The following is a 563,488-nucleotide window of genomic DNA, read 5'->3' as shown; positions in this document are numbered from 1 at the left end:
GCCCACTGCTCCACGGAGCCCATTGGCAGAGTCAGCACCAGGCGCCCCGTCGAGGGTAGCAAAGCCTCCTGTTACTGCGCATGATCAAGAAGGGGGGTTAACAATTAATAAATCCAAAATGCTTCTCAGGGAGTGAGTGAGTGTCATGCCTGGGGTGGCCAATATTGGTTGGACATATTCCTGGAGGTTTCATCACATGACAATCTTTAATTAAAGATTAGTCTTCAATTCCTGGAGAATCCAGGACAATCCTGGAGGGCTGGCAACCCTAGCCATGCCCTCCAAAGAGAGTGAGCCGTAGCACTGGAGTCAGGCAAGGAGGGGGGCAGGCACTGTGCAGTCCTCACCTGGCCTCAGGCACTATTCTTCTCATAGCGCCCACCCCTCGGCTCTGCTGCTGCCCCTCACTCCCGACCCGCAGCCCCCTGGTCTCCCAGCCCTCGGCTCCCCACACCCAGAGCTCTGCCAATGCCCCAGTCCCAACCCTCAGCCCCCTGCTAGCCCAGCCCTGGGCTCCCCACACCCAGAGCTCTGCCAATGCCCCTCACTCCCAACCCGCAGCCCCTGCTCTCCCAGCCCTGGGCTCCCCACACCCAGAGCTCTGCCAATGCCCCTCACTCCCGACTCACAGCCCCTGCTCTCCCAGCCCTGGGCTCCCCACACCCAGAGCTCTGCCAATGCCCCTCACTCCCAATCCGCAGCCCCTGCTAGCCCAGCCCTGGGCTCCCCACACCCAGAGCTCTGCCAATGCCCCTCACTCCCGACTCACAGCCCCTGCTCTCCCAGCCCTGGGCTCCCCACACCCAGAGCTCTGCCAATGCCCCTCACTCCCAATCCGCAGCCCCTGCTAGCCCAGCCCTGGGCTCCCCACACCCAGAGCTCTGCCAATGCCCCTCACTCCCGACTCACAGCCCCTGCTATACCAACCCTGAGCTCCCCACACCCAGAGCTCTGCCAATGCCCCTCACTCCCGACTCACAGCCCCTGCTCTCCCAGCCCTGGGCTCCCCACACCCAGAGCTCTGCCAATGCCCCTCACTCCCGACTCACAGCCCCTGCTATACCAACCCTGAGCTCCCCACACCCAGAGCTCTGCCAATGCCCCTCACTCCCGACTCACAGCCCCTGCTCTCCCAGCCCTGGGCTCCCCACACCCAGAGCTCTGCCAATGCCCCTCACTCCCAATCCGCAGCCCCTGCTATTCCAGCCCTGGGCTCCCCACACCCAGAGCTCTGCCAAAGTCCCAGTCCCAACTTGCAGACCCTGCTATTCCAGCCCTGGGCTCCCAACTCCTAACAGCTCTGCCAGCGCCCTCCAGATTTGACCTGCATTCCCCATCCCACTATTCTAAGCCTCCCCCAGCTCTGCCAATGCCCCTCAATCCCATCCCTGAGCCTCCTCCTGTTATGCTTGTCCTGAGCATTCCCCCTGCCCCACACTGTCAGCTCTGCCGATGCCCCTCAGTCCTGGCCCCAGCCCCCTGCTATCCCAGCCCTGGGACATTATACAGCCTATCGGACTAAAACGGGAAGACAACAAGGGTTACCTCAGCAGTTAGAACCTCTCTGCCCAAGCTCACAGCCTGCCCCACAAACAAAGCATGTTTAACCCCATCTATGCCATGGTAGCTCCATGAATGGAGCTCTCTCCTGCAGACACTCACTGGGAAAGTGCCACACCCCCATGGCCCTAGATAAAAACAAAATAGTCACACTGCATTGTGGTGATTATTTACTACAGGGCTCACAGCATGCTAGGCACTATACAAACACTAAACAAAGCACGGGCGCTGCTCCACCGAGCTGTAAAATATCCTTGAATTAATGCTTGATCCTGCCAGTTATGGACCCAAAACACAGGAGACACATTTACAGATGCCCCACAACCCTGAATATCCAACCCCATATTCAGATTCACATCAGATAACCTTTGCACTCATGTGGATCCTACTGCAAGACCAGGGTCTTAGTGCTTCCATGTGTGACGGTGCTGCCCGTGGGAGCCAGCTGAGGTCACTCAATCAGGGTGAACTGCAAACAGAACAGGGCAGACAAACCCCAAATGCTGGTGGTTATTCCAATACTTAGATTTACCAACCAGCACAAAACAGCTTCTACAGCACCTCACTGGTCACTTAGAAGTCCAAACCACGCAGTTCCCTTAAAGTGCCCAGCCTCAGGCCTCCGTCCAGACACACCTGTCAGATATGATGATGATTCCTAAGAATCTTACTTCATCATATAAAAGAAAAGGTTCTTCCAATCCCAAAGGATCAGCCACATACCCAGGTCCAATTATAACTTAGATCTTACCCAAAATACACGCTATAGCCAATTCTTATTAACTAAGCTAAAATTTATTAAAAAAGAAAAGATAGAGAGTGTTGGTTAAAAGATTAATCTACAGACAGTCTTGAATTCAATTCTTGAGGTTCAGATACACAGTAGAGATGAGCTTGTAGTTGCCAAAAGTCCTTTTAGAAATAGTCCAGAGGTTATAGTCCAAGTTCCATATTCAGGGTGGCTCCAGTCAATGACTGGTGATCTCAATCCTTATGGCTTAAGGTTTCCCCCTCTTGAAACCCAAAGCAGATCTGAGATGAAGAAGGATCATGTCCCAGGCTTCTTATACATTTTCAGCAGCCTTTTGGCCTGAGAAAACAATAGGCTCAACTCCTTCTCCCAAACATCCTGGCAATTAGCACAGAGTAATTTACCCATTAAACAGTTCAGATACAGGTTAGCACAACCTTCAAAGAGACACAGAGACAATAATACTATTTTACTCAAGTATTATTATAAATGTTAATATTCCTTTTTTTTTGATCTTTGAATTAAAACTATAGCAATAGACAAGACTTGTTTGCTGTCATTACAAGACCTGAGCAAACATCTCCCCTACTACCTCTAACAATGCAGACTTGCATTTCAAAGCTCTAGTTATTTACATATCTTCCTAACCAGTCCTTAAGGTTCACCCATGGGTCAGGTCAGTCTGTGAGTTAATTAACTCTTTCTGTTTCTGTCATCTTTCAATGAGATATTATATCACAGTCATAACGTCACACCCCCAACGCAAAATTGATGCAGGAAGGGATGACACAAACATCACTGACTGCATCCCAAAAGCTCCCCATCCTGGGTTTTGTTTTATTACAGCTTGTATTGGGTTAGAAGCCATGTTACTGTATAACAGAAATGGTTTACCCAACTCATGTTTAATAACATGATTGAATCTTTTTATGAACTTAAGGTAAAACTTGGTTAGAACAATAGTGGATTGGATCTGCTCTTGCAGCAGGGTTCCTGTATGTTTCATGTGATCTTGCCAAGAGCTAAAGAAACTAGCTATTTTATTTATACAAGCTTTGGCAAATGCCTGGAACCCAATTAACATTAAACCAATGTAGATATTAATGTTGTTCATTGTACAGGAATCTTTGCATTTAGCCATGAAAGCAATATGGTAGTGTGCCTCAGTTTCCCCTTTCATACAGCACATCAGGTCTGGAATGTATTTTTCCCTGTGAAAAGTTCCAACACTGTTTACATGCATTAACTGTGAAACATCAGTATAGCAAGGCCCTTTAACATAAAGTGTGTTTTCATGTATTTCTTTCAACATGTTTAAGGGATTTTCCAAAAGATTAGGCACATTGTACATTGTTACAGTTCTTGGCCATAGCAACACATTAGTTACAAAAATTAGCATTAGCAATAACAACAAATTTATTGCAAGTGTCCATTTACAATCATGTTTGTCATGCCACACCCTTGGCTCAATACCATTGGAGTTTGGGCATTTTAGGGTTAACCTGTGGCTTCCCTTTGCAAAATTCAGTCTTCTCTTTTCTTCTGGATTAAACCCTGATTTCTTTTGCTTAACAGAATTTACTGGCTGATGGGGCGGGCCCTCTGTGCTAACAGCTATTAGCAATTCTGTCTTCTCCCTGCCAGCCAAGTAATTCGCATCAACACAGACACTAGCTTTTAACTTTTCAGCTGCTATGGATTCCAAGGCTGGACTTTGTCTCACAGAGGTACCACACAAATCCAAAGAGTCTGAGGGTGAGAGCTGGCTTGCTCTCCCCTGCCTTCTCAAGCATTTAGCCATACAACTGTTCTGCTCTGAAACACCAGTAACTGAATCTGTTCTCAGATCCTGAAGCACAGACTGCTTACTTACAGATTCAGCATGGAGACATTCCTGTCCCAACAGCATTGTCTTTCCAACAGGCTGGCCACACACAACCACCTGGTTATATGGCTGCTTAACTTTCTTAACAGCTTCTACTCCATCTGAGACCTTCTCTAAGCTACCCACACTGGATCTCTCAAAAGGAAAGTCAGTGGATCCATTCACAACAGAAAATTTCTGGCTGTTAGGAAATGAAACTTTTTTGATTAAATTACTTTCACACCCTTCAGTCGCAGTAAACTGCTTGCACAGATTACCAGGAGGATTTCTCTCCTTAGCAGCCTCTCTAAGCAACAATTTACCTTTCACAGAAATTCTGCTCTTACCCTCTTCACCCAGGGCTTGCTCTAAAGGAACACTTTCCTGAGCCACAACAGACTCTTTCTGGGTTTTACTTACATCCATGATCACCTTTGGCCCTTCAGGCAGATTTCTAGACAATTCCCTTTTAGGCAAACCTACAGACTTTTTAGATAACAGGTTAGAAGCAATCTCCTTCCCTTGGCCATGAACTAGTTCAGGAATCTTTTCCTTCTTGCTACAAGTTGTTAAACTGTCAGTAGGTAACACACTTAAATCACCTTCATGCTCTCCTTGTGCCCTGGCTAGGGTATCACCCTGATTAGACAGCGTTGCTGCACCCTTTTCCAACCACACATTAGCAACTGGCAAACTATAAGCACCAGAATTGTCTGGTCTCTGGGATTTTGCTAAGACACTAACTGGATGCAACCTAGTTACAGTGCCATTCTCCCCAGCAGACACAAACTTAGGACCGTTCCCTTCCTGGGCTTTAGCTGTATCCACAACCAACTCTGAGACAACTGCACTATTCTCAACCATCACAGGCTGACAGGCACCTTCTGTCTGCTCCACAGACAAAGAAAAGCTGGAGACACATTCTCCTCCACTAGACACACAGCTTGGAATGTTACTTCCCTGGTCCCAGCACACAGGGCTGTTCACAGACAACTGCTTGGAGACCGAGGTAGCTCCCTCCATAGGCAAGTCAATACCCCTGACAGACACAGGCACATTCCCTTCACTGTCACATTTCTCCACACAGGACACAGGTAAGGGACAGGGACACTCATCTTCCACTATCCCTCCCTTCCCAAACTGCTGACTAGACAAAGCCATCAGCTCACAAGGCTGCCTAGGCTTATCCAGACTTTCCCTGCCAGGCACATTGCCACTCCCAACAGATAAGCTGCTGCTCTTTTCACTACACTGAGCTACTTCCAGCAAATCACAGTTACCCATTTTAGGTTTACTTCTACAAGCTGTACTAGCCACCAATCCATCACCCATCACAGATCTACCCTTTCCTTCCTCAGTTAGGGCTTTCACCTGACCATCTACTTTAATCTGCTTCTGAGAAATATTCTCCTCACCAATGAGATTTTTTTGCTCCTGATCTAATTCCAGATTTACTTCTGAGACATTAGACAGACATTCAGAAACTTCATTCACAGACAAACAGCTATTTCCCACCAGGTTAGAATCCCCCTCTGCATAGCCATAGCAAAACTGGTTAAACACAGAAAACTGCCCAGAGTAATACCACATATTAACACAGTTATAAACTGGATTTTCAAGAGGATACAGTTTCTGCTGTTCTTCCCTTGCTTTTTTGACTTGGAGCTGAAGTTTGGCAGTTTCTTGTTGCATCTTCTGGGTCTCCTGTTTCAGCTCCTGTTGCCTCTGTCGAGCTTTTTCCTCAGCAGCCAGCAGCTCCAGACGCCCCTTACGAGCTTTTTCTTCTATTTCAGCAGCCTCTTTCTTTCTCTTAGCAGCTTCTTTCTTTCTTTCAGCAGCCTCTTCCTCCAGCTGGGCCAAGGCTTGCTTCTCTTTCATTCGAATTTCTGCCAGTTTTTGCTCATATTTAAATTGCAGGCTGTCCATCAGGGCTTGCAGATTCATTGCTTCTGCTGTTGCTCTCTGGCTCATGGTCTTTAACCAACCAAACTCTCAATACCAAAATTCCAATTTGGATAGCGCGGGGTTCTGACCCAAAGTTTAATTGACCTGGTTCTGTGGATCCTGCCGACTACGCCACTGTGACGGTGCTGCCCGTGGGAGCCAGCTGAGGTCACTCAATCAGGGTGAACTGCAAACAGAACAGGGCAGACAAACCCCAAATGCTGGTGGTTATTCCAATACTTAGATTTACCAACCAGCACAAAACAGCTTCTACAGCACCTCACTGGTCACTTAGAAGTCCAAACCACGCAGTTCCCTTAAAGTGCCCAGCCTCAGGCCTCCGTCCAGACACACCTGTCAGATATGATGATGATTCCTAAGAATCTTACTTCATCATATAAAAGAAAAGGTTCTTCCAATCCCAAAGGATCAGCCACATACCCAGGTCCAATTATAACTTAGATCTTACCCAAAATACACGCTATAGCCAATTCTTATTAACTAAGCTAAAATTTATTAAAAAAGAAAAGATAGAGAGTGTTGGTTAAAAGATTAATCTACAGACAGTCTTGAATTCAATTCTTGAGGTTCAGATACACAGTAGAGATGAGCTTGTAGTTGCCAAAAGTCCTTTTAGAAATAGTCCAGAGGTTATAGTCCAAGTTCCATATTCAGGGTGGCTCCAGTCAATGACTGGTGATCTCAATCCTTATGGCTTAAGGTTTCCCCCTCTTGAAACCCAAAGCAGATCTGAGATGAAGAAGGATCATGTCCCAGGCTTCTTATACATTTTCAGCAGCCTTTTGGCCTGAGAAAACAATAGGCTCAACTCCTTCTCCCAAACATCCTGGCAATTAGCACAGAGTAATTTACCCATTAAACAGTTCAGATACAGGTTAGCACAACCTTCAAAGAGACACAGAGACAATAATACTATTTTACTCAAGTATTATTATAAATGTTAATATTCCTTTTTTTTTGATCTTTGAATTAAAACTATAGCAATAGACAAGACTTGTTTGCTGTCATTACAAGACCTGAGCAAACATCTCCCCTACTACCTCTAACAATGCAGACTTGCATTTCAAAGCTCTAGTTATTTACATATCTTCCTAACCAGTCCTTAAGGTTCACCCATGGGTCAGGTCAGTCTGTGAGTTAATTAACTCTTTCTGTTTCTGTCATCTTTCAATGAGATATTATATCACAGTCATAACGTCACACCATGCAATATACAATTCCTATGGTTATTAGTGAGATAGATATGGCCACCTCTGGGGTGGAACACAGCAGCTGCTTAAGCAGTGAACAGCAACACCATATAACAGTCTGGAACAGCAGATGGAGAAGAATGTGTCAGTTAATTGTAACTGCAGGCAGGGGCGGCTCTAGGTATTTTGCCGCCTCAAGCACAGCAGGCAGGCTGCCTTCGGCAGCTTGCCTGTGGAGGGTCCACTGGTCCCGCTGAAGCTGCGGGACCAGCGGACCCTCCGCAGGCAAGCTGCCGAAGGCAGCCTGCCTGCCGCCCTCGCAGCAACCGGCAGAGCGCCCCCCGTGGCTTGCCGCCCCAAGCACGTGCTTGGCGTGCTGATGCCTGGAGCCGCCCCTGACTGCAGGGAGAGTGTAGCTAGGCTGAATACAATCCACCAGATTAGAATCTGACCAGGACTCCAGTTTAACAACTCATCTGCTACTGGTATTAAATACACTACAGAATGCCCCGATCAGAACCAGCGTTTCATTCTCTGTTACACCAAAGTCCACACCCTCAGCGAGCGCCACATTCTCTGTTACCCTGCCCAGAATCAGTGCTGCATTTGCCATCACACCAACGTCTCCACTGTAGCTCTCCAGTCCAGGGATGCATTCTCTGTGGACCAGCTCCAAAGCCAATGACTCCCCCTGGTTCCCCGAGCTTTGGATCAGGGCCTGTTTCTCTCCCTGCGTTCCAGCAGAGTGTGTAGTGATTCCTGTCTTTTGCGTTGGGCTCCTTTGGCGTGACAATGTAACCCAGTATTATTGTATTGGTTGAAAATCCCTTCCCACTGAGCCCTCGAAACATGAACATGGCGTTTACTTTTATGTTTCCAGCCCGCAATGGGATAAATAATTGTTATTCCTGGTGGCGTCGGCTGTCTCAGAGGCTCGGCTGTTTATTCTCACCGCATCATTATTGTTTCTCCAAGTGGGAACTTTATATTTGAGCAAACTACAGTTCACTTCAGCCTGACCAGGTTCGGGACTTTTATCACAGGATGACAGTTCCAGGATGTTCTGCCTGGAACATACTTAGTTGAACTCTCCTTATTTCCCAGGCGGATGGATTGGAGAGGGTGAAGAGAGTAGCAGTTGAGAGAGATGTGAAGGCACACACTCAGATCTCCCCCCAGACCCCCACCCGAAATGCTTGCTATTCTCAGACAGCACTGACCCATCAGCTTGGAGTTCAAAAGGCCTCCAACTCCAAAGCAGTCCAGCTAGACGCCTGATTGTCACCCCTTCTCATCAGCACAGAGATCCATCAAGGAGAGAACAAGTTTCCTTGGACTCCAGTATCAATAGCATGACAATGGCAACTCTATGGACCACATTCTCTGCAGGTGTAGACCCGTGCTCGTCTGCCAGTGTATCCCAGCAGAGAGTCTGCTCAGTGTCTGCTCCACCTCTGCAGCCTCCCCTGTCCAAGGTGGCCCAGTGCCCAGAAGAAGCAGGCAAGACAGAACTGATGCTGCTAGGAATAGAAGGGAAAAATGGAGATGCCTGTGGAAACATGGTGCCTCCCTCAGTTCCTGCGGATTGTCAGGGGCAGGGACTTGCTGGACTCCTTGCTGCTCCAGGACTCACAGGCTTTATGCTGTGGTCATCTCTCTGGGAAGTTATTGGCCTCTCCGAGGATCCTGCCATTGCAATCCATGGATCTGAGTCCCCTCTCCGGATATCAGGATAAACCAGGAGCTCCTCCATTGAAGTCTATGGAGTGAAAGTGGTGTAAACGAGAACAGAATTAGGTCCTGGTGGCGGGGGGGGGTTCTCCTCCCACTACAACTTCTTCTGTCTCGAGGTGACTGTGACCACTGGCCTGAGTGACATCTGTTGTAGCACGACGCAGACGGCTGGCTGAGCCCGGCACGGTTCCCGGTGCCCTGATGACCTCTCTGGCTGTCTCTCCATTCCCAGAGCAAATACAAAGCCCTGGTTCCAATGGCACATGGCCAATGATGGGTGCCAACCAGGTTAGCTCATATGCTGCCAGCCTGGCCATGAACCACTGAGACCGCCATGCTGCATGGGGAGACCACAGCCCCAGGACAGCCTCCCGAGGGTTAGAGCATTCCTGGAGGCAGAACCCTGGCTGCAGACCACCTTCCTCCAGAGCAGTGGTTCCCAAACTGGGGTTCGTGAAATGTTACAGGGGGTTCTCGGAGAAAAATTCCCTAATGGTGGACAAAGCTGTCCATAGGGAGCACGGGGCCAGCAGCCCGGAGCCCCTGAACTTCCAAGAGCTAAGCAGATGAAAGCAAGCATATCTGTCACACTGAGGAGATTTAAACTTCAAGATTCATAAGAAATGGAAAGGGAGGTGGATATTTTTTGCTGTTTTAAAAATTAAATAGGAAAGTGTCGTTTTAAAAATTATTATGAAGAACAAATTGAGCTTTGTTGTAACGTGCGCTGTTTGCCTGGACTGCTCAAGACCTGAATACTCGTGTAGGAGGAACTCTGTGAGCTGGCTTCTTAAACCCCTTCCTGCTGTTTCACATCTGATCCTTCTTGATGAAACACAGGAGCCTGGTCTTATAACAGGCTTATTCAAAGTGATACAAGCTGCGAAAGTGAGATCTTGGAAGAGTGTTGCCGTTTTCCTAATGCAATACAAGTACTGTAATGAGAAATAATAATTAACAATACATAGTGTGTAATAAGCATGTCACAAAAACAACTTTTATATTTCCAAGTCACTGCTTTTATAATTTGTACTTAGGTAAAGGAGAAAATCCCTGGAAATAGTCATTTTTAGGAGGGGGTTCGCGAGACTTGACATTTTAGAGAAAGGGGTTCACAGCTTGTTAAAGTTTGGGAACCGCTGCTCCAGAGGGAAGGAAATGGAGGCCAAGCCTAGCCGTGCTGAGATGCACTCGCAGCCTCTCCTTTCCCTAAGCCCACCCCAGGCCAAGCCACAGGGAGGAGGTTGGGGAGAGAAGGCCCAGGAGGAAAGGGAGAGGAGAAGGCAGAGAAGGCAGAGTGCCTGGGAATACAGCCTGTTCTTGGGCACGCCCAGAGCTGCCTCTGAGACTGCGCTGTGCTGTGATGCAGAAGCACATCCCAGATCGCTAGCAAGCCTGGACCCCAGGGTTTGCAACCAGAGCCTGCAATGGGCACTGTGAGGGGGTGTACAAACCCCACACTAGCCAACAAGGGGTTAAAGGATCATTTTGGGCTCAGCCAGCCCCTCCCCGCCACACCTGCAGCAAAGGCGCCATCTGCTGGAGGAACTAAAAAGCAGGGAATTAGCTCATTTGGGTGGCAGAGCGGGAGGTGAGCAGATCTGCACCCACAGCTCCAGCAGAGCAGAGGGGAACCTTGAGGGGAGGGGGGACCCGTCACAGAGCGGGAAGTATCCTGTGACCTTGGACATAGAAAACTTCCCCTTATTTCTTTTGGTTTTGGATTTCCCCACCAGGCAAAGGCCTTGGACTGAGCTGACCCTGGGGAACGAGAGGTAGAGGCCCAGGGAGGACAGCCTCGGTTGCCAGGTTACTGGCAGCCTGAAGGGCCCTGGGTTGGAGCCCGGTGGAGTGGGAGGGCCCGGGCTCCCTGCCCCACAACCCCCTTGGCAGTCCGGGGTTGTGGCTGTGACCACTAGGCCGTGCTTCCCAGACCCCGAGTGAGGACCATTACAGGCGCACATGGCCAGAACCTCGGTTTTACATCTCCTCTAGGAATGAGTTGCTCCCGCAGTACAGCACCCTCTGATGCCAGGCTGCATGCGGCCATGCTGCTGCCTTCAGCGCAGCGTCCCCAGCCCTGCTCGGGGGCACTGGCGTTGGAATGGACTCAGGCGGCACAACGCCTCCTACCGAGTCACCCACCCCATCTCTGCCGGAGCTGGGTTCTTGCCTGGCCGCAGACTCTCCAAGGCCGCCTCCCCGGTCCAACTTGTCCATTGTCATGGCACATGCAGGCAGTCGAGGGGACCCAGAAGAGCTTGGAGGGAAATAATTAGTTCCTCTGGCCAAACATTAACTAAATCTCAAATCACGTGTTCTTCAGTCAGGCCCCGTTTTTATTTTCATTACCCAGCGCCACATGATTAACGTCATTTTGATAGATTTTTTTCCCCCATCCAGCAAAAACGGACACAATTTCTGCTTTGGGCTATTGCCCAGAGTTCAGCTGAGAGCCATGTGCCAGCAGAGGATTCGGAGGGTGCCCTGGGTGATGTCCCTGAGCCCTGGGTGACACGTCTGGGTCCATGACCATTAGAGCCCTTCTGTGGTGCTCTGGGTGACACTCTGGTATCTGCTCAGTAAGACTCAGGAAAACCTCTGTGGAGCTCATTCCTGCTGCACAACGGACTCCTTTAGCGGCTCATGGAGCCCCAGGGCTGAGCGTTGGGGCTTCTTTCCTCTCTGCAAGCTGCCCCCCACCCCTGTGTCTTTTCACCTGCAAGCTGCCACCAATCCCCTGCCCTCCTCCGCTGTGACGGGTGACTTCACGGGGGGAACTCAGCCTGGCAACAGCAGCTCCCGTTTGCAGGCTCTGGGAAACGTGGCCAAGAGAAAAGAGCCCCACCCCACTCCGCCCTGAGGCCGGATCGGAACAGAAAGGAAAAAGCATCCCCAGCCAGGGGAGATGGTGTAGACTGGTGGTGAGTTCAGGGCACTTTGTGTCAGGAGGCAGGAGCTCCATTGGCATGGGAGGGGGTGAGTCTAGTACTTAGCCTAAGGCGCTGGCAGCCAGGACTCCTGGGTTCTGTGTCTGGGAGGGAAGTGTTTTCTAGTGGTCAGAGCATGGGTCCCTTCTGGAGGGAGGGAGGTCTGGTGGTTAGAACAGGAGGACCTGGGAATCAGTGAACATAAATTTCATTCTCATCTCTGGGAGTAGGTGTCTAGGGGAGAGGATGCAGGATCAGGATGCCGGGGTCCTTATCTGACTCTGCCACTGACTCACTCTGTGATTCTAGGTAAGTACTTTTCCCTCCCCGTGCCTCAGTTTCCTACTGTAACCCATGGATGTTCCTTCACCCACTTCTGTAAAACCGCTTGAGATCCTGGGCTGGAAGGTGTAATGTAAGTGTAAAGCATTATTTTATTGTGAGTTACTATATGGACCAGTGGTCTGATCTGATACAGCATGAGGCAGGGATAGTCTAGTCCAGTGGTTCCCAAACTTGTTCTGCCGCTTGTGCAGGGAAAGCCCCTGGCAGGCCAGGCCGGTTTGTTTACCTGCTGCACCCGCAGGTTCAGCCGATTGCAGCTGCCAGTGGCTCCAGGCCAGTGGGAGCTGCTCGAAGTGGCGCGGGCTGAGGGACATACTGGCCGCCGCTTCCAGCAGCTCCCATTGGCCTGGAGCAGCGAACCGCGGCCACTGGGAGCTGCGATGAGCCGGAACCTGCGGATGCAGCAGGTAAACAAACCGGCCCAGCCTGCCAGGGGCTTCCCCGCACAAGCAGCGGAACAAGTTTGGGAACCACTGATCTAGTCTATATCGGTTTTCATACTGTGCCCAGCACCTGAGTGCTAAATGCACCGCGGGAAGGTAATGTGACCACTCATCTGCCGCATGGCGTTTGTTCGCCCATCCTCTCCCCAGAGGGAGAAGCGTGTGCAGGAGAGTGTCTTGTTTTGGTAGTGTGTGTGTGTGTGTGATTTCATATACATGTACCTGTTGCTCTGTGTTTGTGTTAGAGAAGTCAGGGCTGTGGAGGCCAAGAATTAATTAATAAAGGTTTGAAGGGATCTTAATGTATGTTAGCTAATTAGCAGAGGTTAAGCTGTTACCCTGTATCTGGTGCAGAGTGAATTGTGTGAAAAGTCGTTACGACCTTGTGAATTGCAGTCTTGTTTTCTGTTCTGGTATTGCAGACAAATAAGATAATGAATAGGCTTATGTATAAACAAATGCAAATGTTTACTTTTACTGTCTGCAAGTTTGCTAGCCACTGTCTGTTAAGAAGGTATAAAGATTGTTATGATTGTTTTACTAATTGAGAGAGATCTGTTCAGGACAAGGGGCAACCCAGTTCCTGACACTCTCTCCCTCTTGTGTTCACTAGAGTATTATAATAAAGTATTTGTTTTTGCTGCACCTAAACATAAGCGAGAACTGAGTTTTCTTCGACAATTTGGGGGCTCGTCCGGGATGGCAACGCCCACGGACACACAGACGGCTGCTACGGATCGTTCCCCTTCGAACCCCATGGCGCCACAATAGAGGTAAGAGACCTTTTGAAATCTCTATTGGGGTATCGGAGGAGGACTGTCTGTGGGGGACGTCTGTTTCTGTTGGGCTCACGCCATCTGAACTTTTGACTGTGCAGCAGGATCAAATGCAGAGTGGTATTGGGGAGAGGCCCCAATAAGGTTAGTTTATAGCAGTACTGGGAACTGCTGAGTTGGCCAACAGGTAATGCATAAGGTAATGCATTAGAATGCACCGGTGCTGAGGGGTTTTTACCGCCTCAAGAGGGGTTGTCATACCGCCTCATGGTATTGGTCCGGACCAGGTAATGATGCATCTTGGTTAAAAAAATAAAAAATAAAATAAAAAAGAAAAAAAATTTTAAAAAAGGTTAAAAAAGGGTTAAATAGAGGAAAAGAGGCCTTGGTGTGTGTGTGTGTGTGTATACCTGTGTGAGTGTTCGTTGCTGGAAGACGCCCAGATTGCCCTGTGAAGCGATTGCTAATGATCAGGAGTAGTCTAACGCAAGCCCAGTAACTAGTGGATCTTTAGGAGATCCGACCCACGGTGGGCTGACTCAGCTTGGCATAGTCCGGCGAGGAAGCTGCCTGGGTCTAGGAGTGTGTGAACCCATCTTCCCTCCTTTTCCCTTCTGTGTGGGCTACTGACAATCTGATCGTCTCCCTGGAAGCAATTAGAGTATGCGGGTTTATCTCCCGGAAATGGAGTCTTTAGCCGACGCTCTTTGCTGAAAGGAGGTGTACGAGGGTCGTAGTCTTTCTTGTGAGTCTCTCCTGTACGTGAGTGCCCTGTAGGGAGGGATTCTTAGATTCTGGTCCGCTAGCGCGGACAGGGACCCCTTCAGTTGGTGTGACTGGAACATGGGGGGGGAACAGTCTAAACTTTCCACTTTACCCCCTAAGGGTACCCCAGCATATTACATGTACGTACATTATGGTCCTAAAACCTGCAGGTATTTAAATGATTGGAATCTGTACACGCGTGAAAATTCATTTAAACAATGCCCATTAGAAGGTACCTTTGAGTTAGATAAACTTACATACCTCAAAGAATCCCTTAAATCACACACCTCTGCTGCGCAGTGCGAGCAGTTTCTGTCTTGGTGGGAGGAAGCAACAAAGAGACTCCATGAGTCTCGGGTGCGGAGTCTGAAGGACTCCCAGGAGAAATTAAAAACTGAAGTACAAGATTTAAAACTTAAATGTCAGACATCCAAATGTCTTCCTGCTTCAGTGCAGCCCTCTGCTTCTCTTTATCCTCAATTAGTTAAACCTGAAAGTGAGGAGGAGACTACAGAAGATATAGTGGATTTTTTTAGCAGCATTCCACAGCTGCAGCAGGTTTCCCCCTCGGCCCCCCCTTCTCGGGCTGTGCAGGCAGTAATTGTTTCGTCGCCGCAATTATCAACTGCACAAGTTGTTCATTCTCCTTCTTCGGAAGAATTATCTTCTTCCCTACTGACTGACACCAGTAGTCCGGTTAACCCTGCTTCTGCTGATAACCATGCCGGCTACTTTCTTAGAAGCACGACACAGGCACTCCAGGCTCCTTTAAGGGACTTGCCTGGAGCTGGAGCGATAGGGGGGTTAATTAAGGTACATGCCCCGTGGACACCTGGAGATCTTAGAAACTTGGTGAAAGAATTTCCTAAAATCAGGGAGGAGCCAGTAAAGTTTAGAGAAGAGCTCCAGACAGTGATTCAGTGCTATAATCCATCTTGGGCAGATATTAATCAACTTTTACGAGCTGTACTGCCCGCCGAAGTACAGCAACGCCTTAACAGACAGGCGGCTTGGCCTGATGCCGACCCTGGTATTGGGGATGCTTTGACAGAGGCTAGGAATCGTCTCTTGACCTCTATTTCAGAAGTTTGTCCTAAGAAAACAGATTGGACCAAGATTGCAAATTGTAAACAAAATAAGGGAGAATCCCCTGCTGATTATCTTGATAGACTGACTAAGGTCTTTGAACAGCATTCGGGAATTACTGATCCAGCTGATAATGCCAGGGAAGCGGTGGGAGCTGCTTTTGTTCAGGGACTCTTGCCAAAAGTTCAGCAACCATTGAGAACTATTTGTATTGGCTGGCAAACTAAACCCCTTTCAGAATTGGTGACAGTTGCAAATCATTGTACGGCTTGCATAGACCAGAAGAAAGAAACCAGTGAAACAAAACTTATGGCTTTACAGTTGCAAACTTATCAGAACAGGGGTCGTGGGGGAATGAGAAGAGGACGGGGACGAGGTCGTGGGAGAGGTATGGGACGGGGTTCCTCATATCCTGCCCAGAATCCTGCCCCGACTGGGAGCACTGCATGCCACTTGTGTGGTCAGGAGGGACACTGGAGAAATGAGTGTCCAAATCGATTTGCTCAAAATCCTACTCAGTTCCCCAATCCTGAAGCACCTGTATTCTCCCCACAAGGAACCCCTTACTAGGACAGCCTGAGGGAACGTAACTGCATCATGAATCCTTTAATTTCTATTAATCAAGAAGGCCCGTTTGTTGATTGTAATATTGCTGGTAAATCTGTTACTTGTCTTGTAGACACTGGGGCTAGTAGGTCTGCTCTGAGATCCTCGGAGTTTCCCTCTGTTCCTTTGTCCGCTTTGTCTGTTAATGCTGTGGGCATTTCAAACTGTCCTGTTTCGCATCCTGTCTCAGTACCCCTCGAAATTTGTCTTGGCCCTCTAGAAGATAAACATTCCTTTCTACTCAGTTCTACTTCTCCTGTGAATTTGCTGGGAAGAGATCTGTTGTGTAAATTAGGTTGTACCATCTACTGTACACCAGATGGCGTATTCTTACAGGTTCCTGATGAGAATACTAACCTGGTGTTGGCTACACTCCATATATCCGAGCCAGCTGCGTCGAAGTCTCCACTCAGCCCTGACCTTGTGCATTTGTTGTCACAAGTGCCCCCCCATCTCTGGTCTCGTCATGCAAATGAAGTGGGACGGATTAGAACAGCCGAGCTGGTTAAGATTTTTGTGGACCCTGCTAAGCTTTTGCCAAGGATTCCACAGTACCCACTGCGTCCTGAAGCAGTGGCAGGCATAGCTCCGGTTATAGAATCTTTATTGCAACAGGGTATTATTTTTCCCACTATTAGTTCTTGTAATACTCCTATCTTTCCTGTAAAGAAGCCAGGAAGGAATACCTATCGTTTTGTTCAAGACCTTCGCGCTATTAATGCTGTGGTTTTGCCTTCTTTTCCAGTGGTTCCAAATCCAGCTACAATTCTTTCTTGTATTCCACCGTCAGCCACTTATTTCTCTGTTGTAGATTTGTGTTCAGCATTTTTTTCCATTCCAATTCACCCAGATAGTCAGTATTTGTTTGCCTTTACTTATAAAGGATGTCAGTATACCTGGACCAGGTTACCCCAAGGGTATACTGAATCTCCCTCCCTGTTTTCTCAGATCCTGAAGAAGGATCTGGATGATGTGGTTTTCCCTGGAAAATCAGTACTTATACAATATGTGGATGACCTTTTACTGGCGTCTTTCTCTTTTGACTCTTCTAAAACTGATACTCTGACTCTTTTAACTGCTTTAGCTGCCAAAGGTCACAAAGCATCCCGAGAGAAACTCCAACTGTGTCAACCCAAGGTTCATTATCTTGGTCATGATATTTCTCATGGCAAGCGTCATTTATCAGACTCTCGTATTTCAGCTATTTTAAATATGCCTAGGCCTAGTACTGTTTCTCAAATGCGTACTTTTCTGGGCATGACTGGATATTGCAGGCAGTGGATTTTAGGTTATGCAACAGTGATTAAACCCTTACAGGATCTGACTAAGTCTGGTACCCCTGAACCTCTTCCTTGGCCCCCAGAGGCTGAGAGTGCTTTTGTTGCTATTAAACAGAGACTATCTACTGCTCCGGCCCTGGGACTTCCTGATTATACTAAACCGTTTACTCTTTTCTGTCATGAGCGTAATGGGTTTGCTTTGGCTGTACTAACGCAAAAGCACGGGGACAAACACCGTCCAATTGCCTACTACAGTACTGCCCTAGACGCTGTGGCTGTAGGATTTTCCCCTTGTTTACGGGCTGTAGCGGCAACGGCCCTTTCTGTTCAGTTATCTGAATCTATTGTATTGGGTTCTCCTTTGAGTGTGTGTGTTCCGCATGCTGTGGCTGCACTCTTGTTGAAATCTAGGACGCAGCATTTATCCGCTTCTCGTCTTATCAAATATGAACTGGTTTTGCTTTCTTCCTCTCATATTACTTTGGCTCGTTGCCCTGTTCTTAATCCAGCCTCTTTGTTGCCTGGGCCTGAAGATGGAACCCCACATGATTGTGTGTTTGTAACGTCTGTTCTTACTCGTCCTAGAGATGATTTACTGGATGTGCCTTTGCAGAATCCTGATCTCCTTTATTTTGTGGATGGCTCGTGCTTGCGAGATTCTAAGGGTACATTAGTTGCTGGTTATGCTGTCTGCACTACCTGTGCTGTTGTTGAGAGTGCTTTCCTTTCTTCAGTGTTTTCCTCTCAAGTAGCTGAACTTGTGGCTTTGACTCGAGCTTGTGTTCTGGCTAGAGATCAAACGGTCACTATCTATACAGATTCTCGTTATGCTTTTGGAGTGGTTCATGATTTTGGATTGCTTTGGAAATATAGAGGCTTCCTTACATCCACTGGTTCTCCTATTAAGAATGGTTTTTATGTTTCTGCTCTTTTGGATGCTCTTTTGTTGCCTAAAGCTATAGCTGTTGTTAAATGTACTGCTCACAAGACCCCTCATGATGAAGTTACCCGTGGGAATGCTCTAGCTGACTCTGCAGCTAGGACAGCGGCTCTTTCTGCACCTCAGGCTGTACATTCCTGTGTACTGATAGAGCAGCCTTCACTGGCCTCCCTTGACGATCTGGCTAAGATCCAGGAGGCAGCATCAAGAACTGAGAAGCACTCTTGGAGTGCTGCTGGCTGCATTTTACATTCTGATAATCTTTGGCGTGCCCCGGATGGTCGCCTGGTGGCACCAAAGATGTTATTGCCCTATCTTGCTCGCATATACCATGGGATGGCACACGTGAGCAAAGGGGGGATGGTTGCTGCAGTTGCCCGAGATTGGTTTGCACCCATTTTCCCTTCTGTTGCCCATTCCTACTGTCAACACTGTGTGATTTGTCAACAACACAACATTGGTAAAGCTGTTAAAGCTATGCGAGCAGCCCACCCTCCTCCTTGGGGACCTTTTGTAAATATTCAGATTGATTTTATTCAAATGTCTAAATGTTGTGGTTATGAATATGTATTGGTTTTAGTTGATGTATTTACCAGTTGGGTTGAAGCTTTTCCCTGCAGGAAGGCAGATGCCAGGACTGTTGTGAAACTTCTGCTTAAGGATTTTGTCCCTCGTTTTGGCATTCCTGTGAGTATCAACAGTGATCGTGGAACTCACTTTACTGGACAGATTGTAAAGGAGTTATGTACAACTTTGCAGATCCAACACAACCTTCACTGCCCTCATCACCCACAATCTGCTGGGACAGTGGAACGCCAGAACGGGATTTTAAAAAATAAACTGGCCAAGATTTGTGCTGAAACGAACTTAAAGTGGCCAGATGCCCTTCCATTGGCACTGATGAGTATGAGAGCCATTCCCAATCGAAAGACTGGACTCAGCCCTCATGAGATTTTGACGGGGCGCCCAATGCGACTACCAACTGCACCCCCACTGACCTTAGCTCAGATGGACATTCATTTGATGGATGATATAATGCTTAAGTATTGTCAGGCACTAATGAAATGTGTTAAGTCTTTTTATACACAGGTGAAGGAAGCCTTACCGAAGGATCCTGTGCAACCTTGCCACTCATTGGAACCGGGAGACTGGGTCTACATAAAGGTCCATCAACGAAAGACTGCCCTGGCTCCACGCTGGAAAGGCCCTTTCCAAGTCCTGTTGACTACCAACACTGCTGTGAAGTGTCAAGGACTACCTGCCTGGACCCATGCATCGCACTGCAAAAAGACCCCTCCACCTCGGGAGGCCACACCTACTGATGATCAACGTGCTCCTTCTTCTAGCCCTGCTGCACCTGCTGGACAGCGGAAGAAGAGGACAAGGTGACGTGCTAGAAACCTCTCCCTTGTCCTCTGACGGACCTACTGTGCCTTTGGATTTTTCTAAAGGTATTCCCACGTTGCAACCCTCTTCCCTTTATCATGCTAGACCACGATTGTTTTTGGGGAAGAGGAGAAGATACATTCGTTCTGCAAACTCCTCCAGAGTTCAGGGATTCCTGACTAAAAGAGACATTATGAACTGGCCCTGGTGGAAGAAACGAAGCATCGTTTATTGGCAAGGAGGGAACTGTGGGGAGCGTGCTTGGGCGTGTGGGGTTCAATGGTGGCTTGGATTTCTTCCAGGGGCAGGGCTCTGTGCTTATGGACAAGTACCCTGGGGATGTACTGCCCTCCCTAATTGGCTTTCAGATAATGACTACCAAAAGCACCTTGCTACCACAAAGGTTACCCCCACTAGCCCCTCAACCCTGGCCGTCCCTTCTGTAATTTATCCAGATGTAAACGAAATTGTATATTCTAATGAGATTCGTTGGCCCAGACCTTCCCATCTTAGTGATTTATTAGGATATTGCTCAGAAAGCCTATTTTTTAAAGTTCAACAGACTTCATATGAGAGAACCATTGAGTGGAAAACAAATGGATCAGTGGCAATAGAGATCCATAATATTACTGCAGATCAGCCCCTAGACTTTAGATATGAAATTGATGGATTCCATAGTGAAGTAGATATGATGGTTATTCCTGGAATTTGTGCTATGTTATCTGAAAGAGGCCCTTATTGTTATTTGGTTACCCAATTAGTGAATAATCAAACGACTACCCAAAGAGTTTGTTCTACTACTGGAAATTTTACCTGTCTTGAGACCATTCCAGTGACTGATAATGTGACTTGTACTTTATTGCAATACACTCCCTCTTATGCTATTGATATTAATGCCTCTCAGAAATATATGCAGGTCTACAACCAACAGATGTGGTATAGACCTACGCTGAGGGGAAATGTGCCAGAATATCGGTGGACTGTACTTAACACTACACTAGGGACTGTGAAGTTTACATTGCCTTTATCTAGTTTTCAGATCACCTCTACATATCCAAATTGTTCCCAAGGGGCTGCCATTAGATTAGCACAACTGAGGGCCTGGGTTATTTCCTCTAGAAAGAAGAGGGATCTAGCCGGATCCTTGTGGGATGGGGCCAATTCTGCAGCTGCTGTTTGGAATATTTTTAAGACCCAGGAGCATGATGAGAAATTGGGCCAATTAGAGAAGGCCACTGGCCTGATTTCTGGGGCACAGCTGACACAAGTGCGAACCGGAGTGGGTGAGTTACATGTCATTTCCGCCCTTAGTTCTCTGACCCAGAATTTATTGAGAGAGATGGTACTGAATATCACTGAGGCTGGGAAGGCATTGCAGTGGGATCTAGCATGTTCGGAAATTCAGGATTTCCTGAATGACCAGCTGATGGCCATTCGGAATGATCTAGTGCACCAAGCTTGGCCCACTGCCCTTACAGACACGTCAGGAGTACCATCTGATCTGTGGCCATGGAGACATACTTGGAGACTTTCTGGATGGAAATGTGGACGTTCACAGTGCTCCTTCCAAGCATATGGACCGGTTAAGGGGGTGTGGGCTCCCACATACCGAATCCTGCCGGGTCCATGGGGAGGATGCATGTGGGATTGGGTGATTCACCGAGATATCTGGGAAGTCAGGCCACCTGATTCTCCTAATCGATTTTTGGTTAGTGCTCCTGGGATTACAGCTGATATTTGGATGGGGTTAGGGAATTTATGGACATTTTGGCCGTTAGAACCACCACAGCTTCAGTGTATACGGAAACTGAAGCCAGGGGAGGTTGTCACTGTTTATGACAATATTTGCTGGGAGGGTAAAGGTCGAGGGACTACCCTTACAGGACACCCACTTTTTCAGGCTAATGATAGCTGTGTGTACGTTAATGCCACCACGTTACAAGATATACATATTAATCTTACCACTGCTGCAGGCAATCATATTATTTACTGGCCTGCAGATAGATTGTTACATGTAGCTCTTAGATTTCAGGTATATTTTAATTGGACTAGGATAGTACCTGATCGGTTTCAGAATTTGCTTTCATTGTTGCCAGAGGTTCGCAGAATCTCTGAGTTGCAAGGGCAGATTCACATGCTTCAGAATATATATCATGCTGAGCAGAATGCCTTTCATACAGCTTATAGAGTGTCTACTTTATGTACTAAGTTTGATGTATTGTGCTTTGTTACCAAAACTGTACGACAACCCCATTATTTTATTCCTATGGGGATGTTATTGTTTGTAGTGTTGTTAGTTGGTGTGGGATTATGTTATTGTTGTTGTTGTTGTAAAGGACGTAATGATAGTAATACTACTTTTCATGTTCATGCTAATCATGCATTGTCATTACATCCCATGAAAACCCCTAAGGTTGGGATGTCTCCTGTAGACTCTGAAATCCATGGTTTAATGCAAATTGAGATTTGAGGTATTTGTTGTACTAGAAGTACAAAAGGGGGGAATGTGGAGGCCAAGAATTAATTAATAAAGGTTTGAAGGGATCTTAATGTATGTTAGCTAATTAGCAGAGGTTAAGCTGTTACCCTGTATCTGGTGCAGAGTGAATTGTGTGAAAAGTCGTTACGACCTTGTGAATTGCAGTCTTGTTTTCTGTTCTGGTATTGCAGACAAATAAGATAATGAATAGGCTTATGTATAAACAAATGCAAATGTTTACTTTTACTGTCTGCAAGTTTGCTAGCCACTGTCTGTTAAGAAGGTATAAAGATTGTTATGATTGTTTTACTAATTGAGAGAGATCTGTTCAGGACAAGGGGCAACCCAGTTCCTGACACTCTCTCCCTCTTGTGTTCACTAGAGTATTATAATAAAGTATTTGTTTTTGCTGCACCTAAACATAAGCGAGAACTGAGTTTTCTTCGACAGGGCAAACAACATGTCTGGTACTTGGAGTGGCAGGGGATGAGGTTTGTGATGGCTCTTAGTTCCGGGGGGGGGGGGGTGTTTATTCCACAGTTTGTTACTGCTCCCGGGGAAGGTTGTTTCCAGCCCAGACAAGCCTCACTCTTACTGTTGAGAATTCCATGGTCCAGGGGAGTGAAGTTAACTCCTGTCTTTATCCCAGAGCTTTAGATGGTCTTTCAGATGTCCTGGGGTCAGGCCAGGGAGAGCTTTGAAGATAAGGACCAAGACCTTGGACTTACTTCAAAAATGTATTAGAAGCCAGTGTAGCGAGCAGAGAGCCGTTCAATATGTTCACGGCAGCCTGAAGAGAGGCACTGCGACATTCTGACCACGTAAGTGTGGACGTTCTCATGCCCGGGTATATTGCGTTGCTGTCGGCCAGCTGAGAGGTGATGAAGGCATGAGGCCAGGCCTTCATTTGCCAGGATGGGATGGAGTCTCCTAGCCGACCAGAGCTGGTAGCAAGCATTACTTGCGGATGCCGTGATGTGAGAGCTCAGCATCAGCGAGGAATCCAAGTGAACTCCTAGACTATGGACTGAATTGACTGATGTGGGTGTGTATCTTCAACCAGCAGAGGCTGCACCATGGCTGGGAACTCTACAAGACACTGTCCTCTGCCCACCAGCATCACCTCTGCCTTGTTCAGGTTCAGGGCTTGTCTCCACTATCTGCCGGATCGGCGGGCAGCGATTGATCCAGCAGGGGCGGATTTATTGTGTCTATTATAGATGCGATAAATCAACCGCTGAGCGCTCTCCCCTCGACTCCGGTACTCCACCGGAATGAGGAGCGCAAGCGGAGTTGACGGGAGAGCGTCAGTGTCGACTTACTGCAGTAAGTAAATCTAAGAACATTGACTTCAGCTGTGCTATTCACGTAGCTGAAGTTGCGTATCTTAGATCAACCCTGCGCGGTAGTGTAGACAAGCCCTCAGTTTCAGCCCGCTGTTCTTCATCCCAGAGCTGCTCTCATCCAAGCCCTGGGCCATCTAGGTGGTGGTGATGTGGTCATATGTAAAGGCAGGGATACCAGACTATATGGACCAAAGGTCTGATCCGATACAGCAGGAGGTGAGGATGCTGGACTATATGGACCAGTGATCTGATCTGGTATAGCAGAAGATGAGGACACTGGACTATGTGGACCAATAGTTTGATTTGGTACAGCAGGAGGCAGAGATACTGGACTATATAGACCAATGGTCTGATGTACAGTCATTTCTGTGATGCTTTGTCTGATCCCTACCCTGGTCATAGGCTCCCGTGTCACGTAGGCGAAGGTGCTCCCTGTACGCGATGCTGATGGTATCCACAGAGGCTGCGTGGGCCCAGGAAGAACCCTGATCGCAAGACCCGGCGGTGGCAGCTCCCATAACATGATCTCTGGGCCCTACATCAGTGTCCTGTTGACTGACTGCTCTGCTAAGAGCCTCCTGCAGGGATGCACCCCTGGCATGGAGGGGCAGGGCCTCATTTCTCAGCGGCTACGAGGATCCTTCCCTTGGCCATCGCAGGCTTTGACTCTGTCCCCTCTAGAGCCTGTCAGAGCCCCAGGCCCAGGTTAATTTTCCTGGGGGCCAATATCTTGTGTTTACCTACAGACTCTTCTGAGGTTAACCTCCACCCCGTGGGCCTTCCAGTGATGAATCCTGAGGGGCTTCTTCCCAGCTCTCAGCCAGGGCAGGAGGCCTGGGGTCCTCAGGTGTCATTAGCTTCACTCTCCCCCCCGTTACAGCCTTCCCCCACCCCATCTTGCTATAGCCCCTTATCCTTCTATAGCTTCATACACCCTCTTTCACCCTCTCTGCCTCCATACAACCCCATTTCACCTCCAAATAGCCTGCGTCTCCGGTTCCCCCTCCATGTAATCTCTTCCCCCTCTCGTTGCACTCACCCCTACTCTCCTCCTGACCCCCTGCAGCAGGGCTTAAATTCTCACATAGTCTTTCCCAGAGCCCTCCATGTTCCCACCCTTTCAGGGCTTCATCTGTGGGGTGGGAGTGCGCCGGGGCTCGGGGGGATGTAGGGGTTCAGGGCTTCTGCCCCACAGGTGAGAAAATAGTTACCAGAGCTCCGCTCCAGACAGCTGTGGTTGAATTTAAGCCAAGCCCTGCAGCATTTCCCTTCCCCTCTGTATAATCCCTTTCCCCCCCTTCCCTTTAATCCACTTCTTTTCCCCCTCCCATGACCCCATTCGCTCTCCCTCTCCAGCTATGGTTCCCACATCCTTTCCTTTCCCTCCCCCCTTCTTCCATTGCTCTAAAATCAAAGGAGAGACGGGTTATCAGAGAGCTACCACCTGAGCTGTTTCCCCTGGTTCTTGTGTTCTGGGTTCCCTGCACAGGAGAGTGGGTTTGCCTTTCTGTACTTGGATAGACCCACATTGCATTAGATGCAAACTACCCCAATAGTTAAGGCTCCTGCATACTCAGGCTAGACCTAAATCCCATGGCCAAGTTACTAGAATCATAGAACTGGAAGGGACCTCGAGAGGTCATCTAGTCCCGTCCCCTGCACTCAAGGTGGGACTAAGTATTATCTAGACCATCCCTGACAGGTGTTCGTCTAATCTGCACTTAAAAAACTCTACTGATGGAGATTCCACCACCTCCCTGGGCAATTTATTCCAGTGCTTAACCACCCTGACAGGAAGTTTTTCCTAATGTCCAACCTAAACCACCCTTGCTGCAATTTAAGCCCATTGATTCTTGTCCTGTCCTCAGAGGTTAAGAAGAACAATTTTTCTCCCTCCTCCTTGTAACAACCTTTTATGTACTTGAAAACTGCTATCATGTCCTCTCTGTCTTCTCTTCTCCAGACTAAACAAACCCAATTTTTTCAATCTTCCCTCATAGGTCATGTTTTCTAGAACTTTAATTATTTTTGTTGCTCTTCTCTGGACTTTCTCCACATCTTTCCTGAAATGTGGTGCCCAGAACTGGACACAATACTCCAGCTGAGGCCTAATCAGCGCGGAGTAGAGTGGAAGAATTACTACTTGTGTCTTGCTTACAACACCCCTGCTAATACAGCCCAGAATGATGTTTGCTTTTTTGCAACAGCATCACACTGTTGACTCCTATTTAGCTTGTGATCCTCTCTGACCCCCAGATCCCTTTACGCAGTGCTCCTTCCTAGGCAGTCATTATACGTTTTGTATGTGTGCAACTGACTGTTCCTTCCTAAGGGGAGCACTTTGCATTTGTGCTTATTGAATTTCATCCTGTTTACTTCAGACCATTTCTCCAGTTTGTCCAGATCATTTTGAATTTTAATCCTATCCTCCAAAGCACTTGCGACCCCTCCCAGCTTCGTATTGACTGCAAACTTTATAAGTGTACTCTCTATGCCATTATCTAAATCATTGAACAGAACTGGACCCAGAACTGATCCCTGTGGGACCCCACTCATTATGCCCTTCCAGCCTGACTGTGAACCACTGATAACTACTCTCTGGGAATAGTTTTCCAACCAGATTTGCACCCACCTTAGAGTAGCTCCATCTAGGTTGTATTTCCCTAGTTTGTTTATGAGAAGGTCATGTGAGACAGTATCAAAAGCCTTACTAAAGTCAAGGTATACCACATCTACCATTTATTCCCTATCCACAAGGCTTATTACCCTATCAAAGGAGCTATCAGGTTGGTTTGACACAATTTGTTCTTGACAAATCCGTGCTGACTGTTATTTATCACCTTATTACCTTCTAGGTGTTTGCAAATTGATTGTTTAATTCTTTGCTCCATTATCTTTCCGGGTACAGAAGTTAAGCTGACTGGTCTGTAATTCCCCGGGTTGTCCTTATTTCCCTTTTTATAGATGGGCACTAGATCTGCCCTTTCCCAGTCTTCTGGAATGTCTCCCACCTCCCGTGACTTTTCAAAGATAATCGCTAATGGCTCAGATATCTCCTCAGTCAGCTCCTTGAGTATTCTAGGAGGCATTTCATCAGGCCCTGGTGATTTGAAGACATCTATCTTGTTCTTTCCCTATTTTAGACTCTGATTCTACCTCATTTTCACTGGTTTTCACTATGTTAGGCGTCCAATTGCCACCAACCTTCTTGGTGAAAACCGAAGCAAAGACGTCATTAAGCACCTCTGCCATTTCCACATTTTCTGTTATTGTCTCCACCCCCCCCGCCCCATCGAGTAACGGGCCTACTCTGTCCTTGGTCTGCCTCTTGCTTCTAATGTATTTGTAGAATGTTTTCTTGTTTCCTTTAATGTCCCTAGCTAGTGTGATCTCGTTTTGTGCCCTGGCTTTTCTCATTTTGTCCCTACAAACTTGTGTTGTTTGTTTCTATTCATCCTTTGTAATTTGACCAAGTTTCCACTTTTTGTTGGGCTCTTTTTTTTGAGTTTTAGATCATTGAAGATTTCCTGGTTAAGCCAGGGTGGTCTCTTGCCATACTTCCTATCGTCCTACGCAGTGGATAGTTTGCTCTTGTGTCCTTAATGATGTCTCTTTGAAAAACTGCCAATTGTCTTCAGTTGTTTTTCTCCTTAGACTTGCTCCCAAGGGATTTTACCTACCAACTCCCCGAGTTTGCTAGACTTTGACTTCTTGAAATCCATTGTCTTTAATGTGCTGTTCTCCCTCCTACCATTCCCTAGAATCCTGAACTCCACCATTTCATGATCACTTTCACCCAAGCTGCCTTCCACTTTCAAATTCTCAACCACATCCTCCCTATTTGTCAAAATCAAATCTAGAACAGCCTCTCTCCTAGTAGCTTTCTCCACCTTCTGAAATAAAAAATGGTCTCAATACATTCCAAGAACTTACTGGATAATCTGTGCCCTGCTGTGTTATTTTCCCAACAGATGTCTGGGGAGTTGAAGTCCCCCATCACCACCAAGTCCTGTGCTTTGGGTGATTTTGTTAGTTGTTTAAAAAAACCTCATCCACCTCTTCTTCCTGGTTTGGTGGTCTGGAGTAGACCGCTACCATGACATCACCCTTGTTTTTTACCTCTTTTATCCTGACCCAGAGACTTTCAACAAGTCTGACTCTTATCTCTATCTCAACCTCAGTACATGTGTATACATTTTTAACATATAAGGTAATACCTCCTCCCCCTTTTTTCCCTGCCTGTCCTTCCTGAGCAAGCTGTACCCTTCTATACCAATATTCCGGTCATCCGTATTATCCCATCAAGTCTCTGTGATGCCAATTATATCCTAGTTGTGTTTATTTACTAGCATTTCGAGTTCTTCCTGCTTATTCCCCATACTTCTCACATTAGTATACAGACATCTAAGATACTGATTTGATTTTCCCTCTCACCCAGTTCTGTCTTGTCTCTCTTTTATTCCTGCTACAACAGCCCATGCCGCGCCCTCCCCCCCACATTCTGACCCTTCTCCCAGGTCTCCATGCTTTTGACTTACCTGTGGCCTTTGGTCACCTGCCCCTGTCGAACCTAGTTTAAAGCCCTCCTCACGAGGTTAGCCAGTCTGTAGCCAAATATGCTCTTCCCCTTCCTCGATCGCTGGACCCCATCTCTGCTTAGCAGTCCTTCTTCCTGGAACAGCATCCCATGGTCAAGGAAGCCAAAGCCCTCCTGGCAACACCATCCTCGCAGCCAGGCATTCACCTCCAGGATGCATCTGTCTCTGCCGAGGCTCCTACCTGTAGCCTCCGTTGGAGGATTCTGTGGCAATACCATATAGGTGTAGAAAACCCAGGTTTTTATTGAGTGAAATGTGGCTGTCAGTGACAAACTGAGCACCACATCCCTGGCATTGCTTTTGTTGCTCTTACATCCAGCTCATTTTAGGCTGCCTGCAGTTTCAGTTTTCAATATATTCCAGCTTGTCCTCCTTAGGTTTCAGAGTCAACAATCCATTCCGATGAATGGAGCTGTTCATGCCTCACAGCAGTTTGTTTCAGGCTGTGTGCGGAGTCAGGGAGACACTGCTGCATTGGTTACACTCGGTCCGTTCTCTCTCCATACCGCAGCACCCAGGAAGGCCTGGAAATAGATATCTATGGAACGCTGAGATCCCGGAGCAGAATTCTGGGGCTTGGGGTGAATTCCATGGCAAACCTCGTGGCCGTGCCATATGCTGGGACCTTACACTAGACAAACAATAGGATTTGAGATGCCATTAAAGCATCCTTATTACTGAAAGACTGTTTCTGCATGCTGTATAAGCGATCTGGGAAATATATCTGCTTGGCTGTTTCTCCCCCCTCCCCACCTTTTAAACACATCAGCAACACTCCTGAGCGAAGAAGCAGGAGCAGATGATTTTCCTCCGGATCCGGAATATGAAGGTGCGGCTGGTAAATCCAACTTGCTATTTCCCCTTTGCCGTTCTGTACACTACGTTGCATGTGTACGGTGCTGCAGGGTACAAAGCTCTAAAATAATATGCTCTTCAGGGGCTCTCAGGAGAACTGGTCGAGCAGCCCAGCTTGGAGTAAACCTGCTTGTAAATCTGACGTCTCTCTGCCTATTCCTGTAATTTAATCTCCACCTGCCCAAGCACTTTCTGATGCTCCTCTTCTTTCTCCCAGGGGCTCTGTTCTGCCGAATCCGGTGCCATGGGGATGAACTTGGCAGAAGGTCTCCTGGGACATGTGGCCCTTGAACTAGACAGGAGAACCTCAGTGATGGCCCTGGGAAACAAAGCCCATTCCTAGCCCCATGTACAGGTGCTGCAGCAACAGGAGCTGAGACAGATTTAACACCCTTGCCAGGTGGGATCCTCGGTGGCTAAAGAACAGAGTAAGTGAATGTGGGACAAAGGAGAGCTCTGGCTGGGGAACGGAAAACTAGCAGCAGGCCCCGCAGGTGCATGGATCAGAGATGAAGTGTGTAGGGGTGGGGGTGGCGGGGATGCAAATCTCATGCTCTGTTGCTTTGCATCATTTGCAGCAGTGCAAAGTGTGTAAAATGCTACCGTTCTGATTGGATAGTTGCACACCCACTTTATACAGGTGTAAATGATGGTGCAAGGCATCTGTGAATCAGGCCTAGAGTCCTATCCCACCCATCCCCCACGACCAGTGGAGGTGTATTTACAGCACCTCCTTCCCCAGTGCACCGGAGTGACTCTAGCAGTGGGAGTCCCATCATACCCCTGGATGTGATTCCACAGCCCAGTAGGTCTCACCATTAGGAAAGGGTTCCTGTTGTCCATTGCTCAGCTCCACCCACTCATTCCTTTCCCCAGTCACCACAGGGCTCACCTCTCTTTCCACTATAAAGATCTGAAGATGCATCTTTGTTTCTGCCAGGATCCTTGGCAGGTCTCAGGAAAAGATGCCAGTTTTCTGCCCAGCAGAAATTCAGATTCTCATAAGAACGGCCACACTGGGTCAGACCAATGGGCCATCTAGCCATCACTGTTTACCCCTTTTCCCAGATCATTTATGAATATATTGAATAGGACTGGGCCCAGTACAGATCCCTGTGGGACACAACTATTTACCTCTCTCCATTCTGAAAACTGACTATTTGTTTCCTATCTTTTAACCAGTTACTGATCCATCAGAGGATCTTACCCCATGACTGTTTACTTTGCTTAAGAGCCTTTGGTGAGGGACCTTGTCAAAGGCTTTCTGAAAATCTAAATACACTGTATCCACTGGATCACCCTTGTCCACATATTTGTTGACCTCCTCAAAGAATTCTAGTAGATTGATGAGGCATGATTTCCCTTTACAAAAACCATGTTGACTCTTCCCCAACAAATCGTGTTCATCTATGTGTCTGATCATTCTGTTCTTTACTATAGTTTCAACCAATTTGCCCAATACTGAAGTCAGGCTTACTGGCCTGTATGACACTCTGTACCTCAGGGGAACACCCAGCACCCCCATGTTCATCCTTATAATATGATTGTGTGATATCTAATGCAGTTTGTCATGTTGGGTGGCTTCGGAAGGCTTATGATGTACTGAGCATTGTTATAGCGATGTTATAGTAACTGTTGTTATATTAATGTTATAGGTTATAATTTCATGTATATAGTTATGAGGCTGAAAATGTGTCTTCATGGCTTAAAATAAGCCCAGGCAAAAACTCTCCAGGAGCAGAGGGGCAGTTCACACCTCATCAGGGCATGGATGGGACAAACCCAGCCTCAGAGGAACAAAGGATGCTGGCCTAGGCAGCAACAAAAGGATCTGTTGGACTCTTGAGTGAGTCACCTCCCTTCCTTTGGTCAGTTTGGGACTGCGATGAGCAGGGCCGGTGCAACCATTTAGGCGACCTAGGCAGTTGCCTAGGGCACTGGGATTTGGGGGGCGCCATTTTCTTCAGCAGTGACCGTGGTGGCCGGATCTTTGGCCGCCCCGGTGGCCGCCGGCATTTAGGCGGAGGGAGCTGGGGCAGGGGAGCACGGGGAGAACCGCCTGCAGCAAGTGGGGGGGGGCACGCAGGGGAACTCCCCGCCCCAGCTCGCCCCTGCCCCGCCTCCTCCCTGAGCACGCCGTGGCTGCTTCACTTCTCCCGCCTCCCAGGCTTGTGGCGCCAATCAGCTTAGGCGCCGCAAGCCTGGGAGGCAGGAGAAGTGAAGCAGACACGGCGTGCTCAGGGTGCTCGTGCACAGAGCAGGGGTGAGCTGGGGCGGGGGGGGTGCCTCAGGGCGGAGGGTGGGGGGTGGGGAGCTGTCGCAAGGGGGATGCCTCAGGGTGGAGGGGGGGGAGCTGCCGCGGGGGGGAGCACCTCAGGGCAGGGGGGCGGGGGGGGGCGCAAGGTGGAAGTTTCGACTAGGGCATGAAACATCTTTGCACCGGCCCTGGTGATGAGGTGATGTTCACCTGACTCTGAAGGGGGGAGGGGGCAAAGCCAAGAGGGAAGAAAGAACATGATAAAAGGGAGAGACGCTTGCCAGGCTCTTCCTCTCTCTTCCACCTACACCTACAGACACCACCACCACCAAGCGACTGAAGCGCTGATCAAAGGGGAGAGCCTGCCCGAAGGGCAACCAGCCAGCCTGTGGTGAGAAGCATCTCAGTTTGTAAGGACATTGAAAGTGTTAAGATCAGCTTAGAATGCGTTTTGCTTTTGTTTCATTTGACCAAATCGGACTTGTTATGCTTAGATTTTAAGTGATTATAAGTCAATCTTTCATAGTTAATAAATTAGTTTGTTTGTTCTACCTGAAGCAGTGTGTTTGGTTTGAAGCGTGTCAGAGACTCCCCTTGGGATAACAAGCCTGGTACATATCAATTTCTTTGTTAAATTGATGAACTTGTGTAAGCTTGCAGCGTCCAGCGGGGATAGCAGCACACTGCAAGACGGAGGTTCCTAGGACTGAGTCTGGGACTGGAGATATTGGCTAGTGTCGTTCGGTTGCACAATCCAAGGAGCAGCTTCCATGCCAGAGGCTGTGCGTGACCAGCCCAGGAGTGGGGGTTCTCACAGCAGAGCTGGCTCCCAGAGTCAAGGATTGGAGTGACCTAGCAGATCACTGGTCCAGATAACACCAGAGGGGAACATCACAGCCTGTAATTGCCGGGATCACCTCTGGAGTCTTTTTTGAAAATTGGTGTCACAATAGCTGTCCTCCCTTCATTCGGTACAGAAGCTGATTTAAATGGTAGGTTACAGACAACAGTTAGTAGTTCTGCAGTTTCACATTTGAGTTTCTTCAGAACTCTTGGGTGAATTCCACCTGGTGCTGGTGACTTATTACTGTTTAGTTTATCAATTTGTGCCAAAAGCCCCTCTAATGACACCTCAATCTGGGACAGTTCCTCAGATTTGTCACCTAAAAAGAATGGCTCAGGTTTGGGAATCTCCCTCACATTCTCTGCAATGACGACGGATGCAAATAATCCATTTAGTTTCTCTATAATGGCCTTATCTTCCTTGAGTGCTCTTCTAGCATCTCGATCGTCCAGTGGTCCCACTGGTTGTTTAGCAGGCTCCTGAGTCTGAGATAATTAAAAAAATATTTGCTGTGACTTTTTGAGTCTTTGGCTAGCTGTTCTTCAAATTCTTTTTTGGCCTTCCTAATTATAGTTTTACACTTCATTTGCCAGAGTTTATGCTTCTTTCTATTTTCCTCAATAGGATTTAACTTCCACTTTTTAATGGAGGCCTTTTTGCCTCTCACTGCTTCTTTTACTTTGTTTTTTCAGTCACAGTGGCACATTTTTTGGTCCTCTTACTGTGTTTTTTAATTTGGGCTATACATTTAAGTTGAGCCTCTATTATGGTGTTTTTAAAAAGTTCCCATGCAGCTTGCAGGAATTTTACTTTTGATGCTGAACCCTTTAATTTCTGTTTCCCTAACTTCCTCATTTTTGTGTAGTTCTCCTTTCTGAAATTAAATGTTACCATGGTGAGCTGCTTTGGTGTTGGCCCCCCAACAGGGATGTTAAATTTAATTATATTATGGTCACTATTAGCAAGTGGTCCAGCTATATTCATCTCTTGGACCAGATCCTGTGCTCCATTTAGGATTAAATCAAGAATTGCCTCGCCTCGTGTGGGTTCCAGGACTAGCTGCTCCAAGCAGCAGTCATTTAAGGTGTCAAGAAACTTTATCTCTGCATCCCGTCCTGAGGTGACATGTTCCCAGTCAATATGGGGATAGTTGAAATCCCCCATTATTATTGAGTTCTTTATTTTAATAGCCTCTCTAATCTCCCTGAGCATTTCACAGTCACTATCACCATCCTGGTCAGGTGGTCTGTAATATAGCCCTACTGCTATATTCTTATTCTTATTCTATATTCTTATTATTCAAGCATGGAATTACTATCCATAGAGATTCTATAGTACAATTAGTTTTATTTAAGATTTTTACTTCATTTGACTCTATGCTCTCTTTCACATGTAGTGCCACTCCCCCACCGGCATGACCTGTTTTGTACCCTGGCATTACTGTGTCCCATTGATTTTCCTCAGTTCTGTGTTGCCATTTATATCAATAGTCTCATTTAATACCAAGCATTCATATTCACCTGGCTGAGTATTTAGACTTCTAGCATTTGTACATAAGCACTTCAATATTTTTTTAGCTGTCTGCCATTACGTGATGTAATTGAATTGGACTCTTTTTCATGTGACTGTTTCTCATCAGTTCCTACCTGTATTTTATCATCTTCCATCCTCTCAGCCTTACCAGATGGGCTCGCCCTGCAGCTGGGGTGGGCAAACCTCTCCCAGAGAGCATTCATGGGCAGGTGAGCTCCATGGACCATAGGAAAAACAAAGGGCTAGTGTGGGGGGGGTCCAGGGATGTGGGAGAGGATGAGGTGGGGGGTTAGTACAGGAACCTTTCTCATTTCTCTTGCCCGAGTTACCTCTCCTGCTCCCATTTACTAGGTCTGAGATTTTAAGATTTACCTTGAAACCCTAGATCAGCGATCCCCAAACATTTGAGGGTCACCCCCCCTTACGCCTGTCTACCAGGGCCGACTCCAGACCCCAGCGTGCCAAGCGCGTGCTTGGGGCGGCGTGCCTGCGGGAGGGCAGCAGGTGGCTCCGGTGGACCTCCCGCCGGCATGCCTGCGGAAGGTCCGCTGGTCCCGCGGCTCCGGTGGAGCATCCGCAGGCGTGCCTGTGGGAGGTCCACTGGAGCCGCGGGACCGGTGACCGCCAGAGCACCCCCCGCGGCGTGCTGCCCTGCTTGGGGCGGCACAATTCCTAGAGCCGCCCCTGCTGTCTACACCCCCTCCGCCCCCCCGGAGCCAGGGCTGGGAGTGGGCTCCGCATGGAGGGACGTGGACAAGGGTAAGAGGGCCCAGGCTGGGGCCACAGCTGGGGGTGGTCTGAGGCCAGGAGCAGAGCTGCAGCCAGCAGCCAAGGCTAGGGGCTGGTGCAGGGCCGGGAGCCAGGGATACGGTTGTGGGTGGGACCGGAGCAGAGCTGGGGCTGGGGAGGGGCTGGCCCTAGATCTCCTCCCTCAAACCCTTCTAGCTACTATAGAAAGGCAGTTACTGGGCCACAGACCCACCAGGAATGATGCCCACTGTAAGTGACTGGGCCAGCACCATAAGAGAGGTTGGGCTGCAGAATCTCCTCTTATTTATGGCAGTGCCTGCTACAGGCTAAAAGAACAGGAGCACTTGTGGCACCTTAGAGACTAACAAATTTATTTCAGCATGAGCTTTCGTGAGCTGCAGCTCACTTCGTCGGATGCAACACAGGCTAGGCACTTCCCAGACATTCAGGCCAGGGTGGCCCCTGGCCCGGGGAGCTCACAGATAGGGAGCATCAGGGGAAGGGGGACAGCAACAAGGCAGCTTGATGCATGAGAAACAGCGTGGGCCTTTCAGAGGAAGGGAAACGGGGCGGGAGCAGGGGCCCTGTGGGAGAAGGCATGCGGGCGTCAGTGTAGCAGGCTGACAAAGCAGGGCTCGGCGGCGGAGCAGGCGGCGGGCGGGCAGGTATGTGGCGTTTTGGCAAGACGCTCGCCATGGATGCAATGGCAGGCGGGGAAGCGAGGAAAGGGTCTGAAGAGGAGGAAGCTGGGCCACAGGCCGTCTGTGCGGTGAGGATCCCACCGCTGGGCTGAGATTGGAAGATCCTTGGGGACTGGGATGGTCAGCCGCGAAGGCATGGGGATGCTGACTGGTTTTGCTGCAGAGATTTTGATAGTGAACCCCGCGGCTACCTCTCTAGCTGTGAGACAGCATTTCCCTCACGACAGCCAACGCGGCCCATGTCAGGCACCGTCTATCGGCCGTTCAATGGCTCGCATGCGTATCTTGGGCCAGAGAAGCCTCGGAACCTTATTTCCACCGCTACAAATACCGTGGAGGCCAGTGACCGACGGGGCCATTGGGCCTGAACCTCACACTGCCCCGACTCTCTGCGAGGTTCTGCTGTTGGCCCCCATCACCGCAGCAGCTGGTAAGTCCAGTTCGGGGTTGAGATGTGGGGGCAGAGCGGGGCTTGGGAGAAGCTTGTATGGCTGTTGCCTGAGCTGTAGCAGGGTGCCCAGTCTCCGGGGCTGACAAGCCACCACCTTTCACCAGAGTTAAAGTTACTGGTCTTGTCCTCATCCCAAAAGTCATTTCTCTCCTTCCTGCCAGCCCTCTCCATTCCCTCCCCCTTTCAGAGCTCCCTTCCTCCCCTGCCCCCCCCAGGGGGGCTGTTTTGGGATTACTGGTCAAATGCATCACTCCAAGCGGTATTAAAATGTCAGCACTTGACATTAAATATTTATGCCCCCTGGTTTAGTAATGCACTGAAATGACACCTCATAAACAAGCTTCGTGTATTACTCAGAGTGTAAAGGACACTGGACGTGGCGACAGCTCACCTCCACCTCTGCCAGGTCCCACCAAGAAGAAAGTGCTTATCCACGGTGACGCCGACAGGGGCTCGACCTGCCGCTGGGGTGGGCATTCATGGGCAGGTGAGTTCCACAGGGCAAGCAAGGGGCTCGTGGGGGCTGCAGGGACATAGGGAAGAGGATGAGTGTGGGGGAGTTAGCACAGAAAGCTTTCTGTGTCTGGAGGCCTGAGTTCAAATGTAGACTGGCTCACAAGTGAGGGAGAACTTGGCTGTCCTTCAGCCAAATCCCTGGTGGACAGGGGTGCACATCACTGAAAAAACTCACCATACAATTATGTGGGAGGAGAGTGATGTCTCGTGGTCAAAGCACAGGGCTGCAAGTCAGGACTACTGCGTTCTGGACCCAGCTCTGGGAGAGAAGTGATGTTCAGAGGTCAGAGCACAGGGCTGGGGACTAAGGACTTCTGGGTTCTATCCCAGGTGGGGACAAGCTACAAATCAGGACTGCTAGCTTCCATTATTCGTTCTGCCATTACTCCATATGTGGCCTTGGGAAAGTTCCTTCCCCCTGTCTGTGCCTCAGTTTCCCTGGATGTAGTATGGAAATACTGTGACTGTTGTACCTCCTGGGGTAACAGGGAGTGATCTGAGATACTTGGATGCAAGAGGTTGCACAGATACAAAGAAAAGTGTATTAAACTACACAGGGTTGTGTGTGTGCATGCTTAGTATACAGATTCGGAAGTACCAGGCACCAGGCTGGCAAGGAGTGATCTGGGAGGACCTGATTACTTACTGCACAGGCTGGGGCAGGCAGCATTGTGTCCATGCTAATAATTACAATATTCTCTATGTATCCAGTCGGCGTTTCTATGGCCAGATCATCCAAAGAGCTCAGCCTGTTGGGGTCATGTTCACTGCTGAGCCCCTTTGCAAATCCAGGCCTTATTTAGGTGTCTAAACAGCTCCAATTGTGAGCACCGAGTGCTTGGAAATCTGGTCTTCAGCTCTTCTGAATATCTGGTCCTGCCTGTGTATTTCTAGCGCACTCCCCACCAGGCAGAAGGCGCTGGCCGTCTGGGTCCTGAATACCCATGGCTTAGAAGTCATCGGGTTTAGAGACCATGAGCCAGATTGTTGGATTTTAAGGTGAGACAGGACCATTCTGAACATTTCGTCTGACCTCCTGCATCGCACAGGCTGGAGAATTTCCCTCCGGGGTTCCGGTATCAAGCCCAGGACTTCTGGCTGAGCTAGAGCAGGTCGTGTAGAAAGAGACAGCAAGTCTTAATGTACAGGTAGCAAGTGAGAGAGAATCCACCACATCCCTAGGTTGTAAATTGTTCCAATGGTTAATCATCCTCACTGTTAAAAATCTGGGCCTTGTTCCTAGTCTAAATCTCTCTAGCTTGGGCGCCCAGCCGTTTTGCCTTTCTCAGCTAGATTGAAGAGCCTTCTGGTCTCTGAAGTCTCCTCCCCATGTAGGTACTTATAGACTGTCCAGTTAAGCACTGGCACAACCTACCTAGGGCCATGGTGGATTGCAGTCTGTAAATCCAGGCTGGATGTCCTTCTAGCTCAAACAGCAATTATGGGCTTGATGCAGCATTTCCTGGCTGAGATTCTCTGGCCTGTGTGGTGCAGGAGGTCAGATGAGGTGCTCATAATGGCCTCTTCTGGCCTTAAAAGCTATGGATCTATAGCCCTTCTTGACCGTCTCTTGGCTAAGCTAGATAGATGCAGAGGTGAATCTGTTGGTGTCTAAGGTTGGAGTGAGCTGCGGGAGACGGTATAAATCAGCACTCTCTCGTACACTCCTGTCTGAATTCGGCCCCCGTGTTTGCACAGCTGCAGGCATGCTCTTAATAATAAAGTGACGAAGCACATAATGAATCGTGGTCGCAGTATCGAGGGGACACTGACAGACGCTAGCTCTGATCACTCTTTAGGAGCTCAGATGTAAGATTTCCTCCCGGAGTAATTTTTGTCCTTTCCTCTATCTGGCAAACAGGGCTTGAATTCCAGCGGCGGTTTCCCCATGTGCCTTGGAGGGGTAACTGTCATACATGCTCGATGGCTATTCAGATGTGGGGGGAATTCATTCCTCCTCCATAGGTCTAGCATAAGGTCTATGCACCTCTAAAGTGGTGCATGGACCTTGTGAGATTATAGCAGTGTCTAGGCCCTGTATTGACTCTCTGCCAAGAGGTGATTGTCACCCAACGTGTGCTGAGCACTTTGGATGGTATCCGTTGGCTAGAAGAGGAGGTGGAGCGTCTGGGCACAGAGGAATTTGGGAACTGGGTAGGTGTGGCGAGAGAAGGAGACAGTGGCGGTCAGCATGAGCCCCTTTGGGGAGGGAACAGATCCATGGCAGCGGGGAGTTACAAGGAAGCCAGGTACTATCTGAGAAGAACAGTGTTCAGGACAGCAAAGGGAGGTGAAGAAATAAAAAGGGATGATGGAAAAGAAGAAACCAACAGAAGGACCAAGGACAACAGAGCAGAGAGAGTGAACTCCCTGGAATGACAAGGGCAGCTCCTGGCGATTCTCTAACTTAAGGTGACTGTTTTCAGAATCAAAACCCAGGGCAGCCTGGGGGCAACAAGTCAACAATGAGACTCTACTGGTTGGCACGATCGGCACTGGTCTCCCCACAGCAAGAGGTGATGGCCTGGCTCTTGAACCCAGTCCTGGGAGTCCCTAGACAGCTGCTACATCCTGGCTAGCGAAACCAGGGGACTGGGAAGCTGCCCGAGCCAAGACCCCACTCATGGGAGCTCTGATTGGAGGTTCGCCTGGCTCCACCGATTCGATTTAAGCCAGGAGGAGAATGGAACAGGAAGTTTATCTGAGCAACAAGGTGGTTTCCTGTTGTGGTGGCGCTGGACCCTGCTTGCGCCTGCCTCCTGCGCCCAGTCCTGTTCCTGCTCGGCTGCTGCCCTACTCCCGCCTTTGCTTCTGTTCTGCACTTGATCCTTACCTCTCCTCCTGCCTTTATCCTCACCTCCAATCCTGGCTCCTACGCCGGCCTCTGACCTTGACTCAGGCTTGACCCTTGGCTCCTGGTGTTTGGCATCTGGCCTCGACTTTGACCCTCAGCTGCGATGCCTGGTTCTGACTGTTGATTCTGGAGCTGACCCTTGGCTTCGTTCTCCAACCTGGATGCCTGCTCTGCCCGCTAGACCTGACCCCTGCTCTGACTAGTAGGTCAGACTGCCAACATCCCAGTTCATAACATAACAGCCCAACGGTTGACAAGTTTTTTGTAGCCGTCTCATAGTATTTAAAGGCCAGACCAGGTCCAGTCTGACCTACAGTCTATCCAGGACCCCAGCACCCGCACACTAAACTCAACAACTGAAACAGACCAAGGTATTACAGCCCTCAGGAGACTAAACTAGCATGTGCCACAGGCAGAGAAGGAGGGACCGAGGTGCACCAGTGCCTATAGCCCCTGCAATGGCAGGAAATTGATTGTGAGATATACCCAGATGATCCTGGTAAGTGCCCTGCCCCCCACATTGCAGAGGAAGGTGAAAATCCCCCAGGGGCAATCTGACCTGGGGGAAAATTCCTCCTTACCCCACATGTAACGATCCGTTAGACCTTGAGCATGTGAGCAAGAACCAGTCAGCCAAGCACCTGAGAGAGAGAATGTTGGGTGCCACCTCAGAGCCCTGCCCCACCTCGCCCATTGTCCCATCTCCAGCCATGGACATCCCTGATGCTTCAGAGGAAGGAAACAAAACAGGGGCGGCTCTAGGGATTTTGCCGCCTGAAGCACGGCAGGCAGGCTGCCTCCGGCGGTTTGCCTGCGGGAGGTCCTCCGAAGCCGCAGGACCAGCGGACCCTCCGCAGGCAAGCCGCTGGAGGCAGCCTGCCTGCCGCCCTCGCGGCGCCAGCAAAGCGCCCCCCGTGGCTTGCTGCCCCAAGCACGCGCTTGGCGTGCTGAGGCCTGGAGCTGCCCCTGGAAACAAAAAGCCCAACCCCAGAATGCACTGGGGGCCCCTTCCTAGCCCCCGCAGGTGACCAGCAGAAGCCTTGAAACATGTGATTTTTTTAAGGAACATCTGACATGAACCAGAAGGGACCCCCTGGGCAGGGCCGGCTCCAGGCACCAGCTTATCAAGCAGGCGCTTGGGGCGGCAACTCCGGAGCGGGGCGGCACTTCCAGGTATTCAGCGGAGAGCCCCTCACTCCCGCTCGGAGCGAAGGACCTCCGCTGAATCGCCGCAGATCGCGAGCGCGCCTTTTTTTTTTTTTTTTTTTGCTGCTTGGGGCGGCAAAACCCCTGGAGCCGGCCAAGCCTCTGGGCTGCCCCTGTCATGCCATGCTCTTCATAAATTGATCAAGCTCCATTTTAAATCTAGCTGGGTCATTAGCCCCTCTGATAAATGAGAGAAGGGTAGCTCCCTTTTGTGGACACCCAGTCAGCCAGTTGGCTGTGGACTCCCTCTTGGTGGTGGTTCTCTACTTGCTTTACCTGTAAAGGGTTAACAAGCCCACAGGTAAAAGGAAAGGAGTGGAATGGGCAGCTGACCAAAAGAGCCAATGGGAGGGCTAGAACTTTTTAAAATTGGGGAAAACACTTCCCTTTGTCGGTGTGTCGTGGTTCTCCGGGGAAGAGGGGAACAGGGAGCAGTTATGCTATGAGAAGCTTTAAGCCAGGTCTGATCAGAGATCATCAGATCATCCCTAGAACTACTTATCTGGAACCCCTAGATGTGTAAGTCAATCAGGAATGTTTAGAAAGATGCAATTACATTTATTTCTTATGGCTTGTGGACTCCTCTGTGCTAACCCCAGATGTTTTTGTTTGCTTGTAACCTTTAAGCTGAACCCCCAAGAAAGCTATTTTGGGTGCTTGGTTTTTGGAATTGCTCTTTTAAAATATAGCAAAAGCCTCAGTTCCAGAGTATTTTCTTTCTTTTTGTTTTTAATAAAATTTATCTTTTTTAAGAACAGGATTGGATTTTTGGTGTCCTAAGAGGTTTATGCAAATGTTGTTAAATTAGCTGGTGGCAACCGCTGATTTCCTTTGTTTTTCTTTCTCAGCTCCTCCCTGGAGGGCTTGAGGGTACCCCACAGGCAGGGCTGGCTGGCTCTACAGTTTTCGCCGCCCCAAGCAGCGCGCCGAATTGCTGCCGCGGCGGGGGCAGTCTGTGTGCCCTTAGGGCGGCAGGCGCGTTTCCGCCGCGGCGGCAGCTTCTATGTTTAGCTGAAGCTGCCCCGGACAGCTAAACATAGAAGCTGCCGCGGAATTGCTACCGCCGCGGAAACGCCCCCGCCGCCCTAACGGCACACGGACTGCCCCCGCCGCCCGAGGCAGCAATTCGGCGCGCTGCTTGGGGGCAAAACAACAGGGACTGCCGCTCCTTGCAGCATGCCGCCCCGAGCACCAGCTTGGGATGCTGGGGCCTGGAGCCGGCCCTGCCCACAGGAAGGAATTCCCAAGTGCGCCTTTCTGGCTTCAAAGGTTTTTTTGCAATTGGGTGGTGTCAGTATCTACCCATCCAAGGTCAGAGAGAAACTGTAACCTTGGGAGTTTAATAGCAGCCTGGAGTGGCCCATATTAATTTTTAGAATCCTTGTGGGCCCCACCTTCTTCACTCGAAGTGCCAGAGTGGGGAATCAGCCTGACAGCCCCACAACTCCTAGTGGAGGCTGTTCCAGAGCCTCCTTCCGCTGATGGATAGAAACCTGCTTCTCATTTCCAGCCTAAATGTGGTTATTGCCAGTTTCTCTCTGTTTGCTCTTGTGTCAACATTGTCCTTAGCTTAAGTAGCTGTTTCCCTCCCGGGGATTTCTCCTCGACTATCAGATCCCCTCCCAGCCTGCATCTTGCCAAGGTAGATGAGCCAAGCTCTGTCTCCTCTTGTAAGATCAGCTCTCCCTTCCCCTGCTCTTCTCTGCCCCGTTCCAGTTTGAACTCAGCTTGGAACACAGGTGACCAGAATTGCACCTGGCATTCCAGATGGGCTCTGACCAATGCTTTGTAACAATGGCATTAATACTGTACTGGAGAATGCCTTGCCTGATGTATCCTGGGATCGTATTTGCCTTTTTCACAGCCACATTGCACCTGTGGCACATCGTTGCCCTGTGATCAACCCACGCACCCAGGTCTCTCTCTCTCTCTCTCTCTCCTCCTTTGTCACTACTAACTGATGAGCCCCCAGCTCATAGCAGAAATTCTTCCTGTTAGCCCCTAAGTGCAGAGGTGGCGGAAGCTCGCTGTGAATGGGGAGCTGGAGATGCTCTGCATGGGCAGCAGGGGACAGTGGGGGTCAGGGACAGAAGCGGAGCAGTTCCTACGTGCACTGTGGCAGCATTTCTAGCCCTCTGGGTTCCACTCCCACCTCCACCCTGCTCCCCCAGCACTTGTGCGCAGTTTACAGGGAACAGTGGGTGGAAACACAGATCAGCTCCTGCAATATTTCCGTTGTGGGGGCGCTAGCCCCACACTGCTCCCATGTTGTTGTAGTAACCAGGCAAGGTACTAACAAACTTCAACAGGACTTTAAAAATAAAGTGGAAACCTCTTGACCAAGCTGTTGCTGCACTCTCGGTAGCTCTCACTCTGCCGCCTCAACTCCTCCCCCCTCCTTCCTGTTTCCTGTTCTTTTAGACTCCCAACAGCCAATGCTCCCAGTTCTAATAATTACAAGCAACATCTAAACATCACACATGCCCAGTGCAGGACCTTGGACTTTGTACTATACAACTTCATCCCATTTCTGAGACTCCAGTGTTCAAGGTCAGCCAGCCCTTCCTGTACAATATTCCGATCCTCCTCGACAATGTCTCCTAACATGGGGTCGGGAGCACATTTCATTAGCGCATTCCTGCTTCTACCAAGATAATTAATAAAAATGTTAAATAAGATTGGTCCCAAGACCAATCCTTGAGGAACTCTACTGGCAACCTCCCTGCAGTTCGATAGTTCCCCTTTCACCACAACCCATTGCTGTCTTCCTTTTTAAGCAGTTAGAATAATAGAATATGAAGGTTGGAAGGGACCTCAGGAGGTCATCTAGTCCAACCCCCTGCTCAAAGCAGGATCTAATCCCTAACTATATCATCCCAGCCAGGGCTTTGTCAAGACGGGCCTTAAAAACCTCTAAGGAAGGAGATTCCACCACCTCCCTAGGGAACCCATTCCAATGCTTCACCACCCTCCTAATGAAATAGTTTTTCCTAATATCCAACCTAGACCTCCCTCACTGCAACTTGAGACCATTACTCCTTGTTCTGTCATCTTCTACCACTGAGAACAGTCTAGATCCATCCTCTTTGGAACCCCCTTTCAGGTAGTTGAAAGCAGCTATCAAATCCCACTCACTCTTCTCTTCTGAAAACTAAATAATCCCAGTTCCCTCAGCCTCTCCTCATAAATCATGTGCTCCAGCCCCCTAATCGTTTTTGTTGCCCTCTCCTGGGACTCTTTCCAATTTTTCCACATCCTTCTTGTAGTGTGGGGCCCAAAACTGGACACAGTACTGCAGATGAGGTCTCACCCATGTCGAATAGAGGGGAATGATCATGTCCCTCAATCTGCTGGCAATGTTCCTACTAATGCAGCCCAATATGCCATTAGCCTTCTTGGCAACAAGAGAAGACTGCTGACTCATATCCAGCTTCTCGTCCACTGTAACCCCTAGGTCCTTTTCTGTAGAACTGCTTCCTAGCTATTCGGTCCCTAGTCTGTAGCAGTTCATGGGATTCTTCCTTCCTAAGTGCTGGACTCTGCACTTGTCCTTGTTGAATTTCATTAGATTTCTTTTGGCCCAATACTCTAATTTGTCTAGGTCCCTCTGTATCCTATTCCTAACCTCCAGCGTATCTACCACTCCTCCCAGTTTAGTGTCATCTGCAAACTTGTTGAGAGTGCAGTCCACGCCATCCTCCAGATCAGGGGTCCCCAACGCGGTGCTCGTGGGCACTGTGGTGCCCTCTGGGGTGTCTAAGTGCGCCCACTTACTGGCCAGGGGATGAGCATCCGCCGAAATGCCACTGACAAGCTGTGTCATCCAGAGACGTCGCCGCCGAAATACCACAGATTTTCAGCGGTATTTCGGCAGCGACGCCTCTCGATGACGCTGCTTTTCGGTGGCTTTTTGGTGGCATTTCGGCGGCGATGCCTATTGACGTTGTCACTTGTCAGCAGAATTTCGGTGGATGCTCGGCCGCCGCCACGGTCCTCCATGGCTCGTCGTCTGGCACCTGCCAGACAAAAAAGGTTGGGGACCACTGCTCCAGATCATTAATGAAGATATTGAACAAAACCGGCCCCAGGACCGACCCTTGGGGCACTCTGCTTGATACCAGCTGCCAACTAGACATGGAGCCATTGATCACTACCTGTTGAGCCCGACGATCTAGCCAGCTTTCTATCCACCTTATAGTCCAATCATCCAGCCCATACTTCTTTAACTTGCTGGCAAGAATACTGTGGGAGGCCGTATTAAAAGCTTTGCTAAAGTCAAGGACTAATACATCCACTGCTTTCCTCTCATCCACAGACCTAGTTATCTCTTCATAGAAGGCAATTAGGTTAGTCAGGCATGACTTGCCCTTGGTGAATCCATGCTGACTGTTCCTGATCACTTTCCTCTCCTCTAAGCGCTTCAGAATTGATTCCTTGAGGACTTGCTCCATGATTTTTCCAGGGAGTGAGGTGAGGCTGACAGGCCTGTAGTTCCCCAGATCCTCCTCCTTCCCTTTTTTAAAGATGGGCACTACATTATCCTTTTTCCAGTCATCTGGGACCTTGCCCGATCGCCATGAGTTTTCAAAGATAATGGCCAATGGCTCTGCAATCTCATCGGCCAACTCCTTTAGCACCCTCGGATGCAGCGCATCGGGACCCATGGACTTGTGCTCATCCAGCTTTTCTAAATTGTCCCGAACCACTTCTTTCTCCACAGACGGCTGTTCATCTCCTCCCCATGCTGTGCTGCCCAGTGCAGCAGTCTGGGACCTGACCTTGTTTGTGAAGACACAGGCAAAAAAAGCATTGAGTACATGTTTTTTACCCACAAAAGCTTATGCCCATATAAATCTGTTAGTCTTTAAGGTGCCACCGGACTCCTTGTTGTTTTTTTGGATACAGACTAACACGGCTGTCCCCTGATAATTAGCTTTTTCCACATCCTCTGTCACTGGTTTGCCTCCCCATTCAGGAAGGGGCCCACACTTTCCCTGACCTTGTTGCTAACACACCTGTAGAAACCCTTCTTGTTACTCTTAACATCCCTTGCTAGCTTCAACTCCAAGTGTTATTTACCCTGCCTGATTTCACTCCTGCATGCCTGAGCAATATTTTTATACTCCTCCCTGGTCATTTGTCCAGTCTTCCACTTCTTGTAAGCTTCTTTTTTGTGTTTAAGATCAGCAAGGATTTCACTGTTATGCCAAGCTGGTTGCCTGCCATATTTACTATTCTTTCTACATATCGGGATGGTTTGTTCCTGCAACCTCAGTAAGTATTCTTTAAAATACAGCATCAGAGGGGTAGCCGTATTAGTCTGGATCTGTAAAAGCAGCAAAAAGTCCTGGGGCACCTTATAGACTAACAGACTTATTGGATCATGAGCTTTCGTGGGTGAATACCCACTTCGTCGGAGCACCCATGCTACAATACATCTGTTAGTCTATAAGGTGCCACAGGACGCTTTGCTGCTTTTAAAATACAGCCAGCTCTCCTGGACTCCTTTCCCCCTCACGTTATTCTCCCAGGTGATCCTGCCCATCAGTTCCCTGAGGTAGTCCAAGTCTGCTTTTCTGAAAGCCAGGGTCCATATTCTGCTGCTCTCCTTTCTTCCTTGTGTCAGGATCTTGACCTCAACCATCTCATGGTCACTGCCTCCCAGGTTCCCATCCACTTTTGCTTCCCCTATTGATTCTTCCCTGTTTGTGAGCAGCAGGTCAAGAAGTTGTCTATCCACCTTACAATGCTAGTACTAATCCCCATCTTCTCTCATTTAACTAACAGCTTCCCATGTGGTATTATCTCAAATGCTTTACTGAAGTCCAAGTATATTAAATCTACTGCATTTCCCTTGTTTAAAGAAATCAGTTATCTGAGGGATAGCCCAGTGGTTTGCGCATTGGCCTGCTAAACCTAGGGCTATGAGTTCAATCCTTGAGGAGGCCACTTAGGGATCTGGGGCAAAAACTGGTCCTGCTAGTGAAGGCAGGGGGCTGGACTTAGGGTGACCAAATGTCCCTATTTTATAGGGACAGTCCCGATTTTTGGGTCTTTTTCTTATATAGGTTCATATTACCCCCCACCCCCTGTCCCGATTTTTCACACTTGCTGTCTGGTCACCCTAGCTGGACTCAATGACCTTTCAAGGTCCCTTCCAGTTCTAGGAGATTGGTATATCGCCAATTATTACCTTCTCAAAGAAGGATGTCAGGTTAGTCTGGCAGAATCTATCTTTGGTAAACCCAAGCTGCATTACATCCCCTTTTCTGTTTATCTCCAGGAATTTACTTCTTTCCCACAGTGTTTGTTCTAAAGCCTTTCAAATGAACAAGGTCAGATGCAATTGCCCAGAGCCCTCTTTTCCCCTTTCTTATATATAGATGCAATGTTAGCTAGTCCCCAGTCATGTGGTATCACCCTTGAATAAGTAAATGTATTAAAACTCCTTGCTCCTGGATTAGCAATCTCATGTGCCAGTTCTTTTTTATTTAGTTGGGGATTGGTCCTGCTTTGAGCAGGGGGTTGGACTAGATACCTCCTGAGGTCCCTTCCAACCCAGAGATTCTATGATTCTTTCAGTACTCTGGGCTGGAAATTATCTAGTCCCCACTATTTAATCACATTGACCTCTAAAGGCTTGTCTACACTGCGACGTTGTCAACTAAACTTTTGTCTTTCATGGGTACTTTAAAAAGCCCCCCCGCAAAAGACAAAAGTTTTGTTGATGCAAGTGGCAGTGTGAACACGACTCTGCCTGCTGACAAAGCTACTGCCACTCGTGGGGCTGGAAGTATTTTGTCTGCAAAAGTTCTCTTTCACTTCAGACGTGGTCATTTCTATTTCTCTGCACTTGCCCATGTTCTGTGTTGTCATCCTTACTGAAAACCAAGACAAAAAACTCATTTAGTTTTTGGGCCATACCTAGATTATCTTTACTCTCTTCCCTGTCCCACTGCTTGGTGGCCCAAACTCACCCTTCTGAATTCTCTCTTTATTTATATAACTAAAACTCTTATTATTTGTTTTAATTCCCTTGGCAAGAGCCAATCCAACATGACTGTTAGCAATTCTCACTTTATTCCTACATTTTCTGACCTCTATGATGTAGCTTTCTTTGCTGATCCGTCCTGTTTCTCATTCCTTATAGGCTCTCTGCTTATTCCTAATAACCCTTCTGAAGTGGTTATTCAGACATCTGGGTCGGGAGCTGTAGACAGGTAGGTTGGACTCACCCCTGCGGCGCCTCCTGCTGGTGACTCTGGGAATTAGCTCTGTTCTAGCATTGGAGCGCCCTCTGCAGGCTGGTGATCCGCCTGTCCTCTGGCCCCCATGTCCCTCCCTGGACCCGGTGCCCTTTTACATGGGGTGCTGCCCCCTGGCAGTAACCCCTTTCTCTCTGGGTCTCCCCTCCTCAGGGAACCCTCACCCTCTATCCCCACCTTGCCTCAGTATTAGCTACTGCCAGTCATTGTCTAGCCCCACACTCTGGGGCAGACTGCAGTATCAGCCTACTCATCACAGGCAAAGGGGTTTGGACCTGCTGCTTTGGCCTACCCCTGGGCTGCCCTCTGCAACCCCCAGTAACTGTTAGCCCTCGGCTAGGCTGCAGCCTGGGGCTTTCCAGGCTGGAGCTCCCCAGCCCTGCTTCACTCAGGTATCCAGTCTCAAGCCCCCTGCAGCTAGGCCCTTCTCCCTCTGAAGGTAGAGAGAGACTGTTTTTAGTTCTGGCTTTCAGCCTTTTATAGGGGCCAGCTGTGGCCTGATTGGGGTGTGGCCCAGCTGCGGCTACTTCCTCCATCAGCCCAGCCTTGAGAGCAGCCGCTCTCAAGCCCTGCCAGGCCACTTTTAAACCCCTTCCAGCAGGAGCAGGGTCCACCCTGCTACAGGGAGCGCTCTGCCTGCTTGGGCTGCCCTGCTGGCTGGAGGGCTCCCCCTTCTCTGGCTGCCTTGCTAGCTGGAGCTCCTTCTCCCTTCCTGGGCTGCTGCTGCTGGCTGGAGTGCTTCTTCCCAGGACTGCTGCTGCTGCAACTGCTGCTGAGTGGGTGAGTGAGGGGTGGGGGGGCCTTGCTGGCCAGCCCCCACTCCCCCACCTCTGGAGGGAGAAGCCAGGACCCCACCACCACCACCACCACTACAGCTGCCACCTGTGGGGGGTCCTTCCTGCCTAGCCACTGGGGCTGCTAGAGAAGGAGGAGCTGCTGCTACTGCTGCTGGAGCTGTGTTCGTCCTGGGGAGCTGCTGGAGCCTGGAGGAAGAGGACTGAGAAGACCACCGGCTGCTGGGAAGTGCACAGGAATCTGAAGACCACTGTGGAGGGGGCCTTAAAAACTGAGTAACTTTTTGACTGTGCTCTAGTGGTGGGGGTTTAGACTGTGTTTGTGGGGACACAGGGGGTGTGGTGTGGAGCCTGCCCCCTGGTCCATCTGTGTCCCCCCCAACCCCCACCACCACCGCTGCCCCCTCCACCACCCCTGCTGGCCCCTTACCATCTGCCTCAGTTCCTGCCTCTGGGACTCAGCTGCTTGCCTGGCCTGCCGCGCCCTATTGCCACCGTTTGGGCCTCCAGCAGCAGCCAGCCAGCCATTGACTTTGCACAAGCGCTTGTGGGTGCACGCACCCCCCCCTTCCCCGGACTCCCCCCTGCCCCTCTGCAACAGGCCCCCTAGCTTTGCCCCTTGTTGCCTGCCCCGTTTGCCCCTTGTGGCCCCCCCTCCCCCGCCCCGCCCAGCTTCAGTTTGTTTGCCTGCCCTGCCCGTCTCCCTTTGCAGCTTTGTTTGTCCTGCCCCAGCCCTGAAGCCAGCCCCTTAGTCCCTCTGCCCCACTCCCAGCCTGGTTGCTCCCCTCCCTCCGCGGCCCCTCGCCCTGATTAGCCCCTCCCCTCGTGCGCCCATAGCCCCATCAGTGCGCTTGTGCCTCTCCCTTGTTTAAGTTGCCCCTCTTGCACTGCACCCCCATTGCTCTTGTTTCCCCTCCCCTCCCCTAGTGCAGCTAGAGGAGCCGGTTTTCGATCTTCTGTCGGTGACTACCCCCCCCCCGAAGTCCTTGATAGTCCCCGTATCTGCCCCCCCCCTCTCTATTGTTGGCACCATCCTCCCTGCCCACAGCCTAGCAGGGAGGAGTAGGTGACCTGTCCCTTACCCCCACCCCCCCTTTCTCCTGTGTTTGCCCTCCCTCCCCGTTCAGCATGGCAGGGGGCGCGGCGGGTGGGATTCCCGGGACGACGTCTGTCCCCCCTCCCTCGCCTGCTCCCCCCAAACGCCTCCCGGTCTCGACCTCACCCGCCGCTGCCGGACCACCTGCCACCGCTCCCGCTGAGGCGCCGGCAGCGGCGACCGACGGGGTGCCCTCTGCTGCTGCCACGTCCCTCGCCCCTTCCGCCTCTGGGGGAGCCCCCCCAGCCGGCGGAAAGGGCCAGGGCAAAAAGAAGGGAAAGGGCCCCGCTAGGAAGACGAAGCCCTCCATGGCGGAGCCTGCCCCCGCTGCCGCGGCCCCGCCACCGGCCGCGGCGTCCCTCCCCGCTGTTCCCTCCACCAGCTCTGCGGGTGTCCCTTCCTCGGCCCCCAGAGCGTACGCCCAGGTGGCGGCGGCCCCCCCGCCCGCCGCTACGTCATCTCCCCCGACCGCCGCCTCCGCTACCATCTACAGCGGCCGGGGCCCCTTCCCCACCTTGACCCGGAAGCACGGCGTCCGTTGCCTCCTGGTGCCCGCCTCGCCCCACGTGGAGACCTACGTGCGGGCGTTGGCGAGGGTGGTGGGGCCCACGGCCATCGTGGCGGCCTCCAAAATGTACGGCAAGGTGGTCTTCTTCCTTGCCTCGGAGGCCGCCGCACAGGAGGCGGTGGAGAAGGGCCTGGCGGTGGGGGGCGTGTTCGTCCCCCTGGAGCCGCTGGAGGACCTGGGGGTCCGTGTCGTCCTGACCTCCGTCCCTCCCTTCCTGCCCAATGCCGCCCTGTTACCCGCCCTCTCGACCCTGGGGAAGCCCATTTCCATTGTGAGCCCTCTCCCCTTGGGCTGCAAAGACCCCGCCCTCCGTCACGTTCTCTCGTTCCGCCGGCAGGTGCAGATTCAACTGCCGCCGGCGGCGCGTGGCGGAGAGGCGCTTGAGGGGTCTTTCCTGGTCCCCTACCAGGGGGCCCATTACCGGGTGCACTATTCGACGGGGGAGGCCCGGTGCTTCCTCTGCCGGGCGACGGGGCACGTCCGGAGGGACTGCCCCTTGGCCCGGCTCGGAGGAGTTCTCGGGACCCCCGAGCCCCGGCAGGGTGCCGGCCCCGCCATCGCCGGTGCCCCTGACCGCCCGGTACCCAGAGCCGCCCCTCCTCCCCCTCGGTCCGTCACTGCTCCCGCTCGGGCCTCAGGGGTGCATTCTCCGGAGCGCCCAGATGAGCGGGAGAGCCCCGCCTCCGCTGCCTGCACTCTGGCGGGGCCTGTGGAGGAGGGTGCGGCAGGGGTACTGCCGGGCATGGGAGGGGGCTCTCCCCAGGGGGACTCCTCCCTCCCTCCTGTTGTCCCACCTGTGCCTCTCCCAGCCCCCAAACTGTCTTCCCTGCCCCCTGACCCGATCCCTGTTGACCAGCCCGCAGGCGATGCCATGGAGGGCTGGACCCGGGTGGAGGGTAAGCGGGGTAAGCGGAAGGCTCGGGCTCCGCCCGTGCCACCTGAGGCGGAAGCCCCCTGTAAGACCAGACGGGGGGCCGCAGGCACCGAGCCTTCCGCCATGCCCACGGGGACAACCCATCCGCCGATGACGGCTAGGGCAGACGTGGCAGCGCCGGAGGGTACCACCATCCCTCCTCCGCAGTCCCTTCTTGCGGAGGCCTCCGATGCAGCCCCTCCTGTCCCCTTGCCACCAGCGCCCCCCGCAATACCCGAGGCGAGCGTCGCCTCGGGTGCGTGTGGGGAGGACCCCGGGGTGGTGGGAGGTGAGCTCCCCTCCATCTTCGCGGAGATCGAGGCCCTGGGTCTGACCCCGGTCACCCCGGGGGAAGACGACCCTCTGCCAACGGGCCTCGACTTAGCCGACCTCACCCCAGCTCCCCCTTCCCCTTGCTCCACCATCCCTCCTGCTACGTCCGCTCCCGCCTCCGCGGGTCCCCTGGACTCCTTGACCTGCCCGGCTGCGGATAGCACCCCGCTGCTGGCCGCCGAGCCTGTTGAGGCGACGGCCGGTGCCTCGTGGCAGGGTGATGGGCTACCGGGGGTGTCCCTCGGTGGTGCGGAGCAATCGAGTTCCTTCCCGGGTGGGGGCCCCCCTGAGGGTTCCACATCTCCCCGTGCCGAGGCTGCTCTGCCTGCCGTTGAGCCTGAGCCCGGTGTCGTTGGGGACCCCCTCCCTTCCCCTCCAACTCCCCTACCTGGCCGCGAGGAGCCTCTTACTGATGGCTCAGCTCCTGAGGCCCAGGGTCCCGTCTCTCTCCCTCCCCCCACCCCTGCTCCTGACCCCAACCCTGCCCCCTCCACCTCCCATGATATTATTGCCGCCCCTGGGGCTGTCTCCTTCCCTTTCCCAGAGGATGACTCCCAGGGAGCGGCCTTTGAATTTCACAGTCCCGACCCACTAGGGGCTGCAATCTTCCCTCCGCCGCCCCCCACTGAGCCGGGGTCCGCCCCTTGCTTGCCCGTCCCAGTCGGCCACGGGGCTGCGCCAGAGGCCCCACCCCCCATGTGCTGAGAGAGGAGTTGCAGGAGTTCCTGGAGGACGTCCGGGGCTCCCGCAACAAGGTCGTGCTTGCTCTCCAGCGCTGGGGGGATTTCCACCAGCTCCTCCTGGCCACGCGGGCCCTCATAGGGGAGGGCAAGGGGACCGGGAAGCGGAATGTCGCGGCTTACCACACCGGGCGCGCGGCTTCCGTGACTCCCTGCTCGCCTTCGGGGTGGGCCACAGTTTGCTGCGCGGCCCAACGGGAGCCGTGAGCGCCCCTGCTGACGTAGATCCCCCCCAGCCCTCCTCATGGCAGTCATCACCTTTGCCACACTAAACACCCGGAGCTGTAGGGTGGGTTTCCGCAGGAGCCAGGTGCTCTCCTTCCTTCGGGAGGGGGGGTACTCCGTGGTTTTCCTGCAGGAGACCCACACGGATCCGGCCGCCGAAGCTAACTGGCGGCTGGAGTGGGGGGACGGGGTCTACTTCAGCCATCTCACCACCCATCAGGCTGGAGTGGCTACCCTGTTCTCCCCCGACCTACGGCCAGAGGTGCTGGGGGTCGCCGAGGCTGTGCCGGGCCGCCTGCTGCACCTCCGGGTCCGCATGGCGGGGCTTGTGGTCAACCTCATCAACATCTATGCCCCGGCATTTGCCCCGGAGCGGCTGCAGTTCTATCGGCAGGCGTCCGCCTTCCTCGGCTCCCTGGATCCTCGCGAGTGCCTGGTCCTGGGCGGGGACTTTAACACCGTCCTCGAGGAGCGGGACCGGTCGGGAACCGAGCAGAGCCCGGCCGCCGCGGACGTCCTCAGGGAGATCGTCGCCCATCACTCCCTGGTGGACGTCTGGCGCGACCACCACCCGGACGACGCCTCCACGTACACCTATGTCCGGGTGGAAGCCCATCGGTCGTGCCACTCCCGGTTGGACCGCATCTATCTGTCCCGGTTCCATCTCTCACGGGCCCAGTCCTCCAGCATCCGGCCGGCCCCTTTTTCGGACCACCACCTCGTCACTGTGACGGCCTCTCTCTGCGCGGAGAGGCCGGGGCCGGCCTATTGGCACTTCAACAACAGCTTGCTGGAGGATGGGGGCTTCGTGGCGTCCTTCCGGGAGTTCTGGCTGGCCTGGCGAGGGCAGCGGCGCGCCTTTCCCTCGGCGCGGCGGTGGTGGGACGTGGGGAAGGTGCGCGCCCGGCTCTTCTGCCGTGACTACACCCGGGGCGCCAGCCGACGGAGGGATGCGGCGATAGGGCAGTTGGAGCGGGAGGTCTTAGAGCTGGAGAGGCGTCTGGCCGCCAGCCCCGAGGATCCATCCCTTTGCGGAGCGTGCCGGGAGAAGCGGGAGGAGCTCCGGGTCCTCGAAGACCATCGGGCCCGGGGCGCCTTTGTTCGATCCCGCATCCGCCTCCTTCGGGAGATGGATCGCGGCTCCCGCTTCTTCTACGCCCTGGAGAAACGGAGGGGGGCCAAGAAGCACGTCACCTGCCTCCTGGCGGAGGACGGCTCCCCCCTCACGGATCCGGCGGAGATGTGCGAGAGGGCCCGGACCTTCTACGCGCGCCTTTTCTCCCCGGATCCGACCGATCCTGCCGCTTGCAAAGTGCTCTGGGACGGACTCCCGACGGTCAGCGCGGGCGACCGGGACCGGCTAGAGCTGCCTCTCACTCTGGCCGAGTTCTCGGAAGCCCTCCGTCGCATGCCCACCAATAAATCCCCGGGCATGGACGGGCTGACCGTGGAGTTCTACCGCGTGTTCTGGGACGTCCTCGGCCCGGACCTAGTCACCGTCTGGGCCGAGTCCTTGCGGAGCGGGGTCCTCCCTCTCTCGTGCAGGCGAGCCGTGCTCGCTTTATTGCCGAAGAGGGGGGACCTCCGCGATTTACGGAATTGGCGTCCCATCTCGCTCCTCAGTACGGACTATAAAATTGTCGCGAAGGCCATTTCGATTCGGCTAGGGTCCGTGCTGGAGGACGTGATCCACCCAGACCAGACCTACACCGTCCCGGGCCGTACCATCTTCGATAACCTGTATCTGGTCCGGGATCTCTTGGAGCTTGGGTGCAGGGATGGTCTGTCGTTCGCCCTCCTGTCCCTGGATCAGGAGAAGGCGTTCGACAGGGTGGACCACGGGTATCTCCTGGGCACTCTGCAGGCGTTAGGCTTCGGGTCCCAGTTTGTGGGTTTTCTCCAGGTGCTGTACGCCTCCGCAGAGTGTCTGGTCAGGCTCAACTGGACCCTGACCGAGCCGGTCAGCTTCGGGCGGGGAGTGCGGCAGGGGTGCCCCCTCTCGGGCCAGCTGTACGCCCTGGCGATCGAGCCCTTCCTCTGTCTCCTCCGCAGGAGGTTGACGGGGTTGGTGCTTCGGGAGCCGGAGCTGCGGCTGGTCCTGTCGGCGTACGCCGACGATGTGCTCCTCGTGGTCCAGGACCCGGGCGACTTGGCGCGGGTGGAGGCCTGCCAGGCCGTGTACTCGGCGGCCTCCTCCGCCCGGGTCAACTGGGTCAAGAGCTCTGGCTTGGTGGTAGGGGACGGGTGGCAGGCGAGCTCCCTCCCACCCGCGCTTCAGGCCATCCGGTGGAGCGCGGGTCCGCTGCTCTATCTCGGCGTTTACCTTTCTGCCACGCATCCCTCTCCGCCGGAGAACTGGCACGGTTTGCAGGGCAGGGTGGCGGAGCGGCTCCGGAAATGGACAGGACTCCTCCGGTGCCTTTCCCTCCGAGGGAGGGCACTGGTGCTCAATCAACTGGTCCTGTCCATGCTCTGGTACCGGCTCAACACCCTGGTCCCGGCCCCGGTGTTCCTGACCGACCTCCGGCGGGTGGTGCTGGAGTTCTTTTGGCCAGGACTGCACTGGGTCCCTGCAGGGGTACTCCACCTGCCCCTGGAGGAGGGAGGGCAGGGCCTGAAGTGCCTCCGCACTCAGGTCCACGTCTTCCGCCTCCAGGCACTGCAGAGGCTCCTTTATGGTGCGGGTAGTCCGGCATGGAGAGCCCTGGCGCACGCCTTCCTGCGCCGCTTCCGAGGGCTCCGATACGACCGGCAGCTCCTTTATCTCGACCCGAGGGGCCTTCCGCGAGACCTCTCCGGGCTGCCGGTCTTCTACCAGGACCTCCTCCGGACCTGGAAGCTGTTCTCTGCGACCAGGTCCGTGGCGGCCACCGAGGGGGCAGACCTCCTCGCGGAGCCCCTGCTACACAACCCTCAGCTCCGTGTGCAGGTGGCGGAGTCCCCCGCGGTGCGCCAGAGGTTGGTCCTGGCAGAAGCCACCAGGGTCGGAGACCTCCTGGACTACGACCGGGGAGACTGGCTGGATCCCCTGACGCTCGCTCGGCGGATGGGGCTCTCCAGACCTTGTACTCCCCGGCTCGTACTACAGGAGGTGAAGGCCGCTTTGCCGCCCGCTGCTCGGGCTTACCTCGACCGGGTCCTGCGCGAGGGCACGCCCCGCCCACCCTCCACCCCGAGCCCTCCGGACCTCTTCATCGGGCCCCTGCCCCGTGGACCCGACCGGCCCCCCCCGCCCCTTCTCCGCCAGCCGGCTGCACGATCTGCAGCCGGTCCATTTCCAAACCGCGCCAAGGAAACAACTCTACGCGCTCGTGCTCCATACCGTCCACTTCCTCGCCCTCGTGTCCCGCCCCGACACCAAGTGGCGGGACCTCTTGCCACCTGTGGAGGGTGAGGAGCCCCGGTGGGCCAGCCTGTACTCCACCCTGGTCCCGAGGCCCGCCGGGGATATCAGCTGGCGGCTCCTTCACGGGGCCGTGAGCACGGGCGTGTACTTGGCGCGGTTCACCCCTGTCCCGGACACCTGCCCCTTCTGCGGCGTGAGGGAGACCCTGGCGCATGCTTACCTAGAGTGCGCCAGGTTGCAGCCCCTATACCGGCTCCTCACCGACATTCTGTTACGTTTCTGGCTGCACTTTTCCCCTCACCTCCTTATCCATGCACTCCCTATCCGTGGCCCCACAAAGTCGCGGGACCTCCTGGTCAACCTCCTCCTCGCCCTGGCTAAAAAGGCCATCCACGCGACCAGGGAGAGGAGGTTGGCCGACGGAGACTCCTGCGACTGTGGGGCTTGTTTCCGGTCCCTCGTCCGCTCACGTCTCCGGGCAGAGTTCCTCTGGGCGGCGTCCGCTGGCTCCCTTGACGCCTTCGAGGAGCAGTGGGCGCTGTCCGGGGTTCTCTGCTCGGTGTCCCCATCAGGCTCCCTCCTTATGACCCTTTGACCTCACTCCTGTCCCTGTTCTTTTATTAGTTGTCCCCCGCACTTAGTGGGTTTCCGTGGCCCTGTAGATCCTCCCCTTGGGCTGGGGGGAGGATCCGTTAGCATGGGGCGGGCTTCCGCCCGCCCCCTCTCCCGGATAACCCAATAGTACAGGGAGCGCTCTGCCTGCTTGGGCTGCCCTGCTGGCTGGAGGGCTCCCCCTTCTCTGGCTGCCTTGCTGGCTGGAGCTCCTTCTCCCTTCCTGGGCTGCTGCTGCTGGCTGGAGTGCTTCTTCCCAGGACTGCTGCTGCTGCAACTGCTGCTGAGTGGGTGAGTGAGGGGTGGGGGGGCCTTGCTGGCCAGCCCCCACTCCCCCACCTCTGGAGGGAGAAGCCAGGACCCCACCACCACCACCACTACAGCTACCACCTGTGGGGGGTCCTTCCTGCCTAGCCACTGGGGCTGCTAGAGAAGGAGCTGCTGCTGCTACTGCTGCTGGAGCTGTGTTCGTCCTGGGGAGCTGCTGGAGCCTGGAGGAAGAGGACTGAAAAGACCACCGGCTGCTGGGGAGCGCACAGAACACCGAAGACCACTGTGGAGGGGGCTCCCAAAGACTGAGTAACCCTTTAACTGTGCTCTAGTGGTGGGGGTTTAGACTGTGTTTGTGGGGACACAGGGGGTGTGGTGTGGAGCCTGCCCCCTGGTCCATCTGTGTCCCCCACCCCCACCACCACCGCTGCCCCCTCCACCACCCCCGCAGGCTGCTTACCATCTGCCTCTGCTCCTGCCTCTGGGACCCAGCTGCTCGCCTGGCTTGCCACGCCCTATTGCCACCATTTGGGCTTCCAGCAGCAGCCAGCCAGCCATTGACTTTGCACAAGTGCTTGTGGGTGCACGCACCCCCCCCTTCCCCGGACTGACCCCTTCCCCTCAGCAACAGGCCCCCTAGCTTTGCCCCTTGTTGCCTGCCCCATTTGCCCCTCGTAGCCTCCCTGCCCCACCCCCCCGCTTCAGTTTGTTTGCCTGCCCCGCCCACCTCCCTTTGCAGCTTTGTTTGTCCTGCCCCAGCCCTAAAGCCAGCCCCTTGGTCCCTCTGCCCCACTCCCAGCCTGGTTGCTACCTTCCCTCCGCGGCCCCTCACCCTGATTAGCCCCTCCCCTCGTGCGCCCATAGCTCTATCAGTGCGCTTGTGCCTCTCCCCTGTTTAAGTTGCCCCTCTTGCACTGCACCCCCCCATTGCTCTTGTTTCCCCCTCCCCTCCCCTAGTGCAGCTAGAGGAGCCGGAATTCGATCCTGTGTTGGTACCTGACACCCCCCCCCCCGAGTCCTTGGTAGTCCCCCTATCTGCCCCACCCGTTTTGGCACCCTCCTCCCCTGCCCACAGCCTAGCAGGGAGGAGTGGTTGACCTGTCCTTCCCCCCCCCGCCCCTTTCTCCGGTGTTCTCCCTCCCTCCCTACTCAGCATGGCGGGAGACGCGGTGGGTGGGACCCCTGGGACAACGCCTGTCCCCCCTCCCCCGCCTGCTCCCCCCGAAAACCCCCCAGTCTCGACCTCAACCGCCGCTGCCGGACCTCCTGCCACCGCTACCGCTGAGGCGCCGGCAGCGGCGACCGATGGGGTGCCCTCTGCTGCTGCCACGTCCCTCGCCCCTTCCGCCTCTGGGGGAGCCCCCCCAGCCGGCGGAAAGGGCCAGGGCAAAAAGAAGGGAAAGGGCCCCGCTAGGAAGACAAAGCCCTCCATGGCGGAGCCTGCCACCGCCGCGGCCCTGCCACCGGCCGCGGCGTCCCTCCCCGCTGTTCCCTCCCCCAGCTCTGCGGGTGCCCCTCCCTTGGCCCCCAGAGCGTACGCCCAGGTGGCGGCGGGCCCCCCGCCTGCCGCTACGTCATCTCCCCCGACCGCCGCCTCCGGTACCATCTACAGCGGCCGGGGCCCCTTCCCCACCTTGACCCGGAAGCACGGCGTCCGTTGCCTCCTGGTGCCCGCCTCGCCCCACGTGGAGACCTACGTGCGGGCGTTGGCGAGGGTGGTGGGGCCCACGGCCATCGTGGCGGCCTCCAAAATGTACGGCAAGGCGGTCTTCTTCCTTGCCTCGGAGGCCGCCGCCCAGGAGGCGGTGGAGAAGGGCCTGGCGGTGGGGGGCGTGTTTGTCCCCCTGGAGCCGCTGGAGGACCTGGGGGTCCGTGTGGTCCTGACCTCCGTCCCTCCCTTCCTGCCTAATGTCGCCCTGTTGCCCGCCCTCTCTACTCTGGGGAAGCCCATCTCCGTGGTGAGCCCTCTCCCCTTGGGCTGCAAAGACCCCGCCCTCCGTCACGTCCTCTCGTTCCGCCGGCAGGTGCAGCTTCAACTGCCGCCGGCGGCGCGTGGCGGAGAGGCGCTCGAGGGGTCTTTCCTGGTCCCCTATCAGGGGGCCCAGTACCGGGTGCACTACTCCACGGGGGAGGCCCGGTGTTACCTCTGCCAGGCGACGGGGCACGTTCGGAGGGACTGCCCCTTGGCCCGGCACGGGGGAGCGCCCGGGACCCCCGAGCCCCGGCGGGGCGCCGGCCCCGTCATCGCCAGCGCCCCTGGCCGCCCGGTGCCCAGAGTCGCCCCTCCTCCTCCTCAGCCCATCACTGCTCCCGCTCGGGCCTCAGGGGTACGTCTTCCAGGGCGCCCAGCCGAGCGGGAGAGCCCTGCCTCTGCTGCCTGCACTCTGGCGGGGCCTGTGGAGGAGGGTGCGGCAGGGGTACTGCCGGGCGTGGGAGAGGGCTCTCCCCAGGGGGACTCTTCCCTCTCTCCTGCTGTCCCCCCAGTGCCTCTCCGAGCCCCCGAACTGGCATCCTTGCCCCCCGACCCAACCCCTGTCGACCGGCCCAACGATGATGCCATGGAGGGCTGGACCCGGGTAGAGGGTAAGCGGGGCAAGCGGAAGGCTCGAGCTCCGCCCGTGCCACCTGAGGCGGAAGCCCCCCGTAAGACCAGAAAGGGGGCCGCAGACACGGAGCCTTCCGCCGTGCCCCAGGGGTTGACCCATCTGCCGATGACGGCTAGGGCAGACGTGGCAGCACCGGAAGGTACCACCATCCCTCCTCCGCAGTCCCTTCTTGCGGAGGCCTCCGATGAAGCCCCTCCTGTTCCCTTGCCCCCCGCAATACCCGAGGTGAGCGTCGCCTCGGGTGCGAGTGGGGAGGACCCCGGGGTGGTGGGAGGTGAGCTCCCCTCCATCTTCGCGGAGATCGAGGCCCTGGGTCTGACCCCGGTCACCCCGGGGGAGGACGACCCTCTGCCCACGGGCCTCGACTTAGCCGACCTCACCCCAGCTTCTCCCTCCCCGTGCTCCACCGACCCTCCCGCTGCGTCCGCTCCCGCCTCTGAGGGTCCCCTGGACTCCTCAGCCTGCCCGGCTGCAGACGGCACCCTGCTGCTGGCTGCCGAGCCTGCTGTGGCAACGGCCGGTGCCTCGTGGCAGGGAGATGGGCTACCGGGGGTGTCCCTCGGTGGTGCGGAGCAATCGGGTTCCTTCCCGGGTGGGGGCCCCTCTGAGGGTTCCGCATCTCTCTGCGCCGAGGCTGCTCTACCTGCCATTGAGCCTGAGCCCGGTGTCACTGGGGACCCCCTCCCTACCCCTCCAACTCCCGTACCTGGCCGCGAGGAGCCACTTACTGATGGTTCAGCTCCTGCGGCCCAGGGTCCCGTCTCTCTCCCGCGCCCCCCTGCTCCTGACCCCAGCCCTGCCCCCTCCACCTCCCATGATGTTATTGCCGCCCCTGGGGCTGTCTCCTTCCCTTTCCCAGAGGATGACTCCCAGGGAGCGGCCTTTGAATTTCACAGTCCCGACCCACTCGGGGCTGTACTCTTCCCTCCGCCGCCCCCCACTGAGCCAGGGCCCGCCCCTTGCTTGCCCGTCCCGGTGGGCCACGGGGCTGCGCCAGAGGTCCCACCGGTGGACCCCCGGAGGCCAGTGACCCCGCCCCCCCATACGCTGCGGGAGGAGTTGCAGGAGTTCCTGGAGGACGTCCGGGGCTCCCGCAACAAGATCCCGCTTGCTCTCCAGCGCTGGGGGGACTTTCACAAGATCCTCCTGGCCACGAGGGCCCTCATGGGGGAGGGAAAGAGGACCGGGAAGCAGGGTGCCGCGGCTTACCATCGGGTGCGCAAATTCCGTGACTCCTTGCTCACCTTCGGGATGGGCCACGGTTTGTTGCGCGGCCCAACGGGGGCCGTGAGCGCCCCTGCCGACGAGGATCCCCCCCAGCCCTCCTCATGGCACTCGTCACCTTTGCCACACTGAACACCCGGGGCTGTAGGGTGGGCTTCCGCAGGAGCCAGGTGCTCTCCTTCCTTCGGGAGGGGGGGTACTCTGTGGTTTTCCTGCAGGAGACCCACACGGATCCGGCCGCCGAAGCTAGCTGGCGGCTGGAGTGGGGGGACGAGGTCTACTTCAGCCATCTCACAACCCGTCGGGCTGGAGTGGCTACCCTGTTCTCCCCCGACCTACGGCCTGAGGTGCTGGGGGTCGCCGAGGCTGTGCCGGGCCGCCTGCTGCACCTCCGGGTCCGCATGGAGGGGCTCGTGGTCAACCTCGTCAATGTCTATGCCCCGACATTGCCCCCGGAGCGGCTGCAGTTCTATCAGCAGGCGTCCGCCTTCCTCGGCTCCTTGGATCCTCGTGAGTGCCTGGTCCTGGGCGGGGACTTCAACACCGTCCTAGAGGAGCGGGACCGCTCGGGGACCGAGCAGAGCCCAGCCGCCGCGGACGTCCTCCGGGAGATTGTCACCCATCACTCCCTGGTGGACGTCTGGCGCGACCACCACCCGGACGATGCCTCCACGTTCACCTATGTCCGGGTGGAAGCCCATCGGTCGTGCCGCTCCCGGTTGGACCGCATCTATTTGTCACGGTTCCATCTCTCACGGGCCCAGTCCTCCAGCGTCCGGCCGGCCCCTTTTTCGGACCACCACCTCGCCACCGTGACGGCCTCTCTCTGTGCGGAGAGGCCGGGGCCGGCCTATTGGCACTTTAACAACAGCTTGCTGGAGGATGAGGGCTTCGTAGCGTCCTTCCGGGAGTTCTGGCTGGCCTGGCGAGGGCAGCGGCATGCCTTTCCCTCGGCGCGGCGGTGGTGGGATGTGGGGAAGGTGCGCGCCCGGCTCTTCTGCCGTGACTACACCCGGGGCGCCAGCCGACGGAGGGATGCGGCGATAGGGCAGTTGGAGCGGGAGGTCTTAGAGCTGGAGAGGCGTCTGGCCGCCAGCCCCGAGGATCCATCCCTTTGCGGGCGTGCCGGGAGAAGCGGGAGGAGCTCCGGGTCCTCGAAGACTATCGGGCCCGGGGCGCCTTTGTTCGATCCCGCATCCGCCTCCTTCGGGAGATGGATCGCGGCTCCCGCTTCTTCTACGCCCTGGAGAAAAGGAGGGGGGCCAAGAAGCACGTCACCTGCCTTCTGGCGGAGGACGGCTCCCCCCTCACGGATCCGGCGGAGATGTGCGAGAGGGCCCGGACCTTCTACGCGCGCCTTTTCTCCCCGGATCCGACCGATCCTGCCGCTTGCAGAGTGCTCTGGGACGGGCTCCCGACGGTCAGCGCGGGCGACCGAGACCGGCTAGAGCTGCCTCTCACTCTGGCCGAGTTCTCGGAAGCCCTCCGCCGCATGCCCACCAACAAGTCTCCGGGCATGGACGGGCTGACCGTGGAGTTCTACCGCGTGTTCTGGGACGTCCTCGGCCCGGACCTGGTCAGCGTCTGGGCCGAGTCCTTGCGGAGCGGGGTCCTCCCTCTCTCGTGCAGGCGAGCCGTGCTCGCCTTACTGCCGAAGAAGGGGGACCTCCGCGACTTACGGAATTGGCGTCCCGTCTCGCTCCTCAGCACGGACTACAAGATCGTAGCCAAGGCCATCTCGCTGCGGCTGGGGGCCGTGCTGGAGGACGTGATCCACCCAGACCAGACCTACACCGTCCCGGGCCGTAGCATCTTCGACAACCTGTATCTGGTCCGGGATCTCTTGGAGCTTGGGTGCAGGGATGGTCTGTCGTTCGCCCTCCTGTCCCTGGATCAGGAGAAGGCGTTCGACAGGGTGGACCACGGGTATCTCCTGGGCACTCTGCAGGCGTTAGGCTTCGGGTCCCAGTTTGTGGGTTTTCTCCAGGTGCTGTACGCTTCCGCAGAGTGTCTGGTCAGGCTCAACTGGACCCTGACCGAGCCGGTCAGCTTCGGGCGGGGAGTGCGGCAGGGGTGCCCCCTCTCGGGCCAGCTGTACGCCCTGGCAATCGAGCCCTTCCTCTGTCTCCTCCGCAGGAGGTTGACGGGGTTGGTGCTTCGGGAGCCGGAGCTGCGGCTGGTCCTGTCGGCGTACGCCGACGATGTGCTCCTCGTGGTCCAGGACCCGGGCGACTTGGCGCGGGTGGAGGCCTGCCAGGCTGTGTACTCGGCAGCCTCCTCCGCCCGGGTCAACTGGGTCAAGAGCTCTGGCCTGGTGGTCGGGGACGGGTGGCAGGCGAGCTCCCTCCCAACCGCGCTTCAGGCCATCCGGTGGAGCGCGGGTCCACTGCTCTATCTCGGCGTTTACCTTTCTGCCACGCATCCCTCTCCGCCGGAGAACTGGCAAGGTTTGCAGGGCAGGGTGGCGGAGCGGCTCCGGAAATGGACAGGACTCCTCCGGTGCCTTTCCCTCCGAGGGAGGGCACTGGTGCTCAATCAACTGGTCCTGTCCATGCTCTGGTACCGGCTCAACACCCTGGTCCCGGCCCCGGGGTTCCTGACCGAACTCCGGACGGTGGTTCTGGAGTTCTTTTGGCCAGGACTGCACTGGGTCCCTGCAGGGGTGCTCCACCTGCCCCTGGAGGAGGGAGGGCAGGGCCTGAAGTGCCTGCGCACTCAGGTCCACGTCTTCCGCCTCCAGGCACTGCAGAGGCTCCTTTATGGTGTGGGTAGTCCGGCATGGAGAGCTCTGGCACATGCCTTCCTACGCCGCTTCCGAGGGCTCCGATACGACCGGCAGCTCCTTTATCTCAACCCGAGGGGCCTTCCGCGAGACCTCTCCGGGCTGCCGGTCTTCTACCAGGACCTCCTCCGGACCTGGAAGCTGTTCTCTGCGACCAGGTCCGTGGCGGCCACCGAAGGGGCAGATCTCCTCGCGGAGCCCCTGCTACACAACCCCCAGCTCCGTGTGCAGGTGGCGGAGTCCCCCGCGGTGCGCCAGAGGTTGGTCCTGGCGGAAGCTACCAGGGTCGGAGACCTCCTGGACTACGACCGGGGAGACTGGCTGGATCCCCTGACGCTCGCTCGGCGTATGGGGCTCTCCAGACCTTGTACTCCCCGGCTCGTACTACAGGAGGTGAAGGCCGCTTTGCCGCCCGCTGCTCGGGCCTACCTCGACCGGGTCCTGCGTGAGGGCACGCCCCGCCCACCCCCCACCCCGAGCCCTCCAGACCTTTTCATCGGGCCCCTGCCCCGTGGACCCGACCGCCCCCCCCGCCCCTTCTCCGCCAGCCGGCTGCACGATCTGCAGCCGGTCCGTTTCCAAACCGCGCCAAGGAAGCAGCTCTACGCGCTCGTGCTCCACACCCTTCACTTCCTCACCCTCGTGTCCCGCCCCGACACCAAGTGGCGGGACCTCCTGCCACCTCTGGAGGGTGAGGAGCCCCGGTGGGCCAGCCTGTACTCCACCCTGGTCCCGAGGCCCGTCGGGGATATCAGTTGGCGGCTCCTCCACGGGGCCGTGAGTACGGGCGTGTACTTGGCGCGGTTTACCCCTGTCCCAGACACCTGCCCCTTCTGCGGCGTGAGGGAGACCCTGGCGCACATTTACATAGAGTGCGCCAGGCTGCAGCCCCTCTACCGGCTCCTCACTAATCTCCTATTGCGTTTCTGGCTGCACTTTTCCCCACACCTCCTTCTCCATGCACTCCCTATCCGTGGCCCCACGAAGTCGCGGGACCTCCTGGTCAACCTCCTCCTCGCCCTGGCAAAAATGGCCATCTACGCGACCAGGGAGAGGCGGTTGGCCAATGGAGACTCCTGCGACTGTGGGGCTTGTTTCCGATCCTTAGTCCGCTCACGTCTCCGGGCGGAGTTCCTCTGGGCGGCGTCCGCTGGCTCCCTTGACGCCTTCGAGGAGCAGTGGGCGCTGTCCGGGGTTCTCTGCTCGGTGTCACCGTCAGGCTCCCTTCTTATGACCCTTTGACCGCACTCCTGTCCCTGTTCTTTTATTAGTTGTCCCCCGCAATTAGTGGGTTTCTGAGGCTCTGTGGCACCTCCCCTTAGGCTGGGGGGGGTTCCGTTAGCATGGGGCGGGCTCGCCCGCCCCATTTCCTGGAAACCCAATAGATACAGGGAGCGCTCTGTGTCCGTGGGCTGCCCTGCTGGCTGGAGGGCTCCCCCTTCTCTGGCTGCCTTGCTGGCTGGAGCTCCTTCTCCCTTCCTGGGCTGCTGCTGCTGGCTGGAGTGCTTCTTCCCAGGACTGCTGCTGCTGCAACTGCTGCTGAGTGGGTGAGTGAGGGGTGGGGGGGGCCTTGCTGGCCAGCCCCCACTCCCCCACCTCTGGAGGGAGAAGCCAGGACCCCACCACCACCACTACAGCTGCCACCTGTGGGGGGTCCTTCCTGCCTAGCCACTGGGGCTGCTAGAGAAGGAGCTGCTGCTGCTACTGCTGCTGGAGCTGTGTTTGTCCTGGGGAGCTGCTGGAGCCTGGAGGAGGAGGGAGAAGAGGACTGAAAAGACCACCGGCTGCTGGGGAGCGCACAGAACACCGAAGACCACTGTGGAGGGGGCTCCCAAAGACTGAGTAACCCTTTAACTGTGCTCTAGTGGTGGGGGTTTAGACTGTGTTTGTGGGGACACAGGGGGTGTGGTGTGGAGCCTGCCCCCTGGTCCATCTGTGTCCCCCTCCCACCACCACCGCTGCCCCCTCCACCACCCCCGCAGGCTGCTTACCATCTGCCTCTGCTCCTGCCTCTGGGACCCAGCTGCTCGCCTGGCTTGCCACGCCCTATTGCCACCATTTGGGCTTCCAGCAGCAGCCAGCCAGCCATTGACTTTGCACAAGTGCTTGTGGGTGCACGCACCCCCCCTTCCCCGGACTGACCCCTTCCCCTCAGCAACAGGCCCCCTAGCTTTGCCCCTTGTTGCCTGCCCCATTTGCCCCTCGTAGCCTCCCTGCCCCACCCCCCCGCTTCAGTTTGTTTGCCTGCCCCGCCCACCTCCCTTTGCAGCTTTGTTTGTCCTGCCCCAGCCCTAAAGCCAGCCCCTTGGTCCCTCTGCCCCACTCCCAGCCTGGTTGCTACCTTCCCTCCGCGGCCCCTCACCCTGATTAGCCCCTCCCCTCGTGCGCCCATAGCTCTATCAGTGCGCTTGTGCCTCTCCCCTGTTTAAGTTGCCCCTCTTGCACTGCACCCCCCCATTGCTCTTGTTTCCCCCTCCCCTCCCCTAGTGCAGCTAGAGGAGCCGGAATTCGATCCTGTGTTGGTACCTGACACCCCCCCCCCCGAGTCCTTGGTAGTCCCCCTATCTGCCCCACCCGTTTTGGCACCCTCCTCCCCTGCCCACAGCCTAGCAGGGAGGAGTGGTTGACCTGTCCTTCCCCCCCCCGCCCCTTTCTCCGGTGTTCTCCCTCCCTCCCTACTCAGCATGGCGGGAGACGCGGTGGGTGGGACCCCTGGGACAACGCCTGTCCCCCCTCCCCCGCCTGCTCCCCCCGAAAACCCCCCAGTCTCGACCTCAACCGCCGCTGCCGGACCTCCTGCCACCGCTACCGCTGAGGCGCCGGCAGCGGCGACCGATGGGGTGCCCTCTGCTGCTGCCACGTCCCTCGCCCCTTCCGCCTCTGGGGGAGCCCCCCCAGCCGGCGGAAAGGGCCAGGGCAAAAAGAAGGGAAAGGGCCCCGCTAGGAAGACAAAGCCCTCCATGGCGGAGCCTGCCACCGCGGCCCTGCCACCGGCCGCGGCGTCCCTCCCCGCTGTCCCCTCCCCCAGCTCTGCGGGTGCCCCTCCCTTGGCCCCCAGAGCGTACGCCCAGGTGGCGGCGGCCCCCCGCCTGCCGCTACGTCATCTCCCCCGACCGCCGCCTCCGGTACCATCTACAGCGGCCGGGGCCCCTTCCCCACCTTGACCCGGAAGCACGGCGTCCGTTGCCTCCTGGTGCCCGCCTCGCCCCACGTGGAGACCTACGTGCGGGCGTTGGCGAGGGTGGTGGGGCCCACGGCCATCGTGGCGGCCTCCAAAATGTACGGCAAGGCGGTCTTCTTCCTTGCCTCGGAGGCCGCCGCCCAGGAGGCGGTGGAGAAGGGCCTGGCGGTGGGGGGCGTGTTTGTCCCCCTGGAGCCGCTGGAGGACCTGGGGGTCCGTGTGGTCCTGACCTCCGTCCCTCCCTTCCTGCCTAATGTCGCCCTGTTGCCCGCCCTCTCTACTCTGGGGAAGCCCATCTCCGTGGTGAGCCCTCTCCCCTTGGGCTGCAAAGACCCCGCCCTCCGTCACGTCCTCTCGTTCCGCCGGCAGGTGCAGCTTCAACTGCCGCCGGCGGCGCGTGGCGGAGAGGCGCTCGAGGGGTCTTTCCTGGTCCCCTATCAGGGGGCCCAGTACCGGGTGCACTACTCCACGGGGGAGGCCCGGTGTTACCTCTGCCAGGCGACGGGGCACGTTCGGAGGGACTGCCCCTTGGCCCGGCACGGGGGAGCGTCCGGGACCCCCGAGCCCCGGCAGAGCGCTGGCCCTGTCATCGCCGGCGCCCCCGGCCGCCCGGTGCCCAGAGCCGCCCCTCCTCCTCCTCAGCCCATCACTGCTCCCGCTCGGGCCTCAGGGGGCCGTCCTCCCGTGCGCCCAGACGAGCGGGAGTGCCCTGCCTCTGCTGCCTGCACTCTGGCGGGGCCTGTGGAGGAGGGTGCGGCAGGGGTACTGCCGGGCGTGGGAGAGGGCTCTCCCCAGGGGGACTCTTCCCTCCCTCCTGCTGTCCCACCTGTGCCTCTCCAAGCCCCAAAACTGTCTTCTCTGCCCCCTGACCCAATCCCTGTTGACCAGCCCGCAGGCGATGCCATGGAGGGCTGGACCCGGGTAGAGGGTAAGCGGGGCAAGCGGAAGGCTCGAGCTCCGCCCGTGCCAACTGAGGCGGAAGCCCCCCGTAAGACCAGAAAGGGGGCCGCAGACACGGAGCCTTCCGCCGTGCCCCAGGGGTTGACCCATCTGCCGATGACGGCTAGGGCAGACGTGGCAGCACCGGAAGGTACCACCATCCCTCCTCCGCAGTCCCTTCTTGCGGAGGCCTCCGATGAAGCCCCTCCTGTTCCCTTGCCCCCCGCAATACCCGAGGTGAGCGTCGCCTCGGGTGCGAGTGGGGAGGACCCCGGGGTGGTGGGAGGTGAGCTCCCCTCCATCTTCGCGGAGATCGAGGCCCTGGGTCTGACCCCGGTCACCCCGGGGGAGGACGACCCTCTGCCCACGGGCCTCGACTTAGCCGACCTCACCCCAGCTTCCCTCCCCGTGCTCCACCGACCCTCCCGCTGCGTCCGCTCCCGCCTCTGAGGGTCCCCTGGACTCCTCAGCCTGCCCGGCTGCAGACGGCACCCTGCTGCTGGCTGCCGAGCCTGCTGTGGCAACGGCCGGTGCCTCGTGGCAGGGAGATGGGCTACCGGGGGTGTCCCTCGGTGGTGTGGGGCAATCGAGTTCCTTCCCGGGTGGGGGCCCCTCTGAGGGTTCTGCATCTCTCTGCGCCGAGGCTGCTCTACCTGCCGTTGAGCCTGAGCCCGGTGTCACTGGGGACCCCCTCCCTACCCCTCCAACTCCCGTACCTGGCCGCGAGGAGCCACTTACTGATGGTTCAGCTCCTGCGGCCCAGGGTCCCGTCTCTCTCCCTCCCCCCGCCCCTGCTCCTGACCCCAGCCCTGCCCCCTCCACCTCCCATGATGTTATTGCCGCCCCTGGGGCTGTCTCCTTCCCTTTCCTAGAGGATGACTCCCAGGGAGCGGCCTTTGAATTTCACAGTCCCGACCCACTCGGGGCTGTACTCTTCCCTCCGCCGCCCCCCACTGAGCCAGGGCCCGCCCCTTGCTTGCCCGTCCCGGTGGGCCACGGGGCTGCGCCAGAGGTCCCACCGGTGGACCCCCGGAGGCCAGTGACCCCGCCCCCCCATACGCTGCGGGAGGAGTTGCAGGAGTTCCTGGAGGACGTCCGGGGCTCCCGCAACAAGATCCCGCTTGCTCTCCAGCGCTGGGGGGACTTTCACAAGATCCTCCTGGCCACGAGGGCCCTCATGGGGGAGGGAAAGAGGACCGGGAAGCAGGGTGCCGCGGCTTACCATCGGGTGCGCAAATTCCGTGACTCCTTGCTCACCTTCGGGATGGGCCACGGTTTGTTGCGCGGCCCAACGGGGGCCGTGAGCGCCCCTGCCGACGAGGATCCCCCCCAGCCCTCCTCATGGCACTCGTCACCTTTGCCACACTGAACACCCGGGGCTGTAGGGTGGGCTTCCGCAGGAGCCAGGTGCTCTCCTTCCTTCGGGAGGGGGGGTACTCTGTGGTTTTCCTGCAGGAGACCCACACGGATCCGGCCGCCGAAGCTAGCTGGCGGCTGGAGTGGGGGGACGAGGTCTACTTCAGCCATCTCACAACCCGTCGGGCTGGAGTGGCTACCCTGTTCTCCCCCGACCTACGGCCTGAGGTGCTGGGGGTCGCCGAGGCTGTGCCGGGCCGCCTGCTGCACCTCCGGGTCCGCATGGAGGGGCTCGTGGTCAACCTCGTCAATGTCTATGCCCCGACATTGCCCCCGGAGCGGCTGCAGTTCTATCAGCAGGCGTCCGCCTTCCTCGGCTCCTTGGATCCTCGTGAGTGCCTGGTCCTGGGCGGGGACTTCAACACCGTCCTAGAGGAGCGGGACCGCTCGGGGACCGAGCAGAGCCCAGCCGCCGCGGACGTCCTCCGGGAGATTGTCACCCATCACTCCCTGGTGGACGTCTGGCGCGACCACCACCCGGACGATGCCTCCACGTTCACCTATGTCCGGGTGGAAGCCCATCGGTCGTGCCGCTCCCGGTTGGACCGCATCTATTTGTCACGGTTCCATCTCTCACGGGCCCAGTCCTCCAGCGTCCGGCCGGCCCCTTTTTCGGACCACCACCTCGCCACCGTGACGGCCTCTCTCTGTGCGGAGAGGCCGGGGCCGGCCTATTGGCACTTTAACAACAGCTTGCTGGAGGATGAGGGCTTCGTAGCGTCCTTCCGGGAGTTCTGGCTGGCCTGGCGAGGGCAGCGGCATGCCTTTCCCTCGGCGCGGGCGGTGTGGTGGGATGTGGGGAAGGTGCGCGCCCGGCTCTTCTGCCGTGACTACACCCGGGGCGCCAGCCGACGGAGGGATGCGGCGATAGGGCAGTTGGAGCGGGAGGTCTTAGAGCTGGAGAGGCGTCTGGCCGCCAGCCCCGAGGATCCATCCCTTTGCGGGGCGTGCCGGGAGAAGCGGGAGGAGCTCCGGGTCCTCGAAGACTATCGGGCCCGGGGCGCCTTTGTTCGATCCCGCATCCGCCTCCTTCGGGAGATGGATCGCGGCTCCCGCTTCTTCTACGCCCTGGAGAAAAGGAGGGGGGCCAAGAAGCACGTCACCTGCCTTCTGGCGGAGGACGGCTCCCCCCTCACGGATCCGGCGGAGATGTGCGAGAGGGCCCGGACCTTCTACGCGCGCCTTTTCTCCCCGGATCCGACCGATCCTGCCGCTTGCAGAGTGCTCTGGGACGGGCTCCCGACGGTCAGCGCGGGCGACCGAGACCGGCTAGAGCTGCCTCTCACTCTGGCCGAGTTCTCGGAAGCCCTCCGTCGCATGCCCACCAACAAGTCTCCGGGCATGGACGGGCTGACCGTGGAGTTCTACCGCGTGTTCTGGGACGTCCTCGGCCCGGACCTGGTCAGCGTCTGGGCCGAGTCCTTGCGGAGCGGGGTCCTCCCTCTCTCGTGCAGGCGAGCCGTGCTCGCCTTACTGCCGAAGAAGGGGGACCTCCGCGACTTACGGAATTGGCGTCCCGTCTCGCTCCTCAGCACGGACTACAAGATCGTAGCCAAGGCCATCTCGCTGCGGCTGGGGGCCGTGCTGGAGGACGTGATCCACCCAGACCAGACCTACACCGTCCCGGGCCGTAGCATCTTCGACAACCTGTATCTGGTCCGGGATCTCTTGGAGCTTGGGTGCAGGGATGGTCTGTCGTTCGCCCTCCTGTCCCTGGATCAGGAGAAGGCGTTCGACAGGGTGGACCACGGGTATCTCCTGGGCACTCTGCAGGCGTTAGGCTTCGGGTCCCAGTTTGTGGGTTTTCTCCAGGTGCTGTACGCTTCCGCAGAGTGTCTGGTCAGGCTCAACTGGACCCTGACCGAGCCGGTCAGCTTCGGGCGGGGAGTGCGGCAGGGGTGCCCCCTCTCGGGCCAGCTGTACGCCCTGGCAATCGAGCCCTTCCTCTGTCTCCTCCGCAGGAGGTTGACGGGGTTGGTGCTTCGGGAGCCGGAGCTGCGGCTGGTCCTGTCGGCGTACGCCGACGATGTGCTCCTCGTGGTCCAGGACCCGGGCGACTTGGCGCGGGTGGAGGCCTGCCAGGCTGTGTACTCGGCAGCCTCCTCCGCCCGGGTCAACTGGGTCAAGAGCTCTGGCCTGGTGGTCGGGGACGGGTGGCAGGCGAGCTCCCTCCCAACCGCGCTTCAGGCCATCCGGTGGAGCGCGGGTCCACTGCTCTATCTCGGCGTTTACCTTTCTGCCACGCATCCCTCTCCGCCGGAGAACTGGCAAGGTTTGCAGGGCAGGGTGGCGGAGCGGCTCCGGAAATGGACAGGACTCCTCCGGTGCCTTTCCCTCCGAGGGAGGGCACTGGTGCTCAATCAACTGGTCCTGTCCATGCTCTGGTACCGGCTCAACACCCTGGTCCCGGCCCCGGGGTTCCTGACCGAACTCCGGACGGTGGTTCTGGAGTTCTTTTGGCCAGGACTGCACTGGGTCCCTGCAGGGGTGCTCCACCTGCCCCTGGAGGAGGGAGGGCAGGGCCTGAAGTGCCTGCGCACTCAGGTCCACGTCTTCCGCCTCCAGGCACTGCAGAGGCTCCTTTATGGTGTGGGTAGTCCGGCATGGAGAGCTCTGGCACATGCCTTCCTACGCCGCTTCCGAGGGCTCCGATACGACCGGCAGCTCCTTTATCTCAACCCGAGGGGCCTTCCGCGAGACCTCTCCGGGCTGCCGGTCTTCTACCAGGACCTCCTCCGGACCTGGAAGCTGTTCTCTGCGACCAGGTCCGTGGCGGCCACCGAAGGGGCAGATCTCCTCGCGGAGCCCCTGCTACACAACCCCCAGCTCCGTGTGCAGGTGGCGGAGTCCCCCGCGGTGCGCCAGAGGTTGGTCCTGGCGGAAGCTACCAGGGTTGGAGACCTCCTGGACTACGACCGGGGAGACTGGCTGGATCCCCCGACGCTCGCTCGGCGTATGGGGCTCTCCAGACCTTGTACTCCCCGGCTCGTACTACAGGAGGTGAAGGCCGCTTTGCCGCCCGCTGCTCGGGCCTACCTCGACCGGGTCCTGCGTGAGGGCACGCCCCGCCCACCCCCCACCCCGAGCCCTCCAGACCTTTTCATCGGGCCCCTGCCCCGTGGACCCGACCGCCCCCCCCGCCCCTTCTCCGCCAGCCGGCTGCACGATCTGCAGCCGGTCCGTTTCCAAACCGCGCCAAGGAAGCAGCTCTACGCGCTCGTGCTCCACACCCTTCACTTCCTCACCCTCGTGTCCCGCCCCGACACCAAGTGGCGGGACCTCCTGCCACCTCTGGAGGGTGAGGAGCCCCGGTGGGCCAGCCTGTACTCCACCCTGGTCCCGAGGCCCGTCGGGGATATCAGTTGGCGGCTCCTCCACGGGGCCGTGAGTACGGGCGTGTACTTGGCGCGGTTTACCCCTGTCCCAGACACCTGCCCCTTCTGCGGCGTGAGGGAGACCCTGGCGCACATTTACATAGAGTGCGCCAGGCTGCAGCCCCTCTACCGGCTCCTCACTAATCTCCTATTGCGTTTCTGGCTGCACTTTTCCCCACACCTCCTTCTCCATGCACTCCCTATCCGTGGCCCCACGAAGTCGCGGGACCTCCTGGTCAACCTCCTCCTCGCCCTGGCAAAAATGGCCATCTACGCGACCAGGGAGAGGCGGTTGGCCAATGGAGACTCCTGCGACTGTGGGGCTTGTTTCCGATCCTTAGTCCGCTCACGTCTCCGGGCGGAGTTCCTCTGGGCGGCGTCCGCTGGCTCCCTTGACGCCTTCGAGGAGCAGTGGGCGCTGTCCGGGGTTCTCTGCTCGGTGTCACCGTCAGGCTCCCTTCTTATGACCCTTTGACCGCACTCCTGTCCCTGTTCTTTTATTAGTTGTCCCCCGCAATTAGTGGGTTTCTGAGGCTCTGTGGCACCTCCCCTTAGGCTGGGGGGGGTTCCGTTAGCATGGGGCGGGCTCGCCCGCCCCATTTCCTGGAAACCCAATAGATACAGGAGCGTTTCCCTACAAGTTCTCCCTTTGCTAGGGATGCAAGTTGCAGATCAGTTTAAAGACATTCCAAGCCTCCTCCACATTCATATCCTTGAGCTCTTCAGTCCAGTTGACTTTGCTAACTAATTCCCTTCGTTTTCCTTTTGTAATAAAACCCCACAGTTGGTGACCTGGTTTTGATTATCCTTCTGTTTAATGTAAACTGAATTAACACATGATCACACAGCCAGCCAGCTCTTCTACCATGTCCTCACTCCTCACAGAACCGACTCTAAAACTGCATCACCTCTTGTTGATTCAGTGGCTGGTTGATGAAGCAAACTGCCCTCTGTCGCATCCAGGAATAACCAGGCCCTACCACTATTGTTCCTTTAGTAACCCAGTCACAGGACACCGCTGGAGTCTTCCAGGGTGTCCGGGCAGTACCCAGCAGAATGGGGTTCTGATCCCGATTGGAGACTCTGGCTGCTACTGTCATGGAAGTAATAATGGCTGCAGTAATCAGTCACTTTGACACCCCTGGTCATTAGAATAGGTGCCACTCTGTTCTAGCTACCGAAGGAAAGAACATGCCATCGGCATTACGCTCAGCTATAAAATTCCCTAGGTTTTCTGTGTGACCACTTACCAGAGAGAGGATAATAATTTTCTACCACCCACAAATGACATGATTCAATATTAGCCTGACAGCTTCCAAGACTTGATATATTTCAAAAAGAGAATGTGACTGCTGATCTGAGTCACTGATTTAACTATAGGAATGCATTTTACTCCTTCGTGGCACAGCACCCCGAGCACTGTGGCAGGGGATGTGGGACAGTTTACAAATCAAGCATTAAATGTTATTAACTGCTCTGAGGGACAGCTCTGTACTGGTCGCAGAGCCAAGCCATAGGAGTAATGCTCTCATCTCCAATGGGACAACAAGGCTTGGCATTCCTACAGCGCCCTCTGCTTTCCAGAGCACTTAACAAACGTTAGCTAAGGGCCTGTGTGCTTGTCCTTGAAGGATGGAATGGACCAGGGGTCATTTGCTGGGGGCTGGAGCTACTGAGCTCCGGTTTAAAATGCCTCTGAGCACTGTACGCTAATGAGGAGGAAGGGAGAGCTGCTTTATTATTATTGCAATAGCCCCAATGGCAGTCACAGCCTTACTGTGCAAGGGGCTGTACAGACACCATCCCTGCCCTCAAAGAGCTTACAATGTAAGTAGACAAAATAGACAGAGGGAAATCAAAACACACAGAGGTGGGGCTAGTGGCAAAACAGGGCTTAGAACCCAACTGTCCTGAATCTCATTCCTGTATCCTATCCACTGGACCACACTGCCCCGCTCTGTTCTGGAGGTTTTATAGCAACGTGAAGAAATAGGATCAAATCCAGCAATTCTTACCGATGAGACTAGTCGTATAACTCCACCTTGAGTGTGTGGAATGAGAAGGCCAAACATCTCCAGGAGCTGTGTTAGGCTGCGACCTTACTTTGACATTCCATTGCTGGTACATGATAAAGGGCAGCTTCTGATCACGAAGGCCAGCCGGGAAAAGATTGAGCTCTCGCTTTTAATGCATATGGATCTCTCTCTCGCGCGCGTCATATCTTAGATCTGAAGGGCATGTGGAAACCTTGTCCTTGAGGAGGCTGAAGCCACTCAGGTTATAAACTAACATCCCTCTGGAACTCCTTTTTCTTTATTGCTTATACTAATCCCCGAGGTATATGCTATCTCCCAGGGCAGAAACAGCCCCTGGCTTAAGGCACTTCCCATCTAGGATTTAGACATGACACAAGTGGGTGTGAGAAGAGATGGATCAGATCCTGCGTTCATGCAGTTGGTTCATGGACACTGTTTACAGAGGCGGCTCTAGACATTTCGCCGCCCCAAGCATGGCATCATGCCGCGGGGGGCGCTCTGCCACTCGCCGGTCCCGCGACTCTGGTGGACCTCCCGGAGGCGTGCCTGCAGAGGGTCCTCTGGTCCCGCGGCTCCGGTGGACCTCCCGCAGGCAACCAGCGAACCCTCCGCAGGCATGCCGCCAAAGGCACCCTGCCTGCTGACCTCCCGGTGACCTGACTGGAGCCGCCCCTGACTGTTTAATTATCTATTGTTTTAGATGCTGTTCGCTACTACTTCATTTTTGATGTTACAGGAGCACCTGGAGGCCTGAGTGAGACTGGGAATTCATTGTGCCAGGCACTGTACATACAGACAGTAAGAGACAGTCCCTGCCCCATAGAGGTTTACAATCTAAACAGACAAATCAGACAAAGGAAGAATTTCTCCTTCTCTAACAGATGGGGAATTAAGACACAAAAAAAGTATAAACAACTTGGCCAAGGTCACACAAGGAACCTGTGCCAGGGCAGCAAATGGAACCCAAAGCTCCTGAGTTCCAGTCCAGTGCCTTAACCATAAGACCATCCTTCCTCTCATAGAGTGCCTGGCAGACCATAAGAACAGCCATACTGGGTCAGACCAGTATCCTGTCTTCCAACAGTGGCCAATGCCAGGTGCCCCAGAGGGAATTAACAGAACAGGTAATTACCAGGTGATCCATCCCCTGTCGCCCATTCCCAGCTTCTGGCAAACAGAGGCTAGGGACACCATCCCTGCCCAGCCTGGCTAATAGCCATTGATGGACCTGTCCTCCATGAATTGATCTAGTTCTTTTTAGAACCTTGCTATAGTCTTGGCCTTCACAACATCCTCTGGCAGAGAGTTGCACAGGTTGAAGTGGAAGTGAAGTGAGTTTATAGGCTGGAGTGGAATGATGCCAAGGTGGTGACTGGACAAATGGGTTCTGGGGGAAAATTTCAGGCATAGGGGGCAGCATGGAAAAAGACCAGAGCCATTAGTGTGAAAATGAGGACTCCTTCTGCAGCCCTTTCTGCAAGATAAATTAAGATGAAGCAGAGGAAACAGAGGTTACCACCGCCTAACCTGAAACCAGTTTCTGAAAATAGCTGCTCTCAGATCAGTTGAGTTGTAAACTCTGTTACTCTGATTCCCTCTTGCTCCACCTTTCAGGGTTAAAACAGGCACAGGTTTCTATTTTTACATGGCAATTTGCATAGTGATCTTAACCTTCACTCTGGCAATCGAGGCTGAATGTTACAATGTTCTAAACTTTACAGCTGTCTGTGTTAGTCTCTAAGGTGATGCAGCGGCTGCCCCAGGGAATGGGGTAGACTGTAGGTCCCCTAAGGAGGAAAGCTCCTTCCCCAGATTCAACTCTTTGCATGTCAGAATATCCACCCAGAAGCTAGAAATGCAGCATCAGTAGTAGCCCCTTTGAGAAAATGTCCAGTAGTGAACATACAGCATGGAAAATGATTCTGAATTCAAAAGGAAGCTAAAACACAGATTTCCTGTATCCTGAGTGTAACTAAACCATGTGTGCCAAAAGCACACCTTGCAGCATTCAATAATTTGTCCCTAAGCATCACTTGTCTAGAATACAGAGATGTGGCTTGTGGAGACTACAAATCCCAGCATGCAAATACTCCCTCTGGAGCCTAACTGAAGCCACTTGATCCAAATGTGGCTTTAGATAGAACACAGCATGCTGGGAACTGTAGTTTCTATGGGCTGCAACTCCAATCAAGACAAGAAGGTCTCCAATTTGTTTATTTTTGTGCAAAGTGAGTGAGAGTTGCCAATGTAGGTACTGACTGGGCAAAATGGATGTCACCCATGAGAAGTCTTTAAACCATTATTTGAGGACTTCAATAGTTCAGACATAGGTTAGGGGTTGATTACAAGAGTGGGTGGGTGAGATTCTGTGGCCTGCGTTGTGCAGGAGGTCAGACTAGATGATCATAATGGTCCCTTCTGACCTTAAAGTCTATGAGGAGTGCAAGTTGCTCCCCGACGGATAGAGCGCCGGACTGGGAGTCAGGAGATCTGTCTCTGTTCACAATTCTACTGAGCAACCCTGTGCAATTCGCTTCCCATGTTTCCCCTCCCACCTTTTGTTTGTCTTGTCTATTTAAACTGTAAGCGCTTTGGGGCAGGGACTCTCTGTTCCTATGTGTTTGTACAGCACCTAGCACAGTGGGGCCCTGCTCTTAGGAGGGGCTTCTAGATGGTTTAGTTGGGGACTGGTCCTGCTTTGAGCAGGGGGTGAGACTAGATACCTCCTGAGGTCCCTTCCAACCCTGATATTCTATGATTCCATGATGCTACTCTAGTGCAAATAATAGTGTATGGATGAGAACATGTACAAACTTGACAGCGGTAAGGAAGTGCAGCTTCTTCCTGCAACAGAAGGTGCTTGAGGATAAAGACAATAGGACTGGATGGGAGCAGACAGGGTATTACTGTATTTCCCTCTGATCTCTAAAAAGTATCCTTAATACAGCAGTCTGGGCACCTGGACTAGCTCAGCAGTGTAACGCTTCTGTTTCAACAGCCAGTGGCCACAGCTTTTGATTTCACTCCAGCCTGCAGTAGAACTTGGACTACTTCAACTCTCCTGCCCGGTCTTGTGAAAAGCAAGTAGTGGATGCTCTCGGCTGGGAATGAATGGGGAGGTAGGCAAGAACTTATCACCAAGGTCTGGAAGGTACCAGCCACCTAAACCTGAATTATGTTGCCTGGGCCATGGACCAGTAGTTGGGAATATTCAAACTCTCTAACTTCCCTTCTCCTCTTCCTGAGCCTGTCTCTGAGAATTGGGAGGGTGAGCCGCACATAAGAACTTAAGAATGACCAACTGGGTCAGACCCATGGTCCATCTAGCCCAGTGTCCTGTGTTCTGACAGTGACCACTGCCAGATGCCTCAGAGGGAATGAACAGAACAGGGCAATTATCGAGTGATCCATCCTGTCACCCAGTCCCAGCTTCTGGCAGTCAGAGGCTCAGGGACGCCCAGAGCATGGGGTTGCATCCCTGACCATCTTGGCTAATAGCCATTGATGGACCTATCCTCCATGAACGTACCTAGTTCTCTTTTGAACCCAGTGTAGTTTTGGCCTCACAACATCCCCTGGTAATAAATTCCACAGGTTGACTGTGTTGTGTAAAGAAGTATTTCCTTGTGTTTGTATTAAACCTGCTGCCTGTTAATTTCATTGGGTGACCACTGGGTCACGTGTTATGTGAAGGGGTAAATAACACTTCCCTATTCACTGTCTCCACACCATTCGTGATTTTATAGACCTCTATCATACCCCCCTTAGTCATCTCTTTTCTAAGCTTAACAGTCCCACTGTTTTTAATCCCTCTGCATATGGAAGCTGTTCAATATCCCCAGTCATTACTTGGCACTTATCAACATTGAATTTCATCTGACATTTTGTTGCCTGGTCACCCAGTTTTGTGAGATCCCTTTGTTACGCTTCACAGTCTGCTTTGGACTTAACTATCTTGAGTAATTTTGTATCATCTGAAAATTTTGCCACCTCACTGTTCACTGCCTTTTCCATATGTTGAATAGCCCTGTTCAGTTCACTCCCTCAGAAAAGACTAGATGTGAACGGAATGGGAACTGAAACCGGTTAGGGGCTGGGGCATTGGGTGGGGGTTGTTGCTGTCTAAGCTCCTCTCGTTCTGCAGTCCCCATCTAAGATGAGCAGCAATGTCTCGTATGGGGCGTGTTAGATGGGGCAAGGGAGATGGATTTGGGCTGGATGAGAGACAGCTGTTCCGTTGGTGTGCGGTGTTTCTCTCATCTCCATCTCCGTTCTTACTGCTTGGCCTCAGGTAGGGTTCTTTGCCCTCCTGGCAAGGGGGATCCAGAAGGTGGGGATGGGATATTGATGTGGGATCCCTGCCTCTGCTGAGCTGTGAAGAGGGTGACCCTTTCCAGGCGCCTGGGGGCTTCCTGGGGGGAGGAGAGAAACTAGGGGTCTCACCTGGGGCAGGTTGGAGGTGGGGATTGCTAGTCCTTTTCCCCTCCTGGGGCTGTGAGGAATCCCACTTTTCCATAGGTGCTGAGTTGTGATGTAAGTGGAATGTGAGGGCAGAGGGGGCAGGTCCTTTCCCTTCTTAGGGAGTGAGTAGGGGGGGATGGGGGGTTACTCTGGGGTCCCCACTTCTCACCAGGTGCTAAGTGGGGTCAGCAGGAGATGGGAGTGCTAGATAACAAAGTGCTTTCCCTTTGTGAGGGATGGGGGCTTATTGGTGTGGGGCAGTTATGTTGGGGTCTCCCCTTGTCCCCAGGTGCTGAATGGTGGCGTGTATTGGAGGTCAGTGGATTTGGGCAGGTTCCTCCTGGGGGCTAGGAGTTGGAGGTGTTACTTTGGGGTCCCTAATTGGGGGAGATTTGGGCAGACAGGTCCTTTTCCCCTAAAGGAAGGGGATTTACGGTGGGACCTCCCTGTCCTACATGATGAACTGTGGTGGGAGAGGGGTTGGGCAGGTCCTTTCCCCTGCAAGGGGGCTAGGTGCTATGGAAGGGGGTTGCTGAGGGGGTCCCCCGTCCTGGGTGCTACGCTGTGGGGTTGGCTGAGGAGCAGGTGGTAGTGCAGTCACCCGGGGGCTGAACGATGGAGAGGGCTGGGGGCAGGTGGTGGTGGGAGGGGCTCACTCCAGGGCCCCCCATCCTGGGGGCTGTGGCATCTGGTGGGCTGAAGGGCAGGTGCTGGGGGGGGGTAATTTTGGGGGCTGGAGTTGGGCAGGTCCTTTCCCCTGCAGGGGGGCTAGGTACTGTGGAGGGGAGCCACATGGGGTGGGCTGAAGGGAAGCTTCTGGTGGGGTCACTCTGTCCTGAGGGCTACGTGGTGGGGTGGGTTGGGGGTCAGGTGGTGGTGGGGTGACATTGGGGGTTCCCCTGTCCCTGGGGCTGAGGAGTGGGATGGGCTGAGAGTCTGGTGGTCGGGGATCACTCTGGGGTTCCCCCATCCTGGGGCTGAGCTGAGGGGTGGGCTGAAGGTCAGGTGCTGGGGGAGGGGTGACACTGGGGATCCCCTCTCCTGGGGGCTGAGCTGTGGGGTGGGCTGGGGGGATGTGCTGGGGGGGCACTCCGGGATCCCCTGTCCTCGGTGGGTTGGGGGGTCACTCCAGGGTTCCCCATCCCAAGGGCTGAGCGGTGGGGGACAGGTGTAGGGGGTCACTCCAGTCCTCCCGTCCCAGGGCTGAGCGGTGGGGGACAGGTGTTGGGGGGGTCACTCCAGTCCTCCCGTCCCGGGGCTGAGCGGTGGGGGACAGGTGTTGGGGGGGTCACTCCGGTTCCCCCATCCCGGGGCTGAGCGGTGAGGTGGGGGACAGGAGTTGGGGGGTCACTCCGGTTCCCCCGTCCCGGGGCTGAGCGGTGAGGTGGGGGACAGGTGTTGGGGGGTCACTCCGGTTCCCCCGTCCCGGGGCGGAGCAGTGAGGTGGGGGACAGGTGTTGGGGGGGTCACTCCGGTTCCCCCGTCCCGGGGCTGAGCGGTGAGGTGGGGGACAGGTGTTGGGGGGGTCACTCCGGTTCCCCCGTCCTGGGGCTGAGCGGTGAGGTGGGGGACAGGTGTTGGGGGGGTCACTCCGGTTCCCCCGTCCCGGGGCTGAGCGGTGGGGGACAGGTGTTGTGGGGTCACTCCGGTTCCCCCGTCCCGGGGCGGAGCAGTGGGGGACAGGTGTTGGGGGGGTCACTCCGGTTCCCCTGTCCCAGGGCTGAGCGGTGAGGTGGGGGACAGGTGTTGGGGGGGTCACTCCGGTTCCCCCGTCCCGGGGCTGAGCGGTGGGGGACAGGTGTTGGGGGGGTCACTCCGGTTCCCCCGTCCCGGGGCTGAGCGGTGAGGTGGGGACAGGTGTTGGGGGGGTCACTCCGGTTCCCCCGTCCCGGGGCTGAGCGGTGAGGTGGGGACAGGTGTTGTGGGGTCACTCCGGTTCCCCCGTCCCGGGGCTGAGCGGTGGGCTGGGGACAGGAGTTGGGGGGTCACTCCGGTTCCCCCGTCCCGGGGCTGAGCGGTGGGGGACAGGAGTTGGGGGGGGGGTCACTCCGGTTCCCCCGTCCCGGGGCTGAGCAGTGGGGGACAGGTGTTGGGGGGGTCACTCCGGTTCCCCCGTCCTGGGGCTGAGCGGTGAGGTGGGGGACAGGTGTTGGGCGGGTCACTCCGGTTCCCCCGTCCCGGGGCTGAGCGGTGCGGTGGGGGACAGGTGTTGGGCGGGTCACTCCGGTTCCCCCGTCCCGGGGCTGAGCGGTGCGGTGGGGGACAGGAGTTGGGGGGTCACTCCGGTTCCCCCGTCCTGGGGCTGAGCGGTGAGGTGGGGGACAGGTGTTGGGCGGGTCACTCCGGTTCCCCCGTCCCGGGGCTGAGCGGTGCGGTGGGGGACAGGTGTTGGGCGGGTCACTCCGGTTCCCCCGTCCCGGGGCTGAGCGGTGCGGTGGGGGACAGGAGTTGGGGGGTCACTCCGGTTCCCCCGTCCCGGGGCTGAGCGGTGGGGGACAGGAGTTGGGGGGGGTCACTCCGGTTCCCCCGTCCCGGGGCTGAGCGGTGAGGTGGGGACAGGAGTTGGGGGGGTCACTCCGGTTCCCCCGTCCCGGGGCTGAGCGGTGGGGGACAGGAGTTGGGGGGGTCACTCCGGTTCCCCCGTCCCGGGGCTGAGCGGTGAGGTGGGGGACAGGAGTTGGGGGGGTCACTCCGGTTCCCCCGTCCCGGGGCTGAGCGGTGGGCTGGGGACAGGAGTTGGGGGGTCACTCGGGGCCAAGCCGCGGGGCGGGGAAAGCACAGGGGCCGGCGCCCCCTCCCGTCAGCGCTGCGGCCGTCACACGTGGGGCCAGCGCAGCCGAGCCTTTGCCGACGTGTCCCTGCCCCGCGTGCCCCGGAAGCCCCGCCCTCACCCCGGTGACGTCATTGTGAATACGGTCTATCGGACCCATGGTCAGGCCCCGCGCGCTGATTGGTCTGGCAGAAAGGGGCAGGGCCTGACGGACGGGTCGCGGATTGGTCGGCTGAGGGAGTCCCGGGCTCAGCGCGCCTGCGCGGGGTGGCGGGAGGGATAAATATCGGCGGCGTTGAGCGCCCCTCCCCCCCACGTTACCGCCGGCTGAGTCTGCTGCGTCCGCTCCGCGCTCCCCTCACCTCAGCGCGTCCGACCCGACCTGACCCGCCCGGCTCGGCCCGGCCCGGCTCGCCATGGCCTCCGCCGCCCCCGGCCAGAGCGGCTCCGCCGCGCCCCTCGCGCTGCAGCGCGGCATCGTCAAGATGGTGAGAGCCGGGCCCGGGCCCCCGGGACCTTCCCTCCCTCACTCCCCCTCCCCCCCGCGATTCCCGCTTCCCCCCCGGGACCTGCCCCCGGCCCCGGGACCTGCCCCTCCCCCCTGGGTCTTTGTTGTACCCACTTGTCCGCCTCTCCAGCCCCCTCAGTGCCGCCCGCCCTCGCTGCCCCCCCGCCCGCCCCCCGGGTCCCGCCCGCTGCCCCCCGCGCCCCGCACCTGCTCTGCGGGGCCGCCCTTGAGCTCTGACCCCTCCCCGCCCCTCGGATCCCCTGCGCTGCGGCTGAGCCCCCGCCGCCCCTCCCGGGCAGGGCTGGCGGCTCCGGGTCCCTGGCGCTGCGGCTGACGCGGATCCCTCCTTCCCGGGCAGGGGCCTGTCATCTCCTGGCCTCGGCTGGGCCGGGCCCCGTGTGCTCCTGGGGGCAGGGCCCCGGCCGGCTCTGGCGCGCTGGTCCCCGGCAGCTTCTGGCGCGGGGAGGTGGCAGAGGAAAGGGGCGCTCAGGAGAGGGCTGGCAACCTCCTGCCTTGCGCCTAGTGGGGCCTGAGACGTGTCCGCTGCGGTGCCTTTGCTGCAGGCCGGGAGGCCTTCCTGCGTGGGAGGGGTGGACACGTCCTTCAGGCTCGCAGGGGCTGGGGGCTGGGGCATGCTCTGCCCTCCCACAAGGGCTGGAGACCTGGAAGCTGCTCAGCGATTGCTCTTGTCCTGTGGCTGGACATGTGTTCATCCGGGGGCTGGGGAGGGCATCCCCCCTACCTGCGGGGAGGGGCCTGAGCCAGAGGATTGGTGGGTTTGCACTTTACCCTGAGGAACTGGCAGGCCTTTATGTCCAGGGCAGGCTTTCCGTTGGCTTTGCAACGTTTTCAGTAGCTGTATGAAAAACTCGCTCCTAAGTAAGTCTGGAGGGAAACTGCTGGGGGTGAGCCCTGAACAGGGTGTAGGGTGATGGGGGAGGGACATGGACACGTGCAGCTTGGTGTGGGGGTGTCTGCATTGTTTGGGGGGGCGAAGAGAGTTAGGGAGGTGGGTGTGCAGTGTGTTTTCTGTTTTGGAATTGCTCTGTGTGCTGGTGGGGGAGACCTAGCTTGGGGTTGGTGTGTTGCAACCATCTCCATCTGTATTGGCCCAGACAGTGTTGTTTGCAGCAAGCCCTGCTCTGGAAGCTGCCACAAAGTCTAATCCTTTGCCGTTGTCTGGACTGCTGGGAGCCCGTGGAGAGGCTAGGTTTTTCAGATGGGATCCTGGTCTGTGGGAGAGGAGCAGGCACAAGACCTATAGCTCAGTTATTTGGGGGGGGGGGGAATGAGGGGGTTGGTGGAAACTGAGACTTGTTTTTCTGGTTGGGCGGGGGTGTGTGTGGGGAGCTGGGGCTAGTGGGTTGTTTCCATACAGGCCCTGTTAACAGTCAAGGTGCTAGCAACTGTCCTAAAGTCACTGTTACTAGCAGGTCAGGGGTCCATGCCCAATCCTGTGGAGGCAGGGAGGTTTACAGTGGTCATGCCTCACTCTCTCCTAGTTTGTCCTTATCACAACTTTAAATGTGTTCGGAAAAAAGAAGCCTGTTCACGCTGGCCTGGGAAGCAGTGCTGGGTCTGGGCAGGTGATGCAAGGACTGCTAGTGCAATTTCAGCTATAGTGCAGAACAGAATCTCAGTGGAATCTGGCCACTGGCCCTGACCTGTGCCATGCTGTGCTCTGAAGGGAACAGTCTTCAAGCCAAGGCAGCAGTGCTGGAAGGTGGGCCGGTCACATCTCTGCTTGCGGAGTGGTTCAGAAGTTGTTTCCCCCCTCAGTCTTCCTCCAAGAAGGGACCCTCATCTTGCTCACCACAGTTCATGTGGGCTTTTTACCACCAGAGGGCTTAACCCACTGAATTGTCAGAGCTTTGAATGTACCCCGTTGGGCTGAAACGGGAAAGGCTAGCTCCTTGTTTAGCTCTTTCAGGAGATCCCCAGAGGGGCTGTACATAGTAGGTTAAAAAATGTAACTAGAGTTTTTACCAGCTTTGAGTTGCTAGGCTGCTGCTAGAGATCCCAAGGAATGTGAGCATCAGACTTCCTGGTTCCTCTGCCAGAGCGAGTGCTGTCGGATTTAGAGTTGGCCCTAGGTCTGAGGTTAGACCTTTCTGTACTCCCTTTCGAGCTGAGATTTTTCAGGCTTAGTTTCTGCCCCAAGATGGACAGCTGCATAAGTTTTCACAAAGATCAGCTAAGTAGTTTGTGGAAAACAAACACATCCCTAATTTAAAAAGGGTATATGCAGTAACCAGTGCACTGAGGCCTCTAGTCCTACTGTAATATATAGAGTATATGAAATACAGTTGGCAAACTGATAGGTGGTTGATGGTAAGAGGTCAGTGAGGGGAGGGAGTGCTGTGCAAACAGAGTAAAAGATGCATCATTCCCAAACCGATGTGGATTAGGGGCAAGTCTGTATTAAGAACAGTTCTTTAGCTATATTGAATCTCCCACAGATTAGGGATTCAGAAGTTTGAAGGCAGGGAGGGAGACTACTGATGCTGTTACTTACTATCCCTGCTAGATTAGCAGGCAGAGGAAACACTCATCTAGTCTCCACCCCAAATAGAAGCATGTGCTTTTATTTCCTTCCAGCATTTCTTCCTCTTTGGATGTTTTGTCCCTTTCCTGTTATCTTCTGTTCCCTTCCCCCAAGATAAGGGGCTTGAGCAGGCTAAAGGAGCCTCTGCAGCAGTTTCCCTCTCAAGGCACGTGAGACTAAAACTCTAAATTTCACTCTGGGGCCGGCTGCTTTGCCAGCAGCGCAGTTTGCAGGAAGTCACTTGATGATGGAAATTGAAGGGCAGTGAATTTAGACCCAATAGACATAAATGCTACTTTATGTAGCATAATCGTCCTTGTGGCATCCATGGCCTCAGGAGGTTATCGAGAGGAGCGCAGTGACTGGATAATTTTATGACCTAACAATTGTAGCTTTGCAACCTGTGATTAAAGGGGAAATCAAGCGTCCTGCTTCAGGGTACAAACTGATTGCATAGAGGAGTCAGGAAGGAATTCTACCATCTGCAGAATGGTACAGGTGGGTATACTCAGGTTTTTGTTATCGTGTAGAGTAGCAGACTTAAGTCACTGTTTGAGGTTGGTTCATGTCTAAAGTTAGGCTTGTAATCCATGGCTTGGCCTTCATTAAAAATACTTTGCTTTTTAGGAGTAGTGAACAACTATGTCTCATTGAAGTTAATGGGGGCTGTAGGTGTCCTGTGTGTTGGAAATCAGGTAATTTTTATTTAGGTCCCTTGGTGCAGGTTTAAGTTCCCTAACTTTAGGGTTCCAGGTGTGAAAACTTTGGCCTGGGCTCCTGAGCCAGTGCAGCAAATCCTATAAACAAAGTTCTTTCAACTTTCTGTTTATATCATGGCATGACTCTGATTTTGGGGATGTTAACTGGTGTGTGCTGAACACTTGTGAGAAACTCAGTGCATTATTGAACCTTAAATTTGAAATGTCTCAGCTGTGTGAACAAGTGAATGTACTTGTCAGAAGTACAAACCTTGTTTCTTCTGCTACTTCCTTTGGTGAGCAAGTGAGACTGGCATATTCTTTTTTAAAACAGACAGTGATGCAGAATAGCAGGGTGTGAGCATGAGCTACAGATGGAGTTTTATGGGAATTTGGCTTAATTTTCAGTTAGATTTAGTTTGCTAAACTGCTGTTTCTCAGCTGAATTGGAAGTTTTCTTCAAATTGCGATTATGCAAAGCATTTTCTGTAATGCTCACTAAACAGCCTTTAGGGGAGTAAAAACTCGTGTGTGTGTATATATGTGTGTGTATATATATATATGTGTGTGTATATTTAGATGGATATGGTGCAGTGGTTAGAGTGCTAGTTTGGGCTGTGGGAGACCTGGGTTTGATATCTGTTTTGCTGCAGACTTCAATCAGTTTGACCCTTACTGGCATGTAATTGCCAAGATCACCACTGGAGCCTCTTTTTCAAATTGGCTTTACATTAGCTATTGTCCAGTCATCTGGTACAGAAGCTGATTTAAGCGATAGTTTCCATACTACAGTTAGTTGTGCAATTTCACATTTGCGTTCCTTCAGAACTTGGGTGAATCCCATCTGGTCCTGGTGACTTATTGCTGTTTAATTTATCAATTTGTTCCAAAACCAGCTCTCTTGATGCCTCGGTTTGGGACAGTTCCTCAGAGTTGTCACCTCCCTCTTTGAGACTGCAAGGATGATGGTGGGATGGGAATCCCTCCTGTGGCTGTTTCTAAGCCTTTCTGCTTTATTGGAACGGTAGTCATGCTCTTCTGTCCAAGTCACCTTCCTCTGACTTGACCCCTCCCTTCCTCTTTGCAATATCTGACCCTCCTCTTCGATAACTCCCTTTCTGATGGCCCATTTGACCACCGGACTCCTCATTAGCCTTCAGTGCTGGATCAGCTCACCAGTCCCCTGCCTGGCCACAACCTCTTCAGCACCATTTCTCCTGCAGCCCTTGATCACTGCAGCCTACTCTCTGGCTGCTGTGACTCCCTTTGGTTCATACAAACTTACCTGCCTGACCATATTACCCTGTTTCCCCCCGGCAGTGAATCCCTCCACGGATCCCCTTTCCACCGCATCAAGCTTATTGTTCTTGCCTTCAAGACCCTTCATGTTTCTGACTCTCCTTAGTGGACCACGTTTATTATCCTTCTCTCTCCACTGCAGTGCTAGCCTTGTTGACTCCTCTGTCCACCTCTTCCATAGCAGTGTCTGTTTTCTGTGTCATCCACGGTGCATGGGACACCCTCTAGACCCACTATTGCTGTGAAGTTGGGAAGGGACAACAGGGGATGGATCAGTCGATAAATTGCTGTGTTCTGTTTACTCCCTCTGAAGCACCTGGCACTGGCCGCTGTCAGAAGAAAGGATACTGGGCTCAATGGACCATTGGTCGGACCCAGTGTGGCAGTTCTTAAGTTCTTATGAAGTCTGCAAGAAATTACCCAGTGAGTAATTTCTAAGTAGGAGGGCAGTGGGGGGATAGCTGACGCAGTCCCCCGAAAGCAGAGCTACCAGGCTGATGCTCTGTTTGTATGTGCTATACTCTCCCCCACCCTTCCTGTTTTTCATTTTCTCATTGTAGTGCCTTCAGGGTAGGGAGTGTGTCCTCTTTATGTTAGAAAAATTCCTAGCATGTTGTTGGCACTCCTAAAGTGTAACAGAGTCCAGGTTGGCATAGTCCTAGTGGGAACGACCCTCAGGAAGGTGACTTGGGGCATTATTTCTCCTCTAAAGGTCACACTTCCCAACTCACTGACCTGCAGTTTTCTCTTAACAGATGTTCTGGCACTCCTCTTAATTTTGTTTTTGCACCTTTTAGGTGCAAAACTGATGTGGGGAAGCCTGTGGCATTTGGGGAGCTGAGAAATGGGCCTCCGAGCCCCTGCACAAAGAGGAAGAGAAGCTTAAATGTCTCAAACAAGGACATTTTGCCCTAAGTGCACTGCAATGGCTGTTCCTTTCTGTGGCTTAGGTCCCCTGGCTCTCGCAGCTGGCTGGATAATTACGTATATGTTAAATGCAGTCCATGCTACAGTCGTAGGGCAAGTGGCAGCTCATTTTAACGTGTGGGAGATGATGGTTGATTCAAGCTCAGAGTAGCTTGTGGTTGGTCATGGGCTGCAGCTACCAGCTGCACTAAGGTTTTGAAGCCCCATTGCTGTTTTTAACCATCGGGAATCCCAAACTTCACTCGATGACAATGGAGCAAGCTTAATCGGAAGAGTTCTAGGCTGGAGATGGTTTGAGTGCTGCCCATGAGTCAGACCTGCATGGCCTGTCATCCAGTGCTCTCATTTCCATTCTGCTCAATCAAGTTGGATCATCACCTTCCCACCCCTGCAGTCTCTGTGGTCATGTCTGTGTGGTAGCAGTTTCTGTTCCATTGTAGGCACGGAGTAGAATGGACACCGGCTGTTGCTATCTCCACACTGCCAGTCTCTTGGGTCCTGTAATCAGATTTTTCACCCTGTTAGACCAGTTCTTAAGTAGTGGCTGCTTAAATTTAATTTCCTTCTGGAGAACTGTGTCCAGTTGAGACCCCAGGTGTTGTCAGGGAGGGAATTTCCCATGCTGTGCTGAAATGAGGGGAGATGGGCACAGTCCATCCTGCCATAGTTAATGGGCAGAAAGCTGGTTCTGTGGATGTTTGCTTGAAGAGGTGCAGTGGTACTGTGGTATTACCTGGGTAGGTGCAGACTCCCTTGGGGAAGGGTAAAGGAATTCCGGCTGGGGCATAGGAGGGCTGAAGTTGGCAGGGGAGGAGGGAGAAGCAGATGAAATAAGTAGATGGAAAGTGAATGAAACTGATTATATGAATCTTCCCTTGGGAGACCCCCCTCCCCCCCACCTGTATACGGAAATAGCAAGTCTGAGAGCACATGGTAGCTAGCAACCCCCTCTGCACACTGCTGGCTCGGATGTTATGGTGGTGAGGGCCATGTGAGTACCCGGCTAGAGCATATTGTATGGGTCATGCTGGTATAATTCAGCCTGCTAGCCAATTGCTGTAGGAGGAGGGAACAGGAGTCTCAGGAGAGAGACAGACCTGTGAGAAGCTGCAGATGGGGCAGAATTAGCAGCTGTAGGTATAGCACTTAGCAAGCCCCATTTTGTGCGAGGGCTTGTTCGCATCTTTGGAGCTGAACGCTACATATATTAGTGCAAGTAGAAGTAAATAGAAGTTAGCTACTGAACGGAGTTAGAGAAGGCAGCAGCACTATTGCAGTAACGAGAACCTAGAAGATCATTGGAAGGAGCAGATAGGTGAAGGGGCTCCCTCTTTTGCAGGCCTGGACTTGTGCAGACAGAGCCCGGGATGTCTCCTTCCAGCACTGGTGTCAGATCCTGAGGACGTAGTAGGTATTCCCAAGACACCTGAGGCAGTTGGGGGTCTGTTCCCCCAGTCACCTCAAGAGATTGGGGGGCTATAGGTAGGGCTGCTGTCCTACTCACTGTCTGAGTGGCACAATTCCCCTGTTTGACATGTTGGGATCATGGGCATGTAGCTTTATGCTTCCAAAGACTGATTGTACTGTAGCCTGGCTCAGAGTCCTGACTTCGCAGGGGCCTATCCTTGGGACAATCTCCTTCTTTGAGCATCCTCTGGCCTCCAAATCCCTACTTAAAGCCACTGTTTCCAGGGATGCTGCCTGGCCTACCTGTTTCGTGTCCTCCTCTACCTGAGCTGTTCTGTGGTTTGCCTGCTTTGGTCTCTCTGATCCTAGCCTTTTAATGGGGGAGAACCTGGTCTTACTCTGTGAAACACCATGGAAATCACAGCATTCGTTTTTTTTAATCGGGGCAAACTGAGAAAATGAGTTTGAGGAGATGCTTCCTGAGAACCAATTCCTGAAGGAGGAAGGTGCTTGCAGAGCAGCAGGTGGGCTAAAGCTATACAGGGGGCATGGGATACGCTCTGCCATGTATGTGGGGTGCCAAGAATGCACACGGTGCTGTGGTTGAATGAGGACTTTCAGAAGCTAATAGAGGGTGCAAAGATGTGTGTTTTAAGGGACTAAGCAAAGGTAATCTGAGAGACTGCAGGCAGGTTGATTGCAATGGCTGACTGAGAGCAGAGCATAAGGGAGCACTGCAGGGTAAGATACCCTAGGAGCCTTAGATTTTTGAAGGAGACCTCCATGAGCTGCAAGAGGTGGCATGGGGAACTGGACTGAGTTGGAAGATAAAGCAGAAGTCTTGGTCTTTGTCCCTGTACTGTGGATTTGGGGTCTGTGAATGGTACATGTCAGGAATGGGGAGGCTTGAAGGCGAATGAGGATGGCCCAGTGATCTGCCTCGCCAAGGGAGGGGTGACAGGTCAGCAATAAGGTTCCTTTGTGGGTGGAGCGCACAGGATTGAGAAGCTGGTCGCCCCTGTGTTTGGTGAAGTGGGGAGGGGAAGCTTGAAGAGCACAGATCTCTGGCTAGTCCCTGTGTGAGCATGGTGAAGGTGCAGGATTGAAACACAAGGAAAAGCTCTAACTTCACACCCCCTCCCTGGCTTCTCCTTACACTTAGGCATGGCAGGGCCAGTCTGCGCAGGTGAGCAGTAGAAATCAGTGCTCACATCTGACTCAGGTTTGCTCTCCGGAGGCCTGGGAGAGTAGTGGGGTCTCTGCCTTTTTCAGCAATGTCCTTGAGAGCATTGCACTCCTAAAAAGGCCCCAAACATGTATATCTAGCCTGTGTGGGAGCCCAGACATCACAGCCTTTGCAGAAGGGGGGAAGATGCTTCTCGAAGAGCACCCAGTCCTGTCCCTGCTTGGTGTATGGCAGATGTGCCCCCATGTGAGGAAAGCAGCAGTGCCAAGTGCCTATTAAGATACATGATGTGGAGTGGAGGCTGGGCTCTGTGAAAGACTGGCTGACCCCTGGGGCAACATGGCATATTCCTTTCTTGGAACCGCAGGTGCAGGCAGATCGTATCTTCTCGCTGCACGGGCAATGAGAGCTGGATAGTTACACACAAGGAGGCAGATGGATGGCTGCTGTGGGAATGACGACTAGGATGTCAGCTTTGTGCATTTTTTGTGATGGGAATCTCAAACCCAATAAAAATGCACAGTAATAATGCTCAGCCCGTCTCACCCAGTGATCGCAAAGCATTTTACAAAGGAGAGTCAATGTTGTCCTCTTTGCAGATGGGGAAACTGAGCCTCAGAAGTGAAGTCTTATCCCAGGTAACAGAGAGAGTGTGTCCCAGCACAGCTGGGAACAGCACTCACATCCACCTGACTGCAAGTCCACTGGACTGTGCTGTAAGGTCTGAGGCCTTTTTCTGCAGTAAAAAGCAGCCAGATGGAAAGACAGCAGCCATGAGCTAAGTATCAGAGTCACACCCTCACATTCCCTCTAAATTGTATTAAAACAAAGTACTGTCAGGCTGTTAAGGAGGTGCTCCTCTCCAAACAGCACCCACTGCCACCAGATAAAGAAACAGCTTAAGATGTTTAGAGAAAACTCTTGTTTGATGGCATTCTGTCTGGCAAGGAACCACATATCAACAGTTGTGGTTGTGAAATCCCCACTACTTTGTTGTGTCTTTATGGTCCCCACTTCTGTTGTTTATCTGTAGGGTCTCTGGTTCTATGATTGTTTCTGTTTCATAACTAATCTTGCAAGATTTAATTCAGCTAAGGTGCTGGGGTCTGATTGGTTAAAGAATTATTTCGTAATGGGCTAGGATTGGTGAAAAATACTGTAGTTTACAATGATTGGTTATGGTAAGCTAAGCAGGACTCAAGTTTCACTATATAAACTAGAGTCCAAAAGGAAGTTCTTTGGAACCAACTCGAGGGGACAGCCCTGAGATCAGAGCTGCCAGACCTCAACACCATGCCAACCACATGGTGCAGAATACTGGAGCCAAGGACAACCTAATCCTGACTGGCCACCAAGAAAAGCTTGTCTGCCTTATGGGGAGTGGTGCACATTGTATGCTTACTTAGCGTGTATATTCTGTTTTGGTAACTGTTGATAAATAGAGGTTAAGGGTATTACTGTGTATGGCTCTTTCACTGGTAAAAGGCCCCACAAACCCACAGAAGATTATGGCCTGAGTCCTAAGAACTGGGTAAGGGTGTAGATGCCTTTTGCCTAGAGCCCTAGGAACTGGGAAAGGGTTGGATAATTTAGGCACCCCTGTTCCTAGGATCTCAAGGTGTAACCTAGTTAAAGTTGGGATGCCCTAGAGTGTGCAGGTAACAATGCTTGAGAAAATGACCTGCTCTTAGAGCAACCCCAGTGCTTGTTAGAGCATCCTGCTGAGTTGGATGGAGACAGGCTGTCCTACCTTGTCTTGGAAGCTGCTTTCTTTTTGTAAAGAGTAAAACCCTAGTACTTCTGGCTGCAATGAGAACTTTATGAATGTGACTGGAGTGTAACTGATGATGCCCACAGCCTGAAACAACAGCTAGGCCTGAGCTGCCCCTTTTACCTTGATTGGTAACTCAGAAGCCTAACAATGTGAATCAAAGCATGAGGAAGGTGAGGGGTGACTAGGTTAGCTTGCTGCATTGCTGTGATCCATTGCTTTAGTGAGTTGGCATCTTATTCTGAACTGCAGGGGTATTTTCTGACCTTTCTACCTTGCTTCTCTTTTACTATATTGTCTTGCTGCCTGAAAACTCCTGTTCCCTGAACCTCTGGAAGGAACTCTATTGAATTCAGTCACATTCCATCTTAGTCTGAGCCTGCATGTCACCTTTGGGCTTTCTCCCCTCTGCCACAGCCCCTTGAGTCTTGATGGGTCGTCTCTTGCAATCATTCCCTGTGGCTTTCTCTCTAGGGAACTGCCTGGGGTGAGGAGGGCTGGTGTCCAGGGCAGGTCTTCCCCTGAGGTGAGGGACCTGGGGGCTGGGCTCACTGTGAGGGAATTGCCTTAGCTCATGTTGATGAGCTGCCATCTCTAACACTTCTCCGCATCCCAGATGAGTTCCTCAGGGGTCACCTTCCCTGTTAGTGGCTGTTGGAGGTCAGCTGTCTCAGGTCAGTACAGGTAGACACAGATTCCTGGTATGTCTGGGAGGTGGGGGATGTGGTTGGATCTTTACTGTGTGCCCAGACACTGTCTGGTATAGAGCTGGAAGGAACCTGGGTTTAGTCCAGCCCCCAGTGGTGAAGCTGTATGTAACCTGACCTGAGTAATTACCCTCATGGAGTTGCTGTCTGATACTAGTCTCCTGTGTACTCTGCATCCTGCACAGTGTTGCTTGAGGCTTGTTTTATAGCTCAAATCTAACGATTCATCGCTGATCAGATAGGATTGGTGGTTGGTTTCTTTTTCCTGTTGCCTTTTTGCATAAATGACAGGTGATACGGCTGGAAACAGCCTGCTGATTCATCCTGGGCCCTCATAAAATCTCTTGCATGTTTGCAAAGTCGAGGTGACTTGCTAAAGACAAGTCAGCTGTTCCATCTTGGAATACTTGGTTTGAACTGAGGATTCTTGGTTCCTGGCATGGATTCCACCTAGGGAAGGGCAAGCACGTCTGCTGAGTGGTCTTTTCAGGACTTTGCTCCTGTTCTGCTCAGTAATTCCAGTACTGTGTCCTGGATGTTGCAATCCACTTGAAAATGGCTGAGTTCTGGCTGCTCTTTCAATCCGGTGCTGAAAGAGAAGCCAAATGGCCAAGATGGTGTATGGCTTGCTTTCTTGCCAAAAAAAATAGTCAATTCTAACAGGTCCAAGCATGTAGTATGTGATGCGTTTCAGCAACTTCTAGCCACCTAGTCAGGTTTTGCTTTTTGCTATGTGCAGACATGAACAGTCAGGGCAAACAGACTACTAATTTCTAGCAACAGGTTTAGTGGCACTTCCCCCTGGGAGAGGCCATCTGGGACCTTGAAAACAATTAAATGCAAATTCTGGCTAGCCTTCTGGTGCTGAACTCACTAAATGTGTGAAATCAGCAACTTGGGGCAGGAACTTAATTTGTCTTTAAAGCTCTGTGCATAGGAATATATAGAAAAGCTATAGGAATGATGGTAGTTAGTTTGCACTTCAGATGGGACCCTCATTTTGAGCCAGATTGTGGGTGGCTACAGCTGCTGTGTAAACATGTTTCAGAGGGGCAGCTGTGTTCATCTGTATCAGCAAAAACAAGGAGTCCTCCTTGTGGCACCTTAGAGACTAACAAATTTATTTGAGCATAAGCTTTCATGGGCTAAAACACACTTCTTCTGATTATGCCCTGATAAATTTGTTAGTCTCTAAGGTGCACAAGGACTCCTGGTTGTTTTTGTGTAAACATGGAAAGCCTGGTGACTGGAGATACCTCTGCCTTCCCATGGTGTCAGTTTGTAAATGCACCATTTGACTTGTTTTACAATGTGGGTTTCCTCTGCCTCTTTGCTAGCTTCCCCTCCCTTCTTCATATGCCCCTTTGTGCCCATATCATGCTTTCATGGCTTTCTTTCCCATCATGCTCTTGGCGGTCTGAGCCTGATGAACGTTTTAGCTCAGGGGTGGCCAACCTGTGGCTCTGGAGCCACATGTGGCTCTTCAGAAGTTAATATGCGGCTGGAGCTACAGGTGCCAACTTTCCAATGTGCTGGGGGTGCTCACTGCTCAGCCCCTGGCTCTGCCACCGGCCCTTCCCCCACTCTATCCCTTCCCGCCCCCCACCCCAGCCTGCCATGCCCTCACTCCTCCCTCTCCCTCCAGAGCCTCCTGCATGCCATGAAACAGCTGATTGTGGGGAGGATGCTGATTGGCGGGGCTGCCGGTGGGTGGGAGGCACTGGGAGTGGGGAGCTGCTGACCTATTACTGTGGCTCTTTGGCAATGTACACTGGTAAATTCTGGCAGCTCCTCAGGCTGGCCACCCCTGTTTTAGCTCTTTGCCTGACTGATAGTTGACCTCGTGCTTGGGTTATAAAGTCAGAAGTGAGAGTGCTGAGTGTAAGGGTGACTAGCGGGTGTGGGACAGTGGTATGGATTTTATTGCACGCTGTGTGAAAAGACGAACCTTGCTGTCTCCAGTGCTGGTGAAAAGAGTTCAACTGCTGCCTTAGCAGAGACTGTGTAGTCTGAGCTGTCAGGTCCAATTTGCCCCAGGCCCATAAAATCTCTGGGTGAGGTCCCCAGCTGTAATGAAGGAATGCCCAGGGTGGGATCAAAAGCTCACTTTGTGCTGCACTGATCCTGGGCCAGTCCCTAGTGTAAGTTAGAGGAGCCTAAAAGTTGTGTTAAGTTGACAGCAGCTGCTGGCAATTCCAAGGGACCAGTATCACAGCAGGTGGAGTCTGGTGGCACCTATGCTGGCAGCTGGAGGTGCTTCTCTAGCTGCCCTTCGATTGTGCTGGAGTGACCCTCCTGTGACCAGATATGCCAGCTTTTGGGGGGCTGGGCCATCTGGACCTCTTACTGAAATCCCCCAGAACCATCAGATTCAAGGCTTCACCTGCTAACAGCAGCTGCCTCTTCCCCTCATCAGAGAACCCTAATAATTTCCAGGAACACTTAGGTGTTATTGGTAATTGGATAAAACAGTTAACAGCATCTGACTTTCCTTGTGCCCTGTAAATGAAAGATTAAAGATAATTACAACTATGAAACCTCAGAGTCCTTAATTGTTGAGCACTGAGGTCTTTGTAACAGGATTGATCTGTATGTATAATTTACTTTCAGGCTTAAAGTGAAACTCATTTTCCAGTAGTTTGTAGTGTGAATTTATTTCATTTATATGATCTACTGTATGACAAATAACAAATCGCATGTAGCGCTGCCTGGTGCCATGTGCAATACAAATGATCTCCAAGTAGGAATGTTTGGGGCCAATTATCTGGTGTGTACCATCTATCTGCTGTTCAGCTGGGCACAGTGATACGCTCCTGAACACAGGAGGCAGCATTCTCCAGTGCAGAGAAACATGCCAGTTTCCCTGGTACCTTGCATATAATGCTAAAAACTGAACCGAGCCCTCAGTCAGAGTGGAATGAGGATTCAGTTCCCAGTAAATCAGTTACATTGCATCACTTTTTCTCCTAGATCCCAAAAGCCCTTAGCAAAGGATCATTGCAACCATGTCTGGGGTGGAACACAAGAGCTGTTTAACAGAGCACAGCAACCCTTCACCTCTCTTTAGGTTAGGAAGTAAGGAATGTTGTCTCCAGTTTAAGCCACAGTGGGAATCTTATGGAAGCAGGAAGTGATTGTTCAGCTTGAAACATGACTCGGGGCATTGTGGCTTTTAATAGCATCCATCACCATGGTAGCTAGCTAATAACCTTTAGAAAATGGGAAATGTGTGACCTCCCCGGGAATCCCAGCTAATCCCTGACTGGGCTGGCAGGGGGCCAAACTTTGTTCTCCAGCTGACAAGTGGGCACTCACCCACGAAAGCTCATGCTCCAATACATTTGTTAGTCTATAAGGTGCCACAGGACTCTGTTGCTTTTTACAGATCCAGATTAACACGGCTACCCCTCTGATACTGTGGAAAGCCTTTTGTTTGCTGTCCACGCTGGTCAGATTGTTCTTGTTACTATAATTTATGGAGCTGACAACATTTTCCAACTATGTGTGTGTGAGAGAGGGTCTCTTTTCCATTGGCCTTGTGGGCCATTCTTTTTCCTCTCTCTCCCTTTCACTGGCGGATCCCCCAGCACATTCCTGTTTTGAGTGGCTTATTAATCTGAAAATGTGTAACTACTATCAGCTTCAACAGTCAGTCAATGCCAAGTGCTCAGGACCTTGGTTTTAATTCTCCCACTAGCACCACTGAGTGGAGAGTGTCCAGATTACAGCACATGGGAAGCAATTACTGTCCTAGCTCCCTTGTAGAAACTACCACTATATGGGGGGATCTGGCTGCAGCCGAGGGCTTCATCTTGCAGTGTAGATGAGATGTAATGTTCTGCCATTAGTCCTGAGCTGTTGCAGCCTTGGGCTTGAGTGAGGAACCAGCACAGTTCTGCAGCACACTTGAAACACCTCTGGCCCTGTCTGTGCTGCAGGGCAAACTCCTCCCCCGTCACCTGACAGTCAGGTCAGTGTAGCAGAGCCCTAGCCTTACTAGTGCATTGGTTTCAAATCACTGTGTAGGAGCGGGGTGGGGGCGCATGGCAAGTGTGTCTTTGGAGCTAAACACCTGTAGGCTAAGTTCCTTCTAAGCTGCGCAGCTGCCTATTAAGCCCTGTGCAGGGGCTCAGAGCTGCGGTGGGGTGAGGTGCCTCCCCCCCCCCGGCACGGACCTGCCGTGGTGGGGTGAGGTGCCTCTCCCCCCGGCACGGACCTGCCGCGGCTGGTGGAGAGTCGCCTCTCCGCAGCCCAGGTGCTGCTGTGGGGAGTCCTCTCTACCTGCCATAGCCACTGGCACCCTGCACCTCAAACCCCTCATCCCTGGCCCTACCCCAGAGCTGCACCCCCCAGCCGGAGCCCTCACCCCCTGCACCCCAACCCTCTGCCCCAGTCCTGAGCCCCCTCCCACACTCCAAACCCCTCAGCCCCACCCCCACCACATGAAGTTTGTTGTGTGACAACTCCATATTGGTGCACACAACAAAATTCATTCCGCACATGCGTGGGGGAAATTAGAGGGAACACTCCCCGTAGGAGGCTGGGTTCTTCCTTATTTATAACTGCAGTGTGGCTTACCCTCCCTTTTCCTGTGTGGGAGAGGGGGTGGTTTTTATAATCCAGGTGGAGACATGCTCTAGGTGTATTCTGGAATGAGCTCTTGAATCCCCACAGAATCTTGTAGGAGCCTTTTGGGGTGGGGTGGGGTGGACTGCATCTGCAGCTGTGTTGCTGTTACTCCAGTTCCCATCTGGAGTTAGGGGTGGGGACAGCTTTCCACCCTGCTACTAGAGAGCTGAGGCCAAATGGCTCCCCTCTCCAGCCTGGCAGTGATGGGGGGTGGGGGTGGAGTTAAGCATGCATCTGGTGTTGGGTAGTGTTTGTGTAATATGGGACCATGCATGTTGGGGACTCCAGCTGGGCGCCTCGCCTGCCAAGGCTGCACTTGCTGCAGAGATCATGTCCACTGCTGAGGGAGCAGAGAAGGGGAATCATCATTCGTGGCTAGAGGACGGCACCCATCCTCGATTGGGTCAGAACAGGGCGGTGGATGGATAAGCGCCTGGAGAACTCCAGGGAGGAGAAACTGAAGTTGCCTCTGGAAATGCCTGTTTTTGGATGGCAGCCCTTTCAGGTGATGTCCTGATGACCTTGCAGGTGACAGCAGGGTCCTGGCCAGGAGCATAACTGGAGGGGGTGTGGAGGTTGCCCACATCTGCTGCTTTAGAGGAAGGCTAATGTGTGAGGGTGGGGACACAGGACTTGATGGATGAATGCTCTGGCTGTTGGGAGTGATGCCCAGGGGGAGGGGAATATGTCCCTCTTTGAGGCAGGAGTATCCCGCCCCACCATAGCCGCCTTCTTCTTTCTGCTGGGTCTGGCGTAGCCCAGAGGAGTATGTGCTGACCGATGCAAGCAACTGCATTCTCTACACGTCTTGCACCATAGACGCACTCCTACCCCGGACCCTAACTATGCTGCCTGTCTGTGCTCCAGCATTGGAGAGCGTGCATTCTCCTTCAGAGAACGTCTCCACTCCCTGTCTGGGCTCGATCTGCTCTGCTTGCTGCCAAACAGCCCTCCTCCTTACAGACTCGGCACAATCCCATGCAAAGAAGCGTGGCTCTGTAGGCCAGTGTACATCCAGCTTGCCTGGAGGGAGGGGAGAGCTCACCTGTTAGATTAGATCTCTGCTCTCTTGGCAGCCTGCCTGGTGACTGTAGTCTCCCATTAGCCAGGAGACTGGCCTGGAGTTTGCTTTTTGCATTTGTATTCAAGGCAATTGGGGAAAGGCAAAGAGCAGTCTGAAAACAAGGTGAAAAGCATCCACTTCTTACATTGGTTCAGGGCACTGGATGTTCTGTGAATGGAATATTTGGGCTGTAATTCATTCGAACATGGCAGCTGTCCTCCTCAGTGCTGTGGCATGCTGTGAGAACAGGACCGTCTCCTGTAGAGCTCAGTAGATCTGGTTTATCGGTGCCTACATGGCAAAGAAATTTTCTCTGAACTATAGGCTTGAAAAATTCTCCATCTACTAGCCAGAGAGCTGACTTAACAGGCAAGGCTGCTCCATCACCTCACCTGGCTAGGTAGTTGTATTCCTGAACACCCTTCTTGGCCTCGTTGTCCTCTCTGGGCTCTTGGGAGGTGATGTCACTCCTCTTTCCCCCTATAGGGGTGCTGGCAGTTTTGCCTTCCTAATGTTCAGTACATCTCGTGGGCAGTTGGCTCCCAGACTGCTTGTATGTGCATCAGCAGATCAGAGTGCTCCTGAGAATCAGTGAGACCAGGCTGTTTCCTTTGATCCCTCTATTTGCCACTCATAACTGGTCCCAGTAACTGATTAGTGGTTTAAAGAACATATATGTCTTAAGAACGTATTCAGCTTGAGATTCCCATATATTTTACCCAGCACAGGACATTGTTAATGCCACATGATGGTTGAGAAATTACACCCATACCATGCAGTTCAGTCATGGAGTCTGCAGCAACTATAGCATCAACCCCTTGCCCACCTGTAAGCATTTACCAGGAGGTGACGCTCCCGATTCCTCTGCATTTAGTGCTCCCCTGATGTTGCGCTAATGTGTTGTACAGAGTTCCACAGGATTCTCGAAAGTGGCAGTGGATCTGACCAGATCCTTGGCAAAGCAGGGAGCAGTGACAGGCACTAGAGGAGCATGCAAACTAGAGAAGGCAGCATTGCATTGGGTCACAAACATGGGCTAAAATGTATCTTTTAGAATGAAATCTTAGTTCCTGCAGAAACTGATGGCTTAGGCATCCCACTTGGTAGGAGAAGGAATGAATTTTTCAAGCCAGGTTCCATGGTGTCCAAAAAGGTTCCCTGCGGCCTGATGTGCAGGTCCCCCTTCTTGGCTCTGTTGCACCCCTTGTGATTGCAGCTGGATGGGGGCTGTGCTTGTTGTGGGTATAGGAGTCAGCTGAGCAGAGAGTACAGCACAGGCAGGTGCACAGTTATTCTGAGGAGAGAGATAACTGAGGCCAGCAATCTTGGGTCTGAAGGTCAGGTTTGTTGGTGCTGGAGGATCCCACGCAGCCAAAATGATGCAAGCTGTCCCAAGTGCACAGCCAGCTGAGAAGGCACTGTCTCTGGGCAGACAAATTATAGTAACATTTCCAGCACTCTACGGTCCTGGATCCAGTTAGCAGAGGGGTACACCTGGCACCAGCAAAATGTCTTGCTGGTACTGAAGCTTTTCATGCACGGTATTTGCATCCCCCTCCTGTGCCCATTCGGTTTGCTTTGCTAGTGCTTTTCCATTGAGCTGTGGCTTGCAGAGCCACCTGTGCTGATGGGGTGCCTTTAGGAGGCTACAGGGCACTGGGCTTCTGCCATGTTCTCAGAAACCTGTCGGGTGACTGGAGGGGTATCGAGGCCACTCAGTAGCATAGGCTGTGGATGCTCTATTCCTGGGTTAGCTGCTTGGGTGAAATGATCCTTCCATACACCCCTGGCCTAGTTGGTCTGTACTCTCAGCTGTAGAAGCAAGGAGAACCCCAGTCAAAGTTAAAGGCTACATGGAGTGGCTCCTCTGGCAGTGATCTAGTCTAGATGCTGCACCAATCCTGTCCCTGCATGAGGAGCAGGATGCTAGTTAATTGCCTGGTGCTGAGCATGCTTATCTCTCAGCTCCTCCTGCTTTCTCTGTTGGCAGGTTTCCCCTGGGATTTTTTCTGTACTGAGAATTAAACTGTAGATTAAGCAGCAGATTGCATGTATCAATCAGAATTTCTGGGTTATTCCTTGGTGAGCCTTCTCCCTGGGTCCAAGCAGGACTAGATGCAGCTCCCTTTGAAGTCTGGAAATGCCTTTCCAGCCTGGCTATTGCAGTGCTACCTGGGGGACTGGATTTCCATGCATCATGGGGCAGGCAAGATGAACAAGTGGTTCTTCATACCAGATATTCAGGGACCTCTGGTATCACACAAGCTTTGCTTCTTGGTCGTCCTTCAGCCAGGGTGGCTTGACCTGGGCTTTTTGGGGTGTGCTCAGGGTTACTGCTCAGGGATGCTCCCTCCCCTTGGGGCTAATCATGCTGCCTCCCCACAAACCCAACATGTAGGGAATCCAGGCCCCAAGTCTGAGGTGGTCAGCAGTCCTTCCCAGCAGGCCCTGCTTAGTGAGCAAAACCCTCTGAAGTGCTGGGTTTGCTCTCCTCACCAGCTGTGTATATTCTTCTGAATATTCCTGGTGAAAGATTGGTGTTCAATGTCAGTGTGGCTGCCAGTGCCCTCTCCCTGCATTGCCCCTCACATCTGCTTGGGAAGCTTTGGGCTGTGATTAAGGTACCTGTTTAAATGTTTGTTTTGCTACATCTATCCTGCTTGTTGGCCCCCCACGTGGCGATGGCACTGCTCTTGCAATTGGCCTGCAGCGAAGCCTGTAGTATTTGGATTACGGCGGCACCAAGAACAAACACGTGGCAGATGTGAGTCATGTTTAATGCACGATTGGATGGTGCTCAGATACTGTGGTGATGTGTGGTAAAAGAACTGATCTAAGATAGGATAGGCCCCAGCTGAGATCGGGGCCTGTTGTGCTCAGCCCTGTGCAAATATTTAGTAACTGTACTCTTAGGAGCAGGGACTATCGCCACAAAATAACATGGGTGTGGGGAGTGAAGGCAGGGAGAGGTGAAGTAACTCACCCAGGGTCACCCAGCAGGGCAGTGGCAGAGCTGGAGACAGAGCCCAGCTTTCCTCAGCCCCACAAGGCTGCGCTGCTTCTCCTGTGTGTAACTGCCAAGGGAGACAGATGTCTCAGCCAAGCTCCAGGGGAAGAGCCTGGACATCATTCATTACAACCTCTCTTCTCTAGCTAGGAGGACTTGTCTGGCTGCAGCGAATGAGTGCTCTAGCACACGTGCTGGGCGTTGTTTCTTGAGGGTGTGGCCTTGGGGAGAACTAGCCAACTGAGACTGTTAGACCCTGCTGTGCCAAGCCCAGCATGGATTCTCTAAGTGGGATTGGCTGCAAGGGCTCAGTCCTGATGCTCCAGGGCCTTGGCTGTAAGTGGGAGGATTCTCCCATTAGCAGCGCCCCACCTTGCTAACGTGTTCAGGGGGCAGCTCCTGGTGGTGTGGACTTATTCAGTGCATTGGAATAAGCCTCTTCCCTTCCCTGGAGAGCCAACTGTTTCACATGAAATAGATGATGAACAGGAACAGATCTTGGGTAGGGTTGCCAACTTTCTACTGCTACAAAACTGAATACCCCTGTCCTGACCCACTCACTCCATCCTCTCTCTCTCTCTCCCTCCCTCCCTCCCTCCCTCTCTGTCGCTCGCTCTGCCCGCACGCACACTCTTGCCCATTTTCACAGGGCTGGCTCAGGGGGCTGGGGTGCAGGAGGGGGTGAGGGCTCCGGATGGGGGGCAAGTTCCGGGATGGGGCCAGGGATAAGGGGCTTGGAGTGCAGGAGGGGGCTCCAGGCTGGGGGTGGAGCCGAGGAGTTTGGAGTATGGGAGGGGGCTGGGGTGCAGGATGGGGTACAGGCCCTGGGCTGGGATTGTGGATTCTGGGGTGGGGCGAGAAATGAGGGCTCTGGCTGGGGAAGGGGGTTGTGGTGAGGGCTCCAGCTGGGGGTGAAGACTTTTGGGTGCGGCTGGGGATGAGGGATTTGTGGTGAAAGAGGGGGCTTTGGGTTGGGGCTGATGGGTTCGGAGTGCAGGAAGGGGATCAGGGCTGAGGCTGGGGGTTAGGGCAGAGGGGTGGGGGGGTGAGGATTCCAGCTGGGGATTCAGGCTCTGGGGTGGGGCTGGGGATGAGGAGTTTGGGGTGTAGGAGGCTGCTCATGGCTGGGGTTGAGGGATTTGGTGGATGGGAGTGGGATCAGGGCTGGGGCAGGGGGTGGGTCAGTGGTGCAGGGTCTGGGCAGCACTTACCTCAAGGAGCTCCCGGAAGCACTGCCATGTCCTTCTTCTAACTCCTACGCGGAGGCATGGCCAGGTGGCTCTGTGTGCTGCCCCATCTGCATGCGCCACCCTCACAGCTCCCATTGGCTGTGGCTCCCAGCCAATGGGAGCTTCAGAGCCGGTGCTTGCAGTGGGGGCAGCATGCAGAGCCCCCGGCTGCCACTATGCATAGGAGCTGGAGGGGAGACATGTCTCTGCTTTCAGGAGCCGCGCGGAGCCACACCAGGCAGGGAACTTGCCTTAGCCCTGTTGCGCTGCTGACCAGACTTTTAACGAAGAACCTGACAAAACCTAACCTTGAGTGAGGCATGGCGTGAGCTTACTAGTGAGAGGGTGTGAAGGGCTGCTGGAAGTGGGGTGCGAAGAAGAGGGAGCTGGGTGCATTGCTCTGGGGATTACAGGCATAAAGGGACGGCAGCGTGAAGTGCAAACCCTGCCTTGCCCTAGTTTGCACCTAGGGGTCAGCAGTGGTGCGACTGCACAGCTTGCTGGCCACCGCGCCCTGGCTGTAGGCAAGGCTTGCAGGTGCCACGTGTGAGTAACTTGATAGCTGGAGGCCCAGGGGCAGAGCTCTGCTGAACTCCACTTGAGCTCATGTCTCTGGCCTGCAGAAAGCGCCAGTTGCAAACAAACCTTTGGTGCTGGGCTGCTCACTGCTGCTGGCTGTGGTGAGAAGGTCTTACGCAGCGCCTTACTGGGGAATGGGCAGGAGGTCCTGTTACTGTCACAGCCTGGTAGTTTGAACCCACCAGCCTTGCTGCTCTGCATGTCTGCCTGCTCACTGCTGTAGGTGCTTGGAGAGCAGCTCGCTCCCTCCTTCAATCTGGCAGTCTTGCTCTTATTCCTGAATCTGATCCATCTGCAGCTGGCTGACCTGGTGGCTCCAGTGAAGCTGGTCATACAATTTCTGGCTAAACCTCACTGGCAGTGTTCTGGATCTGGCAGCTAGGCCCTGGCCCACTCCTTTCTGTCATAGCAGGACCAGCTACGTGTGGTCTAAGCTACATGCCATGCTTTACTTCCGCAGAAAAGGGCTCACTTCTCCTGCCTACTGGCATCTCTCCAGATGGGGCTGGCACCCTCTTGTGCAGCAGACACACTTCCTACTATCTGCACAGTGGCTGGAAGTGGGCTTAGCTGATTGTACTGCAGAGGCCTAGTGCTAGGATACACATGGAACCCTGTAGCCCAGGGTCCCAGGGTGCTGTTCAGCAGAGTAAAATCAAACTGCTGTCCCTTGGGGCTCAGATACATTGTCCATTTTTGTGGACTTGAAAATCCAGTGTTGCAGCAAAAGTGCGAAGTTCTATCAGAATTCCACATGTAGATGAACTCCAGTGTCTGTCTCACTCAGTGAGGGTGGGTCTGAAGAGTTTGGCGTTGACAGAACTCGATCTGCCGCAGTTGGTGAGCTTTGAGGGGGTGCAGCCAGGAAAGGGTGTGGGAGGGAATGGAAGTTGGGGCCAGCAGTGGCTGTTGTGAAAACACCCCTATGCACATGGGGAAATTTTTAAGGTGCTGTTAGGAAGCGTGGAGAGTGATGCTTGAACATAATGATGGGTGCCAGGAATACAGCCTAGATACAGGAACTGAGGGGAGTGAATTTGACAATCAAGGGCCCATTACAGCGGAAATGCAACTCCAGATCTGTAAGTGGGATCCCTTGGGCAGTCAGTGTTGGGAGCACAGGTCACTGTTAGCACAAGGCCCAAGGCGGGGAGACAGGGATGGAGTGGAACAGAGTATCACACTTGATGCTTCTCCACAGGTTTAATTTTGCTGTTGGAGTGCTAATGTTCTCCTTCTCCCTGCAGGTCCTCTCAGGTTGCGCCATCATTGTCCGAGGGCAGCCCCGTGGGGGGCCCCCTCCTGAGAGGCAGATCAACCTCAGCAATATCCGTGCTGGAAACCTCGCCCGCCGGGCTGCTGCAGGACAGCCAGATGCCAAGGATACCCCTGATGAGGTAGGTGTCTCCTTGCTGGCCAAGGGGCTGGTGCATAAGGCTGGATTGCATTTAACTTCTCATGCTCAGAACACCTCATATTGTGGCCAGGAGCTTCATTTAGAATAAATCAGGGAGATAACCTAATGTGGTTGCCACGCAAATACTGCCTCGCCCTGGCAGATCGCCCAGAAGTAAACCTCAAGCCAGCAGTGATTTTTTTGCACTGCTCAGTATAGCAAGTCCTCGGTCTTGGACCAGTGTAACTTGATCCATGAGGTGGTGCTCCTTGCTTGGGGGGGAGGGGGTGTCAGTGCAGACCCAGTGCCAAGATGTGGCACTAGGGGGTGCTGTGCTGCAGTGAGTGGGCTGGAGTCTGACCCTAAAGCCCCAGTGCTCGGGTGCTCTCCCTTATGTGCTGACCTAATGCCCCAGTATGGGGCTAGGGGGCGCTATGAATTGGGGGTCAGGCACAGAGTCCTGGACAGGTTCTTGCTTTCAGCCTTGTTTTGCCTTTACATTTCTCTAGCCGAAACAGAAGAGCATGGTTAATTGTCCTCATCTGGTGCTGTGTTGTCAGCCAGCTTGAGTGCCTGCTCAGAGGGAGCGGAAAGCGCCACCTATTGAAACCACAGCGCTTCTTCCTTCAGCCTCTGTGCTATCTATCCAAGTAGCGACCGGGCCCAGCCCTGCTTAGCTTCACAGTCAAATGGGTCACAGCTGGAGACGGGAAGGGAAATGAGAATTCTCTGAGAGGGTGTGTGAAAAGACTAATTCACAATTGCCCAGCCCAGAAGGTTTTACTCACAGCTCAGATCCCTCTTTAGCTAGGCAGGCAGGTGGTGTTCTCCATCTAAATTCACTGGTTTAAAATGAACAGATTCTGTATTTGAGTAACTGTGTAGTGTAGCAGTGAGCTTCCCCTCCACTGCTCCAGGTAAATCTTCCACGCTAAAGCACAGCCTTGGTTGGGTATGGGGAATAGGTGCTGGCTCTGCAGCGCCCCATTGGGGAATAAATAGGACTCCAGCTGCCTTCTTTTGCCCCCCAGGATCACCAGCACAAAATGTCTATAGACCGTACACAGACCTGTGCTGAGAGAAGCAAATTTCAGCTGCAAGGCTAAGACGTCTCATTACCGTAGTCCTCTGCTTCAGTCTTAAGCACGACACAAGCTGCAGGATGCTAACTCAACCCAGCAGACTCTGAGCTGCCTTTGACTCGCTGCTTTGCTCAAGGGCTAAATATAGAGGATTTAAAAGTTCCTCAAAACCAGGCTTATTGCTACCTCCTCCAAAAGGCAGGTATTAATGCAGCTCTTCCCCCCGCCCCCCTTGTTCTGACTGTAGGCACTCAGACTGGCCATGTTTGAGTGCAGGGCATTTTTTAGTGCCGAGTGAGGGAGCATAGAGACGTGGCCAGGTCATGGTTGTATTATCCAGGGCTGTATGTTGCGTTACATTCTGTCCTGAGATTGAGGGTCCTGTAACTCAAGGTTTTATGTAGCGTTCTGGATACAGTTACTCAGCTCTGGGTTCCCTCCAGTGTCTGAACTGATACTGGTAGGATATAGTAGCCTGGTGTTTTGTAAGGAGTTTAGACAATGGATATCTACTGGAGGATCTCACTGCAGATGAATTAGCAGGGTACTCTACGTGAGCCGTTTAACCACTCACTTTCAGGCCTGCATATTAATTGCAGGACATACTGGTGTCAGTGCCTGAACTTGGCACAGTTCTGATCTTCCACTGGTGGAAAGGAACTCCCCACACATCCTCCAGAACATGGTGTTCCTGTCTGAGGCTGGGTATCAGTGGCTATGTGATTGCAGATGGCACATCGATAGCGAGTGAAAGCTAGGGTGAAATTAGAACTTTTCAGTCCAGAGTGAGGTGCAGTGTTTTCAGTGTAGTTACTGGGTTCTATTCACAGTTCAGATGCTGATCAACTGTTAACCTGTGCAAGTTGCTTCACCTGTTACTGCTTGTTTGTTTGAAGAATAAATAGAACTGTTTGGGAATTTTTGAGTATCTGGATATTGTTGGAAAACCCTGATTCATTCAAACCAAAACCCTTTGCAGGAAAGGGTCAATTTCAATACATAGGAAAATTTTGAAAAACTTCAGAAGTTTCAAAATTAAGCTTTAATCAAAATGAAACATTACAGTTGACTTGATCAGAATTTCTTTTGGATGTTTGGCTTGCGAAGAGTCTAGATTTTGACATCGTGTCCTGGTTTGGGGATGGGAATTTCTTTTCAAATTCATGGGAAAGGAAAACAGTTTCCTGCCCAGCTCTAAAAATCGAGGACTTTGTTTTTCCCTGTGATAATGCACCATCTTGGGGAACAATATTTGGCAGAGTGTCCTCATGTCCCATTTCAAAGCAAATGGGGAGGTGAGGCTGGGGATAATACTGAAAAATTAGCCCAGAACATCTTAGTGGTTGACACCTTCAGGGCACCATTCACTTAAGTAGGCACTGGGAGCCAACTGCCCAAGGGATCCCACTTACAGATCTGGAGTTGCATTTCCGCTGTAATGGGCCCTTGATTGTCAAATTCACTCCCCTCAGTTCCTGTATCTAGGCTGTATTCCTGGCACCCATCATTATGTTCAAGCATCACTCTCCACGCTTCCTAACAGCACCTTAAAAATTTCCCCATGTGCATGGGGGTGTTTTCACAACAGCCACTGCTGGCCCCAACTTCCATTCCCTCCCACACCCTTTCCTGGCTGCACCCCCTCAAAGCTCGCCAACTGTGGCAGATCGAGTTCTGTCATTCATGAACGAAGGGCTGTCCTAAGCCAGTCAGAAGAGACGTCTCCCTTCTGTGACTTCTCGTCTTTCTGGTCCTGATGTGTGAGCTGTTCTTGGAAGATAGAGTTCTGGTCACATCCTGTTGAAATAACCCATCTGACCAGAAAAGGGCCCAGACTGTATTCTTCCCTGGTAGGGGAGACATTCCTTAGAGTCGAGGAATCCCTGTGTGGATTCTCTGCTCTGTGCAGGAGATCAGACTGGAGGATCATGTTTGGCTTCTGGTCTGAAATGCTGAGTATTTGCAGCAGTTGGATATCAGGATGTGTAAGGTCCGGATCTAAGCACTTTGCGTTGATTTGCAGGGAACAGAACAAAGGTTCAGGGACTTGCTTTTGGGGTCATGTGACCGATCAGAGTATCTAGGATGAGTAGCTGGTTGCTTCCATTAATGCAGGAGTTCTTGGAACAAAATGTTTTGGTGGCCTCAGTGTGGCCACCAACTCTTGCTGGTGGCCGCTCTCTCACTTTTTCCTAAAATACTTAATTAACTTTAGGAAAAACAAACAAATATGCCCATAGACACGGCTAAATCATTGTAATTTATTTGTTGCTAGCTAGTAAGTCTGTTGTGAAAAGTTATATTGATAAATATACCAGTATCATTATTCACAGCAGACTTACTCAGCCCTGTCAACAAGCCTGGGGACAAATTAAGCCCCAGATGTGGGGGACTGGAGAGGCAGTGGGGGACGGGGAGAGGCAGTGGGGGCCTGGGGCAATGGGCGTGGGTTGGGGGAGGCAGTGGAGGGCTGGAGTCCGAAGCAGTGTGGCCAGAGCCTGCTGGCCGCTGTCTCGCCACCCCAGGGCTGAAACCTAAAGCCTGAACCCCATCGCCCCTGGGAAAGTGGGAAAATCACTGGCTGCCTGGTCCTCCAGCGTTGTGCTCCAGGTGTCTCCACAGGGGAAGCAGTGCCCAGCCACTGCTGGTGGCCCCAGCAATCAACACCAAGGCAGTGTATCCAGGAGCAACTGGAAAGGGCTGCTTCTTCCCCCCCACCCCAAAAAAAAAAGGTCCAGGAGGCTGTGGCTGCATGTGAGAAATGCTGCATTAATGGCTGTGGCATGTGCTGATTGCTCACTGAGTGGTAATGAACTTGCCCCATGTCCTCTTTTGGATAGAGGTGGTGGAGTTAGAACTAAGCCAAAGCTGGGCCACCCACCCTCCCTCCCTCCCTGTGTTAGGTGCAGTATAGAGCTCCCTTAAACTGCAGGTCTCCTTGCAATGAGACTCTCCCTGGGGAGATGGTCTCCTGAACATCTTGCTTAACTGTGTAAATATCTCCTGCTTTATAAAATCACACCTGTCAGTTCAGCTAATTGTTGGTGGCTAGAACAGTGTTCTCCCCAGTCCGTTTTCTCTGCTTGCCTGACCCTGCAATCATGTTACAATGCTGAGTTTCTGCCCTTGCAGCCTTTCTGTGGCTGGAGTGTGGCTGCGGCATAGGACTGGGGCGGGGCGAGTAGAGCTGAGATCCCCTGGATGAGGTAGTGTGGGCATACAAACTACCATAGAACATTAGACAGGAAATAGCCAATAGCTCATCTAGACCCCCATCCCCAGGCCAGGGAAAGATGGCTCCTTAGTAGGTTTGGCACTGTTTGGTCCAACTTTAATTGGCTAGTGTTGGGGCTTCCACCTGTGCCTTGGGCAGGCGATTCCACAGCTGTATTCTTACTGTGAGGGTCTTCAATCCGTAGTTTCCTCTGGCTGAATTTATGCAAGTGAGAGAGTAGGGAGGCTGCTGAGACTATCTGGTCAGTATTCATTGTTGCCTGGGGAGTGGTTGTGACCCTGACTACTTTGGAGCAGATCAAGAGGACAGCAATAGTTTAAATGTTGTCTTCTAACTGGCGCTGCTCCTGGCCTGTCAGTGCTGGACAAGCCTACTTTCCAGCAGATGCCTCTTTCGCTTCCAAACCACCGAACTGCAGGTGGTCTCACTGGGGTCTCCTGCAGGAGCAGTGAAATGCTGTCTAGCCAAGAGAACACCTGGCTCCTACATAGCTCTTTTCATCAGCAGGTCCCAGTATGAAGGGGGTCAGTATCATTGACCCCATTTTACAGATGGGGAAACTGAGTAACTTGTCCAGGTTTACCCAGTAGGCCAGTGTTGAAGGTGATATTAAGACCCATATCTCCTGAGTCCCAATCCAGTGATCTGTTTACTAGGCAACCCTGCCCCACTATGAGATCTCTGTGAACTGTCCAGCAGTGGAAGGGGAACCCTTGGGGTCTGATGGTGCCCACTTTGACCTCCAGTGACTAAGTTTTCTGTTTTCCCCTCAGCCCTGGGGATTTCCGGCTCGTGAGTTCCTGCGAAAGAAGCTCATTGGGAAGGAGGTGTGCTTCACTGTGGAGTACAAGACCCCACAAGGCCGGGAGTACGGCATGGTGTACCTTGGGAAAGGTGAGTAGTGGCTAGGGAGCTGCCAGACACCCACAGGGCAAAGTGTGCCATGCAGGTAGGTGAAGTGACATGCTGCCCCTCAGTCTGGAGCTGCTGCTCAGTCTGGGAGAGCCTGACACCCAGCTGTACATTGCTGTTCTTCCTTCTGAGGTCTCTTCCATTGTGCAGGCCTCAGGCTGCCATTTATAGCATTGTCACTAATACTAGGGAAATTCAGGTGCGGGTTCTCACTGGACCTCCAGGCACCCACTGGAGTTGGGTGCTGGGTTCCTATAATGTGGTTTGCTTTGCTGGAGCCGCAGACTGTCATTGCTGAATGTCTTTGGGCTCCAGGCTGTGGCAGGTCATGGTGCTAATTGAATTCCCTCAGATTTCCTGTTGCGGCCCTTATTGCCATTATAAATCTTGTGGCTTTAGTCAACTGGAGACAGACAACAGAAAGGAGTTCTCATAGCTCCCATTTAGTTCATTAGCATCCTTGGACTGTTGTGTGTGGGTCAGTGCAGTGAGAATCGATGTTCATTGCCCATGGAGCTGCTTGAGAAGAGCGACTCGGAAGTGGGTTATCTGGCGCTTATAAAACGGGAGTAGCGCTTTGAATGCACCCATTGCCCTTTTTAGGCTATTGCTTTAGTTTAGCTTTTGAATGTTTTATAACTTATAGCAGGGGTCGGCAGCCTTTCAGAAGTGCTGTGCCGAGTCTTCATTTATTCACGCTAATTTAAGGTTTCGCGTGCCAGTAATACATTTTAACGTTTTTAGAAGGTCTTTTTATAAGTCTGTATAATATATAACTAAACTTTTGTATGTAAAGTAAACAAGGTTTTTAAAATGTTTGACACTTCATTTAAAATTAAATTTAAAATGCAGAGCCCCCAGACCAGTGGCCAGGACCCAGGCAGTGTGAGTGCCACTGAAAATCAGCTGGTGTGCCGCCTTTGGCACGCGTGCCATAGGTTGCCTACCCCTGACTTATAGCTTCCTTCATACAAAGCTTCACTGAACAGCTTTCAATGAGCTGCAATAGACAGCATGCTTAGACGGAGTCTGTTAGGGTCATTTCAGCATGCAGAAAGGGGCAGTGTGACCTATGGAGCAAGGAAAAGATCTCAGCTGTAAAAGTGGCACAGCTGCCATAAATATCCGGGGGGGCTAGTTCCAGTGAGGAGGGGGCGGGGCTCAGGGAAGAGGAAGGCAAGTTGTGTGGTCTGAAGTTGAATGCTCAGGGCATAAAATGTGCTCTAGTCAAGCTCATAAGTCCAGGCTCTTGTTTCTGTTCTGCTGATGGCTGAGAATTTAGTCTGTACGCCCTTGTCCTTTGCTATGGAATGGGTCAGAAACCCAAATCTGTGGTGTTCCCACCTCCGGGAGTTTTTGAAAGAGTGGGGGCAAAGGTGGTCATACACACACACACAGCTCCCAGCCTAATGGAGCCTTCATTCTGATGTCTAGGGGACTTTGGGTGCTTTCAAAGATTCCCAGGCCAGAAGGGACCACTCTGATCTTCTAATCTGGCCACCTATAATAACGCAAGCTGTAGCACTTCCTCACAATAATTCCTAGAGCAGAGCTTTTAGTAAAACATACAGCCTTGTTTTTAAGAATGGCTAGTGATGGCAAATCCACCACAACCTTTGGTAAATGGCTCCGGGGTGGTTTACCCTTGCTAGGACTAAGCTGGGGGGAGGAAATTTGAGCAAAGCGTGGCTAGAGAGAAGAATGTGAGGAAAGAGGCTATAAGGTGTTGGATGGAGAAGGAACAGACACAAACCAATAGAGAGACCGACCATGAAAACTATGACAAGAAATGGAGAGAAGCCAAGAATGAGTGCCCAACAAAAGTCAGCCATGCAGAGGAAGTCACCTTTTGCTTTTCATTCACACATTAGAGGGGATTGTCAGCAGGTCCCAGTTAAAAGCAGTGCAGAAGTGGGGCACAGCTGATTTATTCTTTTAAAATGATGGGGAGTCTGGGGGCATGAGTACTTCACACAATGACTCAAAGGCTTCCAATTCTTCGAGTGATGCTCAGGTGTATTCCACAGTAGGTGTGCGTGCTCGCCACATGCACCGGTGCTGGAAGTTTTTCCCTTAGCGGTACCCGTAGTGGGGGAGCACCGCTGCGACCCCTGGAGTGGCGCCTCTATCTCGTGCTATAAGGAGAGCTGCACGCTCTCCCCACCCTCAGTTCCTTCTTGCCGCCAGTGAAGGTAGTCAGAACTTCATGCTCCAGCTCTGTTGCAGCCTTTCTATTCATTAGTGGTACCGTTTGCTACAGTTGGCAGTTTTCAGTTGCTAGAGTGGGCTCAGAGCATGCCCCGTGCCCCAGATTTCAAGTTGTGCGACTCCTGTCGCTGTTCCATGCCAAGGAGTGATTCGCATGCTGAGTGTCTCCACTGCTTGGACGAAACTCACATCAGTGAACGCTTCAAGATCTGCAGGTCATTCAAACCGTGGGCCAAGGAGGAGAGGGACATCAGACTTCGAGCTCTCCTTATAGACTCGGCACTGGCCCCAGCTCCGGGGCATTGAGTGGACTCGGCGCCTGGCACTGTCATCAGTGTGCAGTGAAGCCCCCTCCACCAGCTGGCACCGCTCCCCCTCGAAGAAGCAAAGGAGGGGCTCCGCCTCGCCACGGTGCCAAGAAAAGGAAAGGGGAGAGGCTGGTCCTGCGTCGGGCAGCCCTCACTCCCCCTACCCCCGGCCCAAAACCTCCGACTCGTGCTGAGCGGAGCAGCCCAGCACCGTCCACATGCGCGTCTCCTGTGGCCAGGATGCCATCGACACCAGAGACTCTACAGGCTGCACGAGACATTCTGAGCCTACTGGTACCTGGGGTGCCGCTAGTGATGGGCCCTCGGTCCCACGGCAAGCCGCGGCTGGTGCTCACCAGACCTCTCCAACACGGCACAGCTCCCACTCCGAGGACTGCTCCCTGCTTTGTTCGATGCGCAGTGGCCGGTCAACTCGCAGCTCACGCCCACCCTCGATGCCAACCGGGCTAACCGGTTCGCTGCCCAGGCAGGAGTTTTGGGGTCCCTCCACGCTGCGTGGTAGTGGGCGCAGGCACCAAGACAGGCACTGAAAACGCTCCTCCTCGAGACTCAGTTTTACCATAGCTGGTCTTAGCACAATCGACGTTGATGCTCCCGCTCGAGTTCCTGCTTTGCCAGATGTCACACACGGGACTCTCCTTGCGATTCTCCAGCATCAGTGCTCCTGGCGCTGAGGCGAGTACTGGAGCAGTACTTCTGATGGGTACCAGTCCTTGACGTCGAGGTCCCGGTCCCGTGGAAGAGGGCGTCGCGGGCACCGTCATTCCTACCGCTCCTATGGGACCGCACGCTTGATGGTGATGTCAACCTCGGCACCCAGCCGCCTGTCTCTGGGCTGCGCGGCTCAGCCGGACCAGCTAGTGCCACCGGGCCCTCAACTTGGACAGTGGCAAGGGGCCCCATGGAAGGGACAGTGGTGCCAATGGGTACTGTGGCCACTGATGCCCGCCCAGACGGGAACCCGCTCGGAGGCTGGAGCGTCCCAGGCTCCATCGGCCTCCCCATCTTGGCTGAGGGACAAATCGGCAGGTCATGAGTCGGCTCTCTCTCCAGTCCTGAATGACACTATAACGGCACCCCCACCCTCTGTCCTGCAAGAGGATTTCAAGGCACATCAAGACCTGCTAAAGCAGGTGGCGTCCAACCTCCAACTGCAGGCCGAGGAGATGGAGTGCCTGTCCGATTCCCTTTTTAATGTACTGTCTTCCTCGGCACCGGGCCGCATGGCATTACCCCTCCACCAGGGGGTAGCCAACATCTCCAACATCTTTTGGCAAACTCCCGCCTCCTTGGTCCCGATTTCCAAGAAGGCTGAGAGGAAGTACTTCGTGCTGGCCAAGGACTACGAGTACCTCTATTCTCACCTGGCACCTAACTCGCTAGTGGTGGAATCAGTGAACCACTGAGAGCGACAGGGCCAGCCCGTGCCCACTCTCAAGGACAAAGACGCCAGAAGACTGGACTCCTTTGGTAGGAAATTTTATTCCTCTGCAAGTTTCCAGCTCAGGGTGTCCAATCATTAGGCCTTGCTGAGCTGGTATGACTTTAACCTATGGGAGTCCCTGCTAAGTTCAAACCTCTTCTCCCGGAGTGAGAGAGAAAGGACTTTAAGGCTCTGGTGGATGAGGGGGGTGACGGCGGCCAAAGTGGCCCTTCAGGCAGTGTCGGTCACGGCAGCCCATTCCATGGCGTCTGAGACACCTGTGTACAGGGTGTCGTGGCTCCTTCTGTCCAGGCTATCCCTCATGCAGGACCTGCCATTTGATGGAAAAGCTCTGTTTGCAGATCAGATGGACATCAGGCTGCACGGGATGAAAGATTCTCATGCCACTCTGCAAACCTTGGGCCTTTACATCCCTCCGGCTAAGGACAAGGCCAAACCACAACCGTTGGCTCAACCGGCTAGGAGCAGATAAGAGCCCCCATACAAGAGGCTGAGGGACCAGAAGCTCCGGTCTCAGCGACAGTCCCGCTCTGCCCCACAGCCAGGACCCTCTAAGGGAAAGAGGCAGGGAAAGAGGTGGTTTTGACTATTTGCAACCAACCCCCTCCCTGATGGGTCCCAGGGGACCCCGGAGTGCCCATCTCGTAGGGCAGGAGGTGGGGCGACTGCTGCACCTGGGGCGGTGGAGCGAGTACCAGTAGAATTCCAGGGCAAGGGTTTCTACTTCCAATATTTCCTGATCCCAAAGGCGAAAGGGGGCCACAGGCCCATCCTGGACCTGCAGGATCTCAAACGTTTTCTGGTCTGCTCCAAGTTCCACATGGTGTCCCTGGCCTCTATTATCCCTTCCCTGGACCTGGGGGATTGGTACGCGGCCCTGGACCTTCAGGACATATATTTTCACATCCATATTTTCAAGGGGCACAGGCGCTTCCTCTGCTTCCTAGTGGGGTTAGACCACTACCAGTTTGCGGTCCTCCCATTTGGCCTTTCCACAGCACCCAGGGTTTTCACAAAGCGCATGGCTGTGGTAGTGGCCTACCTCAGATGGGAGGGAGTACAGATCTTTCCATACCTGGACGATTGGCTTCTCAAGGGCAACTCTCCTAGGTAAGGGCCCATGTGGAGCTGCTCCTGTCCCCATGTGTCAATCTCGGCTTAGTGGTGAACGAGACCAAGTCAGCGCTAGTTCCAGTGCAGCGCATAGAGTTCATTGGGGCGCTGCTGGACTCCTCAAGGGCCACAGCCTCTCTAGGGCCTCAAACCTGCTCAGCGGGAAACGATCTCATCACCTCGGTCACGGCTTTCCCAGTGACAAAGGTGAGAGTGTGCCTTCGGATCCTGGGGCACATGGCGGCATGCATGTATGTGGTCTGCCACGCCAGGCTCTGGATGAGCCCCCTCCAGCTCTGGCTGGCCTCCAAGTTCTCCCAGGCCCGGGACAGGCTTAGACAAAGTTCTCACAGTACCGTCCCTGATACTTGCCTCCCTACAATGGTGGTCTTACCTGAGCTTTAACCTGGTGTCCGATGTGTCGACGTGGGCTGGGGAGCTCACACAGGGAACATGCAAACCCAGGGGATGTGGTCGACCACGGACTTGTCCCTCCACGTAAATGTCAAGGAGCTCAGGGCAATACGGTTGGCATGTGTTGCCTTCAACATGCACCTTCATGGCAAAGTGGTCAGAGTCCTGAGGGACAACACCCCTGCAACAGGCAAGACAGGACTCGTTACTTGGCCCTCTGCCGGGAAGCCTTGAACCTATGGGAGTTTTGTATAGCCCACGATATCTCCCTGAGGGCGTTCCACTTACCTGGCATCTGCAATTCGCAAGCCGATCGCCTCAGCAGGGTTTTCTCACCCCAGTATGAGTGGTCGCTCCATTCGGGGGTCACTCACTGGCTCCTCTGAGAGTGGGGAGTTCCCCAGGTCGACCTCTTCACAACCCCCAGAACCGACGTTGCCCCCGGTTCTGCTCCGGGAGGGAGTGGGGAGGGGCATGATCTCGGATGCCTTCCTCCTGCAGGGGTCGGGCCAGCTTTTCTGTGCTTTCCCACCGTTTCCCCTCATAGTCAAAGTCCTGCAAAAAGTAAAAACAAAGCGCGTGTCACCCTTATAGCCCCCGCGTGGGCCCGCCAACACTGGTACGGGACACTCCTGCACCTCTTGACAGCCCCTTCGAGGAGGCTGCTGCTTCGCCTGGACCTCCTCTCCCAGGACGGAGGCCGCCTCCTCCTCCATCCCAATCTGGCCATGCTCCACCTGACAGCGTGATTGCTCAGTGGCTAGACAAGGAGGAGGGGAGGTGTTTGGAGGAGGTCAGGCGGGTCCTCCTGGAAAGTAGGAAGCCGTCCATACGCCGGACGTACCTGGCGAAGTGGTCCAGATTCTCCAGGTGGGCGGGGGAGCGGGGAGCCTCCCCGTTGTCTGCACCACTCCAGCTTATCCTTGAGTACCTCCTGTCCCTTAGGACCCAAGGGTTGGCACCCACCCTCTGTCAGGGTACACCTGGTGGCCATATCGGCCATCCATCCGCTGGTGCAAGGGCACTCGGTCTTCTCCCATTCTATGACCTTCCGCTTCCTGAGAGGCCTTGACCATTCATTCCCATATGCTAGACCCCCTGTGCCGCAATGGGATCTAAACCTGGTGGTGTCCCACCTCACGGGGCTTCCCTTTGAGCCCTTTGGTATGTGTTCCTGGTCTCACCTCTCATGGAAGGTAGCCTTCCTTGTAGCAATCACTTCGGCCTGTCATGTCTTGGAAATCAGGGCCCTGACCTCGGAACCCCCATATACGGTCTTCCATAGGGATAAAGTCCAGCTTCGCCCTCATCCGGCATTTCTCCCGAAGGTGGTCTCCACCTTCCATATGGAACAGAACATCTTTCTTCCCGTGTTCTGTCCTAAGCCCCATTCCTCCAAGGAGGAGCGCCACCTTCACATGCTCGATGTGTGTAGGGCGCTGACCTTTTATTTGAATCGGACCAAGCCGTTCTGGAAATCCTAGCAACTTTTTGTTGCCTCGGCCGAGCGTGTGAAGGGACAACCAATCTCCACCCAGCGTCTTTCCCGCTGTATCACCTCGTGCATACACACGTGCTATGATCTGGCAGGGGTTCCCCTGCCACCGATCATCAGGGTGCACTCAATGAGGGCTCAGGCCTCATCGGCGGCGTATGTAGCTCATGTCCCTATCCAGGACATCTGTAGGGCAGCCACTTGGGCCTCAGTTCACATGTTTACTTTGCGTTATGTGATCATCTCCCAAACTAGGGATGACGCTGGGTTCGGCAGGGCGGTACTGCGTCATGGGAACTCATAACTCATACCCACCTCCATGAGGTATAGCTTGGAATCACCTACTGTGGAATACACGTGAGCAATCACTTGAAGAAAGGACAGTTACCTTAACTGGTGTTCTTCGCGATGTTGCTCATGTCTATTCCACATCCTGCCCTCCTTCCCCTCTGTCGGAGTTGTCCGGCAAGAAGGAACTGAGGGTGGGGAGAGCGTGCAGCTCCCCTTATAGTGCGATAGAGGTGCCACTCCAGGGGTCGCAGCGGTGCTCCCCCACTACGGGTACTGCTAAGGGAAAAACTTCCGGCACTGGTGCATGTGGCGAGCACGCACACCTACTGTGGAATAGGCTCATGAGCAACACATCTCGAAGAACGCCAGTTACGGAACAGGTAACTATCTTTTTTTTTCAGCCCCGTTCTTGTTTAAGCACCCCTTTGGAACACATGTATGCGCACGATGGAAATGAGGCATACATTTAACAGTGAGGGTAATTAACCACTGGAACAATTTACCGAGGTTTGTGGTGGATTTTCCATCACTGGCAATTAAATCCAGCCTGGAGGTTTTGCTGAAAGCTCTGCTCTAGGAATTTATGTAGGGGCAGGTCTCTAGCCTGTTAGAGGAGGCCAGACTAAATGATCACAATGGTCCTTTCTGGCCTTGGAATCTGAGTAAGACTTATTCCGAAATGGTGCGGTGGAGTTAAAGACCTTGCAGACGCTAAGTATCAGCCAGGTCCACATTTGAATGGGAGACCTTCAGAGAGCTCCTAGAGGATGCTCTGGAATGAAACACAAGGGTATGCCCATGGTACTATCACTTTCCTCTTCCCTGAACTCCAGGTGCACATCAATAGTAAAAATGAGGGACACTGACAAGAGGACAGCCCTGGTTGCCTTCCTCTCCATGCTACATTTTCCCCTCCTTTCTTCTGTTTTTTCTGTTCTTTGTTCACTATCGTCTGTTTTGCTAATTCCCTTTGACTTTACTGCTTGTTGGGTCTCTGCGGGCATAGGCGCTGACTTAGTTTTCCCTAGGGGTGCTCCACTCCTTCCCCCAAGGCCCCACCCTCGCTCTGCCTCTTCCCGCCCCCTATTTTGCCTGCTCCCCGAGACCCTCACCTGCTCATTACTCTCTGCCTTCCCCCAAGCCCTTCCCTGAGCCGCCAATCAGCTGTTTGGTGGTGCCCCTGATTAGCTGAGCGGGGGTGTCACCAAATTGCTGATCGGCAGTGGTGCAACTGAACAGCTGTGGCTGGTGGGTTCTGAGCACCCACTTTTTTTTTCTGCGGTTGCTCCAGCCTCAGAGCACCCATGGAGACAGTAGCTATGTCTGCATGGACAGGGGTTCTGTTTCATACAGGGAGGTGGCTGAAGAAGCTGAATAGGACTGACCTCTTGTTGCCTAAATAGATAGGGCAAATGCATTTTGCTTCCCTATCTCCCCATGCTGGGTGGGTTAGTTCCTGCGCCTCAGCTGTCAGTTCAATGCACAAGGATCGGAAGTGTCCAAGGGAGAAGGCTCAAGCCAAGCCAATGCGCTGTAAGCTGGTGGGTCACTGTCTAAAGAGGGAAAAGAGAACACCCACCAGTCATACAGTGCTGTCCTAATCTAGCAGTAAACTAACAGGAGCATAACTTTCATCAGCCTTTAGAGTGTCTGGGTCACTAGTGAGTCTTCAGTCTTGTCCATCTCCTGCATGCAAGGGATTGTTCCCTGCTAAACCTGTCTGTTTTATGCTTCAGACTCTATTGGGCACTAGCAGGATATATTCTCTGGAGACAGGTTGTCCCATCACTGCTGTTGCCCCTGCCTCTGGAATAGCTTGCAGTTGGAGACAGGACATGGAACTAGATGGACTGCTCATCCGATCCAGTCTGGCTGCTGCTGCCCTTAGGAGGGAAGGATGGGTACCAGCGTGTAGGGCACTAGCTTGGCACTTGGCAGACCTAGGCCAGTTCTGTGCTCTGGCACAGACTGCATAAGCCTTGGGTGAGTCTCTCTCTGGGCCTCGTTTCCTGTTCTACCTTACAGGGGTGTGGGAGGAAAAGTGCATTAAAGACTGAGACATGGGGGCTGGATAAGAACCTTTAGGTTCTTACACGTCCCAAGCATTGTGGCTTCTACCCCTTCCCTAAAGGTTGAGTGCACAGCCTCCTGCATCTCACAGTTGAGAGCCTTCACCGGTGCTCTGCTCAAGTAGACTTCCTTAATGTCATCCTGCTGCCCCTACTGATTCCTCTCCTTGGCTATGGTAGGCCCTCTGTATTCACCTATTTCCACTCTTTTCAGGTCTTTCCTCCGTAGTGGTGTCTCAGCTGCTCATGTCAGATCTCTACTCCCTTGCTCTTTCCTGAACTCCCATCTGTCAATCCTGTCTAACTCGCCAACACCAGTATGACCCTATTTGAGTTTCTGCTCACGAGAGGCCTGGAAACTGAGGTACAATGGCAGAAGTGTGTATAGGGAGCCTGCCTTGCCAGCATGCTCAACTCCCTCCCCCTCTTACAAACCATTCACTCTTTGGTCTCTCCCAGGTGTTCCAATAAGAGGCTGCAGCTGTGTGTAACCTGTGACCAGCCTGCCTACAGTAACTGCTATTAGTTGCTGTTGAACCATTGACAGAGATAGGAAGCTGCTGCCCTACCAGTGTCAGAGCCATTCAGCCTATCACAGGACTTGCCAGACTGGATCAGACCCAGGAGGCATCTGGCCTGGTCTCCAACAGTGGCCAGCACCAAATGCTTCAGAAGGAGGTTGAGAACCCCCTCAGTAGCCAGTTGTGGGATAATCTGCCCCCATAATCCTTTTGAAAAGCTGATGCTACGACTGTCTCCTTGGGAGAAGACTATTGTCTCTGTAACTACCTGGCTTCTGTAGCAAATCCATTCTTCTGTCAGGAATCCTGGAGCATTTGTGTACTTAGCATCAGAAGGCAGAAGTAGAGTGCGTAGTCTGCTGGAAATAAATGTTGAAAGGATTTTGTTCTGAAGTGACACTATCAGTTTAAGTGCTCTGTTTCAGTATTCTTCATCCTTGTTCTCTGCCACATAAAAGATTTTTATGCCAGGCTTCCTGTGTAGGTGTCTCCCTTATTGTTAAACTGTGTGACAGGACGGGATTTAGATGAATAGACAAAGCATAAAACATTTCCTGATGAAGTTTGTCTAGATGTCAATACAGTTAATGCCACAACAGCCTCACCAGGCAGGTGCCTTCCTCCAGCTGGATTCTAGCTCTCTATTAGTGGTCAGAAGCTTGTAACCTTTGCACCTTGTTCTTAGCTTTGGGCTGAGCAGAGTGGGAGAAGCACGCACCTTATGAATCGGAAACACATCAGCTGGGGCCTTAGAAGCAACCTGGATTTGTCCTTCACTTCTGCTTCTCTTTTTTAAGCATATAGCATCACTTATTTCTTCTTTTGGATGTCTAACAGGAGCGTCTTCCCCCACTATGAAGAGCAAAAGGATTGATATGGTTCTAGAAATGTCTGAGGAAATCTGACATGGATTCATTCCAAATGTACCTAGAGCCAGAGGCTGCTGCAGCCTCACCTGGGTAGGCCATGAACTGGGGAGAGAGCAAAGCAAAAACCTTAATTCTTCCGATCACGCAAGCTGTCAGTTCCTGACAGCTACTAATCTGTCCCCTCCCTTGCTAACAGACTGTTCCAGCCTCTCAGGCTGGAGAGAACCCCATGTCTGAGTCGGTGTCTGTTCTGTGGAGTCCAATCAGATGCACCCTCAAATGGCTGTGGTCAGGTGTGGCCCATCGCTGCCACATTAGACACAAAGTTGGCTGTTGATTCTGAACAGAAACAGGTGTTTGTGCGGTTGTGCACTATTGTAGCAGTTCATGATCTCACCCTTTCCTGGGTTTGTCCAGAATTCTGGTTCTTTCTGATGGCATTTCAAAATCCCCATTGATCCTGTTGCATATAATTACCTGCCTGTCCTATGCAGTGGCTTCTGCTGCAGATGATGGCCTGGTCATGTATAAATATTCTTTATCCCAGACTGATGTGCAGATCTTATGTCAGATTTTCTCCCTTATTTTCTTCCCCTGCCTTAATTTAGTGTCATCAGGGAGTGGCTTGCCCCATATATTCTTATCCTTGTGCTTTGACACCAAACTCCTCCTTGACAACCAGTGCCTGTTGCATCATGGTGCCACCAGACTGGCACTGCATTGATCTAGGTCAGGGGTTCTCAAACTGGGGGTCGGGACCCCTCAGGGTGTCACAAGGTTATTACATGGGGGGTCGCGAGCTGTCAGCCTCCACCCCAAACACTGCTTTGCCTCCAGCATTTATAAAAGTATTTTTAATTTATTTTGGGGGGGGGGTGTCACACTCAGAGGCTTGCTATGTGAAAGGGGTCTCCAGTACAAAAGTTTGAGAACCACTGATCTAGGTGTTCCCTGGGGCAAAGTGACACTCATTGGTATTGGTAATCTGAGACTGGTGCTCTAGAATCACTCCAGCACTTCTAGGAAATCCTGCCTGAAGTGGCCACGTGGCAGCTGCTAGAACCCTGTTTTGTGGCCAAGCCCATCCTTCATCCCTCCGAGCATGCAGAGGGATTGTCAAGGTGGTGGTTTGGAGGAGATGGGTATCAAACTCCATAATCTAAATGACTGGGTGAAAGTGGTTAGTGGGGGAGGGATAGCTCAGTGGTTTGAGCATTGGCCTGCTAAACCCAGGGTTGTGAGTTCAATCCTTGAGGAGGCCACTTAGGGATCTGGGGAAAAAATTGGTCCTGCTAGTGAAGGCAGGGGCTGGACTAGATGACCTTTCAAGGTCCCTTCCAGTTCTAGGAGATTGGTATATCTCCAATTATTACCTTTATTACCTTATTATTACCTTTTAATCCTTGAGGGGGCCATTTAGGGATCTGGGGCAAAATCAGTACTTGGTCCTGCTAGTGAAGGCAGGGGGCTGGACTCGATGACCTTTCAGGGTCCCTTCCAGTTCTGAGATAGGTATATCTCCATGTCAGCTGTGAATAGAGTTCACTTGTGCTAAAGTGCTTTTAATGCTTTTTGTGGGTGCAGTGATCCATATTTCATGTGGGGGGTGGTTTGTGATGGTGAAAGTTGTTGTTGGTAGCTGTGGGGCAGCAGCCCTTTCTCCCCTCTAAAGCAGAGATGGCACAGGGCAGAGTTCACTCTACTGCCCTTCCCCATCCCCTGACTTGCCAATATCGTTCCGTTGACTCTCCCATTCAATCCTTGGCTTCTCAGCCCAAATTGCCAGGTGCAGATGCCCATGGCTTGAATCTAAGGGGAGGCACCAAGCAGCCACCAGCTGGTAATGCCTTCTATTCTTCATGGAGCTGGGGCTGGATTTGAATAGAAAACTTATTCTAGGTTTCATGCTCGCTTAGTGGCCACCATGCCAGCAAGTTGCCTGTGAATTCCTTCTGAAATTAGTGAAGCATTGTGCCTTTTCTATTATCGTCGTGCCTTGTAAACATTTAATCCACTAACGTGTTGGCCAGTGGTTCTCAACCTATTTACCATTGTGGGCTGCATGTGCAGCTCTCTGTTCTATGTGAGCCACATCACACAATTTATATACTACCTTTATGGCCCTGAGGATGTCACATGAGACACAATTGTGTGCTGATTGGGCTGCAAGCAGCCCAGGGGCCCCGGGTTGAGAGCCACTGGCATAGATGGACAACGGAGGTGCCAAGGTGGTGCCAAGAATGGAGGTGCCAAGAACAAGCCTAACTCTCCATCAAAGTAACTGTAACCTTGCCCTCCCTTTGCCTCCTTGTTTGTTTGCTTCCAGTGGTTGTCTCAATTGATATTTCGCTCGCAAGTCTTTTGTCTATAAAGAGCCTCCTGTATAACTGTCTCTCGTCCAAACAGATGCTGTGCGGTGACAGGACTTGAACTTTGCTCTCATTGACTCTGATTTCATTTCTTTCCCTCTTACCAGACACGACTGGGGAGAACATTGCTGAGTCTCTCGTGGCAGAAGGCCTGGCCTCTCGCAGGGAAGGAATCCGAGCCAATAAGTACGTATATTTCCTGCTCTCCTCTAAACTTGTTCTGGGATTCAGATGTTCTGTGGCACTTGACTTTCCCAAACAGCCTTTGCTTTGACTTTGCTGTGGTGACAGGACAAAGCTGTTGATGAATTACTTCCTCACTCCTGTTCAGGGACCAGCTATTGGTTGAGTTCTGGGCTTTATGCAGTATGGTGTGTTGGGTGCTTTATCTCAGGCTGTGCTAGCAACTACTCAGGTGCAAGTTAGTGGGACTTGTGCTCCGAAGTCACGCCCTGGGGTGCCTAAATACAGGCTTAGGAGCCAAACTTTAGGGTATTTTTGAACATTTTAGCCTGTGAATAAAAATGTCAATAATTTAATGTATTGGAGGGCCAAACTTTTAACACTGAAGCAGTTTACTTGTAAAGTGACAGATTTTTCTACTAAATTAATTGGCTTGCTGGGAACAGGCATTCCAAAATGGCAGCTCCCCCCTCCTTTGGGGTCATGGCAGAAGGAGGGTAAACAAATAGTCTTCTCCCCCTCACCAGGCTTCTCCTATACTCAAGAACTACTGAAAATGTGAGAGACCTCTCTCTAGCTGCAAAGCAAACTCTGTGAGGCTGTCCTGGGCCTTCTCTGTCAGAGCATGCTGATGCACTGGAAGATAACACTGCAATTAATACTGATTTTCCCAACTCTGTATCCCACAGACGCAACACTCAGCCCACATGCATGCGGCCCTTACTGTTTGCCAGGATGCACAAAACTTGTGTTAGAGCCTTGGAGTTGACATGTCAGCTTTCCACTCTCTGTCCCGTGTCTGGAAGTGATATCCCCAAAGCTTTCATGAGTAGCTTTTCCCAGTGGCCAGTTCTTGGGAGACCCAGGATTTTAACTACAAGACATCCCAGGATCTCTCCAGTGCATCTCTAGGCGTGGGTTATTGTATTACACGGGGTGTGACTTGTCTATGGAGCTGTTCTATATATAGGTGTTGGATGCTATTTTATCCTTTGTTGGGTTGGAAGCATGCCTGTATCATTTCCTCAAGCCCATTACTAGCACACTTGGATGTCTTCCACTGGAGGTTTTCATAGCACAGTCTGTAAACAGGTATGCTGAGTAAACACTGCCCACATTGCCACGGGTCTGGATTTTAGCTCCAATCTTGCCAATAAAGAAAACTGTGCAGTGCCAGGCGTTTCCCAGGAGAGCTGGGGGCCCTGGATTGAGCTCCTCTTGCTCTTGGTTCCGTCTTTCAGGCAGACCTAAAGCTTTCTTCAAGTCATAATACTTAAGGGGTGTACAGTACAGTGCTTTGCAATCCCACTGTTGGGGAGGGAGGTATAATCCCCATTGTTTCCCTGTCTGCAGAAATTAGACTCCCCCCCCGTATCAGCCAGCAAGGCAGTGATGCCATGAGCACAGCACCTCTGCAATGCCTGATGCCCAGTCTCTCCTTGGTCCACTAGACTGTGCTGTCGCTCAGGAGCCATTGAGCTCAGTGGTGCAGACCTCATTGCCCGACTTGTCCAGAACTCCTGGTCAAATATAGACTTGCTTTTAGATAGTGCCTTGTTTCCTGAAAGGCTGCAAATGGCTTTCCAAACTACAGACACAAATCACATCACCCACGACTGAAATGCAGCCCCTTCTGAAGTCTTCTGTATGCTAGAACACTTGCAAAATGCCTGGAAGGCCTGAAAATGCATCAGCCCCCCACATATGTCTTCCAGTGGGGAAGAGTCACCGTTGTGATTACACTTTCACCGAGCAAGACTCTGCCCCACTGCATCCCATACTGAGTCACTGCACCAATGCAGTTCCAGCTTTGGCATGAAATTCTATTGATGCAGCTGCAGCAGCGCCCTGATTCTCTCAGTGCAATCCCACCAAGCTGCTGTGCTGCCTGTGGACATGGCATGACGTGTGCACCTTAAACAGGAGAGCTAGGCTAGACTCTTGGGGCCAACGCAAGTTGCAGCAGTGCAGTTGTCTGTTGCCAAGCTCTGGGAAGAACAAGGCAGTTATTTAACTGAACCCAGCAGCATAGCTGTTCAGAGCACAAAGTGAAATACTGTGCAGTTAAAATACAGGGGAAATGAAAGGGCAGGACACCAGAATTAATACACCTCTTGGTCATGCTATGTTATCCTTGACTGTAAGGGTCAATCCCAATGAAGAATGGTTGGTGGATACAAACCATAAGCAACTAACAAACCAACTTTTGTTTAAATCAGAATTGTTCCCAAGTTGCAGTTCTTCATTTACCATGCTATAGGCTATGTCTACACTGCAGCTGGGGGTGTGATTACCACTCATGTAGACGTACCTGCACTCCTTTAATCTAGCTAGCTTGCTAAAAATAGCAGTGAGGACAGGATGCACAGGCTTCAGCATGAGCTGCACAACCCCCTTGGGTACCTACTGGCTTTGCTAGCCTGTGCCACCATGTCCTCACCGTTGTTTTTAGCAAGCCAGTCCGTAGCGCTAGTTGGGTGTGTCTACACGAGCTGCAGTCAGTCACACAGCCCTGGTAGTGCTATAGACGTACCCAGGATTTAACATTGCTAAAGTGGATGTTGTACTTGTTTCTTTGGATTCCTAACTAAGACCTTGCATGGTGTCAAGTATCAGAGGGGTAGCTGTGTTAGTCTGGGTCTGTAGAAAGCGACAGAGTCCTGTGGCACCTTATAGACTAACAGATGTCTAACGAAGTGGGTATTCACCCACGAAAGCTTATGCTCCAATACGTCTGTTAGTCTATAAGGTGCCACAGGACTCTGTCGCTTCTAACTAAGCCCATGTCTACACTACAGGTTACTTTGGTGTAACTTTGTCGTTCTGGGGTGTGAATAATCCATCCCCTGAGATTTGTAAATTACACGGAGCTAAGCATCAGTGTAGACGACGCTATGTCGGTGGGAGAGCTACTGCCATAGCTACACCTTTCGCGGAGGCAGTAGTTAAGGTGATGGGAGAGCTCTCAATGGCTTAGTCGCCCCACCACAAGCGGTGCAGATGCAGCCTTACAATCTGATTTTATGTAGACTTATTCTGCTCGAGTGTAACACTTAAAATGCTCATCTGTGCTGAGAGACCAGTCCAGAGCCTCACTGATATCCTTGCTCAGAGAGGAATGCAAACATTGTTTGGAAATAGTGGGCAAATAGCCTGTGCTTTATCACCACACTCTGAGCCACCAATTGAGAGCTGAAATGCTTCAACCAGGCTGTACTCCTGTATTAGGAATTGCAGTTTTCAGTCAGTGGGACTTGTGCGCTTAAGTCGCACCCTTGGGTGCCTAAATATAGGCTTAGGAGCCAAACTTTAGGGTATTTTGGAACATTTTAGCCTGTGAATAAAAATGTCAATAACTCAGTGTATTGAAGGCCAAACTTTTAACACTGGAACCGTGTACTTGTGAAGTGACAGATTTTGCTACTAAACATTTTTAATAGTTTAGTCCCTGATGCTGCAAGCACTTCCCCACACGAGTACTCCTCCTGAAGGGATTGTTCATGTGAGTGAAGTGAGTTGCCTCCTTGTGTTTGCGGGATCAGGGCCTTCCCTGTCAATATGTTCTTTGCCTCCACCAGTGTTGTGTAATTCAATAAGGGACCCAGCCATAGTGGCATTTTTAAAAAACCCGCATTTAGTTCATTGTAAATGGTAGCTGGTACACAGCCTCTCTTAACCTCTGCGTCTTGGGTAACTGCTTGCAACTGACTGTGCAGAACAGTGTGCTGCTTGCCCCTTTGCTAACAGGAAGGCCGGGCGTTCAGCTCAAGCCAACACAGACATCGCATGCTGCCTTGAGTCTTCTTTCCTATTTCCTCAGGCCTTGATGAGGGGTGGGGTGGCATGTCTGAGTCAAAGGGAGAGCTTGGTAGTGGCACAAGTGCCATGAGCTCTTTCCACCTGATCCAGACATAGAATATGTCACACTCTGCATGAGAAGTTGGAACCAACAGCTCCTCCCTCACTGTGGGCTCCTGTTTAAACCCCAAGGCAGTTTCAGGGTTCGGGAAAGCCGATATGGAGCACTTTGGCCATCATCCCACCCTATCCAATGCAGGATCAGTCCTTTACCAGGATCAAGGAATTTAAATCACTCATTTTTTTGTTTGTTTTTTAATGTCGGGGGAGGGCTTGGAAAGCTATTTTGAAAGTTTGCTATTGCAACTTTAAACTTTTATTTTAAATGCCACTATGGCTGGGTTCCTTATTGAATGACACAATACTGGTGGAGACAAAGAACTTATTGACAGGGAAGGCCCTGATCCTGCAAACACAAGGAGGTAACTCACTTCACTCACATGAACAATTCCGTCAGGAGGAGTACTCGTGATGAAAGTTGTGTGTGTGGGGAAGTGCTTGCAGTGGCTCTGGGTCCTATAGCCTATTTCAGGCTATGAAATAGGATGGTCTCCTGATGCAGGGAAAGGACCCTTTGGCCCTCTTCGTGCTGGGATGCAGGACATGGCTTTACTGCCAAGCTGTGGAAAACAGGCCTCCCGCTCCTGAGGCGGGCTTTCAGCTTGCACGGTGCCAGCAGTCCAGTCCTGCTGGTGTCCCATGCCCAGGCAGAAGGAAGAGCCATGTGGTGCTGCATTGGTATATGAGTTTCTTTGAGTCTCTTGCTGGAAGTGCGTCGAGCATGTTAGTGGAGTGGCAGTGCTCTGGGCTGACAGCTGCTCTTGTTATGAGATGATTGCATTAATTATTGGCTAATGAATCCAGAACAGCTGTTGCTAACAGGCCAGATATCCCTGTACTCAAACCTGGTAAGGCTCCTTTTGCCTCCATTTGTGTTAAATAGAGCTGAAGCAGCTCATGAATTCTCTGCTGAGAGGCTTCCATGCACGTTCTGATTGTCTCTATTTTGCGAGAGAAGTGAGATGTGGAAGTACAATGTGTTGTGATTTGCAGCGCGGATATCTGTTGGCGCCTGTTAATTATGCTAACTGTTCAAGGGAGTGAGTGATCCCCTGTCACTGCTCTTCCTGGCTTGTCCCTTGTGGGAGCGCTCCAGCATACACTTCAGACGCTTGCTTCCGTTGCTGCAAGGTCTGCCTCATGCTGCATCAGCATGTACAGCAATGGCTCGATGGCTCTAGGATCCAGGCATGGAGGCTGGCTCTTCCTAGCCTAGTTGGAAATTGACTGCAGTGTTCACTTCTAAGCGTCAGAAGATAAGCCTGCAGTTCTTGGAGCCAGGCTGGTGAAACCAGCTCCCTCTGCAGACAGTGTTCCCCAGACTGTCGCAGTCCAGTCATTAATGCAGGGAGTCTGGGCCCCTGGACTGGATTACTGGCTCAGCCACTCGCTTGCTGAGACCTTGGGCCAGTCACTTAATCATTGTGGCTGTCGTCTCTCAAAGGGAGGAATTGATTTCTGACTCAGATGCTGTGCGGTGTAGGTTGTGTCTGCGCAGACAGTATGACCCCACTGTTCTTCCTGGGTGCAGCTCCACTGGGGGGAAGCTGTAACAAAGGGTTGGGTCTCTTTCCCACTGTACTGGGGAATAGATTGCACCGTGGTATGAAACCAGGGCTCCCATCTGCCTGGCCATCCTTGGGTGTTCATCCAGCTAATCCTCTTATAGGGATGGCCTCAGTGCTGTACTTGTAAAGCTCTAACTTCCTCAGCTGTGAGATGCTAGACAAGATTCCTCTAGTCTCGGGTGTGCTGTGCACACTGCGACTAGCAAGGCGAGGTCTGGCTTTCCCCTGTATCCGTTCGACCTGAGTGGTGGTTGGATTGTTAAAGTATCCAGAAGTGAAATGTCAAGTCAAATGTGTGCTCCCTGGAGCAAACCTTGGTAAAACATGCAAGATAGCAATGCCCCAGCATCCAACTGCCTCTGCTATGCATAGCCCCCACACCTCTGCGCTGGATCTTGTATGCTCTTACAATAGAGCTGTGTTTTCTCCTAGTCCTGAGCAGAACAGACTGGCTGAGCTGGAAGATCAGGCAAAGGTTGCGAAAAAAGGAATGTGGAGCGAAGGAACAGGCTCTCACACGGTCCGGGATCTCAAATACACGATTGAAAACCCGCGTCACTTTGTGGATTCCATGCACCAGAAGCCAGTCAATGGTAAGCGTGTGCTCCAGGTGAAGCAGCATGGTGGGGTACCGGCGAGCATATAGCTGTGGGATGTTCACATCCTACCACTGTTTACATATGCACTGTTCTTTGAGCTCTGACCGGCCTCAGTTTGCAGTCTGCCTCAGCAGAGGCTGCTGGGTGCATATCCCAAGTGAATTGGCCTTTTGTGTCCAGGGCAGGGGATTGCAGTGTGTGCTGCTTGGGTGTGGGTGTCTTCTCATGGCTGGATTTGGTTGAATGCTGTGGTGGGAGGAGCGTAAAGTTGGTGCTGTTCTCTTCTCCTTGAGAGTTGACCCTCACTCGTTTCTGTTCTGCAGCCATCATAGAACACGTCCGGGATGGCAGCGTGGTCAGAGCCTTGCTCCTCCCTGATTACTACCTGGTCACCGTCATGCTTTCTGGCATCAAGGTGAGTCATGGCTCTTGTTTCCTTCTTTTGGAACTGTGGCTCTAGGTTTGCAACCAGACCTGTGCTGCAGCTGGGCCTTCAGGCTTGCCGCAGGCATGCCAGTATCCTGCACTGCTCTGTGCTGAGCTGCACTGCCCGTTGGGGTGTGCCTACTCTAATGTGCATTGCTGCTTTCAGTGAGGAGAGTCTGGGCTTTCACCAGTAACCCCCATTAAACCTCCTGAACCGGAGCTTCACAGCTTTTAAGTTGTTCTTATTCCCTGGGACAGTGTCCATGAAGTTCCCTGTCTCAGGACTGCCTCTTTGGTAACTGTCAGGCACCTGTGTCCACACCCCTCCTCTAGACTTCACAAGGAGGCAGTGGCTGCTCATCTCCATGTCTCCTGCAGGAGGTGGGAGTTAAAGCAGATCTTAGCTACTTAAGAGTCGGAGACTTAATCCCTGGCTTTTAGTAGCTTAGGGGGTGACAAGTCCATGGGGAAATCTGGTTTGAAAGCATTCTGCAGCCAGTGCAGCCTTGGGGCAATGATCTTGCCTTGTCACAGGCTAAGCAGGATCTGCCTCGTCAGGGTTTTGGCTAAAACTCCCAGGGCTGTGCTAATTCAGTGGGCGAAGACGGTCCCTTCAGACCCAGCACTGAACTCCGTGTCCCAGCCTGGTGCTTAGCCATTGCTGATGGGAGGTAGCCTTTTTCAGATCACACAAATCCTAAGATCCTGACACTCATGGTCATTGGGATATGGGTGAGGCCAGTACTCCATTCAGGAACTGTCCTGTGCTTCCCAAAAGCCAGAGCCCTCCACGTCTTTCCCTCTTCTGGGACTGTCAACGGTTCCGCAAAGTCGAGGAGGTGCTAGCATATCACTTGCTGCCTGGGCCGGAATTCCCTTCCACAATGCCTGGCCATGGTTAGAACTTTGCAAATGCCTTTCCCAGAGAAACGCTCCTATTCTTACGCATTTGTGGGCGTGCTTCCAGGCAGACACTGAGAGCCCTGATTGCTGATCAAGTGTTGAAAATCTGCCTTTTTTAAGGTCTCCCATTGGGCACCCAAAATTACTAGGGTGAGCCTTGGCCTGTATCTCGGTACAGGGTCTGGGGGCTCCCAGAATACCAGGAGTAATGTAATTACACAGCTATTTCTCCAAGGGTTAACAGCACTTACTGAGAGGTGCCCAGATGTCCCAATGTTCTCAGGACTGTCCTGATATTAGGGGTTCGGTTTTCCACAGGACCTATGGTCCCCCATCTCTGTTTCACAGTGCTATATCTGGTCACCTACTTACTGCACAAATGCATGAGTCTGAGGCCGTTCCCGTGCAGTGGACTCCAGGATTCCAGCACACGGCACTAATGGTTCCAGTCTGTGGTCCAGGTGCCCTCGCTCTGCTGCTGGTGATTCTACATGCGGTGGAGGTGTGCTCTGTTCTGTACAATCCGCAGTAGGAGTTGGAGCAGGAGCGATGGTGGTCCATCTATCCCTGCTCTCGAATTACTGCTGCCGAGCAGTCTGCCCCATCCTAGAGGTCTTACCAGTGCTCCCCCTCCTAACCTGCCCTTGCCTCTGCTCTGCAGTGCCCCACGTTCAAGCGGGAGGCAGATGGCACAGAGACACCGGAGCCATTTGCAGCCGAAGCAAAGTTCTTCACTGAGTCACGGCTGCTGCAGAGAGACGTGCAGATTGTCCTGGAGAGCTGCCACAATCAGAACATCCTGGGCACCATCCTCCATCCGGCAAGTGGGGCAGGGGGTGCTGAGGGTCTCTGGGCAGATCCCAGTGCGACAGGTTACTGCCATTGGGGAGAGCAGAGATTTGGGCCTTTTGCTCATGTGCCCAAGCTGGGTGTGTCTGGCCAACGTCCTAGTGGTACCGTGGGGTTCACAGTCTTTCATCTCTGGAGCTTGGAGTTCAAAGCTGCATGGGGTGGCCACTGAAATGGAGGAGTGTTTGAATTTCAGGGGAGGTGTCCAGAGCACATTCCATATTCAGTGGGGAGTTGGCGCAGAGAACATAGCTAGCTGGGGAGGAGTGCTCATGGTGACCCGTGTTGCTTATTAAACTGCAAAGCCTGCTGCATTCTGCACCACTGGGAGCTCTACAGGGCAGGTGGCTTTATTGCTGGATAGGAGTTTCTGACTGTAGTGGGATACCATGGCCAGGGTGGTGACTTCTAGGCAGTCACTGATGGCAGTAGGGGGTGGCTGGCTGTTCGGGCATCCAGTATCCGAGGGGCCCAACAGGACTGCAGCCCAGGTGACAGTCAGAGGGCCGCTGCCTCCCCTAACATCCCCCACTGTTGAGGGCAAGTTTTAAGTGCTTTCCTGTTGGCTAGTTCCCTACTCGTGTGGGGAGGGCAGTCACCAGTGTGGCTCCTGCTAGCCTGGGGTGCAGAATGGGTCCCTGCCTTCCATGGGCTAGCTGCAGCTGTCCTGTGAGCATGGCAATGAGCTAGGGCTGTCGGCTTTCAGCCAGGGCTGGGCCTAGCACGATGCTGCTTCCTTTGGCCACGAGGGCCTCCGTGGCTTTAGACTTCTCCCACATACCAGTGGGCCAGGAGATGGGTGTCTGTCCTGGCCCTGCCACGGGAATGACGCCTGAGCCTCCAAGCTCCAGGAGTGTAGAGACTGACCCTGTCATCTCCCCTCCTGGTTCCAGAATGGCAACATCACGGAGCTGCTGCTGAAGGACGGCTTTGCACGCTGCGTGGACTGGTCCATTGCTGTGTATACCCGCGGGGCTGAGAAGCTGCGAGCGGCCGAAAGGTAACTGGTGGCTGCTGATGCTGGGTGGAGATGGTTCTGTTGCACAGGGCTCCACAAGACTCAACCAAGGTCTTACCCAGAGTGCCCTTGACCGGGAGGGCTTCATGAGCTAAAGAAAATCACATCCTTGCCTTCCATTGGCTGCCCGCAGCTGTCTGAATGGGGCAGCGTCAGGGAGTTGGGCCCAGCTGCGTGGCTGTGGGAAGGACAATTGTCTGCCTCCTGCTCTGCCCCTGGTGACAGCTGCGTGGTGTGCTCTGCTTGCAGGGGAGTGGGGTTAGCTGAGCTCCTGCGGAGGTTAGAGACTGCTGCAGCCAGCTGGGAAAGGCTCAGAGGAAGGTGATCTCCCAGCTCCCTGGCTGGCTTCTCTCCATGCCCCCTTGGTGTCTGGTGGGGAATCCCAGAGCTGCTCTTTGAAGAGGGAGGTATGGGCTGGGTGTGCGTCTCCTTCTCACAGCTAGTGTCCAAGCAGAGCAGATGGGATGCTGCCTGCTGCCTTCTGTGGGTGGCTGACAGCTGTGGTGCTCCCCTGCCACTGTCTCCTATCTTGGCTGAGATCTAGGGGCATCCTTCCCCCTCAGCCCATGGCCCTGGAGCACCCCTCACTCCTGTAGTTTGCCTCTTGCATGCAGCTTCGGAAGAAGGCGGATCTCTGCCTTGGAAGGTGGGGAAGGTGACCATGGAGAGGCAGGAGCTTGGCTGGTCCCTTGGCATATAGATTCCAGCCAGCTCAGGCCTGGTGTCACCTGCACTGCTCAGTTGGATGTTGCTGGCTAACACAGCACTTCTCTGGCTGGGCTGGGAGCTGCAGGTGGGCAGAATACACTAGTGGTTTGGGCCATGGCTTTCGCAATGGGGGCCTGATACTCAGAGGCCTCCACGTGGCTTTAGAGGCAAGTGGCCACGAGGACTCAAGAGGACTCAGCTGCTCCCTGTGTTGCCTTTAATTTTCTTGCTGTCCTGATCCACTTCCTCACTTTAGTTGGGTTACAAAGGCCCGTTCGGCTGCTGGGGTGCCCTTGTGCCAGGAATCAGGACTGACTTAGTGCTCAGAGCAGTTGCCTGTGCGTAGGGCACAGATGCCATGTCAGTGTTGGATAGATAGGGGTCACCGTCTGCAAGGGGCTTGGCCCCATCTCCCGCGATGGCAGGAAGTAGGACAGGATGCACACTCCAAACCTAGCTCTGGATGGTCAGGTGCATCTTTCTGTTGCTAGATATGCCAAGGAACGCAAGCTGAGAATCTGGAGAGACTATGTGGCTCCCACGGCTAATCTGGACCAGAAGGACAAGCAGTTCGTTGCCAAGGTGAGTGCCTTGCAGGTGAGGAGGAGATGTCCTGTCCAGGCTCTCAGGACCTGAGCGGAGCATGGAAGACAGGTAGCCACAGAGCATGTGCTGCTGCTGGTTTCAAAGTGCATAAAACTTTGGGATTTTTTCCAAAGCTACAGATGGCACATCCCCTCCCTGTTGTGTGCAGCATTGCACAACTGTCCAGGTGCATGAGGGGATTGTGATTTTCCTCTGTAGCGTGGCACACTGGTCAAGGCCAGAAGCAGGAGATGGGACTTGTTGGACTGATCTGGGGTGGCAGATGCTACCTCATTGTAACTTGCAGCCAGGGCTGCTAACACAACTGCTCAGGGTGAGAAGGTAACAGAGTTTGGCTTCCTTTCAGCCCTGCCCTGAGCCGCAGTAGTGCCACGGTGCCTGGCACAGATGTAAAGGAGCTGAATCTGCAGCCAATGAGCTGTGCTTGTTCGACCCTTTGTATGTGGGAGCACTTGTCCCATGGAGCTCCCACTTGCAGTTACCTGCCCACCATCCTGCTTCCTGCATGCACCAGACTCTGTCTTCCCCTCCCTATGTTGCTTCTCCTCTGTGCTCAAACCTCCCTTGCTGGGAAAGTCCCAGGACTGGCTGGAGCGGGGTGGTCCTGAGGAGAGAGGAAGGGGTCAAGGTGCATGAGGATTGGGTCAAGAATGGCCGGAACTGGTGTGTGCAGAAAGAGTGGGAAAGTTTAATCCTCCAAACTTGAAATAGAGGGTTTTGCTCCACCCTGTGGTCATGGTGAGTAGTGCAGGGACATTTCGGCTGCTCCTACAGTGCTGTGGCCAGCAGAGGGCTGCCTGGGCTCATGGTAATGCTTATTCTGGTAAAGTTCATATCCTTCAGTTGCGTTGTAGCGTGAACCCTTCTGCAGCCACCCCTAGCCTGCCTTTCCAGAGCTGCCTTGACACAGGGATAATGGAACTCCAGCATTACAGCAGTCTGAGATGGAGGAACCCTGGGTCTGGAAGGGAGATTGAGCCCTTCTGAATCAGGGAATAAGCCAACCACTGACTGGTCAGGCAGGAGCTTTCCCTTGGGGGCAGATTATCCCAGGACTGCCACTGCTGCAGGATTTCTTGCACCTTCCTCTGAATCAGCCTGCCCTGAGTGAGATGAGCCACAGATCTGATCTGACAGAGCCTGGCCTGTATTCCTTGTTCATCCTGCATGTATTGCAGTCACCACTAACAGCCCCAGCTGAGATCAAAGCCCCATTGTGCTAGGAGCTGTACAGACATAGTGAGCGACGGCCCCTGCCCCAGGAAGTTCATGGGCTAAATAGACAACACAAAAGGGTGGTGGGAGGGAGTGGGGAGAGGACTTGCCTAAGGTCACAGAACAGGTCAGTGTTGACTGAGGTTAAAACCAAGCCCTTTCACCCTCTTCCCTGGTGCCCTACTCTGCTGTGCCTGGGGAGTCTGTAGAGTTAGGGAAGCATTGCCTGGGCGGTGCTGTGTGTGCTGCGGGGCTGTAACCTGCTGAATGCAGTCTGTAAATATTTCATACTGTGTAACCACATCTGCTTGGAGATTCGGAAGTGGTGGGAAAGCCACTAGATGGTGCTGTTGGTGTGTAGTTAGGCTCTGGGAAAATACACTGTGTATAAATGCATGCAGCTGGGGAGGTTTAATTTGGATGGAAATGCCTGAGAAATGGGCACTTTGATTTCTTGGAAAGTAAACGTAACCCCCTGCTCTCGGTTCCTCCCCCACTCTGTGGGAAAGCTCCCAGCAGTGGGTCTCAGCCCCCTCTGGGCAGAACCTCTTTGCCTGTCCCCCTTGCAGCCTGCCTCTAGGTTTCCAGCCCCTGTAAACTGTCTTGGAAATGGAATTATAGTCTCATCAGCCTCGAATGTCAATCAGCCGCAGGATGCTCTCCTGCTTGGCATTCTCCTGTGCATCTGTAGGAGAGACGGCACTGGGCGGTGAGGAGTCTGCGGTATGCAGGAGTGGTTGGGCTGTCACCGATCAGAACACTGCTGCTCTCCAACAGCCCGCACCTGGAGGAAAGGAAACAGTGCCAGGAACAATCAGGTGGTGCCACTCACCAGCACATGCTCCGTATGTGGGCATTATACTTACCCCATGTACCTTGGGCAGATATGCGGGCAGTCTAGGGCAGCAGCTTAGCATGAAGGGCTGGAGGAGGACTCAGTGGCTCTGGGAGTTAGGCTAATGTCCGTAGTCGCTGGCTTCTTAAGACTACAAGAGGTCATCTCATATCTTGCTACCTCTAAAGCACAATGCAAGACTTGTCTGAGTGCACAGGTCTACCCTAATTAGTGCAATAGATGTTCTGGTGGCTGAGTCTCTTCTCCTATCCTGTTGGTATGTAGCCACCCCAAGACAGCAGCTCTGGAATTGTGTCCTTGCTGAAAGATGCGTAGAGCACAAAGTCCTCCCAGGATAACGTGGAGGCTTTAAATCCTTGTGTCTGGCACCTAGGCATGGCAATGAGGCACTAAAAAACATAGAAATGTAGGTCTGGAAGGGACCTTGAGCGATCCCTAGTCCAGCCCCCTGCACAAGGAAGCTTAGACCTTCCCTGACAGGTTTGTGAATCTGATCTTAAACCACCCGTGCTGGGGATTCCACAGCATCCCTTGGAAACCTGTTCCAGAGCTTAATTACCTTTAGAGTAAGAACATTTTTCCTGATGTCAAACCTAACTCTCCTTTGCTGCAGATTAAGCCCCATTACTGTTTGTCCTGCCTTCAGTGGCCATGGAGAACAGTTGATCTTGTCCTCTTTATATCAGCCCTTCACATTTGAAGACTGTTCTCAGGTCCCCACTCAGTCAACTTTTCTCAAGACTAACCATGCTCAGTTTGTTAACCTTTCCTCGTAGGTCAGATTTTCTAAACCTTTGATCACTTTTGCTGCTCTCCTGTGGACTCCCTCCAACTTGTCCACCTCTTTCCCAAAGTGTGGTGCTCAGAACTGGATACGGTACTCCAGCTGAGGCCTCGCCAGTGCTGAGCAGAGTGGGACAACTACCTCCCATATTTTATATACATTGCTCCTTTTAATACATCCCAGAATATTTCACAACTGCATGAGATTGACTCATATTCAATTTGTGATCCACTAAAACCCCCAGCTCCTTTTCAGCAGTGCTACCACCTAGGCAGTTAGTCCCCGGTTTCTTGTCATGCATTTGATTTTTCCTTCCGAAGTGTGGTACTTCGTCTTAATTTCATCTTGTTGATTTCAGACCCATTCTCTAATTGGTCAAGGACCTCGGAGAAGAGGAGTAGAATTCAAAAAGTTCTTGCAACCCCTCCCAGCTTGGTTTCATCTGCATATTTTATAATCCTATTCTCCACTCCATTATCCAAGTCATTAATGAAAATATTTAGTACCGGAGCCAGGACTGACCCCAGCAGGACCTCACTAGATATGTCTTCCCAGCTTGACAGAGACCCATTGATAACTAGACACAGCCAGCTGAGAAACTGCTGGTTGGTGTGTGCTTAGGCAGGGAGGGAAATAGATTCCAACCGCAGGGTGGGGCTACCTGACAGAGCGATGTTAGAGTGAGTTCACAGAGCTGGGTATGAGACCTTTGCCAGTAAATGTCATGCCGGATTCTCAGCCTTGGAGACTGAGGTCGTCTTATTACTGTCTAATCACAAGTCCCTTCCATGGGTCAACCTTTACCTGGTGGGGAGCAGAGAAGGTTGGTCTGAGACTTGAAGGCCAGATGGACCATTGCCTGACCCTATGTGTTGCACTGGCCAGAGACCCTTACTCAGTGATTCCTGCTCCCAGCACAGAACTTCGGATTGAGCCTGGAGCGGATCTTGAGACTGCACAGTGGTTAACAGCCCTCACTGTTACATTTCTGCACCTTCGCTTGATCCACATAGTTCTTGGTGCTCCTGCTGTAGCTGCTGACAAGCGGAGCAGTTAGCTTCTGGTGGCTCATGGGATGAGGACCACCTGTTCAGAGGGAACCAGGCCTGACCCCTTCCCCCAGCTCATTGCTTAAGCTTTTGAGGAGATACTGCTTTATTCAGGTTGAGCTGCGCTTGCCATCTGCCCCAATACAGTGCCATGTGCATGCTCCCATCCTCTTGCATTCTGGCTTTCAGCTGCCGAGGACCCCTTCCCACAAGGCTTGTGGAGTAGTCACCCCAGGTCATGGCACAGGGCAGCAGCGGTCTTGCAACAAGGGGCATTGGAATGCAGCAATGCAAATGCACCATGTTCGGCTCCTGTTCTTGGTTATACTGGCAGGAGGCTGTCGGAAGTGTGTCAATGGTATAGTCTAGTGTGGCAGTTGCCGTGCCCTCTGGGATGAGCACGGGGGTATTCCATGCATTAACTCCTGCCAGGCTGGAAAACAGGGCACTTTGCTTGTGAATTTAACCTGTCCCTTCGGCCCATGCACCACCTGATCCACTGGAGCACAGCCATAGGTCCTGGTGCCAGAACATGAGCCCCAAGAGGCAAAATTTAGCAGCAAAGGTCCCTCTCTGCCCATGGCGGGGACTGACTTTGGGAGCGATGTATGAACGTGGCTCCAATTCTTTAACTGAAGGTCTCTTGCCTGGCATGTAACTGGGCTCTTTGACCTTCTTGAGATGGTTGAAGAAATGTCCTCCTGGGGTAGGCCAGTGCCGGTGCAGGTGCCTTCCTACCAGGGGATGATGTCTGCTCCCTGCATTTGGAAGATGCCCATCACTGTCTTATCTGGGAGCCCTTTAATTGGAAATGAATGAAATGAACCAAGGCAAGTGTCTCCACCCCTGCTTTCTCAGAACCACCTCGTTGTCTGGGTCAGCTGTAGCTGGGGCTGGACTGACACCACCACTGAGTTGGGAACAGGTCTGATGTTTGGCTTGGGTTTGGTATGATCTCTGGCAGCTCTGAATGCCACCACTGAGGGCATGCCAGGAATGCCCTGCCCTGGGCAATGCCTCCTGAGTCTGCCCTAGGGATAACTGCCATCCCAAGGTCCCAGGGGAAGAAATGGCTTTGAACATCTCTGGCCCTAGCCCTATTTAGGATTTTGAAGATATAAGGGCCATGTGTTGGGCCAGGAATGGAATAGGCAACCAGCCTATGGTACAGGCCTCTCTTCTCTCACTGTCCTTCCCCCTGTAGAATATACGTTGCTTACGTGCCACTCCCAGGTAGGCTGTGGGGTCAGGGGAGTTCATCTAGCCTGTGCCTAGGTATCCACATGCAACAGCAGGACCATGCCAGTGTACAGAGACCTTGGAACAGCCATATCGTGCAGGTTCTCTGGCTACATCTACACTGTCATTAAAAAAACAAACACCCAAGGCAGAGTCTCGGAGCCCAGGACAACTGATCTAGGCTTGGGCTGTGGGTTAAAAATAGCAGCATAGATGGTGGGGCTGAGGCTGGAGCCTGGGCTCTGAGACCCTCTCCATCACGGGACCCCAGAGCCTGGGCTCCAGCCCGAGCCCAAAAGTCTACACTAATTTTACAGCCCTGCAACCTGAGCCAGTTGACCCAGGCCAGCCGTGACCATGCTGTGGGTCTTATCACAATGTAGATGTACCCTCTGGGGATAATGTGCCTTTCACGTAGTCTTCTGGCCGGCCGGCTGTCCTCTTCTCTTGCAGGGATGCCGTGGCACTTGAGTCAGAGCTCCTGGAACTGGGCACCTTTGAGGTGGGTCCCCTCCTGGATCTAGAAAGCAGCCAGTGCTGCCCTGAATCCCTGACTCTTAGTTGGAAGGCAGAGGAAAGCCCAGTTAGAACCAGCCCGTGGCCTCTGTCAGCATGTCCCCTTTAGGGTATTGTCTGGGCCGTGGCTGACTCCAGAGAGTTGACTCTAACTTTGCTGGAAGGATTGGTTGGCCCGACATGGGACTTGGGAGGGCTGGAGGTGGGGAGGGCACCGGAAATGGTCCTCTTCTCCCCCTCCCCCTCCCAATTCCGCTAAACGTTTCCTGGTGTCTGGAGGTGGAGGGAGGTGGGGGGCAGGCTGTCTGGAGTGGAGGGAGTAGAGGAGAGTGTCAGACCCATGTAATTCTACTGAGGTGCTCCCTGGTGTCATTGCTGGTGAGGCTCAGGGTGAACTGCCACAGGCCGGACTAGAGTGGGTGACCTTGGCTAGGGCCTCACCCCTGCACCCTTCAGCCTTCCAAGAGGCTCTTGGGCGCTGGCACTGGTTTGCCTAGGAGAGCGCCCCTTGGGAGGGGCTGGCCCCAGTCCTTGCTTAGCTGGCAGCCCTGGGGAGGGAGGACAAGGGAGAGCTCTCCTTGTCTCTTTGGGTTAGGGGGAAGCACGTTAACTTCACAACGGTTAGCTGAACGTTCATCTGAAACGTGGCTTCTTATAGCGGTGTGCTGGCTCTGCTGCCTTTCCCATGTCGTTTTTGCTGATCGCTGCTGTTTCCTACCATATGGTCCCCTGGGCACGTGGCTGGCTTCCCCCTCCCTCGCTGTGCCGATTCCAAGAACTCGCCTGGTGTTCTTACAGAAGGTTTAACGTGTTCAAGGCCGACAGCTGAGCTCTGATGCCGTGAGAACAATCCAGAGGGCTGGCAGGGCCCCGGGGTCTGGCCTCCTCCAAAAGAACCCCAGCTGAGGGCTGTGCTTAACTTGCATAGCCAGATGCTGGTGGCTGGTTGAGTGATGGCACCTGTAGTCAGGGCTAGGAGTGGTCTTGAGGCACTGGGCTGGAATTCAGGAGAGAGGCGTTTCCCCCAGCTCTGCTGCTGACCTACTGTGACCACAGGCAGGTAATGCTCCCTGGACCTCCGTACCTCTCTGTAACATGGGGATATTTCCTCTCCCTCCCCCCTTCTCTTGTCTGTTAGCTTGTAAACTGCTGGCTAGGGCACTGCATTCCCTGCTCTGCTGGTGACCTTGGCCAAGTCACTTCCCCTCTGCCCCCCCATCCCTTTTGTTGTCTTGATTGAGACTGAGCTGTTGGGGCAGGGCCTGTCTCGCTGTGCCTGAGTGCCCCATGTGGAGCCCTGCTCTTATCTGGGGTCTGTAGGCGTGGCTGTAACACAAATAATGGTCTCCCCAGGCCACATCTCTGTTCAAGGTGCTGCGCTAATTGTAGAAATCCACAGGCAGCATCTGGCCGGCTGCACTTCGGCTGCTCCTGGCTTAGCCTGAAGCTTGGGCCCCTAAACTCGACGGGCCCCCATTGCCTTCCCGTGTCCTTGACTGGTAACACCAGACTTCTGTCTTCTGCTAACATGCCACTTCAGCAGAAATGTGCCAGTCAGCATTTCGGAAGCAAACCCTGGGAAGCCCCTGAGCGGCACCATTTTTGCAGTGTCAATTTTTGGTCCCTCTTTCCTCACTGAGAATTGTAAGTGACAAGGAAAATCAGGACAAATGTCTGAGTGCTTTAAAGTGCAGGAGCTTAAATGGGTGTTCGTCACATGCGTCGCGTCTTGCGAGCCTCCTACGGAAGGTGCTTTATAAACACTTATCAATCCTCCCGATGCCCAGGAGAGGCAGATAAGTACTTGCTGTCTCTCAGATGGGGGAACTGAGCTGGGGACAGAACCAGGTGGCTTCCCTGGGCTATATCTGCCAGACCACACCATACACGCCTCTGCCTGGCATGGGGCTCTTTCACACTTGAATGTGTATCGCAATGTCTGCATAGCACACTAATGAAACCTGACATGACCAATGCTGCAAAAGCTGATTGCTTTATTGCTTACGCCATCTCCATGCTTGGCAGCCAGTTGAGCCACTTGTTCCACTGACAGTAATGACGTAAGGGTTTGGGGGAGGGGAGGGGAAAACCTTGCTTAGTTGACATTGTAGTATCGTGTTACAGGCAGTTCTTCAGACCATGGCAAATTGGCTTTGGATAATTTCAGATCCTGCTGCCATCGTGTTCAGATGATGGTACGAAAGTGAGAGCACTGATTATTTTTTTGGTTATTTGAAAAGCATCAGGAGTTCTGGCCCTAAATAATAGGTTTTAATTTGTCAGTTAAACAGTGGGGTGTGTGGGAAGGAAAAGTAGTGGAAATAATCTCTAAAGGATTAAAGAGGCTGTTTCTTGAGTGCCCCTGCATATACAGTCAGCTCGCAGCCTGAATGCATTGGGGGGTCTGTCCTGTACAGAGCTGACCGTTACCAGCACTTAGTTTTTGGTGTGGAATGTATTTGCTACCAAGGTTATGCACTGAAGTGCCCATGTTGGGAAATGCAAAGTTGAGGTGGTTACCTCTGCCCCCTGTGCACATGCCGTGCCATAGCTTTAATCACGTGAGCAGGCTGCTTTTCACTTCGAAGTATGAAGGTAACTTGGCTGCGCTGGGATGTTCAGGGCAGCTGCCTTTTAGTTGCCATTCAGGGGATGACAGCTAGCTTCCAGACTCGCTCATCAGCAGAGTTAGAGGGGCTAAATCTGCCAGCCCTGTCTTCTCTATTGCTGTTATACGGAACATGCAGTGCTGAGCTTTTGGGGTGCCCTGAGGATTGATCTGGATTTTTCACAAGGTGCTGAGCATCCACACAACAGGTTAGACACTCGAGTTCACTACTCACTTGAGAAAAACCATGGCCAGTACACTTACATCCCGCTTATCCTTTACGTTTCATTGTTTGTGATGGTGTATTCAGTATAGTGCACACAAGGGGCTGTTAGGGTTGTGCATGCTGCCTTTTTGCGTTTCCTGGCTTTAAGTGCTGACATGTGTAACAGCGGCCTTCTGTTAATGGAGTTTTTATGTGGAAGTTCCTGGGGTTTCAGAAGGGAAATGGTGGAAGATAATAGGCTAGAGACCAGCAGCTCACTTGAGGTGCTCAGGGCTCTGACGGAGCTCTGCCTCTTTCCTGTAGTGTTCCTATAGGTGCCCCACATCAGCTGCTTGCTCCCTGGCTATGGCAGTAGTCGTGTGCCGAGCAGCTGATGTGGAGCACCCCCAGGGACTTGCATCTCAAAGAAATCTCGCTACTGCACAAGGGATGTTACTTAGCCTTCGTTGCACATCTGTGAAAGCCAATCTTAATCTGTTCTAACATTGATCTATTGTAGATGCAAATAAACCTAATACGACCATTAATCTCCCAAAGCACATGTTCAATAGCACAGTAAATACAGGTGCATTAAGTAGCCTTGCCTCTCTCACTGAGACATCGTAGGGCATGAAAGTTACTACTTGGTAAAGGGGCAGGGCTCCCCACTGATCATGCACCCATGGAGCCCTGCTTCAGTAAGTATGCGAGTTTGCTGTAGATTTCGCTAACAGTTCATCTAGGGATGCACATGTTTCCTTTGCAGAACGAGGAGAACTGTTTTAAAAAACAACAAAACTGCCCATCTGCAAAGGGAGACGCTCCAGACCTTGGCCAAATCCGACCCAACTTTTTGTGGAACATGCCAAGTCTCTCATCCCTATGGGCTGTTTCCCTGCCACAGCTCAGCTCTGAGTTTGGTGTGTCAGCTGGTCGAAAGGGCAGCTTCTCTCTCTGTGTTCTGTTCCTGTTTGCTCTCAAAATGGCTGAACTGTCCTTATGTGCACACGCTCCCTCCCCACCCAAAATTCACTGTCAGGACTCAGGCTGGAAAATGTCAGCTTGCCAGGTGACACTTCCAGGAAGGGGTGAGCAACAGCTGCGGAGGTGTGAGCGGAACTGTGCAGGCGATGATCTTGCTCTTCAGGTCTGGGAAAGGTGTACTCAGCATCACAGCTAAATGCAAGACTGAGCACAGGGTTTAGCAAAAGTAGTTAGCACTTACTGTAAGGAACCATTCTAGGTAGAGTGGCCCGTTAACACCTCTGCAGTCATAGGACAGAGAGGGGTCCAGTGAGTTACAGATTGTTGTAATAAGTCATAAATCTAGTGTCTGTTTAGTTCTTGAACTTTAGTGTCTAACAGAGTAATGAATTCAGGTGCCCAGTCTCGTCTTTTGAATATGTTGTAGAGGTTTCCTTTGAGGATCAGGACTGAGAGGTTCAGACAGAGTGGTGGGAGTATCTTTCCCAGACCCCAGGAAGAGCTCTGTGTGGCTCGAAAGTTTCTTTCCAACAGAAGTTGGTCCAGTAAGTTACCTCACCCACCTTGTCTCTCTAATATCCTGCAACCAACACAGCTACAACGACACTCACACCTAGGCCTTGGCTACACTTGTGAGTTACAACGCAACAAAGGAGCCCCGGGCATCCTAGCTCACTCCCCATCCACACTGGCAAGGCACGTAGAGCACTCTTGGCTACAGCGCTGCTGGTACTCTACCTTGGCGAGTGGAATAACGTTTGCTGCTCCTTGGCTACAAAACCCAGATGTCAGTGTGAACGAGGTGGTGTGTTTCTGCGCTCTGATCGGCCTCCGGAAACATCCCATAATCCCCTTAAGTCAAGTGGCCACTCTTGTCATGTTTTGAACTCCTGTAGGAACGTGGAAATGCCCTTTCAAAGCTCTGGGTACGTCTACACTACGGGATTATTCCGAATTTACATAAACCGGTTTAGCAAAACAGATTGTATAAAATCGAGTGTGCGCGGCCACACTAAACACATTAAATCGGTGGTGTGCGTCCACGGTCCGAGGCTAGCGTCGATTTCTGGAGCATTGCACTGTGGGTAGCTATTCCGTAGCTATCCCATAGTTCCCGCAGCCTCCCCCGCCCCTTGGAATTTCCGGGTTGAGATCCCAGTGCCTGATGGGGCAAAAATCATTGTCGCGGGTGGTTCTGGGTAAATGTTGTCAGTCACTCCTTCCGCTGGGAAAGCAACGGCAGACAAGCATTTCGTGCCTTTTTTTCCCTGGATTGCCCTGGCAGATGCCATAGCATGGCAATCATGGAGCCTGCTTAGCCTTTTGTGACTGTCATCGTATGTGTACTAGATGCCGCTCACAGAGGCGATTCAGCAGCGCTACACAGCAGCATGCTTTTGCTTTTGCATGATAGCAGAGATGGTTACCAGCCATATTGCACCATCTACCATACCATAAATGGGTAATAAGATGATCGTGGCTACCAGTCCTTTTGCACTGCACCATTTGCTGCTGTCATAAGTGCCCCTGGCTGAGATCAGCCAAGGGCGCAAAAGCCAAAATTGGGAATGACTCCCTGAGTCAATCCCTCCTTTTTGGTATCTAAAAATAGAATCAGTCCTGCCTAGAATATGGGCAAGTGTACTAGAGAACCACTGTATCATAGAACCAGAGAGCACAGCTGCTCTGTGTCAGATCCTGCAGAAATTATGAGCTGTATGCTATTCACAGGGGGTGCTCCTGCAACAACCCCACCTGTTGATTCCGTTCTTCCCTCAGCCTTCATGGGCTATCGTAGCATTGTCCCCCCACTTGTGTGATGAAGTAATAAAGAATGCAGGAATAAGACACAGTGACTTGTTAGTGAGATATGAATGGAAGGCAGCCTCCAGCTGCTATGATAGTCCAGACAGGACAGTAAGGAGTGTGGAGGAGAGGAGCCCAGCATCCCTCTGCTAGTCCAGGGGCAATTGAAACTTTTCTTTACACATGAAGGGTGGGGGCTGATGGAGCTCAGCCCCCTGTTGCTATGATGACGATGGTTATCAGCCATACTGTACCATCTACCACGAAAAATTAGGACCAGGCGCCCTTGATTGACCTTACCGATGCTAGTCGGCGTGGTTACCAGTCCTTTTGCACTGCTCCATGTGCCAATAGGCTGATGATGAGGACGGGTACCAGTCGTATTGTACCATCAGCCACCCATGGCGTGGGGGGAGCAAGGATGTTGGTGTTGAGTGCTGCACCATCGCGTCTATCTGCAGCATTCAGTAAAGATAGGGTGACATGTAAAAGAGTCAAGAGAGGATTGTTTTCCCTTTCACTTCTGGGGGTGGGTGGGGGGTTGCGTAAATTGCCTAGCTATGCCCTGACCCACCGCGGACACTGTTTTTGACCCTAGAAGCATTTGGAGCTCAGCCAAGAATGCAAATGCTTTTCAGAGACTGCAGGAACTGTGGGATAGCTTGAGTCCTCCAGTCCATGAGCGTCCATTTGATTCTTTGGCTTTCCGTTACGCTTGTCACGCAGCAGTGCGCTGAGTCCCTGCTATGGCATCTGTCTGGAGATTTTAAAAAATGATTTTGAATTTCGTCTTCTGTAACGGAGCGCTGATAGAACAGATTTGCCTGCCCTTACAGCGATCACGTCCGCATCGTCCATGAGGGAGCTCTTTCTTTATTTTGATTTTTAACTGCATCACCACCCGTGCTGATCGGAGCTCCATGCTGGGCAAACAGGAAATATTCAAAAGTTCGCGGGGCTTTTCCTGTCTACCTGGCCACTGCATCCGAGTTCAGATTGCTGTCCAGAGCGGTCAGTGGTGCACTGTGGGATACCGCTCGGAGGCCAATACCGTCGATCTGCGGCCACACTAACCCTAATCCGATACGGTAATACTGATATTAGCGTTACTCCTCTCGTTAGGGAGGAGTACAGAAACCGGTTTAAAGTGCCCTTTATACCGATATAAAGGGCCTCTCAGTGTGAACAGGTGTGGCGTTAAATTGGTTTTACGCTCCTAAAACCGGTTTAAACGCCTAGTGTAGACCAGGCCTCTGTTTCTGACAGGCGGCATGCAAGCCCTTACTGTAGAATGCTGTGTGAGAGAGAGAGGCCGGGGGAGCGGGAGGTCCGGTGTCTGAACTTACAAAAAGACAGCATCCTGACATGCTTTCAGCTCCCCCAAAAACCCACTCTCTCCCCTCAAATACACACAACACCCTCCCTGTCACACTCCACCCCTCCCCTCCCGTTTTAAAAGCACATTGCAATCACTTGCATGCTGGGATAACTGTCCATAATGCACCACTCCCAATGCTGCTGCAAGTGCTGCAAATGTGGCCATGCCAGTGCGCTTGGAGCTGTCAGTGTGGACAGATTGCAGCGCTTTCCCTACTGCGCTCTACGAAGGCTGGTTTAACTCAAAGCGCTCTACATCTGCAAGTACAGCCATGCCCTAAGTCTTCCGGTCTTGCGATTAGTTAATTGAGAGTCCATCTGGTAATTTCAGTGTTTTCAAATCCTGTGGTGATGACATTCTTGAAAGGAGTCACTTGTCTCCACCCACCAGTTAGAGCCGATTCCTTTGTGGGCCATTAATACTGTCTTAGCAGCTCTCCTGGGGCCTCCATTTGAGCCTCTGGCAATGCTGCTGCTTTGTGTCAGAAAACTGCCTTCCCTGTGGCAATAATGTTTGCAAGGAGAGTGGCTTTGATGGCAGAGCCCCCTTACATCCAGTTTTCCAATGACAAAGTAACCCTGTGGCCACACCTTACATTTTTATCTAAAGTAGCTTCCCAATTTCACTCGAACCAAGCTATCTATTTACCCTTGTTCTTCTGTAAGTCATGTTCTACCCCAGAGGAAAAGCATCTTCACATGCTGGATGTCAGGTGAAGTTTAGCTTTTTATCTGGATAGGACCAAACATTTATTTCTCATATGCAGACCCAAGGAAGGGTCAAGCAGTCTCATCACAGCCTGTCTCCAGGTGGATAAGTTCCTGTATTGTGACAGCACACGAAGTAGCCAAAAGAATAGGAGCTCATGCCACGAGAGCCCAGGCCGTGTTAATGGCATTCCTACACTGGACATTTGGAGGGCTGCCACTTGGTCCTCTGTGCATACTTTTACAGACTGCTGTGCCAACCCTGCGGAGTCCAGAGCAGCTGCAAATGTTGGGAACGCAGTCCTTGTTTAAATAGACTCCAAGCCCCAGCTCCTGGGGGTACTGTTCGGGTAAAATACACAGCTGTATCTACTCAAAGCAAAACTTTACCTACCTGTAACTCGTGTTCTTCGGGATGGATTCCACGACCCAGCCTCCGTCCCCTCTGCATCGGAGTCTGTGCTTCTGGTGGTTGGTGCTGAGGGAACAGCGCTGCCCTTACATCACCAGGGAAGGGGCTAGGACCGTGTGGCAGGAGTTGTGCCCCTGTGGGCTGCTAGGCAGAGTTCTTTAGCTGGGTGCACACACCCAAGCAGAATACATGGCGCTCTCACATCTCGAAGAACAACACTTACAGGCCAGTAACCATTGTGCCCTACCAATCACCTTCCTGCCACCCTTTGCGAGAGAGCAGCTGGCACTCAGAATGGATGGTGTCTCCTGCAGTCCGTGATGGAGATGGAGCTTGTGCCTATGGCTGAATGGTGGACTCCCAGATTTCTTCTGCCTGCCCCATGACTCCTTCCTAGGGGACTGCTACCCATGCAGTCACCACAGCCCCGACTGGCTGTGGAGCAGGAGACCAAGCGTAGGCCTCTGACTGATTCCCCTGCCTAGCATGGCCGACCATGCTATTGCCATGGGTTCCTTCATCCAGCCTTGGGGGAGGGCACCTGCGTCAGCGCATGGCATTGTCTAGCTGTTTGCAGTGGGAGTTCCCCAGTACCCTTTATTAGCCACTGCAAGAGCCATTGACAGATTCTAGCTCAATTGCCATGGAAATCTGCCTGACACAGGGCATGCGCTGGCGTATTTTATTACAGTAGTGCCAGCTGCGCCCAGAGCCCTGCTGTGCTGTGATCAGACGAGGGGGGTGGGGGGAGTTGCGCAGAGGCACGGAGGGGATGGACTTGCCCCAAGGCATACTGCAAGTCAGTGAGAGCTGACAGTATACCCAGATCTCCCGAGTCCTAGCTGTGTTGCTGCTCTCTGAGCAGGAAGGTCCCCCAGGGAACATCTGCACTGGAATAAGACCTGCAGCATAGCCATGGCTAGCCCAGGTCAGCTGGGATTGCCATGTGAGGTAAAAATTGCTGTGTAGACGTTTAGGCTTGGACTGGAATTGGGCTCTGGGACCCTCCTTCTCATGGGATCCCAGGGCTCAGGCTCCAGACGCAGCCCAGATATCTACATGGTAATTTTACAGCTTCGAGCCTGAGCCAGCTGACCCGGGCCAGCCTCCAGGGATTAATTGCAGTGTAGAGCAGGGGTGGGCAAACTTTTTGGCCCAAGGGCCACATCTGGGTATGCAAATTGTATGGCGGGCCATGAATGCTCATGTAATTGGGGCGAGGGTGAGGGCTCTGGGGGTGGAGCCAGAAATGAGTTCAGGGTGCAGGAGGGGGCTCTGGGCTGGGGCAGGGGTTTGGGGTGGGGGATGAGGGCTCCAGCTGGGGGTGTGGGCTCTGGGGACAAGAGATTTGGGGTACAGGCGGGTGCTCCAGGCTGGGACCAAGGGGTTTGGAGTGTGGGCGGGTGCTCCATGCTGGGGCAGGGGATTGGGGCATGACAGGGTGAGGACTCTGGCTGGAGGTGTAGGCTCTGGGGTGGGGCTGGGAATGAGGGTTTGAGGTGCAGGAGAGTGCTCCGGGCTGGGACTGAGGGGTTCAGATGGCAGGAGAGGGATCAGGGCTGGGGCAGGGGATTGGGGCACGGAAGGGGCTCTGAGCAGCACTTACCTCGAGCAGCTCCTGGAAGCAGTGACATGTTCCCTCTCCGGCTCCTATGCAGAGCCGTGGCCAGGCAGTTCTGCATGAGGGGAAACATGCCGTTTCTTCTGGGAGCCACGCAAAGCTGCAGCACGCGTGCACAGAGTGGACCCCGACCCGCTGCCCGGCTGGAGTGTGGGAGCAGGGATACCCTCAGACCCTGCTCCCCAGCGGGAGCTTGAGGGTCACATTAAATCAGCTGGCGGGCTGGGCCATAGTTTGCCCACTCCTGGTGTAGAGGTACCCCAGTGGCCACGCTGCCTTGGAGTTCTTGGTCGGTTGGTTACACAGTGCACTGTGCTTTAGACTGACAGGCTCTGCTCTGAGGAGCTAACAGGCCAAGGTGGGAGGTGCTCAGGTACACTGGTGGTGATGGACATAACCAGGGTGGAGCACCTTGGGGAGGGAAGGAGGGATGGTGGGTGAGTGGGAGAAGACCTAGCTCAGTAAGGTCACAGGCTGCTCTGGTTAGCACAGTGCCTGGAGCGGGTCTGCAATAAATGGAGGGAAGGGCTGGGATCTCCTGCAGGGGGTGGAGGCCTGGCAGAGCGGGTCTAGGGGGATTCAGATATTGGGGGCAGCTCAGCTCTGCAGGCCTGGCAGATGAGGACAGTGAGTGTGTTGGCTGGAGGTGGCTATTCTGCAGTGTTGTGACCTGGTTGGGAGCTGCGGGGAGTCAGAGGAGGAGCGGGGAGCTGCCGCAGCTGAGATCTAGCAAGAGGAGTTGGTGGGGGAAAGGAGATGGGTAGGGAATAAAGCCATCAGGATGGAGCCATGGCGGGGGGGAGGCAGAGAGGCTCCTAAAGCACTGGGGGTGGGGGTGCAGGCAGTGAGCTGCTATATAATTTCTGTAGATTCAGTCCATCAGCATTTCCGCTTCTGCAATTCCCTGACAGTGTCTCTAACTGCTCCACTAAGCTTCCGTGGATTCAGAGAGCTAGCGTCAGGTTTCTCTTGCTTCAGGAAGCTGGAGTGTGTCGTCCACCCCTTCCTAGCCCTCTGCTTCCCACCCTCCGTCACCTTGCCAGGCTCGCAGAACTCTCCATGGATTCATTCCACTCCGCTGCTCTGCATTTACATCCCCCTTGCTCGGCTCCTCCCATCCTGGCCTCTGTGCCCCATCTCCTGCAGCTCTGCACACTTGGGGAATCGTCCCTTGTTTGTGCTGCCCTGCGTAGCTGGTGCTTTCCTCCCTCTACTCCTCCAGTCCTCTGAGCCACCAAATAGTTTCCGCTCCATGTTCTGCTTCTAAACACTCCTTTGTTCTCTAGTTTGTTGCTCCCTGCAAAGGCCTTCATGCTGCCGTGTGAAAGCTGCACGTTGTACACCTCTACCCCGATATAACGTGACCCGATATAACACGGTAAAGCAGCGCTCCGGGGGGGGCGGAGCTGCGCCCTCTGGCGGATCAAAGCAAGTTTGATATAACGCGGTTTCACCTATAACGTGGTAAGATTTTTTTTTGGCTCCCGAGGACAGCGTTATATTGGGGTAGAGGTGTATATTGGAGAATACTCGTTCCCTGCAGTTGTCCTGAGAAGCTCCTGCATGTCCCTCCTTGCTGGACGATTTAAAAGCTGACGTTTGTTCTCCTGTATAGTAACTTATGGCAAAACCTGAATGCCAAGGCTGGAGGAGTTGGGTCTGACTGCTCCAACCTGCCGGTAGTGCAAGAGTTGGTCAGCATGCATATTAAATGATACATACTTCTAATGATCAAGGGCTGCATATACCTAAGCAACTGCATGATCATATTGCCGTAACCTCATCACGTCCCTTCCTTACTGTGTCTGCTCCAGCCAGCATGTCCGATGTCAGTTCAGGTCAAGTACAGCTCATCTGGCTGTTCTCAAAGCCTCCTCGCATATTTTTGGGCTCTGTAGAAATAAATAATGCGTGTGGCAATGATGTCATGCAGCGCAGGATTTTCCCTGCTGGATCAGATCCATAACCCACTCAGCTTGGGGTGCTGCCTCCAGTGCTGGCCTCTCCTGATGCTTCAGAGGAAGGGGAAAACACATGTATGTGCCTGGTCTGTTGTGCAATGTTGTACAGAGAGGGTGGGAACCCTTCCTGACCCCTACAGCAACGTTTATGCCCAGAAGCATGAGACTTGATTTACTCTCCTCTTAGCATGCGGCCTGCTTCGGGGAGGGTTCTGTCAGCAAAACCAAAAAGCCAGGTCCCAGAAGGGGTTGAGGCCATTGGTAATAAAGCTCCCTAGAGGGCTGTTATCTCGGCTGAAGGAAGCCCAGACAATCCTTAGTGTCTGTTTTAATTTTGATTCATATAATCCTGTTATCCCTTTGACTAAGCACGTTTTGAGAGATTGATGTGCTTGCTGGGGCAAAAGGGCTGCGAGTTACAAAAGTCTGTTCCTTTTTATTTATCTCCCGTTCCCCACGTGTATGTGGTGGAAATGGCCAGGCTTTGGAGAGCTCCAGATTCTGGGTGAGAAGGGTCTGTCAGGCTTGCAAATGTCTGCTCTCACACTTGCTCAAGGCACCTGGATTTCTTTAATTGGTAAATAAAATGTTGGTTTTTATCAAGATGTGAGCGTGGATGGGTAGACTTTTTTTATTTAATGCTGGAACTTGGTAAATATTTGTGCCAGTTCTGCAGATCCCATCTAGACATGCCTTAGCCTTGGTGAAAATCACCTGAATTTTGCTACAGTTCAGATCAGGTCAGAACTGTAATGTTGCATATGATAAAAATAGCGTAAAATATTAAGAAGCCCTGCAGAATGAGCGTCCCACTCTGGGCTGCTAGAATCCTGCCCCGCTTCGCCACCAGTCTTCCTAGTGTTCAGTTTGTTTGCTTTGGTCATCCCTGGAAGCCCCAGCCCAGAAGAGAGCCCCAATGTGTTACCACTGTACAGACATGTAAGAGACAGTCCTGCCTCACTCTGGCTGGTTCCATGCCCCCACCTCCCCACAAGTAAGCTCATCTCAATTACTGATATCTTCATATGAGTGCTCTGCCTGTATTGATACCCTGGTACCTAAGGGCTTCATTCCAGACGCCAGACCCCATGTGCTAGGCACTGTACGTGCAGAGAGAGGAATGGCACAGGGGCCTGTAGAATCTTGGCTGCTGGCTTGAATTTGCTCTGTCTTGCCTGCTGAGAGACTCGAATGTTGCCAGAGCCTGATGCTCTTCCAGGAGATTGGAGCAAAGCGTTCTTCCCCACGCTTGCCTTGCTGTGGGTGAGAAGTCTGGTGTCCGGCATTAATAGGAGAAGGGGCCAGTCCCCAAGGGGGCAGCATTTATGCAGGGTCATGGCTGACCCTGGCATTGTCATGCTTTTAAAGTGCCAGGGCTCTCTGTGTATGCTGACACACGGGCTGGCTGAGTTCCAGTCCTGGAGAACCAATAGCGCAGCCAAATCCTCAGGGCTCTCAGGTAGGAACATTCAACAGCAGGGCCACCTACTACCTCCTCTTTAACTCAGCATCATGTTCCCTATGGCAGCCAGAGTTTACTGGGGCTTCTCAAAGCCTTTGGGGGATTGTATTCTGCTTAGTGGCTGGACTGTGCTGCTGAGCACCTACAGGCTGAAGTGCCTGGGCTGAGGAAGGCCAACACTGGTTTTGGCAATGCTGGTGAGGTGGGTGCCTGGTGGGTTCACATGCGTGCTGGGACCTGCAGGCTGCTGGCCTTGCACCTGGGGGTTGGATGCACCTGAGATGGATCTTGGACTCTGCTTGTGCACAACCAATATTCTTCTCTGTATCTTCCTTCTCATCTCTAGGTGATGCAAGTGCTAAACGCAGATGCCATTGTGGTTAAGCTGAACTCTGGAGACTACAAAACCATTCATCTGTCCAGCATCCGACCACCTAGACTGGAAGGAGAAGGCACCCAGGTAAGGTTCCTTTGGTCCTGTGCCCTGTTTGCAGGTGAGGTGACTTAGTTCAAGTTTAAAATAGGACTGAGGCTTGGGGAGGGGATGAATCCCTGAACAGCAGGATGGCTTCTGAGTTCCTCCTGGCACAGTGCAAAGCCTCTGGCAGCTCCTGGCACCTCCATTCTGAGAGGGTGTTGCCGTTCTGACTGCTAGTGTGTGTGTGTGTGTGTGTGTGTGGATGCTGTACAGAAGACATGACTCTTATCTAAAGCAGGTAGTCTCCTGAGCTCCTGATGCAGAACCCACACAGGAAGGGGTTCCAGCATGCCATACTCACTTGCTCTGGGGTAAGGTTTTCCATCACATTCAGCGTAAGGCTCAGCTCAGCTTCGTCCTCTTTCTCATGGAGAAGGATCTCTGCCTAGAGGGTAAAGCGAGGGGGCTTTCTGCATGACGGTGGGTGAGTCAATTGCCCCTTGCTGCCTGTGTCTGTCGACCCTGCGCCCATACAGGGGATCTGTCTACCTCACAGGGAGTCAGTGTGGTTTGTGAAGTGCTTTGAGACTCTGGGATGGTAGGTGCTACAGAATTGCCAAGTGTTACTTGAATGGTGTTAAAGGATTAGCCCAGGGTATGGTCACTGTTAACAGGAAGCAGCCTGGAGCTCTCCTCGTGTTGAGAGAAACATACTCCTGGTGTTGATATAAGCAGATGTGTGCACAGTTCCAATGGACCCTGCTGTTCCAAAGTTCCTAGCTCCTTGTATGGCTTGTCTATAGGGGTTCTATGCAAGTGATGGGTGCACCCAGAGAATCCTAATCAGTTCAGCGACCAGTCTTTATTCCACTGCTGTTTCTAATATTTCTTAATTAAAAGATGAGAAATCCAAGAAACATTACAGAGGGAATGAGTGAGAACATGTTAAATCCTCCTGGTTTTTCCTCCTTCCTTCCTCTTGCTCAGCAGGGCTATGGCAACAGAGTTCCTTCAACTGGGAGGGAGGCGGGGATGGGATTATTGCTTAACTGGGGGGAAATGATCATGTCTGAAGAACAGCTGGTTGAAGCTGAACCCGAGCAAAACAGAGGTGATGCTGGGGGGTAGAGGAAAGTATTTGGAAGAGTTGGTGGCCATGGTGCAGTCTCCTTTGATTGAAGGGTCACACCCCCACTTGGTCAATTCAGTCTGTAGTCTAGGAGTTCTTTTGGACTCCTTGCTGATGCTGAGCTCTCACATCGCAGCAGCTGCAAGTGATACTTGCTACCCTCTCTGGTTGGCTGGGAGTCCCCATGCCATCCTTGTGGACGAAGACCTGGCTCAGTTGTTCGTGCCTGTCACCTCTCAGTTGGACTACAGCAAGGCATGAAACCTTCCACACGTAGGAAACTCCAACTAGTAGTGACTCAGCAACATATGCTACCACAAATGTACCACACCTGTCCTATGCTCGCTATGCTGGCTTGCCACTGAACTTCAAATCAAGTGCAAGGTCTTGGTCGTTACCTTCCAAATGCTCCATGGTCTGAGCCCAGGATACCGAAAAAGAGGTTGACCTGTGGTTCTCTAGCCCAGTGGAATGCTCTGTAATACGAGTAAAGCTCGTCTGTGTGGGAGACAGAACCTTCCATGGGGTGGTCTGAGACTGAGGGGAAATTCCCCAGGAGCTAAAGACCATCACAAACTTCACTACCTTCCAATGCAAGGGCAAAGCCCATTTCTTAGAGAAACAGCAACAGGTGCGCTTGTTTCAAAAACCAAAACAAACTACCAAAGCAGACACTCCACTGCACATGGTTCTGCCCTTGGGGAGAGGATTAGAGAACAAACCCTGCGTGACAGATGTGTAGCGGTGTGGCTTAATGCACCACTGAAAGGAGCTCAGATACTAGTGATGAGAGCAGTCTAAAACAGATATCAACGAGAATAGGACAAGTGTCCCCACTGAGACAATCCCATTTCAGTGCAATTCCTGTGCAGCCTCTTCTCTGCTTTAGTATGTTCTTTGTGATCGTCTCTCCAGTAAAAGGGTTACAGCACCCACAGCCATACTTAAATTTGATTTTAGCACTGCAGAAGGCAGCATGTGAAGTGCCGCAGAGATGGAGCTCTGTGTAAGCATTACGCTTAAGAGCAGTGCTGTAGCTAGGGCTGGCAAAGTGCTCAGTGCCTGAAAGCAAGGTCTTGGAGTGCCCCATAATACCCCTTGGGCTGGAGTGTCTTATTGTTCCCAGCCCAATGGTTTTGAGAATTCCACGAGGGCCCCAGGTTAGTGACAGGCTTTTTGAGACCTCGGGCGGATTTCAGACTCTCTTGTTCTCTGGCTCGTTTGACTTAAAACATCAGACTCATGTGGACTGGTTAATTAGAGCATGGTGTCGACCTCTGATTTAAAAATCCTGATGCTAAGGTCTTTGGAAGATATTACTGTGCACGCCCAGTCCAGTTCCACTCATTTGAACCGATCTCCATTTGAAGCCTCTTGTAAGTAAGCATGAACTGTATCTAGAACACTGTGCACTGAACCGTAGCACTTAATATTAATGTGAAGGCATTGAAATTCACACAAACAGCTGTGCGCTCCTCAGAGCTTGCTGCTTAACCCATGCTGTTTCAAGGCACTGGAGTAGGTTCTGATCCTCTCTGGTGCAGACTCTATCTGACTGTTCCCCGTCTGTAAAATGTAAGGGCTGTGGTGATGAGGGCCTTAGATTCTGCCCTGTTTCCCCCTTGTTGCATCTTGTCTGTACGTTCCTGGGAGCAGGGATCATGTCTTTTATATTCTAGTAGCTCCCAAGGGCCTCACAGTAAACTCTAAATGCCAAATGCATTTAGTGCTTGTAGCTGAATATGGTCACCTGTTCACATGGCTGTTGTGATTCTCTAGCGACGAGCCCACATAGTAGGAGTTTATTCCCTAGTATAATGCTGCATTAAGGTTAAGACTTCACATGCTTGAAAGTTAAGAAATTGTTTTCCTGTAGCAGCCTCTGCTCTGCATACAGTCCCTGATCAGTGTGATGAACAGTCACTGTGTTGTGAGGTGCAATTAGGGGAGTCATACCTGACCTCGTCTTTTATATTTTTATTCATATATATATATATATAATATGAATAAAAAAAGGCAATAACATCCAAAATCCTACGTGTGTTTAGCGGGTGGAGTCGGGGTTGCTGTGGGAACCAGCACTTGGAAATTCCTGACTTCTGCAATGTTGCATTAATTTGTATGCATGGAATCGTGAATAACTTCCAAGATTAGATGGTCCCTCCTGCTGTTTCCTTTGCGCCCTGGTGAATTGAGCACCCCATCCACATTGCAGGAGGGAAATGTGGCCAGGTTAGAGGGCATGGAGTGCCAGGAGCTGACTGGTAGGGGGAGCTCACTTTTCATAGATCACACAGCCAGTGTGTCTGACCTGCTGTGTAACACGGGCCATAGAACTTCTTCACGATAATTCCAAGAGCAGATCTTTCAGAAGCTTCCAACCTTGATTTAAAAATTGTCAGTGATGAAGAATTCACCATGACCCTTGACAATGGCCTTGCTTGTTGACCTGTCCCAGGGTAGCAGTGGTGACAGGTGGCATCATGACAGCTCCAGTGCCCTGCAGACCTGTCCTGTGAGGGAGCTCCCCAGCTGAGCTTGGGTCATCACGCTGCCCCTGCCTTGCTGAGCAAGAATGTGTAGTGTCCTTGTTAAATAGCCTGCTTTCCCCTCAGTGTCCCGGAAGACAAGCAGAACGGTTACATCCTGGCAGTGCTGCCAGCTCTAGGCTTCGCCTTTGTATGTATTTGAAAATTATATTTCCTCACTTAAAGTACCATGTCCTCCAGAGCGCAGGGGTTAATGTCTTTCCACTCTTCTGGGACACTGTCCTCACCTCCTTCATCTCTACTTGGTCTGCAGATGATTGAAGTTTACTGCTGAGGTGACCTGCTAAGCATATCCCTTGCAACCCTGAAATCAAGGTCCATGATCAAAAGGAGGATTCTCTCCCCACCGTCAGGGCTCAGATTGTGTTGTGTCCTAACGCTCAGGCAGCGTTATGCTGCCACTTCCCTTCAAAATGCTTCGGCGTGTTTTTTGTTTAGCCTCAGGCTGGAGTTGGCAATTGGCTGTGTGTTTGGGAAATGCAGTGTCCTACACTATGGCACACGTGTGCTGACCTCTGGAGCACTGGCCTTGATGCAGGGGTTTGGGGCCAGAGGTGCGTGCTGCTTTGAGATGGGAGACTCCATTTGCAACAAGGACAAGGGCTAACAAGATCCCAAGGTTGCATCTGTGTACTGTGTGTATGGTTAAAAACATGCCACAAGAACCGGAAACAGCCTCCTGCTCTCACCCCATGTGCTGGTCCTTTCCTGGCTTCTGACAGCAGTGCGGTAGTGATCAGTCCCTACCGTATGGCTTCATACATTGTACCACTGCAGAGTAGACAGTGGGATTCTGAGAAGTCCACATGAGCAAACACCTGTTTTGACGCTTGTACCCTAATGATCACTGCATCCAGGTGTGTAAAACAACAAACTTCCTGGCTCTGAATCGCCATCTAGCCAGGACACTGCTGAGTCCCCCACGTGTCCGTCTGATTTGCTTTCCCACAATTGACATTCTTTACCTGCAGCCAAGTAGCCCTTGAACTTCAATCTGTGCCCATCTGCTTGTGCCTACTGCTTCCTACCTCTGCCGCCGCCTGGACTGCTGAGAGCAGGTAGCCTGTATTTGGGGCTCCTCCCTTCCTATTAGGTCCCTCTGTAAAACTCCCTGCAAGGCCCGCAGGGGCTAACCCATGTCATAAAGGGCTGTTACCTGCCTCATCCTCTGGGTCACCAGGCCCGTGTCGTTGTTTAGATGGCACGCTGCTCAGGCAGAGGTTCCCAAACTCTTTGCTGGCATGACCCCATTTGAATGAAGTATTGCTTGCTGGCACCCTAGGCAGCATGGAGGGTTTGAAGAGCAAACTGGTGTCCTCGCATGCACTCTGCGTGTGAGGTCATGCTGCATGGAGGGCACCATTTCCTCCACAGTATGACCTGGTATGGGGAGGGTGAGGTCACGCTGGGTGGAGGATGCTATTTGCTGGAGCAGAATGGCGCCCGCCATGCATTCTGGCACCTCACACACCATACGTGCAAGGTCAAGGTGTGCGGAGCAAAGGGACGTGCTCCGCACGTGAGGGATCACGCCCCACCACACGGGAACTGCTGTGCTAAGGGCTGGGGCTCAGTCTGTGGTGTGCCATAGTGAGCAGTGCTTCAGCCTGCTCAGTAAATAGCAGTTTTTCAGAAAACTCCTAGTTCTTGGTGTAAGCTGCAGGTCACACTGTTTGCCAGAAGCTGGGAATGGGCAACAGGGAATGGATCACTTGATTCCCTGCTCTGTTCATTCCCTCTGGGGCACCTGCCATTGGCCACTGTGGGAAGACAGGACACTGGGCTAGATGGACCTCTGGTCTGACCCAGTGTGGCCGCTCTTATGTTCTTGTCATCTAGCTCCTGTTGGAAGGCCTAGAGCCATTTGTGGCTCAACTGGATCATTTGTTAATAGACTGTAGGCTCTTCGGCGCAGAACCCATTGTTCTCTGTGCATAGTGCTCGCAGGACAAGGGGGCCTCCGTGCAGCTGATGGGTTTGGGGAGTCTCCTGTAATAGAAGTAAATGAAATCGATCCAGCTTTTTCAAATCACTGATCCTGAAGCTGTGGCCTCTGAGCTTCAGCTCCGTGCCGGGCAAGCCAGCACATTCAGTTACTAGCCGGGAGCAGGAGGTGAGAATGAGTGAATGCTGGAGCAGCTTGCTCTCTTGGGAATGTCACTGGGAGCCTCATGCCTACAGAGATGAATCATTTCCAATAACTCTGAGCCTGGGCTGCAGAGTTCTGATTGTGGTCGCTGCATTTAAAGACTCGGCCATTTCAAAGGGGGATGGGGGGTGAGGGGGAGGGGGAGCCTCTGAGATAACTTTGATTCTCCTCTGCCTTGCAGTGCTGGCTCCTGCTGTTGGCAGGGGCAGGCTAGATGTAGAGCCTACTGGAGAGTGACAGTCATAGCAATTAGAGGGGAAATACCTGTCTGGCCCCTGCATCCATCCCCGTGGGCTGGGAAAGTTCTCCATGGTGCCTTCTACAAGGCTTCAATCTGATAGTTTTAAGTGCCTTGAGCAGTGGGGCTTTAGCGCTTATCCCTGGAGACCCTCCACAGCCTCCTGCATCTTGCTGTAAGGGAAACTTCCTGGGTATTTCATCCTGCAACTCCTGGCGGTGCTGATTTGGGTGTCTGTTCCCTCCCGCTACAGGGTGGGCTGTTACCACTTTACTCCCTCAGCCATCACTCTGCTAAGGTCAGTGCCAGGTCTACCTGCGCTCCCTGTTTCTATTAAATCCCTCCAGCTTTGGCCATCTCCACTGCTATTCTCTCAACTCCCCTTTGCCTGCCTCTTGCTGCTGTTTTGAACTGGCTGCTGGCTTAGGAACCAAGAGCTCCTGCCAGAGCTTTGGGAGCCAGTATTCTCCCTGCCCTGTGAGGAGTTTCTGCACGTGCAGCTGCAATTGCATGGGCTTCTAGGCCCTATCTGTCAGCTTAACCTCTAATTTGCAGCAGCCATCAGGTGACTGCTCAGCAAGTGTCCCTCAGGTCTGTGCTTTGGGTTCGTTCTGCCCCGGCTGCAGTAGCTCGCATTTGCACAGGTTGAATCTTATTTATTTCCTGCACACTTTTTTTCTGACTTCTCTAGCCTCAGTGGTGCTTGCATGGCTGCCTAATTACCTGTGAATGTAATTAATGGGGTGTTTACCCCCTCCTTCCAGGTCGTTAACATTAAATAAGGTGGGACCTCAGCCAGGTCCTTGTGGTCCCCTTCTGGCCACCTACTCTAATTGGCTGTTGCCCTTTATCGTTACATGTTCAGTCCTCTAGTGATGGTCAGTATGCAGCCATGTGACCAGCCCTCAGAAATGTCATCGTAAGATAATGCTGTAGCAGTTGCTGTGCTAGAATCCAGACATTAAATCCTCCCTGGTGATGGGCACAGTAGAAGAACCTGAATGGAGTTCAGTAATTCTCCCCAAACAGTGTCAGGTTTCTCTCAAGCGCTCTCAGAGGGTGCTCTACGCTGGACAGAACACGTGGTCCCTGCCTGCAGGAGTCTGCAACATAAACTGGCAACACGTGGCCCAGGTGTGGCTGCTAACGACCATCTAGTCTATGGGATGACAACAACTTCCAGTGATGGAGTTAGTGTTTTCTGGCAGGATGTTACTGCACCTGCCCTGCCATGAGTTTGCCAGGTGAGGACTCTGACTTCATTTCAGTTTTAAAAAGTTAATGGTTTGTTCTTGCTTTCCAGACTGGGGAAGATTTCAAAGCCACTTACCGTAACTGGCATCCCCAGTATTTATGTGCTGGGCTGGGCTGTGTTGGATGCTACACACTTCCTCTGTCTCCCCATCTCCACTTGGCTGTCAGTCTTAGCGACTGGCCCCTGCAGTGATGCAGCCTGTTGACCAGAATGCCCTGTCCCCTCCAAGCAGAGCTTTGGCACCTCTTCCATATCTCCCTTGGCAGCAAATGCAAGACACTGGATTTTGGCTCGGAGCAGAGCAGGGCCTAGAGGCTACTGGCTTGCATTACCTCTGGAGTGGGCTGGAACTACAGGATGGCTCGCACGCTTGGGCAGTAGGTTTCTGTTGTGGAAGCTCCTATAACGTGCTGCCCAAGTGTACGAAGATTCTGCTCTGCGGAGCTTATTTTGTTGCTTCCATTGTGGGACCGATTTCCCAGTCTGGATCTGGGTTCGATTTACAGACCAGCACATGCAGTCCCTGAACCAAAGGGCTTAATCTTAAAGACCAAAATCAGAGGAAGGGTAGGGAATACTAGCTACAAGCAAAGTGCTCAGGACAGGTGGGAAGGGTCTGGTTAAGGCTAAATTTATTGGGTTGGTGACTGGTTATTCCAAAGGGCTCATCCTGTCTGGGCCACAACAGCACTCTTACAGTCCATGCTTCCTCTTGGTAGCTCCCTTGAGTGGTCCAGTCTTGGCAACCAGGGTGCTGCTCCCTTCCTTCATTCTGCAGAGTTCAGCCTGTGCTGCTGTGCCCATGCACACAAGTTGAAAGGCTCCCTGAAGTGGCTCTGGGCATGCACAGAGCTAGTGCCATCTGGGTGGACGTTGGACTGAGTGCTCCGATGCTTGAAAAGCCCGTTCAGCAAAATGCAGGCAACCTTGCTCGACGAACCCTTCAGCAGCATCAATTCTAACAGCTTTTCTGGCTTCTTGTTGTTGTTGTTTGAGCTCCATAAAACAGAGTAGGTGGTGAACAGTTAGTAGAGCTGTGCTGGGGAGCGAGATCTCCATCCAACAGAATGCAGATTGGTCCCTAGGCACCTGATACAGTAGATGGAAACTGACAAACTGAAAATTCTGTGTAATAAAATCCTACAGCTTTTCATCTTCTGCCTTCATCACCCAGTGCGAAATGAATTCTGAGTGCAGGAGCTGATATCTCTATCGCTTGTCTGGCGAGGAACATAATATATTCAGATGAAACTGCACCCTCCCCACTGCCCGTATGCTTGGTCTGCAGGTGCAGCTCTGACGCCACGGCGCACAGTGACAGTGACGAGCCCTGGTAGGGCAGCTGTCTCCCTGGTGAGATGAGCTCTCCTCTGAGGCAAGTGTTATGAATAAACTCACCACCGCACTCCTCATTTTCACATCCCGTTGTCACGGACTCACAGATTGTGGCCCTGTGCGGTCCGTGGGGGGTGCCCCTTTCAGTGCGACAGCCCTTCTCGGGGGTCCACTCTCTCTCGGGGTCAGGCCCCTCCACCTCCTGGAGCCGCACCTCTCTGAGCCTTAGCACGTCTGTCTCTGCTGTGGGCCTCTCAGGGAGTCCCCTCGCTGTGGACCCCCCGGGCCTCCTCACCCCCGAAGGGGTTGATGCCCCCTGCTCTCAAGCCCGGAGCGACTCAGCCAGCATAAAACAGGAGGGTTTATTGAGAGTTGAACACAGCACAGGAACCTCTCAGGGCCTCAGGCCTGGCCTCTCTCAGCACAGCACATCCCAGTCCCCCTGCAGCCAGGGGGGCTCTGCCTGCTTCCAGCCCCGAGCCCCACTGCTTTCCAGCTGGGCCTCCAATATCCCCGCCCCAAGCCCCGCCTCTGTCCATTGTCTTCTCTCCAGGTAAACAGGGTCGTAAACAGGAAGGCCTGGGTCTCCTCTCCTCTCAGCTCTCCTCTGGCTGGAACCTGCTGGTCAGGTCACCAGGGTCCTCTCTCTGCAGCCCATTGTCCTCCCACTGACCAGAACCGGCTGTGTCTCCTGAGCCGGGTCACCAGTCGCTGGGGTCTCCATCCTCCAGGCCATCGGCCGGGTTTCCAAGTCCCTCTCCGATCCTCTGTAACAACAAACTCCCTTTCCCCTCACCTCGTTAAACCAGTAACACGCGGGGACACTGAGTCCCACCCCCTGTGCATGCAAACCACTGGAAAACACAGAACCCCAAGAAAACCTCCCTCCAATCGTGCTTGGAGAGTCCGCTAGAAAGAGCATGTCCATGATCCAGTAGCTGCAGGCTGTCTAGGATCATGGCCTCTAGATGTCGACCTCTCGTGCCCCCTATTTGCATACACGTGGTGGTTGTTGCTAGTATATTTTTCCTCTTGCAACCAGGGAAGAATCTGACATCTTGGGATTGATGCCACTTCATTAGCTACAGTATAACTATTACGATTTATTATTGTAGGGTCTCTCCCTGCAGTTTGCTCTTACAAATATCTAGAGGTGAGAAAATACCAGGAATTCTGTGTTTTTGTTGTGTGCGCCTGCTATGCTGATAAACCCCAGACAGCCTTCCCATACGACCACCAGCTTTCTCAAAAAGCCCTGAGTTCGTGGCAGACCTGGGTGGCTAACCAATAAAAGCCCTGATGGACCAAGCCTGGGGGGAATTCTATAACAGCACCCCCTTTCCTTTAATGCGAAAGGAGCTCATGCCTCTGCTGATCCCAGCTGCAATGATATCACATGGGGATAGCAAAGTCCCAAAGCATTTAGGGGTTTATAGGTTAAAATTGACAGATCATACTCTACCTGGAAACAGCCAGGCAGTCAGGGCCTCTCAGAGCCACCTGTTTTAAGCCTTTTGTATGTGGAAGTGTGGGGTCAGCGGACCCATTCATGTATTGAAAAATGTAATGAGCTGACCTTTGTACATCAGTTGGAATGTTTAGGGACCGTCCCATCCTTGAACATGCTTAGGCACGTTCCTATGTCGGTGGGGCCATAGTATGGCCAGGATTTTAGCAGCACGACAGAGCTTGAACCTGTAATTCTCCAGGGGTGGTGGTGGTGATGGAGGCAAGAGCTCTGTTTATGCTACGCCTTATGTTTCCACCCTCCACTGGTAGTGAACTGAGCCCTAAATTTGCCATGCATGAGGCAGAGCCTTAGGGCTTGGACATTGACTTTCGATTCTGAGTTGTTTCCCGCTGACGCACATGAGCACTTAATGCTGCATAATGAGATGGCTGGATCTAGTTAATAGACATCTTGGTGGGAGGGGGAAGCTCCAGAAGAGCTCCCTGTAAGTGGCTATTCTGGGTCAATGTGTATTGTCCCACTGACTTAATTTTCTTCCTCTTGACCTCGCCAAAGTATTGGGGTGGTGGGGGGTTGAGGGGCAGGTGCGCTGGGGTATAGATTTGATAGTCATGCCGCATAAAATAATTTTGTTGTATCCCTGCCTACACGTGCTTCCAGTCTAGGGAGCTGGGATTCCTTTTTTAGGTTTCTTTTAACCAAACCCTGCTTATCTCACTGCCATGTTGAGTGGAAACTTGATTTTAATTCAACTTTTTTATCAGATCCTCATTCCCTTGGACAGCTAAATTATAGCATCTCATTAACAGTTTTATGTTCTAGAAAGTGACATTTGCACAATTGATGCAATGGCAATACAAATCCTGCTCCGATCCCACAATTTATCTAAATTGTTATCTTAATTGGTAATGCTTTGGGGAGGGGGGGAGCCAAACACATGGCCCCAGATGTAAAGAGGAAAAACTGAGGTGGGGGTGGGAGGCATCCATTGCCTTTATTTGAAAGTAGGATATTTTCTTCTCTCGCTAATGCAGGGAACTTGATCTGGACAGAGCAGCAGGAGTAAATAACATTGGGTTTGTGGATTATTGGCTGGCATGGTGGCTCGTCTCTTATATATGACGTGGACTGGTCAGCTCACCTGCCAAGGTCTGTAAAGATGACTGTTTGAGGTGCTGTGAAATAGGGGATTAAAGACTCCAAGGTTGTTCCTGCCTCTGCCACTGACTTGCTATGTGACCTTGGGCAAGTCTCTTAAATGGTCAGCTTCTCCATCTGCAAAACAAGGATAATATTGAGGCTTGATTGTACGTAAACGGAGTGATCAGTGCTAAGGCAGTGCCATATGTTGGCAGCTACTTCACAAAACACATCTTACCACCCTCTAGCTGAGCAGGATATATCCTGCTCCAAGAAGGGAACAAGGAGATCCCAAGGTTGATTGAGGGGCGGCTGCATTAAGATAATGCATAGTGAAGTTCTGCTAGACTTCCCCATCTCACATGATGCATGGTGGCAGACATGCAGCCCCAAAGGTGCTGGTATTTAGTCCTGACAAGGGTTTTGTCTAATTCCTCATCTGTCCCATCATTCAGCGTAGAATGACCTTTGTGTCCTGCTTTTGGCTTTTCTCAGCTCCCTACTTTTTGCTGCTTAGCTGCTGAAAGGCAAACAGTAAAAGGCAGCAGCATTTGGGGGAAAGGTGAGTTTCTCCTGAACAGCACAGGGGTGGGTGGGCACTGAAATATTTCACTCTTCTGTTTGCATGTGGTTTTATCTACTTTATTCTGCTTCCCTGTGGTTCTACAAAATAATTCGTTTCTCTCTGCCATTTTTTATAGTTTCAGCCCATAGTCTCTGCCACACTTGAGCAAATTTTAGAAAGAGTAATATTTTACCCAAACCCCATTAAACTGCGGTACTTCCTCTCTGTTCCCTTTGCTGTCACTTGGTGATTATGAAGATATTTATGTGCAACTAGAAGCTCTTTTTATATATATTATAAATAATATATATGCATCTTTCCTGCTGGCTTCCTTCAGCAGTGTCACAATGCAGCATGGACTCCACCCCCATGGTAATACCTGGCAGAAAATCTTTAACGGCAGGTTAGCATTATCCTTGCTTTACAGATGGGGAACTGGAAGCACAGAGTGGGCAGGTGACTCACCTGGGACCATGCACAATCCGTGCTGCGGCTAGAACCCAGAGTTCTGTTCCACCCAGCTGTGCTGAGTTACTAGACTACTTTGGACCAGAAAGTGTCTGGGCAGTGCTAGCCTGCTGCATCTATCTGCAGTGAATCCACTGGGAACTCTCATGCCATTTAACACGCATGGTAAAATTAGGTCCCATTTCAAATGCCATGTAACTTCATAGGTTAGCATCTTACAGCTATTGAGGCTGCTTACTAGAGGACTTGAAAAGTTGGTCACTAACCAGCTGGCTGGGATAGCTAACCCCCTTCCATGTCTCCTGAAATGTTCAGAGTTTGCAGATTTATCCTCCTCTTAGGTTTTAAAAATAGCTATTCAGATAGGATCAGATCACACCCGGCTTTAACAATTACAAGGCATTTACCTCAGGAAACAGGCTTTTCTTATTGTGAACTGTCATATCATAGGACTTGTTACTGTAAATAAGGTCTTGTTAACAGCATCTGAGGATCAGTTCTTTAAAACATGCAATCATTAGGCAGCACAGCAGCCACTTGACAGTGCCCTTATTCCATTTAACAAGTGGGGAAGCTTCATCCCTTTTGGTGTCTTAAGCATCTGGGTCACAAGAATCAGTTCAGAACTAGTCCTGGGACAGTGACCATTTAAAATTCTCCCTTTTGCTGGATTTTATTTATCTGTCTCAGACTATTTCCAAAAAAATGATTGCATTTAATTCTCAGGCCTCTTCCAAATTAACATGAGAACTCCCTTGTTCTCTCTAGATAATCCGGTTTGTGGTGCTTTTCCTGAATCTGCCCTGACCCTAACCGGGGCTTGTAGTAGCCTGAAACCTTAATGCAAAGCCTGGTTCTTTCACAGAAGATTGTTTCCCAGAACAATAAGGGCTCAAGATTCAGGTATGCTGTTCTGAGGTGGTGGTGACTTGCAAGTGAAGTGGTTGGTTTGCTTTACAAAACCCTCAGGAGTTGTTGAGATGACAGTAAAAGTAATCGTGGCTGAGTCAGATGGCAAGTAGAATCTGGGACTGACTTGGTACATTTAAATGTTAATGGTTCCTCTGGCCAGTTAGGCTATGGCTATACTTGCACTTCAAAGCACTACCGCGGCAGCGCTTTGAAGCGCTAAGTGTAGTCAAAGCGCCAGCGCTGGGAGAGAGCTCTCCCAGCGCTGTCCGTACTCCACCTCCCTGTGGGGAATAACGGACAGCGCTGGGAGCCGCGCTCCCAGCGCTGGGGCTTTGACCACACTGGCGCTTTGCAGCGCTGGAGAGGGTGTGTTTTCACACCCTGCTGCAGCGCTGCAAATTTGCAAGTGTAGCCATGGCCTTAGTTTAGGCCTCTGTCTCCAGTTGGTTGCTAATGGCAGCATTTAGTGCCTCTCAAAGCATCTCTTAGGTGGCCTCAGGGATTCCTAGCCTTAGGGCATGTCTACATGACAAACTTAAGCCCACCTACATTAGGTCGATTTAGAGCCACTGTGGTGGTTCATGTCCACACTACCTTCCTTCTGTCAGTGTGCATCCTCACCAGGAGCGCTTCCACCAGCTTAAGAGAGGGGTAGGGCGTGGGCTGAGAGCCTGGGCTCTCAGTTCCATGTAGTTCCACACTCCGTGCTGGGAGCCTGTCTGCCTCCTCTCCTGCCCTGCTCCCCGCCAGAAGCATGGCAGCTGCCAAGGCTCCTGGGGGAAGTCTGGTGCCTGAGCACCCCTCTCCGCCGCTGATGATAGCCTGAGCTGTGAGCGGCTTTGATAGCCAAGAGCCAATGTAAGTAACTCGCAGTGTAGTTTGGGCGATACACTGACATAACTCCACCTCCACGGGAGGTGTAGGGCTTATGTCGGTGTAGCAGGGCACTGACATTGGCAGGGGCAAGGCTGTAGTTTGTATGCTGACATAATCAGGTCGACAGAAGTGCCTTATTTCAACCTAACTCTGTAGTGTAGACCAGGCCTTAGCTTTGTCTCCCCTCTCCTGTTAGATCTGCACTGAGCCTAAGCTAGTCCTCCCACGATGCTGCTCTGTACTCTCACCTCCTCACTGCTAACATCTTCTCGTGCACCTTCGCTTTGCACACATCCCTGTAACCAGCTCCCAGAATGCCTCGCACTGCCCTTGTATCTCCGTGTGCAGTTGGTGTGTGGCTGGCTTCTCAAGTTTCTGGCAGCCTGGGAATTCCATGGAGCTCTTCTCTGAAAAACTGGCAGGCCTGAAAGCTCCAAGGGCTCCTTTACCTTCATCTTCCCCGGGGGAGCTAGCTCGCTCTGGAGCGCAAATGGGCTGTTGAAGGTCCCCCACCTGGATGTGGCCCCCAGTTCCCCAGCATGTTCCCTTCCCTCTAGCCACAGCCAGACTATTTACACGCTCAGTAACAATTCATTGCAGCCAACTGGATTCCTTTGCCTGTGGCTTAGAGCTTTCCAGCTTGGCTTTGATGCTGCATTTTATCTCGATCCCTTTTACTACCCCCTCCTGTCTCTCTTTAAAGGGGCAATGGTAGTTTTGTTCACTTTCTTATATATGAAATAAATTCCTGTATTGGGTCCAGCCGAGGCTATCTGAGGCAGAGCTGTGAGTGTGCTGTTTGAAAGGATGTTCATGGCTATGTAAGTAAAGGAAGTGCTTGGATCTGACAGACTGAGGCTCGTTAGTTTGTTCCCTAGAAATCCAGCCTTCTGAGTTGAGGACCGTCCTCAAGGCTGAGTTTTTAATACTTGCCTACGCAGTGGAGTGCAGAAGGGGGGAATTATCAGAAGCAGTAATTAAATTAGGAGCCCGTCTCTGGAACTCTGCACTCATTTTCCCCCTTCTGATAATTTCCAGGGTGCAGTGCTGGAGGATCCTCCTCCGTTCTCCTTATTGTGCACATGCATGTGGCTTTCAAAGCATCGTACACATTAGCTGCAGAACGTCACTTGCACCTAGCCCTCACGCCTTCCTGTATGGGCTTGTTCCCTACCATACCTTTGTTCCGCTTGATTTTTAAATGCCTCAAGTGAGGGGGTTTCCTTTGGGACACTATGCCACTAGCAAACAAACTCATCAGGAAGATCATGAGCTTGCATTTTTCTGCAGTTAATTTCTAGCTTTTGCTTCTGTTCAATTTCTTGGGAGCCTCTCTTGGTGTTTACAGCCTTCTTGTGGCTATGGCATTGCACTGGGACTCTGGAGACCTGGGTTCGATTCCTGACTCCCCTGTGCGAGCTTGAGTAGATTGCCACACTGCTCCCAATCTGTAATATGGGGATAGTCCCCTGCCTCTCAGGGATGCTGCTAAACTCCACTGCAGTGCGAGGTGCTCCAGATAGTACCTAGATAGAAGCCAGTTGTCTTTTCCTCACAGCCCCTTAATGCCTTAGCCAAGTTTTGCCCCAGGCTGTTGGAGTTGAGACAGCTTCTTTGATGATGAGCCCAGCTTCTTTATCTGAGCCCATAGTAAGGCTCCTGTGTGTGACAGATGCTTGGTTGGTGTCTATCCCTCTGCCATGAGAGAGTCTGTGAGGCTGAGGCCCACTCGTCTGAGCGAGTGTCTTGTTTCCCTATTTGTTGAGCAGGAGCTGTAGTACAAAAAGCACAGAACTCAGAGCAATAAAAGATTAATGAGAAACAAAGCCATGAACTCATCAGTGTCTCATCTCCACTAAATTACCGTTACAAGGATCACAGTAACTCATCCATGTATCATGTAACAGAACTGATAGTTGCTGGCTTGGATGTGAGGCTCCACAAGCCCAGCTCAGTCGGCAGAGCATCGCAGTGTAAAATGCAAAGTGCTGATGCATATGCTCTTAATGCGTTCTTCGTATCGGCTGCGGCGAGGTGTGCTTAAGGGGAGCCAGAAGGGGTGATGCTACTAAACAGTAGCCTGATCAATATTTAATAGAAGCTGGAGTAGCTTTCAGGAAGTCAGCATGTGAAGTCAGTATGTTCTTACAACCTGTTTCCCAGACCTTGCGGTAGAATGCTTTTTCTAGTGTAAAAACAATTAGCTTGCATAACTCTCAACCATTTCCTTCTCCCTTGCGCTCCCTGGCTTTCTGTGGTCAACAGGCAGGCACGAGGGATTTGATTATGGCTCTTGACTGCGAAGACACCACTCTAGATCACTCTCAGGGTGACGTGTGAGACTAATCACTGGACAGTGTTGAAGCTGATCACTAGTTCTACCACTCGCTTTCTGCAGCGTTTAAAGTCAGAATTTCCCTAAAAGGTGGGGGGTGGGGGTGTGTGTGAGTGAATGTCTGACCATCTCAGGACCGTTATTCCCCATTCTCCTGCTGACTCGCTGGTTGAACTTAGATTAAGATGACTTGCCCTTCTGCACTAACAGCTTTGAAATCTTCATTTGAAAGTTGCTACTAATAGCTTGCAAGGATCTAGTCAATAGGTCTGGGTTTTCAGGGTCAGGCATTCCATGTGAGCTAGTGAGACTTTACCATCTGCCGGGGCTGGACTTGAGCGTTGTTTCTGTTACAGAAGTGTCTAGAGATGGACGTGAGGTTGTGCTAGGTGCTGTACAAATACAGGGAGAGTCTCTGCCCCAAAGAGCTTCCATCTGCTTAGACTGTAATGTGGGAGGGGGAAGCCAAGATGGGGAGAGACTGGCCCGAGGTGTCACCTAGCAGGGTCCATGGCAGACCTGGGAATGGTCTCCTGAGCCTTCCCCGTTGAACCACCTTGCCTCTACTTCTCCCTTGGCTGCTCTTGCTACTGTGTACTCCTGGGGTTTTCAGTGTGTTGTGCCATAGGACTTCTCTGCAGCACTCTTGGGAGGAGATGCTGACAGCTTAATAGGTAACCCTGGATTGAATACTATTAAAACCTTTTATTACTTACAAAACTGTTCAGAAGCAAAATTACATAGAAATGTATGTAATTGTGTAATACAGAGCACTGAGCTGATGGCAGACCAGCCGAAAGCTGGAAGTCAGCTTCGTGGACCCCATGCTGGCATTACCTTGTATTTTTGCTGTAGCTTTTTTTGATGGAAGATCTTAGCATGGCTAGGCACTGATCTCTTCAAGTGTTGTATGTCCCAGCTGGGTAGCTAAGTCCTTTACCCTCCCTGCAGGGTGTTGCCAGGGGTTTGCATTTTCAGGAGCCCATCTGAGTGCAGCTTTCCCGATCCACACTGAGCTGAGAGTTTGAGATGGGTACTAGAAGTCAGGACTCATGGGTTCGCTCCATGCTTGTGTGGCAGGTTTGTGACCTTTGATCGGTTGTTTAATCTCTCTGAGTACTTGAGTTGGCATGGTGGAGAATGGATATTAATACCCGACCAACTGGGGAAGTGCTTTGCTGTTCTTAGATGACAAGCGTTCTAATAAAAGTGGAAGCAGCGATACTTAATTGGGAGCAATTTGTAAAGCACAGGAAGGTCTAATAGTTCACTGAGGTTTACTGAAGAGTGGAGGAATTGCCAGTCTGGTTCAAACAAATGATCTGTCTAGCCCGGTATCCTGTCTGATCCTGGCGAGCCCAAGATGCTTCAGAGGAAGCTTCAAGGACCTCTGTAGCTGGCAACAACAGTAACCTGCCCTGAGGAAGTTTTTTTTTTTTTAAACAGTGTTTGGTGTTTAGCTTATACATTGAAACACAAGGGTTTCTGTCCCTTTGAAAAGAATTGTACCTCTAGCATGTGTTGTGTGCAGAGTTCCGTTTTTCAGAAATTAAGTTTTTGGTCTGAGGGACGCATTGTGGCAGTAAGTCCTGGGTTATGTTAAACTAGTTCCTACAAAAATAACTTTGTTTGAAAAGTGTTGCTCTGTTACTGTTCTTACATTGCCTTGGTAGCAGTGCTTAGTTGTCTGCTGCTCACAGGAAGTTCCAGGCACATGTTGCCAACGTGTATCTCTGGTGATAGCTCTCTTACCTGGCTGTGAGTGCACTCCTTTAATGTGCAAGAGATATCCTTGCTTTACTTGTGAGATGTTTTGTAACCAGTCTTCAGAGATGTGGCCGCCTAGCCTTTTTCCAGGGACTATAATGGAGTGGAGGCAGCAACCATAAAGCCTTCCCTAAGTGGTGTCTGTGTTTGAGGTGGATGGGTTTGATATTCTGTATTCGAAGCTATAACTAACATTGCTGAGTTGAGTATCAGAGGGGTAGCCGTGTTAGTCTGGTTCTGTAGAAGCAGCAAAGAATCCTGTGGCACCTTATAGACTAAGGTCTTCTTGCATCTGAAGAAGTGGGTATTCACCCACGAAAGCTCATGCTGCAAAACGTCTGTTAGTCTATAAGGTGCCACAGGATTCTTTGCTGCTATTGCTGAGTTGGTGTGAGCATCGGGTGAGCACTAGAATGCTGATCTAGGAATGACATTTTGACCCTTGAACTCAGTGAGAAGCTTAAGTGAGTTATCTTTTGATGGTTAGATTGTACAAAATTAAAGAGTATTTGATTCTGCCAGATCACTCAACTGCAGAATTGATGTCTTGCCATTACAGTGAAGGTTCTGCAAACCTTATTGAGTAGCCCATGAATATACAAGCTCAGGATATGTCTTCAAAGGGAGTGTCTTTAGTGAAGATGTTCCATGTGGCCTCCTTCCTGGAGGGATACGTCGTTGTGTGAGCTGCAGGAGTGCAAAACCTCCCTACCCCCACCAGCAATGGCGTTAGAAAACTTCTCTTGCTCCCTCAAGGATTTTTAAAAATGACAGTGCCTGGGTAGCTGTGGGGAATGGAGGAGCCTCAGGCAGAGTCCAACTCGGAGCAGTCCTGTCTGGATCATAAGGTGCTCTAAGAGGACGTGTCAAGCTCTTGGGAATCCAGGAGGATAAACCTGTGGAGCTGCTGTAGGACCCAGCAGTTTCCAGGCTGTTCTAGGCTTGTGGTCACAATTGAAGGGGGGGCGGGGACAGTCCGTTAGGCCTTGGTTTAGAAGTGTACAGCTAGTCCCTTGGGAGGGGCTGAGGCCAGCATTTCAGCTCCGTAACCTGCCTGTTAACACCTAGGCTGGAGGCATCTGCACTCAGGGATCTCTCAGGACACAGCCTGTGTTGGCTTCACCCTGTGACTTTGCATGGATGCTTCCTCGGGCTGCTAGGTTAATCTCATCTGGCCCTAGCGCAGCAGGTGCCCTTCCTGGTGAGGCACTCCGGGTGGTGTCATCAGGAGCCCTTTGTCCATTCCCTCCATGGCTGAGAGCAGATTGTGGCTGATTTTAAAAAAATAAATTTGGTAGCTAGCCTCTGAACTCACTGCCACTGGGATTAGGGTGGGGGTGAGGGGGCAGGGGCTGTACCAGTGCATGCTGAAAAGGATTTCAGGGATGCAAGGAGATAATCCTTGGCCCCATCTAAGCACATCACCATAATGTCCCCTTGGCCGTCTAGTGTGCAACTGGGCAGTAGCTGCAAGTTAAGCACCCACTGTAGGGCCCAGAACACACCTGTGCATCCCTCCATGTACACGGAGGGCCCAGTCCAGGGTATTTAATCCAGGTGTTGGGAGCCACTAGATTAGTCCACCAACAAAATGGTCAACACCCAGCACAAGCTGCATCTTAAAATGACCTTGATAAAACATCTGAATGGCAAGGGATTCAGCTGAATGCCATTTGTAGGCATACTGGGGTTGCTGCTTACCTGCATCAGCAAGAATTTAAGGTTGTTCCTGCGGAGACTTCTACTGCAGGGTCAGGTCTGGTCTTGGTGTGACGCTAGCGTACCAGCTCAACTGTGCAAACAGGCTGTCAGCTTGCAGCCTTGGCCTCTGTTTGATGGCTCACCATACAAGAGGGGAGTGTTGTGTTTTGAGAATTGACCCTGCACTTGTATGGCTGCCTGACCCCTTCTCTCCTCCATGTACTGCGTTTGTTTTAGAGCTTGTTACAGTTAAGCACACTACAGTCTCACATCTAGCTGCAGGTCAAGGATCGGCTTTTATACCTCCAGCCATACAGGATGGCAAAGGCATCAGCTCCTCAGGAAGGGGAAATAATTGCTATAGTGAGAGCCTACCAATGTATCCCCCCACCTGTAACGCAGGGTTGTTTACTGCTTGTTTTATATCCCAGGCTGATGTCTAACCCGCGACCCAGCAGTATGAGCCTCCCTTGCAGCACAGAGACGCTAAGCAGAGTAATCATGAATGCTCCCCTTGCTCTCAGCACTGGCTTATGAACATCTGTTTAGTTACTAGACATTGGAAGTGTGGGAAGGATTGCTCTCTCCCATCCCCCCTTTTCTGTGCAGCTAATGGAGGGGGCTCAAACACAACCTGTTATGGAGCTTGCTTGGAAAACCTGCTTGAGTCTTCCCCATCAAATGGCAACTTGCCTTGTGTGGGGTGGCACTGCCTCTGCCCCCAGGCTGTGCTGCTGTTGGTGCCCCAGCTGGAACCCCTGGGGTTGGTTAACAGTGGGGCAGCTGACAATGGAGCCAGGGGCCTCTGCTTTGGATCAAGCTTCCTCCAGTCCCAAATAGCTTGGGTAGGTGGACCCTGCAGGCAATCTTTGTGCGGGCTGCTGCAGAGAATCGGGGTTGGAGGGGAGTTTATTTTTCTCCTGTTGACTGTTTCCTTTTATTTTTTTCCCAGTGTTGGGCCAGGGTGTCTAGAGTACTGGGTGAACACCCCTTATATAGAAACCAGCAGCTCTTGTCCCTGCTCTCTCTTCTCTAGGGTTCTGTCTACTGTGCTTGTTGAGTAAATGGCCAGCTAGAGGCAGTGTGGGCTCTGCGTTGGCTTACCATGGCTCCAGCCTTTAACCTGGAACTCGCTAAACAAACATTAGGGTAGAACCACACTGAGCCCCGCCTCCCCTGCTGTTCCCTTCTTAGAGACAGCGCCCGCAGTCAGGCCTCATAAATCCTTGCCATGGAATATTTGCTGGTAAGTTATGACATAGTACTAAAGCGAACCAATTGTCAGGCTAAATGAAGTACATCGTGATGCATTAGCACTGCCGCTGTTCACTGATGCAGGATCTCTTAAAAACGCCGTTTGGTGCATCCTGAAAGTGCAGAAATAAATGCTGTTAAGTATTCTGAGCCCTGCAGGGAAATGGCCTGTGGCAGGGATGGCTCCCTTTTGGGGCAGAGAATTGCCCCATCACTACACTTCAATCTGGCTGAGCTTTGAAACCAGGAGCTGCCTCCGGGATTTACAGTTGGATTGAAGGACGAACTTGGGGGTGTTTGCCTGGGTGACGGTGTCCCTGTATAGTGCGTCCTGGAAAGTCTGTAGTGTGGTGAAGGGTGAGATGCTGAGATGCACAGTGCTGGATCCAAATCACTACAGCTCCCCTTCAAAGACCTCTGTTCTAGGAGAGGAGATGCCATTAATAGGTTTGGGACAGAAAGGACATGTGCTTGTTAAGTTGTCTATGATTTCCATTAGTTTTGATATTTTCCTGTTTCTAGTGAGCACTGAGACTGGGATATTCAAAGGGCCCAAGGGAATAAGGCACCCAAGTCCTGCATTTCAAAGGGATTTGGGCACCTTGTTTCCTTATCAGTATTCCAGCATGCATTGATTGCACATCCCTGGTTTCCTGTGGACTCAGTAAATACACCTTTCTCCCGGTGTCTGCACCACAATGTTTGAAGCCAGGAAGAATCCTGGCTTTCCTGAGGCTCCTTTCCTTGGATTGTAAACTGCTCTGTTAGGTCAGACTCTGACCAAAAATTATTGGAGTTTCATGTTCGTTTTTTTTAAAAACCCTGGGTGTCTTGTGCAGTAAAGTCTGATGGTATCTCTGCCTGAATGCTTAACAGGCTGCTGTGAAGGAGAGAGGAGGCCCAAGATCTGACCTATTTTAAAACTGGTATAATCAAGAGGGGAATGTGCTCTGCATTCTAAATAGCCATCTTAACAAAGGCAGATCAACTGTGCATGACTCTGAAAGGGACACTTTGGGGCTCTTGAACACCCTTTGCTGCTGCATCGACCAAAGTCTGTCAACGGCCTTGCTGATGTGTAGTAAGAATTTAAAGATTATTAGTACATTTAAAGCTCTGTACAAACTCTTCACTTACACCTGTGAGGTGGTAACTTGGATTTTTCAAGTGGGGAAAACTGAGGCACAGATACATTAAATGATTTGGGCAGGTTCACACTGAGTGAGTGTCAGGACTGGGATTAGAATTTGGGAGCTCTTGGCTCCCAGTTCCATGCTCAGTCCATTGGACGTATATAAGAACAATATACAATGTTCAATATCTTCATCAACGACGTAGATATTGGCATAGAAAGTACGCTTATTAAGTTTGCGGATGATACCAAACTGGGAGGGATTGCAACTGCTTTGGAGGACAGGGTCATAATTCAAAATGATCTGGACAAATTGGAGAAATGGTCTGAGGTAAACAGGATGAAGTTTAACAAAGACAAATGCAAAGTGCTCCACTTAGGAAGGAACAATCAGTTTCACACATACAGAATGGGAAGAGACTGTCTAGGAAGGAGTATGGCTGAAAGGGATCTAGGGGTTATAGTGGACCACAAGCTAAATATGAGTCAACAGTGTGATGCTGTTGCCAAAAAAAAAAAAGCAAACGTGATTCTGGGATGCATTAACCAGGTGTGTTGAGCAAGACATGAGAAGTCATTCTTCTGCTCTACTCTGCGCTGGTTAGGCCTCAACTGGAGTATTGTGTCCAGTTCTGGGCACTACATTTGAAGAAAGATGTGGAGAAATTGGAGAGGGTCCAGAGAAGAGCAACAAGAATGATTAAAGGTCTTGAGAACATGACCTATGAAGGAGGCTGAAAGAATTGGGTTTGTTTAATTTGGAACAGAGAAGACTGAGAGGGGACATGATGGCAGTTTTCAGGTATCTAAAAGGGTGTCATAAGGAGGAGGGAGAAAACTTGTTCTCCTTAGCCTCTAAGGATAGAACAAGAAGCAATGGGCTTAAACTGCAGCAAGGGAGGTTTAGGTTGGACATTAGGAAAAAGTTCCTAACTGTCAGGGTGGTTAAACACTGGAATAAACTGCCTAGGGAGGTTGTGGAGTCTCCATCTCTGGAGATATTTAAGAGTAGGTTAGATAAATGTCTATCAGGGATGGTCTAGACCAGGGGTGGGCAAACTTTTTGGGGCGAGGGCCACATCTGGGTGAGGAAATTGTATGCAGGGCCGGGGCAGGGGGGGTGGAGTGCGGGATGTGGGGGAAGGGGCTCAGGACAAGGGATTGGGGCAGAGAAGGGGTGCAGAGTGTAAGAGGGGGCTCAGGGAAGGGGGTTGGGGTACAGGAGGGGTGCAGAGTGCAGGATGGGGATCAGGGCAGGGAGTTGGGGTGCAGGGTGCAGCAGGGAGCTCAGGGCAGGTGGTTGGAATGCACAGGAGTGCAGAAAGGGGCTCAGGGCAGGGAGTTGGGTGCAGGAGGGGTGCGAGGTACAGGCAGAGGGCTTAGGGCAGGAAGTTGGGGGGCGGGGGGCAGGAGGGGTTTGAGCTCCAGCCCGGTGCCGCTTACCTAAAGTGGCTCCGGGGTGGCAGTGGCGCACACCAGGGCCAGGGCAGGCTCCCTGCATGCCTGCCCTGTCCCCACGCCACTCCAGGAAGTGCTGCAGCCCCTGGGTGGGGGGGGGGGAAGAGGGCTCTGCGTGTGCACATGGAGCCCTTTGCCTCCCGGCCCGGGGGCTGCTTCTGAGAGCAGCGCCGGGCCCGCAGCACCACCAGGGATAATCCCGTGGGCCGGATCCAAAGCCCTGAAGGGCCGGATCCGGCCCGCTGGCCATAGTTTGCCCATCCCTGGTCTAGACAGTATTTGGTCCTGCCATGAGGGCAGGTGACTGGACTCGACCTCTCAAGATCCCTTCCAGTCCTAGAATCTATGAATAAGTACGGCCATACTGGGTCAGACCAAAGGTCCATCCAGCCCAGTATCCTGTCTGCCGACAGTGGCCAATGCCAGGTGCCCCAGAGGGAGTGAACCTAACAGGCAATGATCAAGTGATCTCTCTCCTGCCATCCATCTCCATCCTTTGACAAACAGAGACTGGGGACGCCATTCCTTACCCATCCTGGATAATAGCCATTAATGGACTTAACAGAAACTGAAATATTAAACAGAAATCTTGCTTTGCTTTGTTGAATTATAACTAAGAAGGAAACCTGTTTGCCAAAGAGAAAAGGACCAGATTAGAAGGAGAAATTCTCATTTTTAGCTGCTGGTTTCGCATGCAAAGTCAGTCAAATCCTTTAAGTGACACCGATTACTTCCCTTACAGCCAGTCATGATGTTACAGAGAATTACCTTAAAATTGGGGAATAAATGGCCTGAGCAGATGAAATCTTGAAGGGAAATGGTAAAACTTTAAATCTGACATTTTGAAAATGAATCTGTGATCACTGGAGATTATTAAACTTTATCTACTTTATTTATCGCATTGCTGGGGTCCCCCCCCCCCCGGTGGACTAGTCAGTTTCACTTTCCCGATCATCTGCAATTTTGGGGTTGCGCAAACAGACAAAAGTAATAGGTTTTACAGAACACCCTTTAGCTGAACTTTGGGATGGAATCCAGCTGACCTTTCTTTAAAAGAAAGGATCCTGTGTTAGCACAAACTTACTACAAACACAAGACGTAAAGAAACTGTGCTTCTTTGTATAGACCAGTCTGGCCCCTGGTGACCCTGTTTTTTTGTGCTGTCAAATGATCTTTTGCCAAATGTTCCTCTAGTTTTAGTCTCTCTCACAGGATTCCCCCATAGTCCAGCAGTAAAGCCTGGCTGGAGTGACTTGGTACTGGAGGGCTTGCAAGGTTTTTATATAGGTTTTAATTGATGGTGGTGAATGGCCCTGGGCTGCCAGAGTTGAAGAATCCATCTGTGTGAAGTCTCTCCATGCTATCCCCTGCCAACATGCTTCAGTCCCAAATGTGGGGGAGCCATCTTGGGATGAAAGGGGAGTTCAGCTCTCTGGCTCACTTGTCCATTTACGTCTCAGTGCAGACTGTCAGGGAAGGAGCTAATTAGCATGGAATATGATATGGGTGCCTGTCTGCTGGGAATAGAATGGAGACCTTTCTCTCTCTCAGGCCATTATCAGCTGGTCGTGATGGCTTTTAGGTTATTTCGGCTCTGCATTTGAACCAGCGACCTAGAGGTTTGAGGCTCAGTATCTCACCACCAGTAGTTCTTCCTCAGGTTGCTTATTAAAAATACTTCTCAACTTTGCACTGGCAGCTTCTGAGCAAAAACAGGTTTACAATGTAAATGCTGCTTATAATGAGAACTTTACTGAAAGTGAAACCAGAACTGGAATACAGTAACTCCTCACTTAAAATTGTCCCAGTTAACGTTTCATTGTTATGTTGCTGACAATTGGAGAACATGCTCTTTTAAAGTTGTGCAATGCTCCCTTATAATGTTGTTTGGGAGCCATCTGCTTTGTCCACTGCTTACAGAAAGAGCAGCCCATTGGAGCTAGCTGGTGGGGGTTGGAACCAGGGTGGACCAGCAGCCACCCATCAAATCCCCGCTCCCCTAAGTTCCCTGTGCAGCAGTTGTCCAGTAGGCTATCAATTGCCCAGCAGTTCAGCTGTTCTCCTCCCCCCCCGCCCGTGCCATGTGCTGCTCCTGACCTCTGCCTTGAGCTGTTCCTGGGAACCTCCTGCTTGCTGTGCAGGGGGGAAGGAGAGGGGAGGAAGGGGGGCTAATGTCAGGTGTCCCCTTGCTCCTGTCCCCCGCTTACCCCATCTCTATAGAACAGGGGTAGGGGGAGAGAGGACAAGACAGGGTTCAGGATGGAGGAAGCTTGCTGGCATCAGCTGCCCTCTCAACTTGTGGATCTACTTAAAAGGGCAGTGTACTTAGAGTGGGGTCAGCGTACTTAAAGGGGCAATGCATCTCTCTCTCTTTGTCTGCATACTGTCTCCCCTTTCTCCCATTTGTGCTGCCTTGTAGAGTGTGAGGCTACATTAACAACAATGTGTTAACACTTGAGGGCTCAGCCAAGTGCTAGTTCATCATTTAGCAGTGAGGCATTCCCTGGGAAATATCTCACCCTCTGACGCCACCACCTCAACCGAGCTTCACAATCATCATTGCTGTGTACAGTATTCAATTGTTTGTTTAAAACGTGTGTGTGTGTATAGTCTTTTGTCTGGTGAAAAAAATTCCCCTGGGACCTAACCTCCCTATTTACATTCATTTTTATGGGGAAATTGGATTTGCTTAACATTTCGCGTAGTCACATTTTTCAGGACCATAACTACAACGTTAAGTGAGGAGTTATTGTATTTCTGTTTTGTTGGTTCAAAGTACAAAACCATCCAGAAACTTTCAAGGCCTCAGGCTAACGAGGGGTGGATGTGGGTGGGTGTGTGTGTGTATATATATAGCAAATGTGAGCAACACCATGATCTTGTATTGTTGTCCTTTTCCCTTGTCCCTGCACTGTTGGTGGGTTTTGCTTTGACACTCCCTTGCTTTGCAAGATGCTAGCGTGAGCCATTAGCTGTCTATTGAGGCTTGTGAAATTTTGCCCTTAGCTGGTAATCTTTGTGGTAGGGACTGTCTGTGCTTTCTGTTAGGCACCAGCCAGGCTTCTCGCACTGTACGATAGGACAAACCCATACAGACCAGCCCTCCTGCGTAACTCGTGTGTGCTGTTCTGAATGGCTGTGAGAGATACTGGGGCAGGGCTCTCCTGCTGGGTTGGCAATGGGAGCCTATTGATTTGGAGGGTGGGCTTATGGCAGCAATAATAGGGAGCGTGCACCATTTCTTTCTTTGAGAAATGTTCAACAGCGCCTGCCTTTCACTCTTCCTCCCATCTCCATGAGGATTATGGGGCTAGAATTATTTCTCTGATAGCAGCTCAGCCGTGCGAATCACCAGCAATTGTTCCACTTGGGCCAATTAACATATTGAATCATTTCCCTGCGAGGCTTCGGACTGTGAATTACCTTTCAGTAGTGAATAATATAGAAAGCACATTATGCGCTGTTGAATGCGTTTATGGAGCGGGTCTCGCATTGGGAGCTGGTCTGCTGTTCGCAGATGGCCGTCTGTTCTCTTGCCTCACTGTTCCCAGTTAGTCCATGACTCAGTGACTGGAAATGGCTAGAATGGGACTCAAGTATTTAACTTCCAGGCTAACTGCAGGTTAGCGCCAAGCCCTGGCCTTAAAGTACTTTGTGGATGAAGTGCACATGGAAGGTGTCCACCGACATCCTGTTTGTGCCCAGAACAGCTGCATCATGGGCAGCAGGGCCCCACACCTCACCTTTGATCTGGCCAGACAACTGCTAGGGCGAAGAGGGGAGTCTCAGTGGTCCTTCAGTCTGTGGCCACTCGGCTGAGACTGACCCAGTGCCAGTTGTGGTGGCTAGGACATGGATACTGGCCCTGCTGGGAACCGCAATGGGAGCGTTAGCTTCCAATGAGCAGTGAAGCTTTGGGGCCTTAAATCTGGGGCCAGATTCAGGTTTCTGACTCTGAAGGGAAAGGCTACGTGTCCTGTTGCAGAGCCCTTGAGGAACTGCAGCCTTTGCTCTTGTGCACAGACGTTCCACCTCCGTGTTGCAGAAATGAACCTGTCTCCAAATAAGAGTTTGTAACTGACCTACCACCCCAGCTTCACAGCGTTACATCACCTTCTCTCTGCCCTTATGAGGTGCCAGGGGAGCCATATGGACAAGTGTCCTCTTTCTGAGGCTGGAAACCTCCATTCTCTTCCTTTCTTGGTGGCTCAGGGAGGGAGGTCCCAACATGAACTCCAGTGCAGTCAGGACTCTTGGTGTCTGGAGTGGTCTGGGAGCAGGGGTTTGAACAGCTGCACTCTTCTGTTGGAGGTGTTTTTCCTGGCTCTTGTGGGAGAGATGGACTCAGTTCTTTAGGGAGGGGGAAACTATGCTTTGGGCTGATCTCTGCAGGGCCTTTACGCTAGTATTGCTAACAGAGCCATGTTTCTTAACCTCGAAAGGGCAGCCTCCCTCAGTCCAATCTGGGCATGTAGCAATGGGCCTCTTTCTGGCCCTCACTCGCCAGCAGCTGAGTGGAGGCTTCCCACCCATCACTTCATTCCTAACAGCCACCTCTTCCCTGTTGAGTCCACTCCCACCTGCAGCTTCATAAGGCAGCCTGCTCCCTGTGTCTTAGGCGGAGACCTGGATCGGTGCTGAAGCACCAAGCCTGACATGTTCTGCTTCCTTTTGGGACTTTGTACTGAGAGCTGAAAGCTGCATAACTGGGGCCTTTAATCTAGTGACTTTCTATCTTCTCTCCATTGTCCAACGCTGTCGTGTGAGGATTAGGCCAATCAAATAGCACTAAGCAGATGCAGAATCGGCCTGTGCAGTCATCTGTTGGATCCAGGGAGAATCTGCCAGCTCTGAACTGGCAGAGCAAAGGCCCCAGGATTCTCTGGGGATTTTCTGTTGTGTGACGTGCTCTTGCAGTTTTGTATGGGTCAGTCCAGGTAGGGGGCAGCAGCACCCCCCTTTTCCTTGTACAGAAACTGTGTCCTCTTGTTCAGGGAAAAGGGTTCAGTTCAGTCTCCTCAAAATCCCTTCTTTCAGACTGTGATTGGCCCAGTCTTTACCCCATCATGAATCTACTAGTCTAGATAAGACAGTCCTTGCTCCAAGGAGCTCTGAGTTCATGCAGCACCTTACACAAGGATGACTTGATCTGCCTTTCAAGGAGGGGATTCTGTTCAGTCTCCTTCAAATCTCTCCTCAGGCCAATTGCTGCTGCATTGCTTGCAAGGGATCGGCTATCTCTTGGCTGGGCTGAGAGGCAGTCAAGGGTAGAGCTATTTAACTACTCTAAAAATGGCCAAGCTTGTTTATCAATTGTGGATGATTGTCCTGATCTCTCTCCCCCCCTGTGACGGAGCGATTCTGGCGGGACCCAACTGAGAGTGCCAAATCAGGACCAATTGCTCAAACAGGGCAGTTACAGCCCTAGGCTGGGGTTTTTCCACCTCTAAGGCAAACCAAACCAGCCAGACAAAAAGGACTTTGGTCTCACCCCACTGGCTAACCACAAGTCACACAAGCAATTTCCTTAGACACTCCAGTCTCCCAGCATCACCACCAGTGCACTCGTCCTGGGGATGAATGGTTATGAAAACCAACACCCCAATAAAAGAAAAAGGTTCTCTTGATCCCAAAGGACCAAGCCCCAGACCCAGGTCAATATACACATCAGATCTTACCCACAAATCACGCTGTTGCCAATCCTTTAGAATCTAAAATCTAAAGGTTTATTTACAAAGGGAAAAAGGTAGAGATGAGAAGTAGAATTGGTTAAATGGAATCAATTACATACAGTAATGGCAAAGTTCTTAGTTCAGACTTGCAGCAGTGATGGAGTAAACTGCAGGTTCAAATTGAGTCTCTGGAACATCCCCCGCTGGGATGGGTCATTCAGTCCCTTGTGTAGAGCTTCAGTTTGTAGCAAAGTCCCTCCAGAGGTCAGAAGCAGGATTGAAGACAAGATGGAGATGATGCATCAGCCTTATATAGACTTTTCCAGGTGTAAGAATCCCTTTGTCCTCACGGTGGAAACTTACAGCAAAAATAAAATGGAGTTTGCAGTCACATGGACAAGTTTCTGCATACTTTGCTGAGTCACAAGGCGTGTCTGCCTTCTCTCCATGGGTCAATTGTGTAGCTGATGGCCTGTAATGGGCCATCAAGCCAGCTATGCAGGGCTAACATCAGCTTTGTCTGGGACACTTCCCAGAGGCAGAGCATAATACAAAATACAGACAGTATAGAGCCAATACTTATACTTAAACTACAAAATGATACACAGACATACAGACAGCATAATCATAACCAGCAACCCAGAACCTGGTCTTAGACACCTTATATGACCCCCTTTACTTAGGATTTGGTGCCACCACAGGACCTTGGTTGCAACCCATGTTCTATATGGTTCCCATTTATATCAATAACGTCACCCCCCCCCAAATCTACTTGTCTTAGATAAAAGCTCCTTGGAGAAGGGACTGTTCTGTTTGTGAAGCTTCCAGCACAATAGTACCCTGATCCTGACTGGGACCACCTGCTGTTGCACTGTAAACATGGAAGATGATTGGAGTGACTCGGGAAGCTGTGGTGAATTTCCGTCATTGTAGAGGCTGCTTTTATGTAGTTCCCTCCTGTCAGAGGCAGATTTAGCCCCTGCGCACGCTGCTTTGGTCCTCCCCATGAGGAACTCTTCAGCCTAGATCTGGGGGACCTATGAAGTGCCATTACTCCCAACCTGCAAGTGGCAGAGGTCTGGGCTGCTTGCTGGGAGTATGGATCTGTTTTGTGTGCGTTTGGTTGATCTGCACCACGTGTATTCTTCATCCTCAGGGCTTTCACAGCTATCGCCACTTTCATGTCTACTTAGTCAGTGTATTGTCATGTCATTAGCATAACTGAGATCTGTAGCGCTTGCTTACAAAGATGGCTTATCTTCTGCTCCTCTCAGTATGTGGAAAGTTATTTTGCTCATTGCTTAGATGAAAGTTGCACAGAGGCATCATTGCTCTTGGGGGTTCAGGGCAAGTGTTTGACCTCCTCGGCCCCTGGTGTCCAGCATCTACTTCAACACAAAATCCACCACAAATTGCGGGAGAGTGTGGGGGTAGGAAGGACATTTCAAGTTGTCGAGCAGCAAGTAATTAAAACTATGTATCTGTAGTCTAGAGAAACAAAACTCTGAAGCCCAAATCTTGATTTTTCTCTTAATGCCACTTCAGGGATACCACTCCCTATGTTGTAATCAGACGAGGTTCTTTGCCTTAGGGGGACAGTGATGAAAGATCAGCAAAATAATTCCAATTAACTTTGGTTTATTGGGGAGAGGGGTTCAAATAGAGCACAAACAATGGTTACTTGTATTCCAACCCCTTCTGCATGTCTTTGTTGAAATCTTTGAGCAGAATGGGCCTGCAGCTGCTGGGGGGATTTTCCTCTTGGCAAGTTACCAAAGCAATCCCCCAAAATGTCAGTCCTGTCTTAGGGCATCACAGGTAAATAAAACAGTTTATGGATGGGCAGAAGAACTTCATTTAAGAGTAGATGAGTCCTGTGTGGTTTCTCTTTGGTAGCCTAAACAGTTTATAAATGGGTAAATATAAGTGATCTTAACTGTCTTATGAAACCAAAAAAGGATTTAAATGTTACTTAAAAGAATCCATTCCAGGAGCTTTCTTGAAACAATCATACTTATTTTGCCAATGGTTAGCTAATGTCTCCTCTCCAGGAATAGATGGTCTAAGCCAGGGGTAGTCGATTACTTTTTTGTCAAGGTCCAAATTCCTTGGTTAAGGTATAGTCAAGGTCCAGATTCCAGAGAAATGTTTTTCACACTGCAATAAGTAAATGAAAAGATTGTGCAGTCCGTTCAAAAGCATCTCTCAGACCAGAATTTGCCCACAGTCCGTCTATTGACTATTCCTGGCCTAAGCAGGGGGATAGAGAATCAGACTGAGAATATATTATTGCCCTTATATAAATCAATAGTACACCCACATCTTGAATACTGCATACAGATGTGGTCTCCATCTCAAAAAAGATATACTGGCACTAGAAAAGGTTCAGAGAAGGGCAACTAAAATGATTAGGGGTTTGGAACAGGTCCCATATGAGGACAGATTAGAGGCGAGGACTTTTCAGCTTGGAAAAGAGGAGACTAAGGTGGGATATGAGAGAGGTATATAAAATCATGAGTGATGTGGAGAAAGTAGATAAGGAAAAGTTATTTACTTATTCCCATAATACAAGAACTAGGGGCCACTAAATGAAATTAATGGGCAGCAGGTTTAAAACAAATACAAGGAAGTTCTTCTTCATGCAGCGCACAGTCAACCTGTGGAACTCCTTGCCTGAGGAGGTTGTGAAGGCTGGACTATAACAGCGTTTAAAAGAACTGGATACATTCATGGAGGTTAAGTCCATTAATGGCTATTAGCCAGGCTGGGTAAGGAATGGTGTCCCTAGCCTCTGTTTGTCAGAGGGTGGAGATGGATGGCAGGAGAGAGATCACTTGATCATTGCCTGTTAGGTTCACTCCCTCTGGGGCACCTGGCATTGGCCACTGTCGGCAGACAGGATACTGGGCTAGATGGACCATTGGCCTGACCCAGTACAGCCGTTCTTATGTTAAGCACTTGGGTATTTAACAGGAGAAGCTGTCAATATCTTCAGTGACAATAGCATTTCAATATCCCATTAAAATCATTACAAGAAACCTGGTTGCAAACTTCATCTTGCCCACGATGCTGCAGTATCAGTAATGTCATATTGCAGGAACAGTGCTGGACTGGAAAGTTACTGACTCTTGGTTCTTCTTGCTGCCTTGTTGCTATTATAAAGGTGTCAGCTGGAAGAGGCACAGAGCTGGGATGAGCCTGCTGCATTGAGCATTGCTGTTGAAGTTGAGAGAATTATTGAGTAGACTCAGCTGCTTTCAGAGAGATTTATACTCCTCCCACTCTTCCAGGGCTTGGCTGGATTCAAAAATTAGCTGCTGTCATCCGCTCAGGAGCTTTGTGGATTGGTCTAGGCAGCAACTGAGGCTCATGAATATGCAATCTGTTAATATGTGGCAGCAGTTTTAATTTTCTGTTCTTGAGATGGGAATTTCTCAGAGCATCTTTCAAGTCAGAATTGTAACTCTTTTGTATGGAACCCATTTTCTGAATTTCATTTAGTTTTATCAGCCTTTCAGAAGAGTTAATATTGGTTTTAAATGAATCCAAACACCTTTGTCATGCATAAGTTTTTAGTTCTCAAACTATTTTTTTTAAAACTTGAATTGGTCTTAGTCTTTAAATTTGGTTGGCCGTTAAAGAAGGCATCTCCTCTCATCTTTGGCGAGATAGTTCTTGCCTCCCTTTTGGATGAAGTTGTTGAAGCATTGCCAGAAAGATAATTAATTCATTCCCTGATCAATGTCAATAATTCAATACCCAAATGGCTTCTTACATTAGTAACCACTTGTAGCAAGATCCTTGGATTCCATATTGGTAAGCAAAACATTTTACCGTTTACATAGGTAGGATGTTATTACATTAGATGCTTGCATTTAGATACAGAACGTTGGCAAATAACATCTCAAAAGCAGTATTTAAGGCAGATTTTCACCTTTAAGAAGGGATATTAATTTAGAAGAGAGGTCTTGTACAAACCAGTCTTCAACCATAAATGTTCTTCACATTTGAAGACTAAAGGCTTCAGAGAGCTTATACAATACATTACTTTCAGTAGGATTTCTTTAAGGCTTTAAACTGAACCCTTTTTTCCAAAGGAGTAAGGAAAACTTTTCCTGTCATTTATGGCTCTTGATAATGCCCCTAAACATTCCTGCACAGTCTGTGTAAACACAGTTGGGGTATTAAACATGTTATCTTCCTGTGACAGGCTCCCAAAGTGTCAATAGTTGAAAGAAAGCAGAGTTCCTAGAAATTTCTGTAATTACCCTGATAACATAAGCAATCAAACATAAGCTTGTTTTATTCTACAAGCATTGTGTATAACTGTAAGTTCGATAAAGGCTCAGGCAAGTTTATAATGACCTAACATTAAGAATAAATAATTTAATTGCTTTTGCATTAAAATTCAGGTGTACCCTGCACAAGAGGGCCACGCGTTTGGGAAGCCAGTTTTCAGAGAAATCCCTTGCCCTCCCAGTTCTCATTCCAGGCCAGGGAGCACTGTTTGCAATTTTAATTGGCCTGCACCGCCATCCTTCCCCTTTCTGTACCTGGAGAAAGGAAGATGGGCTCAGGAAGGAGCTTGCTTTTAATGGATGCATGTGCATGGGTCTGAGGATGGTCCCTCCTGTTTGCCTGGTGCCCTTGAAGAGATGGGAATTGAAAGGGAAATGGGCAGCCTTTTGTTTAAAGGCTAGCTGAATCCAATGAACAGATTGAGCTGAGCCTCCGAGCGTTGGTGGATCTCAGAGTAGCAGTGTTCTCTCTTCACAGGTTTGCTAGCAGGAGCTCCGGCTGCAGCGGAGCTGAATAACTTTCAGTGCCTTTCACTCAAGCTGTTGCCCAGAGGATTGTTGGTTCAAGAGTCCCTAAGTAGCCTTGAAGTACAGGCACTGGGGAGGAGGTGTCTGAATTCTTCTGCCTTCCCTCTAGTTGCTGCTTTTGAATGTCTGATCGATAGGTCTGTACATCGGCTGAAATCCAGCTTAGCTAGCCATATTGTTAGATGTAGCAGCTTTTCCTTCAAGCACTCGCAAGTGTCTTGGGAAAACGCTCTGCCAGTGAAGCAAGAGAACTTGATCCTGCGGAAGTGAGAGCAGCCATGCCAATTACTGTTGACTCCATTGGGGCCACGGTAGCCATTTCCCACTCCCTGCTGGCACGCTGCACCCTGGCTTTAATACAAACTGCGATCCACCATTCGGGGGGTGCTTGTAGGATGTGTCCACCCATGGGTGACAGGCCCATAAATCATCTCACTAGGCACTGTTCAAGCTGTCACAGCAACCCAGAGCCCTCTTGGCTTGATGTCCTGCTGCTTTCAGAATCCCAGCTAGTATCCTGGATTTAAGCATCATTGCTCTGCCTGAATGACCCCAGCTTGGTGTGGCAAAGACTTCAGTGTCACTGGGCCTAGGTACTATCAGGACAAGCACTCCTGGCAGAACCAAACTCTGCACCAGAGTCAGCTAATCCCCTGCCAAGGTGCAGCCGCCTCCTGGGTGGAACACTGCTGGGGTCTAGCAGCAGCACCACAAAGCAGTTGCCGTGTAAACAGGAGTGTGGTCTCTTATTGGAACCACTGGGGACATTCAGATAGAGCCTGAATTTGGCCAGGATCCCAAGATTAATGTGTGTCCTCACAGAAAGTCCCTCTTGGGTGCAGGAGGTGGGGAGCTGCCTGTTCTCATCTAGTCTGTTGCCCCTTGGCAGCACGGCGCCTCTTAACACCACACTGGGGCATTGTCACCTATTGCACTGCCAGTGCCACTTGCCTGCAGTACCCAGGGGATTGCATTGTGGTCTCGCCTTCTGGTATTAGTCTGTCCCAGCATTGCCAGAGCCCTGATGGGATCATGTCACAAGGTGATGGCACCAAGGATAGGTTAATTGTCTTTCTGATGCCTCCCTCTTCTTCCCAGCCATGTGGGCCTGTCCATTGTTACAACCACATTGCATGGGATGAGGCACCCCGTTGCACAGCGGACGAGACTTGGTGTAGTTCAGCATTTGGACTGGCTGATGTGCAGCACTACCCAACACTGAGTGCCAATCGCACCCAGCTTGGAGGGGAATGGCTGCGCTGTGACTTGGAAATCCTAGAATGCCCACAGATTCCTGCCTCACCTGCTGTCCCCACATTGCTCAGTAGATCGTGTCTGCTAGAGCTGGCCTCCCCCAGGGGTGTTCCCTGGCTGCTGTCCTGGTACCTTCGTTTTCTCCTAGTCTGTGCTCCAGCTTTGTCTGTAAAAGAGACAGCTTTGGTGTTGATCTGCTGAACCAGTGTTTGCTGCTCATTTTTGCTGTGTAGAGAGAAACATAGTATTGATTAAGCTTCTGTTCAATTCAGTCTGAGTATTGTTTTGCTAGGATCTTTGTTACTCCCCTCTGGGCTGGGAGCTGGAAACTGGGCTTGGCAACCTCTCCGTTAAGTGCCTGATGTGTTCTGCCCTGGCTGTTCACCTGGGGTGCTGGTATGGGTTCCCCTGGTTTCACAGCGCATGAATGCTGCCTGGTGCACGAGTTCAATCTCTGGACAGGCTCCCAGCTGGGAGCGCCCCAGCGCTCCGATCAGTTAAGTCCTGTTTGTAGAGGAGCTTGTTGCTGCTGCTGGTAAATGGGGCCAGTCTCAATCATTTCACAACACAGACTTTTGCAGAGCAGAGATTTGGCAACAGCTGAATTGAGAGAGGGGCAAGAAATCCATTTCCAAGCTGGGAGTACGTGATACATGGATGTCCCTCGGAGGGGGAAAGCGTTCTGGCTCACAGCTTGTAGCTGTGGTAAAGCAAATATACCTAGGAGTGTGGCACGCTGGAGCCATTGGCTTGACATAACATGAGACTGGCCAGACCAAAGGTGCATCCAGCCCAGTATCCTGTCAGCCGACAGTGGCCAATGCCAGGTGCCCCAGAGGGAATGAACACAACAGGGAATTATCAAGTGATCCATCCCCTGTCGCCCATTCCCAGCTTCTGGCAAACAGAGGCTAGGGACACTATCCCTGCCCATCCTGGCTAATAGCCATTGATGGGCCTATTCTCCATGAATTTATCTAGCTCTTTTTTTGAACCCGGTTAGTCCTTGCCAGAGGATGTTGTGAAGGCCAGGAGTTTCACAGGTTGACTATTGTGTTTGAAAAAATACGTCCTTTTGTTTGTTTTAAACCTGCTGCTTCATTTGATGACCCCTAGTTTGTGTGTTATGAGGAGGAGTAAATAGCACTTCCTTATTTACTTTCTCCACACCAGTCACGACTTTTTATAAACCTCTGTCATATCCCCTCTGTCGTCTCTTTTCCAGTCATCTCAATCGCTCTGCACATGGCAGCCATTCCATGCCCCTAATCATTTTTTGCTCTTTTCTGAACCTTTTCCAATTCCAATACATCTTTTTGAGATGGGGCGACCACATCTGCACGCAGTATTCAAGGTGTGGGCGTATCCTGGATTTATATAAAGGCAATATATTTTCTGTCCATCTGTCCCTTTCCTAATTATTCCCAACCGCACCCCAAATGAGCAGCAGAGGTGTGCCAAGTCATGCCGTGAGGCTGTGGCAGAACTGGCTGATGGAGTTGGGAGATCTGGGTTATGTTGCTGGCAAGTGACTTCCCCTCTGTTTTTCTCCATCTCTAAACTGGGGCACTCACCTCACATAGCGATTCAATTTCAGCATCTCATCAGCTGCTGATACCCTGGTATCTAGGTGGCAAAGTGCTTTGTGACCTGCCGTAAACAGGCAACTCTGTTTTTTTTTTTTTTAAATTCGTTTATCTGCATTTCCATAGCACCTAGCCATCTCCAGGCACTTGACAGTTAGGTGAGGACATCCCGCCTGGAGTGCTGTGGGTGAGTAGCCGCTGGGGAAAACTGAAGGCTTGTCAACCTTGACCTGTCCAGGGTGTCGCAGCAAGTTGCTGGCAGATCCAGAAGTAGCCCTGGTTCCCAGGGCCTTGCTCTGAGCAGTCAGAGGGGTGGTTTCTCACTTCTGGTATGGGCGCTCCTAGAGCCATCTGCAGCAGTAAAATGGCAGCAGTTTGAGCCAGTCAAGAGGCTTGCTTGCCAGCTTCAGCGCCAGTTTCAAAGCTGCCGTCTCCCTCGGGCTGATCTGAAACGATGCTCTGCGGCCCCCGGCTTTGAAAGGGTTAGCTTTTCTGGCCAAGTAAGCCGGAAAACGCAGAGAGGCCTCACGCTGAGCCTTCCTGCCTAAGGAATTCTGATGTGAGCGGTTTGCGGATGAGCTGAACACACCTCCAGCCTGCGTTCTGCTCCCGGCCCTCCAAACACAATAAAAGGCTGGAACACCGAGTGCGAGGCTTTGCCATGCCAGTCCACCACTGCAGAGATCCCACTGACACCGAGTCGTTGCGGGAAGCAGCAGAAGGCACTTTCCTGCAGCCCCTGGGAACAATGGGGCCTGCGTCTTCCCCGCAGTGTGTGCAGGCGAACTGCGTCTGCCGGTCTAATTTGATGCGGTGTCTCGATTTGCAGGCGGAAGCTGCTGGTTTCCAGGCTGGCTCCCTGTAGGATAATGAATTGTCATGCCTCTGCTGATTATCTAACAAGTTTGTACAACGTGTAACACAAGCTGACAAGACAAACAACTTTATTAATTTAAGCCTGCCGCTAATGGGATTGCAGGGCTGTGTGACTAGGAATTCTATAGGAATGCGGGAAGATCTGGCCCAACCAGCCCTCGCCCTTGTGCGACTGCACTAATGACTGTGTTCTGCTGGGCTCTGGTCTAAAGCGGGGGCTTGTGTGTGTGTTCTTCCTGTTTAATAAAACAATGTTCTTAACGAACAAGGAGCAAAGCGCTTGTTTAGGAGTGTTTGCAGCTCATAATTCTCCAAACAAAATGCGCCTTCGTATGGGCTTTTGAGGAATTAGAGCTGATGCACACAGTGGCGACAGGAGATAAGCTCTCCCTTCATGCAAACCAATTAGAAATATAACTGCTTTTGTCTTAAACACGCCTGGAGTTGATCTCGAGTCAGAAGGGGAGGGGAAGTGGTTGGGTTTCCAATGCAGAGGCTGCAGATGCTCAGTCGTTCACCATCCGCCCATAACAGTAGGAGAGCTGCTCTCCCTGAGCCACAGCATCGTCACCGTTTGCCTCTGGGATGCTTCACTGATGTAATATGGAGTTGTTAAACCATTCCAAGGCACATACTCGCCCCTCTCTGCTCCCTCCTGCCTGGGTACTAGGGGCAGGGCCTGTCTGCTCTGTGTGGGTGCTGCTTTCTCCTCAGAGGGTAGGAGAGTTTTCCCCCATGTGATCTGTTAGCCCAGTGCTTGCTGCTATTCTATCTGGTGCATGCATGAGGCTGCACAGAGGGAGCATTACTGAAGCTGGCTCTCTGCTCTCCCTGCCAGGAGCTTGGACACAGCAAACGTGAGCTGTATGTAGGGCTCCAAAGAGGGGCAGGTGGCTTTAGCGGTGGGCTGATTGTTACTGTTAGAGGAGGCATTGTCCCTTTGTCCCCATTTCTCCAGTGCAGCCTGTACCAGTTCTCTGGATGCCTGGCCTCAGGAAGGTGTGGGGGCCTGGGTTCTTCTTTGCTCAATACTGAGGGAGTTGCTTGTTTTAGTGCATGAAGGAAGGGACCCTTCAGCACTGTACTTCTGACCCCAAGGGGTTTGCCTCAAGAGGGAAGGGTGGTAGCAGCTACCATCCTGTCCAGAGTCTTCTGCTGGAGCGGATTTAGTTAGGGGACAGCCTGGGTGACCCCTCGAGCTGCTGTGCCCCCCAACACCTTTTTTTGAAGGAAGCTGCCCCAAGGAATCCTACAGTGCCTCTGTAGGCCAGAGCAGCCTGATCCTGCAGGAGGCTGATACGGCCACTTCACCAATCCAGGAGTTGTTTTTCTGAGTCTCACTCAGTGATTGGGCCTGGCGTTTGAGGGCCCTGGGTTGGAATAAGAGATGAGGATTATGCGTGTAAGCAAAACACCTTGCGGTGTATCACTGAGCTCACTGACTGATCTCCCTGGGGTCGGGTGCAGCGGTGGTTATACAAATGGAACTGCTGGGAAAAGTCACTTTCCTGCCTTATCTGCTGGTCTGTTAAATCCCATGAAAGGAACTCCATTCCAGATGCACCCTGTGGCTGAGCTGCATCTGTCTGAATTGGCCTGTAAGCGCCTCAGAAGGCCTTGAGGGGAGTGCGGGAGCTTAGAGCTATGCAGTATGAGGTTGTTCAGCAGTTAAGATAAGCGTGCACAGTGGGGGATTCCTTTGCAAAACCAGCAATCCTATCCACTAAGCTTCCACTTCCCTGTCTGGCCTAGGACGGTCAGAGCAGCACTCCTGGGGGTGGGGTACACTAAGCCCACCAAGATCCTACCCTGGGGATGCCATCTGGCAGCTCTGCCTTGCAGTGTGGCTGGGGCTGGACATGCTGATCATAAAGCAGCTCTTGCGTTTCACCCTTGCCAGCTGGTGTCCTCCTTTTTTTGGGGTCTGAGTCCATCCTCGTGCGAATTTCCACTTTTCACTGCGTCAGGGCTGCAAACTAGCAAAGGCTGGGATTGTGCCAGAGGAAGGGTGACCTGCCAGCTGGGCCCCCGGTGCAAGTGGGGGGAGGCGTATGGACACGAGCCTGTTCAGAGGAATCAAGCTCCCAGCTCCATGAATAAATAAATCCAGCAACCTGGTAACCAACACCCTAGTGTCCAGTCACGAAATGGTTAGTATATTACACTGACAGGAACATGGGTCTGGCACTGACAGTGCAGTCGCCTGTCACTGGTGCGCACCCCACGGGGAATTGGGCTTAAAAGCAGAGAGACGCAGCCCTCTGCAGAGTTCTGGGGGAGCGTTGGGTGAAAGGGCTTTGGAGAAGCACTACAGTCAGCGTTCCTCTGCCGAAGAGCCCTTGGGGCGGGGTGAGCGGGCAGATAGGAAATAGGGCTGATGGCCTGGGGGAGGGCATGACACCAGTAATAGAAGCTCTTTCAGAGGTGCAGGGGGAGGCTCTCACCCTTGAGGATGGAGGCATGTGCTCTATATGGAGGGAGGAGGAGGGGATGCGTGGTGGATGGGAAAGGCCTGGCTCTGAATTCTCGCTGTCTGTACTCCAGCTGGCCTCGAGCAGTCTGGGTAGGAATGCTGCCTCATGCCTTTGCCCTGGAGATCTCCCCCACCCGCAGCTGGGGAGGCGTAGGAAAGCTAGGGGTTCAGGCCATCTCTTGCTAGCACGGGGCTGGAGTGGCAAAGCCCATCACCCTGTTGTATGGGGTGGAGTCAGGTGCAGCTGGAGTCACTTCAAGTATCCAGCAGGAAGTGGCAGTAAAAGGGCATCGGTTGAACAGCAGGGCTGGGGGAGTTTGTTAGCTTGGAAGCTAGGGATGGTGGCACGTGGGAAAGGAAGCTGGGTTGTGGCTGTCCTCTACCTGCACGGGTGACCTGGTTAGTGCTCTGGCTCTATTCCCCCCAATGTATGTGCCCCACCCTTGCACCCCTGGATAGTCCCAAACTGAAACGTTCATTCAAATGAGTCTCCACATCTCCCTCCTGAAGAATTTCTAATATGAACTAGTCTCTGGACTAGGTCCCATCTAGCCCGTCTGTTCCCCCCGCATGGCTGGGAGCACAAAGCAGTGACAGACCCCGCAGTCTGTCCTCCAAGGCTGTTCCTGGCCAAGGTTGCAGTGATACCCCCAGAGAAGCTTCCACCACTTCTCTCTGGGGAATATGTCCTGGTCCCTGCTGGGCACGATAGAGCTGTTGTGTGGACCCTAGAGTATTGGCCATCGGTGCTCTGGGACTCCTATTTCCTAGTAGTGGTTAATGCTGCGGTGCCAAGCCTTTCTTTGCTGGAGTGCCCTGGGCATGGCTTGGCACAGAGTCCCCTTTGGATCCTGGCCTCACTCCAGTTACCGTTGTCAATTCTCTCTCCTTTGCTGGTGTAATTTCTTCCCTTGCCCATTTTTTTTCCACTCTTGTTTGCATGTCCCTGCTGGCCAAAAGGCCACAGCCCGCTGAAGTTGGACTAGGTGGTGTCTGTTGGTACCACCCAAGGCTCAGCAGGAGCATAGGGACCCACCACCTAGCCTGCAGCTCCACGTATGTGAGCCACTCCTGCAGCCACAACAGGAGCGGGACAAGATGTCTGGGGTGGCTTAGCTGCCTCTTGCTTTACCTGTAGACAATGGGGCACATGGGACCAGGGGTGCTGGAGTTCTGCAGCTTCTGCTCCTTCCCCATGAGTCCCCAGCTCCAACAGGGAAACAGAGGCTGCTGGATCCCAACATGACTAAATCCAATCAGTGGGACCCAGCTACACCCCCTTGTTTGTGTGTGTGTGATCGCCCCCTAGGTATTTTGGGGTGTGCAGAATGTGTTCCTGTTCAAGTTCTCTCTCGGGGTGATTTGACTCAAGGAGCTCAAACTCTTTAGCTTAAGGAGGAGAAGGTTAAGGAGTGACTTGATCAGCCTATAAGTACCTACATGGAGAACAAATATTTAATAATGGGCTCTTCAGTCTAGCAGAGAGAGGTCTAACGGTCCAATGGCTAGAAATTTAAGCTAGGCAAATTCAGACTAGAAATAAGGTGTACATTTTTAACAGTCATTAACCACTGGAACAAGTCACCAAGGGTCATGGTGGATTCTTCATCCCTAAGAATTTTAAAGTCAAAGTTGGATGTTTTTCTGACAGCCCTGCTCTAGGAATTCCTGTGGGGCAGGTCTCTGGCCTGTGTGTTAAACAGGGGATCACATGAGATGATCACAATGGCCCCTTCTGGCCTTGGAGTCTATGGATTTATGACTCCAAGTGGGTTCTGCCTTGGGCTTCCTAGATGGATTGTGTAGCTGATCAGAGATTCAGACCCAGTCAAAGGCGCTGTTGGCCCTGAGTGGTGCTCCTTAGTGAGCTTTAATTTTTAAGTAGAAGGAGTTAATCCTGGCAGGAGCTGATGTGGTGGAGCCCTTCTCTGAGCTGCAGCTGGCTTTTCACCTTTCAAAAGGTGTTGAAGTGAGCGATTAAAGGCAGCATCTAAAGGCTTAGTCACTGGCCAGGGTTCAGAGTCAAGTGAGTCTGAGATTAGGGCCTGGCTCTAATGTGCCTAATAGGCCCTTTCAGATTTGACAGGACTTGAGCTTGCTGGGGAAGGCTGCAGAAGTCTGGAGTGAAAGTTGGAGTTCTCCTGGGCCGATGGCTCGTTGGTCAGAGGTGGCTAAGGCACGTCTGTTTCACAGCCAGCGATGCACAAGGTTACGTTGTGGCCAGCATCATGTCTGACTGCCTTTGGCAGCCTAACCTGATGGGTCAGGTACCCATTTTGCAGCTGGTTGAACTGGAGGTGGCCTTTCAGAGTGAGATCAAGAAACTCTCAAACCCACAACCTTCAGGATTGTAGTTGAGCGCCTGAACCACCCAGCTCTTGCGCCTCAGACTGGAGGCAGTGTGGGGATGTCGTAAACAGGAACCCACATCCCCGGGGAGAGGACTGGAGCAGTGTCTCAGATATGCTGGAGATGCCACAAGTAACGTGGCTGAGCGATTGGGCTGAGATGTGATGGGCCTGACTGGGAAGAACAGGTTTAAGAGGAAGTAGGAAAGGGCCAACAGACCGGCCAGCGTTTTCCTCCCCCTGAAGCCGCCTCTGCTCTGTCCCTTGCTGCAGGGACAACTTGTCCCTTTTCCCCTCTAGGGTGCTTTTCCTGCAGAGGTACAGGAACGGGAGAGCATAGTATGGCTTATACCCTCTGGTTTTGATTGCATCCTGCTGTGGTGTGCTTGGTCAGTAATCAGCCAGGTATCTAGACTGGGTTTAGCTGGCTTCTCCCTGCATTTAGCTGCATCTGTTCTTTTGTACCTTTATGCTGAGAGTGGTAAGGGACAAAAGGCTTGGCTTGAAGTGCTCACTGGTATTGGCTTAGGGGTGAGCTGGTAGTTTTTATGAAATGAAACTCTCCAAAGCAGTTACCTAAAGGCTTCTCTGGTCTCACAGGAAGAGAATGTTTTGGGGACTTTGAACAAAACCCACACCCGTCCACCTTGTAGACAAGTGGGGAGAACCTAGTGCAGCATAAAAAAAATCTAAAACAATATGGCTCCACTGTATGTTGCTTTGGAAAGCCTGTATGGAGAAGGACTGGAGTATCTGGTGTCCTTGGGAGGCTTAAAGAGTTGTGTTGATTTAACAAAGTCGGCTGCTTAAAATCTGCTGTGTGTGTATTTGTATTACAGCAACACCCTAACCAAGATTAGAGTCCTGTTGAACTAACAGCAAACTGCAAGAAGCTCTGAACAACATGTATCTCTAAATAGACAAATCGGGGGAGGGAAGGGAAACAGCAACACAGATTAAGGGATTTGCCTAAGGTCACTTATCAGGTCAGTGGCAAAGCTGAGAATGGAGCCCTGGTCTCTTGAATACCAGTCCAGTGTTCTATCCACTGGCCATGCTGTGTCCTGCATGGATACAATCTGTAGCTGCAGTTATAGCTGCATGTGTGGGCTCCGGCTGGTTCAAGGATATTCAGTATCTTGCCTGTCATTCTGCAGGGTGTGTTATTTGCTGCATTATCTTTCATGTTGCTTGAATGGATGAAAGCTTCTGAAACTTCTTTTTATATTCCCCACCCCTCTTAGCCCCCTCTCTGATATTACATGGCCTCCTACACACGAATACAGCAGTGTTGAAGGGAGAGTCTGTTTTCTAACTCACGGTAGGTTGGAAATTGCCAAACAGATGCTCCCATGGTGGGGGGCGCAGCTTCTGACACTGCCCCTCCTATCTTATTTCTCGCCTGTGCTTGTTTGTGGGGCTGGGGGAGCCGGGAGTGAGAGTGCTGCTCTTAGCCCTGTCAGTGCACTTGGATAAAATGCAAATCTCGTTAAAATGGGAGACTTCCAATTACAAGGCTCCAGCGGGGAGTCTGTTTGGATAATGAAAGTGATTAAGATGTGGCTTCTTTTTGGTAGAAGCATTCAGCTTGAAAGTAGCTTGGTTTTCCATTTTTAATTGGACTCTGCTAATGAGGCTCTAACTCCTTGGGCTCTGCCATGGCTCCATTAAATCTATTAGTTCTCTGCTGTGTCTGTGATCTGTGCCGGACACTGGCATGGCCTGGGAGAAGAGCATTCCCCTGGCTTCTGAGTAGGTTGTCTGGAAAACAGTTCCCATCCCCTCCCTTGTTGATCTCCTCTTTGCAGGGAACGAGGCTTTGGGATGATTAGGCAGCTCTCAGCTTCCAGAGGAGTGGTGAATGTATCATTGTCTATTACCCCAGCAGGGAATGTTTCCCCACTCTCCCTGTCCTCACAACCTTCAAAAGGATTAGACAGAAAGATAATGAGGACATCAGTAGCTAAGCTATATTAGTGGGATATAAAACACAGGGTCTGCAAACCCTCATGCTTCAAGGCCTCAGCTAAGTTATGGGTGGGGCAGGGTGAAAGGTTATTCCACGACTGGCCACTAGGTGTTTCCAGCCGCTTATAGGCACAATCATATCCAGGATAGTGAACTAGATGGACCCTGGGTCTGGCCTCTTGCTGTGTTACCTCACCCTAATGCTAAGCTCTGTGCTTCTTGGGCCAGATTGTTACTCTGGTGTCAGGCAGACAAGATGAAGAGCAGAAAATTTTGCTTAAAATGGCCCACAATCTGTTGGAAGGAGGGGAAGTTTGAGCCTAGGCATATTGGACTCTAGGTGAGGCTGGTATCGGGGGCGGGGAGGGTGGAAAGAATGGCTCTTCATGGCTTTCATAGAAACCTAGAATCTCAGGGTTGGAAGGGACCTTAGGCAGTATCTAGTCCAACCCCCTGCTCAAAGCAGGACCAATCCCCAGACAGATTTTTACCCTAGTTCCCTAAATGGCCCCCTCAAGGATTGAACTCAAACCCTGGGTTTAGCAGGCCAGTGCGCAAACCACTGAGCTATCCCTCCCCCCTGCAAACCCACAAGGCTGGGTGGCTTGTTTATTTGATCCACTTGGGAAAGAAAACGAGGAGCATCTGCTGCTGCATGCAGGGGCTAGGTCTGCTCTGTAGACTGTCTCGCTCTGGGAGTGTTCTTTGGTTCTTGGCCTCTAACATTGGCTTTCCAAATAGAAAACTGGTGAAGGCAAGATTCTTCCTGGTACTTCATGGGGCTGTTCCTTTCCTTGGCTTGTGGCTCGTCAGCTGCAGCTGTCCTTACCTAGCGGGGACTAGTCAGCGTCTGCTCATTGGAGTTCTGGCAGCTTCTCTTCGGGCACAGAGGGGAAAGCGGGCAAGGGGAGGGAAGGAGTGAAGCGTATGAGAGCTGTTGGGCAACTTGTGCCGCTGGTCGGTCTCTTCCCTCTGCCCTGGGACCACAGGTGTGTCTGCAGGGCTGACTGCGTATTGCTGCTAGGGATCCCGGAGGGTTGGACACATTTGGTATGTTTGCCTGGGTTCATAGGTGTGCATGGTGCTTTACCAATGAAAATAAAGGGAAGATCTCTGCCACGAGGAGCTACCGAACATACGCAGGTAACGCAAGTGAAGACAGACACAGGGGAAGCAGGGCATGCTGGAGTGATTAGTTGTGGGGAGACCGGAACGTGGGGCAGTTCTTAATCTTTGGTCTGAGGTGACAGTTTCTACTGGCTAATAAATAATGTTGACCTTGGAAAGGGCCTGTGAACATTTCGAAGCTGGGTGGGTGGGGACAGTTTTTGTTCACACAGCACTGGTAACTGTCTGGTAGGACTAAGACACAGATTTGTGGCTCCTAGCTCTAACCGTTAGACCCTCGTAGCAGGGGGAGCTGCTCCAGATCCCCATGTGGCCATGCATGACCGCTTGCTTTTCTCCAGGAGCCCACAGCCAAAATGCAGTGGTGTTCCCTGTGCTTCCTGATGCATGCAGTGTAGAGATGCTAGAGACACAAGCTGGTTGAGGGCATAGCTTTCCTTAGCCCAGCTTCCGGTGGTGAGAGAGACAAGCTTTGAAGAAGCTTTTTCATCAGGTCTGGGAAAGGTTCAGAGAGTCAGAGCTAAATACCAGGTGGAACAGATTGTTTAGTATAAGTAGTTCTCGCATATTGTGAGAGACCAGACTGAAGGTGGCCTATTAACACCTTGGCAGTCATGGGGCAAAAAGGGGGTTGTGGGATACAGCTTGTTGTAAAAAGCCATATGTCCAGTGTCTCTGCTAGACACTAGAGATCATGGGCTCCGTAAGCTTATGAATTTAAGCTCCCAGACTTGTCTTTTCAAGGTGCTGTGCAGGCTTCCTTTGAGCACAGGGATTGAGAGGTCAGATACAGAGTGATCATTTTGTGAAAGGGCTTCCCCCACAGGGAGGTGATGGGATGTTTTTGTTTTATCATTTTTCTGAGTTTGTTTGAGAGCGCAGTGATTGCCTGGCAGGGGTGAGGACTTGGGGAAAGGGGGTGGAATGGGGCTGTGTGAGGGCAGTGCAGGGGCGGGGCCAGGAAGGGGGGTGGGGTCGAGCACCCACTGGGAACAGTGGAAGTTGGTGCCTATGGGTAGGTGACAACTAGGGGGATGTGGTTGGCGGGTGGGTTTGGCTGACAAATGTCCTCTGCCCTCTGGTGCTCTCCTGTGTGTGTAGCCTGTTCCCCGGGCCGTTCTGCTCTCTTCCTGGCTCTGCAGAAGTGCGTTCTCCAGCTTGTGGAGCCCTCCCCTTCTCTCGTGGAATCTATTTTTATTGCCTTTCCCTTCCCCACAGGGCATGTTAATACCTCTGAAGTGCTTCCTGGCCACCTCCATTTCCCCAGCCCCATGGTGCTCCCTGTGGTCCCATTAGGCCTCTCCTGTGCTAACAGACTATCTTAATCAGTTCCCTTTGTATGAAGAGATACCCAGGCCTCCTATCTCCTGCTGCCGAGACTTTGATTCCCGCCCCACAGGCAGCCTCCCTAGCCAGAATGCTGCCCTGCCCTTTCCATTCCAGTCTCCTCCTCCTTCCCTTCCAAAGCTGCTGCTGTAGTGAATTAAGGAGGTGTTTTGAATTTCTCAGAGAGGGACATGGCAGAATTCCAGGGAAGCACAGGAGCCATCCCCTTTGATTTCCATCATTCTGCTACAAGAACGAGTCTTAGCCAACCAGGAGGCAGGGAAGCTCCACCCTGCCCTACAGCAGGCTGTGAAGTGTGCCAGATGCTAATTGGTACACTTGGATTGTCATTGACTTGACACTAAGCGGTGTCCAGAGTGGGAAGCAGAGAGGGTAGGGGATGCTGCTTTCATGAGTTTGGAGTCTGCAGTAACTGTGCCATGTTCAATTCTTGCATGGCTTTGAGAATTCTTAGTATCATCCTCTTTTAAGGTTATTAGTGAGCCCAGTGAAATGCACGCTGTAACCACCCTGCTGGACAATTGGGGCTTGTTTGCGGGAATACATAGCCAGTCAAACTAGCAATTTTTTAATGAACATGTGGTTTCTGATTGGCTGAAGTGTAAATCTAACTGGAATTCACATGTGCACTGAAGATCATAAGAACATAGGAATTTCAATACTGGGTCAGACAGGTGGTCCATCTAGCCCCATTTCTTGCCTCTGACAGAAGCCAGCACCAGATACTTTAGGGGAAGGTACAGAAAACTCTGCAATGGCAGCTGTGGGATAACCAGCTCCCAGGACAAGCTTCTTCCTGACCCCCATTAATTGGAGGTCACCTCATGCCCTGAAGCAAGAGCGTTTATAGTCTTCCAGAGTGTGCGGGTGTTTTAATCCTCTTTCTGTTGTAACTCTGGATGTTCTTGTTACCTGCATAAATATCCACTGAGATGCTTTAATCTTTTCTTTAACTTCCTCCCGGAATAGGCTGCAGAGGAGCTGGTTTCATGCTGTTCTCCAGGGGAGGGATGGGCAATAGTGGAAATGTTTAATCAAACCCATTAGCAGTGGGCTGTCTGCAGCAATGAGGAGGACTCCAGACCGCCCCCACCTGAGACCTGCCACTCCCTGGTGTGGTATTAAGTGTTGATTGATCGATTGCTATAGATTGTGCCTGATTTACCCTGCTGAGAGGTCTGTGGGGCAATGAATACATTAATTGTGGCTCGTAATTCTATCACTGTAAAAGGTGATTGATAATTTGTGTAATACTGTCTGAGGCCGGGACCCAGGGGGTGCACTGATTGAGGCTGATGAGACCAGGGGTGGAGTAGGCTGACTAAGATTCTCTGCAGGCTTGTCAGGCTTGCAGCTCAAGCCTCTAGTATTTGAAACCTGTTTATACTCATTCCTCAGACCCAGAACCCAGGGCAGGCTGGTTATAGTGGGTGTAAATCTTTCTCTTGTATATCACCCATCCATAGGGGGTGCATAGGACTTAAACTTTCATTGAAGTTAAAACCCCTCCAATCTGGACCTGGTGCAGCCACCCTACATTTATCAGTGCTCTTACGTGTTTCTGAGGCACCTGTTGTCTTGGTATCACGTGCCCCTAGCGTGCCGGGCGCTTTAGACAATTAAGTCAGGAGGGCTTTGCCAGAAGAGCCTGCAGACAGGCAGGGGACCGGAAGTAACACAAACAGTGGAGGTAGATATTCAGTGCTTTACGTCCTTAGATCAAAGTGGGGATGGTTAGCGCTCTGCAGATGGGGAAACTGAGTTGCAGAGAGGCTGTCTTGGGCAAGGTCACACACAGACCCAGGTCTCGTGGCCCCCAGCCCTTGCTCTGACTATGCTGCTTAGCATACACTGTGTTAGCTCTGGGACGGTCTGTTTAGGTTTTGCTAATGTTTGTCTTGTGCTGTGGCTATTGTGATAAACCCAGGCCGGTTGGGAACAGCAGAGGAGTAGAAGGGAGATATACTGGCCACTGGAGAAGCAGTTTTCTGTTCCCTGACTGACCAGAGCAGGGGCTGCTCCAGGCTAATGAGAACACCTGACTCCAATGAACCTGCTAAGAGTCAGGTGAGGCTGTTAAGCACCTGACTCTAAGGCCCCTCTGATGCTATAAAAGGGCTCACTCCAGTCAGACCAAAGGGAGCCAGAGGAGAGGACGTGTGTATGAGGAACTGGGAGCAAGAGGCACAAGAAGCGGAGAGTGAGTAGGCATCGTGCTGGAGGACTGAGAAGTACAAGCGTTGTCAGACATCAGGAGGAAGGTCTGGTGGTGAGGACAAAGAAGGTGTTGGGAGGAGGCCATGGGGAGGTAGCCCAGGGAGTGTAGCTGTCGCACAGCTGTACCAGGAAGCACTATAGACAGCTGCAGTCCACAGGGCCCTGGGCTGGAACCTGGAGTAGAGGGCGGGCCCGGGTTCCCTCCAAACCTCCCAACTCCTGATCAGACACAGGAGGAATTGACCTGGACTGTGGGTTCTACCAGAGGAGGTCTCTGGGCTGTTTCCTGACCCACAGGGTAAATCTGTGAGGCGAGCAAATCGCCAGTAAGCGCAGGACCCACCAAGGTAGAGGAGGAACTTTGTCATACTGTTACAGAGCTATGCAGCTGCTCTGCTGTAGTGTTGCTAGTGCAGATGCTCCAAGCCAACAGGGAGAGCTCCTGTTGACTGAATTGCTCCAGCCCCCGTGAACAGTAGGAGGAGACGCTCTCCCGCTGGCATAGCACTGTCCATGCTGGCGCTTAGCTCAATGTAACTTGTTGCTCAGGGTGAGGCACTGTGGGTCTCGCAGGTGCCGCCGAGACTGATGCAGGTGCCCTGTCCGGTCTCGGGGGAGAGGGCGGAGCCATATGGGCAATTAAGTCCTGAGCTACCTGAAGTGCCTCTGGACCTGGGAGAGGTGGGGGTCTGGATTCAGCTGGTCCCGAGGAGGGGCAGGAGTCGATGAGATCCTTACAGAAGCGGTTCTCACAGTGGCGGGCTATTTAGATGCTGCTCTAGTAGTGGGGGAGCACCCCCTCTCGGGCCTTGTCGGGGAATGGGATCTGTGCTGCTCTGCGCCTGCTGGTGTCGAGTCTCGAGTCCTTTCTCGGCACCGAGACATGTCCTAGCAGTGCTGGGGCACCATGCCCTGGTGCCAAGGTGCTCGGTGCCGGCTCCGCTGTGCCAGGGTCCGAATGTGGGCGCGATGCTGCCTTCATTAATAACAATCTGAGGTGCTGTTCCTCTCCTCGGTTCTTGGCTGAAAACCTTTGCAGATCTTGCAGCGCTCTTTGAGGTGGCATTCACCCAGACACTTCAGACAAGAAGTGTGTGGGTCACAGTCCATACAGGGCTTAAACCCCGGCGACAGAGGCATGCCCTAGCGCTGGGGGAATCACGGGGGGGCTAAAGGTGCACCCCCAATGGAAACCTAAGGCTAAATAAACTACTTAGAACTATGCACACAGAGAGAGATCAAGAACTAGGGGAGTGCGCTTGCAAAGCAAGAGCCACGAACGCTCTGACTAGCTGTCACATGTGGTAAGAAGGAACTGAGGGGTGGCAGGTCAGCAGGGCCTTATATTAAGCACTATGAGGGTGTTACCCTAGGGGGCGCCCAGGCTGACCCGACGGTTACTGCTAGGGAACATGTTTCCGGCTGCCGTGCACACGGTGCGTGCACGCCTGATTGGAATGGACGTGAGCAACATCTCGAAGAACAACAGTTATGAGAAGGTGAGTAACTGTTTTTTCATAAGAACATAAGAGTGGCCGTACTGGGTCAGATCAAAGGTCCATCTAGCCCAGTATCCTGTCTGCCGCCAGTGGCCAATGCCAGGTGCCCCAGAGGGAATGAACAGACAGGTTATCATCAAGTGATCCATCCCCTGTTGCCCATTCCCAGCTTCTGGCAAACAGGCTAGGGACACCATCCCTGCCTATCCTGACTAATAGACATTGATGGATCTATTCTCAATGAATTTATATAGTTCATTTTTGAACCCTGTTATAGTCTTGGCCTTTACAACATCCTCTGGCAAAGAGTTCTACAGGTTGACTGTGTTGTGTGAAAAAATACTTCCTTTTGTTTGTTTTAAACCGGCTGCCTATTTCATTTGGTGGCCCCTAGTTCTTGTGTTATGAGAAGGAGTTTATCCAGTTCTCTTTTAAACCCTGTTATAGTCCTAGCCTTCACAACCTCCTCAGGAAAGGAGTTCCACAAGTTGACTGTGCGCTGCATGAAGAAGAACTTCCTTTTATTTGTTTTAAACCTGCTGCCTCTTTTGAGATGGGGCGACCACATCTGCACGCAGTATTCAGAGTGTGGTCACATCCCTGAGCGACATAACTTACACCGACGTAAGCTGTAGTGTGTACATAGCCTTGCCCACACTTTGTGGGGAAGGGCTGGGGCACAGATGTCCCAGTAGAGATTTGCCAAGGGTGGGTTTGGCTGCTGGACCGGTTCAGCCTTGTATAACACTACTCCAGCTGCTGTCCCCAAGCCCCTTGGGAGACCTGGGCTCAGTTCCTGGCTCTCCCACAGACTTCCTGCATGACCTCAGACCAGTCATCCCTGTGCCTCCACTCCCCATTTGTCCAGTGGGGACAGTAGCAGTGCCCTGCAGCACAACGGGGTTGTGAGGACATGTATCTCAGACTGTGGTGTTTAACTATGCTACACTAATGGGGGCCATCGAAATACCTTACCTAGATACATCAGTGATGTGCTTGCAGGTGAGTTGTTACCCAGGCCTGCATGCGAGAATGCTCTGGTATTTGCGTAGGACAAAGTAGAACATGAAAAAATGGAGGCCACAGTGTGGAAACATGTCCTGTGTGTTTAGAGGCAGTGTGTTTTGAAGGCCCACCTCATCATCACCAGCTTGTGTGGGAAGTGCTTATTATCCCGAAAGGGAGCTCGCTGTCACGTTTGCTGTGGCTGATCTGTTTGTCCTCCACAATGGATTTCCTGCTAAGCCCCTCCAGCAGAGCGCGCGGAGTCTGGGAGGATCAGGGGGAGTCTGGGAACACAATGCATGAGACAGTATTAATGAGCTGTCTTGGTGTCCATCCTCTTCAGTCTTCAAGTTTCCTCTGCAGCCAGACGCAACCTGAGATGACTGGGATTTTCATGGAGTTCAAGTCACCAGGCTGCTGCCCTGAGAACTCGTGGGATAGCTGTCTGCTGGAGGCCTGTCCTCCCTCTCTCTGCATCTCCCAAGGTCCTGTCCCCTACTCACAGAGGTAGCTCTGGCTTCCCCAAACAGCTTTTGGTTGCAAGCTTCACTGAAAGCTTGCCCGCAGTGTGCCACAGCTGCCTCTCCCTCTTCCAAAACTTGGTTCACTCTGACTTTTGGTTGTCCGTGAGGAGATTGAGGTCTGTGGTGTAGTGGGTGGAGCAGTGAATGGTCATCAGAGTACCTCACAAACAGGTGCTGAGAGTCTCTGGGTGTTGGAGTGTAAAGTCCTTTGAGATTCGCAGAGCAAAGGATAAATCGCCCCATTTCACGAGCGACCCTGCTGGTACTTGGCACATGACATTGCTGTGTGGGAGTGAATTGCTGATGGGGCGCTTGGTGCAGGATGAGAGCCTCTCTGCCCTTGGAATTTGCCTAAAAAGGGTCAGATTAAAATGTTGGGTGGCCCTTCTTTCTGGAGAGTGAAGGTACATTGCTAAGGGGGATGCTGAGGTGGATTAGTGTTTGCGAGCACTTTGGAAGAAACAGATTTCTGGGATGGATCGGGGTGGAAAAATATGAAAGCATCGGAAAGGATGCACTGGGAGAACGGCTGGAAGAGCAAAGTTTGACTAAAGGGGTAGCAAGTGTGGATTCAGGCAGTGAAGGAGGCCATGCATAACTAACAAGCAGGAATTCTCGGAGGATATTGCTGCCAGCAGAGATCAGGGGCTGGCAGGGGATGCAGTATGTTTAGATTTTCAGGAGAGTGTTTGACGAGGGTCCCATTAGAGGTTAATGGCTGAGAGCGTGCGGCTGGGAATAGGAGGTGAAATGGACTGGATGGAAAACGGATCTGAAAGGAACTGGGAACAGGCAGTCTCTCCAGCATTGTGAAAGGGAGTATTAAAGAACATGCTGTAAGGGCAGGGAATCAGTGATCGAGGCAGCGCTATTTAGACGGGGGTGGAAGGAGCTGCTGGGGAAGGGACTGGGAATGGGTTCTATAAATGAGTTGGGGACAGAGGCTTTTGAAGGAAGGGGTGGGAGATCTGAAAGAGCAGAAAGGTTGGGGCTGAGACCAAGCAGAAGCCTCTTACGTTGGGCTGTGTGGTCTTGCCCACTCCTGAAATGTCTCGTTCTTTGAGAGCAGACGCAGAGCCCATAGGGTCACAGGCTACTTTGTCAGCATCCATACAACCCAGCAGATGACCAGCGACCTGGAAGGGTAGGCCGGGGGCTTGGAATGCAGGAGATCATGGTGGTCAGTGTCCAGTGTTTCTAGAAAGGCTGATGTTCTCATAGGTGGCTGAAGTAACTTGGGGAAAGGCTACGTTTACATATATTGCTACATTTAAAATCCTCTGGAACCCCTACCTTGTCCGAGGGGGTCTCTGTTTGTTCTTCTCTGGGCACACCTCACCAAACTGATGTCCTATCCCTGCAATGCCTTGGGCATTGGTGCACCTTGGTCCCTCGTGTTCTGCCTGTGGCACACAGTTTAGTCTCCTGAGAGCTGCTATACAGCGGGTTGTTCACCTGCACACAAGGGTAATGGTGGGGGATAGTGGCCTGTGATGTGCAGGTGGTCAGACTAGATGGCCTGGGGTCCTTTCTGGCCTGAAACGCTGACCTGCCAGGTACCCTAGTGTTGATTGCGCAGTGGCAAAGCCCATCACTGCAAAGAATAACTTGAGTGATAAAGGGAATTCAGGTAACTTCAAACCACCTTTGTAGTAAGTCACTTCTGGAGTGTGTTCATCTCTGGTGCATTAGCATGAGTGCAACCCTTTTTGCTCCATGGCCTCCTGCACACACAGCTGCAGTGCATCCATGACTGTGACTCTGGATTTTAGGCCTAGAAAGACCCCAGGGGAAAAATAAACCAGAGAACCGCTGACACCCACCTTCTTATCTCGCTATTTGCTAGGCCTGGCTCTTAACCTCTCGACAAGCAGCCTGATGCCCTGAGAGTGGCTGGCTGCCCCGAAAGTTACTTCAGTTATCTTACTGCTTAAGCTTGACTTTCATTTTGAATCGTCTGTTCTCATGTCATTTTGAGTTGATGTGTTATGCTAATTACTTAACAAATAATGAACTTCCTAATTAGTTCATATGTAATAGGGATCGCTATCCAGCCTGCCAAGTGTGAGATACAAAGAACCATGGCTCAAGCACATGCAGCAGGGACGTGTAGCCCTGCAAAAGCCGGTTGTGTCACAGAGATGAGGGCAGTTACGAGCAGACTGTGGGGAGCAGACGCCATTGTTGCTTGTAATGCTGTAGATTGGACAAGGTACTGGAGCATGTTGCCGGGGAGCGATCCTGGCCATGCTGTGAACTAGTACTTGTCATGTAGTTTCTGGGATTCCAGACTTCTCTGATTAAAAAGCCTGAGTTCTTTTCTCTGAGAGGAGTTTATCTGGCCTGACAGGGTTTTCCCTCTGTGTGCTGGCCAGGCATGCTCTGAGAAGGATAAACAAAGGTGTGCACAAGGATGATTCCCCTCCCCACACCACCACCAGTGGCTCTTAAGCAAAGTAAGCAGTCTTGGGATAAGAAGCAAAGTAAGCAGTCCTGGGTCAGTAACTGGTTAAAACACAGGAAACAAAGGGTAGGAATAAATGGTCACTTTTCACAGTGGAGAGAGGTAAATAGTGGGGTATCTACTTGGACCTGTGCTGTTCATACTCATAAATGATCTGGCAAAGGAGATGAACAGTGAGATGGTAAAATTTGCAGATGATACAAAATTACTCCAGATAGTTCAGTCCAAAGCAGGCTTTGAAGAACTCCAAAGGAATCTCTCAAAACTGGGTGACTGGGCAACAAAATGGCAGATGAAATTCAATGGTGATAAATGCAAAGTCATGCACATTGGAAAACATCCTAACTATACATATACAACGAGGGGGGTCTAAATTACCTGTTACTGCTCAAGAAAGAGATCTTGGAGTCATGGTGGATAGTTCTCGAAAACATCCACTTAGTGTGCGGCGGCAGCCAAAAAACTAAGACTAGAAACCATTAGGAAAAGGATAGATAATAAGACAGGAAATATCATAATGCCACTTCATAAATCTGTGGTACGCCCACATCTTGAATACTGTGTGCAGTTCTGGTTGCCCCATCAATAAAAAGATATATTAGAATTGGAAAAAGTACAGAGAATGGCAGCAGATTTTTCAGGGTATGGAACAACTTCCATATGAGGAGAGATGGAAAAAGACTTTGATCGTTCAACTTGTAAAAGAGATGACTAAGGCGGGATATGATAGAGGTCTATAAAATCATAAATGGTGTAGAGGAAGTGAATAAGGAAGTGTTTGTTATCCCCACATATAAAACAAACCAGGGGTCTCCCAATAAAATAGGCAAATCAAACAGAAGGAAGTCCTCCTTCACACAGTGCACAGTCAACCTGTGGAACTCGTTGCCAGGGGATGTTGTGAAGGCCAGAAGTATAACTGGGTTAAAAAAGAATTAGATAACCATATGTCATAGGTTTTCTCCCCCACTTGGAGCTTTTGGGTTCCAAGATGGGGACCTGCATGAGCTCCTCTAAACTAATCCTAGTCTAGATCTGGTCCTGCTGCCACCAGTTACGTTTAAAGTGGATAACACACTGCCTGTTCCCCCAAAACTCTCCCTGGGGAACACAGATTCAATCTCCCTGAATCTCAACACAAAGGGAAGCAGCCCACTTCCCCCCTCCCTCTCTCTCCTAGCCTACTCCGGAGAGAGAGACACCGATTCAACTCCGTGAATCAAACCCAGGAGGAACTCACTCTTCCCCCCTCCCCTTCCCCTGAATTTCCACAAGAGAAGGAATTAACCAAGTCCAAAGAAAAGAATTTATTAAAAAGAACAAAAAGAACGTACTCTATCTCTGTAATACCAGGATGGAACAATACACAGAGTCTAACCGATAAACCTGGAGAGAATTCCCCCTCCCCCTTTCTTTCTCAGTAAAAGCAAAGTAACAGCAATAGAAATAAAGAGATTCCTTCAGCGCAAACACAACTGCAAATGTAGAAATAAACTTATAATACTAGTACGCCTTTCTAATACTCACTAGACTGAATAGATGAAAAATACTGCAGAAACCTGGGAGGACTTGATTAAGATGTCTGGACTCCCTTAGCTCCCAAGAGAGACTCTACACAAACAAAACCACAGAAAAAAAAATTCTCTCCACAGAGATTTGAAATTATCTTGTCCCTGATTGGTCCTCTGGTCAGGTGTTCCTCAGGTACTGCTTGTTAACCCTTTGCAGGTAAAAGAGACCTTAACCCTTAACTAACTGTTTATGACACCATACATCTGTCCTCCAGAAACTTATTAGGCACCATGGTCAGGATGTTTCTAAACCTCTTGACTGCTAGAACCTAAGACTGGACGATGGGATGGATCACTTGATGATTGCCGTGTTCTGTTCATTCCCTCTGAAGCATGACCAGCCCGGGCCACTGTCTGAAGACAGGATACTGGGCTAGATGGCCCACTGGTCTGACCCATCATGGCCGTTCGTAAGAAGTTTGTAGGGTTAGAAGCAGACTGCCTTAGCTTCAGAGCAGGGGAAAGGGTACACTGTCACCTTAAATCTGGCAATGGGGAGGCCCCTTTGCTGAATCCTCATGCACTCTCCATGTCTCTAGTAGGACTTCACTGTCTATAAAGGACGAGCAGAGAACCTCTGCACAGAGGAGACCCTGACACAGATGCAAAGAGGAGACTTAGCTGGGGACCTGGGTTCTTTGAGGCAATCTTTTCCCCCTCTAGCGGGAAGGTGGGAACTTCAGTCCCCTTTGCCCAAACAAAGCCGGAGGATTGTGTATGTGTGGGTGAGAGAGAAGGGGGGAGAATTCCCCAGAATTTCAGTCACCTTTCCTAAGATCAAAGGCACATCCCTCATCTATGCTGCAGATGCAGCTAGGCTGGGAAGTGGGAACAATGGTGTCACATGCCCAGGGGCGGCTCTAGAAATCAGGCTGCCCCAAGCAGCACGCTGCGCCGCCCTTCCCCGGTCCCGCGGCGGGTCCCCTCTTCCCGCGGCTCCGGTTGAGCTCCCGCAGGCATGCCTGCGGCAGGTCGACCGGAGCCCGGGACGAGGGGACCTGCTGCAGGCATGACTGCGGCGGGTGCCGTGGTCCCGCGGCTCTGGTGGACCTGCCGCCGTCAGGCCAGCGGGAGCGCCACCGGCGCCGCGGGAAGAGGGGACCCGCCGCAGTCATGCCTGCGGCAGGTCTGCTCGTCCCGGCTCCGGTGGACCTCCCGCAGGCATGACTGCGGCAGGTCCACCGGAGCCAAATGCCGCCTCCCCGGGAAAGGGCCGCCCCACGCGCCTGCTTGGCGCGCTGGGGTCTAGAGCCGCCCCTGCACATGCCTCCTGGGGCCCGCCTATTGGCTGTTTCCAATTTCTTCAGAGCTGTTCAGGCTGAGTAGCGCTAGCTGGTTCTCAGAAGGACAGGAGCCCATTTACCCCTTGTGAGGAACTGGGACTGTTCTTAATGTGGTCTTTGAATGCTGAGTGGGGGGTGTTGACCTGGGAGGACGGTCTGCATTGGGGGATGGGAGACTGACCTGAGGGCAGGATACCTGAGCATGTAACGTGAGAACCCAGGAAGGGGGTAGAGGCCAGGTGACACCTTTTCCTGAAAACTGAACAAAGGCTGAGTGAGAGGCTGGGGGGAGTTTTCAGCTTGGAAGCAGGCTGGAAATGGAGGGGAGCCCTGACGGGCCTCGGGCCTCCCAACGGGGCTGTGGCTTCCTTGGGGCCCCAGATGGACCTAACTAAAGGGGGTCCTGTTGTCTGTACCGGCAAGACCTGTTTTGGACTGTTCCTGTCATCTAAATAAACCTCTGTTACTGGCTGGCTGAGAGTCACGTCTGACTGCGAAGTGGGGGTGCAGGACCCGGTGGCTTCCCCAGGACCCCGCCTGGGTGGACTCGCTGCGGGAAGCGCACGGAGGGGCAGAGGATGCTGAATGCTCCAAGGAGAGACCCAAGAGGTGAAGCCGTGTGAGCTGCTTGCCCTGAAGACAGTCTGCTCCAAGGGAGAGGCGGCTCCCCTGCCTGGCTTTCTGGGAAACAGTTCCAGAGCATCGCCCGGGGACTCCGTGAAACCCCTCTGGCAGACAAGTGAAGCACCCTCATCTCACGCTGCGGGGGCCGGGGCGGGGGAAACACATGCTGTACTAACCAGGGCTGCAAAGTCACTGTAGTTGTCTCACTTCCTTTCGCTTTGTTAGGTTTAACCTGAATGGCCAGTGCCTGCTTTAACCACCTTCTTGCATCCACATAGCACTTCTTGGAGTCTCTGGAATTGATTGGGCAGAGGGAATGCAGGGGTCAGGGCTCCTGGAGACCCTGGTACCTTGTTAGGCATATCTGGGAGATGGAAAGGTCAGATGCTACTTCCTGGTGATTTGGGGAATGTTTGGGGCCTAGCATCTACAAAGAATTTGTGGAAGTGTAGACACACACTCAGGAGCTCCAGCTGTTCAGCTCAGCACAGAGGAGGTTTAGGGGTGACGTCAGTCTGTAGGTACCTACGTGGGGACAAGTATTTGATCATGGGGTCTTCAGTGTAGCAGAGGAAGCTCTAACACCATCCACTGGCTGGGAGTTGAAGCTAGACAAATTCAGACTGGAAATAAGGTGTAAAATTTTAACAGTGAGAGTCATTAACCATTGGAACAATTCACCCAGGTGAATTGGTGGTGGATTCTCCATCGCTGGGAATTTTTAAGTCAAGTCGGATGTTTTTCGAACAGCTCTGCTCTAGGAATCCTTGTGGGGCAGGTCTCTGGCCTGGGCTATACACGGGGTCAGACGAGATGATCACAATGGTCCCTTCTGGCTTTGGAATTTGAATCTCTAAGTGTGAACTAGGGGAAGGGGTTAACATATACCCCAAGGCACTTATCCACGGTCCCCATCTCTGTGGTGTCTGAGCACCTCACCATCAGTGTAGTTACTCTCATGCCCCTGGGAGGCAGGGCTCTTATCTCCGTTTTTTACAGCTGGAAGCAGAGGCCCAGTGTAGGTAAGTGACTTGCCCAAGGGCACACAAGAGGATTGTGGCAGAGCAGGGCCTTGAACCTCAGCCTCCCAAATCTTAGGCAGTGCTCTAAACGACTGGAGTCTCCTGATTTATCATACTCTGGCAAAGCTATAGTCTTGGGTGCTCTTCTGACTGCAGGGCAATCAGGAAGGTTTCAGTAACTAAACGGTTTCACTCCTAGATTCTCCAGGGGATGGAAAATTGGTTTCTTAACTATGGGTAAACAACCCTGTGGCAGTGCCCGGGCCAACCTCCATTGTGGAGACCTAGCCAGTGCTCAGACACAGCTGTGGGTGCAGATCCAGCTTTAAAAGGGGAGAAATGTTTGTTTGCAAAGGTCCCCCAGCTTCTCACAAGCCCAAGCACTCAACCCAGTCACCCCGGCTCAGCCCTGCAGCCTGGAAGTAGAGGTTCTGCAGCTTGGCTAAGTCAGTCAGTTCCAGCTGAGAAGTTTTTCGCCTTACCTTGTCTGCTCGAGTCTCCCAGCTGGTGATCTCTGCAGAGCTAGAACACAAGTGGTTCTCCAAGGCCTGCAGGGCCAGACCATTCAGGGCTTTACAGACAAGTGCCGGGGCTGACGTTGCATTCAGAAATGAAGGGGAACTCCGTGCAGCCTCTGGAGCCAGAATGTGCCATTCTCCTGTGGATTGCACAGCCACGCTCCACGTTGGCTGAGGTCGAGTTGCCTCCCACAAATGTGTCAAGCTTTATCGAGAACCTGGTCCCATCCCTGTGTCTGGGCTAGGCCTGCTCTAGGGGCGTGAAGGCAGGTCAGGCAGGCGGGTGCCCAGTGGGCCAGTGTGGAGCAGGCTCCTGACGAGCCGAACGCAGGCTGTTGTCCTTGAACGGTGGTTATCCAAACCAGGCTTTTGTGAGGGCTGCTGGGTGAAGCCAGCGGAAGGTCTGGTGCTGGCTTGTGGGAGGCTGTGGGTAGGGGAGACTCTTCCATGCAGCTGTCACCAGAGCATCTCGGATACAAATGGCTCTGTGGGTAAGGGGAGCGGGACAGTTTGCCCGGTTGTCGTGGAGCCTGCGCTTGGTGGCCCATGGTAACGCAGGAGTGAAATGAACATGGTGCTATTCTGAGATGACAACTCCTCTCACTGTAGGGGGATGCTGTGTTCCCCAAGAACCTCTCACCCCATGTCGCTGAACCCCAAGCGGTCACTGGGCAGGTGTGTGCTCATGTGGTGTTATCCAGGTGGTGGAGAGGACAGTTGGTGCTGCTATGGGAGCGAGTAAGGTGGAAAGGAAAGATCTGTGGGCACTTTGATATGATGGAGAGGGCTGTGCATTAAAAACATGAGTGATGGGGACAGGAACTCTTCTTACATTTTTCACCTGCTGCTTGCGCTGGCTAGCCAAGCGCTTTCTGCCCGTGAAACGAGTCCCTGGAGAAATGCGGGTCCCCCTGAGTCTGCAGGCTCCTTGAGGCAGGACTGAGCTCACGCTTCATCATCATAACTAGCGCAGTGTCCCCAGGTTCCCCTCCCCTTATCAATTTGCCATCTGGTCCCTTTGCACTGTTTAATAACGGTATGTTCAGGTGAATGTGGGACTCGCTGGGCATCTGGAAATTCAGCCTGCAGGACTGCAGCCACTCTGGTCACTGCTCCTATAGCAGCATCTGTGTAGAGTCTCAGCGAGTTTATGGTGAAACCGTGCTTAAGAGCCTCTCGCTAATTCACTTGTTAATCTTAATTGGATCATTGTCCTTTTCTGCCTTTGAAAAGAACCCTTAATAGGAGAGTTCACTAAGGCTATGTCTGTACTACCGCCTATGGTGCCAAAACTTGATCACTTGGGATGAGTGTTCCACCCCGCTGAGCGACATAAGTTACTGACACAAGTGCTCATGGGCACAGCGCTATGTTGGCAGGCGAGCTTCTCCCACCAACGTAGCTTATGCCGCTCATGGGGGTGGATTTTTTTATGCCCACAGGAGAGCTCCCGTTCGTTGGGGTTTCGCTTGCTGCGTTCGACCCTTCTGGGGACCGGGGCATGCCTCGGTCTCAAGGGTTCAAACTGTGTGGGTCCTGCCAGAAGCCCATGCCTAGGGGACACCCCCGTGACTCTTGCTTAAAGTGCTTGGGGGAGTTCCTCCAGATCGACAGGTGCAAGATCTGCAAAGGCTTTGACCCAAGAATCAAAAAGGGAAAGAGACTTTAGGTTAAAACTACTCATGGAGTCAGCTCTGTTTTGGACCCGAAGGCCAGAACTTCGGAGTGGAGTTCACCGGCCTTGGTGTGAGGGAGACTGTGGTGCTGAAAAAGGACTCTGGGTCTAGAGACCCTTGGCACTGCCACTCCCCGGCACTGAAGATCTCCACCGTGGCTGCCCGGCACCGCTCGCACTTGCTGGTGCTGTGCAAGAAACAGAAGAGCCCCAAGAGGGGGCGTTAGCCCACAATTAGAGTGCAAAAGTGCTAGAGGAGTGCGTCCCGCACCGAGACACTCACCTAAGCTGGCACCATCAACTCTGGCCTTGCAGAGAGGTCTATTGAGTCCGGTACTGGTGGACTCCCCCCATGCAGGAGAGTCTGGTAGAGGAGCTGGGGCTTCCGTCCACCCCAGACACGTTCGAGGTGGCCAGGGACCTCCTAGCTACAACATATCTGAAGGCACTGACACCGCAGTGAAGCTCTGTACTTTCCAAGGGAAAAACGGCCATCATGAGGCACCGATTAACCTCCCCTGACTGCCCTGTTGGGCACCGCCGTGGTCTCTGGGTTCAGAGTCGCCTTCGGACTCAGAGCCAGAGTTGTATGTCTCAAAATGGAGCAGACGCTGCGTGTGGCACCATTTGAGACAGGAGGAGGGATAGCAGTTCCCCATGATGCCTTGGCCACTGCAATGCCAGGTGCTGGTGCAGTGGCCCTTCTGGACCCTGTGGGTGTACCACCACGCCCAGGGGATCCCTGGCAGTTGCCTCAGAAAGGCAGGTTCCCCCAATGCCCTCTATGGCCCGGGAATCACCGTGAGACTCTGTGCAGGATACATCAGCGCAGGGGGACCCCCCATGAATTGAAGGGTCAAGAGGACCCGGTGCTACCGAGGGCATCATCCTCCCTGGACAAGGCAGTAGTGGGCTCGTCTGCCACGTAGCTGGCTATGGACAACAGAACCTATCCAAAGCTGCTCAGGAGAGTGGCACAGAACTTGGGACTTCAGGCCGAGGAGGTATCAGAGGAGACTGACCGAATGGTGGATATTCTGATACCTGAGAGTCCTTCAAGGGTGGCCTTACCCCCGATTAAGACCATCCAAACCACCACCAAGACCCTGTGGCAGATTCCCAATTCTCTTCCCCTCACAGCCGAAGGGGTGGAAAGGAAGTACTTTGTACCCTCAAAGGGGTACGAGTACCTATTTACCCACCTTCAGCCAGGACCGCTAGTTCTTCTTCGAGTGATTGCTCCTATCCATTCCATGTAGGTGTGCGCGCCGCGCGTGCACGGTTCTTCGGAACATTTTTAGCCTAGCAACTCCGGCGGGCCGGCTGGCGCCCCCTGGAGTGGCGCCGCCATGGCGGCGGATATATACCCCAGCCGGCCCGTCCGCTCCTCAGTTCCTTCTTTCCGCCCGTGACGGCTAGTAGGAACAGTGGAGTGATCTGCTTTCCTCCACAGCCTTAGCGTTCTCCGATCCTTAGTGTATATAGTTATCATAGTTGTTAAGTTTTGTTAATAGTTCTATAGTTAGTGTTACGATAGTCATTAGGGAATTAGAGGGGTTAGCCCTCTTCTTCCGCCCCGGTGCGGGCTTATGCCCGGACCGGCGGGTTTCAAGCCCTGCGCGGCTTGCCAGCGGTCTATGCCGGTGAGTGACCCGCACGACTCCTGCCTCCGCTGTCTTGGAGAGGCGCACCGGTCGGACAAGTGCCCCATTTGCGTCGCTTTCAGGCCTCGCACGAGGAAGGAGCGGGACTCAAGGTTGAAACAACTCCTCATGGAGTCGGCCCTCCAACCTCCGGCACCAGCACCGGCGGCGCCAAAGACTGCCTCAGCTAGCAGCACGCCGACCGCACCCAGCCGCCCCGGTGCCGATGATGCATCTCGGCACCCGGCACCGAAGACCCGGCACCGCTCCATCTCCCCAGGAAAGAAGCGCAAAGTGCCGAAGACGGTCTCGGACAAGCACAAGAGACCGTTAGCCCAGCCGCCTCCGACTGTAACGGTGCAGGCTGAGGCTGTGCACAAAACGTGCACCGTGCTGTCGACTCCGGCGCCACAAGGCCCGTTGAGTCCGGCACCGCCCGGCTCCCCGGTACCTACTGAGGAGGAGCTGAGGCTGCCGTCCATGCCCAAGGCGTTCGCGACGGCAAGACATTTGATTGACCCTTACCCCCGATTAAGACCATCCAAACCACCACCAAGACCCTGTGGCAGATTCCCAATTCTCTTCCCCTCACAGCCGAAGGGGTGGAAAGGAAGTACTTTGTACCCTCAAAGGGGTACGAGTACCTATTTACCCACCTTCAGCCAGGCCCGCTAGTTGTGGCAGCTGCGAAAGAGAGGCAAGGGCAGCAGGGACCAATGCCCAAATCTAAGGAGGCAAAGAAGCTGGATCTCTTCGGCTGAAAGATCTACTCTACTGGAGATCTCCAACTTCAAATGGCCAACCAGCAAGCGGTCCTCAGCCACTACAGTTTCAATTCTTGGAACACTGACTAAGTTTAAGGAGTTGCTCCCAACTCAATCCCAATCAGAGTTTGGGGCATCATCGAGAGCAAGGTTATAGCAAGGACCTCCTTGCAAGCTGCGTTTGACTCCAATGGATTCTGCAACCCACACGATGTTGACCACTGGAGCCATGAGAAGGAGCTCATGGCTGCAGGCTTCAGACCTCTTGCATGAGTTCCCTCCCATCCCCCTTCTCATGAGCAACTTCTCATCCACTCCAGTTTCTAGGAGCAGTTACACCTCCTGTATTAGGAGGTTCCTCAGGCTTTGAGGCAAGCGGTTCTAGGCCAGATTTTTCCTAATCCCAAAGGTCATGGGTGGACTCAAGCCTATTCTAGGTCATCTTTTTCATGAATCTGAGGTTTCGCAGAAGTTCTGCACGGTTTCCCTGGCTTCCATTTTCTCCTCCCTGGATCCAGGGGACTGGTACATTGCCCTCAACTTGAAGGATGCATACTTTCATGTGTTGATAGTCCTGTCCCACCGGCGGTTCCTCTGCTTTGTGGTCAACAGCACCCGTTATCAGTCTATTGTTCTTCCCTTCGGGCTGTTGGTGGCCCCTCGGATGTTAACCAAGTGCATGTCGGTTGTAGCCGCCTTCCTGAGGAGGTGACAGGTACAAGTATTCTGGTACCTAGATGACTGGCTAATCAAGCTCAGGTGGAGGAGTATGTAAAGCTGGTACAGTTTACTTTCAACAGGCTCTGATGGATACTGAATGCGACAAAGTCAACTCTAACCCCCACTCAGAGGATAGAGTTCATTGGAGCGCTCCTAGACTCAGGTCAAGACAGAGCATTGCTTCCGGAATCACGTTTTCTGACCATGGGGGCCATCATAGAGGGCTTGCAAAGATACCTCACTACTGTGGCGTGAAATTGCTTGAAGTGGCTCGATCATGTGACTGCTTGTACGTATGTAGTTCAGCACGCAAAACTGCGGCTCCGACCTCTTCAGGTTGTCTGGCCTCAATATACAGGCCAAGCCTAGACAGGATAGTCACCCTTCCTCCTCCAGTTATCGCGTCTCTCCTGTGGTGGCTTAACCCACAAGAGGTGTGTACAGGAGTACCCTTCTCCAGGCCCCAACCCTTGCTGTCTCTAGTCACAGATGTGTCGGCGATGGGATGGGGAGCACACCTAGGGAAGACTCAGGACTCAAGGTCTCTGGTCCCAGGCAGAACTTTTGCTGCCCATCAGTACCAGGGAACTAAGAGCAGTTCGCCTTGGTTGCCAGATGTTTCAAACCCATCTGGAGGGCAGATGTGTATTGGTATTGACTGACAATACAACAGCGATGTTCTATATAAACAGACAAGGAGGTGCTCGTTCCTCTCCCCTATGCCGGGAAGCTCTCAAACTGTGGGACTTCTGCATTGCCCACTTGATGCATCTAGAGGCACTGTACCTTGGGGCTCCCAGAACGAGCTGGCCAATCTCAGCAGGTCCTTCCACAATCAGGAGCGGTCTGTCTGGCCAGATGTTGTGATCAACATCTTCCAAAGTTGGGATTTTCCCCAGTAGACTTGTTCGCAACAAGACATAAGAACATAAGAAAGGCCGTACCGGGTCAGACCAAAGGTCCATCTAGCCCAGTATCTGTCTACCGACAGTGGCCAATGCCAGGTGCCCCTGAGGGAGTGAACCTAACAGGCAATGATCAAGTGATCTCTCTCCTGCCATCCATCTCCATCCTCTGACGAACAGAGGCTAGGGACACCATTCTTACCCATTCTGGCTAATAGCCATTTATGGACTTAGCCACCAGGAAATGTTAGCAGTTCTTGTTCCTTCCTGAATCACAGCCCAACCTCGCTTGTGGATGCCCTTTTTCTCCCTTGGAAGGGGCACCTGCTGTATGCATTCCCACCCTTCCTGCTCATACACCAGGTCCTGCTACAGGTCAGAAGAGAGGGAGCAGCAATGATCTTAATAGCACCAGCGTGGCCACGTCAACACTGGTGCGCCATGTTCCTAGACCTGTCAGCGGACACACCCATAACCCTGCCCCTGGTTCTGGACTTGATCATGCAGGACCATGACTGCCTCCAACATCCCAGTCTAGAGTCTCTCCACCTCATGGCTGAACCCCTTGGAGCTCAGACCCTGTTAGGGAGGTTCCCCTTGGCAGCAGGAAACCATCCACTAGGGCCATTTATTTGGCTAAGTGGAAGAGGTTCTCTATTTGGCCATTACAAAAGGACACTCCACCCTTTACAGTAATCTATTCCCTTTATCCTGGACTACTTATTACACCTGAAACATCAGGGCCTGTCAACAGCCAGGTGCACCTTTATTGATATCATCTCGGTTTTCCATCCCAGTTTGGCCGGCTGGTCTGTTTTCGCTAACCCCATGATTGGCCACTTCCTCAAAGGTCTAGACAGACTGTACCCTCAAGTAAGACAGTTTCCCCCCCCATGGGATCCCAACCTGGTATTTTTAAGACTGATGAGTCCTCCCTTTGAGCCCCTAGCAACATGCTCTCATGTCTATCTTTCCTGGAATGTGGCATTCCTAGTGGCTATAACTTCAGCCAGGAGGGTGTCTGAGTTTAAGGCCTTGACCTCTGAGCCCCCATATATTATCTTCTATAAGGACAAAGTGCAATTGTGGCCACACCTGGCTTTTCTCCCTAAGATAGTTTCGCAATTCCACGTGAAGCAGGACTTATTTCTCCCAGTGTGCTTTCCTAAGCCGCATGCTAGCAACTGGGAGTGAATGCTTCACTGCCTGGATGTCAGGCGAGCGTTAGCCTTTCACATTGAAAGAATGAGGCTGTTTTGGAAATCTGTACAACTCTTCATTGCGATTGCAGATGCCAGAGATGATGCTGCAGTCTGCAACCCACTGAGCTCAGACCCCTCCTCCTAGGAGATGCTTGGGAGACACACACGAGCACTCAAGGAAGAAAACAGTTACCAACCTTCCATAACTGTTCTTTGAGATGTGTTGCTCATGTTGCTTCCAAGTAGGTGTGTGCGTGCCGTGTGCACAGTCTTCAGAAGGTTTTCCCCCAGCGGTACCCGTCGGGTCAGCTGTAGCACACTCGGGAGTCGCGCCTTCATGGCGGTGTATATAGGTCCCTGCCGACCTGCCACCTCCTCAGTTCCTTCTTGCTGGAGTACTCCGACAGAGGGGTGGGTGCGTGGGTCTTGGAAGGGGCATGAGCAACACATCTTGAGTATCAGTTATGAGGGGTAGGTAACTGTTTTTTCCCCTGCAGCATCCTAAAGCCATAATGTTCTCTGGGGCACCACCCTCGTGCAGCTAGAACCAGATCTTCCCCTCCTCTCTGATGGTATCTGTAGCTTCCTGAGCCCGGCACCGTGGGGAAGCAGCTCCTTCCTGCAAGCTTGAGTTTCCTCTGCTCACCTTAAAATGGGTGTTCGCTCCCCAGGTCCCACCCAAGGAGGGCGTGAGCCATGCTAGGGCCTGGGGGTGCCACTGTAATGCAGTCAAGATTGACCCATCATGCTGGGAGCTCTGTGGCCTGTGCCATGCAAGTTAGTCTAGGCCAGACTGGCAAAAGGTGGGCGTGGGGGGTAGACCTGTGGTATGCTGCCTCTAGAAGCACCTGTAGCCATCGCTTGTAAATCTTGGATGCTTTCTGTTGTCCCACTCCACAGGGCTGCTTCCCCCTTCCAGCGGGTCGATTCCCAGCCCAGGTGGGGTCTAAGAAGTGCCATACGCCCTCGCACCTCCTGTCCCTCTCCTAATACCCCTTGTTTGCTTGTTTTTCTTAGGGCAGTGGTGGACTGGGCGAGGTGGTTTGAATGACTCTTTGCATACACACATAACCCAGCTCACTTGGCTGATGGTGATTGTGGCTGAAGTTCCCTTTATTTTCTAGAGGGGAAAGTTAATTAAAAAGGGATTGTAAGCTGGAGAGCAGCGGCTTTCATTAGGTGCAATTGAAGTGTAAAGACAAATGGTCGGAAAGTGCACAACTTGTAGAGTGAGTCGCCTAGGGCTGCAGTATTTACCTGCATTGCACGCAGGCCAAAAAGCAAGCTGGATCGCTGTACCGCCAGCTCGGAAGAGAGGCACCGCTGGAGAGACTACCCCTCGGCGGCTCATGCTGGCTGGAGAGAAGGGTGTCTTTAGGCAGCTTGAGAAGTGAAAGCATTTTCTCTTTAAAACTCTCTGTCGTAGGTTACAATCCTTCGTGGCAGATATGGGTTGTTAGTTTGCTGAAAATAGACTTTAATTGGCTACTGTACAGTGTAATGATTTTAATTTGACAAGAGAGCCATAATTCAATCAGCCTATTAGGTATTTAAAGTTGTACGCGTGTTGTTTGAGGAGGAAGGAGGGGGTGGGAGCACTCCTGAATCCCAGCACTTAATGCCTCTCTTCAGAGACTGGTAAGAGACGGTTTGTGGCTCTGGGTTCCACAACTGCTTTTTTAGAGCCTTAGGCAGCTTTGGCCTCGACCCACTTGCAAGATGTTCCATGTTCATTTTAAATAAAAAGCCCACTTGTTTTTCTGGTTCCCGAGCATGGATCCTTCTGCTGGCCTGCCAGGAAACAATACATCGCTATTGATTTCTCGTTTACAGTTCTCTGCCTCTGCTTCCCTGGAGGGAGGCCTCAAGAATTTCCACCCACAACTATCTATAGAAAATAAACCTATTGACCCTTCCAGCTAATGAAATATTTTACCCCTCCCACTGTACACTTTAAATTAAACGTAGCTTTTATTTTTTTTGTAGTGGGTAACTGCTTTTCTCTGCCCCAGCTGGGGGAAAGCCCCTATGCAAGTGTGTGTGAGAGAAGCAAATCAGTGTGTACGAATTATGTCATGTCCTTCATCAGAGCCTTGCGAGAGAACGGGGCTGTTTGTCATGGCACCCCTTTACATTTTGATATCTAGAGCTATGGGTAGAATTCCCATGAGGCTGCAAGCCAGATGTGGCCACTGTTACAGAAATGAAGTCTGACAGCTGTTGCCTAACCTCTCCAGTTTCCCCCCTCTCCTTCAGCCTTTTCAGAGCTCTGAAGCTTTATTAGAGATGAACAATCGTTATCCGAAGGGGACGGGCTATGAGTGACACAGCCGTGGCCCAATGGCATCACATGGAGTGCTGACAGATGTTAGGAGTGGCATTCAGCAGTGCTGAGTTCCTCCTAATGGAAGTGGTGTGAATAGGCTAAGAGCGCGGTGGGTACAGTCCAAAGGCTGCACCCTTTGCCTTGTTTATAACTTCTTTGGCTCTTACCCAAAACACAAGAGGCCTCCAGAATCGCCCTCTGCTTGGGGACTTGGTTCTCTGCCCCACCCTCCACTCCTACCCCCCCCCCGAAGATAGGGTTATAGGACAGGGTGAGGGGGCACATGTGTGGGGTTTGGGCTGTGGAGGTAACTTACGTTGCTGCTGTCCATGAAGTTCTTTTCACTTCTGCCCTCATTGTGTTTGGTCCGTGACCTACAGTAAATCTATGTGCAGCAAACAGAGCCAGTGCCTAGCCGCCCCTTTGATGGGGATGTGATAAAATAGCCTGGGCTGCTGGCTTTCTCTTGCTCGTTCAGTTCTTAGTTTTAAATAACACATCTGGGCCTCGGTAACTGATTTGGAAGATCGCGTGGTTCAGGATGGATGCTGGGATTTGGGTAAATATCTGTTAGGTCTTGGCTTGCCTGACATCTTATTAGAGATCGACACCAATACGATGCCCGAAACACCATCCCAAGGCCAGGACAAGTTGCTGACCTTGAAGATGACGCGTCCCCAAGGCTTGGTGTGTTGGAGAAGTAGGAGGGGAGATGGGGAACGCTGAGACATAACCTTCAGTGAGCTGGAATGTCAGGGTGGTTTTCAGGGAAGCTATTGCCATTCAAGCTCTTGGGCTAAAAAGTAATTTAAAAAAGCAATATCTTTACATGTGAATATAATTGTGAGATGTTTGATAGTCATAGAATTTAGTTAGGATCCTTGCGGTTATATTGATTTTTAATGTTTATTTGCAGAACCTCAAATGTGTGTCCAAATTCTTGAACGGCTTCCCAGAATGATCCGCTGTGCATTTCCCTCTGATATGAAATATCATTTTTACAGGCTAGCAAAGCGGTATTTAATGGTGGCTGACAGGATAGTGTTTAAGGGCAATATGTACTGGACACTTAAATGTTTCTATTATCTGACTCTTGGCACAGATCATTGAGTTTCATTTGTTCTGAGCATTACAAAAGCTTGTGTGTTTAAGAGACCTCTTGCAAAGGCTGGGCGGTTGGGTCCCAGGATTCCTTTCTTTACTCTACCTTCTGCTCCTGTGCGTGCTCATTGGACTTTTCTGTCTTGCCTCGTGAAACTCTTTGGTGATCAGCACTGGGCTGATATCTGGAAGGAAGCTCTCCGGATGCTGTTAGACCATTATTGGTTCTGATGAATACACGACTCCTTCCTCCCTGCACGCAAGGCCGAGCGCAGTGCTGCTCGGCTGGGTGCGGCGTGTGCACCTGTGTAGCTAGGCAATAAGGCAGACCTGGCACCTTGTCCAGACTTGGCTACATATAGCTGCTGAACTCTGATCCGAGCATAAATTGAATGGAGGTGTGCATGGCTTTGGAGATAATTTTCTTTTAAGGCAAAGGTTTGAATTGTTTCTTTTTCCATAGTGGCTGCAGCTGCTTTTGAGAAGAGGCTTTTCATCATTTCACTTCTAGCTCCAGAGAGGGTTTCCACTTCTCCAGGCAATAAAAATGTTCTTAAGAACCATAATTCAATCGCTAATCAAAATGCCAGGAATGATAGTTTGACCCACCAAAAACAGTAGCTCAGTGGAAAGTTTGCCCTAAATCTCTTTCTTAGCTTGAGCAGAGGGTCCCGACAACCCCAGTCAAGGATCAGGGCCCTGTTGTGCTGTGCCACTGTAGGGACGTGTAATAAAGCAGCCGTGTGGCGGGGTTCATTTCTTGGAATAGTGACCCCCCCGGAAGCACATCTTATTCCGCCACCTGCTGTAGTCGCCTGCAAAGTGGATAAGGCTGCTGTAATCTCCCTCCTTGCATGTTTCTTAACTTAGCAGGGGTTAGTTGTTTGATAACTAACGGAGGACAGGCTTTATCTGATCTCTTCTCTGTTCACCTTAATTGGCACTGGCATCTTGGAGCCCCGGGCTGTGCTGACGCTGACCTGGGTGGGAGGGTTAGGGCTTACGTTTCCGCTTAACATCCACACAAGATCACACTGCTTTTTTTCATCCTCCTCCTCAAACCTTGTGCTCAGTGGGATGTAGACTGTAACTGCCTGTGCCAGACGAACACTTAAATTAGCAATAGATTTGGAGTTGGTTCATGAGGATTAATTAGTGTTTGTGGAGTGCTTTGAATATGTGGCGTGCAAGACAAGGGTCGAAGTGATATTTACCTTGACACTTTAAACTGTGAACTTGTTTGGGTTTCATAAAGACCCTTGGACAATAAGTTCTTTTCAGGCTTAATTGCAAGCTCGTTTCCGAGGAAGACAATTAAAAATCAGTTTTGGTTAAGTAGCCAGAGTTTGCGTTCCGAATGTGTATTCCCACACAAGAGTTGATGCCTACAATAATGCAGCCCTTGGAGGTGAAGGAAATACCCAGCTCTGTGCTGGGATGAAGGCAGGATGCTAAATGGGAGACTTGAGTCCATGAAGGCATATAGATGGTGACTGGTAGGAAGGATGCTCCAGTGAATAGGGCACTGGCCAGGGATTCAGGAGACTGTTCAGTTCCTGGCTTAGCCATATTTCCTGTGTGATGAGGAGCAAGTCATTTGAATCTACCCTGTAGAATCATAGAATAACAGGCTTGGAAGGGACCTCAGGAGATCATCTAGTCCAACCCCTGCTCAAAGCAGGACCAATTCCCAACTAAATGATCCCAGCCAGGGCTTTGTCAAGCCTGACCTTAAAAACCTCTAAGGAAGGAGATTCCACCACCTCCCTAGGTAACCCATTCCAGTGCTTCACCACCCTCCTAGTGAAAAAGTTTTTCCTAATATCCAACCTAAACCTCCCCCACTGCAACTTGAGATCATTGCTCCTTGTTCTGTCATCTGCTACCACTGAGAACAGTCTAGATCCATCCTCTTTAGAACCCCCTTTCAGGTAGTTGAAAGCAGCTATCAAATCCCTCTGCAGACTGAACAATCCCAGTTCTCTCAGCCTCTCCTCATAAGTCATGTGCTCCAGTCCCCTAATCATTGTTGTTGCCCTCCGCTGGACTCTTTCCAATTTTTCCACATCCTTCTTGTAGTGTGGGGCCCAAAACTGAACACAGTACTGCAGATGAGGCCTCACCAATGTCGAATAGAGGGGAATGATCACGTCCCTCGATGTGCTGGCAATGCCCCTACTTATACAGCTCAAAATGCCGTTAGCCTTCTTGGCAACAAGGGCACACTGTTGACTCATATCCAGCTTCTCATCCACTGTAACCCCTAGGTCCTTTACTGCAAAACTGCTTCCTAGCCATTCGGTCCCTAGTCTGTAGCAGTGAATGGGATTCTTCTGTCCTAAGTGCAGGACTCTGCACTTGTCCTTGTTGAACCTCATCAGGTTTCTTTTGGCCTAATCCTCTAATTTGTCTAGGTCCCTCTGTACCCTTTCCCTAACCTCCAGCGTATCTACCACTCCTCTCAGTTTAGAGTCATCTGCAAACTTGCAGAGGGTGCAATCCATGTCATCCTCCAGATCTTTAATGACAATATTGAACAAAACTGGCCCCAGCACCGACCCTTGGGGCACTCCACTTGAAACCGGCTGCCAACTAGACATGGAGTCATTGATCACTACCTGTTGAGCCCGACAATCTAGCCAGCTTTCTATCCACCTTATAGTCCATTCATCCAGCCCATACTTTTTTAACTTGCTGACAAGAATACTGTGGGAGACCGTATCAAAAGCTTTGCTAAAGTCAAGGAATAACACATCCACTGCTTTTCCCCTCATCCACAGAGCCAGTTATCTCTTCATAGAAGGCAATTAGGTTAGTCTGGCATGACTTGCCTTTGGTGAATCCATGCTGACTGTTCCTGATCAGTTTCCTCTCCTCCAAGTGTTTCAGAATTGATTCCTTGAGGACCTTGCCGTGATTTTTCCAGGGACTGAGGTGAGGCTGACTGGCCTGTAGTTCCCTGGATCCTCCTCCTTCCTCTCTCTGTAAAACAAGGATGCCACTTCCTACATCACAGGCTAAAATCCATTAATGATTGGAGGTGCAGAGACGCTTTGACGAGGGACGTATAAGTATCTGAGTGGTGACAGATAAATACCTAGGCAGACTCAGCAGGCAAGTGAAAGGGGAATCGATTACATGTAGAAACATACAGTATTTGGGGAAAAAAGAGTGATCACATCTGCATAGAAACGGTCACTGATGTGGCATCTTGAACAGTTTATTACAGCGAAGTGGAAAGCTTCAGCTGAAGCAGTAGGAGGGTTTGGTGACCTGCTCTGTGCTTTCTGTACCTAGACCCTTGGTACAGCAGCCAGCAAAATAGAAACATATTTAGCTTTGGTTTCGAGTGGGGATGGTCTCTGATACAGCCACGTGCTCTTCAGAGCAGGACGTCCCATGGGCTTGGTGGAATACACTAGAGAGATGTGGTGGGAAGCGTCAGCATTAATTCTGTGCTGCATGTTTTGAGAGGCTCTGGAGAAGCTGCAGGGTCTCATGCAGTGCAGGCTGCTATGAAATTACAAATGGTCTCCATGCGCTTAAAGTCTGATGTAAAGCCCCAAAGCTGAGCGAATCAGTGAAATACAGGACTGGCCTCTCTGGAGGCTCTGAAAAGGGTTACTTTGCTGCAATAACATGGTCTGTGGTGATGCAGACCCTTGATCTGGTGCCTCTGTGAAGAAGTGGGTATTCACCCACGAAAGCTCATGCTGCAAAACGTCTGTTAGTCTATAAGGTGCCACAGGATTCTTTGCTGCTTCTACAGAACCAGACTAACACGGCTACCCCTCTGATATCTGATAGACGTGTGATCACAGAGGCTGCACTCTATGCACAAGGGGCTAGAAGGGATTTTAGAACAAGAGTGGCCATACTGGGTCAGACCCAAAGATCCATCCAGCCCAGTATCCTGTCTTCCAACAGTGGGCAATGCCAGGTGCCCCAGAGGGAGTGAACCTAACAGGCAATGATCAAGTGATCTCTCTCCTGCCGTCCATCACCACCCTCTTTCAAACAGAGGCTAGGGACACCATTTCTTACCCATCCTGGCTAATAGTCATTAAGGGACTTAACCTCCATGAATTTATCCAGTTCTCTTTTAAACGCTGTTATAGTCCAGCCTTCACAACCTCCTCAGGCAAGGAGTTCCACAGATTAACTGTGCGCTGTGTGAAGAACGTTCAGAGTTGGCTGAATGCTTACGACATGCTCAGCACGGTACAGCAGTGGTGCAATCTATGCACTAGACACCAGTCTCCTGACTCTGTCCACTGGACCCTGCTGCCTTATGATGTGACACTGTCACTAATGTCTGCTTCTGGCAAAATGTCACTTATTCGTTTTTCTTGGCCAAAAATAAAAAAATGCCCTGGGGACATTTCGTCCTCATAAAAATTTGAAATGGCGAGTTGGAAACCCATTGGGATTAACTGAAAAGCAGGGGCAACCTGGCTATAAAATGTTCACGGCAGGGTCTGCTGTAGTGCATGATGCACACAGAGGTCACGGTCTACATTAAAAAAATAAATATTTGGCACCAAGGGGCTATCAGTAAATGGGTGTTTGTGTTTTCTTTTCCATTTGGCCATAGCTGGGGCCGTGTGCAGGGCAGCGGGATCCTGTGCAAACAATCAGCGCATGCCTTCCCAAAAGGGGAATTCTGGGGACAGTCCGCTGTGCCTAGGTGTGAAAGGGCCAATCTCCTGACCTCTGCCTCCCAGTTCTCAATAGCTGCCAGCAGCCTTGCTGTGCTGTTACACAGACTGAACATGGGGAATAGCTCCTAAAATTAGACAATCTCTCCGCTTCTCAGTAGCGACCTCCGCCCTCTTGCTAGCAGGACAATCAGTGTTAAATCCTTGCTGTCCTGTGTCGCCTGTGCGGGTGGAAAGGGAAAGCGAGGGGCGATTCGGCTCTGAAATTGCAATGCAAGCAGTGTACTGTATCAGAAGGCTGTCTGGGCTATTTGTTGTTCCATTGACTTCATTTGCTAGCTCTGCCCAAAGTTTCAGCGAGGTGATGGATGTTGCTGTAATCCACTGATTTATGGCGCTGGACTGTGACATAGAAGTTAGTCATCTCTGCTCCACAGGGTTAAAACGAGAGTGCCCCCGGAATGCCACCACGGGAAGAGGTGAACTGAGTGCATTTTTAAATACAGCCCGAAAGTCCCTTGGATTTGGAGGATAAAATGTGCCACTGGTAGCCTGATTTAGACCTTGGAGCACCGAGGCTGGCAAGGCGAGTAAGCAGCATCTGGGAGAAGACTTCATGCCTTGCAACAGCATAATTCAGATTAATTCTGAAGCACTGCAAGATTTATCGCGTGGCTTGACTAGAGATCTGGCATGGGGCTGGACATTTTTTTGGCACCAGCTAAATAATGGAAACGCTTACATCCTCGCTGCTCCCCTTCTCTCTCCAAGGAGAGGGAGGAACGCGTGCATAATGTATCGTCCCCTCATGCAAAAGGGTTTACCCTGTGAATTGGGCTGTCTGCATTGCTTGCTGCATGAGACAGGGAGAGTGTCAGATTTTCATATTGCCTCCAGAGCTGTGGGAAACGTGGCAGTGCACTGCACTGGAAGGCTTTCATCTGGCTAGTAGCCTGTATTTCAAATAATGCAAATGTCTGATCTGAATAGATTTACTGTTTAGCTGGGGCAGGGAGTCCCTCTCCATTGCTAGAAAACTTTTTTGGGGGGTCAGCTAGTTAGTTATGAAATTGCAGGTTTGGATCCAGTTGACCAGACTCAAACTCCGGAAGGGAATGGAGTGGCATGTGCCATTCTCTTGGAGACTCCTACAGTCACTCCCGTTCTCCATTCAGAGGAGCCTGCATTCAGATCTCCATTAGTTCTGGTTTCATATTTGGAAATTGTCTTTTTTTGAAAGCAGTTTTCCCTTTGTGCAAAAGATTTGTATTTATGCCTGAGCTTGAAGGGATAAGGGGTTGGAGAGGTAAAGCGAGGTTTCTGTTTGGCAACACTAATTATTTTTTTCCTTCTTGCTTTCATTTGCTCATTTGAGCTGCACATTAAGTGTCTTTCATTCAGCAAATTGCATGTCAGTTTAATATCTGTGTAAATTAGCCATTCCAGAACAAAGGACTCTGCAGCCCTCCCATCTTCCTTGAAGACCCTTTTCACCCTGCCTGTTTTTGTGACTGGTTTCATGTGGTGTCAGAAAGTGGCTGTTGCTTTCTTATTTTAAAAGCATCATAAAAAAGAGACACACATTTCTTTTGCTAGGTAACGTGAAGCACCAATTGTTTGTCCTAGATTCTCTTGTCCTGGCATTTGCAGGTGGCATCAGATTCACTGCTTGAGTAAGAAGCAAAAGCCAGTTTCCTGGCATAGATATTTGTAGTAGATTTAGTTGGTTTAGCAAAAAGAGACCTCACATGATGGCAGTCATTGGTTTTAACCATGGCCCGCTGATCTGGATGGGATTGGCTTCCTCAGCCTTCTGCTCCTCGGTTTAACAGGAGTGGAGAGTGGGAGCAGTCCCAGTGAGTGAGTAAATGCTCAAAACCCTTGACAAACCAACCAGCAGGAGCTATGGAACTAATCCCCCCCCCCCCCCCCCCGCGGCATCATGTCCTTGAGTGCCCAGCGCTTAGCGCTGCAGTGGGGGGAGTGGCGAGGTGGTAGTGTCCTGCTGGGTCTTGGGGTGCTGGCTTTTCTAGGTACATCTGTAGCCATCGCAGCTGAGGTCCGAACTCCCAGCCCCAGGCCTTGGGCGTGGGCAGAAGTTCCCAATGAGATGCGACCTGGGATGTGGGGAGGGAGAGGCACAGAGGGCGCAGCCTGCCTAGGAAATAATAAACCGTATCAAAGGCTCATTCATTATGGAAAAACGTGGAGTGAAATTGCTGTTGCGTCTTTGTTCACTCTCTCTCCCATCTGATTCATTTCCTGCTGCTCGTCCTTATCTCATTCTTTTCAATTTATTCTTCCCTCAGGTTCCCGCGCTGCGGCAGCAAAGAGGCGCTTCTCAGGGTCCTCTGGGTTTGCACTCTGGCCCCCGCCCCTTTCAAACACTGGACAAGTTCATTCTGTTCCTGATTTCCGTGTTGGGTCTTCATTACCAGATGTGTGTATTGAAGCAGTCCCTAGAGCCTCCAGTCCAAGACTGGGCCCAATGTGCTATGCACAGAGAGCGCCTACTGAGCACTTGGTGTTATTTCTGGGGGGGGGGTGGCTTCAGCCCAACCAAATGAGCTCCATCCTTCCCGTGTTACCTGCTAACGCCCTCCACCTGGGTGCCTGCTTGCTGGGACACAGACTTGTTGTCTCCCTTAGCTGAGTTTTGCACTTCCCTTGTGGCATAAAGCAGCCACAGCAAAGCCCTTGGTTTGTGACCCTGTGGTCAGGTCACTCCTGCTCCAAGCCCGGGTGATCTGTCCCTGCTGCATGTTGCAAGACGTTCACCAAGTGGTGTGACGCACAGTGCCGTTCGCCTCCCCTTCCATAGCTGATCAGTGGCATCGCCCGGGGTGCTCAGAGAAATCTTCGTCCCGGCTGTGTTAGAATGGCCTCGCCCTACGGGCCGATGTCCTCCCACTCAGAAAAGGACTTGGGAGGTGTCTGCCTGATGACTGTCCACCAGCATTATTGGCCAAAACCCCTGCATCCCACAGGGATGAGGGAGAAGGCAGCTGGCTGTATTGGCTATGTGCCCAGCCTCCCCAGACATGTCTCTTAAGGGGAGCAAGGTTCTGCCCTCTGGCTGGCAGCCTGTGATTGCTGCCACCGCCTTGCTCCGTGCTTGATCCTGGCACCTGTGCTGCTTTGTGCCAGTCACAGATGGAGGCAGTGACGCCCAGCTCATCTCTCCAGGAGCTGCAGCATGTTCACCGAGGCCCTGCCCGTGTTTCAGTGCCCCAGGAGTCGAGGCCTGTGCCATTGCTCTGCAGGCATGGCGGCCGGCTGCGTTCCCCCGACTCAGACACTGGTGCGAGCAAGAGGAGCGCTTGGTTGTAGACGTGGCTATGGCTCAGCCTGGGCAAGGTGGCAGGGATGCCAGCAGGAAGAGGGGAATGCTTGGAGGAGCTAGCCAGGCTCTTAGCTGCTCCCAGCATCTGCCCTCTGATGATCAGACTACGGCAGGTGTTGGACTGTTGCCAGATAGACAAGACCAGTCAATCCCCAGCTGGTCCGAGGTGCAGGAATTTTCTTTGTGAGTAGGGCTCACTGCTGAGAATGCATCGCACCAGTGCTCTGTGCACTCCATGGACTGACCTGCCCATAAAGGCGCCAACTCCATGTCCTGAGTCCCCTGCGATTGTCGGGGGTTTCTCTTCTAGAACCAGGGTTTGAAAGTCTGGGGAGCTGGAGGCCCAGGCCTTTCTGCACTTGGTCCTTACCTGTGGAACAGTCTGTCAGATGCAAAACCTCCCTGCTGGTCAAAGCTGAGAAGAAAGTCGGGAGTGGTGGGGAAATAGAGAACCTCTAAGCATCATAAGATACTGAACCCCATGAGAATGGGAACAGAATCTACTTCTGTTACTGTTCTTAATTTACTGCTTGTCAACGCTGTGGCTCAGCAGCACTGGATGCTCCCTAGGTGCCTAGCTGAGCTCTCTCCTCTTCTGTCTTCCTAATAAGTCAGTCCTTCCCCTTCATCACTTCTGCTCTGCGGCCCCTTCACTTTGTCTCTAGTGGTATTTGAGCACCAGGGTTGAGTGCCAACGGGATTGAGGTGTCTCCAGCTGGGCTCGGTGTTCTGGGCAGTCTGATCAGCCTTCTCTAAGGCAGAACGAGTGTGGCACCTCCAACGATTTCTGTGCAAGAATTCCAGCCAGTGTGCTGGCTCGAATTTTGTTAGCACTCTGCAGTCAAAATTCTCAGCATGTTGGGGTTGGGAGGTGGCTGACAGGAGTCTCACTTCTTGAAGTCTTATCTCTGTGACAGAGCATTCGTTGCTCCTAGCAGAGTAGCTTGTTTTCCCCCAATAACACTGACTGTTTTCCTGTGGCGTTTAGGTCCATAAAAGACAGCGCTGCTTCTTTTTGCTATAGCTGCAAAATTCTTGTAGAGAGAGAGCACCACATGGCTTGCTACTCATAATGGCTTTTGAGTCTTCAAACACTTCAGTTGCTGCTGAAATCCATACAGTTCAAAGCTAATGTTTGGTTCCTTTTTTTGCTAATAGTATCCTCGCAAGCAGTGGCAAATGATTTTTGAAATGGGCTGTCTGTGATTGAAGGTGTAATTGAGTAGAAGAGCAGTCTCTAAAGAGAATCCCTTTTTACATGATGATCATGAAAATGGTGGTTTAATTTTTTGTGAGAGTTTTTGCGGAATGGAATCGAAGGCTGTGTGCTAGAGATAACGGGCAGAGGCCCTGCAAAGAGATGAAGTGCCTACATTTGCTTTGGTTCTTTTCTTCCTTTTTTTTGCTACAGTGGAACTGTTAATATTGGCAAGTCGCCAGGAAATATTTGTAACCATGACTGTGCAGTGAACCACTACGTTTGTCAAACAATCACTTTAGTGGGCACCATGAGTGAATGAGATGCACCAGGAAAGGTGGAATCTGCTTGTGCAGCCACTGCCTCCTGGCCCAGGGAGCTGGGTTCGACTCCTGGTGGGAATGTGCATGTAAAATTGCAGCTCTGAGCTGCTGCTATTGGGAGGATTTTTCTAGCTGCCTCCCCTTGCCTGGTAACTCAGTTTGGTCTTGCCAGCTCAGCATGGCCGGTTCCTGGGAGAGCTCCAAAGACAGCCAGCAGGAAGTGATGGTGGAGCTTCAGTAACTGACGGTCTTCCCGTGTCAGTACTGAACAGACTCCCCGAATCATGCTGGGGCAGGCTCCTCTGCTGCGGGAACGGGCTTATGGATGAGACGTGAGCCAGAGTTCTTGACCTCCGGTGCAAATCCCGTGACTCTTCCTTCAGGGGTTGGTGCGTTGGGCTTGGGGTCAGAACCAGTTCTGGCATGGGCAAATCAGTTACTCTACATCCCTCTTGCAGCTGTAAACTGAGCACAGTGTCCAAAAGTCCATGGCAATGCTGTGTGATACCCAAGGGGAGGAAGTGAACAGCTGCTGCATTCCACCTCAGAGGTGGCTGCATTTCCACAGGCTGCAAAATGGCCCCAGTTTGGGTATTCTGTAAGGGGCTTTGATAGAGCTCTGTAAATGCAAATGTGACCTTTGGGATGATATCTTGCATCACCCAGCCAGATGATGTGGCCAGCAGTTCTGAATAGCTGTTGCCATGGGTTCCAGTGTTTAAAAGGTCACCTCTGCTCCGAAGCCTTGCTGGCCAGTGAGGAACTGTCCGTCAGTTGGGTGCTCATTGCATCCAGTCCAGGCGCCCTTCCTCAGCTCTGTGGCCTCGCTTCGAGGAAACTGCGCTGACTCAAGACCTGCCCTGCTTCTTCCTGCCTGTGGCATGAGGCAATGCTAGTTAGCAGTCCCCGGCCGTTCTCCCACTGCACATTGGGAGAAGGGGAGGCCATGTTGTGATGTCACTACACAACTGTGGTTTCTGGTGTGGTCTTCATTTTCTACCTAGCCATAGAATCCGTGTCTCTTTGTTAGGGGGAGCGCTACACCGCCGCACAACAAGCTCTTGAGAACCTCTGCTGTGACCTACCCCTTCCTGTAAGAGAGGAAGAACAAAACATAAGAATGGCTGCACTGTGTTGGACCAGTGGTCCATCTAGCTCTGTATCCTGGCTTCCGTCCGTGGCTAGTGCCAGGTGCTTCAGATGAAGTGAACAGAACAGGGCAATTTATCGAGTGATGCATCCCCGCTATCCAGTCCCAGCATCTGGCAGTCAGAGGCTTAGGGATACCCAGAACATGGGGTTGCATCCCTGACCCTCCTGGCCAATAGCTATTGCTGGACCTATCCTCCATGAACTTATCTAATTCTTCTTGAACCCAGTTATAGTTTTGGCCTGCACAACATCCCCTGGCAACGAGTTCCACAGGTTGACTGTTGTGTGAAGAAATACTTCCCTTTGTTTGTTTTAAACCTTCTGCCTGTTAATTTCCTGGGTGACTCTTGGTTTGTGTTTGTGTGAAGAGGTAAATAACCCTTCCTTACACGTTCTCTAAGCCATTCCCTCCATCCTATCCCCTCTGTTGTCTCTTTGCTAAAATGAACATTCCTAATCTTCTCACTTTCTCCCCACGTGGAAGCTATTCCACGCCGCTATCAGATTTGTTGCCCTGCTCTCTACTTTTTCCAATTCTATTATAGCTTTTTTTGAGCTGGGGCGACCAGAACTGCATGCAGTATTTGAGGTCTGGTGTACCATGGATTTGTGTAGTTATGGTATTTTTTGTGTCTATCCCTTTCCTAACGGTTCCTAATGTTCTGTTCGCTTTTTTGACTGCTGCTGCACATTGAGTGGATGTTTTCAGAGAACTAGCCATGAGGAATCCAAAATCTTTCTGGAGTGGTAAGAGCTAATTTATACAAAGTGATGGGCTTTGTATAGTTGGGATTGTTTTCCAATATGCATTACTTTGCATTTATCAACATTGAATTACATCTGCCATTTTGTTGCCCAGTTACCCATTTTAGCGAGATCCCTTGGGAACTCTTTGCAGTCAGCTTTGGATTTAACTATATTGAATAATTTTGTATCCTCTGCAAACTTTGCCACCTCACCGTTCACCCCTTTCCCAGATCATTTATGAATACGTTGAACAGTAATGGTCCGACTACAGATCCTTGGGGGACCTGACTATTTACCTCTCTCCACTGTGAAAACAGCATTTATTCCTACTGTTTCCTATCTTGTAACCAGTTACTGATCCATGAGAGGACCTGCCCTCTTATCCCGTGACTGCTTACTTTGCTTAAGGGCCTTCCATGTGGGACCTTGTCAAAGGCTTTCTGAAAGTCCAAGTACACTCTGTCCACTGGGTCACCCTTGTCCACATGTTTGACGACACCCCCTCCCGCCTTAAGGAATTCTAATAGATTGGTGAGGCATTTCCTTTTTCAAAAGCTGTGTTGACTCTTCCCCATCAAATTGTGTTCATCTCTCTGCCTGATGATTCTGTTAAGTTTCAACCAGTTTGCCTGGTACTGAAGTTAGGAGGGGCCTGTCTCTTCTGTTACAGCAGGGGTCAGCAACCTATGGCACGCGTGCCAAAGACAGCACGCGAGCCAATTTTTAATGGCACGCTGGAGCGTGCCGGGACTCCAGCATGCCATTAAAAATCCTGCCCTGCCCGGCCCGCTCTCCTCTGCCCTCTGCTCCCCCCGCGGGGGCAGGGAGCAGAAGCATAGCTGTGCACAGGGGTGGGCAAATGGCCCCTCTCTCCTGGCACGGCAAGCCGTGGGGTCCGCGCTCCCGGGCTGGAGCACCGGGCCGAGCGCAGCAAGCTGCCGGCCCCTGCCCCGGAGCCCTGCTGCTGCATGCAGCGCTCTGGGGGGGTTGGGGCTACGCGCTCCCGCGGGGCAGCGTTTGGCTCCGCAGGGAGGCAGAAACGCTCCCCCCACCCCTGGAGCCATGCCGCCCTGTGTGCTCCCGCAGGGCCATGTTTGGCTCCGTGGGGAGGCAGACATGCTCCATGCTCAACCGGAGCTCTGCTGACATGTGCACAGCGCTCTGCGTGGCGGGACTGTGTGCTCCCACGGAGCAGCGCGTCTGGCTCTGCATGGAGCCTCATGGTAAGGGGCCCAGGGCTGGGGGCAGTCAGGGGACAGGGATCGGGATGGGTTGGATGGGGGGGGCTGGGATCCTGGGGGGTGTGTGGCTAGGGGCGGGGGTCTCTGGAGGGGGCAGTCAAGGAGCAGGGGGGGTTGGATGGGGCATGGGAGTCCCAGGATTTGTGAGGAGGCAGGGGGTGGATAGAGGTCAGGGCAGTCAGGACCGGGAGCAAGGAGGGTTCAGGGAGGGGCAGTTAGGGTGGGGGGGGTCTCTGGAGGGGGTGGTCAGGGGACAAGGAGCTGGGGAGGTTGTATGAGTTGGGAGTTCTGGGGGTCCTGTTGGGGGTGGGGAGTGTGGAGAGGGGTTGGGGCAGGCACGGAGTGGCGGGGGTTGGATGGGTCGGGAGTTCTGAGGGTCCTGTCAGGGGGTGTGGAGTGGTTGGATAGGCATGGGAGTCCCGGGGGTCTGGCTGGGGATGGGTGTGTGGATAAGGTCGGGGCAGTCAGGGAACAGGTAGGGGGTAGAGTCCAGTCCGGGGACAAGGAATAGGCAGGCTTAGATAGGGGGTGGGGTCCCAGGAGGGGGTAGTCAGGCGACAAGGAGCAGCGGGGTTGGGAGTTCTTAAGGGGGCAGTCACCCGGCCCTCTCCCCTGACCCCCCTCCCACACCCCAGGCCCTCTGCCCTGAGCCCCACACACACCCCAGGCCCTGTACCTCCCTCATACACACTCAGCCCTCTGCTTGACTCCTTCACCCCCCCCCCCCCAACCCTAGCCCTGACTCTGGCACCCCCACCCATACCCAGCCCCCTTCTGCCCCGACACCTCCGCCCTCTGCCCCCAGCCCTCTGGGTCCCGGCCCCGCACAGCCCGTTGCTGGTCTGGGGTCCCGGCCCCCGGCCCCACGCAGCCCCCGCCCCCGGCCCCACGCAGCCCGCTGCTGGTCTAGGTGAACAGAACCCCAGACCAGCAGCGAGCTGAGCAGGCCGGCAGCGTAAGATCAACATTTTTTAAAATTTCATTTTAAACGAAGCTTCTTAAACATTTTGAAAACCTTGTTTATTTTACAATACAACACTAGTTTAGTTATATAATATATAGACTCATAGATGGAGACCTTCTAAAAAACGTTACAATGTATGACCGGCACGTGTCAATCAGAGTGAGTCAATGAAGACTCGGCACAGCACTGCTGAAAGGCTGCCGACCCCTGGGTTACAGCCTCGAACTCCTGGTGGGGCTGCTGACCTGAGGGTGGCGTTAGACCCCCATCGGAAGCCTGGGCAGCCCCATGCCCAAGTGACGGTGTCTGTCGGGGGAAAGCAGTAGCAGCGTGTTGTCGGGGGGCTGAGGTCTGCCGCCCTGTCCATGTTCTCTAGCATGCTTACCTAGGGGTTGCCATGCAGCATGGCCGTGCAGCCTGCGGAACATGTTCCAAGCCTGGAAGGGACTGGAAGCCAGCCAGAGGGAGCCTTGTTCCTGCAATATGTTGCCTTTAGCTCTGGGGGAAGCTCTTGGCACTGGGTCGCGGTGAGAAGGCTGCAGCTTGTATTTGCTCAGAGCTGGTGACATTGGAAGGCATGGGCAAGGAGCAGCAGCTTGCTTCCCTAGCAAAGGGGGAGACAGGGAGTAGCTTGGGTTCCAGGGGCACGCGGGTGCCAATCCACCTTAACAGACCTGTCCCGGCAGGATGAGTGAAGTGAGAGTCTTCTCACATAGGAGCTTGTACTTCAGGGGCAGAACAATAGAACAATTGAATCTGGGTCACAGTAGATCACAGTCGTGGGTTGCTGGGGGTTATGAAGTGTCCCTATTTGTAAACATCAGTGTGGTTTTTACTGTAAGACCTTCATGTAAAATAAAGTCCCAGTCTGCCTCTGAAAGTAGCTTCATAAACAAAAAGTAGTTGAGCTTGATGTGCCTTGGCATGGACATCTGTCCCTCAGCCAGTGCGCCCCCTCCTCCCCCAGCAGCCCCCACCCCCTCTGTGCTGGCATCTCTGGGCAGAGGGTGGGAGCATTGCCCAGAAGAGCAGAGGGCTCTGGGGCAGCATCCGTGTGCAGAGTGAGGATGCCTGCAGTTTGCACCAGTCTTGTGCTCAGAATTAGGGTTGGCAAACCACAGCTGATTAAGGGGGTGCGGACTCTTCTGGAGTTACCCCATTACCAGGCTGCTTCTGGTGGCTGGAATCACATAGGACTTCTTTAATTCTGGGGTCCGATCCTCCCCCCCAGCTAAGGGCTGGACATGGCTGATGTTCCGGCAGTTTGCTGCTGCTCTGAGCACTGGCCCATGTGAGGACCCAGAGATGCCTGTCCCACACTAGAGCTCCTACTCGGACCCTGCAGCTTGAGGCGTAAATGCTGAACCCCCCGCTGCAGCCCAGCCAGTGCCTGTTGGACCCCAGAGCGCCGAGATGGGCTAGTCCAGCAGTCCAGCGCTGTAGTTAGACGTGCTGCAAGGTGCCCATCCCATGGCCTGGGCCTGCATACAGTCTGGAGCAATAAAACCCCATGATGGCAAACTGGACCAGTGCTCACTGACAAACCCTTCTAGATTCCCTCTTATGGTCCCCCCGCCCCCCAAGAAACTGAGGCTCTGCCTACACTGTGCCATCCACTCATCCTCCTTCCCTCTCACCTTTCCCCAAAGAGAGCCTAGGAGAGCGGGTAAGTCTTGTACTGAGACTTCAAGGGAAACAGATTTGGGCTCTGGGGACCCAGTGAGAGGGGTGACTGGTCCAAGGGTATGGTGGAATTAGGAATAAAACCCAAGAGCTCTGATTTGCAGCTGCTAGAGACTGTTCCCAGCCTGCATTGGTTACAAGTGACCACCCAGTCTCTGCCCTTAGTTCCTAGATAGTATGTATTAAACTCACTCCTGTAGCGCCTGTTATCATTGTCATAGGGAGCAATATCGCTCCATGAATTCCAGAGCCCAGGACGCTGCCTTACCTGCCGTGAGTGTGACGCTGGGGGCTGGAACCCAGAGACACAAGTGAGGGTGGCAGGCAACAGCAATGGGAGGAGTGGGGTGATTGCACAGTCTTACAGGTGAGCTGTGTGCACAACTGGATCGACCAAGTAACTCCTCATTTCCTTGACACTTGTTTCAACCTCTGCCTCTGTTTCTACTTTGGCCTGTTTCTGTCCGTGCATTTGATTTTCCTCAGCAGGTGCCAAGCAGTTGTTGAGCGGCTCAGATCCTAAAGATTTTGCTCTTGGGGTTGCGTCTTCTGTTGGGTGAGACATTCTCTGGTGTTTAATGTCAATTCCTTGGGCTGCAACAGAAAATCCTTGTTAATGAGCCAGGATCCGCTGTAGATTGCAGACTTAGGGAGGTCAGGGGCCTGCGTCTGAGTTGTATGTTCTAGGATGAAATAGACGGTGTAATAGTTCTTTTCCAGCGAGTTGGAGGTTTGCTGTAACTCCAAGCCGTGGGCTGGGAGCAGTGAGCGGGCTCCAGCCTCCCAAACGGCACCCATTCGCTTACATTGTCTTAAACAAGTTTCTGATGCAGAAGTAGTCACAATTCTGAGTGTAAGAGGAAGCTTGCAAGCAGGGATCAAGTCCTGAGCAGACTGAAACTAAGGCGCTCTAATGGCTGTAATAGGGAGCTGCATTGGTTTACCCCAGGGGTTCTTAAACTGAATTGCACCACAACCCCCTCCCCCCCACCCCCGACAACAGAGTTGCCACGTGGCATGTCGGGGGGGAGAGCCTGAGCCCTGTCGCCCCATGTGGGGGGGACATGGGGCAGCAGCATGAGCCCTGTCGCCCTGGGTCAGGGTGGAGCTTGTGCTGACCCCCATGAGAATGGCTGTACTGGGTCAGACCAAAGGTCCATCCAGCCCAGTATCCTGTCTGCCGACAGTGGCCAGTGCCAGGTGCCCCAGAGGGAGTGAACCTAACAGGAAGTGATCAAGTTTGAGAACTGCTGGTCTACCCATTAATGTTTCCAGGTGATTCTGTTGCCTGTGGGTAGTATTGGGCCCTCCTATACACAGCTGTGGTCTTGAACCCCCAGTAATCCTGCCTCCTGCAGGAATCCCTGGGTGCGATTCTGTAGCCTGTGCTAGGTAGATCAGGAAAGCTTTATTTTTATTGCTATTACCATAGCGCCTCAGCGCCCCAGTCATGGGCAGGACCCCATTGTGCTAGGGGCTGAGGACAGACAGCCCCTGCCCCACAGAGCTCACAGGCCACCTGAGATGAGAGGCAATGGATAGATACAGACGGGAGTACAAGGAGATGGTAGTGAGCAGCATGGCGGACCGAGGTCTCCGTGGCCTGTCAGGTTGTCTGTCCCATCGCTGTCGTATCTGAGCGCTTCACACTCTGTACTGTATTTATCCCCTCAATACCCCTGCGAGGTAGGGCCGTGCTCTTACCCTGCTTTCCACGTGGTCTCTGAGGCTCGGGGCACACAGTGACTTTCCTGACGGGTGCCAGGAAGTCTGGGGTGGAGCAGAGACTGGACCCCTCTTCCTCTGACTAGATGATCATAATGGTCCCTTCTGGCCTTAAGGTGACTGGTGTGGCCAGTTCCAATGCAAATGTCCCCACCAGCTGGCTTTAAGCTGTGGGTCGAGGGGGGAGACCCCCTCTAGAACTGAGGGCCGTGCACTCTCCCTGACCCCCGCTTCTGAGCCGGTCCATGACTGGATGTTGGTGGGGTTCTGCCAGTGGAGGTTTTGCCCACTGGGAGCTGAGATGAGTTTGTGGGAGTAGTGCTCACAGCAAAGATTTAAGAAAGTTGATGTACTTTCATTCACTCCCTGGACTTCTCCAGGTCCAATTGCAAGGGGGCGTTAATAGTGCTTCCCAGCCATTCACTGCTTACTAGCCTTGCCGATGCATTTGCATTCAGATTTCTAGCTTTCCCCTTGTTAAAACTCCCTGTTTTGTGTCCCCACCCCCCGCGCCCGCTCTGACTGCATGGCAGCTATTTCTGCTGGAAACTTTTTTTCCTCTTGCTCTTTGAAGGGTCTTTAGAACCACAAGATGCCTTAAGCAGCTGGTAGACAGCGGTAACTGGTATGCAGCGAGATGCCCTGCGATTCCTTTTCATTGGTGTCGCATCCCAGGAGTGCTATTAATCACTAGCCGATAATGAGCTTGCCTAACGAGCAACTTTTCCACCACAGCCTGTGTGAGCGGAGGACGTGCACTGAGCTTGCCAGGTTACCTTAATTAAGGAGCCCTTTTTAGTGCTTTGGTGGGGAGGTGAAAACAGTATGGGTGGGAACGAAGGTGCTGTGTGCAAAGGCTTCTTAATGAGAGGCCTTCTGATTCCGTCCTCCCTCCGGTCGGAAATGCTCGGGGTGCTGTGTAATCTGGAACTGAGACATGCCGGGCTGTAAAGCCTGGATGCAGTGGGCTCCAGCCTTGCAGATGAGTGTGAAAATTTGCACGATTCAGTGGGTTCCTGCAATAAAACTGAGCCCCCCACCCTTTTAATCGCTGAGCTGCTGTTGAGTTCTCCTGAGAAACCAGTCGAACCTGCTGTTCCGTTGAGAGGCTGCTCCAAAAGGCAAGGAGCTCTGTGGCTGCTAGTGCTGGAATCTGAGTCTGATGTGGGTAGAGGCCGAAGGGTGACCCCTGCTTAGCTGCCAGGACTGATGGGGCTTTGGTGGGCAGGGGGCTTCAGATGGTGCCACAGTGCATCGCTGTTCATTCCTGTTCCAGCCTCTTGCGCTGTGCATCCACGCGGAAGTGCCTCTTGCAGGGTCTTGGAGTGTTGACCAGCAATGGGCACTGTATCTGTGTGTGTGAAATGGGAGGCTCGTGTCTCTGTGGGAGAAGATCTGTTAATGAGGAAGCTGCCAGCCACCAACCTGGCTAAGCAATGATCGAAGGGTGTGGCTGGTCATGTGATCTGCGGGGGTAAGCCCCCCGGGCAAGAGGGGCTGGAATTAGGCGGAATTGGACAAAACTGAGTAAAGGCAAACGGAGGCTGAGTATCAAGAATAACCTCCTGATAACAAGATAGGCCAGGCTGAGGAGCAGTCTCTTGGTGGGTGCGGGAGGTGTCTCTGTTGCATGGGAAACTTTAAGGCTAAACTGGAAGAAGTGCTGCTGGGGACAGTCCTATGCTGGCTGGAGGGGTGAAGAGAGGATGAGGGTAAATTTTTATCCTTCAAATCTGCTTCTTGGGGCTTGTCTACTTGATAAAGTTGCTCAGAATAGCTCCCTATGTAGACACACTCTGCTCTGGAATACCATCACTTTATTCCATAATTGCTCCACTTTGGAAGTGCAGTAATTATTCCAGAATCGCGTGTCCACATGGGGAGCTTATTCTGGAGTAGCGCTTGCTCAGTTGCTATTCTGGTCAAATTCACTGTGTAGTCAAGCCTTTATGATCCAGGATCAAATAGCTAGAGCCCAAGGGGACAGCCTCTCCCCTGTTTTCTGTGCTGCTGCCCCTTCTGCTGCTCAGGGCCTCCTGTGCAGTGCGCTGGCTGGCTGGCTGCACCTTCACTTTTCGCTGCTACCAAGCTTATTTGGGTTTTCCTCTTCATTGCAGGACAAGAACCGGAAGCTGCGCCCACTCTATGACATTCCATACATGTTTGAGGCCCGGGAGTTCCTGCGGAAGAAGCTCATCGGAAAGAAGGTAAGAAACTGGATCAGGATTTAGAAATTGCTTGTTGGAGCAACCTGCAGACCAGCTGGCGAGAGCTGCCATCTCGTGGGACCTCATGGGCCGAGCAGACTTAGACCAAGGAAAACCCAGTTGCTACTGGAAGAAGTGCTGAAAATACGTTGGGTAGCGCTCTCCATTACATTGTGCAAAGTTGATGCCTCCGTGAGGTGTGTGTGTGTGTGTGGGGGGGGGGGGTGCTGCGCTGCGCTGCTGGAGCTGCTGGTCCTGGGAATGAGAGGGGAACCCACCCCTTGGCGGCTGTTCAATTTCACAGCAGCTTTATCCTCCCCTTGTTCTGAGTGTGTCCCAGGAGAAGTTCAGGGAGCAGAATAGAATTTCTGTTCCTCCAGCTGTCTGGCGCGACCGCTGTTGCTGCTTTCCCATTCCAGACACGGCTGCATGTGCTTAGGGGATGGTGAAGAATCCCAGCCCCGTAAGCGCTTGGGAGTAGAAGGTGCTGGCGAGAGATACAGTCGTGCTGCCCTTTGTTTTAGGGGTGGGAAGAGGGCTTCTTGCCAAAGAAATGGCCCCAATGCTAAACAGAAGCAAGCAAGCTCCCTTTGAGCTCTAAGGTTCTTTAAAACGCACAGGTGAAGAACTAGCCGCTTGTTCCTGTGTAGCTGGCTGCATGCTGTGCAGTACGTTCCTCTGTCCTTCGAGTTTCGCTTTCAACCATCTGCTGCAGTGAACATTGAGAGGTCTGGGCTACAGTCCCAGGGCACGTCCTTTCCATGTCACCGGAGCATACGTGGCTCTACACCCCAGTGACTGACTGTGGAAGCTATCCTGGCTTGCTATGACAAGATGCATACAGTGTTAATGTTACATGATTCAGCATTCAGCCTAGAGATACTGGTTCTATTTTCAGCCCTGCCACTGACCTGCTGCTTGACCTTCGGCAAGTCAGTTCTCTCAGTGCTTCTGTTTTCCCTCCCTTCTCTGCGTTGCCTGTTTAGCTGATAGTCTGCAGGGCAGGGACTGTTTCTTACGGTGTGTGTACAGCACCTAGCGCAGTGGGGGCTCTGAGCCACCACAGTGCAGACATTGAATACCTCCACCTTACCTCTGTCCCCGCGTGGTGGTAGGATCCAGTCCTCAGTTACGTTAGTGCGTGCTGTTTCTACGGTACCAGGTAATGTCCTTATTTCCATCCCCCTCTAGTTCCTTGTTTTCCTGGCCTGTTTTTCTGTGCTGGTTTAGAGCCATTCTGGGGAATGAAGAGTATAATACGCACTTTACTACCGATGCACATGCTCAGGATGCAATTTTCAAATGCACATAAAATGGTCAAATAAATCAATTTCCTCCATAGTAAGGCAGCTCATTGCTGCTCATTGAGGACTATTTCCATGCCTAATTGCATCTTTCCATTTCAGAGACTTGTTTATATATTAAAAAGACTTGCAGGGTTTTTTTAAGTGGCGAAAAGTCTGTCGCTTGTCTCCTTCAGGAAATGGCTGTAGGGAATTTGACCTAAAGACCCCAGATCTCTGGGCCAATGTGAGCCTAAAAGGAGGTTTCATCCAGTAACTGGCATTTGGAAAGGGGTGGTGATAGGGTGTTAAAGGGAATTGTCTAGCAAGATTATCTGTCCGTGGCCTAGTTCCCACTGTCGTCAGGGTGCTGACTGCTTGATGCTGTACTGAGTGAAGGAAGACAGGCAGGCTGTACGGGCTGGTGTGTAGACAGTCTCCCCTTGATGCAGCACAGTGGGGTTCTTTCCCTGGCGTCAGAACAGCTAGAATAACCCTGCACAAGGGGGTTTTTGGGGGAGAAGGTGTCGCTGGAAGAAATTGTCCTTTTGCAGGCAGAGTTCCAGCCGAGGTGCCGGGGCACGTAGAGAAGCGATGATGAAAGCAGGCAAAACCCTTTGAATCCATTTCTCTGAGTGCCTGCAGCTCCTGTTTCAGGGCAGGTGGAATGACGATAAATACCAAGCGCAGTTAATTGGGCTCCAAAGCATTTTAATAATATGTCAATAACACTCCAGTGTGGGCCCTGGGGCTCCGCCGCTTTAATGCCTGCTTTAAGAGTGATCCCTGTCACAGGTATCTCTGTGAGGGTGGAGGCCTCTCCCTCAGAGCAGCCCATTTCCTATTCCAGTATCCTCTTGTTACACCCATGACAGTGTGCTGGAGACCCTGGCTGGGCTGCTGTCTCCACAGAGCTCATTAGCAACAAGTGTGCTTATTTTTAATTTAGGCAAATGCAGGTTCTTCCAAGAAGTATTTACATGAAAATATGGCACTTAGGCAGCTCACGATATACTGAAGCCGTCTTAATTACGTGCTTAAAAGCACCTCAATCCCTCATCGAGTGGAGCCTGGGGTTTGTTTTGGAAGCAGGTCTGGCAGTGTTTTGTTCCTTGTGTGTGAGGTTAAGGGCTGCAGCTCTGAAACACGAGGCTGGAAGTCTGTGGCTCTGTCGGTCTGGTTGCAGGATGCACTCTTTGAAAGGCTGGGCTGCATCTGATTAGATGATGCCAGCCAAAAGGCATCCTCCTCGCGCCTTCAAGGTAGCATTGGATGGATGCGTTCTTGCACCATTTCCATGGATCATGTCATGCAGCTGGGCTGCAAGGTGGTGTTGGGGGTAGAGTGTCCCCTGAGATCAGTCCTGGCCCAAGTTGCTCTTGAATTAGTCATGCTCGTGGTAGACTTACTGCTGGTAATAGCTCCGTTTTCTCTTCCGGCTAGGTCAACCAGAGCTGTAAGAACCCGTGTTTAGCTCCATACAGGTGTGTGCCATTCCTGCATGGCCTCTAACGGCTATGGGGAAGCCAGGAAGGCTTGTCTTTCTGATCCCTCTGCACCATGTGGCTCGTGAGCAGAATGCATAGTGCATTAGTGCGAACATTGTGTGCGCCAGTGGGTGTGTCCCTGGGAGCAGCTCCTTGTGCGAGAGGGGTGTGAATGTTGCATGCTCATCTTGGAGTGAGTAGATTGTGTGGGTGCCGGGGGGGCCTCAGACAAGATGAAGGATTCCCCTTAATCTCAGCAAAGTAAAGGATTCCCATTAATCTCAGCAAACTTTCTGCTAGAGCTTGCTCCTGAATTTGGCTGTTCCACAGTTTGCTCCTGGTAGAACGTCTCTGTCCTTGCTCCTAGCTGGCTCTGTCCTTCTGTATCCTGGGTTGAAATTAATAGGACCCTGATCTGAGCTGACTGTTAGTGTGAGTCTTCAGAATAACTGTGAATCTTTAAGGGGCTGGTTACCAGTATTGAGCAGAGCTTAGACTGGAGGTGGGCTTGGCACTGGGGAGCGGATTTATGTGTGAACGTTATTGTGCGGGATGTGGGTTTGCTGAGACGTTTGTTGCTGCGTCTGGTGGCAGGAGCTCCCCAGTAGGGCTGCGGCATTGAGAATGTAGAAATCTGTAATGGGTTGAAATGCCTCGGCAGCCAATGGTAACAGCTCTTTGTACGGTGGGCTAGATTGTAGTTGATGTCGGGGCACCTAAGGCTATTTGTAATAGGTGCTCTCTTGTAATTAGAAATCAGAATACTTAGTCTGGGAGCTTCTGCTTCCCACGGAATCCGTTCTCTGCCTCCAGGCAGATCTGATGTCCCCTCAGAATTGCAGTGAAGGGGAGCAGTTCAGGGCCCCTGCAGCAGGGGTGAGCTGTGGGAAGCATGCCTCTCACTGATGCTGGAGGTTTCATGCCCAGACCACAGCTCTTTTTCCCCATCTGTCTCTCAATGCAGGGACATGTCCCCTGTCTCCTTATTCCCTGTGGGGTTAGCTAATGGGCAGAGCTGTCTCAGGGCTGCTCCAAAGCCAAAGATGCTGGTAATCCTCATTGGTCTTCCTTCTCCCTTTCCTGGTTTAGACACCTTCCCCTCCTCCATCTCCTCTGCCCAGGGATGTACCCCGATACCCAGTTCCTTCAGAAACACTCCTTTGAGACTCCCTCTCCTCTGCCGCCGTGCACCTTGCTTCCAGCGTCACTTCTTTCCAGTTGTTTGTTTGATAGATAAGCAACTTTTCAAATCCCTCCTGCTCAGCTACCGAAACACGCGACATAAGCATGACAGTTGCTATGTCCCTTTGCTGTGTTATGCAGTGGCCTAGTCAAGTGCATCTTGCTGGAGGGTGGAACTTCACGGTACTTCTCTGGGCATGTGGCTTTAGGGAACTTCCAGAAGCTGAACACCAATTTTCTCCTCACTAACTAGCACATCAAGTCTCTTCTAGTTATTAACTCTTGGATCAATTGACCTAGGGACGTGGGACCTTCTTTAAATCAAGACACTCTCTCTCTTTAACACAAAAAAAAAAAAAGCTATGGGCTTGATTAAAAAATCCTAGAAATGTCAAATCTCTGGGTGAGGTGAGGTTCTCTGGCCCCTGTGATGCAGGTCAGATGAGAAGATTGGAACATACCTTCTGTTCTTGAACTCTACAAATTTAACATGCAAAGAACTATGTTAAATGTCATGAAGTCTTGTAGGTGGGTACCGGATAAATAATCAATGAGCTAAGTATAGATTCTGGGGCCAGAAGGGACCATTGTGATCATCTCGTCTGACCTCCTGTATGACACAGGCCAGAGAATTTCCCCAAATAATTCCTAGAGCAGATTTTAGAAAAACGTCCAATCTTGATTTTAAAAATTGCCAGTGATGGAGAATCCATCACGATCCTTGGTGTATCGTTCCCATAGTTAATTGCTCACTGTTTAACAAAAAAATAAAAAAAATTGACGTCTTCTCTAGTCTGAATTTGTCTGGCTCCAGCTTCCAGACATTGGATCATGTTAGAGCTTCCTCTGCTAGATTGGAGATCCCAGGATCAAATACTTGTTCCCCAGGTAGCTACTTAGACTGATCAAGTCATCCCTGAACCTTCTCTTTGTTAAGCTGAATAGATTGAGCTCCTTAAACTTGTCACGCTCAGGCAGGTTTTCCAATCTAAGTTCTTCTCGTGGCTCTTCTCTGACCCCTCTCCAATTTCTCAGCATCCTTCTTGAATTGTGACACCAGAACCGGGCACAGGACCCCAGCAGCGGTCACACCAGTGTGCAAATACAGAGGTAAAATAACCTCTCTGCTCCTACTCGAGATTCACCTGTTCAGGCATCCAAGGATTGTGTTAGCTCTTTTGGTCACAGCTCATGTCACTGTCATCTGTCAGTTTCCTGGGCACATCAGTGGTGATAACTTTTTCCATTACCGTCAATGCCACCTTCCCCAGCTCCATGAGCTCAGCCCTGGGGCACTCCATGTTTCCTTGGTGTTGAGCCCTTCCTGCTTTCTTGGCAGTATCTGAAGTCTCCTGTAAAGAGATGCACTTTTTTGTGTGTGCACCTTCTAAACAGCTGTCATGGCAAGTCTCTTGCTTGTCTTACTGGGAACCACCCTGCAAGTCTTGGATGTGGATTTTTCACTTTTCCTACCTTTGAGGCTTTAGCCCCCCCCAAGCTGTGTGGCAGGCATGAAACACAGCCCAGATCTTTAACCAGCCTGAACAGAAATCCTTCGCCCGTAGGGCTCACTGCCTTGCTATTTGTGCTGACATCAGTTGTTCAGCTCTCCAGTTGGCCAGGGATATTTGTCAGGAACAACAGGCTTGGCTGGACCTGTATTTGTGGTGTAAAAATTGAGCAGCAAAACCCTTTTGAAGAGTTGCTGAGAGGCCTCCTTCCTATATTAATAAAAGGCCGAGACCTTTTCACCTCTGCAGCTCACCTTCACAGATCCCTGTGCGGGGTTTCCCCTTGCTCTGCAGCATGTGCCCCAGGTCACTTGCTGGTGTTTGAACTAGAGGAAATGGTGGATTCTCTGTAACTTGAAGTCTTTTAAATCAAGCTCTGAGGACGTCAGTAACTCAGCCAGAGGTTATGGGAGTGGCTGGGTGAGGTTCTGTGGCCTGCGATGTGCAGGAGGTCAGACTAGATAATCATGATGGTCACTTCTGACCTTAAAGTCTGAGTCTAAATCCTCTGCCTTGAGCCCAACCCACAGTAACCTGCCCTAGCTCAGCACAGAACCAGAGTCTCTTCTCCCAGTTCTGGTTTCCTTCTGCTCAGCGGCATGCCCAGGCTGGCCTCTGGCTGTAGCACAGCAATCCCCATCCTGGGGCTCGGCCTCAGTGCAGCCTCTCATGCTGCGGCCCTTCCTCCATAGCTACTGCAGGCTCTGCCGCCTCCCAGGATTGCCGCTCGGCTCCCACCGATCTGCCCGTTTGGTCTGTGGTGGCTGCTCCCCCACATCAAATCCCTCCTCTGCAGAGTTGCACAAGGTTGATTTCTGTGCCGTTTTGAACTCTCTCGGGGACCGGATTAAAGCTGCGGTGCTGGATCGTGTATCCGCGGTGTCTGAGCCAGGTGTGTTCTGGGGGAGGTGGCTACGGGGTCAGAGTGGGAGGAACGAATAGCCACCAGCCTGGGAGGAAGCCCAGCTCCCTTCAGTAATATTTGTTTGTTTCAGAATCCCCTGGCAGGAAAGGAGCAAGGAAGGAGTAAGTAGGGCAGTGTTTCACGCTCCCGAAGTGGCTGTTAAGAAGCCAGTGGTCTACATAAATCGAAGCAAATAGATATTTGGTTGCAAGTTAAAACGGCCTCCGTTTTTAATACCCCTCCCCCCATATAACCTTGTTGTAACACAGTTCCTGGGCCGTGCATTTCATTGCCGCATTCTCCAGCCTTCTCTCTCGGCTTTGCTACTTAGGTAGCCTTGGGAATCTTGTTTCCAATTGCCTTTGATGCTGCATAGTTTGCTTTCTAAATATTTCCTTTGTCAGCTCCACGTTTTTCACTTCAGATTAATTTGATTGAGTTAAGCGATGAAAAAGTCGTCTACGTTAATGATCAAAACAGTCCCTAGAGCTTGGAAATGCGTTTTGATTTAAAATGACAGGCTTAGATGAGGCAGCTCGTCCTTGCCTTCACACGGCTCACTGTCGGGATCAATCTTCGCTGCAGATTCCTTCATTAAACCCCCCAAGCCCCGATAGTGAATTTAGTGGCTTTTGAAGGCGGTTCCTTTCCAAATGAACTGGAACGAGGCGGGTCAGCATTTAGACTGCTCACTCCTCTTTGCTTCGGGTTGCATCATAATGCTCTTGATGATGATTGGGCTAATGTAGGGTATTTTCAAGCAAGCTGCCTCTTAGCTGAATATTTCTATCTTCGGTATTTATGCCCCCCTCATTGTAGTATCTGAGCATCTCTCTGTCTTCAGTGCATTTATCCTCCCCGGGTGGTGTGGCAGGGCAGGGCTGTTCTCCCCACTGCAGGAGAAAGAGCTCAGTCGCACACAGTGAAGTGCAGCCTTCTCTTCTTCAAGTGCTTATTCATATCAAGTGCACAGTCAACTTGTGGAACTCCTTGCCTGAGGAGGTTGTGAAGGCTGGACTATAACAGCATTTAAAAGAGAACTGGATAAATTCATGGAGGTTAAGTCCATAAATGGCTATTAGCCAGGCTGGGTAAGAAATGGTGCCTCTAGCCTCTGTTCGTCAGAGGATGGAGATGGATGGCAGGAGAGAGATCACCTGATCATTACCTGTTAGGTTCACTCCCTCTGGGGCACCTGGCATTGGCCACTGTCGGTAGACGGATACTGGGCTAGATGGACCTTTGGTCTGACCTGGTACGGCTGTTCTTATGTTATATCCATGCAGTGTAGGTGTGTGCTCTCACCACATGCACCTGTGCTGGAAGTTTTTCCCTCAGCAGTATCCGTAGGGGACCAGCTCCGGTGCCCCCTGGAGTGGGGCGAACATGCCGCAGTATATAGGGCGCTGCCGGCTTCCCCCACCCTCAGTTATTTCTTGCCGCTAGTGACGGTGCTGGAACTGTTGCTGCTTCAGCTACTGCTGTTGCTTTCTCGTTCATACAAACTTGTTAATCCTTGTATTATAGTGTGTGTAGTTTTCTGTTAGTGTTAGTACATCCCTCGGCTATAGTTGGAGACTTCGTAGGTCCCGAATGGGACGTTGCCTTGGGACGGGGTATGACCCGGTTCCCACACTTTAAGCCCTGTGATTGCTGCAAGAGGCCCGGGCACATTAGTGAAAAGTGCAATATTTGCAAGTCCTTCAAGCCAAGGACTAAGAAGGAGCATGCTATTCGTTTAAGAGCGCTCCTTATGGAGGCAGCCCTCACCCCAGCACTGGAGCAATGCTCCAACTCGGCACCGAGCCCCATGACCTCGGTATGCAGCGCCCCACAGGGACCGTCCACTGTCCGGCATCAGTCCCGATCCATGGCTCCAACCAAGAAGCCCAAGGAGACGGTGCAAGATCGGTCTCCAGCCTCTCCTGCAAGGGAAGGGGTAAGACTGGGTGAGAGCAAGGTCCCAGGTTGGGCAACTCTTTACCCCCGTCAGGATCTCGGGCCCAAGCTCTGGTGGAGTGGTGGAGCCCAGCCCGTTCTCCACCAGCCAGCCACCTTGGTAGTGGCAGAGGCCTCTGCCAGCTCTGGGTACTGTCCACGCTGGAGGCCCTGGAGGCAGTGCAGGAGATCATGTCTCTCCCGGTGCCGCCCACATCGGCTCCTGCGGTTCGCTGGTCTCAGTCCCCACTCAACGGCACCGTTCCCCGTCGTGGAGGACGTTCTGCCAGCGCTCGCTCTCCCGTAGCTGCCGTGCCTCTGACTACAAAAGGCAGACGCAGCGCAGCCCCGTATGGTCCTCGGACCTTGGGCATGGACAGAGAGGCATGAGGCGCAGCTCGCCGGCCAGCGGGCGCAGATCTTTGTAGGCACGCGCTCCTCAGCTCGAGTACTGGTCCCGGCACCCGGTATCTCCAAGACCATGGTACTGCTCCAGGGACCGTCGAGGGATGGATTCTAGCATTCCTTGGACTGTTACTGATCCCCTAGGAGGGCATCACTGTGTGTGTGTGTGTGGGGGGGAAGGGCACTTCCTGGCACCAGGCCTGTTCCAACTACTGGTCCCACTCCTCATCCCGGTACTGTTCGTCAAGCGCCAGACGTAGATCATCGACTCCAAGCCATTGCGGATGGGTCAAACGCCACCGGTCCCCAAGATCCCGCTCCAGATCAGACTCCAGGCGGAGTGACTGGCACTGGTTGGGGCAGAGTCACTGTTCCTCTTTGTCCTGGTCGCCTGGGAGTGACCGCTCAGGAGCCAGCCGTGGTTCCAAGCGAGGTTCCCTGACGGTGGGGCAAGCTCTGGTACCAGCGATATGGGCTACGTTGTCGGCACTGAAACCAGCCCTGTGGCACCCATGGAACCCGTGAGGGTTCATCCAGCCCTCCCAGGCTGCCCACTTGGTGTCGGGATCCTCTCTCCCGCCCACCTCCAGTGCACGAAGCCTCGGGCACGAGGACGCAGCAGGTCCAAGAGGGAGCAGGGGAGCAAGCCCCTGGGCCACCAATGGTTGTGGAGGACCCTATGGCACCGGCATCTTCCTTGTCATTGCCAGATGAGGCTATAACGGGGCCCCCTCCCCCGGTTCCTCCGGATGATGCTGAAGCGCACCAGGAACTACTGAAGAGGGTTGCCGCCAGGTCCCAGGTCCAAAGGGATGTGACGATGCTGTTAGCCACCTGCTGTCACCTCAGCCTGTTTGTAAGTGACAAAAAACTCCATGTTAGTTCCGGTACAGAGGATAGAGTTCATCAGGAGAGGTGCTCGACTCGACCTGCGCCAGGGCGTTCCTGCCACTGGAGAGATTCAGGGCATTGACGGACCGCGTTGCGGAAGTCTCTGCGTTTCCCCAACCACAGCCAGGGTTTGCCTTTGCCCACCAGGTCACATGGCAGTGTGTATATATGTGGTGCATCACGCCAGGCTCCGGATGCGACTCCTGCAGCAATGGCTGGCAATGGTCTACTCCCAGTCTGACCCCACCCGGCCTTCCTTCCCAAGGTGGTGTCAGCCTTCCCTATGCACCGCGGCATGTGCGCACCACTCCAGGGGGCGTCGGAGCCGGTCCCCTACGGATACTGCTGAGGGAAAAATTTCCGGCACCGGTGCATGTGGTGAGCACACACCGAAGCTGAATGGACGTGAGGAACACCAGTTACAGAAGAACACCACTGCCTTTTCTCAGGCCCTGAAGGCTCCCAAAGTCCTGCATGGATCTCACCAGCTAGGAGTTGAGGGGGTCAGTCACTGGGGAGAGTGTGTCCCACCCCCAGAGGGGAGGGCGGTTAGCACAGCTGGCTTTCCTGCCAGGCTGTGTCCATGTCGCTGTTGTGCTAGCCCCAGGAAGCCCCTGGCCTGGCTTGGCTGGGCTCTGTGCGCATCACCAGGACACGGTCCTTGGCTGGCTAAGGTGAGCCAGCAGCTGGATGTGGCAGACAGGCACGCTGCGGTGCTGAGATCAGTGTGATAAGCAGCAGTCATAGCACACCAGCTGCTGAGCCCTGCTACTGCAGCTCCGGGGATGTGTGACTGGCCACCACTGCAGAGGCAGCGTCTGGAGCCTTTTGCTGCGAGCGCCTCTTTGCGTGCTAGGGAGTGAGGTCGGTGCTTTGGGAGGAAGTGCTGTAAGTGCCAAGCCAGCGCTGACTCTGGCATCCCAGCCTGGTGCTAGGAGCTGTGTAAAACCAGGGCTACATAACCTGTGGCTGTTGAAGTTCCCATGGGACAGTCTGACTGGCCAGTCCTGGCGATCGCAAAGTGCCTCATGCCTCCCTCCTCTCCCTGGCAGTAGCGTGGTGCTGCTCCACTGGCACCCCAGAGGTAGCTGCGTCTCAGTGCTGTGGAAGTGATCCCCTCTGAGGGTGCAGGGGGTAGGGAACGGAGGTACTGTGCGCCTGCCAAAGGAGCGGGATGGCTGAGTGAGCGTCTGGGCCCCTGGACTGGAAGGGGCTGGTCTCTGGAGCTGGCCACGTTCTGTCCCTCCCGTCTGTTTCGCGGAAGTGGACCCTGACTGGGATTGTTGTCGTGTCTCCCTTTGGAAATGGCACCCACGCTGGCCTGCCCTGGCCAGAAGGGCTGGGGCGGGGGGGAGCTTCCCCAAGGCCCTGACTGGCTGTGGGGTTCGTGAGCAGGTTAAGCTAGTTCCCCGTCTCTCTCTGGACCAGTAGGGCTCAGACCTTCTTCAGTTGTTCATTTGTGGGGGATCCTTCTGATTTCTCTCCCCATCTCTGTTTGGAGCCGTGCTCCTCGAAGGGGTGGTGCTGGAGTGGGCCCCGTGTCCTGCTGCAGCCCTGGCCTTGCGGTACCCTGCCCTGCTGGAAGGTGGAGGTTGCTGTGAGCTCTCTGGCCCCTTGTGGGCGTGTGGGGCGAGGCCTTGGCCCAGCTGGAGTTAGTTCCTGTTCAGCCCCTGGTCCCTCTGAGCTGCCTCCCATCTGGTGGCCGTGCTGGAGCAGGGCTGAGCACAGCGAGTGGCAGCTGTTACCTCGATGCAGTATGGGTAATCCGTATGCTCCCTGCTTATCCAGACACTTGGCTTAGTCTTCCCCCTTGCCAGGCTGAGCAGGCCCCTGGTGTTTTGGGGAGGGGGCAGGCAGCTCTGTGTAACCTCCCACCTCAGGAAAGCTGCCTTGGGCTCTTAGTGCCAGTGCAGGGAGGAAAACACTGCAAGAGGTGACCTTGATCCAATAGCTGATGTGCCCTTCCCTCCTAGGGTGAGGCTGGATAATGGGCTGGCTCCTGCTCTGAGCAGCACGGTGCTGGGAAGGAATTGGCAGCGCTTCCCAGCATGACACAGCCCAGGAGAGATGGCTCCTGGCAGCAGCTCCAGATGAATGTGATCATTCCATTCAAGATTGATGAATAGAATATTAGGAATAATTAGGCCAGGCTCTGCTTTCGGTATTACCGTCTATATTTCATCAGCAGACTCCTTCCTTGCGAGTTCTGAGTGAGCCTGCCTGGTTTTGCAGCTCGGGATGAGAATTTCCTTACCTTGCATTGCTCTCACCCCAGAGGAGTTCGTGTGCCAGATCTCACGTGCAGGGTGAGCTTGCAGGAGTTGACATTTTCCCCTGCTTCCTTGCAGCCACGTTGGGTTAATGCTGGATGGGAGACCTCCCAGGAAAACTGCACCAAGTGACCTTGATTCTATAGGTGTTGCTGTCTCCTCTCCCAAGTGCATGCTGAACCAGTGCACTAGCATGGCACTAGGGGGCGCTGTGCTGCAGGAATTAGACTTGGAAAACAGCTCTGACCCTGGGCCGTGATTAAAGCTCAGGTGACTCGTTCTGTGGAATTGGTGTTTAATTCTGATGTCCTGGCCGAGTTCCCAGTGGGGTAATTATGCTGTGGGTACCTTAAGTCCCCCTTACAGCTTCTTCTGGTAATGTGATTCTTTACTGTCTGCCCTACATCTCTGTATGGTGTCACTGCTTGCTGTTACAAAGCTGCAGCTTCCAGCGCAGAGGTGGCTGCGTTTCCGTGTGCCTGAGGAGCGACTCTTGTGTTGGTGTACGATCGCTTGTAAAGTTCTTTACAGCCCTACGGCTGAAATGTGGTGGTAATGTCGGGGGGGTATTTATTTTTCCCCAGAGTCTCTTAGCTGGCACTAAAGCTCTTTAAAATGATGTACAAGCTGCTCTGTAAAGTGAACTTACGGTGTCCCGCTGCGTTGTCCACTGGATCCATTTCATTCTGGGTGTCACCTGCTTCCCATGCTGAACTCCTGACCTCCCCGCCCAGCCCCCTCCTCCATCACGCTAACACCGTCGTCCTCCTTCCTGTGACCTCGGTCATCTTCATTTCCTCCTCCTCCTCTTCCCACATCCACGCTGTAACTAGAGTCCAATAGCACTGCTGTGGCTGAAAGAGCAATAATTCAGCCCTTCTTGTTCCTGACTGGCAGGTCACTAATTTAAGGCCTGCTCTCTGCTTCCCGTTTCCGTTCACCACTGGTCTGAGGCTAACCTTGCCCTTCCCCAGTCCCGCTGAAGTGCACGTGCCAGAATCCCCTCTCGCTTGGTCTTCCAGCCACGCCACCCCGTTCTCCGTCACTTCATTGGCTCCTTACTGCACTGCTCACCCAGTTAAACGCTACATTTACAGGGCCGTGGCAGCACTGTAGCACTTTGAGAAGATGCTATATGTGCCGACGGGAGAGCATCTCGCTCAGGGGTGTGGATTTTCCACACACTTGGGCGATGTAGTTATACTGATGTAAGTTCCTAGTGTAGATCAAGCCTGTCCCTGGTGCTACTGCAGCTCAGGTCTCCATCCAGGTCGCATTTCATGCCCTCCTGGCTCCTTTCTCTGACCAGAACCACAGAACCTCCTGACAGTTCTCTGCACTTTCCTGGATCCAGGGGCCAGCTGTACAAACTGATAAGTCTCTGCTCCAGGAGCTTACAAACTTCCTCTCTAGTGGCTGGGCCATAGAGGGTGATAGCCTACTACTGCTTGCCAGCCAGTGGAGTTCTTCCTTTCGCTTTGGTGGTAGAGGTCTGGGCAGCTGTGGAGCTGAAGTTGTAGGTTCAAATCCTGCTGATGACCTGTGGTGAGGACTGTTGTTAAAAAATGGAATCGACGTGACGTGGATGCCAGTCCTTTGGTCGTTTTATCTGTTGTATCCCTTTGTGCCATCATCCTGTTTCGTCTCTGCAGATTACAAGCTGTTAGGGACAGGGAATGCTGCGCTGTCGCTTTGGAAAGCACAGAGCATGTTCTGAGTGCTGCTGCAATGCAATCGGGAGCTGTGACAGCCCTCCAACGCAGCCAGAGATTTCCTGGGTCTCGGAAAACAGATAAACGAACAGACAATCAGTCAGCATCCTGATGGGTTTCTGTGCTGACAGTAACATCTGGGTGTTCCTCAGCCATGGGTGCTGGCTAACAAGCGCTGGTGTCTTTCCTTTCTTTGCAGTGTGGGGTGCAGGCTATCTTTACACCGAGCACTGGAAATAGTCATTGCTCTGGGGGGGGGGGGCAGTAACGCTGGTTACTACTGTGCTGATCTAACCACTGCTTTCACTTCAACCCTCCCCCCATTAAATTAAAATCTAAAAAATCAAACTTGAAAACCCTACCCCAAGCAGTCTCCCTCCAAAGCGAGAGATGTGCCTGAGATGCCGTAAAGTCCAGTAGGATCTTCGCTATTGCTATTTCTTTTCTGTGGAAGGCACTCGGATACTGTGGTGATGGGCTCAGAGTAAAACCTTAACTGGGTGAAATCGGGTAGATTTATTGTGGAGCATTTATTGTGTGGATGTGCGAACAGCTGCCATGTCTAGTCTCAGGGGGGGCTGCATTTCCTTGGCAGGGGAAATTATTTCTCTGTGTGCTGTGTAATTACAGATGAGATGTCTGTCATACTTACCAGGCCTTCCTTCCCCATAGTATCCGAGCACCCGCAATCTGTAACATACGTACCCGTGGCAGCCCTGTGAGGCAGGACAGTGCTATTATCCCCATGTACAGATGAGGAGCGGAGGTGCAGAAGGTCTGTCTACACAGTAGAGAGCGCCCCGTGGCTGGCCTGTGAGGCAGGACAGTGCTATTATCCCCATGTACAGATGAGGAATGGAGGTGCAGAAGGTCTGTCTACACAGCAAAGAGAGCCCCGTGGCTGGCCTGTGAGGCAGGACAGTGCTATTATCCCCATGTACAGATGAGGAGCGGAGGTGCAGAAGGTCTGTCTACACAGCAGAGAGAGCCCCGTGGCTGGCCTGTGAGGCAGGACAGTGCTATTATCCCCATGTACAGATGAGGAGCGGAGGTGCAGAAGGTCTGTCTACACAGCAAAGAGAGCCCCGTGGCTGGCCTGTGAGGCAGGACAGTGCTATTATCCCCATGTACAGATGAGGAGCGGAGGTGCAGAAGGTCTGTCTACACAGCAGAGAGAGCCCCGTGGCAGCCCTGTGAGGCAGGACAGTGCTATTATCCCCATGTACAGATGAGGAGCGGAGGTGCAGAAGGTCTGTCTACACAGTAGAGAGAGCCCCGTGGCTGGCCTGTGAGGCAGGACAGTGCTATTATCCCCATGTACAGATGAGGAGCGGAGGTGCAGAAGGTCTGTCTACACAGCAAAGAGAGCCCCGTGGCTGGCCTGTGAGGCAGGACAGTGCTATTATCCCCATGTACAGATGAGGAGCGGAGGTGCAGAAGGTCTGTCTACACAGTAGAGAGAGCCCCGTGGCTGGCCTGGGCCAGCTGACTTGGGCTCACGGGGCTCAGGCTGTGGGGCTGTTGCATTGCTGGGTAGACTTCCAGGCTTGGGCTGGAGCCCAAGCTCTGGGACTGTCCCACTTCACAGGTCCTAGAATCCGGGCTCCAGTCTGAGCCCAGATGTTTCTGCAGCAGTGAAACAGCCCTGCAAGCCTGTCGGCTGGCCCAGGCCAGCTGCGGGTTCCTAGCTGCTCTGTAGACTACCCAGAGAGGCCAGAAGTGACTTGTCCAGGGTCACGCAAGGAGTCAGTGGCGGAGCAGGAATTGACTCCAGGTCTCCTGAGTCCCAGACCATTGTCCTAGCCGCGCGGCTATCCCTTCTCTCGTGACCAGTGTAGTTGTGTGTCGTCACTTGTGATGTGTCAGGTCGCTTGGCCTGACCAGTGTGGGAGAAACACGAGGAATGAGCCAAGTGGACCATTTTGCTGTGCAACCTGGGTTTTTTGGGAGGCAGCCACCACCAAGCATTCGTTTTCTAGCCCCCTCCTGTGTGATCTCTGCTAACGCTGGATAGTGAATTAAGCTATTGCCAGTGGGTCCCCAACCTGCTGCCCTCTGTCACTTCCTATCGCACCCCTTCCTGTGCAGCACCAGAGGAGCATCCCTGACTGTAACGCTGTCACTCTGGCCTGCTTGCTCACTGCTCTGCATTGGGAATGAGCCGACCTAACGTCTCCTCCGTCTCCCGCGCCCCTCCTTCCTGAAAACACCAGGCAGCCCCACGAAGGGTGCTGCTTAAACGCCCGTTTAGCCCTGGGATTTATCAGGCTGGCAGGGAGTAAATTAATATTTCTCTGTTTGAAACCTCTGTGATTATTTCTTTAAACGCTAAATGAGGGCAGGATAGGTAATAGGTAAGATAATAATTGATAGAACTGGAAGGGACCTTGAAAGGTCATTGAGTCCAGCCCCCTGCCTTCACTAGCAGGACCAATTTTTGACCCACATCCCTAAGGGGCCCCCTCAAGGGTGGTGGCTGTGTTCTGGCTCTCCCCCCCCCCCCACTTTGGAGATGGATCACCCCGCCCGCACCATATAGCTGAAATGAATTGGAACTAAATACATCAGCGTCTTGCTACTATTTACTGCTCTTTCAATATATTGAACTCCTTGTTAAACTGCTGCTTGCTGCTAATGCAGCTCCTCTTCGGTGCCTCTTCCTTCCCTGGCATTGATGCATGATGGGGCCTGGGAAAGAAACTTAGAGCGGAGCAGGTAAAGTGCTTCGCTCTGGGTGTGGGCTGCCTTCCAGGCCAGGGAAAGAGACACCCTTGTGAAATGAGTTTAATTCGGTCTCCGCCCATTTTTGTTATATATTTCACTAGCACCTAGAGATCAAGGGCTTCCTTATGCAAGGCACTGGATTGTCCTGAAAAAATTATAATCCAAGCAGATGAGACACAGGTCAGAATGAGAGAAGAAATTCCACAGGTGGAGACTGGGGCCTGGACTTTCCAAGGTCCCACAGGGAGTGTGGTAGGGCTGGGAATTGAACCAGATCTCCTAGTGCTTTAACCACAAGTCCACATTCTTCCTTTCGAAGAAGAAAATGTCCCTGATGTGACATGCATGTGCAGCCCTCTGATCTGGAGTCAGGTGTGCTCCTGTTATGCCATCTCCTGGTTGGATGTCTTTCCTGGGAAAACCCCGAGAGAGGTTTTGGATGAATTTAGATTCATCCTTGGGGCAGGGCCTGTCTCTTTGCATGGTTTTGTGCAGCGCCTGACACATGGGGCCCTGTTCCTGACTAGGACCGTGGGGTATTCTTGCAAGGCAAAGATTGAATGTGAATAGTAAAACTGGATCCCATTCATTGGTGTGGAGGCCTGTGTGTAGCGACTGGCATGAACCTGCAGCTGTGTTCCATGCCGGGCAGTGCCTTGGCAGTTCTGTCCCCACCAGTTTGAGATCCATGGATCTATCATGCGTACTTACCTGGCCCTTGTCACTGTAGGGCTTGAGCCCCTCACCATCTTTATGGTATTTATCCTCACAGCTCCTCCTGTGAGGCTGGGAAGTGCTAGTTCTCCCCCAGGTACAGATGGGGAAACCAAGGCACAAAGAGTAGGTGACTTGCCCAAGGGCACAGGGAATCAGTGACAGATCAGGGAGTTGAGAGTCAAGTTCCTGGTTAGTGTCCTACCCTCTGGGCCATCCTTCCTCTCATGGAACAGAGCTGCAGTGGCTCCAAGCCCAGTGCTGTCGGTAAGCAGCATTCCTGGAGTTTGCCGGCCAGCACTGGGCTGAGGACAGTGCGGTTTGTCACCAGGGCCATCCTTGCCCATACGCAAAGTACGCAGCTGCGTAGGGCACCAGGAAACTTGGGGCACCACACTTCCTTGTGTGCTGCTCCAGCCCCTGCTCCCTCTTTCCCAGGACCCCTCCCTGTCCCTGCTCTGCCCCAGCCCTGCCCCTGAGGAGTGCAGCAGGGCAGTGCCTGCACTCAGGGGCGGTGGGAAGTGCAGGGACCCAGCCCCAGCCGTGCCGCCGGTGAGTGCTGGGGGCTGGTTCCCCCCTGTGGAGGCCTGGGGCCAGGCTCCCCTCCCCCCGCAGAGGCCTGGGACACCCCCCCTCATGGGGGGGCAGTGTAGGGCCCTAGAATAGCTAAGGACAGCCCTGTTTGTCACTGTGGGGTGATCTCCGCGTCTCTTCCCCCCCCCGCTAAGCTAGCAGCAGTGCCAATGGATGCAGAAGCCTTCCCTGTCTCTCCAAGGAGAGCCACCCTGAGGCAGGGTCTGTAGAAGGAGGATACATCAAATCACTCAGTCCTCTCCTTTATCCCTCCAGAAATACTTCCAGTTGCTGCTGCTCTGTAAGAAGCTCAAAGTGATAGTGGTAAAAGCTTAGCGCTGCCTTTGAACTCTGAATTCCTCTTGGCCCCCCCAGACCCCTGCATGGCTGGGCCCTAGTGCCTGAGAACCAAACCAACCTCTTCAGAGACGGCAGGATCCGGGCTAGATGGCAATACCATGGCAGAGGATCAGACCCTCCAGGCTGCCGCCACCTCTTGTGCTGTGTCCATCGCCTTGATATCTGGGTGTCTCCGGATCTCTGGCCTCCTGGGAAGGGAAGGTGTGCATCCCTGTGCTACTGTCACGGAGTCCCCGGGCGCTGCTCTGGAACTGCTCCCCTCAAAGCCAGGCAGGACTCTGGGGAGCCTCCTCTCCCTTGGAGCAGCCTGTCTGCAGGGCAAGAAGCTCCCACGGCTTCACCTCCTGGGTCTCTCCTTGGAGCATTCAGCATCCTCTGCCCTCCGTGCGCTTCCCCCAGCGAGTCCGCCCAGGCGGGGTCCTGGGGAAGCCACAGGGTCCTGTACCCCCACTTCGCAGTCAGACGTGACTCTCAGCCAGCCAGTAAAGCAGAAGGTTTATTTGGATGACACGAACACAGTCCAAGACAGGTCTTGCAGGCACAGACAGCAGGACCCCCTTTAGTTAGGTCCATCTGGGGCCCCGTTGGGAAGCCCAAGCCCCATTGGGGCCTCTCTCCATTTCCAGCCAGCTTCAAAACTGAAAAAACCCCCTCCAGCCCCTCCTCTCTGGGCTTTCTCTCTTTCCTGGGCCAGGAGGTCACCTGATCTTTGTCTCCAACACCTTCAGTTGGCACCTTTGCAGCAGAGGGGCCCAGGCCATCAGTTGCTAGGAGACAGTGTCAGGCACTTAGGGCTAGTCTACACTTACCGTCCGTCGACGCGGTGAGTTCGACTTCTCGGAGTTCGAACTATCGCGTCTGATCTAGATGCGATAGTTCGAACTCCGGAAGCGCCGCGGTCGACTCGGTACTCCTCCACTGCAAAAGGTGGTGGTGGAGTCGACCTTGGAGCCGCGGACTTTGATCCCGCGGCGTCTGGACGGGTAAGTAGTTCGAACTAGGGTACTTCGAGTTCAGCTACGCTATTCACGTAGCTGAACTTGCGTACCCTAGTTCGACCCCCGCCCTTAGTGTAGACCTGCACTGGCCCCTTGCTCTGCAGCAATCACACCCCCTTATCCCCCCCCACCCCCCCTCCAGACACTCAAGAACTGCATGGCGGAACCTGAGGCACCAACACACTATTCAGAGAAAACGTTAAGAACATTCCCAGTTGGACACAGCTACAAGGAGGAGCTGGGCTCTGAGCAGAGCTCTTCTTCCATAAGTCGTTGTGCAGTTTGCTCCTCCGCGCGGCGTGTTCCTTCCTAAGAGACTGCCCTGCTTTAATCTCCCTGCTGCATGCGGCCTAGCCAGGCTACGCTGCACGCCGCCCCGGGGTGGGGTAATCTATGACCCACGCTGCCCTGGGGGGACTCTCTCTCTGCCACGCGCTGCCCCCCGGGGGGCTCTCTGCGATGCACGCTGCCCCGGGGTGGGGTAATCTATGACCCACGCTGCCCTGGGGGGACTCGCCCTGACATGCACTGCCCCCCGGGGGGCTCTGTGATGCACGCTGCCCCGGGGTGGGATAATCTATGACCCACGCTGCCCCGATGGAAGGGTTGCCCCATGGGGGTTATCTTTTGTTCGCGGAGGGTGTTGGGGCAGTTGAAAGCTAAAAGCAGCCGTTTGTCCGGTATAAAGTATAGCGTGGAGTTGGTGGCTAGAGGAAGGGGACCCATCTGACTTGGTCAACGCCCCTGGGGGACCTGTTCTCTCTGAACAGCAGCAGGACAAGTATCGGGGGTGGCCGTATTAGTCTGGATCTGTAAAAGCAGCAAAGAGTCTTGTGGCACCTTCTAGACTAACAGACGTTTGGGCGCATGAGCTTTCGTGGGTGAATATCCACTGACTGCTCTCATCTCTGCTCTGGCTCTTCTCAGAAGTGGCATTTCCATAACCTTCCTTGGCAGCTTGTTCCCTTGTTCTGCACTTGCAGATCTGCCTGCTGCAAAGGTCCGTACCTCCCTGTTCTGTCTGCCTAGCAAGCATGGATTCTCCCCCACCCTCTCTCTCAGGGCCTTGTGCATTGGGAGATTGTCACTTTTCTCCAGTTTGGGTACTCTTGGGTCCCTTCACTTTTCTGCATGGGCCCTTCTTCCCGGGTCTCTGATTATTCATCACTGTAACGTCTCCCCTGAAACACGTTTCGGTCTAAGCACTGCATTCTTCCTGCCAGCATGGGATAATCCCTGTGGGCACTGCACGGGAGCCTGTGCTTGCTCTGGCTCGACAAGGTATCTGCCTATCTGAGTGTCACATCTTGTTCCTCCTCCATGAGAATGCTGTCTAGCCAGGATCCCTCCTTCTCCGGCTCGAGGTCTGACAGTAATCCAAGCCTGTACCTGTGTACGGATGGTCGGGTGGACAAGGCATCAGCCTGGGACTTGAGAGATCGGGCTTCATTTGCCATCTGTGCCACAGGCTTCCTGTTCAACTCCTAGATTTAAGGTTGGAAGGGTGATCTAGTCTGACCTCCTCCATAGCACAGGCCTTGGGGACCTCTCCCAGGGGCTTGTGCATCCAGCCCATCGCTTCCGGTTGAGCTAGGACAGATCTTTAGAAGGAGTTGCTCAGCCTTGGTTGAAAGGAGCAATCCTGTCCCTGGGTCAGTTGTTCCAATGGTCACTTACCAGCAGTGGGCTGTATTGCTAGTCTGACTTGGGCCAGTCACCTAATCGCTCTGGGGCTCAGTTCCGGCTCTTACCCTCGAAATAGATGAGAAAGGGGGTAAATTCCATGGGACAGAGACTGTCTGTCCAGCACCCAGCAGAGAGATGCCCAGATCTTAGCTGGAGGCTTTTAGGTGCTACCGTAATACTAATGAACAGCCAGCTCCCTCCCTGATCCCTGCACAGAATCCAGTGTCAGGCGGAACTCCAAAGTGCTGAAGCATTAAAGGAGAAGATTAAAAAATATTGCCCTGGAAGTGGTTTTGTTTCCTGTCCCCTCGGTGCCTGTGCCAGCCTGTTTGCTTTTGTGTTTTGTAGAATCCTTATCATGTTGGGAATAGATCTGGGCTGCTGCTAACCACATACGAATCCCCAGTGCCCTCAAGATAGATAGCGGGTGATATATTTTCTGTCTTGTCCTTTCATCAAAGCGGCATGAAGGTTTATGAAGCTCTGATTTTTATGGAGCATTGGCTCTCCCTTAAACAGACCTCATTGTTTTTCTTGTCTGTCTTGGCAGCCTCTGCCATGCCTGAGTGGACCGTCAGTCCATAAAGTCCATATCCTATCTCCGGCAGCAGCCCCACACCCCATGTTTGAAGGAAGGCATCCTACGGCCCTCTGGCCCATCGAGCAATGGAGGGCACCAGAGTAACCACCTGATACTCCGAGGCAGGAGCCAGGGATGCCTGGTGTGGGATCAGTAGCTGCAGAGCCATAGATGCAAAGGCCTGAGGGGACCATTGATACCATCTGGTCTGACCTCTGTATAACACAGGCCAGAGAACTGCCGCCCAGTCGTTCCTGGAGCATAAATGATGATCTGGGTCAGATGGACAGTCCTTGGTCCAGGATGCTGGGGGCTGTCCACGTGGATGATGGGAAAAGGCACCCTGCCCTCTCTGCGTTCCAGGCAGACCTCTCGTGGGGGAGGGGCAGTCCCAGGCAGCGAGAGGTGAAACCACTGCTTTGTAATGTGCGCACACGCTCACTCAGCAGTGCTCTGGCAGTTTAGTGCGAGGCTTGGGGTAATATAGGCGCTATTACTCCTTTGAAAAGTAGTTCACCAAGAGCCCCCCCTCGCTGCCCAGGCCTTCCAGTGCTCTGCGGCTGGGATACAGTGTGGAGTGGTGGGAGGCAGGCTCCTGCAATGGAATAAATCTTTGGTGTGTGTCAGTATCATGGATGACTCTCTCTGCACAGATACTGTCTATCGATTTTAGCGTGGGGCAAGCATGGCCGTTAAGCAGCTTTTTTAATTATGCCATTGTGCAAGCAGGTCTAAATGGGTGCTGTTGGCCCTTTCCTCTAATTAGCCGGTGGGGATTAATCATGTGGCTGGAGAGTGATGGCACGAGCTAACGGTGTGGAATAGTTCTCCTTCATGGTCCCTGCCTGCGGGGATGTGCCGAGGCTGGGGACTAGGAAGGAAGGGCATGCTGTATGGAGGATCTGCTGCTTCCCACGCAGAGCATGGAGCCGGGGTGCTGCGGCCTACAGACATACGGGTCTGGACTCTGGAGCGTGGTGTCTGGGTCACTTGCTTTAACGGTGCGGTATCTCCTCCCTCCCCTGTGTGTGACAGCCACTGAGGCTCTGCAGCCATCTCCCCATAGTGTCGGCAGGGCAGTCCCTCCCCGCTGTCTGGGGCAGCCCTCTGCTAGCCTGAGCAGAGTGGTGCCATGTCCCGCAGGCCCAGCCAGGCACCTGTTGCAGGGATCTTGCTTGATTCTGATGGGGTGTGCGATAGGGCAGGGAGACGTTACCCCTCCAGATCCATCTCAGTGGCAGCTAAGGAAATTCGGAGCCTGGGGGGTGTGCCCAGATTTGTTCAGTGCCTCACAGGGATTGTCGGGGGGGCCCAGTTCTGACGTTCCTGTCTAACGTTGGCTGGTGCAGTCTGGCGAAGGGGTGTGACCTGGCAAACCCTCCCCCTGTCTGGGGGCACCAGGGGTTCATGGAGGCAGATGCTCATTGTAATACGCAAACCTTGAAATAGGTATTTCCTGAGCCCTCCTGGCAGCCCTGCTGCTGCTGCAGGCTCCGTGGGAGAGAGCCCAGGGCTGCGTGAGGGGAGTGGAGTCACCTCTGGAACAGTGCCGCTGGGTCCTCTTGCAGGGGTTGAAAGGGGGGGCGTTCAGCCTTGTTCGTTCAGCTCTGGCTTCTCCCTCCAGTGACTAGGTCTGGAGAAAGCTGCTGAAGGAGCAGGCATCTCCATCTCGCCCTTGCAAGTAACATCCATTAGTCTCCTGCAGTTCATGAGACACATTTCATCAGGAAGCGGGGGCTGGATTCTGTGAGGCTTGCAGCTTGTCCAGCCTTCCTGTGCTTCAGGGAGCCGTGCTGTTGCTATTTTGTGTCTGTAGATTGAATCAGTAATGGCTGCACAATTTGGGGTTTGAGCTATTGTAGCTCTTTGTTCTCATCAGTGTGGCCTGCGGAGTCTGAGACTGCTCCTATCCCTTCTGTAATGGGCTGGATTGAAGTGTTGGGGGTGTGGGCCGGGAGGACACTGGGAGGAGGCAGGCTCTGCAGATGAAAGTGCATGGTAGCCTCCATAGCTGGCTCAGTGGAGACTGCAATGCCAAGTACCCCTGAGGTCAGTTTGTAGCTGAAGTGACCACAGGACATGTCCTTGAAATCAGAGAGCACAGATCGCAGTTGTTCCTTGTAGCGGCCTGTTCCCACGTCAGTCACAGGCACACCCTGTCCTGTTAGCCATAGGACAGGTGGGACGAATGGGCGTGGGCAGGGGCTGGGAAGGCGAGCCTTGTACTTTGTGCCAGGCTGTGCACTTGGAGGGGTGGGTTACCAGTCGGGAGGGCAGGTGAGGTGGGGTGGAGACTGGCGCATGGTACTCTTGGTTCACGTAGCTCTGCCCTGACGGTGGGGCTAGATTTGGACTTAAGAACTTGTCCAGGGGTCCTGACAGCAGTGCTGGAGGACTGGCACGTGAGGCTTTGCCTTGCAGTCAGAGCAGGAGGCTGCATTTCTGGGGATGGCTTCCCAAGAGCTGGGGGGACCCATGCCTGGGCTGCCTTTGGAATGGAAGCTCCTTGGGGTAGGGGCTGGTCTGGCACACTAACCCTTAACGCAGCAGAGAGAAGGGTTCAGGCACCGGGCTGGGAATCTGGCAATATTGATCCAATCCCCAGCTCTGCCACAGACTCTGAATGACCTTGTCAAGTCCCTTAGGCCAAGGCTTTCAAGTGACTGTTGACTTGAGGAGACACCTTAAAGGGTCCTGATTCTCAGAGGGTGGGGGCTGAGCACCTACTGGCTGGGCATCCAAAATCACTAGCCACTCTTGACGTCTTGGCCTTAATTGTTCTGGGCCATCATTCCCTAGCTACGAAATGGGGATAATTATCCTTCCTTTCTTCCACCCGTTTTCTGTTCAGGCTGTAAGCTCCTCAGGTCTATGCAGCACCTGATTCAGTGGGGCCGCGATCTGGCGAGTGCATTGCTCTGGGGCTAGGAAGAAACAAGGTCTTTAATAAGGAGTTGCTATTTGTGCAGACTGGCGGGCCCAGTATGCAATAAGCTGGCCTGCAATGAGGCAGTACTGAGTGCAGGCACAGGCACACTTTGGCTATCTCTGTGCTTGTTCCTTTGGGGGAGGTAGGGTGTCCTTGTCCTGACCCTACACCCTCGTCCAGATCTACCTATGGAGCCCTGCCTCTTGGAATGCCTTGGCATTGTTACGGAGGCTGGTCCCCAGGGGGCAGGCGTGGGGTGGCATGCAGCCGAAGGGCTGGAACCTCTGCCTTCTCCCAACAGCCAGCAGGAATGGAGCAATGTAGAAAAGGACTTGGAAAGCAGAGCTTTTGACTTCTAAGCAGTTTCTGATTTGTCCGCCTTCTGCTTCTGGTCTGAGACGTATTTCAGAAATGTGCTCTTTAGGGTTGTGGTGAGCAGAATTCCCGGCATGAGAGCTGACAGCGTCTCTGAGAGCAGGCTTTGCATTAAGTGCACTGCTGGAAAATACAGAGAACGGTGCTTGAATAAGGAAAACACTTCCTCCTAGAATATCTTCCATTTCCACTGACATACGGTTTTTGCAAATATTTTACTGCCAGGCAATTTTCCCTGTTTGTTACTGACAGTCTGTAAACTTAGTGACAGCTGGCAACGTGGGGTGCAGGCATCGCTTGTAACTTAATGATGATGGTGTGCTTTCTCTCTGATGTAAAAAATAAAATGAAATCCTCCTATATTCTTCATGGAGCATTGTGGATTTCAGGTTAGTTTGGAATACATCTGTTTATAGAGTTGTCTGCATTTTATTTATTCTAGTGATGCCCAGAGGCCTCCCTGCAATCTGAGCTCTGTTGTGTTCGGTGCTGTATAAGCACATAGTGAGTTGCTCCCTGAGCTGAAGAGCTTAAAATCGAAATAGACAAGACAAGGGGTAGAATAAAGGAAGGATTATCCCCATTTTACAGAGGGGGAAGTGAGATGGATTGGCTTGGCCAAAGTCCTGCAGGAAACCTGTCGGAATAGACAGGACGTAGCTGCAAAGCTGTCCTCCTTTCCAGAGCTGATCAGCCCTGAGACCCAAAGGTGATCGGCCAGAGGGATTGTTAATTGTAAGGGATATGAGTTTCCACTGTCCTAGAGTTCTGTGTATCGGTTCCATACACACTGCTCCGGGGCATTGCACTCCTACCATGCCTGGTGATCAAACTGGCTCTCTCCATTCCTCTTCTGGAGCTAGTGTCTGCGTAGCACTTCTTAGGGGGCTGCTGCACCAGAAAGCTCCAGGTGAGGCATCTGATTGTCCTGGATTCCCCCCACAAGGGGCTGGGAGGTTGCACTGCGACGCTGTTGCATCCACGCAATCTGAAACCAGACAGGTCTCATGAAAAGAATCTTTTATCAAGAATAAAGAGAGGGTTGGACTGAGCCAGAAGACGCAGCCTGTTGGAGCTTGCCAAAAAGCCCAGGTCTTTACTGCGAGCTGTGAGGACTCGGGTGGGAGAGCAGAAAGATCAGGAATAAGCGACTTCTGCTTTTCGACCTCCAAATCCATTCAGTAGCTGTAGTTGCTGCGCTAGATAAACAGTTTGACGTGTGTGTTTTTCCACCAGTGTAACGCACCAAATCTGCTGGTGCAGCAGGCTGCACTGGGTGTAAAGCTGCTTGTGCCGCTGCAGCTTCCCGTAGCTTCCAAGCAGGGTAGTGTGCACCAGTGCGAGCTGCCCTTCAGTGGTGCAGAGCATCTGTGCTGGTGCAAAACCGCCTTGTCTGGACATGCACCTCAGATGTGTTGGGACAGCCTCCCCCGCTTCCAATAGGCCCATGCTAGTAACCGGGACAGCGCTGGTGGGGTTACCCCGGTAATGCAGATCGTGTAATTCATATCAACAGCCAGACGTGGTGGGGAGATGGGCTCTTAGTCAAACCCTTCTGAGAGGTCAGCTAAACCTGGGAGCCATCTTGTCTCTGCTCACTTTAGTTGAATAGTTTTAGGAACAAACATTACAGGAGGATGTAAGTGAGCGAATGGAAAGGGAGAAGGCGGCAAGCCAGGCAGGAGGTCTCCAGCCCCATCTAGATTCAGACTGTTTATGGAGGGCTGAAATGGCTTGAGGTACAGGGGTGAGAAGGGAATCTGGGGGTATCCCCCCAAATCAGTGATCAGAAACATGGAACTATTCCTCCCCGCCCCCACATCCATTTTCTTCCTGCAGCTGTTTTCTCCAATGGAGCGGCCAGCCCTCCGCTTTGTACATTGCAGTGCTGATTTCTCAGAGCTCTAACCAAGACCCTGGCTTAGCAAGGTCAGTTATATCCTGGGGCAGCACTGAGGCTCTGCTCATGCATAGCTCCTCTGCTCTGCCAGGCTGTATTTTCAGCCTTCACCCCGGAGAGCTTGGGAGTCCATCGGGACTGAAGCTAAAGGGAGGAAATGATCCTACACGCAAAGCCCCTAACTCCCAGTCATTAGTACCCCTGGTTTTGCAGAGGTTTGGGGTGTCCCTTGAGACGTTCATAAAATTCAGGGCACTTGCAGTTCTTTGGTATGCCCTGTGTGATTGGCTTTCCTCACAGCCCGTTTTAGGATGGGATCAAAGATGCAAATGGTATTTGGCTCAGCTCTTCTGTTTCGTGTGGTTTCTCACGGACTCCACGCATGCAGCCACCGAAGGCTGCGTTCTGGGGGGCCGGGGGGGACCACTAGTCAGTCTCTCCAGAGGTGAATGGGGTTAACGGCCAGCTGTAGGACATTGAAAGCGGAATGAGCAGGACTCTGGTGGCGATCTCCAAATGAGACGATTAATGTGCAAAAACATGGGCACAAAGGTGGAACGAAGAGCAATGGTCCTTGGACCGGGGGCAGTTTCTCTGGAACTAGGATGTGAAAGTGGGGCTGGAGACATATTGTGGGCCTGCACCCCCAGCAGCACTCTACAGTGTAAATGGGTTACAGGAAACAAATGAACAAAGACACTGAGACGTCCGTGACCATCTCCTGCTGTCTCGGTAGCACTGGTGCTGACAGGTGGCTCATGAATCTTGAAATCTCATTTCAAGCCTGTGCATTATCATCGTTCTGCAACACTGCTTTGCAATGAGGCAGCTTTTGGATGGCCTGGCGTCTCACCACGTTAGGCGCTGGAGAGTTAAGGAGGAGCTTTGTGTCCCACTGGGCAGTGTTAGGGAAATGGCAAACCTTGCCCCAGCCCTGTGCTCCTTCCCCTGGAAATGTGTTAGTGAGAAACCCCTAGTGACTGATCAGCCCTGGTGGTCAATCCGAAGCAATGGAAGAAGGGGGGTGGCCCAGGAGTCTGTACTCAAGTGAGACAGGCGTAGGGTGACCAGACTTTCCCCAAAGGAAACCCGGGCACCTTCCTGGATGGCAGGGGTGCAGGGAGGAAGAGGTTGCAGCTTTCCTAGTGACAGAGAAGGATGGCCCCATAACTCTGAACAGCTGGCGGAGGAAGGGCTGCGGTATGGCCGCCGCTGGTGGCGAGAGGTGGGAAGCAGGAGGCTGAGTGCCCCAGACTTTGCATGCCAGCGTAGCAGCCAGACCGAACAGGGCCGCTGTGCAGTGGGGAGCCAGGGCGGGGAGCCGGCTCTGTGTACCTGCTCCTGGCTGCTGCAGCAGCCTGCTCCTGCGGCCCTGGCCCCTGCACCCCCACCCCAGGCTCCTTGAGGCTTCCCTGCATCCTCTGCAGGCAGCCGTCCCAGGGGTGGAGGAGGCAGATGTTCCCCCATTTGAAACTGAAGAGACAGGCGGTTTCTGGGCTATTGACGGGTGAATGGCGTGTGGGTGCCAGGATGGGATGTTCGGAGCGTGAAGCTTGGAGTTCTAATCTAGTTCAATTAAATTAATCTGCCAGAACAAGCGGTGGGGGTGGGGGGAGGGTTCAGGGGTGCTCCGGGGGAGGGGCTGTCACAGCAGGACACCGTGGTTCAGTGCCGTAATGCCTGTCCTGTGAGTGGGAGGGAAGAGCAGAGCCTCCCCCGTACCATTGACGGCTCTGACAGCCCCTCTAGCCCCCCCCAGCCCCGGCCTTGGGGAGGGAGGCTGCAGGGACGGCCACAGGCAGCGCCTAGTACTGCACGCAGGGCGATGGCAAAGCAGGAGCTGTCTGGGGAGGGACGGGCTGGCTGGATGCCCCCCTGGTACCCAATCAGGCCATGCCAGGCTCGTGACGGCGGGCCAGAGGGCCGGCTTGCGGTGCAGGCTGAGGCCCAGAGGGTGGGTAGATTGAAATGTAAGAACGGCCATATTGGGTCAAATCAAAGGTCCATCCAGCCTTGCAGAGGAAGCTTATTAAATGAGGTTGCCTCCAATGCTAGGAACGGATAAATTCCCAGACTGGGGGTCCATCTAACCTGGTCTCCAGCTGCTTCATAGGAAAGCGCTGCGCTGGGCAGCTGTGGGGTAAAGGACATTGTCAGGTCAGAAACTCGCTAACCCCGAGCAGAGCCCACGTCCCAAACCTGGGCAGTCGGGGAGGGCTCCCCGCTCTGCGTTTGAGCACTCAGCTGCAGCACCGGGCATCCTGCGCTCAAGGAGTGGGGTCTCCAAGTACTCACATGCCCCTGGCGCCTGTCCCCTTGGCTGGGGCGCATCGCTGAGCTTCATTTAACGCGAGCCCCAATTTGCACCCCCATGGTGGAAAAACTAGAACCAGGGGAAGGACTGTGATGCTTCCCTGGCCAGCCTCCTGGAGAGCTGGCTGAGCTGGGGCGCCGGCAGGGAGCCCAGCCTTCTCCCGTGGTGCTTCCCAGCTGCTCGGGGGAGGGAAGGGGGGAGATGGGGGCCCAGCGACCCAGTGGCAGGAAAGTGATGTGCCCTGGTCTGGAGGCTGTGCAGCCTGGTGGTGAGGTATGGGACCCCCCACTCCTTTGTCTCCGTGCCCTGCCTGGCTTCGATCTCTAGGCAATCTGTGTGCGAGGCGCTGGGCTGGCGAGCAGCTGCTGGGCATGTGGGTGGCAGTGGAGCCGCTCAGCTTACAGGACTGGTCTCGGGCAGCCAGTCTCCTCTCAGCATGGCTGCTGATCACGGGCAGTCATTTTGGCTGTGGTGTGGGTGGAATGGCTTCTGGCAAAGCCCTGTGCAGGCAGACTGCCTCTCCTGGCTGCCGTGGCTAAGCTGCCGCAGGTGTCGCGGCCATGTTGATGCCGCACGCCGGTGACCTGGTTGAGGTAAAAGCAGCAAAGAATCCTGTGGCACCTTATAGACTAATAGACGTTTTTGCAGCATGAGCTTTCGTGGGTGAAAGAGTCTTTTGCATCCGACGAAGTGGGCATTCACCCACGAAAGCTCATGCTGCTTTTACAGAACCAGACTAACACGGCGACCCCTCTGATACTGGTTGAGGTAGAAGCTGTGGAAACTGTAAGCCCAATACAGGCAGGCGGAATCTCTGGCGCCCCCCTGGGACCGGCACCAGGAGGAGACGAGCCAGGAGTCACCGAGGGCTCCCAGAAGGCACCGGTCCCGGTCTTGAGATCATCGGTCCTGGTCCAGAGAGCAGCAGTACTGGTCCCACTCCCGATCAGCAAGAAGCCGATCGTCAGCCTCCCGCCGACACAGATGGACAGCACCGCCATGGCCCTCGTGCTTGGCGTTGCCCAAGTCCAGCGCCGACTCGGGCCGATACAGCTTTCCACAACGGGCCCCGGACAGCAGGGATCAACAAACTGGGTGGCAACCACAATGGGGACCACCAGGACACTGGCCCTTCTGGACCCCAGCACCAGTGTCAAGGTGCCCCCTCCAGGGCCAGCTACTCGGTACAGAGATCCTGGTCCCTGCACTGACGCTCCCCTGTAAGGGAAGCTACGGTGTCCAAGCCACCTGCAGCCTTGCTGAGTGAGAGACCGGAGATCCGGGCACCGTGCCTGGTGCCACCCTATGGCCACCGGCCCCAGCCCGAGGCAGAACCCCTTCCCTTGAGGGAGGGGAACCAGGGTGACCAGCCGGAGGAAGCTGAGCAACTGCTAACTTTCTCGTCATCCCCTGGATGAAGCAGTAGCAGGCACGGTGGTAACAGGACCTCTGCCAATAGACCATAAAGCCCACCAAGAGCTGCTACGTAAGGTGGCCCATAACTTGGGGTTGCAAGCTGAGGAGACGATTGAGCAGGAGGACCCCATGGTGGACATTGTGAGCCCAGAAGGTCCCTCCAGAATAGCGCTCCCACTCATTAAGACCATTCAGTCTAATTACATGACTATATGGCAGACCCCCAGCATCCAGCGCACCAATAGCCAAGGGTGTGGAGCGCAAGTACTTTGCCCCGTCAAAAGGATACGACTTCTTGTTTTGCCACCCGAGCCCATGTTCCCTGGTAGTCTCGGCGGTAAAGGACAGAGTGCCATGGGCGACAGGCCCCAGCCCCATGGTCAACACGGCAAAACGCCTAGCCCTGTTTGGCCGGAGGGTGTATTCGGCAGGGGGCCTTCAGTTGAGGATTGCTAACCAGCAGGCCATCCTCAACGGGCATAACTTCAACTCCTGGGCAGCAGTGGGGAAGCTTAGGGACAACCTCCGACAGGGCTCCCAGTTGGAGTTCACGGCCTGGTGGAGGAAGGCAAGGCCCTAGTGAAAACCTCCCTCCAAGCGTCCTTGGACTCAGCGGACGCGGCAGCCAGGACGATCGTGTCAGGCGTGGTCATGCGGCGCTCAGCGTGGCTTCAGGAGTCAGGTCTCCCGCCGGAGGTCCAGAATTCGCTCCAGGACCGTCCCTTCGAAGGGTCCGGACTCTTCTCGGACCAGATGGATGCCAAGCTGCATAGCCTCAAGGGCTCTAGAGCCACACTCAGGTCACTGGGGATGCATATCCCGGCGGCTCAGAGGAAGCCATTTAAGCCATAACCACCTCCCCAGCGCCAGTGCCAGCCTTCTCTTGGACAGGAGCCGTACCGCAGGCGAGGCAGAGACAACAGGAGGTGGCGCAATAATAACAATAACTCCAATAGGCCAGGCCAGAGCCAAGGCCAACATAAATCTGAGCCGGGCCCTAAGCCAGGCTTTTGAAGGTGTGCTTGAGGACAGCGTACTAGATCAGCTACCGGATCCATCCCCTTGTTTTCTCAACTGCCCGTCCTGCTTCTCCTGTGCATGGTCCAGCATTACCTCGGACCGTTGGGTGTTACGCACGGTGCGACGCGGGTACATGCTACAGTTTTCCTCCCTGCCTACTCCCCACCCCCTTCCCCATCCCTCTTCAGGGGCGGTGCAGATAGTGCCCTTAGACCTAAGGGGAAAAGGGTTCCGCTCCCGCTATTTCCTCATCCCCAAGGTCAAGGGGGGCCTTCGTCCCATTCTAGAGCTGCGTGGTCTCAACAAGTTCCTAGTCAAGGCCTGGTTCCGTGTGGTCTCTCTGGGCACCATCATCCCTTCCCTGGATCCGGGAGACTGGTACGCTGCCCTCGACATGAAGGACACGTATTTTCATATCGCCACCCACCCCGCGTATCGCCGATTCCTGCGCTTCACCATGAACCAGGAACATTGCTAGTTCGTGGTTTTACCGTTTGGCCTAGCTGCGGCCCCACGGGTCTTCACAAAATGCATGGCGGTGGTGGCAGCATGCTTGTGGAGGCAGAGGATTCGAGTGTACCTGTACCTCGACGACTGGCTCCTGGTGGGGCGGTCCGAAGAAGAGGTTCTGTCCCACGTGCAGACAGCCCTGAGTCTATTCAGGAGCCTGAGCTTGCGGGTCAATGTTCCCAAGTCCACTCTTGTGCCAACGCAGAGAGTGGAGTTCATAGGGGCGATCCTAGACGCGGTACAGACAAGGGTGAGCCTCCCGGAATCATGATTCCGGGCCATCCAGCAAGCAGTGAACTCGCGGTGTCAGTTCCCCACTACGACGGCCAGATGCTGCCTGAGGCTGCTAGGCCACATGGCAGCTTGCACACGTGTGGTCAAGCATGCCAGACTGAGACTCAGGACTCTTCAGGCTTGGCTCGCCCGTGTATACCGCCTGGGCAGAGACCCCCTAGACTTGCTAGTGACAGCCCCGGGAGACGTGCTGGACTCCCTGATGCCGCAGTCCCAGACCGTGGGTTGTGAGGGCATCCCCTTTGCTGCACAAAGCCGGACTTGACTCTGGTAACAGACGCGTCAGACCTCGGGTGGGGGGCTCACCTGGGGGACCTCAGGGCGTGTGGTCGGGGGGAGAGCAATCGCTCCATATCAACATGAAGGAGCTCAGGGCGGTTCGTTTAGCATGCCAGATCTTTCATGCCACTCTGAGTGGTCATAGCGTGACAGTCCTGACAGACAACACGACCGCCAGGTTTTACATAAACAAGCAGGGTGGAGCCCGTTCCTCCCCACTCTGCACCGAGGCTCTCCTCCTCGGGAACTTTTGCGTAGCCCATGCCATTCACCTACAGGCGGTGTATCTCCCGGGGGAGCAAAACGGGCTGGCGGACCACCTCAGCAGGTCCTGCTGCATGCATGAGCGGACGCTCAGAGCGGACGTCGTGCTTTCGCTCTTCCGAAAGTGGGGGTTTCCCCAAGTGGACCTGTTTGCTACCAAGGGCAACGCCCAGTGCCTGCAATTCTGCTCGTTCCAGGGTTGCAGCCTGGGCTTGATAGCCGATGCATTCGCGATCCCGTGGGGAAGGGAATTGAAATACACCGCCCCCCGCCCCCCCAATTCCCCTGGTGCACAAGGTACTGCTCAAGGTGCGCAGGGACAGGGCGTCGATCATTCTCGTTGCCCCGGCCTGGGCCCACCAGCACTGGTTCACCACGCTCCTGGAGCTGTCGGTGGAGGCCCCGATAACACTGCCTCTACACCTCATTACGCAGGACGGAGGGTGGCTTCTCCACCCTGACTTACAATCGCTGCATCTGACGCCATGGAAGCTATGTGGTTAAATGCTTTGGAGAGCCAGCGCTCCCTTCCTGTGCAGCAGTTCTGCTTGGTAGTAGGAAGCTCTGTACCAGGGCGACTTACTTGGCCAAGTGGAATTGGCTCTCGTGCTGGTGTGGGTCACAACAGGTGCAGCCATACCAGGCCCCAGTGCCGGCCATTCTAGAATACCTACTGCACCTTAAGCAGCAAGGGCTGGCCCCGTCCTCGATTAAGGTGCACCTGGAGGCTATCTCCGCCTTCCACCCAGGGTTTTCAGGCAGCTTGGTTTTCTTCCACCCAATGGTGGGGCGATTTCTCAAAGGTCAGGAAAGGGAGTTCCCTTACTCGCGCCCCCTGGTCCCTCCATGGAATCTCAACTTAGTCCTGTCTAAGCTCATGGGGCCCCTGTTCGAGCCCCTGGCTATCTGCTCCCTCCTCCACCTTTCCTGGAAGGTGGCATTCCTGGTGGCCATCACCTCGGCCAGGAGGGTATCTGAGCTGAGGGTTGTCACCTCGGAGCCACCATACACTGTTTCACAAAGACAAGGTGCAGCTCCGCCCACACTCTAAGTTCCTCCCAAAGGTGGTTTCACAATTCCATCTGGGTCAGGACATTTGTCTGTCGGTGTTTTTTCCCAAACCCCATGCGGACCCGAGTCACCACAGCCTGCACGCCCTAGATGTCCGCCGAGCATTGGCATCATACTTGGAGCGCACCAAGCCCTTCGTAAATCCACGTAGCTGTTCGTGGCCGTAGCTGAGCGGATGCGAGGCCTTCCGGTGTCGGCACAGCGAATCTCGTTGTGAATTACAGACTGCATTTGGGCATGGTATGACCTCGCTGGTGTCCCGGCTCTGGCGGCCACAGCCCACTCCACCAGAGCGCAGGCAGCTTCCGCGGCCTTCCTGGCACAGGTCCCAATCCAGGAGATCTGCAGGGCGGTCACCTGGTCATCGGTACACACCTTTACGACTCACCAGCAGGCCCGGGAGGACGCGGCGGTTGGCAGGGTGGTCCTCCGATCGACTGTCTCGTGACTCCACCCTCCTCTAAAGGTAAGCTTGTAATTCACCTAAGGTGGAATGGATGTGAACAAGCACTCAGAGAAGAGAGAACAGTTAAATTTTTCGTAACTGTTGTTCTTCGAGATGTGGTGTTCACGTCCATTCCACCACCCAACCTCCTACCCCTCTGTTGGGGTCGCTGGCAAGAAGGAACTGGAGGGGGTCAGGCCAGCGGGGCTATATATACATGGCGCAGTGGCGCCACTCTGGCGGGGGCCCTGCCGCGAGCCGCTAAGGGAGAAAGTTTAGACACTCGTGCACGCGGCACGCGCACACCTAATGTGGAATGGATGTGAACAACACCTCTCGAAGAACAACAGTTACGAAAAGGTAAGTAACTGTTCTCTACTGAGGCTGCCATGCAAAAAGAAAAGAGCCCAGCGTAATCCCTGGCTGAATCTGTAGGGCGGCCAGAGAGCCCAGCTTGCTTGTGAAGGAAACACGCTTGCTCTGGAGTCACGCTGTCCATTGTCAGAACAGGGACGTGCTTTGACAAGCTTGCCCCGTTGCTGGGAACATGCTGTCCCCTGGGACTAGCTACAAGGGACCTGGAAACCTGAGCGTGTGAGACCGTGAAAGCTGCCGCAGGAGGTAGGGCACAGGAATGGCCATGCCGCAGTACAGCAAACTGCTGGCACAGCCGTTGGCCCACACCTGCCTGCGCCGGAGCTCCTTGGGCGCTCTTGGTCGTGGTTTAGCCAAGCGCACTCAGGCAAGCTCTGCTGTGGGCATCAGCGATGTCAGCTCTTGTAGGGCCAGCTCAGCACTTGGCAGGTGCGAGTGCCCTGGAAAGGGGTGGGCACCTGGGCTTCCATGGCAACATTCCTGCAGTGCCAGAGGATGTAGCGGCTCGTGCACTGGCTTTCCTGCTGACGTTCCAGGACTGGGAAACGCAGCCGCCTCCTGCATGCGGCGTGCTGGCGAGACCCCTTTCTGGTGTCTGAGTGGGACTTCGAACCCCACTGTCCCCAGCAAACCCAGCCCAGGGCTTGCGTTCGTCCCAGTGCATGCTGGGGGACAGCTGGTGTTCAGGTGCTGGGCAGATGCTTGTGCAGTGTGGCTGTTACAGCTGATCCTTGACTGCAGAGTCCTTGTGCATCGATTCTGGGGTGCTCAGTAGCCTGGGCACTAAGCTTTGCTACCTCTTTAGTCCAGCCAGGTCCAGATCACCGCAACCGCTCTCCCTTCACCACCAGGCGGTTCTGCTCAGCACTCTCCCCAGCAGCTCTGTCCCTGCCTCTCACCCTATTTCAGCTGGAGCTCACCAAGAACTCGAGCCCCCATTTCTCCAGCCTCTAAGGCACAAGCTTCAGTGACTTGGCTGAGTCCGGGGCCAAGAGAGAAGCCCGTGTTCTCAGTGGGGGTGCGTAGGCTCGTAAGCAAGGAAACAGCACTGGGGCGGGGAGGGAGGGGGCCGTGATGCAGGATGGCTGGGTGGGAGGAGGTGCAGATGGCAGGGGGTGGGTAGGCGGCTGGCACACCAGACCGGCTCCTCTGTAATTACTGACGGTAGTGCCTGTAGACAGTGAGTTGTCCTCTCTTCCTCAAACTTCCAATAACTCTTCATTCTTTACGTTAAAAATGCTAGTCTGAGGGGAGAGATGTCCCTCTGAGAGCTGGGGCTCTCTTCTCTGCTGCAGGCCCAGCGGGCTCTCTGACGTGTCTGCCCGTGCCATGGGTCAGCTTCAGCCTGGCCCCGTGGCTCAGCGTGCTGGTGGTACGTTGTCACTCCTCCCTGGAACGTGCTGCTCTTGCCTCAGTCAGGTCCATCTTGGGGGTAGGGAGTTTAGACCCCAGCCCTGGAGCTCCCTCCTTTTCCCCAGCCAGCTCCAAACTGAAACCCCCTCCAGCCGTCTCCTCCAGCCTTTGTCCAGTTTCCCGGGCAGAAGGTGTCACCTGGCCCCAACCCCTTCTTGGCTCAGGTATCATCCCTCAAGTGAAGTCAAACCCTGATACCCCATCACCAATGCAGACAGTACCTGCAAAATTCCCACGCAACATCCCCAGGTCAATCCTTCCCGCTCCCTATTCCGTCACACCTCCCGCCGGTGGTTGGGCTGTGCTCCGACAGCAGCATTGCCACGGCCACGGTGGAGCCCGGGATGGGAGAAGGGTTTCGGGAGAGTGGGGATGCTGCAGCCTCGGCAAGCCTGGTAACACATAACCCATCTCTGTGGGGAGAGGGCTGCCGCCTCCTTTCCCCCCTATTCCGCACTCAGCCTGAGCTGCCTTGGAAACGGGAGCAGCTCCCAAAGGCTCTGTGACCCCAGGCTGGTGAACTCCGGCTGCATGTTAATTAGCTTGGCTTGTCCTTATGGGAGCCCAGCCAGAGCCAGCCATTGAACAGGGCACATGCCCCCTCCCTTGGTAACGGGGGGTTAGCAAGCCCCTTACTTTAATGCAGTGACTCGGGTCCCCTGCCAGAAATTCTTTATGTAAACTTCTTGGTGCATTATTCCCGCCTCTGTCCTTGTAAAACGCTGATGGGATGGAGCACACTGCAGAGGCTGGAGGACATGGCTCCCCTCCTCCAGTCCGTGCTGACTTTTCCTCTTCCCGCAGAGTGCAGGCAGCTCATTAATCAGGCCCACAAATTCCCTTGGTCGGGGGGAGGGTCTGGTTTCTTTGTAATAATCCCAGTAGAGTGCTTGGGCGCCAGGCAAGGGAGGGTGACACTGAGCACGCGGGCTGTACAAAGGCAAACCGATCTCTGTGTAGTGCCATTCTTCTCGGGGCTGGATCTCCTCCAGGGAGGAGAACTGCCCGAGTGATTTAATTCACACTGACTGCAGCTGACCTTGGAAACTTGCCGGTAGACGACTGCTATCGACACTGGCTGTAGAGCGGAGCGAGTCCAGGGCTGGTGGGTGGGATGGATCTGGGGCAGGGGAGGAGGGGGATGGTAAATGGATGCCTTGGTGTGACCACTGGCTCTGTTAGCAGGGAGCCGTGTGTGTGTGGTGTGACCAGGCCACATGCCGAGTGCGTGGCGCTGACAGGTCACTCCTTGAACTGGCCATGTGGTGGTGAATGCACATCCAGGTCCTGGGAAGTGAGCTGGGAACACCTGTGTGCGAAGACGTTCCCTTGCTTCTAAGGACACGGATTGCACACAGCGTCTGCCCCTCTGGATTCTGTTTGATCCTTCGGCTTTAAGTGCTGTCACGGAGTCCCCGGGCGCTGCTCTGGAACTGCTCCCCACCAAGCCAGGCAGGACTCTGGGGAGCCTCCTCTCCCTCGGAGCAGACTGTCTCCAGGGCAAGCAGCTCCCACGGCTTCACCTCCTGGGTCTCTCCTTGGAGCATTCAGCATCCTCTGCCCCTCCGTGCGCTTCCCCCAGCGAGTCCACCCCGGCGGGGTCCTGGGGAAACCACAGGGTCCTGCCCCCCCACTGCACAGTCAGACGTGACTCTCAGCCAGCCAGTAACACAGAGGTTTATTCGATGACAGGAGCAGGGGCTAACACAGAGCTTGTAGGTACCGCGAACGGGACCCTTCAGCTGGGTCCATCTTGGGGAGCAGAGAGCCAGACACCCACGTCTGCACTCACTCCTCGTCCCCAGCCAGCTCCAAACTGACTCCTGCTCCAGCCCCTCCTCCTCCTCTGGGCTTTGTTCCTTTCCCAGGCCAGGAGGTCACCTGATCTTTGTCTCCAACACCTTTAGCATCCCCTTGCTGGGGGGAAGGGTCCAGGCCATTAGTTGCCAGGAGATGGAGTGTCGGCCATTTATGTGCAGTGGCCCTTTGCTCTGCAACACACTCACCCTCTAGAGACTTAAGAAATGCATAGGGAAAACTGAGGCACCCACACAGTATTCAGAGGAAACATTAAGAACAGTCCCACTTCATCACAAGTGCCATGTGCATAGGCCCAAGCCCGCTACGGGGGAGCTGGCCACACGTCTGTGCTCGGACTGACAAGCACATCGGCTTTTGTTTCCATCAAGTGTTTCTCTCCATCAAATATTTAGCAAAGCGCAGGTCTGCTGGGTGACGGGAATGGCTACTTACGGGAATGCTTGGGGTCAGGTGGAGCCAGCTGACAGCCTCCTGTGCTCGGGCTGCCGCAGGCTCTGCATTTAGATAGGCCGTCCTCTGAACCGTGCGCTCAGCCCCTTCCTGACGCTACTGTACCATTAGCCCATTGTATGGCTGCTTCGGGAGGGCAGGTGCCGTGGGGACTTGGCTTGCTGGGATTCATGGGACCTGCCTCTGACATCCATCTCTCTGCCACTTTCCCCATCTGTAAAATGGGGATAACGTCGCAGGAAGTGAAGTTAAACTCAAGACTGATGTGTTGCGAAGATGGGGTGCTCAGAGGCCGTGGCGAGTGGTGGAGGCTATCTAAGCACCTGGGGAGTCGGGCCTCTGCTTTGAACTGCAGAGGGGGGTGTCCACGTGGATCGTATTTCCCTCTTACATCGCTTGGTTTGGCTTGTAAGTGCTTCAGGGCAGAGGCCATGTCCTTGCTGTAACTGTTCATTATAGGATACTACTAATGATCTGGTGGGTTCTTTAAATGTACCTGATGAGAACTGTGAAGGCAGGAATCCTCCCTGCTCGAGCACTTCTGCGCCTCTCAAGCTGGTGATCCATTGATGAGACTGGAACGTGGCTGAAGTTGACACTAAGCTGGGAGGAGTGGTAGATACGCTGGAGGGTAGGCACAGGATACAGAGGATCCTAGACAAATTAGAGGATTGGGCCAAAAGAAACCTGATGAGGTTCAACAAGGACAAGTGCAGAGTCCTGCACTTAGGACGGAAGAATCCCACACACTGCTACAGGCTAGGGACCGAATGTCTAGGCAGCAGTTCTGCAGAAAAGGACCTAGGGGTTACAGTGGACGAGAAGCTGGATATGAGTCAGCAGTGTGCCCTTGTTGCCAAGAAGGCTAATGGCATTTTGGGCTGTATAAGTAGGGGCATTGCCAGCAGATCGAGGGATGTGATCATTCCCCTCTTCGATATTGGTGAGGCCTCATCTGGATACTGTGTCCAGTTTTGGGCACTGCTCTACAAGAAGGATGTGGAAAAATTGGAAAGAGTCCAGTGGAGGGCAACAAAAATGATTAGGGGGTTGGAGCACATGACTTCTGAGGAGAGGCTGAGGGAACTGGGATTGTTTAGTCTGCAGAAGAGAAGAGTGAGGGGGGATTTGATAGCTGCTTTCAACTACCTGAAAGGGGGGGAGTTCCAAAGAGGATGGATCTAGACTGTTCTCAGAGGTAGCAGATGACAGAAGAAGGAGTAATAGTCTCAAGTTGCAGTGGGGGAGGTCTAGGTTGATTATTAGGAAACACTATTTCACTAGGAGGGTGGTGAAGCACTGGAATGGGTTACCTAGGGAGGTGGTGGAATCTCCTTCCTTAGAGGTTTTTAAGGTCAGGCTTGACAAAGCCCTGGCTGGGATGGTTTAGTTGGGGATTGGTCCTGCTTTGAGCAGGGGGTGGGACTAGATACCTCCTGAGATCCCTTCCAACCCTGATCTTCTATGATTCTGTGATTTTAAGTTAGAATGATCCTTCCGAGGGGAAGAGGGGGGAGTGGAACACCGCTCAGGGTGTGAGATAAACAGCCAGCCTAGGTAAATGAAGCCATTAGCTCAGTGAAGGTTGTATGGATGACTCAGGCCAATGTATCCTGAAGAGAGTGCAGCAAAGTGCACCCCCGAGGGGCTTGAAAGGAGGGAAGATCTGCTCACAGCCACAGCTGTAGGGCTGATCTAACACTGCCATGTCCTCTGGGCCATGGGTCAATGCATGAGCCCTCCCCTTTGGAGACCTAGGTGCAGACTCTTTCAGTAACAGGTGCTACAAACCAGAGGGCCCACCATGCCCCATGGTGTCTCTCGCAGTCTAGCACCACTAGCAGTCTCTGCTTTAGAGAGGCCTTTGGTAGCCAGCAGGCTGCATGGGGCTGGCGTGTTGGGGGAATTCAGGGCTTGGGGGGCTGTTGGGCAGGATTGAGGGACTTCTGCAAAACTGGAGGGGTGCATAGGGCTGGACTAGCAGGGGGGCGGCAGGTTGGGATTGAGGGGCACTAGCAGGGCTTGGATAGTCGGGGTGCTGTGAGTCAGGATCAGAGGGGATTGAGTGGTAACCTGGCTATACGCCGGTTGCCCAATGGGGTCCCTCGAGGACTGGGTGTGAATGAGAACGGGGCAGATGCTGAGGTCTGAGATACAGGTTTGTGTTCCCTCAGTGTCGTTTGCCTGGGTGCCAAGAAGTGACAGTTCCCAGTGGTGAGAGAATGAAGGCAAATCTATGGCCTGGCTGTAGGGAACTAACAGGAACGGGACAAACACGTAGGGTTTAATTTCTGGTTTGTAGCTTCCTCCTGCTGCTGTAACGTTGCTGGCTGCTGTTCTTGGATCCCCTTTGGGGTTCTTTGATACGTCTCTTCAGAACTGCAATGTTATGGGATGTTCAGTAATAGCGTAATAGGCGCGTTCCTAGCACCTCTCCTCTCCAGAGCTCGGTGTGTTGCAAACACGAACCCGTAGTGCCCCGGGGAGGTGGGTAAATGCGATCGTGTAATCGCCGTTTCTGTCAGAGCAGCTGAGTGGTGTTCAGCCCAGTGATGGCGGGCGACTGAATCAGACCGTCAGTGGTTGCCAAAGGCTATGCTGCAAGTCAGTGACCGCCAAGAATGCGATCCCAGCTCTCCTGACTGCTAAACCCAGGCTCGGTCTACTAGAGCAGTGGTTCTCAAGCAGGGGGACGTGCAGAGCTCTTTCAGGGGGGCGTCAGCTCAGCTAGAGATTTGCCTAGTTTTACAACAGGCTACAGAAAAAGCACTAGCGAAGTCAGTACCAACTAAAATTTCAGACAGACAATGACTTGTTTATACTGCTCTACATACTAAACACTGAAATGTAGGTACAGTATTTATATTCCAGTTGATTTGTTTTATAGTTCTGTGGTAAAGAGGAGAAAGTCAGCAATTGTTCAGTACTAATGTGCTGGGACACTTCTGTATTTTTATGTCTGATTTTGTCAGCAAGTAGTTTCTAAGTGAGGTGTAACTTGGGGGTATGCCGGACAAATCCGCCTCCAGAAAGGGTGGAGAGCCACTGTGCTAAACCACACACTGGGTCTTGCCCATGTTTTTCTCAGCTGTGCTGGTCGTGCCATGCTGCAGTTTTCCCCCGCCCTGATGCTATGGCAATGGCATAGCCGTTGCTGCTTCAAGTAGTGTCCCTAGGGTGCTCCACTGGAGGGCTGCAGGCAAACCTACCGGGGAGCACCCTGGGGACACGCACCTCGAAGAACCATGGTTACTGCACAAGGTAACTTCTTGTTGCTTCGGGTGCTGTTGGGTCAGTGGGGTAGAACATTTCAGCCATCACCAACAGTGCTCCATGACTTGTTGGCTTGTCACGTCAGCCTCCTTAATATCGGCTGTGTGGTGTTTGCAGTCACTGGCCCTTGGGGCCCTTTCAGACATGCCAAGCCTGAGGAGAAAACACGGAAATGGGCTTGGTTTTGGCTTAATTGGCTTGTGAGTTGCTTGTTGGCTAGTTTTTGGCTTGTATCTTGTTGCTTCTTTGTTTTGATCGGCTCCCGGCAAGCAGGAGCAAGGGAGAGTCGGGTGCACAGCGGGCCCAGCACAGGTCCAGACTGCACGCCGGGGGGGGTCTAGTCACGTAGAGTGGGGGGGGTTCTTAGGGACTGGCTTGTTCTGAAATGGGATTAGTTGGGATTTTGGCTTATTGTGAAAGTCGGGGGGCTTATTTACCGCATGAAAGTTGTCAACGGTGGGTCCTTTCCACCTTTGGGCTCAATGCTTTGGCTGCATTTTTTAGTGGGTAAGTAAAATAGGAATTAGATTGTCACATCCCTGCCTCTGAAAGTGGCACCAGGAAGGAAGCGGCGTCAGCCTGGATGCTAACTGTTTTGAGTCCTATCAGATTGAATGTGTAGGGAATTTGTGGGGTGTTTTCTCGGGGGTGGTGGTGGATTTTGCTAAGAGAAATGAAGAATTTAACCACTCTGGCCTAGTACAGACGGGTGGCATGTCAGCTTTCCCAGGGCACCTGAACCTGCTGGCCAGGGCAGATGCCACTATTCATGCCACCTTGTTGTGATACTTCGCATGGCTAGTGAACCTCAGGCCACACCTCAGCCACCATGCTCCTTCCCCCATTTTAGATTTGAACCTGCGTCTTGAGGTGTGAAATGCAATGACCCTTTGTGCTGCTGACCACCTTACCCTGGTACGTACGCAGCACCCCATGCATGGCCATGGCCGTGTGCTGGAGCATGCATGGGAGGTGAGCATGCCTTCGAATCAGGTCTTGGGTCAGCTGCCTGGCCCCATCTTTAGTCAAAAGCTATTGCCTGCTTCTGCTCAAGGCATCTCCGAAATGAGCTGCTCCTTGCTGCTGAGAGAAACCCTGGGCGAGTTTGAATTTCCTAACTTCCCTTTCCAAATAATCATTCCTCCCCCCCCCCCCCCCCCAGAGTTATGACAGTCGTTTCACCAGAAGGCATTACTTTAACCTCCCCCCTTAATTGGCTCTTCCCTGACAGAGTTCCCTCTTGTTGCTTCCCAGACACGATTAGCTCTGTTGTACGAGCGAGTGAGCTGGTGGCAGGAGGCTTTGACTGAGTCGTACCTTTTTGCATTTTTATGCTCCTTTAAAACGCAAGGCTTGTAAAGAGCCGACAGTTGAAAGGGCTTTAAAGACACTCTTGTAACATTGATGAACTTGACGCCTGTCTGTCTCCTGCTCCCTTTTGACTTGATCAGTCGAGGCTGAAAGCGGAACGAAGGTGCTAGCTCGCAGTACAAGGTGTAAGAGAGGAAAAAACCCTACCTTGGGGAAAAATAAAGTGATGTACAAAAGATTCCTGCTGCTGGCTGGCTGTAGAGCACAGCGGAAGCAGCACTCAGCAATCTCCTTGGTGGGAGCTCTCCCGTCTAGCTCCGTTGGGTGGGCAGGGTGAGTAGCAAGGCTTTCTGTCCCCCCCGATGAGGGAGAAGAGCTGTACGCTCCATGAAGTCCACTGGAGACTCGGCTATTGCTGATCGTCTGTGTGCAAGGTGCCCAGATGCTGCAGCGAGGGAACCCTAGGGCAGAGAGATGGCTTAGCCATGTGGGCGTATGAGACACTTGGAGCTCCATGGGGTGGTGACCTACCAAGGGAGACCTAGTACTGGACCCTGTCAGCGCCTGTCTCCCCACTTCTGCTGCCTGATTGCTTCCTCCCTGCCTCCCACTGTGACACTTTCTTCCTCCCTAGAACCAACTGCTTCTCTCCCAAGAAAGCAGTCCTGGGAAAGCACACCTTAGAGTGCGATCTGCCAGGCCCCACACCCCGCAGGTGACGAAACACAGGCCAGGCCTGTTCCTCGGCTGAAACTTGGAGCCCCCACCACTGCCTCTTGATTACAGTTAGGGGGCTGCCAGCCCAGGCTGTAGCTGAGAGCTGCTGCCTCTTTCCGAGGGAGCCACGGCCCGCCCTGTTTAAGGCTGGGTGGGCTGGAGCCCATCCCCAGAGCCAATTGACCGGCAAGGCGGGTTGCAGCGTGTGAGAAGGGGCCGCATCCCACTCAGGAGGCTGCAGCAATTCTGCCTTGGGCTGTGAAAGACCTGGGTCTCAGGTCAGCTCCAGGGCCTTGTCCGCATTGGGAATGTCTGGCTCTCCGCTGGGGGAGTAGCGCTGGTGCAGTCTCAGTGTGGGCACTCACTGATCATAGGATCTCAGGGTTGGAAGGGACCTCAGGAGATCATCTAGTCCAACCCCCTGCTCAAAGCAGGACCAATCCCCCATTACATCATCCAACAGATTTTTGCCCCATACCCCTAAATGGCCCCCTCAAGCATTGAACTCTCAACCCTGGCTTTAGCTGGCCAATGCTCAAACCACTGAGCTATCCCTCCCCCCCATGATACGCATGGCATGGCTGTGCCATTCCCACACCACAGCTGCTGCCTTCGCTGCTGGAAAATGGTGGGTCTGAACTCTGCTAGCAGGAGCAAGTCTCACAGGAGCTGGGAAATCCAAGCCCGGCAAGGCAGATTGCTTGATGCTGACACCCTCTCCTATCTCCATCCCCCAATTACTGGAGTAACCTCGGCTTTATCTGGATTAAGTGGCAGTTAGAAAGTTGGGAAGTAAATTTTTGGAGTAAGCAAAGCAGCCGGATTAAGTTGTATTTAGATAGAAATGTAGCTGTTGGCATGAATTAGGTAACAGGCTTTGTTCAAACACTTCAGCCCTTCAGTTGAAATTCCCCTAGGCCTTCTTGTGCTGCCCTTTCTACTGCAGTCGGGACTTGCTGGTCAAACTCCCCGGTACCTGTCCCACTGCATCGTGCAGAGCTAGCGAATGAGTCGGAGTCTGTTGCATTTGTTTGAAAATTGGGGGCCAAGCTGACCAAAAGGGGCCCATCTAACTCGACACTGTGGAACTTCTGTTCCCCCGTCTCATCAGACAGTGCCAAGGGGGCATTCAGCACAACTGAAGGGAGGGCCGTTCAAAACGGAAAAGAAGATGCTTTGTCGTACAATGTTTGGCTTGCGGAGCTCCCTGCTACAGGAAGTTAAATCCAGGAAGTTAGCGAGGTTCAAAGGCGTTTTGGACAGTGTCTAGATAACATCATCCAGAGTTGTTGTAGCTAAAGCTGTAAAGAGAGTTTGGGAAGGGGGAGAGCCCCTGTTCCGGGGTTCAAACCAATCTCTATTCCAGTTTGGGATGAGACCTTCATGGGGAGGGCAGATTATCCCCCATCTGTCCCCCTTCCTCTGGGTGTCAATGACAGGATGCAGGACTAGATGGGCCTCTGGGGTCTGATGATCTCGCAATTCCCATGGAACGGGGCCTGCTTTTCAGAAAGTGCCGAGAACGGCCCTGGGAAGAGCAGGCGCCTTTAATGCATCAAAGTTGGGCAGCCAAGGCCAAGAGTCACTCTTGAAAATGTAGCCGCCTAAACTCTGCACTCAGGATCTCCCACCTGTTCCTTCCACTTGGGCTTTCCTCCCTGTATAAACCACCTCGGGTTAGCTGACTTCCTCAGCTGTGGCTCCGCCACACTGGTGCATCACCCGTAGACTTCTTGAAAGGGAACATCTGAGCTCTTTACCATGAACAGCGGCATCCCTGCAGGGGTGACTTAGATTGTAGGGAAGGCGCATGGGGCAGGAACAGCTCCCCCTGCCCTGGCCACCGGAGCCTCTGGAGGGTAAAAATTGGCCCTGTGCAGAGAGCTCAGCCCAAAGAGATTTGTATCGTGCGGTCACTAGGAGATGATGGCCAGCGGCTTTGATCCTGGGAAGCCAAGGCTGGCCATCCGGGCCTGTCTGTACTGGGAGACTAAGGGTGGAGGTGTGGCCCCGGCAAAGTCAGTGTTGTCGCTGATGCCGCAGGGCCAGGGGTTTTCACCCATTGTGTGTGTTAACAGCCAACACGATTCAAAGCCCAGTGTAGACCGGGCAGGTTGTAGGTTATACGGCTCAACTGGTCAAGGTGGACCCTGGTGGGGAGCCTAGACTACGAACTGCTAAGGTACCACTCGCTCTGTCTGCAGCAGGACTATAGCAACCACGTTTTACAAACGCCCTTGTCTAGTGTGGACAAACACTAGCCGGCTAACTCCAGATGTGCGGGTCTGAACTGAATGCTAATGACAGTACAATACTGTCCAAGGTGGATGTTGGTTTATATATTTAATTGGCATCCAAAGGGGTGTTTGGGATTTTCCCAAACAATGATTTGTGGCTGGTTCTCAGCACCCCACTGATGTGCCACCATCTCTGCCAGCTGCCCGCCTGTGCCATTGGCAGCAGCAGGACTAAGAGCTCTGTCTAGTTTGTGTAAAATTATAGGCATGGCCTTGGTTGCCCATTGGGTCTCCATGTTGTGCTAGGCTGCGGCTGGTGCCCTGCTGCGTCTCGTGTGCGTTTGGGAGTGAGAAGCAGCGAAGTGGGGTCAGTCCTGCTCTCTCAGCCCAAACGCTGGAGCTGCGCTTTCCATGTTCTCTGCCATTGTCTCCTGCTGGCCTGTCAGATGTTACACTTGTAACTCCCCGCCCTGGCTAGCGTTACTTGGGAAGTGCATGCTTTGATTGGATGGGGTATTTGGGAGCCTGTAGTTGGTTCTGGGTGTGGGCAGGGGGCTCTCTTGTGAAAGGAAGGTCACATTCAGAGAGCCCCTGAGCAGTGTGGGTGCAGAGGCCCCTTCGCCCTGGGCTCGTTCTGTTGTTACCATGTGCTCTGGTGGTTTATGAAGTCTCAGACCTAGCTGCCTTCTCTTGCAGGTGAACGTCACTGTGGACTACATCAGACCTGCCAGCACCGCCACGGAGACTGTACCTGCCTTCTCGGAGCGAACCTGTGCCACCGTTGCCATTGGAGGCATGTGAGTATCAACCTCCGCAGGCTGGGAACCCCGGGCTGGCTAGCTCTGAGCATGAGCACAGAGTTAGCAGCATCCAGCCACAGCTGAGTGTGATGATCATACCTGGCATTTCTGGTTTTCACTTTATGCTGCAGATGGCACCAAGTGCTGCTGCTTGGATGTTTCGGTGTGGAAGCCCAAGTCCACATGACAAATGTGTGTCCACGCCCCTGAGCAACGTAGTTCTACCACCTAACCCCCGCGGTAAATGCAGACGAGCCCCAAGTCCTTGCGGCTTTTAGCTTTTCGGCATCTGTTGTGTCTCGGGCAGTAGCCCTCGCTGGGCTAGGCTCCGTCACCCTTGTGGTGAGTGCGAATACAAGCAGGGGATGTGCCCCAGCTCCGCGTTTTTCCTACTGTGACTATTGGCAAGAATCTCCTGCCCGTGCTTAGCCCGGTCAGTCTGCAAAGCCCTTTGCATGTATTACTTCCCCCCCGCCTCGTGGTGGTTCAGTGTCCTCGGGCCCATTTCAGACGGGGAATCACAGGGAGAAAGCAGATGTGACTCGCCCTCCATCCCTAAGGGAGTCACTGGCACCGCTGGGGTTAAAGCTTGTGGCTTCTGGCTCCCAGTCCTGCACACACTGGCCATCCGCCCAAACTGCTGGTGTTTTACAAACAACGTCAAGGGGCCGTGCAGCTCTGAGGCCCCTGTGCTCAGATGCACGGGCTGGCCTCCCCCTGCCTCCTGCTGCTCTTTCCGACTCTTCTTTCCATCAAATGATTTACACATTATTTAACAGCTGCTCGAGTGCTTCCGAGCCAGGCAGCTGTGGGCAGCTGTGCCTGCAGCCAGAGCCTGGCTCGGTCTGTCATGCTCACCCGTGGCCCTTCGCTGGGCTGCTCTAGGACCCATGTGTTGCCTGAGGGGCTGAGGTGCTGCTCAGATGTGGACACCCCCGGGGCTGCTGTCTCCACTGGCTCTTGCCATACCCATGGGCAGGAATAGTGCCCGAAGCCTGACACAGCTTAGGGGGTGCTGAGGGCACTGGGGGGAGGAGAGACTCCAAGGGCAGTTCTGAGCCCGTCGCTCTGGGATTTATTGACCGGGGGTGCTCAGGAAGCACCAGATCACTGCGGGTCCCTGGACTGTTGGGATTCCCAGCAGGGCCTGGTTATTGGAGAGAGTTGGCTTATCCCCTCCCGCCCAGAGCAGCTAGCTCATTACCCCCCCGTCGCAGAGCTGACAGTACCTGGCTGCCATGTGTCTCTGGGTGGCTTGCAGCCGTTTAGTGCAGGCTGCTGCCAGTCAGTGCAGGTGTCTGCAGCCTCTGGATGGCACGGGAGGGCCCCAGGCGCTCGGTGCCTGCAGCCAAACACTCCCGTGCCGACTCCGCTCTGGCCTGTGCATGGGATGGGTGTACACGCTCCCTTCCCCCAGCCCCTGGTAGCCATGGCGGGGTGGTTGTAGGATGGAAAGAGCTTCCTTCTGGCTGTTTGGGTGGTTGTGTCCTTAGTGTTGGGCTCTGTGTCTGGGGGCACTGCCCCAGGCCTTTCTTCCCAGCGGCTAGTTTGGAAAGCACCCCGAGTGCTTTGGGGTGTGCCCTTGGTTTTCAGTCCGACGGCAGGTCTGGGCTTCAAACGCGGCCTTGGCGCGGGTCTGCCGCTGCAGCACTGTAATGGAGACGCTCTAAGTCAGCGGGGAGAGCTTCTCCCGCCGGCCTCGTTACTCCCCTCCTGTGAAAGGCTGAAGCGGTGTCGCTGGGAGACGCTCTCCTGCGGACACAGCACTGTCTGCACTGGTGCTGAGGTCGGTGTCGCTGCGTCACTGGGTGTGTGGTGTTCCCCCCACCGAGGGACGTAGTTATAGCGGAATAGTTTTGTAATGCAGACCAGGGCCAAGCCGACACTCTGGAGCTGTGTCGCTGGGGGGCCCTGCTGAGCGGAAGCCACAGGTCTGCTAGTTATCGAGCTTGAGTCTAATGACGGCACTTGTGGCCGTGCCCTTCAGCCAGGCTTGTAACGCCTGCTCCAGGCTCCAGCAGGCCCTGGGGGCAGCAGCCTGTGGACGGTGCACTGTTAATGTGTAGCCCATGGGCCTTGGCACCAGGCGGGGAGGGGATGGCTCAGAGGGCTGATGCCGAGATATGGAGCCTTGTGCCTCGGGCTTGCTGGCTGGACTCTGTCCGGGAGGGGGGCTGGCTGGTCTGAGTCGAAGGGTTCGGTCTAGTTCCTAGGGGACAGACAAAAATCTACAGGCATCTAAGTGCCCCATGCCAGCCCCTCCCTTGAGCCCCCGTAATGGCAGAAGGACAAAGGGTTGAAAGGGCCATAGAGACTGACCTCCTCTCACCCCAGGGGAGGTCAGTCAGGGCTGGGCCCGCCTGCTGGGAGGAGGAGGAGGTGGTGTCCCTGGTTTCTTGGGAGACCCTGGGGGCAGCGTTCGTGTGGCACTTACTGTGTGTCGGGCCTGCGACGTGCCAGGCGCTTTGTGGGTGTTGGGCTGGTGTGGTCCCCAGCCTGATGAGCTGGGTGGCAGGAGGAGGGTGCTGGGTGTCTGTCCTTGTCCCTGCCCCTTGGGTTTGACTGGGTCACAGTGGGGGAGCAGGAGTTACAGTTCCTCAGATGTAGTGGGGAGAATTGGCCTGGTCCCGACTGGCTATGTCCCACCGGGACGATGCGGGTGGCTGGAAAGTTGGTATCCCATGAGCCCTGCTCCCCAGGGGAAGACGGATCATTTCATAGCGGCTTGGCCTGATGCTGGCGTTTGCTTCCTCCTGCATCGGAACTGCTGACATGCGATGGCCTGTGGGGCTGCTGCAGGTAGTGGTGCCATCCAGGGGGCTCCTTCTGCCACTCTGTGCCCCGCTCAGCACCGTGGTGTCCCACTGCCTTCTGGGGCACTCTGCACAGCCCCTGTGCACTCCCCACTGCAGGTTTCCAGCTTTCTCTCTGCATCCCTTAGGGGGCGCTGCTCTAACGAGCTGCAGTCATAGTATGAGCCGCAGCATCGCTGGGCAGTAGCTAGAGGCAAATTCCCTTGCCCCACGTCTCAGGGTGCCGGTGACTGGGAGAGCGAAGGGCTGCCCTTCCCCTGGTCGGTGGCCATGCTGCAGGCAGAGGCTCAGTCAAGGCAGCTGTTTCTCTCCCACCTGACTCCTGCAGCCCCAAGGTGGCTCTCGAGCCCCCAGTCTCTGGGGCTGGCTTGTGACACGTAAAGGGCCATCCCGCTTGCTCTGATACAACCGTGGCAGCATTAGCATAAAGGGCGTTTGAGAGCCAGGGCGGCCTGCGGCGAGCGCCCGTCAAGGTGAGATTTATCGCTCGCGCTGTGCGCTGCGAATGAAGCGTGTGCGGCTGGTTTGAGACGAGGGGACGCTGGCTCAGCGAGGGAAGGAAGGGCTCGGAGTGGGTCTTGAGTTACCTGGCTGACTGGGTGTGCTGGCCAGCAGCAGCACTCAGTTGGTAAGTAGTGTTTACGTGTCCATTGCAGAGGCCTGGCTGGAATGGGGGAGGCTAGGCGGGTGGCAAAGCCCAGCTGCCTCCCGCAGTGCGGGGCAGCGTAGCTCCCGCTTGCTAACATGCTGTCTGGTCTCGCTTTAAATCCTCCCACTGGTGGGGCCTGTATCACTTCGGCTCGCAGTCAGGGCTGTTCCTTGCCTTAATTCCATCGCATTGCTCCCAGCTATGACCTCCATGCAGCTCCGCAATTGCTCCTCTCCACCCGCTGCAGGGCTGGCCGCTCCTGGACTGTTTATAGCCCCACTGGGCTGGCTTAGCTCTTTTGATCTCTCCCCTTTGTTCCTGCGTTCTGTGCCTCTTCTCTGAACTCCCTGCAGCTCTTCAATATACTTCTGGCAGCGCGGTGCCCGGAGCTGAATGGAGTGTTATGGGCCTGGGGCACCAATGTCAGGACTTGGAGGGACACTGGTCAGGATCGGGCACGTACACGGGTTACACCAAAGATAAAAGTACCCCCCCACCAAGGACTGTCCGCCTCTGGATTAGGGCTTGAGCCAAGTGCTGGGGTGGGGGAGGACACAACAGCCGGCCCCAGGAAGGCTGTCCCTGCTCACCACTGTAGGATCTTGCACCTTAGAATCATAGAATCATAGAATCTCAGGGTTGGAAGGGACCTCAGGAGGTCATCTAGTCCAACCCCCTGCTCAAAGCAGGACCAAACCCAACTAAATCATCCCAGCCAGGGCTTTGTCAAGCCTGACCTTAAAAACCTCTAAGGAAGGAGATTCCACTACCTCCCTAGGTAACCCATTCCAGTTCTTCACCACCCTACTAGTGAAAAAGTTTTTCCTAATATCCAACCTAAACCTCCCCCTCTGCAACTTGAGACCATTACTCCTTGTTCTGTCATCTTCTACCACTGAGAACAGTCTAGATCCATCCTCTTTGGAACCCCCTTTCAGGTAGTTGAAAGCAGCTATCAAATCCCCCCCGCCATTCTTCTCTTCTGCAGACTAAACAATCCCAGTTCCCTCAGCCTCTCCTCATAAGTCATGTGCTCCAGCCCCCTAATCATTTTTGTTGCCCTCCGCTGGACTCTCTCCAATTTATCCACATCCTTTTTGTAGTGTGGGGCCCAAAACTGGACACAGTACTCCAAATGAGGCCTCACCAGTGCTGAGTAGAGGGGAATGATCACATCCCTTGATCTGCTGGAAATGCCCCTACTTATACAACCCAAAATGCCATTAGCCTTCTTGGCAACAAGGGCACACTGTTGACTCATATTCAGCTTTTCGTCCACCGTAACCCCTAGGTCCTTTTCTGCAGAACTGCTACCCAGCCATTCGGTCCCTAGTCTGTAGCAGTGCATGGGATTCTTCCGTCCTAAGTGCAGGACTCTGCACTTGTCCTTGTTGAACCTCATCAGATTTCTTTTGGCCCAATCCTCTAATTTGTCTAGGTCCCTCTGTATCCTATCCCTACCCTCCAGCGTATCTACCACTCCTCCCAGTTTAGTGTCATCTGCAAACTTGCTAAGGGTGCAGTCCACACCATCCTCCAGATCGTTAATGAAGATATTGAACAAAACGGGCCCCAGCACCGACCCTTGGGGCACTCCATTTGATACCGGCTGCCATCTAGACATGGAACCATTGATCACTACCCGTTGAGCCCGACCATCTAGCCAGTTTTCTATCCACCTTACCGTCCATTCATCCAGCCCAACGTCCATTCATCCAGCCCAACCTTCTTCTGAAACAGCTGGTGCTGGCCACTGAGGGAGACCGGACACTGGGCTGGGTGGACCTGAGCCTGGCACGCCGCATGCTCCTCGCCAGGAAAGGGCCATCTCCGCCCCGCCTGCTGCCATGAATTGCACTGACCTCTTTTCTGGCTGCTGCACCGCAGAGCAAACTCCTGTCTGGCCTCGTCTCCCTTCCCACTATCTCTGGCACTGCCCCACTGAGTGTCTGTGTCCCAGGGAATCCCCCCCGCCCCGCCCCGCTTGCATTTGATTCAAACCCTACCTCCGTCACTGCTTGCCTTGCCCTCCTCAGGGCGGGGCAGGGCTTCTCCCAGTCCAGTAGCTCTGAATTTCATCCATATTCAGCCGTCTCCTTGCCCACTAACGAAGGGGACAGATGATGCCGGCCCGGCACGCTGCAGAGCACCATGTCTGCCTAGTTCGATTGCAGCTCGGCTCGCCCTGCGGTGGGTGATTCTCGCCCAAGGAGCACGTGTCCCTGTTCTGCTGAGGGGTTTCCTCTGTGAGGTTCAGAACTTACTGACTCCTGGGCAGGGGTCGCTGCATGAAACGGTCCCGTCTGTCTCCTAGTGCTGTGGGTGCGTCGTTAGGACTGAGAGGAGGTTCCCCGCAGCCCAAGGCTGGGCTGACCCCCCGTGACGATCGCTGTGCCGGAGAAGAGGTGCTAGTCTAATGGTTTCCGCTTGGTTCCAGCTGACTTCATTATCGTGGTCTGTGTGGAAATCTAATCATTTAGCTGGGAAGGATTTTGGCACATTTTGTAATGGGACATCTGGGACCATGCAAATAGGCTGGAGTCTTCGTCAGTGTTGTTAAACGCAAGGCCTTTTAACTGCGCACAGAGGCAGGCTGCAGGGTACTCTGGATGTGAATGGTTTGTCCGCAGGGCTACTGGGGGAGGAGGGGCTGGGAGGCCAGGACCCAGGCAGAAGGAACAGCTCTCTAGCTTAGTTGTATCCAGTCAGTGCCGCAGCTTTGGCCGTTCATCTGGGTGCAAAGCAAAGCGGAACGTGCATTGGGAGGCCGTTCCTGGGAGGCCGTCTGGCTGCGGCCGGCCGCTGGGGATACAGAATGCTGGAAAGGCCTTGGTGTGGTACCGATCTAGGAGTGGTGGTTGCTCCTTTTCCAGGCTCAGGATTCAGAGGCGCCTGGGTTGGGAGAGAGCGTGATGGACTCCTTAACTTTGATTTAGTTGGGTTTGGTCCTGCTTTGAGCAGGGGGTTGGACTAGATACCTCCTGAGGTCCCTTCCAACCCTAAGATTCTATGATTAACAAGGGATGCAACTTCCCTGGGTTACTCAGATTACCTGAGAGCAGCAAGGTGCCTGTGGCACCTGTGAGGGAGGGGGCCTGTACTGTGGGCACCTGGGGTCACTACAGCACTGCGGGAGGGGAGGCAGCCCTAGGATGGAGGGGGTAGCTGGAGGGTGGTGCTACGCTGGCGTATGGGAGCATCCGCCCAATGAGGATAGGGGTGCTCTGGGGCATTGATGACACGTGGGCTGGGCTTGGGGGGCAGCCACAGGGTGGGAAGGAATAAGAAGAGAAGCTAACCCAACAGTCGCAGAACCCGAACTCCCCCTGCAAGAGCTCAGAGCCTTCCATGCCCTCAAATGCTCTGTCTCTCAAACTGCATCATCACACGAGGTTCCTCTTCCGAGACGCGGCCCCCACGCAGCACCATCTGCTGCTGCGGAGACAGCCAGGCTGTGGGGGGGAGTCTGAAGGACTATCCACTCTAGGGTCAGTCAATATTTATCCGCTCCCACCAGTCCCGCAGTTCCCTCAAGTCAGCTGGAGCTTGTGGGAGTGAATCTCAGGGTGGGACCAGGAGGAGGGCAGGGGGGTGAGGGCTCATCCTCAGCTGCTCTAAATCAAGGGGGCTGCGCTGGTTTCCGCCAGCTGGGGATCTGGCCCACCAGCAGCCGGCACAGAGCTCCCTGCCCAGGGTAGTGGAGAGCTAAAGCAGCCTTGCCAGCCAGCCACACTCGGGGGAGGCCTGTCCATAGAGATGCAGGAACTTTGATCTGCGTGAGCCCTTCCATCCCCGTTTGTGTCCGTATGTCTGGGGCTGAGTGAGCCGTGCAGAGGCCTGTTGGTGGGGCGCTCCCCAGCTGGGCTCCGTGCCGGTGCAGCCTGGGTCGGAAGGAAGCATACCTCTCTGCGTGCTGTCGCCTGCGCTTAATGTCTCCAGCTGCAAATTGCTTTCAAATAACTTCTGAGTTTGATCCCCATTTTGGGAGCGAACCTGACGTGAAATTGCAGAGCTGCTGGTTGTGCTGATTTGTCGGCGCTGCGCGGCGTAATCAGAGAATGGTGAGGGGAGTTGAGCTGAAGGTAGGAGTTGGTTTGAAAGCACATAGCTGCGTGGTAAAAATGGCACCGTGGTGCTGATGGGGCCTGATCCCTGTGTGTGCTCACTCAGCACAGCCAGCGAGCGTCTCTGAGGAGTGTCACTGCTCCTCACTCTCATTAACTGTTTGCTGAGGCAGCGCAGATGCCAGAGCATGGGCTGGGTCCCATAGCCTCGGTGCAGCTACTGGCCACGTTGAATTTTTGTGTTCTGCAGTGCAGCCTGCCGAGCACAGTGGGTTCCTGGCAGTAACTGAAGGTAGAATTTGAGGACATGAGGGTTGTGTAGTTTGGCCTTTAGGTGGCGGGTGTGGGCAGAAAAGAGAACCCAGCTCGGCTCTAGGAGCCAGGGTGTTTGTATCACTGGCGATCTGTAGATTGCAAGGCCAGAAGGGACCATTGTGATCACCTGGTCTGACCCCCGTATGGCCCAGGCCAGAGACCTGCCCCGCAGTAATTCCTAGAGCAGAGCTGTTAGAAAAACATCCCGTCTGGGATGGAGAATCCACCTCGGCCCCTGGTGAATTGTTCCAGTGGTTAATTACTCTCGCTATTAAAAATGTGTATCTTATTTCTGGCATGAATTTGTCTAGCTTCAGTTTCCAGCCTTTGGATCGTGTTAGAGCTTCCTCTGCTAGGCTGAAGAGCCCGTGATCAAATACTTGTCCCCACGTAGGCTGTGCTCAATTCACCCTGAGCCTCCTCTGTGTTACACAGAACAGATTGAGCTCCCTGAGTCTAGCACTGTAAGGCAGGTTTTCTAATCGTTTGATCGTTCTCGTGGCTCTTTGCTGACCCCTCTCCAATTCATCAACCCTCTTTGAATGGTGGCCACCAAAGCTGGACATGGCATTTCCACAGCAGGTGCTGGGAAATGGAAGAGTGTGGGTGGGTGGGTGTCTAAGCGGATTTGCCTGGACTCGTTTGGACAACACAGTGCTTGCGTTGGCACGGGGAATGCAGCCCGTCCTGCATTCGCCTGCCCAGCATGTGGAGGTGCTGTGGCCAGTAGTGCCCCAAGTTTTATCTGCTTTCAGCACTGCCCCCTAAACTTGTTCTGAGCCTGAAACCCCATCCCTCAGAAACAAGCCACCACCATACTGGAAACAACCAGAGACCCTTTCCTACCAGAGACCCTACAATAACACCTGCAGGCAGCTGTGTCTCTCTCTGGGCTCATGCCCATCCTGCTGCCGTACCCTCATCCAGTGCAGGAATTTCAGAGGGGGATGTTGTTTTCAGTCCATCTCAGAGGGGCCGGGGCCAGGATCCCTTAGTGCTCTGCTCTGTCTAGTGTGCTGTGAGCTGTAACACCCCTGGTCATGGGAGTGGAAGAATGGTGCCGTGCCCACCCTCTGTCTAGCGTGGGTAAATGTGTGGGGAGGGAAGGTGAATTACAGGCTTCCTAGCCCTGGGCATCCCTTTAAATCATGGCACCTGGCTTCAAAACTAGGCTGGCACAGGAGAATAGAGCAGAACCCCCTTCGTTGGTCGGAGCTCACTTGTCCCTTAGGGGGAGACTGGCTTGACAGAGATCCCAACCGTGAAGCAAATGCCCTGGTGCGCTCTGCCCTGTGCTCTGAGTTCAGGGTCCTTTCTCCTAGCGCCTCTCATCACCCAAACTTCTACGTCACTTCCAGAGCCTTTGGCCATCCACTGAGACCTTTGTGTAACTGTAAGGACCCCCCGCCTCATCTCCAGCCACACATTGGTCACTAACCAACTTTGGGGCTGGGATACGGACGGCTGGTGTTTGTGCTTAGAGTGACTGTGTTGGTTGGTAGCAGTAGCAGGCCGTTATCCGGCAGGGGCAGTGCAGCACACGTTGCTAATACGCTGCATGTACACAGAAGGGGAACTCGCTCTCTGCAGGTATGTGCAGCTGGGAGTTTGCAGCGGCTAGGCCCCAGGTGGCTTTGATCAGCAAGCACCACTGCTCTGCAGCGGCTCTCGTTTTTTGTTGAGCGCAGGTAAGGTCAGAGGTGTAAATTCTGCTGTCACAACAAGACTCTGCAAGGAGAGAGTCGGCCTAAGGGAAAATTAAATAAATCCAAGGGAATCAGAATGGGCCCTGCCCCCGCCTCCTCCAGATCCGACCCGTGGGTGCAGGAGGGACTTGCAGCCATAGCAGGGCAGCAGTTACCCTGGGAGATGAAGTGGGGGGCCCCTCACGTGCGCTAACTGGAACAGAGCGGCTGTGGGGTGGGCTGTTAGCTGAGTGGTTTTAATAGTACTGTCGGTTAACCATTAAACTCCACCTGAAGACACTGTCAGTGTAGCTGGGGTTCAGGACCGCAGGGAGCACCTGTGTGAGTGTGGCGTTACTGGGCCTTAGCGGAGCTGTCGTCTTTCCACGTTCTATGCTGGCCAGCTGGGTTTGCATTTCCAGTGTGCTGTGTTCGCATGAAGCGTGCCTGGGACCCGCTGGGGCAGGCCCAGCTGCTGCCTTTATTTCTCTCGGAAAGGGTTAAATCGTGTCTGACAGTAACCCCCAAGAGCAGCGTTCTGAGCTGGCAAGTGGGCGCTTGAGGGCTGCTCTACACTACTGCTTAAGTTGATGTAACGTACCTCGCTCGGGTGTGAAAAAGACAACATCCCCCAGCGATGCAAGTTCCAGCGACCTACAGCTGTCCACACTGGCACTATGTCGGCAGGAGAGGCACTCCAGCTTCTTGCGGAGGTGGAGTAATTTTGCTGACGGGAGAGCGCTCTCCCTGCGGCATAGTGCGTCTTCCCCAGACGTGCAGCTGCGCCGATGTAGCGCTGTAGTGCAACGGTGCTCTTTGCTCCCTGGCGCTCTGACAGCCAGGGCGGGGGGTGGGGGGGGAGGACTTTGATGGTTTTTAGGAAGGGCACCTTTCTGGCTGGAAATCGTGTCTGCCGGGGGCGGGGCGGGGAGTTTGCCTCTCACCGTAATCACTGAGAGAGGCCGGAGAGCTGTTAGCTGTACAGAGGTGCTGCCCAGCTTGCAGTACCCCTGTAATTAGCCCCTGTATCCCCCCTCTCCCCCGTTCATTGTTGGGCTGAGCTCAGCCTGCCTCTTGTGTGCTGGGCCTGTACCCTGTCTGCAGCTGAGAGCAGCAACTCTCTGTCCTCCGGCTCAGATTGCAGGGTCAGTGCTGCAGATCAGTGCTGGTTCCTTGTAGCTCTGGGGCCTGTTGTAATGACTGGCCTGTCTGTGCACAGGCAGCCGCTAAATGAGACTGCAGGGAACCATTTGCTTTATCCCCAGTGATGGGCCCAAGTGCTCTAATTACAGGACTGGCAAGGCTGGGCACCTCCCCCAAGTTTGCCTGGCTCCTGAGATCTCCCTGGCTGCCATACGCACAGTGGGGTAAGGGAGAGAACTCCATTGTTTCCTTGTAGACTCCACCGTCTGTCTGTCCGTCTCTTGTTCTATCTAGATTGGAAGCTCTGGGGGCAAGCGCCCTCTCTTGGGTTTGTTTGTCCCGGAGATCTTCCATACACAGTTTAGGAAGGCAGCAGGCCGATCCCTGGTATCAAAAAGATTGAGAAACACTGATCTAGAGCCTTCGTCTCTCTTTCATGACAATGCTTCAGAGCTTAACTTCCCAGAGCACTGGGCAACTCTCCCTCGCTGGTCTGTGCTTGGCAGCCGTAGCGGGCTCTTGGCTGGAGTGGGCCTGAGCATGCGCCTTCGTTCATGTTTCCCAGTGATCTCAACTGCGTTGAGGCTTTGCAGTGTCTCCTGAACCCCCGAGCGGCTTGCGGAGCTCCTGCCCTGGCAGCGTGATGCCCCAAGGAAGGGGGTGGTTGTTTGGTTGGGCCACTATTAACTCCTGCCCACCCAAAATCCATAGCACTGGTGTGTTTTGACACTGAAGGATGCTCTGCCCTGGAGTTCCTTCCAGTGACTCTGGTGCATGGATCTCCCCACCCACAGCTGCTCTGCGGGGCGGGCACACAGCATGCTGCTCTGAACTCATCTCCAGAGACTGCTTCTCCTGACTCCTTATGCCCATATCTCTCCCCTGTCTTTGTGTGTGGCATATGGGCCTGCACTGGTCCAGAGCACACCCTGGCAGTAGTTCCAGGATGCAAATTATTCTGGGCTGTTCTGACTGAACAACACTATCCAAAGTCGAGAGAAACTTAAGCAGCTAGGAGGAAAAGTTTCTGCGGATGGAAAGTCCTTTGAAAACCCCCCTACCAGATTTTCTGGGGAGAATTGCGAAATGAGTTTCACATTATTAAAGGGGGGGGGGGAGGCAGCTTGAGAAGGACTGTTTCTCACTCTGGCATTCTTTAAGCAGCAAAAACTATATTTCATGGCCTAATAAGATTTTTCCACAGCAACCGGCTTTTCATCTGTGTTCTCCTATTCCCATTCTTTAATCTGGGTTTAACTGCGGCGCATCTCCTCTTTGCCGCGGCTCCAGCAGCCCTTTCGAAATGCTTTTATGTCAAAAAGGGAGCTGCGCGGGCAGAAGTTGTTGTTCGGTTTCCGTTTCTTGCTGCCTTAAAGGCGTTGCTATCAGCTTGTTGGTTGGGCCTGAAATGGGGCATCCTGTCCCGCAGGCTGAGCATCTTTGGATTCCCTCAGCCTGGACTCTAGGCTGCAGGGGAAAGGGGAGGTGGTAGAGTTCTCGCGATGGCATTTTGGTTGCTACATTCCAAGGCCAGGAGGGACCATTCTGACCTGCTGGTCTGACCTTCTGTATAGCACAGGCCAGCACTTCCCTGAAGTCATTCCTGTTTGAGCTAGAGCAGATCTCTTGGAAAAATGTTCAATCCTGATTTAAAAATGTTCAGTGATGGAGAATCCACCACGACCCTTGGTAAATTGTTCCAGTGTGTGGCAGGACAGCCATGCCCCGTCCCCTGTTAGGGTGGGGGAAGGGTTGTTCTAGCCCGGTGGCTAAGTCTGTGCTATCACCCTTAGTCCCGGTGTAGCGTGGCCTAGGGGCCAAAGTCAACACGGCTGCCCTCTCCTTCAGGGCTGTGTGGTATAGTGGCCAGAGTCAGGGAAGTGGGCCACCACCTAGGGGTGGGTGGCGGCCAGGGTAGGGGGACCCAGACCCTCCCTACTTCGCCGGGTCCTAGCCCAGGGTCCTGGCAGTGGTAAGTGTGCTCGTCGATGAGTCAGTGAGTATCCGACCAAAGCACACTGATGCCCCTGGCTCAATGACTAGTCCTCCTAGGTTAGTTCCTATGCTGTCCCTGATGCAGTGCTCTGGGCATCTCGAGGGTCTCTGGGCTCCTTGGCCTATGCAGCTCCTGGCAGCTCCAGCCCTCCTTGGGTGTCTGCCTGGGGCTCTGCACCTCTGGCCTCCACAGTCTGGGGCTTCAGCGGCTCCTAGGCTCGAGTGCCTGACCTGTCCTCCCTCCTCTGTCTCCAGCTGAAGCATGCCTGGCAGGGCCAAGGGGACGTGGTCTCCTCGGCCCATAGGGTGGAGTTAACCCTGCAGGATCAGTGCTGGGCAAGTATGCCCGTCACCCAGGGTTAAAATGTACCTTATTTCCAGTCTGAATTTGTCTCGCTTCAACTTTCAGCCATTGGATCCTGGGTAGCCCTTTCGCTGCTAGGCTGAAGAGCCCGTTATTAAATACGTTTCCCATGTAGGCCTGTGATCAAGGCGCCCTTAACCTTCTCTTTGTTAAAATGCATAGACTGAGCTCCAACAATGAGGAGTCCTTGTGGCGCTGTAGAGACGAACACATTTATTTCGGCATAAGCTTTCATGGGCTAAGACCCACTTCATCAGATGCATGGAGTGGAAAATACAGGAGGAAGATAGATACATAGTACATGAAAAGATGGGAGTTGCCTTACCAATTCTAGTGGGCTATTATCAACAGGAGGAAAAATCACTTTTGTAGTGGTAATCAGGGTGGCCCATTTCAAACAGTTGACAAGAAGGTGTGAATAACAGTAGGGGAAAATTAGCATGGAGAAATTGGTTTTTAGTTCTTGTAGTGACCCATCCACTCCGTGAGTCTCTCACTGTAAGACATTTTCTAATCTTTTAATCATCCTCGTGCTCTTCTGACCTCTCTCCAGTTTATCAACAGCCTTCTTGCCTTATGGACATCAGAACCGGGTGCAGGATTCCAGCAGCCATCACACTAGTGCCAAATGCAGAGATAATAGAACCGCTCTGCTGCAGCTCTTCATTCCGCTGTGTATGCGTTCAAGGCCTGCGATAACCCTTTCGGCCACAGCCTTGCTCTCGGATCTTGTGTTCAGCTGATTATCCTACATGACTCCCAAATCTTTTTCAGGGTCCTTGTTTCCCAGGGTAGAGTCCCCATCCTGTAGGTTATGCCCTCCAGTCTTTGTTCATAGATGATATAAAACAAATACAGACAAGTTAGATGTATTCAAGTCAGCAGGACTTGATGAAATTCATCCTAGGGTACTTAAGGAACTAGCTGAAGCAATCTCGGAACTGTTAGTGATTATCTTTGAGAATTCCTGGAGGACAGGTGAGGTCCCAGAGGACTGGAGAGGGGCAAATATAATATCTGTCTTTAGAAAGAGAAACAAAGAAAAATTATAGATCAGTCAACCGAACTTCAGATGCCCCCCCGGTTACACAAATCCACTTTTACAGAAAAAGTTCCATAAACTAGAAATAGTGTGGGGTTTTGTGTGTGTGTAATGGTCGGGTATACGTTTCTGACTTAAGCAAAATTCAAGTTATGCAAGGCGTTCCGGAACGTAATGCTTGCGTAAGTCGGGGAGCATCTGTACCTGGAAAGATACTGGAACAAGTGATTGAGCAATCAGTTTGTAAGCACCTAGAGGATAATATATATAAGGAATAGCCAGCATGGATTTGACAAGAACAAATCATGCCAAACCAACTTAATTTCCTCCTTTTGACTGGCTGAGTAGATTTGGGGGTGGTAGATGTGATATATCTTGATTTTTAGTAAGGCTTTTGACACAGTACCACATGACATTCTCATAAGAAAACTATGGAAATGCAGTCTAGATGAAATTATTGCAAGGTGTGCGCACAACTGGTTGAAATACCATATTCAAAGAGTAGTTCTCAAACTGGGAGGATGTATCTAGTGGGGTCCTGCAGAGGTCAGTCCTGGGTCTGGTACCATTCAGTATTTTCATTAATGACTTGGATATGGAGTGGCGAGTGTGCTTATAAAATGTGCAGATGACACCAAGCTTGGAGAGGCTACAAGCACGTTGGACAATGGGATTAGAATTCAAAGCAACCTTGACACATTGGAGAATGGGTCTGAAAGCGAGATGAAATTCAATAAAGACAGGTGCAAAATACTGCACTTAAGGAAAAATCAAAAGCACAGTTACAAACTGGGGAATAACTGGCTCCGTGGTGGTACTGCTGAAAAGGAGCTGGGGGTTCTAGTGGATCACAACGTGATGCAGTTGTGAAAAAGGTGAATATTCTGAGGTGCTGTGATAAAGTGGGAATTTTTTGTAATTTTTTAAATGAATTGTGTGCCTCAGTTTCCCATATACTGTGCATTGCTACCCAGTGTAGTGGGGGAAGTATTGAGGGCAAGTCTACACTACAAAATTAAGTCAACCTAAGTGAAGTTGATGTACAGCCACCACAGTAATTGAATTGCTTGTACATGTCCGCACTACGCTCCTTGTGTTGGCAGAGCGCGTCCTCACCAGGAGTGCTTGCACCAATTGTACTGCTAGCGTGGGGCATTGTGGGACCATTTCTCAAAGGCAGCAAGAGTGGATATAAGCAACGCAGTGTCTACACTGACTGTGTCGACACAACTACGTTGACTTAAGCACTATGCCTCTCACGAAGGTGGAGTTAAGTCGGTGCAGTGGGTGAGTTACATTGGTGGTGGGAGCTGCATTTTAATGTAGGTGCTTAAAAGTTAGGTCCATGTAAGCTGTCTGTCTTTGACCTAACTGCAGTGTAGACCAGGCCGGAGTTTGCTCTAAGGGCAGACCAAGAGACATGGGCGTTTGTGTCAACTAGCTGTCTGAGCAGACTGAATGAGTCATTAAAAAGGACTGGCTGAGGCAGATCCCATATCACTTGAAAATCTGAGAGTACAATGCAAAACCCAATCACCAGGACATGGACCCCTGGCTTCCAGCGCCCCAGAGGAGCAGGATTTCCCCGCCTCTCCATAGAGAAGCTGGGCAGAAAGGCCAGCAGGAGAAGAAAGGATGGGCGGTAGGGGGAATAAAGAATTGGCTTCTGCAAGGAGCCAGGGTCTGTCACCAGGGAACTGACTCAGGAAGTCAGACACACGCAGGACCTGAAAATGGGGCTCACCACAGCTCGGCTGGCGAATTGCTCTGGGCTGAGTGGCATGGACTGTGCTGTAATCTATATTTGCTTGTCCTACCTTCAGTGGACCCAGAGAGCTGTTGGTCACTGTTAACTTTATAACGGCCTGTAACACATTTGAAGATTTATCAGGTCCCCCTTGAGTCGTCTTTTCTCAGGACTAAATATGCCTGGTTTTTTTTCTTTTTCCTTTTAACCTCTCCTAATAGGTCAGGTTTTCTAAACCTTTTATTTTTCTTACTCTTCTCTGGACTCTCTCCAAATTGTCCCCATCTTTCCTGAAATGCGGCACCCAGCACTGGACACAGTACTGCTGCTGAGGCCCCACCCGTGCTGAGCAGAGCGAGATGACGGCTTCCCATATCTTATGTAGGACACTCTGATGGATCTGTGACAGGCGTATTAACAGGGTCGGTGCTACGTCCCCACCCCTTCAATGTGCCAGACCTCCAAGGGTCTCACCCTTTCTTCACGGCAGGTTACGTGGCCTCACCACCTCCAGAGACTGTACTTTGGGGGCTTCAGCCCTCCTGCTTCACCCTGTGAGCTCTGCTAAGCGAGTCCCGCTGAGAGAGACCCCCCCCCCCGGGGGGAGGCGTGCACGCTCTTCAGGGATTGAAGCACCTCGCTCAGTATTTGCGGTGACACTCGGACATCGTTGTCAAAACAGTCGGGTTTATTAGTGAATTGGAACCCAGCACTGGAAGTCCTTAGGTTAGCACAGCGAATGGGCTTAATCTGCAGCAAGGGAGATTTAGGTTCGATACTGGGAAAAACTTTCTAACTCTCTGGGTAGTTAAGCCCTGGAACAGGCTTCCAAGGGAGGTCGTAGAATCCCCATCACTGGAGGTTTTAAGAACAGTTGGACGAACCTCTGTCAGGGAGGGTCTAGATTTACTTGGGTCCTGCCACGGCATCGGGGGGCTGGACTTGGTGATTTCTCTAGGTTCCTCCCAGCCCTTCATTTCTATGGTCACGTGATTCTATGACTTCATTCAGCGATATCATAGTATATATTGTTGGCTTGCACCCATCTTACCAGGCGATCCAGGTTGCTCTGCTGGTTACTTGTCCTTTTTCATCATTTTCCTCTCCCCCAATCTTTGTCATCTGCAAACTTCATCAGTAACGATTTCATTTTCTTTCAGGTCAGTGATAAAAATGTTAAATAGCACAGGGCCAAGAAGGAATCCTTGCAGGAACTCGCTAGAACAGGGGTAGGCAAACTACAGCCCGGGGGCCGCATCTGGCCCTCAAGCTTCAGCCGGGGAGTGGGGTCTGGGGCTTGCCCCGCTCCGTGCATGCCAGGGTTCCGTGTGGCTCCCGGAAGCAGCAGCATGTACCCCCTCTGCCTCCTATGCGTAGGGGCAGCCAGGGAGCTCTGCACATTGCCCCTGCAGCTCCAGGGGCAGGATCTGTGGACGGGGCAGCGCGCAGAGTCGCCTGGCCGTGCCTCCACATAGGAGCTGGAGAGGAGACGTGCCGCTGCTTCCAGGAGCTGCTTGAGCTAAGCGCCACCCTGAGCCTGCACCCCGATCTTCTCCCCATGCCCCAACCCCCTACCCCAGCCCTGATCCCCCTCCTGCCATCTGAACCCCTCAGTCCCAGCCTGGAGCACCCTCCTGTACCCCAAGCCCCTTATCCCCAGCCCCACTCCAGAGCCTGCACCCCAGCCCTGATCCCCCTCCTGCACCCCAAGCCCCTTATCCCCAACCCCACTCCAGAGCCTGCACCCCAGCCCTGATCCCCCTCCTGCACCCCAAGCCCCTTATCCCCAGCCCTGATCCCCCTCCTGCCCTCCAAACCCTTTGGTCCCAGCCAGGAGCACCCTCCTGTACCCCCAAACCCCTCATCCCAGTCCTACCCCAGAGCCCACACCCCAACCCCCAATTTCATGAGCATTCATGGCCTCCATACAATTTCCATACCCAGATGTGGCCCTTGGCCTACCCCTGTGCTAGAGAAACACTCGCTTGATGATAATTTCCCCTTATTACGTTTTGAGACCCATCAGGTTTCCTATTTCAGTCCATTTAATCTGGGCCGTGTTGTTGTTTGTGTTACTAAAGCACTCAGAGACTGTACAAAAGCAGAACAAAAAGAGTAGTCCCTGTTCCAAATCACCTGCGTGTTGGTTTTGTATCATTCTAGTTTCTTAATCAAAATGTCTTGCAGAACAAGTCAAATGCCTCAGGAGTCTGTTACATCAACACTCATCCCTTCTATCAGCTAAGCTGGTAACCTTCTCTGAAAAAGATGCCAGGTTATTTTCACAGGGTCTGTTCTCCGTAAACACAGCTTATGTCCTACTTGGTGCTGGCCTTGATGTGCATTTAGGATGGGGACAGAGATGGTGCCCCCCGCCCCCCCCGTAACTTTCAGGCATTGAGCAGTTTTTAGGGGAGCAGCTAGGATTGATGGAGGAGCATGGAGATGTGCCAGAGAGAACAGCCCATCCCATCTGAGGTGAACGGCAGCAGTTTGCAGCCTTGGTTTCAGGGTGTCTGCAGACTCAGGCAGGCAGTGCAGCAGCCACAAGGACTAGGAACTTCTATTGAGAATTAAAGCCGAAGTTGTATAGAAACTGGGGAAGCCCCATTCTCGCCCAGGGCAGCTGCCTGCTCCCACTGTTGTGCGGCTCGGTGCATGAAGGGCGCTGCTCATGCTGGTGCGTGACAGGGCACCTCAGCGAGGATTTCTTGGCTTGCTTCCTGTGGGACATAAAGCAGCTTCTGGGCAGCAAGAGGGTGGGCTAGTGTGTGTTGAATAGTTGAGTCTCGTGGTTACTGTGGTGACGGGCTGTGTGGGTACCTAGAGAGAGTGCCTGGCTGTGTACTCTCCGCCTATCTGTCTGGCCCCCTGGAAGTCAGAGCATACAGGACCACGTCCAGAAAGATCTCACCCTCCTGATCCCCTTCAGGGAATCCACGTCACTGCTGCATGCCCTGCGGAATGGCCCTTTGGCCCTCGTGGTGGTCAGGCCGTGGCTGCCTTGAGCAGTGTGGGCTGCAGCCTGGCTCCCTGTTTCTGGGCGCGCTGCTCTGGAGCCAGGCAGCCTGCTTTTGCCATTGTAACTCTCAACTCCCCAGGCGGGCTTGGCAGCTGGCTGTGAAGCGAGCAGGTTTGATTGAAAATCTGTAGCCTTACGTAAGGCTGTTTAAAAAGCTTGTCCTGACTTAATTTAATCAAACCCTCCAAATAAAGTCACATCAGCATTCTCCACGGATGGCCCCTGGGCAGTGCTGGGCTCCTCTTCCAGCCCTCAGGGCTGTGCAGCAGAGCCGCTGCTCTGTCCAGGAATGGACGCCGCAGGGGCATGGCTGCAAACTTCTCCCTGCCTGGGCACACCTTGCCGATGGGGTGGGGACGGATCTGCCCTCTGGCCGAAATGCAGCCTGTACGGTGCTGCTGGGGGCAGTCCAGGGCAGGGAAGGAGGGATCCCAGGCGCCTCCTGCTCCAGCCTCATCTTGCTGACTAAGCAAGCGCATGAAGTTCTGCTGGGCCTCAGGGGCATGGAGAAGCAGGTTGCTCTGACTGGAGGCTGTGGGAAGTGTTCCCTGTGTCTTCTCGTGCGCTGCCTGGCAGAGGGAAGCAGGCCTGACCGGCACAGTGTGAATTTTTGGCAAGGCCGCTCTTTGTGCCTAAGGTGGGATTGTCAGCAATGGTGAATTCGGCTCCAAGCAGCTGCTGCCTGGGCTGCCCAGGCAGGACGGCACGAGCATGTGTTGAATTGTAGCTTTGCGGTGCCTGGATGAGTCGCTCCAGCGCGTGCCGTAGTCTCAGGTTGTGCCTCCAACCAATCTCTGCGAAACACCTGCTCAGCTAAAGCTCCCTGCCTGCTTCCAAAGCCCAGATAAAATCTTCCTAAACTAGAACCTGTTTCCTTCTAACCAGCCCCAGAACGTATTCGAGAGCTCGCTCGGGCTGGCTGCTGCGGTGATTTAACATCAGATTGTTAATGATTCCTCCATTAATCCTGGTATTCTGGGATTTAATGCTCGCTGCCCTTTGACCGATGGAAATGAGGAGAACTTTGATTTCATGCATATTGGATCTGGCCAGATGCCAGCGCCAGGGTGAGCTCACGCTCCCCTCCAAATGGGTCTGATTCAAGCGCGGGCGGCTGGGAGGAGATGACATGCACAGGCTGCAGGTGTCCTACAGGCCTCGTGCATGTAGCCAGGGCATTCTTTGTTGGCCAGGCGAGTTTTGAGTTGCTGTGATTGGGTCCCTCCCCCAGGACACCCCCCACCCCTTCTGCTACCGTCCCAGAGCCGAGGGCTAGGGGGCTCAGGAGAGCAGCAGTGAGGGTTGGAACCTTTCGCTGGCTCCAGTCCAGTTTGGGTCAGTGGTCACCATCTGATTGCAGTGCAACGGCTGCTACGGAATGAGCACTGCGCCCAGTTCTGCTGGGCCAGCTGGCTTCCCAAGTTCCACTGCGCCCAGTGCTCAGTGGGGCTCTTGGCAGCAGGTTCGGGAGAGGCACCAAAGACAGGATGGGCCGTGGAGAAGTATTCCTCCCCTGCGGGGTGCGCTGGCTCTGCCTGCGTCTAGAGAACGGCCGTTAGCCTGGGGAGGCAGCACCAGTCAGCTCTGCCCTTCCCCAGGGGCGAGGGGCTCGCTAGCCAGGCAAGCCTTGGCTGTGCTGCTGTTCTACGCAGGAATTGGGACCCGTAGCTGAGGTTGCTGGTCTGGGGCTCAGGCCACCTGTGCTCTGTTCCCAGCTCTGCCATCACCCTGCTGCGTGACCTTTGTCTACTTACACTGCCAGTGTTTGGGGGAGGAACTCGCACTGTGCGGTGTGGGTGCCCAGCACAGTCTGGGGAGCCTGGCGCATGGCCAGTGGCAGGGTCTGCCTGGCACAGTGGAGACCCCGGGTCTCAGTTGGGCAGACGGGACGGTGCAGTGCCCAGGACAGTGGGCCCCTAACCTTGCTCTGGCACAGTGTGTGGTGGCAGACTCGGTGGGTGTCCTCTAGGCTCTCCCATAATCCAAAGAGCCTATTGAGAAGCTTTGGCTCCAGGCTTCTTGTATCGTGAGCGCCTCCCTCTCCATGACTCTGTCCAGCTGGCCTGACAGCGTTCTGCACCGTGCAAGGCTGAGGTTTGCAGGGAGTAAATCCTTGCGTCTGTCCCCAGCGGAGTCCAGAGGGTGGGTCTGCGAGGAAGGATGCTTCTCTCTGCAGGTGCCAATGTGAAATCTGTCACCTGTGCAGAGGGGCCAGTGTTTGGCCATAGACACCCCAAGTTCCGCAGGGCCCAGTGCACCACAAGTCCTGCTTCAGCCCCGAGGACGCGCTAGGCCTCCTGCATCCCCTGGTGAATTTCAGCCTTAGCTGCAGATAATGGCAGGCCTGTCGAACTTGGGAAGCCAGCTGCTTTTTTCTGATTGCCAGTCCTGGGTTCTCCTGTTCAACAGCCCTCTGCCGGAGGGGACTGACGCTGGGGTTCTATTCCCCTTTCCCTTGCTTGGTGCATGGGAAGTTTTTTGGTTTGTTTTTGTTAGTACCTTATATTGCCCTTCTTGGATGCATGGGGGAGTTTTTCTTTTTCCCTGGTGGTGCATTCTCCCCCAAGGAGTCCTGGACCTGGATCCATTCTGCAGTGGGAATCCAGCCAGAGGAGCCATTCGGCCTTCTTTGAGGCTTGGGGGCGGGGGATTGTTTTAACCACAGCTTGTCTTTTCTCCGTTTTCTGGCCATGTACGATGGCCTGGGGTTTGGGCAGGTGGGGTCTCTGTGGCGGCCTGTGGATGGTGCCGTTCTGGATCTGGGCGAGTACAATGACATGGAAGGGATTCAATTATCGATCATTATGCTAATTCTGGGTAAAGATGGTAGCAGGTCCTGTAGCTGAACAGGAGCGCTTGCAGGGAGGGGATTAACCTGCAGCCAGCGTTGCAGCCACGCACGCTACCGAGACAGGGCGAGCTGCTCTAGTATCCCCGTTAGGCCGCGGGCTTTGCCAGCAGCTCTTGGGAGGCAGATCAGGGCTGCTGAGTTCACGCCATGCTCCTCGGCGCTGGGAGCACCGGGGCGCTCTTGAGGAAGGGCTGCCCAGGTTAAGGGATATTTGGTGCCAGGGTTGGGTCTCCCCATGCCAGTGAGGGGTGAATTGTCACATGCAGGATGAGGAGTGGGGAGCCCTGCAGGTCCCACAGCCAGTGGAGAGGCAGGGGCAGTTCCTTGCTTTCATAAGCTCTCGGAATTACAGCTGCAGCCTTGGGATGCTCGGCGGAGGCGGGCTCCCATGTAGCCCTGCAGAACCCCTTGCTTTGAGGGGCATCTTGAAGTGCCCAGCATCCCACCCAGGCTCGGGGGTCTCCAGATCTGCATGAGGCCTGCTGAGCTGTGCAGCAGGGCATAGTCCATTCTCTGCCCCCCGTGGTCGGGCCGTGGCACAGGGCTCGGTGAGGTGCTGTTCACAGGCAGAGCAGATACCTGGCATCGCTGCAGAACGCCTGTGCCTAGACTCCACTAACCCCTCCGCTGTGCTGCTCCTGGCCTCTCTCCCTCCCATGCTTTGCCATGTCTAAAGCTTGTTTTGTAGGCTCCTTGGAGGAGGGGCCTGTGACAAAGTGGGGCTGTTCTTAATGTTTCCTCTGAATACTGTGGGGGGGCCTCAGCTCTGGCTGACTCTGTCGCCTGGCAACTAATGGCCCAGCCCTTCCCCCCTGCAAGGGGATGCTAAAGGTGGGGGAGAACAGAGAGGTCAGGTGACCTCCTGGCCTGGGAAAGGAACGGAGCAGAGGAGGAGGGGCTGGAGGGGGTGTCAGTCTGGAGCTGGCTGGGGACGAGGAGTGAAGTGCAGACGTGGGGGTCTGGCTCACTGCCCCCCAGAATGGACCCAGCCGAGGGATCCCGTTCGCGGTACCTACAAGCTCTGTGTTAGACCCTGTTCCTGTCATCGAATAAACCTCTGTGTTACTGGCTGGCTGAGAGTCACGTCTGACTGCAAAGTGGGGGGGCAGGACCCTGTGGCTTCCCCAGGACCCAGCCTGGGCGGACTCGCTGGGGGCAGCGCACGGAGGGGCAGAGGATGCTGAATGCTCCAAGGAGAGACCCAGGAGGTGAAGCCGTGGGAGCTTCTTGCCCTGCAGACAGTCTGCTCTGAGGGAGAGGAGGCTCCCCAGAGTCCTGCCTGGCTTGGTGGGGAGCAGCTCCAGAGCAGCGCCCGGGGACTCCGTGCCAGGACCATGTTGTTCCAGGGCTCCTGTGAAGTGCCCTTAATTAATGCTCTTCAGGCCACTGCAAAGTCAGGACTAACAACAGGTCCCAAAGCACTTGCCACTTGTGCTGCGGTGGAGTGTGGCACCTGCTCAGTAATGCACAGCAGCTCTACCTGGGGGTTTGGGTCCAGAGCTGGAGATTCCTGGGTCCGGTCAGACCTGCAGGGGGAATTGGTCAGCAGGGCTGTCGTCCTCCCTGTCCTGAGAGCGAACGCTGCCCTCAGTGTGGCTGTAGCGATTCAGCCACCTGCCATCATCCGGGGACGTCTCAGCTGGAGGCCTGGGGCGTGAGAGAGGAGAAGGGACAGAGTGGAGCCAGCACGGCCCATGCAGGTCTCTCCTCCGAGGCCTCCCCTGAGTTTGCACATGCCGGTGGGGCAGGGGCTCTGAGGCCAGGGTGCTGGGCTCCTTTTCTGCCCCGCAGAGAGCGGAGCTGGGGGTTTTGGAAGGCGAGATCCTGAGAGAAGCTGTCTGATGCTCGGTGCTTCACGGGCGCTGGGCCACTTGAAGCGCTTTGCTGCTGCCCTGGGAGAGCAGGGCGGGAAAGCCCCAGTGCTCGATACGGGGCCCTGGGTTCTGCTGCGGAGTGACGGTGCCATTGGGAAAGCGCTTTCGCCGCCTGCTCTCAGTTTATTGGCTTGAGAAGTGGGGATGCCCGGCCTGCTCCTTCCCGCGCAGCGGGTTTGCGTGGAACTCGTCGCTCCTCGGCTGAGAGCTGCGATCAGCGCAGAGTAAATTACGGAGATGAAATGGGAATCCGGGTCCGAAGCCGAGATGAGGTCACAATATTTCAGCGGATCCAGACTGCTCCTTTCCAAATGCACTGCCCTGGTCTTCTCGCTCTAACTAGGGTATTCATCCAAGAGAATTTCCTTATCAGGCACCGAGTGGTAGAAAGCGAGCAGAGCTGTGTCTTCATTGCACAGGGCTGGGAGTTATTGAAAGGGATGTTGTCAAGCAGGTCAGACTCCACATGTGACCTTGCCTTGGCATTGTTGCGGTTTGGCAGGGTCCCTCTAGGATAAGGAGCCTGGTTTTATTTCCCGGTGTCCTGTGCCAGACGGGGTGACCTGCAACAAGGGCAGCCTCACACCCACGTTCTTTAGCTCTCCTGTCTCCTCTGCGTGTGCTGGATTCACAGTGGCTAAAGGGCGGTCGGCAGCGCAGTGCTGGCAGCCTCCGAGGGAGTGAGGAGCACAAGAGTAGAGGCAGGAGCCGTCAGAAGGCAGGGTTTGTGGGGCATCAGTAGAGCTCTGTGCGTGGGCGGGGGGGAGCCCAGGGCTGGGCTAGCAGGGGGCTGCCGGGCGGGACTGGGGGGCACCGGCAGAGCTGGGTGTGGGGAGCCCAGGGCTGGGCTAGCAGGGGGCTGCCGGGCGGGACTGGGGGGCACCGGCAGAGCTGGGTGTGGGGAGCCCAGGGCTGGGCTAGCAGGGGGCTGCCGGGCGGGACTGGGGGGCACCGGCAGAGCTGGGTGTGGGGAGCCCAGGGCTGGGCTAGCAGGGGGCTGCCGGGCGGGACTGGGGGGCACCGGCAAAGCTGGGTGTGGGGAGCCCAGGGCTGGGCTAGCAGGGAGCTGCTGGGCAGGATTGGGGGGGCACCGGCAGAGCTGGGTGTGGGGAGGCCAGGGCTGGGCTAGCAGGGGCTGCTGGGCAGGATTGGGGGGGCACCGGCAGAGCTGGGTGTGGGGAGGCCAAGGCTGGGCTAGCAGGGGGCTGCCGGGCGGGACTGGGGGGCACCGGCAGAGCTGGGTGTGGGGAGCCCAGGGCTGGGCTAGCAGGGGGCTGCCGGGCGGGACTGGGGGGCACCGGCAGAGCTGGGTTTGGGCCCAGGGCAGCAGCACTGCTGAGATGGATCTGGGAGCACCACAACCGTCAGCAATGCGATGCTGCTGCAAAATTTCAGGTTGCATTACCAGAGCCGTTGCAAACAAGTCACTGGAGGTGATAGTACCGCTCCACTCGGCGCTGGTTAGGCCTCAGCTGGAGAACAGTGTCCAGTTTTGGAGACCAATGTCTAGAAAGGATGTAGAGAAACTGGAAAGAACATAGAGGCGAGTGGCAAAGATGATCAAAGGGCTGGAATGCAGCCCACATGAGCAAAGGCTGAAGGAACGGGGTGTGTTCAGTTTGGAAAAGAGGAGATGACGGGGGGAGGTGATAGCAGTCTTCAGATACTTGGAAGGCTGCCATGAAAAGATGGAGAAAAGCTGATCTCTTGCCATGGAGGGCAGGACAAGGGGCAGTGGGCTCAAACTACAGCAGAGCAGATTGAGATAAAATCTCAGGAAAAACTTCCTGACCGCAAGAGCAGCAGGACAATGGAACAGACGCCTCGGGAGGTCGGGGAAGCTCCTTCCCTGGAGGTTTTCCAAAGGAGGCTGGAGCCCCCTGTCCTGGTTGTGTTAGACACAACAAAGCCTGCATCTTGGCAGGGGGTTGACTAGATGACCCTTGCGGTCCCTTCTAACCCCATGGTTCTGTGATGAGCAGCAAGGTTCGGAGCTGGTCACTGGTTCGAGCCCAGACCAGTAACAGCAGACGATTGTCCCTGTCAGATGGGCATTTGCAGCCCTAACTTAGTGTCCTAGAGGAGAGGTGCCAACATCCCAAGTGCATCAGTGCAGCTGGCTCTGGCTGGTTCCCTTTGTGGGCACCTTGGCAGAGAGATGGAGGCCTGGGAGAGCCGGGGAGCTGAGCGCCTCCCACCGAGGCTGGGAGAGCATGTGTGTTAAACGGGCCCGGACAGCACTGTCCATTCTGTGACGACGGGTTCCGTTGCTGGGACCGATGGGGGCCTTTGCTGGTGTGGGAGGTGACTTGGTCAATGTGTGGGCACTTGCCCGTGGAAAGGAGATCTGACAGCCTTGCTAAGGGGGGCAGAACAACTCCCAGTGGCTGGGACTCGAGGTTAGACACATTCAGCCTTGAAAGAAGGTGCCATTTCCTGGCAGCGAGGCTGATTGGCACAGTTCACTGGGGCGGTGGTGGGCTCACTGTCGCCTGGAGTCTTTAAGAAGAGGCTAGATATGTTCCTAAAAGCTCTGCTTTAATGCAGCATTGGCCTGGATGGTCGTGGTGGTCCTTCCTGGCCTGGGAGTCTGTGACTCCCCCTCTTCATCCCCTTCCTTCACGGGGGGGTGTGGGGACCGGGATTGCCCTCAGCATGCTCTAAACACTCGCAGCTCTGCTTTAAGATAATGATTATAATCATACTTCAGGGCTTCAGCTGGCTGCCTGCAAGGGTCAGGAAGGAATTGCTCCCTCTCTGCCGTGCATAATTGGTGAGGTGTATTTTGCGTTTTTCCCCCGCCATCTTCTGAAGTATCAGAGATTGGTTGGAGATAGGGACACGGACAGGGTAGGCCAGTGCTGTGACGTGATGCAGAGCGTCTTCTGGCTTAGATACCTGGCTTGTGGGTCTTGCTCATCTGCTCAGGGTCTAACTGATCCCCAGATTTTGGGTCAGGAAAAGGTTTCTCCTCAGATCAGGCTGGCAGGGACCTTAGAGTTTTCCTCTGCAGCGTGGGGCATGGGTCACCTGGGCAGGGCTAACCTAATGGCTTTGTGCCATCGGGCATTGCTGGCACCGTGGTCTCTCCCTGTGGCTCACCGTTTGCTCTCCCGCGATCTGAAATGCCTTGGTCTCAATACAAGGGTAGGCAGTTGAGATTTAAATCAGGCCAGATGAGATGGTCCTTGAGCCTTAAACGCTGTGAAACTCGGTTAAAACGTATGTCGGGCTGGAGCCAAGCTGCCTGCGCTGGCTGGGGTCTTCCCATCAGCCTGGCCGTGCCCGGCCCTGCCTCCCCTGCAGAGGAGTCGGTGTGCTGCGAGAGCCCAGGTGGCGGTGCCCGTTGCTTTGCGATTCCGCGCTGCTCCCCGGGGGAGGCTGTACAATGGGAGAAAATGCCAGCTACTTTACTTGTCTTAGAAAAGCCATAACTGTGAGATCGCTGAATAAATGAAGCCATCAGCTAAAGTGGCAACAAGATTACAGCGCTGCAGAAACGCTGGGGGCAGGATGAAATGGTCTGTTTAGGGAGCGGGGAGCCGACTTGTGTTTTCCTCAGCGCTTTACTCGTCTTCAATCCCCACCCCCACCCCCAGGATCTCTTGCTCCTGCTGCCTGAGCGTTCCCCTACAACACAGTTGGGTTAAGGGTTCAACTGACGCATGCACGATTTTCCCCCGTCCCTGTGGAGGGCTGATTCCTGCCCTGAGCTGGGTACCCACCCAGTCCCCCCTAACTCCATGCAATGGCAGCAAGCCCCAGGGCACAGGAGCTGCAGGACCGGGGCAGATGCGGCCTGGTATCCCACCTTCACCCGTGGCAGTACCAGAAGGGTGGGGATGTGCCTGAACCGCTCTCGCTGTCTGAGGTACCGTACTTGCCTGGCCGTTACTGTATTATCACAATCTCCTCATGTCTGTATCCTGCCAGCTCCCTTGGGTGGCCGGGCAGGGGGTCACCCACATACTCTGGGGAGAGCTGAGCCCCAGAGCAGCGGTGTGGCTGGCCCAAGGTCACACTGGCTGTGATGGGGTAACCTGCCCCCCTCGCGGGTAGCCTGGCTCTGAAGCCAGGACAGTGGATGGGCCCTTCCAGAGCTCGTCTGTCGTGTTCCTATGGTGCTGCTCTAGCTGTGTCTTCGGGCTTCCCCGCTGCAGAGTCGCAGCCCGTGGTCTCTTGCTCACCCTCTGCTGAGGGGGCCCCCCGTCCAGCCGCACCCTGAGCTGGAGCGTGTGGTCCCTCCACTCTGTGCACGGGGTGGGAAGTGGCTGGGATTGGAGCACACTGTGTCCTGTGTCTCTGTCGGCCACGGCCCCGGGGGAATGCAGGCCTGGGGCGGGAGTGCTTGTCACAGGCGTTTACCTGCTGCTTGCAGACGTGGGAAGCTCTGAGATCCTGAGCTGCGAGTGGTGGCTGTTGTGCTGTGCCAGGCTGGTAGGCTCTGCCCGGCGATGGGGAGGGCCCCTTGTTAGGCCAAGTGAGCACCACTGTCAGGATGTCCTTGCCAGGACCTTCAGTGCCGGCTTTCTCCGCGGCTGCTCCCAGAGCCGAGCTCCCAGGAGGGGCCGATGCCAGGCATGGCGGTGCTAGCCCTGTCCCCTGTGCTCCAGCAGGCTGAGCTGTCTGGCTGCAGCAGCCCGTGGTTGTGAGCTGATTCTCAGTGGCTGGGGGGCTCTGGATTCCTTTGGCGTAGGACTGTCCAAGGAGAGGCTGTGGCTCCCCACCCACCCCTTGTTGCCAGGTCAGTGGGCTGGAAGCGCTGGCCCAGGGTATGGCTCCTTGCCAGAGGCAGATCAGTCTCAGGAGCTGAGGTGTCTTTGCTGTGTGTTGGGCCCCTCTGGCCAAACGTGGACGCTTGTGCTGGGTGCGCGCAGGAGCAGGAGGCAGGCTCCTGGCGATGGCTCTCGGGCTTGTCCCTCAGAGGATTTCAGTGCTTTCAGTATTAGTCCCATATGCCAGAGCTGGAAGCTGAGGTAGAGCGGCCATGAGGGACCATGGGCAAGTCACCCTGAGTCAGTGACGGGGCTGGCAAGAGTGCAGGAGACCAGGACTCCTGGGTTCCACCTGCCGGCTCCCTCCCTCCTTCTGTGCGTGGCAGTGGCTTTTCTGGGGGTGGTGAGCATGGGGTTCAACTACCCTCTTTGGGTGCTTGCTCACGTCTATTCCAATATAGGTGTGTGCTCATCGCATGCATTGTCGCAGGAAGACTTTCCTCCTAGTGGTATCAGTTGGGTCAGCTCTGGTGCCCCTGGAGTGGCGCCTCCATGGCGCGGTATCACCTTGGTTACGTACTCCAGCGTCTGGAGGGAGGCTGAGATTTCTCTGCTCCGGCTGAAAACGCGTCAGGTGGGTGAGTGGTGTGGAGCTGCACCCGTCAACTGTGCCCTCCCTTTGACAGCCTTCCCTGTACTCCAGGGCTGCAGCAGTGCCACAGACCCAGATCCCAGCAGGCGATTCTGAAATGGAGATGTTTTTTTCTTCCTAGCATGCCTGGCGAGAATTCCCCTCACCTGGAGCACTGCCGTCCACCCCAGAGGTGGCTGCATTTCAGCTCCCCTGTGGTTAGCATAGGTCGCTGAAGCTCTTGCAGGAGCTGGGGGGGAGCGCTGGAGCAATGTAAAATTGGAGAGAGTAGAATGGCAAATGGCCTCAGTTTGCTGAAAACCATGTCTCTACTGCCTAAATGTGCAGGGGAGGATGGAGTCTCAGATCAGCTCTGCCCCTTCCCCCCGTGCCAGTTGCCTCCAGAGCCCGATGGCTCTGAGCCTGCCAGGGCTGGAGCAGGGGTTTGGGCTGCTCGGCACAAGGAAGAGAGGAGCCCAACTAGTGCCACTCCTATGGCTGCTGTGCAGGTCTTGCTGCATGTTGGGCTGTATAAGTAGGGGCATTGCCAGCAGATCGAGGGACGTGATCATTCCCCTCTATTCGACATTGGTGAGGCCTCATCTGGAGTACTGTGTCCAGTTTTGGGCACTGCACTACAAGAAGGATGTGGAAAAATTGGAAAGAGTCCAGTGGAGGGCAACAAAAATGATTGGGGGCTGGAGCACATGACTTCTGAGGAGAGGCTGAGGGAACTGGGATTGTTTAGTCTGCAGAAGAGAAGAGTGAGGGGGGATTTGATAGCTGCTTTCAACTACCTGAAAGGGGGCTCCAAAGAGGATGGATCTAGACTGTTCTCAGTGGTACCAGATGACAGAACAAGGAGTAATGGTCTCAAGTTGCAGTCGGGGAGGTTTAGGTTGGATATTAGGAAAAACTTTTTCACTGGAAGGGGTTCCCTAGAGAGGTGGTGGAATCTCCTTCCTTAGAGGTTTTTAAGGTCAGGCTTGACAAAGCCCTGGCTGGGATGATTTAGTTGGGTTTGGTCCTGCTTTGAGCAGGGGGTTGGACTAGATGACCTCCTAAGGTCCCTTCCAACCCTGAGATTCTATGATTGCCAGGAAGTGCTCTGGGCCTCCGGTTTGGCCTGTGCGCGTCAGTAAATGCATCCACACTTCTACCTGTGCACAGAAGTGTCTGCCTGGGGTTGCATCTGGCCTCTCCCCCATAGGAAGAAAGCTGCTGTGGAGCCAGTGAGCTCCCCCCAGCCTGCTGAGCAGGGTGTGAGCGTGTTTGTGTGGATGCCATGCTGGGGAATGGGACCAGGTTTACAAGCCCCAGGGACTGAAACTCTTTCCGTCCCTGGAACAGGCACTGCCTGAGCAGCCGAGGGTCAGGCTCCTGCCCCCTCAGCCCTGACCACCGGGAGAGGGGTGGAGGGGGGCGCTCCGGCTGCAAGGCCCCTCTGCTGAGGTTGGTAACGTGGGGGCGATGGGGACACCTGCCAAGAGTTCACTGGACACCTGCCCAATGCCAGCGACTCAGTCAGTCAGCCTGGGTCAGAGATCTCCCCTTGGGAGAGCTGGGCTCTAGCCCCCATCTCCTCTAGGGACAGCCTGACCTGCTGTCCCCCACGCCCTGAGCTATTGCCTTTGCTCTTGAGTCCTGCAGAGCCGGATTCCTGCGAACTCCGTCTCGAAGGGGCGTCGCATTGGGGCACCTCTCGCAGTGCGCCAGGCCCCGGTGCGCGCTCTTCAGTACTGTAGCCCTGTCTTGTTGGTGTTCTTGGAAACCTGCTGGTTGAGGTGTCCCGAGGGAGGGTGCATAGCCCTAGTTCCAGGCCACGGGTGGTGTGAAGTGAAACCGGGAGCATCTTCCCATGAGAGGCGCTTTTATTCCCGTGCAGAAGCGGGCTTGGAGGTGAATACCAGCTCCACTCCCTCTCCTGCGCCTTTCCCGAGCCGCATCCCGTTCCCTGTAGGGCGCAGAGGGCTGGGTGCCTGGCTCCCATGAGCCCCGTTCGGAGCTGGGAGCTTCGTTGCCATTACTGTTGCTAATTTCACGCTTAGGTTTTCAACTCCAGCTGAAGAGATGGGATGCTAGTCCGCCCTCCTGGAGGGCAGGTGCCAATCACTGCCTGGGCGCCTCTCCCAGGAGCGTCTGTAATATTGAATCCGAAATCTAGGCTAACGTGATGAGAGCTTCTCCGTAAGGCACTTTGCGACAGCTGTTCTGGTCCCCCCCCAACCCCCCCGCTGCAAAGCTCCGGCTTTTAACATCAGCACAAACGCACAATACGAACCTCAACGAGCCGAGAAGCCGCAGACGTTTCTTTAGAGATGTGAAATGTGTCAAACTTCAGCAAGCAGCATTCGACCAGCATGTGCTGGCTGACAGGCTAAGAACCGGAATGGAGACTCAGCATTCTCGCCCACCCGCCCCCCTCGCTTTGTACAACAATCTGCAAATGCCGTTCAGAAGCAAGCGGCTGGGATGCTTTCTGCTGAAACGGAGAAAATCAGTTACCTAGGGAGTGAACCCTGGCCTCCCTGGCTGCTGTCCAGGTGCTCAGGCTCCTGAGCTGTTGCACTAACTGGCCTGGAGTAAGCCACATAGAAACAAGCTGCTAACTGCTAATCCTAGCAAAACTCAGCCCTTGGAAAACGAGCCCAGCTCTGCTCCCAGCTCCTCCTCCTCCTCCTCCTCCAACCCTCGTGGACTGCCCTTCAAGCACCTGGGCCAGCCTCCCACTCCAGGACCTCAGCTGAGGATCATGGTGCAGTTTGCTGGGAGCCCTCAGGCTGAGCCACGTAGTCCAGCTCTGCCAGGTGGAGATGGGAAGGGGGCTGAGTTCTTGGCCATGGCAGTGGGAGTCCACCCAGACACAAGCTTCAGATTGTCTTGGTGCTCTGAGGGCAGATGTCCTCAGTGAAGGACAGGGAGGTTTTCCCCTCAGCTTCAGCTGCTGCTCGGTCCAGGCTGGTCTCCTTCGGGCTGTTGGAAAGCCGCGATTTGGCACTGTGGGTCTCAGGAAGGTGGGGTGGAGCTGGGAGATACCTGTGTGTTGCTGCATGGCTGGTGAAAGCTTGCTCCCCTTGTGGCCTCGTACAGAAGCTGAAGGGTGAGCCCCCAGGGAGGGGATCTGGATGCTGATGCCCATCACAGCTCGCTGGGTGTAGCATGAGACACAGCTGCAGCATGTCAGCCCTGTCCTGGCCCCTGCCATGCCTGAGAGCCCAGCAGGGTGGCGTGAATGCTATGGAAGGGCCCTGCCGTAGAAGTGTGGATGCACGACCTTTGCCGTGGCCAGGAGGCGTGCATCCCGCAGGGCTGCTGGTGCTCTGTTCCGGGCTGTAGTGTCAAGATGCGTGTTGAGTCAGTTGCTGGGTGAGGCAGTTGCACTGAGAGATGGTTCATGCACTGGCTTACGGTGGCAGGTTGCGCCATTGGAGGCGGTGTTACTGGCGTTGGTCGGCAGGGCTCCTGGGTGCTCTGAACACTTCTGCTGCATGCTGGGTGGAGCCCTGTCCTCTGCTGCCTCCCCCCAAAATCAGGTTTTCTGTGCTGTGGACGAGCTGACTCCAGAGAGGAAGGCAGCGTGTTCTGCATCCCGCATGTGGTTCCCAGGGACCCGAGAGGCCAGAAGGTGGGTGGCAGCTGGAGGCGCGGAGGTTAGCGGAGTGGTGTGGCCTGGCAGTGCGGCGGGGAAGAATCCATGGCCAGAGCAGGGTTCCTTGTGCCACATCCAGGCCTTGGCTGGTCTGCCCTGGCCTGTGGCATGATGGGCTGTGTGCCGAGAGAGTGTGGTGAGGAGGCCTCGCCCGTTGCACCAGCCTCTCCGGGCAGCAGGTCCCATGTCTTGGGGAGAGCCTCTGCGGACCCACGCTGCCTTGTGAAGCAGGATGCACATGCTGGGCAGATAATTTAACCACGTTCCTCTGTCCCCTTAAAAGGGGTTCAGTCACCCGGAGTCTTCAGGGCTGTGGGTTGGGGCAGGGGCACCTGTGCTTTGTCATCCACATGTGTGGGCGGAGTGCGGGGAGTGGAGGTGTCTCACTGCAGCACCTGGCTTGGCTAGGAAAGCAAGGGGGTGTGGGCTGCTGGGAGCTAATGGCCTCCTGTTCGCCCTCCGCGGTGCGGTGCGTGCCTGGGAAAGGGGCTGAGGTGCTTATTCCTGGTTGCCTGGCATTTCGAGTGCTACCTCTGCAGCTACCTGCTGCTGATTTCCTCGCTTACAAATTCTCTGATTCCCACCCCCCGCCCCAAGCGAGACCTAATCTCAGCTTTGGGCACCAGCCCGGCCTGACCCCCTCCCCACGACACAGAGCGCGGCTGAGTCCTGGGTTTGTAAGTTGTGAGTTACCGGTGCCTGCCCTGCCCTGCGTGTGTAATGGGAGGGGAATTACTGATGTGCTGGGCCAAGGACAATTCATGAATTTGTTTAAAGCAGCATAATGCCATGGCAGCCAGTTGACCGCGCTCTGCCAGGGCTGGGCCCCGGATTGGCATGCGGGCTTCAAACCGCAGCCGCCACTCGTCGCACTGAGGAGCTTCCCCCCGATCTTTCCTTCCCAGTTGAGAAAAACACACACGGTTCTGGACATACGAGAGCGATGGGAGCCTTTGGCAGGCTGCTGTCTCCAGGTCCCATTGCAGCTCCCCTGGGTGAGCCTGGAACAGGGCTCGGGGTTGGCTTAACCCCCGAGTGCTCTGCCTTAGCCGCTCGCTTTCCCCTCACTCCCACCCAGCGCCCAGTCATGCAGCTCCAAGATCCACCAGCTCCATAGCTCCTAGGAGGGCCCTGCACCAGAGCTGTGGGGCGAGGAGCTGCTCTCCAGGGGGCTGTGGGGAGAGAAGCAGCTGCTCTGCCTGGGCTTCTGCTGGGGCCAAGGGATGCTGCAGCTCTCAGCGCCTCTGGGACCCACGCTGGGGCCCTGCCTCGCGGCTGAGCTACTGCTGCTGCTCCCATGTGTAGTGTTACATGTTACATACGTGACAGAGAGGGCGTAGCCATGCCCAGTGCATTGGGGGTGGGGTGGGGGGTGGGCTGCCAGGACTGACCTCCCCTCCCTTCCCCCAGGCTGAGTCCCCAATGTCTTTGTGTTGCAGAAACATTGCTGAGGCCCTAGTGAGCAAGGGCCTTGCCACAGTCATCCGCTACCGGCAGGACGACGACCAGCGATCCTCGCACTATGACGAGCTGCTGGCCGCGGAGGCACGGTGAGTGGGGGTCTCCGTGCCCGGCCAGGGTAGCTGCTGGGTGAAGGCTGGCGGCAGAGCACGCCAGGCTGTGGGGTGTGGGAGAGTGCCACGCAACGGACTGGGGGGGGGGGGGGTGCGGGCACTGGGCACAGACCATGCCTGGCTGTTCTCCGTTCTGCCGTGGGGACTATCCCGGGCCTGGGAAGGGTCCCAGCAGAGCCCCCTGGGACGGGGCAGGCTGCCTCCACTTCCACCGTGAAGTCATTGCTGCAGCCAGGCGTGGCTCCTCCCCTCCTGCCTCATCACCCCCCCCCTCCTTGGGCAGCAAATGGGGGAGGGGCTCGCTCCTCCCCTCCTGCCTCATCACCCCCCCCTCAGGCAGCAAATGGGGGAGGGGCTCCCTGGCTGAGCTCCCCACCCTGCAGGCCCTGTCCGCCCCTTGCTCTGCCCCTTCCCCAGATTGCTGACTGACCGCAGCTCTCAGGGCTGGGGATAGTGAGTCCCCTGCAGCCCCCTCCCCCATGGCCTCCGCTGGCTGGCTGGCTCCACCTTGAGTTCTCGGTTACCCTCCTGCTTTTCCAAACTCGGCCCCTGCTCCCCAGCTGTGTAACTTGCCCGAGCCGGCCCCATTCATCTGGAATCCTCGCCTGGCCTGGCCTCTCCGTTCTCAGGCTGCGGTGCTGCGAGCCCCAGCGCCTTGCGTTGCAGAGTGAATGTCTGGTGCTGCAAAGGGCTCTGGAGCGCTGGCAGCGTGCCAGGCGTGCTGTGAGTCAGTGGGTACGGCGGATTGCATTTGGATTCTCCATGTTAATTCTGGAGCTCCCAACAGGCAGATTAAAGAAGATAACATTTTAAAAATGCCTGGGAGATTGTTTGAATCTTCCGGCCCATTGCACGTATCAAGCTTGAAAAGGTGGTCGGGCTGAGGGGAGTTCAAAGGGCCGAGCTTCGTTCCCTGGGGCCGCGTACACTGCAGAAAGCGTGGAGAGCTTCCTGCCCCAGCCTGTCTGCGGGAGCAGTAATTGCATTTAAAGAATATGACATCTGAGCCGATTCAGAGGACTTCCAACACATTCTGCGCTCATGTAATTAGGTTGGGGTTATCTTGGTGAGAGAAATGCAGGCAAATGTTCCTTTTGCCTGGTGCGTCTTCTGTTCTGTCGGCAGCAGAACGGGCAGAGCGAGCTGCAGCTCTGCAGGAGGCGCCTCTGGCCCGGGGCCCATTCCCCAGCTCCCCTCCCTTCTCTGCCTGATAGAATCATAGAATTCAAGATCAGAAGGGACCATTATGATCATCTAGTCTGACCTCCTGCAAGATGCAGGCCACATTAGCCGATCTACCCACTCTTTTAGCAAGCGACCCCTGCCCCATGCTTCGGAGGAAGGCGAAAAACCTCCAGGGACACTGCCAATCTGCCCTGGAGGAAAATTCCTTCCCGACCCCAAATATGGCGGTCAGCTGAACCCCGAGCATGCGGGCAAGACTCTCCAGCCATACCCTCTGAAAGAGGTTAAGAATATCATATTATTGACCCAATTTGACCCAATTAAGTACCAGTTTGGCACTTAATTGACCTATTGACTAAGCCCGTTATCCTGTTATACCATCTCCTCCATAAACTTATCTAGCTTAATCTTAAAGTCATGGAGGTCCTTCGCCCCTACTGTTTCCCTCGGTAGGCTGTTCCAGTATTGCACTCCCCTGATGGTTAGAAACCTTCGTCTAATTTCAAGCCTAAATTTCCTGACTGACAATTTATATCCGTTTGTCCTCGTGTCTACATTAGCACTGAGCTGAAATAATTCCTCTCCTTCCCTGGTATTTATCCCTCTGATATATTTAAAGAGTGCAATCATATCTCCCCTTATCCTTCTTTTGGTTAAGGAAAACAAACCGAGCTCCTCAAGTCTCCTGTCATACGACAGGCCTTCCATTCCTCGGATCATTCTAGTGGCCCTTCTTTGTACCCGTTCCAGTTTTAACTCATCCTTCTTAAACATGGGAGACCAAAACTGCACACAATACTCCAAATGAGGTCTCACCAACGCCTTATATAACGGGACTAGCACTTCCTTATCCCTACTAGAAATACCCCGTCTAATGCAACCCAAGACCGCATTAGCTTTTTTAACGGCCACATCACATTGCCTACTCATAGTCATCCTACGATCAACCAGGACTCCCAGGTCCTTCTCCTCCTCCGTTACTTCCAACTGGTGCGTCCCTAGCTTATAACTAAAATTCTTGTTAGTCATCCCTAAATGCATAACCTTACACTTCTCACTATTGAATTTCATCCTGTTACTAATACTCCAGTTTACAAGGTCATCCAAATCTCCCTGGAGGATATCCCGATCCTTCTCCGAATTGGCAATACCTCCCAACTTGGTGTCGTCCGCAAACTTTATCAGCCCACTCCTACTCTTGGTTCCCAGGTCAGCAATAAATAGATTGAATAAAATAGGACCCAAAACCGAACCTTGAGGAACTCCACTGGTAACCCCCCTCCAACCCGACAGTTCCCCTTTCAGTACTACCCTCTGCAGTCTCCCCTTTAACCAACTCCTTATCCACCTCTGGATTTTCATTTCGATCCCCATCTTTTCCAATTTAACCAATAATTCCTCATGCGGTACCGTATCAAACGCCTTACTGAAATCCAGATATATTAGATCCACCGCATTTCCCTTGTCTAAAAAATCTGTTACTCTCTCAAAGAAGGAGATCAGATTGGTTTGGCACGATCTACCTTTCGTAAATCCATGCTGTAATCTATCCCAGTTGTCATCGGCCTCCTGCTCCTTAACCACTCTCTCTTTCAAAATTTTTTCCATTACTTTGCATACTACAGATGTTAAACTAACAGGCCTGTAGTTACCCGGGTCACTTTTTTTCCCCTTCTTGAATATAGGAACTACATTAGCTAATCTCCAGTCCAACGGTACAATCCCCAAATTTAGAGATTTATTAAAAATCATCGCTAACGGGTTAGCAATATCACTCGCCAATTCCCTTAATATTCTAGGATGAAGATTATCCGGGCCCCCCGATTTACTTCCGTTAAGCTGTTCAAGTTTGGCCTCCACCTCAGATACCGTAATGTCTACCCCCATATCTTCATTCCCATCGGTCCCTCTATCACTATTCCTTAGCCCTTCATTAGCCTCATTAAAGACCGTGGCAAAATATTCATTCAGATATTGTGCCATTCCAAGATTATCCCTAATCTCCACTCCGTTTAAAGTTTTAAGCGGTCCCACTTCTTCCTTCCTATTTATATGGCTAAAAAACCTTTTGCTATTGGTTTTAATCCCCTTCGCTAGGTCCATCTCCACCCGTCGCTTTGCCTTTCTCACTGCATCCCTACACCCTCTGACCTCAATAAGGTAGGTTTCTTTGCTGATCCCTCCCATTTTCCACTCCCGGTACGCTTTCTGTTTTTTCTTAATGACCCCTCTAAGACGCTTGGTCATCCAGCTCGGTCTAAAACTGCTACCTACGAGCCGTTTTCCCTTTCTCGGGATACATGCCTCTGACAACTCCTGCAATTTCAACCTGAAGTAACCCCAGGCGTCATCTACCTTTAGATTCCTAAATATGTTGGTCCAGTCCACTTCCCTAACTAGTCGTCTTAATTTAGTAAAGTTAGCCCTTTTGAAATCGTAAACCCTAGTCTCAGATGCAATATTAATTATCCTCTCATTAATTTTGAAACGAATTAGCTCGTGATCACTCGAGCCAAGGTTGTCCCCTACAACTATTTCCTCTACAAGGTCCTCATTACTCACCAAAATCAGATCTAAAATGGCATCCCCCCTCGTCGGTTCAGCAACCACTTGATATAGGAATTCATCAGCTATCACGTCTAGGAAAAGCTGAGCCCTATTGTTATTACTAGCATTTGTTTCCCAATCTATATCTGGGAAGTTAAAGTCTCCCATGATCAAGCAGTTCCTATTAGTGTTTACCTCCTTAAAAACATTAAAGAGCTCTCTATCCGTCTCCAAGCTAGATCCTGGCGGTCTATAGCACACCCCAATCACTATCCCGGGTGAGGCTCTGGTAGTTTTCTTCCCTAATGTGACCATCGCCCACACAGACTCCGTATTAACCATTGCATTGCTAGTTATTTCATTACATTTCACCTCATTATTGATATACAATGCTACTCCCCCACCTTTACCTTTGCATCGGTCTTTTCTAAACAGCACATACCCTTCCATACCTGTACTCCAGTCATGGCTATCGTTCCACCATGTTTCGGTTATTCCTACGATATCCGGTTTCAATTCTCGGACCAGGAGCTCCAGTTCCTCCATTTTATTACCTAAGCTTCTCGCATTGGTGAACAAACATCCTACCTTTTGCTGTTGGGCTCCTCTCACTCTTCTCACCCCTCTCGGTAGGGACACAGTACTACCAGTATGACCTGTCGATCTAGTATCCGTCCCCCCCCTCTTCCTTACACCTAACCGTCCCCCTCTGGCTATATCTGTTGTTATCTTGTTGTTCTCACTCCCAATGTATAGATTTGGCGTGGAGTGCACCAGGGCCTCTCCCAACCGTCTCCCCCCAGTGTCTAGTTTAAAGCTCTTTTAATCAGATGAGCCAGCCTCCCTCCTAGAAGTCTACTTCCTTCCCTACTTAGGTGGAGCCCATCCCGTGAGAACAGTTCTCTGTCCCCAAAAGCCTCCCAGTGCCCATACATCCCAAAGCCCTCCTTGTAACACCACTCCCTCAGCCAACTGTTAATCGTCAGGATTCTCTCACCCCTTTGGCGCCCTTCCCTAGGGACAGGTAGGATCCCACTGAAGATCACCTGAGCCTCAATTTCCTTAAGCGTCTTACCCAACCTGGCATAGTCACCCTTGATCCTGTCTATCGAGAATCTAGCAGTATCATTCGTTCCCACATGAAGGATGACCAAAGGGTTCTTACCTGCTCCTCTTAGGATCCTTTTCAACCTCAGGTCCACATCCCGTATTTTAGCGCCCGGTAGACAGCACACCCTTCTGTTCTCCGGATCGGCCCTGGTCACAGGCCTATCCAACCTTCTCAGTATGGAGTCCCCAATCACGTAGACCTGCCTTTGCCTGGGGACAGTGCGGTCCTCTAACCTATCCCCCGTTCCCCCTGGTTGCAAGCTCCTTCCATTCCTATCTTCCCTTGTGGTTCCCCTTAAGCCATCCTGTAATCTCCCCTGACCCAAACTTGGTGTTGCCTCCATAGACTCCTCCCCTCTATCTATGGGACTGGCCGCTCGTCTCTTTTTCCTTGGCCTCCCACCATCAGCTACCATATTCTTTACCCCTTCCTCATTCTCCAAGCCTTCAAACCTGTTCCTTAGCTCAATTTCCCCGTCACTGGCTCTCCTTTTCCTTGGCCTGCTTCTCACAGTCACATGCTTCCACCGCCCATCCTCCTCGTCTGGTGGTCCCCCCTCACTGGCCTTAGCCCCTGCTCCCACCTGTGCCCCTGGGCGTTCCCCTTCAGTTACTGCCTGCCATTGCTCCATCAGCTGCTCGAACCCCCTTCTATTCTCTATCAGGGTTTCTACCTGCAGCTCTAGGCCCTGGATCTTTTCCTCCAGCAGCTCTATTAGGCGACACTTCATACATACATAGTACTGCTCTGGGTCCCCTGCTAGAACCAGGTACATACCGCAGCTGCTGCATGCTCTCATCCTTGGTGTGTCCTCTGCTGCTTGGCTCATGGCTGCTGCTGTCCCGGCCTCGCTCGGTGCTTGTACCTAGGGAAACACAGGGGACACGGCGCGGCCCCCTTCCTCCTCCCCCTGCTAACTCCCACGCAAACTCCCCTGTTAGCAGCTCTGTTTGCTGCCTCCTGTGCCGCCCAAGCAGCTCCCATCACCTGCATCCCCCAGCCCCGAGCAGCTCAGTGAGCCTCCTGGTTTGTATTGCTGCTTCATGCCAGGATCCCAGAGCGCTTGGCAAACATTACAAGAGGCCACCTGGTAGGTGTACAACTGGGGATAGCACCTACCGAATGGGGAAACTGAGGCACGGTGGTCGAGTTACTGAAGCAGGCAGTCTGGTGAAGCCTAGGGCCCGGTTAAACCCCATCAGTTGGAAATGTCCCCCTGAAATCAAAGTGTGGGCGTGTCCCCTCTGCTGTTTGGGGGTTCACTCCCACCTGCTTGTGCCTCCTGGTGGTGATGCACTGAGGTGTCCATCGTGCCGCCCCCAGTCTCCGAGTAGAGAGCTGGCGGGTGACTCTGCTTCCAGCAGTACAAGCATCAGGGTCTTGTCCTTCCACTGAAGGGCCTGGGAGCTGTGGAGCAGGGGGCGAGGCGGGGGAGGTGTTGGAACTGTTGATGGGATCAGTGTGTGACGAGCAGAAAGGGAAGGGAGATGCCGATGACTTTTAGGGAGCGGGGGAGTGGGTCCATGCCTTGGAAAGGCTTGCTGGAGCTCTGCCGAGCTGTGAGATGGTCCCTGCAGCCTATGGAAAGTCTGGCCAGGATTCGTGGCCCTTGCCATGCTGCTAAGACCCTTAATGGGCCCTGGCGACCAGCAGCGAAGGGGGCGCAGGAGGGCGCTGGGGAGTGGAGGGAAACGGGCTTGCTCGGGCCAGGTGGACCCTGCCTGGCTTTGCAATGTCATGGGGTCCTTGGCTCCCTGTACGTGGCATACAATCAAAACCTGTTCCGAACCTATGGCAGGCCCAGGTGGTTAGGCTGGAGAGTGTCAGGAAACCCAGGCAGGGAAATTTTGTGGCGATCAAAGGCACTATTAGGAAATCCAGAGTGAAGGTCAAATTGAAGCAAACCGCAGCCTCCCCTGGCAATGCCTGGCATTACTGCTGGCCTAGGGAGAACCCGGCAGCTCGGGCACTTGGGCTCCTACTCACGCATGTGCCAGGCCTGGTGTCTGCACCAGGGGCCAGATTCTCACTGCTCCAAGGCCCCTTGTGAAGTAGTATCTCACTGATACCCGTGGGGAGGCTTGTGCCACTGCCAGGGCGGTGTGAAGGGGCTGTAGTGTAGACAGCTCATTAGCACAGCTGGCGCAGGTCTGAGTGACACACGGCTGGTCGCAGCCCCTGGAGCCGAGCCTCCCTGCATGGATAAAGTGTCCAGTGGCTTGGTCGGCTCAGGCCGCCTTTCTGGCAGACTGCGGCCCGCCCAGAGAGAGCTGCTCCAGATGCTTGCCTAGGCAAATGGAATGCGAACAGCAATTGCTCCCTGGTCATTAGGAGCCTGCTGGCGATCCATTACACAAGTGTCATTAGAGGCAGAGGGAGGTGGTGAGCCTGCCTGTCCACACCACGAAATTGCAGCACTGACGCGCTTGACAAGCACAGAGGTGAAGCAGTGTCCCAGTATCAGAGACGTGTGCGTATGAAACCAGTTATCAACCCAGTGCTCTGAGGCACGTGTGGGCTTCGATCGTGCCCAGCATGCAGAGGATGAAGGGCAGATGGGAGAATGGGGGCGTGGATCAGTACAGTGGCTTTGCCAGAGTCCTTCCAGTCCACAGCCATAGTCTGCAGCCTTCTGTCAGCCCTGGGAGCAAGACGCAGAACCTGAAATAATACAGCGGGCACAGCTGGACCTGCTTGAAGGAGCAAAGGATGGCGTGGGGGGCAGCTGGCATTGCTCTGGGGCAGAGTTAAGGAGGATGAACAGAACAGGGAGGCTGGTATCCCTCTGGGGGCAGAGCTGATGAGAATGTGGGGGTCGGGTATTTCTGGGCAGAGTTGAGGGGGGGGAGATGCTGGTGTATCTGGGGGCAGAGCAGCCTCTAGTAGCGCTAACATCTGAGGCTGTGCTGAGGTTAATCCTCTAGGCTAGGGGTGGGGAAAATGAATGTAGGGCAGGGGGTTGGGGTGTGGGAGAGGGTGCGGTGTGCAGGAGGAGTGTGGCGGGGGCTCAGGGCAGGGGGGTGGGGTGGGGGAGGGGGTGCGGTGTGCAGGAAGGAGTTGGGGTGCAGGAGGAGTGTGGGAGGGGGTGAGGTGTGCAGGAGGAGTGTGGCGGGGGCTCGGGGCAGGGGGTTGGGGTGTGGGAGAGGGTGCGGTGTGCAGGAGGAGTGTGGCGGGGGCTCAGGGCAGGGGGTTGGGGTGGGGGAGTGGGTGCGGTGTGCAGGAGGAGTGTGGCGGGGGCTCAGGGCAGGGGGTTGGGGTGTGGGAGGGGGTGCGGTGTGCAGGAGGAGTGTGGCGGGGGCTTAGGGCAGGGGGTTGGGGTGTGCAGGAGGAGTGTGGCGGGGGCTCAGGGCAGGGGGTTGGGGTGTGGGATGGGGTGCGGTGTGCAGGAAGGAGTTGGGGTGCAGGAGGAGTGTGGCGGGGGCTCAGGGCAAGGGGTTGGGGTGTGGGAGGGGGTGCGGTGTGCAGGAGGAGTGTGGCGGGGGCTCAGGGCAGGGGGTTGGGGTGGGGGAGGGGGTGCGGTGTGCAGGAAGGAGCTGGGGTGCAGGAGGAGTGTGGCGGGGGCTCAGGGCAGGGGGTTGGGGTGTGGGAGGGGGTGCGGTGTGCAGGAGGAGTGTGGCGGGGGCTCAGGGCAGGGGGGTGGGGGGGGGGAGGGGGGGCGGTGTGCAGGAAGGAGCTGGGGTGCAGGAGGAGTGTGGCGGGGGCTCAGGGCAGGGGGTTGGGGTGTGCGAGGGGCTGCGGTGTGCAGGAGGAGTGTGGCGGGGGCTCAGGGCAGGGGGTTGGGGAGTGCGCGGGGGTGCGGTGTGCAGGAAGGAGCTGGGGTGCAGGAGGAGTGTGGCGGGGGCTCAGGGCAGGGGGTTGGGGTGGGGGAGGGGGTGCGGTGTGCAGGAGGAGTGTGGCGGGGGCTAAGGGCAGGGGGTTGGGGTGTGCAGGAGGAGTGTGGCGGGGGCTCAGGGCAGGGGGTTGGGGTGTGGGAGGGGGTGCGGTGTGCAGGAAGGAGCTGGGGTGCAGGAGGAGTGTGGCGGGGGCTCAGGGCAGGGGGTTGGGGTGTGGGAGGGGGTGCGGTGTGCAGGAAGGAGCTGGGGTGCAGGAGGAGTGTGGCGGGGGCTCAGGGCAGGGGGTTGGGGTGTGGGAGAGGGTGCGGTGTGCAGGAAGGAGCTGGGGTGCAGGGGGAGTGTGGCGGGGGCTCAGGGCAGGGGGTTGGGGTGTGGGAGGGGGTGCGGTGTGCAGGAAGGAGCTGGGGTGCAGGAGGAGTGTGGCGGGGGCTCAGGGCAGGGGGTTGGGGTGTGGGAGAGGGTGCGGTGTGCAGGAGGAGTGTGGCGGGGGCTCAGGGCAGGGGGTGGGGGAGGGGGTGCGGTGTGCAGGAGGAGTGTGGCGGGGGCTCAGGGCAGGGGGTTGGGGTGTGGGAGGGGGTGCGGTGTGCAGGAAGGAGCTGGGGTGCAGGAGGAGTGTGGCGGGGGCTCAGGGCAGGGGGTTGGGGTGTGGGAGGGGGTGCGGTGTGCAGGAAGGAGCTGGGGTGCAGGAGGAGTGTGGCGGGGGCTCAGGGCAGGGGGTGGGGGAGGGGGTGCGGTGTGCAGGAGGAGTGTGGCGGGGGCTCAGGGCAGGGGGTTGGGGTGTGGGAGGGGGCTGAAGGCAGGGGGTGCAGGAGAGGTTCAGGGTGCGAGCGCTGGCCCAGCCCCACTCACTTGGAGTGGCTCTGGGGTGGCAGCGGTGCGCAGCAGGGCTAAGGCAGACTCCCTGTCTGCCATGGCCCCGCACCACTCCCGGAAGTGGCCACCATGTCTGGCAGTGGCTCCTGGGGGTGGGGTGGGGCAGGCAGCTCTGCTGTGCGCTGCTCTCGCCTGTGGGAACCACCCCTGAAGCTCCCATTGGCCGCAGTTCCCGGTTCTCGGCCAATGGGAGCTGCGGGGGGGCGGTGCCTGCAGGCGAGGGCAGCACACAGAGCCCTCTGGACCCCCGTCGCCCAGGGGCCGCAGGGCCATGGTGCCGGCCACTTCTGGCAGTGGTGCGGGGCCAGGGCAGGCAGGGAGCCTGCCTTAGCCTCACTGAGCCACAGGCCAGACTGAAAGCCCCAACGGGCCGGATCTGGCCCCCGGGCTGTAGTTTGCCCGCCCCTGCTCTAGGAACCGTATACTCTCCAGGGGTCCTCGGGATGTTTTGGAGTCAGGCACCGAACCAGCCAGCCCAGCTGCTCCCTAAGCGCTTCCTGGTCGATTATTTCTCTCTGAAGCCTGGTGTCCTTCATGCGCCACCAGTCAGGACATGGCCTGGCTGCTCAGCCACCTTGTCGATTCCCCTGAAAGATGGAGCTGGAGAGAACTCGCTGGGTCCCATACAGCCCTTCTCCCCGGCTACTGCAGCCTCAGTCCCTAGAGGAGTCATCTCAGCGCAGCCTTAGCTACTAGAGCCTCCGTAATAGTGCTAGTGAGCTGTCCCCGCTGGCGGTGTGTGGGAGGAGATCAAACACAGCGCAGCCGTGGGAGCCGAGCCCAGAGTCTGTGGGGAAGTCTGGTTTGCTATTCCCTTTCCTTTCCTTTCCCTGCACTAACCAATTCCTCTGCTTCCTTGGTGTGTCTGCCTTTAAATACTTGTCTCCTGTTCCTCCTTCTGCACCCTTTGTCGCCCTTACCCAAGCTAGGCAGAGTTAGCTTTAGCCCTGCCCGCACAAGTTAATCCATCCAGGGCCCCCCCACCCCAGGTGTGCAGTTTTATGCCTCCGTTGGCAGCAGCAGTGAACATGAGCTCCCACCTGGATGGCATGAAGTGGTGGTGGCAGTATTAGGGTTTGGTTTCTGTTTCTGCTACAGCCATGCTGGCATCCAGAACCCCACGTGCATCTCAGCTGACGGTATCCCCATCCCCCTGCTCCAGCCTCTAGATTAGAGGGCATTTGTTTTCCCTGAAGTGTCACCAGTTTTAAACATAGGGCCACCAGGGTCTGTGGGACACAGGCTCAGCACCGTGATCTGTAGGTCCCTGGCTGGCTGGCTGAGGAAAGGATCACACGTCTCTTCTCCTGGGGAAGCTGATTTGAAGAGACGCCTTGAAGAGCAAATACTTGGCTGCTTTTTGGGCCTCCACTTTTCATTTGACCCTATAAAGACAGAGAAATCCACGTTGGTTTCGTTCGTTTGCTCTGAAAGGAACTTGGAGGCTGAACTAACCTGTGAGCTCTCTGCTGCGTTCCTGCTTGATCCTAGGCAAACTGCTGCCGTGTTTGTGCTGGCTCTGACTGCACGGAGATGGGGTAAAGCGGATTCTTTCCTCTTCGGCTTGCTGACTGTGGAGGCTTTCCAAGTACGGTTGGCTCAGGGGCTCTGGGAGGTGGATGAGATGCCCCGTGCAGCAGGGAGTGAAGGTAGCATCTGCTGCTAGAGGGGGAGCTGTGTGCTTGGGATCATGCTCTAACGCCGGGCTCAGGGGAGGGCGTTGACAATGCTTTGCACTTGTGGAATGTTTCCCAGCTGCGGATATCAAAGTGCTCCCCAGTCAGTTGAGTCTTTAAGATCTTTATAAACCTAAATCTTCCTGATAACTCTCAGAGGAGCCTTCTCCCCGTTTTACCGACAGGGAAGCTGGGACGCACTTGCCCGAGGTCACAAGGAAATGAGCGTCCGAGCTAGGAATAGAACGTAGGTCGGATTCCCCGTGTCACGCTGAACATCCAGCCCCTGGTTTCTGTCGGACTGACGAAGACAAGCCAGGGCTCTGAATGCAGGCTTCCCGCCACAAGGGTAGAACCAGGCCTTGACGTTCCCAGGCCCAACCGACAGGAGCTGGAGCTGGGACTGGGGCTGAGGCTGGTGATAGAGGGCTGATGGAATTGTCCCCGAACGAGCATTCAGAGTGCAGGCTAAACTTCAGAGAAACCCAAAGCTGTACAGGCATGGCAATGCGCTGCTGAGGCCTCCAAACAACCTTAACTCTGCCCCAGAGTGACACTGTGCAGTCTCCATACCAGTATAACGAATGTGTATTGCAGTTTGTGAGCCCTGATTCAAGTGATTTTTTTTTAATTCTCTTTCTCTCTCTCCCTTACACCCTCCCCCTCCCCGCAGTTCTTTACTTCATGATGTCCCCACCGGGGAGAGTTCAGGTTTGCATTCAGCAGTAACTCTCATGGGTCTTTGGAAATGAAGCCAGGTTCTGTTACATTGGTGTGAATCCAGAGTAACTCCGCTGAAAGGAGTTATTCTGGATTGGCAGTGGGACAACTGAGATCAGAATCTGAACTTCCCTCTGGGCATCTTTTGGGGCAAAGGCAGAAAGGATTGTGACTTAACAGCTCCTTCAAAGAACTGCGTCCCTAAAAGCCCACCTCTTCAGCCCACTCTGGGAGCCAGCTGTTCCCTGGGGTGGTATCTGAACCCCCAGAAATGACAGCCACCAGGTGAGTCTTGGGGGCCATAAACACAAATGACGTATTGACCTCTGCTTTGGAAGAACTTGTTCTTCTGGAATAAGATACCGTCTAGTGGGGACACTCCACCTCTAAGCTTGGCAGGACTCTCACGATTTCAGTGTGTGAAGCTGTGATGAGTCTGGCTCCTCTGAACAATTCTACCACCCTGAAGCATCAGGGAGTGAGTTTGGGTGGAACACGGTAGGCAGCTTGCTGTAATAACTCACTGCTAGCAAGTTTAACAACTTCTCTTTCAGAAATGGAGCAGGTAGCTGCTTTCCGGCAAACAGCCATCTGCTGCCAAGCCACTTATCCCTGGAAGCACTGAGTGACTCTGATTTCTAAAAATCTGTGCCTACCATTTAACAGGTTGGCCTGTTTTCCACTGCTTCCAAATGATACCCCTCAGCAGACTGATTGCTCTACAAAGCCTCTGTAGGGCTCTGAACCTTTCCCTTGTATTTTATGATGATCACGGCCCAGTCTGAACAAAGGCAACGCTGCGTGTCTAGGAGCAGCCATTAGCGGGCCCGGTAGGGGAAGTTTGAGAAGTCAGGAGCTTTTATTTTGAGTCTAAGGGCTGCAGAAATCAAGGCCGAACCCAGAGAGGGGGAGAGCAGGGAAAAGGTGTGGGTTTTGTACCAGGACTGATCTGGTGACGCTTCTCATTTGTAGTCCAATGTATAGAGATGTCCATCGAGTGCCTGGGTCTGGGGAATGAAACATCATTAAAGCAGATGTGACCATCTTGCTGGCAACAGCAGGAAACCTCTTTAAACAGACCCCACACCATGCCCATCACTCCGCCATGATTGAAACAGAGGCCTTGTTTGTTGCCCTGGTTCCAGCCATCGATGTCACCCACAGGCAGGGGAGCGGCGGTTGGGTCTGTTGCAGCTCACCCCGGTTTCAAGCAGTGATAAATGCAAGCTCTTGTACTGGGGCCATTGCAGCGGTGGTGGAATTGAGGCTAATTTCCAGCCTAGACAATAACCCACAGACACAAGAGTAACATCCCCTCCGCCCCTAGTCCATTAGCAGTTCTGAAAACACAACACCCAGGAGGTCAATCCTCTGTATCCAGCAGCTGGAGAGAGCAGATGGGACTGGCAACAGGCTGTGAAGGTCAAGCAGCCTTCTGGGGCCAGAGTAATGGGGACGTCAGTTCCAGAGCTGCCCCAGGTATTCCAAGCCAGGAAAGTTAGTGAGAGCAGAGCATGGGGAGTAGCAGTGGTAGAGGACTTCAGCCACATACGGCTTTATAGGTCAAAGTCAAGCCCTCAAATTGCCCACGGATACGCTCAGAGATCCAGTGTAGTTGCTAGAGTCCTGGCCTGGTGTGCGCTCCATGGCTAGTCCCTGCAGGCAGGGAAGGTTGCTGCGTTCTGCAGCGTCTCAGGAGTGGCCCCGGGCAGGACGCATCGCCGCCGTCCTCTGTGAAAGTCTCCAAGGTTCCGCAAGGCCCAGGTCCAAGACGAATCGCGCTGAGCATGGGCACTTTGCCCACCATGCCCCCTGGGTCTCTGGAAGCAATGGGTGACTCCTCACCCAATAACTGCCCTTGTTGGACTCTCCAAGTCCTTCCCCAACCCACCAGCAGGATTGGGCTCATTCAAGTGCCTGGGAGAAGCAAAGGTGCCGAGCCGTCTGCGTGCCGGCAGTACGCTGCTGGCAGTGAGGCCCCTGGAACTTCGACGGCTTCCCCAGCGGCCTCGCATGTTGAACGGGGAAGGTGATTGTGCCCTGAACCCTTCAGCAGAGCCCTGGTCACGGTGGCTGAGCAGCAGCCCCGCACCATGCCCTGGGATCTCTGCATGGAAAAAGTCCATTTCAGAGTGGTGTCCCCACCCCATGCTGGGAGCCTGTGACTGAGCCATCAGAACTCCATGGCCAGATGACAGCTGAGAAACCCAACCTCTTCCCATTATGAGGAGATGCACTGACGGAACAAGTGCAGTCTCGGTGCTTCCTCTGGCTGGGAACTACGTGGGCCAGGATGATGGAGGACGACTCCTGGAAGTGCTGCCTCCATCTCAGTAATGTTATCTAGCAAGGGCAGCTTGGAGCCAAGTTGATAGCTGTACTCCTTGCCTGCCCTCAGATTGGTCTAACCCAGTGGGACATTCGCCTCATGCCTGCTTAAATCTCCCATTGCTGAGACAGAGGCAGTGTGGCCAAGTACGTAGACCAGAGGGCTGGGAATGCCTCAGTTTCCCTGTCTGTAAAATAGAGAGTGCTGATTTCCTTTACTCCCGGCCTGTGAATGAAAGGCATGTGTCTGCCGTGTAACACCTACGGCAGTATAACAATAGCCGTCTATTTGGGAAATTAAACAAACCCCACTTTGCCTCATTAAAAAGTGTGGTGAGCTCCCCCTGCTGGGCTGCACGGAGCAATTAACAGATACGCAGAGCCCTGCTCCTTTCCTGCTGACATCACTGAGGCCGGTGCAGCGAGAGGCTGACCAACAGCAGCCATAATAAGCTTTTGCTCCGCTAGAAACACCTGGAAAATAAACTTGGCATTTGCAAACGGAAAAGGACAAACCTGTCAGGGGAAGGAGCTGTTCCAGGCTTTAATAAATGTGTGTGTTACCCTTTAACCTGCCATCTGTGTTCAGAGACCTTTCAGTTCTGGTGAGCTTATCTGGGGTATTGCTTGCATCTTTCGCCCTCTTTCCTCTCCAACAACAACAAGTGAGACAAGCTGCAAATTACATGAAAACTTTATAAATATCCCGGATGGCTTCTCATGCAGATGCGTTTGCACGCAGTCCACAAAGGTGATAGACTAGATGGCAGAGCGACGTTGGTGTTATGAGTGTGGTGCCCCAAAAGTCAGTAGCTCTTCAGCTCCACTGCAGTTTAACTTGCCATCCTTTTCAATCACTTCTTACAGGCCCTTGAAGTACAGTTCAACCAGGAGTTAATTCAGGGAAGCCCTGTGGCCTGTGCTGTACAGGAGGTCAGAGCAGGTGATCACAATGGTCCTTTCTGGCCTTGAGATCTACAAGATTAATTTTAATTGTTTTTAATATCCTGGTTTTTAAGCCAATGTTGGGTGGGTCTTAAAACCATGGAAATGTTGGTCTGGAAGATGCTTTGAGAGGTCATCTAGTCCAGCCCCCTGCTCTGAGGCAGGATTACGACCAACCTGTTCTTCAACCTCTACCAGGGATACTAGGTGACTGTCCCCGTGCTTAACTATCCTTGTCGCCAGAAAGTTTTCCTAATATCTAAGCAAAATCTCTCTTGCTGCAGAGTAAGCTCATTCCTTCTTAACGTACCCTTTATTCTGGACATGGAGAGCAACTGATCAGTCCTCTTTATAACTACCTTTTACATATGTGAAGGCTGTTATCAAGTCCCCATTCCACCTTCTCTTTTCTAGACTAAACATGTCCAGTTTTTTAACCTTTCCTCATAGGTCAGGTCTTCTAAATCTTTCATTGTTTTGGTTGCTCTCCTCTGGGCTTTCTCCAATTTATCTACATCTTTCCTAACGGGTGGTGCCCAGAACTGGACACAGTACTCCAGCTGAGGCTTCACCTCCAGTAGATCTGGACAGTCACCTCCCCGTCTTACAGAAGATGTTCCTGTTAACACACCCCAGGATGATACTAGCCTTTTTCTCAACCGCATGACATTGTTGTGTGTCATTCAATTTATGATCCACTAGAGCCGCCAGTTCTTCTTCGAGATGTGTCCCCTTATGAGTGTTTCACGTTAGGTGAGCTAGCGTCCCTGCCCCTGGGATGGGAGATCTTCAGTAGCAGTGCCCATTGGGCCACACACGTACTCCTCCCCATCTCGCACCATGAGCGGCTTCTGTAGTGCCATGCAGTCCAATTGCCCTTACTTCCTTCTCAACCCCCCCGGGTCTGGGACGGAATCCCTAGCAGAGCCCTTCATGGGCATCATTAGTGTCTGTAGTGGCAAGAAGTTTCTGTTCAAAGTAGATGATAGATGCTTCCTCCCTTTATTTTCTTCTCCCCAAAAGTCCGCCAAACCCAAACTTTTCTTTCTGTTCTTTCCTCTCCATTACCTTTTAGCTTAGTGTAAGTTCTTGCATTCTACCCTACAGCAAAGTTCTCCCTGCACAGGGTTATGCCCGGCTCCCCCCGGTTTGAGGTGCCTCACCTGCCGCAAGGCCATCCCCATGAGTGACGGCCACTCACGGTGCATTTGTTGTCTGGGAGAGGGGCACGTACCAGAGACGTGCACCCACTGCCTCAAATTGGAAATGCAGGCCAAGAGGCCTGTGAACTGAAACACAAATTATGATGGAAGGCTCGTTGTGGCTAGACCCTGACTCCTGATACCGCTCTTGTGCAGTGGTTTCCATCAGCACCGTCATCTACCACCCCACACTCACCGCACACTGTGAGGAGAAAGTCTTCAGTTCCTAGTCAGGATGACAAGAAACACCCCCTGAGGTCAGTGGCCCCCACATCTTCTGGAGTGAGACCTAGCTCCTTTCATCACCCGAGTACCTCCAGTACCAGTATTATCAGTAGGTCGAAGGAACCTAGGAGGGCAGGATCACATAAAGGGGGCACTGACAAAGACAGGTCAGAAATCTCGGTTGGTACCAACTACCCCATGGCTGAGCGCCTCGGCACTGGTGAAGCCCCTGACACAGGCGAAGCCCTTGGCGCCACCTATTGGCTACTTGGTAGACTTCAGCTGAGCTTGGCACTGACCCCATCTGCACTGATGCCTAGACCTCCTATGGCACCAATGCACTCACATCATGCATTACCAATAATGATCATGCTGGTACCACAGAGTTCAGGTTCCCAAGAGACTTGGTGGTTTCTGAAACCGCGGTGTCGCTGCTTCTCCATAGCAAACTACCAGTAATTCATAGAATATCAGGGTTGGAAGGGACCTCAGGAGGTATCTAGTCCAACCCCCTGCTCAAATCAGGACCAATTCATGTCTCTCCTGCAGAGATGCCAATGATACCACACACTCCCTCACCACCTAGAACTGCCCCCCTCTTCTTTAGTGAGGAGGATTGCTCAGTTACACTGCACACCCCACCATCATATCAAGGGATGGCACAACATGAATCCTTTACACCCCCTCAATATCAGGACTCTAGAACCAAGCCAGGTCCTTGTTACAGGCGCCCATGGATGCCACCCCATATGCCTGTTTGCCCGTACAGGGACCTGTGGGTGGCATACAGGCAACACTTTCCTCAACTGCCACTGATCAGAGGAACTGACATGCACCCTCTTCATCTTCCTCAGTCTCTAGGCCCCTCAAACCAAAGAGAGCCTTTCGAGGAACATGAGGAAGTGGTCACACCACCGGCCAACCTCTCCTCATCCTCCCCAGATCATAGAAGAATCATAGAATATCAGGGTTGGAAGAGACCTCAGGAGGTATCTAGTCCCGACTCCCTGCTCAAAGTAGGACCAAACCCAACTAAATCATCCCAGCCAGGGCTTTGTCAAGCTGGGCCTTAAAAACCTCTAAGGTAAGCCACCTCCCTAGGTAACCCATTCCAGTGCTTCACCACCCTCCTAGTGAAATAGTGTTGCCTAATATCCAACTGTGACGAAGTTGGAATGTTCTTAATGTTTTCTCTGAATACGGTGTTGGTGCCTCAGTGTCCCCTCTGCAGTTCTTAATATCTAGGTGGTGGAATAAGGGGGTGTGATTGCTGCAGAGCAAGGGGCCAGTGCACCTAAATGCCTGGCACTCTGTCTCCTAGCAACTAATGGCCTGGGCCCCTTCTCTGCAAGGTGCCAACTGAAGGTGTTGGAGACTCAGGGTATGGCTACACTTGCAAATTTGCAGCGCTGCAGCAGGGTGTGAAAAAACACCCTCTGCAGCGCTGCAAATTGCGGCGCTACAAAGCGCCAGTGTAGTCAAAGCCCCAGCTCCCAGCGCTGTCCGTTATTCCCCACAGGGAGGTGGAGTATGGACAGCGCTGGGAGAGCTTTCTCCCAGCGCTGGCGCTTTGACTACACTTAGCGCTTCAAAGCGCTGCCACGGGTGCGCTGCCGCGGCAGCGCTTTGAAGCACTAATGTAGCCATAGCCAAAGAGATCAGGTGGCAGCCTGTCCCAGGAAAGGAACTGAGCAGAGGAGGAGGGTCTGGAGGGGGTGTCAGTCTGGAGCTGGCTGGGGACGAGGAGTGAAGTGCAGACGTAGGGGTCTGTCTCGCTGGGCCCCAGAATGGACCCGGCCGAGGGGTCTGGTTCGCGCTACCCACAAGCTCTGTTTTAGACCATGTTCCTGTCATCTAATAAACCTCTGTGTTACTGGCTGGCTGAGAGTCACGTCTGACTGCGAAGTGGGGGTGCAGGACCCTGTGGCTTCCCCAGGACCCCGCCTGGGCGGACTCGCTGTGGGAAGCGCATGGAGGGGCAGAGGATGCTGAATGCTCCAAGGAGAGACCCAGGAGGTGAAGCCGTGTGAGCCTCTTGCCCTGGAGCCAGTCTGATCCGAGGGAGAGGCGGCTCCCCAAAGTCCTGACTGGCTTTGTGGGGAGCAGTTCCAGAGCATCGCCCAGGGACTCTGTGACACCAACCTAGATCTCGCCCACTGCAACTTGAAACCATCACTCCTTGTTCTGTCATCTGCCACCACTGAGAACAGCCGAGCTCCTTCTCTATGGAACCCCCTTTCAGGTAGTTGAAAGCAGCTTCAAATCCCCCCTCATTCTTCTCTTCTGCAGGCTAAATAATCCCAGTTCTCTCAGCCTCTCCTTGTAAGTCATGTGCCCTTGGGATGCCTTTATCATCACATGGAATGCACCTCTCCTCTATGCCTTTCCACCTCTTCCGCTACTATTCAGGGTGCTTCACAGATGCTAGTAAAGCAAGCTAGAGTCATTCTAATGGCCCCAACAGATACGGTACCTTATCTCTTGCACATGGCGGTTTGCCCTCCAATAATCCTACAGCCAAATCCACACCTCCTCTCTGAGTGCAGGCCAAATTCTCCATCCAAATCTGGAGATTCTCCACCTGAAGGCATGGCTCCTTCATGGTTCCATGCTCCTGAGGTGACCTGTTCTGATGAGGTAAAAGGTATCCTTTTAAATAGTAAATGTTCAACCGCACGCCATCCTTATCTACACAAATGGTAAAGATTCCAGACTTAGTGCGACACCAAATGTGTTTCAGTGCTGAGGGCTCCTTTTACCACTCATGCTGGACTACATCCTTCAACTCAAGACCAGGACTCTACTTGAGCTCCATTCGTGTACACCTGGCTGCCATCACTGCATTCCAGTCTTAAGATAGAAGGTCATTTGGTTTTTACCCACCTGATGACCCAAAAATATTCCTCAAGGGCCTTCACAACTTGTACCATGAAGTATGAGACCCCACCCTGCCTTGGGATCTCAGTCTCGTTTTACGCTCCCTCACAAGCTCCCTGTTTGAACCCATGTCAACCTGTTCCTCCATGCACCTGTTCATGAAGACTGCCTTTCTCGTAGCCATTACATCCACCTGCTGGGCAAATGAAATTGGTGCCCTCATGGCGTCCCCCCCCAACCTTCTACAAGGATAAGGTCCCTTTATGACCCCTCCTGAAGTTCTTACCCAGGGTGGTATCATCCTTTCACCTGAACCAAGCCATTCACCTTCCATCCTTTTTCTCCAAACCACATGGAAACCAGCGTGAGGCCATGCTACCCTAGGCGTTGGCCTTCCACCTCGAAGGAACTAAATGGTTCAGTTACCACGTGTATTCCTCTCTGGGGCTGAAAGATCAAAGGGATCTGCCATCTGAAACAGAGACTTTCTAAATGGATCTCCGAGTGCACCCACCTTTGCTACCAGCAACATAAACTATGGGCCTCACTGGGCATTCGAATGCATTCCACTCAATCGTTGTCCACTTCCATAGCCTTTCCAAAGGACGTGCTGATTATGGACATTTGTAAGGCAGACACCTGCGCATCAGACACATTCATACAGCATTATGCGATCACCCACGACTCACCATCAGATCCCATATTAGAATGCACTGTCCTGTCCTCATTGATACGATTCAGACGCCCCAGCTTCCCAGCTAAGAGCACTGCTCTACAGTCACCTACAGTGGAGCGACTGTATGGATACTACTTGAAGAAGAGGGTTAACTCACCTGTGCAGTAACTGAGGTTCTTAGAGATGTGTTCCCCCTATAGGTCCTCCACTACCCACTCCCCTCCGCTTCAGGGTTCAAACATGGACTCGGCGGTAGAGCAGGAACCTCTGTTACTGCACAGGGTGAGCAACCCCTCTCATCCTTTTCAGCAGTGCTGCCATCTAACCAGTTGTTCCTCATTTTATAGTTGTGCATTTGATTTTTCCTTCGTAAAGGCACTGTGGCAAGTCAAAGTGTGAATCTAGAGCACACCGGCTTGCCATGCAGTAATGTTGGGTGTGGACATGGCAAGTGCCAGAGTAGCATTCCAGGACACTGGGGTAGGTGCCCAGCAGGGGGTGTTACTGCATGGTAAACTGGTGCGCTGTGGATGCATGCCCTGCCTTGCCACAGTAACGTGCCATGGAGATAAGCCGTAAGTGAAGTACTTTCACTAGTCTGTATTGAATTTCCTCTGACTGATTTCAGATCAGCTCCCCGGTTTTTCAAGTTCGTTTTGAATTCTAATCCTGCCCTCCAAAGGGCTTGCAGCCCCTCCTGGTTTGGTGTCATCTGCAAAAGTTATAAGCATTATCTCCACTCCATTATCCAGATCATTAATGAAAATACTGAATAGTCTCAGACCCTGGCCTGACCCCTGTGGGACCCCACCAGATGCATCCTCTGGTAGTGAACCAGCGATAGCTACTCTTTGAGTGCGTGCATTCAGCCAGTTGTGCACCCGCCTTCTGATAATTTCATCTAGACCACTTTTCCCTAGGTCGCTTATGAGAATGTCGTATAGGACCGTGTCAAAAGCCTTACTCACATCAAGCTGTATCACGGCTACTGCTTCCCTCTCTTCCCCATCCCTGCATCCACTAGGGTGGTTATGCTGTCAAAAAAGGAAATTAGATTGGTTTGACATGATTTATTCTTGACAAGTCTGCATTGGCTGTTACTTATCACCCTATTATCTTCCAGGCTTGTACAAATTGTTTGTTTAAATTTGCCTTCTGGTGTTCAAGCTTTCAGGGGCTCATGTTTTCAAGCTTTTCTCTGGAACCACAGGGCTAGCAATTTCTGTATGTGAGAATCTCACATGACTCCAGGAGTTGGGTCTTTACATAAAACCCCAAATATTGCAAGACTTGCAACACTGGTGGAGGTGGGGGAAACAATTTGTCTCCGGGCTGGAGCATTCGGACTCCGAAGCTCTTTCATTCAATATTTATAAAATACAGAGCTGCAACTTGCCTGAAGTCCATTTTTAATACATCACACAGCCCACGGTTGAGCTAAGGGATTTGCTACAGGAGGGAGTCGGATAGCATCTGGACTTTCAGGAAAAGGAACGGCCTGGATGAATCTGGCCATTTAATAACACTGTAGCTCTGAAGGCTCCAAGGTCGGCTGTATCTCCTGCTTCCGGGTGAAAGCTGGTGTGCAGAGGAATCTCTTCCTTGCCCCCAATAATTTGCCATGTTGCAGTGTCATATGCTGGCTGTTGCCACAAGCAGGAGACTGGGCTGGGACCCTTATTTATTTTATTTGTTGTTTTGCATTCGTGGCTAGGAGCCCCAGTCATGGAGCAGCACCCCATTGTGCTAGGTGCAGCACAGAGACAGACTAGTGGTTTGTTCTGGCATGGCTCGGGGCTGGATATTGGGGTCTGAGGTTTCACAGATGCCTATCCCAGTAGGGTCAGAAGGAGGCGATTACTTACATTTTAGGTGTGCATCATATTCCTTTTGAATTGTGGGCAAAGCTCCCTTCCCTATAGATAAAATCTGCTAGCCAGAGCTCGGAGCTAGTACGGCTGCAAGGCGGCAGGATACCGGAGCTGAGGGAGAGAGGAAGAGTGCTGCCCAGGCTGGACTGAGATGATCTGTCGTGGCAATTCTTCTTTTCCTGTTAATATGCTCTAATAGTTATGGCTTCAGATGGAATTGAAAATGGGGCTTCGTGTCACTTCTGTAGCATTTGCTAATTTTTGTGGCTGTTAAATGACTTCCTTGTACAGTGTTGCTTCATTCAGTCTACTTATCTTATCTTCTTTTTCTTTTTTACCTGGGAGGAACGTATTTCCATTAGAATTGGAACGCTGGCTGCGTATTTTGCATTTAAAATATTTCACGTGATTAAACGCTGAAAGAAACATTTATTACTTTTGATTCTCCCCGGCGTGCTCTTCCTGTTGATTCCTTCCCTTGTGCAGGGAACAAAGCCATTTAATTTGGTAACGTCTACAAATGTTCTCTCTGATCAGGTACATGCATAGCTCAGGTGAGCAGCTGAATACCAGTAATTGGGATTAGCAGGCTAACGAGCGCGTCTGGGCTCCCCTCACGCACGGTGCCGAGCTGTCGGTGCCATCCGGCGTGCGCAGTGCAGATGGCACAGCTCGCTTTGCTTTCCCACGCTGATTATATTTTGTGTTTGTTTTCCCTCCAACAGGGCTATCAAGAATGGCAAAGGATTGCACAGCAAGAAAGAGGTGCCAATACACCGGGTGGCCGATATCTCTGGGGTAAGGATCCGCATGGTTCTGCCCATGCAGCGTGGCATTATTATTAGCTCTCTTGTGGTAGAGCCTAGGGATACTGCTAAGGGCTTATGAGCGCACAACCTCGTAAGTTGCGACGACATGGGGGTATAGCAGACAGCGGGGGGATGCCAAAGAGCAGTGAGATGACTGGAGACAGCGTGTCAGGCTGTGGTCTCCACACCGAGCCCTCTGCTGGGCCTTGAATCAGCATGCTTGCTGCTGCTTTATTGTTGGAGGACTAGCTCGGACTTCCTCAGGGTGCCGCAGCGTCTGGGCCTCTGGCTCTTTCCCATCATGCTCCGGTGCAGAGGTGAGAGGGTGGCTACTGAAACATACACTTGTGGTGCAGCCCCAGTAGGGGGCTACGGGCGAGATCCTGGCCTGATTGATGATTATCGTTTTAAATGGGAAGAGCCCTCGGATTTAAACACAATTTGCCCTTTTCAATTCCCTTGTGTGTTGCAAGCGCCTTTTTTCCAATTTGCCGGCGCGCTCGGCTCCGCTCTTCGCCCTGCAGCCGCCCTGCGCGCCGAGGCGGGAGCGGGAGGTGTTGGAACGCGAGCAGCGGCACCGAAAGGGTTGAGGCCTAGAGAAAGGAAACGGGCTTTCTTTGTTCGGTGGCACAGTCGGCGCGCTTGCCTCGTGCTGTCCTCAGGCTGGAATTGCTCGGCGCGCTTGCGGCCTGGAAAGGGGAATGAGAAGGCAAATAGAATAAACGCACGTAACCTGGCACATTGCTGCCTGCGCACTGGGGACTGTGTTAGGCGAAGCAGTCGATGTGGAAATGGGCCCTGCGTTGTCGCAGGGCTGCGAGCCAAGGAGAGCCCTGGGGCTGGTTGGCCCTGCAGCCTGGTGTCTGCTTCGAGGCCTGCGTGCAGTAGCCGTACTTCTGACTCCACACAAGGATGTCTCGGGGGCCCATTGGTACAGTTCCTCACTTGGCCAGCAGGGGCGCTGTTGTGTGGCAGGAGCCAGAGCACAGAGTTCTCGGCGGCGTTGCTATCCTGGGGGAGTAGCAGCAGTGCCGCCGCCGGGCTGGCTGTCCATTGGAGTCAGCTGCATTGGGGCATCCCGGGGCAGCTATGCAGCTGGCTAAAGCCAAGTGATTCTCAGCAGTGCCTTGTACTGACGTACCGGCTCAGGAACCTGGAGTCGCTGGTGGGTGTGTCATTGGCCCCGTGTTGATAAACCAGCCCAATTCCTGTCAGTCCTACCGAGCAGTCTCTGCATGCAGTGTGCCTCGCCCGTAATAACTCAGGGCAGCTGGGCACGGCCCCCGAGGGGCTGCCATGGTTGAGTTTAAACCCCATGTCACTGAAATCCCAGGGCATGGCCTTGAAAGGGGGGGGTCCCTTTAACATCATGGCTGAGGGCTCCAAGGTATGTTAATCCCATTAAAGTCGGCTCCTTCAGGGGTGCAGCCTAGGCCAGGTATCCCTTAGATTGAAGTCTTCTCCATGCAGCCTGCCCCTGGCCTTCGAGCCCCCTACCTGCCCCCTCCCCAAGGCAGAGAGGGGGGCGTTCAGTCCAAGTGCTGTCTGCGGAGGCCTGCATACAGGAGGGGAGCGGGGACCTGGATAAGAACCTCTGTGGAGCTGATGTGGACAGAAGGGCCCAGTCCAGAATCCACAGGGCCCTCTTGAGGGGGCCGTGGGGGCAGCCCTGTGCAGCCTGCTCTGGGTCTCGTTCGTTATTGAGCAGAGGCATCCCACAGCTGCCTGTGCTGGATGGCTGCTGCGCTTGGACGGTTTAAAAAATACATGTTGGTTAAATTGTCCATAGGAGCAATTTAAAATCCCAAGTAAAACCTGAGACGTAAGGCGAGGCCAACATTTCAGTCGCGAGAGCTGCCGAGTTTGACCTTGTCTGCCAGGATCACAAAGGGCTCTCTTTAAAATGCTGAACTCTTGTTTGCTGCCTCCCAGGCTGGGAGATTTAGCGGCTTTCCTTCCCTTCGTGAGCACGTGGGTGCGCTCTCTCCATCGCCGGGGGTCCGTGTGCGGTCAGTGCAAGGCTCAGGGCCCCCTCCTCGCACCAAACCCCCGTGCTTGTGACGGTGGACAGGATTCTAGGGAGCGCCTGTAACTTGATAGGTAAAACATGCAGCCGCTTTGCAGCGGATAAAAGATGGGGCCCCACAAATAAAATGGGGGTCATACATCACTGCGTTATGACGCTTTGTTAATCTTTTTAAATCTTTAATAGTTTTTCTTAAATTGATCCCGCTCTTAGTTAGCTGAATGTCAGCAGTTGCACGGCGTGATGAATGTTAGTGTGTGCTGAGCTGACAGCGTGTGCTCTACTGCTGCCAAAATAATGGGATGTGAATTAGCATCTGCGCTCTCCTCTGGCAGCATGGGCATGCGCCCCCAAACTGAGATCACAGCCTGGGAGGTGTCCTGCAGTGTCCCAGCTAACACACCCTCTCCTTTGGCCAGTGCAGGAGTATTCCCTGCTGTGTGCACCCGGCTTAACCCAGCCCGCAGCTGCAGGGCATGTGCTGCTTCCCCTCCCAGTGCAGAAGGTAGCACAAGACATTGGGGGTGTGGAGAACTGCAGGGACCTTGCTCCTTCCGGCCCCTCGCCATGCAGGATTCTTGCTAACATGAGCGGAATTGGGGTGATGCAAGGGGAGGCGTTGTGGAGGGCTGCCAGGGCACCCATGTGCTGGTTTGGTTTTGCAGCGTTATGGCAAGTGCACAGTTGTGTTTTCAGTCTGTTTGCCCCTTCACCTCCCCCTCTTGGGGGTCATTCTCAAGAAATCAAACTTGGCACTTGGAACAAATAGCTCCCTTCTCGGGGAGGCTACCCGGGAAGCTGGCTTCCCAGCAGGGCCTGGGTGATAACGCTAGGTTAGCCTGCTGCGCCATCAGCTGCAGTGTTGTGTAACAGGGTCCGTCCTCGCGGCCTGGCTCTGGTGCGGAAACAGGCAGGAGGGTCACACGAAGTGTGGTGGTCTCCTCGGTGGCACTGCCTGCCTCGCTGTGCGTCTCTTGCGCTGATGCCCACGTGTGGCACTCAGACCCCCCTCACGTTAATTTGCTTGCAAGAAATTACCAGCTCCATACTCCAGTTGAGGTCACCTAAAGCCTCCCTGTTCTGTTTCTCGCCCACGCGATGCTGAAGGGGGTGTTTGTGTGCTGTTAGTGGCTCTCCCTTCAGCGGGGGCTGTAAATACCCCACGAGAGGTTTTACGCTCTCCTGTTAGCACATGGTGTGTGGCATGTTTTGCAGATAATCTCATTATTCTGAGTTGTACAGGCTGTCGGAGCTGTCTCAGTGAACCAGGCCGTGGCCTGGAGAGGCTGCTAGCATCCGCAGAGCAAAGCCCAGTCAGACCTCTCACCTCCCCGCCCCCCCATTTCCAGCACCCTGGCAGGAGGTGCTGATTAAGATGGTGCCTGGCATCTAATTGCTGCCACGAGTAAATAGCCCGTCCGCCCTCTAGCGCTGCCTTTTAATCTGGGATTATTTCAAGGGAAGCTATTCGCTGGTGGCGCTGTCCTGGGCGGGTCTGCGATTGCTGCTGGAATATCTGCATCACCATCCGGTTACCTTAGATTGGGGCTTTCCCTGCCAGGGCAGCGCCTGCCTTCCACAGCAGGTGGGGAGGGGCAGGGTTGGGCGGTGGTGGCAGAGCAGGAGAAGCAGCAGCGTTGCTCTGTGTGGTGCCAGTGCTCTTTCCGCACTAGCTTGGCTGCGGCTCCGCTCCCCGGCCGCCTGCAGTGCCGCTCTCCGTTTCTCCTGCAGATGCTCAGCGTAGAGCCCACGCTGCTGGAGCTCCACCTTGCTCTGGCAACACAAACGAATGAGTTACGGCCTCGGGGAGAGGAGGGCCCTGCTCATTAGCACAGGGAGTGGTGGGCTCCAGAGCCATTCCCTTCTCTCCCCTGCTTGCTTTGCAACGGTCAGGTCGCTGTCCCGTTGGCTGGGAGCTCTGGTGCTGGGGTTAGAGAGGCGGGGCCGTGCTTTCCCTCAGGCTGGTGACCTTGGAGTCTCCTGCCACCCTTGAGCTCTCCTCTGCCCCTGCCATTGCATGTTCTGAGAGCCACCTGCTCTCACCCCCGTGCTGCAGGCATTGGCTGGCGCTGAGGCACTCGCTCCTGCGTCTGCTCCCTCCCACAGGTGACTTGGCTCCTCACTCCAGCCCTGCTCCGGGCACGCACCATCCCCTCACCCTCGTACCAGGGTGCCTGGGCCTGCGTCTCCTGGCACCCTGTGCCATTGCTGATGGGGAGGGGAGGGGCATTTTGCACTCACGGCTGTAGATGCCTGCACGGGGCGGGGGCTTTCTGGTCTTAAGTGGCCATCTACCACCCTGATCTCAGCTCCTGCCACCACTGTCGTGCGTAGCCCTCCCACGGGGCGGACAATCCCACCCCACTTCCCTCTTGCAGCCCTGCCACAGCCTGTCTTGTACCATGTTATCCACCCTGTACCACCCTTGATGCCTCCTTTGCATCTCCCATCTCTTCCCCCTCCACATCCTCTTCCGTGCTGCCCTATTCCCAGGGCACCAGCCTCCTCTGCCCTCTTACAGGCTCCGTACTAACCCACACCAGCCCCTTGCCCTCTAGACCAGGAGGGAGTCTCCCAGGGTACGTCTCCATGGCAAGCAGAAACCCGCTGCAGCGCTAAAGATGGCGGGTTTGAGCTGGAGTTTGGGCTCTGAACACCCCCTGCACCCCATCCCCCCAGCTTCAGAGCCTGAGCCCCAATGTCCATACAGCTGTTTTTAGCACCCTAGTACAGTCCCCGGGAGCCTGAGTCCTGGGCTCTGTGGGTTTCTTCTTCCCGTGGAGACAGATCTCAGGGCATCTGGACTCAGCTGTGCCTGGTTCAGGGGGGAAGGGTCTGCCCTGCCCGGCTTGCTGGCACTCGACAAGCCTCCATTCTGCTCTTTGCTGGGTCCATCCTTCAGAGCACCGCGTGGAACCAGCTCTTCCCAGCGATCTCCCCCCCGGCTGCGTGTGCCCACAGGGAACCGAGCCGCAGCAGAGGTAAGTGGTACAGCCAGGGAGCCTGTGGCACAGCTGGGTATGACCAGGGGCTGGTTCTAGGCCGTACTCGAACACCTTTGTCAGTGACCTGGGAGAAAACATCAGATCAGTGCTGATGACATGCATGCTGGGGGAGTGGTAAAGAATGAAGAGGCCAGGTCACTGATACCAAGAGATCCAGCTCGCTCTGTAAACTGGGTGCAAGCAAATCGTTAACACAGCTAAATGTACAGGTATCCAGCGGGGCACACAGCGTGCGGGCCATATGTACAGGACGGGATGCTAGCCTGGGAAGCAGGGACTCTAAAGGATTTGGGGCTCATGATGGATAATCAGCTGAACATGAGCATTCAGTGTGATGCTGTGGCCAAAAGGGCTGATGTGATCCTGGGATGCATGAACAGGGGAATCTCGAGTAGGAGCAGAGGTTATTTTACCTCTGTAATTGGTGGTGATGTGACCGATGCTGGGATCCTGTGTCCAGAATTTAAGAAGGATGTTAATACATGGAGCAGGTTCAGAGAAGAGTCACGAAAATGATTAAAGGATTAGAAAACCTGCCTGAGCGTGACTCAAGGAGCTCATTCTGTTTAGCTTACCAAGGAAAATGTTGGGGTGATCTGGCCACAGTCTGTAGGTACCTACGTGGGGAACAGAAGTTTGGTAGCACAGAGCTCCTCAGTTTTGCAGAGCACAAGTCAGCAGCTAGAAGCTGAAGCTAGACTTTCTCAGACAGGAAATAAGGCGCAGATTTTTGTCAAGGAAGATAACTCCTCTTTGGAACAGCTGACGTAGGGTCGTGCTGGCTTCTCCATTACTGGTAATGTTTAGATCAAGATTGGGTGGCTTTTTGTGAATTCTGCTCTAGGGATTACTGTGGGGCAGGTGTGAGGAACTGGGGCTGTTCTTACTGGGGGCTGTGAATGCTGAGTGGGGGGTGTTGGCCTGGGAGGACGGTCTGCATTGGGGGAGGGGAGACTGGCTGGAGGGAGGAGACCTGAGCATGTAAGTGAGAACCCAGGAAGGGGGAGAGGCCAGGTGACACCTCTGCCCGGGAAGCTGAACAAAGGCTGCGGGGGAGGAGATGCTGGAGAATGAGAGGAGTTTCAGGAGTTGGCTGGGGAATGGAGGGAAGCACAGACAGGGCTCTGACCCCCCCCCCCCCCGCCCCCACAAGGGGGCTGTGGTGCTCTTGGGACCCCAAGATGGATCTAATTGGGGAGGACCCTGTAGTCTGTGTCTGCAAGACCTGTCTGGGACTGTGTTCCTGTCGTCTAAATAAGCCACCTGCTTGACTGGCTGGCTGAGAGTCCTGGTGAATCGCAGGAAGCCGGGGGTGCAGGGCCCTGACTCCCCGACACTCCGTGACGGCAGGTCTCTGGCCTGTGCTGTACAGGAGGGCAGAAGAGATGATCACAGTGGTCCCTTCTGGCCTCGGGATCTAGGAACCCAGCTCTCCTGTGAGCTAGGCGGGGTGGCTCCAGGCACCAGCACACCAAGCGCGTCTCCGAATTGCACCGTGCAGTTGACAGGCTGGGACGTTAAGGAAAAACTGCCCAGGCTGATAAGTGTTATGGGGCAGCCGAAGAAGCCCACTTCTGGTGTGGAGCAGGGAACGTGATTAGAACAGGTCTGTGTTCTGTTTCGCACCCACATTCCCTGTGGTGATAAACGGAAAGATTTGTAGATTTTGTACCAGTTTTTTCATAATGGTATTAAAGCATCCTTAGATTATTTCCCCTTTGCTTTTCTTTCAAAGGCAGAGCAAGCTTGTCATGTGGGGTTATAGGCTGGTGGGCTATGCCGTAGGAGGCCAGCTGGTACCCTCGGGTTTGTATTCTGAGTCTAGGATTAATGGTGATTCAAATGATTACAGCCCTTGTGGTCTACAAGTGAAAGACGGGGATATAGTGCAAATGAAACATCTGCTAATATAAAAAGCAGTGGAATGTAGGCCTGGCTTGACACGAGTTATGGGACATGGGGGAGGCCTCATTTCTTGGGACCCAGGCTTGGGAGGTGAATGGAAACGGAATGTCTGTCCTAGCTAAGATGAGGGGGGACCCCCCAGGGAAGCATTGGCAGTGGACAAGAGAACAATGGGCAGGATAAGCCGGGCACGAGAAACACACCAAAGAGGAAGTCATGGGTGGACAGAGCCTGCTGTACAGGGATCGGTTCCTACACCATGACCATGTGTGGTGCAATGGCCAGTCAGTGCAGCGAGCTGTGTGAATGTGGCGAAAGGCAGAGATTTGCTGTGTAACTCTGGATGTGCGCTACGCCCTGGCCTCACCCTCTGCATTGAGTCTGAACAACTCAGTGGAGCTTTGCTGCCTGCCAGATACGGGCACCTGAGTGACGAGACTGGAGTGGATGTGAGTTCTTGGGGAACGGAGTGGACCAGGCCTCAGGGGAACCCCAACCCTACTTAGCCTATTAAATGTCATCCAGAACATCTGCAGTGCGTGTGAGCTGAGGTCCTCTTCTGGGAGTGCTGTAGCAGGACTGAACGAACGCGCCAGTGGGACTGCATGAGAATGTGGGAACTTGGTGTTTCTTGACTCTGGAGCTTTGCCACTGGTCTAACCGGCTTTGTGTGTTTGGCAACGTCGGGCACAGTTCTGTGGCCCTGGAATTGTGTTGGCATTGGCACCGTGTTGTTCTGGCACTTCCAGCAAGGAGATTGGGCCATGTGGGCCTTTTGCGCTGTTCCTAGAGTCACTTAGGGCTTGGCTGAATCAGATGCATCTCAGCTGCTTGAGATGAATGGATGGTGTCGATGTCCATGTATTTGCGTGTGTCATAAGAATGAAAGAACGGCCATAGCGGGACAAACAATGGCCCAGTGTCCTGTCTTCCAACAGTGGCCAATGCCTTGTGCTTCAGGGGGAATGAATAGAACAGGGCCATTATTAGGGTGACCAAACGTCCCATTTTTAAAGGAACAGTCCTGTATTTAAGCCTTCCTGCAGGTGTCCTGGCAAATTGTCCCGTATGTTCTGCCTTTCCCTGCCCGCCCCAACCAGTACTGGTGGGCCAGCGCTGAGTGGAGGGGTCCAGTGGCTGACGATGGGGGTGGGTGTGCATGGCTGCAGCGTGCGGAGAACCAGCCCCTGGTCAGAGCACCCAGCTCACCACAGCCTGGGCAGCAGGCTACTTCCTTCGCTCACTGCCTCTGGCTGGACCCGGTGCCCTAGGAAAGCCCAAGACCCTCCAGCCTGGGGTGTTGGCCAGGAGGAGCTGAGCCCTGCGTGTGTCAAAGCCCCCGCACAGCACTGACATGGGGAAGCCTCTCTGCCCCTCAGCTAAGCTGTGGAGTGGTGGGAGGGAGGGAAGGGGAGGGGGAGCGATTTCCAGCCTGTTCATGCCCCGATCCTGCAGGCTCCACAGCAGCTTCCCGGCCAGGGGCTTAGCTCCCACTTCACCCCCCCCCCCCACCCTGCGTTCTGCCCCCAGGGAGCACGGGGCTGCTCCGTCCCCTAGGCACCCTCCCCTGCTGAGCCACCTCTCTGGCCGGTTCAGTCAGGTTCCCTGGGCCCCGGTGCAGAGTGCATCCCTAGGGCCTAACCCCTGCCTGCCTGCGCTGTGTCCAGGGGACAGGAGGTGGCTGGGTTATGTCGGTGGCCAGCAGCAGCCCGGAGCTGTTAGCTGCCTCCCCACACTGTGCGGGCAGGAGGGGAGAAGCTGCTTCCAGCCACAAGGGAGCGGGGCTGGGGTGGGGAAGAGCTGAGGTCTGCAAAGACAGGGCAGGAGCCAGGGCATCTCCCCCCCGCCCCAAGCCGGAAGCAGCTCCCATCCCTTCCCGGCTGCTGCAGGCCATGTTCCGATGGGAGCCCTGGCAGAAATCTGGGGGAGGCGTGTGCCTTTGCGCGCCTCCCCCACGTGGTGCCTTGGGAAGATACTAGGAGAGGTGGGTCTGTCCCGGGGCCCAGCCAGGCGCAGAGGGGTCGGCTCGGTCTGCCCCCCCCCGCCCCCGCCGTGAGAGGTGTATGGGAGTGTCACCTCTCCCCGCGGGGGTGAACCCTACAGCCTGGAAGATCAGAAGGTAAATAAAAAGACTCCAGCTCCGCAGTGTTTCTTTTGAACTGGGGCTCAGTCAGCTCGATGTTCAGTTGCACGTCGGCGCTGCATAGTTCTGATTGCCATTGAACTCGCCTGAATACGAGTCATTTTACCAGGTGTCCCATATCCAGCACAGGGAAATAGGGTCGCCCTAGCGATTATCGAGTGATCCATCCCCTGGTGTCCAGTCCCGGCTTCTGGCAGTCAGAGGTCACGGACACCCAGAGCACGGGGCCGCGTCCCTCACCAGCTTGGCTAATAGCCATTGATGGACCCGATCCTGCAGGTGCTCAATTAACCCACCTGTTGTAATTGCACACTCACAAACTCGATGTCGTTTGCACAGCCGAGCTCCTGGAAGTCAGATCGCGAATGCCTCTGAATTGGCCTGAAGGTTTTCCAAGGACCGTTCCCAGCGAGCCCTTGGGGAAATCCTGGCACCGCTGCCTGCGATCTGACCTGTTTCTGGAGAGCCACAGCTGAGGCTTTGCCGCTGACTCCTAGGGGAAGGCTGCAGGAGGCCTCTCTGGGATTCAGAGCAATGCCCAGTCCTTCTGCTCTCTCATTTTTCCTGCTGACATGTGCTGGGACTCACCTGAACACCCAGCCCCAGGAGTCTGAGACCAAAGCAGTGGCCAGAGTAGCCTGAACTCTGCCCCAGCCATCCTGTTTGGAGGCAGGTCCCCCCGGCCATAGCAGCACAACAGACTAGAAATAGAACAATCCACGTTTTCCAGGAGGCGGCAGCTGCTTGTCAAACACTTGCTGCCGCCTTTAAACGAACAATTAAACATTCACTCCTTGATATTGTACCTGACTTGTGTTTCAGGGGCTTCAGTCCTGTCAGTGAGCCCAACGCTGCTCCGGCTAGGGGCAGCTGAGTTACTCCTTGGCTCGCGCCAGCAGGTCTGAGGTTAGACTGAGCACGTTGCCACCGGACGCCGCTCAGATGAGCACATCATGGCGCTGCGCACCTGAACATTCCTCACTGCCTCCTTGACAACACCACTTAGCAGCTCCAAATTAACTTCCGCTCGCTAAACGCAGCCCTTGGTAACAGGACAGATTTCCAGCCGATGGAACCGTGTTGCTGCCTGGTAGTGCTGCTGCATATGAAGTGTCCCTCTTCCCTCACCCATCTGGTCTTCGCGCCGGCCGGCTCTGCTGTGGGGGAGACGGGCTAGCTGCTGTTTTTTTCTAGCTCATGGCGTTCTGGTTCCATCCCCTCGCTCAGGAGAGGGGCGGAAGCACCGTCCCTCAGCTCTGGAGTAATTTACTAAATAATTTAAATCATGTAAGACAAATCCGTGTTCACTCACTTCTCCCGTTAAGCAATGTGCAGCCCGTTACAGGGCAGAGAGCAGTCTCCTGTTAGCCCAGCCACTGAAAACCTCCTGTCCTTGCGAAAAGTCCTTGCATGATTTTGCATAATTGGCAGCGTTTCGCATAAAAGGGGAGTTGTGGTTATATTTTTCTTCACTGTATTTATGCATAATTTCCCTTCAGATCAGAGATAATTAACCACTGGGAATGTTACCATGCTAGTAATGGGAGATGGCATGATGCTGGCCTGGCGCTGAGCAGGGAGGGGGCTGGCCAGCTGGGAGGTAGTGGCAGCCTCTCTGGAGATGCAACTGGAAGCCGTATCTCTGCGGCTGTCTGCTCCCAGCACTGTAATTGGTAGGGAATGGAGAGGGGGCTTGTTCCTCCCCTGCTCAGGCACTTGCACTGAAATTTCCCTTAGTGCTCCAGTGAAGGCTGGTTCGGGGCCAGCTGGAAAGGTGGACTAACTGGCCAGATTCCGGTCTTGGTGCCCCCAATCCCGAAGCAGCCGCGCAATGTGCAGCTCTGGTTTGAGGTACTCTGTCCTCCCTCCAGTAGACCCATCCATCCCATGCCCTGGCGTCAGGGGGCTCTGTGCGTTCCAGGTGCATTTAACTCCGGAAGGCCTGCTGATTGTCCAGGAAAGGAGAATGGGCCAATGGTTAGGGGTGAGCCTGTGACTCGGGAGAACTGGGTTCGAGTCCCTGCTCTGCCTCGCCCCAGACTTTGGGCAAGTCACATGGCGTCTCAGTTCCCAGCTGTGCAGTGGGGATAACACACTGCAGTAACGGGCCATGTAGGTGAGGCAGAGGGGCCGACAGATCAGTGCAGGGTCAGCAGTGAGAGAGGGAGGCATCGAGTCAGGAAAGCATCTGGGTGTCGATGTGGAGACGTACTGAACCCACCGCTGTGATGCTGCACACAATCTAGCTGGCCATGGTGCAATCAGCTTAGGAGGGCAGAGACTCCCGCCCTGCGAGGGATCGTGTACCTTGCCAAGGAGTGTGGGGTGTTCCAAGAGGAATGATTTCATGGTCCTAGAGGTGGTTGTTAAGGCTGGCAGGGACCATTCTGAGCATCCAGTGTGACCACCTCCATCACACAGACCAGAGAGCCTTGCCACGGGAACTCCTGAAAGAACCAGCGTCTTTTATAAAGAGACACACGATCTTTATTTCAAGACTCGTCCCCACGGTCCAATGGCTAATTCCCCTCCAGGCTAAGAATTTTCACTGTATTTCCAGGATGTTTGTCTAGGGACAGCTTCCAGCCATTGGCTCCAGAACCTTTGTCTGCTGGAGAGAAGAGCCGTCTGCTAGCCTCTTTTCCCCAGCCAGGTCCTTTGGGGTCACCTCTCCTCTGAACCGTCTCTTGGAGAAACTCAGTAGGTCTGGAGCTGAAGGCGCCAGCAGTGCACACAGCGGGATGGATTCGCTTCCTGCAGAGCCTTCTGTGCTAGTGCTCAAGCATTCAAACGAAAGGCCGGCTTTTCCTGAGCAACGCGTCTCCCTCTGAAGGAGAGGGATAGCCCCGGGCCCTCCCCGGGGGCCAGTCTGCAGTCAGCATGGTCTGCGAGGGTTAACACTGGAACCTGCCTTCTCCTAGGCTCATCCTGTCACGGCCGTAGGAGGGCTCCCGGCGCTCTGTGCGAGTGGCAAGGTCCCATTACTAAACCGGCTGGCGGGGGGCAGGGGTACTGTCGAGGCTGCTGTCAGCCCGCGAGACCAGGCTGCCTCTCCTGTCCACAGGCAGGTAGCAAGGGAGCCTGGCGTGATTGGGACACAGCTTGTGGGGGCCCGGAGCTGCGCTGCCGTCAGCCATTCCTTGGCCCGGACGTCCCATCCCAGAATGGAGGGTCTGGATTTCCTGGATCCCGAAGGCAGATGCTGGGTGCCTTTTGGGTGGGGTGAATGACGACGAACCCATGATGTCGAGCAGCTCCCAGTCCCAGCAGTGCGCCTGCTTCGATCACACACTCACAGAATCCCAGAAATGGGGGGCTGCAAGGGACCAGGAGAGGTCACATCGTCCAGCCCCCTGCGCTGAGGCAGCACCAGGTAACCCTAACCCGGCCCTGACGGGTTTGTCCAGCCACATCCGCCCTTGGGAGCCTGCTCCAGGGCTTAACTACCCAGAGAGTTAGAAAGTTTCTCTTAATATCGAACCTAACTCTCCCTTGCTGCAGATTAAGCCCATTGCTCCTTGTCCTACCATCAGTGGGCACAGAGATCCCTGTCCTTTTAATAACAGGCTGTAACATGCGACAATTGTTCTCGGGTTCCGTCAGTCTTTTCTCAAGACTAAACATGCCCGGGGTTTTTAACCTCTCCTTGTAGGTCAGGTTTTCTAAACCTTTGATCGTTTTTGCTGCTCTCCTGTGGACTCTCTCCAATTTGTCCACATCTTTCCTAACGTGTTTCTCCCAGAACTGGACACGGTATCCAGCTGAGGCCTCAGCTGTGTTGAGCAGAATGGGACAGTCACCTTCTGTGTCTGACATATGAAGTCCTGTTACCACACCCCAGAATGATACCAGCTTTTTTTTTTGCAATTACATCACATTGTTGACTCGCATTAAACTTGTGATCCACTAGAACCCCCAGCTCCTTTCCAGCAGTGCTGCCACCTAGCCAGGTAGTCCCCAGTTCGGAGTTGTGCATTTGAGTTTTCCTTCTCACGGGTAATAGTTTGCATCTGTCCTTACTGAATTTCCTCTTGTTGATTTCAGACCAATTTGTCAAGGTCATTGTGAATTCTAATCCTGGCCTCCAAAGTGCTTGCAGCCCCTCCCAGCTTGGTCTCATCTGCACGTTTGATCAGCCTACTCTCCACTGCAGTATCCAAGTCATGAATGAAAATACTGAATGGTCCCAGACCCAGGACTGAGCCCTGTGGGACCCCACCAGATACATCCTCTGATTGACAGTGGACCAGCAATAGCTACTCTTTGAGTACGTGCGTTCAACCAGTTGTGCACCCGCCTTATAATCATTTCATCTAGACTGCGTTCCCCTAGTTTGCTTATGAGAGTGTGAAAAGCCTTACTCACATCAAGCTGTCCCAGGGCTACTGCTTTCCCTCCCCCCATCCACTAGGCCAGTAACCTTCTCAAAAAGAGAAATGAGGTTGGTTTGGCATGGCTTGTTCTTGACAGATCCACGCTGGCTGTTCCTTATCACCCTGTTGTCCTCCAGGTGCTTGCACATTGATTGTTTAATCATTGTTCGGCATCTTTCCGGGTATCGAAGTGAGGCTGGCTGGTCTGTGATTGCAAGATTTTCAAGGCGCTCTGCACAGAAAAGGGCTAGAAACGCTCTTTTAAACGAGCTGAGATTAACCCTGACATTACTAGGTCCCTCCCATCCAGGCTGGGTGGGGGACTGGGGTGTACCCACAGCCACGCGCCCCATGGGCCTGGCTCTCCTGCTGTGCCTGAATGGCTGATGTGGAGATTTGTCACACCAGGTCTTTCTGGGCTAGGGATATATTGACAATCCAAGCGCCCAGGCTGTGTGCGTGGGGAGCCCTGCCTCAGACAGGCTGATCCAGCTCCCGCGGTGGAGGAGCCGTTCTGATGGCCCTCAGTTGGATTAGCCCTGGCACGGAGCGTTCTTAGCAATATGCAGCTGGTGACTCTGCAGGCTGTGCCCGTCCAGTAGGAGGTAGTGCTGCCCCGAGCCTAGTGCTTTGGGGTTGCTGTGCTGCATTTTTGGGATGCAGCATAAAACCCAGGTGCTGTTGAGGATCCTCTAGCCCTAAACTTAGGACCTGGGGGAGTGTCATGTGGACTGGCCTGTCCTCCTACATTTCCCCTGGCGTTTTAGTTGGGTTCAAGAGTCGCCCTTAAATCCTAGCCGAAACCTGTGCTTTACACAGCTGCTGCGTCCCGCCCCAGAAGTGGCTGCCATCCAGGTGGGGATGGATAGTTGCAAAGTGCTTTGGGATCCGTGGGGCGGAAAGGTGCTGTGTCAATGCAAGATGATTAGTGCTGCCTATAGAATCATGGAATCATAGACTTTAAGGGCCGAAGGGACCATTATGATTGTCTAGTCCGATCTCCTGCACAACGCAGGCCACAGCATCTCACTCGCCCACTCATGTAACAAGTTATGGCTGGATTAGTTAAGTGCGGTCTGACTGCAGCTGGATCCCAGCGCAGTGCACCTGGTTTCCTGGCCCGCTCGCCTGTCCTTACTCCGGGACTGGCAGCAGCAGGACAGTGGCAGTGTCTGCATGCGTGGATTTTAATTGCGTGTGGTGTCATGCGTTAGTGCCGTCTGCGCTGGAAAATCTGTATGTCCTTGAGTCTTGCTCTGTGCAGCAATACCTTCTCCGGCGTGAATAGGCTTGTGCTGGGAGCCCCCTTTGGCCGAGGACACAATGCAGCTGAGCGTGTCTGGGGGCACGCTGTGAATGAAGGTCTTATCGGAGATGGACGTGTGTTGTCACCAAGTCCCAAGCTAAGCGCTGCGGAGCAGTGTAAAACAGAGCTCTGCCTAATCGCTTCTCCGTCCGACTGACGGGTTACCTACCGCAAGGCGCGGTCTCCTAATCGCACGCAATCCGGAGCGGTCCTGGGTCAAAACCGCCTTGCAGCCCCCTCCGCATGTCACGGTCTGGTCTGGAATTCACTCTCGTTGTCATTTGTTTGTGTCAAAATGGCGCTAGAGGCCTCCGGCGGGATGGAGAGTCCCTGGGGTAGGTACAGTACAGATGCCCCAAAGAGCTTACAGGGTAACTAGACCGGACAGATGAAGGGCTGTTATCCCCGCAATGCTGATGGTGAGGCCGAGGGCCAGAGGGGACGTGACTGGCCCAGGGTCACACAGGAACCTGTAGGAGAGACGGTCCTCACTCCAGCGCCTCAATCCCGAGTCCATCCCCAGCAGCAAAGTCTCCCCAGTGGGGCCCCCAAACCCTTTATTCCTCCCCCCAGTATCCTTCAGAGTCCATAGGGTTTCTGGGGCTTCCTCCTCCGGTGATCTAGGAGCTCTGATTGCTCTTCCCCTGCCCTGGAACGAGCCCAGCATTGGCTGCAAGCGTTTTCCCATCTTACTGCTGGCGCGTCCTTGGGTTTGAGCCCTTCTTTTCTTTCTTCTCCCCCACTTTCCCCAGCTACTTCAATTTCTGAGTCAGGGCCTCAGCCGGGGTGGCAGCTGCTCCCGGGTGTGTCAGATGTGGAGAGGCAGAGTGAACGGGCTGTGGAGGGGGAGAGGATGTGTAAGGAATGGATGGAGATTAGAGAGACTATTATGCTATTCTGTAAGCCAGTGGTGAGTCTATTCTGTGCGGCACTGGCCACCTCATCTCCAAAGGATGGTGCAGGGCTAGGGGGCTTCAGAGACCAGTGACCAGAGTGATCAGGGGCCTGGCGACGCTCTCCTCTTGACAGGGACTAAAAAGATTGAGGCTGTTACCTCAGAGAGGAGTCGAATAAGAGGGGACATACATCCATAAAATAGTGACTGGTCTGGAGAAAGGAGATTGGGAACTTCTCTTCTCCCCGTCTCATGACACAAGGACAAGGGGACATGCAATGAAACCAAAAGGAGGCAAATTCAGAACGGATCAGAGGGCATGTTTTTTTCACACTATGTGCCACTAGTCTGTGGCGCTCACTGCCACATGATGTCACCGCGGCCAAGAGTTTGGCAAGAATCCAAGGGAGTTGGACATTGTATGGGTACCAAGCCTAGCCAGAGTAACAATGGTCTATTCGAACCGAGTTTTGGAGGGGTTGGGGGGGGGGGACTCTCCCGGGGTAGATTATCGCCTGTCCGTTCACTGTCCACCTTCCTCTAAGAGTCTAAAGCATCTCGTACGGGGCATTGTCAGAGATGAGCGACTGGTCTGACCCAGTCTGGGAACACTTGTGTTCCTAAGAAGGAAGCCGCCGCAGCATGCTTTTCTGCAGGGCCCGCGGGAGCTAACGGTAGCTGAGGGGGAGGGAAGGTCTCTGCTTGTCTCCTTCAGAAGGTGCAGAGCACAACGCGAGAGGGGGAACCCAGTGTCTGGCTTGGCATGGGCCCACGTGGGAACACATTTAGCAAGACAGCTGGGTGGATCCTTAGAGCAGCTTCCCCTCTTCCTCCCTTCTCAAAGGCTTTGGGAGCCCAATGCCGAGCCACCAGCACTGAGCAGTCCTGTGCTGAACTGGCACTGCAGCTAAACTGGTGCCCAGTGGATGTTCGGCTGCCGGCTTTCCCATCACGCTGCTTCCCTCCTGGTGCAGGGGAGTCCCCGTGGCCCAGACTGCTGCCCGCGTGTGGGAGCAGCCCGGCCTGCTCTGCTGCTGGCTGAGCAGTGCTTGCAAGGGGGCTGGCTGCCCTCGCTCCACAGCGGCTCTGTCCCTGCTGGGTTTACAGTGAGGACACGTCAGTTGTACCAGGTGCAGGAAAAACGTCGGGGTGCAGCACTGAATGCCATCACCAGCAGCCCAGGATTGGGAGTTTCCAGGCAGAGAGAGGATGCTTGATGCTCTGCATTTCAGTCCCCGGGAATTCCCCGCTCGCCTTGGCTCTCGGCATCAGGCCCCCGTGCGGAAAGTCCAGTCTCCAGCGCCCGAGAACCATGCCAAGCCAGCCTCCGGGGTCGCCTTGAAGTGTGAGTGCTATGTGTGCAGCCGGGTCTGCCTCCTGGGTCAGCTGGCTGGCACAGCGAGAACACACCCCTCTGCCCAGGCCTGGAGAGAAGGGTACAGCTGCTCAGACACTTTTTCCCCAAAGTGCTCAAAGTCCTGCTCTTTAGTGCAGGCCAGATCGGGTGCACCGCCCATCCCCCCCACCCCAGCCCAGTCATACCCTCAGTCATGCTCCTGGCCGAGGGTAAACCAAGAGAAATCCGCCTTCCTGAATTCTCCAGAAATCTCCAGCTCCCCCGGGGCGGAGGGGTGATCAAGACATGATCAGCCAGGCAAAGCAGCCTGGATATGCAGTGTGCTCCTGGGACTGGTGGAGGTGTCATAACTCCATCCACCCCGGGAGGCCTCCATCAGTCCTGACTGGCAGAGGGGAGCAATTGAGATCCCCCCACCCATGGTGACAGACCTGCAGGGAGCCCCTCAGACCCCAGCGTGCTAGGCACTGTGCAGTGTTTGCATAGGGATCTCCTCCATATCACTGGCCCCTTCTGTGGACTTGGTCACGGATGCCTCCAATATACAGAAGCATAGGAAGCGCCCGACGGCATCAGGCCAAGATTCCAGCCCAGCCACCTGGCTCCACCAGCGGCCAGTGCCAGCAGCTTCAGAGAGAGGTGCAAGAGGCCCCCTAGTGGGCAGTGAAGAGAGAGCCTGCACTGGAAAAGTTTCCCCCTGACCCCCAATAGCTGGGGCATGTCTATACTTACCTCCGGAGCGATCGATCCAGCAGGGGTCGATTTATCCTGTCTAGTGAAGACACGATAAAACGACCGCTGAGTGCTCTCCTGTCTACTCGGTACTCCACCGGAGCGAGAAGCATAGGCAGAGTGGACAGAGCATCACCAGTCGACCTACCGCAGTGAAGACACCACGGTAAGTAGATCTAAGTACATCGACTTCAGCTACACTATTCATGTAGCTGATGTTGCGTAACTTAGATTGATTCTCTCTCCTCCCCTTCCCCCCAGACCAGCCTTAGTTTGGCTGCTGCTCTGCAGCAGGAGGGTTTATAGTGCTTCCCAAGCTCTTGTAAACAAACTCAGGTAACTCTGGCTGTGCTTAGTATCTTCCTGCATGTCCCGTCCCTTTGAATCCTGCAGATTTCTTGGCTTCTGTGACATATTGTGGTAGAGAGTTCCACAGGCTCTGTACTCTGAAAAAGTATTGCCCTTCATCAGTCTACTTGAATTTTGCCACCTTTCTGAGTTATTGAGAGTCCCCTGGCTGTTGTGTGATGAGATGGAGTGGATGGAAGTCCTGATCTCCCTTCTCTCTCCCATTCATTATTTTATAGATGATCTCCCCCGCCCCGCCCCGCGCGCGCGCACACATTGATCTCCCCTCTGAGATAAACATTCCTGTTTTTCAGTCTCCCCTCTGAGCAGAGATTTCTCCAGTTCACTGATCGTTCCCATCAGTCTCTGAACCCCTGGCTCTGCAGTGTTTTGGAGACGGGCTGACTGGAACCACACCATTATGTATGGGATAGTCTGTGTCCTGTTCCTTCTCCAGCTGAACCGCTTGTTAGTTTTTTTGGATTGCTGCTGCACACTGAGCAGAGGCTTTCATTGATCTACCTTCAGTGATGGCCATGTCTTTTCCCTGAGTGGATACAATTAATTTAGACCCCAATCAGAAGTACATTTGGCTCACATCTGAGCCGGCGTCCTTCCCTGACAGCTATTCTTTCCATGTAGCCCCATGAGTATACAACTCTGCGGCCCAGTGAAAAGCTGGGACCGGTGTAACGTGGATGTTTAATATTAACATAACCCCAGGAATGTGGTGCTGATGGCGTTGCTCTCGTCCATATCTCATTAGGTTTTAAAAAACCAAAGCAGTCCCACTGTTCTTGAATTTCCTGACAGCCGCTGAGGAACGTGCAGCGTGCTGCAGGATTTGCGCGAGTGCTGCAAGTCCCGGGGGAAGGTTTGCCGTAGCGCGGGAGCCCAGCTGGGTTTGGGATGTGTGGAGCTTTGATTGCGGCTGCTCCTGCTGTAACCTCGACGTAAGGAAATCGAACCAGCCTGAATCCCCGCTAACAATCTGCCTGCTAAAAATGCCTGTTATTTGTGTGCCCTCTCGGGTCCCTGGCTCCCTTACTGGAGTGCGATTTATGAAGAGCGCTGCTCCCTCTCCATTAGCGCCTGCACCGCCAAGCCGAAAAGAAATAAGACTTTGAAAGCTGTCCTAACGGAAGCTTTGGGAAGTGAGTCGTAATCTGTCACTTTGGTGTCAGGCGGCTGCTGCTGCTGCCTCTCTGGCTTACCGTGCAGTAATTGCCACTCTCCACATTAACGATCAGCGCTTGCCTGTCTCTTCCCCTCTCGGAGAAGAGCCTGCTTTGTGCTATGCAAATCTGTGTGGATTTTAAGGTCACTCTCAAGAATATTTGAACACTGCTGCTTATTTTAGTTGTTGATGGCAGCTGGCTTGCGCTTGCCAGTCAGCAGAGTCTTGTGTTCCAGGCAGGATCCGCTCGCCTGAGCCGCTAGAGCCGCTCTCCTAAGCGAAGCTGGGAAATGTGGGGACTTTAATAAACCCCCCCCCCCTCCCTTCTGGGGAGTAGCGGGAAAGTTCAACCCATGGTGGGACTTTTCTGTTTTCCAGCTCATTTTTTCTGTAAGTTAATCAAACTGTGACTGTATGGTGATTACCACTAATTAGTAGCCTTCATTAGCAGCTTCTGTTTTAGATTTGCATACGTTAAACCTAAGTGGTTAATAGTTGGGTAATGAATTTTTTTCTTTGCTTGCAGATTGTGGTTACATGTGTTGTATTAACTCCTTGACTGCACAGCTGTGAAATAAGTTTCCAGGCACGTGTTTTAAGGCTGGCAGAGGTGGAAGCAGAGGCGCGCTCTAGTCAAGAACAACAAGGAGGTGTGATTTAGGCTTATCGAAGCATCTCATCCTCTGGGTAGTGCTGGCTCAAAAAGGTGACTTCCAGCACGTGGTCCTTCAGAGCGGCATTCAGAGCGCTTTAGTTGTTGCTTCTGCGTGAAGCTTCCTTCTTTCAAAGGCAGGATCCGGGCAGTCTGATTCGAGCTGAACAAAAAGATACTTGTGTGCCTGCAAACTGGGAATTCCATTTGTTTTCACCCAAAATTGAATTTTTTTCAAGTTTCTTCTTCCTGAAATAAAAACACCAAAATAATTTATTGGTGTTTGAACAAAACATTTGGAGTGGAATGGCAAATGGAAATGACATTTCAAAACGAAAATGTTGATTTGAATGGACATTTCTGAATCTTTTTCAGTGTGTTTCAGTCAAAGCCATTTGATAAACTTGACCCAAATTTGTGAATAGTTTTAGTGCCCCTCAAAATGCATTTTTTGACAAATTTACTGTTTGCTGAAAACTTTTGCCCAGCTTTAGGCCGGATACTATGGTGATGGGCTGCAGGGTGTGACGAAGTGGGACTGTTCTTAATGTTTCCTCTGAATACTGTGGGGGGGCCTCAGCTCTGGCCGATCCTCTGTCGCCCAGCAACTAATGGCCAGGCCCTGCCCCCCTGCAAGGGGATGCTAAAGGTGGGGGAGAACACAGAGGTCAGGTGACCTCCTGGCCCGGGAAAGGAGCTGAGCAGAGAAGATGAGGCTGGAGGGGGTTTCAATTGGGAGCTGACTGGGGACAGGAAGTGAGGGCAGATGTGGGGGTCTGCCGTGCTGGGCCCCAGAATGGACCCGGCTGAGGGGTCCTGTTCTCTGTACCTACAAGGTCTGGTTTAGCCCATGTTCCTGTCATCGAATAAACCTCTGTGTTACTGGCTGGCTGAGAGTCACGTCTGACTGCGCAGTGGGGGGGCAGGACCCTGTGGCTTCCCCAGGACCCCGCCTGGGTGGACTCGCTGTGGGAAGCGCACAGAGGGGCAGAGGATGCTGAATGCTCCCAGGAGAGACCCAGGAGGTGAAGCCGTGGGAGCTTCTTGCCCTGCAGACAGTCTGCTCCAAGGGAGAGGAGGCTCCCGAAAGTCCTGCCTGGCTTGGTGGGGAGCAGTTCCAGAGCAGCGCCTGGGAATTTTGACACAGGGTAAAATCCTAAATGAAGATAAAAGGCAGATACAGATTGGAAAATCAACCCCCAACATGCACAAGCGACAAAGTGGCAGAGGGGTTTCGGAATGTGCCATTGGCAGCCTGGGATCTGGGCTCCTCCGTCTCTTGGCCGCAGTGCAGTGTAGATTAGAATTACCCTTCCCCAGCTTTGGAATTCACCTCGTGGGTAGACCAGGGGTCTGGGCGTTGACTCACCACGCAACAGCAGGCCAGTCGCTCTGCCTCCCTGTGTCTGTCTGCCCAACAGAGGCTCAGGGCCTGCAAAGTACGAACAAAACGATCCAGTGACTCTGGGAAAGGAGGGGGACCAGGTCCCCCTCCTTTCCCAGCAGATGCACGATGCGCCCGTGGATGAGGCGGTTCGTCTGGGTGCCAGGCGCAGGTTGTGTTTCCTGGGATGGGGCACAGGGGTGCCAGTCCTCGCTGCATAGTCAGAACACATTGCAACTCTCTGAGCTTGCTAATGAAGCCTGAGCATCCTGTGAAAAGCCCTTGCAAAGTTCATGGCCTAGGCCCCGAGTTCAGATTTGAGGCAAATGGGCCTGTGATTCTAAACCCATGTGGAACTTAGCTGTGTTTCTCTGTCTGCTCCACTGAGTGCTGGCCCTTCTCTCTGCCGGAGGCAGTCATGGCACAAGAGGCTTCTCTGCAGCTCCTGCCACCTGGAGCAGCGTCCGGTGTTCCTGTGGCTCATCAGCTCCTTCCACTTTTCCTTTCCTTAGTGCGTCTCTGACCCTCTCCTGTAAGATTCTCCATGGCCATAATACTGAACTCTAGGCTGTCTCGGGATGAAAAGAGCTATGCAGAGAGAAGTGATGTGATCTGAGCCTCCATTACAGCACCAAGAAATGGCGATAAAACCTGTGCTGCCCCAGGAAGTGGGAGGGCTTTAACCGGCCTGCACGCCTGGTTCAGCCTCAGGTTCCTATTGGAATTGCGTGCCAGGCAGATGGCAAACAAACTGGAGCCCCGTCTGTGGCTCCTCTAAATGCCCTGCTCGGCCACTCTTCTCTGCATCTCAGAGCCAAGCTGTGGAAGAAAACGGTTGCAATGGCCAGTGTTGCAGGGTGCATGGCAAGCACAGTGTAAAGGGAGCGGATCGTAGGATCATAGAATATCAGGGTTGGAAGGGACCTCAGGAGGTATCTAGTCCAACCCCCTGCTCAAAGCAGGCTCCATCCTCTTTGGAACCCCCTTTCAGGTACTTGCATCCGAAGAAGTGGGTATTCACCCACGAAAGCTCATGCTGCAAAACGTCTGTTAGTCTATAAGGTGCCACAGGATTCTTTGCTGCCCTTTCAGGTAGTTGAAAGCAGCTATCAAATCACCCTCATTCTTCTCTTCTGCAGACTAAACAATCCCAGTTCCCTCAGCCTCTCCTCATAAGTCATGTGCTCTAGCCCCCTCATCATTTTTGTTGCCCTCCGCTGGTCTCTTTCCAATTTTTCCACATCCTTCTTGTAGTGTGGGGCCCAAAACTGGACACAGTACTCCAAATGAGGCCTCACCAGTGTCGAATAGAGGGGAATGATCACGTCCCTCGATCTGCAGGCAATGCCCCTACTTATACAGCCCAAAATGCCGTTAGCCTTCTTGGCAACAAGGGCACACTGTTGACTCATATTCAGCTTTTCGTCCACTGTAACCCCTAGGTCCTTTTCTGCAGAACTGCTGCCTAGCCACTCAGTCCCTAGTCTGTAGCAGTGCATGGGATTCTTCCATCCTAAGTTCAGGATTCTGCACTTGTCCTTGTTGAACCTCATCAGGTTTCTTTTGGCCCAATCGTCTAATTTGTCTAGGTCCCTCTGTATCCTATCCCTGCCCTCCAGCATATCTACCACTTCTCCCAGCTTAGTGTCATCTGCAGACTTGCTAAGGGTGCAGTCCATGCCATCCTCCAGATCATTAATGAAGATATTGAATAAAACTGGCTCCAGGACCGACCCTTGGGGCACTCCACTTGATACCAGCTGCCAACTAGACATGGAGCCATTGATCACTACCCACTGAGCCCGATGATCTAGCCAGCTTTCTATCCCTCTGTCCTTTTACTTTGTCCTGAAGGACGGCAGCTCCAGTACTCTAGCCCTCGGAGAGCGGCAAGAACTTGACATGTGGAATGGGTCCAGGTTCCACAGCTGGAATCTCAAGCTTACGGCACCTGGGAATGCTTTGGTTATTGGTAAGATTGGTACCTACTGAACTGACAGCTTCATCTGTGTGTGTGGACAGTTTGCTGCTGGGGGGAAACGAATGCAAAACACTCTGTTCTTCCATTTCCCGTCAGTGTCTACCCCTGCTGTATTTGTAGAGAGCAGTCAGATCCCCTCTCAGCTTGCATTGTGCTAGGCCAAACAAGCCAAGCTCTCCCAGGCTCCTCTCATAAGACAGGGCTCCCTTCCCCGGGTCATCCTAGTAGGTCTCGGCTGCACCTTTCCGTTTGCTGATGAACCGTACACGGTATTCCAAAGGAGGGCTCACCAGTGCTTTATCCAATGGCATTAACACTTCCCTCGCCTAATGCACACAAGGATTGCACTTACTTGTTTTACAGCTGCTTCACGTTGGTGGCTTGTCATGGTCTGTGATCGACCCACATGCCAAGGCCTCTTCTCCTCTGTGGCTGTCACCCAATGAGCCCTGAGCTTATAACAGACATTCTTGTTGTTAGTCCCTTGCACTTTGTGCTCTTACATTTCATCCCATTGTTGTTACGCCAGGCTTCACGGCCGCCCTGTACGATATTCTGATCCTCCTCTGTATTGACGATGCCTGCCAACATGGGGTCGCCCGCACGTTTCATTAGCGCTTTCCTGCTTCTTGTGCCAAGGCATCAACGAACATATCGAAATGGGAACAGTCCTGAGTCAGATCCTTGAAGAACTCCTCCAGCCCAAGTCGAGGGAACCCAGACAGCTTCTTCCACATCCCCCTGCGGTTTGCTAGTGAGGCGGCTTATAGGCTGTGTAGTCTAGTGTCTGGAGTCAAGATCCTGGGTTCTAATCCAGGCTGTCATTGATTCCCGGTGTGACTCTCTGGCCCCGTTTGCAGGGGAGCTGGGCTCCCACACGGTTCAGTGTCTGTACCGCACTCTAAGGCCCTCTGGTCCCTCACACGTATTTCTCTAGCCCCTTCAGTTGAGTGTCACACAAGCTTCAGTGCATTTACCCTCCGTGCTATTATACCAGGGAGATTAAGTGACTCACCCAGGGCCTCACAGGGAGTCAGTGGTGGAGCAAGGAATTGAAGCCAAATCTCTCAAATCCCAGGCTAGCGCTCTAACCCTTGGGCCATCCTTCCTCTCTGGTGAGCTGCTGTACGGCTGGAGTGCAAATCACTGTTATTGCCTAGCTTGGCATCAGCTGCCTCCTTCTCATGCTGGGACGCTGTCATCGCTTCTCGTGCGCCCCCGGGGATCGGCAGCTCCAGATGGGCCATGATATTCGCCTCTCTTCCCATCTTCAAGTCTAATCTGCCATGCCGCTGCCAAAGCACCTCTTGCTGTCCTGGGGCGGAGGCTCCGCTCCAAAGATTTATGGCCCAGTCCCTCCTTGGTTTCTTTTTTGGGTCACATCTGAAATGCTGCAGGTCGCGTCCTGTTAATGAGAGTCTGAGAGGTGCGGACGCATGTTGTCAGTCGGGATTCGGCTGTTGTCAATGTATGCACTGCTCCCACTCTCCCCTTGCCACTTAATTTTCCCGGAGTGACACGCGGGCGTGTAATCGCAGCCTGGCTCGCACTCTGCTCTAAGGAACGTATGCAGATAGCCATTTCTTTTCGCTCGCTGACTGCGCTGGAAATAATGAGTTTCCGAGTCGGGGAGCTGGTTCCAATTTACATTCAAGTCCCATAGCTGGAGCAGCGAGCTCTCTGCTCTAACCTTTGCCATAAAACATGGCATTTTGAATGCCCCTGCTCCTTCGCAGTAAGTCCTTTTCTGCAGTGCAAGCCGTTCAGCGGTGGGGCCGGATCTTGGGAACATCCTATTGATTTTATTTCTGTGATATAGTGAGTTTCTATGTACGTCTCTGCTTTAGCAGTCTGGTCAGGCAGCCCTTCAGTGAACTAGATCCAAGCTTTTACTGAAGGGAAGAAAGTTTTTGGCTGCAGCTAGTTTTTCCCTTCCCTTCCTTTGCTGTTCATTTTTCTAAATTAAGGACACAGTGAAATAAAAAGCCACCTGGCTGCGTTTTATTTTAGGAACAGCTTTTTTTTCTGGGTGAAATAAATCAGAAGCCCGTGACGTTCAGTGTCTTGCGTCTGAAATGTACAGATTGCTCAGCTTTTGGCTAAGGACTCTGGTTCAAAATAAGTCAATAACCTAGCGATTTGAGATAATCAATTAGGTAATGCTTTCCCAAATTATAGGCCCAGCCTATGAATAATGGCCTGAGATTTAAGCCTGTTTAGAAATGGTCTTACTCTGTTGGTGCTTTCTGACCTGCTGGATGTTTGTCCTGTTTGCCTCTGCTCCGTTCTGGGTTGGGGAGGGAAGTTGGGCATGTGGGAATTTTCCACGAACTTAGGCTGCATATCTGCTCTGGCTTCTCTCAAGGAAAGCAGCAGTGAGCTGGGAGGAGACTGTCTTCCTGCTGTTTCTGCTGTGATGGGTCCATTTGAAAGAACACTGAATCCCATTACTGTAAATATCGTTCTGAGCCCTCCCTCAATGTCTGGGCCTGTCTAATGAAAGCGTGCCAGGCATTAGTGTGGTGCTGCCGCATTTCCCCAAGCACTCAGGGTCCCTACACCACCACCGACCCTTGCTCCTGGCACGTTGACTTTTCACTAACCAATATGCATTCATTTATGTACAGTGGCTTGTTGCTAGGCGCGGAGCAGGCAGCAAAGTGCGGCAGGATTCCTTGCGAAAGGGAAGCACTTGCTGCTCTGCCGGGGGCTGCGTTGGCACCAGGTTCTATTTAACGGGGGGGTGAGAGGTTGCTGGAGTTGGGTGTTCTGGGTCAGCTGGCATCTCTCCTATCCACCTGCAGCAATGCTTGAATAGGCGGGATTTAGTGGAACTGCCTAGGGCAGGGGAGCTAGCCGGGCAGGGGGGAGCTAGCCGCCGAGGATTTTGGCACCTGCCTTCTTGCTGCAGTGTCTTAAACAGGGCATCTCGCGTGATGGGTGGGGAGGGGAACCCGTGGGTGGCTCTGAGCCTGACAGAAAGAGCGTGTTCTTGCAGCACAGAGGTCCTGAGACACAAGCTCCTTCCTTGAGGAAGGCCAGGTGCTGTGCCACGGTCACAGGGAGCTGCCTGGATCCAGGCATGCAGACTGTGAGGCCAGGTAGATAACTGAGCATTGTTGGTGATGATTTGCATTAGCATAGCGCCCGGGAGCCAGGCCCGTATTGTGCTAGGTGCTGTACAATCACAGGATGAAAATCCAGCCCCTGCCCCAGAGAGCGCCTCATCAGAGTATGAGACGAGATGTCAGGTAGAGACAGACGGATGGGGGAGCACATGGACAGTACTGGTATCTGCTCAGCCCTCAGTGCTCCATGGATCGTCTGAGCGGCTGGTCTCTCCTGGGGCTGATTTCAGCAGGGACTCCCTCAGGACCATCAGCCACTCGTGCCCAGATGCTGCCCCATAGCTGGCAGGGCCCGTAGGTGTTTCTCGGGTGCTGTTGCCTGGCTTGCCAGAGCAGGTTCAGAGACCTGACCCGAGCAGCCTTGTCAGCTGGGGAAGGAGGCTACGGGAGCCCAGCTCCAAGGCTGCATTCAGGCCTTGTCTATGCAGGAACGATTTTCCGTACAAACTCGGGTGCATTTAAACCAGTTTGTTATCCCGGTGTAGCCCCAGCCCCAGGCCTCCCGGTCCGGGGGAAGAGCTGCCCTTTCTCCATGCAGCGTGTGTCTCTTGGGAAGGGATTGGAGCTAAGCCGGAAGGATCCAAATGGAAGAGTCCCAGGCCAGGGCGGGCGAAGGGCAGCTAAACCATGGACGTGTCCGTGGAGACAAGGCCTTGGAGACCCCTGTGTGGAGGCCAGCCCGGCTCCCCGCTGCCTGTCCTGCTGGGCGGGTGGAGGAGAGGTGGTCGCGCCGGGGACTCGAATCACTGTCAGTGAGATAAGGGGCTGTGCAGGGCAGCACCAGGCCTTGTGGGGTTTGGGCCCTGGCCCTGCTCGCAGCCTGCGTGCAGCTGGGCGTTCGAGTGGGTGCCGGGCAGGAGTACCTGAGTGCTGCCCTGCCAGGAAACTCAGCTCTCCCCTTCCCTGCCCGAGGGGCTACCTGGCATGCCGGGGCTGACCCCACCATCTGCCTGGGGCTGGGGGCAGGGCGTGGCTCCCTGGAGCAGATTCTCCACCTCGCACCGGGCAGCGCTGTGCTCCCCAGGGAGAGTCTCCCAGCCAGCCAGGTACAGCACTGAACAGGCCAAGCCCCAACTTAATGGTGACTCGTTATGGGCCAAGTGCCGCCGTCCCCTCTGGCTGGTGGCCCCAGGTTCGTCAGCCCCTCTGGCCTGAGCGGCAGGGGCCTGTGCTTGGAGGCCAAGGCCGGGTTCGATCCCTCGCCGGCCCCGGCTGGGGGTTGTGTAGCTGGCTGACAGGAGGGCGCTGTGCCTTGTCCCACGGGGCCTGGGTTCCCCCTCGCACCTTCGGCCTCAAACGTTCGCTCTCCTTTCTTGCCCTCCCAGGACACCCAGAAGGCCAAGCAGTTCCTGCCCTTCCTGCAGCGGGCCGGCCGCTCCGAGGCGGTGGTGGAGTACGTCTTCAGTGGCTCTCGGCTCAAGCTGTACATGCCAAAGGAAACCTGCCTTATCACGTTCCTGCTAGCAGGTGAGCCAGCCTCGTGTCTGCGGGTGTGGGCTTGTGCCCGTGCTGTGTCGGTCCCTTGCTGGGCGGGCAGCGGCTCAGCCTGCCCTTGAGCTGCGGTGCCCGGCGGGGGCATGGCTTGTCTCCCTTCACCGCACGGGAGCTCTCAGGCCTGCCATGCCGCAGCGCGAGAAGTGTTTGGAATGGGGGAAGGTCCCCAGTCCATGTGTCCATCCCTTAGTGACTGATCTGAGTGATTCTCCTAAGGCCAGGAGGGCACAGAGTGCACGCTCCCTCCGGGGTCTCCCCTCCCCACGCTGCTGTGGGCCCCTTCCATCCCTGGGGTTGTGCCAGCATCGGCCCTTTGTGTGCAGGGGAGTGAGCAGCACTTAACCCAGGTCTCGCGCCTTCCTGCCCCTCGGCCACATGTCCTGCGCTGTGTCAGCCTGCCTGGTGCCCTTCCAGGTGGAGAGGCTCTCCTTCCCCAGTGCCTGCTTTGGCCCTGGGCCAGTGTTTCTAGGGGACCCCCCCCCCGACTTATCTCCAGCCCAGAGCCTGCTTTCTTCCACCTCCCATGGCTCGCTGCCTCCTACAGGGGAGGATCCAGGTTTGAACCCTGGCCCGGCCCCCTCCTGGCGGCCCCGGTACCTGAGCCAGCTACTCTGCTCTGTTCCATACACACGTAGCTCTGTCTGTCCGGTGCCTTCATCTCTCCCGGAAAGCGCAGCCACGAGCCATGTGCTGGGAACAATGTTCGTTTATGCGCTCAAGGAGCCAAACGCTTCGTTTCCTCCCCGCTGACGAGCAGTAAAAGGTGCCTTTCTTGGGGCTTGCTGCCTCCTGGAGGGGCTGTGTTGTTACGGGTGAGGCAGCGCCTTTCCTTGCAGTCTGCTCTGCCTCTTCGTTCACACAGCTCTCTTGGGTGATGAGTCTCGCCTGGCCGCAGCTGGGTTTGCCATCTGCCCCGGGTCTCCTCCTCCCTGCCAGGCTCTGGGAACCACCTCCCCTCGCCTCCGACTCTTCTCTGGGCAGGTAGATGGAGTCACAGGCCGCAGTGCGTCTCGCTGCAGGATACGGGGCCCGAGATCACAGCTGCTTCCCCCACTGTCAGTTCTTGTTGAGCGTCTCTCTCATTGCATGTGAAGTTAATGATCACTCTGCAACTTGCTGTGCCTTCTAGAGGGGTTAATCGAGCTGGGGCGCCCTAATCAGACATGGCTGCGGGCTCTGCCGAGGCGAGAGTGCTGAGCTGCCTGAATCCCGGCGCCGGGGCCACACACGCCCCAGCGCTTGTTTGCACAGCTCTGCTCTCACTGGAGATCCTCCCTTGCTCCTGCCAGGGTGCAGAGAGGGGTCTCTGGGTCACTGGCAGGCAGTCATGGAGTCCTGGCCGTTGGCCTACAAGCAGACCTCGGCTTTCTTCCCTCCGCCGGTCCCCAGGGAGATCCCACGTGGCATGGGCAGCTGAGCCTTTGAGTCATGATGGAGGAGGAAGGCAAGACAGCTGGCTCCGGTTCAGCTCTTTGTTTGATTAACACTTCTATTTATCCCTCCACACTTCTCTGCCTGGGGCCTAAATCTGGGCGTTTCCCGTGACCCAGGCTCCCTGTGGAAGGAAAACGCCGCACTGGGGCTCTCCTCCAGGTGAGGGATGTCCTTACGGAGCCCAGCCAGGCCGGCGGGGAGTATCCCATGCCCCGCTGGTCTCGGCTCCTCTCGGGTGCCCCGACGTCACCGGCTCCATGGTGACACTGCTCTGTTTGGTCTCCATGGAACCAAGTTATTCTCCAGCCAGCTCTCGGAGCGGTTCAGGCAGAGTCCGAGTGGTAGCGGGGTCACTCCGTGGCCTCCCAGCAGGCTGCTGGTGTGTCTGCTGCAGCCCTCCCAGAGTCGGGTCCTGAATCTCATTGAGCAGTGAGCTGACCAGATGTGAAATGTATTAGCCGGTAGCTACAGTGGAGTGTTGGGAAAACAGCTGTGGCCCTTGTATCCTAAAAGCCCTCTGTAAATCAGGCAACGGTTCTGAGCTGCTTGCAGCTCAGTGCCGGGAGCTCTGGGCCCTGTTCTGCCGGCCGCCTCTGCTCCTGGCTTCGCAGGTGTTCGGTGTCCCGGGGGGATGTGTTTGAGGGGGTGGTGTTGCTGTTTGCAAGCTGTTGGGCTCCCTGTGCCTCTGCCGCACATGGATACATCCTGGACCTGAGGTTCTTGTGGCCGAGCATATGGCTGGCTGGACAAACTCTCTGGGATGCTTTGCCCTGCACCCTGGCCTGGGCGCCGGCTCCGGTGCGAACTGTGTGCTAGGAGATTGGTTTCTCTGCGGTAGCCATCCAATTGTCTCCCTGGCCCAAGTTCCCATCTCTGTGCCGGACAAGCCCTCGGGAATCCTCAGGGGTTGTTTGAAAGGAATCTGTGGGAGCTGCAAATTCTGTGCTAGGAATGGCTCTTCCTGCCAGCCCCAGGGTGATCGATGGCCGGACACAGGTAGGGCTCCTCTGCAGTACCTAGGTGCTGTCTGTCTGGCCCTGGGGCAGCGTAACCCAGGCGCCGGTGTGTGAAGCTGAATGTGTTTATGACTCTCCTGGTAGAGGGGATGCCCAGGACCCCTGGCTGTACTCACGGGGGGCGGCAGATGGCCCAGACCTCTGCGTACAGAGCGGGGTTTGTGCACCTTACGTTTTTGGTGGGGAGCATGTTGGGTAATTCAGAATCTCCCGTCTGGCTTTGATTCGGGTCACTTGTCCTCATCCCTCTGCCCCACTTCTGACTGAAGCCAGGCCTCTCCCAGGGCTACGAACCTCCAGCCTGGCACTAGGTAGCTCGGCCTGGGGGTGCCAGAGGCTGTCTCCACTGCACCCCAGTGGTGGCGGCATGTAGGGTAGGGGTGGTACCTGGCGCAGTGAAAGGCAGGTTCCTCACTGCTGGCACCTTTCCCACTGCCTGCCTCCTGCCAGAGCCTTTCCCCACTGCTGGAGTCTTTCACTGCGGCTGCTCGAAATAGCACAGTAGCCATGGGAGGCACCGGCTGGGCGAGAAGAGCCCTATAGGTACCTCTCCAGGTACGTTGGCACAAGCGTGTCCTTGCTCTCCCTGTTTGTACCCTCGCTCTCCACTGGGGAGGAGGCCACTCTGCCTCGTTGTCGGGGGCGGTAGTCTTGGGGCTCGGGCCACACTGGCAGGGCTGGGCCAGGTCATATGCAGTCTGTGGTTCTGGGCCCGGCTAACAGGCAAACACACCACAATAGTCTGGGGCTCTGGTCCCTACCCGTGGGTGGGGCAGTGCCTGACGTAGTCTTTAGCCCCCAGCCTCTCAGCTGGGCTGACAAAAATGTACAGTTGGGCCCTAGCCGGCGGGGCGGGGCTGATAGCCGGCCGTAGCCTAAGCCTCCGGGCCTGAGGCAGCCGGCAAACACACCCAGTCAGTAGCTCTAGCCCTGTGGGTGGGGCAGAGCAGGGAGCAGGCTTTCGCTTCAGCTTGTGGGCTCCGCAGCCAGCAAACACACCCAGTCTCGGGGTCCAGCTAGGCATGAGCACCCACACAGTCTAGGGGCTCCAGAGAGGGGAGTCTGGGGTGCTAGTGGGGGGAGGGGGGGAGTCGAGAAGCACCGGCCTAAACTGGGTAGTGGCAGGGGGATGCGGGCCCACCCCCCTACTCCACCGCGTCCCAGCCCAGGGCCCTAACAGCGGCAGAGTGATCCGCCCCTGGGTTGGCAGGGATCCAGCTGACCCAGAAGCAGTCAGCCCTGTATCCAACCCGTCGTCAGCTGCCCCTGGGCATCCTCCTACCTCCCTGGGGTTTGGTATTTCTGGTGGCCACTGGTCCTCGAGCTCCTCTGGGTCTGTCTCCTCTGGGGGCAGGGTGCGGCCTGGCCCAGCTTCGGCTCCTGGTGCCGCAGCAGGGCAGAGGCATTCGTCTCCTCCGCTGGCTCCGGCCCAACTGAGCTGCAGAGCCTTCCTTTTATAGGCCCTGCCCCGCCCCGGGACTTCCGGCAAGGGGGCGGGGCAGGTTCAGCTCCGCCCACCAAGGGGCGTGTAGTGGTGCCTCAGTGCACTGTACTAGGGATGTGTGTAATGTGCGCGCACGCTGTGCTGCCAAAAGGAGCGTGTGGTGGAGATGTACCCTCTGTGCACAGCAGCGGCTGGCAGGCGTAGCCACCTCTCATGTGCCCCTGCTCGGAGCAGGGCTGGCGACCCAGCATGTTTACACCAGCACTCCTGCCAGTGCAGCTGCACCAGCTGTGGAAACAGCATGGAGTCTCCTGAAAACCTGCTGGGTTTGAGGGAATGGCTGGGCTAAGGTGCTAACATAACCCAGTCACTGCCCAGTGTTACACAAGCAGGGACCTCCGCCTGCTTCGCACCATGGCAGACGCACCACAGAGCAGCCTGTTCCCCTTTGTAACGGGTACAGAAAACAAGGAAAACCAGCTACAGCCCGTGCAATGTAAAATGCTGAGTAAAGCTCTTCCTGTAACAGCCTCCTGGGTCCCCTTTCCCTTTCGCTGGAGGGAGTTGGGGAAGGAAAAGGCCCCTGTTTGCCAGTCTCTGCGATGGTAGAAAGCCAGTGATAACTCTCCTTTTGGGGAGAAGAGATGACGTTAGCTGAGAAGGGCTGGGGCGGCTGCTGCTGCTAAGTCCAATCCTGTTTTATCCCGGGTGGTGGTTGGGATTGAGCCGGAGCCGGTAGGGGTGGCGATGTCAGCTGGGTCCTTTTCTCTGGCCACCACTCAGGATCGGGAGGGAAAAGGCCCACGGTCCCAGGCGATGGTGGGGGGTGGCAGCCAGGATGGTGGAGCTCACTCCAGTAGGTTCTGTCTGTTCATCTGTCTCATTCCCCCAAAGCCTCTTGCTGTAAGGACCCAAAAAGGGGTGTGTGGAAGCAGGGAAAGAATTAACAAAGATTTGAAGGGAATTTTAATGCATGTCAGTCAGTTAGCAAGAGTTAGGCCAGCTGTAACCCTAATGACGTGAGACTTGTAGAAGCAAGGATAGTGTGAGGCGAGAGGAAAAGAACTGTGTACAAAGTTATTACGACCGTGTACTGATAACCAAATATGCAGGCTGGTGTCTTCTAGGAGTGAGAAAAATAAGATAGCAGGATGGCTTATGTATAAACAAAATGCAGTTGTTGCTCATTATTGTCTGTATTATTGCTAGTTATTGTCTGTAACAAAGGTATAAATGCTTGCTGTAATTCTTTACCAGTTGAGAGACCTGGCCGGGACTGGGGCGACCCTGTGTCCTAGAGCACTCCCTCCCTCTATTGTAATTACTAGAGAAAGAATAAAGTATTTGATTTTGCTGCACCCAAACAAAAAGCGAGAACTGAGTTTTTCTCCAACAATTTGGGGGCTCGTCCGGGATGGCAACGCCCACGGACCCACAGACGGCTACTACGGATCGTTCCCCTTCGAACCCCATGGCGCCACAGTAGAGGTAAGAGACCTTTTGAAATCTCTATTGGGGTGTCGGAGGAGGACTGTCCGTGAGGACGTCTGTCTCTGTTGGGCTCACGCCATCTGAACTTATTGACTGTGCAGCAAGATCAGATGCAGAGTGGTATTGGGGAAAGCCCCCCCCCCCCCCAAAAAAAGGTTAGTTTATAGCAGTATTGGGAACTGCTGAGTTGGCCAACAAGGTAATGCATAAGGTAATGCATAGGTAAATGCATTAGAATGCACCGGTGCTGAGGGGTTTTTACCGCCTCAAGAGGGGTTGTCATACCGCCTCATGGTATTGGTCCGGACCAGGTAAAGATGCATCGTGGTTTAAAAAAAAAAAAAAAAAAGTAAAGAAGAAAAAAAGGGAAAAAAAGAGGCCTTGGTGTGTGTGTGTGTGTGTGTGTGTGTGTGTGTACACCAGTGTGAGTGATCGTTACCGGAAGACGCCCAGAGTACCCTGTGAAGCGGAAGCTCATGATCAGGACTGCTCTAACACAAGCCCGGTAACTAGTGGATCTTTAGGAGATCCGACCCATGGTGGGCTGACTCGGCCTGGCATAGTCCGGCAAGGAAGCTGCCTGGGTCTAGGAGTGTGTGAACCCATCTTCCCTCCCCTTTCCCTTCCGTGTGGGCTACTGACAGTCTGATCATCTCACTGGATGCAATCAGAGTAAGCTGCGCCGTCTCCCAGAGACTAGCCAACGCTCTTTGCTGAAGGGAGGTGTAGGAGAGTCGTGGTCATCCTCGTTAGTCTCTCCTGTGTGAGTACCCTGTAGGGAGAGATCCTCAGTTTGAGCCGTTAGTGCGGACAGGGCACCCGCCTCTGTTTGTGTGATTGGAAAATGGGGGAGGGCCAGTCTAAACATTCCACCTCACCCCCTAAGGGTACCCCAGCATATTACATGTACGTACATTATGGTCCTAAAACCTGCAGGTATTTAAATGATTGGAATCTGTACACGCGTGAGTTTTTCTCCGACAGGTGATGGGTGGAACAACCCATCTCCGCGTTACACTGTCTGCCAGTTAGGCCTAGTTTCCTGTCCCGGTTTTGGGTCACTGATTTCTAACGTGACTCAGTCCTTGGGCTATATCTGGAGGCCGTTTTGTTTGGGCTAATTTGGCTTTTTTGCCCCTTCGTACGTTTTCCCATCGACACGTGTTGCTATTGGTTATCGTGACATCTTACGAACGTTCCTGCACTCTTTGCACTGAGCTCGCAACGAGGGTAAATACGTAGCCCAATTACTGTCACAGGGCCGAGGCCCCCATCACCCCCAGTTCCCAAGAATCTCCAGTTTCTGGGGAGGGCTATTGGCAGAGGGAAGCTGTTCCATAAAACCGGCCTGGGGATAGGATGAGCACGGAGTTCCCTCTGCACTGAGCGCTGATTGGCTCGGGGGCTGCCCGGTGAATTACGGACACACCACCAATGTGTTCTGTGCGCATCCCTCTTCCAGAAGCTAGAAGCAAGACGTTCCTGCCCTGGTAAAGCTGGTTCATTTTCTAGCTTGTGCACCAGCATCACTGACTGCTTGGAACCTATTGCAGTCACTAATGTTGCAGGATTTGCATGGAAAGGTAAGGGAGAGTTTTTATTGTTCCTGTAGGTCCTACAAAAACGCTGAACAGTGTTGTGGTTTTTTTTTTTAAGAACTCCTATTACTGGTCCATTTCAGAACTAATACTTAACCCGTCTATAGCCCTTCCCAAATGCCGTGGAGCCTTTATTAATAGCTACCAGACTCTGTTGGCGGCCTAGCAGGGTGGTAGCGGCAGCAGGTACAAATAACCAGAAGAGGCTGCCGCACACCCTTTGTCCCCGTGGATGGGACCAGCTCTTCCTCTCCAGCACTGTTGACTTCAGGGTACTTGATTATTGTGCAAGTTGCAGTGCATAGAGCTTCCCGCCTCCCCTGCTGTGTTCTCCTGGCTCCGTCAATGGGAGACAATGTGGGGCTGTGTTTATCTCTCTTGTTCTTGTTTCTATGGTGATAACCATGTACAAAGGATAACCCTGAACACTGATCGTTCTTAACTCAGTTATGAAAAATTCAGTAAGCGCATAAATAAATAGACAGGCGTCACACAGACAGGAGGGTTCTGTAGACTCTGGCTCTCGCCTCTGCCAGAGGAAGAAATTTTCAGGATAGATTTAAATTTACAGCCTTAACCTGCTTTCAGTCCTTTTATCCGGGAGATGGAGAGCAATCTGTGCCCTTGAAAAGCTGACGCTTGACAGAGGAGCAGGGTCTTTCTTCCTCGCTCCCCTGCTGCTGCTGTCTTTGACCTTCTCTGGGCCCCTGAAATTAGCAGGTGGCTAGAGACCCACCCCACCTGAGAAGTTCTGAGAGGCTCAGGGAACCCGAGCAGCAGAAGGCTGGTCTGCCGGCTAACGCACCAGGGATCTGTGTGGGGTGGCCTTGGGCACGTCACTGATTCTCCCTGGGTATAGCGACCCCCCACCCCCAATCTTGTGAGCACTGTGGGGCAAGGATTCTGCGTCACTCGCGGGTGGGCTGTGCCAAGCGGATCTCAGGAGCTACTAGGATAGTAAGAACCAGAGCCAGCACCAAGGGCCCCTCCTGCTGCCACTGTGCAGGGCATGGAGTGGGCAGTACGCTGGAGTTCTGCTCTGCAGCCTTTTGTGGCTCGGACAGTGAGGGTCCAGGGACTCTCTGCTAGGGCCTGTGTGCTCCAGCAGGGTGGAGTGGGCGGGCGGGGGGGTCGCTGTCGTTCAGTAGCTGGAGAGGGCAGGTCTGTGTGTGAAGAACTGGGACTGTTCTTACTGGGGGCTGTGAATGCTGAGTGGGGGGTGTTGGCCTGGGAGGACGCTCTGCATTGGGGGATGGGAGACTGGCTGGAGGGAGGAGACCTGAGCATGTAAGTGAGAACCCAGGAAGGGGGAGAGGCCAGGTGACACCTCTGCCCGGGAAGCTGGGGGGGAGGAGATGCTGGAGAGTGAGAGGAGTTTCAGGAGCTGCCTGGGGAATGGAGGGAAGCCCAGACGTGGCTGTGGTGCCCCTGGGGCCCCAAGATGGACCTACTTGGGGAGGATCCTGCAAAACCTGTCTGGGACTGTGCTCCTGTCGTCTAAATAAACCTTCTGCTTGACTGGCTGGCTGAGAGTCCCGGTGAATCGCAGGAAGTCAGGGGTGCAGGGCCTTGTGTCCATGACAGTGTGGCTCGAAGTTCCTCCGTGGCTGCAGAGCCCAGGTTGCGCTGGGCATGTGCTGCAGGATTTGGAGTAGATGTTTTGCAGCTGGTGAAGCTGATGGAGAGGCCCGGCAGTTAGGGATTGTCCTGGGACTCTGGGACCTGCATTCTATTCCCAGCACTGCAACTGGGCAAGTCACTGCCCCTCTCTGCCTCGGTTTCCCCAGCCATGGGGGGAGGGTGATGCCTGCCTGCCTTGGTGAAGCCCTGAGAGCTACAAATGGAAAGCGCTGCCAGAGAAGCGTTGTGGGGTTCTGCGCTGGATGTGGCAGCTGCTGCAGAGATGGCCAGTGGTGTGGTGCCGCAGTGACGCCTGTTGCCCATGCCGGTGGGCAAATGTGCCGATTTCCAACCCCGTCTCAACGCTACGCAGCTGTGTGTTGTGTGCCTGGCTCCTTTGCCCCTCTTGCGGCTGCCTCCTGTCCTCCGGTTCGCTGTGGATCAGTTGCAGTGAGTCCATGCGCCTCGTCCGTCCGGACCACCAGCCGGAGCGTCAGCTTCATCAGCGCTGCTTGTGCTGGGGTGATTCTGCCACTTCCTTCCCCGTGAGTGACTGGAGATCTCACCTATGCAAACTGTCTGGAACGTAGGGACTTCCCACCACTGCAGTGTCTGTCTCTGCGCTGCACAGCTGGGCGGAAGGAAGTTTGCACGCTGTGCAGTGGGCAAAGCGTTGCTGCTTCCATACACCCATTTTCCAGAATCTGAGCTAGACGTGTGCTTGTGGGAGGCGTGTGTGAAGCCAGCTCCTCTGTGTGTGGGCACAAGTCGCTGCACAATCTTATTTATAATTAACTAGCCTTAAAGTCAGCTGCAAAAGACAAGGGAGACTCCCCGTGCCAGGGCCTCTGACATATTCAAATTTTAATAAGCGATAAAACTCCCACTTCCTTGGGGGGAAAACCACTAAATAACGTGTCTGCGGGATGGCAGGCTTGGAAGCAGCTGGCACAGAGGATTCTCTCGGCTTGTCCTGAGAGCTCATCTCCAGTGCTACCCCAGTGCCAGTCACTCCCTGTGTGCACTGTATGAATACGTGTCGCTGTTCATTCGGGGTGTGGAGCCAAACTTTCCCTGCACCAGGGTTCCTGCTCCCATCCCTTGGGCTGAATTTGGTGCAGTTCTTGCACCCGGCTGGCAGACTGCGGGGGTTGGCTGCACGATGCTGCTCTGGGGTGATTTCTGCATACTCACGAACCCCCTGCGGGAGCTGGGAGGGCAGGACTGACACCACCGAGTTGCTCAGAGGAAAGGCATGGGGAACAATCCCCCCACCCACCCCCATGAATTAGGGCGGTGAGATGCTCCCCCAGCACAACACTGCTAGGGCCTCGGTCCGGCTGAGTGGAATCCTGCACTGCGGTCGCAGGGTATGAATGACTCAGATAGCTGGTGTAATTGTGTTCCCTGCGTTTCTGCCCTTAATGAGACAATCAATGGGGCTGCTGAGCCTTCGGAATTCTCTTTGCTTTCTGTAATTGAATTACTGTTTTATGGAAATCAGGAAGGGACAGTGGTGTTCCCCCCGCCCCACACTTCCTCTCCATGCAGAAAGCCCCATTCCTTTCCAGGATGGCTTCACCCAGCACCGGCTGCTGCGGGGGCCGGGGAGGGTTTGGCTCAGAGGTCTGGGGCAGCAGCCACTGAAGCTGTGTGGGGTCATTTTGGCTCAGTTGTCGTAGTCACCAGCAGGGCTGTAGCAGTGGCCAGGAGGCGGCTGGGCAGACACACCAGAGCCTCCCCCTGTCGCAGCACAGGCTCCCCCAAGGGCACGGGGTCGAGGTCCTTGTCTGAATGATGTGGGGCCTTAGTGATGCCCTGTGCTCTGGGAGCATCCCTGCACCACCCCTGAGGGATAATGAACAAGCTGCATGTCATGGGGCGGGGGGCTTTCTCGGGGACCAGTCCAGGGCACCCCAAACCTCGCTGGCTTCTGCTGGGAGCACATGGTGTCCTCCGGTCACACCCAGCACACGGTGCCTAATGGAGCGCCTCCACTCTGGGGTGAGGGAGAAGGGACCAGATTGGGCAGAGGCTGGTCACGTCACTTGCGTGCTCAGTGGGATACCTGGCTGACAGGCGCCATAGGAGAACCTGCACAGAGCTCTGGACCATGATGATCCCTAGCTCTCGGTGCTTCACTATCGTTATCCCCATTGCACAAGTGGGGAAACTGAGGCACAGAGCATGGCAGTGACTTGCCCACCATCCCCCGAGCCTGGAACAGAACCCACATCTCCTGAGTCCCAGCTGAGTGCTCTAGCTGCTAGGTCCCACAAGATACCTGGCAGGGTGCAAGCCACTGTGGCAGGTGGCTGGTATGTGGCCCTGCATGGAGACACCCAGCACGGGGGGCTGGCTCCTGTCTTTGTTAGCGTGGCTGCCAGAGGTGCGTTTAGCACAAGGCAGTGTGTTCCCACGAGCCTACAGGGCCCCTCCGCCCGTGGACTGAGGCTCTTGGGAGAGGGAGGGGGGAGACACTGGGGAGTCCTGTATCTGTCTGTGGGCCCATCTTGCCAGGAGACATTGCCCTTTGCTGTCGCGCTCGTTGCTGGGCGACCGGGGTCTCTGCCCCGCGACCTCGCGAAGGCTAAGAGCCCAGCCCGTCCCTGCCTGCCCACAGGAGTTCTCCAGGCCCTGGTGCCTGGGCGAGGTGGGAAGCAAGATGCACCCGGCCTGTATTGGCACCTTCCCGCCTGGTAATGCCGATGTCAGGCTCGTTAGCCTGTGCAGTTGCTATGCATGGCATGTGGCCTCCAACCCTTGGGGGAGATCAGCTGCATGGGGTGTTCCCAGGCCGCTCAACTTCCTGAGGCTTTGGAGGGAGCTGCGTGTTCAGGTCCCCAGTAGCAGGGCTGCGTCACCCGGCCTCCTCGCAGGCAGCAATTAACGCCACCCTGCTTAAGAGCCGGCTCTGCTGCCGCTCAGGCTGGTGGGAGCAGGCGGAAGAGTCTGCAGTGTACAATTATCTCCCCCATTTATAGTTCAGCCCAGTGCCTGGCTGGTGATTGGCATGAGCATGCTGTGCCTTTCCAAAGGCAGCTTTAATTGAAATGGGTTTCCCACTGTCAGAACCATTAACCTGCTGCCCCGCCCCCGTTTGCCAGGCGACTGGAGGCCCTGTTGGCTGTCCCCTGGGAACAGGGGTTAAATATATCCCTCCTTTCCCACAGGCGGGTCCCCGCCCCTGGTGCGCTGCAGCGAGGTCGGGGATCAGGCGCTGGCATTGGGTGGCGGCTCGAAGTTTGGTAATTTGACGTTGAGAGGGATGCTCTGAACCCTGGTAATGGATGGTTCCAGGGTGTGCTGCTCTCGCTGGAAGTTATATTTAATCCTCGTTACTATGGGAACCGACAGTCGCCCGATCAGAGTTTGATTTCCCTGAGAAGTTCTCAAAATTAAAAATGCGGCCTGGTTGGGCTGCCGTAAGCCCCGCCCATGGCCTCTGCCCGTCCCGGCGGCCCAGCCACCCCGGCCCTGGCTTTCCAGCACCCTGCTGTTAGCCTGGAGGCTCGCTCGGGAGGTAAAAGTAAAGGGAAAGCTCCCTGGTGCCTTGGGAACCGGCCGGCCGGCCAGGCCCCTGGGGCCTCGCTAAATGAACAATGGGCCCCTTGTCACGGCACGTGGCTCCATGCAGGAGCATGGGCGTGCAAAGGAGTTACCTGGGGCAGTTATTCTGCCTGGGCTCCCCAAGGCCCCCTCTTCCGGCCTTGCTGCTGGAGTGGCCCTGGCCAGCCCCGGCGTAGCCTGCTCTGCGTGCTCTCCTTGGCAGCTCGCTGCCCTGTCGCTGGAGTCTCTCCAGGAAACCGGGAGCCCTGAGCCCTTTGGTGGGCTCGAGGGCCTGCGGTGAGGGCTCCTCCTCGGGGAGGATGTTAAATAGCACACAGCAAAAGGGATCTCTGCTGGGGCAAGAGGTACAGCATAGTCTTGACTTTAAATCCTAATGGTAAAAAATCTGCTTTTCCAAGAGCTGCAGGTGCCCTGAAAAATGACCATCATGCCAGCCTCCCAGTGGCATTAAAAATCCCACATTCAGCCAGGAAGCCAAACTGTGCCAACTACAGACAGGCTCTGTGCCACCCCCAGGGTGTTGGGGGGGGGGGGGACAAATCCTGCGCCTGCCCCAGCGCCTGGGGCCTGGCTTGTCGCTGCACTTGGCCTGTTGTGGACAGGAGGAGCGAGTGGCAAAGTCCCAGTGCTCTCTCTGAGAACCCCTTGCCAGCTGCCCCTCCTGCCTTTAGAATAAGGCGGGTCCAGCGGCGTGCCCCTTAGCCGGTGTGTAGCGTGCACTGCCCGGGATAGCCATCAGCTGAGCCGCCAGCCGCCGGGATCCAGAGCAGGGGGGCTGGCTCTCCCCCAAGCTCCCTTGTTCCTCCTCGGTGAGGATGTAAATAGTATGCAGCAGCCCACCTGTATCATTCTGGGAATTACCTGCTGTTTCCATGCCGTCCTGGCTCCCCTCTTGGGAGCGTGCCCTCGCCCCCCCAGCTCTCTAATCAAGTTGTATACATTAATTATGGACTGAAAGGCAGGTAACATGCCAATTAGCATGGAAAATGAGGTGCTGCTTGTGCCTTCCCTTGTTTTGGAGTCTGTACATCTGTTGGTATCTCTATTCCCGGGGTTAATTTGGATTTTTCTCTCTCATTTTTAAATTGGAACATGGTGTCTGTGGGCTCAGTGCGTTTTAAGCTGTTCCCTTTTGTGATGCATGCGCTTATTAACTCCACCGATACACCCATGCGCTGGGAAGCGTTTGCATTCTAAATGACAAGGCGACATTTCTGCTATATTTGCACCGTCCCCTTGTTGTGCATGATGGTGCGCGTGCTGCGAATGCAGATGTGGCTCCATCAGTCCCATTCCTTGCAGAAAATCCCTGTGCACAAGCTCCTGGATGGCCTGTGTCCCAGCTGCTGGAGCTGCTGCTGCCTCTCCCTGCCTTATGTCCCGGGGCTATGGGCTGCCATGCTCTCAGCTGCTGAGGAGGAATTTTGCAGGCCCTTCCCAGGGGAGGGTGATTCTCAGGGCATTGGGAAGACTCGCCCGGGCACTCGGACACACTAATTACTATCTGAGCAGCCTGGGGTGTCCTGTAATCTATCGGCTGTAAATTGGATGTGAAGCATCCAGATGCTGCGGCCAGGAGCGCTGTGTGTCTGTCTGTATTTATAGTTTTGTGAGGCGGGTGTCGATCCAGAACCCAAGGGTTAATTTTCTCCATGTACGCACATGGGTGAACCTGGGGCAGATTTGGCCTTCTCTGCCCCAGCGCTCGTCAGGCCCCACCTGTATATCTCGGGTGCCACCGATCTCCTGGTGGTTGGTAGCTCCTGGAAACAGGATGAATCAGTGCAGCAAGTGCTGCCACTCTCAGGGTTGGCTTAGTTCTGGGCCGTGTGTGGAACCCGGGGGACTGGCAGCCCAGACCCCTGCTCTGTGTCCAGCGAGCCGAACGCCTTGCTAAGGAGAGTCCAGGCGTGTGGGGGGACGGAGCTTGTGCCAGGGCTGAAGTGAGTCCTCTGCAGGCCCAGCGATCTATCCCGGCAGGACTGGGGCTTGCGCCGTGGCGGCAGAGCAGCATGGACCGAATGGTGATGGGATGAAGGGCAGCGGCTGGAGGAGCTGGGTAATGGGGGCTGCTCCAGGGGCGGTGGAAAATTTTTAGAATGGGGGAGCTGTGCCTCCCCTTACCCCGTCTGTGCCTCCTGGAGCTGGGGCCAGGAGCAGGGCTGTTGCTCCAGGAGGGCGGGACGTGCATAGAGGTAAGGGGGCCAAGGGTGGGGGCGGAGCCTTGGGAGCGGGGTCAAGAGCAGAGCCTTAGGCGTGGGGCTGGCAGCCGAGACCCACGTGAAACCTGGGGGGGCTTTAGCCCCCCCCGCACTCCTAGTTCCTGCGCCTATGGGCAGTTCTTCACTCCAGCCCTGGCAAATGGCCCCGCGGTTTGGCCGCTGCCGTTTCTGGAGTAGAAGGATCTGCACTGCAGGGAGCTCTGCCGCACTCCACCTGTCAGTGGGCTGGCCTGGCCGATGGCCCTGGCACGTCACCACCCTTTGGAGTCGGTCAGAGGCCAAGCCAGGCCCTGGACAATAAGCCAGCGGTGAGCCAGTCAGAGACTGGATCTCCTGCTCTCCCGGGGAGCAGGGGTGGGGCCTGACCCTAGCCAGGGGCCATGTGTGGCCTGAGACCCGCCCCTGGTAATGTGCAGGTACAGCCCCCAGAGAGCGGTTCCATCTTGTCATCGCTCCATGCTCCAGCCCGGGGCAGGGCGTCGGCCAGGTGCCAAGGGAGCCTTTGGATGGGTGCGGGACGGGGATGCTGCCTGTCAGCAGGCTGTGCAGTGCCCTGCGGCTGCGCACGGCCCTCCTCTGAGGGCTGCTGACTTCAGGTTGCGGCAGGAATGGGTTGGCGCATCAGTGGCTCCGCGGTCGTCAGGCGGGCTAGGGCAGAGGTGTAGCCAGGGTAACTGAACTCCCTGGCTCTTGCTGAGGCAAGCTAGCAGCTGAGGTGGTCACCAGGCGGCGTGTGCTTCTCTCTCCCTTTCATGTATGAATTGGAGTGTTGATCACACTTGTTGTTTGAATAAGTTCTCCATCTTGGGATCCCTGATGCTGCCGCTGGTCCCAACGCACGCTGCATGCCGCGCAGAACAGCTCGCATGGGGTCTCGACTACATCTGTATGCGCTGCCCAAAGCTTGCTCTACGGGATGCCTGCTGTGGAGGTTGACAGGAACGGCATCCCCCTGAAAAGATCCCAGGGACAAAACAAGGTGGAGGAGAGATGCAGGTCGGGGTTTGAGACTTGCATCTCCCTCCCTGCCTCTTGCTGGTTAGGAGGCTGTTGGAGTGAATCAGGTGGTGCAGGGCTGGGATACAAGCTGGATAGACAAACCTGCTCTCCAAATCCACTCCTTCTCCTTCGTGTCCACGGGAATGTGCATTGCAGCCCTTGGCAGCCCTGGCTCCAGCTGGGCCCTTTCTGCGCCTTGCTATTCGGAAAATCAAAAATAATCAGCAACCCCAGAGAGTCCCCAGAGCTGGACTGACAAACCTGGAGACTGGCGCCCCTCTGCCCTTGGAGGTGGGCATGGCAGGGCGTTGGCCTAGCAAGCTTCCCCTCCCTCCATCCCTCCTGCATGCAGATGTAGGCAGGGCACCAGCTGTAGCGGGGTGGAGCCGTTCAGCCTCTCTTGATGCTTGCCTCTGTGCTGAGACGGCCAGCTGGGAGTTTGTGTGGTGAGACCCCCACTCCTTGCACGGGGTCCCTGAGTTGGTGCCAAGACAGCATGGAGAAGATCCACAGGCTGGAGATTTTCAGAGGAGTTCGGCCCTGAACCCCCATTGAAAGTCCCCTGGGGTTGGGTGCCTGACCCCTTGGCCTGGATTTGAACTGCTGCCCTGTGGGTGGAAGGCTGCATAGCCCATTCTGCGCCCCCTGCGCGTTGCCTCCACTGTACAGAACTTGTTGGTTGCTGGCTGAAACCGTGACTGGAGTGGGCTTCGCGTGACCTGCGGGGGCTGTCTGCATGGAGAGCCTTCCTGGCCCGCGCTCCGCCATGCATGGGAGCTCCTCAGCCAGCGTGCCGCTAACTCTACAGTAACGTCTCTGGCCCAGCGCCAGCCCCGGGGATTGGAAACCAGCGTAAGCAGCGAAGCCGCCCACCAGAGTAACGAGCAGCTAGTGCAGGAATGGAGCTGCCTGCGCCAGAATATTGGCACTCGCCCATTGATGAGTGGCTGGGGCTGGATGGAGGGGATTGCGCGCTTTCCTTCCCTCCTTTATTTGAAATCAACTATTGTCACTCCTTCAATGGCTCCGTTATTGAGGAGGGCTGACTAGAGAGGAGAATTTCCTTTGCAGTCATTCACTCAGCTGTCAGGTTCAACCACATGCAGCGCCCGAGCGAAGGGGTGCAGCCCGGAACTGCGAGCAGCAGTTGGCACAGGGGGGCACAGCAGGTCATGGGTCACCTCTCATTCGTCCGGCCTCCCCAGCTCTCCCCCGACAAAAGTGGGCATGGCTCAGCGTTCCTTGGACCCACCTGGGGCGCGCTAACCCCATCCAAGAGCTCTGCCAACAACCCCCTGCTGTCACAGGATTTTCCTTCACTGTTGTGCAGTGTTGCTGTGCGCTGCCGGACAGCTGCCTTGCTCCACCCCAGAGGTGGCTGTGTTTCAGTGGTGGGTGAAGCAATCCCTATGACTGCAGTGTTCCCAGACAGAGAGAACGTTAAGGTAGCGGTGGGGGAGATGATATTGCTCTTCAGTGTAATGCTGCAGCCCAGGCCCCCTTTGGACAGCCTGCCACGGAATCATGCCTCAGCGTCAAACCATTTGAAAACACCCCCCATCCCAGTTCTGGGCTCACCTCATGCCCCACTCGCAGGCTGGAGTCACTGCCTCCATGGACCGCAGTATGCTGCCTTGTAAGTCCAGTGGAACCGCAGGCAGCCGCTGGTCCTGAAACCTTTAACTAGGGGTTGGGGAATCCAGGGAGCCGAGCCCAGGCCATGGCCTGCTGGCTGTCCCACCCTGAGCGTGGGCTGCTCTGGGTCAGGCAAGCGATGCCCGAGGTGCCCCCCCTCCAGCTTGGGGAAATGGGCCAGCACCTACTGAAAGCATCTCGCTCTCCTGACCAGGGTCCAGCCTATAGGGGGCAGTGGGTGCTTGGGTCAGGGCTGAGCCGTACACGGTAAGTGTGGGACCCATGCCGGCAGTGGAGGGGGGGGCGTATTCTGCTGTTAGTGGCTGTGAGGAGATGTCAGCTGCTAGCCACAGGAATTGAGGAGTGTGAGAGAGACACTGTCTCCCCTTAACTCTGCCCCGTAGTCTGTGGCTAGATCGACCCCTTGCTTGAAAGTGGATGGCTGGGGGTGCCTGTGGCTCAGCACAATGAAAGGGGGCTGAGCTTAGTGGAGCGTGGAGCCGTTGCCGGCCCTTCACCGGATCCTTCCCCCAGGCAGAGCCCGTCTTGCTAGCCAGCGCTGGCTGCTCGAACGGAGTCTGACACCTACACGTCAGGCAGCCTGGGCACTAGGGTGGGGTGAACTGGCCCTTTCCATCACCTGCCCCAGAATCAAAGCAAGTTCCCAGCTCACCTTGCCTGGCCAACCTCAGCCGGCCTGGAGCAGCCTCCTCTGGGCGGCCCCAGCACGGCAGCCACACTCCCTACGAGGGGCTGTGATCCAAAGGGCTTTGGGATCGCGGCGCGAAGCGGAAGAGTGGGGAGATGCGGGAGGCAGCGAGGCCGGGAGCCCAGCGGCAGGTCCGGGGGCGGGGGCGGGGGGAGGCAGGGCCAAGCCAGTGTTAGCTCCAGGCATCATATTTATTGGAAAATTAAACTTTCGCCCTGAGTAAGCAAAGTCCTAACTTGGTCACTGAAGCGTCTTTCCCTCTAATGAGCCCTGGGCAGCCTGGATGAATTATTCAGCGAAATCGCTAATAACAGGCCAGATGAGTTCACGGGACTGGCAGCTCCTTGGGCCTGGGGGAGAGAGGAGATCAAAGGCAAACCCTGCCCGCCCTCTGCCTGGGCAGAAGGGCCACGGGGGTAAGCTCAGTAGTTGTGGGGGGCAGGGGAGGGGATAAACCTGACGTGCCGTGGGGAGCCGAGCAGCTGCGTGTCTGGGCTGGCTGCAGGCATCTGGCTGGGCGGCGCTGGTCTTGGAGACAACCGTCCCTGCTGGAGAATTGGAGGGTAGCTAGACCCCGGTAGGTGCCGTGGAGGAGGGCAGGGACCCCTCTCCCAGTGTGGCGCTAGGGGGTGCTGTGCTGCGGGAAGTGGGGAGAGGGACTCTGGGGGGCACTGCCCCCTTGCAGTCATGCTGACTCACCCGGGTTGCAGTGTGCTGGGAGGGGGCCAGGGCAGAGGGATCGCGGCTGACCCCAGCGTGGGGTCAGGTGTTCTCTCGAAGATGTCAAAGTCCACATCCTAATCGCTGGCCAGTCAACTCCCAGGGCAGTTTGGGTAGCGTTGGGCATCTTCCGGCCTGGTCGTTACTTTCTGCCTCCTTACGTTCCCCTTGCTGTCCTGGTTGTGCAGCGTTGCTGTGTGGCTGTTAAACAGCAGCTGTTCCACCCCAGAGGTGACTGCACATGGGTCACGGGTGAGAATTCCCCGAGTGCTTTGGGATGGGAAGGGCTGTACAAACATCGGCTCATTAACATGGAGAGGTTGCCAGGAATGACCCAGGTCCCCACCTTGGTCCCTGAGCTCCCCTGCAGTGCAGCCCGCTCCAGGTTGTTTCCCGGCTGGAGTCGATCTCACAAGCTGGCTGGTGATGTGGATCGTGACCCAGTTCGCCCCGCCTGGGGGGATCTCGCCTAGGAGAGGGAGGGAGGCTCTGCATGGACAGCTGGGCTGTTGGAAATGGCAGGAGATGGGGTGCTGCAGGCAGGTCAGACCCCCCTCAGCGCAAGAGCAGATCCTGCCTCTTGTGTACCGGGGCCCTGCTGGCAGGTGTGTGGCTGGAACATCATCCCGGCTGGAGCCAGCAATGTGATGGGGCCTTCCCCGGGAGTGGGGCTCAGCAGCAGCGATGAGTCCGAACTCAGCCCAGTCACCAGTGCGAGGAGGCACCCACCCCACTGTCACCGAGGGCACAGGCTGCCTGGACAGAGCTCCCCTCAGGCAGCCCCACCTCCCTCCCCAGGCCTGGCTGGTGGGACGAGGCTGGGAGCAGGGAGCAGAGACACGGCCCTATGTGGGCAGCTCCCTCCTGACTCCTCCCTGTGCCAGGCCTGCCGTGTGCGGAGTGGAGGGAGTGGGGAAGGCAGAGCAAGGGGTGGGGAGCCCCTGGGCTGTGGGGCATTGCGGGGGCAAGGCGGTAAGTCCTATAGCCCTGGAGCAGAGCTTCCCGGGGGACCTGCCAGTGCTCAGCACCCCGACTGCCCTGCATGAGTGGCGTCAGCACCTGCCCCCGTGCCCAGGCTGCTGAGGGAGGGGCGGCTCCTTCCATGCCGAACTTGCCCCACCCCTGGCGCCGGTTCGTTCTCCCCGCTCCCCTGCGCTGCGTGGCCAAGGGGTGGGATCTGGGTCTGTCACCTCCTGGGGAGCTGTCTGAGCTCGCCGCAGACCTGGCCACATGCAGGACGTGCCGCTTACGGGCTCATCCCCTGGGCATGAGTCTGGGCAGGAGCCGCCCCTCAGTAAACGCTCTCTAATTAGCTGCCGTACCTTGTGTTTTAAGTCTCTGACTAGGGAGGCGTTCGCCACGGGCTAGCGCTAATGCAATTGATCCAGCTCCCAGCCCTGCAATTAGTGGCAGGGAAAGGGGATATTTATTATTGCTCTCAATTCTCCAGCGAGCACCGGCAGCTTCTGCAGCTTGGCCTGGAGGAGGAGGCAGTCCCGGGCCAGATCTGGACCTTGCACGGAGTGACCGAGCTCCACTCGAGTCACTGGCGATTGACACTGCTCTGCACCCTGCTCCACCCCCTCCCTGCAGCTTGGCATGCCGCAGGCTTGTCTTACCTGCTTGGGGGGCACCTTTAGAGGTCACTGAATGACCGGATAGCGGGCCCCTGCTGCCAGGCCTGAGTGCACTGACACTCCCCCTTTCTCCATGCAGACAGCTGTCCCTCGGTCACCCTGCTCGCTAGCCCCCGAACACCCACCGCTCCTGCTGGGGCATCTTCCCGACCCAGGGTGCTAACCTCCCACTCCCCCCGGCTGCCCACTGCCAAGTGCCCTGCCCTGCCGCCTCCACCCTGGTGATCCCTGCTTCGCCCATCCAGCCATCAGCTCCTCTCCCCCCTGGAACGCCCGCCCCAGCCTATCCGCCCGGATTCCCACCGGGCTCTGTAAACTCTCTGGGGCAGCACTGGGGCTGATCCTCACTGGCATCAACGGCCCTAACCCTGAGCACCCACTGCCAGCCTGGCCTCGTCCCCCCAGCCCAAGTCCGGGGAGCTGGAAGTGCTGATGCAGGCGCTGCTGGAGTGGGCGGTTTTCAATGTGGGTTAAACCCTCCTAGGGGAGGGAAAGGTGCTTCCCTCAGCCTTTGTCAGCTCTAATCACCAGCTGTGTTTAATGCATCTCACTTAGCAGCTCCTTTCTCTTGTGTTTGCTTGTTTTCTGCTGAGCTGATGGGAACTTGCTTGGGCGGCTCTTTTCTTCTCCCTTGTTTGAAAGCAGAATTGAAGGCTCGGTCAGTAACCCCTCTGCTTTGCAAGCCAGGGCAAGGCCCTTTCCAATGAGGGCTAAGTACGAGAGTGGGGCAGGGGGCCGGGCGGCTGCTGGGGGAGTCTTGGGGAGCATGGGCTGCTGGGCCGGGGCCTGGCGAGGGGAGCCTGGGAGGGCTCCGGGAGTCCCGGCTGCTGGGCCGGGGCCTGGCGAGGGGAGCCTGGGAGGGCTCCGGGAGTCCCGGCTGCTGGGCCGGGGCCTGGCGAGGGGAGCCTGGGAGGGCTCCGGGAGTCCCGGCTGCTGGGCCGGGGCCTGGCGAGGGGAGCCTGGGAGTCCCGGCTGCTGGGTCGGGGCCTGGCGAGGGGAGCCTGGGAGTCCCGGCTGCTGGGCCGGGGCCTGGCGAGGGGAGCCTGGGAGTCCCGGCTGCTGGGCCGGGGCCTGGCGAGGGGAGCCTGGGAGGGCGCCGGGAGTCCCGGCTGCTGGGCCGGGGCCTGGCGAGGGGAGCCTGGGAGGGCTCCGGGAGTCCCGGCTGCTGGGCCTCCCTGTGTGGCGAGGGTGGGGAGGGCATGTGGGCCCAGGTCTCCTCTGGCTGGCAGCCTGTTGGCGCTCGGGACAGCCGGCCCAGGGAGGAGAACTTCCAGCCCCGCTCAGGGCTGCCCTGTGCTTTGATTTGCTGGGGAGCATTAGCTGGCTGAGAAGTCCCATAGCGCCCACCAGTCAGACCAGGGATACTCACAGGCTCCCCTGTGGATTAGTGACCCCTGGCGCTGCCTGGCCAGTGCCTCGGTGGTTCTAACTCCTGGGCAGTGGGGATGTTCTGCCCTGGAGGAGCCCCTCCGCCAGAGGCTGGCGGGACGGGTGGGGTGAGCTGCATGCTCCGGTGAAGTGCAGGGGGGAGGGCACCTGAGGCAGGAGCCACTTATGGCAGGTTCGGTCGGAGCTCGGCTGCAAGTGAGGGAAGAGGGTCACGTTCCAATTGCTAGGTGGGGCAGAGGAGAGGGACTTGCAGGACCAGTCGCTCTCCTAGTTTCTCAGTAGCTGGTGCCCTGCGTCCATGGCTGTGGGACACGGGAGGCCGTGTACCCTCTCTTGTTATTGAGTCAGATCTTAAAGCCTTTTACAAACACCAACCAGGGCAGGGCAGTGTTATTCACCACTTCTTCCAGGTGAGGAAACTGAGGCACGGAGGGGCAGTGGCAGCACTCAGGCTAGAACCCAGGTCTCCCTGGGCTGTCTCCTGACCATAGGGTGAGTGTTCCTCGCAAGGTAGTTTCTGGAAATGGGGCCTTTGTTTCCAAAGCTTTGCGGGCTCCATGGAGTCAGCCCCATGACTGTTTTTCATCCGCTGGTTTTTGATGCCTGCCCATGTCTTTGTGCCATGTCCGCTGAGGAGGGGTGGTGGCTGGAGAACAATTGTTGGTAATTGGCTAATTGATTAATTGCCAAAATAATTACATCGTATAGAATAATGTGTGGGATTGATATGAAAGCGCCGCGTGCCTAGGAGCCGTATTGATTCTTGGAGCCGAGCCGGAGCCATTGACCCATGCGTTTGTCAGGCGAGACGGGACCTTGAGAGGTCACCGAGTCCAACCCCATGTGCTGAGCCTTCTGGTCTGTTCCCCAGGGCTTTGCTCAGGCCAGCTGCTGATGCCCCAGGCAAAGGGGCTTTGCCCCAGGCAGGCGCTAGCCTGCCCGTGTCCTTGTGAGCCAACCAAGGCTATATCTCTGCAACCTTTTCCCTAATTTCCTCTCCCACTGCCAGCCCCCCTCTTAGAGCTTGTACCCTGTGCATCTCCCCTCTTTCAACCCTCCCCCTCTGTAGGTGCTGCCCCCCGTAGCCCCCACTAGTCGTCTTAGCCAGACTGCTGTCCGCATTTACTGCACTGGCTCTTTCCTCATGAATCAGTCATGGGCCTGTTTCCTTGCCACTTTTGCTAATGATCAGAGATGTGGTGTTCTGGCCAGTGTGCCGCTGAACTGCTCCCGCCGCCCCCAGGCCATGCTGCCACCACACGGCCATTTACGCCTGTCGATTTTCCTTTTTATTTACAGAATTATTTCTTGTAATCATCGATGCTGAAAAGTAAAACCCGTCCAGTGCAAACGTGCCTGCTACCGGCGAGCCAGGCCCATTGTACCACCGACTTCAGGGATATTCTCGGGGAGGTTGCTGCTGTCTTTCCAGCTGAAATATAGATATCCTGGTGCTATAAATATTTGCAAATAGAGTCATAATTGAATCTCACTGGCTCGTAGCGTTCTCCCGGAGAGATTATGAGTCCTGTGTTCTCAGGCAGTGAGTGAGGGATGGCAGCGGTGCCGGCTGGTGTGTTCAGAGGGAGAGAACACATGAAATTGCACCGAGAGGCTCGGGCGGCTGTCCGTGTCTGTCGCAGTGGGATGCCAGCGCCTGCCTTCCTCCCCTGTTGCTGTGATGTCTCCAGCCCTGACAGGGTGCTGGGCATTGCATGGTGCTTGTGGTTGAGATCAGACCCCCGTGCCCAGAGGGCCCTGTCTGACACGGTGCAGTTACCTTTGGGGGCCTTGCAGGTGCCCTGCTCGCCAGCAGGGAGAGTGGCGTGCAGAGAAGGTGACTGGGTGGCCCAGGAGCTGGGAATTACCTGCACAAAGGGCAGTGGGGGCACGGGGCGGGCTGGTGTGACGAAGTGGGACTGTTCTTAATGTTTCCTCTGAATATTGTGTGGGTGCCTCAGTTTCCCCTGTGCATTTCTTAAGTCTCCAGTGTGTATAAATTGCCGACATTTTGTATCCTGGCAACAAATGGCCAGGACCCTTCCCCCCTGCAAGGGGATGCTAAAGGTGAACAAAGAGATCAGGTGACCTCCTAGCCCCGGAAAGAGACAGAGCCCAGAGAGGAGGGGCTGGAGGGGGTTTCAGTTTGGGGCTGGCTGGGGACGGGACGTGAGGGCAGACGTAGGGGTCTGCCTCGCTGGCCCCAGCTGAGGGATCCTGTTCTCTGTACCTACAAGCTCTGGTTTAGCCCGTGTTCCTGTCATCTAATAAACCTCTGTGTTACTGGCTGGCTGAGAGTCACGTCTGACTGCGCAGTGGGGGTGCAGGACCCTGTGGGAAGCGCATGGAGGGGCAGAGGATGCTGAATGCTCCAAGGAGAGACCCAGGGGGTGAAGCCGTGGGAGCTTCTTGCCCTGCAGACAGGCTGCTCCGAGGGAGAGGAGGCTCCCCAGAGTCCTGCCTGGCTTGGTGGGGAGCAGTTCCAGAGCAGCGCCCGGGGGCTCCGTGACAGCTGGCACGGATGGCCCAGGAGCTGGGAATTGCCTGCACGAAGGGCAGTGGGGGCACGGGAGGGCCAGGGGGTTGGAAGGCAATGAGACGGGTCAGCTGGAAAGTGAGGGTGGTGGGGTGGGATTGGGCTGGGCGCAGTGGAGGGCATAGGGAGCTGGGGGCCTGAGCCAGAGGGGGTGATCATAGAATCTCAGGCTTGGAAGGGAACTCAAGAGGTCATCTAGTGCCCCGCCCCCGCCCTGCTCAAAGGGGACCAATCCTCAGACAGATTTTTACCCCAGTTCCCTAAGTGGCCCCCTCAAGGATTGAACTCTCAACCCTGGGTGTAGCAGGCCAGTGCTCAGAGCACTGAGCTCTCCCTCCCCCCTTGCATGGCTGTGAAGGCAGGGCCATAGCAAGCCGGTTGTGGGGTGGGGCAGCCAGGGGCCCGATCCTGCAGTAAAGCCCGACTCTGGCGTTGGCATCAGGCTGAGTGGGAAGCAGGGGTGGGAGCTCTGGCTGAGCAGCCCTGGCAGTCCAGCTCCTGGCCTGTTGGGCTCTTTGTCGGGGCTCCCGCCTGAGAGCGCCGGACAGCCGGCCCCGGCACGGGCCGATCCCGCTGACTGTGAGGCGGGGCTGCGGCAGCTCCCTCTGGATGCCGTGGGGTTGATCTGTGTGCGGGAGGCTGGGGATCAGCTCACGCACCGAGGCAGGGAATGGAGGCAATCAGCGGAGCGGGAGAGCAGCCATAACTCACCCCGCCGGCAGGGCCGGGCAGGCAGTGCAGCCGGGCTAGCGTGGGGAGGTGGGAACTCTCAGCCGCCTCCTGCATCTGCCTGGGCCTTCCCCACCCCGTTCGAGCTGGCCTGGCTCGGCCTGGCAGCACGCGGGCCCAGAGCGCCCTGCGGGGGAAGGGGCAGCCCAGGGGTGGGTCCCTCGCACCGGGGTCCTGGCTAGGAAGGAGCTCTGCCGGGCGGGCAGCAGAGAGCCCTCCCTTGCCGAAGCAGCACCGGCGAGGTGGGGGAGCCGAGTCAGCAGGGGCGTTGGGGCAAGCAGGCCGATGGGGGGGGTGGGGGCTCATGCCTTCTCTGTAGCAAATAGAAGGTGTAGGCGGCTGCCCAGTGAGCTGGCCCCAGAGGGGAAGGGAGGGGGAGCGGTTTACCCCAGAGGACCCTTAGGGCGGGGGCGGCTCCACTGTGTACAGCTGGTGTCTGGCTCCTGCCTTCCATCCTCAGATGCTGGAGTCTGTCTGAGCCTTTCCAGGCAGGGCCTGCACGTCCGGTGTCCCTCCTTGTGTGTGTGTGTGTGTGTGGGGGGGCCTCTGTACCCAGCCCCCGCCCTCTCAACAGGAGTGTCTCGGGGGGGCATTTAGGATTCCTCCTAGCCCCCAGGGGAGCCCCAAGCAGAGTGCCTGAGCCTGCCTGGGGCCTGCGGTGCGGCTCGCTGGCTGTGGCAGGGCCCAGGGCCTGTGCTCCACTGAGGCGGGGCCTTGCTTCTCTGGCAGTGGCGTCTCTCTTGGTACCTTGGAGCCTTCGCTGCCTAAAGGGAAGGAAGGCGCCGTAATGCCGCTGCGGCAGAGGCGCCCGTCAGTCTCGGCTCTGGCACCATCCGTCAAGGAGCAGAGCTCAGGTCCTCAGAGCCATGGGGCGGGATGGATAATACTGGCTCAGGAGCAGAACGTTCCCCCTCTGACACTGTTCCCCTGCCCAGGCTAGTCTCCCACCGCCTCCAGCGGGCGCCTCAGTGCAGAGACGGATGGAGTGGAAGCTGTCCCTGGCAGGCGCACCCCTCGGCCTGGATGTTAGAGAGCGTCTGCCTTCACTCTCCCATTTCCCTGGTCCTCCTCCCATGAACGGAGGGGGAGCAGCGATACCCGAAGTCCGAAGGTGCAAACGATTCGATGTTTATGGGGGTGAACGTCCAGCAAGCTTAAATCCAAGCTCCTTTTTCCTTATTTTCGAATCCCAACTTACTTCCAGTTTGCCCCTAATTTATATGTAATAATCTCAGCTAGACCTTAACCAGTCATTTCACTGAAATCTGTCTAACCAATCCTAACGTATGGTGACCTGATTAGCTAACCAATTATACCCCACCACCTTAATTAACTTACCCCCAGCAAAATGAATGATACAGCAGACAGAACCAGTCAGAGATTATACAGCCAGACACTAGGGAAGTGGGGACTACAGTGAAATGAGGATTGCACACCCCAGCTATTGGTAAGTGACCGGTTTCAGAGTAGCAGCAGTGTTAGTCTGTATCCGCACAAAGAACAGGAGTACAGGCTGCTATCAAACTAAGTTTTCTTTACATCTCCGAGGCTCTTCCCTTTCTCTGGAGGTGAGAGATTGGATCCCCTTCCTCACAGCCCAAAACTGCCTTGTTTCATGTTTCAGTGGTAGCTGTTAGTCTTTATCAGCAAAAAAAACCCCGCAGAGTCCTTGTGGCACGTTAGAGACTAACAAATTTATTTGAGTGTAAGCTTTCGTGTCTGGCAGTGGTTGGGTCATTACAACTTAAATTTCCCCAATACTAATTTCTCCCTACTGTTCCTCACACCTTCTTGTCAACTGTCTGTAATGGGCCACTCTTACCACTTCAGAAGTTATTTCTCCTCCCTTGGTATCCTGCTGTTAATGGATTTATCTCGTTAGACTGACCTAACACTTGGGAAAGCAACCCCCATCCTTTCATGTATTTATACCTGCTCCTGTATCTTTTACTTCATACAGCTGATGAAGTGGGTTCTAGCCCACAAAAGCTTCTGCCCAAATAAATGTGTTAGTCTCTAAGGTGCCACAAGGACTCCTCGTTTTTTTTATTTGTGTGTAACTGGTGAGGACGTGACCATTCGCTTCCCAGCTTATGGCTGCCCCTGCTGCTTGGCCAAAGGCCTTAGCCTAAGGACAGGGCCTCAGACTCTGCTAGTGAGAGAAGGCCCAGACACAGGCAGACTGTGGTTTTGTACCTCTGGAACTAGCTGAGTGATAAGAATACACCTAAATTCTTACCGCAGAGGCCTGTGCAGACAGGCCTGACGATCTCTAGCCTGACACTGGCTAGGGAGCTGCTGGGGGGCAGTAGGTAGGGTGTCTCCATGGAACGATGCAGAAATGTTAGTGTTGCTGTCCAGACCCCCCCTCCTCCCCAGAACTAGGAGGGGAACCCAGGAGTCCTGACCCCAGCCCGCTTCTCCCCAGACACTGGGTAATGCAACACGTTTGCTCTGTTTCCTTTGTTGGTCTCGTGACTCCGAGTTAAGGTGAAAGGCCAGCCCGTCTGATGGCGCCGCAGCTCTCCGGTGGCACTGGCATGTGCTGTGTGCAGTGCGGAGTGGTTGAAATTCAGGCAAGATGCACCGCTCCCTCTGAGGGAGGCGCCGCCTTATCCCAGCGAGATAACGCCACGCTGCTCTGCAAGCTGCACTTTGTGTTAACTAGCTCCATGTTTGTAATGTTGGCGCGGGAGCCAGAGAGCCTCTGAGTGTTGTGCTCTGGCTTTAACCCCTTCCCCAGGATCGGTTTAAAAGCCGGCGTCTCACCATAGATCAGTGCCAGCTGCAGTCGGGGTTTGTCAGCGCCCGGCTCTGCCCCTCGCTGCATGGTCCGGGAACAATCACCTTGCTGAAGTACCGTTTTCAAACTAACCTCGGCAGATCTGGCTGGTTTCCTCAGCCTGTTGTGCTGTTAGCAAAGCGGCCCTAAAGGAGCGGGGTGCATGGAGTCGGTAAACCAGGGAGACCTTGTTCCTGCTCATTTCACAGCTAGACGCAGAAACAGAGCCGAGCGAGGCGCTTCGGGCAGGAGAGGAGCTGGAGGGACAAGCCGCCATGATGCCTGCCTCTTGCCGAGGTGGCTGTCCTTGCTCGAGCCCTAAAGTAATCTTTGGGGGCCGCGCAGTGGCTGCACTCAGCGGCCTGGGGGCTGGCTTAGCTGAGAAGCTGTTTGCCTGCAGGCCCTGCTCTGGCAAATTGGGAGTCTGGAGTCTGCTCACTTTCCGATTTTCTTAGCTCTCTTGATTAGAATCCGGCTGTAAAACGTCCGTGTCCTGCCTGGCCACTGCTGCCCGTCTCTCCATGCCTTGAGCATGCTGTCAAAATTTACCAGCCCCGGCCAGCCACAGAAAGGGGTCACCTGCTTTTATCGGTCGGCATGAGTGGGAGCTGCATGGGTGGCGCTGCCTCCCAAGGGGCGAACGTCTCTGATCGCTTCCCACCTCCCGGCAGAAGGTGGCTGGGTTCCGTGTCCGATGTGCTGTGTGACCTGGGGAGAGCCCCGTCCTCGCTCTGCACCTCATCTTCCTCCTGGGAGGCAAGCAGGGGTTCCCGAGTATCCGGAAAGCCAGGAGGTGCTGGAGTCAGTATTAGGGAAGAGAATTGCCAAGTGTTGTCTCTGTTCTTGTGTCCCCGTGGGTCAGTCATTGCAGCAGGAAGCGCTGGTGCCTGCTGTGTGTTCGGCTGGCGCTGCGTGCAGAAGGCACTGGTGGCCCCTTACCCTGTCTCCATGGTCTTCCTTCCCTGGGTCCCTGCCGTGTGCCCCCGAGGCAGGAATGACCCTTTGGCCCTCGAGAGCCAGCCACTGTCTCCAGAGGATGGGGCAAGGAACATTGGGAGCACATTGCCACAGCTGCAGACACCGCCTGCGCCAACCTCCTTTTCCCTCTAGCTGCGTTTGCAATATCCTCCCGCTGCCCAGGTTTGAGTCCGGGCTCCGTGGTTGGGATTCTCAGCTAAGCAGGAGGCAGCAGCCCAAAGCGGGGGTGTCGGGGATCAGTGGATTTCTGGTTCAGACACATCATCTCTGCTGTCTGCCCTCGCTTGGCACCTGTCACCATGGGCTTGATGAGTGGAGCCAAGTTCCCCCAAAGCAGGGAACGTGTACCCCACATCTCTCCTGCACTGGCCGGACCGTTTCCCTTGCAGGAGCCTCCCCGCTAATGGGATTTTCCCAGCTCCACTTAGCAAAGCTCTGTCTTGCTTCGTGCTGCAGATGTGGCTGTGCTTGTCTCTGGATTCCTTGTCTCAAGGATGCCCTGCGAGCCCCGTGGTCACAGGGCTCGTGCAATTTCAGGTGTCAGGGTGGTCGGACAGCTCAGGCTGTGTGTGTCCACGGATCAGGGCAGAAGTTGCATCTTCCCACCACCAGCCACTCAAAGCCTTATGGCCAGGTGACTCGGAGCCGACCGCTGGCAGCGCAGCCCCCAGGGGGGCGTGTGGATGGGGCGATGCCTCTTCCCGTTCATCCCTGTGGCTCGTTTGCCCTTTGCCGGCTGTGTTAATGCATAAACATAAACCTGTTTGTTCGCAGTATTTATGCCCTTGTTTTTGTGCCGTGCCTCCTTGAGCGTGGTGAGCCCGTGTGCGGGGCCGGCAGCCCTTCGCGTCCTGGCCTAAGACGAATACAAAAATGGAGAGAAGAGAAGGTCATTCCTTTCCCTGTTCTACTCAGCCAAGCGGCTCTCCCCTCCTGCTCCCTGCAGAGCCGGGAACCTTTTCTCTGCCGCCTCCTGCAGCAAGAGTGGGGGACACACGCGCCCAGGCCTGGTTCCAGGCTGGGCACAGATCGTTCAGCCCCACACGTTCAAAACGCCCCAGCCGGCCCAGCCTGGGATTTAAATAAATAGGTGGCGGGTTCTTTTTGTTGCTGTCTTTGCTCGTGGTTTTACGTTCCTGGGACTCCAGGCGCTGGGGTTTTAAGAACACCGCCAGCTCTTGCAAGACTTGCTGTAAAATCCCGGAGTCTGCACTTGGCGCTGGGGGTGTGGGGCCCCGCTGGAGGAGACGTGCTCACGCTCGCTCTCAAACCGAGCGTAGCCGCGGCAGGAGGCGCTAGTCACCCCAGTACCTCCCCAGCCGAGTCGCTAGCTGTTCTTGTCACCATGATTACGCTGTTTTCAGTGTGCTAGCTCGGGGGAAGTGGGTACGTCTCTTGGAGCTGGGAGCCTCACCCCAGCACCAGGTGCAGATGTACCCTGAGGCAGTAGCCCCCTCCTGGTTAATTCAAGGGAGATGAGGCATTATGTCTTTATTCCTCCCTGAGTGCTGTCGGAGAGCCACCCACTCGCACCTGCGCTGCTGCCCTGTGGCATCCAGCTCTGCTGGAAGTTCCTGGTTGTGCCTCTAGTCTGTGCTTCAGCTGTTTGGTCGGTCAGCACCTCAGTGTCTTCAGGCTGGGGGGAAGCTCGCGAAGATGCCAACCCCCCGTGTTCAGAAAGGGAGTCAGGTGTGACTGTCTGTCGTGTGGCTCCGTCTTTCTCTCCCCAGGCGAGAATTGTGTGTCTGACTCCACTTACGAAGGAGCAGGTTTTCTTGGCTTCCTGCCCTAAACTGCTGCCTAATGTTGCTGTTTGCTGTTGATCAGGTACTGTGTTCCACCCCAGAGGTGGCTGCACCTTGAGCCTTTAGAAGAGAAGATGTTGTAGAAAAGACATAGTAGAGCCTTACTAATCTGTGCCAAAAAACCAGTGGTCTCTTTAGACTTCCATATTGGTGATTAATGCCCATACCAAGGCCTTGTCTTACTAGCGCTTTGTTCTGTGTATGCAACATCCTGGAGAACGTTTACTCGTACATGGCAATGTAGCTTTAAACCAAGCGACGCTTGTCACAGTAAAGGAGCCGAGTACACTGTGGATACTTTATCTCCGCTTTTCCATCCGTGTGGGCTTGCTTCCAAGTGGTAGAGTCCAGTAACTGGCAGTTCCTCTCCCTTTCACCGTGGTGATCCGGTGACAGACATCCGTGCCTTTCGGCCATCAGACTGGGAGGGGTCCAGCGTCCTGATAGCACAAGGGGGGGCGTGGCCTAGCCTCTAGTGAGCCCTAAAAAACACCCACCCATTTCGGTAGCAAGGTCTAGTCACAGCTTGTGCTCCTGAATTCTCACTGCCTGCCAGCTAGCACTGCGCTTGCTGCTGGGCAGAGTCTGGTGCAGCTGCCCTGGCGCTGAGCTGCCAGTGTAGACAGGGCTCAAGCACTTATGCCAGTGTGTCAGGTCAGAGCAGTCCTTAGGCTCCCGTGCCAAACCTGCAGCCATCGTCTGCTGTTGGCCGGGTCCAGGTGTTTCCCTTTGCAGTCAGGCCTCGGGGGGCAGGGTCCCTTTGCGCTAGGGCTGATTTTCTCTCTTCATCCCGTGTGCCCTGCTGGAGCCTGCATGTTCACAGAGTGGTTCTGGGGGCCTCCTTCCCCCCAAGGGCCGCTCACCTGAGTGGTCACTGATCTCGCAGCCGGCGAGCAGAGCTGGGGCTCTGGATTTCTCTGGTACCTGCCATCTGAGCATCTCAAAGCGTTTTATGGGAGTTGTCCAACAGTCTAGGAGGAAGGGTGGCTCAGTGGTTAGAGCACCCGCCTGGGGGTACCACCGCTTCCCTGCATTGCCAGCCTGGGGCGTTTGCCCCGAGAGCCGGGAGGAGAAATGCATCGGCGTTTGTGGTGACGGGGGCCAGAGAAGTACCATTGCCAGCCAGCTTGGGGAAGGATTGGCCCCATCTCGCCAATGCGGGAGGCCTGACCTTCTTTGCGTCCGGAAGCCCTTGTTTGCCTGCCTCCCCAAGAGCCATGTGCGAGCTGGGGGTCGCGGGCAATTGTCTCTAACCCGCTGGCTGGAAGTGCACCCACTCGGGGTGGACGCTGAGCTGCTTGGCGGGCACGCCTCCCCGTCTCTTCCTACGATCCAGAGCTCCCGCCGTGCTTTCTCTAGGCTGCTCTGGCGCACGCTTTCCCGTAGCCGTGCAACGCGGGTGTAAAGCTCCTCATCCGGCTGCTGTGTGGGCACCTACTGCTCTGCTGCTGCCCACTAACTCCCCCGAGGCGTGGGTGAGCAGGTCAGGCCTGGCTTTCCCAGGATGCTGCGTCGCTGCGCTTGCTCCACCCAACCCCTTGTAGCAGGTTCTACCTAGCCCAGGTGGCCTGTCCCTGCTGAGCTGAGCAGAGAATGGCTCAGAGCTTTGGGGCCCTGATGGTCATGGACTGAGGACACATCCCCGCTGCAGGTTGGATAGACATACCCAGCTAGCCGTGCGCTAACCAGCAGGGGCTGAACGACCCTGGGTAGTGCCAAGCCAGGGAGGAGTGTGCGCTGCAGCCCCGGGAGACTAGATTGAAGCTAGCTCAGCTCTGTCCTCCACGTGAGCCCCGGTCGCACCCTGTGATCGCAGTGCAGGCCTAGCCTGAGAGGTCCCTGCTCCTCGTCCTGCCTTCAGCGTGTAACTGTAATGCCCAGAAACCACACTGCCCAGGGACTGGCCAGGCTCACGTACGTGCGGGAGAGAATAGTGCCGGCATCGCTGGCTCAGGTTGCCTGGCCTGTGGCAGGCAGGAGCTCAGCGGGGAGAGTCCTAATGGTCCATTCGGCAGTTTTGGGTCTGTGTAGGGGCTCTAAGATCTGGACTCTGCGTCTGTTAAAGCCAGAATCATAGAATCTCAGGGCTGGAAGGGACCTCAGGAGGTATCTAGTCCAACCCCCTGCTCAAAGCAGGACCAACCCCAGACAGATTTTTACCCCCGTTCCCTAAATGGCCCCCTCAAGGATTGAACTCTCAGCCCTGGGTTTAGCAAACCAATGCTCAGACCACTGAGCTACCCCTCCCCCCAGATGGGATGGGAGACTCTAGCTTGGGAAGCAGTGAGACTGCCCACCATGGCTCCCAGACTTTCTCAGTCAGCTGAACAGGAGCTCCCAGGGCGACACTGTGCCCAAGGGGGCTAGGGCCATCCTGGGGTGCGTGAACAGGGGGATCTCAAGGAGGAGCAGAGAGGTTATTTTACCCTGTACTCGGCACTGGCGCGACCGCTGCTGGGGTCCTGTGCCCAGTTCTGGTGTCACAATCCAAGAAGGATGCTGAGAAATTGGAGAGGGGTCAGAGAAGAGCCACGAGAAAGATTAAAGGATTAGAAAACCTGCCTTCTAGTGCTAGATTGAGCTTCTTGAGTCTATTTAGCTTAACAAAGAGGAGGCTCAGGGCTGATTTGATCAGTCTGTACGTACCTGCCTGGGGAACAAGTATTTGAGCATGGGCTCTTCACTCTAGCAGAGGAATGTCTAACGTGATCCTATGGCTGGAAGTTGAAGTGAGACCAATTCAGACTGGATATGACTGTCACTGTTAAAAATTTACTCATTAACCACGGGAACAATTCACCCAGGTCGTGGTGGATTCTCCATCACCGGCAATGGGGGTGGTTTTTCAAAGAGATCTGCTCTAGGAATTCATTCGCCAGTCCTCTGGCCTGTGCTACGCAGGGGGTCAGGCTAGCTGATCATTGTGGGATCTGACTGGAGACAGGCCGGATTCACGGCAAGGCAGAAGGAAGTCCAAGCCCCTGTGAAGACACGCAGGCTCCTACAACCTGGGCTTGAATCCGGCCTGCCCACGGGGATCGTCCCTGCATTGATCCAGGCTGTGCGGAGCCTGCTCGCTGCGCTCCCTGGGAACTGGGCTGTAATGGTGATCCCAGCCAGCGGCCTGCTCCTGGCTTTGGCAGCTCCACAGACCCGCTCCGGGGCGTTCTTTTCCTGCCGCCTGAGGGAGGCTCTGGCTCCATGGAGGGGCTGTGCGTTAGAAACCCCCCCGAACTGCTGTGTGTGGAGAATGAAACCCCGCCCCAAGAAAGGAAGCCTGGAAAGCAGCAGAGTGCGGTGTCAGCAGGCTGGCTGCAGAGCAAGCCCAGGAGACTGGCTAAACGCCCGAGGAATGGAAACCAGGTTAGCTCGGGCTGAGCTGCAGCAGCGGCGGAGGCGGCTCCCCGGCATCGCTAAGGGCCTGCTGCTTTTCTCCCCAACCTTCAGCAGAGTCTTTCCGAATGTTCATCCTCCCCTCCCCACAATGCTGCCAGGGTGTCCTGGGCTGGGCTTCTCCCTCTTGTCCTCTCCTTCCTGCTCTCTGCAGTCAATGTTGTGGGGGGCTCAGAGAGACCTCGCCCTGCGGGAGGGACCCTACAGCTTTGGAAGCAGGGGCAGCAAGCAAGGCTGGCTCTGGGGCTGGGTCGCTGGCACCCGCTGCTTTGGGGCATGAGGAGCACCCCATCCCCCCGAGCACTACTCCTGTGAGAGCCTCCCCCGAGCCTGGGGGCCCCACCCACCACCCTTCCTGTGCAGGCTGGGCTTGTGGGACGCCTTGTGCCAGCCGTAACCCCCCTTCCAGCACCAGCTGCTGCCCTGTCCAAGGTAGGCTGGTTCCCCAGTGTGTGCTTTCTGGGGTTTCGTCCAGCCTGCAGAGGAGTGTTGTGATGGGCTGCCAGCCTTGCGCCACGGGGAGCCGGTTCTGCAGCCCGGCCGGCTCACTGCCTCAGGCCTGGCCAGGTTGCCCTCGCCGGGCTGCGGAGAACCGAACCCCCGGGGCAGATGTGTTGCAGTGATGGATGAATGCTGGGAAGGAGGGTTAACCTCCGTGCGAGAGAAACCCCTTCCTTCCACAGAGGAGTCTGCGCTATGGTGCTCCGGCAGCGCTGCCCCGTAGCCATTCCCTCCATCTAAATCCCTCCGGTGTGCTGCGGCCCCCTCCCTGCGCTCGCCCCTCTGGGCCCGGCTGATTCCCTTCAAGCTGGCCGCTCTCCAGAGCGTTCCCAGGGCTGTGGCGATGGGCTGGCTGCTCCCTGCAGCTCCGAGTGTAGCTGGCCCTTCTGTGCTCTGTAGCGTTGGATTGATTTGCCTTAGAGCCAGCGCCTGTCGCACGGGGGGACAGTCGGAGGGTCAGTGTGTCCCCGTGGCTAGGGCACCTGACTATGAGTCCGCAGTGCTGGGTTCTCCTTCCAACCCTGCCACGGACCGGCTGGGCGACGTGTCAGATCACGGCCCCTTTGTGCCTCAGTTTCCTCTCCCACCCTTTGTCCTGCTCTGTGCCTGTGCAGCACCTGATCTCGTTTGGGGCCGCCGAGGTGCTGCCCAGGAGGTACCGGTATTTTAGCCTTGATATCTTCGGGGCATTTTATCTGTTTATATTGTACATGGGTTACCTTTTAGGTCGATTTATTTCATGATATAAATTCTGAGCAGGTTTGGGGGCTGTAAGCAGGACCCCGCCTGGCTGCTCGGGGAGCAGGCTGCTGCAGGCCAGCCTTGCTTCTTCCTGCTACCGTCTGGCTCGCCGTTCTCTGCAGCCTCTATTTTTGTAGGGACTATGTTAAAAATATGCACCACTCCCACACTGGCTCTGCGACAGCAGCCAAGCTCCCATCACGACTTTGCGAGTTGGACGAGTTTGTGCCAACGCCAGGGAAGCTGCTGCCTGCACGAGGAAGCGAATGCAGCCGCGCCGGCTGCCTCTCTGCAATGCAGGGCGTGTGAGAGTGCCGAGGGGAAGCAGACCGGAGCTGGCAAAGTCCCTTTAACTCTCCTGCAGAGCTGGGGCTGCTGGCATCCCAGCCGCTCGCAGCTAATGCCTTTCTCCTCACTGCCCCGCAGCCGAAAACCTCCTCTCGCTTGGAGAGCAGCACTGCAATGGTAGAGAGGGGCTGGGGTCTGCCCTGCCCCCACACCCCTCTCTTCCTCACCCCTGACTTGTGGGGATTTTTCTCTCCTCTCCCCCATTTTGCCGCCCTAGGATCTTACTCTTTGGATAAAAGCGAACTCGCCTCTTGCCGCCGCGAGCGCTGCACTGGGCCTCAGGACATCTGGGCCCGACTCTCGCTTGGCCAGTGACCTGGGGCAGGTCGCTTCCCCTTTCTGTGCCCTCCCCCCCCCCCGTTGTCTTGTCTATTTCGAGTGGGAGCTCTTTGGGGCAGGGACTCTTACTTGCGCAGCTCCCGGGGGTACAAGGGGGCCCTGATCTTGACTGAGGCCTCTTGGCGCGGGTTCGTGCGCCTTCCTCGGAAGCATGTGGCCGCTGTCACAGACAGGACACGGCGTTAGCTGGATCTTGGGGCAGCTGTCGCACACCCACATGTTAACCGTGTGCATTTGTGGGGACAGTCCTGCCGGCCTTAACCACCCATGCCCATCCCCCAGAGCAGGTAGCTGCTGAGCTCGGGTGGCCCTTTGAATCCACGTTAACTTTTGGATGGTGTCTAGCATGTGGAAGCGCAGCAGGATTTAATGCTGTTCTTAAACATTCAGGTCTCGCCTCGGCATGTTGGCCATAATTACTAGGTGGCTCCATTCAAGTGACTGATGCTGCCGAGCAGCTGCTGTCCTCCCCTGTGTTCGGCTTATATATTTCTTAAAAAGTCTGTAAATTCTCCCGAAGATCAGTCTTCCCCATTCATCAGCTGTGAAAATGCTCCCAGGGAGGGGAATTGTGCTGGCTGAGTCGCCAAACGCCACTGGTGCCATCTCCCCTCCCCACCCAGGGATGTTCTCACGGCTACGGCACAGACCAGAAATCCGTACGGTCTGACCTCTGGGTGCGCGGTTTTCATTTGATGAGAAGCCCCCGTACACGGATAGGTCGTCAATGGTCAATCAGGGAGAGGTTTTCTCTAGAGAAATTTGAGTGACAGTTTTTGAATTGTAGGGGAAAAGCATCAGGCGCTGCTTGTTGTGCGACTCGGTAAATCCCTCCTGCATCCTCTCCAGGAGCTGGGGGAGGGTCTGATAATTGGTGTGTGTGAGAGAATATTGCCACCGATGGAGTTTTGATGAGCAATGGCCTGGCTCTAATGTAGTGGCTGGAATCTCTGGGATATTCTGCAGGTGAAGCCGTTAAGCCAACCAGCTCAAAAGTTTATTAACTGCTTTGCTGGAAAATTCCCATTCATCTATCGGTGGCTGTGTGTGAAATAAAGAGATTAGTGTGGTAACCCCCCCCCTTAGTTTATCCGTATGACAAATATGAAATCAGCGCTCGCAATCTGTGCTCCTCTGCTGAACTGCCGCCGCAGCAAAGGCATGTGCAGAGGCCCTGCTAAACGCTGCAGCTCGCCCGGCCTGGTGGCGATGGTAGAGCGGGGGCTTGCCCAGCAAGACGGGGCTGTTAGGAAGCGGTGAACTTGCCTTTCTTAGTGCGTCTTACTCTAAAGGTCCCAGCTACATCGCGGCCCAGGTCTTCAGCTGGTGCAGGGCTCCTCTCCCCGTCAGGGAGTGTGGGGGCATCAGGGCCCTGCACCCCCAGCTTCCTGCGATTCACCGGGACTCTCAGCCAGCCAGGAAAACAGAAGGTTTATTAGACGACAGGAGCACAGTCCCAAGCAGGGCTTGTAGGTACAACCAGAACCCCTCAATCAAGTCCTTCCGGGGGGTTCAGGGAGCTTAGACCCCAGCTTGGGGTTCCCTGCATTGCACCACCCAGCCCCAGACTGAAAACAAAACCTCCTCCAGCAGCTCTCTCCCCCCTCCCCGCAGCTCCTCCTCTCCTTTGTTCACTTTCCCGGGCAGAAGGTGTCACTTCTCCCAGCCCCCCTCCTGGCTCAGGTTACAGCTCAGGTAGCTTCCTTCAAGGGAAGTCCCCCATCCCCAATGTAACTCCCCAGCAACATTCCCAGGTCAAATCCGCCCTGCTTCCTGCTCCGTCACACCCCCTCTGTGCTGGGCCAGCAGTCTGGAAGCAGTCGTGCGCCCGTGGTGAGCTACTGGCTCTCTCCAGGGTCCTGATTGTGCACCATGGAAGTCTCCATGCATGGGAGGCTTGCTAGTGATCTCCGGGGGCAGTGGGGTCGGGTCCCGGTTGCATGGAGGCTGAGGGGGCTACAATGCTTCCCTGCCCTTTGCAGCGCAGGGGCAGTAATCGAAGGCAGATCCCGCCAGCCTGCTCATGTCTGGAGAGCGTAGTGACGTCAGCCCCTTCCTAGGCACTGCAGGGAATGACTCTTATCCCCAGCCGGGGATGGGGAAAGCACTTCGCCCCACTCAAGCAGAGAGTCTGTCAGCAGCTGCGCCTCCCAGAGTGGGGAGGGGGTCTCCTGCAGTTTCGCTCTGTGGGGCCTCTGATCTTTGCCACATCAAACGCTCTTTGCAGGCTGCATCCTTCTCCTAGCTGTTGCGGGTGCTGAGCACAGCTCCCTCTGGCATGGCTCTGCTGGAGGAGGTAGGTGGCTGTGGTGCTTCTCACAGAAATGCCCCCAGCCTGGCAGTCCAATGGGCCCAATCTTGCACGGCCTCCTTAGGGAGCCCTGGGTGTGTAGGGCTGCCGGGTCAGACCCAGGAGGGGGGTTGTGACAGTCAGGCGTGCCGGGCTGTGGGTAACACCTGCCAGTGAGGATCTGTCCCTCTGGGGTTTGTGGCGTGCTCATCTCCATGGTACCTGAGAGCCTGCATTCTAGGGCTAGAGATGCTAAATATACAAATAGCAGATGGCTTGGGCCAGTGCGAGGCTGCGATTGGTCCAGCCGTGTGTGAGGGATGCAGCGGTGCTCAGACAGCATGGTGACGAAGACAGGGTATCAAAAGCCTAGGAATTACCACCACTGGCCAGGTCCCAGGATTCCAGCATCGCATTTTGGACAAGGGCTGGGGCTGGCTGCTTCGGAGGAAGTTGCAGGGAGAGACCTAGTGGACAATTACGGAACCTGCCCCCAGGAAAAATTCCTTCCTGACCCTTACAGTTAGTGGTTGGCTCATGCCCTGAAGACTGAGGGTTTATAGCCCTGCTATCTCATGCTACTGCGGATGGTCTCATTGCCCATAGGCACATCTCAGACTTAGTTTGGCTCTTACTCAGACCTTCACTCTACACTTTAGTCTTGTATGCTCTGGGCAGGCCGCTAAGTTCAAGGAGGGTTTTTTTAATGCTTTAGTGAGTTTTTGTTTGTTTTCTGGGCTCCTTTTTCAGGTCTGAGAGGAAGGGAGAGAAATTTAATGAGTAGAAACAAATCTAAAGTATCTAAAAATTCCACACGCTAGCTATTGTCCATCTGATAGCATAGACACCGACTGCATGGGTGCTCCGGGGCTGGAGCACCCATGGCAAAAAATTGTGGGTGCTCAGCACCCCCCAGCGGGCCCCGCCAATCAGCTCCTCCTCCCTCCCTCCCTCCCTCCCAGCATGGATCAGCTGAGCAGCAGCGGGGGTGGGGCATGCTCAGGGGAGGAGGTGGAAAGAGGCAGGGTGGGAGTGGGGCATTGGGGGAAGTGGTGGAGTGGGGGTGGGGGCAGAGCAGGGGTCGAGCACCCCTGGGGAAATGAGTGTCCATGGGTGTGGCTGACAATAAAACATTCCAGCTCAGAGGTCTGATCTGTGTGTGTGAGAGATCTGCGGAGTGTGTGCGTGTGTGTGTGACATCTGCGGGGGGGGGGGGTGAGAGAGAGAGATCTGCAGAGTGTGTGCATGTGACATTTGCGGAGTGTGTGAGTGAGAGAGTGTGTGTGTGTGTGAGAGAGAGAGACACAATGCGGTTCTGGCGGGACCCAACTGAGTGCGCCAATTCAGGACCAGTTGCTTAAAACAGGGCAGTCACAGCCCTAGGCTGGGGTTTCTCCACCCCTAAGGCAAACCAAACCAGCCAAAGAGGACTCTGGTCTCACCCCACTGGCTAACCACAAGTCACACAAGCAATTTCCGTAGACACTCCAGTCTCCCAATATCACCACCAGTGCCACTCGTCCTGGGGATGAATGGTTATGAAAACCAACACCCCCAATAAAAGAAAAAGGTTCTCTCGATCCCAAAGGATCAAGCCCCAGACCCAGGTCAATATACACATCAGATCTTACCCACAAATCACGCTGTTGCCAATCCTCTAGAATCTAAAATCTAAAGGTTTATTCATAAAGGGAAAAAGGTAGAGATGAGAGGTAGAATTGGTTAAATGGAATCAATTCCATACAGTAATGGCAAAGTTCTTAGTTCAGGCTTGTAGCAGTGATGGCATAAACTGCAGGTTCAAATCAAGTCTCTGGAGTACATCCCCTACTGGGATGGGTCATCGGTCCTTTGTTCAGAGCTTCAGTTTGTAGCAAAGTCCCTCCAGAGGTAAGAAGCAGGATTGAAGACAAGATGGAGATGAGGCATCAGCCTTTTATAGGCTTTTCCAGGTGTAAGAACCTCTTTGTCCTCACTGTGGAAAATTACAGCAAAATGGAGTCTGGAGTGACATGGGCCAGTCCCTGCATACTTCACTGAGTTACAAGGCGTATCTGCCTCCTCTCCATGGGTCAGTTGTGTAGCTGATGGTCCTTAATGGGCCATCAAGCAGGCTAGGCGGAGCTAACACCAACTTGTCTGGGATATCACCCAGAAGCACATCACCAATTTGAAGTACAGACAGTATAGAGCCAATATTCATAACTTCAACTACAAAATGACACAGGCGCACACACAGCATAATCCTAACCAGCAACCCAGAACCTGGTCTTAGACACCTTATATGACCCCCTTTACATAAGATTTGGTGCCACTACAGGACCTTGGTTGCAACCCATGTTCTATATGATCCCAGATTATATCAATAACGTCACCGTGTGAGAGAGATCTGCAGAGTGTGCGTGTGTGAGAGATCTGCCGAGTGTGCTGGAGCTAGGAGAGCCGCACCGGGGCAGAGGTTAGCAGTGAGTGCGTTGGGAGGGACAGACGAATGCCCTGGCGTGATGCACAGGCTCCTTGCCATCCAGAGGTTGAACGTTCCCTCCCTAGGGAACAACTTCTGTTACCCTTGTGTCTCGGGGCTCCGGTGAAGGGCCCGGACCCTTGGTGCAAGGTGCTGTTCAAAGCAGTGATAACAGTCTCAGTCCCAGAGGGCTCAGAACAGCTCCTCCTCTTTTAACCTTTGTCTTGTGGTAGCACTGAAGGGTCTCGCCCAGGTTGGGCCCGTTGCCCTGGGTGCTCACAGCCCCTGCCCCAGAGAGCATAACGTGAGCTCGCCGGTGCAGGAGACAAACGGGCGGTGGGGCTGGCCAGTAAACAGGTGGGGGAGGCTGACAGGAGCACGGTCTGCGGAGGAGGCGGCAGTCTGCCTGCCCGTTATCGGCAGGGTGCGTCTCGTTCAGCTGAGAAACCGGCAGGCTCCAGCGCGGGGTGCCAGGGCCTCTGAGACATGGCCCTTGGCCTGGGCAGCTCCTGCGCTCAAGAGCCGTGCGCAAAGGGCAGCAGGCAGGGGATCAGTGCAGAGCAGGTGCTGTTTTTTCCAGGCGCCTTTTATCATTGAAGCTCTGGCCGATTGCCACGGGGGGGACAAGGCACTGCCGGCATGGCAGGCTGGGTGCGGTTGGGCATCCCTCCTGGGTGGGAGCCAGGTCTTGAGTCAGGCCAGGCTTTCCCGGGACAGCCCCTCGTTGGGCTGGCTGAGTGACCTCCCCAGGGCCCCCGCCAGCCCCCGTTTGCTTTGTCTTCACGCTGAGGGCTGGCGGAAGAGCTCTCCTGCGTCACCCCTCGCCCTGCCTCCGCTTCACGCCGGGCTCCCCAGCTTACATAAGCTCCGTGTTCCTGGCAGAGAGATGCTGCCTGAGCAAGTGTTTAGTAAAACTGATTTGTGGCTGAGTTATTTTGAGACCCCAGGGGAGAGAAATGGCAGCCAAACACTGCAGTATTTTAAACTGCATCACTCATCTACCCGGATTAATGCATTACAGCTTCCCGGGGAGAGCGACGGAGACGGGCTCTCGGGTCCCGTTATTTAGTTAGTTCAGGGGAGTGTAACTTGGACGGGCTCGCTCGGATGGTGACGATCGCAGAGTGCCCCCTCCCATGTGTCGGAGGGGGCCTTTCGGGTTTGGCTGGGCTCATTTTGTGCTTTAAAAACCAATTGGTTTTAAAGGGTGCTTCCTTCTTACACTTTTAGGGGGCACCAGAGGCAGGGAAAGGATCCAAAGTGGCCCCTGAATTGCTGCACGGTCTGCTCAGGGTTGGAGGTTTCTACATGGGGCTGTCTCCACTGGAGTTAGTCGCCTTCCCCCGTCTGGCTGGGAGGGCTCGAGGCATTAGCTGCACTGTAGAAAGGCTGCGCTGTTCATGTGCTGATTTAAGAACCTGGAGACTCTCTCAGCTACTGTTTAAAATCATTCTGTTTTAAAAAACCCTCATCCTTGTTAGAGCCAATTAGCAGCAAAATATTTCCCCCTTTCTCTTGCTGCTGCAGAGGGAGCATGAACGTTTGCAAGTCCTACAAAAATATTGGCTGGGGTTTGTAATTTCTCTGCCTTTTGGGGGGTGAGCCGACTCCAGGCCCCTCCCCTCCAGGTGAGAACGAGTTACAAGTCCAGCTGGGTTATTTCCCAGAGTCCCTTGCTGCGTAGAGTGAAGCAGGGCAGGACATCCTGGACGCAGGTCACACAATGGCTGCAGCCCTAGTGTTGTGGAGCCGGTCACGTTGGAAAGCCTGGCTAATGTGTCTGCTCAGTTCAGACTGGAGGCAAATGTGCAGCAAAAAGCAAATTTCTGATGGCTTCGATTTCAGCAAAAAGCATATTTCCTCCCCGCTACCAAATGTGGGCCCATCTGTTCGCTTTGTGTGTATCGCTGCCTGGAGAGCCGGTGCCCTCCTTGCCTTTGCTCCTGCGTCTCTTCTCAGAACTGCTGGGCCTGGGGGCACGGGGGCGACCGCACAGGGCCGTGTTATGGGCAAGCCCTTTCCCCCTTGAACACAGCCGGCCTCGGGGCAGCCGCACTTGACGGCCTGATAACTGGTCTTGCTGGGGAGATGAGGAAGATGGCATGGATTGCACTCTCAGCAATTTGCAGATGACACTAAGCTGGGAGGAGCGGTAGATACGCTGGAGGGTAGGCACAGGATACAGAGGGACCTAGACAAATTAGAGGATTGGGCCAAAAGAAATCTGATGAGGTTAAACAAGGGCAAATGCAGAGTCCTGTACTTAGGATGGAAGAATCCCATGCACCGCTACAGACTAGGGACCGAATGGCTGGGCAGCAGTTCTGCAGAAGAGGACCCAGGGGTTACAGTGGACGAGAAGCTGGATATGAGTCAACAGTGTGCCCTTGTTGCCAAGAAGGCTAACGGCATGTTGGGCTGTATAAGTAGGGGCATTGCCTGCAGATCGAGGGACGTGATCATTCCCCTCTATTCGACATTGGTGAGGCCTCATCTGGATACTGGTGTCTAGTTTTGGGCCCCAAAGGAGGACGTGGAAAAATTGGAAAGGGTCCAGCGGAGGGCCAAAATGCTTAGGGGGCTGGAACATGGTGTGACGCAGGAGGGAGCTGGGCGGACTGACCGGGGAATGTGTCTAGTTTTACTGGGACTGTCTGCATGGGGGATGGGAGAGCAGGGGGTGACTTTATTTGAGGGAGGATACCTGAGCCTGTAACCTGAGGGGGTGGGGGAGGCGACGCCTTTGCCTGGGAAAATGGACAAAGGCTAGAGGAGAAGTGGGGGGGGGGGGAGTGAGATGGGTGGAGGGTTTTTTTCAGTCTTGGGCTGGCTGGGGAATCGAAGAGAACCCTGAGGTTGGGGTCTAAGTTTCCTACTACCCAGAAGGACCTGACTGAGGGGTCCTGTTTGTGCCTACAAGCCCTGCTTGGGACTGTGTTCCTGTTGGCTAATAAACCTTCTATTCTACTGCCTGGCTGAGAGTCACGGTGAGTCGCAGCAAGCCAGGGGTGCAGGGCCTTGTCTCCCCCAAACTCCAGGCACATGACTTACGAGGAGAGGCTGAGGGAACTGGGATTGTTTAGTCTGCAGAAGAGAAGAATGAGGGGGGATTTGGTAGCTGCTTTCAACTACCTGAAGGGGGTTCCAAAGAGGATGGATCTAGACTGTTCTCAGAGGTAGCAGATGACAGAAGAAGGAGTAATGGTCTCAAGTTGCAGTGGGGGAGGTTTAGGTTGGATATTAGGAAACACTATTTCACTAGGAAGGTAGTGAAGCACTGGAATGGGTTCCCTAGGGAGGTGGGGGGATCTCCATCATTTGAGGTTTTTAAGGCCCAGCTTGACAAAGCCCTGGCTGGGATGATTTAGTTGGGGTTGGTCCTGCTTTGAGCAGAGGGTTGGACTAGATACCTCCCGAGGTCCCTTCCAACCCTGAGATTCTGTGATTGTGTGTGGCAGTGGGAGTCAGCCCGTAATGAAGCAGATGGGGACGTGGAAGCCCTGACAGGCCTTGTTGACCAAGAAGCAGAGAAAAGCCAGCCTGGTTCTACGGGGCAAGGGTGGCTTGGGGGGGATGTGGGGCCAAGCTCTGCTCTTTCTGCCTCCCATCACAGGCGGGTTGGGCAGTCGGACCATGCACAGTGATTCCAGCCTGGTTTCTGGCCAGGGGCAGGGCTAGTCTGTGCTTTTCCCTTGTGTTCACTGCCAGAGCCCACAGCTTCCTGGCTGGGCTGAGCTTATGGTGCTGGCTAACCATAACCATAAATCTTCCTCGCTTCCCCCGACCCCAAACAGGAGGGCTCCAAGGCCAGGAAGGAATCTCCACCCTGTATATAGCACGGCCTGGTCCTGAGTGTCTGCCGCCTCCGTTTGTGCCACCCCATCTGTCTCAGGTGGCCTCTCCGAGTTCCTTGGCATCATGGCAGAGGCCGAGCTGTGCTGGGGGGCGCAGGGGGCTGGTGTGGTTAGGGCACTGGACATGCCGGTGACTGAGGCAGGCGGCTCAGGCACTCTGGGTTTGCTTCCCAGTTCTGCCCCCGCCTCCGTCGCTCAGTTTCTCTGGGGCCTGAGGCCCAGCTGTATCGTGGGGATGATGCTCCTTCCTTTGTTGTGTCTGGTTAGGTGGCGAGTGCTCTGGTGCAGGGCCCGTCCCTAGCTCGGTGCCTGTGCAGCCCCTGGAGCACTGGTGCTGGGGCCTTGGCTGTCGGCTCCAGGCTCTTTGAGTAACCCCAGGATTGGGCCCTGCCCCGGTCCCCTGCACCCTCGTCCCAGAGCGCCAGGCAGGGTCTGGGTGCCCGGTGCCAGCGCTCTGCCTGGTGACTTTCCAGCCACACGCCTGAGTCTCAGCGCTGAGATTCCTGCCCGTTTGCCGCTCGACTTGGTGCGACTCATTGAGGCGTGAAGGCTGCAGAGCGGGAAATCCTCTTTCTAATTCAGGTCATCGGGAGGATGTCTGGGTGCTGCTCCCCCTCCCCCTGTCTCCAGCATGCTCCGCGCTGCCGAGGAGCCTCCCTCGATGGCCCGGCCCAGCTCTAACGCGCCCGGAGTTGGCGAGCGCAGTTCAGAGGCGCATGGGAGGCAGCGAGGCCGGGAGCCGCCCAGCAGGAGAATGGTGCAAAAGCAGCTTTTCCCTTGGCGAGCGACCGTGCAGCCTGGAAACCCTCCCCCTTCCTCTGCCTGCTGGGCTTTCCCCATAGCGCCGGCCTCGGGCTCCCGCTTCCCCTTCCCAGGCTGAGCCCTGGGCCTCTCGTGGGGCTCTGGAAATGCAGCTCTCCAGCAGCGGGTGAAACTGGCGAGTTGTGGGCAGCCTCAGTCAGACGAGGGCCCCACTCCCCCGATGGCCGAGGGGAAGGAGGAAATAAAAGGCATGGCGGTGCGCACCATCCCCTCAGTGTCCGCCCTTCAGCAGAGCCTACAAAGGGGCTGGGGGTGGGGGTGTGGGGGGGGGCCTTCAGCAGAGCCTACAAAGGGGCTGGGGGTGGGGGCGTGGGGGGGGCCCTTCAGCAGAGCCTGCAAAGGGGCTGGGGGTGTCTGTCCCTTGTATTCTCATAGGCAGTGGGCTCTGCACAGGGAGAGGCTCAGCGTCGCTGTGCCCCTGATGCTGGGTGTGGGGAGGCAGCAGGCGGAGGAGGAGAGGATGTGGAGGGGCAGAGATGGGGCCGGGGCTCTTCAGGACAGGACAGAGCTTCTGCCCTCTCTAGTTCCTCGAGTGCTGCCTGTTGCTGCCGAGTCCCATCCCGGTGCAGCCTGGGAGCCCAGCCAAGCCTTCCCCTCCGTGCTGGAGAACCAGGCTCTCCCTCAGCCAGGCCGGCTCTGATCTGCAGGGACCCGGAGCTGAGAACGGGCAGTTCTGAATCCTCCCTCCGTAACGGGGCGCCAGGAACTCCTGGGGGTATTTCTAAGCTGTGCGGGAGGGGCTGGAGGGTGAGAGCGGTCAGGTGAGTTGGCAGCGTGAAGCAGCGTCCTGCGCGGTGCGGGGGTGACTGCGCTTACAAATCCCAAGCCTGGCTTACTGCTGTGCTGCTGATTGGGGGCGCTGCGGTTCTTGGGGGCCCACGCGGAGATGCTTTAAAGGGGCCTAATCTGCAGGATGGGCTGAGCCTCTGCTGTCAGGTGTCTCAAGTTGGGCCCCTGAACGCTCCTCAGTCCTAGCTGGTGTCGGGCTCTGGGCCCCTCCATGCCAGAAGGTGCCGACGACCTGAACGGTCCTGCCCCAGCGGATGAGTTGGATGGGAACTTTCCACGTCTCAACCTCACCATGGTCAAATCTCCAGTGAATGCGAATATGGGGGCAGGCCCCGATGGGGAGGGGAGCTGCCCTGGAGAGCCCTCCTCATCTGCCCCTGTGACGTTATTGATATAAATTGGGATCATATAGAACATGGGTTGCAACCAAGGTCCTGCAGTGGCACCAAATCTTAGATAAAGGGGGTCATCTAAGGTGTCTAAGACCAGATTATGGGTTGCTGGTTATGGTTATGCTGTCTGTATGTCTGTGTGTCATTTTTAGTTGAAGTTATGAATGTTGGCTCTATGCTGTCTGTATTTCAAGTTTGTGCTGTGCTTCTGGGGGAAGCCTCCCAGACAAGCTGGTGTTAGCTCTGCCTAGCCTGTTTGATGGCCCATTAAGGACCATCAGCTACACAATTGACCCATGGAGAGAAGGCAGACACGCCTTGTGACTCAGCATGGTATGCAGAGACTTGTCCATGTGACTGCAGACTCCATTTTGCTGGGATTTTCCACAGTGAGAACAAAGAGATTCTTACACCTGGAAAAGCCTATATAAGGCTGATGCTGCATCTCCATCTTAGGAATGGCAATATACAAAAACCTGTAGGAGAACACTTCAACCTCCCTGGCCACACAATAGCAGATCTTAAGGTGGCCATCCTACAGCAAAAAAACTTTAGGACCAGACTTCAAAGAGAGACTGCTGAGCTCCAGTTCATCTGCAAATTTGACACCATCAGCTCAGGACTAAACAAAGACTGTGAATGGCTTGCCAATTACAGAACCAGTTTCTCCTCCCTTGGTTTTCACACCTCAACTGCTAGAACAGGGCCTCATCCACCCTGATTGATCTAACCTCGTTATCTCTAGCTTGCTTCTTGCTTGCTTATATATACCTGCCCCAGGAAATTTCCACCACTTGCATCTGAAGAAGTGGGTATTCACCCACGAAAGCTCATGCTGCAAAACGTCTGTTAGTCTATAAGGTGCCACAGGATTCTTTGCTGCTTCTACAGAACCAGACTAACACGGCTACCCCTCTGATACTCATCTCCATCTTGTCTTCAATCCTGCTTCTGACCTCTGGAGGGACTTTGCTACAAACTGAAGCTCTACACAAGGGACTGAATGACCCATCCCAGCGGGGATGTATTCCAGAGACTTGATTTGAACCTGCAGTTTACTCCATCACTGCTGCAAGCCTGAACTAAGAACTTTGCCATAACTGTATGGAATTGATTCCATTTAACCAATTCTACTTCTCATCTCTACCTTTTTCCCTTTGTAAATAAACCTTTAGATTTTAGATTCTAAAGGATTGGCAACAGCGTGATTTGTGGGTAAGATCTGATGTGTATATTGACCTGGGTCTGGGGCTTGGTCCTTTGGGATCGAGAGAACCTTTTTCTTTTATTGGGGTATTGGTTTTCATAACCATTCATCCCCAGGACGAGTGCACTGGTGGTGATGCTGGGAGACTGGAGTGTCTAAGGAAATTGCTTGTGTGACTTGTGGTTAGCCAGTGGGGTGAGACCAAAGTCCTTTTTGTCTGGCTGGTTTGGTTTGCCTTAGAGGTGGAAAAACCCCAGCGTAGGGCTGTGACTGCCCAGTTTAAACAATTGGTCCTGATTTGGCACTCTCAGTGGGGTCCCGCCAGAACCGCTCCGTCACAGCCCCCCTCCGCTGCTCTCTGCTGCGTGTCTGGCTTTAAGAGCCCCTGGTAGCAAGGGCCTGAGCACAGGTGGTTTGGCCTGCAGAGCAGAGGGCTGGAGGCCTTGTTGTGGCTGATGGCCGGGGCCACATCTGCCCTGGAGTTGCGGGGGCAGGACCCCAGGCTCCGGCCTGGGCGCTGAGTCATGGCCTGCCTGCACTTGGATTTCCACCCCGCCCAGCTCAGGGCAGGACAGAAAACAGGAGAAGGGAAGAGGGACAGAAGAGCAACATCTGGTTCCATCCGCTAGGAATTAGTCAAAGGTTTCTAAAAAGTCCGACCAGAACTTTCCGCCCTTGAACCACGCGTCCCCCAACACTAGAGTCCGTTCCAGCGTGGCCAGGGCACGTGCCTGCAGTTGTTGATCATTGTGCTTAACCCTCGGCTACAGCCCCAGGAGCAAGCACCGGTGGCGTGTCCAGGACCACGAGTGCAGGTGGGCCTTGATGGGAAGGGAGCAAGAACCCGCGGCTCATGGCAGAGGTGCCTGTTGTGGATACAGCCCTTGGCTTCGCGCTGCTGCTTCCCCTCCCGCCAACACAGGCCCTCCAGCTGTCCCAGCTGCTCTTCTCGGCACCCCCTCCAGTCTGCCAATCCCTTCCTGGGGCCCTGGGCGGAGGCTTGCAGGACTCCCTCCCCGCCGACACGAGGCCTCTGCACCTGCACTTTGAAAGCCGCGCTCTCCCCCTGCTGGGCACTGCTTCCCCCAGGCGTGCTAGCCGCGTGCTTGCCAAGCGGGGACTCCTGCCCATGTCTCTAGCCCCTTCGGCTGATCTCTCTGCCCTCACGGGCGTTAGCAGCTCCGCCCTGGTCAGAACTAGGTGGGTTTCACTACCAAGGCTGCAGACTGCACATGGTTACAAGAGGTCACTGCTCCCTGCAGCACTCGCGGTGCCTGGCCCAGTTCCAGAGCTTGTGAAATCCCAGTGCCGGTGGAGGCCTTTGCCATCTGCCCCGGAGACTGCCCTGGGCCGGCGGGAGGGTGGGGGTGGCGGCTGAGCTGCCCGGAAAGCGGCTGCCGTCTCACGTTTGTTAAACTCCTGCCAGGCTCCCTTGAAACATTTTGCTTCCTTGGGAGCCAGCCCGGCGGAGAAAAGGCTTTGCTGCCTGGTGCTGCACCTCAGCTCTGCAGTCTCCCACTTGGCGGGAAGGCAGTGGGCTGGGGGGCGCCCGAGGGAAGTGGGGAGGGCTGCGTTGCCAGGTTTGTACCCACAGGAGGGGAGGTGCATAGCCAGGTGAGACCCTCCCACATTGGGGCCAGCCCCCAAACCTGGCAGTCTCCGGAGGAATGGCTCAGACAGCCCCGATTCTGGGAAAACCCAGTCCAGCCTCCCCCAGGGCTGGGCGTGGGCGTGGGTCCCCTCAGCAGGCAGCTGGCACTGCGGAAGGGAGGCCAGTGGCTGTCGCTGGGCACTGCTAACGCGCTTGGCGCTCCTGGCGGCTGCTGTCCCCACTGGGCGGATGCAAGTGCCCGAAGGCCCCAGCGGCGCAACGTGCGGGACTCTGCCCACCTGCCCCTGGCTGGGCTGGGCTGGGCAGGAGAAGAGCCGCCACATGCTGCTGGCCAGGCCCTGCCCCCCTACGGGACAGTGGGCGATGGGCTGGGGTGACGGTGCAATCTGGCCTCGGAGAGGGCCCCAGCCGCAGGCAGTCCTGCCCCCTCAGGGGTCCGGGGTCAGGGCTCTGGAGCGAAGCAGACCCCAGTGCAGGCTGGGCTTCCCCCAGACAGACTCTAGCTTGGGTGGGTCCTGCGCTGCCGTGGCTGCTGGCGAGGGGGTGCAGGACCAGGCCACTTCCTGGCCTCTTGACATGGTCTCCTGTCCGCCGGAGAGGGAGGGGCTGCTGGGCCTGGGGCCTCTCGGGCGGGGAGAATGGAGCCCCAAGGGCAGGTCGAGGGCAGGGGGCTGGCAGCATTGCAGCCGCCGAGGAGACCAGGCTAGCGGAGCATCGGGGCAGGGAGTGAAGGAGGTTTCTGGGCAGGGCGGGGGGAAGAGGCCCCCCAGCCATGCAGCTGATTTGGTAGCTGCCTTAGGCCACAGGCTGTAGTGTTAGGAGCTGTAACGAGGGGCCCCGCTCTGGACACAGCGCTGGCTTCTCCCCAGGCGGGGTGAGGACGGGAGCTCTGAGATTGCTCAAGCACCCGGCGTGCAGGCTCGTGAGTGGGCGAAACAGCAACCTGGTCTCTCCCATTCATTCTCCTCCACGTTCCCAAGGTGGAAACGCCCCCACCCCTGCAGCCCTGGCCCTTAACCCCCCCAGGCTGAGCGGGTCCTTCTGTGCCTCTGTGCGTGGCCCGGCGCGGCTGGGTAGGATGAGTGTCCCCTCCCCGTGCACCTGTCAGGGCGGTGGCAGCCCTCAGGATCCCAGCCAGAGTGTGTTCTCTGGGACCCGGCCGCGGCGTGGCCTGTGGTCGCACCTTGAAACACAGCTCAGTGACTGTCCAGGGCTCCCCGTCCCCGTCTCTCGCCCAGCTTCAGCCGTGCCTCCCTCAGGCCAGCCGTCTGGAGGGAGCCGTGCCTCCCTCAGGCCAGCCGTCTGGAGGGAGCCGTGCCTCCCGTCAGGCCAGCCGTCTGGAGGGAGCCGTGCCTCCCGTCAGGCCAGCCGTCTGGAGGGAGCCGTGCCTCCCGTCAGGCCAGCCGTCTGGAGGGAGCCGTGCCTCCCGTCAGGCCAGCCGTCTGGAGGGAGCCGTGCCTCCCGTCAGGCCAGCCGTCTGGAGGGAGCCGTGCCTCCCGTCAGGCCAGCCGTCTGGAGGGAGCCGTGCCTCCCGTCAGGCCAGCCGTCTGGAGGGAGCCGTGCCTCCCGTCAGGCCAGCCGTCTGGAGGGAGCCGTGCCTCCCGTCAGGCCAGCCGTCTGGAGGGAGCCGTGCCTCCCGTCAGGCCAGCCGTCTGGAGGGAGCCGTGCCTCCCGTCAGGCCAGCCGTCTGGAGGGAGCCGTGCCTCCCGTCAGGCCAGCCGTCTGGAGGGAGCCGTGCCTCCCGTCAGGCCAGCCGTCTGGAGGGAGCCGTGCCTCCCGTCAGGCCAGCCGTCTGGAGGGAGCCGTGCCTCCCGTCAGGCCAGCCGTCTGGAGGGAGCCGTGCCTCCCGTCAGGCCAGCCGTCTGGAGGGAGCCGTGCCTCCCGTCAGGCCAGCCGTCTGGAGGGAGCCGTGCCTCCCGTCAGGCCAGCCGTCTGGAGGGAGCCGTGCCTCCCGTCAGGCCAGCCGTCTGGAGGGAGCCGTGCCTCCCTCAGGCCAGCCGTCTGGAGGGAGCCGTGCCTCCCTCAGGGCTGGGCGAGGGGTTGTGTTTCCTTCCAGAGTGCAGCCCCCTGTGCTCACTCGCCTTGCAAAGCGGCTCACGTGGGGAACATCCACCGCGAAAGCAAACCTGCGCCAGCTTCCCCAGGGTCATTAATATGTGGAGGCGCGGGGGGAGATTTTGCTGCAGACAGCACTTTCTTTCTGATTTATTCACCTATTTCCTCCAGATGCTTTTTATGCTGCGAGATCAGGTCCAAGAAACTCCTGCGCTAGAGAGAAGCGTGCCAGGCAGGGCTGGCGGCGGGGGGAGTGTTGCTTCTGGGGACGGTGGCTTCCGAGGGAGCTGAAGTGGATGCTGGTGGAGGGGGGAGAGGCTGCTGCTCTGGTAGTGGGGGCTGAAGGGGCTGAGTGGTGCTGGGCATGGCCAAGCATGGGACCATGGAGGCTGGGGTCTCCTCCCAGACCCACTCCCGGGAAGGCATGAGGATGGCTGTTCAGAAGGAAGCTGGCAGCTGATCTAATTGGCCAGATTGTGATAAACTGGGCAGAAAAGTCGAAGCAGCTGAATTAGGATTGTGCAGTAGAAATGGGGGAGCTAGTGGGTGTGGGGTGAGGGTCCTGGCGGGCGGGAGGGGTGTGATGTGGGGAGGGTTCCCCCTTTCCTTGCGGGGGGCTGCGGCATTAATTCCACTGGCAGAGAAGTCTGCGGGGAGCTGCGTTCTAATCCCACCTTTGCTGGGGCCGTCTGCCTTTGCAGGGTGCAGCGTCCCGGGGAGAGAGCAGGGAGGCGGGTGCTCTGGGGTTCTGTTCTTGGCTCTGCGACTCACTTTATGGCCTCCCCACCGGTCAAACCTGCGTCACGGGGGGCAGGCAGGGTGACGTGCTACAGGGCTGTGATTCCCCTCCCCTTGCACGACGCCTACAGAAACATGAGCTAACTCCTCTGCCCACCCATTTAATCTCGACCTCCTGAGTGAACTGCTCCTCCTAGGTGGTCCACAACCTCTTTCTCTTCATACTTGGTCCAGCACTTATTAGAGACAGCAGCAGTTCCACTTGCAGAAGAGAAATTGCCAGGATCGATCGTCTTTCCTTCACGAAAAGCTGCAGCCCTTTGTTTCCCTCCAGCTGTCTGGGTCTGCCCTTTTCCCAGGACACTGGAGAAATAATGGTTGCTGTTCCCTCAGTGCCCTGGGGTCACATCACCTGGTCCCGCTGGGCTGCGTGTGCTTTGGATTCCCCAGTGTTCCCATCCTGGCTCTTTATTCTTTACCACCCGCTCACTCTGGAATTGTCTGGTTCTGGGTTTTGGGGTTGGCTTTGTAAAGTTCAGTGGCCCGGAGATCTGTCCTGTTCAGTTTGGGGTTTACTCACACCCTAGATTTCATTCCCCCGCTCCCGTCTCGCAGGCGGTGGGATGGGTGCTCCTTGTGCAGTGCATGCAGGAAGCAGCTGCACACTTCAGCAGTTCCCCTTGTTCCCTCTGCCTGTTCGTCTTGCCCGCCGGCGGGAGCCACGCAGATTTACAGCTCTATAGTGCGTATTTTATACCGTCACCTTTGCTGACACCAGGGCTAAGAGCAGTTGAACTTTGTCGTCCTTCCCTGTAATTTTTCCAAGTGCCACCAAACAAATGAGCCCAGTCCGTCAAGCAGCGCCGGGCTGAGTGCTGTAGATCAAAGCGGATCAGTATTTATGTTGCTGAGCTGGTTTCTCTCCTGGCACCAGGGCGGCGCTTTGAATTGCGTCTCCACTTTGCCAGTAGTTTTCCGAGCGAGGTGAAGGACGCTCGCAAAGTGTTTCTCTTCTGGGATTTTGATTCATGCGTTTTGGTCCCTGAGTCTTATTACCTCTGAGGGCAGCTTGCGCTCCAGTTCTCCTTTCTCCCCCAACTGATGGCACAGCCCTACGCCCAGGAGGATTTTACTCACTCTGGAGGGAGCCAGGTTCTTTCTGTTGGGAAGGTCAGAATCGCAGGTGCCACAGCTCAGAGTGGAGGGATGGCCCCGGGTTTGTAGCTGGAGGGTCAGGAGGTGCTTGGCTGGCAACTTGGGACTGATTCTGAGAGGTACCAAGCCCCGTGAATGCCCTGGACTCCATGGGAGTTGAGGGTACTGGGCCCTGGCTTTGCCTTTCTGTATCAGACAGTAGAAGTATGCGCAGGTGTCTGCTCCCGCCCTCTCTCCACACATGCTGGAGGGACTTATGGGTCCCTGGAAACCAAGCTAAACAAGTCCTGGGAAGTGCCCGTGCAGCTCTCTGAGGAGCTCGACCGTCTCAAGGGAAGCCCAGCTTGATCCCCATCCCCAGAGGCAGGTCCCAGGCCTCTACCCAGATCCTGCTTTTGTGACTGCCCCGTGGCAGCCAGAAATCAAAGGCCAAACTGCATCCAGCACGGTGATGAAAGGGCCCCAAGGAGCCAGGCCTCCAGGGCCGCGTCCCTGCATGTTCCTGTTCAAATAGCGGCATTACCAGGGGCCGAGTTAACAGGCTCACGGGGCAGAGATTTTCGATTACCCAGGTAATGGGGCAGTAGGTAAGCTGCTCAAACAGCATTATCCCAGCAGTTGCCCTTTCCAGTATAAAGGGTTAGCGTCTCCTCCGCAGCCCCAGAGCCTGTGCGTTAGGCCAGCCGCGAGCGCTCCAGCCAGGCTGGGCGCTAAGCGAGGCCCGCGTGTGTCGGTCCCAAGCAGCTGGGTGGAGACAGAGATGATCAGCTCCTCCTGTCACTGTCTGGTCTGATCCTCAGGTGCTCAGGCAGATGGCTTCCCCCTTTGATACCCGCCCTGGAGCCCGCGGGAATCTGTGGGAACAATCCTGGCCGGTTCTCTAGCCTGGGGGTATTCCCACCTCTCGCTAAGTGGGGGTGGACACTGCAGTAAAAGACCCAGGCTGGGGCTTCAGCAGGATAGCACTGCAGTGTAGACGTTCGGGACCCCCCAAAGGGAGAGGGTCTCTGAGCCTGCACAGCTACGCTGCCATCTTATAGCCCCCTGCGGCAGTGTAGACGTGCCTGGCAGTGCTGAGTTCTCAGCTTAGCCAGGCTCCGTTGCAGTGCAGACCTTTTCCACTGTGTCTTCAGCTGTGGTCACCGCACTGCTTTACTCCATTTCACCTCCTCGCCCTCCCATTGTGCTTCCTCCTTCTGCCTCTTCCCCGGAGCAGAGTCCCGGCTCGGTTTCCTGGCTCTCTCTCCCAAGTTGTTCTTCAACGTGCCCGAGACTCTCGTGGAGAGCAGCTGCCAGTACAAATACAGGGACTGCTCCTATCCAGCAGGTGCAGGACCAAGGCCTGTGGCAGGACCTCTGTGTCTTTAACAAGCGCCCGGGCCCTCGGGAGAGATTCCACGCCGCGTACTAGGCCATGGACGCGCAGGCTCCCCACCGGGTCCAGGCACCAAACAGTCTCAGCCAACGCACTCAAATCTCTCACCTTTATTTCATCAGCTTTAAGCATCTGCTCCTACAGCGCCCTTAACTCTGCCCTGCGCTGCCCCCTCACCACAGCCTTGCCTGCCTTTCCCTGTTGCCAAGTGCCGCTCGGCGGGACGACACCGTAGTTTCCATAGTAATTACTGGACTTAAAAGCCAGCGGCAGGCTGAAGGGGGGGCGGGGCGCAGAGATGAGACACTCGCCCCAGGAGCAATGCGCAGTGCTGGCCGGGAGGGAGGTTGGTTCTTAGATTCATGGCGCTGAAGTGTAGCATGTGTATGTGGGGAGGGGAAGATCAGAATTTGGCAGTCGTAGCCGTTGGGGTCTGTGGCGCTCGTCTGGCCCTCGCTGCAGTCAGAGCTGGGCCTACACGGAGGCTATGTGACACAGCAAAGGTCACACAAAGGAACCTGTGGCAGAGCAGGGAATTGGTGTGGTGGAGTAGGGGCTGTCGAGATAGGTGAGGGACAGGTATTCAGCCTGTAACATGAGCTAGGCCTGGGGGAGGGGAGATCGACACCTCTGCCCGGGGAGCTAGACAAAGGAAAGGAGCTGAGTGGAGAGGGTTGGGTCAGTTTTCGGTTTGGGAGCTGGGTGGCGAGTTTACAGGGGAACCTATGCTGGGATCCAGACACCCTGAACCCCCAGAAAGGCCAGATTGAGGGGTCCTGGCTCTGAACACGAGCTCTGCTGTATCCTGTGTTCCTGTTGTCCAATAAACCTTCTGTTTTACTGGCTGGCTGAGAGTCCCAGGAAGAGGGGTGCAGGGCCGGACTCCCCCACACTCCGTGACAATTGGCCTTAGGGCTCCCAAGTCCCAGCCTTGGGCCCTGGCTGCCAGACTACCCCCTCCCCCCTCCCGTGAGGATCTGAGCCATTTCCTTAGAACGGGCGAGTGCTGCCGCCGTCTCAGGGCCGGGGGTGTGGTACGAGTTGCCATGTTACTGGTAGTGGGGTGACACTTACGCACTCGGAAGTTGTATTGGAATTGGAAAAGGTTCAGAAAAGGGCAACAGAAATGCTTAGGGCTCTGGGACAGCTTCCGTATGAGGAGAGATTAATAAGACTGGGACTTTTCAGCTTGGAAAAGAGACTAAGGGGGGATATGATCAAGGTCTATAATATCATGAGTGGTGTGGAGAAAATAAACAAGGCAGTGTTATTTACTCCTCCTCATAACACAAGAACTAGGGGGTCACCCAATGAAATGAATAGGCAGCAGGTTTAAGATGAACAAAAGGCAGTATTTCTTCACACAACGCACAGTGAACCGGTGGAACTCCTCGCCAAAGGATGTTGTGAAGGCCAAGACTATAACAGGGTTCAAAAAAGAACTAGATACGTTCATAGAGGACAGGTCCATCAATGGCGATTAGCCAGGATGGGCAGGGATGGTGTCTCTAGGCTCTGTTTGCCAGAAGCTGGGAATGAGCGACAGGGAAAGGATCATTTGATCATTCCCTCTGGGGCACCTGGCACTGGCCACTGTCAGCAGACAGGATACTGGGCTGGATGGACCTTTGGTCTGACCCAGGACGGCTGTTCTTCTGGAAGGTGAAAGCAGAGCTAATGCTCACTCATGGCAAGGACTGACCAGTCCTCCCGAGCTGCTTGGCGAGGTCAGCATTGTCCCTGCTGTGCGCGAGACCGGAGAGATGAACTGACCTTGCTCCGGATGTCTCAGTGGGGCACGGGCAGGATTAGAACTTGGCAGTTCCCGTCCCTCACTCTGCGCCTGGCTCTCGCCCTCTCTTCCCCCTCGTGCTGGATGTTGACAGTGACATTATTGCAACCAGTGCTTACAGCAAAGCTGAAGATGAACAGCTGTCCTGGAAACGAGACACCCTGTCACGCCAGACATGCCCAGCCTGTGCGGATGGTTTATGGCCGCACTCCTGGCATTCGACATGCAGGGAAGGACGGCATTCATCAGCTGGGGCGTTGCGGCTTTTAAATCACCACCAGGGAGAGGTTATGTGGAGGCCTGAGCCCAATCAGCCCGGCTTGGACGGGTCACGCTCTTGTGCAGCCGAACGGAAAAAGCCCACCCTGGAGGCATGGGAAACCGAACGTGGACCTGCTGCTCTTCCTCGCTGGCCTTCTCCTGGGCTGGTGGCAAGTGGCCTCAGGAGCGCACGGCTCTGTCCCGTCATCCCTGGCATTAGGGAGGCAGTGCCTTCAAACGGGCTAGGCTGGCCCAGGGGCCGGCCGCTCTGGCTAGCCGGAAACGGGGCCGGCTGGGATACAATAGGAAACCTGGTGGGGAAAGGAGGCTCTGACCCGTTTTCAGTGTCTGCACTGTCCTTTGGCAGGGCTCAGAGTCTGGCTCAAGCTACCCCCGATGGCATGATGCTGTGGGACAGGGACTGCGGTCGGCGGCACAGCGGGGCGGCCTGCTGCAAGGGCAGAGCTTGTCTGTGACCGAGCCGGCGCTCGCTTGGGAGCCAACCCGACTGGGGAACAAACCCTCCCCTGCCCCAGGAGCAGCCCAGACCTCCACACCTGCCCCTACTGCCCAGCCCGATGCCCCAGCCTGCCCTCCCAGTGAGAGTCCAGAGCAGTGGGGACAAATAATGAGACTTAAGACCAGGCCCCTCCCTGCATCCCCAGCATCCCCCGACGGAGAGAATGGGCCTCGCGTCATCACTGCACGAGTGGGAGGCTCGCAGCTACCCCAGCGCCGAGGGCAGGGAAAGAATCCGGCTAGGATAAGCCGCCTCTGTCTGCTGCCGCTGTTGCCTCATTGCAGAGCTCGCCCTCAGCTGAAATGCCCTGCCTCGGGCCTGCCCGGATCTGCATCTGCCCCCTGCTTTAGGCACAGATGGGACCCCTGCAGCGATCCTCCGTGCGCTTAAAGCTTTCTGTGGACTTGCTCTGATGGGCCTGCTCTGTGCTCGATTAGCAGCAGCCTCCTCTGTGTCCCACCAGGCAATCCCACTGCTGCTGGTGCAAGAGCCTTCTCCTCTGCAGCTCCCGCGCCGCAGAGCAGCCTCCCGGGGTGTGCCTGGCCCATAGAATCGCTGGCTTCTTTGCGGTCGTATTTGGAAACCTACCTTCTCCCTGCTGTTCCAGAGTCCAGCTTTCCTCTGGTAACACGTGGCAGGCAAGAGACTGCGTGACCAGCAGTGTGGCCCAGGGGATAGGGACGGGAGGAGGACTCAGGACACCTGTGTTCTAGCCCCAGCTCTGGCTGCTGGGGGACCCTGTCCGCTCCCACCCCATCTGCCTTGTTCACCAAGGCAGGGATCCGCTTGTTATGCGTAAGCGGCACGCCCGGCACAATGAGCCTCGAGCTCCGTGAGAGGCCCTGCGTTATATGTGCGCGCCCCACGGTTAATCTGACTCAGACCGGGGCTCTTCTGTGCCGCTCCTCTCCCATCCTCAGACCCTCGCTGATTCGGAGCCCAGGATGGCCAGTGGCTGGCTGATCGCCTTGATCCTCATGGTTATCCTGACAGTTCCTTTGCTCACCGGCCGCGAGCTCCTCCCCTTCAGGAGCGAGCAGGTCCGGCACCCGCTCACTGGCACGCCTGGTGCCCCTTTCCCAGCAAGGGAGCTAGCAGTGAGCTACTTAACCCCTCGATGGCCGGAAAGGACTGGGCACTTTCAAAGCGCTTTCCAGTGGAAGGCCAGCATCGCTATCCCCATTTACAGGGGGGAAACTGAGGCACAGAGGGAGGCCCGGACTTGGCCAGGGTCACGTAGTGATTTGATGTCCGAGCCAGGCCTAGAACGCTGGTTTCCTAGGTTCTCTCCCCAGTGAGCCCCGCTGCCCCCGATTGCCAGGCCAGGGTTCTGCCTGGCCAGCGGAGGTGGGGCCGTGTCCGTTCCGGGGGAGGAGGGAGCGTGCCAGGCAGTGGGGAAAGCAGAGATTTGCCAAAGCGGGTTCCCATATTCCTGCCTGCGCAAGGAAATCTCCTCCTCCTGCTGGGTACAAAAGCTTCAGCATTCAAAGCTGGGAGAGCCAGCCCTGGCCTGTCAGCGCAGCACAAAGGCCCGTCAGAAGAGGCCCGCACGCTTCCTCTCTTCAAAGGGAGCTGAGCGCAGCTTCCCCGGTTCAAACGCAAGAGCCGGCCCCGCCCAGCGGCTGCTGCATTCCCAGTCCCTGTCAGCTCTGCTCTTTCCACGCGGCGGCTGGAGGAAAGCAAGTGCCAGACAAACTTGGTGCCTAAAAACAGTTGTGGAAATGGAGATTCTGGGCTCTGGGCTCCCTAACCCCTCCAGAATGGACCTGGCAGAGGGGTCCCGTTCGCTGTACCTACAAGCTCTGGTTTAGACCGTGCTCCTGTCATCGAATAAACTTCTGTTTTACTGGCTGGCTGAGAGTCACGTCTGACTGCGAAGTGGGGGTGCAGGATGTCACGGAGTCCCCGGGCGCTGCTCTGGAACTGCTCCCCACAAAGCCAGGCAGGACTTTCGGGAGCCGCCTCTCCCTTGGAGCAGCCTGTCTTTAGGGCAGGAAGCTCACACGTAGCATTCAGCATGTGCCCCTCCGTGTGCTTCCCACAGCAAGTCCGCCCAGGCGGGGTCCTGGGGGAGCCACCGGGTCCTGCCCCCCCACTGCGCAGTCAGACGTGACTCTCAGCCAGCCAGTAACACAGAGGTTTATTTAAATGGCAGGAACATGGGCTAAAACAGGTCTTGCCGGTACAAACAGGACCCCCCTTTGTTAGGTCCATCTCAGCCCCGCTGGGAGGCCCAAGCCTCCTCAGGGCTCCCCTCCATCTTCCAGCCAGGTTCCAAAAACTGCCCAACCCCCACCAGCCCCTCCTCTCTGGGCTTTGTTCCTTTCCTGGGCCAGGAGGTCACCTGATCTTTGTTCACCTTTAGCATCCCCTTGCAGGGGGGGGAGGGCCCGGCCATTAGTTGCCAGGCGACGGAGGGTCCGCCCGAGCTGAGCCGCCCCCCCCCCCCCACAGTATTCAGAGGGAACATTAAAACCAGTCCCACTTCATCACACAGGACCCTGTGGCTTGCCCAAGACCCGCCTGGGCGGACTCGCTGTGGAGTAGAAGGGGATGCTGAATACTCTGAGGTCAGGCCCAGGAAGGTGAAGCCGTGTGAGCTGCTTGCCCTGCAGACAGGCTGCTCAGAGAGAGGAGGCTCCCCAGTGTCCTGCCTGGCTTCGTAGGGAGCAGTTCCAGAGCAGCGCCCGGGGACTCTGTGATAACCCCTTGCAGCTTCAGTTGCATTGTTAGGTTTTCCCTTCCTGCCCTAATCTGTTGGTTAGTGTTGCTGTGGACTGTCAGTCAGCTGCACCCCAGAGGTGGCCGCATTGCAGTGATGAGTGCTGTGCTGTGTGTGTTACTCTCCTTCCTAAAGTGATTTAGTCTCCGTGGGTCAGTAGCCCTGTACATTTTAGGGAGGTTATTATCAGTACATTGTTGCATCAACCTCCCTCTTCATGGTAACGTCCATCCCTCGCTAGCCATGTGTGGGTAAATCCACTGCAGACAGGCCAGCTGAGTGACTGAGGCTGTGTGACCGTAATGCGGCTGAGGGCTGGTGCCAGTGTGACTGTCAGAAGGAAGATCCCGAAAACTGGGAGCATGGTGCATTCTCGCATAGCATCTCTGGCTCTTCCGCTCGCTTGGCTGAGAGCTAAAGCGTGGGGCGCTGCCTCTTGCTGTCAGCATCTCCATTCGAAATCCCCCTCGCCGCTTGGCGCGGGAGTGCGACTGGGGCAGCTTTTAGCCCTTTGATTTTTAGTAATGACTTGCCCGATTGGGGGGTGGAGGAAGACTAGCACTTGACTGCTCCTGTGTCTGTAATGACATGGCAGAATTAATACTTGCTTATCAGGCAGTGCCCAGCTGGAGTTATCAGCAAAGGCAGCTATTAAAGGTAATAAGCACAACCCAAAATTAGGCACGCTTATTAAACTGGCTTGGGGTAGCGTCTGTACCTCCAGCAGGAGCTCCCTTCAGATGTTGAGCTGGCTTCTGGGCAAGGTTTTGTGCTTTGCCTCCCGGGAGGGCTCCTGCCGCACCTCTGTCTTTAGAGCCGGGCGCAGGCGATCGTGTGTCCAAGTCCTGCCTGAGCTGTGGCTGCCACGCTCGGTGACCTTGGGCTGCGTGTATGGGCAGCATTTTCAAATTGGGCCCTGCGCCTGCAACGATTTCTGTTCCTCCAGAACTCTGCACGCGGGTCAGTGTAACTGCTCCCCAGGCCGCAGGCCAAAGTCTGTGCGGGCTCGGGGTCTTGACTGCCGAGGGGTAGGTGTGACGAACTGGGAATGTTCTTAATGTTTGCTCTGAATACTGTGTTGGGGCCTCAGTGTCCCCTCTGCAGTTCTTAAGTATCTAGGTGGTGGATCAGGGGGTGTGATTTGCTGCAGAGGAAGGGGCCAGTGCACCTAAATGCCTGGCACTCTGTCTCCTGGCAACTAATGGCCAGGCCCTTCCCCTCTGCAAGAGGATGCTAAAGGTGGGGGAGAACAAAGAGGTCAGGTGACCTCCTGGCCCAGGAAAGAAGGTGGGGCTGAAGGGGTTTTGGGAGTCTGGAGCTGGCTGGGGACGAGGAGTGAAGTGCAGACGTGGGGGTCTGGCTCACTGCCCCCCAGAATGGACCCGGCCGAGGGGTCCGGTTCGCTGTACCTACAAGCTCTGTTTTAGACCATGTTCCTGTCATGGAATAAACCTCTGTGTTACTGGCTGGCTGAGAGTCACGTCTGACTGCGAAGTGGGGGTGCAGGACCCTGTGGCTTCCCCAGGACCCCACTGGGGCGGACTCGCTGGGGGAAGCGCACGGAGGGGCAGAGGAGGCTGAATGCTCCAAGGAGAGACCCAGGAGGTGAAGTCGTGTGAGCTTCTTGCCCTGGAGCCAGTCTGATCCGAGGGAGAGGAGGCTCCCCAAAGTCCTGCCTGGCTTGGTGGGGAGCAGTTCCAGAGCATCGCCCGGCCCGGTGACTCCGTGACAGTAGGCAGCCGGAAGTCGTCTGAGCACCCACCACTCCTCTTGGCATCAATGGGGCAGCGCCTCAGAAAATCGGGCTGCTTATTGAGGTGGCGAAGTGTAGGCAGCCAGGTTTGGAATGTTGGCCGCCTCTGTGCGCCTCAGTTTCCCCACCTGGAAATCCTTGCAGGGGTTGCTCCTGCTTAGTCGTTCGATACACCTGGAGATTCTGAGTAAGGCGCTACAGAAAGGCAAAGTGCAGCTGCAACTGCTTATGGCTCAGGGGCCCTGGTGCCTTGTTTTTCTTTCAAGTCTGTTCAGGTGCCAGGAGCAGGGTGGGGCCTGCGTGTGAAGGGGAGCACCCCCGAACTGGCTGTCCTGGGGCATGCTCCAGAGCAGGGGGAGTGCCAGGCAGGGCCTGGGCTGCAGCGGGAATGCTCCAGCACTGGGGTGACTCCAGCCCCTTGCGCTGGGCTCGGGGAGGAGTCAGCAGCAGCCGGCTGGGCCTGGAACCCCGCTGTGCTGGGCACTGTGGGACCCTGCTGACCTGGCCCAGGGGCGGAAGCTGGGCCGGGCGCTGTGGGACGCTGCAGACCCGGCCCGGGGCCGGAATCTGGGCTGGCATGGGCCGGGCGCTGTGGGATGCAGCAGACCCGGCCCGGGGCCGGAAGCTGGGCCGGGCGCTGTGGGACGCTGCAGACCCGGCCCGGGGCCGGAAGCTGGGCTGGGATGGGCCGGGCGCTGTGGGATGCAGCAGACCCGGCCCGGGGCCGGAAGCTGGGCCGGGATGAGCTGGGCCGGGCGCTGTGGGACGCTGCAGACCCGGCCCGGGGGCGGAAGCTGGGCCGGGATGAGCTGGGCCGGGCGCGGTGGGACGCTGCAGACCCGGCCCGGGGCCGGAAGCTGGGCCGGGATGAGCTGGGCCGGGCGCGGTGGGACGCTGCCGACCCGGCCCGGGGGAGGAAGCTGGGCCGGGATGAGCTGGGCCGTGCGCGGTGGGACGCTGCCGACCCGGCCCGGGGGAGGAAGCTGGGCCGGGATGAGCTGGGCCGTGCGCTGTGGGACGCTGCCGACCCGGCCCGGGGCCGGGATGAGCTGGGCCGGGCGCTGTGGGACGCTGCCGACCCAGCCCGGGGGCGGAAGCTGGGCCGGGATGAGCTGGGCCGGGCGCTGTGGGACGCTGCAGACCCGGCCCGGGGGCGGAAGCTGGGCCGGGCGCTGTGGGACGCTGCAGACCCGGCCCGGGGGCGGAAGCTGGGCCGGGCGCTGTGGGACGCTGCAGACCTGGCCCGGCGCCGGAAGCTGGGCTGGGATGAGCTGTGCTGGCCTGAGCAGGCATCTCCCATGTATAGTGGGGATCACTTTGCGGCCCAGCAGTTTCACCCAGGGCAGAGGTTTCCCTCTCCCTGGCACGGCAGTTGAGGCACTAAACCAAGGAGCAAGGTCCTGCCTCCCCAGCCCAGGAGCTGGATTCGCTGGCAGCCGGTTGCAGTGCCTGTGCTGCTCCCTGGCAGAGGAAATCCCCTTCCCTTCCCGCTGGAGCACCGCGGTCCCCGCCTCCACCTGCGCTCTGTGTCCCGTCAGCAGCAGGATCGCCCCAGCCTGGTGACGTGCATCCAGCTGGCTCACAAGAGAGTTAAGGGGTTCGCTGGGCCGGGTGGTTGGGCTTTGCAGGGGGGCAGGCTGGATGGAGTGGGTGAAGCAGGAGACCCCTGCGTGTATGGAATAGATTCTAAGGTTAGACGGGGCCCAAGCAGAGCTCCGGTGCAGGTGGCACGGGGCGAGGGTCTCTGACCCTGAATCCCTGGGCGTCCCCGTCCCGCTCACCGTCGCTCCCGGTGTGCAGGCATTGGCTGGCATGGAGGGTGTGTTCTGGAGGTCTCTCTCCCCGGTCTCCAGCATAGCGAGCGACCCTCGGTGGGCCATGTGGCTATCCCGGCTGTTGCTGGGCGTCAGAGGAGCAGAGCCGGCTTGGGCAGGCAGCTCTGGGCGCTCCCCGCTGCCGGCGAAGCCGCGCTGACATTTCGCAGAGCGCGCACACGCTCGCTGAATGAGCCTTTTGACAGATGCGGCGGTGGCTGTAATAAAGTATCTTTATGCACTGTGGTCCCCTTGTTCTCCAGCTGCCGGCACATTCCCCGTCACTGGACATTTATTTCAGGGGCCGGCCTGGCGCTTGCTTTTCCAGCTTTTATTACTTTTTAAAATTGTTTTGCAGAAATGGGCTCCTGGGTTGAGTGGAAGCCCCCCCCTCCCTCCGCCCCCTTCGCAGATTTCACCCGACTTTTAAATTACTTCCCTTCCTGGCCTGGGCCTGAGCTGATCAGCATTCAGCTTGCAAGCTGCAGAGGAAATCCAGCACTCGCCTTGCAAGGCGGGGGGGTTCTCTCTCTCTCGCGCGCGCTGGTAATGGAACGTTCCTCGCGTCCGGCTCAGGCTGTCTGCACAGCTGCCTTTCACTTGACGATCACCCTGATCATCCCCGCAGAAGTTGTGATACCTTCTTTAGACTCCCCTCCCCCCCACCCCAGGCTCAGAGATTAATTCGTGCTCATTCTGCTTTCCCGGGGCACCTGGCTCCTGGCAGAGCACTCTCCTCTGCCCACCCTCTCCTCTCTGCTGGGGGGACATGGGCGATGCCTTCTGCCAGCCTAGCCCCCCCCTCCCCAGGCTTGGCTGTCTGCTCCTGTGGGGTCACCATAGTGTCTGGGCACCATCCCTGTCCTTGAGCCCCGCGGGTATCCCAGGCCCTTTGGCCTGCTCAGGGGTCCCCTGAAGTCGCTGGAGACGCCCGTTGGCTCGGTGCGCTTTGGGTCAGGCGCCCAGTGATTGAACGTGTAGGGCAGTGCAGACGTTCTGTGCCCATCCCGAGGCTCTGCTGGCAGCTAGCCAGGGCTCACGTTGCCGGGGCCTGCAAGGCTCCCTCTTGAGCCACTGCCCTGGGTGGCTTTGTAGAGTGAGGTCTCCAGGCCAGGCATGGAGATGGAAACTCCTGTGCCAGCCTCCCTGCAGCAGCCAGTGAGTCTCATGCCCAGTGGGCTGGAGCTTGGAAATCGGGGGCTGTCATGTCTGTCCAGGTAACTTGCCAGCCGGTGAAGCTGAGGGGCCTGGTTCAGCACCGCGAGAACCCCTCCCCCACGGCAGGCGAGTCTGCCTTACTGGGGGAGCGGGTTTGCACTGCAGAAGTGGGGACCTGGGGCTCGTTTGCCTTGGCCGAGCCCAGGGCAGGCCCTGGCTAGCAGGCTTCGTTGTGGGTTGGTAGATATAGCTGTGGCTCTGTGCTCTGTCCAGGAGGGGAGTGATAGCCTTGGGCAGTTGGACTAAAAGGGGGAGGGGAAACTGAGGCACGGGGCAGGCTGTGACTTGCCCAAGGTCACCCAGCAGGTCGTGGAGCCAGGGTAGACCGTAGGTCTCCTGAGTCCCAGACTGCAGTGCCTATCATGGGGAAGTGGGGGGGGGACTGTTCTTTACCCCTCCCGCCCCCGGTCTGAGGTGCTGGATGCTACCCCAGAGGAGAGGTGGCTGCATGCGATCCCCTCGGCTCTGGTGAGGCAGAGACCTGGGCAGTTCTGGGCTGCAGCCGCCAGCCCCTCCCTCACATCCGTGACACCTGCCCCCGCACCCTTGGGGGCTCATCTCCTCACCAAGATGTGTTTATCGCCCTGCTCAGGTATCGAGTGTCCCCGCGGAGCACGAAACCTTCCCGGCCTGGTCCAGGAGGGAGAGCCCTTCAGCGAAGAAGCCACCGTCTTCACCAAGGAGCTGGTGCTGCAGCGTGAGGTAGGACATGTGCCCGCACCTCCCCATGCACGCGGTGGCCGCCGTGGCTGGCTTTGAGGCTCCGCCTTGGAATAGGTGGTGGCAGAGGGCGGTGGCCCTGGTTCCCGGTCGGTAGGGAGTGCTCCTGCTCCCCTGTTCGGCCGCTGCCTCCCCACAAACAGTGCCGCAGCGCGTTGGCTGCTCCATGGGCACCCCGGGCTCTGGCTGGGGCTTGCTGAGCGGGTCGAGTGGCTCGCTGCGCTGAGGCATCGCGGTTGTGTTCAGCAGAGCCCCGAGGTGGTGACGCCCCGCTGAGCCGCACGGGGCCGGTTCCTTGGAGCGTTGTTCGGTTTGGATTGGCGCCCGCACTGGCGTGTGCTCTGGAGTCGCCTCTCCGAGGCCGGGATTCGCTGCTCTCGCTGGAGAAGTTGGTTTATGATGTAATGGCCTCACCGGAAGCCTTGGTTTAGTTTTCAAGCAGAGGGAGGAGCCTTTGGCATTGGAAGGGTCTGTGGGGGTGGGGCTGTGCCCTTTGCCCCCTCCGGGAGAGGAGCAGCAGTCGCCGGTTGGAACCCCTGACTGCTCGGAGCTCTGCTGAGCCGCCGGGGGAGCTGGGCTGGAAGGGTAGACGAGCCCCACTGAACCCCGACTCCTGTGGTACCTGGTCTTGGACCTTGTTCCGAGCTCTGAGTCTCAGGGCTTTGCTGGGGTCGGAGCCGGCCCCGGGACATCAGGTGTGCAGCGTGGGCAGGGGGCCACCAGCTGACGTGGGGGAGCAGCCCCAGAGTTAAAGGCAAGCCAGGCTCTTGTGCGCTGCCTCCGGTCTGCGCCTGCTCCCCGCAGAGCCCCACGCCTCGCCCGCCTGCTGCCGGCTGGGTGCGGGAGGCCACGGCAGAGCCGGCTGCTCTTCTCTCTTGGGCTTGACGGAAGCCTTGAGGAGGTGCCCGGGGGAGAGACTCACCGGCCCCCAGTGCCTGGGCTTCCCCAGGCCCTGCCGAGCCGCCGCGGTGCCGGGGTGGCTCCTGCCAGCGTGTGCTGCGAATGCCCTAGGGCCCAGGCTGGACGGGACCTGGAAGGGGTGTAGTAAGCGGCTCCATCAGAGGAGCCTGGCCCTGCCTCAGCTGAGCAGTGCTGGCTCCCAGCTCGAGGTCCCCCTGTGGGCCCGGCATGGCAGCCCTGGTCCTGCGGGTCTTTGGGAGCGTCCCCCCCCCCCCCCCCAAGAAGCGGCTCCTGCGCTGTTGGGAGGGTGCGAGTCTTCCCCCGAGGCTGGACTGCAAGTCACTCAGTGCTCGCAGTAACAGGCCCCCGCTCCTGCTCCCTGGGGGGATGGCAGAGCAGAGCGATTCCCGGCCTGCTCCATGGGGCGGGGGCACACGCCAGGAACACTCCCTCTGTGCGACTCCAGAGCTAACCGGGATCTGTGCCCCTGCAGCTGCCCCGCTCCTCCCAGGCTCCTGGCTGGCACGGCGCGGCTAGCCCTGGGCACAGAGATTGCACCAGGATTGCCTGGGGCAGCAAGGTCACCCTACATGGGTACGGTCCTGTAACGCCGTGTGCCGCAGTGCGAGCACGGCAGGCTGGGGGGCGGCCCCAGGGAACAGACCCAGGATACCACAGACTAAGCGCAGCGTCCGGAGAAATACTGCTGGCGTATGTCACCTTCCCCTGCAGCCTGGGGCCCGGGCAGGTTTAAACTGGTGTCAGTGGGGGATTCTCTGTCACCTGACGTCTTTAAACCATGATTTGAGGATGTTGCAACTCAGCCAGAGGTTCGGGGTCTGTCACGGGAGTGGCCGGGCGAGGTTCTGTGGCCAGCGATGTGCAAGAGCTCAGCCTAGTGATCACGGTGGTCCCTTCTGGCCTTAGACTCGTTGTGGGTAGGCCAAGCAAGCTTGCAGCTGAGAGCTCCGGGGGCTGACGTGCACCCAAGGGTGGCTGTGCCGCTGGGTGAAACTGGAAGGCACTGGGTGCTGGTTAAAGCACTGGGAACCCATTCCTGGGAAAGATCGAGGGCTCGAACTGGAAGTGTGTGAGAATGGGGGGTGTCTGTATGTGCAGGGGGCAGCCTCTCGGGGTGGGGTGCTGGGATGGAGTCGGAACTGTCTGTGTGGGGGATGGACAGGACCTGAGCCAGGCGGGGGGAGGGGGGTCAGCACCTTGGCCCGGGAAGCTGGACAAAGGCAGGGAGCCGGCTGGAGAGGGTTGGGTCAGTTTCGGTTTGGGGCTGGAGGGTGCAGCGCAGGGAATCCCAAGCTGGGATCTAAGCTCCCTGAACCCCCAGAAGGACCCAATTGAGGGGTCCTGGCTGCGCCTACAAGCTCTGCTGTAGCCTGTGCTCCTATTGTCCAATAAACCTTCTGTTTTGCTGGCTGGCTGAGGTCACTGTGAGTCCCAGGAAGAGGGGTGCAGGGCCGGACTCCCCCACACTCCGTGCGAGCTGGGGGCAGTCCCTTGGGGGTGTCCTGGCCAGGGACCAGGTGTTGAACTCTGCATTTCTGCAGGAGGTGAATCGGGGTCGGGTCTGGCCGGCGTTTAGCTGAAAGCGCTCGGGCTGACTCCTGCAGCTGGGCACAGTTACCATAGTACTAATCCCAGCCCGGCCGCAGAGCGAGAACAGCCAGCCCAGCTCCCCCGCTCCTGCGTGCCGGCTCTCCTCTTGCTCAGACAGGCATTGGCTGGGGCCGGGACAGTGACCTGCAGGGCTAGCAGCACTTTCCCTTTGTGGCCAGTGGGGATGCCCAGTGTGCCCCCCGCCCGCCTGACTGTCGGGCTGCCGGAGCCGGCTCCGAGCCACCTTCCCTTTTCTCTTTGAGAGGAGAGCTCTTTGCTTTGAGCTCGGGCACCTCCGCGTACCGGGGCGTTTCCAGCAGGCTTCCGCTGCTGCCTGCGACTCACTCGTGAATTCCCACTGACCTTTTCATCAGACCTTTAGCACCACAAAACACCAGGAAGAAGCCCTCCCACCCTCGTTCTCCTTCACCTCGGCAGCTCCTTCCCAAGCCGTGGGGATCCCTGGGTGAACCCTGCAGAGGCGACTGCAGTGTTTGGAGTGGGGCTGGGAGTTGGCCCTTGGGCAGGGGAGCAGGGGGCTCTTTCAAAGATGAGCTGATCCATTCTGGGTGGGGAATAGCTCCCACGCAGCTGGAGGCAGAGGGCAGCGTGTGTTGCAGGCCAGGCGGTACTGCCACGTGCGTGGATCTCGCTGGCGGTGCGTCCTGGTGTGGACGGCGCACTGCTGTGCTATGTGCCCCTCTGACGCTCGCGCTCTGTTTTATTCATCCGGCACATTCCCCTCCAAGGGATCCACGCTTCAGACAAGGAAAATGTATGTATCAATTTTGCATCATTGCCCTGTATTCTAACTCCCACCCGTTCGGTTTAAATTGACTTAAGAACTGGTTATCTCGAGAACTGTCAACCCAATTCCCCTTAAATTCGTTCTACGCGGCCGCTGCATCAAGCCAGCCCGCGTTGAGAAGCTGACATTACCAGCCATCATTCACTGTCAGGTTACTCTGCATTTCCCGGCTCCCTTTCCGAAGGAAACGTCTCCATTTGGCGAGTTTCTGAAGTCTCTCCTGTCCCGGCACAACCCTGCTGCGTTTGCATTCAGCAGAGCTGCCACTTCCGCGATCTTTCTAATGCACAGTAATGACTTGAGACTTGCAGCGAGCAGAGTTTCCTGGGCTCCGTGGGGCACTGCAGTCTGGCGCCGGAGCCTTCTCTGGGGTCGCGCAGAAGCTGGGCAAGCTGCGTGGGTTCCCCTCCCCCACCTCTGCCCTTCCCTGTCCAGGAAACCAGCAATTCAAATCCAAGTCGGTGTGTGAGTCTCTGATCGCTACACACAGCTCTCGTCTCCTGCTCCCACCCACGCATGCAATTACTGCCACCCCGCGGAGATGGTGATTCTGGTGCCAGGTTTGATCAGCCCCAGACAGGAATGAGATGGGGCGCTCCCCGCCGTCCTGCGGGATTGAACAAGCTGCCTTTGTCTGGGCAGGCCACGCCGGGGTGGCAGTGAACTGGAGGGGACGTCCCCTGAGAAAGGAGTTAGGGTTGTAAGAACTCCCAGAGCGGATCAGACCCGCGGTCCATCTAGCCCCCTTCTACCACAAGCCTCCCCAAAGCAAGGCAATGAGCACAACCCCTAAAACCCCACCCTACCCCAAGCAGAGATTTCACCCTGAAAATCACTAACTGACCTCACGTGGGCTCCTGCTTTGTGCTGGCACTGGGGTAAGCTGTGCTTGGCCCCATCCCGTGGGGCTGTCCCCACTGGTGAGTTACACGCCTGTGGCAGAAATGCCCTTCCCGTTGGGCAGCGCTAAACAGCCATCCAATCTCAGTAGCTCAATCCATTGCTACAAGTGCCACCCAGAGAAGGTCCTGTTGCCGTGCGATAGCCGGGTTTGTTTATTCATCTGCTGTGCAGTTACGGGCTATTTCAGAGAGAAGCGCTCTGCTCTTCCATTGCAATTTCAAGAGCAACTAGCATCATAGCACTGGGAAACTGAGCCGCGCTTTGGCTGTGCAGGCAGCTTTGCCGGGGCTGTAGGAGCGGTGAGCATGTCCTTGGCCAGCTTTCATTTCTGTGGGAGCCGCCCTGGCTGCTGAGTGTCCCCAGATCCTTCAGCCAGGGAGCTGGGAGCTTGGGTTACCTAAGGGTGGACACGCCAAGGAAAGGAGCGGACTTAACTTGAGGTTGTCGGTGGAGTTAGGAGGTGAAGTTGAGGAAGGGCTGTGAGGAAAGACTGCCGGGAGGTGCATGTTTTGCCTCTGGAATAGTCCCCAATGGAAGATCCGTCACTTGGGGCTCTCGGGCTCTAGAGAGAGAACTGTAGGGAGGTGAAGGCCTGTGGGGCCAAGCAGCCAGCCAGACCAGCTCCCTGCTGCCCGTCGCTTTCAGGCTGTAGAGATTTGAGGTGAGAAGAGGAGGTGCTGGAAGAACTGGCCCGGGACGTGGGGGGCTCGTGATGTTCCGCTCAGGTGTCTGTCTCTTTCCAGGGCGCTGTTAGCTCAGCCATCGACCTGCTGGGTTTGGTGCCTGGCTGGAGTTCTCTGGCCCGGCTACGTGGGAGGTTAGGCTAGAACCGAGTTCTCGCAGGGGTCTCTTCAGGCCTTAAAAGCGGTGGGCAGGCGAACGTTTCACGAGAACCAGCCAGCCCGGGAGTGCCGACGGGACTGCAGGGTGAAGCGGGTAAGCCACTAGTAAATAGATGCTGTCCCTGCTTTGAATGAGCTACCACACTGCAGGGCTAGAGCCCACGAAATAGGTACAACAAAAAGGGTGGGTAGGTATCTGTCCCCCACCCGTCGCTGTAGTATTGAAGCGCTGTACCCCGCCCGTGGCGGTGGCGGTGGGGCGGGCGCTGTACCCCGCCCGTGGCGGTGGCGGTGGGGCGGGCGCTGTACCCCGCCCGTGGCGGTGGCGTTGGGGCGGGCGCTGTACCCCGCCCGTGGCGGTGGCGGTGGGGCGAGTGCTGTACCCCGCCCGTGGCGTTGGGGCGGGCGCTGTACCCCGCCCGTGGCGGTGGCGGTGGGGCGGGCGCTGTACCGTGGCGGTGGCGGTGGGGCGGGCGCTGTACCGTGGCGGTGGCGGTGGGGCGGGCGCTGTACCCCGCCGGTGGCGGTGGCGGTGGGGCGGGCGCTGTACCCCGCCGGTGGCGGTGGGGCGGGCGCTGTACCCCGCCGGTGGCGGTGGGGCGGGCGCTGTACCCCGCCGGTGGCGGTGGGGCGGGCGCTGTACCCCGCCGGTGGCGGTGGGGCGGGCGCTGTACCCCGCCCGTGGCGGTGGGGCGGGCGCTGTACAGTCTTTGAATGCATCTGCCCTCCCAACACCCTGTGCTATTATCCTTGGGCTGTTAGCAGTTGGGAACTGAGGCACGCCAGGCCCAGGGTCACACAGGCAGTCTGTGCCAGAGGAGGGACTTGAACTCAGGTTTCCCAAGTCCTAGGCTAGAGCCCTGCCCACTGCCCCACCCTCCTGGCACGCAGTCGGCGAAAAGCTTTATTTCCGTGCCAAGCCTGGGGGTGGAAATGATCAGCGGAGGGCGCAGACCCCCTGGCCGAACGAGGTACGGTCGGGCCGTGACCGGGCGCCTTTGTGCGCGGCGCAGCTTGTCGGGGGGGCCAAGCCACCCTCCCCAAAGCGCCTCCTGCGAGCGCAGGCACCCGGCGCGGAAGGGAAAGCGTGGCCCTGGCCTGGGAACACCAGGCTCAAAGGGCACGTTCCAGCGAAAGGCTCCCAGAGCAGCCGGAGGGCGTCAGTGGCAGCCTGACGCAGAGGGATGCGGTGAGCTGGAGTGACGAGACGCAGTGCTGGGTTCTGCATGGACGGGGAGCTGAGACTCCGCTCGATGTGCTGTCACAGGAGCAAAGGCAGCAAGCTGATGTGCAGGGCTGGGTGTCGCCTCCTGGCCCGGGATCCAAGCCGCGCTCGGTACCCAGCGTGTGAAAGGCACCGTGAGAAGAGCAGCTGTGGTGTCCCGCAGGCCTGGGCGTGCTCCACCTTGGGGATTGCTTCCCCCGGTCCGGCCCTGCTCTGAAGCAGGGAGAACAGGCAGTCCGGGAGTGGACAGCTGAACTGTGGGTTGGAGTCGGTCTCCTGGGAACGTAGGTGGATTTTGTCCAGTGCCTGCTGCAGCAGATAGCAGAGCTGTGCCGCTGGGCACTTTGCTGATCCCGCCAGGACCACCATCCATCCGTCCCCTCCTCCCGCAACACTCACTCGCTCCCAAAACATACAGCACCTGTTAGCTGGGACAGGGTGGGTACAAATCATTGGAGCTACACCGGTCAGACGCAGCGCGCTCAGTGATGCTCCGTCCTTGCCTTGTGTGTGGGTATCTGCCGATTGGCTCACTCAGAAAATCCAATTACTCACCATTGGTCTCCCGGTCGTTAGTGCGAATTAATGAGGTTCTACTGCAATTAAAACTAATCAGTAAAAGCCTGTTTTGGCCCTTGGCCGCCCTGCCCTGCCGTGCTCTGGATCGGTCGGGGTGCTGGGGCAGTGGGTGTGGCTAGGACAGATGCTTTCTGTAGCACTTGCATTGCAGGGAGGGCGTCCTGCGAAGGGCTGGAGATGTCACGCTTGCAGCTGTGTGCGGCTGACTCGTAGGCCAGTGACTAAGGCAGCGCCTTGACCAGGGTGCCAAGTGGAACAAGGACTCGGCTGTAAGACAGGAATGGGGGGGCTGGCCCTTTGGGTTCACTGAGCCGGCAGAGACGAGGAACCTTTGGGGGTGGGTTGGCACGTGGTGGCGGTTCTGGGGCTGGGATCCTGATGCCCATCTGCCAGGCACACTCAGGGCACCCACTTAGATCTTGGGCTCCGTGAGGACAGGAAGGCCGGGGACTTTGGGAAGTGCAAGGTGGCAAGCCAGCCCCTGGTAAAGCAGCCATTGGGAAGCCTGCCTCTGGCATGGTTTGCCCATTGGTGCAGCCCGGTTATGCCCCCGTGCTCTGGGTGTGCCTCTCGATGCCAAGGGAGGGAGAGCTGGCATTGCTGTGGCACCGCTGGCAGGAGACCCACGCTTGAGGAGCAGGAGCTGTTTTTGTGTTGGCCCCGCTGCGGGTGGGGTTCACACGAGCCTCCCAGCGCAGAGCCAAGCAGGTGCTCACAGGGGTGCAGAACCCCAAGGAAGCAGTACAGGGGGCTGGGTGCAGTTGTGGGCTCTCAGCCTAGAGAAGATAGGCCAGGCTGCCCAGCTGAAAATGGATCCGAATCTTTCCCGGCGATTGTGCGGCTCTTCTAGGAGCCAGGGGTTGCGTAGGGATGCATGGCTGACGCGGAGCCAGAAACGGCACCTTCGCTAAGGCGCAGACGGGGCGAGGGGAGGGCCTCTCGGGGGCTCTGTCTGAGAGCTTGTGACTCGCAGAGTGTATGGCGTTTCCCTGGCCTTGGCTAGCCCCAGCTGGCTCTGATTACACACGTCACCCCGCAGAAGGGGCTTCTCTCCCTTCCCTACAGGAAAATGTCCATGACTTTCTTTCTTTACAAACCCTCTAAACGTCCTCCGAGATCTCTGCTTGGGTGCATGTGTGGGGATTTCCCCTCGGATTTGGGGCGGGGGGTGGGCCTGGAGAGGGAGAGGTGAGAAATTGCAGTTGGATTTTGGAAGATCAGATGTTTGCTATTTCTCCACCCAGCACCTTCCATACGTCTGCTCTCCGGCTAGTGAGCCATCATCAGCTGGGAGGGAGCCGCAGCTGAGAGCCGGGGGTTAGCCCCGGGCTGGAAATGCCAAGGGTTTGCTCCATCTCCTAGCCTAGGTGTGACTGTTAAAGCGTCTAGCTGCACGGAGGGCTGCTTTGCTGAAGCTAGGTTCCCGGGAGGCGGGAGGGAAGGCGGCCCTGGAGGGAGTTGATAAGCGCTTGTCTGCTGGCGGTGCCAGTTGCTTACGGGAGGCTTTGAAGCGCACAGAGCGTTTGAAGGAATTTGTCACAGAACCTGTCTCCCGTCTTTGCCTCCCCCTGCTCTTAATGAGAGCCCATTAAAATCTCTTGATATTAAAATTCACTAACTCGTGCAACGTCCCTGATTGGAACTTGTGTGTTGCACCAGAGTGTTGGTCCGTTTTGTCATTACGCTGTGATTCAGCCTTTCAGTGGAGAGGAAAGATGTTTCCCCACCCTCCTCTCTCTGAATGATTGTCAAGATAAAACACCATTTCTGTTCTCTGTGCCTCTCTCCAGCGCGGGCTGCGTCTACCCCATCGCATTGGTGGTGGTGCTAAATCTCCTTTCCACATCCCTGGGCGCAGTCCATACCTTCTGCTTCGTGTTTGGCACGTGCTCCATGCACACACGCCTGCACGCTCCCCGTGCTGGGGCTTAGCCAACGCAGGAGCCCTCGCGTTTGCCATTTCAGCTCCTATCGCTGGTTTGAGACACCCTTTGCAGCTCCCTTGTGTGGAGTGGCGGGTGCCAGCCCGCGCGCTGCACTCCCGTGAATCGTGCTGCAGGAGCCTGCGTGCATGTGGACAGGAGCAGAGCAGCTGTTCGAGGAAAGGCTTTACCGTTAGCAGAGTGGGGAGGTGCTCGCCTTGGCTGATGTTTGCACTAGCTTGCTATAAATAGCCGGTGCTCCAAGACCTCTTCTCCCAGTAGTGCCCTGCTTTGTTCACTTCGCAGACTGAACCAGGAAAGCTGTTTTCTAGCACGCGCCGGAGTTCAGTGATTAGCTTCTTTGGGGGCCGGGGGGGTTAGCAGGCTGTTACTAACAAGGTGACAATGAGCTGCCTCTAACGAGCATGTGATGAGCTTGTATCCGTCTCTCCTGGCTCTCCATTGGTAGGCACAGGGATTTCTTCAGCCACCTCTGGGGTGGAACCCGGCCGGTGACCCTGCATGACGTCCTGGAACGTAGCGTTTGGAGTGGGCAGAATTCGGTCTCCGCGGACTAGTGGGGAGGAGGGGAAGGTCACCGTGGAATAGAACATCAGCTCCATGTGTTCTTTGGGCAGCAACGGCCTGCGAGCAGCACCCAGCATGTGGGGCCCCCGGCGCGACTGTCATGCTCATAATTCATGTTACTTGTCCTGACATTGCTGCGTCACGCGCTGTGCCTGGGAGGAACCTGCAGGAGAACCCCCGGGATCTCCTCTCCCCCGCGTGACACGACTGCAGGGGAAAGGGGCCGGGTTTCTGTGCAGCACCTGGCACAGCGGGTCCCCCTCCCGATGGCACCGGCTGGGTCCTAGTAACAGTCACCCCCCGGTGGGCTGGCAGCAGCAACATGGCCCATTACTGGAAGGTCCAAAGGGCCTCTGGTATCCCCCGGATGGACAGACGTGTCTAGGGTGTAGCCGTGTGCCTGAGCCCCATGCCAGCCCGTGTCCGATCCGGAGGTGTGCGCACAGCCCCGGGGCTGGAAGGGCCGAGAGCGTGTGCTGGTTCCTGCTACCTGTGTGCAGCTCCGATCTGCAGTGCGCCCGGCTCTCCCTTGGCTCATTGCTTTCACGGCTAGCTGAGCACAGAATTGCATCCGCTCCTGTGTAACCGCACTGGGCCCAGCACTTGATCTGCACGTCCAAGCCTCTGCCCGGCCCGGTCGGAGGCGGGTGCTGTCCCCGAGGGGCTGAGGAGCCGGCAGGCTGACCACGTGGGAGGGGGTACGAGCTGGTGGTTACTGGGGCAGCAGTGAGAGCTGGAAGCTCTGCCACACAAGGGGAAGAGGCAGGTTCCCCCCGATAGAGCAGCCGCTGGCTGCTGCGCTGGTCGGTGCAAACCCCTTCCAAGGCGGTGGGCTGGATCCTGCGAATGGGTGAGCTGTAGATCGCTCCCTGGGAGCAGGGGGCAGGACCCCGCCAGCTCCGATTCTCTAGGCACAGCTGGGTCCGTGTCACCTCTGGGTAGGTCAGAGTGCAGCCCGGCGCTGCTGGTGCTCGTTCCAGGGGCTGCTGCGTGGGTTCGGACCTGTGTGGTCAGGAATGGTCCTGGCTCCCGAGAGCTGCAATCAGCCGGGACAGAGCTGCTGGCGTTAGGCCTGAGGGAGCTGGGGACAGGCCGTGGACTCTGCAATTTCTCCTGCCCTTGGTCCCTCTGGATTTCCAGGCCCAGCTCCCCCAGGGTGGGTTGAGGAGGGCAGGGGTGGGGAACGGGAGTGGCTCTTTGCTCCCAGGAACCATCTGTGTCTTTGCAGAACACACCGTGGCCAGGCGCTGGGCAGATAACATCATAACGGAATGAGATGTCCTGAGGCAGCTGGTCCAGCTCACTGTGCTCGAGGGGCCGTGCAGAGAGCAGCCTTTGCAGGGAGCGTTGGCGCCAGGTCAGGTTTTTATTGTGCATTGGCCCCTCGGCGCGTGTTTCCATCTGGTCTCGACGCTCGTTGAATTTCGATCGGGAGATTTTGCATTTTGTCTCTGCTCAAAGCTGCAGCCGTTCTCCGGGGTGATGGAGCCGGGTGAATGGTGAGTTCTTCGGGCTGGAGAGCAGGGACAGTGCAGGCACCTGAGTTCTGCCCGGGCTGGGGAGTGGCTCTAGTGGCCCTTGGACCTTCTGAGCACCGTTGAGGGTAGCGTGGGATCCCGCCGATGGCAGATTTTGGTCTCCAGTTCCATCTGGAGCGGGCCCCTTCAAACCTTGTGGCAGTCGCACCCTGCGTAGGTCTGACCCTCGCCCCAGGGCACTGGCAGTGAGAACAAAGCGGCAGAATTAAACTCCCTTGCGGTGCCAAGCGAAGGAAGTGGGCATTCGTCATACTGCCCCTCTCCCCCGGCACGCGTCAGTAGCAGGGTGTGAACCTGCTGGGGCCTCCAGCTCTCCAGCATGGCTCTCCCGTGAGCTAAAGGGCAACTGCATTAGCTGGCAGCAGTTGTAGGCTGTTACCTTCCAGTGGACGAGGCGCTAGGAGGGGACCATTGTGGGAGTCTCTTGAATAAACCAGTGCGGTTTGTTTCTGTGTAATGCATATTGGTGGTTTCAGGTGTTTAAAAGGCATCTGGCATGGGGATGTCTCTGCACCTTCCTCCACAGGGTGGAGCGGTACCAGTGCCTGCTTCCTAGGGTGACCAGACAAGAAGTGTGAGAAATCAGGACGGGGGTGGGGGGTAATAGGCGCCTATACAAGACACAGCCCCAAATATCGGGACTGTTCTTATCAAATCGGGACATCTGGTCACCCTACTGCTTTCCCAAACGGAGCAGGAGCCCCTCTACCTCCGGAAACGGGCAGGCTGGCAGGACACTCTAGCTAAGGGCTGCATGCTGCTCGGCCCTCTGCCAGCAGCCACCGGTGGGCCTGCCCTGGGTCCGACTGCCCTGCCCCTTGCGATAGGCACGGGAGTGCTCCTAGGAGCCAGCAATAGCGCGAGAGGCGCTGTCTGGGCTGAGGGGGGCTGGGACCTTGGAGGCTGCCTAGGGCCGTACCCGCCCTCCCTCCCTCGCTCCTGCAGGAGGGACGGGGGCTCGTGCCAGGCAGTGAGATTGCTCCTGGGCAGGTGGCTCTGGGGCGGCGTGGCCAGAGGAGTCTAGCCTAGGAGCAGGGAGCGGGAGCTGAGGGCCGTGTTGGCCCATCGCCTAGAGCCAGTGGCACCTCCCATCCAGAGGGCAGTGGAGCCTCTTGCCTCCGCAGTCGCTCTGCCATAGCCAGGCCAAGGGCAGCCTCAGAGCAGCATTTGGCCAGCCCTGGAGTGGGCTGGAAGAGTCTCCCGGGTATTGCATCAACCCCCCGTTGCAATGGCTACCAGCTCATCTCCTGGCACGGCTAGAAACCTTCCTCCTCCACCTCACGGGGCTCAGCCAGGCAGCTGGACCATCCGGCCCCCTACTGCTAAACGGGGGCCGGGGGGGGGGCAGGTGCAGCAGGTTGAGAACACGACTGAAAAAGATTGAGGGAAATTTGGGTTTGGTTAGTCTGGGGAATAGTCTCTGAGGACAGGACAAGAAGCACTGGGGTTAAATTCCAGCAAGGGAGGTTTAGGTTGGACATTAGGAAAAACTTCCTCACTGTCAGGGTGGTTAAGCACTGGAATAAATTGCCCAGGGAGGTTGTGGAATCTCCATCTCTGGGGATGGTTAAGAGCAGGTTGGACAAACACCTGTCAGGGATGATCAGATAATCCTTAGTGCTGCCGTGAGTGCAGGGGACTGGGCTAGCGACCTCTCGGGGCTCTTCCAGTTCCATGATTCTCTGCAAACGCCTCTCATGCTTTCACTTGCAAACAGCCGTCTCTGCTGCAAGTCTCGGCTTGCTCGGAGCACGACAGATTGTGTTTCGCTGGTAGTTTGCCAAGCTTGCGGGTCGGGCAAGGCTGGCGAAAGGTCAAGGCACGTGCAGTTCCTTTGACAGTCAACCAGCTGCAGGTTGGCTGCATAGCACTCTAAACCCTGGGTTATTAGGAATTTGCTGCTGCTCCTTTTCATGTGGGCTCACGCGAGCGTCGCTCCCTGGGGCTGCGGCCATCAGCGGCATTGGGAGCTGGGCGTAGAGGAGCAGGAAGAGTCCGGCGCCTCTGGCTGAAATGCACATTTCCAAGCTGGGTGGAGAAACCCGGCGCCTCCCATATCGCCGCCGCTTGGGGGGCAGATTTGTGGCTATTGAATTCTGCCGAGCGCTGGAGGCTGGAGCCAGTCTGTGGCCCTGAATGATTTAGTACGTGGCTAGGACTGGAAGGGGCCCCCTGGGTCAGTGAATCCCGTCTGCGTCTAGTGCAAGCAGCCCCAGGCCTACAGTCCCAGGCCGAATTTTAACAATTTTAAACCTAGCAGGGTCCTGGCGGGGGCTGGGCCAGAGCCTCTCCTCTGGAGGTTAGAAACCTGCTTCTCATTCCAGCCGCGGTTATCCCCATTGGCTCTCGTGCCAGCACCGTCCTTTAGCCTCGCCAGCTCCTCTCCCTCCCTCGTGGCTCCCCCCGAAGTATTGAGAGCCACCCACACAGGATTCAGAGGCAAGAACAGCCCCACGTCGTCACGTGTCTCTTTGGGACGTCCCAAGTTGGCCTTTCAGCTCAGCTCTTCAGAGGGGGGATTCCCAGCCCCGCTGGCCTGGGGAGGGTGGTTGCTGTGGTCCTGGGCTTTCCATGGTTACACTGGTTTCCGGAGCAGCCAGTTCTGTTTGGTGCTGGGGTTCCCCCGGGAGTCGGGAGCTGGCACGTCACTGGCTCCTCCCTGCGCACTGAAGCTGATCTTGGGGGCCAGCCCTGGGGGCTCTGCGACACGGAGCTCCTGCTGGGCACGCCGAGGCTGGAAAGCAGGGAGCGGCTCCCCAGGAGCAGACGGCTCTTGGCAGGCTGCTGTCGCCTTGGCCCCTGCGGTGCCGCTCCCTCCGCTCGGCGCTGGGTTTGCAGCCTTGTCTCTGGGCTTTACCCGCCCTCTCCAGAGCTGCCCGTGCTGCCTGCTGGCAGTGCGAAGGGCCGGGGCCAGGCCGGGGCTCCCTGAGGACACTGGGCTGCTGCGTTGGCCGGGCGAGGGCTGGGACTTGTCCAGTGGCGTTCCCGTGAGTGGCTGGCTCGCTGCGGCCCTCCCCGGGGCCACTGGGCACCGACGCGGAGGTGGGCTGATGCCAGTCGCAGGCAGTGCCTCCCATGGCACCCGGCTCGCCCGTAGGAGCCTGTGCCCCATAGGTGGCCATGGCTGGCCGGCTGAGCGGCCGTTGGGTTGATGAATGGAGCGGCCGCTGGTGGGGTGAGACGTGACGGCACGTGAAGTAGGGTCATGAACAAGCTGGGGAGTTATCTGCCCTGGGCTCTGCCTGCGTGAGGGGAGAGGGTGCTGGGTGCGCGGGTGAGCCGTCCGTGGGGCTCCCCTTCCCCCGGGAACGGAGCCAGGGGAAGAGATGGAGCTGCTGCCTCTGCCATCTGGCCCCTGGGCTGCAGCGGCTGGGACTCCAAAGCCCACGTGTCCAGATCCTCCCAGGCGCCCAGCGCACGCGGCCCCACTGACGGCTGTGTTTGGGGGCTGAGTGTGTGGAGGGGTCCTTCCCGGCCTGGCCCCCCTTTGTGCCGCTTCTGGCCCCCCCATGTGTCGCTGCTGCTCCGTGGATGTTGCTGGGGAAGGGAGCAGCAGGAGGGCCCCGGGGAGAGAAGAGAGAGAAACAGACCCAGGAGCATGACCGAGCAGGGTTCCTCATCCCGCATCCCTGTAGGGAGGAGGCCAGGTTACGTTCCCAGGCCAGGGAAGCAGCCATGCTCGGGCCTGCCTGGGCCCCCTGCTCCACTGGGCCCCCTGCTCCGCGGTGCCCTGTTGCACCCCTCCCCAGCCCAAGGCCCATGGCTTGGCGTGTGGCTGAGAGCCAGAGCTGCAGTGCTGTTTGGCTAGCAGCCGCCAGCTGCAGGGAGCGGCAGGCTGGGAGGCCAGCAGATCTTGGAGATGGCCAGGGTGCTCTCAGTGCCAGAAACGGTTCCCTTGTGTGTGTGGCGCTCCCTCTGCAGCGCTCCGTGGCCTGGGGTGGGTGGTGCTCTGACGAGGAGGGGTCGGGTGGAAGGACACGCATCCGGCTGCCCCGTGTGGGGCTGGGTTTGCCCTGGGATCTCCCAGTGCGTCTGAGCGAATACGATGAGACCACCCTGGTGTGGCAGCTTCTCTCTAGGAATCAGTGGGGGGAACCAGCTCGCTGCAGGGGGGAGGGACCCCTCTCCTGCGGGGCTGCCTGAGATGGCGGGGTGGGGGGGTGGAGCAGAAGGCTCCTTTGCTGACTCTGTTCTTGGAGGGAGGCGGGCGTCCGAAACCCACCTGATCTAATCCCAGCGCGTCTCCCTGCTGCGGCAGGAGAGCCCGCAGCATGGCGGGAGGACAGCCGGTGCTGCTGGCGGGTGAGCGAAGCTAGGCCCAGAGGAGCCAGGGCAGGTCCCTTGCGGGCTTGTAGCATGGCTGCCCGTGTATCTGGGAGAGCAACGCGGCCCCTGGAGCCGAGGCCCCCGGCCCTGTGTCTGAGGGGGGGATTTTGCTCCTGGGCGCGAAGCAGCAGCACGTGCTCTGGAGTGCAGTGCCAGCTGGGCAGCATGTGCTGCCACTCGCCCTGAGAGGTGGCGCTCTGCACCCACAGGTCCTGTGGCGAGGCTGGGGCTCCTCCGGTACCTCCGGGGTGCTGTCTCCCCTTGTTCGCATGTCACTATCGCCCCTTCCCCAGCAAGGCCTGGCCGCGTCCTGTGTGCGTGGAGCCGAGCTGGAGCTCCCGCGGGCCGGCTGGTGCTCTCTGGGGCAGGCGCTGTTAATTAAGCGGCTGTGTGCTCTGCCTCGAACGCGTCTCCGGCTGGCGAGTGCCTCTAATTAAGCCCTGTGCAGGGCGGCGCTGAGGCCGCCCCGCGAATTGTCGGGGGATAATGAATTTGTCTGGTTTAAATAACTCTGGGAGGCGGGGGACGTACGCTGCTGCGCCCGCCCCTCACCAGAAGGCACGGCGCGTGCTGGGGCACGGTGTGCTGGCACCCTGGTTGCCTCTGCGGTGGGGCCGGGGTTGGTGCAGTGGGAGTGCTGGCAAGGGCGTTGGGCTCCCGAAGGAGTGTGGTGCTTGCTCAGACAGCCGAACTGGGCGGCTCCATTGCACCAGGGCTGGCGGCATCCCGGGGGCGGCTGGGTTTGGAGGAGGGCCCCATGTGGCAGTGGGGCCAGGAGCGGGCTCAGAGCCGTGGCCAGCCAGTCTGACCTGCGGAGCCCATGGTTTGTGCAGCCAGCCGTACCCCGCGATTGGGTTCTGCTCACCCCACAGCACAGCAAGGAGCGTCCGTCCTACCCCTTGGCAGGGCACAGGGGGCTGGCCCGCAGTGCAGCAGCACTCTGAGAACAGCTCTTCCCCGCAGGCAGCACCTCAGGGTAACCTTCCAACCCACCCTCTCCCCCCAAAGCTGCTGTCACTTGGCCACCCCAGGCCCCACAGATCCCGCTGTAATGTTCCCTGTGGGTCCTGGGCTGCCGTTGCGGAGAGGTGGGTCCCTGGCAGTGCCCTCCCTCTCCGTCCCGCATTCCTGCAGGGACTGGGCCACGCCACAGCAAACACAGGCAGTGCTGGGCATTCTCAGACCTGGCCAGGGTTAGCAACTTCAGGCGGGTTTGTCTCTGCCCCGAAAGCAGCCCCCCTTGGCCACGCTCCCTCCTGCAAGCAGTGGAGGTAACATGTGGTCCCATCACACTTACCCTGGGTTGTCGTGGCCGTGGCCGTGGCCCTGAGGACTCCCTCCTTCCAGCCAGTCATGGGCTGTGTAACAATAACACAGTTCTACCCTGCTAGCACCCTGCCACAAACCCACCGTCAAAAGCAAGAAAACAGCCTACTACTGCTGTCAGCTCAGAGAGATGCACCTTTAGCTGAATGGGTAGTGGCCTGTGCAGAGGTGTTGCTGGTCCTGCTGCCAGTCTCCCCTCCCCCGGTGGTGTTCTAAGTGAGTTATTAATTAATTAAAGTGCAGAGCTGCGGTCTCTGTGAGCAGGGCCAGGCCCCTGCCTCAGAAGTGCTGCAGCAATTTCAGCTATGGAAATGCACCCGCCGGTCCCTGGCTGCTGATGGAGATGGATTTCTGGGCCGCTCGCCTGCCAGCTGCCGGTGTCAAACGGTAATTTTAGAATGGGGTCAGGGCTGTATTTTTAGATTGGCCCGAGGATGGATCTAGCGTGTATTTAACACGTCCTCGCCGCCCTGCACGGAGGCTAGTGCCAGCGCAGCACAGGCCCTGCTTGGCCGGGCTTGTCAGGACTTAATCCTCTAGCAGCTTACAGCTCTGCAACTCCCCCCAAATACCTAGGGCACAGTTAAAGGTTTTCTCATAATCATCTCAGCGCTTCATCCCGTGCCAGGTCAGCAGCTTTAAACTCCTTTGCTAAACGCTGGAGTCCTTTGGGGCCAGAGCGGGAGCGGGGCTCTTTCCTTTGGTGATTCATTGGAGGAGGTGAATTTAGCCCGAGGTTCAGAGCCCTGGCGACTCAGTGGTCTCGTTAGCCGGGCAGCGGGAGCGAAAGCTTCCTCTGCCTGCAGGCAGCAGCCCTGCCCCAAGGGGGTGCGGCCCATCAGCCTGCGGTCTCTCTGCCAAGGTGTGGGCATGGAGGCTGAGTAGGGCCAGCCGGGATGGAGGGTGTGACAGGGTCAGTCACAGACACCCCCTTGGGACTGTTACCTAATGTGCCGAAATTACCTCTGAGCCCGTTTTCCCTGCCAGCTTGGGACTCCAGTGCTCTGCCTTGTTGAGCCAGACACGCTAGCCTGCTGCAACACAGACCCAGGTCTGAACCACACCCCCAAAAACCACAGGCTTAACTGAAAACAGCACAGCAAGTGCCCCTGTCTCCAGCACCCAGACACCGAGCTCCCAATGGGATCCAAACCCCAAATAAATCTGGTTTACTCTGTATAAAGCGTATACAGGGTAAACTCATGAACTGTCCGCCCTCGGGCCAGCTGATAGAGAGAGCTGCACAGCTGTTTGCTCCCCCAGCTATTAATCACTTACTCTGGGTTTGTTAATAAACAAAAGGGATTTTATTAAGTATAAAAAGTAGGATTTAAGTGGTTTCAAGTAATAACAGACAGAACAAAGTAAGTTACCAAGCAAAATAAAACAAAACACGCAAGTCTAAGCCTACCACATTAAGAAACTGATTCCAGGTAAATCTCACCCTTAGAAATGTTCCAATAAGCTTCTTTCACACCCTAGACTCCTTCCTAGTCTGGGCCCAATCCTTTCCCCTGGTACAGTCTTTGTTAGCTCCAGCAGACATCTCAGGTGGTCAGCAGGGGTTTTCTCACGACTGGCAGCCCCCTTTGTCCTGCTCCACCCGCTTTTATGGCTTTGGCACAAGGTGGGAATCTTTTGTCTTTCAGGGTCCCCTCCCCCCCTTCTAAATGGAAAAGTACCAGGTTTTCAGTGGAGAAAGCGTGTGTGGAGCGAGTGCTCCCTCACGGGCGTGTGTACTTAGCCCTGCACTTTCAGGCAGAGCCCGGGCTTGGGGAATTCCAGCTGGAGAGGTCAATTTTCCATCCAGCTCTCGGGGTCTGAACACCAGGGAAATGATCCTGCTGCATTAATGACGGTCCTCACCTGGTGACCTCTACAAGCTGTAATCTGCCATCCGGCCCATGGAAGAGCTGATTTCTTATTTTGTCGCACCCGCAGGCTAGCGGGGAACTTTGCAGCAAACACCCGGAAGCTAGTGGCCTGCCTTATGATTATTGTGTATTATGGTAGCACGGACACCTGAGACAGGCCCTGCTTGGACAGAGCAGGGAGGGGAGAGAGAGAGGCACAGGGAGGGGAAGGGACTTCCACAAGGTCACCTGTCTTGTGTGGGCTCCTCGACGGAGTCGAGTGGTCTGGCCAGCAGTGTCAAATGGGAGCGCTGGAGAGCACAGGGTGCAGCCGGGCATAGTGACTGGTCTGTGCAAGCCACGCGCCTCCCTCGCTGCCTCTCCGTCCTCCCTGCAGTTCAGTGTTGGGCTCCCTGCAGACAAAGGTCCGGCTTGACAAAGCCCTGGCTGGGATGATTTAGTTGGGGTTGGTCCTGCTTTGAGCAGGGGATTGGACTAGAGGATTGTCACAGAGCCCCCGTGCGCTGCTCTGGAACTGCTCCCCACCAAGCCAGGCAGGACTCTGGGGAGCCTCCTCTCCCTTGGAGCAGCCTGTCTGCAGGGCAAGAAGCTCCCACGGCTTCACCTCCTGGGTCTCTCCTTGGAGCATTCAGCATCCTCTGCCCCTCCATGCGCTTCCCCCAGCGAGTCGCCCCAGTGGGATTCTGGGGAAGTTACAGGGTCCTGCCCCCCCACGTCGCAGTCAGACGTGACTCTCAGCCAGCCAGTAACACAGAGGTTTATTAGACAACAGGAGCACGGTCTGAAACAGAGCTTGTAGGTACAGAGAACAGGACCCCTCGGCCGGGTCCATGCAAGCCAGACAACCCCGTCTGCCCTCACTCCCTGTCCCCAGCCAGCTCCCAATTGAAACCCCCTCCAGCCCCTCCTTTCTGGCCTTTGTCTCTTTCCTGGGCCAGGAGGTCACGTGATCTTTGTTCACCTTTAGCATCCCCTTGCAGGGGGGAAGGGCCCCGGCAATTTGTTGCCAGGAAGACCGAGTGTCGGCCATTTATGCACGCTGGAGACTTAAGAAATGCACAGGGGAAACTGAGGCACCCACACAGTATTCAGAGGAAACATTAAGAACAGCCCCACTTCGTCACAATGACCTCCTGAGGTCCCTTCCACCCCTGGTATTCTATGATGCTCCTCAGTCCCGACCCGCAACCCTGCAGCGGTTCCAGCCCCAGGTGCCCTGGGCACAGCTCTACTAGGAGCAGGGGCAAACTCCTGTTGATTCCTGGCCAGGGCTGCCTCTCTAACCAGGCTGCCCCCTTCCTCCCCCCCACCCCTGTCTGGGTTTAAAGCCAGGACACAGAGGTTCTGCCCGGTGCGCCCTGCTGGCATTCTGCTCCGGCAGGTCCCTCACTCGCCCGCCTGCCCATAGAGCAGGTGTGCGTGGCTGGGCACTGGCAGAATCCAGGTCAGCGCTCAGGATCAAACTCTCTGGCCCATGGCCAGAGATGCTCCTCAGCCCCTGCCTGGCACGTGCCTGTGCTTGCCCACCTGGGGGGGTGTCAGGGATCCCTCCCCACTCTGAACTCTGGGGTACAGATGTGTGGACCCGCATGAAAGACCCCCCTACACTTATTTCTACCAGCTTAGGTTAAAAACTTCCCCAAGGCACAAATTCCTTTCCTAGTCCTTGGATGATATTGCTGCCACCACCAAGTGATTTAGACAAAGATTCAGGAGAAGGGCCACTTGGGGTTCCTATTTCCCCAAAATATCCCCCCAAGCCCCTTCACCCCCTTTCCTGGGGAGGTTTGAGAATAACATACTAACCGATAGGTTAACAAGGTGAATACAGACCAGCCCCTTGGGTTTTTAGGACACTAAAAACCAATCAGGGTCTTAAAAGAACTTTATTATAAAGAAAAAAGTAAAAGAAGCACATCTGTAAAATCAGGATGGAAGGTAATTTTACAGAGTAATAAGATTTAAAACACAGAGGATTCCCCTCTAGGCTCAACTTCAAAGTTACAAAAACAGAAATAAACCTCCCTCTTAGCACAGGGAAAATTCACAAGCTAAAACAAAAGATAATCTAACGTATTTCCTTGCCCTCACTTACAATTTCTGTAATTGTAGATGTATCATTCAGTAGGAGCTGGGTTACCTGCTTTCTCTCTCTGTGTAACCAGAGGGAACAAAAACAAAGAGAACGCAAACAAAACCTCCCCCCCGACCCCCATTTGAAAGGATCTTCTTTCCTTATTGGTCCTTTGGGTCAGGTGCCAACCAGGTTACTTGAGCTTCTTAACCCCTTACAGGTAAAGGGGGGATTTTATGCTACCTGTAGCTGTATGTTTATGACGGGGGTTTCCTGTGGTTCGAATTTGTCTGCAAGAGCCAGGCAGGCCCTGCCGTAGCTGGCATTTCAGTGCTAGCACCGCTGCCAGACGCCGCCCCCGGCTCTTTTCTGTCAGCGTGTGCCGGAGCATGCCTGCCTTCGCGGTCGCGACTCTCCTCCTTCCGCGCGTCTCACCTCTGGACTCGCTGTCACAGGAAAGGCGTCCTCGAGAGGCTTGTGCCCAGCGCCGTATACATTCAGCGTCCGTGCTTGGCACGCCCCATGGAGCTGGGGAGAAGGTGCCTGCGGCGGGGCCCTGCTCTGTCTGGCCCAGCATTCCCGTAATTTGTACAGCGTCGTCGGGAAGATCGAGAGCAATTCACCGTTTCCCTTTATTGATTCAAATGGCAGGAGAAAGAGGTCTGGCAGCTCTAGGCCATTTATCATAAACTATTCTGTTCCTGTCAGGGTGCCATCCCCAGTCTGCCGGCCGGCCGGCCAGCCTTCCCTCCCCTCTCCCTGGGCCGATGGGCCGGGCCGGCCCTGGCCCCACACTCCCGGGCTGACGAGCTTGCTGTGGGACCGTGCGGGTAATGGCTTTGCAGAGCTCTGGCGGGAGCTGGGGCCGGAGGGCGGTGTTCCATTAGTGCGCGCTGTGCAGCCCACGTTTCTCCGTTATGATTAGGGTTTGAATTAGAGGCTTCGCTGGCATCTCAGCGGTTTGTGAGCAGAGCGGGAGGCGGCTGGTTTCTCTGGGCTGAAAGGGAACGAGGTTCTTCCGAGGAGAAATGGGAGTAGGGCATGGAGCAGGGTCAGTGCTGAAATACGTTCCTTTGCTGGGATCCCCATCCGCACCATACAGCACTATCCCGTATGTCTTACCAGAGTGCCCAGACCGGGGCTGGCAGATCTGCCCCCCGCTCCGAGACTAGGGTCCCTGCTGGGCCAGGCGCTGCACCGTCCTCCCCACTGAGATTGGGGTCCCGGTGCGGCAAAGACCAGCCCCCGACCGAGATAGACATAAGTAACTCCATTGCTCTGGCCTCGGCACTTATGGGGGTTATGATCTATGGGGATCTTGGCTGGGGGGGGGACCATTCTTAAACCAACGATCCCATCTGAGCCGGCCAGCCCCCCGAATCATGGGCTCCCCACCCCAGCTCCCATTGCTGGAGCCCAGCACCAGGGCAATGGGGCAGGCAGCCTCTGAAAAGCCTTTTCTGCTGCAGGGTCTGGGAGTGTGGCGCTGGCCTGGCCTGTCTCCCTGCCTCGTGCTGTGCTCAGCTTGGGTTCCACAGCCAGGCTAACGGGAACAATTCATTTAATCTGTGGGCAGAATTTCCCCGTCAAGGTGCAATTCTCTGCCTCAGATGCATTTTTCCTGCTCTAATAGGGAGGCGTCATTCTCCACTTAACGGCTGCGCACAGCTTGATCCCCGATGCTCTTTCATGATGCTGGAGCTCCCACGACAGCGGTTCCCTTGAAGCGCTGTTCAGCAGGTGCCGCGGGGGGGCCGGCGCCCTGGGAGCGAGCACTTGAGATGCCTTTAAGGAATTAAATGCTGGAAAATGCTGGCGGGAAAGTTGGCTTAGTCCGAATCCCGTGGGGGGGGCCGAGTTCGGGGTGGGCCTGCTGAGAGCTCCACGAACCCTCCCCTGCCCTTCTGCCGCCACATGTCTGGTGGGTTAGCCTCGCCGGGACCCGGCGGCCTGGCCGGCCGTATCCCAGCTCCCAGCAGTGTTCTGCGAGGGCGGCTGAGGGCTTCCCAGCGGGAGAGCGTGTAGCACTCGGCGGAGCGGCGCTGGGGTTTAGCAAGCTCGCTCCCTGCCGCTAAGGGTATGTGCAGGGGTTGTGCCTCATCCCTGCAGTGGGTGCTGGAACCCCCCAAGGACCACCCCAGATCTCCCCCCGGAGCTGGGGCAGGGGGGATTCCTGTCCGTGGGAAATCCCCTCTCATCTGGAATTGGGCCGGAAACTCGCAGCTTCCCATGGGTGGATTCTGGCCCCTCGCTGAGCTCAGAGCGCTGCCTTTCGCTTCGCTGGAGCGCAGCTTCCTGCCAAACGGGTCTGGTCGCGGAAAACGATTCAGTCAAAAGTGCCCCCCCCCCGACCTTCCACTTGCAGCGCAAGGTGCCACCTGTGACCTGCCCCCACCCTGCGCACGCTCCGGCCACACAGCCAGCAGCTCTCCGGTACTCGCCGCTGGCCAGGGCAGGGCCGGTGAGCATGGCACGGGTGTGTTAACGGGCTCGGCCAGATGGTGCTCAGTGGTCTCCTTGGCCCGGCGTGGGCTCTGCTCCTCTCTGTGCTTGTCGAGTCGCCTTGGCTCTGGTCTGCTGCTGTGGTAGCCGTTCTGCAGAGGGCTGCGGGGGAGTCAGAGAAGGATGCATGGAGATCTCTAAAACACGTGCTGGGCGCCCGACTCCTGAGAGCTCCGTGTTCCCAATCGCTGGGGGTTTCTCGGTTTCGAATCACTGAGCAAAAAATGACTTTGCATTGTATCCTGTTTGAGCGCAACACAGTGTGCAGCTGTATTCTCCTCAGCACACCTGCCATCCCCGTACCCGCCACTCGCCGTCACGCTCGCAGGCCGGGCAGCAAGCGCCAGCCCTGGCTGCCTGGGATCGAGCAGGGGGAGTCTGCGGGAGGGGCAGGCGTCCTTGCATTTCCTACAGCGAATGTAGCCAGCCCCGAGTCCTGCTTGGTAACTGACTTGACATTATGGATCAGATCACAGGAGGGACAGTGCCAAGCCTCGGACGGTCTCTGCCTAGATCACGGCGCTCTCGATCTGCCGGCTGCGGCTGTGACAACGCTGGGGAGCTGGGCGTGCTCTGTACGCGCCGGCGGGCAGGGACCTGTGGCGTGTTTGGGATGTCGCTGGGGGCTGGCTCCTGTTTACCAGGCTTTGGTGGCCAGCCAGTGAGAATCCATCCTTAGAAGTTCCTCCTCCCCCATTGCTGCGCTGGCGGGGCGGAGCCATGGTGCCAGGAGGGGGCCTGCGGGGGGCTGACGTGTCGCTCGGGGCTGGCTCCGCTGCAGGGCATGTGGGAGCTGGGGGGAGTGAGCCTTCACCAGAGGAGGAGGGGGGAGGACAGGGCAGCCGGCTGGGGACCAGGCCTGCAGGTGGCAGGGGAAGGTGCAGGGAAGCCGGGGGCGGGCGGGCAGAGGCATTTGGGGGGATGGGAAGCCTGTGAGTGACGCATTCAGCTGGGCCAGACGGGCACCGGGCAAGAGACAGTTCAGTGAAAGCAGGCAGAGTTGCTCTCCCAGGCCCGTGCCCCCAGGCCCAGTTGTGGTTGGCACAGGGCTGCCCGGCGCTGAGGGCGGAGGGCCAACAGACGGGCCGGGCAGCCCCACCATGGCAGCTTGCCAGAGCTCGAGGAGGAGCTTTTCCCTGCTTGAGGCTGGCAGCTCGAAGGCAGGGGCAGAGGGTTGGGTAGGAGCGGGCAGGGAGAAGGATTTTCCGTTCCTTTCCCTTGGGCTGTGGTGGGCACAAGCCGCGCTGGAGAGGGCTGCCTTTCCTGCCCGCCGAGTCAGAGCTGTGGCCAGGCCCGCGCGGAGTGCTGAGCCGTGACCGGCCTGTATTTTATTGTTAATAAGACAGTGAAATAGAGTCATTGCGGGGATCTGCTGGGCTGGGCTGAGCGCTGCCTGCGGAGGATAAATTGCTCAGCGCACGGCACCTTTTTATCGGTGCTCTAGAAACCAGGGGAGCTGGGTGCCCGTGAGGGGCAGGGGGTGGGGGGCGGATCAGGTGGGGGCCTGGGGAGGGAGATCCAATCCCCACTCACAGACGGCAGGTGGAGCAGAGGGAGCAGAGCGGCCACGCTGCTTTTGGTCTGTAACAGGCTCGTTAGCGGCTGGGCTGCTCTGAGGCGGCAGGAGGCAGCGTTACCCACATGCCCGTCACCTTGGCACCTGAGTGCCTGGGAAGCGCAGGGAGCTGGGGCCTGTGGGGCTCCCCACCTGGCCAGCGGTGAGGCGTCAGAGCAGCCCCTTGCCCGGGGTAGGACAAGCTGTGCCAAGGCCTGAGGAGGGATGAGCCGAGGGGCAGGCAGTTCGGGAGCTAAGAACCCCCGGCTGCCGTAAGAGCCTCACTGCCCCCCGGGAGGAGGAGGAGGAGGCGGCGGCGTTCATCCTCGGGGGAACCCCGCAGCGAGGTCCCTGGGAAGTGGGGTGCAGGAATGGCTGGGAGGAAGGGCCTCTGGCAGCTCCGAGTGGGAATGGGGGGGAGCTCTGGCTGGCCGCTCGGAGCGGGCATGGCCGGGGCGGGGGGTCCATGGACCGTGGAGCCCTTTGCAGGTGGGTGGCTGAACGGGAGCTGCAGCGTCTGTTGGTCTGTCCAGCGTGTGCCGAGTCTCCTGGTCAGTTTGCGCCGTGCGTGTCTGTCAGAGCCATTCGCTGGCTCCCCTCTCCGGAGCGGCCGGTGCCGCCTGCCCCCTGCCCCCGGAGGGCTCTTTCCGCCCGGGGGCTGCGTCTGGAGGCAGCCGGCTCCTGAGCCGAGAGGAGAGCAGCGCAGCGCCTGTTCCAGGCAGCCAGCCTCTCTCTCCGGCTGCTGGCGCGGGCCTGGCTGGGCACAGGGGCTGGGACCCGCGTGTTTATCTCCCTTGGCCGACCTAGGTGTGTGACGCATGTTCCTGAGCAAATTGCTGCTGTCTCCTGCCGTTTGCCAGTCTGTCCATCAGAGCGCAGCCCCCGGGACCCATCCGGTGCCAGCTCGCGGCTGGCCAAGCTGGCATGTTTCTCACCAGGGGGCCAGCGCGGGGGCTGCTCTGAGCTCGCACCCCCTGTTCCCTTCAGAGGGGCCAGGCCAGGCCAGAAGGGCTGGCTCCACGTGCCTTGCCTTTGCGCTGCTAGCCACCGGCAGTGTGTGCTTGCCACGCTGCCCTGACCTCCCACCCGCTGCCCTTGCAGCGGTCAGAGACCGGCCGTGGAGTTAAAAGCACCCCAGGCCTCAGCGTGCTGCTGTCACAGGGCCAGGGGAGACTGCGTCTCGTTCGTAGGGATTAACCGATCCCTTGGGGCTGCAGCCCCCGAAGGGGTCACTTCATGTCGGGGGCAGCTCGGCCCATCCTCGGCCTAGGCTGGCCGGTCTCTGCAGCCCTGCCAGGGAGTTAAACGCAAAGGCGCCAGCTCCTGCACAAAGGCAGAGTTTTGGAGCGCGTCCCGGCCTGCCCACCCCTCCCCTCGCCCGCCCGCCTTGTGCAAATGAGCAGCCTTATTTTGACAAGGTGCCTGATTTAATTATGTTAGAGAAGCTGCCGGATTTTCCCAAGGTGCATAATATTTTGCCTTTACACAGAGTCATCCATCCTTAGGATCCCAACGTGCTTCGCAAACGACACTGGGGGCTCGCTCACCCGGCACTGACATGCAGCCAGCTCTGGGGAGGAGAGGCATCCAGCCGGCACGTGGCATGCTGCAAGGAGGCAGCGGGGAGGGGAATCTCAGCCCCAGGAGTTGAGAGTCAGACCCCTGCTCTTACGAGGCAAGAGGTGGAGTTTGAGTGTCCCTGGACTCTGCTAATTGCAGCCCGGAGAGTTGGCTGCTCAGCCTCTGGGGCAAGCACCGTGGACCCAGCCCTGCCCGTTAGCCCTGAGCCCCAGCCACCTTTGGCTGCTGGGTGCAGCAAGGCCCCGTGGGCATGGCACTGAACTGGGCTCTGCCACGGGGCTGCAGGGTGACCGTGGCCACGTCACTGCGCCAGGCTTGCCGGGCGGGGCACCCAAGGCCTCGTAGCGAGGCAGAGCTGCAGGAGTGCTGACACCAGTGAGAATATTATTGGAGCTCGTGTGGGTTTTGCACTCCAGCTTCAAGAAGCACTTTACCCACTTGAGTTTCTCACGGAGTAGGAAAATGGGTCCCTGGTGGAGCTGGGAGCCAAGAGGAGGGGTTAGATCTCTGTCAAACGCCAGCATGCCCAGGCTGCGGCTGGCCCCCGGCCCCCTCCCCTCCCCGGTCCCGCTGGCTGGGCTAGTCGATTGGCTCCCCAGAGACATCCCTGGGTTCCTGAGCAGCCGCCTTCCAGGGCCTGTGAACAATCCGCCTCACGGCCGCAGCTCTTTCCCTTGCTAGAGCATCTGGCTCCAGAAAGGCCTTGGTGGTCTGGACAAGGCGTCAGTCCCTACTGGGGCCGACCCCTCGCGCATCCGCACAGGGCGGCTGGGCCGTTGCCAGCAGGGGCTCAGTCCGGGTGTGTTACGTGTGCGCCCCAGCTCCTGCACGGCGCGGCAGCCTGGCCCCCGTGGGGAACGGCCATGCTGAGCCTTCCCCGAGCCCTGCCGGGCCATGTGGCCAAAGCACTGCATCATGGGAAATGTAGTCCTGCCCCAGCCCTGTCCCTCATAAAGTTCACCCCAGATGTACCCAGGCCCCACCAAGCCAGTGCAGGATGGGCCTGCAGGGTCCTCTCCCCAGGAGTGGCCAGACCCTCTTGAGCTTAGGGTCTGCTGGGGTCCCCTGGGAAGCAGCTGCCCTGGTGCTGAGCCCCCTGGCCGGGCGGGCAGAACTGCTGACAGTGCCCCTGGCAGGGCCAGCCTTGCCCATGCAGCCGGCACTGCGCTCGGGAACTCCCCTGCCAGGGGCTCTGGCTTGGGCCCGCTCGGGGGGATGGGGCAGCAGAGACAGTGCCCTGGTTGGGTGCTGAGGAAGCTGCGTGAGGCCCCAGCCTCGCCTGGCAGGGCCTGCAGCTGAGAGGGGACAGGATGTTTCCACTGGGGCCGTCGCACCCGTCCTTGGCGCCAGGCTCCTTGACCTGCGTCTCAGCGTCTCCTCCCCATGGAGCTGCACGACCCTGCGCCCGCTGGGGCCCGTGCGGGGGAGCTGCTGGGTGCCGGCGCCTGGCACGCCACATGCTTTGCCCGCCTGGCTGGCTGGGCACAGGGGTCAGCTTGGGGCGCTGTTCCTCCTCTCTGTGCTTCTAATCCAGGGGCATGGCCCTGGCCCCTGGCTCACATGCAGCTTTCCTTCCCTCCAGCCTTTGCGGCCCACGCCGGATGCCGAGGGTGCCGGGGGCTGGGCCTGGCACGACTCTGCCAGCTGACCTTGTACCTGGCGCACTCCTGCCCGGCACAGACAGACGGTGAAGAAGTGAACCAGCGTCAGTTTTCTCCGGCTGCGCCCCCGTGGAATTGAGATGTTCCGCCCCGGCCAGCACCTGGTGCCGTCAGGTTCCAGATTTCACCCAGTTTCCAAGGTTAAAGCCCTGCAGGCCCGTCAGGTGTGCAGCTCCCTTTCCGCAAAGCAGCTCCTGTAGTGCCCGCTGTGCAGAGGCAGCCCAGGGGTCTGCACATGTCCCCAGCAGCAGCCAGCGCCCCCCGGGGACTGCGGGGGGCGGGGGGAGCAGTAGCCATGAAATAGCTCCCACAAGGAACTCGCAGTGCAGGTGGCAGCAGCTTGGAAATCTCCCAGCCAAGGGCGCACAAGGTGCAGCGACGGTCTCCGAGCGGCAGTGCCGGCGTGAGCCGGCCCCACGCTGCAGGCCCGGCCCGGCCCTGGCACAGAGGCTGCATGCGAGCTGGAGGGCGGCTTTTCCCCCAGTGAATTCCCCTCTCCTGGCCTAATGCGTGAGGCCAGGGCCACGCACTGCAGGGAGCCGGCCGGGTTCGCTAGCCCCAGGGCCTCCCGTCCTGCTTCTCTAGCACCGCCTTCCTCTGGGGAAACCAGGGGTCACCACAAGCTCGGCAGCCCCCCAGCCTTAGCCCAGGGAGAGGCAGGCCGAGCAGAGGGGTGGCAGCGTGGGGCTGGCCTGGAGCAGTGCCTGGGCTCGAGCGTAGGCCCTTTCCACGTCCCTGTAGATTCCTTTCCACCCCGGAGGCCACTCGCTCCCCCCCCCAGCCCTGGTGTCCCCCCAATCCCACCCCCAGTTCTGCCGGTGCCCCTCAGCCCTGACCCGCAGCCCCCCCGGGATTCCCTCCCCGCCACCTGGGTTCTGCCGGTGCCCCTCAGCCCTGACCCGCAGCCCCCCCGGGATTCCCTCCCCGCCACCTGCGTTCTGCCGGTGCCCCTCAGCCCTGACCCGCAGCCCCCCCGGGATTCCGTCCCCGCCACCTGGGTTCTGCCGGTGCCCCTCAGCCCTGACCCGCAGCCCCCCCGGGATTCCCTCCCCGCCACCGCGTTCTGACGGTGCCCCTCAGCCCTGACCCACAGCCCCCCCGGGATTCCCTCCCCGCCACCTGGGTTCTGCCGGTGCCCCTCAGCCCTGACCCGCAGCCCCCCGCCCCCTGGGATTCTGTCCCCGCCACCTGGTTTCTGACGGTGCCCCTCAGCCCTGACCCACAGTTTCTGATCTCCCCTACAGTGCCAGTCCTGGGCTCCCTCCCCCACATCGCCGACCCCCGACCCGCGGGGACCCCTGCTGTTCGGGCAGTGGGCGTCTCCAGGAATGGTGCTGGCGGCGTTGGGTGGGGAGGGGAAATCCCCTCCGTTCCGCTCACAGCGTGGGCTGTAGGGTGCTGGGGGGTTTAATGTCTCGAGAGACGCTCCAGGGGTGCGATCGTTGCTGATTTAGCATAGGGGGCCCATGTCTTGGCACTGGCTGTTCGTCTCCGCGTGGGCAGCTCGGCGGCCGTTGCTCCTGGATAGTTTTAATCTTGGCAAGGACGTCCGGCTGCCTGCACACCCGGCGCTGCCTCTGGCTTCACATGCCTCTCTCTTGCCTGGTGCGCTGCTCGTCTCCAGAGCTCCCAGCCCAGCGCTGCTCCATTTCTCCCTTGTCCTCTGATTGCCGCAGCGCTGCCCCTGGCGTGGGGGGGCGAACCGGCCTGGGCCCGAGGGGAGCCTTTCTGCCCTGACTGCCCCAAGAGCTGGCTCTGGTGAGCTGATGCTGCCAGCCGCCGCGTGCGCGCACAACGCTGCCGCCTCAGCGCCGATTCCGGAGTCCACCGCCTCCTCCCCCAGCGCTAATCCCTGGGCTGTATTTCCCTGGCTGCATCCCTCCTCGCTTCCATATGTTACATAATCACTGAAGCACAGCTGGCCACCCCCTCTCCCGGCCACGCCACCTCAGCTGGCTCCTGCCATCCAGCGCGCGTCTGTGTCACTAGCTCAGTGCCGCGCTGGGGCTGGTTCACCTGCTCAGCGAGGGCTGCAGGCAAGAGGCGAAAGCTGGCTTGGCCGGTCCTTCCAACACGGCTCACAGCTGCTGTTCGCCGCGCTGGAAGGCGGCCTCGGGCGTGAGAGCTCAGAGCACCAGTTCCGCGGGCATCTGGGATTCGCACCTGTAATCGTCGGTAATGGAGAGTAGCTGGCGGCAGCCTGATGGGGCTGGAGAGCGGAGCTGCGGAGCTCCGGCCTGGCAGGGCCCCAGTGGCTTTGCTCCATGCCAGCGAGATCCTCGGCGGCTTTAAGTGGTGTCTCGCTGCAGGGAGGGAAGGGGGCGGTTGGTGTTGCCAGGGCTGGGGGCCGATTCTCTCTTTGTGGGGCTGGGAAGGGGGTTAAACCCGCTCCCCTCGCAGGCCAGCGCATCCCCTGCCCCAGAGCGTGTGGGGCTGAGTCAGGGCAGAACGACGCTTTGAGCAGGCTCGTGTACACTCCGTGGTCACTGGCATGGCCTGGGCGGCACCACGTGTGCTCAGCTGGTTCCCCGGGAGGCGGCACAGGACTGGCATGTGCCTGTCCTCTCTGCAGTGCCGTGGGGTGGCACCCAGCCCCTGAGCTTTGGCGTGAGGCTTAGCGAATGGTGCCGGAGGTTCCCAGGCAGCGGCTCCTCGGGGACTCCCCCGTTTGTAGGGTTTGGCACTTGGGCGCCTGGCCACGCGCTGGGCTGAGGGGGCTTGACTTGAGCTTCCTTCGTGGGCTCCAGAACCTCCCACGAGACAGGGGGGCGGGTTGGTCGCGTGCAAGCTACGGTGGCAGCGTTGGCTTTCCGCTTCGGTCCAAGGCCAAGCTCAGCACATGAAAGGAGATTGGAGGCCTTGTACTTCTGAGTCCAAATTATATATCATCACACAATGGGGCAGGTGTGGGGAGCTAGGGCCTGTGGGTCGGGAGGGAGGGGCACTGGCAGAGCTGGGTGTGGGGAGCCCAGGGCTGCGGGTCAGGAGTGAGGGGCACCAGCAGGGCTGGGCTAGCAGGGGCTGCGGGTCGGGAGTGAGGGGCACTGGCACAGCTGGCTGTGGGTCGCCCAGGGCTGCGGGTCGGAAGTGAGGGGCACCAGCAGGGCTCAGGGGGAGCCCAGGGCTGGGCTAGCCTGGGATGGGGTGTTACTTAGCCAAAGAGGCTTTAGTGGAAGATTTCCAGGTGCTCCGGCCAGGCTGCCGAAGGCCTTGGCTCAGCCTCAGATGCGCCGGGAGCCCCTCTGGCCTGGTGCTCCAGGGCCTGCCTCGTATTGGCCAGTTGGGCAGAGATGTGGGGGGCGGGGAGCCAGGCTGGGCTGCCTGCGGTCCCAGCTTGGGAAAGGCTGGCCCATCCCCCGCTCTTTACACCTTCGCTGCTGGCGCCGGGGCCCCGCGCAGGGCCCGGTAACTCGCGCCGGTGTCGGGGCCCCGCGGAGGGCCCGGTAACTCGCGCCGGGGCCCCGCGGAGGGCCCGGTAACTCGCGCCGGGGCCGGGGCCCCGCCGAGGGCCCGGTAACTCGCGCCGGTGTCGGGGCCCCGCGGAGGGCCCGGTAACTCGCGCCGGGGCCCCGCGGAGGGCCCGGTAACTCGCGCCGGGGCCCCGCGCAGGGCCCGGTAACTCGCGCCGGGGCCGGGGCCCCGCGCAGGGCCCGGTAACTCGCGCCGGGGCCGGGGCCCCGCGCAGGGCCCGGTAACTCGCGCCGGCGCCGGGGCCCCGCACAGGGCCCGGTAACTCCCGCTGGCGCCGGGGCCCCGCGCAGGGCCCGGTAACTCGCACCGGGGCCTCGCACAGGTCCCAGTGACTGGCACCGGCCGCCGTTACAGGCGCACAGGTCCCTCCGCCGGCTCCTGGGGTCGTTCGCTGGGTTGCGGCCTGAGCCAGCTCCGCACAGATCCCAGCAATAACCCTTGTGCTTTAGGGCCGCCCTGGCATGGGGGAGGGAGGGAGTTCAGAGAAGACCCCCACGTGAGCGGGGCGCTGCTCCCCTGACGGCGGGGAGGGAGGCAACGCTGCTGTCGAATTACCCCCAGTCTCTCGTCTTGCTCTTTGTGCCAGGGGAGGGGTGGGCAGCTCGACTCGGCCTCTGCCAGGCCTGCCGGGCCCCCCCCCGGGTGCGTTTTTCCTGGCCGAAGGGGGGTCCGCGTGCTCCAGGATTAATCGCCAAGGGAAAGGTCACTGGCACCAGCTGTGGCTTTCTGGAGCGGCGTTGCTCGTCCAGGCAGGCTGCAGCCGGCATGCCAGCTCTGAGCCCGCGCGCCGGGCACTGCCAGTGGAGCTCAGCTGGCCACGGCCGAGCGAGCGCAAGCGTTCGGGCTTTGTGCACGTGGAGCTGGGTGCTAACGCCAGCCCAGTTTCAGAGGCTGCTGAGAACCGGGGCTTGCTTACGTGGTAATTTAATTAAACTCCTCTCCCGTGTGCGCTCCAGAGCAGGGAGGGAGCAAGCTGGTGGCGGCGTGACGCCCGTGTCGTGCCAGGCCCCCCCAGAGAGGGGCGCTACAGCCACAGAGCTCCCTCTGACCTGGCAGCAGCCCAGGCAGCTGCTCCAGCCCCAGTCCAGAGGCTCGTTGGCCGAGCTCTCCGGAGGGCAGCCTGTGCGCTAGCCGTGGCATGCGGGTGGGGCGCCCGCCGGCTGCTCCAGCGCTGGGGGGTGGCTACGCTGCTCTGGTTGGCCCCTCGCCTGGCAGTGGGACAATACCGAGTCCTGCGCTGACCGAGTCGCAGCAGCCAGCCGCCACGGCGTGTGTCCCCGCGAGTGGCTTTCCTCTGGGTATGGAAATTGGATGGAGGCCATGAATGCTCACCGAATTGGGGGTTGGGGTGCAGGCTCTGGGGTGGGGCCAGAAATGAGGAGTTCAGGGTGTAGGAGGGGGCTTTGGGCTGGGGAGGGGGGTGCAGGCTCCAGCTGGGGGGTGCAGGCTCTGGGGTGGGGATAAGGGGTTTTGGGTGCAGGAGGGTGCTCCGGGCTGGGACTGAGGGGTTCGGAGGGCAGGAGGGGGATCAGGGCTGGGGCAGGGGGTGGGGCTCAGGGGTGCAGGCTCTGGGCAGCACTTACCTCAAGGGGCTCCCGCTCCTATGCGGGGGTGCAGCCAGGCGGCTCTGCATTCTGCCCCGCACTCTGCCCATCTTCAGGCACCACCCCTGCAGCTCCCACTGGCCACGGTTCCCGGCCAATGGAAGCTACGGGGGTGGCACTTGGGGCAGGGGTAGCATGCAGAGCGAAGCCCCCTGGCTGCCCCTACACGTAGGAATCGACCGGGGGGGGATGCCCCTGCTCCCAGGAGCTGCATTGAGCGGCCCCAATCCTGCTCCCCAGCTGGAGCACAGGAGCAGGGCAAGCCCCAGACCCTGCTCCCCAGTGGGAGCTGGAGGGCCGGATTAAAATGGCTGGCGGGCTGGCTCTGGCCCACGGGCCGGCGTTTGCCCACCCCTGTTCTGACCCCTCGTGCCTGCTGCTGAACCGCAGGCCATGGAATGATTCACTCATCAGTGACAGCGGCTGCATGGCGTATCCCCAGCCTCCCGCTGGAGATGCTGAGCCCACTCCTGGCAGTGCGGGGGCTGGGAGTCAGGGCTCCTGGGCTCTATCCCTGCTCCAGCACCCGCTTGCTGCGTGATCTTTGCCAAGCCGGGTCCCGGTCCGTAAAGCCAGTTGAATAATCCCCCCCTCCACGGGCGAAGGATTCCCCCCCACGCTGGGGAGAGCCTGTTGGCCGGGGGCGGAGGATGAGCTGGGCACGTACACACGTGCTGCAGTGATGAAACAGCCCTGGCAGAGCTGTGCCGCGAGGAGCGCGGGGGAGGCACAGACAGGGCTAAAAACTCCCCCCACTGGAAACTCTGGGCTAAGCACAGTGAGCGCCGTGGGCCCGAGCAGCCTCCCTCCCTGCTGCCCTCATCGGTGCTCTCGCCAGCTGGGGGGTCAGTTTTGATGGGCAATGCATCCTTAGCTGCTGTTGGCGGCGGTTTCTAGTCTGTGGGGCCTGGAGAATTTCCCCTTTACTCCTCCCACCGTCTGAGCCCTGCCTCTCACCCCACCCCCTTCCAATCACAGTGCTCCAGAGCCAGTCAGTGCAATCTTGGGCTGGCCAGAGGGTGGCGCTGGAGAGGCGCTGGAGGCAGGGGGTGCGGCTGGGTCCTGGCAGGGGACCTGGAGGGAGCCCGGGGCCATGTGTGCCGGGGCAGCAGGCTGAGCAGCCCTGGATGAGGCGGGTCTACAGCGAGGCCTAGGGAGAGGTGCACACGCAAACGCCCCGGCTGCGAATTCCTTCGCAGAGCGGGGGGGAATGGCTTGGCACACGTCACCTTAATCCCAGCGGAGGGAGCCGAGCTGATTCTGTTCAGCCCATTACCTGCCTTCGGGGGCGCCGGGAGACAGGCCGTCTCTTTGCTAGCGGGAAGGTGCACTGGAAACCCTGTCCTCTCCCCCCTCCACCACACGACAGGCCCCCCATGTGCGCACACCCAGCTGTGGAGTTCGGCTGCCAGAGCCAAGGTGGCAAACTTCTGCTCAATGAAGCTGGTGGGGGGGGAGCGCACTGCGCCGAGCGCTCGTTGTATCACAATCTACCTTGGGGGGATTTTGCTTGAAACAATCAGGCCGGGAGAGATTCTAATTAAACGTAGGTGATAAAATTGCCGCAGAGGCCGTTCTGGGTCCCGCGGGCGCACTCCTGTCACGCTGCAGGGCTGGAAAGCAATGTCGGGCCGAGCCCTTGACCCCCGCGTCAGAGCCCTGCTGCTCCCTGGACGGGTGCGCGAGCAGATGGCGCCGGGCTCTCGGGAGGCGCGTTGCAGGCTCTGCTTCTCAGGTCGCCGGGCTGCAGAAGTGAAGCGGCAATTCAAACGGCCGGGCTGGGTATTTTATAAAGCAGGGCGGAGAGCTGGCTAGCCGGACTCCTGGGTCCCATGCCCACTATGCCACCACCTCCTTGGGTGACCTTGGGCAAGACTCCGTTTCCCCGTCTCTGGTATTGGGCTGCAAGGTGCCCCGTGCCGGGCTGAGCAATGAGGCAAGTTCCCTCGGCTTGTTTAGTGATGGTGTGGAGGGGGCTGCCCTGAGCCCGCCGGAGAAGGAAGCTGCTGCAGCATCTCCTCCCGGCACCATGGCCCAGGGCACTCAGCCGGGAGCATGCTGTCTGTGCGCCCTGGGCGGGCACACACCCTGTGGTGGGGACATCCTGCGAGAGGCCCTGGTGGAAAGCCCCGTGCAGGGAGGGCTTCCAGACCAATGCCAGCGTGAGGGACTAGGAAGTCCTCAAGTCAGGGCTCTTGGCACAAGGCCAATGGCCAAAGGGCCACTGCTCTTGTGGGGATTGAGAGCAAGGAAACGGGTCATGATTAGCCACCAAGGCCAGGCCAGGGGTTGCTGCTTACAACAACCGTACAGAAGTATTTCTTCACGCAGCGCGCAGTCAGCCTGTGGAGCTCATGGTCAGGGGCTGTTGTGAAGGCCAGAAGAATAACTGGTTTAAAAAAAGATATAGATATTGTCCAGGAATTAAGTCCATCAGTGGCTATTAGCCAAGCTGGTCAGGGACACATCCCCATGCTCTGGGTGTTCCTAGCCTCTGTTTGCCAGAAGCTGGGAATGGGCGACAGGGGATGGATCCCTTGATGATTCCCTGTCCTGTTCATGCCCCATGGAGGTCCCCTAGGCGTGAGAGCAGGGGAACGCTGCACCCTGGAGAGCCATCGCCAAGCCAGAGCCTCACCCAAGAGCAGTTCGCCTGAGCCAGCAAATGGCAAGGCAGGGAGGTATTTCTCCAGGCGCCTTCCCTCTGGCTCTGCTGCTAACCAGGCCGACCCGGGAGATCGGGAGGGAGCAGGTCAGTGCCTGCTCCAGGATTCTTCACTGGCTCCAGAAGCCTTGGCTGCTCTTGGAGCTGGCGCACCTGGCAACGATGCATCCTCCTCCAGCCAGTGCCTGTGGTGCCGAGAGCCTGAGGTCAGCCTGGCGGCCGAGCAGAGCCCGCAGGGCCATTAGAGCATGCGCTGGCCACAGAGCCTGCTGTGCCCAACTCCCACGTGCCACCTGGAAGAGAGCGTGTCACATGCAGCACACCCACTGGCTCCCGCCCAGTCCATCCAGCCCAGTGTCCACACCAGCTGCTTCCGGGGACGATGCAAGAACCGGTCAATAGCAGCTAGGGGATAATCAGCTCCTCATAAAGATCTCCCACCGCCGGCAGAGATTGGCTTTAGCCCTGAAGCTGGAGGTTTTATATCCACTCCATTAGCGGTAACAACTCTGGGTAATTCTTGTGATCCACTGAAATGTCCAGTCCCTCTGAATCTTGCTAAGTCTTGAACTCAGTGACATCCAGTGTCAGGGAGTTCCACAGGCTAATGTCACCACGTGTAGAATAAGTATTCCTTTTTTTTTTTTTAATCAGTTTTGAATTTGCTCTTGAATGGAGCCAGGCTGAGCAGATGCTCCTGAGTCCTCGTCTCTGTCCTTCTCATTATTTAATCCTCATTCCATCCATCTGGTCTCGCGTGTCTTCACCCACTGCAGCCCTTCCTGCAGCATGAGCAGCCTGCTGTTTGTAACCTTCAGCGGCAGCTCCCCGGTGGCCAGTGCTTCAGCCTGGCTGGCTTTGGAGTTGGGGGGCTGGGGACATTCTGAGCAGCTCCCACATTTGCTGCCCAAGGATGGAGAGGTTCGTGCTCCTTGGACGACTTCACAGCTGCTGGAAGCTGTGCTTCGTAGCTCCTTGCGGGCAGCCTTGCCGTCTGTGCCTCGCAGCCCAGAGAGCCGCTGGCACGTGTTAGACATCAGGAGAGCCCTGGAGAGCTGCCTGAGCCCAGGGCGGGGCCAGGATCCCCTCTGCATGCGTCTGCGATCGCCCCAAGGCGGCAAGCAAAACGCAAGGAGTTGTCGGCGTCTGTCCAGAGCCCCTGCGTGCTGGCAGGTGACACCCAGGACTCTCCCAGCAGTCTCTGATACGTCCTTTGGCCCCAGCGTCCTCTGCCCATGCCACCGATGTGGCCTGGCTGCATGGCTCGTATGGCCTCCGTGCCCTTCCTCTGCTCATCCTTGAGCTGTGGAGTCCCCAGCTCAGAGAGTGGGGATTTGCCTTCCTGGCCACTCAGCATTCCCCCCCGCAGCCTGCTCACCGCTCCGACCCTCCCGAATCGGTGTTGGGGTGGCGGATCCCTAGGGCCAGAGGGACTGTTCCGCCCTTGGGATCCTTGTCTGGGGTATTCCCCGAGCATGACAGGCCTGTACTCCGCTCCCGTGTTGGGATCAGTGGAGCTGTGTCTGGTGGTCGCAGCCAGCGTTAGGAAGCCGGGTCCGGCACACACAGCGCTGCCTCAGAGCTCACGATCCTCACAGCCAGGACAGATGGAGCAGGGCGCAAGGAAGCAAAGAGACTTGTCCAAGGTCACTCAGCTGGTTGGTGGCAGAGCCAGGAATTGAATGTAGGTTTCCTAGGCCAGCGCTTTCCCTGCTGCCGCCCGCTGGGCCCCTGAGATCCAAAGCTGCAGCTACCCCAGCCCAGTCTGCAAAAGGCTCAAAGAGAAATGGACCCAAATAGCTGGCGGAGAAGAGCTGGCCGGATACGTCTCCCCGCCCCGCCCCCCGAATTCCAGGTCTCTTGGGGAGGGGGCAGGATTTCCTGGCCAGGTTAAAGCAGGGATGCTGACGCTGCTGGAGGGGCTGGAGTAACAGCCTGCCCTGGAGCAAGGCCATTTTCTTTGGGGGAATGACAGCCTGGCTCTGATTTCAACGCGCCCCTCGGAGGAGCGAGAGCTCAGGGAAACCCGTGTCAGGAAAAGGCCCCGGCTGCTGCGAGCTGGGCTGCTGCAGCGGTTCAGGGTCTCTGAAGAGTCACTGTCTGGGGGGAGAAAAGAGGGGTTGGGACAGCGGAAAGGCCAACAAAGAAAAGGGGGGGGGTGCAGTGCTCCCTCCCCTCCATCAACTTCCGTGGTGGCTGTGAGCCTAGGGCGGGTTGTTACAGACACGCGCACACACCCTCTCCACCTGCTACCATAGAAGGGGGGCAGAAACCAAGCAGTGCAACTCAGTGTGACTAATGAAAGCTTTGCCGTGGTTCTGTGAGGCTCGCTGGCCAGGGGCCACTGTCCGATTCCTCGGGCTAATGGAAGTGCGGAGTCATTCTCCTGACTCCAGGAGGGTCACTGGGGTGAGCGCGCTCAGAATCTGGCACCCTGCGCATGTGCCAGCGTCCTGCTGAGATCGGGCTGGGCGGCAGGAAGGTTCAGGGGCGTATGCGTGTGTATATATTTGCACGCTTGTAGAGCCCAGCGCGACATGCTTGCACGTGCACACGGTCCATCCACCAGCTCTTGCTCCAAATCATCGTGTCACAAGCAGTGGAGGCCAGTGGGAGATCACAGAGGCTGATGCTAATAGGAGAACGTATTATTCCGACTCTTTTACATACAAATAGCCTGCATTGGGTCCCGCCTTGGTGGGTGTTTCCTTTAACCCCGGCACTGGCCGCTCCGCTGGTAGCGCCATAGCCTGCTCTCTGGCTGGGAACCGCGGAAGCGTTCTCTTGACATCGTTCGGCTCTCTAGGGCGAGCGGGCAAAGCCGTTTGTGGCGTCAGCCCTCCGGGATGGGAGTTGTTGGGATGCTAGATGGGGCGGGGGGCGGGGTGCCCACCTAGCAGGGAGAGCAGAGCCTTGCTGGGAGAAGTGGAAACCAAATACCTTCTAATTTTCCTAGTCTGGCAGGAGGAGGAGGATGTATTTTTAAAATGTTGTCTCTGGCTGGCTGCTGACTCACCAGCCAGGTGAAGCGAGCGAGCCTGTGACTAACCCAGCACTAGCTAATTTTGGGGAAGGATCACGTTCCGGTTGACAACAGCCCTGTAGCAGTTGGTTGTGCTGGAAGAGGATAACTGGCTTGTGGGTTTATAGTCGTATTGCACTCCTGGAAACACAATCTTCTAATCCGTGTGTGCGTCGTCCCTCACCACTGCAGATCTCACACACCCACACACTAGTGTACACAAAGATCTGTGCAATATCTCGATGCTTTTTAAATATTAAACTCTATCAATGTAATGCACAGAGCTGTAGGCCAGCTACAGTATAGAACAGGGACATCACATGCACACAATGGATGTAACTGGGCATTAGCTATGTTGCATACGGATAATGCACATGCAGAATAGGGACATTGAACTCTGTGCACTGGAAAACCATGAACCATTTATATATGCATACGAATATGTGCCACACAGGTTCTAGGGGTGTGTGTGTGTGTGTGTGTGTGTGTGTGTATATGCAAAAACTGGAGATTAAATTGAATCATTCAAGTGTGACGTACAGGCCTGTAGTCCTTTAAACACCACCCCTCTGATGACTGGGGACGCACCCATATGCGCCCGGTGTCTCGTTTGTGGGTTACAGGAAAACTACCATGGGATAGAAAAGGATTCTAAACACTTTTTTTTTAATTAAATGCATCTTTTGTGTCCCTCATTGCGACCCCTGGGCCCCTCTTCGAAGTATAACCCCCCCGCCCCCGGGTGGGACTAGGAGAACCCCCACGAGGGTGCGTGCCAGTCGGCTGCTGCTACTGTAAACTCATGCAGATCTGCAAAAACATCCGCAGCAATGAAGCCAAAAATATCTGCAGCAGTAAGAATAATTACTGTTAACCCCAGTCGGGTTCTGTGGGGAACGTCTGAGCCCGCTCGGCCGGAACAACCCGGGCGGTTTGGCATCGGCTTGTCCGTGTGTGGGGGATGTCCCCAGAAGAATGCATCTGAGTGCTTGTCGAACGGGCCAGAGCAGCGAGCGGCCCCTCACTGCCTACCTGCTGGGCTCCATTGAGAAATTTCTCCGAATCAAGGCCAGACTCCTTAATGCAGGAACCATCATTACTGCTGCATGGGGTCACCCCAATCCTGCCCCCCTCCCCTCCGGCAGCTGAGCTGGGCCCATTTGGGAAGCCCTTTCCCAGGGGAAAAGTGACCGAAGGCAAGGAAGGCTTCCTGTCGCTCCGTTCCATTGGCACGTTTTAAGGCTGTGAGGGAACTCTTAGCCTGAGCTCCTGCATAACACAGCCAGAGGATTTCACCCGGGGATGCCGGCACTGGAGGGAAGGATTTTGCTTCTGCAAAGCGTGGTTTGACTCGGAAAAGTCACTGGTGCCGTCTCCTCGTTGGATCCCAGGCTTGTGTCGCACTGATGCCATAACAAATTTGCTCTGTTTCAGAGTAAACGACTGCTTGTTTTTCCCCTAGCTGCCAGCCTTGCAGCTTCAGCCTGGGCTGTAGGAGGCAAGCTGGGAACTTTCCTGTTCAAGCATCATCACCGGTGATAAAGAATTCTGCTAGCCAAGTTCAGCCCTGGATGACATCTGTGGAACTCCACTGCCTGCAGTGCAGGCTGCAGGAGCTCAGCCGAAGCCCTGCTCTTGGCACGTCTGGATGATGCTCGAAGAGGCGCAGACTTCAGCTCCCCTTTGGCTGTGGTGGCTCTGCAGGCTGAAGGGGAGTGACACCAGTGTTGTCATTAAGGGCAGCCGCTGGGGGTCTGAATCCACCCCGGGAGCAGGTCTGCAGAGCTTAGTTATTTGTCAGAGTCAGGTCACCCTGGAAAACTAGCTGCTTGTCCTAGTGCTCCCCATTGGGGCTACCCCACCAGCCCTTCACAGAGCAGGCCCAGGGTGAGGCTGGGCTCATGTGTCCCGTGGGGACTCCCAACAGTCACGCTGCCCAGTTCTCATGGCACCGAAAGCCAGAATCACGTGGGAATCTGCCCTGACACCCGCCCTAGCCCTCGGCTCGAGAAATGCAGCCTCAGCCTGGAATGGCTGGGAGAGGAAGGGGGTCCCAAGGCCCCAGCAGCCTTGACAGCCTCCCACCTCGCCGGGAGCAAAGCGTCCTCTGTCCCAAGCAGCTTCCTGCTGGGAGGTGCCAGCAGCGTGGGGGGAGAGACCCCTGCCAACGCCAGCCCAGAACGGGGAGGCTGCGGCACCGGGGGGGATTTCTCGGCACTGCTGCGACATTTACTTCTTTTGAAAGTGCATCTTCATTAGTAAATATTTGCCTTTTGCAGGCATTGCAGCTAATTAAATACCTGGAGCTGTGGCTTGCGGGGGCGGGAGGGGAGGGGTGCGGCAGGCCTCGCCAGTGACTCATTGAGAGAGTCCGGAGCTGGGGATCCCACCTAACCTGGCTGTTGTCCTGCCCCTGAGAGCCAGGAGTTCTAATCCCGCTGACACCTTGGCCAAGTCACTTCCCCTTCCCCGTGGCCGTCTCAGTCGCGGGCAGGAGCCAGCAGTTATACAGTGTTCCCCTCGCGCGCTCTCGCAAAGCCTGGTGCAGTGCCGCTGAAAAGTCTCTCAAATCCTGTTGGGTTTCGGGGGAGAATCCAGCCCCGTTCTAGGTCGGTCTAAGCCTGCGCCAGCGTCATTGTGCCATTGGTTCAGACACAGCACAGCCTGCATCGTGGCAGGGCGTTGGCCCTTGCGTCCCTTCTAACCCCGTGGCTCTGTGATCGTCAGAGGAACTCGCCAGGGCTTTTTGCCCTGGGGGTGCCTGGCCTGTGGGTTTTGGGAATCAGGGTGCGGTTCCGGGCCTGTGTGGGGGGTCTCTGTGGTTGGCATGTGTGGCGCCGGGTACGCCTGGAGCCGGAGTGGGTGTGTCTGGGGGGTTGCGATGGAGGAGCTTTGACAAGGACTCCTGGGCGCGGTGTTGGGGCCTTGCACCGTCTGCCAGCAGCACTAACCGCGGCTCCTCGGCATTGTTCTAAAACAGTGCACAGGGCCTGGCCTGGCGAGGCCTCCGAGCGATGCGCAGAGGGAGCTGCCTTCCCAAGCTCCTCTAATCCGCCCCGAGCGTGGTCAGAGCAAGCGCTGCCCTGGGAGGTTCTAGCTCCATCCGCTGTCCCTGCGCCCATTGCATCCCCCTTCCCCAGGGACCGGGCAGCAGGGCCTGGCTCCCCATCTCACGGAGTCCTGTACTGCAGGCCATGGCTGCTGTGATTGCTCTGCCTGTCCCGTCTCCTCCCTCCCCACCTTCTCCGGGTGATCCGCGAGCTGCCCCCTCGGTAGGGGGCTCTGCTGGCATGGCCGGTACGGAAGCTGTTTCCACCCCCTGTGGCAGTTGGCCATGTCCCTGCGTCTCCCCCGGACGCCTGCCCGGCTTTGCCAGGAATCGCTGGCTCTTTGGGATTCCTTCTACAATAGCTTCTGAGTCTCGACTCTCGCCCCCCGATTCCCAAACAAGCTGGGGCTGGGGGGTGCCGGGGTGGGCCCAGCCCTGGAGTCATAAACCCATTCCAGCGCCTGCCTGTCTGAGAAATCAGTGGGAAAGGGTTCTGCCCAGAGCCCCCTGCAAAGGGTGCGCCGCTCTCCATCCCCGTACACCTCCCCGCTGGCTTCTCTTGCTGGCCTGGGCTGATCAGCCGTGTCTCTGACTGCAGCCCCCGAATAAACTGCCTCCCGTAGCCTTAATCATTATTGATCGATATTCAGGGAGCAAAGTTTGGCAGAGCTCGGGGAGAAAGGAAACCGAACGGGCTCTCTGCTGCCTCTAGCAGCTGTAGCGTTCAACCGCAGCCGTGCTGTCGGCTGCAACTCCCCCCCGGCCACAAGCTCTCCCCTCGCCGGAGCGCTGAGCCGCAGAGCCGGGTTCCTGAGGAGAGGAGGCTGGTTTCGCTCTCCCTCTGAAGTCATTTTTTTGCTAGAAGCAAGAACATTATTTGCTTTGGTATTTTAATTTAAAGCCCAAATTAAAACTAAGTGTTTAACTAAAACCACTGTGTGGCTCCAGCCCGATCCCTGCCTGTCTGGGTTGGGGGGAGAGAGTCCCCCCAGGATAGGAGGGCGGAGGCGAGACTGCGGGAGGAAGAACCCGGAGCACAGACCCAGTTAGTGGCAGAGCTGAAGCCGAGACCCGAACGAAGTGGTGCAGTGTTTTCATTAACCCATCAGCCGGAGCGATAGAAGATAAAATCAGACACGTTTTGACAGAAACACTCCCAGTTTCCACAGAATAAATAAATAACCCGACTAAATGAAATGTGCAGAACCCCAGCGAGACGCTCCCGCCGCTTCTCCTGCGGGCGCTGGCCGAGTCGCACTTGGGGGAGTGTTTGGCTCCGCGAGGTGCAGAGGCCGTGAGTGGTTTGGGGTCTCTGCAGCCTGGGGAAGGGAGGTTAATGACCTTCCTGCCTTTGCTACAGGATCGCGGGCTACAGCTGCCCTGCTCGCTTCCAGGCCAGTCTTCTCCCGCTTGGCCCAGGCCTGTGTCCTGAGAATCAGACCTTGGGACCCGGCCTGGCAGACTCCTGCCACAGAGCCAGAACCAACCGGCATACTCCCCAGACCCGGCACGGGGCGGGGAACGCTCAGCCATTGCTTTAATTCTAGGGACCGGGGCGGGCGCCAGGCTGTGCTGAGCCCAGTGCCATCCTGTCTCAGGGCCATGACTCCCGCCCTCGCCCCTGGGGTACGGCAGGTGGGTTTCCTGCAGACTGAGCCTGACCCCCCAGCAGGCATCCAGTGAGAAGTCTCGTTGGGGTATCAGTGCCCCTGCCTGCAGGAGGAGATGCCCAGAGATTGCCTGGCTCTGCTTCCGCCAAGCGGCGAAGGGGTGGGGCTGTTTGCCAGGAGACTGGAAATGACCTGCCCCCTCCTCCAGAGCACCCTGGCTCCTGGGAGGGGGGTCCCTCTCACTCCGCTGGGTCTGGGGGGTTGACAGGGCTGCTTGTTGATTTGGGGTTTAGCTCATGGCTCCTCCTGGATGTGGTGTCTTGACAAAAGTTGTGTGTAGGTCAGGGAGGCAGGAACCCACTGGATACAGCCAGCCACGGCCCTGTTTCTGGGGGTTGCGATGCCCAAGCCCCTGGCGGGCTGTGGTGGACTGGCAAGTCCTTTGTTCTTTGGCTGCCATTGTCGTCTGGCTGGGCTCCCCTCCTGCGGCGTCCCAGGATGCATGGGGACAGGTTTAACTTTCTCTGGACCTGGATCAGCACCAATGATTCTCCTGCCCACCAATCATGGGGAAGTTCTCTGTTGATGATGGCGGCTGCATGGTGGGATGAGGGTGCTCGGCGATGCGTTCCTCGCCGCTGCCGGCCTGGCCCGTGGCCCTACGGGGAGTTTGGGCAGAGGGCTGGCTCGCTGGGACGGCCCCGGAGGTGAGGTCTGGCTTTGGTTGGCCTGTTGTGTCTCGTTCACGCACCAGCCCAGCCCTACGCATGGCAGCCTGCAGCACACGCCCTCCCCTGAAACAAGCTAGCGAGTGATTCATTCATGGATTTAGCCCCTCTCTCGTTTAATGACGAATTAATATTTTACAGCAGGCGAACCTATAAATCACAGCGTTAGCTGCCTCGTCTGTGCCTGCCTGGGGAACTGGCCCCTGTCCTGCCCCCCACGCCCCAGGCACCCCACAGAACGGCCAGTGGACACAGGTCTTTCCAGCCCCCGTGTGCAGGTCACACCCGGCTGGCAGGAGTCCCTGGGAAAGAACTGTGCGTTCAGCCGGCAGCTCCGTCTGGCCTGTGCACAATGGGGAGCTGGCATCGGTTGGCACAAAGCAAGTGACCAGGGCGGGGGGAGCTTGCGCCTTACATCCCATTCTCAGTCTGGAGGGCGTTGGCCCGTCGTGGCTTGGGACGGATTTGGTGACCCATTGTGGGGACTAAAGAGGGTCTCTTTAAAAGCCCCAGTCGTGCTGCAGGGGCAGATCTGGAAATTCCACTCAGCAGCCGTCTCCCAGAGACCGTCCCCTGGCGTGGGGACAAGATGCAATCCTCCGCGAGCCGGCTCAGGCCTCTGGGGCAGCCGAGACATGGGCTAATGCAGGATCCCGCAACATTGGCCAGGACCAATTACAGCTCCTCGCGGCAGGGCTATCCCCTCCCCCCCCGACACACACACACACACACACACCCTTTGTCCCTCTGCGCTTCCTTCCAGCCCCCCACGGCCCCCTCCCAGCTGCTTTTCAAATGGCCCGTGCTCCCTGGGAGAATTTCCTTTCAGTGCAATTTCTCTGCTGGCCGAGTCTATTGAGGTGCCGCACTCAAGCTGACTAATGGACCCGCGCAATGGCTGCCTGCTCTGGCTTTTGCTGAGGGGGTCGCCCTGCAATCAGCCGGGTGGCCTCCCCCGCCCCGCGGATTCCTTGCGTAACTTCTAATCAGTCCGGTGCTGACAGCCAGGCGCTTTCCCCGCGGGGGGGTCGGCCTGGTTCAGAGGCTCCGGTTCAGGGAGCAGGACCCGAGCGAGGGAGGCCGCCGGCTGGCCCTGCGCCGGGTTGGCCTTTTTCTTGTTTTTAATACGATCCTGCCAGTCCTTGTGCAGTTTAATTCCTACATGCAAACTAGCCCAGGCCAGGGGCTTTCAGCATCTGCAGCTTAACACGTGTGAGGCTGGGGAGCGAGCCCTGGCTGCCTTGTCTGTCCATCCATCCAGGCACCTGTCTGGCTCCCCTGCGCCCACCCCCTCTCTATGCTAATGCACCTGAGCCTTGCTAGGCCACCAGGCTCCCAGGCAGGAAGCCAGCCCTCCGGCACCATGAACTGGGGAGTGTACCTAGCACGCCGCCAGCGGGGAATCGAATCCCCTGCGCATCCTGAGCAAGCCTTAATTGCGAGGGGAAGGGGGCGGGGAGCTGGGTTATTGCTGGGGGGGGGCGGCTTGATGAGGTTGCAGTTATTTCTCCCCTGTCCTCCGGCAGCTCAGGAGGGCTGGTGGCTCCCCCGTGCACCCACTCGCACCAGGGCCCTGCACCAGCCGGGAAGCTCTCGGACTCGGCTGCGGCTGCCGGCGCTCAGTGGTTTTATTTCATTTGAGGGGAGGCTCCGGCCAGCTTGGGAAATGTTCAGAGCTTTTTTTAAATGAACCTCTTCAGTTTCTCTCCTCTGCCCCCACTTGATTTTATTTTGGCTTTTCTGACCAGTACCAGGTCAAAACCCTTTGGGTTTGATTCTGTTTGATTCCCGCCTCAGGCCAGCTGGTCAATTTAATCCGTTAGGGACGTGTCGTTACAAATGTGAACAATGTTTATTAAAATACAAAAATACACTTGTTTCTCAGAGTACAGGCCGGTTGTTCTGGAGTCGCTCTGTCTGTTCTCACCCTTTCACTTTATTTGTTAACGCTCAGCTCGGAAAGGAAAGGAGTTCCGCTGGAAATGGGCTCGGCCTCCCTCAGCACTTCCCTGCTCCCCAGACACCTTCCACGAGTTGCTTTGGGGGGTGAATGTGCCAGGGAGGAGAGCCTTTTCCCCCGTCCAGGGTTCGCCAGATGCTCACATGAGCAAGAGACTCTCTGTCAATCTGACGATTCCCCCATGCGTAATCTGGTTGCATTTCTAGAAACAAGTGAGAGTATTTCTGCCTTGCAGCAGCTCCCGTTTGATTTGCTCCTGCCCCCAGCAGGTGACAGAGATCTAAAGAGCCCTCGATTGATTGGGGAACCCCAGCAATTGGGGAGGGGGGGGAAGCTTCAGCTCTTGCCACCTTAACAAAGATGGGAAAAAAATCATAAAATTGGAGCATGGTCTACAATCATCTGTCAGCTGTCCCGCACCATAGCTACACACACACACACACACGCAGCGCACAAGGCTGCTAGGATGTCCTCTAGCCAACCTGACCTAACCGTCCCTCGCTCCCTTCCCTCCTGGGAAAGTCAAAGGCGCACACACATGGTCCCTGTGCGCAGCGGGTTAAACTGAACTGCAGGAATCTGGTGCAGTGTGGAAGCATTTGACTGAGATTCTCTCTCTCTTTCACTGCTCTTTCTTTCGAAGCTCCGTTGGGATACGTGATCCCCACAGAGCCGGCACACGCACAGCCCTACTGAGATACATGGCAAACGTTGGCTTTTTTTCTTTAATACAGATGTATATTTAGCCCCACGGTCTCTCCATATCCCCTCCTCCCCCCCACCCACAAAAACCCCATTATTGCATTTGTAACATTTTGGCACAGTACAAATTCTTGGTGCGCTTTTTCCTTCTTTTTTTAAATAAGATAAATCTGTAAATATCGACGTTGGGCTTTCAGAAAAGATGTTATAGAAACGGGTTTGTGTCCCGCATTCTGTGGAACAGCGTCTGAGAGCTGATCCTTCCTCCCCCGCTCCCTGCCTGGCCCTTTGCTCGTTGTGTTCCCAGCCGCGCGCCAGAAAGTCAGTCTGGCCTCGGCTTTGTTTTAGGGTTTGATCCCCCCCCCCCCTTGCTTTAAATAGAACTTGCAAGTTAGAAAATAGGGTTTTTAATTTTAATATAATCTGCTCCTCTTTTCAGCCCATAGATTTAATATATAAGCATATACACGAAAAAAAGTCTCTCCCCCACTCTGTACAAAAGTTGCTGTCTTGTTTTGTTTTGTGCATTCTATTGCATGTATAATTTCTGAAAAAAGTCATATTTGAGTTTCCTGTACTTTGTCCTTGGTGTGGGTCTGAATTATATAAGGTTCAGAGATAGTGGTTACCGTGGGGTGTAGCGAATTCCCCAGGCTGTTTTCTGTCCAGTGGGCCCCATGTGACGGTTTGTAGGTGTTGTAGTTAATGTGGTCATGAATTGTAGGCAGCACAACTGCCCCCTCACCTGATACACTGGGCGGAGCCGCTGGTGCCGCCGGCAGGTCCTCGTCCACCTGAATGATCTCCACGGTCCGGGCGGCCGTCACCGTGCTGCGTTGCTGGTGCCGCTTGCGAAGTTTGTAAAAGACAATCAGCATGGCCGCCGCCAGCAACGTCACCGCCACGAAGCAGCCGATGATGATCTTAGTGGTCTTCATCACCTCGTCCAGGCTGGTCTGCATTTTGTCGTTAGTGTCCGCGGTGGGCACTGCCACCTGCTTGGGCGTTTTGGTGGTCTGGATCAGCACCGTCGTGGTGGTGGTGTACGCCGGCTGGTACCCTGTCGAAGTCGTTGGCACTGGTTTAGTGAATTTTGGGGAGATGTCTTCGGGGGAGATCTCTGTGGTTTCCACCGTGACAGTGGTGAAGAAGCTGTAGTTGGAAGTGTTGAGCTCGGCCGTGCTCACGTTGAGGTAGGCCGAGGCATTGGAGTTCCCTGCCACATTGGTGACCATGCATGTATAAACCCCGGTGTCCGTTAGCAAAACATGGGAGAAGTTCAAGGTCCCGTCATTGAGGACGGATATCCGTGGGTGGTTGGACGCGTGGCTCAGAACGGTCCCGTTAGGCAGCAACCACCTCACGGAGGACATGGAGGGAGTTCGGCACTTGAGCTCCGCCACTCGTCCTTCAGAGATGTTTAGATCCATGGGGGCGTCCATGATAAAGGGTGCGGAGCACTGGAAGGAGGTCTGGTCCACCTCCACCAGGAACTTGCCCCTCATGTGCATCGGGGCGTGGCAGCGCCCGCAGCAGGTGGAGTTGGTGGGGATGTACTCCCGCAGCCACCAGGAGAGCCACAGGATGTCGCAGTCGCAGCTCCAGGGGTTGTGGTGCAAGTGCAACTCCACCAGGTATCTCAGGGGGGCAAAAAGGTCGTGTGGCAACGAGGTCAGGTTATTGTGGGCCAGGTTGAGCTCCACCAGCGAGGTGAGGTCGTCGAACGCGTTCCGCTCAATCAGGCTGATCTGGGAGTTCATAATCCACAACTTCTTGAGAGACTTTAACCCATGGAAAGATCCTGGCTTGATGTCAGGGAAGTTATTCCCCGACATCTCCAGTTCCTCCAGCCCCACCAGGGGCGTGAGGTTCGGCATGTCTTTAATGTTACACATCCCAAGATTAAGGTACTTCAGGTTGTATAATCCCTCAAAAGCCCCCTCAGAAATGTACTCCAGCTTCTTGAGCTCGCCCAGGTCCAAGCGCATGAGGGACGGGACCCGGTTGAAGGCGTACGACGGGATGCTCTCAATGGGGTTGCTCCTGAGCCACAGCTCCCGCAGCTTGGACAAGTACTCGAAGGCCCCGCTCGGGATGACGGTCAGCCAGTTGTCAAACAATTCCAGGGTGTTGAGACTGGCCAGCCCATTGAAAGCACCCACCTCGATCTGGCGGATGGAGTTCCTGCCCAGCTGCAAGACCTCCAGGTGGTGCAGGTGCCGGAAGGTGTCTGCTTGGATCAGCTGGATGTTGTTCTCCATGAGGTTGAGATAGCGGGTGTTGGAAGGGATGCCCTGAGGGACCTCGGCCAGGCCGCGGCGTGTGCACACCACCTTGCTGAGCTGGTTACTGCAGGAACAGACGGAGGGGCAGTTCGAGGCTCCAGCCCAGGCAGCTGCTGCAGACAGGATCCACACCTGCGCCGTGAGGTAGACGACCGAGAGCAGGGCAGCATTCCAGGTGTGGTGCAGAGTTGCCTGCCACAAGAGCTTCATGATGTGGCACGTTCATAATTCACCATCGTCCGGGATTTGGCACAGAAAGGAGAAGGGGCCCTATTCCCCCGGCTTAAACCAGCTGTTCGTTCCTCTCGCCAGCTAACAAAGGGGGGGGAGCTGGGGGGGGGGATCAGGGGAAAATGGGGTAAAAAAAATAAGAAGCAAAGCCCGAGCCCCCTGCAGCCGAGCCCCCTGCTCTGTAATTGCACCTGCCTGGGGAGGAAGGGGTCTGCGAGCTGCTCTTTAAGCTCTCACCACAGGACGCCGCTCCAGCCTCCCCATCCCCTCTCCGGTGCAGTTTTGAATTAACAAAGGGGAAGAAGGGGGAGGGGGGAAGGGGAAAGGGGGGTGAAAGACAAAATGGCTCCTAGTAAATCCAAAGCAGGAGCCGGGAAAGCAGCGTGGAAGGAGCCCGGCTGGAGGTGAGGCCCGCTCGGCTAGGCAGGGGCATAGCTGCCTTCTGCCCCGGGGAGCAACGCCGCCAGCGCTCTGCAAATTTGTCCTTGGCTCCGAGCGCCGGCTGCTGCTCGCAGCTGCTGGGGCTGCTGCTCCATCGCTGGAGCATGCACCCTGCCGGGAACAGCCAGACAAGGAACCAAAGAGAATCGCTCGCTCCGCTCGCTGCCCCTGGGCCAGCCTCTCCCTCCGCTCCCCGGGGGGGGCTCTGCACTCCCCCCCTTCCTCTGTGTGCGGGGCTGTGGTGCCCGGCCCGGCTGCAGCCTCCTCGCGGCGACCCGGCGGCTTCTCGGGGGGGGGGGGCGCTCTGGAGTGCCGCTGTCCTGCTGAGGGGAGCGCGCCAGCGTTAGCGCCGAGCCCGGGCTCCGGCGCAGGGTGGGCAGGGCGGCCGGCTCCCCTCCCGAGGCCCCGGCCGGCTCCCCCGCGGCTCTGAGGTAGTGAGTTGTGGCGCCAGCCTTCCGGTGCCGTTAACGTCTTTGTTGCCCGTCGACTGCGGCGGCGGCGGCGGGAGGAGGCGGAGGCGGCGCAGCAGCGGCACAAGCGGCAGCAGCAGCAGTAGCGGCGGCGTGAGACGCACCGGAGCCCGGTAACATCTTCCCTTCCTAGCCGTGCCGGCGGCAGCCCTCTCCCCCGGCGCCCGGGCTCCCCGCGGCGGGGCTGGTGCAGGCGGCAGCCGCGCAGGCTGCGCTCTCATCCTTTTGTCCTTCAGTGGGAACGTGGATGTACTGCTGACGCATCGTGTGCTGGGCAGAGCAGGAGCGGGATGCAGCCTCCCCCTCCTCTGCTTCCCTCCAGGGCTTAACGGCCAGGCTGCCTTCGCCGGCTCCCTGCAAGGGGGGCCAGGGAGCCGGGCCCGGAGGAGCCGCTTCCCTGCGTGCTGCTGCCGGAGGAGGCAGGGGGGCCCCGGCTCTCTCTCGGGGTAGGGCCCAGCGGTGCCCTGCCGAGCGCGGCGCGGGCTGCTGTCCGGGCGGGGGCCTGCGGGGGGCAGGCAGCGCTGAGCAGCTCAGCCCGTCCCCCACGTGCTCCGTCCCCGCCCCCGGCTTTCCCAGGTGCCCTCCTTCCACCGAGGAGGGGCGTGCGGCTGGGCGGCCTGGGGCTGGGGCAGAACGGCCGTGTCCCGGGGGCTGGGGGATGTCTGAACTGAGCTGACCCATAGCCCTTAAGGGAGGGTCCTGAGGGGTGTCTGGAGCTGCGCCATCCCGTGAGCCCGGGGGGAGGAGGGGTGTTGGGCATTGCCCTGTCCTGCGACCCGGGGGGGGTGTCAGGAGTCACCCCGTCCCGTGAGCCCGGGGGGAGGAGGGGTGTTGGGCATTGCCCTGTCCTGCGACCCGTGTGTGTGTGTCGGGAGTCACCCCATCCCGTGAGCCCGGAGGGAGGAGGGGTGTCGGGCATTGCCCTGTCCTGTGACCCCGGGGGGGGTGTCGGGAGTCACCCCGGCCCGTGACCCTCGGGGGCAGTTGTGGGGTCGCCCCATCCCTTGTCTCTGGGGGGTGGGTATCGGCAGTCGCCCCGTCCCTTGACCCCAGGATGGGTGGGGGGGGGTGTGGAGTCACCCCCGTCCCATGATCCCAAAGGGTAGAGGGGGTCTGGAGTTGTGCCATCCCTTGAACTTGGGAGGAGTGGGGTGTCTGGAGTCGCCCCATCCCATGACCCGGGGCTGGGGAGTGTCTAGTGTCGCCCCATCCTGTGACCCCGTGGGGAGGGGAGTGAGGGTCACCCTGTCTCGTTAGCCGTGTGTGTGTGTCTGGAGTCACCCCATCCTATGACCCGGGGCGGGGTCTGGTGTTGCCTTGTTCCGTGACCCCATCGGGGGGAATTTGGGGGGGGGTTGCCCTGTCTCGTGACCTGTGTGTGTCTGGAGTCGCCCCGTCCTGTGACCCGGGGGGCGGGGTAGTGGGGGGTTCGCCCTGTCCCGTGACCGTGTGTGTGTGTGTGTGTGTGTGTGTGTGTCTGGAGTCGCCCCGTCCCGTGACCCGGGGGGCTGGGTAGTGGGGGGGTCGCCCTGTCCCATAACCGTGTGTGTGTGTCTGGAGTCGCCCCGTCCCGTGACCCAGGGGGTGGGGTAGTGGGGGGGTCGCTCTGTCCCGTGACCGTGTGTGTGTGTAGATTCACCCTGTCCCGGGGGTGGGATCTGGAGTCACCCCCATCCCAGGGGAGTGTGACGCAGGAGGGAGCGGGACTGACCGGGAATGTGCCCAGTTTTCCTGGCACTGTCTGCATGGGGGATGGGAGAGCAGGGGGTGATACCTGAGCCAGGAGGGGGGTGGGCCCAGGTGACACCTTTGCCGAGGAGGAGCCAGGGGGAGGGGAGTGAGTCGGCTGGAGGGGCGGGGGGAAGGGTTCAGTTTGGGGCTGGCTGGGAGGAGGCAGGAACCCCAAGTCTGGGGTCTACGCTCCTTGCCCCCAGAGGGACCCGACTGAGGGGTCCTGGTTGTACCTACAAGCCCTGTTGGGGACTGTGTCCTGTCGGCTAATAAACCTTCGGTGTTACTGGCCGGCTGAGAGTCCCGGGGAATCGCAGGAGGAGGGGTGCAGGGCCCGGACTCCCCCACACTCTGTGACAGGGGGGTCTGGAGCTGCATCATCCCTTGAACTTGGGGGGAGGGAGGTGTCTGGAGTCGCCCCATCCTATGATTGTGGGGGAGAGTGGGGTCACCCTGTCCCATGACCCCGGGATGGGGGGTGTCTTGAGTCACCCCCGTCTCATGACCCGGGGGGGGTGTCTGAAGTTGCCCTGTTCTGTGACCTGGGGGTGGGTGTGTGTGAGTGGAGTCGCCCTGTCCCGGGGTGGGATCTGGAGTCGCCCCGTCTCTTGACCCCAGATGGGCGGGGGTGTGTGTGTTCGTCTGGAGTCGCCCTGTCCCGTGACCCGGGGGAGGTGAGTGTGTCTGGAGTCGCCCTGTCCCGGGGTGGGGGATCTGGAGTCGCCACCATCCCATGACCCCAGGATGGACGGGGGGTGTCTGGAGTCGCCCCCGGGATGGGCGGGGGGGTGTCTGGAGTCGCCCCATCCCATGATCCAGGAAGGGCTGGGAGCTCTGAAGTTGACCTGTGCTGGGGGGCGGGGGCAGCTCCCTTGTCGCCTCGTGTGCCCTGGAGCACGAGGGGCAGGGGCAGGGGAGAGAGCGGTGGTGGTGGTGGGTGGGGGCTGTGATCCTGCTTGCGGCCCCTCGCTGGCTCCCCATGCCCCAGGACAGGTGTGTGCAGCCTGGCTCCCTTCTTGGGGTGGGGGCAGCAGGCCTGGGGTGTTTGTGATGCCCCTTGTAGCTGGATCCCGCCGGGGCCGGGGCCGGGGCTGGCCAGCACTTCCCCATCCGCCAGGGGAGGCCGGGCGTGCTGCCTTGCCAGCTGGGGGCTCTCAGCTGATGTTCCCCGGGGCTGTTCGGTATCTGGACGCTAGGCCAGGATCCCAAAGGGCTGCAGGTCCCTCGTGCCCGCAGCTGGCTCCGCCAGGCCGTGCCCCCCCCCACACCCACCTCTGGGTCACGCCGGAAGAGGCCTGGCTCTCCGCTGCCCACAAGGGCAGGCTGGGAAAGCGGCGGGGATGGCTTGGCAAGGCAGTGGGCACATGCCACCCTGCTGCATGGCTGGTGGGCTTGCCTGGCTTCTGCCACCCAGTGTGGTGAGCGGGGAAAGGGAGCGAGTGTCTCCCGAGCAGCCTCGGGTTCATTCCTTCCCCCCGGGGCAGAGGTGGTGTGAGGGGCCGGGCGGCGCCTGCGCCTGCTCCTGCTCCTGCTCCGCCTGGGGCCTGTTACTGCCTGACAGCGACGGGGGCAGGCCGGGCAGGGGAGAATCGCTGACCGCACCCTGCTTGGGCACGGGGCTAGCTCGAGGCTCCCGAGACCCGGGACCCTGCGTTCGACGTCGGCAACCTGAAGCGACCGGCAGAGGGTTTGCAATGTGCTGCACTCTTCAGCTTGTCTGATACTTTCCATGGGAAGACCCTGTCCTTAGCCGCTTGCACCTGTGCCCAGCTTTAACTGTCGGTGCCGAAATGCCGCCGGCGGCTGAGGTTTTGGGATACGTTTCTGCTAAACCAGCGCAGCCCTTTCTGCAAACGAGATCGGGGGACCTGTGGCTTTGCAGCTGTTCGAGTGAGACGCTCTGGTGGCCCTGTGCTGGCAGCAGGGCTGGGCATAGAGCCGCCAGGGCGTCCCTGGGAGCACGGACGCGGCTTCTGCTGTTCCTACGGAAAGCCACCCAAACGTGGCAAGCGTGCGAGTGCGCAACAGACTTGTTAGTTCGGCAGCTCAGTGCGCTGACGATTCCGTCTGCCCCGAGCCGGCATCAAGCCCTCGCGCTGCCCGGCCTCCGCCCGCGCCATCCCTGCAGAGGCTGGCCGTGCTCCGTTGTGGGGCTGCCGGCACCGAGGCAGGGACCTGGCTCTCCGGTGCTCTGTGCCCCCCACCCACTGAGGCGCAGGGAGGGTGGAGGGGCGGGTGGCAACAGGAGCCGGAGTGAGCTGCGTGGGTAGGAGCAGAGTGGCCCAGAGCCAGGCGCGGGGCATGGGGCAGCAGGGGCAGTGCCCGTGAGAGCACGTTCCCCTGCCGGCTCCTCATTCTCAGCTGTCAGTCGTCGCCGCGAAACCCACTGGCCAAGCACCTCGCCCGGCCCTGCGTGCTGTCAGGATAACAGTCTGCTACTGCTGCCGGTTTCTCTGGTCGCTCACGGGCTCGAGCTCTGTCGTGTGGCTCAGAAGATCCCAGCCTACTGATGACCCACGCTGGGGGTCAGTGTGGCTCCGGAAGGTGGAAGGTCTGTTTTTCCAGGGGGGTTATTTTGGAAATTACATCCAAAAAGCCCAGGAGAAGGACGTTAAGGGAGCAAAGTGGAGCCCAGTGCAGTCAGGAAGGCCACAATTGAGGTTGTTTGTGCAACCTGAACTCTGCGCCCTCGGGCGCGATGACATGATCGCACACGGTTTTTTCCACACCGCCCGGAGGTGACTGAGGCGGGGCAGTGACGGAGGCTGGGTCTGCAGAACCCCGGCATCATTTCCTGCAGACAGGAGTGTGCAGTGACTGAGGCAGGGGATGCCGGAGGAGAAAGGAGGATCTCGTGGCGAAGGCAGTCGAATGCTGCCCGGGAGAACTGGATTCTCCCCCAGCTGCCGCCCCAGCGTTTCTGTGCGGTGCTGGACAAGTCACAGAGGAAAATGCTCGGTTGGCCACTAGCTGGGGGCCCCAGGAGAGACGCCGGGGCAGCCCTGGAGAAGTGCAGTCGATGGCAGCTGTGCTTCGAACAGACAGCGCTGTACACGTGCTAGGTACGCCGGAACCCAGCCCCCAGGTGTCTCGAGTTGGGTGCCAAAAATTAACAGACGTTTTTGACAATTTTGGCCTTAATCTCTCCAGGACTCAGCCCCCATCTGTAAACAGGGATGATAATGCCACCTAATCTCACCGGGGAATTGTGGTGACAAATCCACTAACGTGTGTGAAGCGCTTGGATACTGGGTGAGAGCACCATGGAAACGCCCAGGAGGAAAGGAAGAAATGTGCAGTCGGTGCGGCGGGGCCTGGGGCACGTGAAATCAGGCCTGGGTCGCTCGCTGGGGAAGTGCTGTGCCCTTCTCTGCAGCATGGGATGGGATGGGTGTTCCGGCATTTCCTGACTTCTGAGTGCCCCACTTGGCCACCTTCTCGCTCCTTTAGGGGAGTTGAGAGTGGGGGAGCCGTATTGACAAGTGGGGTGGCCTGGCCCCTCTCCGAGTGCTCCCAGAGAGCAGGGGAGGCGAGCTGGATCTCTGGGGGCCCCTGAAGCAGAGCGCCCTTGGAGAGCAGGGGCAGATGCCCGTGACCACGCTAGGTTTGGCTGGAGCGGAGCGACTGGCGCTGCCGTTTTCTCTGGCTGGGTCCTGGAGGCGGGCGGTAGCACTGGGTGGTTGTCTGTGTCGCATGCTGCTGTGGTTGAGAAGCACGAGCATTGAAACGTTTCTGTCTGGGCGGGCACGGCACCTGCAGGCTCGTTGTATTGGGACGAAGGCTCGATCCATAGGTGATGGAACGTGCTCGGGTCCCGTCACGAGGCTCTCGCTTCTGCTCTGCCGCCGAGACGTGGGTGCGTGTGGATTTTGTGCCCTTTGCCACACAGTCCCAGTTCCATGCACAGGCACTGGCTCGGTGTAGAAATCCAGTTGCTGTGCCCGCCTGTGGCTAGCTAGACCCCGCTGGGTGCACAGCTGTGGTCACCCTAGGGGGAAATTTCTCAGGCAGGTGCACACCAAAGCAGGCCCAAATGGACTCTGAATTGCGGAGGGGCTGACTGGCTAGCAGGGACCTTCGCCCCCTGGGAACGCAGGTGCTCGGACTGGTTTCTTGTGTCGCTCTGTCCTGTTGGCGGGCAGAGCTGGGTGCCCAGGTGGCGGTTGTGTGGCACTGGAGGCTGTTGGTGGGCGGGGGAGAGCTACGTTTGTGCCTGTCCCTGGTGCGGAGGGTGGGTGCCCCCGTTTGCTGAGGGAGTCCAGCGGCTCCCTGGCAGCTATCTGGCATCACACAGCAGCGTCTTCTCGGCGGGCGTTTCCCGTCATCCCCGTCCCAGCTGTTCCATCAGCCCCGGGCCTCGCTCCTGGCGGCCAGGCCGTCAGCTGGGGCGTAGGCTCTGCCCCTTCCGTTCCCCAGGGAACGGGCACAGGATTGGGCAGCTGTGAGCAGTGACACGACTGCACCGCATGGAGCCTCGGGCGCCGGAGGAGCCTGCGTGGCTCGGGGCTGGCCTGTCGGAGGGACGCGGCCGTGACGGGTCAGAGCTGGAGATCCCCTGGGTCTCGGAGAAGGAGCTGCCAGCTGGGCATTCTCCAGAAGCCCCCGCCCCCCTCTTCTGTAGCCCCAGCCTGAGCTGTGCGGCGGGGGGAAGGAGGGAGGGTCCCTGCGAGGACGAGGGCTGGGGGAGGAGCGGGCGGCTGATTGCCTCTTCGGGGAGGAGCCGCCCCGGGGTCTACGGGCTGCGTTTTTAACGTGTCCCTTGGGCTGTCGGCCTCCCCCCCCCCCCCCCGGCCGGTGGAATAGCCCAGCATCCCATCCGAGCTCTGCAGGGGGGGGCTCCCCTCCTCACCCCGTGTAACACCCCAGGCCCGCTGGAGCTCCCTGCCCGGCAGGGCTTGGGCCGTGGTGCCCGTTGGCGAGGGCGGGGACCCTGCTAGCGCCCGTAATGGATTGGGAGGGTTTGTGAGATGAGCCAGCTCCGCTGATGGCAGGCTGCCGGCGGGGGGGAAGGGGGGTGATTAGAGTTGCTATTTTTAAATACTTGGTGGCGCTCGACGCTGTGGTGGTGGGAGCCCTGCCGGCACTGAGATAGATCGGTCTCATTTTGCCGAGCTGGCTACGTCGGGTGGAGAGTAATGGGATGTAATTCTGTCTGGCCTAATGGGAATCACTCCCCCTGCTCCTCCCCGGCCTTACTCTGTGCAAGCGTCTGCTCTGCCTGATTTCAGCCCCGCCAGCTTGTCCAGGAGTGACCTGAGCCTGGCCGGGTGGTGGGCTGGGCTGGCTTATAGCAGCTCGGGAGAGCCCCGGCTCTGCCATGTCCCTGTCTCGCTGCCCCATGGCTCCTGGGCTTTGTGGTGGTGCAGCACCAAGGAGAGCTGGTCCCCGACCAGCACCCTGTACGAACGCTCCCAGGAGCTGGGCCCTGCAGATACGCCCCCTCGCCAGGTTCTCCAGCTCCAAGCCCCGCGGAAGCAGGTCTAGGGCACGAGGGGGAGGTTCCTGGCAGGGGGGAGCAGTTCCCGGGTGGATGTTCACTGAGTCGCTGGCAGAGTCCCTGTGCATTGTGGGAGAACCATTACCCTGTGATTGAGCACCAGTGGAAACTGGAGGTGGTGGATGATTGCTCATTGTTTATACTATGGTAGCACCGTGATGAGCCCCACGGAGCCGGGCGCTGCCTGGACCCCGTCCGGGATCCGGGGCCCCCCACTGAGCCAGGAGCTGCCCAGACCCCGTCTGGGATCCAGGGCCCCCCGTTGAGCCGGGAGCTGCCTGGACCCCGTCCGGGATCCGGGGCCTCCCATTGAGCCGGGCCCTGCCTGGGATCCAGGGCCCCTCATTGAGCCAGGAGCTGCCCAGACCCCGTCCGGGATCCGGGGCCCCCGTTGAGCCGGGCGTTGCCCAGACGTACAATGAGAGGCAGCCCCCGCCCCAGTCAGAGCGGGCGGGCGGGACAAAAGGAAGGGTCTGTCCCGTTACAGAGCTGGGAACGGAGGCCCAGAGAGGCCCGGTGGCTTGCCCAGTGTCACCCAGGGAGCCTGGGACATGGCGGGAGCTGAGCACAGAGCTCCAGGGTGCCCGTCCAATGCCTCTGCCACAAGGCCCACGTGACGGCTGCTCCGGAGCTGGGTCTGGGCAGGAATTTTGCCGTCTGCACGTGGGTGAGGTGAGGCCCCACCTACGCCGCCTCCATTGGGGTGGAAGGTTCCGGCCCGGCCCCGGGGCAGGGATCCGGCTGCCACTGGATCACGGTGCTGTCTAGTAAGGAGGCAAAGCGCTTATCACGGCTCAATCTGCCGTCTAGCTTTGTAACAGGCTGCGGGGGCTGGCAGCCAGCGTGCCCCTCGTTGGAAGGCCCCACCGTTCCCGAGCCGGAGCCCAGCCTCGGCCGGCCCCTTTACAGTCGCCCGAGTCGCGGTGATGGAGGCGAGTTCGAGTGTTCGGAATCTCCTCGTCTTGGGGAGCTCTGAGGGTTCGGGGGGTCAGCTGGGATGGAGGAGCCACAGGAACGGTGCCTCCACCTCCGGTACCAGCTCAACAAGCAGCGCGCCCGGGGTGCTGGATCTCACACACAATCCGACCTGACCCGAGCGAGCCCTCCCCAGCCCCGGTGGTCCTGGTTACAGCCTGGCCTGTGCGCTCACCGCGGGAACGCATCCACTCTGGGGTGGCACCCAGCCGCCGGTCAGCAGCCCCACGCTGCAGCAGGACGGAGGGCCAGCTTGGGCAGGACGTGATGGAGCTTCTCTCCAGGGCACAGGGCCGGATGGTAGAGTGGAAAGCACACACCCCGTGGGGAGCCCGGAGCCTGCGTTCCCAGGCAGGGCAGTGAAGGGTTTGGGGCACGGTCCCTGGGTGGCATAGCAGGCGCCCCTCCCTTTCCCAGGGGCAGAGCGTCCCACCTGTGGCCTCAGCAGCCGGCGGCTTTGCTAGAACGGGTGCACGGCTGAGAGCGTGTCCCAGCTGGAGTGGTGAGCGGGTGACTGGACACTGCTGCAGGCGCGGAGCTGGTTCCTAGCGATGCCGGGGTCTGGCAGCGAGTCACTCTGAACCTCCTTCTCCATCGGCGTTGGCTGGCAGGCCGAGACGGCACGGGAGGAGCGACGCGGCAGGAAGGGTGACAAACCGATTGAAGAAGAGATCGGACTGGGAAGCCCTGGGCGTGTGGTGGGAGCCAGTCACAGTTACCAGCGCGGCGGCTACACTGAGCTAATTGAATTACAGCCGCGTGGCACCTGTAGGGCTGCACCAGGATCCATCCATCTCTGCCTGCTAGTCAGCCGGGCCCTCCCACCCCGGCTGCCCTCCCACTGCCCTGAAGTGCCGGGTGGGGGGGGACGAGTCCCCACTGCTGGGCTCTGATCCCTGCTCCGTGACCTGGGGCAAGTTCCTTCCCCTGAGATAACCATGGCCCGCCACCCCCACGGGGCAGGGGCTGTGGCTGACGGAAGCTCTGGGAGCTGCGGGTGCCCTGGGTGTGTTCCCCACACCCCCTCGACGGCGCCGAAGTGAGAAGACGCAGGCACAAAGCCATGGCATGCCGGGGTCCCTGTGGGCTGCGCATCTCCAGGGCATCTGGCCGCCAGCCATGCCGCTGACCTCCAGGGACCGTGCTTGTCCGCGTGCTGCCCTGCGTCCGCCCCGGCGCCCTGGCTGAGCGTCTCTTCTGTCAGGCAGGCTAATTCAATTAACGAGCTGCCACTGCTGGGCCCCTGATGAGGATTTGATTGCAGAGGAAAGCACTGGCCAAGCTCCGGGGCCAACGGGCTGCAGACGATTGATCAGGATCCGGTCACACTGGGTGTTCGTGTCGGCGCCGGGAAATGTCGAGCAGACCCCGTCCTTGAAGAGGAGCAGCCGGAGAGCGCTGCTCCCGCGGCTGGCCCCATGCACGGGCCAAGCAGGAAAAGGAAGGTCCCCTCCCTGCCCTGGCCGCACAGAGCCACCTCTGCAGGGCTGCCCTTGGGGCTTGGCTGGAGAGGCAGGCGGGAGGCGCTGGCCGGGGCTCAGGAGGCTGGGGGTGAGTTTCAGGGCAGGTCACCAGTCTCCCTGCGGAGGGGTGCTCCCTCTTTCCAGTCTGATCTCTTTTGGCTGTGTGCTGTGCAGGGCCGGGCCCAGGGAGCCCCCGAGCTCTAATGCAAACGCTGCTGCCAGACCCCACCGAGGTCAGGACGTGGCCATTTTCCCTGCCTGGTTTAGATGTGGCCTGAGGTGCCTGCTCTCCTTCCCCCGACCAGCACTAGATGTCCGCAGAGCCCCCTGGCGGGCAGGGCCGGCGCGCTCCTCGGCGTGGCTGCAGCGTCGAAGTGCCGGCTGCGGCTGGCTTTGTCCCTTGGGATGGGCCAGCCCGTGCGGCTCGCTCGGAAACGGGCCTTGGGGCGGGGGGGGGTCAGCGGAAGAGTTGATCTGTTACTTGGTGGTGATCAGGGTGTGTGTGTGTGTGTGTGTGTGTGTGTGTGTACACAGCGTATAAAAGCTGCTGCACCTATGCAAGCGAAAGCCTTGGGAGCACGATTGTGTAGCAGCCGGCGTTCACTAGCTGCATTGTGCACTGCGCGGCCATCGCTCTCCCCGTGCCCAGAGGAGGTGGCAGCGGGGTGGTGCGGGCTTGGAGAGGCGCAGTGACGTTTCTGCCATTGGGGGTATTTGGCTTGGCCTTGGGGCAATGGGGGCCAGGTTATTTATAGGTGCAAATTTCAGAGCTTGCCTAGGGCACATCCGATTACGGAAGAGCCAGCTCTAACCCCGTGCTATGGCCTGCGCTGTGCCAGTCTGGCCAGGAGGGGGCAGCCTCCAGGGCACCGGTTTGCCACATCGCCGAGTGCTCCGGCTCTCGCTCTCTTCTTTCAGTTGAAAGCCGACTAATGTCATTTGCTTTGCAAGGAGCCTTATTCTGCAAATCCACTTGTGTGCGGGGGCTTTAACTCCCGATTACAGGATTAGCGGAGATTAGCGGGGCGGCTCCATTCCTCCTGCCGAGCTCTGTAAGGGGAGGACGATCTGGCTGCGGCTGGGAACCGGGCAGTTCTCCCAGTAGCGTCCCGATGGGTGCTCCACCCCCGGTGTGCCTGCATCCCCGCGCTGCTGCCCGGAGAACTTCGGGAGCAGTGTCCGTTGGGCTCGCACATGCGCTGTCTCTCCTCGTGCCCCGCCACGACGCTCGCCAGCGCGCGGCACGAACTGTCCGCTGCCTGCCGGCCCCCTCTGCCCCGGCGGGATGGCAGTAACCGCTTTCCAGTGTGCGTGATGCAGTGCCAGCCAGGCCAGGGCCAGCTCTGGACAGGGCCTGCAGGCTACCGGCGCCCCTGCATCCCCTGGGCCCCGGAGTGTCAGACTGGGCTGCTCGTGCCACCCCCATCTTGGGAGCTGCCTATCTGTGCCCCCACTCTCGCTGCTGATGTCTGCGCTGTGAGCAGAGGAGGCAGCTGACGGGGTGGCCACAGGGGAGAGGCTGACGGGGTGGCAGAAGCTCTTTGCTTTTGGGGCGTGTTGAGAGGGGCAACCAGGGGCTAAAACAAATGGCCAGGGAGCAAGTGAACCTGCACCCCCGATCAGGGTGGACTTTCTCTCCCCACCTCCACCCTCCACCTGCCAGGGAGCAGGGAGCCCCCTTCTCAGGACTCATTCTGATTGCCTCCAGTCAGTCCTCAGCCCCCCACTGGGGTGGGACCTGGACCCCAGAGGGGCTGCGTCTTGACACCGGGCGAGGGGTCCCTGGAGAAACAGCCGCTGTGCCCCACCCCAGAGGTGGCTGCATCTCAGTGCCGGATGACGGGTCTCTGTATCACCGGCTCCTGCCGCTGCGCTTTGTTGCTAGGTAAGCAGTTCCTTTGGCTGCTTATCCAGTGCTGCGTAGGACTGCTCGTGTGCTCCCTGGGGTGCAGTACCCCGTTCCCTCGGGGGTGTGATTGCTGCGGCCTCGGACGACCCCGTTCTGTTGCTCCCGCTGGGTAGATCCTGCCTTCTCCCCGATGCTCCTGAGTCAGCAGGGCCCCTGGAGACGAGGCTATTGTTTGAGATGTTCAAAGTCTGGGCAGCGAGCTGGAAGGGCTGCTGGAGTCTGTGGGGCCAGGGCTGAGGGGGGAGGAACAGGAATGCGTCTCTCTCCAGTAAGGAGGTGGGCTGCTAAACGGTAACTGCTCAAATGAAGTTATGAGAGAGACTGGACCAGATAACTGGCTCTCCAGGGTATTAAAGGACTCGGCCGAGGTGCTCGCAGCCGCTGCGGTTTAACAAGCCATGGAGCGTCCCAGAGGGATGGGAGAAGCTAACGGGCCAGTATGGGAAAGGGGCAGATGGGATGAGCTGGGTAACTAGGCTGGACAGCCTGACCGCGATCCTGGGCACAATCGTGGCACGGCTGAGCTGGGACGCACTGGCTGAATTCAGGGATGGCAGTGCCGTCAGTGCCAGTCCGCCGGGCGCTACAGAAATGGGTCTGGGGCAGCTGGAACCGGGTCTGTGATGAGACGCGAGTTCCCTGTGTCTGACTTGCCCTCCTCAGCGTTCTGATTAAAAACCATTCGCCCCACAGAAAAACCCTGCGTCCCGTATTGCATGGGGGAAAACTGGCAACTGCTGGCTCTGGAGAAGTAACTGTAAATGGGGCTGGGTATCCCTGGGGGTCCTGCAGGGGTCGGGTCTAGCCCAGGGCTATTCAGTAGCTTCAGCCATCATCCCGAAGGGAGTAGAGTCCTTGCTGGAGAAGGTGGTGGCTGACCCAGGACCAGCTGGAGCAATAACGCTGGGGCCGCTCAGTCCCCAGAGCGCTCAGCTGGCTGCTGGGGGGCTCACTCCAAATGTGTGTTGGCCAGTGTGACGGAGCAGGGAGTGGGGTGCAGGGCCCTGACTCCCCCACACTCCGGGACAGCCAGTCAAACGGAAAGTCGTGCGTCCAGGAGCGGGTCTCTGGATCGCTGGCTCTCGGGGTCCGGGCAGAACCCAGCGGCACGTGAGCTCCCTGGCCGTGGTGGAGGGTGACGACGATCCTGGGTAGCCTGAGCCTGTGGGGAGAGGACGGGGGGCCTGGTGGCTAAGGCATTGGCGGGGGCTCGCTCCCCAGCTCTGCTACAGACCCAGGCCCGTCACCGGCTGTCTCAGTGCCCGGGGGCTAGTAACCCCCCTTCCTTGTCTGGGCAGACTGTGAGCTATGGGGGGTGCAGGCTGCCTCTCCAGGTGTCTGTGCAGCGCCCGGCCCCATGGGGGCCTGGTCCCAGCTGTGCTCTGGGCCTGGTGTGGTATAATCGCTAACACCCCCAGGCCCCGGCTCCGTCGCTGGTGCTGAGCGAGGAAAGGGTTGGTAGATCCTGCTTCAAGGCAGGCTGCTGTTGGAAATCCAGGGTGTCACTATGGCTGCAGGGAGTTGGGGTCCCCGGCTGCTGATCCGTGCGCATCTCTGCTCCGAGCAGGACCCGGAGACAGCCTGCCCTTCGTGCCACCCGGCGCTCGCTGGCCAGGGCCTGGGGCTCTGGCAGGACGGCTCGGCTGGGGTGACGTGCTGGCTGTTGTAGTGTTTCAATTCCCGCTAACTGGGCGGAGCTGGAGAAAAATGTCTGACTGCTGGGGAGCAGCGTAGCGAGGCAGGGGGCTGGGCGAGGGGTTGCCTCTCCCACGCAGCCAGGAGCCAGTCCAGACACCATCGGCCGCCTGGCCTGTGGGCGGGTTCCCTGGCAGGGGGAGCAGGTGCCCCCGTCGGAAGGGGGCACGCGCTGAAGGCTGGTGCGTACAGGAGAGGGGAGGAGGTGGACGGGTGCTCTCCAGCAGCGCCAGGCGTTACAGATCAGGGGAGCTTCCTGGTAACTCTGCGGCCCCAGTGGGGAGTCTGGGCCCCTGGTTCATCGCTGTACATTTCATTCTTCGTTGCTCCCGCTCCGGAGCAGACCTAGGCCTCGGCCTGCCAGGGTGTCTCAGCCCATGTCTGCAGGGGGCAGAGTAGCTGAGGGGGGAACACCCCCCCAGGCAGTGCCCACGGTGCAGAGCGTGCTGCTTTGTCCCTGGGCTTATATCGTGATGTGTCTGGGCTGGGCTGGTCTGAAAGCCGCTGGCTGGTGCGGCTCGACCCGTGGGGGGCACTGGTCCAGCCCTGGCTCTGCTCAGCTCCCAACAGCCAGAGGTTGGTAGGCCTGCCCGGGCGGCAGTGGCGTGGGGCTGGCTGGGCTTGCTCTGCGTGTGCAACCAGGGCCTCGCTGCGCACTCCTGTCATGGCAGAGCTGACCCGGGGCCCCTGGAGCCAGGGCAAGTTGGGTGCCAGCGTAGATGGTGCTGATGGAGGAGGGGAACACGCTGTTCTTTCGCCTGCCGGGCGGCTGCCGGCAGGGCCAAGTCTCTGGTGCTAATATAACCTGACAGAGCTTCCTAGGCTCCCTGGAGCAGTCGGCTAGAGCTCTCCTCCACCCAGGGCTCTCCGCCAATGGGGGCCTGCTCCCCCTGCCCCCCCACGCTCCTGGTCTCCTTTCGCAGGGCTTTGGCCTGGCGTGTGTCCCTGGCACACTTAGGTGGTTGTGGTGCCCTGCTCCCCATCAGCACCCCTGAGCACGGAGCATGTCTGCTCTGCCGCCTTCGCCTGGGCCCCACTTCCGTCCACACACACGCCAGCCTGACGGGTCAGCGAGGGCAGGGCCTGGCTCCTAGGATGCTGCCGGTGGGGGGCAGAGGCGAGTCCTGCTACAGCTCGGGTTCAAGCCCTGTCATTTTGCAGTGTGGACGCAGCTCAGGCCTCAGCCGGTCTGCGCCGTGCAGTGTGGCCGTGTGAGCACGGTGAGACACCAGGGTCCAGCTGTTGGAGACTCAGCTTTGCAATGCGGTGCATTTGCCCAGTCCCACAGCCACGGCTTGCAGTGCAGTGTAGACAGACCCCGTGTGGGTGAGATCCCAGTGTCCTGCTGGGCAGGCTGGATGCTGCTGGAGCCAGCTCTCTGCCAGTCTCCCGTGCCTATGGGGAGGCGCCTCTGGTCCTGGGCCAGGAAGCGCTAGTTGCTCTTAAAAGCTGAGCCCGTCGCAAGACCTGGCTGCTTACTAATGTGCCGAAATGGGAGCCGGGCTCTTTGGAAACTCCAGCTCCGATTGTTGGTGCTGAGCACAGGGAAGGGTGGTGTGGACGCCCCGCAGGGCACCAGCACCATAACCAGACCAAGCCAACCCTCCGAGGCAGCGTGGCTGGGAAAGCCAGTAATGCTCTGCCGGAGTTCGGCTGCAGGCTCCATGCCGAGCCATGGGGCTGGGATCTCTGGTCTCCTTCCTCGCGCCGTGGCTGGGCCAAAGCCGACCGGCGTGAAGAAAGCCATCTTGCCGTCTGGAACTTGCAGCATTAAGCTTGTGTAGCTCCTCCCAGAGCCTCGCAGGGCTGCTGAGCCGGCTTAATCAGGGCGTATTCTCACCCTTCTGCGTCTCCTCGGCCATCGGGCACTCGCTGGTGCAGCTTTTTCCCAGCAAGGCCGTGGCTCGGGTCCCTGTTCAGGTTGCTGGGGGTGAATACTGGGACAGGTGGCTGCAGGGAACGGCAGGTGTGTGAGGAGTACGGCACTGGGGGTCTAACCTCTACACTGGGGTGTTTATAAATCAGCCCAGTCTGCTCCTGCCCCAGCAGAACAGCTCCATCGACCCCGTCAGTCACGCAGCCGTCGGAGCAGGCTCCTTTTCCCCACTTGTCAGAGGCTGCGGGCTCAGGCCATGCCCATTGGCAGCTCCTTGTGGCTGCTGGGATCTCCAGAGAGCCGCTCGCTGGGACTGGCAGCGTGATGACGCTGCAGGGGGGTCACCGCTGCTGGGGGCGCGGTTGCAGGTTGGTCGGTGCTGGGCTTGGCGGAGTTCTCCCCCACGCCGAGTTGTGCGTGAATTTTTCACGGGCTCTGTGGCTCAGAGGGCAGCACATCCCAGGGTAGGGTCTGGTGCTGGAGAACTCACCCATCCAGTATTCCTGCCCGTGCGCTCCTGCTCTGCCGGCCGAACAGCCGGGCTCCCTTTCCTGGGCTCGAGTTCACCCCTCTCGGCCCCCAGCAGCAGAAGGCCCGACGGGAGCTCCAGCCTGTGCTGCCGGAAGCCCCAGTTTGTGGAGAGCAGAAAGCAGCCGGAGCCGTGTGACGTTCAAAGCCAGGGCCAAAGGGGAACATTGAAATCCTCTATGCCATGGTCCCTTCCCTGACGATGGGCTTGGGGGCAGGATGCCAGGCTGCGGGCACAGCCATGCTGAGACGCTCTCCCCAGCGCTTCGGAGGAGTGTTCGCCCGCGGTCCCGGCTGCCCGTCGCCGGCTCTAGCTCAACGGGGAGCGGGCAGAGGCTGGGGTCGGTGCGCATCCGGCTCCCCAAGCCCCACTTCGTAGCGTAGCCGGGGGGTTCGGCCAGCGCCTCACGTCCCCGTGAGGCTGCGGGGGCCAGGTGTGACGGAGCGATTCTGGCGGGACCCAACTGAGAGTGCCAAATCAGGACCAATTGCTCAAACAGGGCAGTTACAGCCCTAGGCTGGGGTTTTTCCACCTCTAAGGCAAACCAGCCAGACAAAAGGACTTTGGTCTCACCCCACTGGCTAACCACAAGTCACACAAGCAATTTCCTTAAACACTCCAGTCTCCCAGCATCACCACCAGTGCACTCGTCCTGGGGATAAATGGTTATGAAAACCAACACCCCAATAAAAGAAAAAGGTTCTCTCAATCCCAAAGGACCAAGCCCCAGACCCAGGTCAATATACACATCAGATCTTACCCACAAATCACGCTGTTGCCAATCCTTTAGAATCTAAAATCTAAAGGTTTATTTACAAAGGGAAAAAGGTAGAGATGAGAGGTAGAATTGGTTAAATGGAATCAATTACATACAGTAATGGCAAAGTTCTTAGTTCAGGCTTGCAGCAGTGCTGGAGTAAACTGCAGGTTCAGATTAAGTCTCTGGAACATCCCCTGCTGGGATGGGTCAACAGTCCTTCGTGCAGAGCTTCAGTTTGTAGCAAAGTCCTTCCAGAGGTCAGAAGCAGGATTGAAGACAAGATGGAGATGAGGCATTAGCCTTATATAGACTTTTCCAGGTGTAAGAATCCCTTTGTCTTCACTGTGGAAAATTACAGCAAAATGGAGCCTGGAGTCACATGGGCCAGTCCCTGCATACTTTGCTGAGTCACAAGGCGTGTCTGCCTTCTCTCCATGGGTCAATTGTGTAGCCGATGGCCCTTAATGGGCCATCAAGCCAGCTAGGCAGGGCTAACATCAGCTTGTCTGGGATCTTTCCCAGAAGCAGAGCATAATACAAAATACAGACAGTACAGAGCCAATACTTATAACTTCAACTACAAAATGATACACAGACATACAGACAGCATAATCATAACCAGCAACCCAGAACCTGGTCTTAGACACCTTATATGACCCCCTTCACTTAAGATTTGGTGCCACTACAGGACCTTGGTTGCAACCCATGTTCTATATGGTCCCCATTTATATCAATAACGTCACACCAGGGAAGGGGTCTGCTGTTCCCCTGTCAGCGGCAGCTGTCACTGCGCCTCTAGGCAGCCTGAGCACGTAGAGCTGTCTGGGAGACGCCCGGCTTCGTCTCCTCCCTCGAGCGGCCGCCCGGGGCGAGGGTTCATGCCGCGCCGGATACTCGCCAGGCGGTGGCGTGCAGTGCTCCCCTTGCTGCGCCCGTCAAGGTGCTTCTTGGTCACCTGCCTGCTCCGGAGCCAGGGCCGCGTGAGTGGGTCACCCGAGTGTCCTCTGCCTGTGCCGCTGGCCCTGTCCTCGGCTGCTGACGGCAGCCGCACCCGGCCTGCCCCGAGCAGCACCAAGGTTGCGGCGTTCTGCAGAGTAAGAGCCTCGATGTCTGGCCTTGCTGCAGTGCGGGGCCGCGGCTCTGCCCCTGCTCGCCCCCCCCCCTCCCCGCGGGGCTGATGAGATCGGGGGTCCCGCTGCTGCCCCCTGCTGGGGTGCTGGTAGCCAGGCATGGGAGGGGGCCCAGAGACCGTATCCTGGTGCGCTGTGCCGGCCGGGCTAGGTGGAGCAGGGCATGCTGGGACCCATCGTCCCCACAGGAGGGCACTGCCATGCTGGGCTCTGTAACGTGTGCCATGGTACCCGCTGGCTCTCACGAGGCCTGGCTGGACATGGCCGCTCTGCGTCTCGTTGTGCTGCTGTCACTCTGCCACTGGGCTCCAGCCCGCGGGGGTGGGGAACGTTTCCCCTGCACAGCGAGCGGTTTGCAGGGCCGTCTCTGTTCCCGCTGCACCCCGAGGGCTATGGACGGGGGGACGCAGTGACACTGAGGGGCCGTGGTGGACAATCTGCTGAACAGGAGCTCCCAGGGCGACGCTGTGGACAAACAAGGAGCTAGCCCCAGAGAGGCCAGGTCGGTTTCCTAAAAGGATCTGCTGCCCTTTCCCCCATTTAACCCCTTGTGTGACAGGCCCAGGGCAGAGGAGACCCCCGGGTGAGACAATGGATAATGGTTGTGCATGGGGGGTTTGGTGACCCGGGCACAGCAAAGGATGGAGGTGGTGCCCACCCCAGAGATGGCTGCATTTCTAAGGGTGTCAGGTGCTGGTAGATGCTCTGAGGCGCTCTCACCATACCCCATCAGGTGGTAGGAGCAGATGGGAAAGGCCTCGTCTACCCCCAGCCTGGCAGGGCTGTTCCCTGCATACAGGGGCGGCTCTAGGCACCAGCAAAACAAGCTGGTGCCTAGGGCGGCAAAATGTAGGGGGCGTCCCCTGCCGCCGGGGAGGGCGGGAGGCTGGGCTGGCGGACCTGCCGCAGTCATGCCTGCGGGAGGTCCACCGGAGCCCCGGGATGAGTGGACCTGCCGCAGGCATGACTGCGGAGGGGGCGCTCGTCCTGCGGCTCGGCTGGACCTCCCGCAGGCATGACTGCGGCGGGTCCCCTCTTCCCGCGGCTCCGGTTGAGCTCCCGCAGGCATGCCTGCGGCAGGTCAACCGGAGCCGCGGGACCACGGCACCCGCCGCAGTCATGCCTGCGGCAGGTCCGCTCGTCCCGGGCTCCGGTTGACCTGCCGCAGTCATGCCTGCGGGAGCTTAACCGGAGCCGCGGGAAGAGGGGACCCGCCGCAGGACCGGGGAAGGGCGGCGCAGCGCACCGCGCTGCTTGGGGCAGCCTGATTTCTAGAGCCGCCCCTGCCTGCATATGCCATGGCGGGAAGCCGTGCTGGAGCCTGCGGGTTCTCACGCTTGTGTCCTGCACCCAGCTGCATCCCATCCTTCCTCCACACCGGTTCCAGCCTCTCTTAGCCTGTGGCCCAAGAGTGCCAGGGCAGGTGCTGCATGGTGGAGGCAGGCAGTGGCAGTGTGAGGCTCTCTGGGCAGGCGTGCTCGGGGGAGCGTGCTGCGAGCTGGACCGGGAGGGAGGCAGTGCCCACGTTGCCATGCTGGGCCAGGGAGAGCGAGCGGCGGGAAGGACACTAGCCGGGCTGAGCTAGGGAGAGCGAGCGGCGGGAGGACACCTGCCGGGCCGGGCCGGGGAGAGCGAGCGGCAGGAGGACACCCGCTGGGCCGGGCTGGGCCGAGGAGAGCGAGCGGCGGGAGGACACCCGCCGGGCCGGGGAGAGCGAGCGGTGGGAAGGACACCAGCCGGGCTGAGCTAGGGAGAGCGAGCGGCGGGAGGACACCTGCCGGGCTGGGCCGGGGAGAGCGAGCGGCGGGAGGACACCCGCCGGGGAGAGCGAGCGGTGGGAGGACACCCGCCGGGCCGAGCTAGGGAGAGCGAGCGGTGGGAGGACAGCCGCCGGGCCGGGCTGGGCCGGGGAGAGCGAACGGCGGGAGGACACCCGCCGGGCCGGGCTGGGCCGGGGAGAGCGAACGGCGGGAGGACACCCGCCGGGCCGGGCTGGGCCGGGGAGAGCGAGCGGCGGGAGGACGCCCGCCGGGTCGGGCCGTGATGAGACCTAGCTTCCCGGGAATGGATCCGCAGCAGGTCCGGAGCCGTCTCTCTGGCAGGGGGCTGACGTGCTCTGGAGATAAGCCCCAGCGCTGCTGGAGGCCTGTCAGGGGAGAGGTGTTACGTGACAGGCAGGTGCTGGCGTGTTTACCTGACAAGGCTTGTCAAACATTCAGCGGGAAGCTTTCGGGCCTGGCCGGCTATGACAGCTGACAGTGCTCCTAGCAGAGGAGCTGCTGGCGCGCGCTGCCCCGGGACCAGGGAGGGGCTGGAAACCTGCTCCCTGGGGGTCGGGGCCCGGGGGTCGGGGAGAAGTCTGAGGTGCAGCAGAGCTGGGTCGGCGCTGCCTCCCGAGGGACAATGGCAGCTGCATGTCAGTGCCGTGTCGTCCTAGCCGCAGGCTCTCACCTGTCTGCAGATCGGCGGGGCAATCTCAGGGGGGAGCGCCAGGCCAGGGGAGCCGTAACCCGAGACCCTGCCAAGGCCAAATGGGGGGAACCTGAACCGGTCCCCGTACGGCTGTGACTGGCTGGCACCGTGCTCTGGTTGTGTGTGACGCAGCAGCCGCCTGGATCCCCTGCCCATACATCCCTGGCAGCACCAGGCCTCCCCAGCATTACCTGTGCCCCTCAGTCCCTGCCTGTGTCCTCTCGAGCAGAGACAGAGACAATTGCCTACCAGGGCAGGGCAGGGCTGCCTGGCAGAGGGCACAGGGTGCCTAAGGGACCCTCAAGGTCTGGTATCCTAGTTCACCGGGCAAGGTCTCTGCCGAAAGCCCATGGCACACGGGTCAGCGTGATCTCTGGGAAGCACGTGGGAGAGGGGTCTGTACCCTGGAGCTCGTGCTGCTAAGATGGGGTAGTTAGCGGCAGGGCCCCAGGGTGACATACCCTCGGCCAGGGTCCCCCAGACAGGCCATGGGAGATGCTCCCTTCCCTGGCGTGAGGAGCTCGCAGGGACTGCAGGAGAGGAAATGACCAGGAAGAGGTAAGGAGCAGGGGTTCAGGTGAAGATCGCCCATCACAGCTGATCTATCTGGAGATGCAGCCAGACCCCCCGGCGCCCTGCATCGGGGAGACACTTGAACTTCCGGTCGCGCTGTGAGAAGGGCGCGGGGTGGGCAGGACGCAGGAGACCGCAGAGCAGCATGTGGGCAGTGGTTAGGCTCTAGAATGCAGCTTGCGATTTTGTTACACGTCACCGTTTGTGTCCCGTGTTTGTGTTTGCTGCCCTCTGAGCCTCGGATCTGTGTTAGACCCGCAGCCTGGCTTCTTCTCTGGGTGCTCAGCGGAGCCGCTCCCAAGCTGGTGTGAACGGTTCCTTGGGAAACCACAGGCCTGGGCAGTCTGGCAGCGCCCAGTGGGTAAGAGGTGGGACGCAATGGGGGGGCACCTGCCGCTCGCCTGCGTGAGGACTGAGAGCCTGTGGCCGGGGGTGTCGGGGAGCTGAGCCCGGCCGCCTCAGGTGAGGTTCTCTGGCTGCGGAGAGGTGGTGGCACGGTGCCTCACAACCCTGCCTACCCCCAGGAAGCTTCTCACGCTCCACGTTAACCAGAGAGCAGCGGTGACACTCCCAGGGCTGGCAGCCTGCCCCTCAGCCGGGCAAAGCTGGGTGCTGCTCCCAAAGGGACCTTCTCCCCAAGGTGAGCATCTGCCTCCTGTGTGGGCTGCTGACGTTTGAGCTCTCACAGAGCCTGGCCCTGCACCCAGCGCGCGTTCCCCTTCGGAGCAGTGAGTCCTGGTCCTGGCAATACACCGCTGGCAGAGCGGGCAGGCTCCGCCGTAGGGCAGCAGCAGAATGGAGTGAAACCCGGGCATGGGAATTAGTGGAGCCCCTTCCCCCCCCCCCCCGCGGCCCCGGAGGAGGCAGGGCGAGCACTGGCCGTGTATTTCTCATGGAGCTATTGATCACTGCAAAGACGCTGCGTAAAGCTGGCCCCGCTCCGGTGCTGGTGGCTCCCGGGTTGTGCTGAGCGAGGGACCGGCTCGCGGCGTGTTTTTATCCCCTGTGCTTACAGGCAGGGAACGGGCTGTGGCAGGAGACTAGGTGTGTGCTCAGCATTCGCTCTCTGGGGCGCAGGGTCGAATCCAGCCGGTGCTGGGCGACTCGCCTTTGCCATCTCGCAGCCCTTCAGCGGCGAGTCTCGAGCCAGTTCCACGTGGTGAATACACGGCACGCTTGGCACTGGCTGGCGGCCTCAGCAGAGGGGCTGAGGATCGACTCAGCCGTGGAGCAGAGACTGAGCTGCCTGCTGCCTCCTTGAGGGCAGCCTCGGGAGGGGGGGCTGGGACCCCTCAGCCGGGGGGTGCGCTGCCCCCTCGTGTCCTGCTCCTGTTCTGGGCACAGGGGGCTCCACTCGGGCCGTGGGTCGGTTTGGTGGCCCGGGAGCGGGAAGGCAGCTGGTGGCTTGTCTGTGTGGCAGGGAGCTATTGGCCTGCAGGATTCCTGGGAAGGGGGGTCAGGGGCTTCGCTCCTTTTGTTCTGGCTCGTGATGTCCAATTCGTGTGCAGGGTGAGCGAGGGCACAGGCTGCTCCGGCAGAAGTCCCCGCCCAGCTTCCCGCGGTGTGGATTTATTTGTGTATAAATATCTCATCTGCATGAGGGGTGACATTAATAGCAGCGCCGGGTCCCGGGAGCTTTCGCTTATATCAGCCAGACTGGCTGGGCCTCTGACCCTGCCAGCTCTTAAATTCATCATCCCGTCTCCTGCGCCTTGCCCCCTTCCCTCGCTGAGGAGCTTCAGCGTTTCCCGCAGCCGAGGCACTAACTCTCGCCTCCCCTGCTCCCAACCCACTATGGCCTGCGCCTCGGCATGCGTGATGTAAACCGTCGCGCCGCTCGGCAGGTTGTAACGCCAGAGCGGGAAGGAAACCGGGGTGATGAATGTACTTGGGAAGGTGAGGAGAAAACCATAAACTGTCTGCGGGGCAGGGAGGGGGCTACTTCTTTAAACATTTAGTTGAATAAGCAGGATGTGTGGCGTGTACAGTTACTCTGATGGGGAACGAGCTCCCTGATCTATTGGCCAGCGGGCTGTGTGACGGTGCTGCCCGTGGGAGCCAGCTGAGGTCACTCAATCAGGGTGAACTGCAAACAGAACAGGGCAGACAAACCCCAAACGCTGGTGGTTATTCCAATACTTAGATTTACCAACCAGCTGTGACGAGGCGGTTCTGGCGGGACCCAACTGAGAGTGCCAATTCAGGACCAATTGCATAAACAGGGCAGTCACAGCCCAAGGCTGGGGTTTTTCCACCCCTAAGGCAAACCAAACCAGCCAGACAAAGAGGACTTGTGGTTTGCCAGTGGGGTGAAACCAAAGTCACACAAGCAATTTCCTTAGACACTCCAGTCTCCCAGTATCACCACCAGTGCACTCGTCCTGGGGATGAATGGTTATGAAAACCAACACCCCAGTAAAAGAAAAAGGTTCTCTCGATCCCAAAGGACCAAGCCCCAGACCCAGGTCAATATACACATCAGATCTTACCCACAAATCACGCTGTTGCCAATCCTTTAGAATCTAAAATCTAAAGGTTTATTCATAAAGGGAAAAAGGTAGAGATGAGAGTTAGAATTGGTTAAATGGAATCAATTCCATACAGTAATGGCAAAGTTCTTAATTCAGGCTTGTAGCAGTGATGGCATAAACTGCAGGTTCAAATCAAGTCTCTGGAACATCCCCAGCTGGGATGGGTCATTCAGTCCTTTGTTCAGAGCTTCAGTTTGTAGCAAAGTCCCTCCAGCGGTAAGAAGCAGGATTGAAGACCCGATGGAGATGATGCATCAGCCTTATATCGGCTTTTCCAGGTGTAAGAACCTCTTTGTCCTTACTGTGGAAAATTACAGCAAAATGGAGTCTGGAGTCACATGGGCCAGTCCCTGCATACTTTGCTGAGTTACAAGGCGTGTCTGCCTTCTCTCCATGGGTCAATTGTGTAGCTGATGGTCCTTAATGGGCCATCAAGCAGGCTAGGCAGAGCTAACACCAACTTGTCTGGGATATCACCCAGAAGCACAGCACCAACTTGAAATACAGACAGTATAGAGCCAATATACATAACTTCAACTAAAAATGATACATGCACACAGACAGCATAATCATAACCAGCAACCCAGAACCTGGTCTTAGACACCTTATATGACCCTCTTTACCTAAGATTTGGTGCAACTACGGGACCTTGGTTGCAACCCATGTTCTATATGGTCCCAATTTATATCACACCAGCACAAAACAACTTCTGTAGCACCTCACTGGTTACTCAGGAGTCCAAACCACGCAGTTCCCTTAAAGTGCCCAGCCTCAGGCCTCCGTCCAGACACACCTGTCAGATATGATGATGATTCCTGAAAATCTTACTTCATCATATAAAAGAAAAGGTTCTTCCAATCCCAAAGGATCAGCCACATACCCAGGTCCAATTATAACTTAGATCTTACCCAAAATACACGCTACAGCCAATTCTTATTAACTAAGCTAAAATTTATTAAAAAAGAAAAGAGAGAGAGAGTTGGTTAAAAGATCAATCTACAGACAGACTTGAATTCAATTCTTGAGGTTCAGATACACAGCAGAGATGAGCTTGTAGTTGCCAAAAGTCCTTTTAGAAATAGTCCAGAGGTTACAGTCCAATTTCCATATTCAGGGTGGCTCCAGTCAGTGACTGGGGATCTCAATCCTTGGGGCTTAAGGTTTCCCCCTCTTGAAACCCAGAGCAGATCTGAGATGAAGCAGGATCGTGTCCCAGGGTTCTTATACATTTCCAGCAGCCTTTTGGCCTGAGAAAACAATAGGCTTAACTCCTTCTCCCAAATCTCCTGGCAATTAGCACAGGGTAATTTATCCATTAAACAGTTCAGATACAGGTTAGCACAACCTTCAAAGAGACACAGAGACAATAACACTATTTCACTCAAGTATCATTATAAATGTTAATATTCCTTTTTTTGATCTTTGAATTAAAACTATAGCAATAAACGAGACTTGTTTGCTGACATCACACGACCTGAGCAAACATCTTCCCTTCTACCTCTAACAATACAGACTTGCATTTCAAAGCTCTGTTCATTTACAGATCTTCCTAACCAGTCCTTAAGGTTCACCCAGGGGTCAGGTCAGTCGATGAGGTGAGTTAATTAACGCTTTCTGGCCCTGTCATCTTTCAATGAGATATTATATTATACTCATAACGTCACAGGCTGGTTCTGGGTTTTAAATTTCCTCCTCCACGCAGCGATAAATCCTTGGGGGTTTCAGTGCTAGCATTTGGGAGTCAGTTCTCCTTGGTGGGCAGAGGGAGTGCAGGGTGCATGTGTCCCCGCAGCTCCCCTCCCCGGACCCTGGCTGGGCAAGTCTGCACCAGGGAGCACTTGGTCTGGAGATTTCTGCCTTCTCCACGGAGTCTCGGGGGGACAGGCTGTGGGTGGCAAATCTCTCCTCTCCGCTTCGAATGTCTCTGTGGCAGCAAGCGTGCTGCCCTGCCCTGGAGCCCCCGCGGGCCCTGCACTGCCTGGCGAAAGGGCAGCCCTTGGCGGGATGCGGCTCTCGCCGGAGCTCGCAGGCTGGGCCGGGAACGCGGGCTGACATGGCTGCCGAGGAGCAGGGCTGCGGCTGCCTTACCTACGAAAGCCGGCAGCGGGGAAGAGAGAAGCCCTACCCCGCGCTCGGCCTGGGAATGACTGACTCAGATGGAAGCCCCTGCCGCGAATACCAGTCCCCCAAGGCCGTGTGAGGGCACTGGCCCGCCAGCCCGCGCTGTCTGCGGCGCAGCAGGGGGGAGCTGTCAGGATCTGGGCACCGGAGATAAGAACGGCCCTGGATCACTTCCAGAAGCCAGAGGCGAGGCTGCATTGGTAACCCTCCCCTCCGAAGGACTCCAAGACCGGCCCTGAGCAGCGGCAGCAGCCGCGGCCCAGCCTGCCAAGTCTCCCATTATCTCTTGAACAGGCCATGCCTGCCCATTTGTCACCACGCAGCAGAGACAGCTCCGCATCTTCCTGAGCAGCGATCGACGCAGCCTAGGGGAGCGGGCGCCTCTGCTGCCAGGCCCAGCAATTGGGCGATCAAAGCAGCCGTTTGCCTGGCCTGGCTGGGGGAGGTGTGCCACTCTGCCGGCTGCCACCACATCCGGCGTCTTCCCGTTTCAGCATGCCCCGTGGACTCCCGGTCCCGTGGCAGGAACTGGAAGGACCCAGCGCTAGTCTTGTCTTGGGTCATGTCTCAGCGTCAGGCGCTGGATCCTCAGCCTGTCATGCAGCACAGGAGGAGGCTGGGTCTGGTGGTGACAGGGCACCGCCACCTGGGTGCCACTGCCCCCTCTGTGCCTCGGTTTCCCCTTAGGTTTGCCCAGCCTCTAGGAGGGGAGCTTGGGAAGAGTTCTGAGAAGGCACCAGAGACATGAGGCTGGGTGCTCCAGCGGCTACACTCGGCTCCTCTGTGGTCAAATACCCTTTGCATGCACATGGACCCTGCTTCCGCAGGGGGGAGCCGTGAGGAAGGGTCCTAAACGACTGGGGTCCCAGCGCTGGGAGCCAGCCCCCTGCCTGGCCTGTGGGTGCAGGCAAATGCGTCTCTTCCCCCCTTCCATCCACCGCAGCTTTCAGCTCTCCCGCCAGCGCACACCTGTGCTCCTACTACCGGAATTGGGCAGGGGTTGCAGCAGGTACAGTCGCCGTACAGGGACGTGCACACTCCCTCCTGCAGGCCCTATGGCCCACGGATTCGGCTGGGAAAGGGGGGCTCAGCTGCTTTCTCACGGGCATGGCTGCATGCGGCTGTGAGTCCGTGTCTCCCCACGTCAGAACAGCCTCCTGCCTTTCCCAGCATGCCTCCAGCCCCCCGCCCCTGCTGCTTGGAGTTATACTCCCCAGGGCTCGCTTAGCCCCCGCTGCAATGCAGCCACCTCTGGGGTGGGACGCCACGTCTGGTGGTACAGCGCAGTGAGGCATTAGCTAGGATGCCGCAGGGCAGATGCTTGTGGCATGAGCTGGGACACTGCTGTTTAGCCCCTCCACGTTCCAACGCCCTGGACTCCGCTTAGCTTCGGAGCAGGGCCTGTTACGGTGCCGCGTTGCCTGTGTGCCGGGGATGGTGAGATGACTGGCTCCTCTTCCGGAGGCACGGCTGGCTCCACGCCCGCGGAGGGCCCGGCATTAATCAGGGCCGTGCACACGTCTAACACAAACCTGCCTGTTCCAGCGCCCGGCGATCCATTATTCATGGTATTGTATTAGTGCTAATGTCTGGCAAACGTCAGATCCAGGCGGCTGGCTGAATGTGGGGCTCACGCCGCAGCTCTCATGCAGTATTCATGGGAGCAAAACGCACCATTACAGCAGCCCTGCTCGCTGGAGAGCCGAGCCACCCGCCACGGCTAGCAACTCCAGGGCCCCCGGCCTGGCCTTGCCCTCTCCCCAGCCCAGGGCGTGGGACCACCCTGCCCCGCGCTCAGTTCCTTCTGGCCACCGCGGGCTTTGGGGGCCGATAGGAACGGCTGTAACCATGCGGGGGGGGGGGGGTGCTGGCTGCCCGTAGGTGCAGGACGCCTGGATGCGACCCCCCGTCGGCTAGGTGCTGGCAGCTGGGTTGCCCCCTCAGCCCCCTGCAGCCTCTGCTTACTCCCTACTCTGTCACCTCCTGACAGGGCAGCCCGGGCACCAGGTCAGAAATGCCCCGACCCCTGCGTCCGCCTCCTTGCCTCTGCCTGGTCATCCCAGTCTCCTCACCTCCCACCACCCCTTACATCCAGTCGCCCTGATCCCTGCTGCCCAGCGCAGCGCAGCACCCTCCCTGGGAGCCACTGGCTCGCTCAGAGCCTCCACTGCCCGCTAGGCCTCCCTGTGGGAGTGGCCGACTCGGGTACTGGCTGGCGGAGGCGGTGACTTGGCTGGCACAGCAGCGGGTGCTGTGTGCCCAGCCGAGGCAGCCAGAGCTGGGCTGAACTCAGCAGACCTCGCGACTGCGCCCGGTGCCGCTAGTTCCCGCTCTGTCCCCGACTCTGGAAAATGAGACCGGGAGCCACCTCCATTGGCACGGCATGCGGGAGCCCTGCATTGCCCTCCGAGAGGATTGGCTTTCCCTGCTGCGCCCCAGCCGGCTCCCCCAGCTGCATCTGCACAGCCCCTCCTGCCAACCGGAGCAGATGGGTGCAGGCTTGAGGAGTGGGAATGGGCTCTTGGCCTCTGGAATTCTGCTGCAATGATCCTGGTGCAGATCGCTGCGGGACGCCAGAGCGTAATGAATGTCTTTAGAACGGGGCAGCCCCTGGCTCCCTGCCCCACGCTAGCCCGAGAGGGCGGGTCGCTCTTGGACTGCGGTTTGCCAGGGCTTCAGAGACAGCAGCATGAGCTCTGCCAGGTGCACGGGGGTCTCGACCTGGGAGACCAGGTGCCAGCTCATGCCAAGGTCCCCATCTCTCAGCTGGCCAGACAGACCCAGAGCTGGGTGTAAGGGTTGGTAACGCAGGGACTGGAGAGCTGAGAACGCATTCAGTGCTTAGAATTTATGGCATGCTTGAGTGGCTGCCAGCATGAATCTCCCAGATAACATCTGTGTCCCATATTGTACGGGCACATCGGAGTGTTTTGTGTTGTGAGTCTCTGTAAATCACCCGCCAGGAGAGAGCCATTAGCTAGTGGGAAGTGCTGCTCTCCAGCAGGAGGTGGGACGGCTGCCTGGCAGGGACGGCCCATGGACGCCAGGCACACTAGTGTGGGACATTAATGAGGACAAAAGACTTTGTTGTTCACCCTGTGCCCGGTGGAGATGAGTCATGCAGGTGAAGTCCTCCTGTCAGCTGAGTTTGCAGCTCAGAGCAGAAGCAGGGAAGGGAATAAAAACGCCAACCCAGGAGGAACTGGGTCTCATTGGAGTGTGAGGGGCAAGATTTTCCTGGCATAAGCAAGGGATCCCCAGTGCTTGGCCTGGGTTAGCCCTAAGGGACATAGAGAGCTTGCTGAAGTTGAGTTACAGCCTTAAGTTTCGAAAGACATTAGTGTGTGTCACTTGCTTTAACCTTGTAAATAGCTCTCTGCTTTCCTTTTCCGAGTGTGATCGCAGGACTGGCTCTACGCGTTGTCTCTGCGGTGAGCTCTAAAGCACAGTTGACCTGCGGTAAGTGACTGGTCCCTTGGGACTGGCAGAACCCTGCCTGTTGCTGTGAGGGAAGCAGGCTGACATGGGTGGCAAGCCAGAGTGGGGTGCCCAAGGGGGGCTGTCTGTGGCTCCAGGTTGTTACGGGGCCTGAGGGGTTCACACTGGGTGACTAGTTGGTGAAATGTAAGTCTAGAACTCACAGCCAGTCGGGTGTGTGCCCTGTTTGCCGACAGCCTGCCCCGAGACTGGTCTACCTGTGCTTTGAGCCACTGCCAGCCAGCTTGCCAACATCCTCTGCCCTGGCGCCAGCAGGTGGCACACACAGGGTTTGCTGCCTTGAAATTATTTTCTCCTCCCTTCAAGTGTCCCCGGTGCACATCAGCTGGAGAGCTCTGTCTGCAGAGACAGGGGCACCATCTGCTCGGGGCAGCTGCCTGCAACCCCCCTCGGGGATTTAGAAGCTCATCGCTTCCGAAACCTGGCCGTGCCTGTGAGTTCACAGTGCGGCTCGCTGCTGTGTGAGATCACGGTGCCTTTGCTGGACAACGCCAACCCAACCCAGCTGGGCCCCCCTCCCCTCCAGCCCAGGTCTTAGGGATCAGCTGCTGTAGGAGCATCCGCGCGGGCTGAGCCTGGTCCCATTGTAAATGCCCCAAGCAGTGGAGCTCCTGCCCCGTCCCTGGGGAGAAGATTTCCCAGCCTGGTGCATCCCACGGCTCAGAAGCTCCTCGGAGAGTCAGTGTAAATTTTCCTGATGAGACCTGGCGAGTGGCACCCCAGTGGCCCGAGCAATCGAATACTCTCCTCTGGCGGGCTCCCTCCCTCCCGGCTTTGCACACGGTGTCTCTCTGCCGCTCACGCTCGCTGCTTGCTCCTCCCGTAGCCACGCGGCATCTGTTGCTCATTCTCCACACGCTGCTCTCCCAGGCCGTCCTTGTCCCATCTCCGCACCCCTGCCAACTTGCCGGTATCCCTCTGGGTACAGCCTGCCTGGCCTGCCGTGCCAGGATCTAGGCCAGCGGGGCGCTGCAGACCTTCCAGAACGCATCCGCAGAGCGACTGAGCAGGACCTTTCCGATCACCTGGCCGTCGCCAGATCCACCCTCCGGCGCTGGGGGACTCCCCAAGTGGACCTGTTTGCAGCCATGTTTAACGGAAAACGCCCTGGATTCTGTTCCCGGGATGGTCTCTGTGACGGAGTGGGACTGTTCTTAATGTTCCCTCTGAATACTGTGGGGGGGCCTCAGCTCTGCCCGACCCTCTGTCGCCTGGCAACTAATGGCCGGGCCCTTCCCCCCTGCAAGGGGATGCTAAAGGTGAACAAAGAGATCAGGTGGCCGCCTGGCCCGAGAAAGGAACAAAGCCCAGAGAGGAGGGGCTGGAGGGGGTGTCAGTCTGGAGCTGGCTGGGGATGGGAAGTGAGGGCAGACGTGGGGGTCTGGCTCACTGCCCCCCAGAATGGACCCGGCCGAGGGGTCCCGTTCTCTGTACCTACAAGCTCTGTGTTAGCCCGTGTTCCTGTCATCGAATAAACCTCTGTGTTACTGGCTGGCTGAGAGTCACGTCTGACTGCGAAGTGGGGGTGCAGGACCCTGTGGCTCCCCCAGGACCCCGCCTGGGCGGACTCGCTGTGGGAAGCGCACGGAGGGGCATATCCTGAATGCTCCAAGGTCAGACCCAGGAGATGAAGCCGTGTGAGCTTCTTGCCCTGCAGACAGGCTGCTCACAGAGAGGAGGCTCCCCAGAGTCCTGCCTGGCTTGGTGGGGAGCAGTTCCAGAGCAGCACCCGGGGACTCCGTGACAGTCTCAGCCCAGGCTCCTTGACACATGCGTCTCTGCTTCCCTGGAGAGACTGACTCCTGTGGGCCTTCCCCCGCTTCCCCTCCTGCCCCAGGTCTTGGTCAAAGTCCAACAAGACGATGCTCGTCTCATCCTTGTCGCATCAGCGGGACCTCGACCCTACTGACCTTTCAGTCAGGTCTCCACCATCTCTCCGGCTGGATCCAGATGTGATTTCTCAGGACCGTGGCCGCCTGCTCTGCCCCAGCCTATCAGCCTGTTCTCAGGGTGTCCAGGAAATGCATCTGAATAGGAGAAAACTCTCACCTAGGGGCACTAACCCGGCTAAATGGAAGCGCTGCTCCATTTGGTCCCCAGAGTGTGCACCCCTGAACCTCACACTGGACTCTTCTCTGCCTACAGTGTTAGCACTGGGCCCTTTGCTCTATAAGAGAACACCTGGCAGCTGTCTCAGCCTCCTGCCCCTCGGTGGAGAGCCAGACCCTCTTCTCCAGCCCCACTGTCGCCAGATTGCTGAAGGGCTTGGTCAGACCGTACCCGCCTGTGCCAGATCCCATCCCTCGGGATCTGAACGTAGCGCTAGCCAAGTGACTGGGATTCACCCACAGAACCCCTTGCCACTGGCTCTCTGTGAAGGTAGCATTTCTGGTGGCCAGAGGGAGGGGGAGTGGCAGAGCCTCCCGAGACCGTTTTCCATGAGGATGACGTTTCTCTCCGCCCTCTCCCGAAGGCCGCCCATGTCTCGTTGCTGACGTTCTTCCCAGCCCCCTGCATGGCGAGATGAGGAGAGACTTGTTTCCTTGGGTGTAATAATGCCGTTAGCTTCCTCCCTGGCGCCTGCCAAGCCCTTAGATCCCCACACACTGCATGGCAGTTGCAGACAGGGCTAAGGGCTGATCCAGCTTCCACTCAGAGAATCTCCTCTTCTGTCTCTTCGGGCAGCCGTTTGTGCTGCCAGGTGGCTAATGCAGCCCTGCCAGCTAGAGCATCGGCCCGTTCCACCAGAGCCCAGGCAACGTCAGCGGCTTTTCGGTGCAAGTGCTCAGAGGGATGGAACGCCAGCCATAGGCGCAAAGACACACCAGATCCTGCATCGTGGCAGGGGGTTAGCCCAGCTGATCCTGGAGGTCCCTTCGAACCCCATGGTTCTGTAAGTGCCCATCTTAGACATTTGCAAAGCAGCAACTTGGTCATCAGTCCACACCTCTGCTACTCCCGATGCCATTCCCTGCCAGTCCGTGGATGGGCCAGTGTCAGACTCCAAGCCCCCCTCCAGGTTTGTCTGCTTGGGACTCGCCCGCAGTGGAATGGACAGGTGCAACCACACGAAGGAGAAACGGTTCCCTACCTTTCCGTAAGGGTCCCTTCCACGCCCCGCTGCCTTGCCCTCTCTGTTGGAGTCTGTGTGGGGCGAAGGAGCTGAGGGGGTCGGAGGCAGCTCTGCTACCCGCGTGCAGCGGCGTCAGACGGCAGAGGCCACCCCGCTGGGTACCACAGAGGGGAAGAGAGTTCTCCAGCAGTGGAATGGGCGCATGCAGTGCATCTCGAGGAACACGTTACAGAAGAGGAACCACTTTTTCCTCCTCCTTAGGGGCCTCAGTCTCTTCTCCCAGCATGCTTTGGGCTGCACAGCTGAGCTGACGGGAGCAGGCAGAATAACCAGTCTGTTGTCCTCTCGTTGACTGTCCCGCAATGGTCTGTCTGGGCTGGATGGGGCGTCCCTGTTGGGCTGGGCTTGGAGTTCTGCCCTTCCCACGAGTTAGTGTCTCTCCTGGCTGGTGGTTTGCAGTCACCGCGGCTGTTACCACAACACGGGACACAGATGCTCTAAGTGGGGCTCACGCCAGCAGCGACTCTCCAATAAAGCCTGAACACGGAGCACATTCCGGTAACGCTGACACCTGTTCTAATGAGCCTACCGCACAGCTGAGCCGGCCGGGTTCCAGCTACAGAGCTGGCGGTGTTCAGCTGAGGCCCGGGGACCCTGGCATGAGCTGGCCTCCAGCGTCACACCAGGAAACGGGCTGGGGGGGCCGGCTGTAGGGTTTGTGGAGGGTGTATCTTAATGTGCATGAAAAAAGGCCTTGGTCCAGCCTGGAGAGGTGAATGCAGGAGGCTGGAGCTGAGCTCAGCCTGTGATCGCCTGGACCACGTGCTGCGGGGCAGCCCTGGGGGTGTAGGGAGGACGCTGTGGGGAGACCCAAGGATGGCACGATAGCCAAAGAGGGTCAGCACCAGACAGTGCCACCCTGCTCCACGCTCACGTCCGTCTGCTTTGGGGCTCCGGCTCCGCTAACGCTGGGTGCAAAACCGCCCATCAGCGCAGCTGTGCGCCGGGGCTGCTGATGGGCACGTGCCTTGCCCCTGAGGCAGGCCTGGTGCATATGGTGCCCTCCAGCGCCCTGTGCCATGGCCGAGAAGCAGCCTTAGTGGTGGTTGGTGCAGTGGCCTGGGGCAAGTCTCCTCCTGACCCAGCCTGGGGATCAGCTGGGAGCCCTGAAGCATGGGCATTGGAAGCCCTTGGGAGCTGTGATGGAGGGTTGGGCTTGGAGATTCCCTTGTGCCCAGGCCGAGTGTTAGCAGTGCCCCTAAAGTGCCCCCTATTTGCCAGCCCAAGGAGAGCTCCTGACCCACCTGCTCAGCGTGGTGGCCTTGCCCAGGGGCCTCTGGGGGGGGGGGGCTTTGCTGGAGGACACGGCAAGGTGTCGGTTGAACTTTGGTTGCCATGGCAGCCAGGGCGGCTGTCTGAATAGAACACCTAATTTTGATCAGTTGTGCTGCTTTGAGTGTCATTTTTTCCCATCCACGGTTCCCTTTTGAGATCCCTGTGGCATGATAATTGCGGGAGGGAGGGACCCTGCATGTTTAATAGCAGCTCTTGCAGCCGGAGCTCCCAGGCTCCTCTTCGCAGATCCAGAGCGCTCAGGCGGTGGCTGGGACACAGGGGGGCTGCGGCTGGCACAGGCAGTGGCACGCTGGAGTCTCGCGCAGAGCAGGGAGCCAGTGCTGCGCAGAAAGGGGCAGGGGCTGTCGTCCGTGCACCAGGCCAGATGAGCTCTCCGCAGCATGCGGGGCAGCCACGTGGCGTGGCCTGTGGCACTCTGCCTTCACCTGACCGGCGAGGGGTGTTGCTTGCAGGGACTCAGGGGTGCTGAGAGCCAGTGAACCAAACTGTAATACCTGGATATAATGGAAAGCACTTCAGCCCGGGGGTGTGGCAGCCCCCCTGGTTCCAGCACCGACGCTGAGCCCACTGGGTGGTGATTGGCTCCGTCCTGTTCCAAAATGGCTTCTCAGTGCCAGGGCTGCAGCCCTCCCTCGTGGGGTCCCACAGACCATGGCTGGTCCAGACACTGTCCTGAGCGAGCATCCATTGGCCTGGAGACTGGCATTGCTTGAGGCGCCAGCTTGTTCTGTGGGTGAGATGGCAATAGCCCCTTGGCAACTACCACAATACTCCGGCTCTCGCCTGGGCTGGCCTGGGACTCCCCAGCAATAGCAGGGTTAGGACCCAGCCCCCTCTGCTCTCAAAGCAACAGCTCTGACCACGTGAGCTAGAGGAGACTCCCCAGCAGCTGTTGGCATATAGGACCTAAGACCCGCACGCGTGTCGTTCTGAACGTGTCCAGTAGAGGGCAGTGGTGCTGGCCAGGTCATGACTCCGCCGTAGGTAGGAAAGAAGTTACTGGGCGCAGGCGGGGACGTTCCTCTGGGCATCTGTCCAGCTCGGATTTACTCAGAGACCCAGGGGAAGGGGGTGATCTGTCAAATCGCTCGCCCCCAACGCAATCACCACCTGCTGTGGGGATGGGAGAGCGTGAGCAGCCTGCCTCCTGCCTGTCCCCACGGTCCGCTAGGCACCCGCCCCCCCGGGCTCCGCCAGTCGCTGCCCGGCCCCGCTCCACGTCTCTCCCCAGCCCCCGCGCTCCGCCAGTCGCTGCCCGGCCCCGCTCCACGTGTCTCCCCAGCCCCCGCGCTCCGCCAGTCGCTGCCCGGCCCCGCTCCACGTGTCTCCCCAGCCCCCGCGCTCCGCCAGTCGCTGCCCGTCGCCCCCCTCGGCCCCCGCGCTCTGCCAGTCGCTGCCCGTCGCCCCCCTCGGCCCCCGCGCTCCGCCAATCGCTCCCCGTCGCCCCCCTCGGCCCCCGGGCTCCGCCAGTCGCTCCCCGTCGGCCCCCTCGGCCCCCGGGCTCCGCCCGTCGCTCCCAGTCGCCCCCCTCGTCCCCCGCGCTCCGCCCGTCGCTCCCCGTCGGCCCCCGCGCTCCGCCCGTCTCTCCCCGTCGCCCCCCTCGGCCCCCGCGCTCCGCCAGTCGCTCCCCGTCGCCCCCCTCGGCCCCCGGGCTCCGCCAGTCGCTCCCCGTCGCCCCCGTCGTCCCCGCGCTCCGCCCGTCGCTCCCCGTCGGCCCCCGCGCTCCGCCAGTCGCTGCCCGTCGCTCCCCGTCGGCCCCCGCGCTCCGCCAGTCGCTGCCCGTCGCCCCCCTCGGCCCCCGCGCTCCGCCAGTCGCTCCCCGTCGCCCCCCTCGGCCCCCGCGATCCGCCAGTCGCTGCCTGTCGCCCCCCACGGCCCCCGCGCTCCGCCAGTCGCTGCCCGTCGCCCCCCTCGGCCCCGCGCTCCGCCAGTCGCTCCCCATCGCCCCCCTCGGCCCCCGCGCTCCGCCCGTCGCTCCCCGTCGGCCCCCGCACTCCGCCAGTTGCTCCCCGTCGCCCCCCTCGGCCCCGCGCTCCGCCCGTCGCCCCCTCGGCCCCCGCGCTCCGCCAGTCGCTGCCCGCCCCCCTCGGCCCCCACGCTCCGCCAGTCGCTGCCCGTCGCCCCCCTTGGCCCCCGCGCTCTGCCAGTCGCTGCCCGTCGCCCCCCTTGGCCCCCGCGCTCCGCCAATCGCTCCCCGTCGGCCCCCTCGGCCCCCGGGCTCCGCCAGTCGCTCCCAGTCGCCCCCCTCGTCCCCCGCGCTCCGCCCGTCGCTCCCCGTCGGCCCCCGCGCTCCGCCAGTCGCTGCCCGTCGCCCCCCTCGGCCCCCGCGCTCCGCCAGTCGCTGCCCGTCGCCCCCCTCGGCCCCCGGGCTCCGCCAGTCGCTCCCCGTCGGCCCCCTCGGCCCCCGGGCTCCGCCAGTCGCTCCCAGTCGCCCCCCTCGTCCCCCGCGCTCCGCCCGTCGCTCCCCTCGGCCCCCGCACTCCGCCAGTTGCTCCCCGTCGCCCCCCTCGGCCCCCGCGCTCCGCCCGTCGCCCCCCTCGGCCCCCGCGCTCCGCCCGTCGCCCCCCTCGGCCCCGCGCTCCGCCAGTCGCTCCCCGTCGCCCCCCTCGGCCCCCGCGCTCCGCCAGTCGCTCCCATCGCCCCCCTCGGCCCCCCGCGCTCCGCCCGTCGGTCCCCGTCGGCCCCCGCAGTCCGCCAGTTGCTCCCCGTCGCCCCCCTCGGCCCCCGCGCTCCGCCCGTCGCCCCCCTCTGCCCCCGCGCTCCGCCAGTCGCTGCCCGTCGCCCCCCTCGGCCCCCACGCTCCGCCAGTCGCTGCCCGTCGCCCCCCGAGGCCCCCGCGCTCCGCCAGTCGCTGCCCGTCGCCCCCCTTGGCCCCCGCGCTCCGCCAATCGCTCCCCGTCGGCCCCCTCGGCCCCCGGGCTCCGCCAGTCGCAGCCCCTCGCCCCCCTCGGCCCCCGCGCTCCGCCATTCGCACCCCGTCGGCCCCCGCGCTCCGCCAGTCGCTGCCCGTCGCCCCCCTCGGCCCCCGCGCTCCGCCAGTCGCTGCCCGTCGCCCCCCTCGGCCCCGGGCTCCGCCAGTCGCTCCCCGTCGGCCCCCTCGGCCCCCGGGCTCCGCCAGTCGCTCCCAGTAGCCCCCCTCGTCCCCGCGCTCCGCCCGTCGCTCCCCTCGGCCCCCGCACTCCGCCAGTTGCTCCCCGTCGCCCCCCTCGGCCCCCACGCTCCGCCCGTCGCCCCCCTCGGCCCCCCCGCTCCGCCCGTCGCCCCCCTCGGCCCCCCCGCTCCGCCAGTCGCTCCCCGGCGCCCCCTCGGCCCCGCGCTCCGCCCGTCGCTCCCCGTCGGCCCCGCACTCCGCCAGTTGCTCCCCGTCGCCCCCCTCGGCCCCCGCGCTCCGCCCGTCGCCCCCCTCAGCCCCCGCGCTCCGCCAGTCGCTGCCCGTCGCCCCCCTCGGCCCCCACGCTCCGCCAGTCGCTCCCCGTCTCGCCCCTCGCGCTCCGCCAGTCGCTGCCCGTCGCCCCCCTCGGCCCCCGCGCTCCGCCAGTCGCTGCCCGTCGCCCCCCTCTGCCCCCGCGCTCCGCCAGTCGCTGCCCGGCCCCGCTCCACGTGTCTCCCCAGCCCCCGGGCTCCGCCAGTTGCTGCCCGTCGCCCCCCTTGGCCCCCGCGCTCTGCCAGTCGCTGCCCGTCGCCCCCCTCGGCCCCCGGGCTCCGCCAGTCGCTGCCCGGCCCCGCTCCACGTGTCTCCTCAGCCCCCGCGCTCCGCCAGTCGCTGCCTGGCCCCGCTCCCCGTGTCTCCCCAGCCCCTCCGCTCTGCCAGTCCCCGTCGGCCCCCGCGCTCCCCAGCCCCAGCCCTCGCACCAGAGGGCGCGCCGTGGCTGAGTCTGGCTGTCAGGCTGCCAGGGGGTGGGCACGCGGCGGTTGGGGTTTATTAACATGGCGTTATAACGGGCAGGAAGTCCGTCCGCATGGCAAACCGTACCTGTGCCTCGCAGCGCTGAAGGGTCAGTGCCGTTCCCGCCGGAACAGCCTTATGTGCAGTAGCTCGCGGGGCAGCAAGCAAACCGTGCCGGGCTTCCTAGCAGACCCACGTCTCCAGCCGTGCCCGCCCGGACTGCGCGCCGAAGTTACTTCCGGCGCCTCACTGAGGACAGCGCCGAGTCGTAAGGGCTGCTCTTTGCCGCGTCTCCCATGTTTACCAGGGCAGCTCAAATGGACGGGAAGCTTTGTGGCCCTGCATTCGCGCCCTGCGCTCGGCACGCAGCATCCCGGCGCTGCCCTGGCAGGAGGAGAAGGCCCTGGCACAGTGTGTCCGGGGCCTCGCTCGGCGGCTGGCTGAGCTCCCTTCCCTCTTTCTGATGCCCGCAGCCATACCGCTTCATTTCACCAGCTCGTCAGCTCTCCCGAGCGCCGCCAGCCCCAGCCAGGTCAGCAGGGGCGGCCTGCCAGGACCCCCCGGCTGCTGCGGAAAGCGGGGCCCTCGGAGCACAACATTGGGGGGCAGTGCTGCAGGAGGTGCCGTCCGCCAGCTAGGGCAGGGCCCATTGCATTGTTTGCGAGTGTCTGAGCACCTGCCATGGGGCCCCGGCCACGCCCCGACGTGGGGAACCACATCCTGCAGGGGCCGCTGGAGACAGCAGGCTGGGTGCGGCGGCTGCAGGGAAGTGCTTGGCCTGGGGGGCTGGCTGCCCATGGACGGGGCGCCGCCGGCTGCCAGCACTGGTGTAAGGTGTGTGCAGGAGCCTCAGGCTCCAGCTCCTGGATCTCGGAGGCCGACAGCGCCGTGCAGGGGAGGAGGCCCCGGGGAACTGACTCAGCCAAGCGAAGGCGAGTCGATGAAAGGCTCGTGCTCCCCACGGCTGGGGGAGGGGAGCGGGGGCAGTGCGGGGAGCAGCTGTCTGGGGGGACAGCAGGGCAGGGCACCAGGGTGTGAATTAAGTGAACTGAATTTAGGCCACTTGAGCGTCTACACGGGGTGGCTAGGATTTAACTGCCCCGCCTCCAATCACACCTTTAGTTCCTTCGGCTTTTCTTTCCTGAGCATCCCTGTGGAGTGGAGACAAGCCCTTTGCAATGGCTCCGTTCTAAGCTGAAGCCGCCCCGTGCATCACAGAGCCGCCGGATCGGTGCCACCCCCACCCCCACCCCTTTGGACCGGTCTTTGGGCAGAACCGCTGTACTGCGCCAGCCCCCCAGGTCTCACTCCTCTCTAGGGTAGGTCACGTGGCCTCCTGAGCCTGAGCCCAGCCTCCCGCCGAGCGGGGCCCTGGGAGACACGGCCACGGTGCCGGGAGTAGTGCACACAGCAGGCATGTGCGGGGCCGCTGAGGCAGCGGTATCAGGACCGCCGGGGTCTTAGCCACGGGGGCAGCCTCGGCCTTCAGTCAGCCCGGAGCTTGCAGCCGAGGGAGGCCCTTCTGCTCAGCCGGAGCCCAGCCAAGCCGTGGTGCCTCCGGGGGGTCAGGCCCCCTCTCTCTGGCTCCTTCCTTCGTTCCCAGAAGAGAGCCCCCGCGCCGTCCAGAGCCCCCGCGCCGTCCAGAGCCCCCACTCACCCCCGGCCTTCGTTCTCCAGCCGGGCTCTGTGCCCAGCTTCCCAGCGGGGCGGTGGGGAATCCCCCTCCCCCCGGGCGTTGCTCGCCAGGGGTCCAGGCCTGGTGGTTGGTCCTCTGGGATTTTCCGTTGATATGGGCTGGCCTTGGCCAGGCCTTTTAATGACCCATTCGGTGCCCCCCCAGCCCTCCCCCCGTGCTACCCCTTCCCCGCAGCTGTGTGCCCTCCCCCCGTGCTACCCCTTCCCTCCCTGTGCCCCCCCAGCCCCCCCCGTGCTACCCCTTCCCCGCGGCTGTGCGCCCTCCCCCAGCCCTCCCCCCATGCTACCCCTTCCCCGCGGCTGTGCGCCCACCAGCCCCACCCCTCCCGGTCCCCTCCCAGCCCCCCCGTGCTGCTCCGCCCTCCCTGTACCCCCCCAGCCCTCCCCCTGTGCTACGTCTTCCCTGAGACTGTGCGCCCGCCAGCCCTCCCTCTGTGCCCCCCCAGCCCTCCCCCCATGCTATCCCTTCCCTGAGGCTGTGCACCCCCAGCCCCTCCCCCGTGCTCCCCTTTCCCTCCCTGTGCCCCCCCAGCCCCCACCCCCGTGCTACCCCTGCCCCGCGGCTGTGCTCCTGCTGGCCCCTCCCCTCCCCTCCCCTCCCCTGCCTGTACCCCCCCCAGCCCCCCCGTGCTACCCCTTCCCCGCGGCTGTGTGCCTCCCCCAGCCCTCCCCCCATGCTACCCCTTCCCCGCGGCTGTGCGCCCGCCAGCCCCACCCCTCCCTGTGCTCCCCCAGCCCCCCTGTGCTGCCCCGCCCTCCCTATACCCCCCCAGCTCTCCCCCTGTGCTACGCCTTCCCTGAGACTGTGCGCCCGCCAGCCCCCCCTCTGTGCCCCCCCCAGCCCTCCCCCCATGCTATCCCTTCCCTGAGGCTGTGCACCCCCAGCCCCTCCCCCCTGTACCCCCCCAGCCCTCCCCTCGTCCTACCCCTTCCCCGAGGCTGTGTGCCCACTGACCCTGCCCCTCAACTCCGTGCCCACCAACCCTGTGCTCCCCTGCCCCTCAGCTCCATGCCCACCGCCCCCCCCCCCGTGCTTCCCCCAGCCGCACGCTGACCGGCCTGCCCGTCTGTGCCCGCAGGTGGAGGTGGAAGTGGAGAGTATGGACAAGGCTGGGAACTTCATTGGCTGGTTGCACATCGAGGGGGTGAACCTGTCGGTGGCGCTGGTGGAGCACGCGCTCTCCAAGGTGCACTTCACGGCCGAGCGCAGCTCCTACTACAAGGCTCTGCTGTCCGCGGAGGAGGCCGCCAAGCAGAAGAAGGAGAAGGTAAGAGACGGGTCCGTTCCACAGGAGAGGGAGCTGCCAGGAGGGGGTCTGGTCCCTTCCCTGCCTGGGGCTCTCATAAGAACATAAGAAAGGCCGTACCGGGTCAGACCAATGGTCCATCCAGCCCAGTATCTGTCTACCGACAGTGGCCAATGCCAGGTGCACCAGAGGGAGTGAACCTAACAGGCAATGATCAAGTTATCTCTCTCCTGCCATCCATCTCCATCCTCTGACAAACAGAGGCTAGGGACACCATTCTTACCCATCCTGGCTAATAGCCATTAATGGACTTAGCCACCATGAATTTATCCAGTCCCCTTTTAAACATTGTTATAGTCCTAGCCTTCACAACCTCCTCAGGTAAGGAGTTCCACAGGTTGACTGTGCGCTGCGTGAAGAACTTCCTTTTATTTGTTTTAAACCTGCTGCCTATTAATTTCATTTGGTGGCCCCTAGTTCTTGTATTATGGGAATAAGTAAATAACTTTTCCTTATCCACTTTCTCAACATCACTCATGATTTTATAGACCTCTATCATATCCCCCTTTAGTCTTCTCTTTTCCAAGCTGAAGAGTCCTAGCCTCTTTAATCTCTCCTCATATGGGACCCTCTCCAAACCCCTAATCATTTTAGTTGCCCTTTTCTGAACCTTTTCTAGTGCTAGAATATCTTTTTTGAGGTGAGGAGACCACATCTGTACACAGTATTCGAGATGTGGGTGTATCATGGATTTATATAAGGGCAATAAGATATTCTCTGTCTTATTCTCTATCCCCTTTTTAATGATACCTAACATCCTGTTTGCTTTTTTGACCGCCTCTGCACACTGCGTGGACATCTTCAGAGAACTATCCACGATGACTCCAAGATCTTTTTCCTGACTCGTTGTAGCCAAATTAGCCCCCATCATGTTGTATGTATAGTTGGGGTTATTTTTTCCAATGTGCATTACTTTACATTTATCCACATTAAATTTCATTTGCCATTTTGTTGCCCACTCACTTAGTTTTGTGAGATCTTTTTGAAGTTCTTCACAATCTGCTTTGGTCTTAACTATCTTGAGCAGTTTAGTATCATCTGCAAACTTTGCCACCTCACTGTTTACCCCTTTCTCCAGATCATTTATGAATAAATTGAATAGGATTGGTCCTAGGACTGACCCTTGGGGAACACCACTAGTTACCCCTCTCCATTCTGAGAATTTACCATTAATTCCTACCCTTTGTTCCCTGTCCTTTAACCAGTTCTCAATCCATGAAAGGACCTTTCCTTTTATCCCATGACAGCTTAATTTACGTAAGAGCCTTTGGTGAGGGACCTTGTCAAAGGCTTTCTGGAAATCTAAGTACACTATGTCCACCAGATCCCCCTTGTCCACATGTTTGTTGACCCCTTCAAAGAACTCTAATAGATTAGTAAGACATGATTTCCCTTTACAGAAACCATGTTGATTATTGCTCAACAGTTTATGTTTTTCTATGTGTCTGACAATTTTATTCTTTACTATTGTTTCAACTAATTTGCCCGGTACCAACGTTAGAGTTACCGGTCTGTAATTGCCGGGATCACCCCTAGAGCCCTTTTTAAATATTGGCGTTACATTAGCTAACTTCCAGTCATTGGGTACCGAAGCCGATTTAAAGGACAGGTTACAAACCTTAGTTAATAGTTCCGCAACTTCACATTTGAGTTCTTTCAGAACTCTTGGGTGAATGCCATCTGGTCCCGGTGACTTGTTAATGTTGAGTTTATCAATTAATTCCAAAACCTCCTCTAGTGACACGTCAATCTGTGACAGTTCCTCAGATTTGTCACCTACAAAAGCCAGCTCAGGTTTGGTAATCTCCCTAACATCCTCAGCCGGGAAGACTGAAGCAAAGAATCCATTTAGTTTCTCCGCAATGACTTGATCGTCTTTAAGCGCTCCTTTTGTATTTCGATCGTCAAGGGGCCCCAGGGCCACCGGGGGGGGCAAGTGGGGCAATTTGCCCCAGGCCCCAGGCTCCGCAGGGGCCCCCCAGAGAACGGGTGAGGCCCCCGCCCTGGCCCGACCCCGCCTGGAGCCTCAGCGCACCCAGGACCGTCCCTGAATAGCTGCAGCCTGGCTCCGGCGGGGCCCCGCCTCGCTCCGAGCTGCATGGTCAGGGGGCGGGGCTGGGAGCTCAGGCTGAGCTCAGCTCCCTCTGCTCGGTCCAGAGCTCGCAGCCCCGCCCCTCCCCACGCGGCTCTGAGCAGGGCAGAGCTCAGGGGCGCTGCCGGAGCCAGGCTGCAGCGCTGTTCAGGGACGGTCTTGGATACGACGCGCTGAGGCTCCGGGTGAGCGGGGAGCCGGGGGTAAGGGGCCAGGTCTGGGGGGGGTTGGCTATGGGGCAGGGAGTCCCAGGGACAGGGGGGAGGCAGAGGCTGGGGGGGGGCGGTCAGGGGACAGGGAACGGGGGGGTTGGATTGTGGGCGTTCCGGGGGTCTGTCAGGACTCAGCCAGGGGGTGGATAGGGGTTGGGGCAGTCAGGGGACAGGGAGCAGGGGTGGGGTCCCAGGGTGGTGGTGGGGAGTCTCTGGGGGACCGTGAGGGGGCAAGGAGCAGGATGGGTCGGGGATTCTGAGGGGGGCAGGAAGTGGGTGGGGGTCAGATAAGGGGCAGGGCCAGGCTGTTTGGGAGGCACAGCCTGCCCTACCTTCAGGGCGGCTCCAGGCCCCAGCACGCCAAGTGCGTTCCTGGGGCAGCAAGCCGCGGGGGGCGCTCTGCCGGTCACCGTGAGGGCGGCAGGCAGGTTGCCTTCGGCGACATGCCTGTGGAGGGTCCGCTGGTCCCGCAGCTTCGGCGGACCTCCTGCAGGCTGCCGCCGAATCCGTGGGACTGGGGACCTCCCGCAGGCAAGCCGCCGAAGACAGCCTGCCTGCCGTGCTTGGGGCAGCAAAATACCTAGAGCCGCCCCTGCCTACCCTAAAGCTCATTCAGCAGTTTGAGGCTTGCAGAAGAGCCGAGCTGTGAGCTTTTCCCTTAGGGCCCCCATCCCTTTCACTGCTCAAATGCCGAGTTCTAGTCTGTATTTAATTTCAGTGCCATAGGGAGATTCATGTCAGGGGAGGGGAGCTTCATTAAAATTAGCCACTGGGGGAGGGATAACATGAGAAGGGCAATATCCTTCCCAACCCTACCAAGGGAGACCCCCCCCTTCATTCCCTGAGACTCCAGAGGGGTTAATTCAGTGGTTCTCAGACTTTTGTCCTGGTGACCCTTTCACATAGCAAACCTCTGAGTGCGACCCCCCCACTCCCTTAGAAATGAAAAACACTTTTTTATATTTAACACTATTATAAATGCTGGAGGCAAAGCAGGGTTTGAGGTGGACGCTGACAGCTCGTGACCCCCAGTAATAACCTCGTGACCCCCTAAGGGGTCCCAACCCCCAGTTTGAGAACCTCTGGGTTAATTTAATTTTAGCACCTTGTGTCCATTCACAGGCATGTGCTATTTTGAGCATTTCAGTGTTCACAACATAGGCTCATCCCAGATTCCGGAACAAGCTCAAATGCTCAGTTCGTGGCATATGTACATAAGTTATACTAAAGACAAACCCACAGTAACCATCTCCAGTTTGTGAGGGACCCCACAGAGCCAGTCTCTAGGAAACAGATAAATTCCTGGAGGTTAAGTCCATAAATGGCTATTAGCCAGGATGGGTAAGAATGGTGTCCCTAGCCTCTGTTCGTCAGAGGGTGGAGATGGATGGCAGGAGAGAGATCACTTGATCATTGCCTGTTAGGTTCACTCCCTCTGGGGCACCTGGCATTGGCCACTGTCGGCAGACAGGATACTGGGCTGGATGGACCTTTGATCTGACCCAGTACGGCTGTTCTTATGTTTTAAGCTAAATGAAGCCGAAGTTATGGAGACAGATATGAGTCAAGGAAGCCAGCAGAGTATCAGAAACCTGGAAAAATCTCTGCCTGGATGGGCTCAGGCGTTTGGTCACAAGCTGAGGTGGTTCAAAAGTTTTGGATTTTTTTAAGCAGAATTTTTTATTGTTTCTTTAAACAATCAAACACAGCAAGCAGCAAATATTTGGCCACACACTTCTGAAACCCCAAACCATGTTCAGGTTTTGGCAAACTAATTTCAGCTTTTCAATTAAAAAAACCACAACAAATTTTGAAGGAAAGCAGACATTGTCCGTGATTTTTTTTTTGCTTTTTAAAAACCCCTAGTTTTCGATCCAGAAAAAGTTTTTCCAGAAAATATTTGTCCAACCCTTTCAATGAGCTTTAGTGCCTTTTAGCACTAGCTGGTGCTGAGAACCAGTGATACCTTGTAAAGAAGTTTTCTCAAAAGTGGGCTTGTGCCGAGACGCGGAAGGTTTATTTTTCCCAGGGCCGCCCGTGGGGGGGAGCAAGTGGGGCAGTTTGCCTGGGCCCGGGCCACGAGAATATAGTATTGCAATTTTTTTTTATGGAAGGGGCCCCCAAAATTGCTTTGCCCCAGGCCCCTGAATCCTCTGGGCGGCCCTAAGGGACCCCACTGGTTGGTTAGCAGCTTCCTGCTTCTGATGTACGTAAAAAACATTTTGTTGTTACCTTTGGAGTTTCGGGCCAGCCGTTCTTCAAACTCCTCTCTGGCTTTTCTGAGTACACTCTTGCACTTACGCTGGCAGTGTTTGTGCTCCTTTCTATTTGCCTCACTAGGATTTGACTTCCACTTTTTAAAGGAAGTTTTTATCTCTCACTGCTTCTTTTACATGGTTGTTAAGCCACGGTGGCTCTTTTTTAGTTCTTTTACTGTGTTTCTTAATTTGGGGTATACATTGAAGTTGAGCCTCTATTATGGTCTCTCCCGCTGCATCCCCCAGCACCGGGGCCAAGGGGGCCTCTGCAGGCCCAGCCCCCCGGCTGTCCTCCCAGCTCCTGACCCCACATCCCTCCCTCCACTCCCGGAGACCAGGCGGCTGGCAGTGCCCGCCTGCGGGTTGCTGAGCAGGGGAGGGCGCTGGAAACGTGCCAGCATGGGTCAATACCCGCTCGCCTGGCCTGGCCTGGGGTGGGATCCCGCACAGCTGCACCACCACGGCCGTCTGGGGCCTGCCGGGGGGCAGTAGGGAGCAGCCTGGGGTTTGCCTCGATCAGCTGATGTGGGAAAGCTGCCGCTGCCTCGTCCCCCCTGGGGACCCCGCAGCCCGTTCTGTGGCGTGGCCTGGCCAGTGACAGGGACAGGCCGTGCACAACACGCGGGCCTGGGGAGGGATCCCTGGGGAGAGATCCCAGCAGACCGTGCCCTCTGCCCTGGCCGCGCCTCCAGCTCCACCATGCAGCGGCAAGGTGGGAGGTCACCGGAGGGGCTAGCCGGGGAAACCGGCTTTGCTCCCAGCGAGGTGTCTCCTTAGAGGGACAGGCGCTAGGGCGTGAGCAGGCAGATGGCTCTGGGGGGGAGTGGGGCCTAGTGGTTGTAGTGAGGCACTCGGGACCCCTGGGTTCTGTTCCCAGCTCCGGCACTGCCTCGCCGGGTGGGGGCCTGGCCACGTCACCCCCTCTCCCCGCGCCTGACTCCCCACGGGCTGGGCTGACGAGCCAAGGCGACCCCCCTCCGCTGCTCCTGGCGGCCGAGCTCAGTGCAGTCAGCAGGGCACTTTGCACCCCTCCATCCCCCCCGGGGTCCCTGTGCCCCCTCCCCTCCCCTCCCCTCCCCTCCCCATCCCCGTCTCAGGGGCTCTGTGTGCCCCCCCCGTGCCTCCCCTCCCCTCCCCCGTGCCAGGGGCTCTGTGTGCCCCCCCGTTCGTCCCCTCCCCCGTGCCAGGGGCTCTGTGTGCCCCCCCGTTTCCCCCCCCCAGGGCTGGCTTTAGGCACTGCGGGGCCCGATTCGAAAGAGCTGCCGCCGAAGACAGCGGTGGGACTTAATCAGCAGCTCAATTAGCTGCCAGTGCCCACGTCGGCGGAGGGTCCTTCTTCCGCGGCAGCGATCGAGCCGCTCCCGGCCCCTTCCCGGGCGCCGCCCCCGCCCCGGAGCCGCTCCCGGCCCCTTCCCGGGCGCCGCCCCCGCCCCGGAGCCGCTCCCGGCCCCTTCCCGGGCGCCGCCCCGGAGCCGCTCCCAGCCCCTTCCCGGGCGCCGCCGCCGCTCCCAGCCCCTTCCCGGGCGCCGCTCCCGGCCCCTTCCCGGCCGCCGCCCCGCCCCGGAGCCGCTCCCGGCCCCTTCCCGGCCGCCGCCCCCGCCCCGGCGCCGCTCCCGGCCCCTTCCCGGCCGCCCGCCCCCGCCCCGGAGCCGCTCCCGGCCCCTTCCCGGCCGCCCGCCCCCGCCCCGGAGCCGCTCCCGGCCCCTTCCCGGGCGCCGCCGCCGCTCCCAGTCCCTTCCCGGGCGCCGCTCCCGGCCCCTTCCCGGCCGCCGCCCCCGCCCCGGAGCCGCTCCCGGCCCCTTCCCGGCCGCCGCCCCGCCCCGGAGCCGCTCCCGGCCCCTTCCTGGGCGCCGCCGCCGCTCCCAGCCCCTTCCCGGGCGCCGCCGCCGCTCCCAGCCCCTTCCCGGGCGCCGCTCCCGGCCCCTTCCCGGGCGCCGCCCCCGCCCCGGAGCCGCTCCCGGCCCCTTCCCGGGCGCCGCCCCCGCCCCGGAGCTGCTCCCAGTGCCATTCCGTCGCGGGCACCCATCCTGCAGCCGGAAGCCCCAGATGAATCTCAGCCTGGGTGATCCAGCGGCCTGGCAGGTCCATCCCAGCGCCGAGCTCCTTCACCCCGCCAGGCCAGTGGGGGGTACGGCCGGTTCCTGCGTTGGCATCTGTGCTGCAGCCCGGGATCCCAGCGGGTGCTCTCCCCCCTGCCCTGGCAGAGCCATCCCAGCGGAGGGGGGGATTGCTGCCCCCTGAGTCCCATGCAGCCCCACATGGGTTGTCGGGTAGCTCTGAACCGTGCATCTGTGGGGCAGCAACGGCTTGGGAGCTCCCCGAGTTTGGATATGTGGGGGTCGGGTCCTATAAGCACCATGGGGCAGGTGGAAGAACATCTGGGTTTGGCCCTTGGCCAGCCCATCAGCTTGCAGAGGGGGGGCCGAGCCCCCCGTGTCCCGGCGGGAGGCCAGGCAGGGCCCTGATGCTCTGCACATGCCCAGCGTGTGCAGGGAAATGCCCGTCCCGGGCGAGGTGCGGGTGCCGCAGCGCATGCCGAGGGGGGGGCGGGTCACTGCACGGCGAGGCTGCAGCCTGTCCTGGCTGCGCTCCGGAGCATCGCTGCTGTTTGGTACAGCTCGTGCCCGAAGCCGGGCCGTCTCCCCCCGAGCGCCGGGGAGCCCGCCAGGTCAGAGGAGGTTTCCGGCGTAGCAGCCTGCGCGAGCCACCCGCCACGGCCCAGCGGGAGAGCAGCACGAGCCGGTCGTTAACCTGACAATTAAAGCAGGGTTTATTCGGCAGTTAATTGTTTGATTGCCCTGTCATCAGGCTGCTACCTGCCTGACAGGCCCCATCCCTCTGAATTTGTGTCAGAGGCAACAAGTGGGGAAAATCAACCCAGTAAAACACATTAACGCGCCAGCGCGGTCAGGAGTCCCTCTGCTCCTCTCCCGGGAGCCCCGCAGCCTGGGCTCAGCCAGGTGACCCGGGCCTGCCGAACGCCCCCCGGCTCTCCGGGGACGCGCACAGACGCAGGACATGCTGCCTGGGATGGGTGAGATCAGGGATTCCCGGCCACTGCGTCTTGTCGTAGGAGAGCAAGGGGGCCTGGAGAGGAAAGGACAGCGGCACTGAGGCTAGGAAAGCCGTCTCCGCGTGGGGCCGAGTTCACCTGTGGAACTCACTGCTGCAGGATGTCAGGAGGCTGGGAGCCTAGCAGGCTCAAGGAGCGTTTGGGCGCTGAGTAACAAGGACATCTAGAGCGAAAGCAGCCCAGCTGGGCGCAGTGTCTTGCTGGGGTTGGCTGGTGTTCCAGTGAACAGCGCTGCGTGGCTTGAGGTTTTAAATACCATCCGCCATCGTGGGTATTGGCAGGTGAAGGTGGGAGACAGTGGCTGGAACAAAGCTGGAGGGGGCAGAGCGCCTGGCCAAGGGAGACTGGGGTTGGTTTACTTCATAAGCAGGGAGGGGCGTGTTAGGGGACGGGGGGACCGGCAGCCCTGAGACGTGAATCACAGGGATCTTCCAAACAGCCCTAACCCTTAAAGTAGGTCACCTGGAGTCCCCGCCGCCTCTGCCCATCTAGGCTGGCATCAGGCCTCCGTAGGGTACCAGCTGGCCTGTGCTGCAGGCTGATGGGGCTCAGTGAATTCCATGTAGTTTGGCCTAAACTAACCTTGTCACTTACCAGCTGTGATGAGCTGGGAATGTTCTTAATGTTTGCTCTGAATACGGTGTTGGTGCCTCAGTGTCCCCTCTGCAGTTCTTAATATCAAGGTGGTGGAATAAGGGGGTGTGATTGCTGCAGAGCAAGGGGCCAGTGCACCTAAATGCCTGACACTCTGTCTCCTAGCAACTGACGGCCTAGGCCCCCTCCCTGCAAAGGTGCCAAGTGAAAGTGTTGGAGACAAAGCGATCAGGTGACCTCCTGGCCCAGGGAAGGAACGGAGCAGAGGAGGAGGGGCTGGAGGGGGTTTCAGTCTGGAGCTGGCTGGGGACGAGGAGTGAAGTGCAGACGTGGGGGTCTGGCTCACTGCCCCCCAGAATGGACCCGGCCGAGGGGTCCGGTTCGCGATACCTACAAGCTCTGTTTTAGACCCTGTTCCTGTCATCGAATAAACCTCTGTGTTACTGGCTGGCTGAGAGTCACGTCTGACTGCGCAGTGGGGGGGCAGGACCCTGTGGCTTCCCCAGGACCCCGCCTGGGTGGACTCACTGTGGGACGCGCACGGAGGGGCAGAGGATGCTGAATGCTCCAAGGTCAGACCCAGGAGGTGAAGCCGTGGGAGCTTCTTGCCCTGCAGACAGGCTGCTCCGAGGGAGAGGAGGCTCCCCAGAGTCCTGCCTGGCTTGGTGGGGAACAGTTCCAGAGCAGCGCCCGGGGACTCCGTGACACCAGCTGCCGCTAGGAGCCAGCCACGGGGTTTCATGACCCCACCACGCGGGCAGCGTCTCATCCAGAGACGGAGCAAACGTTTATAAGCCAACAGGAGCTGCGCTACCTCCGACTGCTGCCTTTGGACACCGTCCACTCGCTGCCACACTGCCGAGGCGCTGCCCATGCTGCAGACAGAGCAGGCAGGCTCGGAGGCCACCCGGGCAGACAGGCTGAATACACACGTTCTCCCCAGCCACGCCGCACCCCAAGAACACACAGGCCACTCACAGCGCGGCAGCGTCTCAGTCTGCCAGGCGCGGAGCAATCCACCTCGTCCCGCCAGCGCCCAGGCACGGGGCTGCGGCAGCTGCCAGCGCATTGGCCCCAGCGGGACACATCCAGGTCGGGCGCATTCTGAGAACGGGGAGAGGAACATCCCGGGTCTCGCTTGGATCCCCAAGTGCTGCCTTGTGACAGCGGGACGCCAGCAGCCGACGCTGCAGGTGCTGAGGGGAAGGGGAAGTGACATGGACGAACACAGCTTCAACCCCTCCGAATCGCCCCCTCTGCAGAAGGCCCGGCCCGCACAGCGAGCCTCTGGCATTCGAGGGAAGCCCGGCGGGGCGCGGAGCCGTCTTCTCGGCTTAATTGAATGTGGTCTGTTGGGAGCGCTTCGCGAGCGGCGTGCGGGCCCCTCGGGCTCCAGTCAGCAGGCCACTTAATTCTTCCATTAATTCCATCCAGGGCTGATTCAGCAGCTGGGGAGCTCACGTGAAAGCGTGCGCACTCTGGTAAGCAGGGACCAGCGCGCTCAAGCCCCCCCATGTCTGTGAGAGCTGAGCGGGCGATCAAGTGACCCCCGGCGCTGGGGCTGGCATGGGTGACCCAGAGTGCCAGCACGGGGGGCAGAGGCCGCTGCCTCCTGAGCGCCCCCCTGACCCCCAGCGCTGGAGCTGGCATGGGTGACCCAGAGTGCCAGCACGGGGGGCAGAGGCCGCTGCCTCCTGAGCACCCCCCTGACCCCCAGCGTTGTCCTGGTTCCCGGCCCCCTGGAGAGGCTGGCAGACCCCACGTGAGCTGAGACGTCGCTGTCAGAAAGCAGACGAGTGAATCCTGCGCAGTGTCCCTGCCCCGGGCTCGTCGTCTGCTGCTTCTCTTCTCCCCTGGCCGAGCTTCTCCGTGGGGCTGAGTGTGCCCTGTGCTTGAGCTCTCCTTCGCGGGGTCCCTGCGGCCACCTCTGCCTGCTCCCTTCCTGGCTGGTCGCACTGCCTGCCCCCCGGCTCCAGACTCCGCAGCCCTGGCTGGGGCAGACGGAGAGACGCTGACCCGTACCCGGCCGAGTGAGCCACTCCCCTGGCCGGGAAGGGCAGGGCCTGCTCAGTCTCTGCCCCTTCGCCCGGGAGCTTGCTGCGGGCAGAGCCCTGGCCCCTCTGGGCTGGCAGCGCTGGGCAGCACACACCAGGGCCACCTGGCTAAACGTACCGCGGGTGACTCACGGCCGCTGTGATTTGCCAAAAGCGCGCGAGGCCAGAGGGGAGACAGGGTCGATTTAGGCTGGATGCCGGCAAACCCCCGGCAGTGAGAGGCACCGGCCTGGGGCATCGTCTCCCCAGCGGCTGGGAAGCCTCGTGGCCTGGGCCGCTTTGTAACGGGGCAAAGGGCGGGAACATGCACTGCGGGAGCAGAGAGCTCTCCTGTTCCCTGCCACCTGCCGCAGCCCCGACCCAGGCCACATGGCGGCAGGGCCCGCCCCGGCCGCAGGGGCAGTCGAAGGAGTCCCCAAGCCGACAGGCAGGCAGCAGGCACCCGGCTGATCACGCAGTGGTCCCAAAGCTGCCCGGCTCGGGGGCCTCTGCTGGGTTACAGGCTGGCAAGGCTGATCCAGACAAGGAGCAGCCCGAGGTGCAGTGCCCAAGCGCGGCAGGGGCAGAGCAGAGTCTAGCCAGTGCCCAGGGAGATCAGTGTCAGCCTGGGGCGGGCATCCCGTCTCTCTCCGCGCTGTCCCTGGGAGGAGAGCCGCCTTCAGGGGCAGTCCCGGTCCCACCCGCCCCGGCACAGGCAGCAGGTAAATGAAATCCCCAAATGGTCCGGGCCAGATCCGCAGCTGGTGGAGCGTTGCCAGCGGACGCCAGCGGAAGGCCTGCCCGCCCCGGCTAATACAGCACTGTGCTGAGCCCAGGGACTCTGGGCTCTGATCCGGGGCAGACGGTGTTTGTAGTGAACCCCCCACCCCGGCTCCTTCCCAGCGGGGACAGGCTGGCCAGGTCCCCTGACACCGAGCTGCCTCGCTCAGCCACGCGCAGCGGCTGTTCGGCCGCGTCTCGGGCTACCCCTGCCGGCGCCGGCGGGTTTGTGTTCCCGTGTCGGTCCTCAGAGCAGGCACCAGGACTCCTGGGTTCTCTCCCAGGCTAGGAGGGGAGTGGGTCTAGTGAGTTGGGGGTGGGGGCAGGACTCCTGGGTTCCCAACTCTGGGCCAGGGCGGGGGTCAGTGGGTTAGGGTGTGTGTGTGGAAATGGGGTCAGGACTCCTGGGTTCTATCCCAGGGTGTGCCACTGAGCCTGGGAGCAGTGTGGGCAGCCCCCTGGCTCGGTGCCCCGCGGGCAGGGTCTCAGGGCTGGGGCAGCATAGCTCCAGCCTTGCGAGATGGCTGATGGGCTCCTCCCCCAGCCAGAGCCCGGTGCTGGGTGGGTGAAAGGATTTGGGGTCCCCTGCTACCCGTGCAGTCAGGCCTGAGCAGCCGCGGCACCAGCAGGAGGTGTGGGACCCCAGGGGCTGTAGCTCTGGCAGCCCCCAGATGCCCACGGCCCCTTCTCTGTCCTGGGAGGTGCCCGCCTGTCACCTCGTGTGACGGAACGATTCTGGCGGGACCCAACTGAGAGTGCCAAATCAGGACCAATTGCTTAAACTGGGCAGTCACAGCCCTAGGCTGGGGTTTTTCCACCTCTAAGGCAAACCAAACCAGCCAGACAAAAAGGACTTTGGTCTCACCCCACTGGCTAACCACAAGTCACACGAGCAATTTCCTTAGATACTCCAGTCTCCCAGCATCACCACCAGTGCACTCGTCCTGGGGATGAATGGTTATGAAAACCAACACCCCAATAAAAGAAAAAGGTTCCCTCGATCCCAAAGGACCAAGCCCCAGACCCAGGTCAATATACACATCAGATCTTACCCACAAATCACGCTGTTGCCAATCCTTTAGAATCTAAAATCTAAAGGTTTATTTACAAAGGGAAAAAGGTAGAGATGAGAGGTAGAATTGGTTAAATGGAATCAATTACATACAGTAATGGCAAAGTTCTTAGTTCAGGCTTGCAGCAGTGCTGGAGTAAACTGCAGGTTCAGATTAAGTCTCTGGAATACATCCCCCACTGGGATGGGTCGTTCAGTCCCTTGTGTAAAGCTTCAGTTTGTAGCAAAGTCCCTCCAGAGGTCAGAAGCAGGATTGAAGACAAGATGGAGATGAGGCATTAGCCTTATATAGACTTTTCCAGGTGTAAGAATCCCTTTGTCTTCACTGTGGAAAATTACAGCAAAATGGAGCCTGGAGTCACATGGGCCAGTCCCTGCATACTTTGCTGAGTCACAAGGCGTGTCTGCCTTCTCTCCATGGGTCAATTGTGTAGCCGATGGCCCTTAATGGGCCATCAAGCCAGCTAGGCAGGGCTAACATCAGCTTGTCTGGGATATTTCCCAGAAGCAGAGCATAATACAAAATACAGACAGTACAGAGCCAATACTTATAACTTCAACTACAAAATGATACACAGACATACAGACAGCATAATCATAACCAGCAACCCAGAACCTGGTCTTAGACACCTTATATGACCCCCTTCACTTAAGATTTGGTGCCACTACAGGACCTTGGTTGCAACCTATGTTCTATATGGTCCCAGTTTATATCAATAACGTCACACCTCGGTATCTAACCAGCAGTGATCACGTTGCTCCTCCAGCCTGGATCCCTTCACACCCCGGGGGCTGCCATGGGGCGGCCGGTGGCAGGACAGGCAGTAGTGCTTGAGGTGCTGGCTCCAGCCCGCTCGGCTGCACCCCCCTTGCCTCCCGCCCCACGGGGGTGGCCATGGTCCCAGGCACGCGTGGCTGCCAGGCAGTGGGCCCGGGACAGGTCCCAGGGCTCCCCCGCAGGCCAGCCCTTGGTTCAGGTGCCATGGACACAAGGCCCGGCTGGGCGCCCTGCTGTCGGCTCCCCCCCAGGATGGTGGCTGCCTCGGTCCGTGAGCTGGGGTGAGCTCAGCACGGCCGCCCCGTGGTCTGGGGGTGCCGGGAGCCCTGCCGGGGGTGGGGGACGCTGACCCAGGGCGCTGGAAGGAGCCGAGTGAAGGGAAGTGCCCAGCCCAGGGCACCGCGAGCCCATGAGAACTCAGCCCAGGGAACTGTCCTGCCTGTGCCCAGCGGCGGCTCCCCGTGGTGTCAGCGCGCAGGGGCCCTGGGAGGCTGCTGCCGGTGCTGGGTGGAGGGGGAGAGTTCCTCGTGCCGCGGCTGACTCAGCAAGGGGCCGTGGGCAGGTCACTCCAGGCCCCGTTCTCAGAGGTGGCTGCGTGCCCAGGTACGGGCATCTCTCTCTGAGGGGCAGCGCTTTGGTGGCTCCAAACAGCAGAGCAGGTCCCGGTCCGAAGCAGGCGCCTCGTCTGCCTGGCTGCTCCCCTGCCCCAACGCCGGTGTCTGAGGGGGGCTGCGCCGGCCGTGCCCTGTCCCTGAGCCCAGGCGGCAGCTCGCTCGCTGGGCTGCTTGCTTTGCCCAGAGCCTGGTCTCTGGCGTCCGTGGCACGTAGCAGCCTGTGGGGGGCTGTCTGGGCTGGCCAGGCAGGGCAGTGGATGGGTCCGGTTGATCCATTCTCGTTGCTGAGGCTGGTTCTGATCCGATCCTTCCTCCTCACTGCCGCGAGCCAGGGCAGCTCCCTCCAACTCGGCCGTGCCGCTAACCCGGCTGCAGGCTGCGGGTGCCCCCTCTGGCAGGGGCTGCCTGCCCTGTCCAGGGCGGGGGGAGACACCCGCTCTCTGCAGGGAGCCAGCCTGGGCCGTTCCCGAGGGCGGCTGGGGTCTGCTCCCCGGCAGCTGCTCCCTCGTCTCAGCCCCGACCCCGTCTGCCGCGTAGACGAGCGTGGGGGGTTTCTGCTCCCCGGGGCAGCAGGTGTGTGTGCGTTCTGCTGCACCCGCACCGTCGGCTGGCCTGTGTCGCTGGCCGCCTGTGACAGACCCCGCTGCTTGTTCAGCCTCCGAGCCACTGGATTGGACGTGACACGCTGTCACGTCCAATCAGCGTCCCGGCCCGCTCCTGCCATCCTGAACGCCGGGGTGCCGGCGCCGCTCAGCGCAGGGCTAGGGAGCGCCAGGCGGGGCGAGGGGAGGTCACCGCTCAGCAGCTGCGTCCTTCCCAGGGCGTGGGCACGGGCTGGGCACTGCTGCAGCCACTCGCAGGGCACCTGAGCTGCACCAGCTCAAACGGGGGCTGGTAAGGTGGTACTGCCATTCCGGCATTTCCCAGCTACCTGGCTGCACCCTGCACATCTGGTCCGTGCTAGCCCAGGGGCCTTCCCCCTCCCAGCAGCTCCAGGCCACAGGCTGCTGCGCCTGGTGTGAATCCAGAGTCACCTGGGGGCAGGTGGTGAAGCTGCAGCAGAGTCTGGCCCAGAGGGAGGGAGCTTTGGATGGTTAATAACACACCGGTGCCAGGAGCCCTCTCCTCTGAGCCCCCCCTCCCCCCTTCCCCTGAGCCCCCCGAGCGGCAGCGTGTAACCGGGCTGCCGGTTCTGTGCGCTCCCGAGCATGCGCCAGCATCAAGCCGTCCGGTTGGTCCCCGGCCAGGGACGGCCCCGATCCTTTGTGGGGAGTGTGTTGGCGTTGGGTTAAGAGGCGGGCGGGGCTCTCCACACGTGGGGCTGCAGCATGAAAGGCCTGAGCACCTGGCGGGCTGCAGGGTGGGCCCGTCAGCTCTGGGAAAATCCGGTGCCAGAAATAAGACGGGACCCCAGCCGGCCGCACTGCCGGGGTGGCTGACTCCGTAGCAGGCAGGGCTGCGTCTCCCAGTATCTGGGCCCTGCCCTGCCCTGCCGGGAATGAACCCGCGCCTAGTGCCGGCAAGGTGGGGAGGGAGTCGCATCGGCTCACCCCAGCACTGCACAGGGCTCCAGCCGCCCGCCGCCCCATTCATTGTGGCCGGCTCCCTTCCCTGCACCAGCTCTTCAGGAGGCCAGTGGGGCCTAGTGGTTGGACGAGAGCGCTGGGAGTCAGGACTCCTGGGTTCAGTTCCTGGTGCTGCTGCAGCATCGCTTTGTGCCTGTGGACAGGGCCCTTCACCTCCCCACGCCTCAGTTTCCCCACCTAGAACACAGTGGGGTCCCAGGCAGGGCCGTTGCTTAGCTGGGTGGGGAGCCCCAGGGGACTCCAGCTGGCATTCCTGCGACAGGAGTGGGGGGTATACGGAGCCCCTTCCCTCCCTCCCTGCACCCGGCATGCAGAGCTGAAGGGGGGGTGAGGCGGGAGATGCCAGGCTCCAAGGCCTGGCACTAAAGAGAGCTCCCAGCCCTGGGCCCCAGCCAGCTCTGCCAGTGCCCCTGCACCCCCTGGCTCTCTACCCATCAATGGCCCTCTATCCAGACCCACCGCCCCCTGCTATCCCAGCCCTGGGTTCCCCCCTGCCCCCCAGCTCTCCCAGTGTCCTTTAATCCCAACCCACAGCACCCCTCTGCCATCCCAGCCCTGAGCTGCTGTGACGGGGCTATTCTGGCGGGACCCAACTGAGAGTGCCAAATCAGGACCAATTGCTCAAACAGGGCAGTCACAGCCCTAGGCTGGGGTTTTTCCACCTCTAAGGCCAACCAAACCAGCCAGACAAAAAGGACTTTGGTCTCACCCCACTGGCTAACCACAAGTCACACAAGCAATTTCCTTAGACACTCCAGTCTCCCAGCATCACCACCAGTGCACTCGTCCTGGGGATGAATGGTTATGAAAACCAACACCCCAATAAAAGAAAAAGGTTCTCTCGATCCCAAAGGACCAAGCCCCAGACCCAGGTCAATATACACATCAGATCTTACCCACAAATCACGCTGTTGCCAATCCTTTAGAATCTAAAATCTAAAGGTTTATTTACAAAGGGAAAAAGGTAGAGATGAAAAGTAGAATTGGTTAAATGGAATCAATTACATACAGTAATGGCAAAGTTCTTAGTTCAGGCTTGCAGCAGTGCTGAAGTAAACTGCAGGTTCAGATTAAGTCTCTGGAATACATCCCCCGCTGGGATGGGTCAGTCAGTCCCTTGTGTAAAGCTTCAGTTTGTAGCAAAGTCCCTCCAGAGGTCAGAAGCAGGATTGAAGACCAGATGGAGATGATGCATCAGCCTTATATAGACTTTTCCAGGTGTAAGAATCCCTTTGTCCTCACGGTGGAAACTTACAGCAAAAATGGAGTTTGCAGTCACATGGACAAGTTTCTGCATACTTTGCTGAGTCACAAGGCGTGTCTGCCTTCTCTCCATGGGTCAATTGTGTAGCCGATGGCCCTTAATGGGCCATCAAGCCAGCTATGCAGGGCTAACATCAGCTTGTCTGGGATCTTTCCCAGAAGCAGAGCATAATACAAAATATAGACAGTACAGAGCCAATACTTATAACTTCAACTACAAAATGATACACAGACATACAGACAGCATAATCATAATCAGCAACCCAGAACCTGGTCTTAGACACCTTATATGACCCCCTTTACTTAGGATTTGGTGCCACCACAGGACCTTGGTTGCAACCCATGTTCTATATGGTTCCCATTTATATCAATAACGTCACAGCTGCCCAGGCACAGAGCTCTGTCAATGCTCCTCCATCCCGACCCACACCACTCCCTGCTGTGCCAGCCCTGGGCTCCCCAGTGCACCGGGTCAGTGCTGGGCCGGGGGTCCCACGGAGAATGACTCGGGTTGGCGCTCTGATCCCATTTCAGTGCCCCTTGCCCGCTCCGTCTCTCAGCCTCGGTCTCCTCTCCCCGGCAGGTCTGGTCCCAGTGCGAGGAGGCGCCGGTGGAGGAGGTGGTGCCGGTGCTGGAGGAGAAGGAGCGAACCACCAGCTACAAGCCTGTCTTCGTGACGGAGATCACCGACGAGCTGCACTTCTACGTGCAGGACGTGGAGACAGGTAGGTGGGGGGGGCATCGTGTAACCGCGGTGGGATGGGACAAGGCTGGGGGCAGGGGGGACCCATTCCCCAGTGGGGCAGGATTGCCCCTGCTCCCGTCTCTTCCTCGGGGGCCTGTGGGGAGCTGCTCCCGTCCAGCTGGGAGCGCCAAGCTCAGGAACCAGCCATGAGGAATCAGAGCCGAGTCCCACAGGGCCCGTCCCCCCCCCGGCATCTCCACTGCTCACTGCCCGGCTGGGCTGGGTGAGGCCATGTGGCCTGCAGGGCATGGGCAGCGTGCGGCTGGCAGAGCTGCCCAGGGTGAGCCGTGTGCTCGCTCCCGGCAGCGAGTGGCTCCCTGGGCCAGGCCCTCGGTAACGGGTGGTGCAGCCAAGCGAGCCCTGGCATGGGGCCTTTCCCCACGCTCATGCCCACAGCCGCCCCAGCTCCTCTTGCAGCTCGGCCCGCCTGGGCCCTGGGTACGTGAGGGACCGTGTGGCAAGGCAGGGGCTCGGGGGCAGGGTGGGTGATGGGGTCGGGCCCACGGGGAGCAGCTTGGCTACTTCCTGTCCTCTGGCCAGCGGGGGCGAGACTCCAGCTCCCCAGAAGGTGCCCCATCCGTCCGTCTGTCCATCCATCCACCGGACCAAGGGGATCCAGTAGATATCGTGTACTTAGGTTTTCAGAAAGCCTGTGACAAGGTCCCTCACCAAAGGCTCTTACGCAAAGGAAACAGTCATGGGGTAAGAGGGCAGGTCCTCTCATGGCTCAGTAACTGGTTTAAAGACAGGAAACAAAGCATAGGAATAACTGGTCAGTTTTCAGAATGGAGAGAGGTAAATAGTGGTGTCCCCCAGGGGTCTGTACGGGGCCCAGAGCTATTTAACGTATTCATAAACCATCTGGAAAAAGGAGTAAACAGAGAGGTGGCAACATTTGCAGATGATACAAAATTATTAAAGAAAGTTAAGTCCCAGGCAGACTGCAAAGAGCTACAAAGGGATCTCGCAAAGCTGGGTGACTGGGCAGCAAAATGGCAGATGAAGTTCAGTGTTGATAAATGCAAAGTGATGCAAAGTGATGCACACAATCCCAACTAGACAGATACAATGATGGGGGCTAAATTAGCTGTTACCGCTCAGGAAAGATCTGGGAGTCACTGTGGACAGTTCTCTGAAAACATCCACTCGATGTGCAGCGGCAGTCACAACAGCGAACAGAATGTTGGGCGTCATTAAGAAAGGGAGAGATAATAGCACAGAAAATATCATGTTGCCTCTATATAAATCCATGGTACGTCCACACCTGGAATACTGTGTGCGGATGTGGTCGCCCCATCTCAAAAAAGAGATATTGGAACTGGAGAAGGTTCAGAAAAGGGAAACAAAAATGACTGGGGTACGGAACAGCTTCCGTATGAGGAGAGATTAATAAGACTGGGACTGTTCAGCTTGGAAAAGAGACGACTAAGGGGGGATATGATCAAGGTCTATTAAATCATGACAGGTGTGGAGACAGTAGATAAGGACGTGTTATTTACTCCTTCTCATAACACAAGAACTAGGGGTCACCCAATGAAATGAACAGGCAGCAGGTTTAAAACAAACCAAAGGCAGTATTTCTTCACACAACGCGCAGTGAACCTGTGGAACTCCTCGCCAGAGGATGTTGTGAAGGCCAAGACCATAACAGGATTCAAAAAAGAACTAGAGAAGTTCCTGGAGGACAGATCCATCAATGGCGATTAGCCAGGATGGGCAGGAATGGTGTCCGTAGCCTCTGTTTGCCAGAAGCTGGGAATGGGCGACGGGATGGATCACTTGATGATTCCCTGTTCTGTTCATTCCCTCTGGGGCACCTGGCATTGGCCACTGTCAGCAGACAGGATACTGGGCTGCATGGACCTTTGATCTGACCCAAGACGGCCGTTCTTATGTTCGTCTTCCTGCGGCCTGGATGCTGCCGCTGCCTCTCTGCTTCCTCAATACCATTATTCCGTCCCTGCCCCTGTTTAGTTAAGATGTGATGATTGTGGGGAGCCTGGGGCCGGCCTGGCGCAGCAACGGAGCCCTGCGGTGCCACCCCGATACCCGGCTAATAGATGCCACGCCCAGCCCTGCGAGAGGCGCGCTTACACACTGGCACAGCTGGGAACAGAACCCAGGAGTCCTGACTCCAGACTTCCCTGCTGTAACCACTAGACCCCGCGCCCCTCCTCAGAGCCAGGAACCAGAACGCAGGATCTGAGTTCTCAGTCGTCTCCCGCTCTAACCACTGCCCCCCCCCGTCAGCGTTTCCCAGGGGAGACGGGAATTCCCAGCGCCGTGGGGAGATGCCCTCACCCCCTGTGAGCCTGGCTCGCTGACCCGCCCGGAGAGGGAGGTGCCCGGGCAGAGGCACTGGGATGCCGTGGATCCCTTCCAGAGGGCTAATCGGGTTGATCGGTGGTTGAACAAACAGTTCATCTGCTGCTGGTTGAGTCTGCCAAGTCGCTGGGGGGCTTGTAATGCCCCCAGCACCCGCTGCCCGGGTCAGCTACATGCCCAGCGCGCTGCAGCTCTCCACACACCCGGCCATAATAGGCCGTGTGGGCATTGGCGGGGCCCTGGGGAAGTCAGATCCAGGGAGGGCAGCGCTGTGCCCGGGAGGTGCAAGGAGCTGCCAGGCCGGATTGTGAGCGGGGGCGGGGGCTCGGCACCGAGCCTGCGCCATCCGGCCGGGCAGGAGGGACAGAACCGGGGAGGTTGTTCGGGAGGGAAGAGGCGAAAGTTTTAATTCGAATGAGCTTCGCCCCCTGTGCTGCGGCTCCTGTTCCGGAGGGGGGAGCTCCGGCCCTGCCAGGAGCCGTCTGATCCCACCGGGACCTTGCTGTGCCCAGGTTCTCGGTGGAGCACAGTGAACCGGGTCCCCAGAGAGTCCGTCCGGGCCCGGGGCGGACGCAGCTACGCCGCAGGCACTTCCAGCCCGGCGCCAGAGGGCAAAGGGGCAGCAGAGAGCCCCAGACTGGGGGGCGCCCTGGCAGGGGGCACCGGGAAACGTGGGGGGGGGGGAGCGCCACCCCGCCCTGCTCCGCCCCCAGCCCAAGCCTTGGCCCTCGGTCGTGGCCCCCACCAGTGGCCTGGCCCCAGTCCTGCCCCCAGCCTCAGCCCCCAGCTGCAGTTCTGCTCCTGGTGCCCCCGGCCCACCCCCGAGCTGCAGCCCCCCCTCGGCCCCCTTACCTCCGTCTGCCCCCCCCGAGCTGCAGCCCCCCCTCGGCCCCCTTACCTCCGTCTGCGCCCCCCCCGAGCTGCAGCCCCCCCTCGGCCCCCTTACCTCCGTCTGCGCCCCCCCCGAGCTGCAGCCCCCCCTCGGCCCCCTTACCTCCGTCTGCGCCCCCCCCTGAGCTGCGGCCCCCCCCTCGGCCCCCTTACCTCCGTCTGCGCCCCCCCCCGAGCTGCGGCCCCCCCCTCGGCCCCCTTACCTCCGTCTGCCCCCCCCCGAGCTGCAGCCCCCCCTCTGCCCCCTTCCCTCCGTCTGGGCCCCCCCCCGAGCTGCGGCCCCCCCTCGGCCCCCTTACCTCCGTCTGCGCCCCCCCCCGTGCTGGGGCGCCCCCCCCGGCCCCCTTACCCCCGTCTGCGCCCCCCCCCCGAGCTGCGCCCCCCCCCTCGGCCCCCTTACCTCCGTCTGCGCCCCCCCCGAGCGGCGGCCCCCCCCTCGGCCCCCTTACCTCCGTCTGCGCCCCCCCCGAGCTGCGGCCCCCCCTCGGCCCCCTTACCTCCGTCTCTGCCCCCCCCTGAGCTGCAGCCCCCCCTCGGCCCCCTTACCTCCGTCTGCGGCCCCCCCCGAGCTGCAGCCTCCCCCGCTGGCTCCCGAGAGAGCAGGGGGTAAAGTGGGGCGTGAGCGTGGAAAGCTTGGGGAGCGCCGGGTTCCAGGCTTGGGAAGCTGCCTGCGAGTGAGACTCGCCGAGCTCGGGCTGCTCAGCGGCGCAGAGAGGCGGCGAGGGGGTGACCTGCTCCCAGGCGGGCAGCACCTCCCCGGGGCTCGGGAAGCTGGAGCGAGACGATCCGGGCTGCAGTGAGCGGGCAGGGTAATCAGTCAGTGGAATAGCATCCCGGGCTCGGGACGATGCCGTGGCGGGAAGCTGGAGCGAGACGATCTGGCTGCGGTGAGCGGGCAGGGCAATCAGTCAGTGGAATAGCATCCCGGGCTCGGGACGATTGGGAAGTGAAGGTGACTGCCCTGCTCTGGGTCAGACGGGGTCAGGCCGGGCAGTGCCACGCCTGTGTCATGCATCAGCCGGGAGGGTCTGGCCCTGTGACGAGCAGAGGGTATCGGTGCCAGGCGGCGTGGGGCCGGGTTACCGGGCGTGACGCCAGGCCACGCGCTCTACGCCCAGCGCCCAGGCAGCCGGCACCGCTGCGGCCCCAGCTGGGGCTGTGTGGGAGGCCCTTGGGCTGCCCCCTGCCTGACCGGGTCTCTCCCCCTGCAGGGACCCAGCTGGAGAAGCTGATGGAGAACATGAGGAGCGAGATCGCCAGCCACCCGCCCGTGGAAGGGTCCTACATGCCGCGCCGCGGGGACTACTGCATCGCCAAGTTTGTGGATGGGGAATGGTGAGCCGCAGAGCCGGGCCGGGCACGGAGCCACGTGACCAGCTGGGGGGCGTCCTCTCCCCAGGGACGTGAGGGCAGAGCTCTGGCTGCAGCGCTGCTGGGCATGTGCTGGGTACACCAGCTCCTGCTGAATGCCCTGCCTGAGAATAGTGCCCCAGGAGCCAGGGGAGGGCTCTCGGTGAGGGGGGGCGCTGGCTCAGTGCAGTAATATGGGGGGGGCTGTCCCCATCCCAGCTCGGCTGGGGGAGCTGAGCCAGCCGTGTCTGTTCACCCCGCAGCCTCCCAGGGCAGGATGGGAGGGTTTGGGAATCGCTGGCCCCAGGCCCAGCAGGGGAGTCGCTGGCGGGCAGGAGCCAGCGGGAGGGTAGAACTGGGCTGGTGCCAGAAATGCCTGTGGTGGGGGTCGCACCTCTCTGAGTGGGGAGGGGAGACCTCGAGCCAGCTTTATCCAGGGGGTGTCAGCGGAATCCAGGTCATAGCAAGCTCCCGGCCCGGGGCCCACGCCGCAGCCAGCCGTGCCCAGCAGAGCGAGCCTGGGGCCCATGCCGCAGCCGGCCGTGCCCAGCAGAGCGAGCTTGGGGTCCACGCCACAGCCAGCCGTGCCCCACACTGCAGCCCGCCGTGCCCAGTGGTGCCAGCCCAGGGCCCATGCCGCAGCCGGCCGTGCCCAGCAGAGCGAGCTTGGGGTCCACGCCACAGCCAGCCGTGCCCCACACTGCAGCCCGCCGTGCCCGGTGGTGCCGGCCCGGGGCCCACTCCACAGCCGGCCGTGCCCAGTGGTGCCAGCCCAGGGCCCATGCCGCAGCTGGCCGTGCCCAGCAGAGCGAGCTTGGGGTCCACGCCACAGCCAGCCATGCCCCACACTGCAGCCCGCCATGCCCGGTGGTGCCGGCCCGGGGCCCACTCCACAGCCGGCCGTGCCCAGTGGTGCCAGCCCAGGGTCCACGCCACAGCCGGCCGTGCCCAGCAGAGCGAGCTTGGGGTCCACGCCACAGCCAGCCATGCCCCACACTGCAGCCCGCCGTGCCCGGTGGTGCCAGCCCAGGGCCCATGCCACAGCTGGCCGTGCCCAGCAGAGCGAGCTTGGGGTCCACGCCACAGCCAGCCGTGCCCCACACTGCAGCCCGCCGTGCCCGGTGGTGCCGGCCCGGGGCCCACTCCACAGCCGGCCGTGCCCAGTGGTGCCAGCCCGGGGCCCATGCCACAGCCGGCTGTGCCCGGCGGTGCCGGCCCGGGGCCCATGCCACAGCCGGCCGTGCCCAGTGGTGCCAGCCCGGGGCCCATGCCACAGCCGGCCGTGCCCGGCGGTGCCGGCCCGGGGCCCACATCACTGAGATGAGCAGGACTCTGCACATACACCTCTGCCCCCCATGAATGGTGCCAGCTCCAGCCCTGGGGCCGGGCTGGTTGCCGTGGCTGGGAAGGGACCTGGCCCTGAGTGGCACCTCCGGACACTGCCCTGCCCCGGCGTGGCACGGCCTCAGAGCTCGCTGGTGATGGGACCCTCCTCCATGCTGCAGGGAGAAGCCCCCTGGCTGCTAGGCTGCTCCCAGCCCCCAATCCCCCGTCCTGCTGCCAGGGGGGAACAGACAGATGGGAAACGCCCCCCGGCTGTGGAAACCGCTGGGGGCCGGGGGGTGCCAGGCCTTGGCAGCTGTGAGTGGGGTTGATGTTGCTGTCGCTGTGGCACCGCTGTGTTCACACCTGGGCACTGCGGGTCCCAGCCAGCGCACCGCCCCCACCCCCGCGGTGCATCAGCGCACAGGGCGGGGGGCCCTCAGCTGTGCCTTGGTCCGAACCCCCAGCAGCAGCAGCAGCAGCAGCTCTGCTCCAACTTGCCTTACGCTGCCGCTCCCAGCAAGGGCCAGGCCCCCGTTCTGTCTGCACTGGCGCCTGCTGCCCCCTCGGGCGGGCATCGCCCCCTGCTGGGCACCGAGCAGGGGCTGCTCTTCGCTCTCACCCCCAGGGAGGGCCGGTGAGGAGGGGGCGCTCAGCGAGGGGCTCTGCGCCTGCCCCCCTGGAATCGGCTGCTGGGCCGGTGGCCTGCACTGGGGTGCGGATCTCTCCTGGGGGGCTCCATGCAGAGAGCCACGTGGGCCACGCCAGCCCCGGCACAGTCGGTGGCTGCCAGGCTCTCGGTTCTCCCGCTGCCTCGGGGGGAAGCAGCGATAGGGCAAAGCTGAGATGCCTCTGTCACAGCCTCACAGATCGTGCCCACTCGTGGCCCTGTGCGGTCCGTGGGGGGTGCCCCTTTCAGTGCAACAGCCCTTCTCAGGGGGCCACTCTCTCTCGGGGTCAGGCCCCTCCACCTCCTGGAGCTGCACCTCTCTGAGCCTTGGCACGTCTGTCTCTGCCGTGGGCCCCTCAGGGAGTCCCCTCGCTCTGGACCCCCCGGGCCTCCTCACCCCCGAAGGGGTTGATGCCCCCTGCTCTCTAGCCCGGAGCGACTCGGCCAGCGTAACACAGGAGGGTTTATTGAGCGTTGAACCCAGCACAGGAAACTCTCCGGGCCTCAGGCCTGGCCTCCTTCAGCCCAGCACATCCCAGTCCCCCTGCAGCCAGGGGGGCTCTGCTGCTCCCCATCTCCAGCCCCGAGCCCCCCTGCTTCCCAGCTGGGCCTCCGATACCCCCGGCCCCAAGCCCCCTCTGTCCGTTGGCTTCTCTCCAGGTGAACCGGGTCGCCTGGGACTCCACCCCTCTCTTCTGGCCCCTCGGGCTGGAACCGGCTGGTCAGGTCACCAGGGTCCTCTCTCTGCAGCCCATTGTCCTCCCACTGACCAGAACCGGCTGTGTCTCCTGAGCCGGGTCACCAGTCGCTGGGGTCTCCATCCTCCAGGCCATCGGCCGGGATCCCGAGTCCCTCTCCGATCCTCTGTACCAACAAACTCCCTCTCCCCTCCCCTCGTTAAACCCGTAACACCCGGGACACTGAGTCCCACCCCCTCTGCCTGCAACGCACTGGAAAAGACAGAAAAACCAAGAAACCCCCCCACACTTTGTCACAGCCTGTCCCAGGGTGGGGGAGCGGCAAAGGCACCACGGACGTCTGTCAGCGCGAAGCCCCAGCCGGATCTGCCGGCTAATTACCGCCGTGGCGAGCGTGTTAGTTTAAGCCGCGCACATCAATCTGCTCATTAGTCGTGGTGCTTTGTGCTCCAGGGTCCCTCCCCTCTCGGCGGCTCGGCTGGCTGCTCGTCTGGGCCTGGAGCAGCCAGGGGAGGGGCTGTGCTGGGGGATCTGAGCAGGGCCGGGGTTCGGGCTGAACCTCCGGAGCCCACGGGGGGTCTGTCCCCAGTCGGGGTCTCTCTCGGTCCCATCGGCCTGCTCCCGTCTGTTGGGGGGGCTGGTTCTCACCCGTGTTCCCTGCCTGCCAGGTACCGGGCCCGCGTGGAGAAGGTGGAGTCGCCAGCCAGGGTGCACATCTTCTACATCGACTACGGCAACGTGAGTTCCTGGCCCCGCCGTGGGGGCACCGCTACCAGCTGGGCAGCCGCGGGCATGTTCACCACCCCAGCCGGCCCGGCTAAGCAGAGCCAGCGGCAGGGCCGCTTGCCTCCAGCCCGGCCAGACCTGGGCACTTTGAGATCCGCAGCGCAGAGCCGTGCCCAGGAGGCTCCGGCATGGCCCGTTCAGCCCCAGCCGGGGGGCACCGAAGCTTGGCTTGCCTGCGTTCATTGCGCAATGGCCAGGCTGAGTCCTGCTTCCGGCGGCTGTGTCGGGCCTGGGGGCCACGGGGAATCTGGGCCCGGCGGCTCCTCCCCAGCAACCACCGGAGGGCTATGGGGCTGGCTGTCAGCAGCGTGCTGAGGAAGGGCCAGGCCCCGGCGATGCGGGCACGGGAATCACACGGGTCCAGCACAGATGGTCAGGGACCTGCCCATCCACCTGGCCCCCCAGCGCTGAGATCTGCGGGGGGCCGGGGGGCAAAGCAGCCTGGTCTCCCGGCCCCCACCCTGCTGTGTCGCCCGGGGCAGGCGCAGCGTGGCTGGTCCCCTCACTGCCACACCCGGGTGCCCGGCATGCTCCACGGGCGCAGTTCTCACGGGGGCTGAGCGCCTCTGGCCCTGCCACGCCACGCAGCGGGAGAGCGCCCCCCGACCCACTGTCCCTTTCATCTGCAGAAGGAGACCCTGCCCTCCACGCGCCTGGGCACCCTGCCGCCTGCCTTCAGCACCCGCAGCCTGCCCGCCCAGGCCATCGAGTACCAGTTTGCCTTCATCCAGGTGCCACAGGATGTAAGTAAGGGAGGCGGGGCAGGGGCAGGGCTCCCCATAGGGTGGGGGCTCCCTGTAGGGGCAGGGCCTGGACCCAGCCTGCCCAGCGCCCCACAGCGGGCAAAATGCATCTCTTCCTGACTCCAGGGAGAGGCCGATGGTGTCAGCCGTTCTCTCCGCGTGTCCATCCGTCCCTCCCCCTCTCTGTCCGGCCTGGCCCCCCCCCCCGGGCACGCTCCGTGCCGCCCCATGCGCCCAGCTCAGGGCCAGCTCCCCGCACGGCTCTGGCCACGCGCTGCCCATGCCCAGCCCGTGGCGACGGTCTCTCTCTCTCTCTCTCTCCCGGCCCCGCCAGGACGACGCCCGCGCCGACGCGGTGGACAGCGTGGTGCGGGACATCCAGAACACCCAGTGCCTGCTGAACGTGGAGCACCTCGGGCCCAGCTGCCCCCACGTCACCCTGCAGTTCGCCGACTCCAAGGGCGACGTGGGGCTGGGGCTGGTCAAGGAGGGGCTGGTCATGGTGGAGGCGCGGAAGGAGAAGCAGTTCCAGAAAGTGGTACGTGAGCCCCTCCCCCGCGGAGCGGGAGCAGGGTGGGGAGGGGGCCATGGGCTTGGCCTGTGGCTCTGGCCTGATGGGGGCTGGGGGTGCAGCTGCTGAGGTGTCCCTATGTGCCATGGGGATTTGGGGGGAGGGGGCACAGGGGGTGTGGGGAAACAGGTGCCAAGGGCCTCGTGGGAGTCCCGCTGCCTGCCCCCCTTCGCCCCAGGCTGGCGTCGCTGGGGGTCAGAGGGAGGCCGTCCCGTGTGCTCCGTGCCCAGGGGGCGGGGCGTGCAGGGGCACTGAGGTGGCGCTTGCTCGTGCCAGGGCTCACAGATCGATGCTCTGGGTCCCGTGGAGCCGTTTGATTCCCCGGCGGCTTGGCTGGTGGCGCCGTCTCTGCACCCTGGCAGGGGGATGGACCCCACCCTACTGCAGCCCCCAGGCGCAGGCCAGGCTGCAGTCACTGCCCCGGCAGTGGGGGGCCAGCAGGGACCCCGAGAGGTGCAGCACCCAGTGACCCTGGGCCAGCCTCACTCCTGAGATCCGACCCAAACCTGCCTTGCTGCAGAGTAACCCGTCGCTTCTTGTCCAGGACCGGACCATTCCTGGCTCTTGGTGGGCAGTGAGGACTAGTGGTTGGAGCAGACGGCCTGGGATTCAGCACTCCTGGATTCTAGCCCCACCCTTTGTGGCCTTGGAATGGTCCCGTCCCTGCTCTGTGCCTCAGTTTCCCCAGCTGTAGCATGACCCCCCCTTTGCCAAGCGCTTTGAGCCCGCAGTGACAAGGTGCCCTCGGCCAGTGGGTTCCCAACGCAGGGCCCCCCCCAGGCCCCGGGGCTCCACGCTGGGTTATGTGCGGGTCCGTCCCTAGAGCCAGGGCAGCTTAACAGAGACCCCGGGTTGCTCTCGAAATGGCATCCGGTGCACAGCGCACGGTGCACAGCGCACGCCAGGTCGCTGGTGGGGGTGGGGGGCCGGTGGTACCGGAACAGACGGGCCTGGGGCATTGTCAGCTCCTTGGCCATAAAGAGCCGGGAAACCTGCCCCCCCACACACACACACACGCTCACCTGGGGGGCGACGGGAATTGTCTGGCTCAGGCCCCCCATGCTCTGTGTCCTGTGACCTGACCCAGCGGGCGATTGGGGATGTGGCTCGGGGGGGGGGGCCCAGCGGGCGATTTGGGACGTGGCTCGGGGGGGGGCCCAGCGGGCGATTGGGGACGTGGCTCGGGGGGGGGCCCAGCGGGCTATTGGGGACGTGGCTCGGGGGGGAGCAGGCGATTTGGGACGTGGCTCGGGGGGGGGAAGCAGGCGATTGGGGACGTGGCTTGGGGGGGCCCAGCGGGAGGGACACATCCCCATCCCCCATGACGGCCTTTGTCTGGTGCAGATCACCGAGTACCTGAACGCGCAGGAGCTGGCCAAGACCAACCGGGTGAGTGCAGCTCGGGCCCCGCAGCGGCCTGTCCCCCAGCCCCAGGGGAGCGGGGCCGGGGCCGGTTGGGGTGGTGTCAGGTTTGGGGAGGAGTGGGGGTGGGGAATAGCCTGGCAGGGGGCTGTGGGGCAGGGCGGAGGGGAGCAGGAGGCCCCGCCATGGCTCTCACCTCGGCCCTTCTCCCCTGCAGCTGAACCTGTGGCGTTACGGCGACTTCCGGGCCGACGATGCGGATGAATTCGGCTACAGCCGCTAGGGGAGGCCCCGGGCTCCGGCCCCACCCAGCCACCACGCCGCCGTCTCTGTTCGTCTCCTCCCCGAGCCCCCAGCCGCTGCATCACCACAGCGCCAGGGCACCGCGCTGGGCCCACACCGTCCCCCTTCGCCTCGGCTCCACAACCCGGGCAGCGAGCCGCTGGGGGTGGCCCTGTGCCCCGGGGGGGTGGGGGCAGGCGGCTCTTGGCCCCCCCCGCCCCAGTCCGACCGACGGGGGATCTGCCCTTGCCGCTGGCCCGCGCGGAGCCGGCTCTGGCCTGTATTTAAAGCTTCGGAGGCCCAATAAAGTAGTCGAGTGCTGCACTGTGCTGTCTCCTTGCGGCCAGGGCCCGCCGGTGTGGGAAGGATCCGGGGGCCCATTTCCGGTTCCCCACCCCTGCCCGAAGCGGGGGGCTGGGCCCTCCCCTGCCAGCCCAGCTCTGCTGGTGCAGCCCAGCCGGCCTTGTCCGCAGGATGCACAGCACATCTGTGAGCAGCCGGGGCTGGAACCCAGGAGTCCGGGGGAGAAAGGCCCCCGAGCTGGGAAATTCCAGGCTTACACCAGTTCGGGGGGAGGTGGAGGGGTCAGGTCCTGTGTGGACTCGGGGGGATCCCAGCTGTGATGTGGGGCAGGGCTCTAAGACTGACTCCCCATTTCTCCTGCCCTCCCCTTGTGCCATGGCCCTGCACCCATCCCTCCCTGTCCATTGGGGTCCCCCCAGTTCAACTCGCTCGATGGGGAGTTGTCCCGGGGAGCCCCTGCGGGGAGGAGCGTGGCCTTATTCAGGGCAGTGGCTGCTCTGAGGGGAGGGTTCCCTTGCCCCCCCCAGGGGTGGCTGTGCCACACACCGGGAGAACAGAGCCAAGGGGAGCCCGAGCCCTTTGCTGCCTCCTGCGGCTGACTCAGCCCTGGGCTGCCCCTTGGACTAGTCACAGGGCCAGGACGGACGAGAGAACTAGTCCAGCCCCTGCCGTGTTCTCCTGAAACGCCGCCCCCCTTCCTCCCTGAGCGCCTTGATCCCACGCAGGAGCCTTAACCCCGCCTGTGTCCCCCGCTGTCACGGAGTGTGGGGGAGTCAGGCCCTGCACCCCCGGGCTCCCTGCCGATTCACCAGGACTCTCAGCCAGCCAGTAAAGCAGAAGGTTTATTTAGGCGACAGGAACACAGTCCAGGACAGGGTCTTGCAGGCACAGATAACAGGATCCCCCCGTTAGGTCCATCTTGGGGCCCCAGGAGCCCCACAGCCCCCATTGGGGAACCAGAGCCCCGTCTGTGCTTCCCTTCCTTCCCCAGCCAGCTCCGTTCTGCCCAACCCCCTCCGGCCCCTCCTCTCTGCTCAGCTTCTTTCCTGGGCCAGGAGTGCACCTGACCCCTTTGTCTCCAACACCTTTAGATGCACCTTTGCAGGGAGGGGCCCGGCCATCAGTTGCTAGGAGACAGAGTGTCAGGCATTCGGTTGCGCCGGCCTTCTGCTTTGCTAGATACTTAGAGGCCTGCACCCAGCACTCCCAGCCCCCAGTACGAACAGTCCCACTCCGTCACACCCGCTTTGCACCCTAGTGCCAGGCACCCCCCCACCATCACCTGGCCTCAAGCCTCACGACCCCCCTGGCCCTCCCAGCCTGCCCCTTGCCTGCAGCACCAGCCTGCCACGAGTTATGACCCGGTAATTACAGGCCTGTCGATCCCGGGCACGGAAGTGGAGCGGCTGGTACAGGACTCGCTGAATAGAGACTCACGGGAGGGTGGTGCAATGACTGCAGATCAGTCTGGGGTTATGGGGCTGGAGCTGGGCAGTGTTCTTTGGAGGGGTTACGCGGGTGGTAGCTGCCGGGGAGAGGTGTGAGTCTGGTGCAGTGTCTGACTTGCTACTGCACGACAGTTTGAGTAGGAAGCTAGACTGATAAAGGACCCTGGCCCGGGTTAAGTGCTGGCTGACGGTCTCACGATGCAAAGCTTAGGGAATCCTCATCAGCAAGCGGGGTTGGTTCTTGGCCCTGTGCTAGGTAACAATTTTATCAATGATCTGGAAGAAAACATCAACTCGTCACTGGTAAAGTCGGCAGACGACACACCAATGGGAGGAGTGGTGATTGGTGAGGAGCCGGGTCACCGCTACCGCGCGATCCGCATTGCTTGGTGCACAAGCACCTGCCTGTTCCAATGTCAGTGTGTGCATCTAGGAACTCCCCGTGCAGCCACGCTTACAGGCCGGGGGACTCTGGAAAAGATTTGGGGGGGCATGGTGGGTAATGAGCTGAACCGGAGCTCCCAGCGTCAGGCTGTGGCCAAAAGGGCTGATGTGATCCTGGGAGGCATGAACGGGCATCTCAGGTAGGAGCAGAGAGGTGATTTTACTTCTACACTTGGCACTGGTGGGCCCGCTGCTCGGATCCTGTGTCCAGCTCTGGTGTCCATGAGTCGAGAAGGATGTTGATAAATGAGAGGGTTCAGCAAAGAGCCATGAGACTGATGACAGGATTAGAAAACCTCCCTTATAGTGATAGATTCAAACATCAGAACGGCCGTCCTGGGTCAGACCAAAGGTGCATCCAGCCCAGTGTCCTGTCTGCCGACAGTGGCCAATGCCAGGTGCCCCAGAGGGAATGAACAGAACAGGGAATCATCAAGTGATCCATCCCCTGTCGCCCATTCCCAGCTTCTGGCAAACAGGCTAGAGACACCACCCCTGCCCATCCTGGCTAATCGCCATTGATGGACCTGTCCTCCAGGAACTTCTCTAGTTCTTTTTTGAACCCTGTTATGGTCTTGGCCTTCACAACATCCTCTGGCGAGGAGTTCCACAGGTTAACTGCGTTGTGTGAAGAAATACTGCCTTTGGTTTGTTTTAAACCTGCTGCCTGTTAATTTCATTGGGTGACCCCTAGTTCTTGTGTTATGAGAAGGAGTAAATTACACTTCCTTATCCACTGTCTCCACACCACTCATGATTTCATAGACCTCGATCATATCCCACCTTCGTCGTCTCTTTTCCAAGCTATTTAGTTTAGCAAAGAGCAGGTTCAGGGGTGACTCAATCAGTCTGTAAGTCCCTACATGGGGACAGACATTGGAGCAGAATTGCTCTTCAGTCAGGCAGCCACGGGTCTAAAAAGATCCAATGGCTGGATGTTTAATTCAGACTCAGACTGAGGTACACACACTAACCATCCAATGGCACAATGTGCCCGGGGGGCGGGGGAGTGGATTCTCCGTCGCTGGCAAGTGGATATGAGCGAGCCGCTCCCCCAGCGTGTTGTGGAGCTGCCCCGTTGCTCTTCAGCCATTTTTTCCGAAAATGGACCTGTTTAATGCCGCTGTCCCCCCGCCATTTATCGCCCCGGAGGAGGGGCCCGAGTCTGAGACACTGAGCCGCTGGCATCCTCTGAAACCTTTTTACCAGAGACCATTTAAACCCAGCGTCGCTCGTAACTTTAGTCGCAGGCTGTGACGGAGCGATTCTGGCGGGACCCAACTGAGAGTGCCAAATCAGGACCAATTGCTTAAACTGGGCAGTCACAGCCCTAGGCTGGGGTTTTTCCACCTCTAAGGCAAACCAAACCAGCCAGACAAAAGGGACTTTGGTCTCACCCCACTGGCTAACCACAAGTCACACAAGCAATTTCCTTAGACACTCCAGTCTCCCAGTATCACCACCAGTGCACTCGTCCTGGGGATGAATGGTTATGAAAACCAACACCCCAATAAAAGAAAAAGGTTCCCTCAATCCCAAAGGACCAAGCCCCAGACCCAGGTCAATATACACATCAGATCTTACCCACAAATCACGCTGTTGCCAATCCTTTAGAATCTAAAATCTAAAGGTTTATTTACAAAGGGAAAAAGGTAGAGGTGAGAGGTATAATTGGTTAACTGGAATCAATTACATACAGTAATGGCAAAGTTCTTAGTTCAGGCTTGCAGCAGTGCTGGAGTAAACTGCAGGTTCAGATTAAGTCTCTGGAACATCCCCCGCTGGGATGGGTCAACAGTCCTTCGTGCAGAGCTTCAGTTTGTAGCAAAGTCCTTCCAGAGGTCAGAAGCAGGATTGAAGACAAGATGGAGATGATGCATCAGCCTTATATAGACTTTTCCAGGTGTAAGAATCCCTTTGTCCTCACGGTGGAAACTTACAGCAAAAAATATGGAGTCTGGAGTCACATGGGCCAGTCCCTGCATACTCTGCTGAGTCACAAGGCGTGTCTGCCTTCTCTCCATGGGTCAATTGTGTAGCTGATGGCCCTTTAATGGGCCATCAAGCCAGCTATGCCGGGCTAACATCAGCTTTGTCTGGGACACTTCCCAGAGGCAGAGCATAATACAAAATACAGACAGTACAGAGCCAATACTTATACTTAAACTACAAAATGATACACAGACATACAGACAGCATAATCATAACCAGCAACCCAGAACCTGGTCTTAGACACCTTATATGACCCCCTTTCTTAGGATTTGGTGCCACCACAGGACCTTGGTTGCAACCCATGTTCTATATGGTTCCCATTTATATCAATAACGTCACACCCCCAACGCAAAATTGATGCAGGAAGGGATGACAAAACATCGCTGACTGCATCCCAAGAGCCCCCTTTCCTTGGGTCTGTCTCACTACAGCTAGTGTTGGGCTAGAGGCCATACCAGTGTATAACCGAAATGGTTTATCAAAGTCATGTTCAATAACATGAATGGATCTCTTTACAAACTTAAGGTATAACTTGATTAGCTTTTGCAGCATGGTTCCTGTATGTTTCATGTGATCTTGCCAAGAGCTAAAGAAAACAGCTACTTTATCCATACCAGCTTTGGCCAATGTTTTGAACCCAATTAACATTAAACCAATGTAGATATTGACGTTGTTCATAGTACAGGACTCTTGGCATTTAGCCATGAAAGCAATATGGTAGTGTGCCTCAGTTTCCCCTTTCACACAGCCCATCAGATCTGGAATGTATTTTCCCCTGTGAAAAGTTCCAACACTGTTTACAGGCATTAACTGTGAAACATCAGTATAGCAAGGCCCTTTAACATAAAGTGTGTTTTCATGTATTCCTTCCAACATGTTCAAGGGATTTTCCAAAAGATTAGGCACATTGTACATTGTTACAGTTCTTGGCAATAGCAACACATTAGTTACAAAAATTAGCATTAGCAATAACAACAAATTCATTGCAAGTGTCCATTTACAATTATGTTTGTCATGCCCCACCCTTGGCTCAATACCATTGGAGTTTGGGCATTTTAGGGTTAACCTGTGGCTTCCTTTTGCAAAAATCAGTTCTCTCTTTCCTCCTTGTCCTGCAGGATTAAACCCTGATTTCTCTTGCTTAACAGAATTCACTGGCTGATGGGGTGGGCCCTCTGTGCTAACAGCTATTAGCAAGTCTTTCTTCTCCCTGCCAGCCAAGTAATTCGCATCAACACAGACACTAGCTTTTAACTCCTTAGCTGCTATAGATTCCAAGGCTGGACTTTGTCTTACAGAGATACCACACCAATTCAAAGGGTCTGAGGGTGAGAGCTGGCTTGCTCTCCCCTGCCTCCTCAAGCATTCAGCCATAAAACTGTTCTGCTTTGAAACACCAGTAACTGAATCTGTCCTCAGATCCTGAAGCACAGACTGCTCACTTACAGATTCAGCATGGAGACATGCCTGTCCCAACACCATTGTCTCCCCAACAAGCTGGCCACACACAGCCAGGTGGTTATAGGGCTGCTTAACTTCCTTAACAGCTTCTACTCCACCTGAGACCTTTTCAAAGCTGCCCACACTGGATCTCTCAAAAGGAAAGTCAGTGGATCCATTCACAACAGAAAATTTCTGGCTGTTAGGAACTGAAACTTTCTTGATTAAATCACTTTTACACCCTTCAGTTGCAGTACACTGCTTGCACAGGCTACCATGAGGATTTCTTTCCCTAGGAGCTTCTCTAAGCATCAATTCACCCCTCACAGAAATTCTGCCCTTCCCCTCTTCACCTAGGGCTTGCTCTAAAGGAACACTTCCCTGAGCAACCACAGATGCTTTCTGGGTCTCACTTACATTCAGAATCACCTTCGGCCCAACAGGCGGATTTCTACACAATCCCCTTTTAGGCATACCTACAGACTTTCTAGATAACAGGTCAGAAGCACTCTCCTTCCCTTGGCCATGAACAAGTTCAGGAATCTTTTCCTTCTTGCTACAAGTTGTCAAACTGTCAGTAGGTAACACAATTAAATCACCTTCATGCTCTCCTTGTGCCCTGGCTAGGGTATCACCCTGATCAGACAGAGTTGCAACACCCTTTTCCAACCACACATTAGCAACTGGCAAACTACAAGCACCAGAATTGTCTGTTCTCTGGGATTTTGCTAAGACGCTAACTGGATGCAACCTAGTCACAGTGCCATTCTCCCCAGCAGACACAAACTCAGGACCATTCCCTTCCTGGGCTTTAGCTGTATTTACAACCAACTTCGAGACAACTGAATCACCCTCAACCATCACAGGCCGACAGGCACCTTCTGTCTCCTTCACAGACACAGAAGAGCCGGAGACACATTCTCCTTCACCAGACACACAGCTTGGGATTTCACTTCCCTTGTCCCAGCACACAGGGCTGTTCACAGACAACTGCTTGGAGACTGGGGTAGCTTCCTTCATAGGCAAGTCAATACCCCTGCCAGACACAGGCACATTCCCTTCACTGTCACATTTCTCCACACAGGAAACAGGTAAGGGATATGGACACTCATCTTCCACTATCCCTCCCTTCCCAAACTGCTGATTAGACAAAGCCATCAGCTCACAAGGCTGCCTAGGCTCCTCCAAACTTTCCCTACCAGGCACATTGCCTCTTCCAACAGATAAGCTGCTGCTTTTTTCACTACACTGAGCTACTTTTAGCAAATCACAGTTACCCATTTCAGGTTTACTTCTACAAGCTGCACTAGCCA

The 563,488-nt window shown here is 56.0% G+C and overlaps 2 protein-coding genes across 2 annotated transcripts; one reads left to right on the top strand and one right to left on the bottom strand.

The window, feature by feature from the left end:
• Positions 1–81,273: 81,273 nt before the first annotated feature.
• SND1 (staphylococcal nuclease and tudor domain containing 1) lies at positions 81,274–556,872 on the top strand. The gene is made up of 24 exons (XM_045027292.1): positions 81,274–81,450; positions 103,765–103,914; positions 109,004–109,124; positions 122,372–122,450; positions 128,366–128,526; positions 128,856–128,947; positions 130,523–130,681; positions 131,604–131,710; positions 132,928–133,018; positions 152,192–152,305; positions 241,690–241,779; positions 288,108–288,208; positions 322,210–322,320; positions 345,139–345,211; positions 372,960–373,101; positions 438,190–438,299; positions 528,220–528,408; positions 545,386–545,527; positions 549,975–550,098; positions 553,473–553,542; positions 554,220–554,333; positions 554,668–554,871; positions 556,249–556,293; positions 556,484–556,872. The coding sequence occupies exons 1-24, from the start codon at positions 81,379–81,381 to the stop codon at positions 556,547–556,549; spliced, it is 2,727 nt and encodes a 908-aa protein (XP_044883227.1). The 5' UTR covers positions 81,274–81,378; the 3' UTR covers positions 556,550–556,872.
• Positions 484,037–488,170, bottom strand: LRRC4 (leucine rich repeat containing 4). The gene is made up of 2 exons (XM_045027304.1): positions 485,689–488,170; positions 484,037–484,591 (listed from the first exon to the last, which is right to left on the bottom strand). The coding sequence occupies exons 1-2, from the start codon at positions 487,436–487,438 to the stop codon at positions 484,578–484,580; spliced, it is 1,764 nt and encodes a 587-aa protein (XP_044883239.1). The 5' UTR covers positions 487,439–488,170; the 3' UTR covers positions 484,037–484,577.
• Positions 556,873–563,488: the final 6,616 nt, after the last annotated feature.

Source organism: Mauremys mutica, chromosome 1 (genome assembly GCF_020497125.1).
Source record: "Mauremys mutica isolate MM-2020 ecotype Southern chromosome 1, ASM2049712v1, whole genome shotgun sequence".
NCBI classification, from domain to species: domain Eukaryota; kingdom Metazoa; phylum Chordata; order Testudines; family Geoemydidae; genus Mauremys; species Mauremys mutica.
The sequence above is the reverse complement of the archived record's forward strand: the minus strand, read 5'-3'. Positions and strand labels throughout refer to the sequence as shown.

Excerpts from the sequence above, each read along its gene's own strand:
- SND1 (XM_045027292.1), top strand. The coding sequence starts at position 81,379 with ATGGCCTCCGCCGCCCCCGGCCAGAGCGGCTCCGCCGCGCCCCTCGCG. Across the intron at positions 109,125-122,371 it reads CATGGTGTACCTTGGGAAAG|ACACGACTGGGGAGAACATT; the intron begins GTGAGTAGTGGC and ends CCCTCTTACCAG. Across the intron at positions 152,306-241,689 it reads TGGAAGGAGAAGGCACCCAG|GACAAGAACCGGAAGCTGCG; the intron begins GTAAGGTTCCTT and ends TCTTCATTGCAG.
- LRRC4 (XM_045027304.1), bottom strand. The coding sequence starts at position 487,438 with ATGAAGCTCTTGTGGCAGGCAACTCTGCACCACACCTGGAATGCTGCC.